Genomic DNA, 576,716 nt, shown 5'->3' with positions numbered 1-576,716 from the left:
TTGAAGGCAGGACCTGAAGCAGAGACCATGAAGTGAGCTGCTTACTGGCTCACTTCCCATGGCTTGCTTGGCTTGCTTTCTCATGTAATCCCAGACCACTGGCCTAGGGGTGACATTGCCCATCCATATCTCAATCACTAGTCAAGAAAATGCTCTTTTGACATACTCACAGGCCAATTTGATGGAGGCAATTCCTCAATGGAGGTTCCTTCTTCCCAGATGACTCAGTTCATGTCAAATTGGCCAGGACATCTGCTTAGAGCTAAGCTTAGCAGTTACTCGTTTTCAGGACTTTGAACATTTATGGTATTCTACATTAATTGTCATCCACTTCCCAAAGAGGCTCCTCTGAGTATTGAGTACTGCACTAGCCTATCCATATAAACATAAGTATTTAGAAGGCAGTTAAGCTGCATGTTTACTTAGCAGAATAGTAGTAATACATTTTCTCCTAGGGCTTTCTAACCTTTCTAACCATAAGCTTTGTGTTCATTTTTGTTGGTTTAATTTTTTATTAGTAATTAGTGGAGAACTTTGTAGAATGTATCTTGATCATATTCAACTCCCTCCCCAAACTCCTCCCATACCTATAGATGAGTACATCTCTCAATCATCATCAGAGAAGCTTCTTTTTCCAGTAGTGATTAACACAGAAACCCACACTGATCAAGAAACAGAGAACCAGAGACTACAGAATGTCCAGCCCTAAATGGGAAAACTATAGTTATGGACTTCTGACAAGTTTTACAGTGCCAGGCATGAATTCTTTCCTGTGGAGCAGGCCTCAGATCCAATCAGGAAGCAGTTGGTTGCCATCCTGACATTCAAGCCATTATTACGTCAGTGGGCACGTTTCACCTGACAATTTGATAATGTAGCATCCATGGCCCACCGATAGATGAGTTCCCACTTGATTCCTCTGCATTCTGTATTCAAAGTATGTCATGCCTTTGGCAATAAGGTCTTTCCTTGTAGTTCCGGTAGGCATCCAAGTGCAGTGGCAATAGTTTACACTACTTTGGAAGCCTCTGAGACTCCTTGGCCAACAACTCATTGCTAGGTATCCTGATCTGACACTGAGATTTTGGTTTAAAAACCTATAGCTTCTGGGAGCAGCATTATCTACCCATGTGGAGTTCAGTTTTAATCAGCTATTAACCCCTGGTCTGAGTTGTGCCTGTTCAGTTGTCACAAAGCAGAAACAGGGTGTCTAGGTCATTTCTGTGAACAGAGTATCCTCAGTCATTAGCTATGGTTCATCCTTGGCCACAGGGTGAGGTGCTTAATGTTTCTTTTGTATCCTTTCCACTACATAAGTGTATAGCTGCTTCAAACCACTATTCACCCTCATTGGGAAATAATTCCCTATACTTATTATAACATACCCTTTTGGCTGATAAAATTTAATATGTTATTTTGCCTTTGATAAAGCATAATGCATTGTGACCACCAGATATTGATGGGACCTACATACATGTGAGAAGCCCTCAATGAAGAATTGTCCCTTTTATTGAAAAGGGTTCGGTGATGGATGTAGCTTAATTCTCACCTTTCATAAATATGTGACTGGCAGGTCTCAGTCAAACAATCAAGGCTGCTGCTCTAAGAAGGGAGCTTTGGGAGAAACGGCCTTGAAGGTAGGGCTTCTCGAATGACCGATGGTCTTCCTTCTCAGGTTATCTGGAGTATAAATCAAAATGCTCATATTCACACACACACACACACACACACACACACACACACACACACACAATTCAAGGACAAAGTCATGGGCAGAATGGGAGTGCATACAAGAGGGAAGACAAGGACATCTTATCAGGCACTAGAGAGCACAGCAGTATCATCTCACAAATGAGATTCTCTAGTCAGTACCCTTGGGAAAACAGTCCCTCTGGAGCCATGTCACGGAACATTCCATGGTAAAGGCATGTCTCCCCTAGGGTGCTTGCCAAGAACTGTCTCCATCACTCACATCTCCCCAGGAGGTGTAGAAGAGTTCAAGAGTGGTTCTTCACTCTGATCAGATCTCAGTGTCATCTGCAGCGGAGGCTGGAGCCGGTGGAGGCTGGAGCCGGTGTTCGGGCACTGGTGGTCTTGTTTTGCACTACCTGGTGATCCTGGGAAGACTCTGAAGCTTCTCCCTGTGCTGCATGCGTGCTGGCTGCTGTCCTCTCCCCGTGTCTTCTGCTGATGCTGGGAGCTTCTTCCTCTCTGGATTTGTCCTTCTGAGGACCGTGATGCGAACAATAATTTTTTTCTTCATGATTTTCATTTCTAAAAATACAATGTGGTGTGGAAGCCACCTTTCTTGAGTAAGTGTAGCTGCCACCCCTCGTCAAAGAAGCCTTCTGTTAGAGAAAAGAGAGACCTTCACAGGAAACCTGGACAGAGGCAGAGATGAACAGATCATGTGGAGCCCATCCCAATGGCTACATCTGCACCACAGAACCTTCATCTACAGCTCATGGTAGAAAGATTGTAAGAGACAGAATACCAGGAGATCTTCTATGAACCAATCAGTCTCTCCTAGAAATGCTTGCATAAACAAGAATGGAACAATAGTAATGGACATGTTAGCTAACATGAGAGAGGGAAGTTTTCATAGGGTCCCACCCCTAGACAAAGAACTATAAGCATCGAATGACTGCTGGGAGAAGGAGAATTAGCCTCTCCCAGGGATGAACCCCCTTATTGGTTGTCCAATGCAAGAGTTATCAGCTCTGCAACCATATACAGTCATACAGCAAAACCAGATTTATCAGGTTGTATTTATATATTTTTGGGTACATATACATACACATCTGTGTAGCAATACTAAAGGAAATGAGGTAATCAACTTGAGAGTGTGGGGCACGGGAGGGGCTCAAAGGAAAAGTTCGGAGGGGCTGGAGGGAGAAAAAGGAGCAGAGTGAAATAATTCAATTTCAATTAAAACATTTTTACAAAGTCAAAACTTTTAAAGATGCAGTGGTACATTAGCAGCCTGCCTAAGTGTTCTGCTGGAATGGTTTACTCTAAAGGACTCTAAATGACTGACAGTCTCTTTTGGAGTTTAAAGATTTATTTTTATTATTTTAAACTATGTGTCTATGTGTCAGTGTCTGCCCATGAGCACAGGCACCCTCAGAAACCAGGGGCATCAGATCTCCTGGTGTTGGAGTTATAGGAAGTTGTGAACCACGTGACATGGATGCTAGGGATCAATCTGAGGTCCTCTTGAATAGTCCACACACTCCTAACCACTGGTCCCTCCCTCCTGTCCAATATTTTCAGAATTTAAATGCTTTATAATGGTGTTCCTCAATCAAGTGCCTACTGTGCCTTTAACGATGGTCACTTTGACAGGCATGGATGAAGGGAAGTGGAGGCAGGGACTTTTCATTGGCTTTTTGACAACACAGCATATAAAGAACTGGATTGTAATTTTTAAGAATTCTGTTACCATCGTTGATGGAAATGTCTATTTGCATAAAAGACTGACAGCAACTTTGACTATTCTCTATAAGGGCCTGAGGCCTATGAGTGAAGAAAAGATCAAATCAGTGGTTCTCAACCTGTGGGCAAAGACCCCTTTGGGGGTCAAATGACCCTTTCACAGGGTCACTTAAGACCATCAGAAAACATAGGTATTTACACTACAGTTCATAACAGTAGCAAAATTACAGTTATGAAGTAGTAGCGGAAATAATTGTATGGTTGGAGGTCACCACAACATGAGGAGCTGTATTGAAGGGTCGCAGCATTAGGAAGGTTGAGAGCCACTGCTCTAAGTAGATTTTGACATTCCTAATCTTCAAGCTGAGGTCTCAAAAAGTGTTCTTCCACCCAATACTACTGTGTCTACTTAGGTTGTTTATTATTATTATTATTATTATTATTATTATTATTATTATTGTTGTTGTTGTTGTTATTATTATAGGCATAATACACAGGGTGCTCTTTCTAGGACTGAGGTTGGATACCAGGAAAACTCCTCTTTCTCACTTTCCAGATGGAAGACAAAACAAAAACAAATTAACAACAGCATCTGAGATGCAGTGAAGCCTAACTTGCCTGCCCAGTTCTCACTAAAGTGTCATTGAAAACTAGGTCCCCTGCAATCTGGGTTCGTGATGGAGGGGAAACTAGCTCAGACACAGGTCTGGAAGCCAGAGGGCAAGGAAACCAAAACCACACTAGTCATTCTCTGTGAAAACCCTCATCCCAGACTGCCTGATGTCACTCAGTTTTACTTTAAGCATTTTTCTCAGATCATTAATTTGTAAGGAACAGACATCATTCCTAGGAAGCTTCAAGTTTTAGTAAATCTTGCCATTTTGAAGCAAAACTTGCTTTCCCGGGACTTTTGAGTACTTGAACTTTCCCACTGTTTGAGGCATAGATGAGTCGAACCCCAGGCTGCTCCCTCTTGCAGCTCCCACTGGTGACAAGTTCCCTTGTCTGTCAATGTTCCTAGCAGAATGTGGCCTGCAGAGTGAGGCCATGAGTACAGTCCAGCTGTGGTCTGACCAGTGCAGGGTGCACTGGGGTCATGGATCCTTTGATCTGTGCTTTATGCTACTATTAATAGAGTCCCAACCTGCTTGGTTTTCTTGGCAGCTGCATTCCTGAGCTGGAGGCTGATGAGAGCGCCACTCTTTTTTTAATTGGCAATCATTAAACCAGGCCTCCTTCTGCAGCTGCTTATGCAATTGGTTGCATAAATGCATTTGCTCAGCATCATCTTTTAGCCTTGGTTGAACATTCTTGTCTTTGTTGAGCATCTGAATCCCTAACATACAATACACAAGTTTGATAAACAGGCTTCTCTGGTTTTATAGAAATCACTTAAGAATCATTAGACTGCAGCAGTACATGGGAAGAGGGGAAGCGAATGTTTTTGTTTAAATTGGTCTTAACAATGAATTTTCGCATTGTATTCAAACACAACCTTTATTTCTCTGGATGTGTTTGTCGTTTAAATATTTCTGTTGGGAAATAAATGCCCTCGTGAAATGAGGGTGCTCGACAGTTTGGCATCCTTCCAATTTACTGCCTGGTTACCATTCTGCGATGGGGAAATAGGGTTAGTTCCACGTGGCTGGTTCTCAGTGAACCCATGCTGACTTGTAGTGAGTCTCTCTATAAATATTAACTTACAGATCCGCTGAGGGAAAATAGCTAAGGCACCCAATGCCAAAAAAATAATGCCAACGGCAGGAAAAAAATATTATTTTGGAAGCAGAAGAACCAATGTCTTCCAGCAACTTGCTGTTCAAATCTCTGTTGATAGAGGTTGATGCCCAGAGTTGCGTTTAGGGAGAGGATATACAGATTGTGAAAGTCAAAGGCTTCTGAAGGTCTTGGGAGGAGAGTGGTGGAGCCCTTGTGAATGACACAAGCAAACTCCAGGAGAGCCTGAGAGGAGACTTGCTGGGGACTTGCACTAACTCTGTGCTTCCCAAAGTTCCCCTCCCTCCCATTTGTCTCCATTCTGCCTGCAGGCCTTGGAGGCAACTCTAGCCTTTTTAATAAGACAGTTTGGATGAGAGACAAGCCTTTTCGGTCGGAGAGATAAAAATAAAAATGTCACTGATCAGAACTTCCACATATGGTCTCAAATGATAGATGAAATGTAAAGCTGGCGACCGTCCTGTGCTGGAAGGACATAAGCAAAGGCGTCTGGAAGGCGCTTTAGAGTTTTGATTTTTTTCACCCTCTAAGTGATAACGGACTGTCCCCAAACACATCAAGATCTTTCCTTTTTAAGAGCAGTGAAGGTTGCCAAGCCCTGCTCATTTGCAGCCGAACTGTTCAGAGACATTGTACAGCCCTCCCTGGACCCCCACTACTGTGAATAGGTTTCCCAGAATTCCAATGGGGAGTCCTCTACAGACTGCCCATCTGTTGCTAGGCATGCAGGGAATCTGGGGAACAATTACACTTGGGAATCACCTGTCAGTACTCCGGAAGAGACCATGCAGACCATGGCTTCTGAACCAAGCCCTTGAAGATTGCCTTGTCTTCAAGACAGTTATGCTCTGGGCTGTGTGGTATGGTTAGAGATGAGGAAAAAGGCTTAGAAGAGGGGAGAGAAGGATTTGCATCTCATCTGAGAAGGCCAAGGCCCAAGAAACTGTTTTCCCTGACCCAAGTAGGTGAGCTCATTTTCAAGGCCATAGTTCATAAGAACATTCTAGAACAAGTCACCCTAGAGCTCTGAATTGTGAACCAGTAAGATCTAGTGGAGATTAGGGAGATTGGGATTTACTCATAGGCATGTTGTTCCTTACTCAGTGTACTCACCTGAAAAAAAAAGGCTAAACCATATTTAAAATGACTTTCCTCCCCAGGCATGGCAGCTTATGCCTATAATCCCAGAATTTGGAGAATTGAGACAGAAGTATTGGCATGTTCAAGGTCAGCCTGGACGACATAGAAAGTTCCCAGCCATATTGGGTTATGGAGCTATGGAATGAGATCATGCCTCAAAGAGAAAGAAAGAAAGAAAGAAAGAAAGAAAGAAAGAAAGAAAGAAAGAAAGAAAGAAAGAAAGAAAGAGAGAGAGAAAGAAAGAAAGGAAGGAAAGAGAGAAAGAAAGAAAGAAAGAGAGGAAAGAAAGAGAAGAAAAGAAAAAGAAAAGCAAGCAAACAAGCAAAAACATACATTTTTAAAAAACAGAACTTCTCATAGTTCTTTTAATTCGAGTTCAGCCTCTGACTTCAATAAATCTGAGTCTATAACATAGCCTTATCCAGTGGTTCTCAAGCTTAAGCATGAATCAGAGATGTGGGGATTGTGTGACAACATGGCCGTGGAGTCTCCAGCCCGAGTGCTTCCTTGGCATGTGGTAAGGCCTGGGGATTCACGTGTCCAGTGATTTGGGGTGATACTGTACCACACTTCAGGAATCCTTGGCCTAGTCCACAGAACACACAGAAGAATTAGCAGCCAAGTGGTCACTGTGTGGGAGTGGTTTTCTACAATCATGGCTTCAGGCTGTTTAGCGAAGCTGACAGCAGGGCTTGAACTCAGACTTGACTGCGCTTGATGACGTGAGAAAGGTGGCACTGGAAAGGGGACATTCAGAAGTCATTGTCTGTACCTCGAAAGATAGCACTAGACCTTAAGAAAATCCCACAGATACCAGGAGCAGATGACAGTGTCCTTAGCCCTGGGCTGGTTTGACGCATCCACTGTGAAAGGCATACCTACCAGGCAGAGACCATGAGCTGAGAGAAGCACAGACCGTGGTCGGTTGATAGCAAGGTAGTGTCATCTTCCCTCTCCATTAAGGATGACAGACACATCATTTGTCACCAAGGAGCTCTCAAGCCCTCATCTCAGCTTAAGGCAAGCCTGCAACACAGAGCACAGAACAGTCTGCTTAGGAACTGACGCAGGACTGTTTGCCTTTGCAGACTCGGAAAGGCACCATGTAGACAGACAAGTGTAGAGAGCCACACACACACTGCCTTTTCTCGGCCCTTATAAATGCATGCCTTTTTTTTTCTCAATGCTAGATGTGGAACTCAGGACCTTGCATGTGATAGGCAAGTACCCTATCACTGGCCTGCGTCCTCAGCCCCAATTCAGAGAGTTAATGTATACCTTATTCAAACTTCTTAGCTTCCCCTTTTGGGTGCCTTAACATTGTAATCTACAATGCCAAGCTAACTTAGTCCTAAAAAGTGTTAGTAAGTTGGCAAAGGTAGTGTACATCTTAGGTTCTTGAGTGGAGATTACCAACCGAATTCCCTAGTGGTATTACAATATTAAAACCAGGGGTGTAGACCTTAGAAGACTCTTTACCTTCAGCACATTCTGTCCTGGTTCCAATAATATTATAAATTCAAACTAATTGTGTTCAAGATGAACAATGAGTTCAAAATATGAACAAAGAGCTAAAATCTAGTTTGTTGAGAAAGATCTTAAGACCATTTAACAAGTAACTGGACAGCCATTGCTTTCCAGGCACTGGGAACAGACTGGTACATAACATAGGTATGAGATTGCCTGGTGGAGGGCAGAGTTCGGGGCTGGCTACAGAGTAGTCCATAAATCACTAATTATAACTGTGATGAGTGCTGTGGTTGAGAAATAGGAATCAGCGGTCAAGGACAGGACACTTCCGTTTTCAAAGCTAAACAAGTTCTGGAGTGTAGAAATAGAAACTAAGGCTTCAAACTTTCCATTCCACATCTATCAAATGAAGCCTGCACCAATGGAGATTTCTATGTGGAGACAAGAGGGGCACCAGATCTTGTGGCAAGACTCATGGACCTTCAGTGGCATGCAGAAACGTTGTGGTAATCCTCCTCTCACATCTGGTCTAGACAGATCGTGTCAAGTCTAGGCTTCCAGACTATTCAATGAGAACTTAACATAAGGTGAGGAAGGACTGTGGAGAAGTGAAGAGGTGGGGAAATGGGTAAGAAAATATAACTAGTTCAAGAATTTGAGCAGAGTGACTGGTTCTTTCCAAGTATGGATCTCATATTGGTGGATAGTGACCTCTCTAGCTAGACACACAAACATGACTGGAATGCCCAGGTCTGTGATGCTGAAGGATTCCAGGACTCTGACAAGGATACAGCTCCTCCTCTTCCAAAATATGGTTCTATTTCTTGGGGACCATGATGGCTAACATTAATTGTCAACTTGATAGATTCTAGAACCACTTAAGAGATGGGCCTCTAAGCATATCTGTGGAGGGTTATCTTGACTACTTCTGGAAAGACCTGTCTACTGTCATCGTTTCATGGGCTAAAGGCAAAGCCGAGCACCACATTCATTGTTTCTGTGTCTTGACTATGGATGAAATGTGACCAGTTGCCTCCAGCTGCCTGTGACTTTCCTACAGTGATGGACTGTAAACTGGAATTGGAAGCTAATGTAAACCCGTTCTCCCTTCAGTTGCTTTTGTTGGAATATTTTCATCATAGCAACAGGAAAAGAAACTAAGGCAGGGACTTGAATTCACTAGAATGAAACCCTGACTCTCGAAAGAACGGACTAGGATTTCACAACACTGTGAGTATGGAGGGACCCACACATATTGAAAGTTGTAACCGAAGAGCATGTCAGGTGGGAAGGACATGAACTGGCTAACTGACTACCTATAGGTAAGGTAGGGTGGTGGCATCATTCTGCTACCCAATAACATACTGGAGGGATGTCCATGGGAGAGGTGGCTTCACAGAAGTCTCCACCCCACATCAGCTACTCAGAATGCCACGAAGAGGAAGGAACATGGGGTTAGCCTCCATGCTTAGGTTTTGCCTCCAGTTAAAGCTGCTGTTTCACCAGCATTGCCAGCTATTCATCCACAGACATGGCAACAGGGAACGCTTTCTACGATTCTCTTCAGCCAGAGCTGATGAGGAACAACAGACAAAAGCCACTAGTCTGGGAAGATGTAGTGTGAAAGGGACAGGGAAGTTTCTGTAGGCGGCAGAGGAAGTGGGATCCCTGTATGCCAGGGCATGGTGTGGTAGGTCAAGATGCCTGATGCTTCCTGTGGTGTAAACACCGTCGCTGCAGGAGAGTCAAGCACCATGGCAACTGACTCACACCAAGGCTCATGTTTGCTACCAGGTGAATTATGTCCCTAGAATGGAGTCCCGGCCACCACCAGCAGACTAGGTGGACTGAATGAAGGCTGCAAATGCAGACCTGGCCTGTGTTGCTGCTCAGAAGCTCTCACCCTCTGTGGAGGTTCTCATGAGTGTAGAGCAGGAGGTGAGTGGGGCCTGGGTGGCCTGGGTAAACCTGGGTGGGGCTGAAATTACAGCAAGCGAAAAGTTCAGTAGGCCCCCTAATTAGGCTGAACCTCCAATATGCCTTTTGTAACCATCATGTAGCGAGGCAATCCCAGCAACAATAGGGTAAAAGAAATTCTAAATGAGCACCACTTGCTGGCATCCCCAAAGCAAGCTTCTCAGTATGGAGCCACCCACTTGAAGACAATGCCCTGGTGTCACACAGGAGAGAAAGTGACAATGAGAAGCAGGGAGGGTGAGGCCAGCTGTTCCCCCAGTGGGGGAGGCAGGGACAGGCAGGGTTATTAAAAGCTCCATGACATACTTCGGCTTTGGCGGTGAGGTTATGTCTCAACCCGTGGGATCACTCCCTCCAGGGCAGATTGGGAAGACAATAGTGACAGCCCGGTCAAGTTATTCGTGTCCATTGGGCCTAATCCTGCCCCATGTGTCGTCCCTTTGATAAGGCCCTGCCTTGAGTCTCTGAGCTTGACTTTTTAGTTCTAGACATGGTAGAAAGAATGAATCTTATCTCTAGAAGAATTGAGAACAGAGTGAATGTCGTATCCCATCCCTATTACTGGGTGTGGTGACGATTGTAATCCCAGTGCTGGGTAAGAAGAGACAGGCAGCCTAACCTAACTGATAAGCTCTGGGTCGAACCCTGCCTCAAAAATCCTGGGGAAATGCATATGAAAAGCAACACCCAAATTTGACCTCTAACCTCTATATGCATATACGCACATAAGAACTTGCACCTAAACACACACACACACACGCACACACACACACACACACACACACACACACAATGAGCACACATATAAATAGACACAAAGAAGTTAATGACTGATTCTGACCTAAGCAGTCAGTCCCTTCTCATGACATTTCCAGCTTTACAGGATTTTGACACTAAGAAAGACTCTAGGACGACAGAATTTCTGCCCTCCTGGTCCATAAATGATGAGGTGGGTTGGGGGAGGGGTATGTAGCTGTCTTAAATCATGCGTAGGTGAATACGTGATTGTCCATGTCAGTCCAGCCATGAAGTGGCTGAATTTCTTCTGAAATGGCAGGAAACTTTTCAACAACATGGAACGTCGTGGAACAAGGTACCAGCCAGTCCAACCAGATTGAAAGCAGAGACAATGATTGGTTCCTTCTTTGGGATGGAAGTCAGTCAGGCCTAGGAGAGGAAAGAAGGAGTGAGGGGGGCAGTTTAAGTGGGTTATTGTTAAATCCCTTCCTGTGAAAATAGCCTTCTGGTCACAATGGGGATCTGGGCTTGCCCAGAATATGAGCATCACATACCACTCAGATTCGTGACTCACCTTGTCAGCAGTTTTCAGACCTGATTTGTGGAGGAGGCACACCCATGATACTGCAGTTTTCTCAGGATGTGCTACTCATTTAGACTGAGCACCTCCCCTGTGCTCTCCCCAAGCCTTATTCAAGGCAAAGCTGCTTGGGCAGGGCTGAGCGGGAAATGATGCTCCAGAATGTACTGAGTGATGGTAATTATCTGACGGCTGCCATTTATCATGACTCTCACCCACTTAGTTTTGTATTATTATCATTTTCATTTTACAGACGAGGAGACAGAGAATCAAGCAAAATAACATCCCTGAGACCTCCTAACTTGTATGTAGCATCGTTGGGTGGAATCCAGTTTACTGTGAGACCAAAGATGTCTGATCCTCCCCCGCATTTTAGACTTTGGATTTAGTTCTACCTCTCCATCTCAGCTGAAGTGGGCTATCACCATGGCTTCCAGGGGGCTGGGTCTAACTTCCTATTCTGTTATGAAAACAGATTCACACTAGGCTGGGTCTCAAATCCAAGAAAGAGATGGCAGTTACTTCTAAACTTAACTAAAGTATCCAGATCTTTCTATATCTAGAGGCCAATGTAGCTGAAGCTCCTTTCCTACCTAAAATGGTTTATTTATAAAAAAAATAAAATATCATACACTTAAATGTAATGGAGCTGGCTACGCCCTACCCAAGGGACCACAGAGGGCTCTGGAATGCTCTGATGGGTTTATATATTACCTGTCTTGTTGCTGTGACCAAAATACCCAAGAGAACAAGCTGAGAGATAAAGAGTTTGCTTTAGCTCATGGTTTCCAAGGAAGCAGAGTCCATGGTTACTTGGATTCATGTGCTTGGACATGGTGTTGCACTTGTGTGGTGATGGAGCTTTCATTGGAGAAGGAGCAGGTGAGAACAGGAAAGAAATGGACTATGGGAAGAGGCCACTACAGGATGTGACCCCAAAGACATGTCCCAGTGACCTACTTCCTCCAACTAGGTCCTGATTCCTACTTTTCGCCATCTCCAGATAATGCTATTATGATGAATCTACCAGGAAATTAATTCATTAATTAGGACAGAACCTCCACCATTTAATCGATCAGTTCCTGAAAGTCCTTCAGTTGGGTATATTACCTACTTTTCTGTTGCTGTGATCAAACACCATGATCAAGGTAGCTTATAGAAGGAAGGATTTCCTTTGGCTTATGGTTCCAGAGGGATAAGAGTCTGTCATGGCGGGGAAGCATGCCAGCAAGGAGCAGGCCTGGTGGCTGAAGCAGGAGCTTCAGCTCTCATCTTGAACCACAAACATGAAGAAGAGAAAGCAAACTAGAAATGGAGAGTCTTTAAACTCTTAAAGCCCACCCATAGTGACTTACTTCCTCCATCAGGGCCACACGTACAAAACCTACCCAACAGCATCACGAACTGGGAAGCAAGGGTTCAAACGCCCAAGACCGTTGGGTGACAGACATTCTCATTCAAACCACCACAGGTGGCAACCAAGCTCCCAATACCTGAGACTATGGCAGGCATTTCATATTCAAACCCTCACAGACAGCAAGCTCTGTGGACACCAGCTTCCATATGTAGCACACACTGGACATTGTCATGAAGATGTCTTACGGGTGCCTTTCCTTGTGATTTCCCATGAATCCCTACTTGCTTCTAGACTTCTTTCTATTCTTCTACCCAAACTTGGATGCTTAGCTTCTAATTTGCTACATAGCAGGACAGCTAAGATGATTGCTCCAAAAACAAGAGAGACAATCTCTGCATGGATTGGGGCCTTTCTCTGTGTCCTCTTCCCTATAGCTATCACCACCTTCAATACTCTACTCACTACAGCCTTGAGATGAAGACCAAGAACTAGAGATGCAGTGGTAACCAGAAGGCTAGAGCCACAAACGATACCCAGAGTCCACCTGGACCACCAAAAATGCTTATGTGGAAAATTGCACTATGAATGAATGAATGGTAGAATGAGTTAGACACAATCCAAATCCTTCTGACTGAGATGAAACTTTTAAGTAAAATGACATTCATCTTGATCATCCCAAATAACAGCAACTGAAACTATATAGGACACATGCAAGAGAGAGGTAAATACATCAGAATTTCAGAGTTCCTCCATTAAAAGGCATTCCATGGACAAGCAGGGCCAGAGTAAGTTGGTGGGGGGGGGGCACGGTTGTTAGCGAAAAAGAATAGGGCCCAAGAGACTATAGGCAAATGCGTCTTCAGCGTGTTTATTTCTTCATGCCAACCATGTTAGATCTACTACTTTAGGCCTTACACTGAAGCCCCTCCTAAAATATCACCTCCCTCTCCCACCCTTCCTCACCCCATCTTTCTCCTCTTATCTTCCTATCACTTGAGATTATGGAAATTTTTTGCCATACTTTCATGTTTCAAACTTGTTCTTGAAGCCTGTCCCAACAATGCCAGACTGGGTTGAATTTTCCACTCACTGCCTCCCTACAATAGGTAGAGTCACACCACACCTTGGGAAAATTAATTACACGCTGCCTTGTATTGTGTACTAATGATTTTGTTCTGTGTCCCTAATGATGCTTTAAGCTTCTTAAGGGCAGGGTTGTACAGGTGGCATTTCGTGTGTATACAGCACATTGCTCATGCATAACAGCTGTCCAGAGGATGCTGGTGGGATGAGTGGTCCTAGGTCATTGGTCGTCTGCTGTCATTTAGAGTTCTCCTGGGGCAGCAGCTAACAGAGAAGTTTAGAATGTTCATGCAATTAGTGATCTGGGGAGTCTTTGCATCCTTTTAGGAGCCCCTTTGTTTTCATTAAAATAAATAACTCCACTTTTTAAAAGTCATTTTATTAGATTTTATTAGTCAACTTATTAGATACACATTATTTTATGTGTGTGAATGTTCTGACTCTGTGTGTGTGTGTGCATGTGTATGAGCACCACATGCATGCCTGGTGACCTCAAAGGCAAGAAGAGGGCATCAAATCCCTTGTTACTAGAGTAAGGAATGGTTGGGAACCATCATGTGGGTGCTGGGAACCAAATCTGTGTCCTCTGCAAGGACAACAAGTGCTCTTAACCACTGAACCATGTCTTCAGCCCTTCCCTCTAGTGTTTAGGAAACACTTGATAACCTTCCGGACACTAAATTCTCTTTTTCACATCCAGCGTTCTAGGATTCATTTGCCTTTTGTTTAAAACCTGGGGCACCTCAAATTTTCAGTATTTCTTCAAACAGTGACTAAATAGGTCCTGTGTGTTTCCACATTTGTTAAGATCCTTAATGTACCTATGGCTCTGTCTTTGGATTTCTTGGGATAAAAGAACTGTTCTGAGCAAGAGAAACAATATTTGACCACCATAAGTAAAATCAGAAAATAAATAAGAAAGAGTGAATTATAATGCAAGAAAGGCGGTGGCCTAACACTCAAAGGCAAGGAGGTAACCAAATTAAGGTGACTTTTTTGTTTTTTGTTTTTTGTTTTTTTATTTTTCAAGACAAGGTTTCTCTGTGCAACAGCCTTGGCTGTCCTGGAACTTGCTCTGTAGACCAGGCTGTCCTCGAACTCACAGAGCTCTGCCTGCCTCTGCCTCCCAAGTGCTAGCATTAAAGACATGCACCACCACCACCCAGCAAGGTGACATTTTTGACAAGCTGTCCAGTGAAGTTCTCAATTTGTGCCCCCACACTATCCTTCCTTGTCTCCTTCCTTCTTTTCCACTCTTTCTCCTTCTATGCCCCTCACTGTACCATCCCTGCTTAGTCAAATGAGTATTGATGTGACTTCCAGCTAAACTTCTGAGGTTGACAAGACCAGGAATAATTTTAATAGAGTGGGCCAAGCCTAGGCTTGAGAAATAGTGTCTTTCTGGGCACTCACATCTGATGGTTTGGGGATTAAAATACATGCTGATTTGCATACGGATTTGTCAATGAAGCAGGACCAGGACTGTATCTCTAGTATGCCCTCATATGAGTTTGTCAATGAAACAGGACCAGGACTGTATCTCTAGTATGTCCTCATACGGATTTGTTAATGAAGCAGGACCAGGACTGTATCTCTAGTATGTCCTCATACAGATTTGTTAATGAAGCAGGACCAGGACTGTATCTCTAGTATGTCCTCATACGGATTTGTTAATGAAGCAGGACCAGGACTGTATCTCTAGTATGCCCTCATACGGATTTGTCAATGAAACAGGACCAGGACTGTATCTCTAGTATGTCCTCATAGCAGTATCAGCAGTCCTTCCTAAACAAGTATTTGTCAACAGAGCAGAAGTGTCAGATACTGTGGGTCCCGATGAGAAAAATGTCAACCCTGACCATTTCATTCAAAAACTAGGAGGCACATGGAAAGGGCAGGAGAAAATTGCCTTACAAATGAATGATGTAATGTGAGTCACCTGTGGATAGGGTGGCCAAGAAAGTTAAGCTGCTTAATTACACTACTTAAGTATACACTCTTCAGAATGAGGAAGGTGAAGCTCCACTGTTATGCTCACTTTCCAGCACTGTTTTTAAGATGTAGATACAGGAATGGGGACTGGATTCAAAGTAACCATGGTGGTGGAGAACTTGGCATCGTTCTGTATGAGAAGTTCCTGCAAGGGCACAGCCTGGAGGTAGAAACTGTCAGTGGAATTGGTCTTGGTCCTCAGACCTCTGTCCCATGGAAGGTATAGCCAGAGTATCCGAGGGCTCTGTTAAAACTTGCAAGCAGACACATATCAGCTTAATATACCGTAGACATTTAGAACTGACCAACTTAAGAGAGATGAAGAGCAGATAATCGTTTGTCAAACTCTTGGAGGTGGGTGGGAATGAAAGATGACAGCTAAGAGAAAGCATATATGACATAGAGTGTGACAGATTCCCAACAACATGTGTGATTGTGAAATTCAAGCAGGAAGGGAATCCTCCCTTTTTTCATGTCAGGAGGTAGAACCCAGGACCTCAGGCATGCTAGGCAAGCACTCTGCCACTGAGCCACACCCAAGCCCAGGAATCTTTATTTTATACATGAGAAAACCAAGACCCATGTGTCTGAGTATTCTGAGGAGAAGGTGTACACTACCACCCTAGCAATTGCACCCTCCCTGGGACAGTATCTCCTCATGAATTCCAGAATGGTCTCTTAAACTCCAGAGCACGCAAAGGAATACCACTGTTGTGGCTTGTACTAGAAAGGCAGAGTCATAGGTCCCTATATCTGAAAGTCTTCTACTCCCCTCCATCCATCCTTAGAGGAGACAAGGAGAGGAGAGAGCAAATAGGAATGAGAGAGAGAGAGAGAGAGAGAGAGAGAGAGAGAGAGAGAGAGAGAGAGAGACTTTACCTGCAACCTGCAGGTGGAAAATAGGGACCACAAACTCATGTGACTAGCTCACTCACCACACTGGACTAGTCATGGGATACAGCATGAGCTTCTTGAGTGGTTTGCAGTTAGGTGGAGAAAGAGCCAGATAAGGTTTTAATGGGCTTTAACAAACTGTCCCAAAGCTCTGTAGAAGGCCATGGTAGCAATGGTTATGGAGGTGACCCCTAAGCTCAGAGACCCACAGTGCAGTATCTCCCAAATGTAGCATGAAGGAGTGGGGAAATTTGGTCAGGGAAGATATTCATTTACATTTTTTTGTTTGAAAAATCAAAGAATCTATTTTAGGACAAATTCTGGTTCTTTTAAACTGTCTACTTTTCTCATTTTGTTTTTAATGCCCATGATAGCTTTTTTTTCCCTATTGAGATATATTATACCTATAATTCACCTTCAAGTGAATACTCAAGAATACATTGCAGTGAATTTTGTTGTATTCAATCTTGGAGCCACCACTAAGTCCAGGACATTCTTATCACTTCACAAAGAAACCCTACATCTGTTAGCAGACACTTCTTCTCCCACCACTTCCCAGCCCAGCAACCACCAATCTACTTTCCCAGGATTTGCCAATTCTGAACATTTCATGTATATGGAATCATACAAAGCATGGTCATGTAAATGGAATCATACAAAGCATGGTCATGTAAATGGAATCATACAAAGCATGGTCATGTAAATGGAATCATACAAAGCATGGTCATGTAAATGGAATCATACAAAGCATGGTCATGTAAATGGAATCATACAAAGCATGGTCTTTGGGGGAAGGCTTCTTTAAGACTCAACTATGTTGCTCTGTGTCATTCCTTTTTTTGACCAAGTAATATCCTATTCTTTGCTAGTTTTTGTTTGTTTGTTTGTTTGTTTGTTCATTGTTGTTCTGGTCATAAGTTGATGGGCATTTGAGTCATTATACTCTTTGCATAATAGTCCTGTAGACATTTGTACATATATTTTGGGTATATCTTTTCATATACCAGGGTTATGAAATTACGTGGTGCCTTTGTGTTTAAACATTTGAAGAACTGCCAAACTGATTTCTTAACCAGTTATATGTGGTGATATTGTGTTCCCCAAAATATTGTGCACCCTAATAAACTTATCTGGGGTCAGAGAACAGAACAGCCACTAGATACAGAGGCTAGAAAATGGTGGCACTCACGCCTTTAATCCTAGCGTTCCAGAGGCAGAAATCCATCTGGATCTTTGTGACTTCAAGGCCACATTGGAAACAGGTAGGCATGGTGACACATGCCTTTAATCCCTGGAAGAGAGCCTTTAATCCCAGGAAGTGAGGGCAGAAAGCAGAAAGGTATATAATGCGTGAAAACCAGGAACTAGTTTGGTTAAGCATTCAGACTTTAAAGAAGCAGTTCAGCTGAGATCCATTCGGATGAGGACACAGAAGCTTCCAGTCTGAGAAAACAGGATCAGCTGAGGAATTGGCGAGGTAAAGTGGCTGTGGCTTGTTCTGCTTCTCTGATCTTCCAGCATTCACCCCAATACCTGGCTCTGGGTTTGATTTTTATTAACAAAACCTTCTAATAATTTGTGCTACAGTTATACCAGTGACATGTTATAGCACTTCTACCAATGCTCAGGGGTTCCAGTTTCTTCAGATCCTTGTCAACATTAGGAAGACCAAGAACATGTCCATGTTCAATATGTCACCAGGGCTTCTGATGAGGTCTCGGCATTTGAAACTAGTACTTCATGTTTCAGTCCTTCACATTGTAGCCACCCCAGAGGGTATGAAATGGAACCTCTTAGTTCTTTGGATTGACAGTCCCTAAAAGCTAATGATGCTGAAATATTTCAGTGTGCTGCCTACAAATACGTCCTCTCTGAAGGAATGACAAGTCAGACTATAGGTCAATATTTTGAGTGTGTTTTTCATCTCTTTATTCCCACCATGCCTTTGAAATCAAAATAAGGAGACACGCTATTTTTCAGGAATGGGTTCCTTATAATGATGCAGTCATAGATCACGAAGAAGATGGTCCTAGAGCAAACAGTGGTTTGACCATGAGATGGAAGCAGCAGATGTCATTAGATAAGATTGATTTCCTTGAAGAGTCGTGGATGTATTCCTGGAGAGAACACTCCAAGAAGTGGAAAGGGGGGGCCAAGAAAAGGCGGCCCTTGAGCAACATAGCTCAGTATTTCCACTGGGGCCTCTTATGTGAACTCATCATTTTAGACCAGTACTTCATGTTCCAAATCCTGGCCTGCAAACTGGACTTGAGAGGAAGCAGTTTTCCCTTCTAGATCCAGTGCTACAAGACCTTGAGGAACCCGATCACTAGTATCTCATAGCCTTCAGCATCTTGATCAATGGTATCTTTCTGGTGCCTTCCTTCCCTAAGGGAAAGCAAGACCATTTTGTCTCTTCAAACTCCAAACGCAGAAGAGCAGAGTGGCCCAAAGATGCCTTCTCTAGATGTCATGAGGAGTCATTGTGAATTCTTTGGCCTTCCCAGTGTGTCTAACCCTCAGCTAATCTAGAGGACAACCTCTGCAGGTCAAGTTCTAGGCTAAGCCTGGTGGAATGTGCTTGTGCTACAGGAGGTCATTGGGAAAGCCTGGTCTCTGCCCTCAGGCAAGTTTCCACATGAAATGGGTTACATATTTCAAAGTTTCCGATGTGCAAGCACGTTCTGCTTCTCATTAGCTACTGACCAACATGGAGCCGTGGGTGCCAGGAAGGAGAGAAGGGGAAGTCGGGTGAGTTAAAAAATAGTAATTATTATAACTAGTATTGACTTGGCATTGGAGAATATGTCTTGATATAAAACAGGATTCTCCCCAGCCAGTGTCTTAGGTACAAAAGGAGAGAGATCCACAGTGTATACATAAGTTCTGGTCAATCTACAGATTCCTTTCCACTCCAATCTCTGCTGGGCATTAGCTCAGTATGCGTGTTTGAAGCAAGTTTGTGATGGGAAATCTTTCCTTGTGGTTTCCCCCCTACAATTACGGTATTAGAGAAGGGGTTAGAATCCAAAGCTACACCATATGCAGTCCAGGCAGCTAAGCTGAAGGGGGCCAGCCGTGGAGCTAAGGAAAAGGAAGGATTGCAGGATGCCACACAGTCTAGATATTCATTGATGCCATACAATGCTGTGCCCACAGCTGCTCAGGTGGGGGCTCAGAGGGAATATGACAGAGCCTGAAGGAGGATGAAGTCAGATCATTAGGAGAACAATGCATTTGGGAACTAAAAGAAGAGTGTAGGGCTAGGCATGATGGCGCACCTTCCATCTGAACACTCAGTAGGCAGAGGCAGGCAGATCTCTTATGAGTTCAAAGCCAGCTTGGTCTACACAGTGAGTTTCAGGCCATACAGGGCTACACAATGAGACCCTCTCTCAAAGATGAAAAAGGAGGAGGAGGAGGAGGGAGGAGGAGGAGGAAACGGAAGAAAAGAAAAAGAAAAAGGAAATTTAAACTGTTAATAGTACACAGCTTTTTCTGAAGTTTAAAATTCTTCCTGAGAGAAACAAGAAAGGAGACACAGGGATAGGGAAGCACTAAGGAGAGAAGTAATAAAACACAGGAGACACTAAAGTCAAGGGGACAGACATGAGCATGAAAAGGCTTACATCAGGTTGGGGCAAGAAGATGGGTAAATGGGGTTACAAAAACTAAGAACTCATGAAAAGGTCATAAAGAAGACCAGTACTTTATAAACTAAAAAGAAAATATAATATAAAACATTAAAATAAAAAAATAAGAGTAGAAAGGTGCTAGAAATGGAGGTAACTTCCTTGTGTAGATGATATTATTTCCAGATGTAATGGTTTTTCCAACAAGAACCCCAGCACTGGGTACACAAAGCCTCCCTATGAGTTACTGGCTAGAGAGATCTCAGAGGTTCCCAAAGTATACAGACAATCGCCATTGCTCTTTGTTACCCACTAGAGCTAGTTGGCAATAATCTATTGCTGAAGACACCATATGGGTTGGTTTCAGGACAGAGAGAAATCAATAGAGAAGCAAGTTGAGAACTCCCTTTATACTAGCTAGTGTTCATAGTGCCAGAGGGTGCTACCCAGGCTGTTGAGAGAGAAAACTTACCAACAGCATCCCAGGCCCAAGACCACACGTACCACAATACCAATTTGCCAGGCAAGATGTGCCCACTGATGCAATAGCGGCATGACTATTTGGAGATAGGCAACTGCTTTGTGATTAGATGTGAGGCCCACCTCACAGTAAGGAATACACACTTGATGCTGTAAGTCCGATCAAAAGCCAACAGCTGGAAGAAAGGACGGGCCCAACAATGTAACTCACCACTGTAGTTTACCTAAATGAACATGTTGTCAAACTGCCTTCTACATATTAATGTGTATGCCCACAGACTCCTGGGGCTCTCAGCCTAGGGCTGAGGATGTTGGGCAATGTGGAGACACATATCTGGTCAAAGTGATGAGAGTAAGTGAGTAAAGAGTGTTCAATCTTAAATGGGATGTCTATATTACCTCTTCTACCTCGAGGTCCAAGGACATCACAGAGGAAATGGTGGAAAGAGTTTAAGAGTCAGAGGATGGGGTGAAATGTCACAAAATGCTGCTGTCTTAATGTAATAAGGCCACTGCAACCATAAACATATAGTGACTCTGGGAATCTACAGGAAGTTAGGCTCCAACTTTCCATAATGGATAGATGAGGTGCTTATGAGGAACATGACTAGGGTTAAGGCAAATGAAGCAAGTTCCATTCTTGGGGATCAGGAGGAACAATGGTAAAATTGAAGAGCTGTGGATTCCTCTGCTGTTGTGAATAAATATCTCCCTACATGGGGTGGCAGAGGGCAACAAGAGTACAGAGGCTGAGTCCTGGGTACACGAGCTTACCTTTCAGATATAGTCAAGCCTTTTGCTCCCTGCCTTTGGTCATCTCTTCCTTATCCTTTAAACTAACCCATATCAACTTCTCAACAACCCCATCATGTCATCTTCATCTTTCCATAGCTACCTGTCCTTATACTTTAAGTGTGAATCCCTCTTTTTCATTGTTCATTCTCCCAAACTGCACCACAGTATCCTGCTCCTGGTGACATTCTTCAAAGGAACTCTAGAGGTCTAAGAGTTGATCCTGGAAGCTAAGTCCTAGACCATTCCCACTACTGTGTTTGGTTTGGTTTGCACACATTCTGAATGTGTATCTTCTATGTGACTTCTATCCACCCTCTCAGCATAGGACACAACCCCCTCCTTACAATCATCTCTGACCCATCCAACCCCTCTGGACTCTCTGACTTGCTTGCCCAAATACAACTCATCACAGTTGAGCATTAATGGTCTGTGAACTTGGCATAGCTTCTTACCTGATCTTTGTACCTGAATTGTAATATAGTATTAGGTATGCAATAGCCCTAAAAAGAAAAGAAAGACAGTGGATTTGAAAATATTTTAGCCTTCTCCCTTCTATGATGAAATTTTAGAACTTATTGAGTCTGGGACATGTTGTCAAAGCAGGCATGTGGCTGCCTGTGTCCATAAAACTACTGTGTTGCTACTGATATTGTTGAAAATCTACACCTAGAAAGGATCATTTCATAGTATTCTGATAGTTTCTAGGTGGATTAAGGTAGAATAGAGTTTTCTTTTATATGGGTCAATATTTATTATAAGTAAGTCAATGTCAGAAAATAAAGTAGATAGGGTACTCAATGGTCAGTGTTGATTGAAAGCCAATTTGAGACTAAACATTAATGCCAGTTACCTGACTTCACTCTGCACTACATAGAGACCATTATAGAAAACAACAACTGGGCAAAAGGGATAAATTTACAAAACAGCTCCTGCACCTAAGGCTGAAGGACCATCATGGAAGATGGGGCAGAAGTGTTTTAAGAGCCAGAGGACCACGGAATCTGCCATGAGATTGCATTCCCTAAACAGGGAAGCATCATTCATGATACCTCAACAATATGGCTGCCTAACAAGACAAACAAGAACATCAGTAAACATGCTAAAATGGAAAGGGAAATCTCCTGGGGAACCCACCCCTAGACTGAGAACTACAGGCAACTAAGGAATGCTGACAGTGGAGAAATTAGTCTTCCCAGGGAAGAGCCCCCTAATTTGTTATCCGATGTCAAGTGGTCACTCCTGAGATCATATACATACAAGCAACACTAAGTGAACTCAGCAACCTGTAGTTATATATTTACGTATGTATTTATGCATTTCACTCCTGTGTGTGTGTGTGTGTGTGTGTGTGTGTGTGTGTGTTCAAAGAAGGAGGCTATGAATCTGAGAGGGAATGATGGGTAGGGTAAGGGACATAAGAGGGCTTAGAGAAAAGAAAGGGTAAGGGGGAAATGATGTAACTGTAGTTTAATTTTTAGAAACATTGAAAAGAAAAACAAAGAAAGTCTTCTTCCAAAGGATAGGTCTACTTTGTACCTTAGAGAGTCTCAGTTCTCCACACTGAGAGGGAGGGTTTGACAATAAAGAGTGGAAACACTGGGTTCAGCATCAAAGGGTCTGGGTCTTAGTTAATACTAATACCGGGTTTCGGATATATATTAGGTGATCTAGCAAAAGCCACAGCTCCATTGAAAGGCTTGGCTTCTACACTTGTTAAATAACTTGTTTTTATAAGATGGTCACTAATGTCTTTTAAGTTCAGACATGATACTGATGGATGCACTCAAGAAGTTTCTATATCCTGATTTCCGTTTTCGGACAAGCAATGTGGAGAAAAGGCAGTATTATCAACTGGGAGTGAAGATGAAGGTTAGAAATCATTCTCTGGTCTTGTCTATCTATCCATCTATACAACTCATGCTTACTGAATATCTATTTTGTATTAAGCTCTATTATAAACATCAAGGCTATAATAAACAGCCACAGTAACAGCAAGATATCTCAACAACTTGTAGCTTCTAATGGTACAATGTAGATAATGTACAAACCAAGAAATACATATTTAATATGTCAGGACTGGGGATGTAGTTAGGTTTGGTAGGGTGCTTTCCTAGCACACACTAAATCCTAGATTTCATTCCCAGAATTCCATAAGCAAGGAATGATGATGCTTACCTCTGATCTCAGTACTCAGGAGACAGAGGCTGAGGGATGAGAAGCCCAAAGTCATCCTTGCTGTGTAGAGAGTACAAGGCCAGCCTAGAATATGTAAGTTGATAGGTAGGTAGGTAGGTAGGTAGATGATAGATAGATAGATAGATACATACATACATACATACATACATACATACATACATAGGTAGAATCTACACATTATTATGTAGTAAGTTAAAAGGGACACTGTATAAAGCTATGTATTAGGAGGCTTGATATATACCCCCATGTTATGCTTTCATGTAGATGATGACTAATATAGTGAGGATGAGTTCCGGAAAGAAAAATAAGCAATCTGGGACATAGATAGTGGTAGAAGGAGCTGTTTTAGAATTCAGTTTCAAGCAGTCTTGAGTAAAGTAAGAGGACAAACCCCACAAGCAATCTGAAAAAAAGAAGAAGGAGGAGGAGGAGGAAGAGGAAGAGGAGGAGAAGCAGCAGCAGCAGCATCTGTGGAGTGGAAATAGTGAGCTGAGTTCCTGATGCAGGAGTAGGCTTAATGATATTAAGGAAGACCTTGAGGACTGTGTAATCTTACAATGGTCTTTTAGACAAAAATGGTGTCATCAGCCAGTCAACAATATATTTAATATACCCCATAGCTCCAGGACTAAGTATCTCAGGCTACTTGTCTCTGCCACTTGCTTGACTTCCTCCTTCACATGGCCAATGTGCTTTTGTTAGTCCATCCATCCATCCATCCATCCATCCATCCATCCATCCATCCATCCGTAAGTCAGTCAATATTCATTAAGCATCAGTTACAGTGTCAACCACTATGGAGCTTTCCCTGTTGTGTGCTCTACTATGATTAGACACTATATCTGTTCTTTTCTTAAGATCAGAGAACAGAGAATGTGTTTTTAAAAATACAAGGGAAATCAAAGTGCAGTGGGGCCCTCAGACACACTTTAGGAAATTCATGTGTTGCTTGGTCTCAACCCTCAACTTGGAGATCATTTGTGGATGAGGTATCTGAAGTCTTAGCAGGGGCTCCACCACAGAGAATTTTGCTTGAAATTTTATAAATTGTTACATTAATTTACAAAAAGTAGTGTTCAAAGGTGATGGGACAGCTTTAATTGGGCAAATCAGTCTGTGGACACATGGTTGCTGGGTCCTGGGGAGAAGATGAATGAGATAGGGCTCTTTCTTTGGGAGGAAGAAGGCATGCACAGATCTGCATTCACTGAAACAGGAACATCATATGTCCTCAAAGACAGGGGCTGCAAGAACACCTTGAAGGAACTGAGCGAATAATCACTGTGGTCTCGAGTGATTAGAAAAATATTCAGAAAAGCTGGGGCTTAAGGATAAATAGGATTTTGCCAGGAAGATGCAAGGAAGGAAATAAGACACACAGATGGCAAGTTCAAGGGGCTGGATGAGGAACCAGGATTCATACAGCCTGAGAGAGCCTGAATTCTGGGGCCAAATTCTCAATTCATGAAGCTCCGTCATTTTATTGGCCCTGGAGAAATTCCAGCTGTCATATTTAAAGGTTCATTTTCAATAAACATGGGATGCCACCTTCTACTCCCCACTGTCAGTCCCATGAAGGCCCATTTGGAGGGTTTGGCATCAGCATCACCTTCTATAACAACAACAGCAAGGTGCATTGCAATCCTAAGTGATGTGCAAACTAGATCCAGGGAACCTTCCCCCAAGCAGGGCCATGTGAGTCTCCCTTCAACTGCTTGAACCTGGTACAGAACTCTGCACCCAGAGACACCAAGGAAATGCTCACTCGGTTAGTTAATGCATCTTTTCATTTTAGCTTTAACTTCTGAGGATGGCCAATGCCTCTCCCTAGAAGAGAAGTAAGACTGGGGTAGGGAAATCATTTGTCCAAGCTTTCTTTGTCTGTTCTTGTTGCTGCAGTTGTGTTTGTTTTGAAGTGTAGGGACTGAACCTCATGTCTTACGCACGTTGTGCCGATGCTATGCTACTGAATCATGCCTCATATCCAAGCTTTTTAAAGTACTATATTACAGACTTTACATGAAAATTGTCAACAAACTAGGAACTAGAAGAACTGGGAACTTGTGAACACAGAACTTAACTTTGCTATCTGATTACTCCATTCTATCTGACCACTCCAAGTCTTTACTTCTTGAATTGTTAAAAGAGTTAAACAAGGCATATATACATGCATACATACATACACTCACAGACATATACACACAGACATACACACATACTTTACAATTGTATTTTAATATCTTTGAAGGTGTTTTTAAAATATATTTTTATTTTATTTAGTGTGTGTGTGAGTGTGTGTGTGTGTATGTGTGTGTGTGTATGTGTGTGTGTGTTAATGTATGCCACACATATGCAAGTGCCTATGGAGGTCAGAAGAGCACATTAGATTCCTTGGAACTGGAGTTACAGGCAGTTGTATGCTGTGGGATAATGGTTTTGTACACTGGTTTAATAAAATGCTGATTGGCCAGTAGCCAGGCAGGAAGTATAGGTAGGATAAGCAGACAAGGAGAATTCTGGGAAGAGGAAGGCTGAGTGAGGAGACGCCAGCCTGCTGTCCAGGGAGCAGCATGTAATGGCACACAGGTAAAGCCACAGAAAACGTGGCAATGTATACATTAACAGAAATGGGTCATGGTAGGCCTGAGCTAATGGCTGAGCAGTTTTAATTAATATAAGCCTCTGTGTGTTTACTTGGGTCTGGGCGGCTGCTGACCAGGCGGGATACAGGAAAACTTTCAGCTACAGTTGTAAGCCACCAATGTGGTTCCTGGGAACCAATGTCCTGTTCTCTAGAAGAACAGCAAGCACTCTTAAGCACCAAGCCTTCTCTCTAACCCCTATCTCTGAACTTCTCATTTGCAGTATTTCTCTTGGTTTGGATGACAGATTCTAGGCAGTATGGTAAACTCTGTCCTACCTGCCTGCCTGATGAAATGTGAATGTGAATGTTCCTTGTAAAATGGAAAGTGAACAAAAAACTAATGAAATAAGGGTCACTACTGGCCTCATTCAATACCTGGTCTCAATTCCTAACCTGTGCTAACGTCTTCTCAAAAATCCTGAGCAGGCTCTGTGACAAAGAGGATTAAAGGGCATTAACTGAGCCAAGAAGATCTTGCTGTCCCAGGGACACCTGGAACAGACCTTTGCTATTGATTAAAGGAATTAGTGATTTTGGAATGTACAGGTAGACAAAAACCAGAGAAATGCAATCCTTTCCCACAAGCCCAGGCACAGACCAGACATTCACCGGTTTCTTTTTGCCTGCCGGTACACACCTGTAGTTCAACAGACTAAATTTCTAGAAGGAACCCCTTTGACACTGAGCCCCCTGTCAAGAGGCCATGCCCTCCCCAGCAGAGCACCCTACTCCATGCCACTCCACAATCTGCTAGGACTCCAGTAGGCAGACAATTTACAAAGACTTGAGAGCTGCCAGTCTCTGCTCTGAGTCTGCTGTGGGCTGCAGTCAAAGCCAGCAAACTACTCAGATGGTCTCTGTTTGGTCTCCACCACCCACAGTTTCAAAAAGCAAACAAATATAGTTGGCATTAGGAGAGAAGGCAGGAGGTAACGGAATGAACATGGGAGCTGCGTCCAGGGTGAGGCAAGTTAAGTGTCCTGTGAGCAATGGAAGTGAAATGAAAAGAGGAACACATTCATTACAGAACTGCATTTAGCCTCAATATCCAGATTCACCAGTGGACCCTTAAAAATCTTGGACAAAACTTTGAATGCCTCTGGGCTCCAATACCTCCAAACACATACAGTAGAGTTGCCTGTTAGACGAGAAAGCTTCTTGCAACACTTAACTATGAATATCTCTCACACACATGTTGTTACATGTTCTTATTGCCACTTATACATTTGTTATGATAATATAAAGCCATCTACAGCTAGACATGTAACTGATACAGAGCATAGACACCGGAAGCCAACAGGGGCCTAGCACCCAGAAATAACTTGCTGTAGAAGTTTAGGCTTTGCTCAATGCATATTGTCCACTTCAGTACACAACATGACAGAGCTGTCTCACCCCCTGCAATGACCACACAGATGTTAACTAGTAGTCGCATGTCTCCATCTATGCACTATTGATTTAACAAGGCCTGGTTTAAGGAAGTTGACATGGACTTTCAGCTTTCAGGAGATTTTCCATGGAAGAGTGGAATGCACCACAATGAGAAAGAGGAGAAACAGGTGTTTTGTTACTGTATCAGAATCTAAGTGGAAATGGAGGGGGAAAGGACGGCATTCCATAAGAGAATCCATGCACAGCATCTGCAGATCTCTAAGTTAAGGAACAAGACCTACCATAGTCCCTCTCCACAAAGACAAGATAAGTTTCCAAAACACATCTGAAACAGTGTGATAAGGACTTGCTTTCAGAATTGTGAAAATAATGTATTACTCTGGAATTCATCAAAGGCTTGTCCTTACCAAGGACCACTATTGAGAGGCCATCAAAGCCTTATTATTGCCAAGGACCATTATTGAGAGGCAATGACCTTCTCTTCATCTGCCTTTCTCTAGCTCTATGGCAGTCTTGAAAAAATCAACAGCTTTCCACTCATTTTGGCCATGAAAAAAAATAGCATCCTAATGCCTACTGTTAAAAAGAAATGATAGGTTTGGAGCTGTCCCCCAAAAATGATCTCTATTGGATGTGGCAGACAGCTTTCTGGAAAAGCCTCATTCACCAGACTAGCTATCTAGCATATCTTCCCAAGGCATTTATTTTTAAATAAAGGAGAAATTAAGCTAATCTTGGTTAAATGAAAGAGTGGGTTCATTGTTGACAGGTGTGCACTAGAAGAAATGTGAAAGGAGTCCTTCGAGCTGAAATGAAAGGGGTGAGGGAGCAGTTGAACTCTACATAAAGACACAAAGAGCACCTGGAAAGAAAACTTCATAAGCAAATAGCAAAGGATTCTTAAGTGTGTGCTTGTAATTCCTTAGATCTATGCAATGAAAAGCAACTGAGAAAGAGCAACCATTGTAATAACAGCACAGGAGGGATGTAATTCTAAGGAAGAATAGATTTTTGTACAGTTAAAATTAAGTTGACATTGGTATGTTCTAAACTGTTGTAAGTTAAGATGTTGAGTACAATTCCCAAGGTAACCACTAAGGAAATATATATACATATATGTATGTATGTAGTCCTTTCCCCTCCATTTCTACCTTGAGTCTGATACAGTAATAAAACATCTCTGTTTCTCCTCTTTCTCATTGTGGTGCATTCTACTCTCCCATGGAAAATCTCCTGAAAGCTGAAAGTCTATGCCAACTTCCCTAAACCGTGCCTTGATACACACACACACACACACACACACACACACACACACACACACACACACACATATATATATATATATATATATATATATATATATATATATATATATATATATGGAGAGAGAGAGAGAGAGAGAGAGAGAGAGAGAGAGAGAGAGAGAGAGAGAGAGAGAAGAGAAACCAGGAGGAAACAGTACACTCAAAAATATCATTCAATACAAAAGCAGGCAGTAATAGAAAAACTAAGAAACAAGATGACCTAAGCCATACTTAATACTAATAGCTAAATGACCCATATAAATCCTACCTTGACTATAATTACATAGACTGTAAATAGTTGAACTACTTCATTCAAAGAATGAAGCTGGTGAAATGAATTATTTTAATGAACAAAGTATATGTTACTTACAGAGACACACTTTAGATACAAAGACACAAATACTTTAAAAGCCAAAGGGATAAACAGAAGCATACCATAGAATCAGTGTACAAAAGGGAACTTGGATGGCCATATTGCTATTATTTAAGTAGACTTCTTGACAAAATTGCTAATAAAGACAATGAGTGATATTTCATAGCAATAAAAGCTTCAATTAATCAGGAAGAAATAACCATTACAAACATATACACATCTAACAACAAAGGTCCAAAACACATAAAATAAAATCTGTAAGAACCAAATGGAGAAAATGTCAATTCAATGACAATCAAGAATTTAATGCCACATATTCTTTAATATAGAGCTGTTAAACAGAAGTCAACCAAGAAAATATAACACTCCAACAACAGTGTAAATCAACTGGATCTGTGAAACAAACACCCCACCAAACAACATCCAAATCTGCTTGCTTCTCAAGTGCATAGGGAATATTCTTCAAGATAAACTATGTGTTAAGCCATAAAATAAGCCTCAATGGATTTACAAGTATAGAAATTATTCTAACAAGATTAGAAATTAAGGGGGAAAAGAAAATTTTAGAAACTCATAAATATGTACAAATTAAATAATACATTCCTAAATAACCAGTGGGTCTGTTAATGGGCTGAACAGTGTCCTCAGAGTCTCCTATTTTGATGTTGTATTTGGAGAACACATCCTTAAGAGATAATCAAAGTTAACTGACAATGTAACAGCAGGACCCTTAATTTTACAGGACCAATGTCTGCAAAAGAAAAGAGCTGGAATGGTGGCACACACCTTTAATCTAGCATTCAAGAGATAGAGGCCGACAGATCTCTGAGTTCAAAGCCAGGCTGGTCTATATAGTGAGTGCTAGAACAGACACGGTTACACAGAGAGACCCTGTATAAAATGGGGGACATCTACAAGGACAGATATATTTAAAATCCCATTTCCCGGAGATATCAACCAAACTCAGAATAGCAAGATGCAATAAGACTAGGCATATACCCTCATATCAAGACTGAATGAGGCAACCCAGTAGGAAGAAAAGGTTCCCACAAGCAGGCAGGAGAGTCAGAGACAGCTGCACTCCCACTGTTAGGAGTCCAACAAAAACCCCAAGCTAATGAACCACAGCATGTATGCAGTGGGCCTGGAACAGACCCATGTAGGCTCCATGGTTGCTGCTTCAGACTCTGTGAGCCTCTATGAGCCCTGCTTAGTTGATTCTGTAGACAGTGTTCTGGTGTCCTCAACCCCTCTGGCTCCTACAATCCTTCCTCCTCTTCTTCTGCAAGGCTCCCCTGAGCTTCTAATGTTTGGCCATGTGTCTCTGTATCTGTTCCCATCAGCTGCTGGAGGAAGCCTCTCTGATGATGTGGGACTAGGCACCTATTCTATGTGTATAGCAGACCATCAGTAGGAATCATCTCATTGACTTTTTTGTCACTTGCGTTTAGTTCTTCCCCAGGTCTCTGAGCCATCCAGCTTCCTGATCCTGGCCATCTCTTTTCTGAAGGGAAACACAGGAGCAATAGATCTGGGGGAGAGGGAAGCGGGGAGATTTGGGAGGAAGGGAGGGAAGAGAGGCTGTGGTTTGGATGTATTGTATGAGAGAAGAATAAATAAAATAAAATCCCATTTCCTTATTTTTTCACAATCTTCATAGCTTCAAAATAAAACAAAGAAAATGTCAGATAAAGGATTAAAAACAAGAGGTCCCAAACCTCAATTAATATAAAATAAAGGAGCAAAGAACATCATATTGAGGGAAAAATATCACTTACAGATAAGGGGTACTAAGGGTCAAAAGACAGTTTCTTTTTCACTGTGGGATGACAGAGAATCAAGCATGTTTCAGAGCTGGGAGAGGAATGAGCAATTAGGGGTGCAGTTACAGAACTGGGAGCTTTGGTGAAAGAAGGTGTGTAAGGAGACTGTTGGGGAGCAGGCTCCTGGGAATTAGGAGCCACACAGACACTAACTGAAAAGATGGCGATCATGTCCTTGAAACCAGAGAAAAGGTAGCCAGGGTGGCTACGGGTGTGGAGAGAGTTTGACAAAGGTTAAAAGGATGAGGACAGTGACATCTGAGGTGATATCGAATAAATATCTCCATGAAATGGACATTAGCATTTCTCATGAGGTTGGAGGGTCAGGAGGGTGTAGGATTCTTGGAGGAAATGATGGTACACTAGCTTCCACCACTGAGGATTTGACAGTGGGAGCTCATCAGGCAAATTTGAAAACTGTGTCAGTGAGTACCCAGGCCCTGACTTCCTGGTGATTCCAATTTTTAGCTCTAAGATTGTTCTAGAAAGGTGGGTGATGATTAGAGGAAGAATCCAGAGCCCTGGAATAGGATTGGATTGGCACTCATCCTTGCCGGCTACAACTTGTCATCTTTGAGCTCCTACCGTCTGGCACAAAGCAGATACTGTTCAACAGGGGTATGAAGTTTCTCCACACTTGGATGATACGAAGTTCCACTCCACTGAAATACTGTACAATGTGTACTTCGTTTCTGGGCATAACCAATAAAACAGCAGACTGAGTAAAGAACATCTATAACCCAAGAAACAGACTCATGTTTACGCTTCTCTGTAGCTAAAATGATGATAAATTTTATTTAAAATATCATAAATTGAAAAAACTAAGCTAAACTAAAACTAGTATTCTTGCTCTCCATCTCTCATTAAGGAACTGGGGCATTTAATGGGAGCTTGGGGAGGAAGGGCAATTTTGGTCAGTGGTGCAGCCAAGAGTAAGTTGCCCATGTTCTAGTAAATAGCAACAACTCACACTTGTGCAAGCAGCTATGAGTAAACTGAGTCAATGCACACACACACACACACACACACACACACACACAGATGCGCACATGCACGTGCAAGCGCGCATACGTGCACACCCATGCACAGACACACAAAGTCAGAGGGGATTTGCTAGGAAGAAGTTTCAGCAAGAGAAAAGTGATGGTCTGGGTTGATGGGCCTGAAAACTATCTAATCCAATACATATGTGTATGAAACTGTCAAAAAATAAGAAAGAACAGTTTGAACAGAAAAACACAGGCATGTGGAGAAGTGGTTCAGAATTGAGAGCACTGGCTGCTCTTGTAGAGGACTTTGGTCTGCTTCCCAGCATCCCCAGGGCAGCTCATAATCATCAGTAACTCCAGTTCCAGGAAATCTTACTCCCTCTTCTGACCTCAGTGGGCACTAGGCACATATGTGGTGCATGTACATACATGCAGATAAAACATACATATAAAATCAAATAAACATGTTTTAATTTTTTTGTTTTTGAGATTTTCTTTTTTTGGTTTTTTTTTGAGACAGAGTTTCTCCATGTAGTTTTGGTGCCTGTCCTGGATCTAACTCTGTAGACCAGGCTGGCCTCGAACTCAAAGAGATCCTCCTGGCTCTGCCTCCTGAGTGCTGGGATTAAAGGTGTGTATCACCACCAGTGCCTAGCTACTTTTGAGATTTTAATATAATTACATGATTTCTCCTCTCCCTTCCCTCTCTCCAGGCCCTAGTATATGACCTTCCTGGCTCTCTTTCAAACTCAGGGCCTGTGTTTCTTTTCAATGTTGCTACATGTCTATATGTATATAAACATATATTCCCAAGCTTAAGGAGCTCAGCCTGCACAATGCCATTCACGTACACTTCCTTGGGGCTGACAATTTGGTATTGGATAACCAACTGGAGTGCTCTTCCCTAGAGAAGACAATATTTCCCATCACAGCATTCCATAGTTGCCTATAGTTCTTTGTGTAGTGTTGAAGTTTGCGGGCTTTACTCCACCCACTTGGGCACATCTACTGCTGTTGACCTTGATTAGTTCATGTTTAGGCAGTCAAATTGGTAAAACTAGAAAAAAAACACATTCAGAATATTAAGAACTAAAAATATAAAGTAGATATGACATTTAAGGACATCATGGGGCGGAAATGACTTCTGGAAGCCCATGGAAGATGGGAGTGAGCAAACCTATCCTGACCAGTCATAAAGTAATCTTAGGAGTAAAGATGGTAATAATATTAATGGTCTTTTAAATTAGAACAGCTGAATCTGACTAAATTCCCCCCTGACTAGTTTTCTTCCTAACCATCATATACAATATGAAAATACCATAAAAAGTAAAGAGTACTAGCATTGGGAATATTTGAAGGTTTCAAAGTAAGTTTCTTTTCTTTAAAAAGCAAACCACAAAAATACTGTGTACTGGCAATGTGTTATGACGTGGTTGGTTTCAAGTAGTGACAAGACCTAAACGAGGTCCCGGAGGCAAGACAGAAGCAGCCTCAGAACACGGTTCCAGAGTGGAAGAAGACTGAGAAGGGTGTGGCCCTGTGAGATGGAGGACATAGTTTTCTTTATGTTTTTTTCACAGCATCGATTAGGGCCACAAACTTCAAGCCAGCCCTCCAGGGTGCAAACCCTATCTGTCTTGGCATATGGATGCTCTTGGGAATATTAAACCTTCAGGCCTCATTTTCCTCTTCCATCAAGTGGACATGATAACAGCAGCAATGTTGTTGGGTTTTCTCCACCTCGAGTTAACATCTGTAAAATCTCAACATCATGCTGAACATTTCATAAAACCCACATGATGTTTTTGTAACAATAAGTATGGTTGACTTTGTATCTCTTAAGTCCTGATCAGCTTTTTGTTGTTGTTGTTTTGTTTTGTCAACTTGACACAACCTGGAGTTATCCAGCAACAAGGACCTCAGTTAAAAATGTCTTCACCAGATAGACCTGTGGGAAAGTCCGTGGGACATTTTCTTGATTGATATGTGGGAGGATGGCCCAATGCACTGTGGGCAGTGCCACCACTGAAAAAGTGTAAAATAGCAGTCTGAGCAAGCCATGAGGAACAAGTTCATCAACAGTGTTTCTCCATGGTCTCTGCTTCAGTTCCTGACTTCAGATTCTTGCCCCGACTTTCCCTTCATGATGGACTGTAAGTTGTAAGCTGAAATGACCCATTTCTTCCCCAAAACTGAATTTGAGTCATAGCCTCTATCACAGCAATAGAAATAAGTGGGAAAGTTTGAGAATAGCTTGAATACATGTCTTAATTCACTCATGGATTTTTATTGGTGTTTGTTTTGTTTAATTAAATTTATTTATTTTACATCCTGACTACAGTTTTCCCTCCCCCTCTCCTCCCTTTCCCTCTTCCCACCTCTCCTCTACCACCACCATCCCAATCCACTCCCCCTCTCCCCACCTCCCCTCTACCACCACCCGGTTATTCACTCTTCCTCTTTCTGCTCCGAAAAGGGCTGACCTCCCATGGGTATCAACGAAGCATGGCTTATCAAGTTGCTGTAGGACCAAGCACCTCCCTTTGTCATAAGGCTGGGCAAGGCTATCCAGTAGGAAGAATAGGTTCTCAAAAGCCAGCCAAAGCATTAGTTTTGTTTTATCATGATAAAACCTCAGCCAACATTCTTCCCAGTTAACAAAAAACTTTTCAATCATGTCTAAGTCTGTAAGAACTTACCCACTAAAATACAGCAATTTCACATTAGGATGGACAGAGAAGCTAGGGACCCTGAATGCAGCCCAGTATTGTAGCAGTATTGTAGTTGGACCATACCTACCACCTTTCCCTCCCCACCCCAGCAGCCCAGGCACTGCCATCTCCAGATGCTCAGCCCATCTCAGCATGCCTGGTATTTTCAGAAATTGCAACTAGAAGAAGAAGAAGAAGAAGAAGAAGAAGAAGAAGAAGAAGAAGAAGAAGAAGAAGAAGAAGAAGAAGAAGAGAAGGAGGAGGAGGGGGAGGAGGAGGAGGAGGGGGAGGGGGAGGGGGAGGGGGAGGGGGATGAGGAGGAGGAGGAGGAGGAGGGGGAGGGGAGGGGAGGGGGAGGGGAAGGAGGAGGAGAAGGAACAGGAAGAGAAACAGGAACAGGAACAGGAAGAGCTCCATGATTCCAGTATTCTGGGATCAGAAGCTCTGGGGTTCTGCAAGGAGACCAGTTTCTATCTGTTCCTTCCACCCCTGCCATTCCCCACACAACAACACCTTCAAAGGATCCCCTGGAAGGCCAGGCTTCCACCCACAGGGGCTTGGGCAGAATTACTGCAATTCCCTGCAAACCTCTTCTCTGAAGCATGGTAATTTTCATAAGCTAGAATAAATCCTTCCCCTGACAATGAGTAATTTTTATGGTCTTTCTGCAGCCATCTAACTAATTGCATATCTCACATTTTATAATTCCCCTCCCCCACCAGTGTAAGAGTGGTGGTTAAGCAATGGCCTTGACCTCTTCTCCCTTAGAACCTGTTCAAAATCATGACTGCGGGGACGGGGGTGGAGGAGAGTGGGGAAGGGAGGCATGTGTAGCTGGGGTCTATGCAGAAAGCATCACTATCCTCTTATCTGCTTCTTCTATAGCTCTCCCATCTACGTGTTTAAACTAGTCAGTGGTTGTGGAAAGCTTCTGTGTGATGGAAAATGAATCCATACTTTCGATACATGGCTACCCCTTCCCACACCAACTCCAGCTGTTCTTTTTAAATGCTGCTTCTGCAAACTCTTGAGTGAGGTCCGTTTGAAGGTGCAGAAATGCACAGCCAGCCACAGGTGCAAGAAGGGAGACAGGCAATATGTGAATAAATACCCAGCAGTGAGATAAATGCACAGCTCCACTAGATTTTTAGGTTCAGCGGGAACCCTAACAAGGAAGCCTCGTTCTTCAAGGGGTCAGGGGGCATGATATGGGAGTTAGGTCTTGAAACCTGAATAGGAATTCTCCTCGAAGAACTCCAGAGAAGTGAAATGACCTGTATAAAGTCTTACAGTAGCATTGTGTGTTTGGGAAATTGCAAACGTTGCAAACCGCTTCGCTAACCAGAGGGGAGCTAGGGGAGGGGACTGGGAAACAGCTCGGGGGTCCTAGTGGTAGGCACGGCCAGGCTCCTGAAGGCCTTGTGGCTATTCATGGAAGGGTGTGCTTTGACCTGCAGCAATGGGCAAAGCATTGTTGTTGTTGTTGTTGTTATCATTATTGTTGTTGTTGTTGTTGAAGCCCTGTAGAATTTTTGGTGACTGATGCCAACAGCATTGAAGGAGAGCAAAACAGATTGAAGAAAGCTGAAGAAGGAGGCTGTGCCAAAGACAGAGGCAGCAAGAACAGAGGTCGACATTCTTTCTGCCCCCTCTTCCTCAATGTTCCTGGGCTTTGTGGGGAGTGACTTGAGTTCTTCATTTAGGATGGTGTATGAATCTATTTCATTTTCCTACAAGCCTAGTAAACACTCAATAGAGTCTAAAAATTTTAAAACACACATGAAAGACTATTTCTCACTTTTCCAGGCACTTTTCCAATCCTCGTCTAAGTAAATGGAAGTTTAGGCTAGGGCTTTGGCTTCTGATGAGCTGTCAGCAAGTAAAGGGCTTCTCCTCAGAACTATAAAATGTGACCTCTGACCCTGCAGAGTTACATCAGAGAGGAAGAGGGAAGAGTCCCAAACCATCACTGAATGTGGCCATTGAAGGGACCTCATATCAATGTCTCCACTCTAAAAACAGATAAGCTGAGTCCTAGATAAAACGTGATTCATAATCATCTGTTTATTAGCATCTGAGAACAGATCAATGAGGAGCAGTAATAGCATGTCCAGAGAGCAAGACGTTACTAACAGAAATGACACAATGTAATGCTAGCACAGAGGTGTGTGTGGCTACGAAGACTAAAATAGGAGGGCTAAGGCTGATCTCCATCATTACATTGTGGGTGGACTCAAAAGCAATTGCTTTTCTGACAGTAGGGAAGGGCAGAAGCCCAGACTTGTTAGTTTTTCTTTCTCTCCTCTGAGTATCTAGGCAAAGCTCTAGGAACAGATGGACCATTTGAGAGGTCTGAGGTTCAGTGGGATGAAGGACATAGGGCTGGTTTCGTGGGTTGGTGAAACTTAGGCAGGGTTTTCTAGGTGTCAATTAGCTCCGTGCTCGCATTTCCGGCCCTGCGTCTAGTGATGGGAGTCCTGGTATATGGAGCCCATGGGTGTAGACTGGCTCCTTCAAATACTGCACCACTCATTCAGCTTCCCCTCCCTCATGCACTATGGGAACGGCTCCCCTTAACCAGTGTCTCTTCTGTCAACACAATCAGAGCCCCTCTGACCTCAACCCGCCTCGTCTTCTCTGGCCTCAGTGACTTGAGCCTCGCACATACTTCCACCCATCTTGGGAGAGAAGGCGGCTTTATACACTTTCTACTTGGCTTAAAAGAGTCTTGAAAATCAGATATTTTATATCAAATGACAGGGCAACAACTAGAAACTTGAAACCCAGTGGGGGAAAAATCCTTTTGATGAAAAATCTCTTCCGTATGTTTGGAAACCAATCTGCTCTCATGTTAATTGAACATAACGAACATACATAAAGTAAAACAATTTCTTAAGATCTTCCTTTTATGGCCCTGGGTTCAAAAGCGTTGGATTCCAAAGTGTTTCTGCCGAGGCTCAGAGTGTTTTGCAGACGGTTGTGTACTCCTAGCTCAATCTGGCTCAACATTTTGGGCCAAGCTACTCCATTCTGTGAGTCATGTGATGTCCTTTGACATTTGAAATGTGTTCCACATCGCTGTGCCACGGAGAGCAGTAGAATTGCAGAAGGGAACATGTTGTGTGACCATGATCTGGAAATTCAGGGGGAACCAGAGTTAGAGAGCATATGCTTGGTTTCAGAGTCACAATTACGGACCATAGGTCTAGTCCCCACTCCTGGTCAATTTTGTATCTTTGCAACATACAAAATACACAATTATCAGGATGATTTTATGCATCCATCCCTCTGGGCCTTCTTTGTCACTCTTTCTGAATATTCAGGAGCAAAGACATGTGCCCCGGTTTCTGGATAAAACAGATCAAAGATAGCCAGGGTTTTGAAACTGTCCATGAAGGTCCCATGTGCTTTCTTGGATACCAAGGTCATCAAGTAATTCTCAAAGCCTCAGGATGTTGTGCTGCTCTTCTTTCTATGGCTGCTCCACAGACAGTAGCTCTGACAAATGACTCAGTATCAAAGGAGTTACCATCAACACATATGAGAGAGAGAGAGAGAGAGAGAGAGAGAGAGAGAGAGAGAGAGAGAGAGAGAGAGAGAGAGAGAGAATATTTAATATTGAAGTAACTGGCAATGATTCTAGATATTCACTATCTTCTTCCAGGTTCCCAGATCTTTTCAGTTCTCACCATCTCCATCATTGGATCTATCTCCAACCACATCAAAGCTTCTGAGGTTCCAAGAATATGTGTCCTTGGACATGTGTCTTGTCCCCATGGTTGATTGGCCTGTCCATCCCTGTCCACCATCAAACACACACACGTAACACACACACACACACACACACACACACACACACACACACACACACCCAACACACACACACACTCCTCTTTTTCTCTCTGAATTCAGTTTTAAATCCTCTCCATGTGGCCTTCCTGGTTACCTTGAAGTAACGGGCTCCTTCCCAATCCTTAGTACTCTCCTCTTTCATTATAGCTCATATTAGTTGTCATTAGCTAGTAGCATCCCTGTAGCCCAGACTATGACGTCCTTGAGGACAAGGATGGATTATCCATCTCTTGGTTTACAGAATCCTCCAGGACACCTGGCCCTTGACCATTTGCTGGCCATAAAGTCAGATGGAAGTACTACAGTGACAGCTTGTAAGAATGGTTGATGTCTCAGAACTTTTGTTAGGTAACATTAGAAAGTAAATGTAATCTTAAAAATCAAATAATATATTTAAAACAAAGTTAAAATTCTCATAACTTATTACAAAAATGCTACTTTTCTTTGTTGGCTGTACATTTGGGGTCACAGGTGAGCATTTTCCCAATTGTCGGCAGTATAACCGTGCAGTTACACATCCCTGCCCAACCCCACCATCAGTGATGTTGCGTCAGTGGCTTGAAGTTAGTAGCCATGATAAGACTGTTTACACACATCCTGGCAAATGATGTAAACCAGAGCTTGCTTTATTGTTTTGTTGATTGTATACACTTAAAACAACCGAAAACATGTTCATGCACATTAGATTTACAGTATTTATAATAATTGTATTCTGAATCACACATACAACTGAGGATTTGGAAACTGCCATTGAACTCAACAGTCTCTCGTGTATCACTGAAAATGGGCAGAAATGTGATTTGCATCTTCGTAGTTTCACTTTATTTTGTTTGTTAAAAATATCAACCAACACTTACGTCTGAGAAGGCGACATGGTGAGGGGAAGTGGGTACCAAAGCTCTGTTGGGCAGAACGGCACCAGCAAAGAAGCAGAGATGGGAGAAGCTGAGCCTGTGTGGGAAGAAGTAAGGCATCTGGACTGCAGGCTTTGGGGGACGTGGCACAGAACAGGCCAGAAAGGGCTGGATTCCAGAAATCGATGCCAACGAAAAGGAGGAGAATTTGATTTAGCAGGTAACAAGGAGCCATCCTTGGGTCTTGAAAGAAATGGGGATGAAAGAGGAACAGTGACTTTGGAGGATTAACAGGGCCACTGAGATGCTCGGGATAGATTGAAAGGAGAGACTCACCCCAGTCCCTCCAAAAGCAGGGAGCTGAAGCAGTTCAGGTGAGACAATGGGTAACACAGCACCCACCCACCCCTGCACCTTCCCTTCACTATTTCCCCCCCTCCATCAGCTCAGCCACATGCTCCTCCCTCGATCATCGCTATAGCAGCCCTTTTCTCTGGCATCTATGATTAATTTTGCCTTAAAAGTATGTGCTGATAGATCAAGGAGCATTTCATAGATTCTGTCTCTTTATGGTTTTAAAACTTCCTTTTGTCTCAATCAATTATGAAGTAATAAAATCTGACCTGAGCCAGATCACACATCTATTCTTCATCTGAGATTCAGCCATGACCAGAAAAATCTAAAAATAAATGGGATTCTGTATTCAGGGAGCCCAGACATAAGATGCTAAATCAGCATTATCAGATGGTCTTCAAAGTCAACTGCATAAAATCTTCTCTTTTCATTTCATTATTTGTGAATTCTACACACACACACACACACACACACACACACACACACACACACACACACACGAGATGATAGGTAGGTAGATAGATAGATAGATAGATAGATAGATAGATAGATAGATAGATAGATAGATAGATACTACACATATACACAGTATCCTAGTATGCGGCAGTATGTCAGTTGGATATCTCCAGCCTAGCATTTCTACTTACATGGACTGCTAAGAAAGAGGACTACTCCCAAAGGACTCATTTTTAAAAAATAAAACCTAACATTGATAATCTTTCAAGGATTCTAGTTGCTTTAAGGTCCACTGCTGGCACCTAAATAATAGTCTGACTCAAGAAATACATCTCCCTCTTCACATTTAAGTCATCTAATTCAGCCATCATGTCACTCCAGGTGCAAAGACCATGCCTAATTCCATGGTCTCTGCATATACTCTAGCTGGTCAAGCACTAATTGAACAGTCTTTGGGTCACTAATAAGGCCTTATGGGCTGGTAATACAAGACATACCTGATGACTTCAACTTGACTGTCTCCTGTTTCTGTGGTGACCTGCTTTTGTTTGCCGAGGCATATGGTGGATGACTGTGTCAGTCAGCTTTCCATCACTGTAATGAAATGCCCAAGATGGTCTACTGATGGAGTAAAAAAGGTTTTCTTGGTTTATAGTTGTAGAAGGTTCACACTCAAGATGAGGAGGTCCCACTGAATTGGACCTCCAGGGATTGTAGCACATCATGAGAGGAGTGAATAGTGAGCAAGCCACTTACAACATGAGGCAAGATGGGAGAAACAGAAGAGACTGGCTCCCACAATCCCCTGGGAAGATATGTGTTGCCCCCCAATGATCTAAAGATCTCCCAGTTGGCTCTGTCTCTTAGTGGTCTACAGCAATTCTCAATACTACCCTCCTAGGAACTGAGCTCTTCTACAGAGATTTGGGGAGGAGGAGCATTCATCCAAGCTATATCTGTATCTGTATCTGTATCTGTATCTGCATCTGCATCTGTATCTGTATCCGTATCTACATCCTCTCTCTCTCTCTCTCTCTCTCTCTCTCTCTCTCTCTCTCTCTCTCTCTCTCTCTCTCTCTCTCTCTCTGTGTGTGTGTGTGTGTGTGTGTGTGTGTGTGTGTGTGATGTGAACAATGGAATGATTCTTGGTAGAGAAGAAAGGCCTTTGTGTGGTTTTTACTTCTTCAGGAATATGATCTTACCACAAAACAAAGTACAAAATATATAATTGGACTTTTTCTTCTTCCCAAATTTAGTCTTTTTTTTTCTAGAAGCTACCAGCACAGACCCTTGATCACATTCTCCCATGCACATTCAAAGGCACGCATGGGGCGTTTCTGTTCTGTCTTTGAAATGCCAAGCCTGCAAACACTTCTGCCCAAATTACTCAGACACTTCAACTGCTCCTTTCCTCCTCGCGCCCTGTTGACAACCCACATGGACTTGGCTCCCTAATTTTTCTTCCTTCCAAGTATAAAAATAAAAAGACATAAATTCCAGAAATTTCTAGGGGCCTAGTCAGCGCCTTTTGATGGGTGACGTCTATGCTGGGCTCTGTCAGCATTCTGTCAAACCTCTGGCACTCAGCTCCATGGAAAGTCAAGCTAGGTTGGTGTCACCCATCATAGGCAATGGGTACCTGTCTATCTGAGGCATCGATGCGGTCTTCTATTCTTCTCTTTGTCTTTGACATTGAGAGGGGCAATTGAGAAATTCAGAGATGAGGTGTTTTTTCTACTTTTAAAGAAAAAGAAGCTAACATGTGCACAGCTATTTGAGAATAGCTCAGCACTTAACTGGGTGGTGCTAACCAGTGGAGACAGCGAAGTTGTTAACAAGTGCTTCATTTGGAGTCAGAAGTGTGAGCACTTCTACCCATTTCCCGATCCCTCACAGCACACAGACTTGCCGGCAGGCTCTTCTGTGGCACTCAGTCATCTCTACGTCTAACCCGGTCTCACCCCTTGACCCCAACAGATTGCCTGAATTAGTTATTCCATTAGGGTCCCTGGAGATGGGGACACTGATGTGCTACTTTCTGCGTATGGGGATACATAGTGGGAGATGTCATAGACGCAGCTCTGCTAGTCAGGGCTGTGTTTCTTCTTCCCTGTGTGAAGAAGCTGAACATACACAGGGCTCTGACTTCCAGCAGGTGCCTAAAGCTGAAGCATAGGGCTTGTCACTGGAGACAAGCTAATGCTGCATTTGTTCCAATCGACTCTCAGACTCTCACTTTACTTCCATGAGAACAGCCATCAACCTGTAGTTCTCCAGGGTCGCAGACTCTTGTTGGATTCTGAAAGTTTGGCAGCATGAGGTTAGAAAGCTATTTATGGATTTACCCTGTTCGTCCTAGTCTTGTCTTCCATAAGGAAAGAAGAACTTGTTCTATGTGTCAATCACGTCTAGAGTCTGTTGTTGCTTAGTAATTTATGTTCTTCATGCTATAGGATCATCTTACTTTCTTTTAAGATAATTATAAAATATCTACTCATTCAATTACATTCATCCAGTATATACTTTGTGAATGTTAACTCTATATCGGCCTTCTGAGCATAATCCTGTCCAGGCACATGTGGTACATAGTACTAAATCTCTATCCATGCCCAGACAAGGGAGCGAAAATGAGGATGAGGAAATAATTACTAGCTTCCCCTAAATAAGCACCATGATCACTGCATGAAGGAATGATTATACAATGTCATAGTTGTGTGTGTATATATGCATATGCACCCACACAAACACAAGGACACACATAAACATCACATCACATGAGCTCTGCCTATTAACTCATAAATGAACTCAGCTATAGGGATAAATAGGTTTCACTTACCAAATCCTTACTCAGTTTCAGGCACTCAGAAAAGACCAGTTGATCCTAACAGCAAAACTGAGATGGGTGCTGTGATTCCTAGTCTCCTGACAGGCAACTAGTACTTTGAGGGACTGAAGAGAGGCCTAACGACACCATGCCCTTCATTGGGCTTTACTTCCATAGTGATTCCATATTTCTCTTCCTTCAGTGACCGTGGCAGGCCTAAACCATTGGCTACCCCAACACTTGGACAGATATGATTCTTCATATCCAATACAAATAAGGTCACACCTACTCTTCAGGTAGACCTTTGCATTTTACACCCAGAGAAGCCACTGACAGTGGTTCCTTGCTCCCGCTATCCTACAAATGTGTTGTGTGATTTGAGAACTATCTAAAGGAAAGCCTGAAGGTAAGTTAGGACAAAATGAAGAACATCCCACCCACAGCCAGGCTTGGCTTACCCATTGGGAAGAGCTTCTTACTTAGAAAGTCTTGCTATCTGCTACAACATAGGATGGGGAGGAATGTGTGTCCTTATAGCCAGTGGGCATTCCCCCAGCTCTACCAGGAATAATAAGGAACTAGCCTTTGTCCTATGTCTGCAGGTGACCCTCATGGGATTTGTAGAAAAGAAAAATAGTGAACCAAAAGAACCTCCTGAGGGAGTCCTGTAATTGTAAGAGAGACTCTTAAAAAGTATATATAAATTACTGACCTAAGCAACACATGGCATTCTGTCCCTGACTAGTCACAGCTCCCCATTAACCAAGGAATTTTATAAATATTATAAAAAGTATATATGAACATCCATCATCCTCTTTCCACACCATTCCACTCAAGTTTGTCTATCCTACATGGCCTAACACTAACAATATCTGTAAACCACAGAACAATTCTTCAAGTAGGTACAACTATACCCATGACTATAGGATAAATTACCTGAAGCTCTCTGAGTCCCATGGCTGGTCTGGCAGGTTGTAGACCCTTCCTGTAATACCTACCTGTCCCTGGGAATGTCTTCCTCATTTTAGCATAGAAAAAATGAGCACTAATATTAAGACTTGATGAAAAATTGTAATGTGATGTCATAAGGGAAAAGACAAGACACAGCCTTGAGCTAAAACCTTTGAAGGTAGAACTGAAGGAAAGAAACAGGACACTCAGCAACCTCTCAAACCTCCCACAGAACTGGTAAGCTGACAAGATAAGAAAAGTTGTGTTTCAACTCTTAAACTTAGGAGATGTGAGTGAAGTGGTGGATTTCTCTGCCTGGTGGGGCGGTAATACATGGAGCTAGTCACAGAATTTGGGGAGATTTCTATAGGACAGAGAGATACACACCCAAATGGTGAATGGGGACAGTAAACAAAATAAGCAGAGAACTAGATGATTCTCCATGACATTCACACAGAGAGCCAGACGGATGGCAGCTCTTAGCCCTCAGCCTAACTGGGGAAGACAGTTGGCTCTAGTCAAGAATGAAAAGAAGCTATGTCCACTTACTAGCAAATTAAGTGAAAGATCAACATAGGCCATTCAGATCAAGCCTCAGCAAGACACAATGAAATAAATCAGCCATGGAAAACTACAGCAACAAAGAGGGCACACAATTCAGAAGAACATCTTGGGCCAGAAGAAACAGAATCTAAATAGGATTTTCTATCTTTGTACTTCATACTGTACAACATATGTAATTAGAGTTTGAGCTTAATTTTTAAGGTTTCTTTATTTTTATTTTATGTGTATGGGTATTTTGCCTGCATGTATGTCTGTGCACCACATGTGTGCAGTGCCTGCAGACCCCTAAAGAGGTCGTCAGATCTCCTAGAATTGGAATTATAGATGGTCGTGAGCCACTACATGGGTGCTGGGAACCAAACCCAAGACCTCTTTGAGAACATCAAGTGCTCTTAACTGCTGATCCATCTCTCCAGCCCCAGAGTCTGTATGTCAAGTGTGTTGCTGATTTGTCAATAAATAAATCACTGATTGGCCAGTGGCCAGGCAGGAAGTATAGGCGGGACAAGGAGGAGAATAAAGCTGGGAAGTGGAAGGCTGAGAGAGAGACACTGCCAGCCACCACGATGAGAAACAGCATGTGAAGATGCCGGTAAGCCACAAGCCATGTCGCAAGGTATAGATTAATAGAAATGGGTTAATTTAAGCTGTAAGAACAGTTAGCAAGAAGCCTGCCGTGGCCATACAGTTTGTAACCAATATAAGTCTCTGTGTTTACTTGATTGGGTCTGAGCGGCTGTGGGACTGGCGGGTGACAAAGATTTGTCCTGACTGTGGGCCAGGCAGGAAAACTCTAGCTACGCCAGATCTTAATTTAAAAACAAAAACAAAAACAACAACAACAAAAAACTTGAAAATCTGTTGGTAAAGCCACAAAATGAGGTGTTTTCTGACCTAAAGGAAAATTCTGAGTAGAAACAGTATTACCAGAGTCCAAAAAGGAAAGGAAGAAAAGAGCAGTTCTAGCCAGAAATCACATCAGTTCTGATGTTAAGATCTGACTGGGAATGTCCCCTACAGGTTAAGTGCCTGGTGTTTGGTCCCCAACTGGTGGCACTATGTTAGAGGCAATGTGGAAACTTAGGTCGATCCTCAATAAAGGGAATGGCCAAGCTATACCTGATTCTTAGTTTTCTCTTTGTTGTCCACGAGGTGAGCACTTTCTGCCATAGGCTCCTACCACCATGATGATCTACCTCATTATAGGCCCTAAGTGAGTGGCTATAAGGATCTCTCAAACCATGGGCCCAAATCAGTCTTTCCTCCCTGAAGTTACACCAGGTATTTCATCCAACGTAAACCATTCAAGGTCTTTTAACACAGTAGGACATGGGGTAAAGTCTCAAGAAAATCTCAGCAAATACAGGAGAAAAAATACAATGCTAGGTAATCAACTGGAATATAAATGACGTGGTGGAAAGGGAAGAGCATCGAAAGTGTTACTGATTTACATAACTGGATGCCCTGAAGTAAATCGTTCAACAAAGGCAACAGAAAGTGATTGCATAAATGATGAGGGAAATCATCTCTGAAATGAAAGAGTCAAGTATCTGAGGGACTTGAAATGTCCACAGTCACCAAGGCAATGTTTTAAATGTGAAAAACAACTGCCCAAACCAGGTAAAGGTTAAATGATGTGGTAATGACCTCAGAAGATTCAGCCCAGACTCGGCTCAGCATCCCCAAACCCTGCTAGCCATTCTTATTCTCAGCCAAGTCTTTGTGCAAGGCTTCCCTTGAACTCCAACAAGCCACCAAGAGACAAAACACAACCTGAACTTGACATTGAGTGGGGATACAGAGAAAGAGGAAAACAATGATACTGATGATCAAGACCTTCTCAGGTTCAGGGAGTTTTACCAACTTCTCTTTTGCAAGAGGCTGTAATCCCAACCATATTGGCTTAAGAACAAAACCCAGAGGAGCTTTGGCTTAGATCCATTGGTGTCAAGTGCTCAATAAATCTCCATTCTTCTGTTCTTCCTTCTGTGTAGGCTCTGTTCTCAGGCAACTTTCCTCCTGAAGATAGAGTTGCCCATAGGAAGTATAGTTCTAAGTCCAAAAAAATGAATAAAGTATTTCAAGTTAGACAGTGTGGAGCTGAGTCTCTTTAGATATGATTGGTTCATGTGCCCATCACTGAACAAAGCCCTGTGGCTGGGAGACCTTACAGCTCTAATCAGCAAGGGTCGAATCAGTTCTGAAGCAAGTAGACTCAGCTCTGCTCGTGGTTGTGAGTAGAAGAGTGCTACTGCCTAAAGGCTATGTGTAGGAATGTGAACGAAGGAGACAGATGTTAGCAAAGCAAAAAGAAATAGATCCACTACATTAAAGACCAGAAGAGAGAGAGAGAGAGAGAGAGAGAGAGAGAGAGAGAGAGAGAGAGAGAGAGAGAGAGAGAGAGGGAGGGAGGGAGGGAGGGAGAGAGAGAGAGAGAGAGAGAGAGAGAGAGAGAGAGAGAGAGAGAGAGAAGAAAGAGGAGGAGGAGGAGGGGGAGGAGGAGGAGGAGGAGGAGGAGGAGGAGGAGGAGGAGAAAAGAGGGAGTCATAATTACACACTTTCACATTCACAAAGCATACTACAAAACCATGACCTTAAGAGAAAGAATGAAAAAGGAGCCACCATTCAAATGTAAGATTCTAACACCTTAAGTTTCCATGTGTTCCACCAGCACTGTCACTGTCACTGTCAATAAGACAAATGAAACATCTTTTGTCACAGGTGTGCTGCAAGCAGAACCATCCTATTAGAACAAATTAAAAATTTTCTTTCTTGCTAAAGGCTCACCTTGTAAAATAAGCTAAATGTGGGGAAGACTGGGTACAAAGAAATGGAGGGCAGGTAAAAGGTCTGGAGCTCATCTGAGAACAGACACATAGATATCACAGAACATTGATCGATGCATTCTGCACGTATGCCTGTGTCTCCTGGGTGTGAGGCAACACTATCTGCTCTACAGCTACATCTCCCACCTTAGAGAGCTAGAGGGCAACTTTGCCAAGGCTATGTCTTATAGAAGAGGATACTAAGTCCAGAAGTGGTAAGTAACATTGCTAAGGCCATGATGCCAATCAACGTCTAGAACTGGAATGGCTGTCATCCAAGCATCCACATTCTTGGACTGTGAAAATAACATGAACTTAGAAATCAGTATAACTGGGGTGCATAGTTGACTCTGTCACGAACTAGATGTGAGAGCCCATTTTCTCTACCCTCCCTTGATCACATGCTATACATAGAGAATCAGGTGAGCTGGGCTGCCTCGGTCTGCAGACATCTGCTTTGTGAGCTCAGAAGTATTTCACAGTGATGATTCCCCAGACAGGTTTATAGCTGGTCTTGGCTCAGTGCCTTGGAAACACTCACCACGTGATGAAGCAAGAATGTCATCCTGCAGACCATCAATAAACCACCCTGGCCTTCCCACCACACCATCACTCTACTCTCACAGTTTCCCTTCCCTGCAGCCAGCTCCCTCCCCACATCCCAAAGACGTACTCACCATCTCATTAGAAAGCAGCCTCCAACAGGATTCACTGCTGAGGATTAGAAGCGGCCAGCGTCTGTCTGCAGCTTTCAGACACTTTACTGTATGGTGTTGAAAGCTTGATGATGAGCATGTACAGTGCCAAAGCAAAGCGAGTTTGAGTTAGAAAACCCATGAAGCATCCATTAGAGGGCTATGCCAGATCACAGAACGAGCCCTCAGTTCTTGCCTGCAATGGCATACTACAGACTTGAAAAAGGCCTGCCCTTTGGATTCGATCCCAGGCGGTTCATCCTGGGCTTTCCCTGCCTGGGGCAGGAGTGGGTTTTCCTGAAGAAACGGCACCTTGGCTTGAGTTCCCCGAGTGCAAGGGTGAGATGGATGCCATTGTGTTGAAGTCTAGCCATCCCTAGCCCTTCAGAGAGGCTGGAGGGAAGAAAAAGGTTCAGCAAAGCCTTCAAGAAATGCAGCACAGTGCTTTCCTAGCACCTTCAAATAAAAAAATCAACCTTGTCTGCAAATTTGTTATTCACTCACCTTGTCCAAGGCACAAGTGTTATTGGTGGTCTCTGTCTAGAGAAGGCTTTTTCGGGTTCTTGGAATCTTGTTCAAGGAATTGAAGAAGCACACACAAATAGTAAATCAACCCAGAGTTTTATTCAGAAGTAAAATGCACTTACGGGTGAGATGTTCTGCAAAGGCTCACAGTGTGTCCTGAGCAGGAATGCATCTCAAGGGCACCTGTTACTGCCCAGGATTTCCTGTTGTAGGTCTAGGAGAAAGAAGATTCATTGCTAGGGGCAGTATACAGGTGGTCTTTCATTTGACTGACAGACTTGGGTTATGAAGACCTTGGTTCACTGTGTATGTCCTTTCCAAAGATGTTCCTGATTTTAATCACATGCATGCCCAATTATACATAGGCATAAGAGAGTAAATAGACAAGGTCTCCCCTGGGGAGTCAGTCCAGCCTGGTAGACTCAGCTGAGTCAGGTCCCCTCCTCCCTACCCCAAGGCTGAGCAAAGTGTCCCAGGGGGGTGGGAGGAGGGAGGACGGGGGAATCCGTGGCTGATATGTGAAATTAAGTTAATTATAAAATAAAAATATTTTTAAAAATTTTGAAAAAGAGAGAGTAAATACGAGTTTTGCCTTGAAAGCTCATTTTGAGGACACAGTCTTACTGTGCATGCACCCCAAACTAGTCTGGGCTGAATTGGCATGATGCCCCTTCTTTCAGCATGTGTGTCAGAATGGGTTTGGTCACAAAGGAGGAGTCACCAAGGGTCACTGGGAAATGATAGGTAGGAGTGACTACTTTGTTTGGGGGAGAGGGTGCAGCTCAACGCACCTAGAAGTCCCAGGTTGCTAAGGGGTGTGGCTTTGGACAGGAGCATCGCTCAAGCCAAGCAGGGTCCTGATTTGCTTAGCTCTCCCTATACCTGCTTGCTTGCTAACAGGCCCTGGTATGTGTGTCTAGGTCACTCCCTAGGCATGTAGAGAGAGCTACTGTTCCCAAAGAAGTAGGCAAAGTCATAAAGAGATTAAAGCACATTCACAGCCAGGGAGAAAACGCACAACCTTAAATTATGAAAGTTCAGAGCAACAGAGGCTCAAAGAACTATCCAGCGGGGAGACGCTGACACCACTAAACAACCAATACTGTTTGAAAGTATGACTCAATTAACCAGCATTTTCCTTCAGCCAGGCCAAAGAGAAGCACGCCCTTTGCAAACCACCCTACATCCACCGACATCATGGCCAAGTACGAACCTGGCTCTGAGTCCATAGGACCTGGTAATGCTGGACCCTTGACTTCCTTATTTCTCGGGAAGACAGGGCAACTTCTCAGCATGTCAGTTCTGGGGGTAACAGTGCCACTTCTTAGGTTTACTGTTTGAAACAAATATAATGATGATTGTCAAGAAACAAAATCAGCACTGATTTAAGGCATCTGACATGGAATTGAGTGGGCTTCTTTAGTCTGGTTTCGAACACTAACACAACCCAGCCTTTGATCTAGGCCACAGCTGGTCCACCCTCCATGTGGGCAGACCTTCACATTGAACCAAACATAGCTTCCTGATGTCTTGTCTACTATCCTGATGAGCAGGTCAGCAGACTCCTTCCACCAAACCACCCAGGGACAGTGACCACACCCGACCCCTCTGACAAGACACCATTTTACCAGCACCCATCATAATGCCTGACTAACAGGTGAGGCAACTTCCAATTTCCCTTGCTGTTCAAGACTATAAATACACCTGCCATTTTGTCAAACCTGAGAGCATATTTTCTGGACTGCATGAATCTGTGTTTCCCAGATTGCAATCCTAATTAGCCCCAGATACATGTAATTGTGCTTGTGTTCAGTTAGATTGATCTTAATTCTGACAAGATAGATTTGAGAGAATCTTGAACAATTGTGGAGAACTGCCAGTATTCCAGCCATTGATTTTCCCTGTCCATCTTCTATTATTTGTATTCTGTCGATAAAACTAAGCAGTCTTCCATTTAGAATGTATACTTTTTGATGCAAGGGCTTAGACTTCCTTTTGTGCATTTGATGTTCTAAAGGGTTTTTTAAAATGTATTTATTTGTGAGGGAGGATGTGCCATGGCATGCATGTGCAAGTCAGAGGACAGTTTTTAGGAATAGGTTCTTCCCTTTGCCATTTGGGTCCAGGTGACAGCACTCAGGTGGCCAGACTTGGCAGCAAGCACCATTACCTGCTGAGCCATCTCTCCAGCCCCCTCCACAGGGGTTTTGATGAATGAGTAAGGAAGGAATGATGGACTGCTACAGTTCACAGTCCTCTCTGTGCTGTCCCAGGAGCATGCATCTGTGCCTGCTTCAATTCACACCTGGTGGCCCTGGGCCAGGCGAAGGTACCGATTGCACAGGGCTATACTGGGCTGGACGTTCAGCAGCCGGTCTTTGCTCTGGCTGCCCATCTGTTCTGTGACCAAAGCCAGCACTAAACTTAGCTATAGTGACTCATGGACACAGGGCTGCTCTAGGCCTCACAAGCCTCTCAACAAGCCACCTGGCTGTGGTCAACACCCTCTCCCTTCTTCCCTGTTCCTACTATCCCTAGGGAAATTCTCTGACTTACCTTTCCCAAGCAACTGAGCCAGTCCAGCGCTGATATTTGGGGCTGAAAGACCAAGCCCATAGAGATGGCCCTCTCTTCCAACTCACTTTCCCCTAAACTGTTGTGCAAATGGTCAATGACTCCCTTGGGGAATCACCCCGTTAGGGTAAGGAGGTATTGAACAGCCACTGAGAGATGAGAATGGTGGGCAGCGTTTGGACTGTGCTGGGAACACTTACTGAGCATCTTCCCTGTGCTTTCTCCGTGTTTGAGTTCTACACTCAGTGTAACTGTAACTTCTCAGTGCTTCTTGGAGCCTGCAGAGCATCAGGGAGAACCGCAAAGAGAAACCGTTATCCCTTCATTTTTGTCAATCAGAAGCATCTGATCTACTTATTCTGCCTTGATTCACCACAAGGTGAACTGAAAAGGTACCACGGGCTACATCTGCTCAGACTGCAGAAAAGACAGAGGGAGAAGCCTTCCCTGCAAGCGGTAGGAGATGTGACGAAGCGGGGAATTTAAGAACTGTGATGAAACAGATTCAAAGTCAGCCTGGCTGTTGCCATGGCTATGAGCTACAAATTCTAGAAATGGAGAGCTGGAGGGATGGCTCAACAGGGAAAGCATGAGGAACTAAGTTTAATTCCCCTGAATCCATGTTAAATATTTTTTTATTTAGTGTGATAGCAAGGGCCTGTCCTCCTAGAGCTAGAGAAGCAGATACTGGGGGATCCCTGGGGCTGGCTGGCCAGCCAGTCTGGCCGAATCAGTGTGCTCAAGATTCAGAGAGAAATGTTGTCTCAAAAATTAAGGAGGCTAGCAATTTAAGAAGATACTCAACACCAAGCTCTGGACTCCAAACAGATACACAGGTTCCTCATGTGTATACACACTGAATATCATGCTTACATACGTCACACACACACATTCTAGAAATGAGCAAATTAGTCCTAAATTCTCTATTCAACTTCAACACAACCATAAGCAACATTTTTCATTTGTGAAGTCAACCAGCAAACACTTTCAAAGCATCTCTTAGGAGCAGAATGTTGTCCCAGAGGCGACAGTTGGACCTCATGGCTCTGGCAGCTGCCCCTGGTTCTCAGGCTTTGCACTGTGTAGCTAGAGTTTTCCTGACTGGCCCACAGTCAGGACAAATCTCTGACACCCGCCAGTCCCACAGCCACTCAGACCCAACCAAGTAAATACAGAGACTTATATTGGTTACAAACTGTATGACCGTGGCAGGCTTCTTGCTAATTGTTCTTACAGTTTAAGTTAATCCATTTCTATTAATCTATACCTTGCCACATGGCTCGTGGCTTACCGGCATCTTCACATGTGGCTTGTCATGGTGGTGGCTGGCAGTGTCTCCCAACCCAGCTTCCTGTTCTCTCAATTCTCCTCTCTGTTAGTCCCGCCTATACTTCCTGCCTGGCCACTGGCCAATCAGTGATTTATTTATTGACCAATCAGCAACACATTTGACATACAGACCATCCCACAGCACTTCCCCTTTTCTTTTCTTAAAAAGGAAGATTTTCAACCTTTACATATCTCCAAAGTCAGCTTGGTATATTTGGGAATTTGGGCGTAGCTTCTCTTACTACTTCCTGCTGGAGGTGGGCGCTGTATCTTATGGGGACACAAAGAATATTTTAGGATTATAGAGTAGTCCGTGAGGCTGTATCATCTGAGCCAGTCGCCTTGAAACAGTTCTGTATATTGGATCATCTGGGCCATGGTGTCATCGGAGACCTTTCAGGTGGTCTTGGCTGGTCAAACCTGATGTATCTTAATCTGGAACAAATTCATAGCCTCTGGCTTTCTGTGGAAACAAAAGCAGAGCCTCCTTTCCAAAGCAACATATCCTTACATCCAAATTTTGAAGTCAAGGTACCTTTAAAATATACATTTTGGCATAACTCAACAGCTTTTGTAATCAAATGTTTTTCTTCAGTTACGAATATCAAAGAGAACATAATCCAGATTCTCTGTGTGGTAGCCATCTTTACGTGGCTTATTTTTTTATATTAGCTTGAGCCTATTGCTTTAAACTGCAGCCTTCTAAGCCTGAAAGGGCGCTGGTGCTATGGCTACTGGCTCCACCCACTTCAGCTTCCCAACATGGCGGTGGTACATTTTCCGCCAGCTCTGGGAGCCATCAACTCTCAGAAATAGTGGGTCTATGCTTCTATCAAAGCAGCGTGTAGCCCAGAAACCTCTTTTTTTTTTTTGTTTTGTGCTAGCAAAGGCTAAATCTACCACACAGCTTAACGTGCCACTTGCAGAGGCCTCATTCCTGCCAAACTGCAGGTCGAGTGTGCATGCTAGGAACCCACCAGTAGCTCAAACCGGCAGCTGCCGCTCATTTGAGAGAGACAATTAGGAACTGTTTTTAGCTCCGTTTTAGAATCTTTTTTCTCAATTTTTAGGTGAAAATTCTTGCCACCACGTTGGATGCCATTTGTAGCTTAAGTTTTCCTGCCTGGTCCACAGTCAGGACAAATCTCTCTCACCTGCCAGTCCCACAGCTGCTCAGACCCGACCAAGTAAACACAGAGACTTATATTGGTTACAAACTGTATGACCGTGGCAGGCTTCTTGCTAACTGTTCTTACAGTTTAAGTTAATCCATTTCTATTAATCTATACCTTGCCACATGGCTCGTGACTTACCAGCATCTTCACATACGGCTTGTCATGGTGGTGGCTGGCAGTGTCTCCCAACCCAGCTTCCTGTTCTCTCAATTCTCCTCTCTGTTAGTCCCGCCTATAATTCCTGCCTGGCCACTGGCCAATCAGTGATTTATTTATTGACCAATCAGCAACACATTTGACATACAGACCATCCCACAGCAGCACTGAGTTCCCCAAGTCATAACAAATTGGACTGTTGCTACACTTCCCTGAAGATAGAAGGAACAGAAGAGGATTACAACTCAGCAAAGGGAAACTGAACATCATTGTCAACAACCACAGCTGCTTGAACACTTTCCCTGTTCTCTCTCCATGTTCTCCCTTCCCATACCCTGCAGGGCATTCCTCCTCTGTGGTACCATGGCTCCACCATGATAGACCACATGATCACTTCCAACTTTCCGGACACCTGTGCTGAGCATCTTAGTTCCACATTCATTGCTGATTTAAGGTTCTCTCTTCTGTGTTCACGTCCCCAAAGCATAAAAATGAAAGTCGTTAAGCACAATCCACTTTCAGTGGCATTTGTAGTGCAGTCATTCATGCTGTGTCCAAGAGATTAGTGAAAAGGAGACAGAGGGACTTCGTGAGAATTAGAACTGAGGGATTCCACAGCCGTCTGGTGTCTGCGTTGTGTTGCATCTACAGAGAGAAATGAACATGGGAAGAACTCCAGGGATCTTTCAGACCCTTTCTTTGAGGTCACAGTCAACTGCCACAATGTAACATGCTGGGTTATTTTATGCTAAGCAATGATCTGCATAGATCTACGTGCACAATAAGCCTTAAGTCATAGATCTTTGGAAATCTGTTGTCTTAGGGTTTCAGTTGTTGTGAAGAGACACCATGACCACAGCAGCTTTTATAGAGGAAAACTGAGATTTAGTGTAACAGGCTTTTTCTTTTGGGCCACTAACCAGCTCCCAAATCATGACACAGAGACTTATTATTAGTTTCGAACATTCTGCCTTAGCTTAGCTCTTATTTTAATCTGTTTCTCTTTATCTACATTTTTGCCTCCAGGCTTTTTACCTTTCTTTCTATATGTCCTACTCTCTGTCTATTGGCTGGTGGCTGCCTGGCTGGCCCTGGGCATCTCCCTCTCTTTCTCTCTCTTTCTCTTCATTCTTCTCTCCTCTCTCATTCTTTTTTCCAGCCTATATTCCTCACCCTATTTATTCTCTTTGCCTGCCAGTCCCATCTATCCTTTTCCTGCCTAGATATTGGCCATTCCGCTTTTTATTAGACCAATCAGGTGCCTTAGGCAGGCAAGGTAAAACAGCAACACATCTTTACATAGTTAAACAAATGCAGCATAAACAAATGTAACACATCATTGCATAATTAAAGTAATATTCCACAGCATAAACAAATGTGACACATCTTTACATAGTCAAAATAATTTCCACAACAGCTTAGTCCATTATCACCATGGTGGGAAACATGGTGGCATGAATGCAGGAATGGTGCTGGAGAAGTAGCTAAGAGTTCTACATCTTGATTCTCAGGCAACAGGAAGGGCACTGTGACTCTGGACATAGCTTGAGCACAGGAGATCTCAAATCCTACCCCTACAGTGGCACACTTCCTCCAACAAGACCACACCTACTCCAACAAAGCCACACCTCCTAATAGTGCCACTCCCTTTGGGGACCATTTTCTTTCAAGTCACCACATCTGTAGAGCCAATGATACTTATGCCCCATTTCTCAACTTCAACATTTTATAGTTAGCTACACAGGGACACACAGCACAATGTCAGTCCGTCATCATCTCACAAAGTCCATTTGGCTTTAGTGAGAAAGTGGGAAAGGTTGTATCAGTCAGGCTATGGAATGTGTGGGCTGGGCTGGGATTATATTGGAAGAATGAGTAGCAAGGATTCTGGGGACATCTCTCTCCTTCAGTACTTGGGTGGTCTTCTTTTTGTTCAGCTTCTTTTTCTTCTTTTCCTTAAGACTCTTGCCTTTGAGACTAAGCGTTGGCCCCATGCTCACACCCTCTCTCCTTTCCTTTTGCTTCCTCATGTGCCTACCACAGTCCTGTTTCTTCTAGATTCATCCACAGTGTGACATTTACTTTTAAAAAAAAAGAAAGCAACAAATGAATGTCACATTAAGGAGTTTAATCTCAACATACTTAAAGTCTTTTAAGGGCTTTCCCAAGATACCTGCTGTAAGAGCTCTAGTGTGCCTCCATGATTTGAGGTTCTTAAACCATACTACTATAGTAGGCCACTTTAGCAGCTTGGTGAAGTTTATGGATGGAACAATCTTCTCAAATGCATAAAATAAAAATACATGGGGTTAAAATGGATACTAGTTTTATTGATGCACAGGTGTCAAGACAACAATAAAATAAATTGATTCACTCACAGCTATGCTTTTTGTAACACATGAAATAACAAGTTGCAGCAAGATTGAATGACTTTAATTCTGAATCAGAGAAGGAAATAAAGAATATTTCTTATCTTCAAAAGGTATATTATGCATAAAAACATTTTATTGATGTCAATGTCACTTACTGCTAATAGATTGTTGTCTATTTAATAATTGAAGGGAATGCTGAATTTAGGTTAGAGATTAGTGATAAAAGTGTGTCACTTTCATAAAGTAATGTTAATAGTCTCCTCGATTGTCTGAGAGAACAAATTTTTCCTCACCACACTAAGTGCTGAATGCAGACAGCTTTTTGAATAACAATTGCTACAGTGTGAATGTGTCCCCAAAGCCCGCATGTAGGAACTCAATTCCCAGTGTGTTAAGGTAGGACCTTGCTGTCTGGAGTGTTGAGAATAAGTGACAGTTGAGTACTTAGCCCTGAACCATTCATTTAGGCCAGCCCTTCTAAGGCTCAGGGGACACCCAGGAAGAGGCAGAGTCGATAATGTCAGAGCCAGAAGGCAAGGAGGACTAAGAGATTTTCTGGGAATGAGACAGCCATTGCGATATTTCACAGCAGGTGGGGCTGCCTATACTGAGCCTGCACAAGACTGGGCCTGTCAGATGTCAACATGGATCAGGGAAGGTTCACTGGGCCCTACCCCCTTCCAGTTGAACCATTGGCTACTGATAAATTCTGAGGGAGTGGCAGTCATTGTTGCAACTGTGTGCATTATACATATATGAAATTGTCAAAGAACAAATTTAATTAACAAGAAAGAAGTGTGACCTTGAATAGGGGAATAGTGCATGATGAATGGATTGTTGTAGTCACCACTGGAGCCAATCACTATAAGAGTGGGTTCAGGGTTGACAAGATGGCTCAGCAGGTAAAGGTGCTTGTTGCTCAGGCCTGGCAACCTGAGGATGTTCCCTGGAACTCAGGTGAAAGTAGGAGAGAAATGACTCTAGAAAGATGCTCATACAAGTTTCTTAGCATGTGAATCCCCATGACACACATAGTATACACACACACACATACACACACACAAATAATAATAATAATAATAATAATAATAATAATAATAATAATAATAAATCTACAAGAAAAGTAGATTCTGTCCCCTCTTATTCTCTTGCCCTGTGGCATAGATGCTATCGTAGAAGAACCCTAATCACACATGAGACCCTCAATCTTGGAGTTCCCTACTTCCAGAAATTTAGGAAGAAAATCCCTGTTCTCTGTAAGTGACCCATTCTTGAGCGTTGTGCTTACAAAGGCACAAAGCAGACTGAGGTATTGTTCTTTGTTGGGGGCTCCTACTAGAAGTCCAGTAATGGAGGCAAGCACATGGTTCCAGGTGCACCAGCAGCCTCTGCTCCCTCCGGATCACTTCCTGACCTTTCAACCCCACAGCAACCAGCCTCAACTGCCATTTTCTATTGGGCCCTGGGAGTGGAGGTCCTTGAGTATTCCTTCTCTGACAGCCCAGTCTCTCCAGGGTTGGGTGAGTCTCAATAACTCTAGTAACACCATCCGCCAGAATCAACTAACAGATTGAGAGTAAGAAAGCTAGAGGAGCTGCAGCCATGAAACTCAGTCACTGGGAACTTGATTTCTGAGCTCTGCACCATCTCAAATTCCTTGTTTGTTAATGTTGGTAGCGACCTCTGCTCTACTTGTGTGCAGGGCATTGTGAGGATCCAATTAGATCACATAAATTCTGCTCAAATGCAAATGCTATTATAAGAAGTTGGTACGTCAATGGCAGCAGATAGTGCTGGCCCTGGTTCAATAACAGAGCCAGTGAGGCCCAGAGAGAAGAGAGTACAGAATCCTCAGACAGGCCTTTCTACCTTCCCTGTGGTCTCTTATGAGGCTGCATGTACAGATGATAGATTGAGTAAGATAGAAAGCTACAGTTCACCTTCCACCTGCTTCTGCACTCCACTGGTTCTCTGAGAACCAGAGTGAAAAGGACCAAGCCTAAGCCCTCTCACACTCAGCCTGAAGCTTTCAAAGGGAGGAGTGCCACTGAACTCCTATGGAGACTAGGGAAAGGCTACACCATAAGTCAGCGTCACTACGGACTCTGAGCTTTGAGAGAGGATAGCAGCAAAGGGGACAGGGAGCCAGTCCAGGGCCATGGGCATCAGGCAGGAACGAGGCAGCTTTCTGAAATAACTTTCTGGGTACTTTCCTGGTGCAATACTTGCTCAATAGCACCCACTCTACAGACTCAGACACTTCACTACCTTTCCATTGCCACTGAATTGTTCTGTGTGCCTCTCATTGATGACTTGTCCCAAGGAGCTTCATTTCATTCATTTAGAAAAGAAGAAACTGAGGTGCAGAGGGAGAACACATTATAGCCTCAGTCATGAGAATCGTTAAGACAAATAAGTGCAAACTCTTTAGTCCAAGCTCTTTTTCTTCCCTGTCCACTTAGATCCAACCCACTTAGACTCTGTATTCCAGCCAGGCCACACTCTTTCCTGTCCCTTTCTTGACAATCTCATTGTTCTAGCCATAACCTCCATTCTAAGGACTCCTAGTTTTGAAGCTTCAATCAGTCTTGATTTGAAGGAAAAGTACAGTCCGTGTTACCTCAGAGGTCAAGTTAGTTTATCTCTCATACTGGAAGCTAAGTCATCTTGCACTTCTGAAAAGTCTTATTAATAAAATCAAACCTGGAGCCAGGTATTGGGCTTAAAGCTGGAAGATCAGAGAAGCAGAACAAGACACAGCCACCTCACCTCACCAATTCCTCAGCTGATCCTGTTTCCTCAGACTGGAAGCCTCTGAGTCCTCATCCAGCATGAATTTCAGCTGAACTGCTGCTAAAAGCCTAAAAGCTTAACCATCTCTAGTTCCTTGTCCTCATGCCTTAAATACCTTTCTGCTTCCTGCTATCACTTCCTGGGATTAAAGGCATGAGTCACCATGCCTGCCTGTTTCCAGTGTGGCTTTGAACTCACAGAGATCCAGATGGATCTCTGCCTCCCAAGTGACAGGATTAAAGGCATGTGTGCCACCATTTTCTGGCCTCTATATCTAGTGGCTGTTCTGTTCTCTGATCCCAGATAAGTTTATTAGGGTACACAATATATTTTGGGGAACACAATACCACCACATTTCCCCTTTTTGTCTAAAATTTAAAAAGCTTATAACTAACACAAAAAAACTATATCCAATAAGTATATACAATATATACAGTCAAGAATTACATTAACAATGTCTAGTCCATTATCATTTGACAAATTCAGACAAAAAACTCCATTTTATATATATATATATTAACAATGTCCAATACAGTAACATTTGAGAAGGTGAGGTAGCTGTGTCTTGTTCTGCTTCTCTGATCTTCCAGCTTTAACCTCAATACCTTGCTCCAGGTTTGATTTTATTAATAAGACCTTTTAAGATTCATGCTACATCTGGTGCCCAACGTTCGTGGTATGAATTCATGAAAAAGCCACTTGCCCATGGCCTTGTGGGCCCCAGCTCAGACCTGAGCTACACGTTACCACTTGTGGTGGCACACTGGTTGGATTTACTGAAGGAGGCAGAGGCAAGAGGATCTCGAGTTTGAGGCCTGCATAGGAGGCTTGCTGAAGAGAAGCTTCATCCAGGGACAAGCCACAAATGGTGGCAGGGGGACTATGGAAGCAGAGACTGCTGCTCCAAGTTGCCGGCTGCTTCTCATCCTGTTGGTGACTGTGGTGATGCTGCTACCTGGGACAAAGGGTTTACTGCTGCTTGTTCAGAGAAGAATTGCCAGGACCATTGTGTTACAAGAAAGCATTGGCAAAGGTCAGTTTGGAAAAGTTTTGCAAGACAAATGGTGGGGAGAAATTGCTGTGAAGATTTTCTCTTCGTGGTTCCGAGAGACAGACATTTATCAGACTGTGATTACTCCAAACCACGGAGAAGGCACACACACACAAATCCTCATGGAACCATGGTCACACCTAACAGCAACTTTGAAATCTTCAAAAGGACGATGGGATCCCACAAAGATGATTCCACATGGACTATGATAAAACCATTAAGCTTATTAACACCACCAAAAGATCGACTTTGGACTACAAACTGTTCAGGACAATTTCAAGATGGCTAGCTGAGATGATCCAGATTCATAGACTACTCGAGCAAGGACTCGAGAGAAGCCCTACATTTTCCCATTATGCAGAGACTGGACAAATGATACAGCTAACTCTCTTAGGACTTGGCCATTAACCCAAAGTTTTTTTCAGAATCCCTAAAGATGTCTTCACCCCCAAAAAGCATGAAGTAATTTTAAGAAAACAATGCCCACATTCCCAAGAGGTGGGATAGGAGGTTTTTGGTTATTTAATGAGTTATGGATATTGTCATTGTTTATGATGGTTGCTTACAAGTTGTTAATTTTTAATGGTCAGGAAAAAAGCTGATCAAGGAGATTAGATTCAGAGTTTTTGTTTGAAAAAAAGAAGAAAAAGAAAAAAGAGAATATAGATATGAGGTAGATCACTGAATCTACTCTGAGAAAAAAGATAAAGAAATAATAGGATAAATGGGTAGATCATTGAATCTACTCTAAAAAGAGAAAGGGAAAGATATAAAAATGACAAAAGGTAGATTATTGAATCTATTATGAAGAAAAAAAGAGAGAATATGGATATGATAAGATAAAAAGGTCAATTATTGAATCTACTTTTAAAAAGGAATGACTTGTTTTAAATTGGATAAGTAATGAAATTTTTGTCTGAGTTTATCAAATGTTACTGTACTGGACATTGTTAATATATATAATGAAGTTTTTTGTCTGAATTTGTCAAATGATAATGGACTAGACATTGTTAATGTAATTCTTGACTGTATATATTGTATATACTTATTGGATATAGTTTTACTTGTGTTAGTTATAAGCTTTTTAAATTTTAGACAAAAAGGGGAAATGTGGTGGTATTGTGTTCCCCAAAATATATTGTGTACCCTAATAAACTTATCTGGGATCAGAGAACAGAACAGCCACTAGATATAGAGGCCAGAAAATGGTGGCACACATGCCTTTAATCCTGTCACTTGGGAGGCAGAGATCCATCCGGATCTCTGTGAGTTCAAAGCCACACTGGAAACAGGAAGTGATAGCAGGAAGCAGAAAGATATTTAAGGCATGAGGACAAGGAACTAGAGATGGTTAAGCTTTTAGGCTTTTAGCAGCAGTTCAGCTGAAATTCATGCTGGATGAGGACTCAGAGGCTTCCAGTCTGAGGAAACAGGATCAGCTGAGGAATTGGTGAGGTGAGGTGGCTGTGTCTTGTTCTGCTTCTCTGATCTTCCAGCTTTAAGCCCAATACCTGGCTCCAGGTTTGATTTTATTAATAAGACCTTTAAAGATTCATGCTACACACTTCAGTTTTCTATGGTGATTTAAGGATTGTTATACATCCCACCAATTCAGTATCTGCAACTGATCATCCAGGCAGATTATTCACCTGTCCAACACAGCTATTATTTCTGCAGTTCAGGTCATCTCCAGTGTTCTAGGCTGCACTAGTTTGGGGACTTCTCTTCCCATATTGCATCCTTCACCTTGTGCATGTGTGTGAGCAGGGGAGGTATTGTTCCATCCCTCTACAAGCTCAGTAACCCACCAAATACAGTGCCCCATCTGATGCCAGCACATCCTCCAAAGCATAAAGGCCACGACTCCCCATCACCTGTTTTGCCTAAACTTCATCCAACTTGTATCTTTGCCACATCAACCATTCAGCAGCCAACAATCCCTGCTGCTTCCCATGGCTGTATTCTTGAGATCTAAAGAGAAGGCTATGTCAAGAGTTTCCAAGTTCTTCTAAGGGATGCTGGTCTGAAAGTCTGCATCCTTTGAAGTCATTTCTCTTTGCATCTGCATTTCATCTTGTGACTCAGATCCATCTTCATCATGTTGTGTGTCCCTAAGAGTATTAACATGGGAGGTAGTCAATAAACACAACTGAGTGGACAGACCACATGTTTAGCTGTTGATTCAAACACAAAGCAAATCTAAACAGATACAAAACAATTAGAATAACCTCCTGTGTTCTATCAGACCACCATGGTCTAAAGTTGGATTTCAACAACAACAAAAACTACAGAAAACCTACAATCTCATGGAAACTGAACAATACCCACCTGAATCACCAATGGGTTAAGGAAGAAATAAAGAAAGAAATTAAAGACTTCCTAGAGATCAACGAAAATGAAGACACCACATATCCAAACCTATGGGACACTATGAAAGCAGTACTAAGAGGGAAATTCATAGCACTAAACGCCCACATAAATAAGCTGGAGAAATCTCACACTAGTGACTTAACAGCACACCTGAAAGTTCTAGAACAGGAAGAAGCAAAGTCTCCCAGGAAAAATAGATGCCAGGAAATTATCAAAGTGAGAGCTGAAATCAATAAAATAGAAACAAAGAGAACAATACAAAAAATTAATGAAACAAAGAGTTGGTTCTTTGAGAAAATCAACAAGATAGACAAGCCCTTATCCAAACTAACCAAAAGACAGAGAGAGAGCACCCAAATCAACAAAATCAGAAATGAAAAGGGGGACATAACAACAGACATTGAGGAAATCCAGAGAATCATCAGGTCATACTTCAAAAACCTCTATTCCACAAAACTGGAAAACCTAAAAGAAATGGATAATTTTCTGGATAGGTACCACATACCTAAATTAAATCAAGACCAGATAAACTATTTAAATAGTCCAATAACCCCTAACGAAATAGAAACAGTCATTAAAAGTCTCCCAACCAAAAAAAGCCCAGGACCAGATGGTTTCAGTGCAGAATTCTACCAGATCTTCAAAGAAGAGTTAATACCAATACTCTCTAAATTGTTCCATACAATAGAAACAGAAGGAACATTACCAAACTCCTTCTATGAGGCTACAATTACCCTGATTCCCAAACCAAACAAGGATACAACAAAGAAAGAGAACTACAGACCGATCTCCCTCATGAACATTGATGCAAAAATACTCAATAAAATACTGGCAAACAGACTCCAAGACCACATCAAAACAATTATCCACCATGATCAAGTAGGATTCATTCCAGGGATGCAAGGATGGTTCAACGTACGAAAGTCGGTCAATGTGATACACCATATAAACAAACTCAAAGAAAAAAACCACATGATCATCTCACTAGATGCTGAAAAGGCATTTGACAAAATCCAACACCCCTTCATGATAAAGGTCTTGGAGCGATCAGGAATACAGGGAACATACCTAAACATAATAAAGGCAATTTACAGCAAGCCAACAGCCAACATCAAATTAAATGGAGAGAAACTCAAAGCAATCCCACTAAAATCAGGAACGAGGCAAGGCTGTCCGCTCTCCCCATACTTATTCAATATAGTACTTGAAGTTCTAGCCAGAGCAATAAGACAACATAAGGAGATTAAGGGGATACAAATTGGAAAGGAAGAAGTCAAGCTTTCCCTATTTGCAGATGACATGATAGTATACTTGAGCAACCCCAAAGATTCCACCAAGGAACTGATACAACTTATAAACACCTTCAGCAACATAGCAGGATACAAGATCAACTCCAAAAAATCAGTAGCCCTCCTATATACAATGGACAAAAAAGCGGAGAAGGAAATCAGAGATACATCACCCTTTACTATAGCCACAAATGACATAAAATACCTTGGGGTAATACTAACCAAGCAAGTGAAGGACCTATATGACAAGAACTTTAAGTCCCTGAAAAAAGAAATTGAAGAAGATCTCAGAAAATGGAAAGATCTCCCATGCTCATGGATAGGCAGAACTAACATAGTAAAAATGGCAATCTTACCAAAAGCAATCTACAGATTCAATGCAATCCCCATCAAAATACCAACACAATTCTTCACAGACCTGGAAAGAATAATACTCAACTTCATATGGAAAAACAAAAAACCCAGGATAGCCAAAAGAATCCTGTACAATAAAACAACCTCTGGAGGCATCACGATCCCTGACTTCAAGCTGTACTATAGAGCTACAGTAATAAAAACAGCTTGGTACTGGCATAAAAACCGACATGTGGACCAATGGAATCGAATTGAAGACCCTGACATTAATCCGCACACCTATGAACAAATAATTTTTGACAAAGAAGCCAAAAGTGCACAATGGAAAAAAGAAAGCATCTTCAACAAATGGTGCTGGCAAAACTGGATATCAACATGTAGAAGGCTGCAAATAGATCCATATCTATCACCGTGCACAAAACTTAAGTCCAAGTGGATCAAGGACCTCAACATAAATCCAGCTACTCTGAACCTGCTAGAAGAGAAAGTAGGAAGTAGTCTTGAACACATTGGCATAGGAGACCACTTTCTAAATAGAACACCAGTAGCACAGACACTGAGAGAAACAATCAATCAATGGGACCTCTTGAAACTGAGAAGCTTTTGTAGGGCAAAGGATACGGTCAACAAAGCAAAGCGACAGCCTACAGAATGGGAAAAGATCTTCACCAATCCCACATCTGACAGAGGACTGATATCCAGAATATATAAGGAACTCAAGAAATTAGACATCAAAATGCCCAACAGTCCAATTAAGAAATGGGCTATAGAACTAAACAGAGAATTCTCAACAGAGGAAACTCAAATGGCTGAAAGACATTTAAGGAATTGCTCAACATCCCTAATCATCAGGGAAATGCAAATCAAAACAACTCTGAGATACCACCTTACGCCTGTCAGAATGGCTAAGATCAAAAACACTGAAGACACCTTATGCTGGAGAGGATGTGGAGCTAGTGGAACTCTCCTCCACTGCTGGTGGGAATGCAAGCTTGTACAACCACTTTGGAAATCAATATGGCGATTTCTTAGAAAATTGGGAATCCATCTCCCCCAAGATCCAGCTATACCACTCTTGGGCATATACCCAAGGAATGCTCAACCACACCACAAGAGCACTTGTTCAGCTATGTTCATATCAGCGTTGTTTGTAATAGCCAGAACATGGAAACAACCTAGATGCCCTTCAACTGAAGAATGGATAAACAAAATGTGGTACATATACACAATGGAATACTACTCAGCAGAGAAAAACAATGACATCATGAGGTTTGCAGACAAATGGATGGATCTAGAAAAAATCATCCTGAGTGAGGTATCCCAGACTCAGAAAGACAAACATGGTATGTACTCACTCATAACAGGATACTAGATGTGGAACAAGGATGACTGGACTGCTACTCACATCACCAGGCAGGCTACCTGGAAAACAGGACCCCAAGAAAGACACAGGGATCGCCCAACGACAGAGAAATGGAATGAGATCTACATGAACAGCCTGGACATGAGTGGGGGTAGTGAAGGGCGAGGGTCGAGGGAAAGAGAGCTTGGGTGAGTGAGAGATCCCAGCTGGATCAACAACAGAGAGGGAGAACAAGGAATAGGAGACCATGGTAAATGAAGACCACATGAGAATAGGAAGAAACAAAGTGCTAGAGAGGCCCACAGAAATCCACAAAGATACCCCCACAACAGACTGCTGGCAATGGTCGAGAGACAGTCCGAACTGACCTACTCTGGTGATGGGATGGCCAAACACCCTAATTGTCGTGCTAGAAACCTCATCCAACTACTGAGGGATCTGGATACAGAGATCCATGACTAGGCCCCAGGTGGATCTCTGGGAGTCCAATTAGCGAGAATGAGGAGGGTTTATATGAGCGAGAATTGTTGAGACCAAGGTTGGGTAAAGCACAGAGACAAATAGCCAAACAAACGGAAACACATGAAATCTGAACCAATGGCTGAGGGGTCACCAACTGGATCAGGCCCTCTGAGTGGGTGAGACAGTTGATTGGCCTGATCTGTTTGGGAGGCATCCAGGCAGTGGGACCGGGTCCTGTGCTCATTGCATGAGTTGGCTGTTTGAAACCTGGGGCCTATGCAGGGTCCCTTGGCTCGGCATGGGAGGAGGGGACTGGACCTACCTGGACTGAGTCCACCAGGTTGATCTCAGTCTGTGGGGAAGGCTTTGCCCTGGAGGAGATTGGAATGGGGGGCGGGCTGGGGGGAAGGTAAGGGGGGCGGGAGGGGGGAGAACAAGGGAATCTGTGGCTGATATGTAGAACTGAATTATATTGCAAAATAAAAATTAAAAAAATAAATAAATAAATAAATAAATAAATAAATAAATAAATAAATAAATAAATATCCACATGTTAACTTTTTGACAATGTTACTTGCATTCATTACTGTATTTGTCATGTAACAAAATACCCAAAGGAAGCAATTAAGAGAAGAGAGGTTCATTTTGAGTCATGGTTTAAGGGAACACAGTCTAACCTTTTGGGGAAAACGAGACAGTTGGAGTGTGTTGCACAGCCTGTTCACATCACAGCCATTGAACAAAAATCAGGTCTCAAGCTGGAACCTGTCCCATCCAGAACACTCTGGCCTTGCCCCTATGATTTTGTGCCTCCTTTCCAGGCCCCATGTCCAAAAGGATCCACAACCTCCCCAAACAGCCCATCCACGGAGGACCCAGTGCTCACACACCTGAGTCTGTGGAGGACAGTTCACATTCAAGCCACAGAACTGCTCTATTCTGTCCCCACCCCTCCAAACCTTCAACTGCTTTAGATAAATGTCTCAAAAACAGAAAAGGAAACAAATAGTGTGTTTTAAAAAGCAGAAAAATAAAACCAGGAAAGCAAACAGGGAAAGATTACTTATAAACAGAGCAATGGTAAGCATGAAAGAATGGATTACATACATTGTCTTTTACTACAGGGAAACTGTACCTCTTCTTTAAAAGTAATTAAGTCTCTACCTGAAAGGGTTAAGAGCACCTTGACCCACATGTCTCAGACAACAGGAACCTGCCATACACAGTACATGCCACACCTGTTCTGTGCTAGCCTCATCCACTTCTGTGAAGCAGTGTGTCCTGCTGAACTGATCAATGTTTTCAGAAACCCCCTAAGACCTTCCTGAAAGCAAGGTACTTCCAGTTTCAATGAACCACTAACGGGAGATTGTAAGTGACATGAATCACACTTTAGGATGCATTGACACTGTGGATGTCTCAGTGTGGTGCATTGTACCGCAGTCCCATGGAACCATGGACCCATATCTCTGTCCCTTGTCTCCATCTCTCAAAGACTACAATGTCCAATATTGATGCTCACGTCACTTCCTGAGAATGGTTTCACGTTTGTGGACAGCCTTGGAGCAGGATGCTCCTTTGCACTGACTCTTTATTCCCCCATGCTCAGAGCAATGCAATAAGTCAGATGGTGAGGGTGAAGAAACTATTTTTTTCTTTAAAAAATACCTTTTTTGTTGGTGTTTTTGTTCTGCTTTAGTTTTTGTTTGCTTGTTTGTTTGTTTTTGAGACAAGATCACTCTATGTAGCATTGACCAGCTTCAAGTTTGCTATGTAGCCCAGAATGGCCTCAAACTCTTGGCAACTCTCCTGCCTTAGCCCCACAAGTGTTAGGAATACATGCATGAGCCTCCATCCACCACATATTTGTGCATATTAAAAATGAAAACCTAAGACTATAGACAAGAGTTAGATCAGTTACCCAAGTGATTGCCTAGCATATATGAGAAGGTTCCAGCCCCAGTATGTAAAGAAAGGTAGGGAAAGACAGAGGGGCACTTTTTGCAGATATACTAATGTTAAAGATACAAGGGTAAGAATATCCAAATTTCATGGACAAGAGTTCTTATGAGAGGCCAGGAACCAGGCATGTGGCCAGACGAAGACAAAAGCCAGAGAATCAAGCTGCCACAGACAAAGGGAACCTCAGGTTCCTTGAAGCCACAAAGGGCAATGACCAGGCAAGAGTATTTGCCCTCTGAAGTCTTGGGTAGAAATTGTGATTTCAGACTTCTGGTCCCCAGGACAGTAAGCTAACTTATCTATCTTCTTCAAAAATGCCGAGTTTGAAGTCATGCATTATGATAGCCATACAGACCCATATACAGAGAAGATACACATGGGACTGGGACATTTATGTATTACTAAACACCCCAGGGTGTCAGGGAGACTCAGACTTGGATCTCAATTGTACCATTTCTCAAGGAATGGTCTCGGATGAGCTGCAAAGCTCCCTCTGAAGGAGGATGAGACAAGGTTTGTCTTGCTACAGATGCTAAGGAAATGTTGCTTTTCCTCTTCACTTCCTCTTCTCTTCCTCTTCTCTTCCTTCTGCTCAGAAAGCTGTGCTGGCTGTCCTGGTGATTTATAATATCAAGTCCAAATGTTGTTCAGGACCCATGCAGTTTGGGGTTCTCATTTCCATCAATGTCTCTCCAGACACCTCTTCTTCAAGCACTTACTTATGCCTGGCTATGGTCCCAAATGTCTCCCTTCCAAGTTGTCAGACGTGTTTACCTGTCCATGCTGTTATGCTTGCTGTACTCTCTTAATCACATCCCTCCCTCTAGATCCCCTGCATCACTTCCTCAGTGTTCCAGTGTTAGAATGAATGACCTAAATCCTGCCATGGGGACTAGGATTGGCATGATAAGGAAGAGATGTGTTTACTTTTGTGTCTTCATCCCACTGGCTCCTCTGCTGGTCTCCTTTTCCTTTTCCTAGCATTAACTTGTTCCTAATGACTTTTGCTCCTCCCGTTGCTTTTTCACACTATGCTGTTAAATAATGACAAAGATGTAAAACACAACTCAATGGAGAGGCTAAAAATTCTAAACATAAATAAGAAACTTGATGTATCATCAAACACGGAGATGGAGATGATGGAGATGGGGATGACGGCGATGGATGGTGGTACAGAGATAGGAAGGTGGTCCTTAACCACACTCAGCTGGCTCTGCCCTCCAGGTACTCCTGTTAGGACTATGAGACAGCCTCTCCTACTCCATGCCCTACCTCTGTGGCTGGGATTATAAACCGACACTGAGATTTAAACATCACTGTCTTAATGCCAGACTCAGTTTCTCTTTCTCAGCCCAGCCTTTTCCCTCCTATTTTTTCCTGCTATTTCATGTTCTAATTGCTCTTTGGGGGAACCATTCATCTTGCTCACTGGGTATTCAATTAGAGCAAACCTTAGCAGCCCATCTTCCTCCCCCCCCCCAGCATGCTACCCTTCAGGAAGCAATATATATAACACCTTCCACCCACAGCAGCCTGCTGGTCTCCCGCCATCTCCACCCCAAGTCCCCATTAGCTCCACAGAGGCAACTGAACAAATAAATCTCTCAGAAGGAAAAAAAGTGGAGGAAGTACTGGTTCAGAACTAATGAAGGTCACCTCCCAGCTAGACTTCCCACTCCCACTCCTATGAAATGGAGCCCAGGACTGAGGAGGCAACTTCCTCCTCAGACAAGAATCCGGCATGCATCCATCAGTGCATGTGTGCCCTGGGTCCCTTCCAGGATTGCAGTGTATTATCATAGCCCTGCTCCTGAGAACATGGCTGGATTTGGCCTTCGCTCACAGTGAGAGCTTAGGGCTTGAAAGGCACACTGACTCTTCCTGAGGGAGAGAACACCTGCTCAGAGGCTCAGACAGGCGATGCACTTACTGGTGTGGCCTGGAAGCTGGAATGGTACTACCATCATGACAGGGGAGGGAAAATTGTCCCACCCAAGACTAGAGGTGATGAGAAGCCAAATCTATTTTTTTGGCTTGGATTTTTATTCATTGACATTTCTCAGAAAGGGAGCACACAACTCTAGGCATGCTTGGTTTTCTTCCAGGAACAGATGAGAGACCAGAGTGTCAAGAGGACATTGCTTGGCTGGTCAGTTTCCTTTGCTATAAATAATTTGAGATAATTTATTACTAATGATGTCAATATTCCTATATTATAGCTACACATTTTGCAATATGTCCTATATACACAGAAAATAGAGAAACATATGGCTGGGGAGATGGCTCAGCAGGTAAGAGTACTAGCTACTCTTTCGGAGGGCCTGAGGTCAGTTCCTGGCATCTATGTGGCAGCTCATAACTGTTTGTAACTCCAGTTCCTCTTTTGGCTTCTGCAGGTACCAAGCAGACCTACATACATGCAAGTAAACACTCATACACATAAAATAAAAATAAATACAATTTTAAAAGTAGAAAAATATTTGTATCTCATTTTATGATTTTTTTTTTTAAAAAGCGTGCAAGCAAGCAATTGCTGGCTGTTTTTTCTCTACAGCAGGAGTATAGCACAGGTTTCCCAGTAAGTCCCCTGACTTACTGACAGCAGTCAGCCCTGGGCTACTCCAGCGAAGTGAGTGAAACCCATAGTCTTTCCATTTACTAATGAGCAATGGTGCGGCTGTGGGAGCGCACCAAGAGCAGGCCTAGCCTGACTCCTTTCCTTTTCCTTTCCTCCTATCCTTCGAATAGTAAGTCTTCACTAAGCCCACTTGAGCATCACCTTCACTTGTCCTGTTCAACGGGCCCCTCGTCACAGTCCAGACCGCACTGCTTCTTGTCTGATTGACAACTAATTCATAACCTTTCCTCCTGAATCATGTTTGCTTCTCCCATCCATTCTTTTTTTTTAAAGCTTTAATTGTTTTATTTCAAGTGTATGAGTGTTTGCCTGCATCCATTTGTGCACCATGTGCAAGCCTAGTTCCCATGGTGGTCAGAAGAGGGCATCATACCTCCTGGAACTGGAGTTCTGGTAGTTGTGAGCCACCACGTGAGTGCTGGGAACTGAACCTCAGGTTTTCTGCAAGTGCAAAGCTTACTCTTAACCTCTGAGCCATCTCCAGCCCCATCTCCCCGTCCATTCTTCCTACCATCAAAAGAGACCTCCTAAAATATAAACCATTGACCTCCTTCCCAAAGATGCACTCTGCTGAGAAAAAAAGCAAATGTAACAGCTTCAAGGCACTACACAGCCTGACCTGTGCCTTCCAGATCACCTTCAATGCCTTAGAGCTTTCCTGAACTCACTAAGCTCCAGGCTGGTCACCTTCGTATGCCTTCAGCATGCCAAGCTCCCCCTGCTGCAAGACCCTTACATAAGCCACTCTCTCAGCCCGGAGACCCCTTCCTACCCTCTGCTTCTGTCTTTCTACATAACCTAATGCAGCTAGGAGGCTCAGTCTTCCTCCATGGAATCTTCCCAGGTCTCCCAGTTGAAGCCAATGATGTCTGCCATTGTACTCCCTCATGCCATTGCCCTAGCAGTACTTAGCCTGTTCTGCACATGTGAAGTTACTCTTATTGATGTTTTTATTGGTCCTGTTGTCAATGTGTATAACTCTTTTTACTTGAGAAGGTCCTGAAGGACACAGACCACATCTGTTTAGCTCAGCTTTGAGTATAATACTACTAACAGCCTAGGACTTGCCACGTAAAAGGTATTCAATGTTATTTTGATGAATGAGTGAATGAATAAATGAATTGCCTATGAGTGCCATCTTGACTGAATGGGTTTCATCAAGGGAAACCACAGTCCTAACGCCTTTTAAACATGAAGTATAAGTAGAAACTGAGGATCAGCAGGGAGGGGATGGTGGCCTGAGCCATCTTACTCAATAAGAATGATCGGTCTTTATTGCAAATTTTAAAGAAATTTATATGTCATAGGTCTTTGGATCAGCTAGATTTGAGTACCAGTCCTGGATTTGTCATTTACTGATTCAAAGCCTCAGTTTCCCTAAAATAAAATAACCAAGTACCTAAGTTGTAAAGTAATTACAAGCATTAAATATTAAAATACTCAGCCAAGCCTTTGGCTTTCAACACACAGTCAGGAAAGATAGCTGCTTTTGCTTTTCTTATAAGTAAGGCTCAAAATAATACATATGTTTTCAGCCACTGGGCTAGCATAGGCCAAATGCCCAGCCACTTATTTTTTTATTTGTTTTAATAATAGAAGCAATAGCACAACTTTTCCCCAAAACACACACACACACACACACACACACACACACACACACACACACACACACACACACTGGCTGAATACATAGCCACTCAGTAGATAAGAATAGCCAGCGACTCAAGCGTATGCCAATGAAATGTAAGAAAATGGCACATATGATTTCCATGCCACTGGGTTAAAGGCATTTCCTGACTTCACTTCTCTTCTGGAAGAGAGACGCTGTCAGGACCGGTTCCTAGTTCCTAGCGTGCAGAGGAGGACCATACCCTGGGGAAGTGGCCTAGCCACAATAGGAGAAGGATCTGGATTTTACATGCCCTGGAAGTCACAGTTGCCCTGCCAGCGTCACCTGCTGGGCACTGGACTGTTGAGAGTAGAGAAGACACTTCTAGCTTATTCAAGAGATACATCTTCAGATTACCTCCTGATGGCAAATAGCCTGAGTCATTGGACTTCTTACTTTGAAAATGGTTGGTAACTAAGAACAACAGTACTGGGACCCACAATTCTTTCAGCTGAACTCTGTTTTTCACACTGTGCTATTAAGGAATGTTGTATGGAAGGTACTAGTCATTTTCTTGTTACCTGCCCCGAACATTAAAAATGTCCATTCATTTTAATCTGCATCTTAAGTCCATCAACAAGACTGAACCTCACTCTCCCATAGAACCATAGAACCTTGGCCAGGTCACTCTAATTACTGAGCCTCAGTTGACCCATCCTTAAGAAGGAGTTGTATTATTCTTCGCAGCCTCACACATTCATGAGTAGCCTGTGAGGGGGCAGTGAGCTGGAACGTGCCATGCACTGAGGGATGTCCACGACACTCTCCATCCCATCCCTGCTCTAATCCTCTGAAACCTCGAGGGAGCTGGCTCTCACTCACGGGCCCCAGCAGTGAGAGGGAAAACAGGCATTTCTTTCAATACCGATGGTTACCTGAGCTGTGCCCACTTGCCTTGCCTTTCTTCCAGCTGCTTAAGCTCTTTCTAATGAGGATGCCACCCTGGAGTAGATCACAGTGTGAGCTTGCAAAGCGGCTTCTGGAACATATTTTCCAAGTTGGGAGCCAAGGTGAAAGATGTTCCCTGGGGAACACACCAGAACAGGGGGATGATAGAAAAACACTTAGCCTCTGGAATCCAGCTCTAGCCCTGACGCTGGGGCATTCTCTGACCATTTACCCCACTTATGCTACCTCTAAACTCCATTCTGGAAAGTCACATGGGTTGAATTGGGTAATTTGGAAGTTTCTTTTCTGGTTCTACAATTCTGTATGGTTCTGGGGCACTATAGAGAAAAGAATTTAGTGGGATGCCAGACGATGAGGACTCATTCACTCATATGCTCATTTACTTTCTTTAGTAGGACCCCATTGGTCCCTACTAAAGCACTATGTGCGTGAGAAAGAAGGGACCATCAATTTCCTAGGGACTGAAGGAGAAGGACCACTCTCAGCCTGACACTAAAAGAAACCAGAAAAAATACATGAAAACTAGAGGTTTGTCACTGTGCAGTTAATTATATCCCTGGAGGTAGTCATACAGCCCACTTGGGTGCCTGATTCAATGACTCTATTCTTTCATCTGTTTTTCAACATGACCCTGAAGCAATAATGGCTGAAATAAGAGAAATCACCAATGTTTAAAAATAAATGATGGCTACAAATCTCAGCTTGTTGAATTGCAAAGACCAGAGAATTTCCATGTAAGAACCAAAACGATAAGACAAGAACATGTGCACGGTAGAGTTTGAACCAGACATCTGGGTTGGTGCCCACGATCTGTCACTAGTTGTGAGATCTATGTAACTCTGACCAAAGCGTATTCCCTCTTTGAGCCTTGGTTACCTGACCTTTAAAGTTTGGGTTGAACTCGGTGGTCTCCAAGGACACTTCAGGGTCTGATGTTAGACGATGCTGCCCCTGATGTTATCCCAGGAGTCACTGCTCCCTTCTAATAACAGCAAAATAGGAGCACCTCCAAGCCAAGTGCAACACACGGGCTTCCTATGCATGCCTGATTGAATTACTAAAAGCCAAGCAGGTCCTTACTGGGGAGTCGAGGGAATTGTTGGCGATCCTGGAGAGATTTCTGAGGTTAGTGTGCAGTTGTCCTTGGCTCACATGCACAACCCTCCAGAGTTCCCTTGGCATTGTGATAAAGTGTGATGAAGTTCGGCTCTGCAGAAAACAAGCCTGAGTTCCCCTCAGGCGAAACGCTCCTCAGCAAAGGAGCCCTTTACTGTGTCAAGTGAGGGAAGTGAATTCATTCTTTGATTCTGTGGTGTTTTTTTTTTCCTCTGTAGTCATTTTTTTAAGAATTGTATAGAGCTATAGAAGCAAACCTGAAAAAAAAGTCTTGAGTTTCATCTGACAGTTACAGGTTATTTGTATTATACTGGGGACTGCCTGGGAGCATCTGGCAATGGTGTGTGTGTGTGTGTGTGTGTGTGTGTGTGTGTGTGTGTGTGTGTGTGTGTACAGACATGCTCATGTATTGATATTGAGAGAACTCAACTGGGTTGAGAATCTCCTTCTCTGAGGTCTTCTGAGATGATGGGACCTATCAAGTAGGTCACACAAGGACTCCCAGCATTTTGCTTTAACTGGTCTTCAAGTCTACATAAAAGCCAATTAGAGCCAGGATGTCAATCATGATACAAAAAAGATAATGTGCATTTGGTTCATTCAAACTCAGGACTGAAGTTGGGAGGACACAGAAGTTAGTCATCATCAGAAACCTATTTACACTATACCTACGGAGATAAGAACTTCTTAGGTATTTTCTTGTCCTTCAGATTCATTTTTCTGTTTCTTAACTAAGTATACGTATTTGTGTCCGAATGTGGGCATGTGCACATGACTACAGTTTTCCTCAGAGACTAGAGGTGTTTTGTGATGACTGACCCAATCACTAACAATAATAGATTAAGGAAGGGTAGGCTGATTTTGGCTAATGGTTCAGAGGTTTCATTTGGTCCAGGTTTGCTTGGTCTCGTGTGTTTGTGAAGAACATCTTGGTTGTGGTAGTCTGTGATATGGAAGGTCTTTATTCATGACAAACAGGAAACAGAGATAAAAATCAAAGGACCATTGAGAAGGTACCCTTGAAGACCCACCCCTAGTTACCTACTACCTCCATTTAGATGCCACCCTCCAAAGTTTCCAGCACCTCCCAAACCGAGTCATCAAATAAAGACCAAATCTTTCGTACACTAGTTTCTTTTAAGAGTATGATTGCTATCTACATCATAACATCACATTTACACATGCACTTGTTTATAACTCAAGTTATACCTATTTGTGTCTATTTTATAGATAAGGAAAACAGAGCTTAGAGATGTGATCTAACATCTATAAAAGAAAACAATTGAAACTCATCCCTTACTGACTTGTAAGCCTGAATTTTTCTACAAAATCAATCCATTGTACAATGAATGTGTGGGACACAAATTGGAAGGAACCACAGACATCACTGCATCAATGATAAAAGACTATCTGAGCTGTCCAAGCCCGTGAGAAAAGCTGACGAGAAAAGAAGGCAGAATGTCATCTACTTTACTGCATGTGGCATGCCCTCACCTAGAAGCGTTAAAATTAAGAGGCCAATTCTTAGCCTTATCTCTCCAGCTTCTTATTTCGGAGCCCAGCAGATTTTGAATTCTCTGTATTTCAAGGCCATGTCAGTGTCTCCTTGAGAAAACAAAAACAAAGGTGCTCGGTAAGTAAGTAGATGGTAAATGAATGAATTACCATAAGCCATTCATTCTAGGTTCATTAATTACTGTCGCCTCATTCATCAGCTGTGTTACCTAATTTACTTTAGAGGGTCAGCTGTCATCAACTCCCGAGAGTTTACACAGGATTGAGATAATTAGTCCCCAAGCCTGGAGGGATATGGAGACTGTCTTGCTTCTCTTGAAGAACTGTGCCCGACAAACCTGGAATCCAGCATCAAAATGAGCTTTTGCTTGAATATGGGTAGAGGGGTAGACCCTTATGCAATTCTGGACCTGCACAGATCTAGAAGAGGGTATGTTTTGAAAAGATGAGATGATATGGTCCCTTCACCGTGTTGAAGACATGAATCTAATTAGTCTTCTCTCCAAATTCTCACTAAGGTAGAAGGAATTTTGTGACAAGCTATCCACAGCCCAATGTAGTAAACCCAGCCAGCCTACCATATAAGAAATGCCCCTGGTGAAGTCTAAGGAAGCCCCCTTCCCATTTGCCCCTGACAGTAGTTGGCTGGAAAGTCACTTCTTTGGGCTGAATTTTTATTGTTGTTCTTCAACAGAGGCAATTGATGGATTAAGAACTAGTGAAAGGCGAGTTCTAATGGCACTGAAAAGGATTTATAGCCCAGAACATGAAGGCCTGGGCATGTTCGGAGACTGCACCAGCACTAATGGGCAGTTGCCTGGTAAACATCTCAAATTTTTGAAATGGTGTTGTCTCTGTCTCTGTCTCTGTCTCTGTCTCTCTCTGTGTGTCTCTCTCTGTCTCTCTCTCTGTGTCTTTCTCTCTCTGTGTCTCTCTCTGTCTCTCTCTCTCTGTGTCTTTCTCTCTCTGTCTCTCTTTCTCCTCTCTCTCTCCCTCCTTCTCTCTCTCTCTCTCTCTCTCTCTCTCTCTCTCTCTCTCTCTCTCTCTCTCTCTTTCTCTCCTCCATCCTCCACACAGAAGCATGCACACAAATACTTACGCATTCTTCACTCCTCATTTGCTAGCATGCCACACTCTCGCTTGCCCGGTAGAGTCTCTGCAACATGTCCCCCAACTGTATGTAGAATCACTTGAAAGCATAGTACATAGACCTCAGAAATTCAGCAAGCTAGCATAGTTTTGTTTCCAAAAACCCAGGTGGGAATTATGGGCTGGCAGACCAAGCCCAGAACAGAATTGGAAGTTAAGAGGTTTCTGTCTGGCTCTTTCAGTGGTGGTGAATAACCTTTGCTCCTCAGCAGTGTTTGATGGCTGTTGTGGTTATTTTTTAGCATCTTGACACAAGCTGGGGTCATCTGAGAAGAGGGAATCGCAACAGAGGAAATGCCTCAATCTGATTGGGCTGTGGGCAGTTCCTTGGTTAGTGATTGGTGTGGGAGGGCCTAGCCCATATGGGCAGCTCCATCCCTGGGTAAGTGGTCCTAGGTTGTATATAGAATCAGGTTGAGTGATCCATGGTCTCTGCTTCAGTTCCTATGTTAAGGTTCCTGCCTTGAGCTCCCATCCAGACTTCCCTCAGTGATGGATAACTGTGATCAGAAAGTCCAAACAAATAAGCCCTTTCCTTCCCAAGTTGCTTTGCATCAGAGTGCTTTAATCACAGCACTAGAAAGCAAAGTAAGGCAATAGCCCCCTTGGGAGCATCTCTGTTCAATCCTTTCCATGGTGTCTTGAGGATATACATTGAACCAAGTCAGAATGCTTTTAGCTGTAGGCAAAACACAGAACTAGGTAACCATGTGTGTGTCGCGCTGTTCACCTGTGGCCATCAGATGCTACACTAAAGCGTCACTTTAAAACAAAGTTATCTGCGAGGCTGTTTTGAACACATTAACCTGTATATAAACTAGAGGAACTTACAAGCCTGCACAAGCGCACTCAGGGTAAGGACATATGTAAAAGAACATTATAATAGGCAGGGTGAAATAGGAACAGCAATCCCAGAACACATTCTGGAAATGTTATAGTTTGAGGAGGAAGAGAGGGAAAGGTCACTCTGGGCATAATTTGGCTTCAACATCAATTTTCCTTCTAGTAGAAGTTGGCCAAGTCAAAAACAGAGCCCTTGCTCTTCCCCTATAAATGGGCTGGGATCTTTCCCCAAAGCACCATTATGCCTTCAAACATTCTTTTACTATATTTATGTGGGAAAGAAAGAAAATAATTCACAGCCTCCCCAGTTCTTTTTCTCGCTGCTCTCCATTTGTCTGTGTTGCTGGCATGTTATTTCACTGGAGAGGAATGTCCTATTTTAAGGGGTGGAAGGCAGTATGTGGGGTGGAGGTTATGCTAATAAATTTTGACATGGAAAGAAAAGAGTCCTTTGCTTGTTTCCTGATGATAAAGGGAAATGAAGCCAAGAATCTTCAAACCCAATGTCATCACAAAGTGATGTGAGGACCTTCAGGAAGGAGGACATGTCTCAGAGGATGCCAAGCCTGTGCTAGGATGGCAGGAGGGGACAGAAGAGCCTGGAGTCGTGTCCCCCCCCCCCCGCCATTTCATTAATGCCCTAGACCACTGTGGATCTTCTAGAACTCCTCTGCTATTTCCTTCTCCCCAGGATGTGGTGCCTCTCTGTAACTCACCTGGGATGATGCCCATCACAGGTTCTCTGTGCCATTTGCTATAGATGCCTTGATTGTTTCCAGGGTTCTGTGAAACTTGAAGTATTCAAAGATTAATTAAGAGAACTTTTCCAGTAGTTTAAATGTATTGATTTGCTAAGGCTACTACAGAAAACATCACAGACCCGGTAACTTAGCTAACAACAGTTTCTATCCAACTATTCTGGAGGCTGGGAATTAAAGACGGAAGTGTTGGCAGGTTTGGTTTCTATGAGACTCCCCTCCTTGGTCTGCAGAGGACTGCCTTCTTGCTACACACTTGTGTGGCCTTTCTTTGTGTGCATGCGCCCCTGGTTTCCTTCTCTATATACAAATTTCCTCATCTTCTTAAATGTTTGTGTGTGTGTGTGTGTGTGTGTGTGTGTGTGTGTGTGTGTTTACTGGAGGCCTAGGCCCTTGTGTGTTAGGCAAGCAGGCAAACATTGTACCACTGAGCCTCGTCTCCCCCCTTTTTAAAAAAGTATTACTATTTTTGAATTTGAGAGAGTGTCGTGTTACGTTTCCCAGGCTGGCTTCGAATGGGCTGTGTAGCACTGGCAATCCCTGAACTCACAGCTAGTCGCTCAGGAGGCTGATTACAGGGTTGTTCTATTTGCCTGGCCCATATTTCCTCTGCTTGTGAAGATACAAGGCAGATTGGATAAGGCCCATTCTAAGGGTCTCATTTTAACTCAGCCATCCCTTTAAAATCATCTTCAGCCAAACATGTCACATTCTGAACTCCAACATTAGGACTCCAACGCACAGGTTGAGAAAGGGCACAGTTCAACACAGTGACATCAAAGAAACTCCCCACACTCAGAAAAATGGACATCTTCAGCCAACTCACATGAAAAAAGAAAACAAAAGGCCTCAGTCTATGTGAAGAGCCAACAGGTGGAATGAATCTTCTGAGGAGAAGTGGGTGTTTCACACAAATTTGGTGATGATATCCCCACAATTCCCGACAGTTTCTGATTATATTAGATGTTTAGTGTGCAACAACAGTTCCACACAGAGAGAATAGTAGATACAAAACTCAGAGAGAACCCCATGAGAAAGCTGGGGGTTAAACAGTGTCTTGTAGGGGAGAGTGGGAGCTGGGACACTAGGCTGGATACAGATGGTGAACCCAGCCTCGTGTCTGGACATGTGCTAATGATCCACATTTTACCCTCTTTATATAGTGGAGCTGGGGCTTTGAGCCCGAGTGCCTCCAACTCTCTAGGCTGACTTATGTGTATAGCTGTATGAGAAGTGGACCAAAGAATGGGAAGACTTAGGGCCCTCGTTTAGCAAGTGACCCACAGGGTGCAGAATAAGGGCAAGGATCCCCCTCACTGCAAAGGTGTCCAGCTGGCACTCTTATTCTCTCAGGACAAAGGCCAGTGAAGTCAGAGTTTGGGAAGGTCATCAGACGGAGATGATACACCCTTTTCTGTAGAAGCCAACAGACACAATGCCATCAGTTTCCCTTATAGTTGAACTAAAACCATATAGAGTAGAAAGGAATGAAATCAAAGGCCCCTAACATCTATGTGGAGAATCTCCATGGTCATGTGAGTGTTTGGGAATAGCTTCTTGGGAAAGTGTCATATAATTTCTCTTTCTTGTATAGCATTCTTGGGAGAGAAATGTGGGCCTTCTACTACATATTAGCTCAATCTAATACTAAGCATCAAGGCCAAGTGCTAAAACCAGAGTTTGAGACTCATTTGTCTAGGATGTGGGTCTCACTTGCCAGATGAGACTAGACTCCTCTACTTCTAAAAACATACCCTGTCTTCTGGGAATTTCTGTGCTTCATCTTGTATGTGTTGACGCCAATGGAACAATGATGCCTATGAGTCTCAGGGCTCTGGCTTTGTGGTAGGCATCAGGCAGATATAAATGGATGACATAATGAATCCTGGAATGAAGGTCCTGTTGAACCTGCCTACCAAAGGACCCGAGGAAGAGCCACACCTGAGCAGTGGCTGTTGTTAGACAAAGGATGCCACAGTTTCTGTGGAGCAGTGATTCTTCTAGATGCAAAGGCCAAAGAAGTATTGACTGACCTGTGCAGGCACCTGGAACTTCAGTTCACCCACTTAAAATAACCATGTACCTAGAGTATATTGTGATGGCTAATCTTGGCTGTCAACTTAACCACATCTGGAATTAACAAAATCCCAAGTTGTTGGGTGCATCAGTGAGAGATCCTCTTGACCAGATTGCTTGATGTGGGCCCTATCTTCTAGTGGCAGCTCATATAAAACATGTGGAAGAGGAAAGCTTTTGCTTTTTGCCTGCTTTCCCCTCAATCTTACTGGCAAGTTTGTCTATCCTATTGCTGCAGAAGGCAATAAATGCACCTTCTTCAGAATTCTAACATAGCCTGAAAACAGCAGTTCTTCAGGAAACCTCCCGGACTCTAGCACCATATCAGGACTTCAGAGACATCCAGCTTAGAAGACTGAACAGGATTCTTGGCCTTTCTGTTGTGAAACAGCCATTGTTAGACTAGCTGGACCATAGCCTGTTAATCAGTCTAACAAATCCCCTATTTATATTTGTTATATTATATTATATCATATCATATTATATTATATTCATTCTGTCAGTTGTTTCTTTAAAGAACCCTAATTACTAAAGGTATGAAAAGACAGAATTGACAGGCAATCCATTTACCACCCAAACACGTTGACTATTGTGTAAAATGAACTGGAATTCAGCATTATGGGGGATAAGGGACACAGTCAAAAAGAGAAGAGAAAGGAGAAAAGTCATGGAGTTGGCCTCGTTAGCTCTTAGACACTACATGGAGTGTTTGACACACACTATTTATTTCTGAAAGAAAGGAATGGCTTTCCCTACCACATACGAACTGAGGAACTGACACTATGTGAATTGTGCAGGTTCATGTAGGCATTAAAAGGCAAGGCCTTGGAATTTCAAACCCACTTTTAGTATATGACTTCTGGTGTTCCAGTGAAAGTATCAGGGTTATGTTTGATAACAAAAGGGAGAAGAGCAGGAAAAGCCTTGCCCTCGAGGGGAAGCAATAGCCTGGATCTGCAGTGAGAACTGTAGAGCTAATCACACAGAAGTGTGCCCTCCAAGCACTGTGTCTGTATTCTTACTGGAGTCTAAGAGTTGTAGTCTTACTTTTTTTTGTTGCTGTGACCAAATTGCTGACAAGAAGCAATATAGGGTTAAGTTATTTATTTGGGCTTATCCTTTAGGAAAGAATAAAGACCATCAGGAAACAGAAGGCATAGAGAGGTGCCTGAGGCAGACAGTTCCATTTTTGTCCCCAGCCAAGGAAGAGAGAACAGACAAGATGGGCCCAGGCTATCCAATCTCAAGGCCTGCCAGAGCGGCCTGCTTCTACCAGCAAGGCTCCACCCACCTCCTAAAATTACACAATCTTCAACACAGCATCCTCTAGCTGGGGACCAGGTGTTCAAACACATGAGCCCAGTGGGGCACATTTAACACGCAAACCCCAGCGCTGGGTCTGTGGACTGCTATAGACATGTCTATATTGTACTCATCCACATGTGTTACTACTTTGTAGCAGTTGTGCTTGTTGGGATTGCCAAAATAAACATCTATGGGAAAGAACTGTTGAAGAGCTTGTTCTCATCCTGAGCATTCTCAGTCAATGGCTATTAGCAGGTCAGTTGCTTTCTGAACAAGATAACAATGCTTTTTATGAATTTTGACATCAGAACAGTGGTCTCATTTTGCAAGAGGTTATTTGTCAAAGGCCTAGGTCAATGGTATGGTTTCCTTCCATTAGTGTTTATCAGGCTTACACAGCATGCCAGATATGATGGCCACAGCCTTGTGTTGGAATCTTATACTAGCGGCACCGCAATTCTGTAAGTACAGCACACCACCTTTAGTTTGCATATAAAAGAACCAACTCAGGACAGGTGTGTGACTAGCTCAAGGCTGCAGAGCTATTTCTAAGCACTTTAGCTTATTGTCTCATTGAGACAGAGCTCAGAGAAAGGATGGACTATTATCACCCCCCTTCTCTCAATGATTTGCCCCACACCACACGGCTGAGCTGGAATTTGGCCCAATGCCTGCCAACCTCATCACTTCACCTTAAGTCTCTTGTCAATCTAGATGATGGCTTCCGGTCAGAGCCTGCCTGCCTTCCCGAGAGTATGAAAAGGACCCACCTCCACATCCCCTGAGTCAGAAAGCACCTTACTTCTGAGAGCTCATCTGTGTTGCTTCTAAGATGCTTTCAGGAAGAGTCATTCAGTAAACAGGGCCACTTTCAGTGTGGTTCATTTACCATTCTAATGAGCTTATGCACTGAACATATTCATACATGAGATAACCTAATCAGGAGACAGAAGAGGAAATTCCTTGCCTTCAAAGCCAAAAGGCATCAAGACGGAACTCTGGACTTTTAAGGACCCTTTACTAACCTGATTGTGGGGGATCTGGGCCCCAGAGACCGCTGCAGGGAGATTAGCCCTAGCTCCAACATTTCTGACCACCTCAGGGTTCCAGGAATCAGCTTCCATTCAGTGGACTTGAAGTTCTTTCAATGCAGCCAAAGGCCACTTTTTGCTTCACTCTTGGTCTTCTCCAATCTGCTCATTTCCAGGGGGGCTGCTCACCATCCAGGCAGCCTACTACACACCCTGCCAACAGAAGTGCCTTTTCAATCTAAGCCTAGATTTGGAAGTTTTACCTTTTTGTCTCATTTTAATTTGATGCTGCTAGTTTTTATGCCCCACATTACAAATCTCAAAAATATTTTTAATACTATACCTGTAATTCACTATATTCCTATTTCTAAGAACTGAGCAATCTACAAGCATAGAAATCAGGAACTCTGTTCTTCTTCCAAGACCTCAATGAAAAGTAAGAAACGCAGACACACATTCAGGCTTCTATAGATGTTGCTCGGCACCTGACACGGGCTGGCCCCAGCCTTTGAGACAGCCCAGCTTCAAGCCAGTCTGTCTTCTGCGGCACATTTTCTAGGGGACACTATCTAGATCTGGAGACCTATGCCTTCTAGGCTAAGGACTGAGAACCACCTGATTAATCATCTAGTCCAGAAGAGACCTACAACACCTGCTTTTTTCTCTCATCAGGAAACAGACTCAGAATAGTCAATAACATTCTAGTATATTCACCAACATGTAATATAATATTTAGCTATTTAATTCAGCCTGTGATTATCTTTCTCCCCATTTGTCCATTTCCAGTACCCATTCAGTTTTGTGGGACACCTTCAAAGCTTACAAGATTCTAACCCTGATTCACTCAGTATGTTGATAGGTACTTTATCAGATCAGGTCTGAATTTAAATAGGGCCTGGTTGTTCTTGTGGCTGTTTGTCTATTCTTCCATGGAGGGCTCAAGTAGACACATTTGGAGTCTATTAATTGGACTCTGTCTCACACGCAACACACATGGAAACTTCCCCTCCTGCTTCATCTGTTTCTGGGGAACACAAAGTTGTACTCCTCTCGGGACCACCCAGCAGGCAGCATCCTCCTGTCAAGTCATGTCCCTCACACCTTCATTAGCTTAGACCCTGAAACCAATTAGCAAATTTTAAAAGACTGTACAATTTCAGAAGTTGGGGGGGGGGTTCTGAGAGTCTTGGTGCAGGTCCCACTCACAGAGGGACCAAGACTAATGAGTTTTACATCGCACACCTATGATAGAGATGAGTACCAGCCTCTTTTGCCTGACCCCTGGCAGGTGGTCCTCAATACACACGAGCAATTTGCTAACCCTTAGTAGTTGGCCTGTTGGACATAGTTCAGTGAGGGAAGCCTTTGCAGCACAAGTCTGTTTGATTCCCAGGTCCCAGGGGAAGGAGAGACTCAGCTCCCAAAGGCTGTCCTCTGACCTCTGTGTGCTCAACCATGGCACATGTACTGTGGCGGGGCCATGTCTGCATCCACAGACACACACATCAGACACAAACACAGAGACCTACTAAATAGAATAGAAATCAAAACTCAGTTGTATATTAGAAGCCATTATCAATGAGGCAACTGATTTTGGTTGAGCAGTAGTGACATTTTAGGTAACTCTGCCTCAAGGGCACTCTAAGTAAGGGGCCTGAATCAGAAGCAAGCATGGCTCTTAAAGATTCTGTTGTGCTAAGCTTGGCCCTGGCTCCTCCCCCTTGTCATTCCTCCAATCACCTTAGTTCCTCCTCACTGGAGTAACAACTGGGAATGGCGAGTGCTGTTCTTGGGTTCTTGAATGAAATAATCTATGTACTGTTCATAATATCCTTATAAAATAAGCACCGTTATAATCATTTCTGTTTTATAGATATGGAAACTGGGGCACAGACAAAGGTCAGGAAGCATTCTAAACCTGCATAGTGCTAAAGGGATGCCTCCCCAAAAAGGCAAGGCTCCTCCTAATGGTGTGATTTTAACTGTTAGGGAAAATGCTCCCTCTTGCTCACAAGTGACTTGGAAGGATGTCGTTATCAAGGTGTCTGCCTCTTCCAACAGAATATACCTCCTTCAGCTGAGGTAGCTGAGTTGATAAGTTTCTGGGCACTAAGGAAGGTAAAATGAGCTACCCCTCTGAGAGGGTGTCCTTTGGCAAGGCCTGCTGGAACAGAAGTCTCTGCATGAACTTCTCAGTCAGCCTTGTTCACGTACAGGTGCCGTGCTGGACATAGTAAAGATTTTTCTCAAGAGAGCTAACCTTGTCCTCTTCCTCGCATAGTGATGCCATGTGCCCAGTGTTCCAGGAATAATAAGACCCTGTGCCTAGATGACCTGGTGATCATTTCTTTCTTCTTGAATCCCTCCATGTAAGCAGTTTCATACTGAGGTAATGCAGAACCTTCAACTCAGTGGTGCCCAGGTGTAGACCAAAGCCTCATGTATGTTGTCCTATTTTAGTGACCACAGATGGCTTTTACAACCTCATTTCACACCTGAGGAAGCATCTCAGAAAGCCGACTACACATTATCAAACATCTCTACCAAGAGCCAGTTTGTTTGGTTGTAAAGCCTTGCTTTCTCTCCCCCTTCTTTCCTCTCATTCCCCACCACCTCCTCCCTCCCTCTCTTTCCCCACTGCCCCATCCCCGGCTGCTCCTCTGCCTTGATTTTGGAATTATCTTATATTCTCTCACATCTATTAGCCTATTTTAGGGTATGGGTCCTCCAGGAGGGAATGGTGTAGGCATTTCACAGGAGCCAGATGAAGGGTGATGGAATATACTATATTCATCAGGCTTCACTGGAAGTTGACTAGAATGAGGACTAGACTTAGATCCTGGAGATGTGCAGCATCCTTAGAAAGGTACCCCGTTGCTGAGTGCCCATATCCATATCTGCAAGTTAGACGAACTCAGGGGAGCTAGGGCTTTTTCTGGAAGTTTATACATTTCACATAAGTTTTCATATGCATTGATAACATCCTGTCCACCATGTCTTCTTAATTGTATTCAAACTACTTAAAATTAAAGACTTTCCTTTTTTACTTCAGATAGTATGTCTTACAAGCTTTATTAATGAGCTTTGCCAAGATCAATTATATCTAATATCAACTATATTGATCATTTATTAAGGTGTTTAAGGAAATCATTTAAAAATTTAACTTCTCTGTAGTAAGTTTGTTTTCTTCACCATCAATTTCAGCTTAGGTTATGATTTTATTGCTTCTCTTTTTATTCAATTGGTCCTTTGTTTTTTGACTTCTTGAGATAGTATTAGATTAAATTAATTTTAGCTTTGATTCTTTCCTAATATATATTCAAGGCTATATATTTGCCTTTATTTGTTGACTTGGTTGAGTCTCACATATTTTCTTATTGTTTAATAGTTTAGAATGTTTAATTCATCTTGTGAGTTATATGAAAGTATATGAATTAATACTCAAAGTTCCTTCACTATTTTATATAGATTTGTCTCACATGAAAATGTAATGGATAATTTTAAACTGTAGAAATTTCTGAATCTTGCTTTGTGCTCCAACATGTGATCAATTTTAATTACTTGCTACAGGTATGCTTGAAAGTAACTATTGGATGCCGTTCTAGTCAGTTCCAGTGGTGTAACTAAAATTCCTCCCCAGCAACATCTACCCCTTCTCCTTAGGTCCCAAGAACAAATCAGGGCGCTATTTCACTAGAGTTCACTCCAGGGAACAAGTGAGTTTGTTGGGCTTTCTTACAGGTGAAGGGTTACTTAGAGGATGCAAGTGCTCTTCCCTACCCCAAAACAGGTTGCACCCAAAACGCCTTACACAGCAGGGATGAGGGCTTTCCCATAGTTACACAAATGCATCTCTGACTTTGGTCTTCTACAGTCAGCCTGTCTACTCCAGCCTCTCCAGCTATGTGCACTTAAGGCAGAGTTGACAGCAACTGGATGCTCAAGTGAAGATCTCCTTACCCTCTCTGGCCCTCTACAGTGGGGTGCAAACTATCAACAAGCTTATCTGGAATCATCTTTTTCATAGATGAATGCCCCAATATGGCAGTCATGTAGCTCATAGGACAGTCACTCATGACAAGTAGTCATGGTAAAGCACCATAAACTATGTTATTTAAGATAACAGGAATATATTTTTCCACAGTTCTAGAGGATAGAATTCCATGGTTAGGTTCTTCTGGCAAAGGCTCTCCTGGTTCCAAGTGGCTGCCTTCTCCTCATATGCTCCTATGACGTTGGAGAGAAAGGGCTTCTTTCTGAGAACATCATCTAAATCTGCTAGCCCTTCAAAAATCTCATCTCCAAATCCCGCACTGATGGGTGGGACTTCATCACAGGACACCGAGTTAGAGCTGGTTCACTTCAGTTCCACACACAGCAGTCACAGTATTTTTAAAATGTATTGCCGGTAAGTCAATATGAGTTGCTGAATTATGCAAATCCTTCATAACTTTACTGTTTTTTTTTCTACTTGCTCTATGGATTTTGGAGAAAGGCATATTAAAGTCTTACATACTGTCATTTGGTTTTTCTGTTTTGTTTGTTGTCTTTCTTCTTCCTGTGTGAGTTTTGTTCTTTCTGTTATATTCCCTGTCAATACACACGTAGTACCAAGTGTTTGGGTTTTAGTTAGATCAGACTTTTCCTGCATTCTCCCTCCTCCTTTCCAGTCTTGCTGAACTATCACATCTGGTGTCTTTATCGGGTACCATCTTTCTTTGGATTAATGTTTTGATATTATATAGGGTTTTTATATACATTTGCTAGCACTTTTTGGGTCAGTCTTGAGTCCTTTAGACTCCTTTATCTCATTGTATTCATTTATATATTAGTAAATATATAGATAACTAATGAGTGCCTTTGGATTTGTCCCATCTGTACTAGGTTCTCCTTTGGCTCTTTCCTGGCATTCTTCAGAATTGATTGATATTTTCTTGTCCTCTGGGTTGACATCTTAAACACTCCTCTATTAGTGAATCTGTGACTGTCATAGAGACAGCACACAAACTCAAATTTTTAAAACATTATCCTTTATTTGTGTAAGCGTTTCTCCTTCAGTATTTATGTGTGCCATGTATGTTCCTGGTACACACAGAGCCACAAGAGTGCTCAGACACTCTCTAAAACTGTCCTTACAGTGAGTCTCCAAGTGGGTTTTGTGAAATGACCCCAGGTTCTCTGCAAAATCAGTAAATGTTCCTAACCACCGAGCATTCTCTCCAGTCCCCTAAACTCCAATGTTTAAAGTCTAATATGTACAAGTATTTTTATTATTTTCCAAAGAATGCAAGAATGTCTGGATCCTTCATCCATTCACAGCTCACGTGTCTTTTAGACTGTGATGGTGATTTAATTCTACAAGACACGGCACAGCTCCACTGTTAATACACAGTCATATTCCTCTCATACTAAAGTTTTATGTTGCCTTCTGTCACTTTTTTTCTCATCTCTATCTTTCATATGAAATAATTTTCCCCATACTGGAACAACTGCCATTAACATTCCATTACTGCACATCTTTCGGTAATGAACTACTCAAATTTCAATAGTCTGAAAGTAACTTTATTTCAGCTATTTTGAAGAATATGTCTTCCTAGATAAAAGAGTTGAGATAGCCAGCCATTTTCTGATGTACGCTAATGCTCCGTTTTTGCCTCACCACCATATCTTCTGGCAGTAATTGAATATAAGGTGTGATTTACCTTTGATGGCTTTTTTTCTTTCTATTTTTGTTTTCAATGAATTTGCTACAATTTACCATAAAGAATGTGCTTTTTTTTATTTATACAAATCCAGTTTTGCTTAATTCCTTGGGTATGTGAATTGGTGTCTTTCATCAATTTTGGAACACTTTGATACTGTTTCATTGCCTTTCCTGGTGGGACTCCGATTATACATGTGTTAGCTCTTCACTCAGTGTATCATGTTTTATGTTCTCATTTGTATTTACCAGCATTTTTGTGTCATATACTTGCCAGGATATTTTCTACTGATCTTCCTCCTGCTGACTAATACTTATTTTGCGTTACAATATAATAATAATGCTTAATTTCTGTTGGAGTTTTTCAGCTATAATATTTATATTTTGTTATTGTTTAGATAAATGTTTCCCCAAAGAGCCACATATTAAAGAATGGGTCCTGAGAGTGGGGATAGTGGAAGGTGGTGAAGTCTTTAAGGAGTGAGGACCAACTGGAGACCCTAGGTCACTGGGGAGCCTAACTCCCTCTTTATTCATTTTCATGGTTTCTTGAAGTAAGCAGTTTTGTTCAACCACACACTCCTGCTGTGATCTGATGTCTCACCATAACCCAAGAGCTATGGAGATAGAAAGTTGAACAACACACAGTTGATTCTTATTCTCATTAAACTCATTATCTTGCTCTACACAGATTTTCAACATGATAAATTATTTTAAAGTCTGTGTGTAGTGGGTTCAATACGGGACTATCCTGAGTATACTTTTTGTTTTGTGTTTTTTTTCTTTACACCTTCGATTATTTGAACATATTTCATGATGATTCATAGCTAAGGATAGAGATTGCATAGAAAGAATTGTACAAATCATTTGAAGCATGATGTCCTTTTTTTTAACAATAAAGATTTTCTTTTTGTCTTTAGCATTCAATCAGACTGAGAAAAGTTTATCTTTGGATTAATACCTGAATTTCTTCCATTGTAAAAGTGTTTCTGCTTTGTTTCCCTGCTGGCACTAAGGGAGGCCTCTTGATATTCAGTACCGAGAGCCATTCCTCCTCAGTGAAGCTTAACTCCAATTTCCATGTCTAGAACCTGAAGAGACTGTTCAAGGCTCATGTCCTTTGTGTGTTCTCAGCCACCACTTACAAATCAGCTGTGTGGTGAGGCTGACCTTCTGTCTTCCTGCTCCTCCCCTTTCTAGAGCTCCTGGCCCCTCACATTAACATGTCTTTGGCTGCTACCTGGTTATTTCAAAATGCTCTCATCTTCATTCAACTCTTAATTGTGGGAATTTCAGACACAAAGAAAGGTTATATTATAGTGAACAGTCATATCCACAGACTAGACTCCACCATTTGAATTTTCTAATTCTTGATTTCTTATATGCCTCTCCATCTACTTATCCCTCTGTTCACCAACTCATCTCATTTTTTGGTGAATTTCAGGATAAATAAAGGACATTTCTCTTTAAATACTTTTGCATGCATTTAATTAAGTTGAGTTCAATATTGCTTAATGGATATTTCTCATTAGATGCAACAAATACATAAAATAAATTGCATAAACCTTAGATGAACATTGACTGTTTTGACAAATGTGTACATTATAATCTAAGGCTCTATCATTCCAGGAAGTTCTTTAGTACCTCTTTCCAGTCAATACTCACTCTTCACACCACAGACGTAAAAATATAATATTTTTGTCAATAGATTCCTCCTGTTGGCTACTATAGGACTTCCTAAGAATGATCAGGAGGGCTAGAGATGGTTCAGAAGTTAAGACCATGTGCTGTTTTCACAGAAGAATCAAGTTTAATTCCTAGTACCCATACCAGGCAGCTCACATCCACCTGTAAATTCCAGCTTCAGAAAATCTAGCGCCCTCTTCTGGTCTCCATGGACACCTTCACTCCCACATGCACATACCTACACACAGGCAAACATATATACACATAATTTTTTAAAACTAGTTTAAAAAAGAATAGGGTCAGATATTTTTCTATAAAATATCTTTAACTGGGCATAACATCTTTGAAATTTACTCTCATTATTCTACGTATTAATAGTTTTTCTCATTATTGCTGAGAAAGTTTTCTATTCCTCAACATCTAAGAGCTTATTTTTCCTTTCCTCCTCTTATGGGTTTCTAACTTAATTCTATATTCATTCTTTGAATTGACTGGGATATGATCTCTGTCTAGCACTCAGCTTGTTGTGCTGAACAGACCACATATCCTTGAATGTGTATCTTGCACTAATCAGTGTAGCATTCTGCAAATGGCCATTAGATCAGAATTGCACATGGGACCACCTTTTTCTTTACTGACATTTTTTATTTTCTGTTCTCATTTCCTAAAGAGGACTACTGAAATCTCAAGTAGGATTGGGAATTTTATTTTTCTTCCTCATCTTAAGTTTTTGCTACTTCATGTGGTCCCAACCATGGCCTGCTCTTAGACTAGAAACCTAAAACCCTTAACCACAAAACAAAGACAAAGACAAAAGGAACTTTCACCCTGTACTGGTTTCTTTGAAATGTCAGCCCCTTTGCAGAGATCATTTACCTTCACCCTCAAGTCCTGGGACATAGTTTTTAACTGTTAGAGAATTGGTCTTCTAGAGCTTCTGCAGCCAGGCCATAAGTGGAACCTTCAAATCATTTTTAAAGTATTTTCCCAGCTTTTAAAGATATTCTTGATGGAAAGAGTTCATGTATTACAAAATGGCCTGCATAGCCAGAAGTCAAGTTTCACAATAAATTTAGTCAAGGAAAGTTTTATATCTCCACAAATAGATATAATGCATTAACACAACATAAGTATCACTATTAAATTTAAAAATGTTTATCCATGCACAACCCAAAATAGTTTTACATAACATCAGAGGCACAGACTTTGAGAAAGTACTCACGTACTGAAGGGATTGGGTCACTAGCATGTGAATCTCATATTAAGAAGGTATCTTGAAGGCCAAGCTCCAGGGGTCTAGTCAATGAGAGAGAGGAGGGATTTTATGAGCAAGGGACATTGAGATCATAATAGGGAACTGTACAGAGATGGCCAAGCCAAACTAGCGGGAACTCACGAACTGTGGACCAATAGCTAAGGAGCCCCCATGGGACTGGACTAGGCCCTCTACATAGATGAGACAGTTGTTTAGTTTGAACTGTTTAGGGGACCCCTGGCAGTGGGATTGAGACTCATCCCTGGTGCATGAGTGAGCTTTTTGGAGCCCAGTGCCTATGGTGTGACACCTTGTGCAGCCTTGGTGCAGAGGGAGGGGTTTGGGCCTGCCTCAACTGAATGTACCAGGCTCTGCTGACTCCCCATGGGAGGCCTTGCCTTGGAGGAGGTGGGAATAGGGGGTGGGTTGGGGGGAAAGGCTGAGGGGTGGGAGGAGGGAAGAGAGGGGGATCTGTGGTTGGTATGTAAAATGAATAGAAAATTTCTTAATAATAAAAAAAAAGAAAAGAAAAGAAGGTATCTTGACTGATGAGCTAACCAAACAACCCTGAACCCCCTACACAGCATCACTTCAAGGCAGTTTTTGTTTGTTGGTTTAATAATTTGTTTTTATTCTATGTGCATTGGTGTTTTGCCTGAATGTATGTCTGTGTGAGGGTGTCAGATCTTGGACAGTTGTTAGCTGACACATGGGTTCTGGGAATTGAACCCCAGTCCTCTAGAAGAGCAGTCAGTGCTCTTAACCACTGAGCCATTTCTCCAGCCCCTCGAGGCATTTTGATGCCTAAGATCGCTCAGTGGCAGAGAACAACTCAAGAGCTGCAGAGGAAGCAAGTGGTTCTATTTTGGGAAACTCTGCATATCAGAAACACCACCTTTGACTTCACTTGGCATCAGCACCCCGGAGCTCCCACCCACCTACCTGAGCTCCACCCTGGAGATCTTGTAGATCAGCCAGCTTTTGTTGGAAAATGAAACTAAAAGTTCTACCAAATATTCCTTTAGTAACATGGATCTTTTGGTCATTTTTTAAATATAGAGAAGAGAAGAGGAAGAAGCATAAGACAACAATGTTTGAAGGTGTTGCTGTTGTTGTTGTTGTTTGGGGGTTTTTGGGGGGATGGGAACCTTCTAAGGTCATCTGTTTTAACTATCAACAAATTGGACAGAGGTCATCTGAGGGGAGAGAGCCCCACTTATCTAAGGTTCTGCTTTGCTCACTTGTAGTCATAGCCAACAACAATCTGAACATCTTAGATGGAAAATTCCAGAAATACAAAACTCGTAAATTTGAAATAGCTTTTATGATAGTCCATTGCTCTGATTGTTCTGGTTTGTTACTGGTTATTAATCTTACTGGATTTTATTTCCATGTTAAATTTTATTGTAGGCATATGTGCATAGGAAACAACACATGCACACATGCTTTGAGGTTTTAGGCATCCTCTAGGGGGCTTGAAATCCCTGAGAAGGAGGAAGGACCACTGTAAAGCCCTCTTTTCAGAAAGAGCTAACCCTATGTCACCAGCCCTAAGACAGCAGCCATTTCCCATTTAAAGCTATCTTTTCACCTCCTTTGATTAAAGCCCTTCCTGTTCCCACTTCAACCTTGCCTTCTACATTCTAAGTTACTCTTTTCATTTTTGGCCAGTAGTTCACAGTGAGAACAACATAAAGGAAATGAAATATTAAAATAACTTGCAATAAGTAAAAGAAGGGAGTAAAAAGAAATGGCTGGAGATCAAGAGTGGTGCACAGAATGTACCCTGGAGGAAACAGCCGTGTGTCTCTAGGGGCTGTACGGGAAGAACAGAGAGCATTCTGGGAGTCAGGAGCATGGGTACCACACACTCACTGATGAGTCTGATTCTCTGTGTGTTCTCAGGCAAGTCCCTTCATTTTCCTGTATGATACTGACTTCCAATGTGAAATGGAGGACTGGACCAGGGAACTCTCAGGCTCCTTCCAACTCTAAAAGAATGCAAGCCATTCATGCACAGGTTCCACATGGCAGCCAGTTTCTGTTTTCCAACTTGAGATAAGGGGTGTGGACCAGTGTGTCATCTTGTGATCCCCTGCCAGGTCTGATTCCATTGTCGTTAACCACAGACTCCGTGCTAACTCTGGGAAAAAGTCGTTGCTTTGATTTATGAATGTCTGTGTAGAAAACTGAGTATTTCTAATTCTGCTGTTTGACTCTCCTGGCTGCTTTATCTGAAAGGTGTCCCTGGGGTTGGATGAGGAGGTGAACGGGTGAAGAGACAACTGCTGTTGTCGTTTGCTAAGTGACTCTCTCCACTTCAAAGGATCCAATGTCTAATTTTTGGACTTGTTGTTGCAAATTGCTTGTGGGAGAGCTCACAGAGTGAGAAAAGAACCAGTAGAGGTTTCTCATCCTTGTTTGGAGGCAGAGAAGAGGATGTGACGGAGCAGTGACGTGCAAATCGTGTGCTCTGTGGTTGTTATCTGGAAGCAGCTCCAGATTTTGAAGCTTGGCCACAGGAAGACTTCAAATGCTGACATTTAAGTCTGTGTCTATACTGGAAGGACAGACACTGGTATGAGTGACCAGTTGCTACTGGATGGGATTTGTATGAGTGACCAGTTGCTACTGGATGGGATTCAAATGGTAACACATGTAACAAAACGTCCGTTGTCCACAGGTTCAGGTTCAAATTGTGTAGCTCTGGGTAGGCATTCACTTTTTACAGTCTGGGGACTCAGCCACTTTCTTCCTCCATGTCTTGATTCTGCAAATGTAAGTAGTTTTGATTTAAATGTCTTTTCAGCCATTGGAGCAAAGCCAATGGTCTAACCCCTTAGACAAATTTATTAGAACTCTGCCACTAAAGGCTTTGTCTAGCATGCCTGTGAGAGCTCTACTGCCCAAGCTGTCATGAACAGTTACGTAGGTGTGTCTTTCACAGTGAAACCAACAGGGAGGATGGCTCCATGGTGAAATCACTCTTTCTCCTGTATGTCAAGTCAGTGCCCTGGAGTAAGACACGTTCACCTATCTGGTCCATAGATAGACTGGACCAAATCCCACTCACAGCCTCTATTTCTCTTCTCTCGTACTCCCAGACAACCTTGAGCCCTGACAAACTGCTTCTAACATGTCTATAACACTCTCCTCTGGCCACCACGGGTACTTGTTCATGTGCGTACACACATACACACAAATAAAAATAAATCTAAAAAGAAGTTTGTAAAAGAAACTCTACGTGGCATAGTATATATAATAAGTACTTTTCTGGTTGCTGTGACAAAATATTTCAGGATTACTACTCTGTTGTTATAAGAAGGAACTGAGCCTTAAGCTCTCTCAACCTACATCCTTTCTGGTTCCTTCTAAGTGTTCAAGGTATTCCTCAGTTGACAGACATCTCTCATAGAAAAGACTATTAAGTTAGGGATTTGAAAATTAGCTGTCTCTATCGATTCAACCCTCAGGCCTCAACTGTCTATGAGGTTGCACCAAAGTTCTCGGAGCCTGAGTCCAAAGTGATCAAAAGCATTGCACATGTTTCAAAACATCTAAATTGATACAACTTTTCCCTTCATCCTGACATTTGGTGGCCTCTAAATACAACTAGTGGAAGGCTCAGGTTAGAGTGCTCAGAGTGGAGACAGTTCAGCAGTTGAACAGAAGGCTCGGGGTTTCTCCGTCTGCATAATCGAATCTGCAAAAAGAAACACTGGCATCCGTGATAGGAGGACAGTCTATGGGGCATTTTATTGACCAAAGATGGAATTAATGGCAATGCCACATCTATGTCAAACACACACAGTAAAACTTTATGGTTCCTCTCCATGAAATATTCTGTTTATGTCTAATCTAATGCTTTTTTTTTTTTGGTTTTTACATTTTTTTCCTCCCCCTCCCCCACTCTCTTCCCTGTCCTCTTTGTCTCCTGAGACCTATTCCCTTTGGAAATGCATTAGTTACCTAGGAAACCTTAATGCCATTTTTTTTTTGAGTGGAGTTTGGTACAACATAAAGCTAATTTATAGGGTGGTTAGGAATTCGTGTCGTAACTAGTGAAACAGAGACTTCATTATGACTTCTAGATCCACCTGTGTGGCAGGGATACATACCTCCACTCTATCATTACGGGTAATTTTTTGAGGCCTAATTATAAATATGCATTCTATTTCACAAAGTGAGTTGATTCATTGTTGTTCCATGTAATGCATTAGATTGTTCAGCATAAGCCCCAGAACATAATTAGTGATCACAACAGGACAGTAACACACAAGGAAATCTGTTAACGGTGGAAGGATGTGCTGGAATTTCCTCTTAAATGATGAGGTGATTCTGCCCCAGAGGCGAGGAAGGAATGAGGATTTTAAACCCTTCATCTACGTCTCTCATGAGATCCACATTCGGAAATTAAATAAATTCTAAGTATGTCCACGACTTCTTTCTGTTCATTTCTTACTGCCTGAGAACACACACACACACACACACACACACACACACACACACACACACACGAAGTTATATTAATGAAATATGGATGGAACACAAATAATAGGCGTTTTTCTTTCTAATGACCGGCACATTCAGCAGTGGGGGTGTCAAAGACGTCAGTGTGAGGATGGCAGAACTTGGATCTGGGGTTTGCACTACACCAAGCACTGTGTGGTGAGTTTTAAATCACTGGGTTCATTTGGTCTTCATAGCGCACCTGTGGGATGGACCATTTCACCAACTCTGGGTGGGCTTTGATCACCGAGGAGCCCTGCCTAAAAACACACCTAGTAAGTTGAGGGAACAGCAACAGCATGAAACTCAGATTTGTCAGACCACAAAACTGACCCTTTCAATGAATTCGACTTCCTGGTTTCTTTGTGTGATTTTTTGTTTGCTTGAGTATTTTCTGTCCCTCTAAAGAAAGTCGCTGAAAAACTAGGGGACTGAGTTTCTTCGGTGACTGCGTGTAGGGAGGAGTCTGAGAAGATGTTAGTATATCCTAATATGTTCACTATGTTGAAATTGGTCCTTGAAGCAAAGGTGGGCTTGGAAGACCTCTTAGAGCTAAGCTTACTGAATAAGTATAGACACATCATCCAGTTTCCAGGGACAACTGATCTCCTTTGGGGAGGGGAGAGAAAAGAATCCCGGCAAATAATGTCTCATAAATGCTCCAGGACATTTGGGAAGAGCTGCTAACCGGCAGGTTAACCTATGTGCTTACTGCTTAACAAAGGTGTAGCTGTGTATTGCGTGGGGAGCCAAGATAACATGATGCATCACATTCCCCTGACCCTAAGTTCCCATTTCTAATGCAAATGCCTTTTGCATTCACTTTGTTTTAGAACTGTAGACTTTCTGACTCCATCATCTGGAACAGCTGTCTGTATGAGTGGGGGTGGGGACTGAGACCAAAAGCAAGCACAGGGACTCTAGCTAGTCAGCCCTAGTACCCTCCAGCAACAGGCAAGTTGCAGATATTTTAGGATCAGCTAAGGTATGCTATTTATACAAAGGCAAGTAAAAGAACTGCAGTGAAGGCTAGCCATGTGAGCCAAGGCTAGCTGCATAAAGAAGCTTATCTTTGTAGTGTATAGTCAAACAGGACCATTAGGTCCCATACATTCATTTCCTGGGTCAATATTTCACTGTGAATTAACCATATGCTATTGCTGCATGAGGGACCCTTTCCACCCCAGATAAGCATAAGGCATTCATTGAGCTGAAACAAGAGAAAATGCCATTTTCCAAAAGGCTCAGATTCATTTCCACCTTTTCATTTTGTTTCTGTTTTGCGTTTCAACCACACTGTGGCGCTATTACAAAAGATAAAGGTAGGCCAAAGGCAAGCTCTAGGAATTCGCCTTAGGAGAGAGTTGAAAGGGGGCTTTCAAATAACTGAACGGGGCTCCTGCTCTCACGGACTGCTCACGGGATGGTGCCTCAGATACAACAGGGAGAAAAGGCAAATCCTTTGATGCAAAGGTGCTGTCAACAGGTTGGTGGCCAAAACCAGGGAGTCTGCTTAGAAAGGCCACTACCTAGCTAGCTAAGACAGGACTGTCTGTGGTGTCTTCTCTTAACTCTAGCTATCTATAGGGCTCTTAGCTCTGGTTGTTCTGCAAAAACTTAAACTCTCTATTTAGAAACCTGGGTTTGCCTAGAAGTCACTAGGACTCTGACGGGCTTTTATCTACCTGTAAGCAATGTGTGTCTTTCTGCCTCTTTTTCTGCCCAGCATCCTCTTTAGACATCTGAGCTCCTACAAGTCCAGGATGCCTTTGCATCTGCCGAGAGAAGGGAGGACCTTTAGCTTTTCAGTGGAAAGAAACAAGGAAGGAGAAGATTGACTGCCTGCTGGGGGAAGATAGGTCTTGCATAAAGAAAAGGACAACCGTTCTCCACACGGGTGGGGCTTGATGGGGGCGGATCAGTTCTCCTAAGAAAGTGCGGTTTTTGACCCCTGCTCTTGCCTGGGTCTCTCCCTGCTCCCCTCCCCCGCAATACACACACACACACACACACACACACACATACACACACACACGACACCGCACATATTTGGCAAGATTAAGGTGTCACCTCTCATATTACAAGGCCTGTTGACTGCAGGCGGAGACAGACCCTCCTGCACCCTTGAGTTGGAAACAATGCACTCTCCCAGCCGTCGCCCAGGTCTGGCAAAGGGAGGCAGCCAGCCAGTGCACCGCATCTGCAGAACAAATCGGAGTCTTGAACTCTGCAGCCTTTTCTTCTGACTGTTCATATTTAAGCTTGCCCCTCTTAGACCCCTCCTCCCTCCAGACCGCCAGTGACCGGGGAGCAGCCGGCTGAGCAGCCCACACGTGTATTTAACCCGTTCCTCCCTGCCTGGCAGTCAAGCACCACTTTGGTTGCAGTCTGTGGAGCCCCGGGACCAGGAGCTTGAGAAATGAGCCCCTAGAACTCGGCCGGCAGAGAGACTGAAGGGAAAGGAGGGGGAAGCAGGGGGAGAGAGGCAAGTGCGGGAAGTGGGGGAGGGCAGGGGCGGGCCAGAGGACCTCGAGAAAACCAGAACCCCACAGAGCACGCCCAAGCCAAACCTCCAAAGTGCTGTGTGGCAGAGCGAGAGGGAAACTCTGCCGCCCGATCGGATCCGGAGGAAGAAGGAGATATTTTGGCAGGAGGGGAGCCTTTGAAGGAGGACTCAGGCCTTCTGAGGGGACCGTTGGAGGTGACGTCCTTGGGCCTCCGTGGGTGCTGCAGGCCATTTTCGATGTGGCAGCCCCCGTCAGCCAGGATAATGATGAGGCAGGTACAATCTATCTAGTATGCAGCCCCCCAGACTCTCCATCCTTTCTGGCCTCCCTTCGCCCTGCAGCTTCTCTTGGCCTCAACCGGTGGGTGCAATTCTGGCGCTCCTGGGTGTAGACCAAACGCACACAACTCCAAGGAATTTTCAGGTTTTGAACCTGGAACCTTGCTGAACTACACTGCGGGTTGCTTATCAGACACTTTAATGGGAAGACAAGGAAGAGGTGGAGTATTAAATCGCGCATGTGAGTCAAATGTCCTGACAAGAGGCGACTTGGAGAGTGGTTACGGTGGTGGGGATAGGGTGGGGAGGGCGCATGGACTTTGAATTCCACCTTGCAAGAATCAGGGAAGGAGTGGAGAAGCAATACTCTACACTCGGGGTCTCCATTTCTCCTTACCACTAGGATCTTCCCCCCCCCCCGCCCCCTGCATTTCTCTTGGACAGCGGTAGAGCAAAATCTAGGTGTACTGACCATTGTAACTTCTGAGAGAACCGGCTCTGAACAAATGGGGTCTAACGGGTAGCTAAAATTATCCCCAAATAAGACCTCTGCCTGAGATCCCTTCTCAAATGAATCTAGCAGTTGTGGAAGAGAGCGTCGATACTTTCGGGAAGTCGGGAAGAGGTGTGTGGCTTGCCTTTTTTCTTCTGGGCGAGCTGTTTTTGTGCAGAGCGGAGAGTCCTGGGCGAGTGCTCAGCTCCAGGGCCCGGGTCCTACTTTGGAAGGAAGGGGTAGAGAAGTTGGAGACTGCGTAAAATGCGGGGCTTGGCCTCATGCCTCTAGTTTTCTTCCACGCACGCGCCGCGCACGCAAACCAACCCCTCCCTTGGTTGCTCAGGACCCCCACCCCCACCTTACCTCTGTGACTTAACCTCCCTAGACAGCATGCACTGCGCCTTGGTCCCCAGGACTGGCGAGTTCAGTCCTGAGAGAGCAATTGTTCTTGGGCGGGTTCCTGTGGTGGGGGTGGGGGTAGTGGTGATAGGGGGTGGGGAGAGATTCAAAGCTAGAAGGGTCTGAGGTTTGGAGGTAGAGTTTAAGGTTGAGACTCAAGCTTTCCTGAAGCAAGAAGCAAGAAAGGCCCTCTGCCTCGTTAAGAGGGAAAAAAAAAAAAAAGAAAGATAATAGAATCTTAAAAGAAAAAATTCAAAAAGAAAAATTTCAAGAATAAGACAAATCGAAGATTCCAACGTGTAAAACATAATGATAAATTAAATGTTTTCTATGACTCCTCCCCATCTCTAAAAGGGAAATCAAATATAGGAGGTACTGGGGGATAGGCTATTTTGGAAGGGTTGGTTTGTTTGTTCGTTCGTTCGTTCGTTCGTTTGTTTTCCTTTAAAGGGCTAGGAGAATTGACCCGGTCTCCCAGTTGGTCTCAAGAGCAGACTCCAAAGTGCTGGGGCACCGGCCTGCGAATCACTGCGGGCGGGGCTCGGGGGCGAGGGCTTGGCGCGGAAGGGGTTAAGGCGCTGAGCGCAGAGCCATCTGGCCGGGTTGGCTGGTTATAACCACGCAGATTATGTTCACGGGACTCAGAGTTGAAGGCTCCTCTCCTTACCCAGCAGCTCCGCGCACCGCCCCGCGAGAGAGCCCGGCGCAACTTTCTTCTCTCTTTCTTCCTCTCGTTTTTTTTTCCCACCGCTGGGTAGTGGCTGCGGCAGGGGTGGGCGAGACTGAATGACCGAACTCGAGTCCACCTTTCTCTTCATGTCGACGTCCCTGGAAATAGTCACACGGATGCCATGGTTACTTCTGCCACGGTAAGGGGAGGTGGCGGGCACGCTGGGTGGGCAGATCCGGGAGGGGGTGGGGGATCGCGTGGGGGAAGATTTTTCTTGAGGATCCGCGTGGGGGGTCCCCAACTCTGCACCGAGCCCCACCCCCACCGTGCAACAAGCTTTTAACTTTACGGTTCTTGTGTCTTCTTCAAAGTTTGCGGTGGGATCTGCCCAGGCCTAGGCGCAATCACCACCAGCTTCCTTCCCCATGCACGCACACGCTCGCGCGCGGATATGGCTCCCCACCTCCTCCTCCCTCTAGTCCCCTGGCTGCCCAAGAAACCGCCCTCAGTCTGGGAAAGTGATCAGGTTTAAGAAACCTGCAATTGAAACGGGAGGAAGGTGGAGGGGAGGGAAAATGGGGACCACGAAAAGGCAAGAAAAGGGTTTCTGCATCTCCTGCCCCTCCACCTCATGCATACACACCTCCAGCCCTCCTACCTAGTTCTCCCAAAAGACTCCCGCGCGCATCCTATAACAAAAGGAGGTAGCAGACGAAACCGGGGCTAGGAAGAGGCCAAGATCCCAGCATTCGCCCTGCACCCCGCTGGCCACCGGGCACAGTTCTGCAGCTCCACGCCACAGCCAAGCAGGGCGTGGGCTGGGGGAGGGGATGCAAAGCTCTGGACCCGCGTGGTCACTTCTCAGGTTGGGGGAGTTGGGATTCCCAGCCCAGTAGTGCGTACCTGAGTTGGTGTCCCACATAAGCCTTTTCTCTGAGACGTTCCCCGGCCCCGGGCTACTCTGGCCAGCACCTACTCAACGGCTACCCACCCCGGGTCTTCGCGCAGATGTTGAAACAAGCGCTCAGCCCGCCAGTCTGGGACCCCGCCAGGGAACGGTGGGTACTGGGGCGGGGTCATCGGTAGGGATTTGGTAGCAGTTCCTCTGAGCCCATTTTAGTTGTCCCCCCCACCCCCGCCAGAGGTGGTGCAGGAAGGCCGAGGGCATAGGAGACCCTCAGAGCTAGGTCGGAGTTAAAAGAACCCACAGCGGACTGTTTCCATTGCCACGGGGCTCTGCACAGTGGTGGATACTTCTAATGAAATTTGGCACGCTTAGGAAGTGAAGGTGCAGAATGGGAAGCTGGTGTGGGGAGCGGGGAGGACCGCTCTGCTTGTCGCTTTCGGGCGTGAGTGGGTGTGCATCCAAGAGGCGCTACTGCTTTGCGCAATTTTGGCGTTCTTCCGCAGCTCTCAGATGCGCCTCACTGGGACCCCAGCATCAAATGGTGTGGACGCAGTTAATTAGAGAAGTCGCAGGCGGGAACTGGAATCGAGGCTCGCGTTTTCCAGGTGGGGGAAGCACCCACCAGGTTGACCCCGACCTCTGGCGGCCGGCGGGTAGCAGGTTGAGAGTCAGAGTGGAGGCTGCTCTAGGACGCGGTCCTAGCCAGCGCAGGCTGCTAGCACGGAGAGCTGGAGCCCCTGAGCCGGGACTTGTTTATGAGTGTGAAGAGGTTGGGGGCGGGGACCTGCTGGGGGAGGAGAAGGAAGGCTGTAAGGGTGTGTGTTGCTCGCTGAGTCTGATGTTGGGAATTCTGCGGGTTACGGAGTGTGCTGGCAAACCTGCTTTTCAGTAAAGGGATGCCTTTCCTCTGCAAGCCAGCGAGCTAGGAAATACCTAAGCACAGTTCCCTGAACGTCAGGATGAAAAAAGAGTGTGCCAGAGGGGTGGCTTGTACAGGGGAGCTTTACAATCGGTTCTGTTTTCTAAATAGTCTGAACTTTACCCGCTTACTCAACCTCCCCTGATGCTGACGTGTTGCTCAAAGAAATTTGAGAGGTGGAATCCAGAAGATAAAGTCCAACTACCTCCGCCTTAGGCTCAAACAGACCCGAGTGTAGCGTTGGGAGAGTGGAGAAAGGGAGAAAAAAAGCAGTCTGCAGGCTGTTGTATCTAGCAGTATGTAGGGACAGAACAAAGTTTACCCGCGGCGTTCGCCTCAGAGAGAGCAAGCAGACTCGGGCTTTGGTGAGGACTGTGTAGAAGATAGCCTTGAAAAAACTATATCTATATGAATCGGGTCTGATTTCCCAAGGAGGGAGACTGATCCTTGGGTGGCCAGAGAACGACTGGGAGGGCCCTCTCAAGTCTCAGTGAGAGAGGGTTTGGGGGTGGGAGAGTAGGGAAAGAGGTGGAGCTCGCTCCAGCTTCCTCCAGCCCGGCTGGCCCTGGAGGGGTGGGGAGCCTGTGTGATGGGCATCTGTGTGCATAGCAGGAGATGAGAGCTTGTGGGAACATAGGTGTAGCTAATGAGAAATCTGTGCCTGTGAAGGGTGTCAGAGCTGGAGAAGTACAGTGTGCTGAAGACAGATGGCTTGTGCGTGCCTGCACAGACACATGGGGTGGATGGGGTGGGTGTGGTGTGGGAGGGCGGCTGGGCTGTGTGTGTGTGTGTGTGTGTGTGTGTGTGTGTGTGTGTGTGTGTTAAAGGTGGACATATGTGGGAGCTGGACGCCTGAAGATTACCAAAGGGATGTGGAGGGGAGAGGATCTGAAGAGAGTGGAGTGTTAACTTTATGAGCATGTGCAGCCCTGGGATTTGACTGGAAGGGCATTGGGGCACGTGGGAGATAAAGAAGTGTAGGCTCTGGCATTCTTGCAAGGAAGGATGGCTTTTACCTCTCCCCCTTCCCCGCCTTCTGGTGAAGGGGCTGGAAAAGGCTTAGAATGAGGGTTGCACATTTAAGGGGAAAGTTCTTGTGTGCTGGCACAGGGTCCAGTGACAGAAAGTGCTGTGTGCACAAGACTCCTGAGTAAATGAATACATTTGCATGCCTAGTGGTAAGGATGCACATCGTATAATATCGTGTAACAGGCTCCTTTTAGTCGAAGGACACACTACTGCCAGTTGATTATTATTAAAAAAATTAATGGGATACCTACTAGATGCTCAGCTCGTTGTCGGGTGCTGGGACATGGCACACAGCCTTGGAAAAATTCCTTCTCCGTGCTCAGCTGACTGTTGCTGACTGTTGTGGTGGTGCCAGGAATAGGGAGTGGGGTGCCTGTTGAGATTTCTTCTAGAGTTGTTCATGGATCAGGGAGCCAAGGGGAAGCTGACTTGAAATATATCTGTGGCTTTGTCAGAAGGATTCGATAAAGGTAAAGATGATGGATACTTCTGGTGGGTGGGAAGGGAGCTGGAGGGTGTTACTGCTGCTTAACCTGAGCACAGGCTAGGGTGGGAATTGAAGGTGATGCATTCCAGGATGGAGTGTGCCATAATGAATCTTGATACATGGACCTGGGGAAAGATGCAGGGACGCAAAGGATAGGCTGGGCCGGTAGTGCTTGCTCTTTGAGGCTTCTGCACTATGTCTGAGTCTAAAGCTACGCTGAGTATGTGCTAATACTTTTGTCTGGGGTCTTGCTGGGGGCTAAAGCAATGATGAGAAAACTAGTCAGTGGGGTGGAGAAATGCACATGGCTATATGGCCCCAGTGAAGGAATGGGCAGTGTGTTTTTGAAGGAATTCTGTGAGTCTGGGGAAGGGAGAAGCTGGTCTTGGATGCTTAGACATGTGTCATAAGTGAACAAAGGTGTGGTTAGAGGAAGAGCTGTGGGTCCCAGGGAGTGAGTTCACTGAGGTGTGAGCTAACTGGGACAAAGCAAGAAGAAGGTTATATACTTTATGGGTACACACATCTGCCCACCTGGGCCAGGTGACAAGGAAACCCTTTTGATCGTGGGAAGGCATCTGGGTAGGACAGTATGCGGTCAATGGCAGTCTTGCTTCATGAAATTGAAGCTGTACTATTTTGAGGTTCTCCCTCAACGTTTCAGAGAAGTCCATCTCTCTGAGAAATAGCTGATGTTAGGCAGAGCTGGTGCCCACTGTTCTCTGAGCACAATGACGAGGTAGGAGACTCCCAGCTGGAAATGTCTGCATTTAGTCTGCCACTTTGGAACAGTGGAACTCTAAAATTTTCTGATGTCTAGGACTCTCCACATCCCTCTCTGTAGAGTGACTGTATTGATGAGGACTGAGTAAGAAGGGAAATGCATTCCTTTTTACCCAACACAGCTCAAAGGGAGTAGTTGTAAAAGCTATACAGAGATGCAATCTACTTGGACACAGGTGCGGGCATATGTCAGTCACTGGGAAAATGGTATCTTTGTCTGTCTGTCTGCAAGACAAGTCATAAGTCTGGATAGCAATCACATCTCCACTCCTTACCCACAGTAGAAAAAATCAACAACAACAACAACAACTTCCCATGGCTGCCTCAGTTTACTACTTATCCATCCACAAACTGGAGGCTGCTAAACTTAGATTTTCATTTATGGAAGTCTGATAGGTCTCTGAATTATTCAGGAAGAGAGGCAATACAGGAATCAGTTATTCATTTTCAGAAAAACTTTATTTTAACATCAGCTATGCAAACCACATGGACAAAACAAATGTGACTTTGAAAGCACAAAGCCTAGTAATTGTCCTTGGCATAGCCACCGTTTGTGTAAGAGGGAAGCAAAGTCCAGCCGCCCTGCGTTACTGTCAAGGTCTGTGTTTTTCTAGCCGATAAGTCCTTGGCAGGCCCCAGCCTGCCTGGAGAGAAGAACCCTGGGGCTCAGAGTTGTGAAATGCAGCATGCCCAGTGCAGCAAGTTGGGCACAGCCACTTTCCTCGGAGACGAGGATGGAGGCCCAGAGGCTCTGAAACACCCCAGTCCTCCCAGAAGTTAGCACACGCTGTCAGCTCCTGGCTGAGAGTCAAGGCTCCCATCCTTGAGTTCGGTGGCCATAAATAGGCAGGAGCTAAGCTATTTCCATGAGGCACTAAACCAATTCTTTTGCTTTTTTTGGCGAGATTGGGCCAATTAAGTTGATTGGAAGAGGTCACTGCGGATGGGTCTCACATTCCCCAAGCAGGACAGGCCAGCAGAGTTTAATTACATAACATTTCCCAATCCCTGCCATGGCACTCCCAGATGGATCAGATGTTCAGGCCTTTCCTCTTCCCTTCCATTCAGGATGTCTAATTGAGCAGGCTGCTTCTGCTGCAGGCTCCTCCAGACCTCTTCCTGAGCAATTCCAAGGATCCAACCCTAAGCAGAGGGGCTGCAGACCCAGGTGCTGGCTGCAAGTGAGAGAAGGGGTTTGGACTGCCGCGGAAGGTCTTTTAAAGCCACCGCTGTTTCAAGACCTCCGCAGCTGCTGTTGTACTCATTAGTGAGGCAGGCAGTTTCTGACACGGGGAATACTGAACTAATGACTGTTGGACTGAGTTTTCTATAAGACTGATTTTGTTGGAAAAGGACCAAATCTTTTACTGGAGAAAAGCCTATGGCCCATGTGGGGTTGCTGATAAGGCCAGTGGATACACTTTGTGCATGGGCAAGCATATGGAGATGAGATCACTCGTGTGTGTGTGTGTGTGTGTGTGTGTGTGTGTGTGTTGGAAGACACATGAACACAGGAGCTGTCCTGGAAGGGCAAGAAGCATCGTAGAGTTTATGTATATTGGTAGGCAGGTATGTGGGAACTGGCTCAGTTTCCATTGTCATCTAATTGCTTCTCATGGGTGGACCAACCATTTATTTATTGTGGAAAAAATAAGGACAGTTTCTTTCAGATCAGTTGAATATGGGGTTTGTGAGTTTTTCAAGTGTGAGGCCAATGTCAATACTACTTCACCCTTCCTCATCCTTGCCTAGAAAGATTTCTAAGATCAAAAGGCTGAGGAAGAGAGAGAGAGAGAGAGAAAGAGAGAGAGAGAGAGAGAAGAGAGAGAGAAGAGAGAGAGAGAGAGAGAAGGAAGGGAAGGAAGGGAAGGGAAGGGAAGGGAAGGGAAGGGAAGGGAAGGGGAAGGGAAGGGAAGGGAAGGGAAGGGAAGGGAAGGGAAGGGAATTGAGGAAGGAGAAAGAGGTATATGCATTCAGAATTCTCACTTTCAAACTATGAACGTACACGTAGATAGTTCAAGAGTTTTTTGACAGTTTTCTTTGAAGCCAACTTTGATTTTACCTACAAATACTTGGAGCTAAATAGAGATAGTAATTTCATGTGGTCAGAATACACTTGCTGTTTATTCATGTCCTTATCTGTCACACTGCTCCTCTAACAATATTGATTAGGAACGGAGGTCTCTAGGACTCTAAGCATCCTCACAGGACAGACGTTTGGCTCAGAGTGGTTAACAGATTTTGACTCAAAATTGGTGTGGCCTGTTATCTAACAACATCACCAAAGAAGATATTTGAGTAAGTGATGTTCAAATGAAGCAAAGAACTGAATAGCTTACTGATCTCAAAAGACTTCATTCAGTCCAAGGTGATCTGAAGCAGCATGAGGTAGCAGATGGCCTGCTGACATGGAGGTAGGGATCAGGCTTTCAACTGAGCTCTGTCACTAATTAGCTGTTGCTATGTCACCCTGGACATTCTCTTCAGGCTGTGCTTTCCCTGACCTATAAATGAAGGGCTTGAATTAGTAGACCTCAAAGCCCCGTTCCAGCTCCACCACCCTAAGATTCTACATTAATCCTGTCCTATCTAATCTTTGCTAATCTGCCTTACTTGGAGCGTGCCTTGGCATAGTCTAAGGGGCTCCTGTTTTTATCTTTGGGGAAAGGCAGAAAGGCATGCAAAGAATTTACCAGAATTTTTTTTTTTTTTTTTTTTTTGGCCAAGAATGCTCAAGATGTTGGCTTGGTCTGTACAGTATGCAGTACACAGAGCTGATAATAGTTGCGTTTGGCTTTCTGGTAGACCTGGTGCTAATCATTCACAGCTTCTTCTCAAATACCTTTCATTGTCAACATTTCTAATAAAGATAAGTACCCACCTTTAAGACAATGATAGTATTGGGGTAGCTAGTGGGTGCCAGGCATTATGGCAAATATTATATGAAATTATCTCAATATCCCCAGATAACCCCATGTAAACTGGGGATACTGAATTGATGTGAAGCTAAGGGATAGGTCCGTAGTTGCACAACATAATGCTGATGTGCTTTCCTTCCTGGGCCCAATATCCACCAGCTTGTGTTTTCTGTGTTCTGTGATGTCATCCAGGAGCTGGTTCTACAGCCCTTTGTGGAAGTTTGTCACCCCACAGGATAGCCTGCTCCACCAGAAGCTTCCTTTTCATGTGCAAGACAAATGTTTAGGTTTTCTAGCCACCTGCTGGCAAGCATGTGTCAAATCTGTCAGAGCTTCCATCAGCCCTCTCCATTTACTCCTCTTACTGTTGACAAGGGAGTTTGCCCTTCCAGCACACAGGTATTGATTTAAGCCACAACTGCCTCCTTGTAAACTCTCGAAGAGTGGAGCTGGACATCTGGTTTTGATCCACACATCCAAGAGGTGGTGGGTCCTGGCATTCCTGAGTCCTGGGATGAGGACTGCACAAATTCTAAACTTGGATGGAGAGCAGGATATCTCTTGAGAGTTTGGAAGACGCCTTTCTTTGATAGGCTAGAGAACTCAACCATTTAGACTCAGGCTTCGACTGGGCAGATTTCTTGCTGGAGGGTCTGGGAACATGAGTTGCTATAAAGGACTGAGTCCCCATGCTATATCTGATACAGAGTAAAGCAGTCCTTCGCATCCTCCAGCCCTGGTATCTGTCTCTACATTTCACTCTCTGGGCAGAAGTACTTGCAAGAATAGGGAAACAAAAGGACTTCTTGGAGGTAACTCTTATCCTCTTCAAAGGGTATGACTAAATGAATGCTCTTGATTCCTCCTCCCCCTTATCTCCCCACTACAACTAACACACACACACACACACACACACACACACACACACACACACACACACACACACCAAAGCCAATAGAGAGGTGACTTTGTTGTGTTGCTTGAAGGCATTTTCACTGTGCAGCAGAAAACACTGACCAAACGCCCATTAGATTGTTTTACAGTATTTATGCTCCAAATACATTTATTTATTTTGTTTTAAACTTTTCACATTTAGGGTGATGCATTTCTTCTCTATAGAGGAGATATTCTCTCTCTCTCTCTCTCTCTCTCTCTCTCTCTCTCTCTCTCTCTCTCTCTCTCTCTCTCTTTAAGTGATTGCCAAGAACTTGGAACTTACTACAATTTACTGTTCCCTTCTGTTTCTAGACCTAAGCCTTCATCATTTAAAAATATCCTCCCCCCCCCCCCCCGGCTCCCCAGGGTCCCTTGAGGAATGTATTTCAAGTTCTCAGTCTGGGATTAGTTCCATCCTGTGTCTAGCAGACCTGTTCCTGCTGGTTTATAAGGTACTTCCACTGGGTTCAAGAGGGAGATGCAGCTGTAAAACTCACCTGATTCCCCAACAGGTGTGTCCCACCACTGAGAAGCAGCTTGGCCAGCCTGACACCCGATAGGTTATCTAGAACAGCTTGTAGCTTTTCTCCCTGCACAGGACTCAGACTAATGAGGAATTTTAAACAGAACCTTTTCCTTCCATGAGCCTCTGTTTCCTGGTCTGGAAAAGAAGGGAACTGGAGTCACTGGCTGATCAAAAGGAGCCTGAAGGCTGTGACTATTCAGATGTTCCATGGCTCTGCTGTTCCCTCTGCCTTACCATGGTCCATGCCTGGGATTTCCAGGTACTCCTTCTGGCCTGGAGTACTTATGTACAGAAATGTGGAGGGGGTGGAGGAGGAAATTAAGTTATGTGATGCCAGATAAGTTATTGAACATATGGATGAGTGAATGTTTATAGAGTGCTGAAGAAGCAAGCTTGCCAGATTTGTGGCGGATCTTGGATTGCTAGCTGGGAGCATGGGGGAGAGGTTTATGTGGGATAAAATTGTCTGTGGGTAGCTGAACTCAGTAAGCCAAATCTGAATGATCCCCAACTACGCTCGGTGAGACCAGTCCTGCCTCTGACACTACCAGAGACCGGTTGCAAGATCCCCAACTACGCTCGGTGAGACCAGTCCTGCCTCTGACACTACCAGAGACCGGTTGCAAGTTAGACATCCTGGGTCTTGCTTTTCTTGCCTATTAAATGGCAGAGTTAAGAACTTGGATGACTGCTAAAGTCTCTCCTGTCTTCTCACTAGATTGTGGGAATTCAGGGCTAGAAGAAAAACCTATATAAATGGATGGATGGATGGATGGATGGATGGATGGATGGATAGGTGGATGGAGAAAAGGACACCCTCAAATAGGCGTGATGAGAAATAGCCTGATGGAAAATGGATAGGAGTGGTCAAAATATGCATCTGTTCTTGAGTTGGAGATGATGACAGAACATGTGGTGTGTGTATTTGTGTTGTATTTGAATGCTCACCTCTCCATCTCCACCAACAATATTAAAATCATCCAATACGTGTTTGTTTCTCCGTTACCTTCCTTGGGAAGCCTCCCTGTGTGCCCGCCTCCCCCAGAGCCTGGGGCTCCCTGCCCAGCCTTCTTTATGTTAGAGCACTTAGCAGCCTATGCTGCATTTGCATCCCTGTCTTCTGACTAGAGGATGAAACCCTTGAAGAGGGGTCTGTCATCTTTGTGTTCACCAACACCTGGACTAGTGTCTGCCACGGAAATGCGTCTAGTGCATGTATGATCTTACGAGGGAATCATTGGTGAGTTCAGTAGTAGATGACACAGGAACTAGCCTCAGAGACGCGATGCACCTCGCCAAGGGCTCAAAGCTATCTCCTCTGTGTTTCTCTTTTGCTCTGCCCCAAAAGTTAGGTCATAAATGCTGCCTGCTTACTTGCCAGGAAAGGTTTCTGGCTCTCCTTTGGACCCTTTTCCTCGTGTCCTAACCTACATAGTTCTGCATATCTGGGCTCTTGGTCTTGGGAATTGGGTGCCACTGGGCATGAATTGGAGTAATCCCTCTTAAGACACTCTTAAGATCGGAATAGATGTATAAAGATGATTCAGTACATGTCCTGTTGGTGGCTCTATGCTAGATGTTAGAGAAGATGTACAGATGGATGAGGCTCTGGACTGCTGGGCTAGAAGTGGGTAGGGACAAGTCACACGATAACTGGGCTCCAAGAGAGAGAAAGGTGAATATTGAAGATGGAAGGCAGGCTCTCTGACTGTGGATTGTGAACAAGACAGGGAGTCCTCTCAGTTCAGGAGCTGGCTGGCCTTCAGTTCTGTGTGGCAGGAGTTTTATTGCTTCTGAATTTCTGGTACCAGGCTGGGGTTAAGAGGAGGATGCTAAGAGCCTTTGGTTCTTCATGGCAATTGTGGTTGGTTGAAGAGGCAGTGCTTATGGGGATGTATGAGCTCCCAAGATTAGGTTTAGAAGTGTCTCCATTCGTTGATATCAGCATAATGAGAAGGAAGTGGGAAGGAAGTGGATCCTCCTCTAAGAATTGTTTTCCCCTGCCCCCTCCCTATGCATTATCTCTGCGGCCACTTCTCTCACAGGAACAGGCTGCCATCTACTGTCCACTTCTGTCCTCTGAGTCCCTCCTGCTCAGCCAGCTCCTTGTCATCCCCTGCCACACACATCCCATTTTAATGGGTGCAGATGCCAAGAAGAAATAGACAGTAGGTGCTTGTTCAGCAGTTTCTGCAGAACTTAGAAGGAAGCCTTTCTAAAAACTAACATGTTAGGTGGTTCGCCTCTCTGCTTCATGACATGACATTTGAAGGGGACTGCCTAGCATCTCCCGAGTCTTCCTAGGGCTAGGCGGCAGGGGTACCAGGTGAAAGGCAAGGTCTCACCATCAGTGACCTTGCTGTATCCTTGGGAGTACAGAGAGCTAGCTGGTAGGATGAAGCACCATGGGTCTGAAAAAAAATGCAGAGAACAGCAAGGACTGTAGTGGCTGTGGGGTTTAAAGGAAGGTCCTTGAAGGGAAAAGATGTGTGGACAGCTTGTCCTGTATCTCCTCTCAGTAACCCAAATGTTAGGAAAGAAGGTCCTGGAAGCTTGTGGTGTCCTGCTATAGTCCCTGAGGCAGCCACTGTTTGACTTCCCTGGCCTGCAGGGGAGTTTGAGCATTAAATACAAGGAGTGAACTTCTCAATGCTGCTCCTTCGTACCCCTTCTCCTGTCTCTCCGTGGCTTCTTTTCAAAATCACACCTGCCCAGTGCTGGAATCGGAGTTTCTCTTAAAGAAACTACATCCATGTCCTGACTCAAGTCTAAGATTCCTCCATGCTAGAATTCATTTTCCCCCAGTAAGTATCCAAGATATTGCTGGTGTTTCCTTTAGGCTTGTTGTTTGTTTATTTGATTTTTTTTCTTTGAGACAGGACTTCTTTCTAACCCAGAGTGACAGGGACTCACTTTGTAGCTGAGAATGACCTTGAATTTATGGCAATCCTTCTGTCTCAGCTCTCAGGCACTGGGGTTATAGGCATGTATCACCTGCCTGGCCTGTGTCATTTTGTCAGGGGTGACTTTTCAGTAATTCTTTGTCTTATTCTCCAGGTGCTTCTTTCTTAGTGTTTATCACCTCCGTGGAAATTTCCAGTGTTTATCTCATATTCTTGTCCTTAGATATGAATGTGTGCACGTGACAGAGGGCGGGGCTGGGCAGGACAGGAAGAGAGGGTATATTCTATTGAGGTATAGGAATTCCACTTCATTTTGAGGATTGGGTTACCAATTAAGAGATCTCAGAGCCTCACTACAGTCCTCTCACATTGTCTTTTTCTTTTTTGGCTCCACCAGTACCTGTCAGTGTTGATATCTCCTTTTGGTTCTGCTAGAGAGTCCTTCTCCATACAAATGTCCCGAAATTTGAGTGGACCATTTGACAGAGATAAAGTCGGCCACAGGACCATTGGAGAAGGCCAAGTTTTTAAATTTACCTATTTTCATATGTATGTATGGGTGTTTTGCCTGCATGTATGTCTGTGCACCATGTGCATGTGGTGCCCACAGAAGACAGAAGAAGGTGTTGGGTCCTTCTGGGATTGGAGTTACGGAGTGTTGTAAATCACCATGTGGGAGCTGGGACTTGAACTTGGGTCCTCTGAAAGAGCAGCAAGTACTCTTAAGTGCTGAGCCATCTCTCCTGCCCCAAAGATTAAGGTTTTGACCAGGGGGGTGGGGGGCTGTGAGAGGCTTAGAGCAGGATTCCAGGTGTTTATCGTGTGGCATAATGGTTATCTGTGATTATTGTTGAAAAGAGACAGTGAGCCAGGGTTGGGGTAGAGATAAAGGGGAAATTCTCTCAGACCAACTAATGTAGTGTGAGATAATCAATTCCCAACAAAAACTTTGCCATTTCTTCCTCTGGGGAGATGATGCCAGCCCTGGAGAACAGGGCATGATACAAATGATTATGATGTTGCTAGCTGCATGGATCAGAGCTACGAGAATAACTCTAGTGCTGAGTCTCGGGAGTTGACAGAGAGGGCAGACCAGTCATTTACCTTATGTGTTTTCTCATTCTAATTTGATTTCATTCAAGATCAGAGAAAAAAAAAATGGCTTTGGGGGTTACAACTAGAAATTTTGAAACTGTAGCTGTGACTTGCTCCAGAGAAGGCCACTTGTACTGTGGGTCTTTTCTAGGCTCATGGTGAAATATGGCTTTGAGGACACCTGAAAGGCTTTCAGATTCCTAGTTTTCAGATTCATCCATGGGTGATTCCTATGGATTGAAGTGTGTGTGTGTGTGTGTGTGTGTGTGTGTGTGTGTGTGTGTGTGTGTGTAAGGGGGGAGGCAGAGAGACAGAGAGATGGGGTAGACAGAGACAGACAGAAACAAGGACACAGAGATAGAAACAGAGACACATGGAGAGAGAGAGAGAGAGAGAGAGAGAGAGAGAGAGAGAGAGAAGAGAAGAGAAGAGAAGAGAAGAGAAGAGAAGAGAAGAGAAGAGAAGAGAAGAGAAGAGAAGTTTTAAATCCCAAAAAATCTCTTTTTCAATACTAGCTCACATGGAAACTTCTTTGCAAGGTCACATTACTTACTGTGTGTAAGATGAGTATGTATAGCAGTCATGCAGGCACTCAACATGTCACCCAGCAACTTTGGAGGTAGGAATACTAGAACTCTCCTTGGTGAAGCCAGCGAGAGCCAAAGATGAATCTTGGACACCTAGTGTCATCTTCAAGGATTTTGGCCAACAAGAACTCCAATATTCTGCCTAGTCCGTTCTCACCTTACACTCCAGGACCTGTGAACTCTAGCTGATAGTGCTCACTCAGCTTATTATTCAGTCCAGTTAAGTCTGCATGCTAAGACTGTGTAAAGATCATCAGGTGACCCTCCTGTGCAGCCCAGATTAGGAGCCACTATCTTACAGAACTAAGCAACTGTGCCTGCACCCTACCTCCCTGCAGCCTTGCTGGGCATCTGACCTTTTCTGGCCCTTGGTGCACTTCAGAACTCATTTTGTTAAGAATGCCAAGCTTTTTTTGAGTTTGGAATTTGGGCTGAGCCCTCTGCCTACTTACTCATCCAGTGTTTGCCTTAGAAATCAGAAGATGGACAGGTTCTCAGCATATTCTAAAGTGCTACCCTTACCTTTCCTGGAAGGTATACTGAGCATGAATGGTGGGGTAAAGAGGAGGGGAAAAAAGAAAGCAGACCAACATGCATATGTCATTATTGGTGGTGTAGCTATTTCAGTCTCTAGTTCTCCCAGCAGCCCTCGGGGCAATCAGCTTGCATAATGTGCTTGTATGGCAAATAGTTTCTGATCCCCTTTCCTACAGTGGCTCTTCCTGGGAAAAGCTGTCAGCTACCCTTAACCATGGATGAAATCAGCCCGTTACTGAGACTGGTGTCTCAACCCAAGCATCAGTCTTGGGATGGTCTCCAAGAGACACACCTGAGCCTGTATCTAAACCAAAGTCTTTCCTGTGAAGAAAATACATATTACTTGTTTGTACATTTCCTGGGGTTTGCAGGACTCATGGGGAGTAGAGGTCTGGGGAAAGAGGCTCAAACACACTTGTTACTTGTTTTTACACTTTCTGGGATATGCAGAAGGCATAGGGAGCAGAGGTTTGGGAAAAGGGGCTCAACACAAAGCTGGGAAAAGTTCATTTCCAGCCACATAGTCCCAATTTGTAAAGTGAACCGTGTGGAGCTATTTGCACTCCCCAGGTTTCTTGCTCACAACTGTGAAAGATCCTGTTGCCGGTGCCATCCAGTGTGCTGGGCAGGATGTGGGGCACCCACTGCTGAGTGTGTGCTTCTGAAGAGCCTCAGACTTGGAATTCTCAGGACTGCTGAGTGGCCTAAGCGCAGCATAGGAAAGTCGTACTGTGTAACAAGTCATGCTAACCCAATGAATGGTTGTTCAGGAGACTAGAAATGGTGATACCACCATGACCTATAGGGTGGGCAGAGAGGCTGGGACACTTGCCCTGAAGGAGGGACTGCTGTGGAAACTACACATCACAGAGACAAGTTCTACAAAGGGCCGTGGAGTCAGGAGAAGCCAGGACTGTCTCTTCTGTATGTAGTGCAGACTGTACCAAAGCCTTCTTGGTTAGGAGTGCTAACTTTCTCCTGGTTCCAAATCTGTAACAATCACCTGCAAGAATGACCTTTGTCCTTCTTTTCTTTCAATCCCTGAATTTTGCTTTGTTTTGTTTTGTTTAGAGGATTGTGATGTTTCCAGGAGCAGTAAAGGGAGATGGGTAGAAGCGACCACTCTCAACACTAGGTGATTTACTTTCTTTTATAGGGCCTAATATAGGACATGTTGACAAGGACCACGAACTAACAGAAAGTTAGCTGTAGTGTCGAGGAATAGCAAGTGCATGCCTGTGACGGTTTATATGAATGATTCTCTTATAACTCACCTATTGGCTCATTCCCAGACAGGGAAGCACAAGGGTTCTTTGGACTGTTTGTGCCTTAAGCTAATAGTGAAGGAGTCTAAGCCTCACAGAGAAAGATCTGGAAATCTAAGAGTCAAACCAAGGAGCTCAGACTCTTCCTCTTGCACTGCTCATTAATAGTCCCAACTTCTTAGAGCTTCAGTTTTATCTTGTGAAAAAAAACCGATATAATAAAATAAACCCGATCTATACAACATTAAGTGGAGTTTCAGATGAGATCATATACAGAAAAGGGCTTTACAAGCTTCAAATTGCAGATACATGTGATGGTTTAACCTGATACATTGTTGTGTGTTTGTTGCTAGTTAGCTTCCTACTGCTATGATAAAGACCATGACCAAAACTAATCTGGAGAGGAACGGGTTTATCTGATCTTATCCTTTACAGTCCATCATTGAGGAAAGCTAAAGCAGGAACTCAGGAGTCTGGAGGCAGGAACTGAAGCTGGGATTGAGGAGGAGGATGCTCACTGGCTTGCTCTTCATAGCTTGCTCAGTTTGCTTTCTTAAAGCACCCAGGACCACCTGCCCAGGAGTAGCACCACCCACACCTACTTCTCACATCAATTCTTAACCAAGAAAATGACCCACAGACTTGCCTATAGGCCACTCTGATGGGGGGCATTTCCTCAACTGACATCCCCTCTCAGATGACCCTAGCTTATGTCAAGTTGACAAAACAAAAAACAAATAAAAAAGTAAACAGCATGGAACCCAGGACTTGGTGCATGTTAGATAAGAACTATACCATTGAGCTACAATCTCACTGAGCTTAACCTGGTACTTTCTTATACAAATAGAACATGAATGTTTTCCCCCTAAAGCAAGCTGGGGAAACATTGCCTGAGGAGACCCTGCAGGCAATTTCAGGAGGAATCTTAGAAGTGGGAAGAACTTTTGCTACTGTCCTGAAAGACAACACATTACTCTGCTTCTTTCTGACAGCATCCCTGGGAGCTAGGGCTTAGAATATTGCCCTCAGAGGGGCACACATGGCCAAGATGCTCCAAGGGGCCTGTGCTGGATGCGAAATGGGCCACTCAGCAAACCTGGATATACTTCAGTATGGACCAACCATCATTTCTGCAAAGCCGGTCCAGGGCTTTGCCTCCAGCTGCATTTGTATTCCCAGAAGTCACTTAGTGCCTGCAGAACAGAATTTCCTTCCAGCACCAAAGCACATCCAATAGTATATCTAATAGACACCCCCTCCCCTGTTCTGATGGCTACCTTCTTTAGTTTCTTATCTCCTTGAAAGTCCATGTTCTCATTTGTATAGATGCAGTGCTCCTGTGTCTTTGAGATGATTAAACATTGAAATTCCTTCTTGATGCTCTTCTAGTGTTGGTGTTGGGGTCGAGCTTTTGGAGTACAGTTTCCTATGTATTCACAAGACTGGCTTTCTTGGATGGACAGCTGCTTACTCTGATTTCAGCTGGCCTTCTGGGACACATGTTCTGTGATGCACCTGAGTGTGGCTTCAGTGTTTGGTGTCAGCTTATTGAATTGTCAGTGGCTTCTTGAATGTTACTGTCTTAGTTAAGGTTTCTACTGCTGTGATGAAACACCATAACCAAAAAGCAAGTTGGGGAGGAAAGGGTGTGTTCAGCTTACACTTCCACAGCACTGTTCCTCATTGAAGGAAGTCAGGACAGGAACTCAAACAGGGTGGGAACCTGGAAACAGGAGCTGATGCAGAGGCCATGAGGGGGTGCTGCTTTCTGCCTTGCTCAGCCTGCTTTCTTATAGAACCCAGGACCACCAGCCCAGGGATGGAACCACCCATAATAGGCTGGGCCCTCCCACATCGATCACTAATTAAGAAAATGCCTTACAGCATTTTCCTCTCTTGTGGAGGCATTCTCTCAGTTGAGGTTCCTGCCTTTCAGATGACTCTAGTTTGTGTGTCAAGTTGACATAAGATTAGCCAATCCAGTAAACGTCTTGTAGGGATCCCCTCAGGCAGTGAAAATCCTTCTTGTTTCTAAGCTTAGGTAGTTAGGAATTTATTTTTAGTGTATTTTCGTGTGTGTGTGTGTGTGTGTGTGTGTGTGTGTGTGTGTGTGTGTGTGTGTGTTTGTGCAGAAACGGATGAATTGTAGTGAGCATTCAGCATGCTTGGTTGACATTTGACATGTGAATCTCTTCAAAGTTCTTAAGAATGTTTTATCACATAAGAAACGAAAGCTGTCTGTCACAGTAGGAGGAAGCATGATATGAAAAGCTGAGCCCTTTACACAGTGCCTGTCCCATTGCAGAGCCTGGATTAAGAGAGATGAAACTACATAGTTAGATTTACATTGTTGCAATTTTTAAAATACCTAATTTTTATTTATGCGTATGTGTGCCTGCACAAATTTTTCTGTATCATGTCCTTGCAGGTTCATAAAGAGGGTATTGAATCCCTGGAAATAGGGGGTTGTGAGCCTTCTGATGTGGATGCTGGGAATGGAACCCAGGTCCTCTGCAAAAGCAGTTAGCACTCCTAACTGGCCAGCCACACATTGTTATATTTTAAGACAGAAGTTCTGTTGAGCATCAGCCTGGGTTTAAATCTCACTCTGCCCTCTTCTTAGAGGTGGGACATGGACAGCAGTTTCAAGATTCAGTCAGTGTTTGTAAGTATAAAGTGACATGAGGCCAGATAATAGTTGTGCTTGTCCCAGCATATAGATATGTGCGAGTCCCCAACAAGATAGAGTCACAATAGCTTCTAAGTCTGGAATGTGGTTGGGATTCAAAGGATATTAGCCAACACTGTCCTGGGATGACTGTCTACAATATTATGAATAAACCTAAAGAGAAAATAAAGGATCTGGTGCCAACTTAAGAAATACAAGGACAAGAACTTCAGAGACTTCATAAGAGGCTAAATCAGAAACCAGGACACCGTCCACCTGCATAACAATGTGTGCTCCAAGCTCTGGATCCATCTGCCTATCTGGTTCTAAGCATTTTGACTGATTCTCCCAGAATCCTGAATTCCAAATCCCTTGCGAAGAGATTCTGATTGGCCCAGCCTGAGTCAGAGACTCACACTAGTTCATCAAGCTGTGGACCAGAGAAACAACCCATCTATACTGCCATCAAAATAGATGTTCACTTCAGAGACCCACCTTTCAACTAATGGGTAGTTGTTCTTCGTGTGTAGCTGGTAGGATCAGAATGCCCCACAACTTTTCATGTTAAAATGATATCATAACCGGAAGCAGATGTGGGTGATAGGAAGATTCTCAGGTGAGGTTAAATAGGGGTAGCCTGAAGGAAGCCAGGCTTTCCTGGGCTGCACGCAAGTGCCCATGTGGAACTGTAAGCCTTTGCTTCTTAGCAGATTCTACCCAAAGGATAGTAGTGGCCCTGACCAAGACACAGACCAATATGGGTTACAAATAAGCAGGTGACGTAGAGCTTCTAGCCAGGAAGGGGAAAGATTAGCCTGCAGGGCTTTAGCTGTTACTGAGCCTTACTTAAGGCATAACAAGACTGTCCCTGTCCTTGACCTCTTGATAATGATTTGGTCAGGGCCATTGCCTGTCAGGACTTTTATGGGGTAAATCATCACAGAATGAGTTCTGCATAGTAGTTTAGAAAGGCTAGGCTGCCCCATGAGACTCCCTAAGGATAGCAGATCCAAAACTCAGGACTCCCTGGCTCAAGGCAGCTCCTCTATTATGTGCTTTCATTTTTCATATGCACATTTTATGTTCTTCTGTAGAAAATTCTCTGAGCCCTACCACTTAAGATCAAAAAGTACTACAATCCTTATTGTAGACATGCCATTGCCAACCTGTATGAACCTTCTGCTGTTAACTTCCTGTAGTTTTCAAGCTAAACAGTAGCTTAAAAATGAAAGCCCTGGGGAGAGCCCAAACAAAGATTTAGGTCCTTAAATCCTAGGCAATTAGATCATCAGTCTGATCCAATATGATGGTTTTTAATGCAATAATTTTTTTAAAAATCTGTTTAGGATTTACCGGCTTATTTATTTGCATATGAGGCCCTGAGTCCTGGTTATTGCACTGTGGTAAGTGTCTTGTGTGCATAAGTTCAGCCCCACAGCTCCTCTGTAAGGTAGGCTTTATTTCTTCAAGCTAGGGAGCAGAATGCCGGAAATACTAACAAGTTCTGCTGTGAGTTAGGCACTGTTCTGAATGAATGCAATGGACAGAGTAGCAAACTCCAGTCACCCTCAGCCCTTGTGAAACTCACCTTCCAGTAGGCAGCATTCATAAATACAAGCATATAAATAGATACACACATTTTTCCTTGTGGGGATTGGTACCATGCTGAAAAATCAAACAGTGGGAAAAAAGCCTGGGACACAGCAGAAGGCTGTGTGGCTGAGACAGAAAGGCAGAGAAGTAGGCTGGGTGGTAGAAAAAGTGTTCTTTGCTGCGTCTTGTTGGCCGTGATGAACTGAGGCCTAGGATAGGAAGCTGGCAACCTCCACCCAGCTCTCTCCCTTCAATGGAACAGGAAGCCAGTGGTTTATCCTCCTCTCAAATATGACAAGAAGCAATTATTGGGGCAAATAAAAGTGAGAATAATGCCATTTGGTTAACATCTTTTAAAGGTCCCTTGGCTTCCTTTGCCAGAGATGGGCTGTAGAAAGAGTTAGACTAGTTTATGCCAATATAATGGTTAAGATAGAACAATGGTCTTGACCTGCCTGGTCAGCAGGGAGGACTCAAGAAGCCGGGACACCAAGGGCCTGTTTGGAGGTAGAGCTGGAAGGACTTGCTAATGGATGACTAGCACAACGTGAGAGAAAAAAAAATACATTGGAAGAAACAGCAACCAATACTTCAGAGGAGAGCTAGGACATTGTTCTCCTAAGGCCCCCAAAGACCTTACTTTCCGTGCCTGAGAACTGTGTGCTGCTACTAGGAGCCCAGCAAAAGAAAAATAGAATGTTCAGTATGCTTCATTTATCTAATCTGAAAAATGAACTCTGCCCACTGACCTAATGGACATAAACTCCCGCTGTTAAAATGCAACTCATTCAGTGACTAGCCTCTGAGGGCCTGATATGGTAAGGTATTGTGTTCTGGGCAGTGAGGAATTTATTAAAAATGTGTGTTTCCTTACCTCCTGGGACGGACAGTACATGTAGGGGAACCAGGCATCTCCAACTGAGTAATACTCAAGATAGAAGTGATGGAGTCATGGGAATGGAGTCCAAGGATGGCAGTGGGTATTCCAGAAACTTCTGGTAGGTAATGGATGAGTCTTGGATTAGGTGAGAACATTGTGGGGGCTGAGGATAACACAGATAGAAACCCGGAGATACAGAGAGGCATGAGGTGGATAGAGCTCTACTGTGTGCCCCAAAGAAAATTCATGCGGAGAACTGACTGGAGCTGTGTTCGGGATTGCTTCATCCACTCAGCAGAGCTATGGTTTGGGGAAAAGTAGAGCCCATTGCATCCCTATGCATTTCTCCTTAGTCTGGGTTTCTACCACTTCCTCCCTAAGAGACAGACAGGGAGAGAGGCAGGCAGACAGACAGGGAGAGAGGCAGACAGACAGACAGGGAGAGAGGCAGACTGACAGACAGGGAGAGAGGCTGACTGACTGACAGACAGGGAGAGAGGCTGACTGATAGACAGGGAGAGAGGCAAACAGACAGGGAGAGAGGCAGACAGACAGGGAGAGAGGCAGACAGACTGACAGGGAAAGAGGCAGACAGACAGACAGGGAGAGAGGCAGACAGACAGGGAGAGAGGCTGACTGACTGACAGACAGGGAGAGAGGCTGACTGACAGACAGGGAGAGAGGCAAACAGACAGGGAGAGAGGCAGACAGACAGGGAGAGAGGCAGACAGACTGACAGGGAAAGAGGCAGACAGACAGGGAGAGAGGCAGACTGACAGACAGGGAGAGAGGCAGACAGACAGGGAGAGAGGCAGACAGACAGGGAGAGAGGCAGACAGACAGACAGGGAGAGAGGCAGACAGACAGGGAGAGAGGCAGGCAGATAGACAGGGAAAGAGGTAGGCAGACAGACAGACAGGGAGAGAGGCAGACAGACAGGGAGAGAGGCAGACTGACAGACAGGGAGAGAGGCAGACAGACAGGGAGAGAGGCAGACAGATTGACAGGGAGAGAGGCAGACAGACAGACAGGGAGAGAGGCAGACAGACAGGGAGAGAGGCAGACTGACAGACAGGGAGAGAGGCAGACAGACAGACAGGGAGAGAGGCAGACAGACAGGGAGAGAGGCAGACAGATTGACAGGGAGAGAGGCAGACAGACAGACAGGGAGAGAGGCAGACAGACAGGGAGAGAGGCAGACTGACAGACAGGGAGAGAGGCAGACAGACTGACAGGGAGAGAGGTAGGCATATGGGGAGAGGCAGACAGACAGACAGGGAGAGAGGCAGACAGACAGGCAGAGAGGCAGACTGACAGACAGGGAGAGAGGCAGACAGACAGGGAGAGAGGCAGACAGACTGACAGAGAGAGAGGCAGACTGACAGGGAGAGAGGCAGACAGACAGACAGGGAGAGAGGCCGACTAGCCTCTTTGAACTCTGGGGACACCGCCTTTGAAACTTCTTCTTCCATTTAATGTGGTTCCATCTGGTAGGGTTCTGCTGTGGAGGTTGCGATGTTTGAGATCCTGAGGTTTTCTTTTGACTTGAGTATTCTGTACATATTTTCTGTTTTTCTACCATCCCAGGCCCAGGAGAGCAAAAGCTTACCTGGATTGCAGGCAGGGCTTCAGAGAAAACTGATGCCCACCCAATTTTCCTGCACTTAGCCAAACGAGGCCGTGCAGGGAATGGTGGGGACCCGCACAAACCTTCCTCTGTGGTGTCAAGTGCAAACAAATCATTTACTCCCTATGGTTCACCACCCATCAGCTACTGTCTGATTTACACTCTGTACTTACTCAGATGAAAATTTCTAGAACATGGGTTTGCTAACATGTGCACATACAAATACAAAATGTATCTATCTCTTATTGTCCTCTCCAAGACTTCCTCTCATGGCAGGCTGGGATCCAACACATATTATATATGACACCTAAAGAGCTTGTCCTTCTGGGTGTCAGTCCTTCCCTTCCCTGGAGAACTGCCTTCTCTTGTTCCACTGGTGGAACAAAGGTCAGCATTGCCTTTATAATCCAGAGGGCTGCCCCTGGATCCTGGATGGGCATCGACCAGGTGACTTGTAGTCCACTGAAGGCTTTGGAAGAACTTGTGTCAATCTCCCAATTCCCACACATGGCCTGAAATGTTTGGTCTCAGAGGACCAACAGAGTGCTTCCCTCTAGGCTACGCAGAGAGCTCAGCTGGGTACGGAGCCACCTTTAGGAACCTGGCAGACGAGGTCTTTCCAGATGATACCTGGACCCATCCCTTGGAATGGGAGACACTGATGGAGCAGACAGAGCTTTCATTCAGTGGCAGAGCTTATCAGAGATTCCTCTGGCTTCTTGTGCAGTTAGGTACATTCCACAGTGAAGGAAACACTGCTCTTAACTTTGCCTCTGCCATTTCCGAATGGCTGCTCCCATTTCTTAGACTTTCACTGTATTATCGTGCAGGCAAGAACTCTAAGATTGGCTTTGTCAACGTCTCAGGAATGGAGGTGGTTCCTCACTATCAAGCAAGAGACTGTGTGGACTCTGCCTCTGCCTAAGAATCCATGAAATACCTATTTTATCATCTCATTCCAGTTTGCCGATGAGACAGCCAAGGCTCCCAATGATTTTTCAAAGTTGCACCTAGGATCTCTGACAACTGACACATTATTCTTTTTTCTGATGCACACACTGTTCTGTTCTCTCTAAGAGAATGTACATTCCAAGAAGGCAGAGCACGCCCATCCGTGTTCCGCTGCTGTCTCCAGTAGCTGGAATGCTCTGTAATTTGTGGAACGACAAAGCAACTCCTGGAGTCCAGCGGGTAGGAAGAGGTGGCATGAAGCTTGGGGCCACTCTTCTGATCCAGGGGTCCAAGTTGCCTTAGCCAGTCATTCACATCCCCTGTTCGTTCACTTGTGAGCAGTTCTCCTTTTCCTCCCACACCTCTTTCTCTCACCCTTTGTCTTTCTTCCTGCCATTTGCTAGACACAGCTGCTTTTTTTGTGGGTCATCACTTCTATTCCACTCCTTCAACAAGGTCACTAAGACAGAGTTAACTTTTCAGTTGTTCTTTTCCCTTATCAGAAATAGAAAATATTGGCTTCCCTAATTTACCAGTTTTGACTTTTCCTAGGTTAATAATAAGAGTGAAACAATCTCCATAGAGTAGGTTGTCACTGCTAGGATATTGCTCTTTCTTGAACTCGGGGGCAAGTGAAAAATACACCCAGGGTTCTAGCATTGGAGTATGTGTTGGTCACTTTTTGTCAACTTGATACTAACTAGACACTTGGGAGGAAGGGAACTTCAATTGAGAACTTGCCTCCATCAGATTGGTCTGTTGGTATTGGGGGGGGGCATTTTCTTGATGGCTAATTGATGAAGAAAGACCTAATCCAATATGGGTGGAGCTACTCCTGGCCAGGTGATCCTAAGTTGTATAAGAAAGACAGCTGGATATAACTCCCAAGGAAGCCAGTAAACAGCAACTCCATCATCTCTGCTTCAGTTCCCGACTCCAGGTTCTTGCCTTGGCTTCCCTCAATGATGGGCTGTGACCTGTAAGCATAATAAACCCTTTCCTCTCATAAGTAACTTGGTCAGGGTTTTACAAGAGAGGTGAACTAGGGCACGGGTCTGGAAAAAACTGTAACTAACAACATTGATTTTTGATCATGCACTGTCTTTTCTAATATGTTTTCAATACACAGAATTAGTAAAATGTTAAAAATAGATAAATAAAAATCCTAACGGGAAGCACCAGCATGACAGTATATATTCTTCAGTTCTTTTTCTTCTTCTCTGTGTATATATGTCTAATTTTTTGAGACAGGGTTACACTTAACCCAGGCTAGCCTTGAACTCTCTATGGATCCAATGATGACCTTGAACTTCTATTTCTCTGTCTCACCTCCTGAGAGCTGGACTTACAGGTGTGTGTTCCCATGCCCTACTTTTTTTTTAATGTAGCACTGAATATCAAACAAAGGGCCTTGTGCATGCTAGGCATTCTAGGAACTGAGTCACACCCCAAAGTCCTCGTTTTTTTAAGTGAGGAGCCCACCGTACGACATACAGAATTTTTGCCTGGTCTCTTCTACTTACTGTTGCACTGATTATTATAAACCACATTCTGCTGTGTACCGTATTTAACCATCTCATGACTGGTGCACACATTCACTCTTGTCACAGTCCCTGTACTGCAGTTGCCATCTTTTTCCATTATGTTTATAGGCATCCTGGTTCATTCCCTTAGAGTAAGTTTCTAGAAGTTTTATCTCTCTGGGCTTAGGGATGTCAGTGCTTTTAAGAAAGAAGCAATTCTTGAAATCTATGGCACTGCTGTGTGGGGAACTTAGGATGATGGTCTTCACAAGACAGCAGAGAGGCCCCTGGTTAACTCACACAAGGGCCCCCCAGTGCAGGGCACTGTAGATTATGAGGAAAGGACAGCCCCTCCCTTTGCTCCAACAGCTCGATCGTCTAGATGTAAATGCTTTCTTGATCTCATCTTAGAATGCTTCTCCTCCAGTCTCTTGGGCCCCACGCGCCCCCAGGATGTCAGCTAAGTGCACAACTTACATTACGCTTTTGGAAAAAAAAAGAAACTCAGGGGGCAGGAGTCAGACTGGCTTGGCTTTGAATCCAGCTTCATCAATTACATGCAGCAGTATTTAGAGTAAGATACGTGATGTCTGTGTTATCCTCATTTTCCTGATATGTAAGGTGAGGCACTAATAGAAATAACTCTAGCTTGTATCAGGGTTAAATGATTAATACACACAGAGGGCTTTGACTTGCGCTTGTTTAAGAGATGGGTATAAAACAGTAACTACAGATAAACATTATCATCTATATTCATATTGTGTGGCATCAAAGTCTGTTGCAAGTACGTGAGTGACTTACTAATGAGACACCACCCTGACACTGGCCCCTTCCTCCCTCATCACAGTTGTCTACTCTTCTCTTTGCCCTCCGCTGTAGGGCTTGCTGCTATGCAAAGTGTGGCTTTTTCTGGCGTCCAGATCTGCCCACATGCCATGCGCCTGTTTCTCTTCCCCATCCCTTTTGGACCTTCTCTCCTTATCAGCTTATTTGTTCCACTTAGGAAGAACTGGAGCCTGGCCGGCAGCTCTTACAGTTGGCTTTACCTCTGTGCCACATTGTAAAACGGTTCCCTCTGTTGCTTAGAAATCTCTTTGATCCATGTTTAGCTGTATCTTTTCTCCCAGCAGATGTTTCTGAGTCGTTAGAGGATTTTCCTTCTCCCAGTTGCCTAGCCTCATGCCCCTTCAAGCTTATGTTCACTCGGGATCATGTCTCTAGCTGACCACAGAGAAGAGCCATGTGTTGTTAAGGTTTCCCAGGCCCAACAGCACCAGAAAGAGCTTGGCAACCAGGACTTTCTGAAGTGTTGACTTCAAGGGAGGAGGGGGGAAGATGTTAGAGATCCCTGCAGGGTGCAGATGGAGTTTCCTAGACACATTCCAGGAGCGCTTTTGATCCAGGGTAGACATGATATAGCTTGTATTCTATGGCGTGTTAGCAGAAACATAACCTTACCTGGCCTGTTAATAGACCGTCACAGAAGCAGTAAGCTTGAGCAGACAACTGAGAGTTGGGACATGCACATGTTTACTGGGGTTGCCATGACAAAGCACCACACATTGTGCATCTAAAGGCAACAGGAACTTATTTTTAACAGTCCTAGAGGCCAGATATATAAAGTCAAGGTGTGAGCAGCAGGGCCGTGCTGCATCTAAAGACACCAAAGAAAAGACTGACTCTGTCTCTTTCTTGTATCTGCCATGGACATTTCCTAGTTTATCCACCAGCCCTGACATCCTTTCTTGCTATTGTCTTCACACCCCTTCCCTCTTCTGCACTTGCCCCTGGGTTCATAAAGACACCAGTCTAACTGGATTTGGATCTATGTCCCTGACTTGACTCTAACTGGATTCTTCTACACAGACTGTACTTGTGCATGAGACAGCATTCTGAGATTCTGAGTTGGGTGTAGGACTCCTATATACCTGCTTTGAAGAACCCAACTCAACTTACAACAGAAGGGAAGAGGCTAAGGACCTGTCACTCCTGTGAAGTGCATGGTGGACTGTGTGGAGTCACACAGCCAGTTATTTTTAGAATGGCACTTACCAGGAACGAAGCCCCCAGAGAGCCGGGTCTTTTCTCAGTCCAAGAACCGCAATGCCAAAGAAGAAGGGGCCTTCCTTCCTGGACTCAGCTCAGCTCTTTATACTCCCAACACCACTTTTGCTCTTCACTATCAGCACCTGGGGAGTTTGACACTTGTGAAGGAAAAGCAAGTGGACCGCTGTGGGAGAATAGAGGGCAGTGTGAAGCAGAAGGAAGGAGCAGGGGTGGGGGTGGGGTAGAGAGCAGAGAACATGCAACGAGTTGAATAGAAGTTTGGAGAGGGTGCAGAGATTGAAGGTGACTGTGAATTCTCATCCTGGTCCTGCCTCTGGGCTGCATGAGCTTGGCCTTGAACTACCTAGGCCAACAGCTTCTGTGAGGAAGACTAAGGCAGATGGTGTCTTTGGGAATCCCTTCTTGGCCAAAACAGAATTCTCGGCTGGAGAGCGTGAAGAGCAAATGGGCGCTCTGGGTCGGCCCCCTGCAGAGAGCACAGCCTGTCTTCCTGTGGAAACATCTTCAAGTGGGAAATAGGGAGCAAGGCTGCCCTGCCCACCGGGTCATATAGCACGCATCTGGCGCCTGCCTGCGTGTCTTTAAACTGCCCCCCCCACTCCCCTCCCAGCTCCTGGCTCTCTCCACATGGAAGCCTGCTACTCCTTTTCATGATTCCCATTACTCTCTGACTGTACACATCTGTCTTCGATCGCTGTCAGCTCTGGGAGACTACGCCAAGCTTCTTGAGTGCAGACCGAGACTGCCTGGGTTATATACTGTGAGGCAACCGTGAGGTGAGAGGAAGACGCTTGTGACTTGGGGCTGTGAGTAGCAGTGCCAAGGCCTGGCCTCCCCTCAGACTCCAGGGGAGGCGGGAAACCACTGTGGAGAAATGGACCTTTGGACCATATTTACCTGCCTACCCCATCTCAGGGTTATACCCATACACATAGACATGCATGTAACCCGCCCCCGCCACCACACACACACAGACACGCAGCTCGTCTGCAGGACCCTAAGCCTATCCATGCCATTCTAACTTACATGTACTCTTCTTTATGGATACCTAAGACTTGAACCCTGTCCATATGGAAGACAGAGAAAGGGAGCAGGGTGTAACTCACAGAAGTTCCAGTCTTACTCAGAGCACTCAATAGCTAAACTGAGATGTGTTGCTGACTCAAAGATGTGATGTCTACGACAGTGACCTCTGTCCATCCGTCCTCCAAAGCCCCTTGAATGTTTGACAGGGATGGTGAAGGACAAGCAGACAGAAGCATCAGAAATGAGGGTGGTTTAGAGAGGGGCAGTGCAGAGGGCTTAGAAAAGCAGTGTTAACTCTGGCAGGCTGAGGGTGGTAAAGCCAACCCCAGCCTGGTAGACATCATCACCGTCTAAGTGGAAGGGCAAAGGAAGAGTGTGGTCCCACAGCAAGGGAGGCATGCTGTTCTATACTGGTGACTTCATCCTGTCCATGCGCTGGGAATTCGTACAGCTGGTGAAATGCCAGCTGTGGTCAAATGGAACTGAGTTGTACAGAGACATTTGGGTCCCTTAAGATGAGCTGGTTATAGCCAATGTCAAGCAAGTAGCATCAGCTTCCTCAGTCACTATGACAACCAGAAACACCTGTATATATTTCCAAATGCCTTTTAATGGGGCAATACCAGCCTTTTAGGGATCTAGTAGGTTAACATGAATTACTGAGTGAAAAGGGAATAATAACCCACTTGTGTGATTTTTTTTTGCAATTTTTTTACCCTCAACATTTATCAGATGCCAGGATCTGTCAACTCTTGTCCCCAAGGTAGAACTTCAACAGTGTTCTTTAATTCATCTCCTGCTCAGGACCAATAACTCCTGAGGCAGAGCAGAGGCTGACTCCTTGAGACAGTCAGGTGTACAGCATCCATGTTCCACGCCTTCTGTTTTTATCTCTGGCTGTGAGCTCTGGGGCCACCCCCACCTCCTCCAGCCTCACTGGCTTAGTTCCTGAGGTCAGAGCTGTGACATGAATCTGTCAAGTGTCTGGCTGCTGGAGGGAGGTTTATGTAAGATTCCCTTCCTGGAGCTCAGCTCTCGTGGGATGACAAGGACCAGATTCAGTGTCTGAGTGCTGATATTTGCCAAGAGTTTTCCCAGGCTTCCCGGAATAGACAGAGAAACAGAGCAAGCTTCCTTAGGACAAGTGACTTGGACCCGAGTTGAGCGGGTGTTCCTAAATGACTGTTCTGTGACCAGTGTGAGTATGTCGCTAATTCATCCAAGAGAAGTGCCTGCAGGAAGAGAATGGCAGGAAGAGTGGCCTGCTGTTGCCACACCCCACCCCTCAATGGCTTCAGGGCTGAGATAATCTGTGCCTGCCTGGGTCCATATATTTGCAAGGGACACAGACTTCTCTAGTGTCTTCTGGAATTTAGAATGGACAGTCAGAGTATGGCCCCAGGCGTATTAGCAGAAGAGATGTGCATGGCCAGAAGCTAGACATTAGCCAAGTGTCCTCATTGCCAGGAAATTCTGGGAACCTGTGGTTTGGTGGCTACTGGTGTCCCCTCCCCTGGCTGGGCTCTCTCTGTTCAGGTCCTACCATAATTCTTCCCGTCTTCATGGAGAATTTCACTTATCTCCATTTCCACATTCCTGTTTGGTGTTGAGACCCACAGTATCCTGGAGATAGTGCCCTGCCTGGCCTTTGAGGATGTCATCTTTCTCAAAATCTCCCCTCTCCCTGGTGACATTCCACTGCCCTGACTTTCATCCTTCCTCTGCACTTTTTCTCTGGCTCTTCCCTGAAGACTCTTCTCCTCTGTCTTCCCTGAAGACTCTTCTCCTCTGTCCAACCTGGGCTCAATTCTCTTTCCATAGAACACCCCCCCCCATCCCCACGCGCACACACGCACAGGCTCACTTCTCTTTCTATAGACACCCCCACCCCAGGCTCACTCCTCCTTCCATAGAGCCCCCACCCCCATCCCCGGCTGATATCAAAGATTCCAACAAACTTAGCCTTCATGAGCAGGACTCTCAAATACTCAAGGATTTTCTGCAAAGCTACACATCCACATATCCAACTGATCCACAAGTGCTCCCCCAAGTGACTGATAGGTCCTTTAAATTCAGTGTTCCCCAAATCCAGCTAAGGATCCCCAAGCCTCTCCACCTCCAGTGAATCTTCTCCATCGTTTTCCATTCTAATAAAGGAACCACCTGCTCATAAGCATGGTCAAGTCGGGACCATGGGAGACATCTTCAGGTGATCTCCCTCTCTGTCATCAGATAACCGTGTAAGCCTCATTACCCTAACCTCCAAGATTATCTCTTTAATTTCTCCTGTCTCTTCCCAAGTGTCATGACCCCAATAAAAGCTACCTTTTAACATCTCTTACCATTCTCCACATTTGCCAAAGCCCGCTGACTCATTTTCCTACTTGAAACACAACATTGCCTCGGTACCACCGCCATCATTTCCTCCTCCTTCTCCTCCCTCTCCACATCTTTACCTCTGAGCCTCGGCACCTAGGTGTTGGTTCCTACTCCTTGGATACCCACCCCTCTCTACTTCTGTGCATCCTGACTCTCATCATCCTTGAGATGGTACTTTGAGCATCACTCCCAGAGGCTCCCCCAATCCTGTCTTAGCTCCAGCTCCCTGCTATATGTTCCCATCATACCTTAAATTTTCCCCAACTCCCAACATTTCTTATTGTAAACACCCCTGTCACTGAATGCTAGGCTTCTTGAAGGTAGGAAATGTTTCTGCTGTTCATAGCAGTGTATGCCACTATGGACATATTGCCAGCCATACCTAGTGCCTGGTGTATCCCAGTCAACAAATAAACGTTGAATCAATGGATGAGTGGATGGAAGGTACTTTCCTAGCAAAGACCTGGAAGACAATGAAAGGCCAGGGCTAGATTAAGGAAACAGTTCCTCCGGGTAACATTATGAATTCCCAGAGTAGGTGACTAACCTTCATTCACTCTGACAAACATGTATTCCATGCTCCATAGCCAGGCAAAAAGCTGAATGAGGATTAATCCCTTCTCACAAGGAGCTTAGACTCCCTTTGAAAAATCCTTTAAAGCTCGGAAATGATTTTGGCAGGTAGATGAATTGGTCTTTGTTTCCCTGTGGCCAGTAGTGTGAAGAAAAGGAGCATGCAGGCACACACATGCACACCACACACACACACACACACACACACACACACACACACATACACGCACACCACACACACACACATACACGCAAACACACCACACACACACATACACGCGCACACACACACCACACACACACACACACATACACGCAAACACACACCACACAGACACACACACACATACACGCACACACACACCACACACACACACACACACATACACGCACACACACACCACACACACACACACACACACACACACATACATACATACATACATGCACACGCACACCACACAGGCACACACACACACACACATACACACATACACACACACACACACACACACACACACACACACACACACACACATTGATGGACATCCATGCTCATCAATGGGCATGACTTAACCTCTCTTCTGTTTCACAAGATGGGAACCTGTCCTGCAGCCTGGGCTCTTTGGCATGCCATGGAGATTCTCATTAGCTAGAGCTCTCAAGGAGGGGGCAAGTCTGGTTCCCACAATGAAGTTTGTATAGAGCTCTTCTTTTTACATCTCACTTGGGAGCATCACCCTGCCCTCTCCTTCATTTCGTGCTACCTTTGGCTCTTCAGAACCCACTTCTTCTGTGCTTAGGACTCCTCTTCTTTTGTGTCTGACTTATCAGGTGGGATGAGGTTAGAAATGTGAAAGGTGACCACTCCCTTCTCCTTGACCCCAAGAAAGCCTCTTTGGAACCTTGTACCCAGAGGCAGCCATTTCTGTTGGTAAAACGGAGTGCCTGGAAAAAGGCCTTGGGGAATCTCAAGTCTCCCAGTGAAGACACATCTGTCCCTCACACTCAGGGATTTGGCTGTGACTCCTTTTCTTTTTTCTTTTTCTTTTTTCTTTTTTTTTTTGGTTTTTCGAGACAGGGTTTCTCTGTGTAGCTTTGCACCTTTCCTGGAACTCACTTGGTAGCCCAGGCTGGCCTCGAACTCACAGAGATCCGCCTGCCTCTGCCTCCCGAGTGCTGGGATTAAAGGCGTGCGCCACCACTGCCCAGCGGTGACTCCTTTTCTAAGGGGACACACTGCTCTAACCCAAGCTCCCCCACACAAACGCACACACTCCCACCTCACAGCAGGCGGCTGTTTCCTGGAGGTCCTTGAAGCCATTCCAGCATGGCCTGGGCTGTTTCTGTTTCAGTAGTCTTCAGGGAAGAAGGCGCCATTTGGATTGCTGCCTGGCCGTGAAATTTCATTTCCATTCCTTACACCTGCAGTTGCAATAAGAGAGAAAAGAGACCAGAGCTCTCGGACACTGGGTTATCAAGGCACTAAGGCTGTGGGGTCCCAGGAGGGATGTGGTCCTAAGCAGGCTGCCTCAGTAGGGATTGAAGGGGCTGTGTCTCTTGAGCTGCCTTCTCTGTAGGTTCTCTGCTTTCAATCTTCATCATTCTCCCACAGGAAGTCTGTGCATTTGGCCCATAGCTTGAAATCCGACATTGAACATACATTTGATGAGTGCCTCCAGACACTGACTGGGATTTGCAATGTGTCCAAAGTACCAGCTTATCCTCTTGACAATTCCTTTGTCCTGACCCCACCTAATCAGCTCCCCCCACTACACACACACACACAGAGTACCTCATAGGGGCAGAACTCACCTGCTTCGTGCCTTTACCACACAAGGTTGGTGGTACAAGAGACCTTTTCTCTTTCCTAGCTCCCTGTGTGCCGTCACTTGCCATATATTAGATGTACATTTAATGATCTCTCTCTTGTACCTGGGACACTTTCCTAAGGACAACACTACTTAGGAAAGGCTCTCTTACTGGAAGAGCCTCCCATTCCACCTTCAACCTCATGTTCCCTTCTTTCCACAGCACACTGGATTGGAACCAGCAGCTCTGTCAGAGTGTGTTTCTTTGCTTCGATACCAGGCCCCAGAGAGCATTTGATTCCTTGGCACTGCAGTGTAGCCTTAATTAATTTTTCTCTTTTCTTCTTTGAACTTCTTGGACTATACACATACTTGTGTCCTTGCACAATTGGGTGTAAAGAATTTTAGTGGCAGGTGGTGTTAGTTTTTAGCTTCTTCATACAGGCCAGGGACTTTTCCATCTGGACTTTCTAGCAGGACTTAGGAATACTGACTTCCTAACCATTTGGATTTGGGTGTAGTGTGCAGAATGAGACTGAGGAAGAAGGGTCAAGGGGGAAATATACTCATGTATAAATCACGCGTGAAGGGGATTTTGAAGTCATTATTGTTTCAGGGTGTGCAAACTGTAATTATTTTTTAGGATCTTGATTTGCCCAGTGAGCATTTCTCAAGGTTGCTGCTCCGAGCATGGAGCATGACGTCTTTGCTGTTGGGGAGGGGGTGTCCAGTCTGGGTTGACACACGTTAAATCATTTAAGAAGGGTCTAGGGTGGGATCTGGTTTCTCCACGTGCTCAGCTGCAGTCAGATCTGCATGCAGCATGTTCAAATGACTCAGATGATTAGGACAAAGGAGTTCAAATGAAGGAGAGGCATGATTCCTCTTTGTGTTCCTAGTTTTTTTCAAATGGTTGTGTTCATAAATCAATAGGTCACTTTAAGACTGAACAGGCAATTGGTAGTTAAACATGGTCTTTTCTCTCCTGAGCTCTCTGCTCAAAGCAGGCAGCATTGTCTGGCTCAAGCACTCAAAGTGTCTTCTTAGCTTACCTTGGGATACCTAAACCTAATCTCATCTCCACCACCATCCTTCCACCCACTTACATACTGCAGTCTCCTGGAGTCAGTTCCTCAGGCCCCATCCACTGCAGCCTTCAGTCAATAATGACCATTCCAGGGAATAGTTTCCAAGGGTCACATGAAGCATGCCCTTCTGTGTCCTGAGAATATTTTCCATCCCCAAAGGGCCTTTCTCGATAATGAGGAAGGTCAAACTGGGGCAGTCTACAGGAAGAAGTCCTTAGAAAGGAAATCTGTGGCAGTAAGCCATCCTGATCCGGGATATTTTTTTTTTCAGGCTAGTTATTTAAAGAGAACTGTGAAGAACTGGAAAGACAATGAAAATACTTGATTTTTCAAGAGCATGTTGAAACTATTCTGCAGAGTATATGTATGGGGAGATTTAAAATGACATACATGGTGGAGAATCAGATTTGCAGTAAAACTTTACAATGTAGAGACCTGTCCTTCCACAAAATTGACAAATGAATGCAATACATGTGCTGCCATATCAGACATCACTAGTCAATCATAACATTATTTCCCCTCCTGCACCTTTGCCAATAGCAGACATCACTAATCAATCACAATATTCTTTCTCACTGAGATGCAAAAGGTCTTTTAATCTTTATAGCTATCAAAATTTACTGAAAATTGGATCAAAACCCATTTTCCACACTTACTTCAATGGAAAGACCATTCAGTTTAGCAGCAGCATACCTGAATTTGAATTGCCAGTTTAAAAAAAAATAACTCTCCAGCCTCAGTTTCCCTTTCCATAATTAAAAGAACAATGCTTATCACAGAGGCCCCAGGTAATGATTAAGTAAGATAATACTTAAGACATAAGAAAACAGATGTGGTGGTGCCTACACGGTGCCGGGAACATTGTCTGCACTCAGCAAATGATAGGCACATAGGAACTTGAGGTGGCGCGGGCACATTGGGCATCCACCATACCTCGTCACCATCACAGAACAATAGGATGTGTAGCCTCTTCCAGTCTCATTCTTGCTTCTCTTAACATCCTCACTGGAGGCAGGCGGAGAACAGTTGGTCCTCCCATTCTCTCTTACTTTAACCTCACATTCTTAGGGCCCATGAAATCTCTTAATGCCACCTCATTGCTTGGGAGAGAGGGGTGCAAAATTAATGCATCATTTGGTGATGTGAGCAGAGTTCTGAAAGACACACTGCATAGGTTCTCAGAGCTGTGTGCTAACATTGGGTTTGCCTTAACACTCCACCTGTCCAGAGCCCTTCCATTGTGACCAAGAAGAGCACCCACTAGCTGATGCTATGACTCACTTTAGTGATGCTTCGATTGGGAGAGGAAACCAAGATCTTGTGGGATACTGGGGCAGGAGGACAGGCTTCTCCAGAAGAGGTTTCACTGCCATTCACCATAGTCCAAAGTCAGAAAAGGTGGAAGTGGTCTGTTGGGCCCCAAACAACTTCCCTGGTACTGCCTTGGGCCTGCCTCCCCAAGCAAGACAATCAGTTTCATAGCAACAAACTCAGAGAGCATTCATTAAACAATTCAAACTCTCACTTTCATAAACCCACACATCCTGAGGTTAAGTGACTTCCCAACACTTGTCTCAGGGGATGGCTTTCTGCATTTTACCCTCTCAATAAGCCATCTTCATCTTCATTCCATCTGTCTCAGTTAGAGTTTCTATTGCTGTGAAGAGACACCATGGCCACAGCATCTCTTACAAAGGAAAACATTTAATTGAGGATGGCTTACACTTTCAGATGTTTAGTCCATTATCATCACGGCAGCGTGCAGGCAGACATGGTGCTGGAGAAGGAGCCGAGAATTCTACATCTTGATCCACAGGCAACAGGAAGTGAACTGTCTACCACAGTGAACTTGAGCAAAGGAGACCTCAAAGCCCATCCCCACAGTGACTCATTTCCTCCTACAAGGCCACACCTACTCTAATAAAGCCACACCTCCTAATAGTGCCACTTCCTTTGGGGGCCATTTTTTTTCAAACAACCACACATCCTAATGACTCACTGGAAGGGGTGAGCTGAGGGGGATCTCTTCCACATGGTCTCAGGTTTCCTCAACTTTTACTCTGTTCATCCTTCTTCTCCAGTATGGACACACTTTTCAAAGGTCATCCAAAGGCTTTGTCTCCTTCCTTCTGGCATGAAAGAGGCAGGACTCAGACAACTGCATGAGATCAAAATTCAATTTAATGAAACAGATATATATTAATTGCCCAAGTGTCTGATAACTGATGTTGAGGATATTGGTAGGTGTAAACACAATCCCTGCCATTATGTAGTTTAGAAATACTCCAAAGGGATAAACAAATACATGAAGGACAAGACAAAAATAGAAAAATTAACAAAAGGGCCCCAAAATGAACAGGGCTTGGGGATGTAGCTTAGTTGGTAGAATATTTGTCTAGCATGCAGGAAGCCCAGGATTCAATCAACAGCATTTACTGCATAAAAAAAAAAAAAACAGCCATGATGGTTACATGTCTATAATCCCAGCACTTGAGAGACAGAGACAGAAGGATCCAAAGTTCAAGGTCATCCTAGTTTGAGGCCACCCTGGACTACATGCAACTTTAAAAAAAAAAAAGTCTTGGGAGGCAGGAGAGAGATAACTAAGAGCAGAGAGTGGCGGGTAGAAGATCCTCAGCCCTGAATGGTGATGGCTGCTATGAGGGTCAAGCCAAGGTGACCAAATGCAAGGGTGTGAGGATTGAGGCTTGTGGAGAGGCTGAGTTTTGGAGGAGGGGATTCTGGTACCAGCAGATACTAAGAAGAATCTAGTGTGGGTGGGGTCTTGACCAGTCTGTAGAACATTTTGACTAGTTCCATTATACTAAACGTAAGGCAATGTCACCTTGCTTTGTGACTTTATGTGGCCTCCAGTTTCATGTCTATAAGATTAAGAAGTTGAATGAGCCTGTTCTAGGTCTATGGTTTTATGATAATAATGAAAAGCTTACAGAAGTATCATTTCATATATATATTTGAATATTACTCCAAAAATGGAATATGAAAAACTGTATCTGCTGCCAACGAAAGTAGAGGTGTAGAAGTCTGGGGGCTGATTCTGGGCTTTGCTGAGGCTGGGCTTGACCTGTTTTTCTGTGCTGGGTCAGTACTTGTACTTTACCAGAGTGAAAGTCTCTGCAGAGAGATACGAGCCTGCTGCTTCCCACATGGAGGACTTGGAAGATTCTGTGTCACACCAACTTAGAGTCCTACCTCAGAGGGTATTTTTGCTGGTTCCTGGGCTGTGCTGCCTTAGATTAGTGGAGGGAGAGACTCAAGGCTTGGGAAGAGAGGCCCATGGCTCAGACTTGATGTTTATTGAGACCCACATAGGACAGGGTTGCTTTGGCAAACAGGTTCCTAAGCCACATCCTTGTTGATGGTAGACCAGTGAGTGATTGAAGGGGACCTCAAGAATGTATTCTATTAACTGTTCCAGAAGACTGGGGTTCAAGGCCAAGTTTAGAAGTGCCTGATCTAAAGGAAATTTTTATGTTCCAACTTGCTTGCATTTTCATGAATTTATATGCATTCATATAATATAATAATACGAAGTAATTATTGTTACATAAGTTTGCTAAGTACCCTTTGGTCCTGATACTGGTGTATATACATCCGGGGGATGATGTAGATATGGAAAACACAAGCCAGACCATGTTAGGATACTCACTTCTGAGCACCTGGACCACCCACTGCCTGGCTAGGAAGGAAAGCTATTCACATATAAACTGAAGGCATCATTTCAGCATTTACTTAAAATTCACAGTTCATCAGTAGAGACAGAAAAGCATCCCTAAAATGGGACTTAGGCTGAGAGAGATGCATCCTGATGTTCCAGCTTACGTCTCCTTCCCTTAGTTCAGGACTGCTCCCTACTCCACAGCAAGGGAAAAGAAACCTTCGTGAGAGTGGTGGAGCCTGACTCTGGAAGGGGGCAGTGTAGGCTGGAGTCTTTGTGGACAGCTTCTGGGAGAGCAAGGTTCAGCAAGGTAGAGTGGTCTGGCTGTAGCCATAGCTAGGAACAGGACAAGTGACACTATTTTGCTCTGCACCGACTCTTGCTGCTGAGGACAGCTTCCACATCTGTGTTCCAAGGTAGCCCCACCAGGAAGCAAGTGTTTGCTACTTCATCTGTTGCAGGATGCAAAGAGAAGGCAAACTTATTCCTCAGAAGGATACTCACGGGAAATTGAGGCCTGAGGTAGGATGCCTACTAAGAGAAAAGGACAGACTGCTACTTCTCAAAAGCACACTGTCCCAGGCAGTAGGCACAGTGGGCATATACTGTACAATGCATGCCTTATTCTTCATAACTGCTGCTGACTTTATGACTCCAGACTCCACGGTTTACAGAGATCATGATCCAATTGTTGTCTGACTACTGATGATGGCATAGCAAGCCCTTGGATTCACCCCCCCCCCCGCCACACACCCCACAATGTGCACCTCACCTGCTGGATCTGGGTTCCAAGCCAGTGATCTCACTTAAGCAGCTTTAGCAAGGGAGCCACAGCAGCAGCAGCAGCTGCTGCAGCAAAGACTTGGCATGGATCACACACCAGCATCTGTGTCCATCTGATAGGACCCATGCTGCAGGGGGCATATGTTTAAGAAACATTCCCACCAGGAACTTCTCCTTTCAGCTCCACACCGAGACTCACAGAGCTTGGAAACCATGGAGCCCGAGTTCAAAGACAGGTCCCAGCCACTCAGCCATCCTTACACCTGGGCCCCTTGAAGGGACAAGCCAAGGTGACCAAATGCAGGATAGGGACCAAATAGGGGCCCTTGGGTATCATGTGGCCCACACCCATAGCCTCTCTTAACACCACCATTAGGAAGTTCCTCCCGAATGGCTGGTACACGTCTTTTCTGCTCTGCTGGTGAGGTAGAAGCAGCCTGAGGGGAAAACAGCTAGGTAAGCCCCTTCAACCAGTGCAGTGCACAGAATGGGAACAGAATGAAGACCCGTCCTGTGTCTGTAGTGTTGACTTTTAAAGCTAGCCTGCAAGCATGATGATAGAATGTCCTTTAAGCCCCAGGAGTGTCTTTATGAGTGTTTTGTCCTCTCACAACTCTACTGACAAATTCTCCTCAGACCCAAACTTCTCAGAGCATCCACTCATTCCAGAAGTGCCTGTGCGCTCGCACACGTACACACACACACACACACACACACACACACACACACACATACTTCATGGGGGACGGAAGCAGCAGAGGGGAGAGAATCAGAGAACGGAACTCAGTCTACTCAAATGTTGAGAAGAAATGTCTTCCAGAAAGTACTGCTCATTGACCCAAATACTGTTTGCATTTTTTTGGTAGTCTTCTTTTGTGAATAAATGTTTCCTGTTCAAACTTGAAAATGGAAATGTCTCCACTTCAAAATGAACAAGCAAGAAATGCCACAGGTTGGATTTTCCCAGGGAAACCACTGACAAGGAGGACTGGCTGCAGAGCCTGAATTCTGAGTGCTTGTGGGAGGGATTAGGGGGCAGGTGGAGCATCAGCAATCTGCTACTCCTAGAAACTCTCTACCCTGGGGACCTGCCACCCTCAGGTCTTCTCCGGAAAAGAAGCAGTTCTGGGATTGGAGTTTCTGTCACTCTCTGAGTCCTTTGCCTGACCTCTCCCCAGCTCAGGATGGAAAACACAGAACTGTATTAAAAACAACAAAACAGTCCGTGGTTCCCCAAACTTAGGCATCTCGGTGGCTGAGAGAAAAACACTTTTAGAAGGCTGTTGGCTCCTTCTGCTTTTGATTCCCATGTTCTCATGAGACGCTCCCTGGGGCATCTTCTGTCATTTAGTTGATCCATTGATTATGACATAGTTATAAAAAGAACACAAACTTTGAAAGAAAAAAAAGACAGGTAGACATTTTTATTTAACTGGGAACACAAAACCCAGTTCTGCTGCCCCTGTTCCCTGTGTGATCTCAGGCATCTCAATTATTTCACTTTAGTTTGTCAGTCCTTAATTTCTCCAGTTTTCAATTGAAGACTGAAGGGACTCGATGGTATCCAAATATCTATCCTATGACTGCTAGGTGCCACCATATTTCAGAGCATGTATTTGTAAAGATCCCTCAGATGAGTGTGAGCTTGTACTGTGCTGTACTGGAGTTTTGCCCTTTGGTAGGGCTCCGGTCACCACAGTAGAAGCACGTGGCTTTGAGTGGCTTAAAGAGGTGGAATTCCAAATTTGCTGTTTTCCTTTCCCAGGAGTTGGCCAAACGCCAGGTTCTGCTATCTTCCTTCTCATGTGATCTCGTCTGAAGAGATTCTTTTGATGCTCCCTGCTAGACTTGTCCATTAATCTTCCTTCTTTCAAGCCTCCATGTGATGAGCATCCATCCTTGAATTCTGACTGTTAGCTTAAGGTGACTCCACAGCTGGGTAGGGCTTACCAGAATGAGTAATACAACAGGAAATGGACCTATTCCTCTCGGCAGCCTTTCCTGCCACTCCTCGCTCTTTCTCTAAATGTCATTTTGCCCCATCATTGTCCCCCAGGTTCATCCTTTTCTGTACCTCAAACACCCTTGAATATGGACGATCACTTTCACTCCTAGACATTATCATAAGGGACATGCTCCCAGTATAGGGGACCCCAGATGGTTCTTCTGCTGAGATTCATCTCCAAAGGAACAGTCTGGTCATTTTTTCTGCGCCCAAATGAATGTACCTGGTCCCTTTAAATCTGGCTTCAGTTAACATCATCACAATCTTTTCCGTAATATCAACTCTACCTTGACTTGGTCATGTGACTCCTGGGGTCTGTATATGTGTAAGTATGTGCACAATACAGTGAAAGAGAGACACTTTGGTCATATTTTAATTGCCATTTATATCTCCCTAGATCAATATTTGCATATTTGCAAAATCAATTAATTCATCTCACCTAAACTGGCTTCCCTTTGGGGACACCAGGGGACTTTTTTTTTTTTACATAACCTATTTAATTCCAAGTCAAACAATGGTGATATTCTGAGGATAGACTTCTATGCCCATCGCAGTTCCTACCCAGGGAATGGACCTATGATGGGGGAGGATCTGGGTATCCATTTGTGGCATCCTTTGCCAATACAGCATAGTGCTCACCTCTCTCCTGTGGTAAATGCCTCATATTTGTGGGACCAAGAGGTAAAGTGGCCAGGTAAAGTCTTGTGGGTAGAGGCCGTTAGCAGCTCCAGGGTTCTAAACTCAAAAGTGGTGACTTAGTGACATCTCTGTGTGAGGAACCATCTACTACTGAGTTCTGCTGGCCATCTTGGGACACAGGGATTCAGGTGGCAGAGAAATCCTCCAACTCCAACACTCACCTCCTAGATGAGAATGGACACCTACACCTACAGAGGTCTGTGGAATTAGCCACCCCTTTTGCAAGTCTCTAATGGAAATTCTGCCAAGCCATGATTTTTAACTACTGGAGCAAGGCACTTAAGAGAAAAAGAAAAGTATTTTGTAGAGTCTAAAACTTTGACTTTTCGCATTGAAAGCCAAGTTCCAGGGAAGTCACAGCATCATGTCCTGAGAGACATTTTTCCAACCAGCAGGCTGGAGAAGAAGGTGGGACCGCATGGCAGCAGAGTGTGGCCACATTCTAGGTGAGAAACAGAAGTCGGGATGACTCTGAGAACTGAGCTTAAGGTTTCTCTAGCGGCCTCCATCACTGCGGACAGGCGTATGGACATTCTGTAGGACACCGTGAAAGTCCTACAGTGTCCCACAGTGAAGAACTTGATTGGCACCTTCACTTAACCATAAGCAAACACAGGCTTTTGTATTTAATCTACAATTAATCCCAACCAACAAAGTAAAATTTAGAAGGTTTTTCTCAAGGTCACGAATCTGGCCGAATGTATCTCTCTTGCATTTTTTGAGACAATATAAAAATAACCATTGAATCATGTGCTTTGTTATTACTTAAGCATGTATAAAATGCTTCAAATTTCCGTCACCTCCCACTCTGTCACCTTTCCCCTTCCCCCTCCTCCCCTCCCCCACATATATACCCTTTGGCTTTGTTTTGTGACCTGAGCTTAAGTGAGGCCATCTGTGTGACCCTGGGTTTAGAAATACCATGTGCCTTTTAACACTGAAGCGTTTTATTTTGAGATCATCTTGGGCTCACAGCATCCATGTGTTTCTGGTGACCCCTGCCTTTGATTTAGTGAGACTTCATCTTATTAAAACAAAAAAAAAAAACAACAAACAGACCCCACTTCCTTCTTGCTTCAATCGTGTTTTAAGAAACTTTTACTGTGGTTTTACATAGGGAAAAATGACAGGCTCTGGATTCTTCTTCTGCAAAATAAAGATGGGAATTTGCTCTCTCTTCCTCACTGAGAGCAAAAGGTTGGACTAATGGTCACAAACTCCAAGGAGAATGTCTAGAATAACCAAGTGACACAACAAGAAAACAACCCCTCAAGCTGATGCCTAATTCCCAAATCCTTTGTCCTGACTTCAAGGCAGAAGCAGGGGTATCTGGATTCTGGAGCATTCTGTGGCTAAGTCCCCCAAGCCACTTCATCCTCCATGGTGTCTGGGTGCAGCCATGCCCTCCTCTTCATTTGCAGCCCCCAAGGAAACGTGTCCCTGCCTTCTCCCAGGTCTGAGGGACCAGCCTGACCTTAAATGGAGTTCAGTGTTGTGTGTCCCCTCTGCCCCTTCTCTGGCTTATACTTCTCAGAACTGTGAGCCCACAAGACAGAGCATCTCTCTTACCTGTGAGGAGCACGTACATTATGAGCACATGCCACCCAGCCACGTGCTTCCTTTCCAATGAAATGATCGTGGGATGAGTCTGCAGCCCAGATGAGTTCTGATGAGGTGTATGATTTTAAATACAGAATGCATGTCTTTCCAGCGGTGACATTCACGAAAGTTGGACCACTGTCAGCACCTGCTCTACCCTCTTCCTTCCTCCCTTCCCTCTGGCAGCACAAGTTTCAATTTGAGTCCCTCCGCACCCTAGCCATCTTTCCTCTCCCCATTACCAGATCTGGGGATAAACATTTTAAATAGTTTAATTGTCTACAGTATAATTCGTGTTAAGAAATCTGAACTCCCTGGCTGTTAGGGTCCTCTAGCGCTAGACATTCCTCTGGCTTTTATAGACTGTTTCATGGTCTATTAATGGGGAACAGACAGCCTTTGGAAACAGCCGTGCACAGGGGCTGGGGAGACATGGGTTCAGATTTCCCTTCATGTCACCAACCAGTGAGCCTCAGACACGTCACTTTCTTCGTAGGGCCTCAGTTTCCTTGTCTGTCGCATAGAAGACCTGTGTGAGTTTGAGAAATTCTAAGGGAATAAAATAGTCACATGTATAAAATATCAGTAAAATATGGAAGGATGATTATAGTGAAGCGCTGTCCTCTGAGAGCATGCAGAAACAGAAGGGGCGGACTTTTCATCAGGAAGCTTCTGTGCAAACAGTGGGAGAAAGACTGTTCTACAGTAGGGCCTCTCGGAAGGGTCCACCTCTAAGTCCACTGTGTATCATTCCATCTCTTCCCGTGGTCTTCAGGAGCTCTTCTTCGGGGACAAGGCAGAAGCTGTGTGTAGAGGTCTTGAAGAACAGTAGATTTCCATGGAGAGGTGTGGACAGAGGCCTGACTTAGCTCACAGCTTTCAGGATCTGGAGAATTCAAGCATAGATTTTTTTTTTCTGGTATGAAGCAGAAAGTGGCCCTCAAGCATCTGGAGGTCTTCCCTCTGGGCCAGGGTTGGGAGAGGAGAATCAGACCCCTGACACAGTATATAGCTTCTGCAAGGGTGATGCTGAGGTTCTATGTGCCAGACAGAGAACGGGCCTGGAAGCCTTGGAATGTTTGTATGTTGTCCATGTTTACCTGGTTTCATTTTGATGAATGTGACACCTGGGATCCTGGCCAAGAAAGTGTCATCTGGCAAGAAGTATATTTGGCTAGTGGGAAGGTTATCATACGAACATAAACAGGCCCTGGAAAAGGTTTGGTCTTGTAAAATGTATTAATGGCAACAACGTGAAGTTCCTACATGCACATTTGCTGTCCTGGAATAGCTGAGGGTCCCAGGGCCCTGTTGGGTGATGAGGTCTGTGTGGTGGGTAGGGAAAGTGTGAACAGGCCTTTTGTGAGTAGTTAGAAACAACTTGGGTCAGAGGATGGCAAATTTAGTTCATTTAACCTTCCTGGGATTCAGTTCTTTTAAATATAAAGTGAAGAAAATAGTTTTCTTTATATTTCTTGGGCTACTGTAATGATTGACTTGAAAATACACAGCAGAAATGATTAAAGTTGTAGTTATTCTTATGTTGCTGTGATAAAATACCATGACTAAGGCAACTTAAAAAAAAAAAGTTCATTTTTGCTTAGGGTTCCAGAGGGGTAAGATGCCACCGTGGTGAGGCAGCATGGTGGCAAGTGGGAGGGGCAGAAAACAGTGGCAGGGGCAGGAAACAGAGTGCTTACATCTTCAACCACAAGCACAAAGCAGTGGGAGCGATCTGGATGGGGGATGAGACTATAATCATTCAAATAGCACTCCCATGACAGACTTCCTCCAGAAAAGCCACACCTCCTAAACATTTCCAAACAGTGCAGGCAACTGGAGAGCAAGTGTGCAAACATCTGAGCCTCGGCTGGACATTCTTGTTCAAAGCACTGCAGTGACTATGATGTTTGGGCCACCAATTGCTACCAGCTGCCCTTTCCCCTCCAGTGACAATCTGCCACTCTCGTTCTCTCTGAATCTCATCTTTCATGGTTCCAGGTGAGACCTGCCTGGGGTGAGGAAGGCACCGATCTCCTAGGAGACTGGATGATGGACAGGAGGGTCTTCAAAGTGGGACTGACCAGTGTTGCAGCTCCCTCCTCACTGGCACCCATCTTCTCCTCCCGAAGTTCAGTGTTCCTGCAGGGTTGACACTATGGCAGTGATAAGTGGCAGAGTCAGACACCACGACTGTCAGAGAGTGGCCTCTGAACTGGATTTCCCATTCATCTTGAGAACCAGTGACCTCATATTTCTCTTACTGGGTGAATCCATTTCTCCTAAGAGCAGTTAGTTTCTTAAAAATAAAAAAATAATTTCTCCATCTCCAGTTTGCTTATGACCCTTAAGAGACCCAGCAGCCAAGTTCTAAGGTATATCAGCTCTCTTCCTCTGTCTAGATGATCTTGCTAAAAACATCTTCTCTACCCCAGACCCAACTGAGTGCCTCAGCCTGGAGTCCTCTCATGTTGCCACCAGGAGAAAGTTGGGTCTGTTTCTCCTTTGACCTTTGCCTACTCAACTATTCCCAGATCCTCTATAGCTTCCAGAGGTTGAATTATTTTCAGTTCTCATACATAAGTGTGTGATGTGTTGGGGGTGATGCTCTGTTTTAGGTACTGGTGCTATAGAGATGGATGAGACATGAGCCTTTAAGAAATAAACCCAGAAGAAAGATCAGGTCATTGGCAGTGTGGCCTGAAAGGGGACTGTGGGATACCTAACTCTCATTGACTTTTCTTCTCAAATGACACGACGTGAGTGGCCATTCTCCACCATGTTCTCAGACCTCGATGCACTGCTTGACATGGTCTAAAGATAGTAGGTCAGCTGACTGTGGGTTGAATCTCTGAAACTATGACCCAAATTAGCTTTTCCTCTTTTTAAGAAGACTATCTCTGATAATTTGCTATAGTAATAAAAAGTTGACTGATGCATCTTGGATATCATTTCCACTTGCTCTTGTTTGCTAGTCTTTTATCTAGTCATGTGCCTTCTCTCTTAAACCTAGGAATTTCAAGTCTAATCCTGATTCTATGGCCAGAAGCTTCTTGGAGGAATGGTAGTCTATCAAGTGGAGTAGGAAACAAGTAAAACTCGGGACTGAAACAGGCCAAAGAGGGGCTTCTGCACAGGCGCTTCCCACTTCAGTACAGCTGTGGTTTTCTGTACATTAGAAAGCTACCATCCTTTCTTTCCAGAGAGAGGAGGCATGCTGATCTGGACCCCAGGTTAAGGTTGCTGGTAGTAAAATTTTATTTCTGTCCTAGGCATCTGAGACCATCCTTGACAGTTGTTGACACCACATTTTCTTGGAGATGTTATCTCCCACGACATCCCAGAAACTTCTTCTCCATCATCCTTACATAGACCCACCTCAACTCTGTGTTTTCTGCCTCGTTCATCCACTTGATCGTCCCTGATTGAGAATCCACAGAGTGAAAGGAGTCCATACATGAGCTTTGGCACAGGGTGGGCATGAAATTATTATTCAAAGTGGGACACCCTAAAGGCTTCAAATGAGTGCTGACAGGAGTGAGGCCGAACAGAATCGCCAGTGGGCGTGTGCCTTAGCAGCTTTCTCCTTCTGAGTCCTTGAGTTTGCTCCTGGTACACCCCTAGGGATCTGGGCATCATTGCAAGTGTGCGAAAGGACAAAGGCAGCTTGCAGTTAAGTGGGGGAGATGTGCAAGGAAAAACACGGTTATAAGAGTGCAAGAAGTGCTGGGAAGTTCTTCTTGGGGAGGCCAGGGCAGGGTCAGAAGGACAAGAGAAGTTGACCAGGGAAGGTGGGGCAGAAAGGATGTTACAGAAGTCAGGAGTAGTCAGAGATGAGCAGGCACATGCTGTGGATGGAGAACTCGATGTCCCTCAAAGTAGCTGCTGTGTGCAAGATCAAAGAATCGGACAAAGGCAGACAAGGCTAGGGAGAGAGGCTTAGGGAAGGGCCTTGTGCCATACTGAGAACTTTGGGCTTATTCTTAAAGGTTACAAAGAAGAAACAAAATTCCCCTAGCAGAAAAGTGATCTGATTTAGTTTATCTTTACAAGGATCATTCCATTCCAGTGTGCAGAAGAAAATAACAGGGAAGCTGGCAGAATAAGGTCCTGGAAGGCGCTGAAGAGTGTTGATGGAATCCAGGCAAGAGAACGCATGGATTGTGGAGGGAAAGGGGATAGATTTTGTAGGAAGAGGCAGGACGAACTAGAATTAAAATCAATTTTATATGGGGTGGCTGGAAAGAAAAAGAACCCAAATATCATCTGTGGTGCTGCCCTTTCTGTAGATCAAACAGGAATTGTGAGGAAAGGCTGGTTGGGAGAATATGGTGACTGCAGCTTTGAAAGCACTGCTCCCGAGCTGCTTCCAAAGCTTCCTCGGGCGCCTTGCAGATTAGGATGGACTCCTCTGCTGAGATGTAGATGTGAAAGTTATCTACATGTAAGCAGGGAAAGTGAGACTGACCGTGCATTCATAACCGAGAGCCGGGGAGGGAATGTTGGGAGCCAGCATGGTGCTAGAGCCAAGGTGAGTACTGATGTTAGCAAGTGGCAAACCATGAGGCAGGAAGAATGCTTCACTAGGGACTCTGAAGCTGTTACCTATAAGGGAAGGCCTGGGTATTGCCTGTTTACAAGTGGAGATGGCAGGCACAGTGCTCTCCTGATGTCCTAGGATCGGGTTCTCATCACTAGAGGACAATTGTTTCATTTTTCTTTTCTAAGATTGACAACACTGGAACAGTGTACCCTAAGAAAGGAGATCCTGCAGACCAGATGGGTTCTGCTCTAACTGGCATGGTGGTTCTGATGCTGGTGGTGATGGGGATGGCAGTGAAACATCTGAGGGGATTGGTAGTTGAGCCCATACATGTCTGTGTAGAGCCTGGAGGGAGAACAAGATCCCCGAAAAGAGTCTGAGGTTATATGCAGTGTGACATACATCCTGAGTGATCTGGAACAAGATGACTAATGCCCTCTTTTAATATGTGGAAGAGCTGGCTTGCTGCAGGATGCACAGTCCCAAGGCCCTGGTTTTTTCCAAAAGACACAGCTTTATTGAAGAGGGGCCAAACAGGAGAATGATCAGGTAGTAACCAGGGAACAAACGCAACCTGGAGCAGGAAGAATTAGGGAGATGCTTAATTGTAACAGGAAGTAGAGGGCCCTGTGCATGGTCTGTCTGGAACCTGGGGATACTTTTTTACTGGAGCTTCTGGGCCCTTTGTTATTCTGGTCCAGCAGGGTTCTCTCTACTGTATCTCCTCAACATACTGCTCTTTTTCCTTGCATTCCAGAGGGCAGAGGTTTTGGATTCTGCTGCCTTTCAGGGTCATCTGTGGCCAGGTTCCCTAGTGTTTGGAACCTGTGACCTGACAAACAAGCTTGCATGAATGTTTTTAGGAGCAAGACCCTGGTCACTTAATGGCTCTGCTTCACTAGCTTTTAAAAATATACTGTTTTAGAAGCCACGGTGCCCAGCCACCCCAACTACAATCTATTCAAGTAGATTTGTAGATGGGATTTAAAACAGAAAGAGTTCCTACCTTCAGAGATCTTGTGTTGCTATTATTATGGAGTGTGTGTGTGTGTGTGTGTGTGTGTGTGCAGTAGGAAGCAAGATCTTTCTGCATTCTGTTGTGAGAATGTTGAAGAAGAAAGACTCAATTTGGGAAGAATGGTAGCACACTGTTGACCCACTTAAAGCAATGGCCCACTGACCCTGCAGTTTGCTTGGGGCCAACCATTCCATGTGTTATGGCTTCCTATCTCAGCAAGGCAAGTGTCAGCATGGAGAACACATTTGAACTGATCAGGAGAGGCAAGTGCTCAGGCAGATGTGACCATAGTGTAAGGGAATGGTAGAGTGATGGGCCATGAGAATTACTCAGACCCTCAGTGAGCTGTGTTCAGGAAGATATTTATTGCTTCATTGTGTATGAGTGGAGAATTAAAAATAATAAATGTCCCACAAGGGAATGTCAGCCAGTAAATTATGGTATCCTTTTATAAAATTAATTTTTTTAAGTTAGCATACAAAGTAATGGATTTCGCTATGACATTTCCTTACATATAAGTCATTACACTTGGTTCTTATCCATCTTCCTTTCCTGCTGCTCTCCCATCCCTCATTCCCTGACTAGCTCTCCCTTCTGCTTCATGTCATATGTATTCCACTGCTGTTTTAAAAATGTGTATGTGTGTGTGTGTGTGTGTGTGTGTGTGTGTACAGTGTGTCACATGTACACATGTATGTGTGTCTCCGTGTACCTTTGTGTGTGAGTATAGACATGTGGAAGCCAAAGGTTAATGTTGGATGCATCCTTCCTCTATCTCTGCCCACCTTATTTTTTCAGTACAGGATCTCTCACTAAAGTTAGAGCTCATCGATATGGTAAGCAAGGCTGACTGACTGAATGAGAGATAAATAACCGAGATAGGCAGCAGGGGGCTGAGAAAGCCAAGCACCAAGATCATGTACTTAAGATACAGAAGTCCCAGCACCTGGAAGACTGAGACGGGAGAATTGTGAGCTCAAGGACAGGCCTGGGCTGCAGAGCAAAGCCTTGTCTCTGTGAAAACAAAGCACAAATCCAGATATTGAAATCATAAGAATTGGCCCCAGGTAGCCTGAGAGAGAAGATCAGTGAAACAGGAGCAAGAACACTCAGGAAGGGAAGGGCAGGAGAGCCAGAGTTGGAGTATGAGTGCACTAAGGAATAATAGTCTCATGATTCAAAAACCACAGGTGTGGCAGAGGGAGGATTTGCAGGTGTAACCAACCACGGGGAAGCAGGTGGGCCTCCAGTCTACTCAGGCGTTTGAAGGAAATGAGGGAAAGTCATTACCTGGGAGGGTGGCAGAAGAAGAGATGTCGTAGAGGCGTGCCAAGTCTCAGTTACTTTGGAGTGGACCTTGATGGGAATTTTCCGACAGCCACCAATGCCAGTCAACAGTAAGTGTGCTGACCACTGAGTCCTGCCCTTATCTCCACTTCCGTATTCAGAGCAGCTAAAATTCACTTTGTTATTTGTGGGAGACTTCTACATCTAAATATGCTAACTCTAAAACTCTATCTCTCATGGTGACATACACCTATTTAATCCCAGCTTTCCAGAAGGCTGAGGCAGGAGGACGGCAAATTTAGGGCTAGCTTGGAAAACAAGCCGTATCTCAAAGCTAATGAATTAATGAATTCATATCACATTCTATCACTCTTTAAAAAGCCAAATGAGGGAGCTGGAGAGATGGCTGGGAGGTTGAGAGCACTGGCTGCTCTTCCAGAGGTCCTGGGTTCAATTCCCAGCAACCACATGTGGCTCACAACCACCTGTAGTGAGATCTGGTGCCCTCTCTGGCCTACAGGCATATGTGCAAGCAGAACACTGTATACATAGTAAATAAATAAATCTTAAAAAAAATTAAAAAGAAATAAAAAGCGAAATGAAAGAGTATCCCTGAGTTTCAGGTGTGTGGCCATGATGGATGATGTTTCCTCATAGTTGCCAAAAATGTTGGGAAGGCCCAAGAAAGGACATTTCATCCGTTATTCATATTCATGACTACCTTAACTGTAACAAATACGTGTGTGTGTGTGTGTGTGTGTGTGTGTGTGTGTGTGTGTGTGTTGTGTTTACAAAGACCTTAAGTTGAAAGATTCTGTGTCCTTAATCAAATGGTGATTGCTTGCAAAAACAAGCAGTTCCACATAGAATCTACGGAACAGAGATACCTTACTAAAATAAAAATACGTGCAGGGAACAAAGAAGACTGAGTGGCCAGCAAGCTTCAGGGATCTTTTTGTCTCTGCCTTCCCTGCGCTAGGATTCTAGGCATGTGCCACCATGTCTGGCTCTTTCTGTGGGTGCAGGGGATCCACACTCAAGTCTTCACACTTGGGCAGCAAGCGCTCCACCGTCCTCATCCCCAACATCACCCTCCCTTATTTCTCTCTCCTTTGAATCCCTTTTGTTGTAGGAGTTTGTTGAGTCATACATTTTCGAGTTCATGAAATTTTTAAATGTGCTTGTATTACTTTTATAATAAGTCAAAATAAAATGTAAGAAAAATTATTTAAGGAAAAATTATTGAAATATAAAAGAGATTGCATGCAATTACAGTTTAACTTTCCTCTTGAGAGAACTAGTCCTACTGCCTTCGCCTCCAGAATGGAGACTGTCGGGATGGCACTGGGAGGTTGGGAGTACGTGTCAGGCATGCCAGGATTTGCAGCCCAGCTCTGCTGTCACGGCTATGGTAGGGGCATGGGGACACCTCAGGCTTGCTTTCTTCCTTTGTGATGTACAGGGGGTACATCCCAGTTTACAGTTCTGAAACCCAGAAAGCTCTGAGAACTGATCTCGTCTCAAAGGTGAATATTACTTGGCCACAAAATCTAACCTGAATTGACATAGCCACTGTTTCACTTACAGGAAGATTTATTATTTTGCAGTGGGAATATTAATGTTTTATGGTGGGACACTGCTCAGAGTCAACTTGCAGGGTTTGAAAGATGAGACTGGACTGTAGGACCTGCAACCTAGGGGTGTTGGGCTAAATCGGACTGTGACTATAGAATTCCTAGCAGGCAGGCAGCAAGTGTTCCATGACGCTGGCTGGTCATCACAAGCATGGATGTCATCATCAAGTACAGATTGGGAGTCTTCTGCTTGCCTGCCCCCTTCTTGCTGTCAGGATATGAGAGAACACTGAGGTGGCCTGTGTGATGGACAGTAAGGACTGCTCAGGAGACAGGAGTGGAGGCACGTGTCCAGAAGGGAATGATCTTGCCCCTTTTCCTCTTTCAGGTATCTGGAATTCTTTGGAATTAGCCACATGAAGTAAAGCACATTACCAGTTGCCTTAGGTTTCTGTCGCTATGATAAAACTCCATGACCAAAAGCAACTTGGAGAGGAAAGGGTTTATTTGATCTTACAACTCTCAGGTCACAGTCCCTCACTGAGGGAAGCCAGGGCAGGAACTCTAAGTGTAAGGGCTTGGAGGCAGGACCTGGAGCAGAAGCCATGGAGGGCCACTGCTTACTGCTTTGCTTGCCAAGGCTTGCTCAGCCTGCCTTCTTATACAACTCAGAACCACCTGCCCAAGTGCGGCAGCACCCACAGTAGCCTGGGCCCTCCCACATCAACCACTAATAAAGAAAATGCCCTACAGAATTGCCTTACAGACATCTGGATGGAGGCATTTTCTCAGTTGAGGTTCCTCTTTCTAGATAACTCTAGCTTGTGTCAAGTTGACAGAAAAAAAAAAACAAAAGGAAGGAAGGAAGGAAGGAAGGAAGGAAGAAAGAAAGAAAGAAAGAAAGAAAGAAAGAAAGAAAGAAAGAAAGAAAGAAAGAAAGAAAGAAAACAGGAAAGCAGGGCCCCTAAGCAGTTGAAGAGCTTAAGAAAAAGTTTCATTCTTGACAAAGATTTTAATCTCAGAGCCTTTTTATTCACAATGAAATTATAATGTATTTATCGCATATTTGTTCTACATTTTCAATAGTACTTTGCTTTGAACTAAAACTAGCTCAGGATGTAATTTGTGTATGTGTATGATGTGCGTTTGCATGTGTGATGTGTGTTTGTGTGAACACATACTTGTATGTTTGGAGGCCTGAGGCTGGCATCGAGTGTCGTCCTCAGTTGCTCTCACCTGAAATACTGAGGTAAGCACTTGCTGAACCTGGAACTAGACTGCCATTTCCTCTCCCTGGTCTTCCCTGTCTCTGCCTCCCATGTGCTTTGAGGGCAAGTGGACTGCCACACTTAGCTTGTGTGTATTCTGGGGACCTGAACTGTGATCCTCACACTAGAACACCAAATACTTTACCCACTGAGCCATAGCCTCAGCCCTGTATGTAATTTCGTTTTAAACAAAAAGGTAGTTATGTACTTTCAGTAGAAACTCACAACTGATTTTTTTTTACCAAGTCTCTAATACCATTACACTACAACTGAACTAACAAAAGCGGATGCGCATTCAAGCTTTGCAGAAGCCTACATAAGGCACAAGTGGAGGTCCACCTGCACAGCCCTTACGACTGCTGTTTCTTTTTCTTGGAAGAGCCCACAAGTCATAAATTCTGTTAGTGTGGGCATCGGCCAACTCCATTATTAACACCACCAAGGGGAATTTAAATGTATCATGTTCTAGGATCAAAAGTTCCACTCTCTGAAACGGTGCCAGCAATACAGAGAATTTCCAGACCCTTCGGTCTGACCACAGGCAGCAGGGATCTCTTCCCACCAATCCGATGACTCACTCCATTGTGGGGTGAGGGTCACTCAATGCTCTCCCAAGGCCATGGCCCATCTGCCTCCCGCGGTGAAGGGTTGTGCATTCCCAGCGTGAACATAGAACCGCAGACTCTCCCCAAGGTCTACAGGGAACTTCTTTGCCATTTCTTCTAGTTAATTCAGTCATGTAGACTGCATCCTAGAAACCCACTGTAGTGTTCTTGAAAGTAAGCCAAACTGGATCTTCCTGAAGTAGATGGCTCCAACCTTTTGCTCATTGGTCCAGTGGCCTAAGAGCTAGCCTACTGGCCGGAAATGACTGCCTGCTAGGAGGGCTCCAGCCTCTTTGAACTTCAGTATATCAGGCCCGTTTTGGCACCACATGGGGAATGCTCATCAGTCTCAGGGCACATTCCTACACATCCTTGAGTTCCAACTTATCCTCCTTGTTAATCCATTCATTAGCAAGGAATCACAAGGCTTCTTGCCAAGCCCATCGGCATAATCGGAGCTTGTGAAGTCAGAATCCCCCCGCCACATGAGTTCAGTTGTCTCATTAGTTCCCCTGCACTACCCAAACCCATCATCAAATGTGTTTTGTTTCGAGTTGTTGCCATTTGCTCAATGCAGGTATTGTTGAAGAGGATTGTTTTTAATACCCACTTGGGCTTAACTCTCGTTTGATCTTCATAATACAATAAATCTGCAGACTAAATGGAACTGAGTTTGGGGGAAGGGGAGGGAAGCCGGGAGACATCCCTCTCCTTAGAATTAGAGATGAATGGATGCAGAACCTGAGCAGACAGCTCTAGTCTGCCTCTCTGGACAGGAGACATATTCTTGCAGCCAGCAGTGGTCCAGCTTTGGGATAGAATCCGCTTGGTGTAAACTGGTCCGTCAAATGATGGCGTGAGAACAGAGAAAAAGAGCAGTCCATGTTGTGGACAGTGCACGCGCCCTCCCCTGTGCTCACCGCTGGATGAAGGGTCACTGCTTCTTTCCCAGGCTTGGGTTTGGTTCTGGATAGTAGGGCTTTGGTCATAGGAAGGGATCTTTGGGGAGAGTACCGTCTCAGGAGTCTGGAAGCAGGACTTCTGGATTGTACTTTACTTCAGCTGCGACACCGTCTAGCTCACCACTCACCTACTCTATGCCCTGCTTTTCCCAGCTTTAAAAAGAGCAATGTCTTCTCTGTAGGTTTTTTCCCATCCCATATCTCTCCCAAAACTAGAGATAGCGGGAAGTAAGTGTTAAAATACAGACCTCGGCTCATAGTAGGTCTTCAGTCTCATCTTCTCTAAGAGTTGATGTCTCTGTCCAACAACTGTCTCTCAGTGGAGACCACAGGTCCCTTTGGAAGTCCTGGGTGCCCTCAATCTGGTCCCTGGTACAACAGGCTTGCCCCACTGCTCGGTCCTACTTCTCAAGCTGAATAGAATCCCCCTGCTTATTTCAAGGTGGCAGTTGCTTGGTCCCTAGAACATCCCTGGGAACCTGATACCTTTAAGGACCACAATGCTTCCAAGGAAGAGGAACTTCAGGCTCCTCTCAGGCTTTTGTGACTAATAGGAAGTTATCTTCAGCCCTGGCAGCCCAACGTCACTGAAGCCCACCTTCTCTTTGCAGGGAAGCCATAAACACAATCCTAAAACTGTGCTCAGCACTGATCTAAAATCATCAAGGTGTATCAACAAGGTGGGGGAGGGGTGGGCTGGAGTGCCGAGTGTGTGGGTTGGAGGTTGAAGCAAGAAGGGGAAGGATGTCTGTTCACATCCACAAAGGGAGCGGTGGAAGCTATGGAAAAAAAAAAAAATCTCCTTAGCCTCTGTTTACCATGGTGGGTAGCCACGGGAAGAGAGGGGGCGGGGTGGGAAAGGGAGACAATAGAATTCTGTGTTGCCTGCTATAAAAGCATGCTCTCCCAAATGATGTGGCAAGCTGCTCAGAGCACTGCTCAATTAGCCCCAGGGCTTAAAGGAGGGTCTCCCCACAGCTGTTGGTGGCAGGCAGGAGCGGAGGCGGGCAGCTCTCCATAGCTCTGGGACAGTGGGGAGGCAAACCTGCAGGATTCCGGACTGGGAGAGATGGGAGAGGGAAGCAAAGAGATGGCTGTCCATGCTTCTTGGATGGAAGGCCCCAGAGGAGGTTGAGGAGCTGTTCTGGGGAGAGGCATTGCCTGGCAGACCTCAGAGGAGGTGACCAGAAAAGTGAGTGCATGCGTCTCATGCAGAGAGTGACCGACATATGGAACGTGTTATCTGGAAGGGTTACAGTCTGAAGGAGTTCCTAGGGGTTTTCAGGGGGTGGGGTGGGGGAAGGGAGCCCCTGGAAACTCAAGGAGCTTTCTAAACAAAAGGAATTTGAGAAGGCTTGGAGAAATAATGAGAAATGCAAGCTTGACCCAGAGTTTTCTTCTATCTCTCTGGCTTTTCCTCTGCCTGTTTTCACATTTCCAGTTCCTGGGACCCAAGAAGGCCCACACACTCAGTGTGGACAGCATGCCTGGCCTGGGGTTAAGAAGAACCCTGGAACACTCTCACTCCTTTGTGCTCAAGGAAAAATAGCTAAACTGTAGAGCCTTGGGGACAGGCAGACTGCCTGAAACGGATTGACCCTAGGGATGACTGTCTTCTATACAAGAGCAAACTGGTGTCCCCTGGGATGTGGGAAAGCCTTGCCCAAGGACTCACTGGGATTGTAAGGGATTCCAGGTGAGGATCTCGAGTGCTTAATCCTTTCTGCCCTTTCAATGTCCTTTCCAAACGTATCACACACACACACACACACACACACACACACACACACACACGTGTGCACACGTGCACACACACACATATACATACATATATACACACACATACACATGTTTATTCAGACACACCACACAGACATGCATCACACACACACACATACACACACATTCATTCTCATGCATACATCACACACATGCATACAATTTTTAGACACATACACATAGATTTATATACTATATACATGGACATTCAGACACCACATACACAAATATATGCCCAATATACTCACAGACTCACTCATACACACAGCGATCTATGTACAGCACTGTTACACACACACCATGCGCACAGAGACAAGCACTCACATAGAAGCGTGCATACATGCGTTTTCCCACACACACACATACCACTCACACAGAAAAACACTGCCTGTCTGTGTCCCAGTGTGTGTCTTTTCTGAGAGCCTCTTCCTCCCAGCCTTTGATTAGTGTCCCCTTGTCTCCTCTTGTGACTCTGCTGGGAAGTTCTTTTTGCCCACATGGCTAAGCCTTCACTCTTTCCTGTGGTTCCTGATCTGGGAGCCCTGCTGTGTCTTCGGTGCCTGTTTGCTGTGTCTCTGGAGGTAGGAAAACAATGTCAGATAGTGTAGGGTTGGCTGATGGTTTGGGTCAATGGTGGCAGTGTAGAACAGTCACGAATGTGAGTATCGCTCTGCAACTAGAGTGGTTGAGTTCTGTCGGTGCTGTCCATCATCTCCCCCTCTTTCTCCAGTCAAGTAGCGAAACACTCGTCCAGGGGCCTTTGGGACGACTGAACAACTGAATGTCCTGTCCATAAAAAAGTCACTCTTTCTTTTTCACTAGCTTTACCCTCCCCCCCCCACACACACACACAGACACAGACACAGACACAAGTTCTCTCTACCCAGGTGACTCTAGTTTGTGTCAAGCTGTTCAAATAGTCACCACTTCACCCAGATACCGAAGGAGGGGATATATTTACCATCGTGGGAAGGGACAAGTGTCAAAAATCCAACGTTGGGTTTTAAAATTAGCAACATACATGTGCAAGTATCTGGACAGAATGTATTTTTCTGTATAGAATTTCTCTCTTTTCCTCTCTTATTTTGTCCTGTGTATGTCTGGTCATCATGTGCTGGGTGCCTGCTGGGTCCTCTGCAAGAATACAAGTGTTCTTAACTGCGGAACTTCTTGTAAAGACTTTGCCACTTAATGCTGTCTGCTATAGCAAAGAACCCCTTGTCTATGCTAAAGCCTCCTCTCTCGGGTTTTCCAGGGGTGTCTCCTGAGGTCAGCAGCCTGTAGCCACCCTGCCCCATTTGTTTTTTTCTCAAGAGGCCATGCACACTATTCTCCATGTCAACGGCAGAGGACTAGATTGAAAAGCGGACCTTCAGAAACAGTGGCAACTTCAAATATCAGGAAGGGTGACTGCCCAGAGTACACTGAGCAGCAGAGAGATCAAAGAGATAGAAAAGTCATCAAGTTGGAGAGGACGCCTTCCAGAGTGAAGAAAACAAATAAAAAATGCAGACTTCTAATGCATGGAGGGCAAAAATGTCATAGATGTAGCTACAGAGTCTGTCCCCATGGCTACCTCTGGGGCTAGGCCAGTGCATCTTCTCACAGTAGTGCTAAGCATTATAGGCTGTTCGCATTCACCTGTGGCCCCGTGTTCTCTGCTCAAAAGAGAAAAGCCTACTGGCCAGCATGAGCAGATTTCTTTCCACGTGTCCTGCTTATGCTCCCATACACGTAGCATAGGGCTGGTTCTGTGGGCTTTTCACTGACCACTTTGCTTTATGTTGGCCAAGCACTTTCCCTCCGTACCCATCCTGTTATACAAGACCAGATTATGATGCCACTTCCCACCTCCATGTCTTCAAGGAGACAGGGAACTAAAGCCAGAAAATGAGGCTAGCAATAGGGATCACTTGATCTGGTGAGGAAATGCCTAGGGATTAGCATGAACAATAGAAACACAAGATGTTCCAGTTAGAAAACCTTAGACATTCTTTAGCTCAAGAATTCTAGGGCTGGACAGACGGCTCAGTAGGTAAAGTACTTGTTTTGCAAACATGAAGACAGGTATTCAGATCCTCAGGAGCCGTATAAATGTCTGGTGGGTGCAGTGGTGCTCGGAAGGCAGCGTCAGGATCCCTGAGCAAGCTGGCTATCTAGACTAGCCAAGTCAATGCGCCCCAGGCTCAAGGCGAAGGCTCCACTTCAATATATAAGGTGGGGCATGATCAAGGAAGACATTCTTTATCATTCTCTAGTCTCCATACATATAAACACACACATGCAGTGTACCCGCGCTCTTATGAACATGTGTACATGTGCACACACACCACACGCATATACTTGCAAAATTAGTAATTTAAAACCTAAGATCTGTGAGCCACTAAGTTGGGCTTAAGGGAGTCTATAAACCACAGTGAGATTATTTTGCAAAATTTTCCCTTTATGTTTACATGTGTACATTTTGAGCCCCTAAGCCTTTAATTTTAATCACAATTCTGAATCACATCCACCTGCATTCTTAACCAAGGACGGGTAGGCCTCCCCAGATAATGTTTAGAAAAGTGCTCATTGATGGGAGTTGTCACCAGTGTTGGGGGATGTGATAGGTGTTGAGCAAGTGGGAACTCAAGTTTCATGTGTGTGAAATACAACTGACCTGCCTAAAATACAAAGAGCATCCCTATTGGAGAAACTGCCAGGAACTGAGACCCCCGCCTCAAGTCATCAATGGTTCTCTCTCAGCCCCAAAGCTAGTGGCATGGTTGGTTTTATTAATCAATCAAACCAAGAGATGTGCTAGAGTCCACATTATTTCAATTCTCATTTCCTAAATGATACTGCAATCTATGAAAACCAGGAGTCCAGAACATGTCATCTCAGAAAACCTAGCCCATTTAGGGGCTGAGGATTGAGCCTGTGACTTCATGTGTGGTGGACAAGCACTCTATTGCTAGCGTAGATCTCTAGTCTGGGCCAGTTTCTTGTTGTTGTTGTTTGTTTGTTTGTTTGTTTGTTTGTTTTTAAGGAATTCCAAGGCACTTGGTCTTCGTTGTCATCAAATAAGGAAAGGAATACTTTAACTTTGAAAAATGAAAGCACAGACACATGAAACTAGAGCTGCAAGGTGAATGAATACTCTTTCCCAGCCACTCTGAATCAAGGATGCCAGCCTTAGCCTGTGGAATGTCCTCCTGACACTTCAGGGTACTTGGCTAGAATGCCTCTTTTCTCTAAACATGGAAAGAACCATTGAAAACATCATGGTGTTGCTGCCAGTTTGCTGTGAAGAAGTAACAGGTGCCTTGGATTCAGAGTTAAGTGGGAGGAATTATGCAATATTAGCTGAATGGTAGGGCTGTGAGGTCACAGAGATGGGTGTTTAAATCCTGGCTCTGCATCTCAATTGATGTGTGAGCTTGGGCAAAATTATTTAATCCTTCTGAGCCTCAGTTTCCTCCTCTGTAAAGTGGGCATAACAATCGTATCTAGGAGGATTAATTGAAATAATCCATGCAAAGTGTCTCACAAAGTCTAGCATATGGGAAGGCTCACTGGAGGTTAGCAGTTAGTACAAGTGATTATCGTGACTTGTGTCTGTGATTAAACACAGCTTTGAGTTCAGTGTGTTTGTGCCAAAATTGCTTTCAGAGGAGCGCGCTGGGTTGATTTTTTTTTTTTTTTTTTTTTGAGTCTTGCCCTGATGCCCAGAAAGTCCCTTAGACGGTCTGGGGTTGGAGTCATAATATTTAGTAAGTGCCTGCCTCTCATTCCAGTTTGTATGAAAGGTTGGTTATCTTCCTGCACACATATCCTGGTGTTGCTGGGCGAGTGGGTGAGAACAGACCCATAAAATCACCAAATAGATACCTCCTCTGCTTCTGCCTCCTGAATTGTAAAAGTGTTCCGGTGAATGCTGGTGGCCACAGTGAGTACAAAGAGAGACGGCCACCAAATGAAAGGAGGGCTACTAGGCGGAGTGAAAGGTGGTCATGACTCCCATGGTCTTCAGACAGCAAAGTTTCTTAGCAGAGAGCATCAGACCTAAGATAACCACAGACCAGCACCTCAATGCGGCATGTCCCATCCTCATGGAAGGAGGCTGGCCTTGTGGTGAGGAAGGTCTGTGAGGGACTATGCCTGGTACCAGCCAGGTCACCAAGCATAGAGGAGGAAGCCTACCATCTGACCCCATTTTCTACAGCCACATCCTCTCAGGGCCAAACCAGGATGGTTTCCCTGATCCTAGACTTTCTTCTGCCACCATGGTTGATGCAGAAAGCGGGATGGGCATTGCCAAGCCATCTGTGGTCTTGGTTTAGAAGAGAGGACAGGAGTATACATGGAAGAGCAGCCATACCCTGGGAATTCCCTCAGCCAGTGTCTTTATTCTCTGGAGTTGAGACCCATTGTTTGCTGGGCAGATAAGATGGGTACCTTAGCATCGTCTTCATTATTATCATCTCATTATTAGACATTGTAATTATTACAGGGCAGTTTCTCAGCAGCCACTGCCTTGTGGTGGCATTCCTTTGAGTTACCTAACACTTACCCACAATCAGAGGATTAACATAAGCCTAATGCAAACACTGAGCATAAATTTAAATAAAAAATGTTGATGCGGGGAAAATTACTTTCTGAAGCTAAAGTTAGTCTCTAGTGTCCACTTTCTCTCAGCAGTTTGTGTACAGCTCTTTCCTCCTGTGTATTTGTCCTTGGAAAATGGGGTTAACCCAGACACAGAAAATCATCTTCCAAATTAACATGTGTCAAAACATTAAATGATTTGGAAAAGCTTAACTAGTGATAGGGATGTAGTTCAGTTGGTAGAGTGCTTGACCAGCATGTTCAAAGCCCTGAGAATGATCCACAACAACACATAAACCAAGTGTGGTGCCACACAATTGTAATCCCTACACTTGGGAGGTAGAGGTAAGGAGATCAGAAGGTCATCCTCAATGATGTGGTGATTTTGAGGCCACTGTCTCAGAGAGAGGGACTGGGAGGAAGGAAGTATGGAAAGAAGGAAGGAAGGGAGGGAGGGAGGGAGGGAGGGAGGAAGAAAGAAAGAAGGAGAAAATAGTCTAATTATAAGTCATGCATCTTTGTCAAGAGGGAGATACCATATGTATGTGTGTATACAGTCCTGTGAATGCAGCAAGTCTGTGAACAGTGGCAGCCAGAATGACCATCTAGATCAGAGCAAGATTTGCTAGACAGGCCCAGTATGACCAGTAGCTGGGTGGACTCATTTCCTCTGCAATTTTTTCCTAGTCCACCTTCTGACCATGAGCCCTGCAAGGAATAATGTAAACGAGAGCTTCCTGGGGCTCCGATAGGCCTACCAGGCACCATTTAGATCTTCTGCCAAGAGGAGGCTGAGCCAGAGGGCTCCTGGCCTGGGAGTCCGCACACTACCTTCCTGCTCAGTGCTGTGGTGCACATTGTTTTGACATGTGCTATACCTTCCATCTCACACTGCCCGAGGGCCTGAGGAAGGTGTGCTTTCAACACTGTGGAATTCCCAAGCATCTGCACACAGTGAACTCCTGGCTTCCCACCTCCTCCTCAGCGTAGTTAGCTTTCCTGAGAGCAGGGATGAAGGTATAGGTTTCTGGTCCACAAAGGGCTTCTGTTTCTCTCGGCCTGATCTTGGGACAGACTGGTTTTGTACTTTCAGAGATGGGTCAGCTTTCTGAGGGTCTCTGGTTTGTTTTGGTTCATCCAAACAAGTGCTATCTCACTCCACTTGGCTGTGATCTCTGTTGCCACTGGGAAATTAGCATCTCATGAACCTAGAGGCTCTTGTTTTGTCTCATCCCTTATACTCCAGGACAAGCATCCACACTATCAACCAGTTTCCAAATTCTTATTTTGAAATGTTGAGGCTTCTTGTTACTGTTTGTTTGTTTGTTTGTTTGTTTGTTTGTTTGTTTGCACCAGGGTTAACACCTATGCATCTCAGGCTGATCTCAACTCATCCTCCCCCTGCCTTGGTCTTCAGGGTCCTGGATTTTCAGGCATGAGCCACTACGCCCAACTACTGTAAGATTTAACAAGAAGCAGCCATGCAGAACCTGATCTTAAAGAACAGGCTAAGAATCCTGGCCCAGGCCAGCCTGCCTGCACCTGCTGATGCTGACCTGCCTAATTCTCAGGGATACCCAGAAGAGTTCCCACCAAATACAGGCAGAGAGCATGCAGCTAGTTCTTGTCTTGACTGCTGTAGTTTCTTGGTTTTCTGTGAACATCTGAAGTATTCCTCTGCAGCTTCCTGGACTAGTCCCTGGGCTGTTCTTTGATCACAGCTCTGTTCCTTACCCTCTTGGTTTCCTGTTTCTAAGTTTTTATTTTTGCATCCCTCTATAGTGCTGCGCCAATGAAACAATATGAGGAACCAGAGCATGCCTACGTCGACAGTGATGGATGGCTGTCATTTCATTAGACCATCGCTAGGATACTGAGGTTTTGGAAGACATATAAGCACTTAAGATGGTCACATTAAATAATTTCCTATTTCCCCCCCATTGGGTAACCTTGTATATCTTTAAATTAGTAATGATTACACAATCTCACTGTTAACAGACCTGTAAATGATCTGAGTGATGGGTAGGAATCATTCAACTGCTCTGCTGGAGGAGTTGCTTTTTCCTTATTGTCCATTGTAAGACAGGGAGTGCCCCGCTCCTCTCCTGAGCTATGCTGAGAGTGAACAAGGACAGCACCAGTGTAGAGCTGGATGGGAAGGCAGACGGTGCTGTGGGAACTCACACAGCCCCGTGGATGGGAGTTCATTTCTCATTCACTCTTACATTAATTCCAAGTTCCTTCCTTCACCCTCTCCAGGCATTTCCCTCCCTTGTTGGATCTGGTTTCCTCTTCCCTCCAGAGAGCTGGCCTGTGTGTTTTCACTTTGAATTGAACTGTACTATTTCCAGGTTGCCCACCCCCATGGATGCTAGAGCCTAATTGGTCTGATCTCCCCAGCATCTTCAGAGTCTTCCCTCTGGGTGTCATCTGTGCATTTGAATTAATCTGCCTCTCCTTCCCCACCCGTTTCCAGTTCTTTAGGAATTTAACAGACAATTTCCTCTAGAGGCTCCATCAGAATCTCTCTCTGGCCAACCTCCTAGCTTTGTCATAGGTCAAAACATCATTGTGTGACTGTTGACTCATTCTGAAGCCTCAGGACCTGTGACCAGAGCAAAGCTAGGGTGAATTCATCTGCAGTTAAAAAGCAGGGAACAAGCTGAGCCGTTTATATGGTCCTGAAATTAATATTCCCACCACACCCCTTTTCTTTTTGTCATTTATCTTTGAGTAAATCACTTTCCCACCTCCCCTGTTTCCACTGCCTGAACAAGATATGAAGGTTATCTGGCTGGACATGGTCTCAGAGGCCCTTAGCCTTAGTCAGAGGCTACGTCAGAGAAGCAGAAATCCTCCAGAGAATTAGACCCATCTGGGTACGGCTGGACAGCTTCTTCTTTAACCCAGCCACAACAATGCATTCGCTTCCAGAGGACCATGGATGTGTAAGAAATAACAAAATCTCTTGGGTTTTCATATTACAATGTTGTCAGATTAAAAGCTCATGTCAGGAGCCAGTCAGTGGTGGCGCACGCCTTTAATCCCAGCACTCGGGAGGCAGAGCCAGGTGGATCTCTGTGAGTTTGAGGCCAGCCTGGGCTACCAAGTGAGTTCCAGGAGAGGCACAAAGCTACACAGAGAAACCCTGTCTCGAAAAAAAAACCAAAAAAAAAAAAAAAAAAAAAAGCCCATGTCAGACTGATCCTCTCCCCTCCGAGGAACACCAACATCACCTCTCTACCTTCTCTGAAGTCACCCGGGGTTTCCAGAGATGGCTGCAAACCCAGGACATGAGATGACGTGCTCAGTGCTCTGTCCCTTACAACATTCGGCCTCTGCAGGAATTGGTGGTCTCCAGAGGGATTGCATTGCAGAATCCCAGGTCGAGGAGGGACAGGGGCCAACTGACTTATTTATTGTCATGAGTAATGGTTTCATAAGAAATAGAGAGAGGAGGAAACAGAAGTGGTGGCCTCAAATCCCTAGAAACTCATTTTTATGACTCAGGCATCTTTGGGAGGTGCTTAACCTGCTGGACAGCAGCTGCCGTGACTGCGCTTAACTCTTAGAACACGGAAGAGCAGGGAAGGCAAAGAGGTCACGGACGTAATCTTGAGGAACACGAGCTCTAGTGTACTCAGACCCTAGCTCTCCTGCTTATTATTTATTTAAGCCCACTTCCCAGTTTCCCCAGAATGGGATATATGAAACTACTTACCTCAATGGGGTGGTTCTCAGGAATAACAATATCATAGATATCAATATGTGGCTCCTGGCATTTTTATTGTTGAGGAGCTCGCCATCACTGGGCTAAAAAAATGTACTCCATACACTGAAATCCTCATGTTAAGCAAATGAGTCAGACTTGGAAAGACTTATCACATGGTTGTTCTCATATCAAAGACATGTGCAAGCAGAAGGGTTGACTACTTGGGAGTGGACAAATCAGGGTACAGAGAGGTGACTATGCTCAGAGTACATGGTATTGGTGGATAAGAGTGTCATAACGAAACCCATTGCTTTGTGCAATGATTGACTGTATGCTGGTTTAAAAAAAAAATCCATGCATGTTCAACAAGAGCGATTTGCAGGTGTATAGTCAGGAGTCAGCTCCTGGGTAGGGAAGCTGGTCCCAGAGAGGCAAAGCCCCTTCTGCAAGTGCCAGCACGGATACAGGCTGTTGTGGTCTCCGGGGCACTACCACCTTGTGCCCCGGCTCCCTTTCCCATTTCAGCCCCTTGCCGAATACCCAGAAAGCCTCGGTATGTGTTGGAAACTGAGCCAAAAAGGAGGAATCAGAAATTGCTCTCTTTTGAGTATTTTGAAGGATGGTGAAACCTTGTTAGGAATGTTGCTCCAGGGACTGAGAAAACACCATATGTGGGAAAGCATTGCTAAGTGAGGAAAATAGCATGTGCCTGCTGGTCGGGATCTTGGAAAAGTCTAAGCAGGGAAATGGGCACTAGAGAGAGGGTAGGAAGGGGGTTTTACTGAGGTCTTTAACAGGTCTTTTTCTAATTATAGCCAAGAAGAGCCTGGGGACTGTGGCCTGCTTCAGAGCCAAGGCCTATATTTTCTTTGGGAAAATAAGGCAGAGTTGATTGGCTTCCAATCCAGGCTTGGCAGAAGCCCATGCAGGATTTCAAGCCAGTAAGCAATGCCTTGGGTAGGTCTTGATTGGTGTCCGTGCCCATTCAGTCGGCAGACACTGAAGCTCTGCCGTGATGTCGAGCCAGGGGCTGGGCTTGTAGGATGTGTGGATTAAATAGACAGGGTTCCCCATCATGGAGGCGGGCACCTACCGCTAATAACAACCATAGGACACTTGCTGAAGCTGAACCTTCTTCAGATGACTGTGAGCACTCCATAAGTGAAAGTAAATTCACTGTTGTGCCTGGCCCAGCTGACACTGCCTTCCTGTTTCCACTCCCCACTCTGGGGAAATAGTCCCTAGGGAAAAGTCCTACCCCAAGAGACATGGTAGGAAGTGAAGGGACTGCTGACCAAAAAAGGACCAGAAGTCACTCTTCGCCTCTCCTCATGGCCAGCGTAGTCACGAACCTCACTTTCCACTTCCCACACTTGCTTCCTTCATCTCCCATCCCTGTGTATCCAATGCATGGTGTTCCCTCTCTCCCACAACCAGCATGGCTGGTCTGAGCTCCAAGCATGTGTGAGCAATGACAACTGGGAGCCACCATGCTGGTACAGACTGCTGGGAGCCAGATGTAGAAAGAGGAATTTTCCAGATGTTTGGTCTTCTGTGCATACATGCAGGAGGGGAAGAAGTACACAGCCTGCCTGTTACCACGGACAACTCAAGTTCATGTTCAACTGCCATTTCTAGTACACTCAGTGTGTGCCCGACTTTGTCCTTCCAGTTACCTGGTGATGAAAAAGCCTTGTAGAGCTTAAGAACCAAGTCCTCTAATCCCTGCAGTTAACTAACAGTCCACTAAACCTCAGTTTCCTATCTGCAGAAATGAAGTGTCTAGGATCCTATGCGTCCTGCAATGTGATATTTAAAAAAAAAAAAAAATTGTTCCAATATTCCTGGGATTGCTTTTTTTCCAAAAACAAAGAAAGGAACGAAGAAATGGAGGGAGGGAAGAGAGAGGAAGGAAGGAAAGGAAAGGAAATAGATTTTCAAAATGGAGTCCAGAGGATGCCTGCTGGGGTTTGAGAAAGCCTTGCAGACAGTTTAGAAACACTTAGCAACCTGCACCTGGCGTACCGTCGTGACTCACGCCACAGTGGATAGAGGGTAAGCGACAATGTGGACGAGGGAGTGGGTGAGACCCAGCCTAACTTCCCTAGGTCTGTGAAGGATGCCAGACCTACTAAAGTAGCCACTTGGAGGACAGGCTGGCCGAGTGTGAAGGGAGCATGGTTGCTGTTGTTGGAGGTAATTGGAGAGCACCAGAGAAAGGCCAGCTTATGAAGCCAGCAGTGAGGAATGGGACCATTTCAACAGAAGTGTCCGTGACAATGACAAGGACAGAAGACTTACTCATGAGTCACAAAGCTTGCTCAAGCAGCAGAGAAATAGTGAATCAGGTTGGAGTGTGGGGCATGAGAGCCCGATACAACTATGATGGGATATCGGAGCAAGAGGGCAAAGATACCCCACCTCGTTTCCCTGATAGGCCCTCTCGGTAAAATAGCTAGAGGTTATACCTGGAATTTCTCTCACAGGCCCATGTGTTTAAGGCTTGGTCCTGACTCGGTGGTAGGTACCAAAAGCTTGTGAGAGATTTTCACATCGCTGGAGGTGTGCCCTGGGGTATTGCTCTCTCTCCTCTTTCCTCTTTTTTCTATTCTTTTCTTTTATTTTTTTTTAGCTCCAGATCATGATTAATTTTTTTCACTCAAGCACTCTTTTGCCATTCACCAAAAACCCAAGCAACAAGACCAATTCATTGTGAGTTGAAGCCTTAGAAGCAATGAGCCAAGAAAACCTTTTCTTTTTCTTTATATATTGATCCTCTTTGGTATTTGTTACAGTAGCTGAATGCTGACTAGCAAACCAGTGAAGGCATGAAGTTAGATGTGCTTTTGTTTTGAAAAGGTTTGCTTTTATTTTTTATTTGTATGTGTGTGTGTGCATGTGCACGCTACATCTGTGCTGGTGCCATGGAGGTCAGCAGAGACCGTTAGCTCCCCTAGCATTATAGTTACATGCAATTGTAAACCACCCAGCATGGGTGCAGGCACCGAAACTTGGGTCCTCTAGAAGAGCAGCAAGCATCTTTACCCCCAGAGCCAGCTCTCTGGCCCTCAATAAGTCTTTTCTAGCAGTAATTTTTGCTTCAAACATCAAGCTACCATCCCAAAGACTTTCTTCTTATCCTAAGTCCATCGCACTATCCAATATCCACCTTGCCAAATCATCCTCACAATTACCTTGGCAACCTCTCTGTACAGCCTTTTACTTTATCTGTGGCCCCACACATACAAATATCATCCTTGATTTTCTGCCCTGTGAGCAAGTAGCCTCCTGTGTCCAGGCTTTGGGATAATTTGATAAGTTGTGTTTTGGTAGACTTCCAGGTTCAGATGATTTTACTGCAGCTCTGCTAGGGTGAGGGTGGATACTCAAGCTGGGTGCATGCTGCTTATTTCGTGTTCTTGAAGTTGCATTTTGTTAGGTTTGCAAGACTGACAGAAATGTCACTGCTCTGCAGAGTGGGAGGGAGATGAATTACCCTGTGGGAACCATTTTCCTGGGATAACACAATTCCTGGAGTAGTCTCTAGGGCAGGCAGCCATGGTAGAACCCTTCCCTTAGCTTTGACCTCGAAGGAGTCAGTTATCCTAGGAGCAGTTCCCAGGGAAGGAAGATGGGCCCTTTATCACAGAGGCAGGCCAGGAGCCAGTGGGTAGACGGTCCAGTTAATGCCTGGACCTTTGTCAGACTTTGGGGATGAGAGAGAAAGCCCCACGTGAGAGGAGCTGGGGGAAGAGGCTGAGGTGGATTCTGAGGACAGGCTCCTCGGTGAAGATTCCAAATCAGGACCTTTTCTACAGCTTGTGTCAGGGTTGTTTGTTCCTTTGTTTTCCCCCTGGATCTTAGAAGATCTTTCTGAAAATACCAACACTGAACCAAGGGAAAGGGTTTTATTTTCCATGTGAAGGCAGAACTCGGAAGAGAAAATACCCATGGGGCCATTGGGGTGGCAGCAGTGGTGATTAAAAAGCGAACGCTCTGGGGGTGGGGTGAGGGAACTGTAAGGTCAGGGTCACCAGCTCAGCTGTCTTTCCACCTGAGAATCTGCCTCCTGGGCTAACCTGCCAGAAATGTGGGCTTGGCCCCAGTGCAGGAGAGGAGAGTGGGGAGGATCTCAGGATCCCTCTGCAATTCCACAAGGACTCACCAGGAGCCCTGTGCTGAGGTTCTGTTATGGCAACAGAAAAAGAGTGTGGTGGGTTAAAGAACCCTTTAAAAAGGGGGGGACTACAGAAGGAGTAGTTTAGGACTACAAAAAGAAATAGTATAATGGAAACTCAAAATCCCTAGGAGGAAAAAAGGAATCAGTATCAACCCTTGCTACTCAGAGCAGGTGGAGCCTTTCATTTGAGTGGAGTTTTGCTGAGTCTCTCTGTCTCCTGCAGGAAGTGCTTCAGAGCTGTGGCTTTTAGGGTTGGTAGATCTGAGGGGTGTCCCGGTGACACATGTCCTTCTGAGAGCCTGGCAGAGCACCTTGACACTTAGGCCCTCTCGGCAGGTGGCCAGTGGTCTTGTGTTTGTTTCCAAGGACAGAAGGGGCCAGGAATGAGCCTCTCTTTGAAGCCACACTATAAAAACAACAGACCCAATTCCCAGCCTCAGTGTGTTCCTCTGAAGACCCTACAGGCTAGAACTGGGGACAAGAATTCCATGTCTTGAGAATGTTACAAGGCTCTAAGCTGATCAAGCCGTCCACTGAGGCAGTCCTCACTGCTGCCGCAGTACAGTGGACCATATGTGTCTTCCCAAGCTCAAGGGACTTGTCAGGATGTCATGGGTGCACAGCAGGAGGCTGGGGAACCATGCAGACATCTAATGTCAAAGCAACTGGTGCTGTCAGTCTAGGAAACAAGCCATCGGAAGACCTGTGTGGTGCCTTTCCCAGCATTTCTCAGGGGCTGGGGGGGGGGGGGAAACTGCCCCTTCTAAAGAGCAGGGAGGAGTTCCTCTGCTTCCTTAAAGGATGGTGCCCTCTCTTTACTCTCAGAGATTGCCAGCCTCAGGCAGCTGATACCAGAATGACCCAGACTCCCCCAGCCAGCTGTTAACACCTGTGTTTCCTTTTTCAGATCTTACAGGTGAACAAGGTGATGTCCATCTTGTTTTATGTGATATTTCTCGCTTATCTCCGTGGCATCCAAGGTAACAACATGGATCAAAGGAGTTTGCCAGAAGACTCGCTCAATTCCCTCATTATAAAGCTGATCCAGGCAGATATTTTGAAAAACAAGCTCTCCAAGCAAATGGTAGATGTCAAGGAAAATTACCAGAGCACCCTGCCCAAAGCAGAAGCCCCCAGAGAACCGGAGCAGGGAGAGTCCACCAGGTCAGAATTCCAGCCAATGATTGCAACGGACACAGAACTACTGCGCCAACAGAGACGCTACAATTCACCCCGGGTCCTGCTGAGTGACAGCACCCCTTTGGAGCCCCCTCCCTTGTATCTCATGGAGGATTATGTGGGCAACCCGGTGGTAGCCAATAGAACATCATCACGGCGGAAACGGTACGCAGAGCATAAGAGTCACCGAGGAGAGTACTCAGTGTGTGACAGTGAGAGTCTGTGGGTGACCGACAAGTCCTCAGCCATTGACATTCGGGGACACCAGGTCACGGTGCTAGGGGAGATCAAAACCGGCAACTCCCCTGTCAAACAATACTTTTATGAAACAAGATGTAAAGAAGCCAGGCCAGTTAAAAACGGTTGCAGGGGAATTGATGACAAACACTGGAACTCTCAGTGCAAAACATCCCAAACCTACGTCCGAGCACTGACCTCAGAAAACAACAAACTCGTAGGCTGGCGCTGGATACGAATAGACACTTCCTGTGTGTGTGCCTTGTCGAGAAAAATCGGAAGAACATGAATTGGCATCTGTCCCTACATATAAATTATTACTTTAAATTATATGATATGCATGTAGCATATAAATGTTTATATTGTTTTTATATATTATAAGTTGACCTTTATTTATTAAACTTCAGCAACCCTTACAGTATATAAGCTTTTTTCTCAATAAAATTCTCGTGTGCTTGCCCTTCCCTCAGGCCTCTCCCATCTGTTAACCTTGTTTTGTGACCGGGCTCTCGGGACCCCTTCTGTAAAAACCTGTGTACACCAGTATTTTGCATTCAGTATTGTCAAGGCCGTGACTGTGGTTTTAGTAAAACTTCTTAAAATCAGACGATGTCAGAGTTGTGTATAAACAGAGTTCTATCCTCCTTCTGGTATATTCCACATTGGATTAATGAATTAAAAAGAACCACTATGGCCTCCATTGAAGAAGGTACCTTGTAGCCTGTGGCTTGGCATTCTCCTCTGGATAGCAAGCTCACAACCGGGTCCTCACTTGCTCCTCTCAGCTCTGGGGCCTGCCAATTAGAATCATGGTTTGCGCCAATAATAACGAACCTGGCAATTTTACTTTTCAGCACATTTGTTGTTTGGGGATTGTGTAAGGGTTGGATTTGTTTTTTTTCTTTCCGTTTGGCTTTGGTTTTGTTTTTACTTTTGGTAAGTGGTTTTCATCCTTTCAGACAGAGAGGAAAAATTTTTTTCTCACTATTCCTAACAGATTTTATGTGTATGTGTGTGTGTGGTGCTGGGGTTCAAACTGTAACAGGAAAATTACATATCTACCCAGGAGCAAAGTGAAATGGCTCATGAATAATCCATACACAGAAGATAAATGTACTCACTGCAGAATCTCCCGGCTCAGGGCCTTCCCCGCCGATCCTGCGGTCTGCCTCCAGCTCATGAGCAGTTGTACACTGGTAGGCTTGGGAGGAAGACCTAGTTCAAACTCCAGCCCCTCCCCTATGACCTTGTGAAGGGTTTGAAGACTATCAGAGCTTGGGTTTCCTGGGGATGCAGTCACATGGAGCCTCCCAGGACAGGTGATGCGTCAGTGGCGTGCCCATTATAAACTTAGTAGCCGGAGGTAGGCCTCTGAGAGTGTCATCGCCTGCCCATTGCCGTCTTCTTTCCAGGGCATTGTGGTCAACCTTGTATCATTGTTAATCGATGCAACCATAAGAAGCAAACAGTGCAAATAAAAAGGACTTTCTTGATGCCTGCTGAGTGCTGGCAAGGGATCACTGTGGTGATAACCTCTGGTCCTTGTGAGAGTAGGGACATTAGTCATGCCCCGCCCCAAAGAGTTTCTTGATGTCCTGTTCCCACTGTGACACAGTTCATCCTGTTGGAGCTGCAGCATAAGTACTCTGGAGGTACAGAGGTCTACCATCCCAATATGGAAGCTTCTGTGACAGTCCTAACCCCTGCTGTGTGCCTGCTCTGACCTGGATTGCTCGGCCTCAGTTTAAGGACTGTGTGTACTCTCTCGACAAGGCTTCTGACATGTACAGAGAGAACACGGGTCCTCTGTATGACATGAGCATTTGAAACAGATGCAGCAAATAGCAACAACTGTGGTTAAAAAACATTTTATACTCAATTCTGCGTCCTAAACTATGAAGGCAGAAAACAAGACATGTACTATGTCCCCACAATGCACTGGACAATTTCAAAAATGGCTGACATTATTTGTCAAAGGAAGGAAGGAAGGAAGGAAGGAAGGAAGGAAGGAAGGGAGAGAGGAAGAAAACTTGAGGGAGGCATTGTCATCTCAGGGTGAGGAAACAGGTAGGTTGAACCTGACTGTAGTCTTTTGCAGGGAATTGGCAGAGTAGAGAATTAGGTTCATATGTCAGCGATGACACTGGATGCCCATTGTCTGCCTTCCCTCCTGTCTTTCTTCTAGCCTGAGAGCTCTGCATTTCCCATGAGTGCTGCAGTGCTAAGGGACCAGAGGCACCATTCTCTCATGGAAACCTGCTGTTGCCTGGGCTTCGCTGCCCGTGTTCAGGGCAGGGAAACCAGCAGGCAGTCAAAGTGGGTCTGATGAACAGCAGAGCTCAGCTCTCAAGATCTCCTCACTGTGGGGACTCCATGAGCGTTTCTAATGAAGATGTAGCACCCCAGATGCTGGAAGCCACCACTCTGGAGACACCTAAAGGACTGAGGTCCAGATGTGAGTGATGAGGAGGAGAAGGAGGAGAGGGTGGGCACAGAAACTCTCATTCTAGAATTCTGGTACAAGTTTCATGGTAGAAGAGTACCTACTAAGGCTTATCCATCACCTACCGAATGGGAAGGGGACCTTAGGATAGCACCTGCTAAGTTCCCTTTTTTTCAGGTCTCTCACCAAGCCTCCTTCTCCGTGGACACAATGGGGGAGGTATTGCGAACCCTCCACACAGAGCAACAATATTCGGTTAGCACTTGTGCCTACTGCTCTTCTGAAGGGATGTGTTCTGTTCTTCCAGGATGTTGTTGTGACCCCGGGGTGTGGGATTTGTTACATTACTCTGCTTGCTGTTCCTCTCTCTGGGTGGGTGCATGTGTGTCTACGTGCCCTTCCTCGTTCATTTAGTCAGTGTGGATGCTCTCTACTGAGGCTGGAGAGACCGTTTGCATCGCTGTTGACCATCTCTGACATCTCTGAACATGTGTTCAAGAATGAAGCCTATGTAAGCAGTTCACAGCTATCTGAAGACTCTCATGACTTCACCGGGAAGACGCATCTCCAGGCCTCAAGCTCTGACAGCCTTGGGTATGCAAAGCCAACGCTGAGGGTCTCCAATTAGGTCCGACTTCACTTCACAAGCTCCAGCTTTGTCCAGGGACACTATGGGTTCTTCCTCAACCAGAGTGCCCTGAAACCCAGGAAGAGCCTGTCCACAGCAACAGCTGCTTACTCTGTGACCCTGGCTCCTAGGCCAAGATCTGAATTCTCTGAAGTCTCATACATCTGAAAGCTCCTGCAGTTGGAAGTTTCTTCCTCCAGATCCCTATTCTCACTTCTTCTCAAGTTACAGTCTCATAACTTTCTCAAGTTACAGTGGGCTGGTGGCCTACTTGATGTACACGCATGTTCCACAACACTTTGAAATGCAAATGCTTCTTTCCTGACTCAAGTCCCTAGGTTTTGATTTGGTTCTGGATGGAGGTTGGTCCAGCCTTGAAGAGCAGAACTCTGACAGGTCAGAACACTCTGAAGGACTATGGGTTTCTTTGCATCAATGTTCAGCCTCATGGAACCAAGGGGTTCCTGTTCAGGGACCCCAAATCTGGAGGGGCAAAGAGGCAGGGAAGAAGTATGCCAAGAGTACCAAATGCCCTTTCTTTCTTCTTTTAAAAAATGTTGTATGTATGGGTGTTTTGCCTGCATGTATATCTGTACAGCACATTCATGCCTGGTGCCTGGTACTGGGTCAGAAGAAGGCATTAGATCCTTGGGAACTGGAGTTACAGAAAGATGTGGGTCACCAAGTGGGTGAACCCAGGACCTCTGGAAGAGCAGCCAGCACCCTTATCTGCTGAGTCATCTCTTCAGTCTCACCAAATGCCCTTTCTTGAAGGAACTGATTACCACTGCTGAGTCTCTCTGGGTTGAACTGTTGTGCAGGTCACTGACATTTCGGGTTAAATTACAGAATGCTCTGTGGCAAAAACACATTAAAGTTTATTGGGAAGTTGTGAAACACAGCCTAATGAATTAGACAACTATTCACATGGAGATGGATGAGTAAGTAGGTATGCATGTCTTATGGGTGCCTGCACGCATTCCCTCTCTCTCTCTTTCTCTCTCTCTCTCTCCCCCAGCCCCTGTGTGTGTGTGTGTGTGTGTGTGTGTGTGTGTGTGTAAAACTATTTTGATATCCTAACTACTGATGTATTGCATTTTTAAAAAGAAATTAGTGCTTGAAACAGAATGTTATTAAGCACAGATTTAACCTTAAGGAAACTGAACTGCCAGCCAGCTGGGGAGCATAAGAAAGAGACAAGAAAGGGTAGATGGGTGATAATTTTATAAACAGGAAAAATAAGCAGGCCAGGACTAGGTGTTCTCCTAGGAGCCATGACAGAAGGATCTAGAACTGTGGATCTTCCAATCTAGAAAGAAAGTGGCAGATGCTGGTACTGGGGGCTGCTGATGGAAACGGAGATGGAACCGGAGTCAAGGGGGAAATACTAAGAATGATGTCACTTCCTGGGTGCTTTCTTCATGCTAAGTATTGAGCGTGAATGTTGATGGATCCTCAAGCCACCCCTGGTGTTCTGTCCTCAGTTGTACAGCTGAGCTGAGGAATTCGTTGACAAAAGCAGCTTTCCTGAGGTCACACAGCTAATCAGTGGGAAAGGGCAGACAGGAACCCAAGGTATCTCCATGGCTCAGAAGCATGGGCTTCTAAGTATATAAGACATCAGTGAAGCCGACGCTAAAGGCCTTAGAGACCCTGGCCTCTGAATTTCCGTGGGGTAGCATGAGGGGTGTGCGCTTGGCACAGGCAGGGAGATAATAGGGTCAATACTGCCTGCTGGATTCCAAAGACTTCTAACAATGAAGAATGGCAGCCTCAGTGGCAGGCTGCTGGCTGCAGGGCTTCTTGGTACAGTGGAAAGCAAGTGGGGCTCTCTTACTGGACCCCCCCCCATCCTCCATCCAGGGACTCTGAAGAGATAGAAGGCAGGAATTTCTATTTAGACACAAACTTTGAGATCCAGTAATCCATGCTCCCTTATAAGGCAGAAATCTATTTTTATTCATTTGATACTTTAAAAAAAAGTGGCATGCCTACTAGGTAGTGGGCACTCTGCCCAGATGTATGCTCTGTGCTCACAAGAGGTATCTTCTCCCCTGGAAGAGTAGTGAGTGGAAGGGATGGGCCTCAGGGAAGGCAGCGTGGAGTCGCCTTGACAATTCCCACGCCTCATGATGAGCGCGCCTCAGCCAGCAGCTTGCTCTATTTTAAAACAGCCATGACTATCTGATAGAAAGTCTCTCCCTCGGCCAAAGCCCAATCGAGAGACAAAAATAGTTGTAGCTAGGTTGTCAACAAATGGTCTGCAGGCGGCCAGAAAGTGGGCAACTGCGTGCTGCTCAGGACATTTCAAGGAAGGATTCATTGAGGCATGTGACCTCTGCGATGACTTCTAAGAGACGGGTTGGAGTTCCGTGGGGGAGGGAGGAGGAGAAGGGTGAGTATGCCAGACAGAAGCAGCACACAAAGGTGTAGAGGGGGCAAGAATGTACCATATGTAGGGAGAACTGAGAGGTTTGCTGTAACAGTTTTAGGACTCTGGGAAGTGGGAAAGGGTGGTGGAGATAGGCTAATTCAAGGCCAGGAGGGAAGGGTCTAAAGCTTCTACAGTTTGCTTACTTAGGTGCTGGAGCCCATGTCAGAATCACCTGAAGGACTTGTTAAGACTGATCCTGGTGACTTGGGCCCCATCCCTGAGTGTCTGATTCATTAGGTCTGGGGTGGGGTTGGTGGATTTGCATTTCTAGAATGTTCCGAGGGGATATCACTGCACAGAGAAAGATCACCGATTCATCAGGCAACGAGGAGTGGATGAGAGGTTCTTCAGCCTGCCTTTGAGAAGACAACTTTGGTGACAGCATCCTAGAGTGAGAGCTGGGTGATTTGCAGCAAATGACACAGAGAAGGTCTGTGGTGAGGAGAAGGGAGAGAAGGCAGTTGGAAGGGAGACTAAACCAGATTAGAGAAACAGTTCACAGATGCAGTCAACATGATTTGAAACTAACTAGATGTGGAAGGTGAAACAACAGAGGCATTAAAAAGAACATGCCACTTCCAGATCTGGTCCTGAATCTATTTTGAGAGGATGGCAACATGAAGGGACCATGAGCAGTGAGTCTAAGGTACCCACAGGACATCAAGGTAAGGATAGCCAATGGAAAATTGATTGCTGACCTGTTTGAAACGAAAAACGACAACAACGAAAAATAAGAAAAAGACAGAAAAACAGCTTGGAAAGAGCCCAGCATCATCTGAACATCCCCCTGGACCAATGAGTGCAGTCTAAGTTCAGTGAAAGCCAAGGCCATCAGCTCATCAGCAAACAGACAGTGGGAGTCACCTCCCTCAAGGAATTCGTGGCTCAGGCCTCCATTTCCGAATGGCCAGATGCTCATTCACTGTGTAGCTTTGGAAGTTGCAGAGAGTGATGGTAGATTACTGAGAAGAGGGAATGGGTAAGGGGAGGCCCAGGGTAACTGTACTCTCAGGTAAATGTCATGACATGGGAATAAGACATCAGTTTTGTATACTACTGTGAGAGACATTTCTCTCTCTCTCTCTTTCTCTCTCTCTCTCTCTCTCTCTCTCTCTCTCTCTCTCTCTCTCTCTCTCTCTCTGTGTGTGTGTGTGTGTGTGTGTGTGTATGCATGTGTGTGTGTCCAAGTACATGCAGCAGCATGCAGGCAGACATGGTGCTGGAGAGATAGCTGAGAAGTCTACATCCTTCAGGCAGCAGGAAGAGAGAACCACTGGACCTGGCTTGAGCTTCTGAAACCACAAAGCCCACTCCAACTTCCTCCAACAAGGCCACACCAATCTAACAAGGCCACTCCTCCTAATCCTTTCAAATAATGCCATTCCCTATGAGCCCATGGAGGCTATTTTTGTTCAAACCACCACATCCACCTTGTTTTCCGAGACAAGGTTTCTCCCTAGGACCTGAGGCTCACCTATTATGTTAGGCTGGAGGGCTAAGGAGCCCCAGGGATCCATCTGTCTCCACCTCTCCAGCAGTGGGATTATTAGTGTGCAACACACGTGTTTTACATGGATGCTAAGAATCAAACCCGAGTCCTCGTGTGCGCATGGCAAGTACTTTCCTGACTGAACTATTTCCCCAGCCCCCAGGTCTTAGTTTAAAAACCTCCTCTTCCTTAGGGCGCATCTCCTGTCATATCCTGAAGTTATTTATGGTCAAGCCTTTTCTCTCCGCATTTTATAGTCTCACAGGACCAAGAATTGTGTTTCAACTCACATAGCACAACTGAAAGTGTAGATGTACGGCTATTTGTGTAACTCCTTCTTCGCCATGTTGTCCCGTGTGGCTCTGTGCCACTGTGTGTCATCCTGTTTGAGTCAGAACTTTATCCCCAGAGCTGGGGTGTTCTAAAGAGGGTTTTGTTATCCTCTCATTACTTAGACCTCATAATGAGTTAGGACAGATGATATAGAATAACAATGACCCTTTCTAGCCATAAATATTTTTAGGTTTTTGTTGTTATTTTTTAAAAATATCATACAAAATAGTGGTTTTCTTCATGAAATTTTACATACATATATTATTACCCAACCCTGTCCCCTCTCTGTCTAAAGATTTGAGACTCCTTTATTTCCATCTGAGTGAAATGTTGGAAATGGGCCTCAAATTGGAAGAAAATGAATTTTAAACGTAGCTAAAGAAAACAGTAACCAAGGTTCGCATATCTAAGACAAAGAGCATCTGATGCTGAGCTGGGGGGCACTAATCCATCCTCCAAACTCCTAAAGAAGCTCCGGGGTACCAGCCACCTTCAGGGATACAATTAGAGAAGTGGCACAGATGGGCAGGTCAGACCCACACCTTCGTGAAGTTTACTTTGTAGAGTCTATGGCAGGGGTAATGGTTTCTCTTGGAAGGGCTAGAACGCAGGAAAAGGGTAGAGGGAGAAGGGAGAATTTGTAGGGGACAGCAGTGTTGATCTTCAAGGCACACAATGTCAGGATGCCTACCTATGGGAAATGGGTCATGCCAATGAGTAATTAATGGTCCCAATGAAGGCACAGAATCCTTAACCAATCAAAAGCCAAACTTCGACAATAAAAGTGCAAATAGGGCCAGATTTCTGAATCATCTCCCCTTTCTTCAGCTGTGTGAAACATTTTAGGTTTTGTCAGGGACTTTAGACACTGATTTTTGTGAACAGAGAGTATTCTGTTCCTCCCTTTCCTTGGACTTCTACCTGTCAAACCTGTTCCTCTGCAGAAGAGCACTCTGCAAATGAACCATTTTCCTGCCATAGGGCAGGTCTCCTGGTCCCCTTCCAATGTTGAAAGGCCCCAGGAGCAGGCAATAGGCAGGGTCACACCCTCAGAATTCCTATGCCTAGGGGCTCCTGCTGGCAGGGCTTCGGGCAGAGTAGGTGGGGACCTTGGCCGCACCCAGAGCTGGGTTTCTGCCTCTGTCACCGAAGGTTTCCTCTAAGGCAAACATCAAGAAGTCTCCTCTTGGGGATTTTCTTTGGGCTGTCATTGAGTCATTTGTACTCAACAACCTTCAGTTTTCTTTCCTGAAAAAAGGAGTATAAAAATATTCCCAATTCACTTACAAAGTGTCCTGGGAGCTAATGCAGACAGCTAGGAGAGCTTTGAGATTGCACTAAAGGTAATTTGAGCCAGGTGGGCTCTGGGACACACCAGAAAGGCCCGACTATCTAGCCAGTCCAAAACTACTAAGCCACCTAGAGTTCAGAGAAGTTAGGCGACACAACCAAAAATCATACCGCCCATATGAAACGAAAGCCAGGCTTTGTATCAAATGGTCTAGAACAATCTATTCTTCCATATTGCCTGTGATAAAGTGTTCTGATCAAAACAACTTAAGTGAGAAAGGCTTTAGTTTAGCTTACAATTCAAGGTACAGTCCGCTGTGGTGGGGAAGTCAAGGTGGTAAGAGTTTGAAACAGAGGTCACCTCACATCCATAATCAGGAGAAGACAGTGAATGCGTACATACGTGCTTGTCTCACCTGCTTTCTCAATTTTGTATAGTCTAGGATCTCCTGCTGAGAGAATGGCCCTGCCCACAGTCAAGGGAGGTCTTCCCATGTCAATTAAGGCAGTCGAGATAATCTCACAGACAGGCCCAGAAGCCCATCTCCCTCTGAGGTGATTCTAGATTCTGTGGCTAACACTAACCATCAGACTGCCATAGGGCTGGCAGAAGAGCATTCGCTGGAGCCCAACAGATCTCACTGAGCTGCTGCTCTACCAACAATTGTCTTTTCACTCTCGGTTCCCTTTCAGGGACCTAGATTTTTCTACCTGCAGTCTTCAGTCCATGGCTAGCAGACCCTACAGACTCAGATCCTGTGGTGGGTATTGTGGGGCAGGGACCAGAGTCAGGCAGGTGCAGAGGCTACTCCTAGCGCTTGCACTCATGTGACCTACCTAAAGCAAGTTCTCTACACAGCATATCCTGTAGAATACTGATGGTGATGTTGCTATCCGCTGATGGACAACAAAAACTGTATCTGGAACAGGGGCCTAGGGTCTTGTTATGCTATTGAATCCTAGGGACTTCCTAAGGACCCCAGGGGGAAGGCCCCAAGGTCACCAAACTAGTGGGAGACCACAGAGAAGCTGGGGCAACAGTTGCTACTAACTGATAGAGTGATTTGGTTTGGTGTTTTCACAATTGGTCCAGCTGAAGCAACACTTCCCAGGATGTTGTCAGCATGACACACAAACACGCAAGGAAGCTCTCTTCCCATGGAAGATCGATGAGCACAGGGGGTTTGCTGTCCAGAGACGGTAGCCCCAGGCCTCAGCAGCAGGGCAGAATGTCCTGTGGGACCATTCTCTGCCAGAGCATGAGGAAGACAGCCTGTGTGCAAGCCCCAGAGAGGAACCCACAGCTGGACCTGCACAGTATCCCACTGATTGCCACCTCCCCACTGATGAAAGTGTTTCTTTTTCTTGCCCAACCCCCTCCCAGTATAGCCCAAATGAGTTGAGTGCTTTGGATTTCCAAGTCCTTACCAAATGCAATAGAAGTTTTCTTAAAATTGCAGCACCAGGGATGCAAGGAGCAGAGGACTCCTGATTCCAGCAGCTTACTGTGTATATGCCTTCCATCTTCTGCATGCCACGGCACATGGCGCTCTTAAATAACACCTGCCTTGCTGCTTGGAGCTGAGGGTGGGGGAGGAGGCCGTAGTACAACCTCTGTATTGGTTGCAGTTTTATGGGATAAGACTCACAGCAACCTGTCTGTGCCCAGCCCTGCTGAAAATTGGCTGAGTTGTCTGTCACTGGATTCTTTTCAGACCTCATGTTCCACCCCAAATAACTGAGATAGGAGAGACACACTATGGAGGAGAAAGCATGAACTCAGGTGAATCAAATCTCTCTGCACATCCGTGCCCCCCACTCCTGCTCCAGCACCTGCCCTCTAGCTAAACCTTCCGCCTTTCTCTTTGACATACATATTGAATATAGCACAACCTCCTTGGGGAACAAACATAGGTGATAGCCATTTCAGCAGCTTTGTGACTTGCTGTTAGGAATAAGAACCTCTTCATTATGCCTAAGTAGGGGAAGGGAGGTTTTCCTCCATAAGCAAGGAAACTGGAGAGAGCGTTCAGATACTGCAAAGAATACAAGCAGCCAGCACAGAGCTCTGTGCATGCAAAGGCCAACTGTACCTTTCTAGAGAGTATGGGCATAGTCCTATTGAAGAAGAAGATCCCATGCCCCATGGAAATGAACCAGGAGATTGGCCTTTAATAGATGGGACACCATAGGCCAAAGAGTCTCATCTATCAAGAAGGGTTCTCTTTGGATTGACAGAAAATGATCCAAGTCTGTCTGGAGACAGTGAATCAGTTACAAGGTGGCTCCAGTATAGATCCCAAGATGCTCCCACTTCATCTATAGAAAACACACAGGTTCAAAGTCACATAGGAGACCAAGACCTGAACAAACATTCAGTAAGCATCAAATCCCAGCTTCAGAGGCTGATACAAGACTCAGGAAGTAGTGGTTGTTTCTTTATTCACCCTCTCTTGGGTCAATACCATTCTGACTATTTGCCAGTCCCCTCATCCTGATTAGAGCCATCTCTGGCCCCTGCTCTCTTGGTCTCTTGCAGCTGGAAATCCAGATGTTGGGTCTCAGTCCCATGGTAACCATGCCATCCACGTGGTTTCCTCTTGTCCTGCTGTGTCTATCACTCTGTATGCTGTGAATGTGTTGCTCTGATTGGTTAATAAATAAAGTGCTGATTGGCCAGTAGCCAGGCAGGAAGTATAGGCTGGACAAAGAGAGAGGAGAATTCTGGAAACAGGAAAGCTGAGTCAGGAGTCACCAGCCAGACACAGAGGAAGCAAGATGTAAAAGTACTGGTAAGCCACAAGCCATGTGTCAAGGTATAGATTCATAGAAATGGGTTATTTTAAGATGTAAGATCTAGCTAGCAAGAAGTCTGAGCCATTAGGACATACACTTTTAATTAATATAAGACTCTGTGTGTTTATTTGGGTCTGAGCAGCTGCAGGCCCTGGAGGGACTGCAGAAAACTCCAGCTACATTGTCCTGTCATGTTTCTGCATGAAATTTTAACATGAACCCTGCTTCATGTCAGTATGATTATCAGTGAAGTCAGTATCCCCAGGGAGGGTCTTGTAGCCTCTCTCAGTTCTGGGACCCACAGGCCTTGGTCCAAGGCAGTAGTTCATCCTTCCTTCCTCATCCCATGAGCAGAGCAAGGAGCTTACAATTCCCAAAGATGTAGGGAGACAGAAAGCTCAGGTTTGGGGCATTAGGAACACGATGTTTTGGTTGCCAGGTGCATTGGGAGATGCTGAAGAGTGAGGCAAGGGCTTACTCTAACCAGTGCAGGCAGAACAGCTTTTTACAGGAATTAGATGAGAATATTCTAGGGAGGAATGTTCATCAAGCCATGCCCAAAGGTTTGCAGGAATTCCCCACCACTGTCTACAGTTAAAAATTCCTAGCTGGGCACCTGTGACCACAGCCTCTCTTCTAGCAATTTTCCTGTCTTATACTGAGCTCGGCACCACTGATTTTTTTCTCACCTCACTCGCATATCCCCACCACCAAGCCTCAGTACCTTCATGGCTTTTTTTTCCCTAATCATAGACTTCATTACACTGCAACCTTTCTTCCCTTCAGGCTCAAAAGTGATGCCAAAGAGGCTGAGGAAATGGCTCAGTGCATAAAGCACTTGCTGCACAAATGTGGAGACCTGAGTTCAGATTCTCAGAACCCAGGTAAAGCTAGATGTGGCTGCTCACATCTGTAAACACAGAAGCCTAAGGCACGATGGATGGAAATAAGAGAATCTCCAAAAGCTCACAGGGCAGCTAGCCTGGCACATGCAGAGGTGAGCAACAACAAACTCATCCTCAGAGAATGTGGGGAGTGATAACTGATGCTGAAGTTGACCTTGCCCCCGACCCTGTGCTCACATGCATACTACATAATAATATTTTAAGGTGATGCCAGGATAAAAAAAAAATAACAAATACATGGAGTCCTGACTCTCTTATGTTTCTATTTGTTTTTCTGTCATACAAATACATCCTGACCACAGTATCCCCTCCTTCCATTCTTTCCAGCCACCCCCAGTCTCCCCTCCCTCCACTTTTCCCACCCCACTTCACCTTCCCTCTCCACCAGATCTACTGCTCCTTCACTTCCCTTCAGAAAAGAACAGGCCTTCCAGGGATATCAACTGAATACAGCATAACAAGTTACAGTAAGATTAATCATAAACCCTCATATCAAGGCTGCATGAGGCAACCCAGTAGGAGGAAAAGGGTCCCAGCAGCAGGCAAAAGAGTTAGAGACAGTCCCACTCCCACTGTTAGGAGTCCCACAAAAATCTCAAGCTAAACAACCACAGCACATATCCAGAGAACCAAGTGCAGACCCATGTGGGCTTGGTTGCTACTTCAGTCTCTGTGAGCCCCTATAAGCCCTGCTTAGTTGATTCTGTGGACCATGTTCTCTTGGTCCTCATCTCCTTTAGCTCCTACAATCCTTCCTCCCCTTCTTCTGAGGGGTTCCCCGAGCTCCACCTAACACTTGGGTGTGGGTCTCTGCATCTGATCCCATCAGCTGCCAGAGGAAGCCTCTCTGATGACAATTGGAGCTCTGCTTAACTCTTGAACTTGGAACTTTTCCCTTTGACCCATGAGAGTCCAAACCTCAGAGGAAGCTCTGACTTCCCCATAGTCACAGATGGTCAACAAGAGAGCTAACCCCATCAGCGCTCAAGCCTCAGGGATCACCAGGAAGCATTCCCCTGTAGACTGGTGAGGGGAAATTCTAGTTCCCACAGAATCAGGGCTCTGTGGCTCCTGTCAAAGGTCTTCATACACAATACTCTCTTTTCTGGAGATCTAGTCCTCTCCTTTTCTTTCTTTTTGTTCCTTTACTTCTTGCTTATGTTTCCATGATATGCATGCATGTATATGTGTGTACAAATTCATTCATGTGTAAATGCACCTGTGTGTATACATGCATGTGGAAGTCAGAGGTTTATGTCAGGTGTCTTCCCTGATCACTCTCTGTCTTATGTATGGAGCAGGGTTTCTCACATGAACCCAAAGTTCATCACCAACGAGTCTAGTCTTCCTAGCTAGCCTGTTCCAGGAAACCCTTGTCTCAATATCCCAGGTGATGTAATGATGGGTAACCACTATGTCTGGTTGGCATTTATGTGGGTTCTGGAGATCCTGTCCTCACAGTGTTCAGTGAGCTCTTTACCTGCTAAGCCATCTCCCCAGCCATACCCACTACTTTTTTTTTCTGAAGCTTACTAGCTGCTGGGCAATTCTCCTATACACCACCTATGGAATTGTGGAGACTTGGAACAAGCTGCAGAGGTGGTGGCCATTGTTCACCAAGAATTGAAAGTTTCAAAATGATGAGAACGAAACATTAAAACCCATGTCCAGAGTCTTTCTACATGCAGTGTTTGTGTGACTGCCCAGGTCCATGCCTATGACATCACCCACACCCATGCCCACCCTGGCCCTCAGCACATCTGACCTGAAGGCCAGTGTCAGCAGTACCTATCACACAGGAGACCCTCACACGGGAGCAGCCTAAGGAAGGGTAGAAAGTAGAGATGAGAGAATCTCCAGAAACTCACAGGGCAGCTAGTTTGGCCAACTCAACGGTAAGTAACAACAAACCCTACCTCAGAGAAGACGGGAAGTGATCACTGATACCTGGCATTGTCTTCTGACTGTCTTCGGCTCTGGAACAGTGTCTTCTGTGTCCACATGTCTACCCAGTTCAATTTTCTCTGCTTTTGGAAGTCAGGTTTGCTCATATGTCTTTTAGAAGCTTCATTTTCAACTGGTTTGTTTTGCGTTCTATCCCACACTGAAGCTCAGTGCAGAGCGTTCACTTCAGACAGTCACATTCAACAAAGTGAGAGTTATTTGGGGCAGGCAGTAAGGGAGTTGCACTGTCCCAACATAACCTGTGGCCATGTGACTCTAGCCAAGATAACAGTTGGTCAACAAGATGTGACTGTGGGTGTGAATGTGGGCCCTGGAGCCAGACAGGAACCGGGGCACTGATTCCATCTGGCAAGAGCCATGTTAACTGGCCCACATTAACCCCTCCATTCCTTCCCTTCCCTTTCTCCTCTGCTCTAGTAGAGAGAAAATATCTAAAGATGATGACACAGGACAGGTACCCAAAGTGAGGGGTGGCAGGTGATGTGTTGAGCAGAGAGTCTAGCACTTCATCATGCCCCTCTGCAGGCTCCCTAATGCATTTGTTAAGGGTTTCATCCAGGGAATCAGAGAGGATTAGTGGTAGGTGGGAAGGACCCTGTCCCTGTGTCAGTCTCCTGCCATCCCCTTCCTTCGGGACCCAGTTAGGAGCATCCCCCCGCCCCTGCAGTGTATGTCTTGTCTCCAGTTTCCCATCTATATAGGGACTTCCCTTCCAGGGAGACTTGGGGCTGCAGCTCTTTCCTGACTGAGCACAAAAAGCAGCTCTACTGACCTCAAAGGCCAGCTGGCAAATACCTAATGAGGACTCGGCAGAAAGACTCCACAAAGAAAGATCTGGGGCAAAACTAGGCCCCCAGTAGCCTATGTCAACAACCAGGAGAGCAGGTCACACTGCCACGTCCAAGAAACCTGCCCTGATTTCAGTGTCCTGCCTTGGACCCTATCATTCCCAGCGTCTTCCCTAAGTAGAGGCTCAGTTTATTGAAGCTGCCTCCCACCGTCATTTCCAGTGTGATTCTGGAACTGTGTACCAAAGCCAGCTTTTCAAAAGACCTACATGATGCAGAGATGAATCTTCCCAGGAATCTAAAAGAAATTGTGAAATCATAATTACCTCTACGTTTATGCACAATGTTTGCAGTATCTCCCCCACATTTTGAGCATATTTATTTACTCATTTTTGCTACAATTCGACACTTATTCATTCACTCAACAGATTTTTTCAAGCACCTCCTTAGACACAAGACACCATCTAGGTGTTGAGCATCCCTTTTGCACACACCATCCAGTGTAGCAATGGAGAAGGAGATGTTCAGAGTGCTAAGTGGGGTAAGTGCTATGGCGAGGGGATTGTGAGAGAGAGAGAGAAAGCAGAACCAGAAACAGCACAGAGGCCCCAGTGTGTGGTTGCAGATAAAATGCAGGCTATCATTTCAAAAGGAGAGGAGGGTCGGGAATAGCTTTGGTGATAAACTGAGATGCGAACAGTGACTTGCAAAGGAGTTGGAAAGTGAACTATGTGAAAAATCCCAGCAAAGAACATTCTGGATTGATTGTCCCAAGGCAGAAACAGTCGAGCATGCATTGGAAAGTCAATCCGATTAATCCTAATGAGCCTCTGACTGTGACTTTGGGCTTCCGTGTGTATACCTAATAATGCCTCTCTTGTTCCCATTTGTATTATATTTCTGAGATCTGTGCTTTTTGCCTCAGCTTTCCATTCATTTATGGGAAGCAATAAAGACAAAATAAAAGGAAACAAACAAAATAATTACATAGACTGTTGCAGGCATGGGATGACCACTGAGGTTCCAAGCGTGGGCTGTAGAGGCTTTGCAAAGTTTGGCATGGAACTTCAGACCCTTGGCTCTTAGAAAGAAGTCCCTCTGGGCATCTTCACTCAGAGTCCAAACACAGGGGCCGTATGCCTGGAATGCTTATAAAGTCAAGGACTTCATGTTTAGAGAAGGGGGTGGGGTGGGTACAATGCTGTTGGGAATGGGAAGTACTTGCTTTCTTCCCCAGCCAGGGAGGGATTCCCTATCTTTGAACCACAGAACTTAGAACTTGCCCTAGGCAGCTGTGGTCACAGGGCAGGGCCGTAGGGATTCCAGGATGGCAGGCTGTTCTGGGGGGTGTTGGCTTATGACACCCATAAGCCCTGACAGCTCATTGACCAAGGTCCTCCAGGGCCCTGTGTGTGGCCCGCCACACACACACACACACACACACACACACACACACACACACACACAGAGTCACCGTATTGTAGATGAGGACTTTCTGAGGCATCCAGGCTGCAGTTTCTAGAGGTGTAGACTAGCTGTGGACATGTGGGTGTCTGGGCTGGCAAGCCTGGGAATTGGGGAGGGGGTTGCTGGGCAAGCCAGCCAGCCCACCCTAGTCATAAATGCCATACTCCTAGGGACATGTAGGAGTATTTTATTGTTTCATTGAAAGCTGAGCCCCCTTGCAGCTGTTCTGCCCATGAGTTCCAGGGGTAGGGCCAGGGCCGGTGGGAAGGAGGGGAAGCCACAGGGAAGTGGGGAGAGGGCCTGCTTGCCAAGTCCATGAGATCTTGTTACTAGGGTTTGGGGGAAATTGGATGCGGTTCCAGGGTTCAAATCTCTCTTGCCCCACACACCAGGGCGCTGGCTCCACCGAGGGCCATTGAGACTCAAGGGTCTTCACATTTATTCCCCACAACAGCCGTGCAAACAGTTTCTCAGACGACTCAGACAAAGTCTGTCTTCCACAGGAGAAAAAAAAAAACGTTTGAAAAACTGTTTGTGATGTGTGAGAGGTGACAGGTTGTAGCCTGCTGTAGCCAGGCCCTTCCTCTCCTAGGTTCTGCGGGAGGCTTGTCCACCAAAAGTTCTGGAATGAGCTGTCTTTCAGGCTGCAACTCTTAAAAGAGGTCGCCTTGGGGCTAGAGAGATGGCTCAGTGGCTAAGAGCACTTGCTGTCTTTGCAGAGGACCTGGGCTTAGTTCCCAGCTCCATGTGCCTGCTCTCAACCAGATGCAGAGCATGTGAACCCCTCTTCTGGCCTCTGCAGGCACTAGGCACGTACACACATAAAACAAAATAAAAATGAATGAATACACGAGTAGATTCCTTTCTCGGGGTGCCTTCCCTGCACTTGTGTAGAGTTGCTGTCCCAGTCTTCCATCACCTGTCCTGCCTGCCCGCCTCCTGGGGGACATACTTTGTGCTCATCATTGGATTGCCTCTGATCATGAGATCTGAGGGCCCTGGGAGGAGGGCGGGTAGCCCTAAGCACCTAGGAGAGTACCAGGCACTTAGCAAGTATATCTTAGTTTGTGTGAATGAATACAAGGTGTAGATTGATTGACCTGGACTGTGCAATTTGTCACTGAAGAGATGGGCGAAGCAGCGGAGGGTGGAGGGCTGCGGAAAGACAGCCTCGTCAGTGAAGAAAACAGTGTCTACTGTTTCCTCTAAGGCTGGCTTGCTAAGTAAGAACCCTTGACACCAAATCCTATTAGGATTTCCGTCTAGCAGCTTGGAGACACTGGGGTCCTCCCAACCTCTTCCACCTTGGTTTTGAATTCCTTTGTGAACTGTATCTCCATTCTGTCCAGTCCTGGAATCTTTTTTTTGCTGTCCTAGACTGTTTTCCCGTAACGGAGCACATTAGTTTTTCTTCCTTGTCTTCTTTGGAAAGGTGTTTTCATTTTGCATTATGAATGTCTGGAAGACAATTCTCTTATCTCTCAGACATCTCTGGATTCCCCTAGAGCCACTCGGAATTGTGTTACTTCCCCTCTCTGGTCTTCAGCCCTCTGCAAAGGACAAAGGTAGTCTTTCATGACGGCCAGATCCAGGCCAGCTCTAGACAGCTGCAAGCTGCCCGGAGAAGACAAGCTGGAAAGATGGCCTTGGTTTCTACCTCGCACGAAATCGAAGTCCTTCGCACTGTGTGTGCACAGCACTCTCATCACAGGGTGGAGCTCCAACCCCACTCCTTCCATTAGGACTAGCTTCATATCTGCTTTGGCCCAAAGAAAATGCTACAAGTACCAATCTGTAAGCTTTCAGCCAGTAGCAAGGCCTTGCACATCCCTTCTCTTCTCTTGTATCTCTCTACAAGAAAGGTAGACTTTGCCAATGGAAGGGTGAGAGATATGGAACTACATTGGCCCAGACATGGCCCAGCCAAGGCCATCCTAGATCACGCAAGGCAAAAGAACATCAGACATGTGAGCAAGCCCAGCCTAGTACAAAAGGCCATCCAGTCAAGGCCAGACTAGAACAACCCAGTCAAAACCAGGCTAGACTGAGAGGTCCAGTGCTAACCACTAGAACCATATAGCTTACCTACAGACTTATATGTGATGATGAAGTGGCTGTTTTAGGGTGTTTGTTACACGGCAATAATGGCTAACAGATACTCCCTGGGTTTGCCACCATTGTTTTCTAACTCCCCCTGCTGTTTTTTCTCTCTTCAGTATGCTTGCCCTTACAGCACATGAAGGTCTACCCTTCCGGCCCCAGTTAATTTTTTAAAAGTCATCTAACTTTCTTCCTTTTGAGTTGAGAGGTCATATATTTGATTACATCTGATTCTCTCCCTACGTATAAAGGCATACAAGCAACTTCCTACATGACATGATTGTGTTCTTCCAGGATGTCCTAAAAACTGGGTGGCACAAAACAGCAGCTACTGGGGCCAGGCGTGGTGTATGAATTTGTGCCTCAAGTTACAATATACATTCTACACATCATGTAGATGAACTCATATCCCACCTCTTGTCCGCATGGCATGAGCCACACATGATGATACTCATGCTTGGAAGGTTTCACTGGACCTGCATAGGCAGCAGAAGCAGGAAACCTGAGGTGTAGCCAACACTCCTTCTGTCTTCCTGGGGATGGATCCTGCTTTCTTGAGCAAGCATTCCATTTCCTTCCAATAAGTTAGTATTTTTAAGAGCTTGTTACAAGTTAGGTAGATACTGGCTAAACACAAGGATAGCAAAGACAATTTAGTGGTTCCTCCTTTCAAAGGACTTTCTAGCTCATAATTCCAAAGAGGCAGAAAACCACTAGGAACATAAACCAATAAACCCTTGGTTTCAGACTTAGTTATTGACTAAAAGTCTGAAACTAAAGATTACTTAAGAATTTAATCACTCCTTTTTTAAATGTTTTTCTTTTAGATTTATTTTTTATGGATGTGAGTGTTTGCCCTTATCTATGCATGTGTACCATGTGTGTCTAATGTCCATGAAGTTTAGGTCCCATGAAACTAGAGTTATAAGTGGTGTGAGCCTATATGAGAGTGCTAGAAACCAAACCCAGGTCCTCTGCAAGAGTAATAAGTGCTCTTAATTGCTGAACCATCTCTCCAGCCCCAAGGTTATCATTCTTCAACTTGCCCTCAAATTGCTTTGCACATGCCATTCATACTCAATGCCAAGTTCCTTTGCAGTTCTTACTGCTACCTAAGAAGATAGTATTGGTGCATGTCTTTCCCAGGGAGATGTGAACAAGTGTCTATTCACCCTAGATTGCACACTGACACACCAAAGAAGCCATTCTAGCAATGTTTGGTTTGGTTAATGAACAAGTAAGCTTCTTGATGTTACTTGCTATGGAAGCATGAATGGTTCAAAAGTTGTATCATAGGAAAGTCCAACTTCCACACAGGTAAAAGTTTCATGAAAGTTTCATTGATGACACCCACTTCAACTGACCTTCCTCCTATGAACTAGTCTAGCATTCCTCAAGACATGCAGAGTTAAGGGGTTGGCAATGGGTACTGGCTAGCATACCAGGTGAGAGTCTAGTGACTCTCTTACCCCTCCTTCTTCCAGGGCATGCTAACAGCTACTATAGACATAACTATCACTGGATTGGATGCTTACCTCTTTCCCAAGGATACAGGCCATGGGGAATTTGTAGGTTATCAAGGCAGCCTTTGCTCCTTGATGGCAATTGTTGTATTTTACCTGGACAAAGTCTCATACAAGCATATGCTTGTTTATTTACTTATTTATTGCTGTTGATGAGCTGAGAGCAAAGGTCTTGGCTATCTTATATGTTGCTATATCCCAGACACAACAATGCCTCACTGGGAACATCTGCATGATTAATGTTTGTTGGGCATCTCAGGGTTTGGATTAATTCTTCTCTTATTTTTAATGGTCTTATTTTGTAAAATAACCATAAAGTAGAATATCTAGCATCACTTTGAGAATTCAGAAAGCATCAATTAAATTCCACTGCATCCCTATTGGCAGCAAGAAAATTTGACATTGGACAATTCCCTCTGAGTAGTTGCCTCTTTCTGATGGGGGAATGTCTTTCTGTATGCTGTGAAAATATGTTACTCTGATTGGTTGATAAATAAAGCTGTTTGGACAATGGTGAGGCAGAATAGAGTTAGGCGGGACATTCTAACTAGAGAGGAGGAAGGAGAAAGGCAGAGCAGAGGAGATGCTGCCAGCTGCTGCCATGAGAAGCAAGATGTAAAGATAACAGTAAGCCACAAGCCATGTGGCAAAGTATAGATTAATAGAAATGGGTTAACTTACAATGTCAGATCTAGCTAGGAAGAAGACTGAGCCATTAGGCCATATAGTTCATAATTAATATAAGCCTCTGTGTGTTTATTTGGGTCTGAGTGGCTGCAGGACCACGGGAGCAGGGTAGGACCAGGAAAACTTCAGCTACATCCTTCTGTGAGGATTAATATTGATTGTCCAACAGATAAAATTTGAAATCATGAAGACAAACCTCTTGTTCTGTCTGTGAAGAAATATCTACATGGAGTTATTTATTTATTTATTTGTTCATTTATTTATTTATGTGTCTGTGTGAGGAGAAGGTATGAGATTGCCTGGAACTGGAGTTACAAATAGTTGTGAGCTTGGGTGCTGGGAATTGAACTTGGGTCCCTTAAGAGCCAGTGCTCTTAACCACTGAGCCATCTCTCCAGCTCCAGATTGGGTTGATGCAGGATGGTCTACTCTAAATGTTGGCAGTATCATGCCTTGGGCTCAGGTCCCAGACTGAATAAAGAGGAGAAAGTGAGCTGAAGAAAGATATCCATCAGGCTCTGCTTCCTGACTTCAGGAGCAGCACAGCCAGCCACTTCAAGCTCCTGCTGTTCTGCCTTCCATGCTGTGATGGACAGTGCCCTCAAATGGTAAACCAGAATAAACCCTTCCTCCCTTAATTGCTTTACTCAGATATTTTTATCACAGCACTTGAGAGGTGGGCCTTATCATTCCTTCCATTTTGGATAGCAAAGAAACTGAGGCCCTTGTAACATGTTGAATATTTCACCAAGAGGACTGACTTCTAGTTGGTAAATTCTCCCTACGAATTGTGGCTAAAGAAAGACATTCTGCTGTTGGTCATATGGTACACTCCCTGCACCCCAATGCTGAAGAGTCTTAGGCAGGAGGATCACAAGTTTAAGGCCAATCTAGACTTCATAGTGAGATTCTGTCTCAGAACAAAACAACAACAAACAAAATCACTTTGCTGACAGCTTTTCTATTATTTTCCCATGTCTGTGGCATTCATATGTATATGCCTGTTTTACATATACTTAGGGAGGGAGGGAAAACATGCCCTTCGTTACCTGTCCATGTATATGTAGTGTGTTGGCTGAGACTGATGTCCTATCATGCTCTGTTACTGTTCTACATTATTCTTTGAGACAGGGTAGGTGTTAGCATTCAGGCATCTGTACTGGCCTGCCCTTAGGGTCCTGACAGGACATGTTCTCAGCTGCAGTCACTAAGAGCACCCCTGTGCACATTTGCTACTTCCCCTTATAAAAAGCAGGCCTTGCCCATCTCTGTCTCTTCCGTTGCTCTCATCCCCAGGGACGGGTCTCTGCCCCCTTCTCTGCCCTTCCCCAAATAAACCTCCCACGTGAGCCCTGTTGTATGGTGTGACTCCTTCTTGCTACTTTTAAATTACAACAGTAGGTACCTCAGTCAAACCTGGAGCTTCCAGAGAAGGCTGGTCTTGCTGGCCAGCTTTCTCTGGTGCTCCTGTCTCTGCCTTCTGTGGCTGCAATTCAAGCTGGAAGCCACACCTACCCAGCACTGATGTGGGTTCTGTGGATCCCAACTCTAGTCCTCATGCTTGTGAGGACAGCACTTTAATTAACCACTGAGCCCTCTCTCCAGCCTTACTTAGTGTCTTGGCTGGCTGCTGGGACATGGGAGGAAGGCATCTCCCTTTTTCTCCTCTAGGCTCCCAGCAGGGCATGGTAGCACTTGTTTCTGCCTCTGAACCCACTCATTTGGGTTTCTGACTTCCTAGGAGCATTTCCAGCATGTGGGAGCCCCAAGGCTGAATCTCTAGCACCTTATTGTCAAGAGCAAAGAAACAGTTGTTAATGTTTTCCTGGGCTTGTGTGCTTGAGGCCATCAAAATGAGGTTCTGTGCAACTGGCACAGACCAGGGTGTAGACGCTGGAAGCCTCCAGGATGACACCTGCATGGAGTCATTTTCAGTTAGAGGATGATTGGGGAAAGGAAAGGAAAGGAAAGGAGAGGAGAGGAGAGGACAGGAGAGGGGAGGGGAGGGGAGAGGAGGGGAGGGGAGGGGAGAGGAGGGGAGGGGAGAGGAGGGGAGGGGAGGGGAGGGAAAGAAGGGAAGGGAAGGGAAGGGAAGGAAAGGAAAGGAAAGGAAAGGAAAGGAAAGGAAAGGAAAGAAGGAAAGGAAAAAAAGGAGAGAGAAAGAAAGAGGAAGAGATAGGTAGATAGAGAGAGAGAGACGGAAAGATTGATTCAACATCAAAGCTCTACTACAACCCACATGCCCAGGGCCTGGGGACTCCGGAAGGCCTGTTATTCTGCTTGGAAGGAAAGAACTAGTACCATGCCCCACCAAGAGTCAGCTTGTAGGATCCTGCAGGGGGCTTGGCTCCATTTCCATACAGAGTAGAAAGCACAGGTATCTCGGACTGGCCGACCCCCACACAGATTCATTTCCTGAAGCATAGGCTTCTCACTGGGGAGGCCACACAGAAGCTAGACCTTGACACCCCACAGAAGAGGGTGTGAGCACAGGCATCCTTACCTGCTACCTGCATCTCCTTGGGCAGGCTCCTTCACCTTTCTGTATGGGGACTCAGCAGGAAGCAGGGGCGCGATTGAACCAGATTTCTAGTACCAGGTATTATTTGCCTCCTGCTGAGTGGACCTTAAACCAATTAGACAACTGTTGATTACTGGTAACATGTAAGTGCCACCTGTGGATGTCTTGCAGTGCTGGTCACTGACATGCTTCACATGTGTTGCAGCTGGGTAGGACTGTGCAATTGCTTCCTTCCCTTGGCAGCTTGCGTAGTATTTTCTGGTACAACAGGAAATCTTTCAGGTCAGATCCAGCTTGGCTCATCCAAGTCTTGTGTCCTCAGTGTGTGGTATCTTCAGCAATAGGCACCCACCCTCAAGCCCTGAGAAACATCCAAGGGCTACCTTGATAGTTAAATCAGCGGTTCTCAACTTGTGGGTTGTGACCCCTTGGGGGGGTCACCTAAGACCATCAGAAAACACAGATAGTTACATTACAATTCATAACAAAAGCAAAATTACAATTTTGAAGTAGCAATGGAAATAATTTTATGCTTGTGATCACCCCAACACTAGGAATTATTAAAGGGTCATAGCATTAGGAAGGTTGAGAATCATTGGTTTATATTGTTTTGGGAGTCACTTGCAACCATTCAGAAAGAGATTTCTTGTGCCTGGTACTGGGTTTTTTTGTTAATCTATGGTTCATATATATATATATATATATATATATATATATATATATATATATATATATAACTTATATATTACAGGATATATCATGTATTATATTGCATTATGTTTATTATATTAATTATATAGAATCTCATATAATTATATAACTATATATGTATTTTAGATAAATACAAAATAGTATGATTCCTTAAAATTTAATCAAACAACCTGGATGTTGTTTGTCCCCCATCCTTCCTTATATCAATAAACATATTAATGTAGAAGGGGGAAATTTCACATTGTCCAACCCTTAGACAAAGAACTGCAGGCAGCAATGACTGCTGGGAGAAGGAAAAGTAGGATGAGCCCCAGGGATGAGCCCCTTATTAGTTGTTCAATGCGGAGTGGTCATCCTTGAAGTCATATACACACAAGCAACAAACAACATGTGTGTGATAGAACAATAATAATAAAATAAAGGAGACTGCAGATGAGAATGGGAAGATACGGGAGTGGGGGGTGGGAGAGTACCTGGGAGGGGCTGGAGGGAGGAAAAGGAAGAAGGGATGATGTAATTCTATTTCAATCAAAAGTGTATTAAAACCAGAATTCAATGAATAAAGAGAACATTGATTCTAAAAAGTATATTTACATCTTTCACTGAAGTTTAACCTTTATCAAACGTTTTCAAGTTATTTTCTCCCATGTACTATAATTCAAAAATTTCACTTGAAAGAAACTAGGAAAAAATAGATTTTGAAAGCACTCTTGATAAATTTGCTTCCTTGAAATGAGGAAAGTAAAATTACAATACATTCAGTTTAGGTTAAAATGGAGTCTTTCCACTTAAAATAGTTCTGTGAGTTTTGTTAGGCCTCCTTTCCACATTTATGACACTTTTTCAAGTAAGTTTTCTGGAAAGAAAAGCAGTTCCACAAAGACGCGTGCTTTTCTTCTTGTCTAGTTCTCCAGTATCTCTAGATGGAACAGTGTTATTGCCCACCTTGGCTTGCAGAGGTGGATGGGAGTACTTATAGGAGCGTTCAGACTTAGAGGAGGTGTAGAAATGCTGATTGACAGCTCTGCAAACAGCAGCTGACAGTTACAGACACCTCTCTCCGTCACTTCCTGGCATCGCCTCCTGCTGCTCTTCATGCACCTCAGGGCAGGTAGAGAGGATGGAGAACAGACCTGGCCGATCATGTGATCTCTATAGGGCACTTTCACCTTCCATACATTTACACAAAAGTAGACAGCAGTAGCCACCATGCAAAGTCATCACGTGGGGAAATGGGTTGATGCCTGGCACAAACATGTGCCTTGTGTGAACTGGTTTGACATCTCCCAGACATCTGAAGTGGGAGGAACTAACCCCAGTTGAGGCAGCGGGAGAGCAAAGAACTTCTGACCAGAGCTGAGGGTGGGACAGGGTCCCGAGGCCACATGGGATCACCTGGACAGGACTGACCCCAAAAAGAACTTCTAGTCTTGGGAGGAAATTAAATCCTTGGCCTTCCATTCTACAGAGAGCCTGATCGTGGTAGAACAATGCCCATCTTGCTTGCAGGGTTTCGGGGGCTAAGAGCGATAATGCATGTGAAAATATTTTGTAAACTATGAAACATGTTAATTTTGTATTGGGGTGGGAGGGCTGTCGCTTGTTTCATCCTCAAAACAGAAAACCACATGAAAGCCATGGGACATATTGTCTTCTTTACTATGAAATCAGATGCAGAAAATATTTTCCTTACGTTAGGATGCCATGTGGACTGTCCTTGTTTGACAGAATATTAACCACACAGAAGTAGAGAATTAAAAGAATCTAATACTAGCTCTGCTCCTGTCCCACTGAGATGCTTCCCTTTGTCTCCCATTTCTCTGGGCTCAAAATATGGCCTGTGGTACTCAGTAGGGTGCTTTGAGCCTCGGGGAAAATGAAAGGCACCATAGCAGGCAATTCAAGACTTTGTCAGTGTGAGCGACCTGCCCCAAGAGGAACCCATTCAATGGCAGAGTTCAGAAACACAAAAGAATGCAGATGGAATGGCACATGGAATTATTTTCCAGGGCCTGTCCTCCTGGAGGCAAAATGAGTTGGAAAGATCCCATACTTGGAACCTATTGGCAGAGCCTGGCACCAGACCCCCTGGGTTGAAACAGAGGAAGTTGCATGGCCACCCACAGTTTGCCAATGAAAGATGGGATTCATAGCTGCTATGTGACCTCAGAGTCCTAGCACTGGGGTCTACAGGCACACCTGGACACAGGAGTGGGCTGGCACTGTACAGGATGGCAGAGATGTGATCACAGGCAACAGGGGAGGAAAGGGTGATCTCTCTGGGTGACCCCATGACCTCTGAGCTTAGCTCAGTCTTCTCTCCATAGCCTCTATAAGTCATCTGGAAGGGGACTGGACATGAAAGTCTAACCTGGATGAAATGTTCAAGGGCGTGGTCTGAGAGTGCCTGAGAAGTGCACCTTTCTGGTCTTGTTACCCCAGGGATTCAGAGGACCAGAATACAGTGCAGAAATCTGCATTTTCCCAACCTCTTTGATGCAGTTGAGGAGCAGCCATTCCTGGACCCAAAGCCAATGTGGTTTCTAAGGATACCTTAGAGTAAGGAGCAATTTCACAAACTGATTATATATCATTGTAACTTTTCTGTGGTTAGAGTCTCAGAAAAATTTAACTGAAGAAAAAATACTACAACACTTAGTTTCCTTAAGAGATGATGGATTATGATTTGGTATCTAGAGAGGATGTATTTTCTTTTCCTTTTTTTTTTTTTTGTCAAGACAGGGTTTTTCTGTGTAGCCCTGGCTATCCTGGAACTCACTCTGTAGACCAGGCTGGCCTCAAACTCAGAAATTCACCAGCCTCCTCCTCCCAAGTGTTGTGATTAAAGGCATGCATCACAACGCCCAGCTGAAGATGTATTTTCTAAATGAAGATTCCATGGGGATATTTTCTTTTAGGGCATATACTCAGGATGTGTGCTATGTGGATAATAGTGTGTGTGTGTGTGTGTGTGTGTGTGTGTGTGTGTGTGTGTGTGCACATATACAAAGAATTCAGAAAAGGATATCAGATGCCCTGGAGCTAGAGTTACAGAAAGTTGTGAGTGGCCTGACACGGGTATTGGGAACTAAACTTGGGTCCTTTGCAAGAGTAGTACATGCTTTTAACCACAGAGCCATCTCTCTAGCCCTGAAAATTAATTTTTACATTTTGTCCTTATAGCCTCTTCTTGAGTCTTGGATAATTTTATTGCTCATGTCCTATATGATTAATATGCTGTCTTGACACCTCCCACGCTTCAGATCCCATCATTTCTCACTTAACCTGAGTCCAACCTAACCTACTGAGGTTGCAGACAGTACTGACACTCAAAACACGGTGTCCATTTTCTGGGTCACCCAAGAATTCCACTTGCAAATATTTAATGTGGGGTGTTTGTGCCCAGATCCAGGTCTCTCATCCCACTGGGTGTTCCATAGACAAACAGCTGTCCTCCTGGGGCTCTGTCTTCACCTAAGTCCACTGGTCAAAGGGAGACTGTATGCCGTGGATGGTAGAAAGGGGTGACAGAACAGCAGATGAGGCCAATGACAGCAGCGTGCAGACCCGGGAGTGGATGCTAGCAGTTGGCAAGGCCCATGGGACATAGAGGATGGGTTGATTCTGCAGAAGCTGGCCATGAGGAGACTCTGGATGTCTCAAGCATGAGATACACATTAGTTAGGCACTATGTTGGAGACAGGATGGGGGACAAGAACTCCAGGAAGCAGGTAGTGCTCCATTGCCCCAGGCTATAGCTTAACATCAAGATCCAACCTGAGTGTAAGGACTAGCTTACCCCCATGTGAAGAGTGGGGTAAACTGAGGAAGAAGTCACTCTGAGGAGCTAGCTGGTCTCAATAGTCCTATCTTCTGACAACTACTGGCCCATGTTATTTTATTCTTTATAGAAACACCTTCAAGTGATATGCTGCTCATTATATATGGAAAGGAAACAGACTAGAGAGATCCAAGGGTGTGGTAGAATGATAGAGCTATTTGTTTGTTTTTTAAAAAATCAAGTCTACATGACTACAAAGCCTGTACTCTTTGATAGGAAGAAATCAGAAACCAAGAGAGAGAGAGAGAGGTGGTCGGAAGCCAATCCCTTCTGTGCATCCCAAGACTGCAGTTGGTGGTGAGAAGAGAGGACCACATGGGCACTCAAGAACTTCCATGCATTCTGTGTATCCAGACCCAGTGGTACTGGATTCATGGGAAACTAATGCATTGGGATTAAGGGTAGGAGCTGATGCTAGCTCACTCCTTTCTTTCTAGCAGGACGTTCTAAGCAAACCAGGCTTGGTGGCTCCACCTACATGGGGCTTCAGAGGTCAGACAATGGTGGGAAGATCTGTTCACAAACGTCTACTGATAAGACAGCTAAGACCTCAGACCTCCCTCAGGCTCCACTCAGCACCAGTCAACATGAACAGCCTTTCCTGCAGGAAAATTTCACAGTGCAGACAAGTGTGATCTGGCACAAAGCAAGGCCTAGGGGGCCGCTGGGAAACAGTATCCATGCCATGACAAGAGTGATGCTGATGAGAGCAACGGGGAGTGGGGGGGAGGACGTGCCTGGCAAAGAGAAGGCTGGAGGGATGGAGACCAATAGTTCACGTTGAGGCAAGAAAGGTGTGTGGAGCGGATGGAGGCAAGCAAGAAATTTGTGCTGGAGTTAGGCCAGCTCCAATCAGACCCCAGGCTGTCATTTGACTGGCTTGGTGACTGTGGCCCCATCCATGATTTATGTACGTCTCCATGTCTTTATCTGTAAAAGTAAAAGGACTCATGCCGACTCCTTCTGCCACCGTTTTGAGGAGTGAGCTAGACCATATGCATGAAGCTTCTAGAATAGTGTTTGCCGTGCACTGTGACTCCAGAAGCAGCTACTGTGGGATGGTTGCTGATGGTACCAAGATTCCTGGAAAGCCAAGGTGAAAGGAGAGAAGAAGGAATCCTGAGGAGGTCACCTTCTGCCCCAAGGGACCATGAACAATATCACAAATGAGAAGACTGTCCCACACAGAGCAAGAGGGAAGCAGAGCGCAAGGGTCTGGCCAACTTGCAGAGGTGAGTCTAAAAACACTGGAGGATGGGCCTGACCTTGCCCTGGGTCCTCCATGCTGAGTGGCTGTGCTCTACCTGCCTAGGCTCCTTGGACAGGCTCCAGAATGCCAGGCAGCCAGACATGAGGTCATGTGTTTACCACAGGAAGCTGTGCGGCCAGGGTGGGAGGGAGGTGATCGATGGCGCGGGATCTCGGCCCCCACTAAAGTCTTCCACAGAGACTTAATCAGAGTCCCTCGAGCACAGGGTCCCTGCCTCTCTGCATTCTCCTCCACTGGCATTATTTCCTCCTCACTGCCCTCGGTTGGTGGCCTCTCCTGAATGAAACCCCTGAACTGGGTAGATGTTGGTACAGATGTGGCCAATGGGTCTGACAGGCACCACATGAGAACACAAGACTGCTCCAGCCAACCTTTCAGTGACTGGCTCCTGGCACCTCAGGCAGTTGGGGCTCCCCAGGAAATAGCAGTAGGTGGGATAGAGAATCTGTTCACACCCAGACTTGGCCTCCCAGGCTGAAAGCAGAGGCAGAGCCAGGGCACTGGCTGATAAAACAAAGTAAACAGAGTCACAGTACTGGAAGGGGTTCCCCTGTATCCAACCCAGCCTTCCCATGTTCCCCGTGGGGAAACTGAAGGCCAGAGAAGAACAGCATGGGTCGGTGCAGAGTGCTCCTCCAAATGATATACACTTTCTAGTCACAGAGCCTGCTAATGGGGCAGGGTCTTCACAGATGTGAACAAATGGAGGCTCTTGAGACAGGTCTACTATTGAGTAGGGCCCTACGCGCAGCCCTACCTGTCCTTACAAGGAGGCAGTCGGGTGGGAGATGGAGTAGGGGTGGATCCGGAGCTCAAGGAAGCCTCAGCTACTTAATGTGTTATGGGTCAGCCCAGGGCACATGAGACTTTGTCTGGGGCAGGGGGGAGATTTGAAGACACAATAGAGAGAGACAGGAAGATTCTGGTCTTCAAAACTGGGGTTGATAAACCAGAAATGACTGAACCCTGAAAAAGCACCAAGAGGCACCCCCTCTTCCAGAGCCACCAGAAGAAGGTACCTCTGCCAGAATCTTGACTCTGGTTGGCATCAGGGCTGACTTCTGGACCCAGGAACTATGGGAGAATCAATGTACGTTGTTTCAAACTAGCGAGGCTGTAATCTGTGACAGCAGCCACAAGTGAGCTCAAAGGAGTGTACAAGGACCAGACATGGCCCTAGCCAGGAGCTGTTTTAACCCAGGCTGGTAAGGGAGGGGATCCTGGGAGCCAGGAAGTCAGGGACCCTGTTTTCTTTCAACACTGTCTCCAGTGGCCTTCCTCATGGGAGGTAGTTTGGGCTGATATGGGGGAAGCCCAGGAAATGAATGGAGGGCTCTGTCCCTGTGACCAACAGGGCCTCCCTCAGTCATAGTTTCCTGCTGTTAGCCAGGCCCTTAATGCAACCTAAACACAGTTTTAGTTACTCACATTAGTGATCTCTGTTGGGTACATATAGCTTGGGACACGTCCTACTCAGTGTCTCCTCAAGGCCAAATAAAGTGTTCAGGGGCTGATTTAAGGGGGAAGAGGAGGAGGAGAAAAAACAAAGAGTGGGAAAATAAAATCATTTAAGGTTAACTTTTCTTTCTAGCTGAGGTCGTCTTGGTTGTCAGCTTCAGGAAGGGACCCCCAAGTAGATCCAGAAGATGGGGAATCTGCCTGCCTCTGCAAGCACTCACTGTGAGGCCTCATGAGGCGCTCAGCCTCGGAGGTTGTAACAGTTAATGAGAATGAGCTTGTGAGAAGGCTCCATAACCCCACGTCGCATCCACTGTGTGGGTTTTCCTAGCCAGGTCTTAGCCCCAAAGCCCCAAAGAGAAGTCACACTTGCCTCTGGACCAGTCTAAATAGCAGGGCAAACATTAACCTGGGCCCCACTTACACACACACACACACACACACACACACACACACACACACACACACATACACACACACATTTTCAAGGCATTGTGAATTGGGCAGCCCGTTCCCTTGAGACCTATCAATCTAGTCGGGGACATTAAATGTATAAACAGGGAATGACCTTACTAGAAAGCAACACATTGGAAAGTGCCAAGTGACACAGCCCAGGCTGAACATGAAATGCATAAGGCCCTCACAGCTGGAACACAGAGCAGGTAACAGCCAAGCCATAGCATGCTCAGAGCTGCTCTCCTGACTTTAAGGCCTTGGAGGGTGGGAGTACGAGTGGTGTCTGGAGCAGCTACCTCTCGGTTCCTCGGATGAGGAAAGAGGAAGAAAGAAATCCCTGGGTAGCAAGAGAAAAATGGGACACACAGGTCAGTGACACTGTGGTCCCTGTGTCCCCGGGACAGGCTAGCAGCAACAGGGGCAGTCAGACTGGTTAAAATAACGATCTCGGCACTAGATAGGCTGGATGAAGGAAGGAAGGGACCTGTCAAGAGAACCTGGGGTCCTGTGGAGTACCACCCGAAGAGCAGGCATGCTGCAGAGGCACCAGCCACTGTGGGGTCAGTGACCCAGTCTCAGGCACCCAGTCATAGCCACAGGGGAGATTCCACATTTTAGAGGCTGTAAACTACAGTCTCACAGGACACACTGGGTTCTGGCCACAGCAGCCAGGCAGGTGCCACAGGCCAGGCCCTTTATTAGCAGGTATTCTCTGGAGACTTGCCTGTTGCTCTTCGGGGATAGAAATCAGAGTGTCACATATAGAAGCCGTAACTCCTGGTCCTCAGGTTATGGCCCAGTGTGCCCATGCTAAAGCCCTCAGTGGTTTCATTCACTTTTCATCTATCTGTTCGATCCCCAGTCTTTTTTACATGCCTTTCACATGTTTGGTTTAAAGCTTTAAACAGGGTTGTGTAGCATGAATCTTAAAAGCTCTTAATAATAAAATCAAACCTGAGCCAGGTATTGGGGTTAAAGCTGGAAGATCAGAGAGACAGAACAAGCCACAGCCACCTCACCTCGCCAGTTCCTCAGCTGGTCCTGTTTCCTCAGACTGGAAGCCTCTGAGTCCTCATCCAAATGGATCTCAGCTGAACTGCTGCTAGAAGCCTGAAAGCTTAACCAGTCACATGCTTCTAGTTTCTGGTCCTCACGCCTTATATACCTTTCTGCTTTCTGCCATCACTCCCTGGGATTAAAGGCTCGCTTTCTGGGATTAAAGGTGTGAGTCACTATGCTTGGCTGTATCCTTGAACACATGGATTTCTGCCTCTGGAATGCTAGGATTAAAGGTGTGAGTACCACCATTTTCTAGACTTTGTATCTAGTGGCTGTTCTGTCTCTGACCCCAGATAAGTTTATTAGGGTACACAATATTTTGGGGAACACAATACCACCACAGGGTTGCACTTTCTAACATACTTTAATGCATTGAGCATGTGTATGTGGTAAATGTGTATGCATTCAATAAGTAATGTTGGGCCGTGAACTATCTCTTTCTCCTTTTTTGATGGTATCCTGATGTTTTTGAAACCTGCCCACAATACTGTGTGTCCATAGGGTTGGTTTAGCTGTCGCTGCCTGGTGCTGTGTGACCGCTCACTCTTGGGATGCATGCCTAGCCTGCTGTCAATCTCTTCTTCACCTTTCTTGGTGACCAGGGAATAAGTCACAGCTGCAGCACACGCTTCACTGTGCTCAACATTCCCAGATTGAGCTCCAGAATGTCTGCTCATGTCTATTCCCACATGAAGCTTTCTGTCTCCTCATGCTCTGACGTCATCAACAATGTGTTAGACGTGAGGTCTGGGTTGTTTTTGTAGTGGCTAACAGTACAGGTTCAAATCTCCCTCACTCACTAGCTGTGACGGTCAGTCGTGTCAACTTGACAAGATTTAGAATCTCTATGTGTCTTAATTTCCTTGACTGTTCCTGTGATAAAATATTCCGGCAAAAGCAAGTCAAAGGGAGAATTTATTTCCCTCAAGATTCCAGGTCCATCACTGCAGGCAAGGGGAGGCGGGCACTGGAATCAGCTCGTCACATTCAGTCAAGAGCAGAGGGAGAGTGAGTACATGTGTGCCCGCTGCACAGCTTGCTTTCTATACCTTTATACGGCTCAGGACCCAACCCCAAGGGACGGGGTAACCCAGCCTTAATTGGGTCTTCTCACATCGATTAACATAATCGAGGCACCTGTCCTCCCAGATGTGCCCACAGATCAACCTGATCTAGACCATCCCTCACTGAAGCTTCTCAAGTGATTCTACATTGTGTCGTGTTGACAATTAAAGCTAACCGTCATGCTAGATGTGGTGGTATACCTTTAATCTCAGCACTCCTGCGGGTTCTGGACCAGCCTGGTCTGCATAGACGACCCAGAGCTACACTGTGAGACCCTGTCTCAAAACAAAACCTAACTGTCATATCATGGAAACAAATTTCTGGGCATGTCTGTGTGGGATTTTCTAGATTAGGTTAAATCAGGTAGAAAGACCACTCCCACCCATGTGTGAGCAGAATCATTCCACAGCTCCCACCCATGTGTGAGCAACACCATTCTACAGCTCCCACCCATGCATGAGCAGGACCATTCCACAGCTCCCACCCATGTGTGAGCAGGACCATTCCACAGCTCCCACCCATGTGTGAGCAGGACCATTCCACAGCTCCCACCCATATGTGAGCAGGACCATTCTACAGCTCCCACCCTTGTGTGAGCAGGACCATTCCACAGCTCCCACCCATATGTGAGCAGGACCATTCTACAGCTCCCACCCTTGTGTGAGCAGGACCATTCCACAGCTCCCACCCATATGTGAGCAGGACCATTCTACAGCTCCCACCCTTGTGTGAGCAGCAGCATTCTAAGATCCTGCATCCCAGAAAGAATGAAAAGGAAGAAAAGAGAGCCCCAGTGTTCTGTTTCCCAAACATGGATGCAGTGTGACCAGCTGCCTCAAGCTCCTTCCGTCATGACTTCCCCACCAACACGATGAACTGTATCCCTAGGGAACCTGTGAGCCAAGGGGAACCTTTTCTTCCTTTAGTTGCTTTTCCCACAGATGAGAAAAGTAGCTACCACCAGTGGAAGCAGATAACTACATCCTCTGGCTCAGCTTTTGCCTCCCTAAAATGGGGGTGCTGAATACCTGATGGGCTTGTTGTGAGGATGAAGTGAGTCAATGAGAAGCGTGTGTGGTGTACAGTCAAGTGTTTAGTCATCACTGGCACGAGCAGTACCCGTGGCTGCAGTCACTCCTGCTGTTGCTGTCCTAGAGTGTTTACCAGCTCTTCCCAGGCTTCAGGACCATCTGGCTTTTCTCTACCATGGAGTCTATTTTCTTTCCATCATTCTGTTGGGTTCTCATGTGTTGTGGCTGATTTGCAAGTGTTAGCTGAACATTCTAGATGCTAATCCCTAGCACGTCTTTATTGTTGTAAATATTTTTTCTTAACCACTTCATGACTTGTTAATGTTGACACTGGGGTCCTCGATTGAGCAAAAATTCTGATATTCAGATGGATTATTTTATCATCCTGTGGTCAGTGCTTTTTGAAATGTTAATTAGTCGGCATCTTTCACACCAAAATTAGAAATACATTATCTATTTCTTTTGTTAGTATTATTTTAAATTTCCCAGCATAGTTTTTTCTTTATAATTTAGCAGTTATCTGCACATATGTATTTAGGGAATTAATATATAAATAATCATAATTAGAATTTTAGCACTTAATTATTGAATTAGTCTCTTTGCTATCATCTTGCCTTTATTACTACTAGGTCATGTTTTGTACATGGTTGAAATGTGTCTTTCGCGAAGGTCTGTGTCTTGGTGGCTTTGTTCCAGAGTGACGGTATGGAAGATGTTGCAGATTCTTTTAAGTGGGAAGCTAGAGGCCTAAGAGATGGCTCGGCCCCATTTGCCACTCTTGGAGTGGACCCTAGCTCAATTCTCAACACTCACATGGTGGCTCCCAACCATTGGTAGCTTCAGTTTCAGGATACTGAGTACCCTCTTCTGGCCTCCAGGGACACCAGGCCTACATGCAATGCACTTGTCACCATGCAGACAAAACACTCATGCACACAAAGAAAAAAATGATAAAGAAGTGGGGTCACAAGAAGTGCCCAGAGCATTCCTTTTGGATGGGAGTGCTGATCTCTGGAGAGAGTGGCACCTTCGCCACCTTCTCCAATCCCTCTGCCATGATGTCTTTTTAGGAGCCGAGCTGGTGCTGGCAATAAGCCCTTGAATCACCAGAACTTAGCTGAACAAACCCTTTTTCTTCATAAACAGTCTGCCCAGGTATTCTGTTATAATGACACAGACCTAACTAATACACTCCTTCAGTATGGATTTGTAAAATTTTCATATCTTCCTATTGAGTAACATAACCTGTCCTAACTTTACTCTTCAAGAATGTAAGCATGTGTGGATATATTCTTTGATGAGCATTTTGGGATAAATTAATTTTGTCCCCATGAAAAAATTCTTATTGAAGTCTAACTTGTATGTACAAAGAATTTATAGATGGCTTTGGGAACAATAGACACCTTTATAAGAATTTCCCTTAGTGAGAAAGACACATTTCTTCGTTTTTAATCTTTCTTTTAAATTTGATGTTTTAAAAAAACAATCCTAGTTTTATTGTCATTTTATTAGTGTCATATATATACATATATTTGGATTTTGCAGAAATAATATAGTGCTGTTTATACAAAATGGTATTTCATGTTGCCTGGCTAGCTTTTTATCAATTTGACAGAAGCTAGACTTACCTGAGAAGAGGAAACTTGATTGAGAAGATGTCTCCATCAGATTTGACTGTAGGCAAGTCTTGATTAATGATTGATGTGGCAGGGTCCAGGCTATAAGAAGGCAGTACCACCCCTGGGCTGGTGGTTCTGCGTGGGATAAGAAAACAGTCTGAGCCAACCATGGGGAACAAGCCAGTAAGCTGCTCTCTTCCATGGCTTCTGTTTCAATTCCTGCCTCCAAGTTCCTGCCTTGACTTGTCTTCGTACTGGACTGTAAGCTGTAAGATCAGTGGTCCTCAACCTTCCTAATGTGGTGACCCTTTAATACAGTTCCTCGTGTTGTGGTGACCCCAACCATGGAAGTATTTTGTTCCTAACTGTAATTTTGCTGTGGTTAAGAATAGTAATGTAAATACCTGATTTGCAGGATGTCTGATATGTGACCCCAGAACCACTGTGTAAGATGAAGTCCTTTCCCCTGCTGGTTGCTTTTGGTCATGGTGGTTATCACAACAGCAACCAAACTAAGACATATATGTAAATGTTCAGCTTTCTTCTTAGTTCCATATATTTTCCTGGTGACTCTTGGCTTCTCTCTGTGGATGAGTCTTCCATCTGCCAATAATACTGCTTTTATCTATCCCTGCTTCGTATATTTATTCTTCTTGCCTTACTGCAATCATTGATAATTTTTACATAAATGGAGTGCCCTAATCCCAAAATATAAAATCTGAAATGATCCAAAACCCAAGGTTAATTAAGTGTTAATATGACCCCATAGGTTTGATGAGCCAGTGTATACCAGCTATTATTTAAACTACCTTCAAGATGTGCATACAGTCTATATAAAACATTAATTATTATTGTGTTTAGACACAAAATCTGAAAAAGTTCTGAAATCTTAACACTTTTAGTTCCAAGCAGTTCCGATAATGGACACTCAACTTATATCATGTTAAAAGTAGCAATGGCAATGAATGTATTTTGTACTGAGACTTAATTAAACAAAATGTAACTAAAGTCTCTCTCCCTCTTGAACATAGTGTTTCTTGTGGTAGCTCCGCATATATTTTAATCAAATAAAGAGATTTGTACCTCTAGTTGTCATAGTGAGCTGCTCCTGGAGCCCTGACACAACCTGGACTCTAGGTCCTAGAGTCTCCTGGAAAGAGGGGAAACTCAGTTGAGGAATTGCCCCAATCAGATTGACCAGTGGCTATGCCTGTGGGACCTTTTCTTGATTGCTAATTGATTTAGGAGGACCCAGCCCACTGCGGGCAGTGCCATCCCTAGGCCAGTGAGCCTGGGCTGTATAAAAAGCAAGCCGAGCATGCTAGGGGAAAGAAGCCAGGTAAGCAGCATTCCCCATGGCTTCTGCTTCAGTTCCTTCTTCCAACTTTGAGCTTCTGCCCTGACTTCCCGTCATGATGAACTGCAACTGTCCACTGAAATAAACCTTTTCCTCCTGGGTTCTTTTTGGTCGTGGGGTTTATTGCAGCAACAGAAAGCAAACTACAGTACTAGCTTCCTGGGAAGTGTTACTATTTTCCTTCCTATCCACAAACTCTACTGAGAGTTCTTTGATGCTTTTTCCATATTATTCAATGCTTCTTTGCATCTATCAAAAAAATCTATTCACTTTATGATTTATATATCGATTTATTAACTTACCCTAGTGATTATTGAGAACTGATTCCATTCCTGATACATCTGCCAGTAACAGCATACTCTAAAAATAGATGATCCTATTTTTATAACAAATGCTTTGGAGAGGTAATCATACATATGTACTCAGAAATGAGTCTCTGAACTGTCATTGACAACTATGACCACAGAGGCCTCATTAAAAAGATGAACAGATTTTTCTTTATTTTTGACCTAGAAAAATTTAAGTATGGGAGAGATTTTGTGTATTGCTTAAAGTTTAATAGAATTCTCCTTTAATTTCTTTTAAAACTTTAGGCTTTGGGGAGTATATATGAATCTGGAGAAGCATTTACTATTCTAATTTTAAAATAATCACAAGTTATTCAGCTTTTCTTCTATCCATTTTGCTTGATCAGAATTTTATTAATTATATGTGTTTTCAAATATTTATCTATAATAGACTATCCTATAATCATGTATCTATTGTATAACTTTAATTTTTACCATTCTTTTTTTTTGTCCTTTCATTGTTATTCTCTGTCCTTAAGGTTTGAGCATCTTGTTGAAGACTTATCCAAAGTACAAAACAAGCCCTTTCACAAACTGCAGTGTTTTGAATGTGGAATGTCCTCCACAGCAGCATGTATTTGAACACTTGGTTCCAGACAGTGGCGCTGTTTAGGAAGCTGTGGAGCCTTTAGCTGCGGGAAGAGGGTAGCTGAAAGAAGTGGGTTTCTAGGGAGTGTGTCTTTAGGTTTATAGCCAGCCCTGGGTCCTGTCTTTTCTCTGCTTCCTGGTTCACTGAGATGTGAGCAAGTAGCAGCTGCCTCACACTCCCCCTGCCGTGGAACCACACACCATTATGCCTGCTCGCCACGATGGACTGTATCCCTCAAAGCAAATGAGCCCACGTACATCCCTCCCCACTTGAGCCACACTGTGTCAGGAACTGTTCACAGCAAATGACAGACACAACCAGTATGCCAGCTTTCATGTCACCAGTGTTTGGACTTTGTAGTTCTCTTTTTTGTTGGTATTTTTTTAAACCTCCATTTTAGCTTTCTTTTTCCTTCTTAGTTCTTTAGGTTCGCTTCAGGGCAATTGCTCTTTTTCTCACTTTTTAGGTTGAAAGCTTAGCTCATTTGTTTTTGTTCTTTCTTGCTTTTTGATAGATATGTTTAAAGCAATAAATCTCTCTAAAAGAAGTGCTTTAGTTATGTTTCACAAATGCTGACCCACAATGCCTTTATTTGGTTCATTTGTAAGTATTTCATACGTGGCCTATAATTTCTCTTTTTACAGAGGAGTAATTCCTTGGTTTTCTTTTTAATCTCTGGCATATGGCATTTAAAAAAAATTTAAATTCTCTCTTTGTTATTGGCTCCTACTTGTGGAGCACTGTGGTTGGAGAACATGTACTGTGTGGTGACGTTGTTTCTTTGGAATTTAGTGAAGTTTTCCCTGTCACCCAAGTTCAGTGTTGAGTTTTGTGACTTTCCCATATGCACCTTAAAAGAATATGTAACCTGTATTTATTGAGTGTGAAATATGTATGTTCAGCCTTATTAATTATGTAATGCATATCTACTATTTCACCCCTTTTCTTTCTTTCCAGCTTATTGATTGGTTTCAAAGAAGAGTGAATTAAAATCACCAGCTACAAAAATTGATTTATCTACTTCTTTCCATAATTGAATCTCAGCTCTTTTTTGGTTTACACATTTGCAAGTGTTACTATTGAATGTGTGGAATGTGTGTGTGAGTGATCTAACGTGTAGTGTCTCTCTTCCTTTTGATGAAATTTATTCTAAAGTACGGTTTATCTGATAAAATTAGCACCCTTGATATACTCTTGGTACATACTTGTTCAATATTTATTTTCCAAACTTTCATTTTATATACTCAGCCTATGCCAGGATATTCCTAACACAATGAGAAAGATATAAAATCATTAAAATATTCTCCCCAAAGCACTAGACAGCTCAGGGGCAAGAATGTTAGCCCCTTGTATGCTCATGCCCTCCTCCCATCTCAACACTTCCCTCAGCCCTCGAGGGACCAAATTTTCCTATATCATTTACTCACATTCTCTTATGCTGTTTACCTATTTAAACATTAACTTTTCACCCTTCTTATAGTGTGTGTATCTTTATGTGAGCTGATGGCTGATGGCTATCCCTAATATTGTATTCTCTTCTACTGTTTTCTTTTCATGGTTAATGTGTCACCTTTCCTTCCAGAAATGGGTAAGAGACATCACTTTATTTATCACTGCATCCCCAGGGCCAAGGAGAGTATGTGCTCGTGATAAATCTGTATTTTTATTGTTTGGTCCCTGCCTCTTCGGTTAAGCCACCCAATATAACTCTCCATAGCAGAGTTACTCTTTGATTTTGAATGCTGTCGGCCACCATCTTTGTCTCTTATCTCACTGACCTGATCTATATGTTTAATATGAAGGAAAAGCAGAAGTAGCTTCATGAGTGTTTTCAGCCCAAGGGATCAGCCAGTGTAGCCAGAGAAGTAACACAGAAGAGCATTAGTCAGGGCAGGCATCACCCAGAGCAGGCATCGCCCAGGGCAGGCATCAGCCAGGTTTCCTGGGATCTTCTGTATAACAGGTTTTCTTTTGGGCCACCAACCAGGTCCCAAATCATGACATGGAGACTTACTATTTGTTATGGAAGCTTGGCCTTATGCTTGTCCCATTAGCTCTTATAACTTAATTTAACCCATTTCTCTTCATCTAACTTTTGCCTTGGGGTTTTTTACCTTTCATTCTGTATGTCCTACTCCATGTCTGGCTGGCTGGAGGCTGCCTGGCTGGGCCCAGGCTTCTCCCTCTTTTTCTCCCTCGTTCTCTTCTCCCTTCTCCTTCTCCCAAGCCTAGACTCCTCCTACTATTTATTCTCTCTGCCCACCAGCCCTGCCTATCTCTCTCTGTCTACCCATTGGCCATTCAGCTTTTTATTAGACCAATCAGGTGCCTTAGGCAGGCAAGGTGAAACAGCAACACACCTTTACATAATTAAACAAATGCAGCATAAACAAATGCAACACACTTTTACATAGTTAAAGTAACATTCCACAACACTTCTGAAAGGCCCATCTCTCTACACAGAGACCTATTGAATTACTGAATTTGAGCTATGGGTGCCATGTTTTGTTTTATCAAATATAGTGACACTTTTGAAAATAAAATGGTCATTTTTTATTGATAGGAGATGGGGAAAGATAAGGATACACAAGAAACATGCTGTACTCTAGTTAGAAGTCAATGAAGAGGCGCCTTTTGTCCTGACTGTGTTCTTGGATATAATGGTTAATCTTGATTCTCAATGTGATGGGGTCTGGGATCACTAGGAGACACACTACTGGGCATGTCTGTGAAAGTATTTCCAGGAAAGTTTAACTGGGAGGGCAGAGCTTTGTGCAGAGTGGGCCACAGCTCCCAGTGGTGGCCTAGATAGAAAGATGCCCAAGGAAAACGTGCAGGAAGGAACGATCCAAGAGAGTAGAATCTAGTGGTACAGGAGAAGTTGTAATTACCAACCAGAAATGTGGAGGTAGGATCTGGTGTGGGAGTGGTTCAAGGGGCATTACCCAGGCTCAGAGACGTACTGACGGAGAATGCGTCCTCTGTGGCTCTTATCTCTCAGTGGAAGAGCTGACAAGTTAGGAAGAAGCTCTGCAGAGGGAAGGATGGTGGGACAGAGGAGTGAATGAAATGGTTCCTGTCTTAGTTTCTGTTGCGTGATGAAACACTGTGACCAAAAGCAATTTAAGGAGGAAAGGGTTTCATTTACTCCCACTTCTGTGTAGCAGTTCATCATAGAAGGCAATCAGAGCAGCTCAGGCAGGGCATGGATGGACCAGGAGGCAGGAGCCCATGCAGAGGGATGCAGATGCTATGGAGGGGTGCTGCTTATCGGCTCGTTCCTCATGGCTTGCTCAGCCTGCTTCTAATAGAACCCAAGCACGACACTGCCCCCTCCTGCATCAATTACCAATTTTAAAAAAATGTCCTACAGGTTTGCCTGGAGCTGGATCTTCTGGAGGTATTTTCTCAATTAAGGTTCCCTCCTCTCCTTTGACTCTAGCTTGTGTGAAGTTGACATCAAAACTAGCCAGCACAGTTACCTAGGGCAGCAGAGTGTGAATGAGCTGGAGAACACACTGGGGGAGCGCTCTGCAAACAGCACAGCTACTGCATGGGACTGAATGGGCCAAGGAGAAGTTCCAGTTATCTCTTTTGGAGTCTGTGTCCTTGGAGAAGGGATGATGGGAGAGGCGAGCTCCCTGTGTGAACGTGAGCCAAAACGCCGTCCCCTTTCTCTTGTCTTTAGACACAGGTTGGCTCTTGGAACTCCTGGAGCATACAGCATTGGCTCCTCTTGGCCCCTCATGTTCGTCGACTCTTTGGGTCTTCAGCTTTCAGAGAGAAGGCTGTGGCACTTCTCAGCTTCCATAATTGTGTGAGGCAATTGCTTATATAAACCTCATTCTGCATGTCGGAAGTCCTCCAGTTCCCGGGAGAATCATAACTCTTAGAGAACTCACACGACCCTTTGGCTCAGACTTCACTCAGGGGAGGAAACTGGGTCTTCCTGCCCCTCCTCAGCAGCTCCCTCGGGGGTCCCCAGTGCTGCTCCTGGGGGCCTCTGGGATTTGACTGGGTGAAAGTGAAGAGTGTTCCATCCCACACTTCTTAGCTCTGGGACTGCTCTAACAGAGAGAGCAGAGGGCCTGCTGAGGAGAGGAAAGGGAAGGACAGGTAGAAAAGGAGCCAGTCTTGACATCATTGAGGAGACCAGAGGCTGCTTCCTCGTGGGTGATAGTGCGATCTATAGCCATGGACAAAACACTAGAGACAGCCTTGATTTCTCTATCAACCAAATGGGAGCAGAAAACTTACCTTGAAGCATTGTTTTCATATCACATGGAATCATGCATGCAAAAGCCCTTAACATAGGAGCTTATGGTGGAAAAAAAAAAACATCTAGGGTCTCGGGACACCAGGCTGGGGCATCTCGGTCACTCTCGGTGAGGCATGGAAGACTGACTGGGTGTGGTCTGGGCTGATCTGAACACATATCTCCTACTAGCCTCCTCTCACCTTCAACTTCTCAAGATTGCCCCGTCCTTCTGTTTAAAGGCCCTAGATAAATACTTAATGTGTATGGTAAGGTGTGAATAGAACCATGGCTTGGGGGAGGGTGGCGGCAATGATCCCAGCAAAGAAAGCTGCTTTTCCAGGCTCGTTTTCAGATAGAGACATCCGTTAGGAATTTCCCAGACAGCGGTGTGTACAATGGCTTGGATCAGAAATGTTCCCCCAGACTCAAATGTTATAGATTTGGTCCCCAATGCAGCAATGTTCATAGGTGGGACTTTGAGGCCGTGGTCAGATCATGAACTCCAATACATTGTCAATGGATTAATCTTTCCTTCATAGTTTTATGGGTTATTAGAAGGTGATAGGAACTAAGTCAGGGGCTAGTTGCAGGGAATGTGTCTTTGGAGTTGTCTTCTTGGGGGGATATCTTGGCCTTACAGCACCCCCACTTCCTGATGCCATGAGCTAAGTGGCTTTGCTCCAACACATTGTCCCCATCATGATGTTCTGCTTCGTCACAACTCTAAAAAGAATCAGGACGTGGACTGGAGCCCTGAATTAGGATTGATACTTTCTCCCTTTAAGTTGTTTATCTCCACAAAGGAAAGCTAACTCACAGAACATATGAGCCAACTTAGCTTCAGCTGGTAGAGCCCTGTGTCTTAGTTTTGTTGTTGTTTTTTTCCAGTGTGTGCGTGCATACACACACACACACACACACACACACACACACACACACACACGCACACACACACACATATACAATACACACATGTACATGCAAGTAGATGTGGCCATGTATTCATATGAATATAAGGGCAATGTCTGTCTTCCTCAGTCCTTCTCTGCCATAATTTTAATTTTCACTTTCATTTTTATTATTATTGGGGGGGAGCACAGAGATATTTGAGTAGGTTGAAGTCAAGAAGACAACTTCCAGGAGGTGGATTCTCTTACCTCTACTTGGGTTCTTAAGGGCTAACTTGGGCTGTCAGGCTTGAGTGGCAAGCACTTTTAACTACTAATCTATCTATGGTGCCCTGGGACCTCATTGATTCAGTGAGGGGCTCACATGTCTCTGCCTCCCCAGCACTAGGTTTACAGCTTTTTACTTGCATGATGGAGAGCTGAAATGCTCAGAAGCACTTTACTGAGAGATATTGTCTTCCCAGACCCTGTCTCCATTTTTTTTTAACCTCCACCTTACCCTTTCTTCCCCATGGAGGAGAATGTCTATCTAGCACGAAGACCTTCTTGAACCTATGGAATGGTTTTGCTGAGAGAACCAGCTCTGTGTTTACCCTTGCTCCTGTAAGACAGGCCATGAGTTTGACCCAAGTGTCTTCCAGCCACGCCCTTTTACTCTTCCAGACTACTTGGCATGCTCTCAGGACCCACCATTTTTACTCTAAATTCCCAAGCCCTTTCCAGGGCTCTGTAACTCTATAACTCTGTAACTCCCCTCCTGTGTCCTTCCTTCCAGGATGTACCATGTCTTCATTGTCTGGACCTCTGAGTCTCAGCGGGTGCCTGACGTCAGAGAGATTGGTGTGTTCGGGGAAACTGCAATGTTCTGCAGTCTTGGGCCCAGAACCTACCCACCTTGTTCCTACTCAACAATGCCATACCACCAGACCTACTTCATAATTTCCAAAGACTTCTTCTTCCAAAAATTAATTTTGAATTAGATATGTTCTGAATTTAAATAACCTGCCTTACTTCCCCCAAATAGTCTCAATACCGTTTTCACCATTTCTAAGGTCACCTGGCCTCTTTGGCCTGGGCAGGACACAGTCAGGCTGTGTTAATGATAGTGGCATTTCTCTAACCTGGAACATGATTTTTTTTTTCCATCTCAGAATAGCTTATCCCAAACCTTGGGTTCATTCATCATTATCTGGCTGCCAGTCTGGGATGATGTTGACAAAGGTCCTGGTCTGGAGGTAGGGGTATTGGTAAGGTGATCTCCAGAAGAATCTAGGAGCCACTAAAGGTATTAGCATGTGTCTGAGTCGTGTCTCTACTAGACAAAAGAGAATCTGGCACCTGTTGGCATCTTGAGATCTTCTCTCAGTGAGAGGAGTAAGGGGTTGGAATGTGTTTGTTCCCAGTGGCTGAGGTGTAGGATAGATATTTCCAGGTTCTTAGCCTCTATTCAAGAATGAAATAAAAGCCCACAAGATTATACAGCAGTGAGCAAACTTTATTCAAAAGTAAAGCCATGCTGTGGATCATAAAGAAGTACACTGCAAGGGAGCCTGAGCCACACAGTGAGAATAAAAAGCCCTCAAGGGTCCCAATCATTGCTTGGAGCCAGTTATGGAGTTCAAGAGAAGGAGGGGTTTGGTTGCTTACAGGAATAGTTTGGGAGGTGCTCTGTTTTGATTGACAGGTAACCATTCCTTTACTACACATGTCCCTTCCCATAATGCTTCTAATTTTAATCATATTCATGCCCAATTGTGCTTAGTCATGAGATGCTAAATAGGGGTTTCTCCCTAAAAGATCACTTTGAGGACACAGTTTATCTTATTGTACACATACTCAGAACCAGTTCAAACTGGTTGGGCCCATTACCTTTCATACCTGAATGTACTGAAAATACATTTGAATAGAAACTGTAAGGGTTAGGATTTTTTTTTTATTTTAAAATCATTACTTATTTTTGTTTTATTTGTATGAATGTTTTTACTGCATGTACAAATGTGTGCCATGGGCATGCAATACTCATGGAGGCAAGGGGCGGGTATCAGATCCTATAAAACTGGAGTTACAGATGGTTGTGAGCCACCGTGTGAGTGGTGGGAACTGAACCTGGGTCTCTGGAAGAACAACCAGTGCTCTTACCAGCTGAGACAGCACTGCTGCCCAGAAACCAGAAACCACAAGTTCGACGACATCTCAAGGAGAGATGCAGCTTACCTACTGTTCAGAGTGGGAGTTCATTCAGCTTATGCTCTTGGCAGAAGAAATCTCAAAACAGCCTAGTTTAGACTCTCTCATGTGATTTTTAGTGGTAACTCTAATGAAGATTTATAATGAAAACAAACATGCTCAGGGGGGTAAATTACAAAATGTAAAATTTAAGGAGAAAAGGAACACCAAAAAAAAAAAAAAAAAAAAAAGAATGGAACTAAGTCCCGTGTTCAAGGAGATAAACAGATTAAGAAATGGAATAAAGGGAGTGGTGACCTCAGGGCAAGATCCCACCCAGCTAAGTTTCCAACTTGTGGAAAGGAACTGAAGAAAAGCTTAGAGCCTGGTGTGGTGGGGCACACCTTTAATCCTAGCATGGGGAAGGCAGAGGCTGAGGGATCTCTGAGTTTGAGGCCAGCCTGGTCTACAGAGTAAGTTATAGGACAGCCAAGCTTAGGCAGTGAAGAACAGAAAGCTGGTAAAGATGTAATTAAGTGAGCAGGCCATGTTCCAGCCCCAGTAAGCAGCAGAACTTGGCGGCTTTGGCCTTTTGGGACTGGCTTTAGAGTTAAGAATAGAAAAAAAGGAGTTATGGAATTTGCCTCCATGACTAAGGAAAGCACTGAGGCCAGGCATGTGTCAGGGGTGTCCCCGAATGGAGGACTAGTAGACAGCCCATTACATGAAGCTGTGAGTTGAAGCCTGGATTGCCTTGGAGAGCCCAAGATACTAGAGATACCTGAGTCATGGGATACCTGCCAAGGAGAGCTGCTAACAGGGAGTGGAATCAGATGAAGAGAAAGAATTGTGTTGCAGTTAACAAAGCTGAATGGAGTTGGAGATCTGAAGAGTGTTTTCATATCAGACATTGAGACGCCGAGTTTAGAGTTTGCCCAGCTGGCTTTTGGTCTTGCTTTGGTCCAATATTTCCCCAATTTGCTCTCTCCCCTACATTTTGGAATAGTAATGTATATCCTCTGCCATTATATATTGGAAATATGTGATATGCTTTTTGATTTTGATTTTATAGGGGAATTAAAGTTAAGAGATTGCCATGCATCTCAGAAGAGACTTTGGACTTTGAAACAACTTTGAGACTGTTATAGACTTCGGGGACTTTTGAGGTTAGACTAAATGCATTTTTGAACTATGATATGGCTATAAGCCTTTGGGGGCCAGGGAGTAGAATGTGGTGGTTTGAAAGAAAATGGCCCCCAATAGGAGTGGCACTATTAGGAGGTATGGCTTTGTTCAAGTAGGAATGGCCTTGTTGGAAGAAGTGTGTCACTGTGGGAGCAGGCTTTGAGGTTTCCTATGCTCAGGATACTGCTCAGTGTCTCAGTCAACTTCCTGTTACCTGCATATCAAAATGTAGCCAGCAGCATGTCTGCCTGCATGCCACCATGCTTCCCACTATGATGATAATGGACTGAACCTCTGAAACTATAAGTGAGCCACCACAATTAAATGTTTTCCTTATAAGAGTCGCTGTGGTCATTGGGTCTCTTCACAGTAATCATCAGTTGCCTTGAGTGCAGAAGTAACATAGCCTTAGTTACTCATGAAAACATTCTGATCGGCTCAGTCCAAATTCACCAGAACCTAATTAAAAGCAGAGAATCTATTGCTGGAGCTTCCAAGAAGAGATGAAGGGCCAGCTGTGATCAGTGCATTCCATGGGATCCTATCAGAAGCAATAATCAGTCCTTCCTTTAGGAAGAGATAAAACTGGGGGAGGCATAGGAGGGAAGAAAGGGATGCCTTACAAGCCTTTTGTCTTTTATCTTATAAGGAAACCTGTAGGGCCAGAAATCCTTCCATAAGATTTCCACAGAGAGGCTGACTTGATATTCACCTAAGATGGCTACACCTTGGCTGCTCCCGAGATTTTACAGCCAGGGCGAAGGTAGATTGCAACTCTGTTTGTTTCCTTTGGGCCGCGCTCTGGCAGGTTCCTCAGGGTCTGTTTATGTTGGCTGCCTAGGGTGCCTTAGGAGCCTGGAGGAGAGGGCCAACTGTCCAATTATTCTAAGCTACTGAAGGCGAAGAACAGCTGAGTCTCTGGGCAGGGCAGGGAGGTGGGAATTGATGGCACAGCCAGGATTCAGATTCAGCGGCCAGGAATTGGTGAATTTTCTTTATGCCAGAGTATTTTAAAATTCTGCTCCTGGTTCCACCTGATACCTACCATTAATCGCAGTGTTCTGAGGCCACCTGTGGCCTATCCACATGCCTTCCAATCTAACCCCTTGCCCTCTTCCTCTCTTTCTTTAGAAAACAAACACTAAAAAAAAAAAACACACACACACACAGAAATAAAAACATAAAATCAGAAACCATAATATACAAGCAAAAGACCAGTCAGAAAAAAAAGTGCCCCAATCAAGCAACACTGAGACAAAAAAAATTCACAAAAATACCATTGAGTTCGTTTTGTGTTGGCCATCTACTGCTGGCATGGGGCCTGTCCTTAAATGTGGTTAATATTCCCAGTGAAACTCCATTGGAGAAAACTAGTTTTTGTTTGCAAGAGTTTGTCAATTGGCGATGGTGTCTTGGTGAGGGATGGGGGCTTGTTTCCAGTTCCCCTATCATTGCTAGACTCCATCTAGGTTAAACCTGTGCAGGCCCTGCGCACGCTGCCACAGCCTCTGTGAGATCATATTGGCATCAATCCTGCTGTACCTGGTGTTTTCTTAGTGTCATCATCCTTTTTGGCTCTTCCAATCTGTCTGCCCCCTCTTCCACATAAATCCCTCAGCCCTGAGGGGAGGGCTTTGATGAAGACATCCTTTTTGTACTGCGTCTCTCACTCTCAGCACATTGTCCAGTCGTGGGTCTGTATTATTTCCCATAGACTGCAAGAGGAAGCTTCTCTGATGATGGTTGAGTGAAACACTGTTTTCTGGGTGTGGCAGAGTGTCATTAGGGGTCCTCTTATTACTCTGTTCCTTTAGCAGAGCATTACTATTTGGTCTTTCCCTGGACTCTTGGCCTACCGAGTTTCAGGTTCTTGCCCACCTGAGCAGTGCCAGGCAAGGGTTCCATCTTAGAGAGTGGGCCTTAAATTCTCCAGTCAGACTGGATTGGTCACCCTCACATTTGTTCCACTCTTGCATCAGCATATCATGCAAGCAGGCCATCACTGCAGGCCACAGGGTTTGCAGCTAGGTAGATATTTACCTTTCTCCTCTAGCAGTGTGCAGAGTACCCTCCCATACCATGAACACTAGTCAGTGGGGAGAAGGCTCGGGTTAGGCACCAGTTTGACTTCTCTGTGTCTAATGAATTATGTAAGGGCCTTACTATCATTTTGTGGAGAGCAACCAATAGTCTTGGCAATAGCCTGAGTTGTTTGGGTGTTTCCATAGGGCCCCTTTGGCCAACAATTTAATTAGATATACCCCATTCCTGGCACTGGCACTGGAAGTTTCACTTGGTGGCAAAAGATGCTTAGTTGAAACATTGTTTCTCTAATTATTTGGTGGCTCCATAGACCCTTCAAATGGTTCTTGGTGTCAGTTCCCCCCATATCCTCCCTTATATTCTTTTCCCTCTCCCTCCCCTTAGTACTTCCAATCCAGTCCCCTTCATCTAGTTTCTCTCTAACTATATATTCTATTTCACCTTCCTTGAGAGATTCCCCATGATACTTTATTCTATACCAAACCTCTGTGGTTATAGAGATTATAGCATGCCTATCAAAGGCTTAAAAGCTAACATCCACAAACTTCTGCTTTTAAATTGCATACTTTTATTTGACGTTGCTTTCCAAACTACTCCCCTGACAAACCTTCCACCAGGCAAAGAAATGCCTACATTATTTATTTCCAAATATAAGTTGTCTTTGGAGTGGGTACTCTTCATTATGATCTGATCCTTTGATTCTGACCTTCTTGGTAATAGAATTGAGCCTACAGATCTTCACTCATAGATAGAAGACACTTTGTGAGAAAGCCAAGACACTTTATCTGTGTTGACAACCCTCTAAACTTTCATTGGCGTCTTCTGACTTGGTAACTTGGATGGTAATTGCTTCCATGTGACATCTCTAGCAACCAGTATGCCAGAGCCATCACTGTGGAGTCTAGATATGTCACACTGCTACGCAGAAATCATTCAGAGATCAAGAGAAAAGCCAGCTCTCCTCGGCAGGGATTTTCATCTTGATGATGAATCATTTCAGATCATGAGTCTATCCTATTTATAAGGAGCCACTCAAGGAAACCACAAAAACCATGAAAAATTAGTTTAATGTTCTTTCTGAAACTCATGGTCTAGTGTCTGCAACGTATACATGGTCATCACTTGATACGTATTTAATGGAGTCGGGGCAATGTATTCAAGAAACCACGGCATACTTCCTGGACATCAAGGCAAGACATTTGTTTCAAAAGCCAAAGATTGTTAACAGACATGTGGGGCCAGGGAAGATGGTAGCTCTTCTATAAGCCCTGGACACAGCAATGCATTTGAGCTATTCCTTTATCACTTAGTCATCTGGAAACCCAGTTCCAAACTGGAAATGAGCAAATGCAGTGATGTCAAGAATATGAACCAGACAAAGCCTGCCCTCTGCTGTGGATATTGCTTTGTATAAATAAAATGCTGACTGGCCATTAGCCAGGCAGGAAGTATAGGCAGGACAAGCAGAGAAGAGAATTCTGGGAAATGCAAGGCTGAGGCAGAGAGACGCTGCCAGCCGCCACCATGAGTACCAACATGTAAGATACTGGTAAGCCACAAGTCATGTGGCAAGGTATAGATTTATAGAAATGGGTTAATTTAAAATATAAGAACAGTTAGCAAGAAGCCTGCCAAGGCCATACAGTTTGTAAGTAATATAAGTCTCTGTGTGTTTACTTGGTTGGGTCTGAGCGGCTGTGGGACTGGCGGGTGAGAGAGATTTGTCCTGACCGTGGGCCAGGCAGGAAAACTCTAGCTACAGCCCTCTGCAGAGGTCATTCCAGCATGCCAAGGCTCTGTTTCCTAGCAGACTCACCATGCTCTTGGGAGAGGGCCAATTACACTTGAGGATTATCAATAACCATAATCATCTCTATTCGGGGTGCTTATAGGAGACATATTTCTAATAGATGATAACATTCCTGTTCCTTCTCTGAGCTCTGTGTGTGTGCTGGTTACAGTACCAGTCCAGTGCTCTGTGGCTTATCAAGAAGAGACCTGTGGAAGAGGCAAGGGAGGTAGCCATCCTCCAGATAGCAAAAGCAGCTCACAGAAGAGATGGACCGTGCTTCAGTGAGACAAGAGGGACTGGTGTCCAGCTCAGCCTGGCTCCAGCATGGAAAATGTTTTCATTGTTAGGTCATGGCCCAGCTAGCTGCTTTCTCCCGCAAATCAGGCCACACCCCCTGCAGTCTTCTTCTCTCAAAGCTGCCTACAGAGTGCTCCTGCAGACTCAAAACCCTCACAAAAAGCTGAATTCTCTCCCTCCACCTTGCAGCTGTGAGACGACCCTAAATTATAACTTAATTTTACCAATGGTTTCTGACTTCCAGCATAGGCTAAGTCAAACAGAACTTTCCTCCAATGCCTCTGAAACCTGTATGAACCAGAAACCCCTTTTGTCTGATGGTACTGTGGGGTCTGTCACCCTTCAGGATCTCTTTGCTCTATCTACAGTACAAAGGCCTAATGCCTTTAATAGCCCAGAACTGAAGATTCTCTCCCTTCAGGATCCCCATCCTGCTAGATACAGTACCAGTCCCTCTGTTAATGCCCTCCCACTTCAGAGCCTTGTGATGACTGCTTGTAGTCTTGAGCTTTAGCACTCCTAATAAAGCTCACCAGAAGGGTAATTGTGTCTCAGGGTTCTTGCTGTGAACCTGTAACAGCTTTTATTGTCTATAACATTCATCATCAAATTCACAACTGTCCCCATGAAGACTCTGGAGATGTACATGTGCTCGCTCTCTCTCTCTCTCTCTCTCTCTCTCTCTCTCTCTCTCTCTCTCTCTCTCCCTCTTCTTCTCTCCAGTGAGTAGTGAGGTGCACAGACTTCAGGCTAGGGTCAACTGAAGTCTGATACCTAGTTCTGTTGTTTACTCACATTGAACACTGGAGCACAGACAGCTGCTGTAGAATATTATTTTAAGGTGTGTTACTTTTGTTTATGTTGTATTTGTTTAACTCTGTGAAGCTGTGTTACTGTGCCTGTCAAAAACACCTGAACAGCCAATGGCAAGGCAGGAGAAAGGATAGGCAGGGCTGGCAGGCAGAGAGAATAAGTAGAAGGAGAAATCTGGGAAGAAGAATGAGCAAGAAAAGGAGGAGAACATCAGGGATCAGCCACATAGCCACACAGCCAGACATAGAGTAAGAAACAAAGTAAGGCTACAGAAGTAAGAAAAAGGTAAAAGCCCAGAGGCAAAAGGTATCCCCAATAATTTAAAGTTAGGAAAAGCTGGTGCAGCTGGAAGTTTTTCTGAGTCCTGCCCAGTCCTGCAGCTTCTCGGACCCAAATAAACACACAGAAGCATATATTATTTTCAAAATATATGGCCTAATGGCTCAGACTTCTCACTAGCTAACTCTTACATCTTAAATTAACCCATTTCTATTAATCTATCCTTTGCCATGTGGCTTGTGGCTTACTGGTACTTTACATCTTACTTCTTTTGGTGGCGGCTAGCAGCGTCTCTCAGCTCTGTCTTTTTCCTTCCTCTCTCTCTAGTTAGAATGTCCCACTTAACTTTATTCTGCCTCACCATTTGCAGGCTTTATTTATCAACCAATCATAACAACATATATTCACAGCATACAGAATGACATTCCACAGCAAGCTGGCAAGAAACAAGCCAAGCTAAGGCCAGGAATTTATAATTAAGAATAAGCTTTTTGTGTGATTTATTTGGGAGCTGTGTGGTGGGCCCCTCAAAAAAACAAAAAACAAACAACAACAGACAGCCTTGGTTTCTTTACCTGCCCATGCATGGAATTCTCTGCTACCACAATTTCTGCCAACCAGTGAATCTGTTTTCATGAGGAATGACACAGGAGATTTCCCTTTCTGTACACTTGGGACTGAGGAGGTACCACCTCTCAGGATCTTCTTGATCTGAAGCCTGCTTACTGGGAGGAAAGGAATATGCCCCAACTCCAAACTAATGTTTCTCATAGAAGAAGACATCCTCCCTTGGAAGAGGAGTCCTGGCTGGAAACAATGACTTAATAGAAAGTTCTAGGAGTTTCTAGATAAACAGCTAGGTTGGTCCAAGAACCCTCTGAGGTTCTACTCATCTGGCAAAAAAGGTCATGTTTCTAAAATTTGAAAGAATTTTCCTTCATCTTTGCAAGTCTTTTGGCTCCTATTCTTCATATTATGATTACAGTACTGGGAACCCTTGGGAAAATCCCTGAGACTAACCTGCACTAGTATGACCATAGAGCCTGAGTGTGGCTCATGGCTTTGTGATCAACAATCTGTTGATCATTTCTATAGAATGGGCAACTGCCTTCCATGGTGCATTCACCCAGAGGGACAGAGGACTCTTCTGTAACGCTTTGTGTGTGTCAACGGCTTAGAGAATGTCTTCAGAAAACTCCCTTATGTAGAGTAAGACAGATGTAACAGGTGAGGCCTGGGAAGGGAGCTATGAATGGTCTCTTGATTGATCTCCCTTGAACTATGTGAGTGAGAAAGAGATTAATAGGAAAAAGGGCTTGACATCCAAGTTAATGACGTGAACCATCCTGGAAAAAATGAGACAGGGCAAAACCCTTCATAGGAATCTGTGAAGATCAAACAAGGTGACAGATGTTTAGTTCTTATCCCAGAAGGTGACACCTGTGGAGTGCTCTATGGGTGGTGATTATTCCATGTGTTTTTCCCTGTCACTGGAGTTCCCCACTGGTCTCCAGCAGAGCACATAAGGCCTAAGCATCAAGTCCAAGGCAGGTAGCTTCTGCCCAATAAAGGAGGCCACCATCTGAGTCCAACAGGAAGTCCTTATAGCTGTGAGTGAAGTCATTTGCTGAGCCTCTCAGGTTCTATCTAGTGATTACTGATGCAGGTTAGCCTCGGGGAGTCCCCCAAGGGCTCCCAGTACTGTGAGTATAATCGGAAGAGTAGAGGAGCACTTTGCAAAGAGGAAGGAAAATTCTTTCAAATCTTAGCAACGCTGTAGAATGGCAACAGTTTCCGCAAATTTGATGACACTCTCAAGACTCCTATGAAAGGACTGAGCTGAAAGAAACTTTTTGACGAGTATTTTAGTCAGAAATAAGAAAAAATTGTTGTTGAGACTTGCGTTACCTCTGTCCTCCTTACGACAGCATTGCTCTGAGAAGGCAAAGGGCAGACAGCCAAAGATGTGAAGGAGAATATTTTCAAGTATTATAAAGATGTATGAGTCAGCTGATGCAAAGTGAAGGGACTGGTTACAGTCTGTGAGGTTTATAACACTAGTCTAAATTTTGTATTTTGTCGTGATTTCTTTTGTCATGCTACACAGAAATTGACTTTTGTACCTAGTTGTATTTTATTTGGCTACTTTTCTTAGGTGCCTAGGACTGTAAAATCTCCAGGTCCCACGGTACCAAGGGGGACTTCAGTGACTTCCTTCTGATACAATGTGTGAGGAAAGGAGCTTTATGTACACAACCTACGTTAAGTTCCCTTTGTGTTACAATTCAAGTGTGAGAGATTTTATCTCAGTTCATGGCTTCAGAGGGCTCAGTCTATTGGCAGTTGTGCTCATGTGCTTGGGCAGTGGGGGTATGTGGTGGAAGACAGCTATTTACATCAAGGTAGACAGGAAGCAGTGAGGACAATGGGAAGGAGTCATGGATAATAGACTCAAGTGACCTACTTCTCAAAGTAGGCAGATTCCACCTCTTGAAGTGTCAAGAGCCTTCCAAAATAGTGCCACCAGCTTAGGAGCAACCACTCCATTCACAAGTGTCTTCAGAAGATGCTTCATACCAGAAGCCCAGCACTGCCTATGGATACCAAAAGACGTTCAGGAGGAGAGTCAAGGAGAAACCAGGGGCCTCTGGGGAGACAGATGAAAGGAAGCCCTGCCTTGTTCAAGACAACAGGCAATAAATTGAGGCAAGTACAAGAGAATCTGAGGAGACAGGTGGGTAGAGTGAAGCCAGGTGTTGGCAGTTAAGGAAACCAAGCATGGAGATGATGTGACAGGAAGTGAAGAGAGTAAGAATGTAGCAAGAGTGAGACCCTGGGAAAGGAACGGAGAGGCCTGTTTGAGGGGCCTCATCTGTTTCTCAACCAGCAGCCTCCCTCAAACCAAGCAAATGTGGTTCCTGATAGAAGTTGACATATGCTCTCTGCAGAGTTGATTCAGGCCAAACAGAGTCCATCATGCTGGGAGCAAACTAGGAGCAGGTTCTGGTGTGGGATCCATGTCAAAAGAATGTCTTTCTCCCTTAGGACCCAGGGCTTCATTGCCCTAATTGAGCAAGACAACCTGGCTCAGAAGCCTCTGTCCTCTGTGCCTCTCCATCAGACTAACAGGAAGTGAGAGGAAGCCAGGGCCATCAAGCGGAAGGTTTCTGAACTGACAAGACCTGTCTCTTTGAATTTCCACCTGGATGTTGCCTTGTTCTTCCTTTCTGGAGGGAGCAGCCGTACAAATCATGACTAAGTCAGTTTCACGGTGTCTTCTAGCCCACTTCTGCAAGGATTCCTCCCTGGTGGCACTGCCATTCACTGCCCTGATGAACAAGAAAAGGAAAGAAGAGGAGGCGGGCAGGAGACCAGCCAGATGTGCAAATGGGGCTGCCTGCTGAGGCTACATCTGCTGTCTTCAGAAAGTGGGCTCTGCATGAAGGGCGGGGTCTGCTCTCTGGCGCCCTCTGCTGTAGCTGAGAGATTGAGACATTAGAGTGGGTAGGTGCAAGAGTGGAACTTGCAGGCAAGGGCCATATGGGTCGCAGATGGCCAGGTACATGTTGAAGAGATGAGTCAAATGGGAAGGTGGGAGGTAAGACTGAGTCATCAGCAATGAGCCGCACCTTTCACATGCCCTGTGCTACAGAGAACCTAGAATTGTGCGTGTCAGAACAGAAGTGGGCATCAGGGCTTACCCAGTCCCACCCCTTGCCTTGTTAGATGAGCAACATGTCTTGGAAACACACACTGTTGGTAACGTTGAGGAGCCACAGACACGGGCAATGCAGGACACCAGGACCACGAATGACTAGGGAAGTCACTTTCTCTTCCTTTATATAAGCAAGTGTTTAGATGGGACTTCAAGAAAGTATCAAAGGGTAAGAACTGACTGAGTCAGGGGAAGGGGACGAAGAAAAGGGCATCATGGTCTTCTAGGAAGGACCTAATACTGGAGTGTAGGGGCTAGGATAGAGCCCTATAATATTGAAAAAACAGGTGGTGGGCATGAAGATTACACCCTAGAGAACCAATCTAGAACTTCAGTGGTTCCTGGAAGTTTTCAAAGCAGTTGAAATGCATGTTATTGGAACTTGTTGTCAACCTGGATGAACACTCTCCAGAGATGAAAAATTGAATAAGCAGGTCTTCGTATTCCAAGCACATTAAATGAAAGAAACTCACATAGAGACACATCCTAGTGAGATTTTTGAATTGTGAGAGTCAATTTTAAAGTCTCTCATGCACCAAAGCAGTAGAAATAAAGGACTTGAAAAGGAATCTCCATCAAGCCAGCTCCAGAGGCCGTTCCTCCGAACCCCTGGAAGAACGTGGATTAATTGCCATAGACACGATGTTTTGAAAGAGAAGATGGTGACCTGAAAATGGCAAATTCAGCCAAGCCATCATTCCTGCACAAAAACAGTCCAGAAATGCATCTGCTGAGGAAATACACCACTCGCATACCCTGTTTCTTAGGTCAGGTTCTTTGGAAAGCAGCCCCCAGATGAAGGGCTGGAAGCTTAACAGAGAACAGGCTCCAGAATGATGGGGGGAGGAGAATGGGATGGGACGTAGGACAACGGAATTGAGTAGAAGGGAAACCTGGGCTACAGTAAGTGCCAAGGGGGACCTCAACCACCTACCAGTACAGGGAGCTCAGGAGCTGGGGGAACCCTCAAGGGTGAGCCTGGACAGAGACAGGATGAACCCTAGCCCTGCTGTGCCTATCCCTGGGTGTAGGCTAGCCCAAGGCAAGGGCATGATCTTGGCCCAATAAGCTTTCTTATACTTCCCACAATTCTGAGAAGGTCTGAATTGTGACCATCACCAGATGGAGCCATAAGCACCAGAACTAAAGGGATATGATGGCATCTTTAACTTTACCTTATGTAAATTTAACCTACAGGTGTACCCTGGCCTACTAGTGAATGAAGAATGAATGTGCCAATATAAAAATGCTATGGTTTTCTTATTCTTTAAAAAAAAATGATTCATTATTTTATGGACAGAAGTGTTTTGCCTACATGTATGTATGTATACTACATACATGCAGTGCCCAAGGAGGCCAGAAGAAGACATCATATGTCCCAGCACTGGTTACAAATGGTTGTGCTGGGAACCAAACCAGGATCCCTTGCAAGAGCAACAAGTGCTCTTAACTGCTGAACCATCTCTCCAGCCCCTCCTAATTCTTTCTTAACCCTAAACTTTGCTTGTTTATAAATTTCAAAGACACTGTAGGACAAATTTGACCCTTTGGTTTCTCCATCTAATTCTCACTCCCAGAAATGCCTCCCACAGGCCAGTGGCATCTCCAACTGCTATTTAAGACCAGACATCATTCTCTCTCTCTCTCTCTCTCTCTCTCTCTCTCTCTCTCTCTCTCTCTCTCTCTCTCTCTCTCTCATATTTTGTAACCAATGGCTAATGCATTTATAAGATTAGAAGGTTGTGTTGGCAGGATTTACAACAGAAAGTCTTCTATTTATCTCACAGACATGCAAACTTAAATATAACAAAATCACGGTCACTGGCCACTATTTTGAGACAGGAACTTAGCAAAGAGTTTCTGGATCCTTGAGAGCCTTGTTGAGAACATAATTCCATTCCCACAAATGGAATAATCAGTCTTCAAGGGCTGTGAAGAGGGACAGCATGAAGGCTTTGCTTCTATTTATTACACTTCTTATTTATTTATTTATTTATTTATTTATTTATTTATTTATTTATTTATTTACATAGAGAAATGCCACCAGGTGTGATGATGCACACCTTTAATCCCAGCACTCTCAGGAGTAGAGATTGGTGGATCTCGGGAGTTCAAGCTCAGCTGTGTAAACACACACACACACACACACACACACACACACACACACACGAAAAAGAAAAACAAAAATGCCCATTGAAATGATTCATACCAATCAGCCACCAGGTTGCATTTATTTCTGTTCTCCATGAGGAAAGCTTGGTGATAGCTAAGTAGCAGGTACCATTTACCACCAAACCCTTCCTCATTACGGTCCCTACCTAGGTGTGTAACTTCTTTAGTCAGTGTGTGCTGAGTCATAGCTGAGTAAGGAAAGAAAGAAAACACAAGCCGGTTGCAAATGATCTTGGAGATAAATGCTGAGGTGGATTAAACTGTTTTTGTTTTTGTTTTTCCTTTCGCATTTTCTAAATCTTCTTCCAGAACTGGAGAGATGGCTCAGGGGTTAAGAACATATACTTCTCTTGCAAAGAACATAAGTTTGGTTCTCAGCACCCACATGGGATGTCTCACAACTGCCTGTCACTTCAGCTACAGGGGCTCCCAACTCCCTCTTCTGGACTCCACTGGCACTGCACTCACACACATACACACACACACACACACACACACACACACACACAAATAAATAAATCTTGATCATTGAACACACAATTTTAAAAATTAAACATTATTTCAAATCAATTCAATGGTCTGTTTATATTGTAGGAACACAAACTTACATAAAGATATTCTGAATCTGGAAAGAGGGGAATAAGATAATGAGTAGCATTATTTTCTTTTTCTTCCTTCATTATTTCAGAGTTTTGTCCACAATGTTTTCCTCATGCAACCATGGAGGTGGGGAATGTTTCTCAAAAGCTCAGAGAAGAAATTTTAATGTTTGTTTTGTTTTTATGTTTTGTTCTGTTTGCTCTGCCACCCTCTCCCCACCCAAGAGAGTTCTAGAAAGTATTCTAGAAAGTTCCCCTTCTTAGGTACCCTAACAACATTCCCAATTGCTACTGGGATAAAGCACGGGCACCAGGTGGTCCGTCTGGTGACAAGCATGCTCCATTTGAGCCCAGGATGTGGGTAAATCATTAAATCCCTCATGCCCTGGTGGTATAACAGAAGGTAACTTTCAGTCTTTCCACAGTGGAATCTGCATAGCTTCAGATTAGCTTGCCCTTTTATGTGCTCTGTAGACCTCCCCCACATCTCTTTCAGATCTGATACTGAGGATGCTCACCTAGGTCACTGCAGAATTCTGTACCCCATTGGGTAGCAGGATTCTGTAAGGTTGAAGAGTAAAGCAAATGCCCACCTGTAGGATGGGGAAAGTGCCCCCCTCCACTCTGCTGCTGCCTCTAACCCTTTACCTTACTTGACTCTCCTGTTTTGTCATAACAAAGGCAAGGTTACCTGTCTGTCTTCTTGTTGTCTCTTTGCTCTACTGTGACCATAGGCTCAATGGGGGGTGGGGAGGAATTCTTTTACTGGATGATATTTCCCAAGTGCCTTTACATACTAAGCAGGTACTCAGAAATAGAATGGGTGAATCAGTAGTTACTTGGATAAAAGAACTGATGAGCTTTCCTGCAGGAATGAAGATCTCCTTACTAGAATATGCCTCTCACAAGAGATATCCTTCATCCCTCTCTAGAAGAGAAGCGGTAACAACAAAAAGTTGCCTGTAACAGAGCCCCAATTCTTATTTCATGGCTGTCTAATGCCCAGGATGCTATTTTTTAAAAAAAATTCTCATGGTCTTCAGCTATGTGCAAACGGTCGTCTTGTGTATTGTCTCCAGGCTGCAGGAGGGACTAAGAAATATGATTGGCAGTGATGAATGACCCTTGACCTTTCCATCCAACTCTTCACGAAAATCTCCCCAGAGAGCCCTGGAAAGCTGCTACCAACTGTCTGTGTTAGCATTTTAATATGTGCCTCTTGGCACTCTATAATGAATATGAAATTGAGCCCCTGCTCCTCTCCTTAACACCCCTCACCTGGCTCGACTGCTCCTCAACAAAGGAAGAGCAGAGTTATCACCACCTGTTTATTTCCATTGTTTATAGTCTTTCTGACCAACCCCGTTGGATAAGCTGAGTGCACCCACACTTCCTGTGCCCCCGCACTTCCTGTTTACTTTGTTCTACCTAGTATTTCTCCGCTGCATTTATCATTATCTAAAATACTACACAACTGTCGGTTCGCCATCTATCCCCAGACTGCAAACTCTGTCAGAGAGGAATGTTCTCTCCTTTATTGCCTGCTTTATAAGAACAAAGCTTGGCACAGAGGAGGAAGGAAAAAGAAGAGGGGGAAGCCGAAGAGAAAAGAAAGGGGAGGGGAGAGAAAAGGGAGGAAGAAGAGAAAAAGGAAACAAGGCGTCAAAGACAAGGGATGTGTTTTAAAAAAGAATCTTTCCACTTATTTTATTTTAAATCTGAACTTGCACAAAAGGTTGCATTGTATCCAAGTATCCTTGTCAAGTGGACTTCAGATGAGCCCAGAGTGGACCTTTGCTCCTTACCGTCAGGTCCAGTGGCCACAGAAATCAGTCCTGTACCTTAATTTGCAATTGCTCTGCCTTGTAGTGGCCCCAGTCACAAGTGTCTCCAAGAAGTTCTTTTAGGGTGACAGTCGGGAGTGGGTAGTGATCAGTTACAGTGGGTTCTAGGATGGATGGGTCCTGACTATACTTCTTTCACCTAAAATGACGGTGAAGTACAAGAAGGGACCCCAGGGAACTCTAGGGTTGAAAGACCCCAGTGGGGTGCCAACTCTCTGAAAGGACACATCTCAAAAGAGGACCTAAAAGAGACTTAAACTTCCAGTTTCTGAGAAGCAATATCGTTCCCTTCCCTCCTGCATGCTTTTTTATTTTCCTTTCCGTGACTCTCTCTTGGAGACACTCGCAAGCCAGATCCCAGCAGAAGAGGTTAGCTACAGGAACACGTGGTGTGCGCATGCGATTCGCCATTGCCTGCCTCCTCTGCTGCCAACTGTGGGCTCACACGTTGGTGTGCTGGGACCCTGAGGATGCTATGCTGCCTGGCTGGCTCCGGCCTGAGGGTGCAGAGCTGGCTGCACGGCTCCTCCTGCTCCGATCTCCGCCACCCTGGCTCCTCTGGGTAGGCTCATCGGCCAGCTTGACCTTCTCATGCTCCTCCTTCAGGAAGAAGTCCACCAACAAGCTCTTCTCTTTCTTGATCTGGTCACTGATGTCTGTGGGGATATCTGGAATCATCCAGTCCACAAGGACACTCAGGAACATCACTAGGTTCTGCCGAAACCAAGAAGAGGTATGAATGGCGAGGCTTGGCTTGGTAGGATGATACCTGAGGTCAGAGGTGGATTCTAGCTCACCACAGTCCACCCTGGCCCCTTCAGAGTGACCACCCTAGTGCTTCTCATTTGGTGAGAAAAGAAGAAACTGAACAGAATGCTAGGTAACTCACTGGCTGAGTGATCTTTAACAGTGAGCCTATGTGTCCTTTGGCGTCCTTATTGATAATGGTGTCCTATTAGTAAAATTACTACAACTTCAACCTACCCCTGGAGCAGCTGTGAGTTCTGATAAATTATTACATGTCAAATACTGGCAATGGCAAGACATGGTAAGTGGCAACGAGCTATGGGCCTTCCTCTCAGGAGGACCTGTAGTGCACTGTCGCACCATCCACAGAGTGTCCTCACATGTCCTTTGTCCTAACACTCCCAGGCTTGCTCTGTACTGGGGCCTCCAGGGAAGTGACCACAAAGCCCAGTGGCCTCTGTAGAGCTGCTACCATGACAGCTGCCCCATTCATCTCCCCAGCTGTCTCTCTGTCCTCAGTACCAGGGACCTTAGGTGTTTTCACTGATATGGCTTTAGCCCAACCCACCTCCGGCTCATAGTCTCCTCATGCTGCCATTACCAGGGACTCTCTGCTTCCAGCTCTCTTTGGTTGATGCCAGCCTTCTGTATACATACACTTGCATGAGGTCCCTGCTGAGCCACATCCCTGGGATATCTCAGTAGGCTAGGAAAGCCTTTCCTAGGAGCATTTTTTCTCTGAGTGAGTGAATGAATATCAGGCTATGGTGCCTGGCATGGACCAATACAAGCCAGTATGTTCTGATTCTTGCTCATTTCTCAAGTCTATCCTTCCCACACATTCACCCAACACATTCCTCAACTTGTGATCATTTTCTATCTGGGAACTACACACTTGTAGTATCTTCTCTTCCTGCTCTGGGAAACCAAGGCAGTAACAGCCCTTGAACTATATATACATGATAGTCCTGGGAGCTGAAGGGAAGACTTAGGGACAACTGCTTCCAGTTGTCTAGACTGGGAGTCTAGAGGCTCCCAGTTATCTAGACTTTTCCTCTACCCACTGCCAATGACGTGAGGGACCTGTGACATGTGACAGATGGACAAGTGAGGAGATGGAGCAGGTGGGGGGCAGTAGGGGGATGTCTAGGCAAGTTTTCAAACATATCACCCCATCTCTACAGAGGAAGAATAGCGTCTTCTTTAGGTGAAAGACTAGCTGGTGGGCTTCTCTACATCCTGGGCTGGAGTCTGAGGGGCAGGACACCCTAGAGCCCCCCAGAGACTTGCCTTCAGGGAATATAAAAGCCAAGGGAACTGAAGAGAAAGGGATATTTGGCTTTGTGCTCTGGCCCCTGCTCAAAGATCAACAGGAGCCCGAGTGGGGACTGGGGGCCCTGGAGCTCAGAGAATCTCAGTGACGACGCAATTGGAGCTGTGGCTATTGTCAAAGATAGGAATCATGAGCTCGGGTTTGCTATTCATTCCAGGGGTGGTTAGATGACTCTGCCAGCCCCTCTAACCAGATGTCTCCACGGTAAACAATGCTAACAAAGGAGAGACCCAAGAGCTCAGGAAGAAAGTTTCTGAACTTGAGCCCTTTCTCAGGCTGACAGAGAGGATGTGCTATTTGTCTGTCCCAGGGCTGAGACTCTGGTTTCAATAGTTCCCCATTTTCTTTTCTTCTCCTCCAGTTTAAATGGGCAAGTATGTCCACTCTGCAACTTACTCTACATCTGTCTGATAACTTTGCTCTGGGTTTTATTATCTTTTGGCCAAATCTACCCATTCAAAGGAGCTCTCTCTGGGGAATCCTGCTTTACATTCATTGCTGCCAGCCACATGTGAAGTTCCCTAGGTCACAGAGCACAAGTGGGTCTCTGTATCCATTTCCCTCTATGCTCAGATTGAACCAACCGTGGATCAAAAATAACAGAAAACAAAATCGCACCGACAGGGACATGTGCAGGCTGTGCTCATCAGTATTTCTTAAACAACACAGTTCAACCCCATTCGCATTGAGTTTGCATTACATTAATTATCATGTCATCTAGCCGTGATCTAAAGTGTATGAGAGGGTTTGGGTGGGTTGCGTGCAAATGTGATGTCATTTGTTACAAAGGACTTCAGCACCCTTAGATTTGGTGTCCCCAAAAAGTATTAAAGCCCCCATCCTCTCTCCCTGGATACCAAGAGATGATTGTACCATAAGCATCTGGCTATGAAGGGCAGGCAGGGCACTATGACAGTCTTCACCTGGGCATCCTGCATCCTTAACATCTAGTCATCACATAATAACTCACCTGGAAGATGATCACAAAGGCCAGACGGGCCGACAGAACAGACCAGTACTGCTTGGAAAACTCATACGGGTTTGGGGCCCATGGTGGCTCGCGATAATCCTTGAACCTGCCCAAAGAAAGAAGGAGCGTTCAGAATGGGTGGAGACTGAGAGGTCAGGGAGATGGCTCAGCTAATAACGTGTTTGCTACACAAGCACGGGGGCCTAGGTTTGGTCCAATAAAGATGGAGGGAGGTGGCATGTAATTGTCATCCCAGCCCTGAAGAGGCAGAGACAGGCAGATTGCTGGGACTTGTTTGTCAACCAGCCTAGCCTAATTGGTGAGCCCCAGGTCCCAATGAAAGACTCTATCTCTAAAAACTAAGATGGACGGCTCCTGAGGAACAACCTGAGGTTGACCTCTACATCCATAGCGTGTGCACAATGTGCACCCACATACACACATGTGCCTGCACACACACACACACACACACACACACACACACACACACACACAGCTGCACACCACATGAACATAAATGCACTAAATAAACAGTTCAAGTGAAAATATAAAAGAGTAGATTGAACAAAGACTGAAGGCAAGGAGATACCTCTATGGGTGAAATATCAAGATCTGAACAACAGATGAGCTCTTGGTTGTTAAAGTTGGGAAATGGGAGACAGAGGAAATCCATAGCCCAACCAACAATTGTCTGTGGAATAAAAAAAATCCACACCCACAAAAGTCAGCCTAGGGATGTGTTTTTCCTGTTCTCTCTCCCAAGCATCTCCTAAAGCTTCCTGTGGTGTCAGGATGTAGTTCCCAGAGAAGCCCACAGATAGTGAGAATAACTTAGGTTTGTGTGACCATCATGTTCCCCCAATTATTCTGATAGGAGCCCCCAGATGCCTCATCAGTCCTTGGATCCCATGTAGATATGGGCACCAGCAAGTCACCCCAGGGTCTTCCTCAGTTAGCAGCTTTGAAGGTAGCCTTGCTTCCCAGCTGTACCACTGAGGTCGAAAGAAAGGTGACCCAGCCCAAGAAGAAGGTTGGGTGAATTGAGGGGGGTGGTTATAAATACCAACAGCCTTTCTTATCAATTATCTTTGTGATCTCTCCATGTGTGTTATTAAACATCAATGTCTAACGTGAGCTCCTGCCTCCTCAGGCCCACAGAGACACCTCATGTTTTGTTTTCTGTCTCTGCCCTTTTACCCCTATTTTGCAATGAAGCATGCTACGGATATCTCATTTTCTAACCCTGGAAAAATGATGAGGGTTGGTGTTAGCAGTATGACCATTCATAGAGCCATTTTCTCCATGGGAATTCAGCAAGCCTTGTCAGTGAAAGTAAGACAACCCCTAGAGTAGAGGAAGAGTTGGGATGGCATCAGGCCACCCAGTAGTGTGTGTGGCTGCTGGGGAAGGCAGAGTACTCTGCCCAGGGAGAGACATTATACATAGGACACAGTGCGTGTATCCAGCCCTAAGCAAATGAAGACACCTTTCTGCTTGTTTTGTCTTGCAATCCTCCCAGCATACTCATGCAGGTATCCCACACAGCATGGCAGGAACCTGGTGGGCTCAGAATCCAAGTATGTGGTCAGGGATTCAAGGCAAGGAAGAGACAGAGGCAAGGTGAGGATATAAGTCTGGCTGGATCCAGACTCTTCCCTGTTATCACAGAGCACCTCATCAGCAGGTGAAGTTGGAGGTGAGTTCACAAATGGGAGTTCTCTGGTTGGCAGGAAGGAACCAGTGCTGTAAGAGGTCTACGGTTAAGTATGACGGCTTCCAGTTTCCAAGGAGAGGCTAGAACATTTGAAGTATAGGAAAACTGATGTATACACAAAGAAAAGGCCAGGGCAATGGAGTCAGCAATAGAAAGAGACAAGCTGCATGGCAGACGCTGCTCTTTCCACTGGGGCTTGGCCAGGGACCAGGAACTTCCACCTCACTGCCCAGCTCCCCCACTTCCAACAGCTGATCGCAGCTGTCTCAAGCTTGAGTTGACATCTGGCTGGAAAGCAAAGCTAGCTGCAGCCCAGCAGAGCACCAAGGTATTCAGACCATCCCTGGCTGAGGACAGGGACATGGAAAGCTACACAGGAAGCTTGCTAGTAGGGAGAGAGGGGGGAGGGGGAGGAGAGGAAGGGAGGGAGAGGGAAAGAGACAGAGAGAAGGGGAATGAAAGCATGTGAACCAAGTGAGTTAAGATGTCTTAGGAACGGAGAAAAACCTTTCTAGATTTGTCTGTTCTTCTGCTGTATACAGAACAGGGTCTGCTCCTTTCCAATCTTCTAGACGAGGGGTACCACCCCTGCCAGGGCTTGCCATGGGGACACTCCTCCCCGGGCACAACCCAGTCCCTCCAGCTGCAATGAAAGTGCCTTTCTGCCCTTTCCTAGCTCCGGCTGTGAGGGAACAGCTGTTCACTGAGCTTGGTATGAGAGCCACTGCACACTCCTCCCCTTCCAGGCTGAAAAGAATCCATACATAATCGAATTCGGCTTCCAACTCGGCTACTAACTTACCACAGCTCTTAGGACTGCCGCTTTGCCCTCCCCTGGTGTCCAAACCGTGTTTTGGATCTAACAGGCACATGCATCTGAGGGAGGATGTGGGATGGTGGGCATGGCGGGGCTTGCACAGAGATGTCCAGAACGATTACTCTGAAAACAGCTCTGTGCAGATGAGCAAAGGGCGGCCCTGTTGTTTGCTACTGAAGCCACACCACAGAAAAGAGTAGTGAGGGACTTAACATACGTTGCATCTGTCCACGTTCCTCTTTCTAAAGTAGCTTTCTGACCCACAGTTAAAAATAAACTTATTTTATGTTAATGAGTGGACATATATTCTTGAAATGAATATGACACAAAAATGTAAACTTTACCCCATGCAATGAATTGATCGCTTGCTCTAGCTTATCCTAGCTTATCCCCATCTGTTCCTCTACTCCATTCTACCCTGTCCCATTCTTCCAAAAGCTGTTTGTGACCCAATGAAGTGATTTCACAATCTGCTAATGAACCGTGATTCATCATTTGAAGAGCACAGATTCCAGTAAGCTTGTGCCACTGGATACATAATTGGTTGTTTACATGCCAATGTAAGTTCAGGTTACATAACTTTTTTTTTGAAATGTGATCCTTAAGTCAGGCTTATCAAATGTTTTCTCTGAGTAACTAGAAGACGCTAAACAAAGAGACAATTAGCTTTAAGAATAGGAGTTATCTTCAAAAGGCAGGTGGCTAATGGGGCTCATTGTTCCGACTGCTGTGCTCCTTTTGTTTCTGAAATCCAGTGCTCAGCACTGAGGGGAGTGTGTGTTTTCCAGACAAGTGAGGGTTTGAATGCCACTTCTAGTACCAAAGTCCTTCTCGACTGTTCTCCAAGGGCCCAGGTGTTAAAGGCTTGGCCCCTGTGTGGCTCTGTTGGAAGGTGCTGGAACCTTAAATCGGTGGGGACCCGTTGGAAATCTTTGGGTCAATTGGGGTGTGAAAGAGGTTGTGAGACCCTTGTTCCTTCTCTTCTTCTCTCTCGATGCTTCTACCACAGGCTCCTTCCATGGTGTTTCCTTGCTGCAGGCCCAAAGCAAACTTCTGAAGAATGTCAAGTGCCCAAACCAACCTTTCCTCCTTTTATAAATTGCTCATCGCAGGTATTTTTTATAGTAACAGAAAGATGACTAATGCAGACTTTATGCAAGTTCCTCCGTGTCCTGACACCCAGTGTTCTCATCCACATTAGCCTAAGCCTTCTTTCCCCATGTTGCTATCTACCAACTTAAAGAATTCAGTAACTGTCTGCTCCATCAGAGGAACCCACCAGTGCAGGCTGAGTGGCCCTTACCTGAAACACCGGGTACTAGAGGATTACAGATTTCAGAATTCCCTCCTATTTGGGAATGCTCACTTACATTTAAGGCATCTTGGGGAATGGGACTGAAGCAAAAACATGAAATTCATTGATAATTCAAACACTCCTTTCACACTTAGACTGAAGATCATTTTACATAGTTTATGTGGTTATATATACTACATTTGAATCATGGCACTCATGTAGCAAAGTTTTGTAGTATTCAGTTTTCCACTTGTGATGTAATATGAATACAAATCATTCCTATGAATTTCATATTTTGGATTTGTGGATTAGGGATGCTGACATATAGTAATTATTCTTCCTCATTTTGCTGAAGGTGACTTATGAGTTAAGACAGAGCACACAGACAACTTTTTCCAATCTTCTTGGCTTCTGGAAAAGGTTTCTGCACACTCAAGCTCCAGACCCATGATGCTAATGACCATCGCAGGAGCCAGACACTGACAGACACAGCGGCCTTCTCTAGGATTACATTCAGGTAAATGACACAAGATAGGAGAGATTCTGGCTAATGGAGGAGGCCCTGAGACCCGGCAAGTACAGCTTTTTCTATCATCTCACATGACCTCCAACACGTGACAATCTCCCCTGGGCAGCCACGGTTTCTTAACATTCCCATGAGTGGCCAAAACACCCTGTGAACTCGAATATCTGCTTAGCTTCCTGTATTTGTTGGCGGCCGTGATACCACTCCCCCCGCCCCGTGCGCCTCCACCCAGGGAAGCAAAACTTTAACTTCAGGCATATCAGCTGGAGACACTCACCTCTCCTCCATTTCTCCTTTATTGTCCTTAAGACTTAACGTTATTTTTGAGAGTTGCTTTTGAGTCTTCCAAGAAAGACAGACTTTCACTCATGGGACAAGTGGGTCATCTAAACAGGGCACGTGGAATTGGAGTGCCTCTGCCATCACGAGTCAGGTGCATTGTGCCTCTGAACCTCAATATTCTAATTCAGAAAAAGGAACCAAGACAATGTTTTCCACAGGGCTGAGGACACAGAAGGGGCACGCACACCTGCTCTCCCAGCCCAAGCATGAAAAGTATGTGTTCAGGTGTGCAAGTATACTCAATGTTAAAGGAAGCCACAGTGAGAATTGAATAGGACAATGTAGGTAAATGTGATTTCTAGAAGCTTCCACATACACAAAAAAATGGACGCAGAGGTGTCTCCTAGGAGATAAAGAGGGGCTTTCTTCTTTCATATACAGATATGTGCACACAGAATTATTTTCCGAAGAAAGAAGTTCATAAAATTTTCTGCAGGGCTAGGAATGGTATCCAAGGCCTCAGTGTGTTCCAGGCAAGTGCTCTACCACTGAATTCTGTCCCTAGCATAGAGGTGCATAATTTTAAAAAGAAGTAATTACTAGCAATGCTCAGTTGACTCCAATGTATTTTATACTGAGATGTCAAGAGCAAAATTACAATGTTAACTGGGACAGACTTCCATATAACAAGTGAAACAGATTTTTTTAAAAAGTCAATTTTTTATTTTAGTTTTAAAATTACCTTAATACTATTCTGTGAAAATTACCTGGATGGAGTTAAATTTGGACATTACCTGAAGAAATAAGATTTCCATTAACTCAAATTAGGTTTCATTGTTATAAGACAAACCCATGAAACCATAACTTCCAGGTTCTGCAATCCCAACTATGCCAGAGAAATAGAAAAAGAGGATAAGGTTGAAAGATGCCTGGGTTTGCACTGAGGTTCAGGTAGAGATGGGCCAGAGCTGCAGCAGTGACCTGCAGAGTTTCCAATTTTTATAGAACTGTATTCATATGTTCCATGAACCGTTAGATTTTTTTTTGAAAAGCCCCCATTTTCACAGATGTAGAAACTGAGACTCTATTGCTTTGTTTTCTCACCACTGGGATGGACTACCTGACAGAAGTCACTTAAGAGAGGAAGGTCTCAGCCAGGCAGTGGCGGCGCATGCCTTTAATCCCAGCACCCGAGAGACAGAGGCAGGCGGATCTCTGTGAGTTCGAGGCCAGCCTGGGCTACAGAGTGAGTTCCAGGAAAGGCGCAAAACTACACAGAGAAACCCTGTCTCAGAAAAAAAGAAAAAGGAAAAAAAGAAAAAGAAAAGAAAAGAAGGTCTCACTGTGTCTCACAGCTTGAGGGAAGGATGGCTGTAGGAACTTGTTCGCATCTAATTCCATCAGTAAGTAGGGAATGGACAGGAAGTAGGGCAGGGCTATCAACCTCAAAGCTCAGTGACCCACTTCCCCCAGAGGATGTTCCACCTCTCAGGAGTTTCAGAACCTTCCAGAACAGCACCAGTGGCCAGGTACCAAACATTGAAGCACATCTGTAGGGGCACATCTCACATCTGAACCAAATCAAATGTGTAAGATAGAGAGGGAAGAGAGACCCCCAGCTCGGCAGTCACCATCCGCTTTCCACCCTCACCTATAGGGTAGTCAGTGACTGTGAGATCTGCCCCAACTGTGAAAACACAGACTAGCTGAAGGGGAGGAGGGAGCCGACACAACACTGAGGGGGCTGGTCACCCGCCATGGAGAAAAACCTTTTCTTAGATGAAGTGTTAGCTCCATAATGAATCAGTTAGTGAATGCCTTTCTTGACTCCAAACAGTGGTGTGAAAAAAAAAATTTAAATAGCCCCACTAGAATTAAATTTCATATTAATGCTGAAACAATTATGCACGATTCTTTTCAGACCATCTGAGCTGCTTTAGAAATGCCTTCTGAAACCGGCTTTTAGCAGAGGAAAACAGTAGAGACAATTAGGAGCTAATGAGAACCGTGTCAATCCAACAGTTGGTAAAGATCAGGAAGCCGACACCTGGGAAATCGGACTACCTCTGGTGTCACCATGAGACAGATGCAAGGCAGCAGCCACAGGCTGGCAGGGAATGCACCTCTTCAAAGGCTTTGCACAGGACCTCGGGAATGTGGAAGTGCTTATGCCCAGCAGAGAAGTCGAGCAGGAGCCAAATGAGGGTGCCTGCTTCTGCACGTTCAGCACCTCCAAACAGCCCAGCTGGGGTGATGGTGCCCATGTGTGTTCTCACTCCGATGAACTCCCTACTTCCTTCCTGCTGAGCCAGGAACTGAGACAGCGTTCAGGCTCCAGGGCGTGGTGGCTGCTTGACCTTGTCAAATAGTCGCTAACCATGCCTGGTGCCTGACATCTTGAGACTGGTTAAGAAGCAGCCCTGCTGGAGCAGATCAATGGCTGAAGCGAGAATGTCTCCAGAAACGTTGGGTTTGCCTCTCTAGATTGCAAATGGGCCGCCAAAGACACGTCTTAATGTTTGCCACAATTTTTAAGACCTCCATCCCTGGCAAGCTTGGGTCGGAGACCAAGGCCTCAGTTTGATGTGACCATATTTCAGAGATTGCTGATGGCTGAGAATAAAAAGGAGCCATCAAGTTCCCAAGGCTATTTGCCAGAAAATCAATGTAAACTTCATTTCCTGATGCAGAAGCAATCAGGAAGCCGGGCGCTACGGCTAGAGACTTGCATCTGACTCTCACAGTATTTATCTCACTCCCTCTACCATATTCATATTCTCTCTCTCCCCCTTCCCTCCCCCTCTCTCTTCCTCTCCCCCCACATAAGACCCACATTAAGTAGATATTTCCATCAATAATTCTTAATCCTGTTTGACGTACTATACTTAGATCACATGCAGGCCTTGATTCCTAGACATCACCTACATTTGAATAAGGCATCTCGTCTTCACCGTAACCCAGTCACCTTAACCGTACACAGACAACACCCTGAGGAGTCCACGCACATCACTGTGACCAACAGGTTCTGGATCTGATGCCTATTTCTCCATCTCACTCTAGCCTCTCTCTTGGGGACAGTGTTCTTCATGTGCCTCCTTCACCACCAACATCCCTTTTGGCATTCCATCCTCCACTGCTGTCTCCTGTTCCCCAGCCAGACTGACTTTGCCACATGAATATGGCATTCCGACAAAACCATTTGTAAGCCGGACATGATAGCCCACACCTACAATCTGAGCTTTTAACATTTTTTTTTCTGAAAATCTATTAACACTTTATTATAAAGGACTTTCAAATAAACAGCATCATGCAGCAAAATTAACCAGACACAAAATCAATACACCTCAGTGAACTTCTACACATAACAGCTGTTCTGAGCTGTGCCTCACATTAGATTTCACACTTTCACTATTAAATATACTTATATGTGCTTATCCACTACCCGAAAATGAAAGATTCATGACTAAGTTAAAACTAAGAAAATAATTAGCTTTATATCCTATTGTGTGACTCAAATGCCCATGTTCTTTTGAGGGAGGAGGAGGCAAAGGGGTGATGAGTTCAAAGCCAGCCTAAGCTACATAGTTATTTGGCCAGCTGGAGCTATACAAGAAGACCCAATCTTAAGCAATCAAACAAACAAAGAAAGCAAAAACCTAAAATAGATGATTTCTGTGGCCACTGAATTTCTCATTCTTCATGTTTCACTTCCTTTGAACATTTCCCCAAATATCTAACTCTGAGATGCAGGGCTGCCCCTGCAGTGACCCCACTGGAAGTTACTAGAGAGGCGTTTTAATCGCCTGGTCACCAGCTCACCGGCTTCATCTGGACTCCGTGACAGAAGCATTGTGTGGTGTTCTGTACTGCAGAACGTGCATCACGGTTTCAAACACACTTGCACAATGATCCCACCACCCTCACTGGTGCTGACACTCGCAGCTCCAAAGGTCATTGCAGTGATCTTAGGATGACTGTCTCTGCAGTTGCATTTTCTTGCCAATAGCATAGAACTAAAATATGCCTCCTATACATGTCCCTACTGGTAATTCTGTCACTCATTGTCAGCAGGCTTTTATTAAATCTTTCTCTCTATCTTCCTCTCCCTGCTTCCACCACACACACGTGTGTGTGTGTGTGTGTGTGTGTGTGTGTGTGTGTGTGTGTGTGTGTCTGTGTGTGTGTGTGTGTGTGTGTGTGTGTGTGTGTGTTCATGTTCACAGGAGTACAGAGGACAGCCTACGCTGTCAGTGCTTGCCTTCCATCTTTTTGGAGATAGGGTCTTTTGCTCAGCACCTTGTACACCCAGCTGGCCGGCCGGCTGGTCTGTAGGCTTCAGGAGATTATTCTGGATGTGCCTAGCATCTTCCATAGGAGCACTGGGATTACAGATGTGCACTACGATGTCGGGCCTTGTGTGGGCTTTGGGGATCTGAACCCAGAGCCTCATGCCTGCGTAGCAACAGCTTTGCCCTCTGAGCTACCTCCCCATCTTCAGAATAATTTTGAACAGGTCATATAACACCATGCTTTTATCTACTGGCATAGAAACTACAAAGAGACTATCAAAGCTTCATGCATAACTGGCTGGGAAATCCAGAGACCTTAAGGCAGATGCAAGGAGCTCAGACCTGTGTGTGCTAACACGTGTCCTAACAATACTTTAGGGTCCTGAGCCTTTGCAGTATGGAATGAATAGAAGAAAGTCTGCTTGATTTGTCCTGACAGCTGATATCAATCATGTGGAGTTTGAAAACACACTCAAATTGACTAGAGTTGGGAGTCAGAGAAGATTGGATTTAGACTTGTTCGGTTGAATTAAACCTTGTTCAACCTTAGACCTACCCTCAGCTTCCAGTATGGAGCCATTAAAGTCACTGGTGTTTAGAAAACGTAACTGCTACCGGATGATCTCGAGTCAGGGGGAAGAAAGAACCATGGCGCTCTATGACAGACAAGTGCTTTTAGATCTGAAGAGACAGATGCTGTTAGCCTTGGCTCTCACCACATAACAGTGGGAGTCTGCACTCTTGGAGAAATGTGAGCTGCACTTTAGCTCTATAATCTTAGAGGACTCCTGGGCTTCCCAAGTCTTACCAATTTCTTTTGATTCTTTTCTTTCCTCTCTGTCTGTCTCTGTCTCTCTGTCTCTGTCTCTCTGTCTCTCTCTCTCTCTCTCTCTCTCTCTCTCTCTCTCTCTCTCTCTCTCGTAGACTGAACATTGTAACAGATTATTTCCACGGCCACTTCCAGTTATTAAAATGATTTTGTGATTCTCACTGTTCAGGGCCTGTTCTTTCGGTGCAAATCTATTGACTAACTGACTTCGTGGGCAACGCTAGAGCAGACCCAGGTCCTACCAGGGAAGTCTTGCAGCTCTGGCACAGACCCTCAGCACTAGAGAACTTGGTTGTTGGAGCAATACACCAAAATCCAGCACCATGGACAGACAGTCTAGCAAACCAGCCAGATTTAGTGGCCTGGGCAGTGTCTGGTGTAGGAGAAATGCACATGCAAGAGGACTTCTGAGGGCTGGGCACTTTGTAGCCCCGGCTACAGAAACCCTTGAAACATCAATGTTCACATGAATTAATGGGTAAATCCACCTGTCTGTTGGGGGCCTGGTCCCTGCTGTTTCATCTTTTCTTGGTTGGCTATAGTTAGTGTCCTGAGTTGAGGATGGCCATCTGTTTAAGCTGTCTGGGTTGGGATGACCAAATGATCTCATCTCACAGTCTCAGACTATGGATCTGAGCTTAAGCATCTCTCTTAGGAGAATCTGACTTTTCGTCCCAAGGGGAAAGTATGAGTACATGCCCACTGTTTGACTACACTAAGATTCCAGTCTCACCATAGTCAGAATATTAACCCTCAAAACAACCAAACAATGCTGGTAGGAGGAATGTAATTTAGTGTAGTCTCTATAGAAATCAGTACGGAGAACCTAAAACAATAAAAATAAAGTCAAACTACCAAGCAGTTCAGTTTTGTTACCATGTGTACATATCTAAAGCATATCCGTGGGTTTGTGAGACAGGATCTCACCATGTAGACCAAGCTGGCTTTGAGCTCATAGCAATCCACTTGCCTCTGTTGGAATTAAAGGCATGTGCCACCATGTCTGGCCCTGAATATCCATGTTTATCACTGCTCTATTCACAGTAACTAAGAAATGGGATCAGCTTTTATGCCCATCAACAGATGGATGGATAAAGGAAATGTGAACTCTCTCTCTCTCTCATACACACACACACACACACACACACACACACACACACACACAAAATCACATGGGGGCATTTGCATTTGCGATAAAGAAGTTTTACCATTTGTAGAAAAATGGTTAGAAATGGAGATCATCAGGCCAAAGGAAACAAGTCAGTCTCAATCTAAGTGCCACATGTTTCTTCTCACACGCAGATTCTGGAATTTTTTTAAAGGACATGAAACTAGAAAAGGGACTATTTAGAAGAGGAGGGGACCAGAGGGGATGGGGAAAAGAGGCAACCAGGGAAATAAGAGGATAGGATGGTCAAAGCACATTTTTATGTGTATGAAAGTGATATAATGAAACATTGTCTTATCTAATTCATATATGCTCTTAAGAAAAAGAAAAGGAAGCCAATGCTTTGATGGGGACACTGGTAGCTTTTCATAAGACACAACAACCCCCTACCAGCCCCACAGCATCTCCCCTTGGCTTCTTATTCTGGGAGTTATTCCTCATTTTAATATATGAGGTATGATCTTTCACCAAGGCTTGACTGGGATTTTCATGTGACCAGGGTAAAGAAGTGTCAAAGGAGTCATTCCCCTCTGCTCCTCTGTCTGTCATTAGCTTTCCTTGAGAAGTCACAAAGAGCTTTCTGTGTCTTGGCTTCAGGGATTCCTGGGGCAGTGTCTTTCGGCCACCTCTTCTGAGTGCCAGCTTAGGATACACCCAGGAGGTAGGTGAAAACCACTGCTTGGGTTTCCAGACATCGTTGGTAATGCAATGTGACTGACATCAAACTCAGCACATATGGGTGTTGGGTGGCAGAAAGGGGGAGTACTCCAGTGTGGAGCTAGACAACAGGGTCTTAATTATGGAGGACATTTGAGAAGATAGTAATGGGAACTAATATAAGGTATTTCAGAACTCCTGGGGTTGTATAGGCCATAATGCTGGATTCGGAGAGCATGACGAATATATGAGAAGCTGTGAAATCTGGCAGCATCTTTAATATGATCTTAAGATTATATCACATTGATCTTTTTACTGTTTTTGACTGCACTGAGATTTTAATCTCTCCATAGTCAGAATCCCACCATAACTTATAAGATCAAGTTCTAGAACCTTCCTTGACATGTCAAGAGAACCAGTTCCTCAGCCATGTCCAGACTCAGCCCCCCTCCTATGTCTCTCACCACTAACTGCAGCACATAGTATGAAAAAAACTTCATCTTTTTCTCTTAATTCATTTGTGACTCTAGCCCATGCCCACCACAGTTCACGTCTCAGTGATGCAGCAGCCCAGCTGCCTCCCTGTGCTCTCCAAACACTAGTCCATCTCCCTCTCTGAAACCACATCAGTTACCTAAACGTATACTTGGTGTGTGTGATTCTCTGACGACTAAAAGGCCATATCTTCCTATCATATCATATTGAAGATTCTAGAAGATTTCACAGCTTCATGCTATCCAAATTCAGCCTCTTGGCTTCTATGATCCTGGGAGTTCTGACATATCTCAAATTACTTTCTAGTACTATCTTCTCAAATGCCCTCCTTAACTGAAACTCCACTGTCTGGCTCCATGCTCAAGCACTTTCCCTTTCTGACATCCAACTCCTTGCAGCCCATCCAGGAAGCTTATCTTTCCACTCTAGACCCTTATCATCTCCACGTCACCTTCTGAATACCCACTGTGCACATGGGCCTACATGGAATTCCATATGATGACTGACTTTGTTATTTCCTATCCTTGACAATGAGCTCGAAGTTAGATAGCATTTGATCTGCTCTGTAGCATCTAGCAAAAGGCACTTAATAACACTTATTGATTCGATTAAGTGCATTCATAACAACTGGGGATGAATAGGTGATGGAAGGAAAAAAGAATGACCCCCCCTCCCCCCCGCCCAGGTCCTCTAAGTAACTCTTTGGATCTACTGCCCCTGGCCGCCGCCCCCTCCACACTCCTTTACCTGCAAAACTGAACCTCCTGGTCGAACTGCGAGTTTTCTGGCTGTGTTCCCTCCTTCAGCTGGCTGACGTTGAAGAAGGAGAGGGTGTGGTTCACAAAGCCATGGAGAGTCCCGTTGTGACTATAGGAGTACTGGTACACAAGGCGGGGGATAAAGTCGGAGGTGACAGCGATGACGAAAGCCTAGGGGACAGAATCACAAGCACTGAGGACTGGCCTGAGTGGGCGGCGTCTGGAAGACACAGGGGCTGTGTGAATGAGGGACTGCCCACTTTGGGGCACGCCATCCAGAGGAGCTACAAGGGCTGACATGGAAACACCTAGAGTATGCTCAAGCGCCTGTCCCTAAGTTCATACGGCTCACAGTTCTGGACAGAGGAAATGAGAACATTGAGTGCTGGAAGCTTCAGTCCACCTCGACAACACTTGGACTGACACTGCTGTTGGCTGAGCCAAAACAGAGTTCAAGGGATTCTGAGAAAGTCACTGTAGTGATGAAAGTACATTGGGCAAGGGTGTTGGAGACTGCGTACATCTGCCCTGAGGGACACAGTTCCATAGTTCCATAGTTTCTTTAATCGGATCGCTATCTCTGGACACTTTGCAATGCTTTGTGGATCAGAAGCTCTTCCTTTATGGAAGGGGAGAGACAGAAGGGAAAGGCACAGGGCGTGCTGGACGGGCCATGCACAGCCCACACAGCATATGGGATGTCTAAGTGCTCTACAGATGGCCAAGAGTAAGCTGGACACAGGTGAGTGATCGCATGTTTGGTTTGGGAGTCACTTTCTGCAAGAGAACCTTAAATCTTTTTGGCAGCTGTTTATACTACAGCCTGCGCCAACAATTAAAGCCCCTTAAAATACGATTTCGGTATTTTTCTCTAAACGTGTACATGTAAGTGGGCCATACCCATATTTGAAAATTAATAACACACTTGTAATTGTCGTGACTGTGATTTACTGAGCACTTGTTTGTCCTTCCATTATCCCACTTCATTTCTAGAGTGATCCTATATGGTAGATGCGATTCCTATGTCCTGTTGTTTTGATGGGTAAGCAAGACTTACAGAGGCCAGGAAAACAAGATGCCCTGCCACTCTGTGGCACAGATAGAAAGTAACCAATGCTAAGGGTCCCTTTTCTAGTAGACAGGGCTCAAAGTAATAGCTGACCCCCTTTCCAATTGTGCATTATTTCTATGCATGAAAATGGGTGCTTCCTCCCTACATCAGAATATTCAGCCTGCAGCAGACTGCCCCTCCCCACACCTCTTGATCATTTATGGGCAGGTGTCAAGGAACCAGGGGAGAACCGAAATCAATGTCCCCTCCTGAGGGAACATGAGCTATGGCTCCATAGATGTACACCTAGCTGGCTGTGCCTTCTTAGGGGGAAGAGCAAGAAGGAGGCCCTGTCTGGTTACCATCCAGCCAGCGTACAAAAGCAAAGGAATTTCTCTGCGTGTGTGTGTGTGTGTGTGTGTGTGTGTGTGTGTGTGTGTGTGTGTATCTGTCAAGGCAGCTCAGAGGGTCACAATGGCTAGGACCCTCTTTCTCCCTCACCCTAGATTAACCTACAGGGTGCCCGAGTCCACGAGGGTGATCAAGACTTTGCGCTGAGCAGATGGAGGAAGCATAATTAGGAACTGCAACCCAAGCAACGTTCCAGGCTCTGTTTAACTAAATGGTGGGAACAGAATGGGAAGAAATGAGCAGATAGGTCAGTTTCTTTCTTCATTATTCTTGGCTCCAAGAAAAGATCTGCTTCTGACTCTTAAGGCCAAGGCATACAGTCGGGTGGATAATTGCCTTTCTCTTAATGAAATGAAAAGTGAAATCACTGCTGGGCAGCAGCATGAGCTACAAGGCCCAAGTGTGCCAGGAAGCAGGAGGATGTCTGAAACAAAGCTCCAGATGGGAAAAGCTGGGGGGCGGGGGGTGTCACAGGATTGGTTCCTGCTTCAAAGCCGGGCGCTCCAGAAGTGCCTCCCATATAGCTAAGGCATTCTGAACGCTAGCACTTACATTGATGATGACAGAGAACTTGCCAATTCCAGAGAGAATGTCAAACCAAATTCCTGTAAGACAGAAGTGCGGGCATCTCTGGTTAGTACCGCCCTGGGCTCAGAGACAGTAAGGTCACAGAATGGGATGACATTCTGTAGGCAGGCTACCTCAGGAGGCTTTCTACCATCCTCCCAGAACTAGGCTTACACAGAGAAGCTTAGGGTGCCCCTGCCTGGAAGCTTAGGGGACGACTGGGGGTATTTAATATGACATCCACAGGCCTCCCCACATCCAAGGATGGGAACAGCAGAAACTCCAAGGGGTAAAGAAAGGAGGCCCTGTCAGCCTCCTGAGCTCTGAGGTGCAGGTGGTAGGAGGAGCCACACAGGTGAGGGGCATGCCAGGCTTCTAAGGGGGCGCATACCAATGTCTTTGGTCCTCACAGCATCCGGGCGTCTCAACTCGGTAACAAACTTTTTTGCGTCCAGCCGCACTTCGATGACATTGTTGAGGAGGGCAAACACTGGTGCCAGTGGGAAGGAGGCCACAAAAAGGGTGACAAAACCAAACTGGATGACTAGGAGAGAGCATGCAGGAGAGGCTCAGCAGGGAGCTGCAGGAGTGGAGGCCATCTCTAGTCTGTGGTCCCCAGTCCTCAAAGCTGCCATCGGGTTCCCCTTCCTGCCTGCCTGCCTGCACTTCCAGGCTTCCTTCTCACTTCTGCAGCCAGAGCCAGGGCCAGGGCCACTCTGAGTCAAAGCTCTAGGTTAGGCCCAGCAGGCAGAATGAAGAGACGTGTGACACAGATACCTCCCTTCCACCACCCTTCACCACTACAAACTCGTCGTAGGTGGCTAACTTGGGGGTTGGTAAACTCTGTAAATGGCTAAAGAGGAAATATATTGTGATCTGTGGTCTGTCTTGTCTTGTCACAGCAACTCCCTTCTGCCACTGCTCCCAGGCATGGTTGTGCTCCCAATAAAGCTTTATTTACAAAAGCAGTCCACAAAGTAAGCTGATACTGGCCCTCGGGCCATAAGTTGCCAGCCCTTAACATAGCTTTAAAAACTATCCCTCCCCAAAAGTTGGATCTTTTTCTTTTTTTTTAAGTCAAGAGTCTTGTTATATAGACTAGGCTGACCTTGAACTCTTGAACCTTCTGCCTCAGAACACCTACCCTATCCCAAGTACTGGGATTATTGATGTGTACCAAGTCAAGGTCTAGAGTCTCCTTTTCCATAGACAGAGCCATTGCTTTTATTTGGAAAGAATTCATTCATCACACATTTATTGAGAGTTGGAAAAATGTCAGGCATTGTGCCAAGTATTTAGGGAGGCAAAGGCCTGGTCCTGTTGTAGAGGAGCTGGGTTTAGAGGGGGAGAGATAAGTGTATGGAAAGATGTTCAACAGGATTTTTGCAAATATGTTCCAAGACAGAAAGAGGAATGTGCTAGAGTCAGAGAACCGAAGGAGACAAGAGCTAAAGTCCATCCACTCAGGGTGGGGACTAAAAGAAAGTCTCCATGTGGTTGACCTTAGCACCATCTAGGAAAAGGCCATGTGGCAACTAAGAGCCAGAGAGCACGCTGAGCTGTAGGTGCAGCAAGCAAAGGCACTCGCAGCCATCCCGCAGCTGCAAGGTGTCTTGCTCCGCCAGACCCTTGCCACAACCTCCCAACTGCCTTCCTTATCACTAGCCTTCCCAGGCTGGCAGCACACAGACCTTGGAATCTAACCCTGTCACCTTCCTACGCATATAAATTCCCATGTAATCCCCTTTATTTACAGAATAGAATAAAGATTCCTTATTTTGGCACACAGGTGATTCTGTCTATTCTAAGCCGCCTTTCTAACCTCAGTTCCGAAATGCCGTCATGTAACAACCCTGCTTCTGCCTCCAGAACAAACTTGCCACCCCCAGGCTTTCCACATAACATACCCCCTTTCCTTTGCCTATGCACAGCAACTATTCTCCAGCTGGTGAATTTCTGTGGGTCCCCACAATCAGACCACTCCAGTGCCTCCTGCTCTGAACACCCCTTCCTGTGCTCAGGCCTCTGCTGGGTACTGCTGGGACTATCTACTCAGGTGTCTTTCTCTGCTGTAAGGCAAAGGCTCTGTCTACTCTGGGAGCTCTTTGCAAATTGGCTCACAGAAGTGGCCTAGTTGGATTCCCCACATACTAACAGTAGGTACCAACCGGTCCCTCAGTTATAGCAAGTGAAATTAAGGATCATAAAACAATACTCACCTGACTGGCATCTCAGAAGGTTCATGGAAGTGCTCAGAACACATATCCTGTCTCATACCTAACAACTGTTCAATGAATGTTACATGTGGGAGCTGGGGAGGTGGCTCAGTGGATAACGTGCTTGCTCCCCCAGTTCCCCACCCAGCACCTACGGGAAATTCAGGTATAGTAGCACACATCTATAATCCCAGTGCTGGTCAAGGCACACAGGCAGGCAGACCCCTGGGACTTGCTGGTTACCCAGTCTAGCCTAAATGTCAACCTCTAGGTTCAAGGATAGACCCTATCTAAATAAATAAATAAATAAATAAATAAATAAATAAATAAATAAATAAATAAGGTGAAGAGTAATAGAGGGAGATACCTAAAGCCAACTTCTGCCTTTCCCACACGTACATAAGTATATACCAAGACACGAATAGTAAGTTATTTATGTAAGTAATAAGTTAGTTATGTATTGTATATACTGTTATTCTTAGCGAAAGACATATCAGCATACAGAACTGATTGCAATGTATACTGTATAGCCACATGCCAAACAGACACAAACTTAAAGTTTAGAGACTCAGTGAGTCTGAAGAGATCCAGATCTGAGGCTCAGATGTGTTCCTAACCTGACTCAGTCCTTGGTCTACACTTCTGTTTACACGGACAGCTCAAGGGAGTCACTTTGAATTCCCTAAGGTTGAGATGCTATAATGCTGTGATTGTGCCCTTAGACAAGCTCCACCACTCCAGGATAGTCATACAAAGAATGAGAAGACAGGACCCGAACTCCGGGATATCTGTCTGTCCCTACACAAAGGACACAAGCCAACTTCCGGAAAAGCTTCCAGAGAAAACACACACGGAACACTTCCCAGACGAAATGCTTCTGATTTGGCGGGTTTGTAGGCTCACAGGCGTGGCCCCTCCTCTTGCCCATACGCCCCCGACTTCTGCCTTATCCTGGATGTCCAGTGGGTCCTAGGAGACCAGCAGGTGTCATTAATGGCAAGATGTCGCAGATGCATGAAGGCCAGACTCCTGGAAAGGCTGGTTGGAATGGGGGTGGGGAGGGTACACAAGTCTTCATGAACTCACTCAATAATCAATTACAGAAGCAGCATCTGGGGCTTCAAAGATGTCTGTGCAGGTAAGAGTTCTTACCACTCAAGCGTGACCTTCAGGACCCAGTTAAAAAAATGGATGCAGAGGAATGGGTCCATAATCCCAGCATTATAACAGCAAGTTGGGGAGTTGAGGCAAAAGAATCGCTAAGAAGCTCATGGACCAGGTGCTCTGGGTGCTCAGTGCAGAAACAAAAGGGACTCTGTCTCAGAAACAAGGTGGAAGGAGAGAACTGACTCCCCTAGTCTGTTTTCTGATCCCCCATATGCACACACACACACACACACACACACACATATACACACACACACATACACACACACACACACGCATACACACACACACACATACACACACACACACCACTACCACCACCACCACCACCACCACCCAAATAATAAAGGTTTTGAAGCATCAGTACCTGGCATATCTTTTAAAAGACGCTTTACAGAAAATGTCATTTGGGAGTCAGGGAGTAGGGCCAGGATAGATGGAAGAAAGGGGAGTGGAAGTGACCAAGGGAGGCTAAACAGATTGGTCTAGTTTTCTAAAACCTGTAACACGTACGTCTACACTTAAATACACACATGGACTCATCTTTCTTTAGAGTCTCAAGTTAGCTGTCTCAGTTCAGTGACTTCAGGCAAACCTTCTAATCATAAGAAACTTCCTCCAGGGAACCATGTGACCACCTCAGAGCCTCAAAGGGCTCTCTGCAAGGACACCCTGGGGTGGGAAGGGGTAGTTGCTTTTGAATACAGCATGTCCTCATCACAAGCCTGCCAATGGCCCTGGGAAATCCAGCATCTTCTGAAGGATTATGAAGGAAGTGGGACTTTCCACTTTGCATGCTCATCTTTTTCTTATGAACTCCAGGGGCATTTAGAGAACTGCTGTCCCCAAGGGTAACCTGAAGTGCTTGCTTTCTCACCTTCACAGACTGCCCAGACAAGACACAAACACTTTTCTTAACATCACTGTTTTTTAGTGCACGTGTGGTGTGTTTAGTAGTTGCTGTTTGTTATCCCAGTCTCATAATAAAAGCTCTGGTCTCCCACCTCCACGTGTAAATCAGTCTTCTCAGCACGGGACAACCTCAGAAGAGAGGCACAGGGTACCTTGGCCCCTTCTCTGAAGTTACTCCAGGGTATCCCGAGCCATAGAAAGCCCTTCTCTACACATGGTCTAATGTCATAGGTGTTTCCAGCTTGGACTGGGAACCCTTTAGCGTTTCCAAGAGACAATCCAAAGAGGCGGAAATAAACAGCAAGTCTTTATTTAATCCTGGGGAGAAAAAGGTATGTACAAAACCATAACCCTCTAGCATGCAGATGCCAAATCCAAGACTTGCTCTTTTCAAGGGAAAGTCTGGAGGGCTGAGTCAGATGGAAGCCCTGCTGGGTTCACTTCAGAGGATGCAAGGATGCTGGCCTTCACCAGCACCGAGAATTGTTTCTAAAAACAGCCAGCCTCCCTTAGGACAAAAGCAACACCGGAAATCCTCGATGTGGCTGCATAATAGAAGCCAGCTTGACTGGGCCAGTGACAGATTAACCCTGGCCAAGCCAATTAGGGAAGAATCCATAAGTTGATTTTCAACTAAATCTTTACAAAGCCCGCTGTAAAGTGCTCCAGAAATCCTGGTTGGAAGCATGAAGTCTGGAAACACGTCTGGGCACAAACTCCATGGGTTTCCTCTGCTTGCACTCCAGCAGCCAAGAACCTTCCTAAATAACCACCAGCCCTACATTGCCTGATGCTGGAGACAATTAAAATCATTACCTGGGCTTGGGCTAAAATAACAAGGAGGAGTGGAAGACGCTAAATGAGACAGCAGCCAGCAAAGACATTTCAGGACAATCTACTTAGAGAAAAAATAATGGTGTAGTAGAGAAAACAGAACACACTGGCCACGGTGGGTGGACAGATAACGACGGAACACAACTCTGATTTTCACTCATTTATTTAAGAGTCATCAGTGGAAATATCCAGCCTTCCATTGTGTGTGCACACACACAAACATAAATCCATTCCCTTCCATTGTGTGTGCACATACACAAACACACACATAGATCCAGACCCTTCCATTGTGTGCACATACACAAACACACACATAAATCCAGACCCTTCCATTGTGTGCACACATAAACACACACATAAATCCTGACCATCCATTGTGTGTGCACACACACAAACACACACATAAATCCAGACCCTTCCATTGTGTGTGCACACACACAGGCATACACATAAAGTCCAGACCCTTGGCCTGGCATTCAAAGCCTATTGCCATCTGACCCAGACTTACTCATTTCTTCCCGTCTAGCCGACATTTTGTCCTTAGGGCTAGTTTTAGTCGGAATGCTTGAGGTCAGTTCTACCTGCTTTCCAACTATTTCCAACCATCTGTGCATTTCGGAGCCTCTCTGTACACCACTACTCTAATTTCCTCTGTGTTCTGCTGAGTGAATTGTTATTCATTGTTTAGACTGGACTCATACTCCTCCATCTCATCCCACCCCACTCCCATGAGCCTCTTCTTCCTCACTTCCCAACTTCCCAGCTAGACTGAAGTCCCTCCCACAAAGTCATGTACATACTACTCCATTTACTTGACCTACTCCCTGGGGGTGGGCAAGCCTTGAGAACAGGTATTCTATTTCCATATTTGACCCTTTACTGCATCTATACCGCACTCTGTGTTTCATAAACAGATATTTAAATGTTATCTGTTTTACAAATGGAACTCCTCTCTCTCTCTCTCTCTCTCTCTCTCTCTCTCTCTCTCTCTCTCTCTCTCACACACACACACACACACACACACACACACACACAGAGGCAGAAAGCAAAAAGATTTGAACTGAAATCATTATCCTGCATCAAAGTGAGGAGATCTGCTGAGGTGAAAAGTCTGGAACACCACACAGCGATTCTCATAACTTGCTACAACAGGCACAGGACACTTTGGGGATGATCAGAAGAATGTCCCAATTCTAATGAAAATTGTGACTGCCCTTTTTTAAGCTCTCCCCCTTCAGTTTAGTAAAAGTACAGCCTCCCATTTAGGAGGATTGAGAACCGGAGCCTTCACTGGAACTGGATAAGACCTATTACTAAAGACACCACAAGACTGCAGCTGCAAGAGACAGAGGACTCAAGCTGGAACAGAGCTAGGAACCTCCCTGCTGGAAGTTTTAGTGTTCCAGAGGATGCTTTGGGTTGACAAAAGGCATCAGTAATCTTACCCAGCTCTGAACCTTAGAATACCAGTCTGCCAGGCATGATGAGCCCACCTGAACAATGGTGACCAACGCCTCTCTGATGGAATTTGAGCTTGACTCACCAAGCAAAAACCCATGCCTGTAAACCTAGCCAAACACCCATGCCTGGGGAAGCCACAGGCCCCAGCGGATAACTTACTCCTCATGTTTTGTAAATGATAGTAAACTGGCTTCTAAATATCAATGCTTGTGCCCACAGACAAACGCTCCTCCAGACCCCAGTCTGTGAAGCTTCTCTGTGTATAAACAGCGGTAAATACAGAGACACATAGCTGCCCAAGAGACTAAGTGATCCATGAGGGTTCAGTCCTGGACAAGATGTTTATACCACGCCTTTGAGGCTCAGGGAACATAGCAGGAGGCTGGATAAAAGGAGAAAGAGCCAGGAGATAGGGAGAAAGACTGTGAAACGCCACCCACTAGGCACGACCCAGCCATTGTAATCACGAGGTCATAGCAGCTATGGGCACTGGGCCTGAACAGAACTGGTCTGGCCAACAGTCAGTCAGGTATGGGGGAGGGGCTAACGGGACCTTTCCCCTTACTTCTGAATGACTGCTTGCTGGTAGATTCTGAAAGAAAGGAAACACTGTCTTCAATTATGTACTCACCGATGAGCCCACTGTGTCCCAGTGCATAGTTCAGCAGCCCTGGTCACACATGCAGCCCTCGTTAAACTCAGTGGGTCCCAAAAGAAAACAAAATGAAAGGATGCAAGTGGGGGGAAACGTGTGTGTGAAGGGGAGGGAAATAAAAGAAGGTGGGAGTGAGAACATCGGAATGCATTAGATACGTACATGAAATTATCAATGAACCAATTTAATTAATAAAAATGAAAAACTTATTAACATTGATACTAAAAACAAGATTATAAAAGAAAATAGGCAAATGACCTATCATGGTTGATAAGTTTATCAAGAAATGTCTAATTTTATTGTTAATTAATACAATTAAAATCTGCTAAAAAGAAAGGAAATGGTCAATAGTGAGAACTATTGGTTGACAGTTGGGTAACACCAAGTAAAGGCTCTCTCTGTACAGGCCCAACACAGAAACAGCTGGGAACTGTTTTCTGGAGTGAATGAGATTCTGGGACTTCTGTGCTACCAATGTCCCCCTGGGGTACAGAAGTGTGTGTCTAGGTGGCTTAACTGGAAAATGAGTGGTTCAGTTAGATCACTGGTTCTCATCCTTCCTAATGCAGCAACCTTTTAATACACTTCTTCATGTGGTGATAACCCCCAATCATAAAATTATTTTTGTTGCTACTTCATAATTTTGCTACTGTTCTGAATCATAATGTAAATATCTGACGTGCATGACTGACAGGTTGAGAACTGCTGAGTTAGATTACAATAAACTCTGAAAATCATACATGTTGTGTCTCATGCTGTTGTTTGTCACAGGAGAACACTAAAATGCAATTTCAAGCCCCATGCATAAAGAATTTGATTTCATTGTTTCTTGCTACATTTGTCTAGCATTACTCTCTCTGTAGGATTTTTCTATTTTTATCTTAAGAAAATAGAAATAAAACTGATACTTTAAGGCTCTTCCTTTTTGTGACCCAGCGGTGAGTAAGGCAGGGGAGGAGCAGAACACACGGTGTGTTTGTCTTCTTGGGCAGGAGGCAGTTTCTTTGGCTGAACAGTTTTGGAAAAGCCCACAGCATTAATTCAGTGCTGTCTCCTAAGCCTACATTTTAAAGTTATGCTTCACCACCCCTGTGGTAGTTTGAAAGAAAATGGCCTCCAAAGGGAGTGGCACTATTAGGAACTGTGGCTTTGTTGGAGTAGGTATGGCCTTGTTAGAGGAAGTGTGTCACTGTGGAGGTGGGCTTTGAGGTCTCACATATGCTCAAGCCACGCCCAATGTCTCAGATCACTTCCTGTTGCCTGCAAAATGTAGAGCTCTCAGCTTTTCCAGCACCATGTCTGCCTACACACAGCCATATCCCACCATGACAATAATGGACTAAACCTCTGAAACTGTAAGACACCCCAATTAAATGTCTTCCTTTCTAAGAGTTGCTGTGTCATGGTGTCTCTTCACAGCAATAGAAACCCTAACTAAGACAATCTTCCTCTCCTGAGAGTGTCTGACAAAAAAAAAAAAAAAGAAGAAGAAGAGGAAGAATTGTGAGTGTGGTTGGACTCAGAACAGAAGGAGGCAGTGGAAAGAAGGGGGTGCATGCTACATCCTCAGACTGGCCTCTGATGCTGGGGAATGTGCTAGCGTGTGTGATTAAAAGAATGACCTCTCAATATCTACCATTCCCCATTCACTCCCTCACTTCATCTGTCATTCATTCAACAAGCACTTGCTGAGCAGTCCACCCCCTGGACTTCATGCTCATTGCTAGAATACAAAGATTAGCTGTGCTATGGTTTGAATGAGCTCCCTTCCCCGCCTAACTCATGTGTTCGAATAGGAACTTTGAGAGGCCATTTGGTCTCTGCTGTCGTGGATGTGTTGATGTGATTATCGGATGAGGTCCATTCTTAGGAACATGATTTTATTATAAAAGTCAGCTTGTCCCTCTTGTTCTATATCCTCCTGTGCTTTCTTGACCCTCTGCCTTCCACAGTACCATGACACAGCAAGGAGGGTCTCATCATTAGCTGCTTGGACTTCTGAGTGCCCGGAACCATGAACCAAATAAATTTGTATTGTTTATAAATTACCCAGCCTGTGGCAGTCTCTTATAGCAACATGAAGCAGACTAAGATAAATAGTTATTATCCTTTTAAGAGCTCAGGGAATGTATCAAGGGCACCACAGAGTTCTGACCCTGGTGACTACATTCACAGGCTGCTGTGAGCCTTAGACAGTTTCTTAGTTAGGCTTCTATTGCTGCTATAAAACTCCACGACCAAAAAGCAAGTTAGGGAGGACAGGGTTTATTTGGCTTACAATTCCAGATTATAGTCCATCTTTGGAGAAAGTCAGAAGAGGAATTCAAGCAGCTGAAACCTGGAGGCAGGAGCTGATGCGGAGGCCATGGAGGGGAGCTGCTTAGTGGCTTGCTTCCCCTGCCTTGCTCAGCCTGCTTTCTTAGAGAATCCAGGACCAGCAGCCCAGGGATGGCACCACCTACCATGGACTGCACCCTCCCACAATGATCAGTAATTGAGAAAATGCCTTACAGCTAGATCTCATGGAGGCATTTCCTCAACTGAGGCTCCTTCCTCACTGATGACTCTAGCTTGTGTCAAGTTGACACACAAAACCAGACAATACAGGCCGAAATAAATTGCTCCCCCAGTAGGTCCATGGAAAGTGCCACTCAATTAGTAATCCCTATGTTTAGCTTGAAGACCAAGCAGAAGAGATGTGGAAGATCTGCCCAATGCTGAGAGTTAAGCTCTTTCCTGCCTGGATGACTGAAATTCACAAGCTACCTCAAAAACAAAAGCAGCAAATAAAACTCAACTCCATTCTGTATGGGGTTTCCACGACAGAGCAGGCTCCCCACTCAGCAACTTCAGGAAGCCGAGGCCGGAAGGGACAGGCTTGTGTATCAAATTAAACACTAAGAGTTTGCCGCATGAAAAATCAGTGCAGCTCCCAGACAAACCTCTAAGGTACACTTGGCTCTGAATGTCTTCATTTCTTTGTCTCTAAAGAGGACTCAGTTACCACGCTCCTCCTCACTCCCCAGTACTGCAACAAAACCAGAGAGAAATAAGCTGCTAAGATCTACTGATTCACTTCTGAGAGCCACCTGGTGATTTCCTGTGGTTTCTGGTGAACACACACACACACACACACACACACACACACACATACACACACACACGGAGTGATCTGCTCACTCATGTTCACACACACACACACACACATACACACACACACACACACACATACACACACACACACACACACACACACGGAGTGATCTGCTCACTCATGTTCACACACACACACACACACACACACACGGAGTGATCTGTTCACTCATGTTCACATACACATACACATGGAGTGATCTGCTCACTCATGTTCACACACACACACACACACACACACACACACACGCATGCACGCACAGGTAAACAGGAAGTGTGGAGAGCAGCCATGAGCTCACCCTTCCTTCCATCTACCCACATCACATCCCTATGGCAAAGCAACTGAGAGCCATAAGGCTAGGAAGCCCGGAGGCCTGAATGGCGCTTCCGAGAGGCATCACTGCCTCGAGGACCCTCGTGTGTTTTATTCCTCTCTCTCCAGAAGGCTGCGGAAAAGTCAACAAACTGAAAACAAAATTAGATTTGAAAATACAATAAAATTGACGGAAATTTTATTGAAAAGGAACTAACTCAGAAAACAGGGAAACACAAATATGTACGCTCCGGGGACTCATAATGTGGCTACGGTGGGATGACAAAGTTTCCTTCTGAGTTCCCTAGTTGTACGAAGAGAAATGGAGACGCAGAACAGTTCCCAATATGTTTGAAAACAAGAGTATCTCCTACCTGCTCATTCCCTCATCATTCATTCCTCTATTTCCTCACTCACTCCTCTTCCCAGCAATGGCCAGGCCCCAACTTCATGGCAGAGGCAGAGGCAGTAACAGAGGTGGTATAGGAATATGGCATCCAGGTATGGCGCCACGGTTCTAAGTATGCATGGGAGGAGGGATACACGGGGCAGACAATATCAAGCAATTTCTGCCTCGGAAGTAAGAGGAGACAAATGGCCTGGGACTCACCCTATTTCCCAGAAACCCTGGAACAGGGCCTCTGTGCTGCCTATACTGTGGTTAAGTGCCATTTAGAGAAGAGGGCAGGTACCGAATTATCCAGCGGGATGACTCAGTTCCTATAAACAGGATGGCTTAGGGAAAGGAATTTCCCGGTGCTTTTAGCCACTGGCTTGGAGCACACACTCAGAATTTTGTTCTGCCAACTTTGTGCCTTGCTTGGGGGCAGGAACGGAGACAGGGAAGGCCCACCCTGAATGGGGCTGCACCTTCCCACAAACGTAAGTCTGTGTGGCTTTGTCCCCTCTCCCAGCGTCAATTTTCTGCATTTGTTGCATTTGCTTTGCTCGAGGGATCGGGAGCATATGGCAAAGGTTACTCACACCACGTCCCAGCCGACCCATAAGCAGAGAGTGAGGTTGGAACTAGAGGCCAGGATGTAACCTCCAACAACACCCTCCGGTCCCTTCCCTCTAAGAGCTAAGCCCATGCTCCAAAAGGTAGCACAGCCTCCCCAGATAGCACCACTAGATAGGGACCTGACATTCAAAATATGAGGGTGTGGAGGTACAGTCCATATTCAAACCACAACTGCTGGGGCATCTGCTCTCAGGAGGCCAGCAGCCTGATCACAGCACATCACTGGATAAGGAGATTTGGCACCTCTGGGTGGGACGGGCCATCCCAAGGGAGTCTGTACAGCAAGAGGGACTCAGTGGAAGGTGATGTCTGTGGGGTCTGAGTTCCATTTGTCTTTCATTCATTATCTTTTTCCTTCAGCAGCAAAGATGCATGGAGTGTCTACTATGTCTATTCTAACCCCAAGAAGCTTCCCCCACAGATGAGTGGACATTACGAATACAGGCCTCATCTTCAGGCGGGAAAAACTCACAGTGCTATTGCTTATTTATCAAGATAAAATGACAGCAAAATTCTATCAAGAATTTCATCTGGACCTTGTCACTAAACATCATCTGCAGGATTAAATTTGGGACTACATTTTTTGTTGCTGTTGTTTTGTTTTGTTTTGTTTTGTTTTTTTCTGCCAAGTTGTGCTCTGTAGGCTAAGTCTAACAGCGACAAGTGTTTGGAGAACTTAGCCTGCAGCTCTTACAGCAGGAGAGGAATTTCTCCTCATCAGGTCCTTAGGGGAAAGGCCATAAATGGGCTGTGAGAGGCCTGTGGCAAAAGAGCTTTGAAGCCCCCTTCTGGGGTGGGGGACCGTGATGATTAATGCTGTGGCCTGCTCCTGGGTCAGCTTTCTTTCTCCCCTCAGAGGTGGGGGAGGGGAAGTCACCCTTGAAGTCTTTCTTAGTAAGCTCTTCAGGAAGAGAGTTTGATATTGGAGACTCCCTTGAAAGCGTGCTGCTCCCCTCACGTTTTTCCAGTAATCCCTCACTCTCAGGTTCCCCTTTGTCTGGAGCCAGCCCATCCCACATCCACCCTGCCCAAAGGAAGCTCCCTCCTCCTCCTCCTCAGAAAGACTTCCAGTCTTCCCATTCCAGCTTCCCCCTTCACCTCAGGCCCCTCCCCCAGACCTGCTGCCCCCCCCACCCCCACCCCAGGCTTCCAGCTCAATTTAGAAAAATGTAAATATAATACATCTCTCCCTGCTGCCGCCCCCCACTGATGACCTGCCCTGCCATTACACCAGACAGGCTGTAGTGGGCTCAGCACACTTCCTGTCTGCATGGGTGGTCCTGGGGATCTTGGGAAGGAAGCTGACAGCTGAGAGCAAGGCCCAGGATCACCATGTCAGGCACACCAGTGGGAGTGGGCAGGTTTGGTTTCATAGCTCTCATTTTTTGTTCAAAGTCCAAGACAAGTGGCCTTCTGGCATTGGGGAGGTCTAGCCAGTTGAGAAGGAAGGAAGGAAGGAGGCACACTCCCCTCGGTCCCCCTCTTCTTTACCAGGCCTTATCCAAACCTCTAGTAGAATGGTCCAGAGGGAGGACTCCACCAGTGAGCCACTAGGGTGACCCTGAGCAGCTCACATAGCCTTCAGCTTCTTGGGTTTGAAATGCACTATTTAGCAGTTATACATAAAGGAAGACACCAGAATCAGAAAGGAGCCTGGAATTCCAGCCCAGCTGTGGGAAACTCTTTGCAGTACTTAGGACGCTCCCTCACAGAATGAGAAGCAGCATTCACTTCCGCTGGTGAATCGGGAACCTTCTCCGCTGTGACTCAGCATCATGCGGCACTCTGAAAAAGCAAGAGCACACTGACCCAATTTTATCTTGCTCCCCAAATGCTATTTATGTACTACTTCTGACACATTGCACCATCAGCTTTGACCATAGATGACAGGTGGGTCGTGTCACATCTAGGGAAATGCATCCTCTGGTTTAACTCCCCTTGTGATGGAAGAAGAAAGGCCCAGAGAGATGGCAGGCCCAAGGCTACTCTCCCAGCTAGAGGCAGAGCTAGACCCTCACCCTGACACAGGCAACACTCTGGGCACGCACAAAGGAGGGAGGGTGCTCACTGGGCCTTACTTTGTTCAGAGAAAGACGCAAGAGGTGACAGACTTTGCTCCAAGGACGAGGGAGAGGAGAAACTAGAGGTAAAGAAATGGTGACTCTGTCACCAGGTTTACTAGCCATCCAGAGGAATGGCAGAAACTATTACTCCCCAGGAGGTTAAGATGTCTGTCAGCTTTGGCCTTCTAGTTTCCCAGAGTTGCCATGTAGGAGTGCATGGATGGGCTCATGTTACACCTTCTCTTATTTCCCTGGCTTACTCAGGGAAGGAGGGAATAATAGCCCGGGGTGGGGGAGGGGAGCAGGCAGCCATGAAGGGGAGAAGGGGGGCATGAAAGGAGGAGGAGCAGCGTAAGGGGGCAGAACAGGAGAAACAAGGATAACACATTCTTGATAATCCACGCACTGGATTATCAGCTCATAAATCCTCGAGGATTGACCTGCAGTGAGGTGCCTGCAGCCTAGAGGAGGAGACAGGACATAAATGGATACCCTCATTTACACAGAGACTCCATTACAAGGGTTGTCTAGAATGTTCTCAGTGCTCATGCTGTAAGAGGCTCTGGGCAACACTTTGTAAATCGGGGAAGCCTTGTTCTTGTGGAGTCTTGTGAATGTCTTACCATTGGGAACCTCTAGTTTAGAAAGCAGTGTCTCTGAAATCCTGCAGGGTAAGGGCCTAAAATATGAAGAGAAAGGATGCTTCATGGAGCCAGAAACATAAAATGGCTTTGCATGTATGACTGAAAAGACTGGGAGAACTCCAGAACAAAATGAACATGCCAAGTTGGCCAGGGAAGGAGTGAGAGGCTAGATGTGCTCTTGAACACCAGAGTGACCAAATCAAAGAACAAAACCACAAACAGCAGCAGCAAGCCAAGCCAGTGTGTCCAGGCTGTAGGATACAAAGCTCCAGCCATAGGGGGCCAAGAAGATGCACAGTAGTAATGGCTTCCAAAGATACTCCAGAGAGGACCATGTAGACATTGTAAACAAACCAGGTCAGAGCGAGCAGGTATGAACAAAAGGTAAGCTTTCTCAGGTAGGGACCTGGAGCTTACAAACACTAGAGGACGGTGAGGTAGAGCACTCAAGATCTCAAGGGAACTAGCTTAGAAATGCTTCCTCTGGCATTCCTTTGGGGCTCTTCCCTGCCTCACAGGAAATCTGAAAACACATGTGGGGTGGTAAAGGGAGATGAGTCACTTGAGATGGGTCAAGTAGGTGGTTTCTATAACCCAAGGATGTTTAATGATTGGCCAGTGGATTATAAGAGGAAGGTGAGAGGAGAGAGTATAACCAGCCTGGCAAGAGAGGATGTTCTAAGGGGGGCCCTTGGGTCCTTCTCTTTAGCTACCAGACTATTGAGACAATAGACCCCAAAGAAATACAGATTCCCCAGGAATCACATTCTGGGGGAAAAGATATGTGTGAATATGGCCAAGGGAAAGAAGGAGGCCCATGTATCCTGAGATAAAGAGGAGCAGGGCTCTGTTTCTCTACCATGGCAGGAAGGAGGGGTACAGAGCTCTTCATTCAAGATTGTGTTGAGCTTTTTGGTCTACCTTCCAGGACCTGTGCGGAGGGGTATGAGTTAGAAGGCTAAGACAGTCTTTGCTGACAAAGTAAGCACATTTTCCAAAGGGCATGGGTGAAGATAAGCAGGAAAGGAACTGGGGTCTGCAGAACCAGAAAATGCTTCCAAGGGCAAACATGTCTGAGGCTGAACAACTCTGCAAGAGCCTGTGGACAGGTAGGCTAGGCTAGTACAAGCAGATGCAGATGTGGTGTGAGCGACCCCACCATGCAGCCATGCCCTAAGGAAAGGTCAGTCAGAGGAGAGCGAGTTCATGCATGCCCTTGCATGCCACACTGAGGCAAGTCAGCAGCACTGAAGGATCTTAAGAAGGGCACACATGGCTGCCCATGTTAGAAGAGCTGGTCTAAAAAGTGAAAAGGGAACTAAGAGAAAAGAGCGGGAAAGGAACCGGGCAGACAAGGTTGGCTGTGCGTGCAGTAACACAAAAGCGAAAGGATGAAGACTTAAGGCTTCCCCAGGAACTCAAAATTCCTAGCAGAGGCAAAGCGAGTGAGGGACAGGCGGCCTAACATGAACGGTGCCGGGATCATGTTGAATAGTCTCTCTCTTGATAACACCAGGGCAAAGTCAAAGTTGGGGGTGGGCTTGCCTTTGCTCATAAGCATTGACTGCTCACTTGGGCCCAGGAGGGGACTAAGAGCAGGCCGAAAGCCTTGCATCTCTGCCTTCATTTTGAGTCTGTACTTCAGCTGAAGTTACAGAGTTGAGATATTGTCCTTAACCTTTCTTTTTGAGTCACCCTGAACTCCAGGAAGAGCAAAGCCTAGTAGGATAGACCATCCTTCTAGACAAGACAATTACCCATGAGGACAAGGCTGTACCTTCACATAGTAACAGATTAACAATTGAACAATTTATCCCACCATCTTGAAGGACAGGAGCTGAGACAACAATGGAGAGGCCACACCTTGACGAGGATTGCTTGATCATGTGTATCTCTTTGCTTTTTTTAAAACCTAAACCTCATGTCAGTCCTCCTAAAGATGGACTTGGGGTCACCGTACAACCTTCCAGACAAGAACAAAGATATTCTAAAGAGACACTAGTGTCCCTCCTTTTGGTTATAAGATTATGGAGAAATATGGGCACACACACATACACATACACACACACACACACACACACACACACACACACACACACACACACAGAGTAAATTTTACCCAAGTCTCATGCTAGGAGAAACAAAAAGCTTGGAGCCTGGTACCAGACAAATAGAGAACGTGTCTCCTAGAAAGAAATTCCACCCAGTTCGGATGGCATGTGTCATTGATGAGATGGGCTAGGGATGGGCAATGTGTCATTGGAGAGATAGGCCAGGGATGGTTGTATGTTCTTAGAGAGATGGGCTAGGGATGATGGTCATGTGTTCTTGGAGAGATGGGCTAGAGATGGGCATGTGTCCTTGAAGAGATGGACTAGGAATGGGCATGTGTCATTGGAAAGATCGTCTAGGGATGGGTATGTGTCCTTGTGCTGTGGGATGGTCTGTGTAGGGCCCTGGTCTCCTCCCATATTGAGTAAAGCTGTTGCCTGCTTGCCGACCTTGACCAGATGTCCTCCCTATGCTAATTCCCTGCCGGTATCCACCCTCCTGAATGCTTTAGGGAAGTTCCTTGTTTGTGTATCCTGCATATTGGGCGTTAACAGCTTAGATGCAAGAATGTAGAACATTCAGTAGCAAACTTCTGCCCTCTGGGGATCCGCCATTGTGCTGTAAGCCTGTATTTAAGGTTTCCTCCCTCTTTCAATAAACGGCATTTGGCATTCGGCATTCAGCTGAGGCAAATGACCCGCTGTCTCTTGTCCCTTATTTTTTAATCCACAGCCCCTCGCTCGGACATGGTGAACGGGTGACAGTAATGCGGGCGTTACCGTTACAAATGGAGGTCCCTACCGAGATTCTACCAAGACGTTACCGAGATCCGAGAAAGAAGGGACAAGCTGATGGACACCCGAAAGGTAAGGCTGGCCAGCAATTTAAAGAAAAAAGGAAAAGATAAGGGTGAATTGAAATGGGTGCAGCTAGCTCACAGTCAGTTGATTGGACTGTTGAAGCAGGAAGGCACCGAAGTTAAGAAAGGGCAAGACAGCTAAAGATTTTAAATAAAAAAGGAAATCTTCCCAAAAGAGAAGAGGGAAGGAAAGGAAATTTCCCCTTAGAAAAGGGGGAAAAAATTTTAATCAAGAAAAAAGGATTTTCCCGGTAAAAAAGGGGAAAAATTTTGAAACTAGGCCTAAAGATTGGGGCCCTGTAGAGGAAGGATGAAGGAAAGAGAGAAGCCCCTTCCCAGTGGTAATGGAGGAAGAAAAGACTTCTTCCAATTGTAGAATTTTCAGGATAGCTGAAACTCTGAGCTCTTTCTGCAGTGCAGCATCTGAATTACTAAGAATCGGCAGGTAGGCCTCATTGCTGCTGGCTGAACAGCAAGAGAGCCCAGAGTTTAGAAGTTCTGCTGTTTGTTTGCTTATTTTGATTCAAATGTTTTTTATTTTCCCCTCAGAGTGGGAATAATTCAATATTTAGGATCCCTTCATGGGAAATGTTTTTCTGTTTTTCCCTTATGGTGGGAATAACTCATTAGGTAGTCCCTTCATGGGAGTAGGAAGTTTAAACATGAGTTTGTGTGTGCTGGGTGCGCGCCCAGCGGCGGCAGTGGTGGACATGCACAAGATAGCTCGGAGCGGCGGGCGGACAGGTACAGGCCGGTGGGAGGTGGAGCTGCAATGGAGCGCGGCCTGGGCGGGCACCAGCACTAGAGCCTGGGCACTGGACGGAGCCAAAGCTAAGCCACAGCTTCAGCTCGCTCCAAGTGAGCAGAGGCCCAGGAAGGGACTAACGCTAAAAGTTTAAACAGAAATGTGTGTATGTGTGTGTTGCATGTCCAGTATGGCTGTGGTCAAAGGCACATGCTGCAGCAGCAGTGTGTGAGATAGCCCGGAGCAGTGGGTGGGCAGGTATGCCAAAGCAGGAGGTGGAGCCACAAGGCCAACAGAATAGACCAAGCCAGCAGAGTCCGGGAGAGGGACTAGCGCCTAAAAGTTTAAACGGGCCTAACTTCTGGTAAAAAATGGTTTCGGTCAGACATGGAATGCTAAGTCAATGCTGTTGAATTTCCAGGGATATTAATTATTCATTGTATAAAGGATGTTCTGTCCTTTTGATTGTCTTAATAAATGTTTGGATTCTCATGGTAGATAAACTAAGGAACAGAATTCATAATTGTGAACTATGTATTAGGTGTGCTCTTGTCTGTTGATCATTACTAAAAATTTGGCCCTGCAATTTAAGTTGCTTTCTAGAAATTCTTGGTTTAATTCTATAGAAATATAACACCTGATATGGATTGGGTTGTCAGCTTATTAAATAATGTTGCTAAGATAAACCCATAAATAATAATCTTTTACTGATAAAGAGGTTACAAAATTATTTTTCCAGTAAATAAAATACAGGTAAATTGTTTGGTCCACATTGTTAATATTTGGCAATTTACATTAATGTTACTTGGAATCTATAAAAAAGGATCCTCTTTTTAAGATTTTATAAAAATACTCAGAAGTATTACCTAAAGTTACCTCCTAATCCTATAGAGATTGTATTTAATGCTTTTATAATTGGTATATGTAAAAAGGACCATGAAAATAGAAGCTGGTGATAAAATTGCTCGATTAATATTGCTTTCATATTTTAATTGCAAAATGGCACCTATATGTAGAACTGGAGGCTTTGAAAGTATAGGAAAAAGGTGTTTTGACAAACAGTTATCAATGATAAACAGCCTAAATTAAAAATAAAATTATATGGGATTGAGATTAAAAGATTACTGGATTCTGGTGCTGGGCATATCTATAATTTCATAAGAATCCTGAGATCCCAACTGGCCACTACAAGAAGTCAGGAAAATGGCGGCTATTACAGGATCTTAGAGCTGTAAATAAAACCATGCTTCTCATGGGAGCAACACAACCTGGCTTGCCTGTTCCTGTGGCAATTCCTAAACATTGGCATTTAATTGTGATTGACTCATATGGATGATATTTTATTGGCTGCTAAAGATAAAAAACTTGTTTTTGATGCCTTTTCTAAATTACAAGAGGTTCTTAGCCTGGGTAATTTACAGATTGCCCCAGAAAAGGTACAGGTATCTTTTCCCTATCATTATTTAGGTCATGAATATTTTGTTTTTCTCATTCACCTACTGGAGCGTTTTGGCAAACAGGTTCTATTCTATGGGTACATTCCCCAGCTTCTCCAGCAAAAAACATCACTCCTTATCCACAGGCTATTGCTCAGATTATATTTAAGGGAATCAAGATCAGTGTTCAAACTTTTGGTAAGGAGCCAGATATTGTGGTGACCCCATACACCCAGTCTCAAACAGCATGGTTGCAAGCTAATGATAATGATTGGGCCATATTCACATGCTCCATGCAGGGTCGGTTTGATACTCACTACCCCTCCAATGATGTGTGTCATTTTTTTTAAATTGCATCCTGTTATATTTCCCAAGATAGTACAGATGACTCCTATTCCTCAGGCCCGTGTGGTATTTACTGATGGCACTTCACATGGTTTTGCTGTGGTAGTTTCTGGTAACATAGTGAAGAGAATGAAAGTTCAGGGCACTTCTGCCCAAATGGCAGAGGTACAGGCGCTGTTGCTTGCTTTACAGATGTTTTCTGATGAGAGTGTAAATATTTATACTGATAGTCAATATGTGGCACATGCCATTATGCCTTTGGAGACAACAGCCTACATACCATCCATTTCTCCCATTCATGAATATTTATTGCAAGTGCAAGGACTTATATGGTCCCGCTCACATAACCTTTATGTGGGCCATATTAGAGCTCACACTCAATTGCCTGGACCTCTAAGTGAAGGTAATCAGAGGGCTGACACCATTACTCGTGTGGCTGTCACATTAGTTTGTTCTGCCTTTGATAAGGCTACTCAGTTGCATCTACGTTATCATCTTAATGCTGGATCTCTTCCTCATCATACAGGCATAACCTGGGAACAAGCCATCCAGATAGTTAAATCATGTCCTATTTGTGTGGAATTTTTACCTGTTCCTCATTTGGGAGTTAATCCCCGAGGACTTTTACCTAATCATGTGTGGCAGATGAACGTCACACACGTACCTTCCTTTGGAAAATTACAATATGTCCATATGTCTATTGATACATATTCTTCTCTAATTTTTGCTTCTGCCCATTCAGGGGAAATGGTTAAGGATGTAAAGAATCATTGCCTTCATGCCTTTGCTTACATGGGCGTGCCAAAATGCATAAAAACTGATAATGGTCCCGCCTACAGCAGTACGGGATTTTCAAAATTCTGCCAAGACTTTTCTATTGTTAATAAGACTGGTATTCCTTATAATCCTCAAGGACAGGCTATAGTAGAACGCTGCCATCGTACCTTAAAAACATATATTTCTAAAGTAAAAAGGGGGGAGCTAGGGGCTCATCTCTCCTCTCCACATTCTATTCTTTCCCTTGTTTTATATATTTTAAATTTTTTATCGGTGGATTCTGCTGGAGTATCCGCTGCAGATAAGCACTGGAGGGATCCTGTTGCAAATCATCCTCTGGTGCGATGGAAGGACCTTTCTACTGGCACTTGGAGGGGACCCGATCCGGTGTTGGTGTGGGCCCGGGGATCTGTTTGTGTCTTTCCACAGGACAATGAAGTTCCTCTTCGGGTTCCTGAGCACTGTGTGCGCCCTGTGGCTGCTGCTAAATCCCGACATGGCAGAGACCTATTGGGCCTTCGTAAAAAACTCTCCCCTTCTGATGCCAATGGGGATTGAGAGCCCAATATGGCCAGCCTTGGCAAACATTATTGTAAGCCTAGGAACTGTAGCCATGTGGTTGGATTCTTCAGAAGGTAATGTATGGTAACTTTTTTCAAAAATGTTAAGAATGTGTCACACCTTGGAGATTAAGGATAACCCCGAAGGTCAATGACCTTCATTTGTTAACAGTAACATGCCAGCTAAGCCTTTTCACATTTTGCAACCCTCTTCAAGCTGGTGTAGTACCTACTTTTCAGGAATGGCTCTGTGCAACATTTATTGGCCTCCTGAAATTCATCTAGCCTCTTTTGTAGACACCTTAAAATTTGTGAGCCTGAATGTAGCCATTAATGAGACCATTAGTTCTGCTCCTTGTTTGCTGTTTTTGTTTTTGTTTTCTTTATGGTTCTTAGTTCTTTTGCAGACCTGCCAGCCTAAGTAGTGCTGGGATCAAGAAAAATGGGCCTTGGTGGTTCGTGTTCCTGGAGCTGCGTCCATGCCAGTGGACCATGGCAGTTAGACACAGATGATGCTAACACGCTCCAGAAGAGACTGACATCACTGTTGCCGTTGTTGCTGTTATAGCGGTGGTGGCCACTGCTGCTACTATTTCTGGGATGGCTATTTCATAATTGGGTTCTACAGCTAGCACAATGGAGATCCTGGCAGCAAAAGTAGCTACCACAGTTAGTTAATCTTTTATTGGGCATGATAAATTTAATTCAACAGTTATATACATTTAAATTGGCTTTGAAAGTTGCAAAAATTATTTAAACTCAAGTTCCATTTGTTTATGGGATACCACTTTACAAGGACTCCAATTTGCAGTAAGGCTCGTTTAAGAAGGGAATGGCTCAATCGCCTTTAGCCTCCTGGCTATGGGTGGGTTAGGACTACTGTTGGTCTTTTCTGGGTCGCACAGATTGCAAGCCCAGTGCCACTTTGAGATCTATGGCAACAGTTTACTCTATAGCTCACGTGGTTGAGCCTGTATGATAATGAGTATTCAGAGACGGGTAATGCTTGGGGGGCGCTCACCAACCTAAGACAGAGCACTTGCGGGGCCTGGGCAGGTGTCTCCATGACGGGTAAGGTGACCTGCTGACGTCCCACGCAACCTAAGTCAGAAGCTCATTTTTTAGTAAAAAGGGGGGACCTGTAGGGCCCTGGTCTCCTCCCATATTGAGTAAAGCTGTTGCCTGCTTGCCGACCTTGACCAGATGTCCTCCCTATGCTAATTCCCTGCCGGTATCCACCCTCCTGAATGCTTTAGGGAAGTTCCTTGTTTGTGTATCCTGCATATTGGGCGTTAACAGCTTAGATGCAAGAATGTAGAACATTCAGTAGCAAACTTCTGCCCTCTGGGGATCCACCATTGTGCTGTAAGCCTGTATTTAAGGTTTCCTCCCTCTTTCAATAAACGGCATTTGGCATTCGGCATTCAGCTGAGGCAAATGACCCGCTGTCTCTTGTCCCTTATTTTTTAATCCACAGCCCCTCGCTCGGACATGGTGAACGGGTGACAGTAATGCGGGCGTTACCGTTACAGTCTGTATGTCAAGTGTGTTGCTGATTGGTCAATAAATAAATCACTGACTGGCCAGTGGCCAGGCAGGAAGTATAGGCGGGACAAGGAGGAGAATAAACCTGGGAAGTGGAAGGCTGAGTCAGAGAGACACTGCCAGCCGCCACGATGACAAACAGCATGTGAAGATGCCGGTAAGCCACGAGCCATGTGGCAAGGTATAGATTAATGGAAATGGATGAATTTAAGCTGTAAGAACAGTTAGCAAGAAGCCTGCTGTGGCCATACAGTTTGTAACCAATATAAGTCTCTGTGTTTACTTGGTCGGGTCTGAGGGGCTGTGGGACTGGCAGATGAGAGAGATTTGTCTTGACTGTGGGCCAGGCAAGAAAACTCTAGCTACATCCTTGGATCTCTTTGTCCTTTTCTCAGTGTGGCCACGCTGAGTAAGCCTCCTTTCTGCTTTCACTGATACTGTGTTTTTAATTGCCTTTTAGGGATGGGAGGCAAAGCCTAGCCTATTGGGACAGCCTGAGCCTGAACTTTGCCTTTGAGTACCACTAATGGTTATGGAGTAAGGTGCTCTACCAGTTCATGACTACTCCCCCTAAGCCCAGGAACCCAAACTTAGCAGTGTCCTAAGACAACTCAGATGTGGCTGCAGGGCTCTGAAGCCCTAGTGTGTGAGCTCAGAGAACCCTGCATTTCCCCTGAGTGGGGGGACTCCTGCAAGCTTTGGTGGACATTTCCAGAGAGCAAGAGAGACTAGTGGCTGGTAGCCCTTCAAAATACCTTCTGAATTTCACTGCAAGTAAAAAAATAAGTAACCTTACAATTCCCAACACCTCTGTTCTTTTTAGGGTTTAACAAGATTTAAGTTTGGGACTAAGAAAAGTGAAATTTCCTCAAAGGGCCTTGTGAATGATGAAGAAATTCACTTAGCCCCACAGTGATGGCCTCCGACTTCAAATTTGCATTGCACTTGGAGAGGATGGGGTGATGTCAGAGGACAGGTAATTGAATCCCTGGTTGGAAGAGAGTACTGATCATGTGACTAGACAGGAGCTGTGGGGTTTAGAGAAACATGACAAGAAGAGCCACAGGAGTTTCCAGACTTACCAAGCAGAGGCCTAGCCCAGAAACAGAACATGGAAAGCTTGGAAAGTCTCCTCCACTCCACTCCCACACCCTCAACTGAGACTTGACAGAACTGTCAGCCACTGGCTCAGAGGCAAAGGCTCTCCAGAGTACCTGAAAGTGACCTGCGATCATTTTAACACTAAAACAAATACAGCCTGGATGAAGATTTAAGATGCTAATGAGACATGTCATCCATGAAACTGTATCATGTAGAAGTGCCTGTCATAGAACACAGCACCGAAGGAAATGCCCACACTGTGCAAAAGAGTCCCAAAGCTTTTACTATGCAAATGACCCCACCCTGTCCTGTGTACTGCAACTACCAATTGAGTGACTAAACTCTTTCTCTGCTCTGGCCTCCTGCCTCCTTTGGAAGTTTATCTTTTTAAAAATAAATTTTCTCTCTTTCTCCTCGGTCTGTGCTCATCTCTTTGTTCCAGGACACAAGGACTCTAACACCCATATCAGGAGGTAGGAGATATCACCAAACCCACCTCTTGGACTGGAAAATTAGGCCTGACTTGTTTTGAGCATTAAGCCCAGAGACACATATGTAGCTAGCAGGCTGCTCAGTTAAGATTGGAAGCCCTACAGCTTGACTCCAGGATGTTCTCTATGTTGCTTGGTAAGGTTTGGTGGAGTTCATTCTACAGTCCTGTTTTTGATTGTGTATAGAATAGGCCTCCTTTGAAGAGTGAAGAGGACATGTCAGAATAAAAAGGGACACAACCCAGACACCATTGTTCTTCTGTTTATATATAATGATATATTATAATGCTTCTAACATGAATCGACATACTCAGCAAAATGGAGTAAAGAGGCTTGGCATACTCTTCCAAGCAAGACTATTTTAGTATCAATAGAGTTGTTGACTCAATCAATATCAATGACAATCTGAACTGGTGAAGAGGTTGTCCTGGTTTCTGGGCTTATTCCTCCTGCTAGATGTTTAATACAAGTTGGGTGCTCCACAAAATGAGTGAATAATTAAATGTGTCCACTTTCATTTCCCCACTACCTCCCTAGCCTTATGACTCTTGTGGCCCATTTCTTCAAGGGAAGTAAAGAGTTCAGTTACTTTAATGACCAAGATTTTACAATTATTCCTCTCCACCCTGTGTGAGGTGGGAACTTAGATGTCTATCTTCAGGATTCTCCACTAATCCCAGGTCTGTAATAGAAATCTCTCTATCCCCAAACTATTAATACCATTTGCTTTCCTTTGTCAGCAACATTGGCTTGTGACCATGAGGCCGCTTGTATTTCCAACCCTCTTCCTTAGAGTGTGCTCTTTGTTGTTATTGATGATGAAACCGGAGGAGACCTTGCAGGTCTATAGTTCAACCTTATATCTAAAAAAGGAAACTGTAGCAGAGAATCCTCATCCACCTTCCACCAAGCCCACCTTTAAAAATGAACTTTCATTTGCCTCCTAAAGTTATTATGACAAACTTATTTATGTTAACAAAAATTCCTCAGTAATTAGCAAACATGCTCATTAAGTCATTCATCCATGCATTCATCTGGTTATGATATACATTGAGTCCCTGTTATGCCAGGAAATATGCTGGGCTCTGGGGGATGTAGAGGTAAATGAGCCATAGCCCCTCTTCACTGCTCTTTAGAACCCAACAGGCTGGATCTGCTGAAGAGCAGATCTGTGAGCAATAACTCAGTAAGATCCCATTAGTGTGGGTACCAAACAGAATGCTAAGGGGGAGAAGCACATAGGTAATGATGATACCCAGGAGGAAGGGGAATTGGCCTGGACGACTTTGCAGAAGGAGCATCGCCTAAATCAAAGCTAAGACCAAACCCGCAACATTCAGCTCCAGAGCTTGGAATGGAAAACGCACAAGAAGGCTTGCACTCTCAAGCGTAAAGTACTTTGATAATTCTTCTATATCACATGACTTCAGGGTACTGCGGGATTTGTTCATACCTCCTGTAGCTTGGTAGATTGGTCTACTCCTTTCAGAAAGTGCTGTGTTAAAATGAACCAAAGGGGGTGGAGAGTTGGCTCAGTGGTTAACAGCGCAGGCTGCTCTTGTAGAGGAACCAGATTCAACACCCACACGGCAGCTCACAACCATCTATAACTCTAGTCCCAGGGGAGCTAGCACTTTCGCACATATATACATGCAGGCAAGGCGCTCATACACATAAAATAAATAAATCTAAAAATATTTTTAAAAAATGAACCAATGATCAGATAATGAACATATTTTTAATCATCTATTCATACTTGAGCAAATGGATCTTGATGAAACAAGACTTCAAGAGGGCACAGGAAATTGTAGACTGCATTAGAGCATTCATGCCAGTAGAAAATCTACCAAACATTCATGACAGTAGAAAATCGGGGTTATTCTGGCATGGCCAGTTGAGGGCAGCTAATCTAAGTTAGAAAGAATTTAATGAGAAACTCCTAGCTTCTAAGCCACATGTGAAATGATCAGCTATTATCAGTTATAGACCGCCAGCCTATACGTCACAGGATGGCTGTAATCTTCCTGTATGGAAACTGTGTTCTTAAATTGCAGATTTCACTCTTTCCCTTCTAGCTTGGAAGGACAAGCATTTTATTTACAGAAGAGCACAGGAGACCCAAGGAGAAAAGGCCACCATCCCGGGGCTGTGAAACCCTAAAGGGGCAGTGAGTCTGAGGCTGCGCAGCCATTCCCTAACTCCCTCCCACAGCCCCTCATCTGAACCTGCCACCCAGAGAAGTAAGATGGGCTCTTACTCATTTCCATGTATTCAGGAGTCAGCCCAGTGTATGGCTCGAGGCTGTAGTCCAGGTCCCATTGCTCTGGGCGTTTTGAGTGGTCAGGGTCACTTTCTCCAGGTTCTGTCTCATCTTTCAGCTTCCGAAAGAGTTTCTTTAGCTTCCTACAAAACAAATGCAGTAGTCACTAGAAGCCTTGGGGGACAGAATTAGTTCAGCTGAAGAAAAGGAGGAAGAGATGAAGAAAGGCACTAACGTCATCCCTGAACCAACCAAGGAGGCCTTTCATTAAGATAATAAAGAAACCGCCCTCAGCACGATACCAGAGGAGAAGGTTATCATCAACGCCACCCAGCTATGAATGCTGCAGCCTACCACAGCTACCTGCCTGTGAGACGTACTGCCGCACCAGCAGGGGCTGATGGTCTAACCCTTGTGCAGGTAATCAAAGCTGCCATGAGGTCAGGAATGCAGCAGCAATGTCATGTCTGGAAGTCAGAATCTTGGGTGTTCGTGGGAACAGGAGTTCCACAGGCTGGGGACAATGATGGGTCACAGCTGGGTTCAAGAAACAGTGAACGCTAATGATTGCACCCAGATGGTCCAGGTAGTTCATTGACCACCTCCTAATACCAGCACAAGGATGGCTTTCTTCTGACAAGAAAATGAACTGCAGAGACTCCAGGTCTAAAAGAACTCCAGTAGGGTTGGGTGGAGGGACCTGTGAGACCTTTGTGTAGACAGCTATATTGTGCCTGGAGTCAAAAGCTTGTCCGTGCTCTAGGCAGAGAGAGACCTGAAGATGTCATGGAAAGAGCAAAAGATAGCCTGGTAATAACAGCTGTTACTAGAGGCATAGTGTTAGCAAAAAGGCCCAGGAGCTTCAGGACTTAAGGGCTGAGGATGGGGTGGGGACAGAGACCTTCACAGCACAAGGAAAGAGCAGACCCAGGGGCAGAAGGCCAATGATGAGACCAGCAGAGGAGGCAGAGCAGGAAGAGGGAGGGCCTTCAAAATCTTGTAAATGTGGATTGGTTCAGGAAAGGGGTGGGGTGGGGTGGGGGGGTGCTATGTAAATCTACACACAGCTCCCAAGAGCTGGTCACTCCCAGAAGTTTCCTCTGGGTATCAGTGACCAGTAGCAAAATGACCCAGGTTTAAAAGGAATCCGACAAGTTGTATAACATACACATGGGGCTTTGGGAAACATCAGACTATGATTCTGACCCTACAATGCATTCTCTTGTTAAAATAATCCCTTTGATGTTACCCTCACCCTATCCTTTGCATCTGCTATGGTTTTTTTTTTTTTTCATGTCTTCCTTTAACGACAAGTCTCAGGAAGCTTCTGGAAGCCTCTGAGTTTTCCCACAGCTAATACTCCACAGACTGGATAATGCACCCAAAGCATGTGATCTATGGGGCCTTCTGCTTCAGGGACCTGTGCTGAAGGCAGGTCCACAGATGGCTCTTGGATGCTGGCCTCACTGAGGGAAAAGGCAGAGCCTAGCCCTACATGGGCCAAAGATGACCACATAGCCACTGCGTGTGGCTATTTCTGTCCTGACTCCCGACAAAGTTCAAGTTTGTTCCTCAGACTTAGTTCCTCGTAAGACTTCACTGTATTTGAGGAAGCAGCCCTCCTGTGATGTCTCTAAAGAGAAAGTGTTATATTTATCCATCTATACAGAAAAGTGAGAATTTATAGATTCTTATAAGAGTGTATGACAGTTGCTTGGGGATGTGACCTGGCACATTAGTAAGAACAATGATGGAGAGAGCTGTTGCTGTGGAAGGATCCATTTGTCTGTTCTTTCCATCTCAAAGTATGTCCAGGAGAGGTTCTAATATGTGGGAGAGTCGGCACTTTCTAGGGGCACATCTGTGACCCCAATACCTGGAGACTAAGGCAATAGTATGATAAGTTCCAGGCCAGCCTGGGATGTACAGTGAGACTCTGTCTCCAAGAAAGAAAGGGAAGGAGAGGGGAGGGAGGGAGGGAGGAAGAAAGGGAGTTAGGGATAAAGGGGAGGAGGGAAAGGGAGAGGAGGGTAAAGAAACAAGAAAAAAGAAAAAGGGTAGAGTGCATATGTGACACATGCAAGGCCTGGGGTTCAATTCTAAAGCGGCAAAGTCAAGGCATGGAGAGAAACTGGCATTTCTCTCTTCACACAAAAATGAAGGAACACACACACACACACACACACACACACACACACACACACTCCATCTACCTATATTATAAAGGCCTATTTACAGTTTTGCTTTAGTGTATACCAAAGCTAAATTCAAAATGAAATTGTGTCAGGGTTGTGATGGGTGTGCTATTTCAGGGGCACAACACAGTTAGATCCCAAATCTGTTTTGCATAAGCACCTATTGGAAAGCTGAGACAGTCACAGGTGAGGGAAACCCCCAACTAACGGACACAGCAAGTAAACAGCTATGTCATGTCATGTCGTGACACTCATCACGTATGAAGCTTTCTTGGAAAGCACCGTTTGTGAGCATCACTCTGAGCAGTCAGGTATGAAACCACCAGGCTTCCCCCTCAAAAGCATCTGTCCCAAGCACATTTTGCTGAAGTTAAATCTGGCCTGTCAGATTCTGATTTAATTCCTGTGGGGAAAAGGTGGATACAGGCTCTGGAGGTAAGGAACCGAAAGCTGCGAACCAAAGCCAGCAAGCTGAGAACAGAGGAGGAAGGCAGCATTTCGGAGCTGGGACCCGTCGGTCACATTTGTGAACTTGCTCCAAAGAAGCCCATGACACACAGTAATCACTTGGCTATCCAGAAACCCTGAAAATGGTTCTTCCTTCTTCTGGTGTCCGTATTTTCTAGACAGCTAAGCATTCATTTCAATCTATTTTTGTTGCACAACATATTGGAGGCAAATCTTTGTACAATAACTTTCTGCAGGTCACACACTGAGTATAAGACACAGCCTTGATATAAACCCAGATCTGTTGGCCACTATATTTCTGCTTCATGAAAGGGACGGAATACCATTGGGTATAATTTTTAACTCACATGATTTGTCCCTCACTGTCGGACTCCACGGTCATTTTTCTTTTGATTAGGAAAGATTCTTTTTAAAAAGTACTTATTTCATATTTCCCACCTATGCCTTGTATGAGGACATTGCCAGGAATTTGCATTCTGATTTTGGTCTTACCAAGCATGATCTTGAGTGGTAAGTGAAAGATTTATTAATCATAAACACAGAGATTTCATCTGACCAAGTTCAAAACACAACCTCTCAGATGATCAAGAACGTTGGGCATGCTGGCAGAATCTCTGATCCACATTCTTGAAGTTGCCTACATAATCATGCCGGGTGGCCATGTGTATCCTTTAGTAGACTGGAAACTCAAATGAAACGGTGGGGATGTAGCTCAGTGGGGCATTTGCCTGGCATGCATGAAACCCCGAGTTCAGTCCCCAGTGCCTCTAGCTGAAATGAAGGAGCATACTTTGAATCAGAGTGGCTTACATGTGGAATATGCAGAGATTAGCTTCAATCAGCAGGAGAGAGGTTCACGAGGTCCCAGGCTTGCGATGTACCTACCTCACAGATGACTATAATGACACCACATTTATCAAGAGACATAGACAGTGAGACTTAGAGAATGGACTTGCATGCAACTTCGTAAATTATTATGTAGTTGCCATTGATTAAAGTGTGGCATACTTTTAAACAGATATGCAATAAGCATAAATGAGAAAATTGAATTTTCAAAGCAAGCCAGCACATGGTTTTTTTCATCTGCCAGGAAGCTGATGGACAGAGAACATGCCAACACACTGTCACACATATGCCTGGGCTGTTTTCTCTCTGAAATTATTAAAGTCTTCTGAATCCAGAAATAATGCACTAAGTGGTAGATAAGATGTCCAGGAATGGAAACATGGGCATCTTATGCCTATAAGCTGTCTACGGTTTCACCCACAAGAGAACAGCAATGCCCGAGAAAGACAGGTGTCTTCTCCAGATGTTTGGTTGACATGAAGACTTTGCTTGGCAGCTGTGCTGGAGAACTTAGTTGCATAGCTTCAAAGGGACCAGATGTGGCTTTAGCATCATCTGTGTGTACTCTGGATGTTGGTCTACAACAAATGCTGTCTCTAAGATGCTGTGTGCCTACAGAATAAAATACATCTGTTTCTCTAGCTTTAATTGACTATCACTGAATGACTGTTAGTCAGAAAATAAGAACAGAATAAAACTTTAAGATTTGAATTTCTATCACTGAGTGACTGTTAGTCAGAAAATAAGGATAGAATAAAACTTCAAGATTCAAATTTATTGAGGTTGCTAGTCTTACTGATAATTGGAAGCTTGTTTAAGAGGAGAGGTTGAATGGGACACCCAGATATTGATGTTCTCACCAATCCTCCTCTAAGAAAAAGCACTTAAAAGTGCCATGTAAGATTGCCCCAATATGTCAGCAGAAAAATGTTTTTGAGTGTTCTGCCTAATAAAGTGTTGTCTTAGGGTTTCTGTTGCTACAACAAAACACCATGATCAAAACGCAAGTCAGGGAGGAAAGGATTTATTCAGCTTGCACTTCCATAGCACTGTTCATCATCAAAGGAAGTCAGGACAGGAACTCAAAAAACAGGGCAGGAACCTGGAGGCAGGAGCTGATGCAGAGGCCATGGAGGAGAGCTGCCTACTGACTTGTTCCTCACGGCTTGCTCAACCTGCTTTCTTGTAGAAACCAGGACCAACTACCAGTCCAGAGATAGCACCACCCACAAGGGGTTGGGCCCTTCCCCATCAATCACTAATTAAGAAAATGCCCTACAGGCTGGCCCACAGCCTGATCTTATAGAGGCATTTTCTCAATCGATGTTTCCTTCTCTCAGATGACTATAGTTTGTGTCAAGTTGACATAAATCTAGCCAGCTCAATGATGAAAGCTGTGTAGAAGACTGGCATGTCAACATTGTGAAGAATGCTGATGGTTCAAATCCCTGGGTGTACGGTTCTTATTGAAAAAGATGTTCTTCCCAAAAAACTAAAGGTTCTCCACTAGAATTTCACCTCTATAAATGTGTTTCTAAGGACAAGCAGTAACCTGGGGACCTCTTAAAGAGTGACAGATTCCCCTAACTCCACGGAAGTAGATGGTTTTGATATGATACTTATATAAAGAAAGAGGTTGGCCTATTTTTTTCCCACTAAGCCTATTCAATCCAATGAACCCAGGACTGGGTGCCATTTACACTTTTGAAAAATGGTCTAGCTCCTGTCATTGGCATCTCCCTTCATGTCCCAAAGGCCTTGACTGGAGAAATGCCATCTTGGAGATCTAGCTCCTTCATCTGTAGCACCTCTGGGTCATGACGTGCTTGAGATAAGAGCAGAGTGAATGTGTTGTTTGTTCAGAAAGGATATTCATACTGAAGGAAAGAGGTTCTTCAATGAAAATAATGACAGACCATCCTCTGAGAAGCAATAGTGATACAGGCACACACTAGAATAAACCCTGCTGATTTTGAAGTTGCTTTGATACTCAGACTACTGACTTTCAAAGTCCTGATGGCATTTGGATTATATAGCGAGCACTCAGTCATGTGGAGAATATACTCCTACCCAAATCTAAGCTGTAAGAAGATGAGAGCCATTTCACATGCTCTTTCCCTCCACATCTAAGGCATAGGAACCAAGAAGTGGCACCAGGGGCATTCCCTCCAGTCTTGGGAAGTATGGACAGCGTCATTCCTGGTCATGTTGCACAGCCTGAGTCTCTTGGCTCTTAAAGAATATTCTAGTGGCCACTTTATATTTAAATGGATTTCTTTGCTGCTTAAACCAGCCAGAGGGAGTTCCAAGGCCTGCAATTAAGAATCTTGGGCAGAGCCCTAGTGTGATGGTACACACTTTTAATCCTAGCACTTGGGAGGAAAAGGTGGGTGGATGTCTGAGTTCAAGGCCAGCCTAGTCTACAGAGGGAGTTCCAGGAGAGCCAGGACTACACAGAGAAACACTGTCTGGAAAAACCCAGAAGAAGAAGAAGAAGAAGGAGAAGAAGAAGAAGAAGAAGAAGAAGAAGAAGAAGAAGAAGAAGAAGAGGAGGAGGAGGAGGAGGAGGAGGAGGAGGAGGAGGAGGGGGACAAGGAGGAGGAGGAGGGGGAGGGGGAGGGGGAGAAGGAAGGAGAAGGAAGAAAAGGAGAAAGAAGAAGAGGAGGAGGAGGAGAAAGAAAAAGAAGAGGAGGAGGAAGAGGAGGAGGAGGAGGAGGAATCTCATTATCTTGGGCAGTAAACACACAAATTTAGTTGGAAAGAAAGAGATGAACAGCTCTTCTTTCCTGGAAGATTCCTCGGAAGCAGAATGAACATGATAAACTATAGCAGGGAGACAAGACTCACCACTGCAGGAGCATGGTATCCTGCAAGAGAAAGGTCAGTTTTATCGGTGTTCCAGACACCTGGCCCAGCCCATTAGAGTTATCCCTGCTCACCTCTGGCACTCCCTAGCTTTGTGACAGTGGGCTAGCTAAAAAATAGCTCTGAAAATAATTCCTCTTTAAAATCACCAAGAACTAGAAAGGAGGGCTGGGCTCTTCTGCTAAAGTGTGAGGACCAGAGTTCAATCCCCAGATCTGATATTGAAAGGCAAGTGTGGTAGCTTCTAATAACAGCACTGGGAGAGAAGACACGGTCAGATTCCTACCACTCACCGGCAAGCCACCCTCTCCTCCTCAGGAGCCCAGTCCAGTGAGAGACCCTGACTCAAAAAACAAGGCGGAGAGCCTCTGAGAAACAGGTTTCCCCTGACCTCCACATACACTCACACACACGTACACCTGCACATACAAACACACACACAAATCAAGGAAAGAAAAACCAAGAGACCAGAAGGGAAAGACAGAGGATATACATTTTTGGACGACTAGATCAATTTTTGCTTGTTTGCTTGTTTTGTTTCATTTCTGTTTTAGTAGCTGTCAATAACTTTTCATGACCATTTCAATCTATAAAATGTATATAAAACCCCTGGGGCTTTACCAGCTGTTCATGCCTCCCCTCTTAAGGTCCTGTATCCCACATTCTGTCATCAGAGTTTCTTAAATGACTTCATCAGACTTTCCTATTCATCGAACCTACTCAACAGGAGGACAAATACAACAAAACTTTTGTGCACTTTGGGGTCTGGTTTATCTCTCAGCTCTGCCCTTTATTTCCATGTGTATTTGAGCAAGTGGTAAATCACTCTGAGCTCAAACATCTCAGCTTAATTGGGAAACAAAGAGAGTAGAAGACAGTTGCTGCCTCACAGAAAGGGATGAATGACCAAGTTATATGCAAAGGGGAGAGGCTATGAAAGTGTGCTGAAAGTCTGGCCCTTCTCCAAAAGAGACCGCGAATCGGTCACTACGTACGGGACTCCAATCTCAAAGATATTGTTCTGGATCAGCTGCTTCCCCAACATGATGATGCTGAGCTGGATGCAAAGCTCCATGAGGCAGCCTCCCGGAGCACACTGCAGGGGAGAGGGCAGAGACAGGAGCAGTCAGACCAGGCAGGCTCCAGAGAAATACATATCACTGTGATGGGGTAAGAATAGGCCAAGCTGGGGGTGACCTATGAACTGCTGGCCAGGCATGAATGCCAGAGACTGTACTTACCTCTTCCATGCGGTAACCATCGAACACATAGACGTAGCTTCCAGGTCTGCCCACAAACCTGAAAGAAAAAGGTGTGCGCAGAGTCAGAGGAAGCAAGGCCACTGGAGCATTTGCCCTCTTGGTGAAATAGCTGTCACTCAATGTCCTCTTTTAATAAACTGGCTGCCGGGGGTGGTGTGTGTGTGTGTGTGTGTGTGTGTGTGTGTGTGTGTGTGCGTGCGCAGGGGAGAGCATCCCAAATCACACAAGGACAGGAGTTCACACTGGTTATCTGCTAGCATGTATTTGTAATACTTATGGTCCAGTTCCCAATGCAGCCAGGTTTCTGGGCATAGCAGGAGAGCTGGGCAGGGGATGAGGCTGAATGTGGTGAGGGGCTGGGATGGTGTGTGTGTGTGTGTGTGTGTGTGTGTGTGTGTGTGTGTGTGTGTGTGAGAGAGAGAGAGAGAGAGAGAGAGAGAGAGAGAGAGAGAGAGAGAGAGAGAGAGAGAGGTGTTCTGAGTGCCTCTCGCCTCTACTGGTGTCAAGGACTGAATTTGAATTGCGATTCTTTGGTAAGCTCTTATGATTTGCCAGGAAACCAAGGGTGAGTCTGACCAAAGGTGCAGGGATCTTTCCTTCAATAAAGAAGGCATCTTGCCTTTTTACTGAAAATATTCTAAGGAAGGGAAGCAGCCTGCCCCATTCCTCTTCTGAAGAGAATGTATTTTATTGAGGGAGGTGGACCCTGGGCAGGTAGTGGAAGTAGTGAGGCGGAAGCCAATCACAGAGCGAGGCAGACAATCACAAGCCAATCACAGAGCCAGGCAGAAGCCAATCACAGAGCCAGGCAGACAATCACAAGCCAATCACAGAGCGAGGCAGACAATCACAAGGCAATCACAGAGCGAGGCAGAAGCCAATCACAGCAAGGCAGACAATCACAGGAGTCGGTGTCCTTCAAACGTGAACCACTTGAAACTCTACTCATCCAAGCAATACCGCTGAGATCATTTTCTATGAAGTCTTCTTGTTTCTGATGATAACGAAGCCTTTTCTTTTCCTTTCTCTCCCTTTCCCTTCACTTCCCTTCTTTCTTTTCCATGCTGGGGATTGAACCTACGACTTCGCATGTGCTAGACAGGTACTATACTGCTGGAGTCCATGCCCAGCTCCTCCTCCTCATTTTTTCCTGTATCTCTTACTGTGTCATTTATCACAGATTACAGTAGTGCTGTGGCCAAGATTAGCCCTTCAGTGTACTACAAATCTAAGAGTCAGGACCGTTCTGTCTGCAATGCCATGTGTATGCAATTTGCCTTGCCTATGAAATCTAGATAGAAATATCAGTAAAGTATAGATTCATCAATTTGGGCAGTATCTTGGCTACTATAATTTCATGAGAGCTAAAAGCAGAGGTCTTAGAAAGGAGTTTGTGTCTAGGGGATACAAACACATCTAACAAAAAAAAAATTAACACATGGATAATGAACATTTGTGGCACTGCATAAGCTCCAAGGAAATCGACCTGATGTAATAACTTCAAGTCTGGTAGGAAATTTCCTTGCAGGTAGCCAACCAGCCTGACCTGCCACACACACATGTGCACAAATGTTTATTAGGAGCGATTTTACACCCAAATCTATTATATAATAAAGAATTTTAACCGGTGTATGTGGAAGAACTTGTGATCCTAGCTCTAGGGAGGCTGAGGCCAGCTGATCGCCAAGTGAAGTCAAGCCTGAGATATATAATGCGTTTGGGGATAGTCCAGGCTACATAATGAGAGTTTGTCTCAAGAAAAAGAAATCAACATCAGAGAAAATCCTTATCCCTTGTCATTGGTTCTTAGGAGGAGCCTCTAAATTCTTAGAACTTCCACGAAGCATCTCTGTTATTCATTATGGGCTCTTGGGACTATTGCTTGAATTTAAGCTATTGGGGTAATCCCAGCACTCAGGCAGAGGCAGGCAGATCTCTGTGAGTTCAGGGCCAGCCTGGTCTACAAAGCGAGTTCCAGGACAGCCAGAGCTGTTACGCAGAGATACACTGTCTCAAAAACGTGTGTGTGTGTGTGTGTGTGTGTGTGTGTGTGTGTGTGTGTGTATGCTAGTGAGTTTACTCAGGATGAAGACAGGTGATGCCAGGGACCAACCATGTAGCTGGGACTTTGAGCCATTGGACAGTAATCTGCTCTCGGTGGGGAAAGGAGACAAGAGTCTGAGTTCAATCTCATGGTATAATCACATGATTGAAGTGTGCCTAAGTAAAGAGCTCTTGGGTGAGCTTGGTTGAAGCACATGGATGTTCCAGGAGGGTAGTGAATCCCCAGGATATGGCTGTTTCAGGATCAGGACCCTCTGAGACGTCAGTCTGTGAGCTGCTGTGAGCTCCTGTTTGCTGTTTTGGATTACTCCCCCTTTACTACAATAACTCTGTGACTGTGAGTATTGCACATTCTTGAATTCTGTAAGTTATTCAGTGAATTATAGAATTAGAGGGGGCAGTAAGAACCCTGGAATTCTTAGCAAATGTCCTGAGTGCCAAGAGCTTGTGGCTGGTATGTGAAGTGAGGCAGTCAGTGAAGTAGAGTGCCCTTCATCTGTGAAGTCAACTCCAGGCAGGCAGCACCAAACTTCACTGTGCAGCCCTGCAGCCTCTGGCTACACAAACACACACACACACACACACACACACACACACGCATGCACGCACGCACGCACGCACGCGCGCACACACATGCACACGCGCACGCACACACACACACACACACGCACACGCACACAATCCTCTTTGGCCTTGTTCTCAAAGGCAATGCCTTCTAAGAGCCTCCCTTCAGGGTCTTGGCTCAAATTCTTGTGTCGTTGTCATGGATATTTGATGCTTAGGATGCAAATTCACTTCTTCCTGAACAGCCAGTTGGGTAATAGTTCACCCCAGCCAGCAGGAAGAACAGGCTGAGGATGACTACAGGAACTTGTCCTGAGAGTGAAGACCCAGTCAGGAGCGCACTGGGCAAATTGCCTCTCTCCAGGTGCCACTGTCTTACTCACCTCCCCTTGAAAAAGGCCACATAGAAGATGGGGGAGTAGGCGTTGACAAACTTTAGCAAGAAAGCTTTGAGGATCAAGCGTTCTTCAAAGGTCTGCTCTGTTTTCGGGACCTCTGCAAGGGAAGAATAAAGTCCATGAGACTGAGATGAGAGGGTTTTTTCTTTTCCTTTAAGAGTGTGTGTGTGTGTGTGTGTGTGTGTGTGTGTGTGTATACACGCGCACACGCATGCGCATGCAAGTGCAGGTACCCTCAGGGGGCAGAAGAGGCCATCACATCCCTTGAAGCTGGAGTTACAGGAGGTTGTAAACTACATGATGTGGATGCTGGAAAGCAAACTCCAGTTCTTTGCAAGAGCAATATGTGCTCTTAACTGATGAGTCACCTCTGCAGCCCAGAGGTAAGAGTTTTGACCTTGACATGAGTCACTGTCTCCCAAGTTACAACTTTGGGGCAGAATCCACGTGACCCACCTCTCTGGCACATGAGAGCTGGATGGATTCATCTGGGAGACACCAAACAGTTCACTGGATAATCTGAGGTTACACAGGGTAAAAGGTACATAAGATCTTCACCTCACTCTTTCTACTGCCCCCCTCCTGGCCTCCTAAGACATGGACTCATTCAGAACTCCACAGACAAGAGCTTGAGCAGGGAGAGCTTGGGGACCCCACCCTTACTTAGTCCAGGGGAAGTCAGCCAGGCTTTATATATAATTCCCATAAAATGTCACCCAAAAAAAAAGTTTCAGGCCAAAAGGGCTTAGAGTTGATAGGGCATCTGAATTGGTTTATCTCCTCCTCCATCTTTACCAGGAAGGTGTTTATCTGTAAGATCTAGGGAAGGCTGAGAGGCATCCTGATCGTCCACTCAAATGAAGAAAGGCCACCAAAGAAGGCAAAGAGAAAAACATGGCTGAGCCTATGTCTCAAACCCATATGTCACAGCCCCATGACATGTATTCTATCATGTCCCAGCAGAAAAGTTGGTCAACATCTTTAGCAGAGCCCTGAGGAGACTAGGCAGAAACCTCTCTGATGCCTTCAGAAGACTGAAGATGCCGAGAGACTCTTGAGAAAAGTGTGGCATGCTTTGGTGGAGACTCTACAGACTGGGACAAATGAGTGAGCTGGTGAAAGTGGGCATGGGATGTTGTTAATCCATTTGTGAGCTGAATAAGAAATTATGAACTAGTTAAATTACCAAAAAAAAAAAAAACCCAGAAAACCATTTCTTACCATTCTGGGTACTTGAAGGGCAAGATCAAGGTAGACTTGGTGCCCTTCCATGACCCTTGCCTCATCCACAAGTCCTTGCACTCTTCAACACTCAGGCTCAATCTCCTCCCAGAAGGGCCTGCTTTCAGCTCTATAGGAAGCACCTCACTGCTGTGTCCCAGGATGCTGGGAGAGCTAGTCATCTCCTGGGACCTTTTTTGTAAGTTCACTTACAAAGGCACAGCTTCATGACCTAAATCATCCCTTCTCAAATGCCCCACATCCTAACACTGTCATCTTGGTGATTAGGATTTGTGCTGAATGGTTTTATGTCACCTTGATACAAGTTAAAGTCATCTGAGAGGAAGGAATCTCAATTAAGAAATTTCTCCATAAGATCAGGTAGTAAGGCAGGCCTTTCTTAATTAGTGATCAATGGGGGAGGGCCCAGCCCATTGTGGGTGGTGCCATCCCTGGGCTGGTGGTCCTGGGGTCTATAAGAAAGCAGGCTGAGCAAGCCATGATGAACAAGCCAGTAAACAGCACTCCTCCATGGCCTCTGTATCAGCTCCCGCCTCCAGGTTCCTGCACTGCTCAAATTCCTGTCCTGACTTCCTTTGGTGATGAACTGTGATGTGGAATTCTAATAAACTGTTTCCTCCCCAACTTGCTTCTTGGTCATGGTTGTTTCATTGAAGCAATAGAAACCCTAACCAAGACAGAATTTCAATAGGTGAATTTGGAGTTGGGGGGGGGGTCCCAAATAGTAGAATCATAACATGGCCATATTCTTCAGGGTCGTGACCAACCTGGCATCACGTAGGATGGTAAGTATAAAAGTGTGCTGAGCCCAGGGCACAGTGCCAAAACCACACACAGGATGCATCTAACTTGTAGATATACAATCTGCATAGGAATAGTTGAACTGAGACCCTGTCCTCTTCCTCTGGTATGACCTTCCCTGACCTTCTCCTCAGGTACAAGTCCTTGCATTCTTCAACACTCAGGCTAAATCTCCTCCCAGCAGTTTTTCTAGATGTCTTGAATTGGTGTCTATTTTTTCTATTTTCTTATATGGACTTGATATCTTCCTATATTAATTACCAATATCTATGCCCTTTAAAAATTAATAATACTATTAAAAATAGTATTATTGTCCACACCTATTTAATAGATCTCTGAACATCTAAAGATGGAAGCAGGTAGTTTGTGAGGACACATGGTAAGACGGGATGGTGGGAAAGAAAAGGGAGGGAAGATATATGAATAGATTTTTTTCCCTAACAGGTTGATGTCTGCAGGGATTGCATGGTCCCCAGGCAGTGAAACTGTGGAAGATGAGGAGGTGTGGCCTTGTTGAGGGCGGTGCAGCACTGGGAGTGGGCTTTGGGGTTTCAGAAGCCCACTTGAGGCCCAGTCTCTCTCTCCTGACTGCTAGCTATGGATCAGAATGTAAGACTCGCAGTTACCACCGGGTGGTGGTGATACATGCCTTTAATCCCAGCTCTTGGGAGGCAGAGGCAGGCAGATCTTTGGGAGTTCGAATCCAGTCTGATTTGCAGAGTGAGTTCCAGGACAGCCAAGGCTACACAGAGAAACCTTGTCTTGAAAACAAACTAACAAACCAACAAACAACTCCTAGTTACTGCTCCATGATGATCATGGACTAACCCTCTAAAACTGCAAGCAAGCTCCTAATTAAATGCTTTGTTTTATAAGTTCCTTTGGTCATAATATCTCCTCCAGCAATAGGACAGTGACTAAGACAATATTGTAGGACATGGAGGCACTGACACCTTCTATAGAACTGTATGCAACCAGAGGATATCCAGGGACAGAGCTATCCCAAGCCATCAGTATGAATAGGAACTATACGATGATCTGCTGGAGGGTAGCTCAAATGGACATACATGGCATACAAGAATGTTTGTTCCATTTCACCAAGACATGGTCTCTGCGGGAGAAATTAGGCTGCTAGAAAACTCAGTGGGACATACTTACAATAGCACTACTTTCTTGTTGTTGTTGTTGTGTTTGTTTTTTTCATATCTTTCATTGCTCAAGGCTTTGTTTAGGACATAATTGCATTTGATATTTTGTTGTTTGCCTTTTGGGATAGGATCTCACTTTTTAGCTCAAGATGGTCTGGAACTCAAGATATAGTCTAGGATGGCATCAAAATAATGATCTCCCACCTCAGCTGCCTATATACTGAACTTTTAGGCCTGTACCACCATGCCCATCTCTTTCCCTCTCTTTCAAATATGGTGGTGGCAATAGTTGTCTCACCTAAGAGACAGGTATTCTGTGAGTCATATGAGTAAACGCACAGCATACACATTATATATGTACATGATAGCACACACTTTTAACTCTAGCACTCAGGAGGCATAGGTAAAAGAATCTCTGTGTGTTCCAGATCAGCCTGGTCTACATAGTGAGTTCCAGGGTTACACAGTGAGACTGATTCAAAAATAAAACACAAGGGTGACAGTAGGGAGTCGAACCATGGATCACAAGAGTGCACCTCCAGGTATTGTATTTGCATGAGGAGACCATGCTCTTGAGTGAGATGAGACAGACATGGGCTGGGTCCATAGAAAATTATTTTCCTCTTCCTGGATAGACTTTAGCTGTAAATAAATTGTGGCCTGTCTTAGTTCCTCTTCCTGTTGCTACGATAAAATATTCTGACAAAAGCAACTGAAGGGAGAAATGGTTTATTTTCGATCACAGTTCAAGGGTACAGTCCATCAAGGCAGGGAAGTAAAGATAGAGAATTACACTTCCTTCAGCCATCGGGGTAATAAAGCATGCTGCGGCTCTACTTCACAGTCCAATGTCCTATCCAGGGAATGGTGCCACCCACAGTGGGTGGCTCTTCATGTTTCAATGACCACAATGAAGATAATCCCTCACAGGCTTATTCAGAAGCCTGTCTCCTGGGTGATACTAGATTCTGTCAAGTTGACATTTTAACACTGTCACATGACCTGTGAGATGGAAGCCTTTGCCTTTGACATCATTTGCTCCTAAAGTCTACAGAGTACAGCAACTGACCTAGAGGAGAGATTCCGGAACTCTGAATGCCCAGCCAGAAGGCTGAAACATCTGGTAGAACAGCTATGGGAGCATGCTAAGTCATGGAGGTTTATAACGTCTTAATGGAATGTGTTCCAGACATGCTCAGCCTGACAAATGCAGGCCTGGTGCAACTACGAAAGCCAGAAGTCCTGAGATACAGGTTTGCTGTTGTTTGTAGATGGCGGGTCCCCCAAAGGCTCTCGTGTTGAAGGTGCATCCTCTGGCTGGTGGGTCTAACCATGAAGAGGTGACTGGATCTCAAGGACACAAACTTCATCCATTGGTAATACATGGACCAGTTCATACTGGATAGGCTATTATGGGGTGGGCCTAGTTGTAGATGTCACTGGAGGCATGTCTTGGAAGGATGCCTCCCACTCGGGCCCTTTCTTGTCTATCTGTCTCTGCCCATGCTGAGTTTGGATCCTTAGCACCCATGTCAAAAAGCCGAGTTAGGTGTCATGATTCAATAACCCTAGGACAGGCAGGCGAATCCTAGGCGCTGGCTGGCCAGTCAGTCTAGCAAATCAGTGAGCTGCAAGTTCAGTGAGAAACCTTATCTCAAAATACAAGATTTAATTTAATAACCTCAAAATATAAGAATAATGGAGGAATACATCTCTCACCACCCTCTCAATGCTCACACTATGTATACCTATTTTCACATGCTCACAGAGTGGGGAGTGGGGAAGGGGAAATCATGGATCTGTCCTCAGGGCTGGTGTGCTACATAACTGAATCCGGGCATAGTGATTTATATAGAGACCATCCATAGTGTCTGTTTGTAGCCAGTGTTCAAATAAATAAAAAAAAAAGACTGAGGTGAGACACAGATAGTGGACAGGAAGAGGAGGAGAAACAAGAAGGAGAGGGAAGGGAGGGGAAGAGGAGAAAGAAAGGGAGGTGAAGGAGGGGAAAGGCAAGGAGGGGAGAAACAGAAGAAAAAAAAACTTTTTGACACAATGGATTTTCCTCTAAAAAAAAAAAAGAGCTTGAGCCTCTGCCCAGTGTGTCTGCAGCATTCAGTTCAGAGGTAAGCAACCCTCAACTCCTCTCTCTGAAATAGTTTCGGGTAAGAAAATTAAAACAAATGTCACCTAAAAATAAGTAATGAGACCCGGGGGTCTAAAAATTTGGAATGCTTATCTTGTGACTATGTGTAGAAGAGGATTAGGCTGAGGTAAAGAGCGACACGTGTCTTTAATTTCCTTTTATAATCCCCTTTGAACTGACTATGCTCAGATCTCTCGGTCCCTACAGGAATTTCCTCTATGTTCTCTGGTTTAAAAAAAATAAAAAAGGAATCTGGTGTTTTCAGAGCTCTTGGCTCCAGCCAGCAACGAATGGTTCTTTCTCCACACTGACAAATCACGGGCTTGGCAATTATTTATTAGTTTTATTTTTAAAAGCAGCCTGCACTAGGCTTTTAGGGCTGTGCACCACCATAAATAATGGGCATTTCCAATAAACAGTTCAAATCTACTTGATTGGCCACTAAATCACTTGGGTTCCCCACCTTGGGAAGCCCTGTGGCCACAGGGAGCATTTGAGTGAGCCTTGTAGGGAGGGAGAGCCTCAGGGAAGCTTGGAGTAATGGGGCGGGGCTGGGGGACAATGCTGGGTACTATGGTCAGGCTTTTGAATCTTTCAGAAGCCAACACAGGGAGCTACACCTGCCTGTCACAGAGACCACTGTGTGCCAGGAAATATGAAATGCAGATTCTCAGAGTTCATACATGGGTGGGAAAATGTGTATGGGTCGCCCACAGCCATCCGTGTGTCAGGTCACTGGGCAGGATCCACTCATAAGACTCTGGTGTCTGAATCTGGGACTCATGAGAAAACAGTCCAAATGAAATGTCCTTAGATCCCGTCGCTATGGGGACTTAAGGGATCGTCCAATGTTGACAGGGTGAGAAGGAAAGCTAGTCATAATTTCACCCCCTTGAGAGGGCCTATGAAGGTGGATTAGAGACCATCTGAAGGGGTCACCTGTTCTCAACTCATGGAGCAGAGTTCCTACAGGACTTCATCTAGAACCAGGAGGAGACATCTGACAGGATTCAAACACAAGATCTTTACCCACCACACACCCACACATACACTCCCACCCCACACCCCCCAAACCCTATCCCCCCCCCACACCCCTACCTCCCCATCCCCACTCCCAGCCTGCTACCCCTGGCTTAGTAAGTGTCAACCTCTGCTGCCTTGTGTCACTAAAACACTTGAGTGCTAATGACCCAGCTGTAAACTGCCTTGGATGATAATTAGTGTGAAAGCCCAGGTTAGTCCCAGGGGGCCAACTTAGGACTCAAAGTCCCCAGAGCTCCCTCCTAATCATCTGGGAGTATCACAGCCAGCAAGAAGATGCCTGGCACACAATCTTGGGAAAGCTACATCCTGTACCTGGTCTCTCCAGCAGCCCAGTCAAGACAGCAATAAAACAAAAACAGGAAGATGCCTCCGTATGTTTCGGCTGGGGCAGCCCTGGCGCTGTGGCTTCAGAAGCATGGAAGGTCTAAACACGTGTGGCTGGACCTGGAAGCTCCTCTCTCTGCGTCTCTCCCAGGGTGGTTGAGCTTTCCTGATAGTGTAACCGGCGGGTCTGCCCTCTGTCCCTGTAGGTAGTGGGTAGGTGCAGGGACTGGCTGGGTCTCAGTGTGCAATAGTGTTGCCTTGCCATCAGAAGAGAACCACCTCTGGGGAAGCCACCAGCTGGGCAATTAGGCAGCCAGCTGATTGGCTGAGGGAGCTGAGATTGCCTCAACTCGTGTTCCCTGCTGTATGTAGTTCAGGGAGCACTGACTGGCAACCTCTCAGCTGAAGTCCAGTGAAGGTGAAGGGCATCCTCAAAAAGCGCAGCACCTCACCAGTCCCACAGCATGGAGGGGCTTCTCTGTTATGCTACTAACTTGCACTTTGGAGAGGCCAGGCCACTGTCTAACCATACTATGTGGTATAGCAGTGAGTCTCGGAGCAAGGGTTATCACATCCTAGGAGCCCCTTGCTTTAGTGGATGCTGTGTTGACACTCTCTCTTACCCAGCCGGAACCAGGACGAAGGGCATGATTCTACTAAAGATGTTACTGGCAATGAGGAAGCATGGAGGGGACATGGTGTCACAGGCCCTTATCCTAGATGGGCTGTAATTATGAAGGGGTGCACTTCTCCAGACATGTGGGAAAACTAGGGGGAGGCAGGGAGTCAGTACCCCAGTTCAAAACTCCCTGCTGCTCCGGTACTAGGAAGCAAACATCGGGCTACTTGTATACCAGCTCTACCATTGAGCTCTGCCATTGAGCTCCAGCCTCAACACTGTTTCTACATTTTTCTTTTCTTTTCTTTTCTTTTCTTTTCTCTTCTTCCTTCCTTTCTTTCTTCCTTCCTTTCTTCCTTCCTTTCTTCCTTCCTTTCTTCTTTCCTTTCTTCCTTTCTTCCTTCCTTTCTTCCTTCCTTCCTTCCTTTCTTCCTTCCTTCCTTCCTTCCTTCCTTCCTTCCTTCCTTCCTTCATTTTCTTTTTTTGTTTGTTTTTTGTTTTTGTTTTTGTTTTTTTGAGACAGGGTTTCTCTGTGGAGCCCTGACTGTCCTAGAACTCGCTGCATAAACCAGTGTGTTCTCGAACTCAGAGATCCACCTGCCTCTGCCTCCTGAGTGCTGAGATTAAAGTGTGCACCACCACTACCACCCTGCTTCTTTTTACTTTTCATTTTGAGGTAAGGTGTCATTAAGTTGCCCAGTTTGTCCTTGAACTCATGATCCTCCTGCCTCAGCCTCCCAAGTTGCTATGATTACAGGCTTGTGCTGCCTGGCCCGGTGTGTGTGTGTGTGTGTGTGTGTGTGTGTGTGTGTGTGTGTGTGTGTCTGTGTGTGTCTCTGTGTGTGTGTGTGTGTGTGTGTGTGTGTGATCACTAACTAATAGGAGAGACTTGGGCTTCTGTGCTTAAGTGAGAAAATGAAGATGTGTTGGTTGACTAGTTCCACTTATAGAGAGTAATTGGGGAGTTGTATGTCAGGGGGGTCACAGAAGAAAACAAAACAAAAAATGAATGTAGGAAAGGGTTTTGTAGGAAGGGGTTGACAGGGGAGGGGGATGGAAAAAAATCATAAAGCATTTCATACATATACACATGTATGAAGTCATCAAATAGCAAATTTAATTAATAAGTCTTAAAAAAAGAAAGAAAGAAAGAAAGAAAGAAAGAAAGAAAGAAAGAAAGAAAGAAAGAAAGAAAGAAAGAAAGAAAGAAAACCAAAGGCACAAATGAGACTGTCATTCTGGCTGCCATCTGTGTCTCTGCATGCACACCTGATCTCAGCTGAGACCCCCAAGCACACAGCCCAGTGTCTGCTCTGACAGGATGAAGGAGTGACAGGACCCAGGAAGGCTCCCCAGACTGCATGTCAAGTGCCTTCTGGAGAAGGAGCAGGTCATACAAAGAAGGTGGATCATAGACCAACTGCTGTGGAGGAAAGATGGGTCCAAAGAATCGAGCGGTGATGATATCTGAAGTAGCATAAGAGTGGGTACACCCCAGCAAGGAGCTGTGACCCTAGAGCTCACACGCGTCCAGCTGCAAATGCTGTCAGCAAGGCTGGGCACCGAGACAGCGAGGCTGTAGAGAGCTGTGCTATGGCAGACTCAAGCCATCTCAGTGCACGCATGTGACAGGCCCAGCAGCAGCTCAGCCCACACTTGACCACTCACTTCTAAGAAGGATGCAAAATGAACTGAATCAGCTTCTTAAGAAAAAGAATTTAGTTATTCAGTGTGTGTGTGTGTATGTGTGTGTGTGTGTGTTTGTGTGTGTGTGTGTGTGTGTGTGTGTGTGTGTGTGTGTGTGTGTGTGTGTGTATACAGATGCCCACAGATACCAGAAGAGGGCATGGGATCCCCTGGAGCTAGAGTTACAGAAGGTTGTGAGCCACCTAACGTGAGTGCCCAGAACCAAATGTAGGTCCTCTGGAAGAGAAACAAGCAGTTTTAACTGTTGAGCCAACTCTCCAGACCCCTCTTTCAAATTTTAAAAATTTTGTGTGTGTATCCATGCACACACATGTGTGTGCATATATGTGTGTGCTACATGTGGGTGTGTGGGTACATGCACCCATATGCACACATGCAGAAGACAGAGGAGGATGTCAGATGTCCTCCTCTCTCACTCTCTCCCTATTCCCCTAAGACAGGATCGCTCACTGAACTAGAAGCTTATAGTTTCAAATAACATGGTGTCATGGTTTGGAAAGTAGTGGCCCCTATAGGTTCATGTATTTGAATTCTTAGTCACCAGAGAATGGAACAGCTTGGGAAGGATTAAGAGGTATGGCCTTGTTGGAGGAGGTGTGTTACTGTGAGTGGGCTTTGAGGTTTCAAAAGCCCACACAGCCCCTCTCCCCTTCTCTTCCCTTGCTGCCTGCAGATCAGGATGTAAAACTCTCAGCCTGTCTTCTTCCCACCATGACGATCATGAATGAACCCTCTGAAACTATACGTGTGTTTTTTTTTTCACAAGTTGCTTTGGTCATGGTGTCTCTTCACAGCAACAGATCGGTGACTAAGACACATGGCTTGCCAGTGACTTTCAGGATCCACTTGTTTCAGTCTCCCAGTTCTGGAATTACAAGCACATGCTGCCATGCCTGGTTTTTTACATGGGTGCTAGGGATTTGAACTTGGCTTCCCCTGGTTACATAGCAAGTGCTTTTATTGGCTAAGCCCTCTCCCAGACCCATTAGTCAACTCCTATAGAACTTGAAGAAGCTACTGAGAGCATCTGCTTTATAACCATATTCTTCTGTTTGTAGATTGTTGTGGTTTGAGTTTGAAATGTCCCTCACAGGCTCCTGTGGTTGAACACTCAGCCCTCAGCTGCTAGAGGTCTTTTGAAAGACTGCAGAACCTTTGGGATGGGAAACATGGCTGGTGGAGGCAAGTAGCTGGGGACTGGCCTTTGAGGATTACAGCCCTGCTACCGCTTCTGGCTCAGGCTGTATCCTGATTAGGATATGAGAAACCTCACCACACACACCTATCCATGCCATCCACCATGCCTTCCCCACCAGGATGGACAGAAACCGGAAGCCAGAGTAAGCCTTTTCTCCCCTAAATTAACCATCAGATATTTTTGCTACTTCAAGATGTCACTGAATCTAATACAATTTGGATCTTTAATATGACTAAGCCTCAACTCCTTAGACACTCAAGTTTTTCCATTTTTGCTAATATATAATTTATTCTTTGAAGCTGAGAATTAAGCTGAAGAATAAAGTTCGAAACAAAGGTCAACAAGGTTCTTTGTCTAGTAAAAGTAATATAAATAAATAAAATGGGAGAATTAAGGTTCCCTACACTGTTAGGGCTGTTTTGAGGTTAAATGTACATATGTTCTCCATTTGTGATGGTCCATCTGGTGATATTTAATCTTCACAATTGGTAAAAGCCATACTCAGAAGCAATTGTACTTTAGATTTCGACCTTTTCCTGGGCTAAGGATTTACAGTCAGCAAGGCCATGCGCCCCTGAGAAGGGAGAGAGAAGGGTCACCCGCCTTTTCATTGCAGTAAGTTTCTATTTTCCCCAAAGTAGGCCGTTTGCCTTGACCTGCAGGAGGCTTCTCTTTCCCTGTTTCCCCACTAAGAAAATGGGGCTTGGGATCAACCTACCTCAACCAGCATTTGTTTCTGAATCTGTGCCCTGAGACTGAGGACCCTATTGCAGCTGTTTCTCTACCCCTGATCCAAGACAGTGGATCCTATTGGAAGCTGTTTCCATACTTGTAGACCCAATCCCAGCACCAGAAAGTGCACATTGATGCCTTGGGACTAACAGAGGAGAGGAAGGACATCACCAGTAGGAACCTAGAAAAATCCAGACCTTGTTAGAATCAGCAGCTGCTGGCTCCCGGGCTCCATCTCTACCCAAGGAATCTTGGGTAGCCAACAAACTTCTCTTTCACTTTTTCTTAGTTATTTTCCTGTCTTTTAATTCTTTAATTGGAGGGGCCAAAAAACCATCAGGCAGCTATTATCAGAAGATGCTGGGCAGTGGCCTTGAGCCACAGCTTCCAGTCAGCCACATAATCATGAGGGACGCCAACCAACACTGCATGGCATGCTATGTTTGATGTCCCTTAGGTTGAGTACATTAAATTCCTTTTAAACTCATGGTATTTTCAACATGTAATGAGTTTATTGAGCTATGGGCCCATCATAAATTGAGAACATCTGTTCTGCTATAAGGAAAATGCTTACAACTGCAGTACAGGGTAGGCTCTGCGGTGGGTGGCTGTGCACACATGCACATAGACATGCATACACATTAACTCCTTTGCCCACTCAAATTTCTAAACTTCTTCAGCAGCTCCATAAGGAAAGTCAAGGAAATGACCAATTGGAAAGTGTGAAAACAGTGTGGGGAGCTGTTGGGTAACAACATCTGTCCTTGAATTCAATCACTCCTTCTCAGGAAGCTCCTGAAACTTACAAGATTCACAAAGCCTTCCTCAAGGTTATACACACATACACTAACAATTGCTGGGAAGAGAACAGAAGAGACGGCCTGTGTGCTATGCAGGGAGCTCTAGGGATATAGCTTTCATGAGTCATTATCCATGCTAGGATGGCCTTTATGGTCATGGAACTGCCATTGGGCGACTCGTGATCTTGTACATAATCCCTCACAAATATCTTGTAAATAGATTAAATAAGCTTACTGGTTCATGAAACTAAACTTGGGTGGAGTAAATCCTTTGGTTTGTGCCTGTGCTGTATATGGTATAAATGAAAGTTTGTTTGTGTCTCAAGAAGTATAGAAGACAGGCATGGTGATACATGCCTATATACTTCAGAGGCTAAAGAGGAGAACTGTGAGCTGGAAGCCAACATGTGCTATACAGTGAGTTCATGTCCAGCCCAGGCTACACAGTGAGACCCTGACTTAAAGAACCCAAACCAAAAGTACAGCCACCAGCACCACCAACAAAAGGCTATATGGGGCAGAGTGTGCACAGTACTTACTAGTGCCTGGAATGGGGTGTGGAAGGCAGCACTCAGTGAGACTTGGGTCTTTTCTCCTCTCCTTTTGTCCTATCTGAGCCCTGCCTCATCTAAGATCATTGGAGCAGTGACACTCAGGTGTGAGCCACAGTGACATTTGTTCAAACAACTTGTAAACATAGTCCCTTTCTTAAGTATTGGAGACACTGATTCAACTAGGTTAAGCTGTGTTTCTTGTGCCAATAATGAGGCCAGCCTTGAAACCTGGAGAGGTGCAATGGAGATGGGTGGAGGACTTACAAAGCTCTGCACACTAGCATTCTGCACATGGTTGTGAACAGAAGAGAAAGAAAGAGAGGAGGAACAGAGCTGAAGTCAGAGACATCTCATAAAGCCAGTGGAGTCCATCATGATCAGTCTAGGACCATCAGACAGCTATTATCAGAAGATGCTGGGCAGTGGCCTTGAGCCACAGCTTCCAGTCAGCCACATAATCATGAGGGAAGCTGACCAACACTGCCTGCCTCTCCGTCTTGCCTCTGATCAGCAGATTTCCCAAAACTGGCCTACAGGCAGGCCCCCTTCTAGGCCAAGCCAGACTGTGCTTATGCTGATGTCAAGATTTACAGCGATCAAGAACACTAGACATCTTTACCATGAAATGTATGGGTGCAGAAGTGTCCTTACCTAAAAGACCGTTCCGTCCTTACTGCAGAAAGAAGCAAGCCTGGAGCTGACCAACTGGACTTCCCTTTGTCTCCAAGCCTCTTACCATGCTCAGGACATGTGTTTACGTGTGTGACAAGAGTCCTGATGTCCTGGACAGTTCTTATTTGCTTCTTCCCCTAGGATCCAGACCCTTTCCCATAGCTATCACCCATTGTCCCTCTAGGAAAGAATACATCACTGAAGATTAAGACAGACTTTCCTCCCTTCTCACTGGAACCCCATTGCTGGTATCTGGAGAACCTGGATATACATGTGGTCCAATGAGTCTTGAATAGCCAAATGCACTCTCAGACAAGGCTTCCAAGCTCCAGCCACTTCTCTACATACTCCTAGATTCAGCTCAGCCATCGCTTCACCAGGGATGTGATATCTCCAGAGTATGCCTTTTTTTTTTTCTCACACAAGCCATTATCATTACTAGCATGGCAGCTGGAGAGGCAACTACAGCTTTTATCTACCACTTCTGAGTTGATCGCTTTCAAGGCATTTAACAAAATTTGTCTTTTGTTATAAATATTATGGTAAGCGTGGTCTTCAAATACGCCCGATTGGTCTTCCATCACACAGCCTATAGGAAATTCTCAGGAACTTGTTAGGGTTGTTTGCACCAGCTGTTTGCACCTGGCAAGCAAGGCACACAGTCACAACTTCCCCAACTATCAGGAGATCTGGGGCAGGAAGCCAGATGGGGCAGTAAACCCAGCGTAATAATGGCTGGGCAAGCCCCTAAGCTTGGCACACTTGTCATTCCGTTAAAGTGGCACTATCGACAGCTCTGTGTCCCCACAGGGTCTGGGAGAAGCCTCGAAGCCACACCTCTGCCTGTGCGTATACTACATACCTACACTGTGTGAGCAGCTCTGTTAGTGTGCGTTCTTTGCCATTAAGGAAACCTGAAGTCTTGACTTTCTTGTTGCATCTGTCCATCTTTATCCTTTCGGGACAACTTTAAGTTTTCCGTATCTACCTCCGTACTTACTGGAAGTCGTTTTAGGTAAACAGAGTTGAGACCGTGGATACATACAAGCACCCAGCAGTCTCTGCTGTGGCTGGCAGAATGCTTAGCCTGGAGGTGAGCTGCGAACATTTTATTTGTGAATGATGGCTGCAGGAGGGAATGCATTTCACTGACCGTGGCATCTGTAGAGGTGTGCTAAGGTCACCGTGAGCAGGCACACCGTAAAAGAGCCAAGAGCCACTGCCCTCAAGGGCCTTGCAGCCTGCGTGGAGCAAGTAGAACAGAGCTGTCCTAATAGAAGGGTTTTTTATGCTAATCAATAGTACTGTTGGGGGTGGGGTGGGGGGAGGCTGTCACTATGACGTAATACCCGGCAGATGCAATTTAAAATGACAGAAGAATTTATTTTGGCTTCTAGTTTTGGAGCTTTCAGTTGGATCTTAGAACGGCGTCTCACATCACGGCAGCCATGTAGCAAAAAGAAGGCCGATGTTAGCTGCCTTTCTGTTTTCCACTTCTTCATTCTACCCATGCCCCTGTCTATGGAATAGTGCTGCTCATACCAAGGATGGATCTTCCTCCTTATTTAGTTCTCTCTGGAAACATTCCCACAGACATACCTTGCAGTATGCTTTATTATTTGGACAGGCACTTCTTAACCCAGTCAAGTGACAATCAAGATCGACAGTTACTCAATTGTACATGTATTTTAATTTTTTCATCTTTGAACTTATTTGAGCTAGTGAGCTGTGTGCTGATGATGCTGAGTGATGATGACACTTTTACTATCAGTCTGGGTCCTTGAGTAACTGCATGGAGCAAAGAGCCATCTCTAACTACATTAAATATGCAACGTGAGCAAGAATACATAAAAGATGTTAAACAACTGGAATGTAAAAATGAATGTGTTGCCTCAGCATAGCTCAGCCTAATTCAACCTCATTCAGATAGAGGCAATGAGGTATATGATCAGCATATAAGGAACTTTCTCTTTACTCTTATTGCCAGTTGTAGTTATGTTTTTTTCTGTTGCATCTTTCCATCACTCCCCCCTAGGCCCTTGTTGGAAATTGCTCCATTCTCATTCACGTCCCAGTTACAGCATGATCAGCTGGATAGGAGAGTTCCTGACCACCTAGGTCCAAAGTGTATGGCCTCAAATCGCTCTGTACCACAATATGTATTTCTTACATTCCAGGCAGTGTTGACCTAGAAATCGAAGTGGAATGACACATTGATACAACTTCATCTAGCAAATTTCCCTGCTACTCAGTAGTCTAGGATAGGAGGGAGAGGAAGCTAAGTCCAGGACTCAAATGCTTTGTCTGCTGGAACCCTGAATTCAGTGTTCTCCACTGCACAGCCATACCTCTCTGAGCCTCCTGGAAACATCCAGTCTAAGATAGTCCAGAACAACAACCGGGCCAAGATCTAAGTGAACTCATTCCTGAGTGGAGACTCAGCACACCATTGCATGTGGATAGTGCCAAACTTAGACCAAAACAAGTCTGTGTCTTCATGGTAGAATCTGAGTCTGAACCTTAATAAAGTGAAAACACACTTCCCTGTTGGTCATACAGTGCGTAGGAACATTATATGGGCTAAAAGGAATTTGTGTGTGTGTGTGTGTGTGTGTGTGTGTGTGTGTGTGTTTAAGAATAAATTAAGGGTATTGCTATCTTTTATGGGACACTGGGCAGTGGCTTAGCAAACTGGAGGAAGCTGAGATTTCTGGGTAAGGAAGAGTTAGAAACAACAGGTACAGGTTCACAATATGGAAATGTGGGTATGTACAATCTTTGTGTGTGTGAGGTGCTAATGATTGAATCTAGGATCTCGTGCATGCTGGGCAAGTGATCTTCCACTGAGCCACAGCCCCAGCTCTGTGGTTCATTTTGTTCATGACCTTAAACAACAGTTTGTGTCCAGCCTTGCACATGAGAAGTGTCCACTAAATATTTATTAATAAGTCTTTATAAACTATAATTATTGCCACTTTCTCTTCTGTCTTGTATAAAAAAAAATATCCATAGAACCAGGAAGAAATTTCTACACCATCATTGGCTTCCTGTTTCCCTTATCTTTACTTCTGTCACACACACACACTCACTAATCTTTACAGGAGCAACTGCCTCCTGCCTGTGTTCCTTGGCATCCTAGCACCCCACGATCCTTCCTGAGGAAGTTTGCAAATGTAAACTTCCATCATGGCACCCTTCAAAAACTCCACTATGGTACTGGGTTGGGATCAGCAGGGGATAGGGCCATTCCTTTCCACTTCTGCTGTTTCTTCCATGTGGAGGATCGTGGTCAACTGTAAGACCTTACCTTGGCCCCACAGTTCTCTTCTCAGTTAAGAGAAGGGGAGTCACTTGTTTTGTGGAGCAGTCTGGAAGATGCTCCTGACATTCCTCACCTGCCTGCTGCCCTGCCCTTCTGGTGGGAGCAAAGTGCCTGTGGTGAGGGTGTTCTGTGCCCCTCCTGGTCCCAACCCTTACAGAGCTCTTCAGTGCACTATGACCTGCCATCAAAAGTGCCAATCTGTGAGCAGCTCACTAGTAGGGAACTTTCATGGCTCCCTTACTGAGTTACCTTTGGCAGGGGGCAATTTTCAGTTTTAAAGCTCACACGCTGACTGTTGTCCACCTCTGCCTTGATCTTACTTCTCATCTGGCTCAGTAATCAGGACTGAAGGGCCATACTGTTTACCGAAGCCCATATGAAAGCAACACATTCCATTGACTATGAAAGAAAGCAGAGTCCTCAGCCTGAATAAGGTCCTCTACCAAAAGAAAAAGGAAGGTGTCAATCAGCTCCCTAGACTCAGTTCCCCATTCCACTGTGCCCTGGTCTGAGCCTTAGTACAGTCAGCAAACTACGGTTCTCTGGTCTCCCATAAATGTGTCATGCCTTCTGTGCCCTGTATACCCAGCTTGGGTCTTTCTACTCTGCTGGCATTTACACTCACTGAAATTCTGGCAAGCCGTCCAAGTGGTCCGCAAGCCGCTTCTCACTGCCCTTCTGATCTGCCTTCCTTGGCATTTCCTCATTTTGTTTCTTTGCCAAGAACTTGCCCTCTGCTTGTCATTCCCCTTCACACCTGCCTGCTGGGCACCAGTTACTCTCCCACGACATGCCTACCTCCAAGGCTCCCTGAGTACCCTGGAGAGTGGGGTGCTTCCCCTAACTGTTCCACAGAGCATGGTACAGCACATTACCAAAGACACCGAGTTAGAAGTACCCTCTGCTTTTTCTCAAGAAACCCATGAAGGAAGGCAATACCACATAGTTAGATGCTCCCAGGGAACAGAGTTATCACTCTCATTCCAAGGGTAAGATCCTAGACCAGCAGGGACAAAAAAGGTGGGTGCCACTGTGTGAACCTCTGTGCTACTGGGAGGCACCTACAGAGAAGCCTCCAGAATCTCAAGGTCTCACAGGAATGCTGTCTGATTTGACTGTCACCATAACCAGGCAGTAGATGGGGCATCATGCCATTGACTCAACTTCCCTAGGAGGTTAGTAAGAGCCTGGACTGCCCAGTTCCTAGAATAAAGAAGGAAACCCCCAATTCAAAGAAGGGATGCATCCAGGCCACCCAGATTAAGCAAAACATGGAAGGGTCTCTGTGATGGCCCTCCCCCATCTAATGAGCAGGAATGTCAGAATGTGTCTCAGGCAACAGCAGGTCCCAGCTCAAATGACACGTCTGAGTGTGGAGGCCATGACATTTTCCTCACTGGCTTGAAGCTTGGGAAGTCTGATAGGCCTCTTTGAAGTCTGCTTAGAGCCTGGGGAATGTGAGGGTTTGAGAGGCCAGATAAGACCCTCTCGGGTTCAAGTATCAAGATGCTTTTTTCACTTTATACATGCTGCTGGGAAAATGAGCGGGGCTCGAGTTCTGTAATTTCTCACAGAAAATGTTGAATCTGTCTTGCTTCTATATTGGGTTAAAAAAAATAGATCTCATAGATTAAACAAAAAGGGGAGTGATTCTCTGTCAAACAAGGCAGTCGATACAGGCCCTTGGTCTTCTGACATGCACAGCACAGGAAGGATTCTTGCTAAATGGAAGCCTTTTGGCAGGCCCTGTAAAAACACAGCCATCACACTTCATTCTTTCAACTCAAATGGACAAATTCCTGTTCCATCCCATCTGTCATTTTGGGTCACTCCTATCAAATGCCTTGCACACACTGAACCGACCACATTCCAGATGACCCAAGACAAAGAGGATCTGTGACACAGTACCAATTTTGGTGAGCCACTTGGCCACAGCACCGTAGATCTCATCCAAGATGAGGATGACCACAAGGTTGATGATGACTGCTGTCGCAGTCACTGTCGCCCGGACATTGGAGCGTGTGGCCTTGCTGAGGGACAAAGCAGCTGCAGTTGTGATCCGATACACAATGACCCCAAAGACAATGGAGAATGTCAGGGCAATCTGTGCAGAGAAGACAGGAGAAGGAGGCAGTTACTAAGCAGGAAAACACATCAGCAGTCAACTATTGAGCCCCTAGCGTTTGTTCAAATCAGCTGCTAGCAGCCTCTAGTTGCCGAGTGAGCAGCAAAGGACCAGAAAAGACACTGAACTCTGATGTAGCATTCCAATTGTTGATGCATTTTCAAGGCAGAGTATCCTCACTTTTTATCAGATCCCAATAGTCTAAAACACACACAACACAAATAAAGATGAGAATTCTGAACACTGTGGAGTGTAAAACACATCCTGATTTCCTTCATTCTAGAACTTTCTACCTACTACAGAGAGAAGATGAACTCCTTTTATACCATTGTAACAGGTGTGGGATTATTACGTGCTAAATGAAGACAGCTGCTGTGGGAACACAGCATGGGGATCTGCTTGGACAGGGAATAGCTGTGGAGGAAGTAAACTTCTAGTTGGACCATCCACTAAGGGAAATGGGGAGCCACTGAAGATGTTTGAGCTGAGAAGGGATGGGTTACAGCTTGACAGAGGAGGAAAGGCACAGAAAAGAAAAAAGATTAATACGAGTGGTGTTGGCACAGGATGAGGTGAATAAAAACACTGAGTTCTCTTCTAGGCACCTTGGAATGGAAGTCACAGATTCTAATTTGGTGTACAAATAAATCTCTTGTTCCTTTGTCTTCCTGCCCTCAATCTCCAAGGTCCACATTACCTCCTCTAGAACATAAGAACAAGGGATTCATCTAGACCTACAGTACCAACCTTCCCGTGTCTCCACCCTGTCCCTCACCATCCCAGCCAAGGAAGGACAGTTCCCGGAAGCATTAGGATACCATGAGCAAGAGTTCCCAATCAAGGTTCAGCAAGGGGTGGAGGGAGGGAGGCCTCTGTCAGGAACAGGTCCCATTCTGCTCTGCTTCAGTCAAGGGACATCATATTTTACCCTTGCTGCCAATGATACCATTCATTCAGGTACTGGTTGGTCTCAGGGGCAGAAGAAATGGGGCACTGGCTGTTTAGAATGTGGGGTGAGAAGAGAGCAGGTGGACGGTTCCCCAGGAATACAGAAGAATGCTGGAGGAGACATTCTGGAGGGGAGGGGAATAGATGAGAGGGGCATGGGGGGAGAGTGGAGGGCTGGGAAGAGGTCTGAACTGCATGTTACAGGCAGTGTGAATGATACTCTGGTGAGCTTGGAATGAGTTACAGATGTGTCAACATACAGACCCATGCAGACCTCTGGGGTGCCAGCATGCTGAAGCCTGGGGTGCTAGTGAGAGACTGGGCTGCCTAGCCTGGTATACTTTATAAATGTTAGCATTTGTCCTGTGGGCCATGGTGTAAGAAAGGCAGTGGGGGAGGTCTTTTATGGTCAAGTGAGAGAGAGTGTTTCAATGTGTGCAAGTGTGTGTGTGTGTGTGTGTGTGTGTGTGTGTGTGTGTGTTTGCAAGGATAACAGGAAGGAAAACACTCCACAGGAAGCCTCTCTTTGGATGGGGATGCAGCAGCAACACCACCCTGCAGGACAAGGGGGGAGGGACAACTCTGTTAAGTGGGAAACCTGTACATGACATCACACTGCTCCAACAATGTAGATGATTCACTTCCTGGTCCTCAGGGGCTGTCACTGACTGACCTTGAGAGCCTAGAAAATGTGGTGTGAGATTCTCTTCCTCCCCCCACTTCAGATCACTTCTACAGTGATGACTGGTGGTGGGAGTGCTGATGAGGTGGCAAAGGCTGGGCACGGAGGAGTAACCCAGAGTGTGTGTGTGCACACTTGCGCGCATGCATGCATTTGGTTTGGTGTTGGGAGAAGACTAGGAGAAAATGCCAAGAATATCCATTGCTTTAGGGTCATTGGGGAGGGAGATGGAGAAGGGATCCTCTCCTGTACTTCTCTGAGTCTGAAAAGAATGAGTGTGGTGTAATCTAGGACACTAGAGGCTCCATCAACTGGGAGCTTGATTGAGATGTAGTCTCTCGGCACAACTCTTGACCCTGGCTTACAATCCATATAGTGAAAGGAGTCCTAGCCAAAGCCAGAGACACCATTCTTCTCACTTGCTCTCCCCTCCCCTCCAGCATCACCTCCAACACCATTCCTAGCCTCCACTTACTCTTGGTAAACTTCTATTTCTCTGGTCTTGATTTTTTTACCCCACGGTAGAAACCAAGTTCTGAACCTCCCCATTGGGATTTCCCAGAACATCTCTAGGTCCACAGAGCTCCCAGGTTGCTCAGGCTTAGAGAACGCCAACCTGCCCCCATGACCGACTGTTGTGTAGACAAAGAAACAGGTGTGGAAACAAGAAGTCATTTGCTCTTGGCCACCGGGTCTATATTATCCCCCATGACTCCTGGATCACAGTGGGGATGAAAGAATTATAGCATTTAGGGTTCACCTATCTACCTACAACCTTCAGTTTTATGCATAAAGAAACTTAGGCCAAAGTAGCAGCAATCTGATTGTCCCAAGGTTTGAAGGGTACAAGGCAGAGCTAAGGTGTTCATGGATAATGGTGACATCATCAGCGTCATCTCCCCAGTGTATCGTCTCCATGCCACTGTTCAAAATACCTCTTCACTTGAGCTAATCCTCATAACTACCATGCCTTCTGTCAATGAGATTTCATGATGAGCCATGACTGGACCCTGCCGTGTGGAACTGAGCCAACATTCCCATCTTGACACCAGATCTCAGGTCTCTTGTCATGGACTCCAATATCATTTCTACCATTTGGGGTTGAATTGTTGCTTTTAAAGGTATTCAATAATATTTCTGATGACCTCTAAGCCACTGCACTGGGACACATCATGTTTTGGGTCTGTCTCCCACAAATAGGGTAAAGGAGGTTGGTCATGTGCCACATTCTATGGATAATATGATTCCATAACAGTGTTCCATAAGTGAAACCAGCTTGCTAAAGACTGCAGATTTTCACCACAAATGACTCATCTACACTACACGAGGACACATTATCCAAGCCCTTATGGGTTTTGTATTTTGGTCCTTATAATTTTACCTTTGTGGTATAGAAAAATATTGCAAAATGTTATGCTGTGAATATGAAATGCACCCCACAGGCTCACGTGTTTGAACACTTGGAAGGTTGTGAAACATTAGGAAGGTAGAGCCTTGCAGGGGGAAGAAAATCCCTGGAGGTGGACTTTGAAGAATGCTAGCCCGGCCCTACTTCCTGTGCTCTGTCTGTTTCCTGGCTGCAAATACAATGTGACCAGCCACCATACAGTCCTGCCGTCATGGACTGTATCCCTTCTTAAACTGTAAGGGGGAAGAACAGGCAAAAACAAACAAAAAGCATTACCTTTGTCCTAGTTAAATTTCATTGTCTACTTAGTACAGCCTGCAGTCATCCGAGAAGAAAGCCTTGACTGAGGATTCCCTAGATCAGACTGACCTATGGATATATCTTCGAGGGATTGTTTGGGTTATTAATTAATGTAGGATGACCAAGCCCACTGTGGGAGGTACCATCCCTAGGCAAGTGGTTCTGGAATGGTATAAGAAAGCTAGCTTAGCATGCGTTGAAGTGGGCAAAACAGCATCCTTTCTCCATAGTTTTTCCTCCAAGTTCCTGCTTGAGTTTTTTCCCTGACTGTCATCAACAATGGGATGTGACCTGGAAATGTGAGCTAAAGAAATGGTTTCCTGCCTGAGTTGCTTCTGACCAGTGATTGATCCCAGTGACAGAGAGGAAACTGGAGCACTCTTCCCCCCTTGAAGTTGCTTGCTTGTCAGACGCTTGGCCAGAGACATGAGGAAAATATTTAATATACAGGGTAAGCCTGGACACAGAGTGTGAGATTATGAAAGAGCTAGGAAGGAGAGATTGCCTGGTCCCCATATTCCGGGACTTGCATTCTGAACTGATGTTGCGAAAACCATTGTACACATGTAACAAGGATGAACTGGGGAGCAGCTGGTCTGAGCCCCAGGTCCTGAGCTTCTGGGATGCTCTTATGGAGAGCAGGGGAGAGGACAAGAAAACTCTGCAGATGTCTGGAGAGTTTGCTAGGGGGAAAGCTTAGGAAAAGAATATGGAGGAGGAAGAACTTTCTAGAAAGCAAGGAGGATTGCTCAAGGCAGAAGCAGCCTCGGCTGATCCAGTGGGACAAGGCTCAGCCTGGGGCACAGAATGAGACAGTAGCTCCAGTAAACAAACAGCTTTGTCACTGTGTCACAGCTGCCTCTGCCATCCATCTGTAATTTGTTTACTGCTCAGTCCTAGCAGCTGTCTAAAGGCTAGGTGTCAGGGAGACAGCCTGAGAAAAATACAAACAAGGTAACTAACTATAAACGACTTCCCCTGCGAAGCTGATCTTGTAATAAAGCAATAAATAGGTAAAATACATAGTATCTCAAACTGCCAATCCTCCAGCCTCAGCTCCTGGAGTAGTAGGACGTACAAGCATGCATTGCCATGCTTGGCAACTTTTCTCAGTTCTACATGGCATGACCAAATTCTTTCTGGCCCACTCTGGGGACACTTTTTGAATGACCGCAGCAGCTTCTTGCTTGACTCTCCCTCTCCCTGACACTTGCCTTCTTTACCAGCATTTCTCTACTCTACACCCAGATTCTCCTCTGAACTGCACAGGGGATCATGTGACTCCTCTGCAAACCCTTCTCTAGGGAGTTTCCAAGCAGGGTGACCCATTCCTTGCTCTACCCCTGGCTCCCTATGGCCTCACTGTCTGTATCTCAGCCACAGCCACGCCCCTCTGTTCTTGTTTGCTGCCCTTCTCACTGGGCATCTTACCCGGAGCCATATCCTGGGATCCTTTTCCTCACTCTTCCCCCTGACTCCAAAATATCAGCATGGATAGTCTTTCTCCTACTACAGATCCTTACTAAAATCTTGATGAGACTTCCTTACTTGTATTCTTTAATAGATGCATTTGTGATTTTAAATTTTGTTATATTTGGAACATACAGAACATTCTCTCTCTCTCTCTCTCTCTCTCTCTCTCTCTCTCTCTCTCTCTTTCTGTGTGTGTGTGTGTGTGTGTGTGTGTGTGTGTGTGTGAGAGAGAGAGAGAGAGAGAGAGAGAGAGAGAGAGAGAGAGAGAGAGAGAGAGAGAGAGAGAGAATGAATTGTAAAAGCAAACTCCAGTGTATCCTGCCTGCCTCACATTAAACACAAGATCTCTTGTCTCCTATCCAGGCTTTTCTTTCAGTCCTAACAGGTTGCTGAGCTGGGTGACAGTTATTTCTTTACCTTTACTATTCTGTTACTTAAGAATGCATCATTAGGCATACCATCTAGGCTTGTCTCTTTTCAAACATTGCCTGATAACAATCAAACCGTATATATTTTTTGTCCTTTTTTTTTCTACCCATGCTGCTCTGTATCATGATTAGCTTGTTCATTTTCATGGCTATGTGGTCTCACTGTGTAAACAGATCCGGTTTATGTATCCATTCTCATGGGGATAGGCCTATGGACGGCTAGCCATTTGGGGCTATTATGAACAGTGCTTCACAGATTTTCCCCTGTGTGTACTTTGCTGTGTGTGCACATAAGGTTTTCTATGGCATGCACCTAGGCATGGAATTTCGGGGCTCTAGGCTATAAGTCTTGCTTTTACTAAGTAATGCCAGAATGTTTCTAAAGGCATCTTTAAATAATTTCTCAAATGAACTCCCACCAGCATTGTACAAGTTTCTTTTGATCTAGATCTTTCCCAACACTTGTTATTGACAGACTTCTTAATGACAAGATGTCTGTTGAGTGCATATGGTGTTTCACCATGGTTTAAATTAGAATTTCCATGAACACTAATATAGAGTTACTGGCCACTGGAGTTCCTCTTGTGTGAAGTGCCTATGGAGGTGGCTGCTTTTTGAGTTTTTATTGAGTTATCTAGTTTCTTGAGTTTGTACTTTTTTATGTATTTTGAGACCAGCTTTTGGTGAACTACAGTTTGAATGAATTTAACCGACTCTGAGTTTGTCATAGTCCTTATTTTGACCCCTCCTGCTTCCCGTAAGACCACTCCAGCCAAGGCCTTGCAGAGGCGGGAAAATGTCCTTAAAGTGAGAGCAGCCTCAGTGCACAAATGTCTGCTCCACTCTTCCTCCGCCTCCTCTAGATTTTAGCCCAGCGCTGGTACCATCCGGGCAGCCTTTGAAGGCTTTGGCAAGACTAGAAAAACATACTGATCCAGAAATTTCCACTAAATTCAGCAAAATCCATGTTACAAGATCCTAACCCACCACTACTAAAGGTAGAAATTGACTGTATTATTTATTTACTTCCCATATGTACAATGTTTTAAGATATCTTTATTTTCAGTCCAGGCTGGTCTTGAACTCAAAACCCTCCTGTCTCACCCTCCCAAGTACCAGGGTTACAGGTGTGCACTGCCGCTCTCACCTTGTCCATAAACTCTCTTTTCTTCTTCTTATTTTCTTTCATTATCTGCTTTGTCTAGTCCCTAAGAATAATATCAAGTACACAATTACATTCATTAAGCACCTCTTGAGTGATGAGTGAACTTTCCAACAGTGACGTGCACCTGATGGGAGTCTCTGAAGCACTAAATTGACTCAACTTTCTGTCGTCACACTTTAACAGACTGCAGCTCACTGGACCCTTAAACAGCCTCTCCATGCCTTGGGCTTGTCTGGAAGTGAGAGGAAAACAAATCTAGACTGCTAAGCTTTGACAACTCTGCACTTCGCCTGCAGAACAAGGTCTTGGGTCTGATGATGTCTAAGCTAAGAACATTTATGTTTTGGACAAGGTCTCACTACATAGCCCAGGCTGGCTTCAAATTTGAAATCCCTCTGCCTCTACCTCGGGAATGCTGCCATTGTAGGAATGTGACACCAGGCCTGGCACATTTTAAGTTTCTGAGACTACATGTTTCCTGTCCCCCATTAGCTATGATGGCAACATTAATAAAAACCATGAGCTCAAGCAGGTCAGAATGAATTTTTGACAGTGGGCTCAGCAATGATGATGCTTCTTGCAGTTTTGAAAACTCAAAATAATTCCCATCTTTTCTGCACTGATATGTGGTTTGGTCCAGACACACTGAACTGCTGTGCCCACAGTCTTCCTCATGATGCCAAGCATCTTCCCTTGAAACTTGGTGCAAGGGAAACTCCCAGGAATCTACAAGGATGATGTTAGCTAAGGCTTCTAGCAATTTCGGATGTGTAGCCTGAACTGGCCATCTTCTGTGACTGGGCAAGACTTCCAGTGGAGGGAGTGGGACACTAGTACAGCCACATAAACTGTGACCCACAGTCTGTCCTGCCTATGGGATGCGCTGGGGTAAGGGTGGCACAGGGATTGTGGGAGTGGTCAGTCAATGACTGGTCCAGCCTGAGATTCCTGCCACAAGAGTGAGCCCACCCTGGATACCACCTGCAGTACCGGGACCTAGAGGATGGATGGCCAGAGACCTAGGATAGAACCAAACATGACTGGAGGGGGAAAAAGTCAATGTAATGATGCCTAATGATACTCTGCTATACTCATGATTGGTACCTAGCCCAATAGTCATCAGAGATGCTTCATCTAGCAATTTGTGGGAAAAGATGCAGAGACCCACAGTCAAACTTAGACCAAGCTCCAGGAATCCTGCTGAAGAGAGGGAGGAAGGATTGTAGGAGTCAGAGGGGTCAAAGATATCACAAGAAAACCCACCAAAACAACTAACCTGGACTCATAGGAGCTCATGGAGACTGAACCAACAACCAGGTAGCCTGCACGGGACTGACCTAGGCTCTCTGCATAGATGTGGCAATTGTGTAGTTTGATCCTCTTGTGGGACTCCTAACAGTGAGAACAGGGGCTGTCTCTGACTCTTTTACTGGCTTTTAGGACCCTATTCCTCATACTGGGTCACCTTGCCCTGACTTAATGCATGGGGAGGTGTTCAGTCTTACTGCAACTTAATGTACCATGTTAGGTTGATATCCATGGAAGGCCTACCGTTTTCTGAATAAAAACTGAGGAGAAGTGGATAGGGGAACAGAGGGGAGGTGAAGGAAGAGACTGTGAAGAGAGAAGGGAAGGGAAACTATGGTCCAGATGCAAAATTAATTAATTATATTAATTAATTAAACAAAAAAGAAAGCTACACAGGGCCTCCCATTGAAGACAGTCAGATGTTAGTGACCCAAGGAGGTCCTTTGATGACCTTTTCTGGGGTCTTCTAGCATAAATTGCTAATCTGACTCCACAATGAATCAATCTCACGCTCTTCCCTTGGCTTTTCTCAACACTGCCAACATCATTAAGTCTCAAAATAAATAAACAAATTAATAACAAAAAAAGCTCTCACAATCACAGGAAAATAAAAGAAAAATAAATGAAGCATCCACAGAGATGGGAGACCAGCCGGCTCTTGCTGTGGGATGTATGGCAAATGTGTTGCTGATTAATCAATAAAACACTGATTGGCCCTTGGCTAGGCAGGAAGTATAGGCGGGGCAAGGAGGAGAATAAAGCTGGGAAGTGGAAGGCTGAGTCAGAGAGACACTGCCAGCCGCCACCATGACAAGCTGCATGTGAAGATCCTGGTAAGCCACGAGCCATGTGGCAAGGGATAGGTTTATGGAAATGAATTAATTTGAACTGTAAGAACAGTTAGCAAGAAGCCTGCCACGGCCATACAGTTTGTAACCAATATAAGTCTCTGTGTTTACTTGGTCGGGTCTGAGTGGCTGTGGGACTGGCAGGTGAGAGAGATTTGCCCTGACTGTGGGCCAGGCAGGAAAACTCTAGCTACAGGCTCTCTTCTGTGGCTTCCAGACACTGTTAGCATTAGAGAGAGCCACTCTTGACCCAAAAGGGCCAGCACCATTATGCAGCCAGCTCCTCTGTATTAGTCCTTCAAGTTCTCGGTCTGGCCAAGAACACATCCCACTCTGAGGACATTGCAAATTTAGCCATATAGAGTCAGTGACATCAGTATTGGAAAGTTCTTGCTCCACCATCCAATACTGTGGCCTCACCTTTATCAGCCCCTTCGTACTCCACAGCATAAAAAAAAATTACCCACATCACACACACTCACAACAGGATCAACGTGCATACAGTCCCAGGCAGGTGGTCCCTCAAAGAAATTACCATGAACAAGATGGAGGCGAAGTTCATCAAGTATCCTGGGAAACGGTCTTTCCAGGTGAGTTTATCTTCATCATCCTGAGATGAAACAGGAGAGTAGAGACAATCAGAAGACACAAAGAACAGCTATTGACTTGCTCCTTTTCTTACATAAATTTGCCTGTCAACCATTTGCTGCTTTATGGATATTTCTGTAGTAGCTGATGTCTTCTTGCTCTCAATATTAACAATAGCCCTCTTAATTTTGATTGACAACACACATCTGAAGTCCCAGGTCTCAGGATGCTGAGGCAAGAGAATCATGACTTAGATGCCAGCTTGGGATACATGGAGAGGCCCTGTCTCATAGCCCCTGAACATGTTTAGAATCGAGACAGCAGTTCTGACAATCACAAAAGGCTGTGAAGACTGTCTGAAGCCATGTTTGTGAAGTGCAGAGAAAATGGCAAAGGACACTGTGTTAGCTGGCAGGGAGACACTCATCACTGTAAGCAAGGATCAAACTCAGCAAGGCAGGACCCCAGGCTCCTGCTCCCTCTCTTCTCCATGCTATTCTCTCAGAACCGACCTGACTTGGCTCTAGCAACAGTGCCATCTAGCCTCTGAAAGCTTGTACTGTAAGCTGAGCACCTTCTGGGCCAAAGCTTCTTTTCAGAATCCTTTGTGTACCCACGTCAGAGCCAGGCACAATGAAGAGACCAAAGAAAGTCCCTGTGTTACTGTCTTGGGGGGCGGGGGGTTCACACACTGGAGAAACAGACAACAGCCCTCCCACTCCCAAAGGGTGAAGAATCATCCATCAGCTTGGGAATGAGGGCTAACTAGGGAGTGAGCTGTGGGGACTGTAGGCAAAGGAAGGATCTACCTTGTGTGTCTGGAACAAGTGTAGGGTTGAGCTGACTCGATGGATGACACCGGAAATCACACTGTGATTGAGTTCTTAGCACTTTCACTTATGAATGATGTAAACATGTCTTATACTCAGGTTTTCATAACGACCAGAGAATCCGGTCTCAGACTCCGAGTCTACCCGGCTTTTCATCACACCAGAAGAACACACTAAATGCTAGATGGTGAGCATTCTAAAGGGACAGAAGCACAGAAACCTGTTTCCAATCAGACTGAATCAAACTTCATTCACATTCACCCAAGTGAAGTCAAAGAGTGGGATTTCTTGTTTCCCTCCACACTCTGGGTCCACTAGCACACTACTGCTTTCTGATCCTGAAAATATTCTCCTCTAAGACATTCATAAGGAAACCCGAAGATGGGCTAAGAACACAGCTCCAACGAGAAAAATGGATTCATGGAGGGGCTCTGCCTAAGGTCTTCCAAGCTACAGCTAAGATCTTGATGAACATGTCTGGGTCCAGGCCATTCATCAGACCCAGCCCAAGCACCGTTGATGAAGCAGGCTCTGGGTGGATGCTGAGGACACAGAGAGGAGAAAGCCCAGGGGGCCCAGAACTAGTGTAGAGACCTCCAGGACAAACAAGGAAGTAGACATAAGTCAGACCAGGAAGACGGTTTCCACCGTTTTGCATGAAAGGAGCATTGAGTAGACACTGTCAAGAGAAAAGCATTTGTTTATGACACAGATACTCTTGTGTTTGTTGGAAGATCACTCCTTTTATATTCATGGTGATGAGGTTTTGTTTGGAAGGCACACATCCCAGCATACACACAGTTCTCATGCCTTCAGACACTATCCAAACACAAGAAGCCTACAGAAAAACCAAGATTACACACTGTTCTCTGAAGTAGCTTACTAGTAAAGATAACAGTGAAAAAAAGTAGTTTATTTGTTTTGTGTTTTAGTTTTAGAGATGGGATATTCTTATGCAGCCCAGGTTGGCCTTGAATTCATAATCCTCCTGCCTCAGCCTCCTGACTGCCAGGATCTCAGACATGTACCACTTGCCTGGCATGAAGCAGTTTTTAATGACAGGAGTTTGGTCAACAAAGGAAGCCAACTAAAGCCTTCTATTCACTGGTCCATGTAAGATGTGAAGAGTCATTGTAAAAGGCTATTAACTTGAGTACCCTCTTCCCATAAGACACATCACCAGTGTGTGGAACAGCAGAAAGTAGAGTAGAATTCAGACCAGAACACGTCAATTCTGAATTTGGGGCTCTAAAATACTTATGTTAATGACTTTAGTGAATTCCCTGTAATTGTGTGTGAGTGTGTTTGTGTGTGTGTGTGTGCGTGCATGCACACACAGGCCAAGGAAGAACTTCTGGTGCTAGCCACCTTTCCATTGAGATAGAGTCTCTCACTGGCCTACAACTTGCCAGTCAAGGTTAAGCTGGCTATCCAGCAAGCCCCACAAATCTGCTTATCTCCCCTCTAGCATTGGTTGTTACTGTTGTTTTAATATGGGTTCAGGTCCCCATACTTGGAGAGCAAGCACTTTACAGACTGAGCCATCTCAGACATCCCCACAGCAGTTTCTCTACTGTGAAACAATCACACTCCTTACTTGTAAAACAATTATAGACACCACACTGAATTAGCATGCCTTTTAAATAAAGCCCATCTAAGGAGATGGCCAAGAGGACTGCGGGCACACAGGGAGAACTCTTAGACTCTCTGGCCTTTAATGATGATGCCAAAGCCAGTTTCCCTGAAGTAGCAGAGGTATTGTGTGGATCAAATGTGTGAACGCACGTGACAAAGCTTTAGAAACTGTAGGGCGCATACAACGGTGAGCTCTAATCAGCTCTGGTGACATCAAAAGCAGGTGATTATGGGGCACTTAGCTAATGTCACCATTGTTCAGACACCAGCCTAGCTGTCGTCTGCTCTTATTTCTTTGTCTCTACTGTCTATGTTTGTGTCCCTGGACTACTGCTCCCGTTTACAGATATCTGCTCAACGAATAGGACAATCACATCTACATCGGCCCTTACAGGTCCCCTTCTGGCAAACTGGGTATTTAGAAATGAAACCACTAAGAAAGCAGTAGGTGAGAATATTACTTTAATGATCCCCTGGGAGGAAAGGGACTTTGACAAAGTGGCAATTGTCCCTGAGAGGTTTCTGAATTAAGATAGTAAAATTCATAGTTAGTAGAATGCAGTTCTGCACATCTTCATGACTCTTTGCGTCATGTATCTACAATCACAATGCAGATCAAAATAGAAATGATTTTTATCACTGTCCAACATTCCCTTCCCCTGTCTTTGGTCTCTGTCCCCAGTCCCCAGAACTAGCAAAGCCTGTTTAATGTTTAATGTCCCTCTGGTTTTGAGTCTTCCCAAACGTCATTAGGTAGAACTGCACTGTGCAGCTCCTTTTGAGTTTGGAGTTTGACTCAGCGCAGCTCATCTGAGATTTATCCACACTGTTGCATAGCTCAGTAGTTTCCCCCTTCACTGAGGCATGGTCTATATTTCATCATATGGATGGATTTCAGTCCATTCACCCATTCACCACCCTGGGGGATGTTTGGGTTGTTTCTAGCCCATAATAATTAGGAATGAAGCCCTTCCAAAATTTGTATACCCATTTGGATACAAGTATAAATTTCCATGTCACTTGGGCAAGTATCAAAGTAATGGTCACATGGTAGGTCTATGTTTGACATTATAAGAAGCCACCAAACTGCTTTCTAAAGTGTACCTCTAGCATGTGATAGTTCCTTTCTTTAAATAAATTTCCTTTAGAATCGTTTTTTTATATAAAAAAAATCAAAGACAACATAGAGAATTCTAATATCCCTTACATTCAGTTTCTCATGTAAGTTCAGTACATTTCTCACAACTCATAAACCAGTAGCACACAACATTATGAACTAAAAGTTCACACTCCATTTATATTGTCATAGTTCAATGCATGCCTCTTGATCCAGAGTTACAGCCAAGGTACCCATTCTATTTGGTCACTCCCTCCCCTTAGGTCCTTTAGACTATTACAGCCTCTCAGACCTTGCTTGCTGTTGATGGCTTTGTCGGCTTTGAAATGTGCTGGTCAAATGCTTTGTAGAAGGACCCACAACTTGATCTTGATTTAAAGTTTGTCTGAGGTTATAAGTTTGAGGAAGAAAGACCAGAGGTCAAGGACCATTTTTTTTTTTTTTTTTTTTGGTTTTTGGTTTTTCGAGACAGGGTTTCTCTGTGTAGCTTTGCGCCTTTCCTGGAACTCACTTGGTAGCCCAGGCCGGCCTCGAACTCACAGAGATCTGCCTGGCTCTGCCTCCCGAGTGAAGGACCATTTTTATCACATCCTCTCAAGGGTAGAGACCATGATATGCCCTGTCACTAATGATGATAAGCCTGATTTCCTGGGGTGTGTTGAATTTCTCTATGAGAAGGTTTTCTTCCTCCCTATTCTATACTTTGCTCTTTAGAAGGAGGTGCCAACTTCCATCTTTGAAGGTATAGAGTTGTGTTTCCATCTTCAAGGGAGCACTATCTACAGGCACATATATGTTTTTAATATACACTTTTAAAGTACTGAATGTCCACAAAGGATGGCTATAGGAAGATATACTCAATCTTTCTCCAAACTCTAAAATAAATTAATAAAACAAAAAGAATGAAGATGATAAATGCCAAGCCATCAGTAGGCATCATGCTCAACTTAGACTTGGCTTTGGGCTTCAAAGGAATCAGGATATTGGCCTGTTCCCTTCTCTTCCTTCCAGGATGCCTACAAAGGACAGAGGCCCGACAGCAGCAACATCTGGACTCATCTGCTTCCTCACATGCAGGCTATGAACAATAGCATCTGGAATGGGGATAAAATGGTCTTGTTAGAATAACCATATACTGAGCCTGTGTTCCTACCAGTGTTGGGGACAGTATCCAAAAGAGGGGAAAGAATCCAATAAATTTAGAAATCCAACACCTGGCTTTCATCCCTGTGTCCACCTCTGGCTTAGCCAAGCAACTTTGGGTGTTGTTATTGTTCAGTTTCTCTAAACAATATTACAGCTTCCTCTAGAATGAGGCAAGTGAAAATTTGTCCAACCGAGCACTCAGGGAGATGATGGTGGGTGGGGCAGTCCTTGGAGAATGACAAGTTCTGTGCAGAGACTTGTGAGTTGTGTCTCTTCTCCTATTCAGGATGATGACTGCACTCCAGATGGTCCCAAGCACCACACTAGTGCAAGGCACTGGGGATACAAAGAAGAACTCACAGACTTTGTCCCCAAGAAACCTTGACTGCGGAGGGAAAAATGAGGAAAAGGGACACAAATTATGGCATGGCATAATACATGCAGAATGCCATGGAAACAGAGTACTGGGTGATTTCTTATTTGTTATTAAAGGGTGATGCTTTCTCAGACAGAAATGATGGGGATATTCCAGAGAAAGCGTTAAACCACGTGATCTAGTTTGCCCTCTGTTGCTGTGATAAAACGCCACGACCAAAAGCAACTTGGGGAGTAAAGGGCCTATTCCAGTTTACAGCCTACTGTCCATCATAAAGGGAAGTCAGGGCAGGAACTGACACAGAAACCAAGGAGGAACACTGCTTATTGGCTTGCTCTCTATGGCTTGCTCAGCTGGCTTTCTTATACACCCGAGATACTGCCCAAGAGTATCACTACTCACAGTGGGCTGAGCCCTCTCACATCAATCATTAGTCAAGAAAATATCCACACAAAAGTTGTGTGTGTGTGTGTGTGTGTGTGTGTGTGTGTGTGTGTGTATGCAGGTCCATGTATGAGTATGTGTGGTGCTCACCTGTGCATGCATAACATTGACCTAGGAGGTCGATGTCAGGTATTAATTTTTTCTCTATTGCTTTCCATCTTATTTTTTTTTTTTTTTTTGAGACAGGCTCTCTCATAGAATCTTGAGCTCACTGTTTCCTAGCTGGCCAACAAGCCCCTGAGATATACCTGTCTCTTCTCCCCCATCACTGGGGTTATAGACATCAGTGTACACAGCTTTTATGTGGATTCTGGGGACATGAGTTCAGGTCCTCCTGTCTGTACAGCAATCGCTTTACTTCCACCTCCCTAGGCCTGAAGCTCACACTCCCCGTCTCCAATGGCTTTGCCCCCTCTATGCTGAACTTCAGTTCTCAGACTTCAGCACACACTTTCTGCTTTCTGAATCATTGGCAGGACTTGTTGAAACAGGTCTATGCTATTCCTCCACACAGTCTAACTCAGTGGGTCTAGAATAGGGTCTGAGAATCACCATTTCCAATAAGTTCTCATGTAAGCCTAGGTGCTGATGCTGTGGCCAGGGGACCACATTTTGATGATCACTCTCTTAAACCAGATCCTTTCTGCTAGGTATTATTGTTCAACCTATGAACATATCAGACATAAGAGTCCCCACTTAAATAACTTATGATATGGCTGACCACCATCCACATGCCTTGGACACACCCTACTTAATCCTGCCACATACCTTAAAGTTATCATTATGATTCCCATGTTCTAGAGGGAACTGAAGATTCTAGAAAATTAGGGAACTAGTTTACAAGTAAAGCTACAGTTATGGAACGCAATGTGTCCAAGTCCAGGGTCTTCCCACCCAATGCTGCCCTGTTACCTCCAAAATACATCACCCTGGGAAATGAGAAGAGATCAATGCTCTCAAACCCCAGTGAAGGAGGTTCAAGAGGGGATCCAGATGTGTTGACAGAGGTTAAATAAGTTAATGGTTGAAAATCATCCATGAGAGATTGCCAACAATACCGACAAGATATGGAATAAAAAGGAAAGTGCATACATACAAAATGAAAATCTCCAGCCACAGAAAGAGGGAAATTGTGTTGCTTATGACAAGAGTAAACAGGGGTAAACTGGGTTAAATCAAATATTCCCAGCAGAGAAATATAAATGCCACATGATCTCTTATATGAAACCTTAAAAAAAAGGAAGAAAGAAAGAAAGAAAATTCTTACAGCATACAGAAGCAGGAGAGATGTCTCCATGGTTAAAAGCACTTGCTGCTCTTCCAGAGGAGCTGAGTTCAGTTCTCAGAGGAGCTGGATTCAATTCTCAGCTCTCATGTCAGATGACTCACAACTACCTGTAATTGCAGCTCTAGAGGACCCAAAGCCTTTCTCCAGCCTCTACACACACACACACACACACACACACACACACACACACACACATACACACACACAGATAAATAAATAAATAGATGATAGATAGATAGATAGATAGATAAATAAATAAATAAATAAATAAATAAATAAATAAATAAATAAATAAATAAGTCTTTTAAAAAGGTACCATGGTGGTTACCAGAGGCTGAGAACAGTGGAGAAGTAAAACAAGAAAGAGCTGGTCATTGGGTACCATGTTACAAATAAGTAAGAGAAATAAATTTGGTTTTCTACTGCACAGAGAGGTGACAATAGATGGCAATGATGGAGCAAACATGTTACAAACCTAGAATACAGGTTTTTGATGTTCCTACAACAAATATATAATAGGTGTTTAAATTATAGATATGCTGATCACCCTGATTTGATATTACACAATGGATGCAATGTTAAGTGTGTACAATTATGTGTCAAGCAAAAATAGTTTTAAATGGCAATTAAAGTTTTCTGTAACCTGTGTAGAAAAGCTTCCAGTACATCACGAGATTGAGAACAAGTCCATGGAAGTAGGAGGGAGATGTGGGGAGAAAGCCCCTACAGTTCATTTTCTTATGATGCTCCAAGGAACACGGAATTGAAACTAAGTCCAACACTAGCACTTCCCTTTTACTAAGTCCCTCTTAGATAAAAGCATGACCTTCTGAATACTGACCAATTAAGAACGCTCAGATCCTTACATCTAGCCCATCTCTCTGCTAAACCCCCAAATAATTTGTCCAACTGTCTAATGGACATCCTCAGTAGAATGTCCTGACTTTCAATGTCTCTGAGTTAATGAATCATCCTTTCCCATGAATCTTCTTTCCTATCATAACTCAGTGAACTGAACCAAGGTTCTCTGAGGATAGTTTGAACCACAAAGTATAAGCACAATAAATGTCCAGCTAATACGTCTGCAATCACATTAACAGACCTTGACTCTGAAGGCAAACCTGGAACCCTTTTTGTGTAATAGGCAAACAGGATATGGCCTAGGCACTATTTTCTGAGATCTTTACTAGATGGTGATAAAATCAATAGTTCCTTGTCCTTGCTTCACGGGCATCTTGTTTGCTCCTGGTTCCCCATCATTGAGCTTCTTGTCATTTTAGTAGGTGGAGACTTCTGTAAGTCTGGAAGCAACTCACTAAATTTCTCTAGTCAGACAACACCATGTGGAAGCAGGGATGGCAGGGATGCATTGGTACTTAGCTGGATTTTCTGAGCAAAATGACTTGGCAATGATGTTGGTAAACCATGTTAGTTAAATTGTGGGATCAGTGGGAGCTGGTCCCAGACAAGAAGCCCCATAGAAGAGTAGGACTGGGAAACTCACTAAAGAGGTGTAAAATGTGTAAATTTGAAAGACATCAAAAGATAGTTTTTGGTTGGTAATACAAGTTAGGATAGAAAGTGAGTTAGGTACAATATTTTGGACTCACCAAAACAGGATAAATAATGGAATGTTTTCTCTGAATTTGTCAAATATTAATGGACTAGACATTGTTAATGCAATTCTTGATTGTATGTATTATATATACTTATTGTATATAGTTTTTTATATTAGTTATAACCTTCTTTTATTATTTTAGAGAAAAAAGGAGGAAATGTAGTGATATACTGTATACCCTAATAAAATTTACTTGAAGATCAGAGAACAGAACAAGCCACTAGATTAAACATAGAAGCCAGGCAGTGGTGTACTCACCTTTAATCCTAGCATTTGGGAGACAGAGGTCCATCTGGATCTCTGTGAGTTCAAAGCCACCCTGGATTACATGAGAGAGAAAAAGAGCCAGGCAGTGGTGGCACACACCTTTAATCCAAGTACTTGGGAGTCACATGCCTTTAATCCCAGCACTATGAAAGGTGAGACAGGAAATGATATGGTTGGGTGGAGAAAGGTATATAAGGCATGAGGAGACAAGAACAAAAGGCTTTTTCGGCTGGAGCCTTTTGGGTGAGGACTCAGAGGATTTCAGTCAGAGTTTGTGGAGTTAGTGAGGTGACGCGTGGCAGTGGCTGGTTCCTTTGCCTCTCTGATCTTTCAGCATTTACCCCAACATCTGGTTCCGGGTTTTTTATTGTAAGACCATTTTAGAATTCATGTTACAAATCCTGAAAAAGGCATCAGATCCTAGGCTTTGGGATTAGACAGGGGGTGACAGCCTAATATTAGGCAGTCAACAGTTCAGAGTTAAGGAGTTTCATATTGCATACATTAATGACCTTGCATGTGTAGGACACCTCGGTGTAATCTCAGGGAGAAATGAATAATTGAGACTGCCACCACTGTGACTTCTCCCACTCACAGATGTCCGTTTCAGAGGGCAGAGAAGGGATTCAGGTTGCTCTCACTAGGACAAGCAAAGTCAGAGACTGATGAGGGTTATTCTGTGAACTCCTGGCCGACAGGTTCATTCCACCTCAGTTCTCCACACAGTTAGAGAAAAGTAAAGAAGAAAGTGGTAGTGAATCTCAGGGCTGGGGCCAGTCATGTCAAAAGGGGCCATCAGGTTCATTTCAGAAAAAAAAAAATACGTTTTCTTTGCTTGGTTTTTGGTTTTTTGAGACAGGGTTCTCTGAATAGCCCTGACTTGTCCTGGAACTCAGTCTGTAGACCAGGCTGGCCTAGAACTCGGAGGTCCACCTCTGGAGTGCTGGGATTAAAGGCATGCACCACCACTGCTCAGCTAATATTTGTTGTCTTTATGCCCTCTTTGCATTCTCCATTGCTTTTCCTTTGATCAAGCTGGGAATCTCATCAGCCTGGTTGGAGATACCATGGCATCCCAGGTGTACTGCCAAGCAGTCTAGTCTACAGTCTTCTATCTGGGTTCAATTCCTTGCTCATATGATTATCGGCTACAAGACTTTAGGTACATGGAAAATTTCTCTATAATCCCATTTTCTCATCTATAAAAAGAAATTGAAAATAGTTGTCAACAATACAAGATGCTATGAAGCTAAAGTGAGCTAATGCACAGGATGGGCATCTATTTGTGTCTGGCACATAGAATTCAAACCTTATCATCTCATAACCTCCTTTTCCATCCACCCTTCCTCCCCACCCCCCATCTTCTTCTCTTCCCATTTTCCCTATCCTCTTTTCCTACCTCTTTGCCCCCTCTTGCCCTCTCTCCCTTCTCCCTCTTCCCCCTCTTAACCTCACCCACTAGGGACACATACTTTTTTTTAAATTTAATTTTATTTTATTTTACAATATAATTTAATTCTACATATCAGCCACGGATTCCCTTGTTCTCCCCCCTCCCCTTCCCCTTTCCCCCAACCCGCCCCCATTCCTATCTCCTCCAGGGCAAAGACTCCCCCGAGGATTGAGATCAACCTGGTAGACTCAGTCCAGGCAGGTCCAGTCCCCTCCTCCCAGGGACGCTTGGGACACATATCTTAATAGGTGATGATTCCTTGCCATTGTAACAAGGAAACCCAAGTTCACTGTGGTCCTTGTTTCTTATAGCACAGATTCAGGAGTTGTCCCTCTAGTTCCAAAGCCACATAATTGACCTATGTAACATCATTTCACCACCTGGACTTGGACCCCACAGTCTAAGCTCAGAATACCTCTTAGGGACCAATACAGGTCTTATTCCTCAGCTTTATAGATTACCCCAAAATTGAACCCAAGGGCCTTCTAGAGGCAGAAGCTTTTTATAGACAGGATCTCAGTTTCTTTGAGGGCTCTTTGACAAAGGGACCAGAGGCAGTCACATGGCACAGCACCTAAGTCCACAGGCATGCCTAAAGCCCAGGACAAAACACAGTGTAATTTGTGGCTAAAGTGGAAAACATTATCTGTTGCTCCCACTGCTCAGCTTTCCCAGAAGACACAAAAAAAACCACTCCCTGAGGTCCCGCTCATTTCCTCTGGCTCCCCAGAGAGCTTGCTGTTTCAGCATCTGTCTCTCAAACTAGCTGCTTGTCCCCTGGGGTCCAGCGCTAGGATGAGCTCCTCTCTCTCCATTCCCCTAATGCTTACTGCTCTGTCAAGTACCCTGCCTAGATTCCGATCGGAGACAACTTCTCCCCATTCACCCTCTCAATGGAAGATATTTTTCAACAATGGTCACATGAGTCCTAATAATGTGAGGGCAAGGGACAGGAAAGTTTTTGTTCTTCTCCAGGCCTTGTCCATAAAAGGAAGAATTGGCTGAAACCATTAATAACTGATGCCTTCCTCAATATAGTACACGAGACTTCACTATACAACCACATCTAGAAGCACACAAACACCGTGGACTTAGGATCATCTGAAGTCTGTGCTGGGAACAACAAGGTTAAATATGCTCTCAGCTCAGGGTGCTCTCCAATCTAGTCTCTCCCTGTGCAGTCCTTTCCTATGCTGTTCCAGTCACACTGGCCTCTTTCCTGATCTTTGAACCTACCAGACTGATTTCCACACTGAGACCTTTATGGAGCCCCTTTGCCCGTCTTTCACCCTCTGCACATTCCTCCTCCTCTGAGTTTCTCAAGCCTCTAGATCACCCCTTGCCTCTATTATTCTGCATCACTATCTACATCACATCATTATCTATAACAGAGGTTCTCAGCCTATGGGTCATGACCCCTTTGGGGGTTGAATGGCCCTTTCACAGGGTGTCTCCTAAGACCATCAGAAAGCACAGATCTTTACATCATGATTCATAACCATAGCAAAATTACAGTTATGAAATACCAACGAAAATAACTTTTTGTTGAGAGTCACCACAACATGAGGAACTGCATTAAAGGGCTGCAGCGTTAGGGAGGCTAAGAACTAATGGTCTACAGCTATCTTGTTTATCTTGTATCTGTTTTTCTCTAAACCCCTGGGAAGTAAGAAGCCTGCAAATACAGTGCACTGTTGGACACAAGGACTTAGATTATGCTGATCCATGGAATTCGGTTACATAGGCAGATAAATGAGTAGCCGTCACTCTGGAAACAATCGTCTCGCTCACTTCTGTACTGCTCAGTGCTCATAAGCTTACAACTGAGCATTAAGCCACTGGGTGGAATCTAATTTCATATCAGAACAGAAATAGCCCACAAAACCTCTTTGCCACTTTTAAAAATACACATCAGTGACAGTCTTGTGTAGATGTCAGAGAAGGAAAAGAAGAACATATAAGATACTCATAGTAACTTGTCAATATTTTTTAAATGGCCAACTATATATCCCACAGGCAGGTGTGGAAAGGACAGCCATTCTTTTTTTTTTTTTTTTTAATTTTTATTTTGCAATACAATTCAGTTCTACATATCAGCCACAGATTCCCTTGTTCTCCCCCCTCCCGCCCCCCATTCCAATCTCCTCCAGGGCAAAGCCTTCCCCACAGACTGAGATCAACCTGGTGGACTCAGTCCAGGTAGGTCCAGTCCCCTCCTCCCAGGCCGAGCCAAGGGACCCTGCATAGGCCCCAGGTAGGACAGCCATTCTTAAGCAGTACAGTGAAGAGGGTTATCTTTCAGCATTGCCTGGTAGTGTTCTGATGCACCCTTGCTTTTATGCAGGTAGGAAGGACATAGCCATCCTGCACTGTGAAGACTTCTGCAACATTGACTCTGAAGTATCTCGTGTCCCCTGGGGTCACATAATTCTGTTTCTCAGTCTACACTCCAGCTTCATGTGTCCCCTTTTCCCCTTACCTTCTGGTCATACAGTGGAGAACTGATTTGCTGAACATTTGTTTGTAGATTTGAAGTTCTCATGAAATCTCCCTATGATGGCTTGAATATGAAACATCCCCTCATTGGCCCATGGGACTGAATATTTGGTCCCTAGCTGGTAGCATTGTGTTGGGACCTAACTAGAAGAAGTGGGACATTGGAGAGAGGAAAGGGTGGGATCAAAGTTCATAGGCCAGCCTTCCCTCCCTTTCTCTGTTTCCTGATCTTCCTTGATGTGAATGAGCTGCTATCACAGCCATAACCTGTTAATTCTGCCATGCCCTTTCTGCCATGATGGACTATATACATTCAAATCACAAGTCAAAATTGATGTTTCCCCCATCAAATTGCAATCTCAGCAATATAAAAACATCTAATACAGAAAATTACTACCAAGAAATGTGCCCATTTCTGTGATAAATCTGAATGCTCAGCTTATGGGATGTTGGAACTGGTTTGCAAAAGGAATGTGGAAGAACTTGTAGTTGTGGGCTAGAGAACCCCCAGAGTGATATAAGAAGAACTTAGAAAGTAATTCAGGTGAGAACAGGAGATCAGAATTCAAAACATCAGGACAGCATGCAGACTCTGGCATGGTTACTGCTCACTGTGTTTAGTGGGGTTTATAGTGAGAATTCAAAGCTGGAAAAAAAGAACAGAAAGATGTGGAAATGTAGACTTTGGAAAGCAAAAGAGTACAAATGTAGTTCAAGTTTCAGACAGGACAGACAAGGTGGGTTCGGGTAAAGTGAGTATAGTTCCTAAGAGGTCAGTGCTGCTAAAAAGACTTTCCACGCTCGTCACTGGAACAAAAGGAACGGCTCCTCAAGGGTAAGACTGCTTCTACCTCAAAGACTCCAAGTTGTGAAAATGAAAATTCACCCAAAAAGGGAGTGCCTGGAGAGTGTCTGAGGAGACAGAGCCTCTGGGGTACCTGCTATGATGAGTCTTCTTAGTAAAGCTTCTTTCCCAGGTTTAGCTGTGAAGGATGGAGAGGCTCCTTCTCCCACTGTCTGGAAGGGCCAGGCTGTATCTTGATGTGAAAACAAACTTTGTAACATTTAAGCGATCCTGGTTTTGCAGGCATGCAGGATAGAAGAGTAAGGGGGTGGGGTCCAGAAAGGCTCCAGAAAAGTCGCTATGGTGGGCGATGTGCAGCAGGCTCAATTTCCCATATGTAGCTCCTGACCAGGCTGTGCATGAAGCTGTGAAAGTGAAGCCTAAGGTACAAGAGACTCCAGGATATTGAGGATGCCAGAGATGTGGGACCTTTCCTGAGGTAAGCTGCTGGTATTGAGTGGAAAGGAGCCACAGTTGACACAGGCAACAGATCTGGAAGGGCAGAACTACCTAAGCCTGTTAGAGTCTGGAAGACTCATCATGAGCCCTGGATACTGGACATGGAGCTATAGGATTTGGCTTTTGTCCTGTTGAGTCTTAGTCTTGCTTTGGTCCAATCTTTCCTTGTTGTCTTCCTGTTCCTTCCTTTGAGATGGGAACATTTTTACTCTGTGATATATATTAGAAGTGTTTAACTTTTATTGTTTTACTTAGCAGGGGCTCACATCTAAGAATTTACTTGAGTCTCCTAAAAGACTTCAAACTTCTCAAGATTGTTGGAAGCATAAGACTATGAGGATTTTTCAAGTTAGACTGGATGTGTTCTGTCTTATAAGATGGCTATGAACGTACGGGGTCAGAAGCACCATGTGATGTCATGAATGTGGAACATCCTTCACAGGCCTATGTGTCTGGCTCTTCAGTAGGTGGGGCCTGGGGGAATTGGGACATTGTGGGGAAGCCTTAAGGCTCTTTTTCCTGCACCCTCTATTTCTTGCAGCTCAAATGTGAGCAAGCTCCTATTCCCACAGTTGTGATCCACTCCTGCTGTATGCCCTTCTTGCTTTGATGGACTGTAACCCCTCAAACTGTGAGCCAAAAATAAGTCCTTTCTCCATCAAGTAGCTTTTTTCAGGTTTGCTATGACAGCGGTGAGAGAGATAGTCAATACATTTCTCACTCTTGTCTTCTTCATGTTCATAAACCACTGGGTCTGGGTTTCTGTCTGAATCTGTTCTTTCTAGTCCTTTCCTGTTTCATGATGAGTCCCTTAAAGGGTTCCCTACACCTAACTGTGCTCAGGAGCTTGGGGAAAGAGGTTATGAGACATAGTAAACCAAAAGGTGAGAACGACAGACTTAACATCCTTCAGATTCTCAGACCTCAGAGAAGCTAGGTGATCTTTGCACAAGGCTGAGGCCAGAATGGAATTCACTGGATCCCACACAAATTAACCATCAGAATCACTTGATGGGGGTAAAAGTACAAAAATTATGGTTGCTGCCCAGATCTACTAATTTAAATTTTGGGAGATGAACACATCTATTTTTTGAAAATGCTTTGCAAGCAACAGTGATGTTCAGCCCACTTTGGAAAATGTTCAAGACTCATCCTCCCCCATACTTGATACTTTGGCTCCATGGCCTATATTCCTGTGGCCTGTCCCCATGTGAGCAAATCCTCCAAGAGAAGCTCCCAGCACAAAAGCACTTGGAGAAAATCTCCTCATGCACAAGACGTCAACACAGATTCTATCATGTCAGCAGCAATGTTGACCTAGTCAACTTGCCAGCTGGCTTCCATCCCTGCCCCTTTGTTTCCTCTCCCTCTGCCCTCCAACTGATTTCAGGACTAGAGCAAATACCGGCTAGTCTGGAGGCCAGCAGTACATACTCATTGTACTGCCATGGTGGTTTGTAGAGTAAGAATGGCAGCTGAAGGGAAGTGTGCCACATGGCCATCAGCAACATTGGGAGGTCCCGGATGAAGCATAGTCCCCTTTAAAACACTTGGAGAAGACTTAGCACCTAATTGCAATATTTAACATATTTAATTGCCTTGCATCCATGAATATGGAGAGTTTTTAAATCCCCCACTATACACAAAGCACCTTAATAGGTACCTTTAGACTTTTACCAAAAGCAACTCTTAGTGCCTTTTATTCAATAACAAAGGTGCCAGGTTTTGCAGAATGGAAAAAAAAGGCATTTCAACTATTGTGAATTTTTATGTAAAGGTTGTGCTCTTTGAAATCAATTTCATGTGTAAATGAATAAATCATGAGTCTTGCTATCACCCATGTGTTCTTGTCAGAAGCCTAAATGAGCATTGTTCACTGTTGTGTTCACAGTGTCAGTCAGTTTCAGCCTCAACCCACAAATAGAGCCATCACTGTTATTCCAGGATGCAGTCCACATTCATCTCAAATAGTGCTTGTTTTTAACTAGGACAGCAGAAGGAACTATTTTCAGCAACACACAGCAATAGTTAACCAGCACAAGAGGCCCTGCAATTAGACTCCACCATGGTATCTGATAGCATGAACTACCCTGCAATGCTTCTTTAAGATTCTGCTAAGAGTGGTTACTTGTTCTCCTACATTAAAAGCTAGATGTCTGAGCAAATGGGACAGGACTCCAACATGGAAATTAGGTACAACAGGAGTTGTACCTAGGAGCTTCACCAAACCTAGGAGCACCAACCAAGGGAGAAACCTCCCCCACAGTACACAGAGAGCAAAATAATCCCCCAAGCTAGCTCTGGTACTGCATAGAAACACATAGAGAGCTACTGTAACATAAGCCGATCAGTAGCCAGTTTTGACGTTAACATGGGTAGTAATCGATAAATGTCTCCTTCCCTTCAACACGGACTGCAGGCAAAATGTGGTCAGCCCAGACCCTCATGCCTTTTCTCTGGGTCCAAGTTCTCCATGACCAGATGTCTTCTCAATATTGCTAAACTGAAGGCATCCTGGAAGATGCCCATGGGGCTATGGTGGAAGTCTGTTGACAGTTTTGGCCAAAGAACAAATGCTCAGATGGGGAAGAAATGGAGGAGGAAGAGGTGTCCACTCTGTGGAGTGTCCATGTAGTCTCTGTCCAACTTCCTCTTTCTCACCATTACGCACACGGGACCGAAGAAGCACAGAACATCACATGTGCGTGTCTCATCAAGGGAAGGTGGTTGTATGGACTCTCAGCAGTTTTCTACTCACTGTCCCCTGTGGGAAGGAAGAGGTCCAGAGCTCTACCCTGCACTGCTGACTATCGAGTCCCCTCCACTGCTGAAGCTCATTCATTCCACACATCCCTGGCCACCAGGCCCCATACAGAGCCACAGCTAATGCCAGTGCAACAGAGTTAGTTTTGACCCCCAGAATGCTCAAGAGAAGCTAGCCACCTCGGGTCTTGTGCTGGCTCCAGCACAGTGGTACCACTTGCCTAGGCAGTGGTGAGTGGCTTGACAATGGTTTTTATAAGCACTTGCTGTGTGGACTGTGGACTTGTAGGACTGTGTGGTGGCCTTTGTGCCCAAGATTCTGTGTCATGAAAGAGACAGATGTCTCATTAGACAGTTCCAGTGCAGTGGGGCAGTTGCTGTGGTATTCTAGAACTAAGAAGAATTCCGAATTTTTATGTCTTCAGAAAAGATTTAGGATCATGCATGAGTGCTCTCAAGTATCTGTGGTACACAAACCCACGGTGGGAGAGCCAAGTGTACTCAGGACAATGACTTTGCCCAGACAAGCTAGTGGATCATGGCTTGTTGCACAACCATCCATCCACCCATCCATCCATCCATCCATCCACCCATCCACCCATCCATCTATCTACCCATCCACCCATCCATCAATCCATCCATCCACCCATCCATCCATCCATGCCTCTACTGTATTCACTGTGTACTACCTAACTTAGAGCAATTGTTCAGGATTCTTAACCCCGATTCCCAATGGTAGCTTTCTGAGGAATTATTAGTTTTATTTTATACAGAAGGAAATTAAAACCCACAAAGATTATTTACTTGGCCAGTAATACACTGGAAATAGCTGACCTCAGAATTAATCTCAATCTGAATAATCTCAATTAAAAAAGTATTCACATTCTCCACACTGCATTCTCCAATAAATTGGATTCTCTAAATACCGACAGACATTTCACACACAGTCTCTCTCGTCGAAGATTTAGAATGCTAACTCGCATTAAAGCCCTTCAGAGGTTCAGCTCTGTTCTCACTGCAACCCAGCACTCACGGACTTTTCAAATTGTGATATTTCTTTGCTAGAAAATGATCCATTTTCATGGCAGCTTGAGAAAAGTTGCTCTTTCGCCTCTCCTGGCCTAGGAGAACCCAAGGTTTCTGTCTCTCAGAGAGGAATTTTTCAAATGTGTTTTTCACTTCATAAACCAACCAGTGACCCACCTCTCATACTTCAGCAATGCCCTCTGCCTCTCTCTTCCTTCTCTGAATCACAATGTGTCTCTACCAGGCATGGTGGTCACCAAACCCCCAAGAAGTGATGATTTGGTGCACAAGTATTCTTTAAGACTGAGTGTCACTTCCCTCCACAGGGCCCACATGGTGGCTTCTTCTCATGCTGTTTCTTGCCTCAGGGCCTATTAGTTGAGGAGCAGGGTACATTTCCACAGTTACTTTGGGAATGCCATCCATTCATACTATGCTTGGGAACCATCAGATCAGTGGTCTTGCTTTCTGAACCATTTTTCAAGGCTTTAGAGATCATTCTGTCCCTATTCCTCTGTTCTCTTTCTCTATCACAGGGTTCTTCCTAAAGAAGCATGCTTACAGAACACACACATAGATGGGTACCCTGTACCCAGAAGGATTTTGCTGGTTGCACCTAGAAAATAAATCTTGTTCCTGTCTACCCACACCTAGAACTAAGGACCAGGGGCCAATATTCACCTGGGAGACTTTCTGCCCACAGTTTGCTCTACATCCCAATCCTGCTGCCCAGGGAGCCAGCACACACCATCTCCTCACTCTGCAGCCCTGACTCACCACATTGTTGGAGAGTGACAACCAGGGAATCTGCCACCTCAGCTGCTCCAGCCAAGCCCCTGATCTACACCACAGGCTACAGAACCATCTCTCTGTGTTGCCAGCTGGAGGATTTTTTCCCAGTGATCTCAAATCATCTCAAATGTTTAATATCCAAAAGTAGCTATTGTTGGGCCCTAAAACATACACAGAACAGTTCTTTACTTAAGGAAAAGTTATGCAGTCTAACTGAGTTTTATTTTTTCCTTGGCTTCCTCATCTCCATCTTCAGGTCCTAGGCAGAGGACCGCCAGGGGTGTAGGGTAAAGCAAGGGCTCTCTGGGATGGCACATGAGTTCAGTCAGAATTTATGGGTGACAATGGTTGCATTTTGATTGTCTTCTGATACCGAATCAGAGCAGTGAAGCCTGAGGCTGGGAAGGGGAAGAGAAAACCACACCACCAAAATGAGTAGACAATCTGGAAGAATGCTACCCAAACAACAAATACTGCAGGAAAGGACAGTCTTTCGTCCCATCTTTCCATCCTTACTCACGACAGGGCCAACAAATAGGGATGGCTGGGAAGGAAGGAGGCAGAAAGGATGGAAAGTAAGGTTCACGTTCTGCTGTCTCCAAATGGAACCCACCTTACTGTTCTCCCATTTTACCCTTTCTTGAGTCTAGGAATGAAAACAATGAGGTTGTTTTCTCAGAACTGCCTTAGAGGCAAGTCTCGCCTCCCGTGATGGTCTGTGTCAAGGATGCATCTTGGATAAAGGGGGTTAGCTTTAGCCCTGAACTAACTTGCTTTTATGATATGGTTTGAGGATGCCCCCAGGGGTCCCTGTGTTGGAATTTAATACTCACCAGAAAATATTTAGAACAGCCAGGGGAAGGGGGCAGTGTCAGAATCATCATAAGGAAATCAAAGAAGCAACTGTCCTGCTCATGGGAGCTCAGACTATGGACCAATGGCTAGGGAGCCTGCACGGCATCAGCTTAGGTCCTCTGCATATGTGTGACAGTTATGTGGCTTAGTCTGCTTATGGGACTTCTGGCAGTGGGAGCAGGACCTGTCCCTAATGCTTTGTCTATCTTTTAGGAACCTGTTCCTAATGCTGGGTTGCCTTGCTCAGCCTTAATACAAGGGGAAGAACTTAGTCCTACCCCAACTTGATATGCCATGCTTTGTTGGCACCCATGGGAGGCCTGACCCTTTCTGGACAGAAGTGGAGGGGGGTGGATTTGGGAGGGGGGCAGAGGGGAGGGTAAAGAGGGTAAGAGGAGAGGAAGCTGTGGTTGTAAAATAAATGAAAAAATTAATTAATAAAACCTAAAAAAATAGTATTTAGAAGATGGAAACTCAACCCAACTATGGTGTTTAGAAGCAGGGCCTTCGGAAGGTGAGATAGCATTAGTTAGGTTTCTGTTGCTATGATGAAACACTAACCAAAAACTACTTGGGGAAGAAAGAGTTCATTGTCTCTTACAGCTTACAGTCCATCCATAAGGGAAGTCCATCAGTGCAGGAACTCGAGGCAGGAACCTGGAGGCAGGAACTGAAGCAAAGGGCATGGAAGAATGCTGCTTCCTGACTTGCTTCTCATGGCTCATTCAGCCTGCTTTCTCTAGAACCCAGGACCACCTTTCCAGAGGTAGCACTGCCCACAGTTTGGTGGACCCTCCCACATCAATGATTAACCAAGAAAACATCCCCAAGACTTCTCTACAGGCCAGTCTGATGCAGATACCTTCTCAGTTAAAGTTACCTCTTTGATGATGACCCCAGGAGCCTTCTAACAAAATACTCAGACTCTAGAACGTCTCATTGGCCTCAGAAATGAAAGATGCTCTGGGTGGGCTTGGCCCCCTAACTTTGAAGTTTTCTAACTCTTCGTTGTTCACGGTTGGCCTAAATTTCAACAGTGTTTAATTCTGAGTAATGGATTCATAGATAGCATCTACTTCACTGTTATGGCCATTCTACCTTTTTTTTTTTTTTAAAGATTTGCTTATTTTATATGTATGAATATTTTGCCTGCATATATGTATATGTACCATATGCATGTCTGGTGCCCACAGAGATGAGAAGAGAGTGTCTAAGCCCTTGGAATTGGGGTTATGAATGGTTTGGGACCACTAGGTGCTGGGAAGTAAACCTGGACCCTCTGCAACAGTAACATGTGTTCTTAACCCCTGAGCCGTCTCTCCAGCCTTGATATGGTCATTCTTAACTTAATTGTTTGTTAAACTGACCTAACAAGTACTCTCAGTGTTTTAAAAAGTTACATAGATATCCTTAAATCTAGCAGCCAGCTTCTAAAATTGTGTAAATAAAAGTACAAATTGCTGTGTCAGGGTGGCAATTTGGGAGAATGTTAATAATTCTTATTGGAGGCAGAAGCTGGGAGGTACACAGACCTCCTGCATATACCCTCAGCCTTTGGTTCAGGCTGTCCACACGCACCTGTCTTATCCATTCTGATACTCCTGTGTCTCAATGCAGAGGAGACTCTGAGCTCCCTAAGAACAGCAAGTATGCCTTTTTCACCTCCCACATTCTGGCAATCAGTGTGTTAAAGAGGTACACAAGGTGTTTGATGAACTGAGAGAATTTGCTGCTCCTTCATAGAAATCGTGTCCCCTGAATATATGGTTATTATGGCCCTATAAAGAGCCAGTGAGCCCACATAAAACTTTACAAGACTCCTGTGCCTCCCTCCAAAGATACTCAAAAGTAGGCTTTCATATAGGAACAACAGATAATAGACCTAAGAACAAGTATGTGGGAATTGAGAGACAGGGTTTGAGGGACTGCCCCATTGCTTAGTGGCTGCGTGACCTTAGATACATTGCAGGAGTTAGGTCTTCCCATCTCTAAGAAACGGAGAAATACTGTTCTCTTTGTCGCCTCCACATGTGCGCCAGAAGGTAATCATCATAGCATTCATGCTATCGTAAGTGTAGGCTGTACCAACAATGACTAAGCAGCTCCGTGTGGCAGAGGCTCTGGGGATCACTTCTTGACATTATTTCATTCCATGAAGTCTTCCTATTTTGCTGTGAAGATCAATGATGAGTAAGGAAAGATGGGAGATACAGACGAGCAAAGACTGGCCATGAGTTGATAGTTATTGAAGTTACACTCCAGCTAGACTCTTTCCTGCGTTTTCACGTTTGTTTGACCAGCTCCCAAGGAAACACACATTTAAAACAATCCTCTCAGCAGTGATGAGAGGTGGGACTTCTCAGTCTCATTTTACCCACAGGATATTGAGGCTCAAGGCTACAGGAACCTACAGGTTCCACTGGAGGTTAGAGGCAGAGTTGGTCTAGAAGGCAGCTTCCTACTACCGTACAGCTTCTTCCTACATGTCCCTGGGAAGACAACTACCACGTGTGGCTTGTACCTGCCCACTCAGAATCGCAATTGATCTCCAAAAAGGGCCCTTCCAATGTCTAGGTTTGTTCCCAGAGGTAGTGGATCAATGAAAGAAAGTGAAGGAGTCCGGAAAAACAGATCTGCACCTCTTTTCTGTGCCATGGACACCATTCTCCCCATCATTCTTTAACCTTTAAGGGCTAGGGTAGCTCCTCACTTCACCTCTGTCATCTATAAACTTCTGCTAAAGTCCTAAAGGAGGAGCGTTGCTAGAGGTATAAAAGCATTTTCAAAACACAGAGCTATCAAATGGTACAAAGAGAGAAAGATCATCACAATAAAGTCTTTGCCCTCAAGAAATTGCTGGACAGTGGGGAAAGGGGAGAAACGGGGAGGATGAGAGTTGGAGAGAGATTTGTCTTTCTCCTTTGCAAGAGAAAGAACTGTGTGTGCGCGCACACTTACACACATGTGTATACTGTGCACCCCATGGCTGAGCCAGCAGATGGAACTGGTAAAGGGTAAATCTACATTTCTCTGAGGCACCTTAAAGATGTGCCCACCCACAGATCGCATGCTTTTGCAAGTTCAACTCCAGGATGTCAATTTCACTCACATAACCCCTCCCTTAAAGGGAAAAAGTAATAGTTCAAGCCATACTACAACACATAAAAGCCTGGAGACATCTTCAGCCATTTTCTTTTATGATTATTTTGCCAAGACAGATGTCTTGGAATCCCTACCCATCCATTGATAGGAAGTCACAAATGGTCTGATTTCTCTTTCTGTGTGTTGACTTTTTCTTAAGGACTTGAGGAGGCATGTCAACTGGTCAGAATATCCCAGGCCATCTGAAAAACACTGACCAGGCCCGCTACCAATCCAAGAAATTGTCACTGGTGCCAGTACTGTGACATGTCACATCCTCATACATCTCCATGTTAGGTGCTCCAAGAATCTCACTCTGGCTACATCTGGAAGGGACAGCTCCTAAGTCTCGCCAAGTTGCCCCCTTAAATTATCTCTTGATCTCTAAGTCATTTAACTTTTCCAGCTATGCCCCATAGCATCTCCAGGTCTACCACTGAGCCAAAAGAACAGCCAGCAGAGCAAGAGCTACACCCCCAGAATATGTCCCCTGCCATGAATCTAAGGGTGTGTGAAAATATACCCTACATTTCCAGCCGAAGGCACCAGAAAGAGTTAAGCCTGACTGGGTGCTATAATTGTCATCCATGCCCCAGGAATGTTGAGATGTCAGTACGTTCTCAGTGAGCGTGTTGGATTCTCCTGCAGGCAGGAAATGTGCTGATGACAATACCACCCTTGTAATGGCCAGCGGTCTGTGACCTTCTAAATACTCTTGATGGACAAAACAGAGGCCTTGAGTTGAAGAACTAAGTCCATAATACTTTCTTAGAATGGTTTTCTTTCTGGGCAACTGTGTGTACATGAGAGGACCCATGAGAACTGTTATCTGCTTCAAGAGAGTTGGTTTACATTAGTGTACATGTATGCACATGTGTGTGCACATGCCCGTATGTACATACAAATATCTTTAGGAATAAGAAAGTAGAGAAAAAAGGGACCAAATGCATTCAAAAATCTCTTCTCACATACACCACCCAAGGCAAGAACCTAGACATGGGCAGTCTAAGAAAGCTCAACGACACCATGAAAACAGAAGCACAATCACAAAGAGCGGACACCGGTGTGTTAGAACAGGTCAATGCCACAGTAACTTCCCTTTTCCTTGGAAGGTTCACGTGGTACAATCATGTCTGGATTTCAGAAAGTCCTTCCTATAAACCTAATTTCTAAATAGGTAATGTATTACTATCATTCAAAAATATAATACACTCATTGTGTAAAGAATTTCCTGCCATCTGTGCTCCACTTTCTCAATTCTCTCTCACGCCTCTTCCTTCCCCTAGGTAGACTATTACTAATTGTTTGGATAGGCTTACAGACTATCTTATGAATAGGTAAATGGAATACATGTATCTATTTTTCCCTCTCCCCTTTACACAGAGAGGAACACACTACACACTTCGTTGAGCAAGGTAGCTCTTTTCTTCTCCTCCTCTTCCTTCTCCTCCTTCTCTTTTTCCTCCTCCTCTTCCTTCTCCTCTTGTTTTTGGTGCTGGGCATTAAACTCATAACCTCACACTCCTTAGTCAGGCATTCTATGAGAGAGCAATATCCCTAACCCTTTTCTATACTTCTTATTTTGATACAGGGTCTTGTTAGGTCCTTGAACTCACTCTAGGCAGACCTTAGACTTGCAACCATCCTGCCTCTGCCCCTCGTAGCTGGGATGAATGGCTGAACCACCAGACTCAGCTTCAGTGAGGTTTATGCTGTCTTTATCCACAAGATAAAGAGATGGGGCTTGGCCACCACTGCAATGACAGGGACACAGTAAGGTCATATCAAAGCAGACGGGGAGCATAGTAATACCAGCAAGTAATACCAGCCTTTTGTTTGGAGCTGTTCCTGCCGCATGGCCTTCTCTCCTGGCCACATACAGACGCTGTGGGAAGTACAGGCAGGCTTCTGGGGGAACAGCCTGTCATCTTAAGTACTTTCCAATCTCCCCTGGCAATCTTGCACGCTACACATATTTGCTTAGCAAACCTGTTCCCTCGTAGATCATGCAAAGATAAACTTGAGCCCTTCGCTCTTCATATGACTAATGCACCATCCTCTGCAGAAGCCTTTGCCCAGGGCTCTGCTCAGAGTAGCCACTTCAGAAGATAAACATCAGTTGAGCCTGATTGATCTCTAAATTTCAGTTTAATAGTACCTGGATTAAAGGAATTCCTTACAAAGTGACAGAAAACTGGCACATTTCAGAGACAGCCCAGTGGCAGCTTCTTTGGGCAGCACAAGCATTGCCTAAGCCAGTGACCACCTCCTACTCTCCTGCCAGAGAACGAGCAACCACAGCCTTCTGGTGTTGGAGCATCTTCCTGGAGATCTGTGGGTTCTATTGATGGAGCCTGGCAGTCCATTGAGAGGGCTAGACAGGAAGACAGGGGGTCACGTGGGGCTCAAGTGACAGCCAAGTTTAGGAAAGGAATGAGAAAGCCACCTTGCATAGTTCACTTCTGGTCCTCCTGGAACAATCCCCCTCCCCTTGTCACCCCTGAGGAGTCCTCACTGATCAGAGGCCCTCTAGTTTGCAAGGAGACCAAGTCTCACGTGGCACACTTCTTCAAAATTGGCCTGGGTCACGGGCAAATAGGAGATTCCGGAGAAAACACAACAGACAGACAAAGGAAACAAAACCATGATCCCCAAATGAAAGAACTTGTGGGAATTTGTTTGATTTTATTTATTAACCTATTTTTGAGGCATGGTTTTACTATGCAGCCTAGGATAGCCTGGAACTCACTATGCTTCCCAGGCTGACTTGCAACTCAGAGCGATCAGCCTGCCTCGGCCTCCAGTGCTGATGTTACAGGTAGGAATCACCACTGCTGCTCTTGTCATTTGAGACGGGGACTATTTCTACCGCGTACTCTACTGTCATAACTCGTATCAGTTTACGGTAAGCAAGGGAAAGAAGTCAGCAAATCTGTAGAGAATAGTAACTTTCCAAACAGACTGGCAAGGTAGACATCCTTCCTAGGCGTCCCTGAGGATCGCAGGTCAAGTCCCCCAAACAGTGAACTGGGCTTCTGTCCTAATCTTTCTGTAGGAAGCCAACACAATCATTACCTCCACATAAACATGTCAGCCCTACCCACATGGATCCTGGGGAATCTCTCCCAGCCGGCTAGCCTTGGAGCAACTTGACTGCTTCTGGCAAGCAGCTCCGTCTCAAACACAGAATGGCTGGCATGAGACTCCCTCCCGGGTCACACAGCCTTCTGTTGGCAGTGGAGGCCAGCCATCTCTTCTGAGAAGACACAGTCCCTGAGAACAGTGCAGGAGTCTGGCTAGTCACGGAGTCTCACTTTCGTTATCGGTTAACCCTTGCCCCCCTGGGGAAGTTCTAAGGAATCAGGGAAATCAGCCTTACAGAAAGTTTAGCGGGCTGCTGGGTTCTTAGTGTTGGATAAATATTTCATAGCTTGGCATCGTTATTTCGGCTCTCGGGAACTCACAGCCTGTGATGTGGGGACAGCACTTGAAAGTGGAGGGATGGATGCTTGAGTTGCCAGAGTTTAATTTGCAGCCTTACTGGAAGGTAGTTTCAGGTTGCCTGATGGTTTCTGTTGTATTTCAAGCCTAGGGTGGTTCCTGGCCCTCAATAAATACCGATTCCCTCCTCTCTGTAGCCATTAATTCCTTGTAGCTCTTCATCTAAGGCAGGGTCTTGTGAGTTTTCCCACATCCATATCGACATGCCAACTGCTGTTGTCCTTTTGAGGTCTAGTTTAGGCCACCATGTTGTAGTTCCATGGGTGCAGCTTCCTTGTCATATATAGAAGGCACTATCTCAGCCGACTTTCTGGTCCTCTGGATGTTATAATCTTTACTTACGCTCTTCTGCAATGCTCTCTGAGTGTTGGCTGGAGGAGCTGTGTTGTAGCTGTAGACACTGAGGACTGGACATCCTACAGTCAAGCATGTTCTCTGCATTCTGACCAGTTGTGGATTTCTGTGATGGAATCTGCTGCAAAAAGAAACTTCTCTAATAAGGGATGAGAGCTGCACTTAGCTGTATGTATAAGGGTAAATATAATGCAGTAAAAATTACACTGGTCAGGCTCTTCTCTAGGGTCCATGGCCTCACCAGCCATAGGAAGTAGGCTAGGTTCACAGTACCAGACGTAGATTCTGTCCTGTTAAGCCGGCTTTAAGTCCAACTAGACGGTTATTGGTTACCCCCAGGATGTAAGTGCCACAGTTGCGCCTTTTAGGATGTCTCGACGTTCTGGCCATTGCTGTGGCTCACAAGTGTTACAGCTGGGTAGGACTACTGATTGCCTTTCTTCTTTGACAGCCTGCATAGCTCCTTCTGGTACTGTGAGAGCTAATTCTCAGGGAGAAGTCTTCCAGGTCAGACCTGGTTCACTCTCTCCAAGTTCAATGCCGAAAGTGTGTGCTGTCTCCAGCAATCTTACTTCAGTTTCTGGGAGTGCGGCTTTTGTTAACTCCAATAGGTTATCCAACCCCAAGTGGTCAGCCCTAAATGTGTGTGGTGAACGTGTGTGTGAATATATGTGAGAGTGTGTAAGTGTGTGTGTATGTGTGCATTTGACAACAATAATTAAAGAGTAAGAGTTCATAAATTCGAAAGGGTGTGTAGGGGACATGGGAGAATTTGGAGGGGTGGAGAGGGTAAGGAAAATGATAATGTAAATACAGGACTCATATGTGAAATTCTCAATAAACTTACATTTCAAAAACTTACCAGTCTAGCTGTCTACTTAGCAATCTACATACGTATATGAGAGAACTGGAAAATGTATACTAAAATTAGTTAAAAAAAATATTAAATGAGTGTAATATAAGGTAGGATTTGAGCCTACATAAGGGCAACTCCAAGTCAGATGTCATACTTCCACATACAGAGTTGGCCCTCCTTGTCTGTGGGTTCTCCATTCACAGACTCAACTAACCTGAGATTGTGTGTATGTATGTGTACATGTATGTATGTGGACATGTGTATCACAATGCACATCTGGAAGTCTGAGAACAGCTTGCAGGAGTGAGTTCTCTCCTTTGACCTTATGGCTCTCAGGGATAGAACTCAGGGCATCAGGCTTGGTGGCAAGCATCTAAACCTGCTGAATTGTCCAATTTGCCAAAACATACATTTAAAATGCATCTGTATTAAATATGTTCAAATACTTTTCCTGTCCTCATCCCCTGGATAATTTGGAATAGCAGCTATTTGCTCAACACTCACATTTTTATAGGTATTATATGAAATTTAAAGTATACAAGGAGACGTGGGTGGGTTTTATGAAAATACCATGCCAATTTACACAAAGGATGTCTGTGGATTTTGATATCTTTAGGAATCCTGGTTCCAGCCAGAGCTCATCAGACCCATCTCTTTCTATTGTGATTCCATGGCTTGCAAAGCCTTTGGCACTCAATATAGCAACTCACTAGATCTTAAACCACTGGAATTCTTAGATTTGCTCTCAAGTCAGGCACTTTAGAGAGGCTTGCTAGCTGACTGGCTTTCCTGGGGTTGCAGGAATACTGGTCCTCATTTTTCCAAGCCCCATATTTCCAAACCTTCAAGTTTGTGATATGAAAGAGGATGAGAACGAAATGTCACTTTTTATTTGTGTGTGTGTGTGTGTGTGTGTGTGTGTGTGCATGTGTGTGTGTGTGTGTGTGTGTGTGTGTGTGCGTGTGTGTGTGTTATGCACATGCTCTTATGGAGGCCAGAGGTCAAGGTTCAGGTATCATTCCTCAGATGCTATCCACCTTGTTTTATGTTGTTTGATTTTTGTTGTTTGTTTGTTTGTTTGTTTGTTTGTTTTGAGACAGAGCCTCTCACTGACCTGGAGTTCACTGAGTAAGCAAGTCAGTCAGCCCACAGGATCTGCCTCCCCAACACTGGAACTACAAGTATACTTCCATGCCTCATATTTTAACAGGTCTCGGAGATCCCCCTTGTACAGCCAGCACTTTACCAGCTGAGCTAGCTCCCAAAGTCCCTTGATGTTTTTATTGCCACTTCTTATACTTACCCTAAGTTTGTGCTACAGCAATAATTCTGTTCTAGCAATCAAGAGATGAGGCCCTAAGACTACATTTGTCATTACATTACTTGCTTTAAGAAAAACCCAGTTCTGAGATTCAGTTTTCCCATCATGATAACCTCTGTATCCACTTGGACTACTTATGCAACTCATTTGTAGACCCTACTGTAAGGGCATAGAGAAAAGGATTTTGTTTCATTTATTGAAAATAATTTTTTTTACGTATAATATATTCTTTTTTAAAAGATTTATTTATTTTTATGTGCATCGGGGCTTTGCCTGCATGTGTGTTTGTGCAAGGGTGCCAGATCCTCTGGAACCGGAGTTACACACAGTTGTGAGCTGCCATGTGGATGCTGGGAATTGAACCTGGGTCCTCTGGAAGAGCAGCAATTGCTCTTAACCACTGAGCCATCTCTCCAGCCCCGTACAGTATATTCTGATTACAGTTTCCTCTGCCCCTATTCCTCCCCATTCCTCCCTACCTCCCCTCCCATTCAGATCCATGCCTATCCTATCTCTTGGTTAGAAAATACTTTTACTTGCATTTAAATGACTGTGAAGTTTGGGAGATTTGTAGACATATCATCTTAGCTTTCCTTTTCCTTAGCTATCACACTCATTTCTCTACATCCTCTCCTGGACACAAGGCGCTTGAGCCAAGAACCACATATTTTTAGGATGGCACCTCTATGCAATGCTTTGCCCCCTTCACATCTGGGTCTCTTTCTCATCAAGGAAGAAAGAGGTTGGTCCTCTCAGTTGCAGGGTCCAGGTAGGACAGAAGGAAAGTGGGGCTGTTGGCACAAGTCACCAATGACCTCTGGGAGGGAAGGTGACCTCTGAGCATCTAGACACCATTGTAGGCAGCATGCTTTAGAAAAGCAAGAAAGATGATCCCATGGACATATGGAGAGACAAGCAAAGCCCCTCAGGCATGGCTCTGCTAAGAGGTAAACATGCTGGGCAGTTCCTGTGTGCTGCTGGAATAAACACATAAGGGCAACACTTTGTTTTAGAAGCCAAACAGTGAGGCTAAGTATGGCTCACTGTTCACAGTAATTATTGGGTGAAAAACTCAGGCCACAAAATGTACAGCACATCCCACTTCATCTGCACACATAGACACACAGACGCACATAGAGAGAAGAAGGAATTCCACCAGATTGTTAACAGTGATCAAATTAGGAATAGTTGTTGGTTTTGCTTTTTTTTTCCTAAAACACTTATCTTTAGCTTCATTTTTCCCCCTCCAGTGAAGGACTGTTTTTTAGGGAGAAAAACACTATTGTTGTTAAATGTCCCTCACAAGATTTTGCAAACAAAAACTCTAAAAGTAAAAAGGGATTCCCCTTTAAAATGTTCTGTGAAGGCAACACTATGTCAGTTACTTTTCTTAATCACTGTGACAAAATATGTCACAGAAACTGCTGAAGATGGGGGGCATCTTGGAGCACAGTTTCAGAGGTACTGTGTGCCATGGCAGTGGTAGGGTGGGGGCATGGGGAAGTGGCTCAGGGTCAAAGGAGTCTTTCATGGAGAGTTTCTCACATGGCAGCCAGCCCTGGACGCAGGGATCTCAGATGGAATAGAAACAATTATAATCTTTAAGGCCTGACCTCAGTGATTCACTTCTGCTACTTAGGGCACATGTCCCAAAAATTCCACAACCTTCCAAAACAGTGTGACCAACTGGGACCAAGTGTTCAAGCTCATGGGCTTGTGGGGTCATTTTACATGCAAACCACAAGAGACATCAGCTCGAAGGGGAAACATGAGCTTCAGGCACAAGAGAAGAGGTAGAAGCGATGTTCTCAGGACTGGGGGACAGTGTACAAAGGGGCTCCCTGGGACTTTCGGAAGACCTTGGGGTGTGCTGGGGAGGCCTTTGGCACCTGCTGGTAAAGAGAAAGCAGTGAACTAATCTGAGGACTAATTTGAGGCAAACAGAAAAGGAAACCAGGATGCCATTAAAGAGTGCAAAATCAAGCCTTCCCTGCTTCAGAACACAGTGGAAACAGGGCCTTTTCCTACAGTCTGGAGGTGTGGAAAGGTGGATAGCCATCACAATCCATGAGATGCTCAGAGGAAGAAGGTTCACAGCATCCATTCTCCTCTTCCAGCCCCCCTCCCCCCACTTAAATGAGAAAACAGCAATAGACATCTCGGTTCCACCAAGTCCCTTGACTAAAGTGTCTGTGAGAGACTTAGGACACTTTCCCATGTCATTTCTTCCTCTGGTGGGCAAGGTTATGAGAACCCCACCCACCTTCATCTCTCACCAAACTACTGGTCCTACTGATGTCCCCTTGTGGCATAGGAGCAGGGGAGGGGTCGGATACCCAACCCCAAAGCAATGGCTACAGACAGGTTTTATACCTTTGGAAGGTGCCCCACTCAGGATTAAAATAGCTCCCTCCCAGCTTCTCCTTGATAGAAATAGGGTTCTAGTCTCTGGTGCTTCATAGGTACCAAAAGAGCCATCTCCTAGGTGACCCCCATCTCCCTCATAGTTGATGAGAGCACCTTGGGAAGGGGTGTAGAAAGGGGGTTCTTGATAGAGTGTACCCTTAGCTTGTGAGAGGCCCTGGGTTTTATCTCTAGCAGAAAAAGAGAGAGGAGGGTTGAGAGACGGAAGAAAGAGCAGCATTTCAGAATGAATGAAAGGCTTTGAAAACAAGTTGGGCCAGATAAGCAAGAGAGAAAATGGGGGTAAAGAGAAAAAACCCACCTGAGAAGGAATAAGAATGTAGACAGCCTTCTTCTCTCCCAGGCCATCACCCTCCACCTGGCAGGGCCAGTTCCCTTCTGAACAGATCCACCTCTCAGTACTAGTTCGGAGGCAATGGTCCCTAGATGATTGATTTGACACGTCATTTCCTGTGGTGGCCTTAAGATGTCCTGATGATAATTGATAAAGACTCCGTTTGGAATACTACCTGCATAGCTTAATCACTACAAACCCACCCTCTACCAGATGTGACAGGATCATTTACGTTAGGAATTCTGAAGGGCTGTCCAACTAGACTGCTGGAATAATTCCCAGAAGCTGGCTCCAAGCCTGACCATGCTAGAGCTGGTCAGGGTACTAACTGGGTGGCACCAATCGGGCTGTGTGTTAGGAATCACCCCCAAAAGACTGGCACCCGAGAGACCACAGCTTCTGTGTAAAATGACATGTGAAAGCAGATGCTGGAGACTGGGGTTAAGTTTTTCCAAGAAATTTTCTGGAACATGATGCCTAGGAAGACTGAACACCTTCTCCTATGTAGGGATCTTCACACTGTGTGGAATGAGACGGATTTGTATTGGTTGAGTCAATACCCCCTAAATGAGAAAAGAATGTCCTCGGGAGCTCACCACTTCCCTTGTCTTTTTCTCATCCATATTTTCTTATCAATGACTTGGATCAAGAAAAGACAAGCTGAAAACTTGCAAATCATCCCAACTTAGAATGAGTAGATGCAGCAATGCTTGGCAATAAGAGCATCCTGAAGATTTCAGTGGTGGCAAGACTGGCTGAGGTTAGCATGGGGGTTTGAAATAGACACTGGTGAGGACCTATGATCACCTTCAGAAACCATGTAATCATGTGAGGACAGCCCATGTCAATGGCAGCTCACAGGAACAAGACTTAGGGGACTATAGCACTGGAGTTCAGCCGAATCCAAACACAGGATGGAACATCTCAAGTCGATATAGCTGTAGCAATGTGCCATACCACAAACCCAGGGGTGAATAAGGACTCCTCTTCTTCCACACCCTCTCTAACATTTGCTGTTAGATTTCTTGGTGATAGCCATTCAGATTAGAGTGAAGGATATCTCAAAGTAGCTCTAATTTTCACTTCCCTGAAGACTAAGGATGTTGAAAAACAGTCATTGGCCATTTGTGTTTCTTTTTCTGAATGCTTGAGTTTGGGACAAGGCAAGTGTGAGTGGCTACTTTAATCTAGCTGTGTGATGTGCTGATTGGTGAGTTTGTTGCAATAAAGTGATTATTACTTCTAAAAAAGTAATTAAGCTAAACAGTACTGGCAAGTGTGAAACACTTGGAACAAATGAAGTAAGAGTCCAGTGATAGCACTTCAGGTCACTTTTATCTGGGACTCCCTTAAAAGGAGGAATATTGACAGTGACCAAGAGAAGGGTGGATAGGATAGATGTGAAGAAAAGATCTGCTGAAGAAGGAAATGCTTTGATAGAAATGAAAAACATGCAAACATCTGAAGAGCTGCCTCATGGAGATAAGTCTTCCATATGTGTGGGTTCAGAGAGCAGCATTAGTGCCAATTGATGGAAATGATGAGTTGTTGATCAAAAGAAAGAACACATTGCCATACAGAGCAGGGAGGTTGCTGGTCCAGGAATCATTCAAGAAACTACAGAGATACAGCAAAAATGTGACTGGAAGCCCCGAGATGCTGTCTAAACTCAGAATCATGTAAGGGATGTCAGTAAAGATGCCAGGGGATAGAACGTAGATAGGGACCGTGTGGTAGCTAGCTACCTGCAACCATCAAAACAGATAGAGTGGAACAGATCTTTCGTAAACTGAAAAATATAGATAAAATGCCGTGGACATCCCTTTCCCCCAAGAGGCATTAATTCAGCCAAAGAGACAGATGTAGACAAAAGAAGAATTTAAAAGTAAAATGATGACAGACATAGGCAGATCTGACATGGGAGGGGGCTGTGGAGTCACCCTTGGGCTCACAGCACACACTGGAGTTTTTTTTTTTACAACTTCAGTTCCAACATTATTACATCACATGTCCTAACTTCTGAAATTACCACAGTCGTATGTAAGAGGCAAGGAGGGAATTTGTGTATAAGTACTTGAGAGGATGCGGATGGGGTTTTGGAAGGGCAGGGAAGGATGGAGAGAGTGGGGCTATGATGGATATGGAGGATGAAGGTGGCAAAGACACTAGCCTGGATATTCCAAAGCTGGGCCTCCAATGAACTTTTCCCCATGCTACAGTTATCTCTCTCTAGTCCACGTCAAGTGGGTGCCCTTTGCTAACACACGGAAGTGTCCCAGCATCCATAATTCACTAGGGCAGATGTGTGTAACAACAGGAAAGAGAAGGCTGGGAAACATAAACAACCCCCTCCCCACCAGCACCCCAGTTATACTCAAAACTCAAAAAACGCCCCAGGCACTCTATGCCAGCTGTCCCTCCCACACCTTTACCAAGCCCTGGGGCTCTTTGGCTTACAATGTGGCACCAGGCTCTGGCAGCAAGCAGCTCTGCCCGATACGCCAGCTGCACTTCGGTCCTCAGTAGCTTGGGTTACTGCCAAAGGCAAGACCTCTTTTCTTCAGAGGGATCAGGCACCCACTTAACAAACACTAGTTGAGTTGGTGTCATGGAGTAGATAGGGTCAAGCTAGTGGCAGACCAGGAAAGTCTTTGCCACTGATAATGTAGTTCAGCAGGGAACAGCGGACGCGTAACCTGAAGTCGGTGTGCTGAGCCTGAATGCTGTAAGACAACTAACTGTCTCTTGGGCCCATAAGATGCCTGTGGTCCTGGCTGGATCTGGGAATAGCACTCCACCACAGAGCAGAACAACTCTGTCTTGAAACAGTCTTACAACACTTGCTCAAAAACATTACTTCTAAGAAAGCTACTCTGGCCAGGTGTGTTCCACTCTGAGCCTCTGTGTCCCTCTGAGCCTGTGAATCATAGCACGGCACTTCCATCGGCAGGCACTCTTTGGTACCTCCTCTGTACATGCCACACTTGCTCCCATTCTGACCATGGCTTGCTAGAGAATAAGTGTGTACCATTTACTAGTGGGCACCTTCCCCTGCGGATTCCAGGGAACCTGGTGCTGAAACAACAGTTGCAAATACAGATTCAGAGCCAGGGCTCCTGGGAACAAGTGCTAGCTTACTACTTGCCAGTAAAGAGACTTGGGCACATTAATCAGTGGTCATGTAGGGAGTCAAATGATATCATAAATTAAAAAGATCTAGTTCTACACCAGGTATGTAGTATTAATATATTTTCAAGAAGGGTTCTTTTATGCCAGGATTTCATGCACAGATTTGTGCAACTGGCTACCTCATGCGCCCAACTTCCTTAACTGTGGGGAACTCCTGTCTGTGCCTGAATGAGCCAGCAGGAGGAGAAGCGAAGGAAGTTCTCAGTATCTGCTAAGTTGCCCTAGGAAAGAGCCTAGACCTCAATGTAGTCAGATTCGGGCAGGTGAGCTTGACCTCTGAACTGGAGCACTGAGTGGAGGTCTGGGAAAAAGTGTTAGGACAGCCAGGGATTTGAAGGGTAGCACCACGACTCTTGACCTAACGCCGAGAGTCCCCACAGACACTGAAAATGATGGGAGAGGCAAGATGAGGTGACCAAACACCCCACCCTCAGATCAAGCCTCACCCCCTATCCCTCCCCTCACTAGTCCCTGACTGAACAGTAGCCATAAGGAGAAACCAAGGACAAGACAATTGCCCGCTTTGTCCTACATAATGACCGTGACAGCCTTCTTCAATGGCCTGGCTTCTGGAAACAACTTCTTTGCCACAGAGGATGTGGCCATGTCCCTTGTCTTTGGCTGGAGCAGCACACCCCTCAAGTGGCAGAAGAAACAATTGTATTGAGCCTGGCATTCTCCCATCCTTAAAAGTGATGGCTACCGTATCATGTAGAGGAGATGCGCCAGCCCTCCAGACAAGTATGACAATCTCTTCACAGCAAGTAAGTGGGTCAGTTCTCCTATGGGTGAATCCTGGGGCATGGTAGACCCCTATCAACTCTCTCTTCCAGAGCCCTCTACAGTCATCCCCAGGGAATCCTCAAGAAGCACAAGGCATGCTTCTGGTCTCATTGGCCATCAGTCAGATCCTTTGTCCCTTACAGCCCTACTACTGACACCATCTTGCTTAAACACTCTCCCTTTAAGATGCTACCCAGGTGCTCTGAACAGGAAATCCAGAGCTTATGGATTTTATATGGGACACTATATACAAAATGACTGCTTCCTCTTTGTCAAATATTTGTATATACATACCATGTGGTGGATAAACATAGACCAACTGGCCATGGTACCTTCTCTTGAGAAGGAAAATCAAACTCATTCCCTTAAGCAGCATCATAAACAATAGTCTACTGTTCGCAGTAATAAAATAGAAGTACATTCAAGTATCATGAAAGCACAGAGGAGGAGATACTGATCACACTGAAGACCCGGAGTCACCTGCAAGAGAGCAGATAACCAGCACCCATCTCTCTTTCTGTTTCCTGTTCTGTGAACATCTGGGCAAGCAACCTCACTCCTGCTGCCACAGCTTTGAGATATTCTCACTGTCATGATGGGGGAGACATGACAGACTGTGTTCCCTAAAATCATGGTCCAAAAAGACCCTTCCTCCCTTCAGCTGCCGCTCGTCAGTCATTTGGTCATGGCACTGAGAAAGGTCAGGGCCCTTCCAGGAAAGCTCATCTTTCCCTCCCTTGAGCCCTCTAGGAAGCTGGCACCAAAACTGGGTAGTAAGCAGAACTCCAACTGCATGAAGCTGGTTGCCTGACTTTCTGGCAGACTGGAGGGCCATCAGCGATGGGAACTCAGTTTCCCTGGGGATTTAGAATACCAATACTATAAATAAAACTGTTGGCCCCTTCCTTGGGCATACAGTGGAAATATGGTTATCGTTGTTGCTTTGGCTGTATTTGTGGCCACCTCGTATGTCTGAAATCCAGGATACTCTTGGTAAAAAAGGGGAAAGACGCAAACTGCAATAGAGGAGGGTTGAGGAATATGGTGTGCACACACCCGGCATGGATGCAGGAGAGGGTGATTGATGAGAAAGTGAAGCAAAAGGAGGAACCCGAGAACTGCGCTAACCAACTGCCTTGGCTTGAGCTCCTCGGCTCTCAGAAACATGCTTTTAAGCAACTGAGTGTAGCTAATAAACGACTGGACTGTCTTCTCCAATTACACTTACAATTTCTGTTGTACACTCTGCTAGCTCCCCCTTCCCATGAATCCTCAGCTCCATGAGGCTCTTCCTTGCTCACTATTGCATCCTGTGACTGGCTTGGAACAGCTGCCAATAAACATAAAGGAATGTCCTCCAGTCCTTTCACCCCATCAAGTAGGGAACACCAGGAAGTGAGAGCCTAGCTTCACACTGGGAAGACCACCCTAAAAGCAAGGATTTTTGCGACCTGGAGATAAACTTCGAATAAAGCACATGTCATTTCCCTTCTTAAGACACTCTGGGTTGACATCCATCAGTCTGGACTGGACAGGTGAGGCCTTGCATGGTGGCCAGGGACATCCAGTCCCACTTGCAAGCTACGAATGGATGTTGTGGCTCTGTGCCAAAGGCAAGCAGTGTGCAAGGTGTTCTCTGCACAGGGTCCTGTTTTACAGGAACTTGGAGTACTTTACAAATACCCAACATCTGTGACTTTCCACAGTAACTTTCTCTAAGGAATTGAACACACTTACAGACATGATCTCATTCATCCTCTCATCCCCTCAGAGGCAGGGAGGGGACCAGTATGATTACCTCCATTAAACATATGGGGGAATGAGGTACAGAGATGGAGGGAATTTCTTAGGGGTTACACAGCAAATATCAGACTCCTGAAAAGGAAAGCAGGAGGTCACACCCACTGTCCCCCACATAGGTTCCCTCTCCTGACTTGGCTTAACCATGCATAGAGGGTTAAAAGCACCAAGGACGGCCTAAGTCACAAGAACCACTACATTGTCATCGAGAGTATCTGGTAAAGTCCAAGACCACTAAAAACAGCATTAGTAGTCGCTCTAAACTCTCTTCTTCTTTTATAAAAAACACTTTATTCTATTTTCTGTGTGTGTGTGTGTGTGTGCCCGGATGTATGTATGTGCACTACATGAGTGTAGGAGCCCTCAGAGATCAGTGGGGGGATTAGATCCCCTGTGACTAGAGTTACAGATGGCTGTGAGTTCTGAGAGCCGAATTCAGGTCTTCTGGAAGAACAACCAGTTCACTTCACTGCTCAGCCATCTTTCCAGCCCCAAAATTCTCTTCTTCTTCCAAGTCCCTTTTCCAAAAATAAAGAACTGGTTGGGGGAGCAGAAATGAAAAACTAGTAAACAGCTATGGCGGGGAAAGTGTCAAAGCTGTAACCCAATCAGGGAGGCTGGCCCGATAGTTTTCTGGGGAGTAGGAGTGACTTTGGAGTGCATAGTGCTTTGAAGAGGACACCTGGCCTGAATGGGAGCCCAAAGGTCAAAGGCGAGCTAAGTGCTACAAGAGGCTTAGAGCAAGCACAACCTCACAAGGAGAGAGACATTCTCCTCTGCTTTAACCAAATAGAAACTAATTAAAAACATAGGACATGAACTTGAAAAAAAGCAAGGAGTATTGAGCACAAAGCTATGAGTATAACTGTCAAAGATGAAGTTCTCCCACTCTACTTACAGGCCAGCTATCTGTAGTCAAAGTCTGCACACTTGGATTCTCTTTTGAGAGAGGCTTAAAATACTGATGGATCACTAGGCACTTGAGAAGCAGAGGCAGGAGGATCTCTGTGAGTTCAAGGCTACCTTGACCTACATAGCAAGTTCTAGGCCTACCAGGGTTACAGTGAAACCTTGTCTGAAAAAAATAAAAACTGGCATGGTGGTTTGAAAGAAAATGGCCCCCAAAGGGAGTGGCATTGTTAGGAAGTGTGGCTTTGTTTGAGCAGGTGTGGCCTTGTTGGAGGAAGTGTGTCATGTGGAGGCGGGCTTTGAGGTTTCATATATATATGCTCAAGATACGGCCCAGTGTCTTAGACCACTTCCTGTTGCCTGCAAGCCCATATATAGGACACTTAGCTACTTCTTCAGCACCATGTCTGCCTGCCACCATGTCCCACTAGAATGATAATGGACTGAACCTCTGAACTGTAAGCCACCCAATTAAATGCTTTCCTTTGTAAGAGTTGCTATGGTCATGGTGTCTCTTCACTGCAATAGAAACCCTTATTAGACAACTGGCCAATCTTATCTCTTCTACTCAAATTATTGGGACCAGGATAAAAAAGGCTTGGACCTAAAATGTGGAAACCTCTTCAGGCATGCTGTTTTATCAAGCAAAGGGCAATGGTGTGGTTCATTCAAATTTGCCTGTGAGTGCAAAGTTTGAGTTTGGGTGGCCCTCTGCTGTCTGAAGTTTCCTCAAACCCAGGAGCAGCATGTCTCCCTCTGACAAATCTTAGGATGGATGCTCAACTCACAAGTCACCTGGCTCTTTCCCCTCTGCCCTATATGACAAGTGCAAGTTATCTCTAGCCGAAGCCTCAAGCAAGTGCTCTGGCCACTTTAGGTGCAAAAAGAGATGAAAAGAGAAAGGAAGGGAGAGTGAAAGCCACAGAGAATTAATTGGGACGGTGACTAATGGTGTCTACAGAACTCACTTTGAAAAGACATGGAGAGGAAAACCAATTGCAAGGTTATTAAAGGGACAAATGGGCTGGAAGACACTCCAGTGTGACTTTGAAGAATGGTAGAGGAGGAAAGGGAGCTAATGGAGTCAAAGGCAAGGGGACTTGAAGTGGGTGCACATACACTAAGAAAGCAGAATCTCTGACCTGACTTGGGGGACAAATAAGAGATATTGAAGAGTCAGAGATCAAAAACACAAAAGAGCCCAGAATCTGACAAGGACAGGCAAGATGAGCAGGAACAGGCTCTTCCTGGGAAGCATGAACCGGCTTCATTTCAGTGTCTTCTTAATGGAACCTAACTCTAGCTGTTCTGAAAAGTGATCCTGACCTCTTGGCTCCTACTTAACTGTGTTCTCATTCACATGAAATGTTCTGCTTCTGAGCTCTTACTGCTGCTGGCTCATGCCCATAACTTACTTCTCCTCCAAAAGCCACTGGGTCACTTTGAAAACCTTTTGATGACCACATAACAGGTAAACTGAGATTCTCGCAGGGGTGCCCATGGCAGTAAATAAGTTGAAGGGATGGTACGCACCCTACTACATTCTTCTGTCTTCCTTGTGGCTCAGCTTTATGTGACCTGACAGGTCCAACCAGTGTACAAAGTAAGCACCCTCCCGCCTAGTAACCACTGTTGAAACTAACCCTATTTTATATTCTCCTCCTTTCAGCGTCTTTTTAGTGATGTTTTCACAAGACAGAGCAGCTGTGATCTTCCTTGTACAAGGTATTAGTGTAAGACAAACTTGCACAGTAGCTACCCAGCATGGGTGGAGTGAGTTTAGCTGTGACTGTGTAAGTCTCAGACCATGTGCAGGAACAGGCTCTCTGCAGACCACCTGCAGCCAGACACATCACGGAAAGGACAATTCTAAAGTAACCCAACATTCCTATTCTAAGGATCAATAAATTTGCAAGATTTAATGTCTGACAAAGCCGCTCCCTAACACAGGCTTTCTCAGAATAACTTAAGAGGTTGATGCTGACAGACTGCAGGGAAGGTGACATGTGTCTCAAAAACTCTGAATCTAGACCCAAAGTCAGCGGGCAAACCAAGGACTTTGGAATTGCCCATCTATCAGCATCAATATTGTCTCATACAAGGTACCCTGGAGCAACATGATTAATAGAGCACCTGAATAGGGAATAATAATAATAATAATTACTATAATAATAGGTGCCCCAATCCTCAGTCACTAATGACCTTGGCTATCTAGGAAGAAGACAAGACAGCAGAAGCTCCTGGCCAGTTTGTGTTAGGACAAGTTGCCAGCTCTGTGTCTTCCTCGCAGTCCACTTCTTGAGAGGGCTCAAACTCTCCTTGTTCTGTGTCTTATCTAGTTCTGATGGGACGTTAGCCAGTTTACCCAGGAGCAAGAGCTGTATAGTGAGGTTGTCCAAGGTCTCCTTGCATAGAAACTTCAAACATCACTCTTTGTGGCATTCTGTGGTAAGAACACATAGGCTGGGGTGTGTGTGGAGTGTACCTCAAGGCTCCTACCTTGGGTCGATAGTTGCTCACAGGCTGGGGTGGGGGGCAGGGAACACTTGCTTTTATTACATTTACACCCCATCTTAGACATAAGGATGGAAACATAGTGGAAATCAGGAACTTAAAGAAAACCAGAAAGTAGATGTGAGGTAATTTTTCACACTCCAATTGTCAGACAGTAAGCATTTATTAGACACCTACTAGATGCTACACACCGACCTAGCCAAGGAGTCTATGGCAGTGGTGAATTTGACTGAGCATCCATCTCATAGGAGTTGACAAAGAGGGTAGACAGTCAACAAAGAAGTGAGCAAAAAAAAAAAAAAAAAACCAACAAAATAAAGCAATTAAAAGAAAACCATGCCATTTCAGGTGCTAACAGGTACAATGAGGCAGAGTGGGAAGGCCAAAACAGGAGAAGCATCATCATGGCTGAGAAAGGCTTGTCTGAGAATGTGATTCACCCAAGAGGAGAACGAGGAACGGACAACCCAGTGCAGCACTGTCTCAGTCGGGTTTTCTATTCCTGTGATAAAACAGCATCACCAAAAAGCAACTTGGGGAGGAAGGGGTTTATTTTCACCTCACAGATTATAGTCCATCACTGAGGGAAGTCAGGTCAGGCACTCAAGCAGGATGGGAACCTAGAGGCAAAAATTGAAGCAGAAGGAATGGAGGAATGTTGCTTACTGGCTTGCCCCCAAACACCTGCCCAGCCTCCTTTCTTACAATACACAGGATCACTAGCCCAGGGGCAACACTGCCATAGTGAACTGGGCCTTCTTACATTAATCAACCAAGAAAACACCCTACAGGCTTGCCCACCCGCCAACCTGGCGGGGCAGTTTCTCAACTGAGCCCCCTCTTTCTGACTGACTCCAGCTTCTGTCAAGTTGACAGAAAAGCTGCTGACACAGCACTAAGGAAGCAGGGAAGTGCATCCCAGATGAAGAACAGCAAAGGGCAGGACCCGTGGGTTGATGTCAATGGGTGTGTGCCAAAAACAGAAAAAAAAAAAAGTGACTGTGTCTCCATAGTGACAAGGAAATATGCCAGGGAGAAGAGGAGGTTGCTTCTTAGGGACTCCTCTAGGACATGATGGGAAAGCCAATGTGGTGGCTTTGAAGGAGGGTGGGGGAAGTGGCATGATATGATATATACTTCAGAAAACTCACTCAGTCTAATGTGCAGGAACTACACTGTAAAGAATGAGGCCACCAGACAGCAGGTTCTTACAATCACCCGGCTAAGTGACGGGTGTTTGGACTAGGTCCCAGTACTGGACTGAGTGGAGGGCATTCAGATTAGGTATGTATTTTAATAGAGCCAGATGCTTCTAGTGGTGGATTAATCATGGAGTTTGGGGAAACAAAAAGATTGAGACCCGTCCCTAGGTTTTTGTCCTTATTTTTTTTTTCACACAAGGTATTCCAAGGATGGTGTATGTTTAAAACAGAGATGTAGCAAGAGATTCCGCAGAGCGCTGTATCTGCCTTGAATTCCGGAGTGTGAGCACAAGCGCTTTGAACCGCCTTTGGTGATGCCACCTTTTCTTACTGATGCCCTTTGTTTGAAGGGTTTGAATCTTATCTGCGTTCTTCCTGAAGGGTTCACCGCCTTTGCATGAGAGGACTTGGAAAACCAAGAGGTCTCATGGTTCCTTCAAACAACTCCAGACAAGAAGTTTTTGTGTCCGGAAATTGACCTGCTAAAAGGTGTAAATTGTGTAAGAATAAAAAAGGTTTTTTTGCGAAGCAACTGGCAGTCAGTTGCCCAGAAGCTGATTCATCCTGCTGTTTTGGCTAAACCTAAAATTCATCTTGGAGTGACCCTTTTCTTCCACGAACCCTTGCAAAACAGAACACTGCCACAGAGATTTATAATCTAAGGGATTTATAGTCCCTGAGACATTAATTGCTCAGTTGGTCAAGGTCAAGTTGGTGGTGAATGTCAACTTCAAACACATCTAATACTCCTGACTGCAGGCTGCCACGCATTTCTGGATTCCCTAGGCCCCTCCTCTACTATGATATGAGCTTCGAGATGCCATGGCTTGGGGATGGGTATGTTCAGGTGCAGTTAAGTGCAATGCAGTGCAGCTCAGTCTTCCTGGAAAGTGTGAAGAAAAGTCATGGTTGTAAAAACTCTGAAGAGAGTCTGCTTCCAGAAGCCAGTGTTGGATGAAGGACAGTGCTTCTTGTTATCGTGTGTGTTTGTTTTTATTTTAGGTAGGAGTGGTGTACTTTTGAGACAGAATCTTGCCCTGCCCTGGATAGCCTGGAACTTGCCATATCAACCCACCTGGCCTTGAACTTGTAGCAATCTTCATGCTCTGCCTCTCCAGGGCTGGGGTTCCTGGTGTATATCACCATGGCCAGCTGATCCCATCATTTTAATGAGAAATGAGTATTACATATGGGAGAACATCATGGACCATTGACAGCATATTTTCTGTCCAGCCAGAGATGCTGGAACCCCACCCTGACTCTGCCACTCAGTTCGTGAGCCTTTCATATTTCACATCTCCGTGGTGCCATTTCCTCATTGGAGAAGCAGGGATAATCAGACTAACTTTATCCAGGATTGATCTGACAGGGATGTCTATGAAAATACTCAGAACAGTATCCGCTGTACACACCAAGGGCTGCATAAGAATCTCTCTAAACACAGTTCTGGCAGATACGCTGCTGCTGGCTGTGGATGATGAGGAACAGACTTTTCTGATAAACCATGTTTCCCTACTGTTCCTCAGCAGAACAAGGAACAGTCCTCACTAAATGGCACTTGAGAGTGGCCAGCACTCCAAACACCACTTGTGGCTGACAGTGGACTCGGGCTCAGTACACATTAGGCCCTTTTAACTACAGCTCTGACAGCATGCCAGCTCAGGCAGGGCTATTTGACTTTGACAATGGAAGCCTTAAATCACCAGGCTGAAGCTGTCAAGATCATAGGCTGGTATTCTTTTCATGAACACGTGGACCTTTTACAAAATGTAATTTCTAAATGTGATTGTAGTGGGTGTGTAGACGCACAAGTGGAAGTAGAAAGGGAGGACAGGAGTTCAAAGCCACCTGCCACTACATATTGAGTTCAAGGCCAGTACAATCTACATGAGACTCTGTCTCGAAATGAAGTATGACTACACATTTCAACCATTTTGCTCACCGAGGAGTGCACAGAACCTGGAAGAATGATTGGCCTTTAAACAGTGAACTAAGTGGGGCAAAGAGGGAATGAAGAAACTCAGTGTTGGGACATGTGTGTGACTTTATTAGGAAAGAAATGAGACTGAAGAAACAAAGAACAGAAAGGGGGTATAAAAATATGAAGAAGAGAAGAAATGAACAAAATAAAATAAAAGCAAAATCTGTTGTTTTAAGGGCCTGAAAAAATGGATAAATATCTGACCATCCTCGGGTTTTACACAAGAAAAGCCCAAGTCACAAAGGCAAAAAGCAGCAGTGCGCTAAGGCAAAGATTCATAACTTGAAAGGACAATTCCACGAGGAATTTCATATCACTAAGCTAAAAATATACACAATGGGAGAATTTCCTAAGAAAACATAAGTTAACAATATGGAAACAAGTTGAAAATTAAAACCCAAAGAACACAAAACCACGAAAAAAAAAAAACTGAAGTTAAAAAGCCACCCACAAACCCCAGCAGTTGGCTTAGACATTTTTAAATTGAGTTTTATCAAACTCCAAAGAAATAATAATCCCATCCCCGCTGTAATGTGTTCCAGAAAACAGCAGAAGAAGAAGTACTCCAAATTCATGCTGGGCAGCTTGTACACCTTGGCACCAAAACCAGACACACAGCACAAGAAGGGAAAACTGTAGGCCAACTCTGCTAATCGGTGTAGACACAAAAGTCCCGAATACATTCTAAGTGGAGCAAATGGAGCAATATACCAAATGAAGGATGTGATAGCCAAGGCTGAGTTTGTCAGGAACGCTTATGTAACTTAACTAAGGTTTATTAATAAATTTTCTCAGTACATTCAGAGGCTAAAGGTGAACGCTGCACAATTGATTGATTTCTGCTGAAAAAAAAATCCATTTGATTATTTCACTTAAATTATCCTAATAAAATAAGAACCGATGGGAACTGCCTCTAATCTGACAAACAGTATCAACAAAGAAAATGTGGCAAACATCCAATTACAGATAGAATATTCGAGGAATTTCCTTAAAAGGCATGCACACCCTGCACACATGCACACAGGCACACACAAAAGGGGTAAAGATAAGCACAACTGCGACTTGTATGTGTATACACACATGCACAAAAAAAAGACCCACTGTGGACTGATTTTAAACAAAGGGCTCTGATAAAATACCATTTCAAATTCTTCAGTTAGCAAAATTCTGCGAGCTGGTATGGATGTGGAAACACAGGGATTTTCAAACACTGCAGGTCGGAGTACAAGTTAGCCTAATTATTTCCACAATGATCTGATGATCTCCTGTAAGGTTAAGTGTACACTATAAGTTCCTGGAGAATATCTTACTAAATGCTTCCCATGCATGTCTAAGAGTCACAGCTGCACTTGGGAGTAGAAGACAAGAATCAACTCTAGTGTTCCTAAAGAGGAAAAAGGAGAGGCACATAGACCCAGGGAATCTGGGAATTCAGCTGAAATGAAGGCACTTGAGACACATACATAAAAGCAACATACTAAACACTGTGTACCATCTGACGGCATTTAGAGAAAATTTGAAAACCTCATAATATTTAGGTATGACGGGATGTATGTAGATGTCAGAGGAGAACCTCGTGCCAATCTTTACCTTCTACCTTGGTGGCAACAGGGACACTCTTTTTGATCCCAGCTGTATATGCCTGCTTATCCAGCCTGCAAGCTTCCAGAAATTCTCCCCATAGGAGTGCTAGCATCACAGATACCTGCACTACTGATCTTGATTTTGTGTGGGTTCTGGGAATCCAGACTCAGGTGGTCAGGCTTGTGCTGCAAACGCCTTATCCATCGAGCCCTCTCCTTAGCCCGTGAAACGCTCTTTGTGTCAAAGGTTACACGGATGTGCATTGGCTTATTCTTCTGCTTTTTCTGTGTGCACGAAATATGTCACAACACCCAACTGCCTTATCATTTTGCCCATCCACCTCATGGAGACATCATTCATTCAATGTCTCCAGTAATATCCATTCATCTATGTGACAACCACTGAGCCATTTGATCTCCTTCCAGCTTGTTGGGGTTCATTGCAATAAAGGATTACTTATTCTGAATGTCCAGGGTCTGGCCTGAAATGGATGAGTACTATTTTAGGATTTTTTTTTCAGTCTTTGACCACTACTCAAAAGCAAAGTGATTGGATAGATGGCAGGGAAGGGAAGAGGACCTTTCTAGCATGGAGTGCGTTGTGGGCTTACAATTAACTGTCTCAAACAGAAGCTGCCTGCCTGACTCCAGGATGGCTCCAGGCCCTCACAACACCTGCATTGCAAGGCTGCCTCAGTCACCAATCACAATCCGCACCCTCTCCCAACTGTGCAGCTTGTGTGACATCGCCAGCTAGTCATTCACAGCTCAGCAGGTCACAGAGTCCCCATGTGCCAGGGGAGCAACTTGTTCTTTCCATTATAATAGTACAGCGTTTAAATGGGCACACATGAAAGGATGCTGTTTTTAGAGCAATTCTGTCACTGGAAGCTTCTGGTATTTACAGAGAAAGACCTGGAAAAAACCAACCTTTTGCTGAACTTTATGATGCAGCCAATTCTGTCGGTGGGCAGATTTGACAGCAAAAAAAAGAATCTGAAATCTGTTGTCCCTGGAATTTCTGTCACTTGGATGTGATTCTGCCCCCTTGGAAACCCCAAGATGAGCTTCTCTAGCAAGAGAAAATGTGTGTGTGTGTGTGTGTGTGTGTGTGTGTGTGTGTGTGTGTTAGGGGTGTGGTGTGTTTGTGTGTGTTAGGGGTATGGTGTGTGTGTGTGTGTGTGTGTGTGTTAGGGGTGTGGTGTATGTGTGTGTTTTTGTGTGTGTATGTGTGTGTTAGGGGTGTGGTGTATGTTGTGTGTGTGTTAGGGGTGTGGTGTGTGTGTGTGTGTGTTAGGAGTGTGTGTATGTGTGTATGGGGGGTGTGGTGTGTGTGTGTGTTAGGGGTGTGGTGTGTGTGTTTGTGTGTGTGTGTTAGGGGTGTGGTGTGTGTGTTTTGTGTGTGTGTGTGTTTGTGTTAGGGGGGTGTGTATGTGTGTGGGGGGGGTGTACACACAAAGCACATCTCCTAACCATCTTTCCACTATGTTCAATCTTCTGTATTTACTTAGAAAACTTGTTTTAATTGCCAAGTCAGCCAAGGTTCTAATACAGAGAAAGTGAAGATAACCCTTTTAACACAAATTATTTTATTTTACATAGGCTTAAAGATGTTCTTAAAATCAATCTATTTGGGTAACTGAGGTTGGAATATCAATCATCTGTCATTTCTGAGAAACGTTGTACCTTACAATAATAGAAAATTTTACAAACAGATTGCACATCATTATGTTTTTTCTGCAGTTGGAGTCTCAAAAAAGTTTAATTGAAAAAAAAATGACATAGTTTCCTTAAGAGACTATGGTTTATGATTTGGTAGCCACAGAGGACACATTTTCTAAATAGAGATTCCATGAGTATATTTTCTTTCTAGGGCTATAATGTGGATAGTAATCTTAGTTATAATTATAAATCTAACTGGAAATAAAGGAAGTCAATGTCTTCTGCTTGCTGCAAGAAGAAAAGGAGAGAGAAAAAGAAACAGAAAGAGAGGAGAACAGAGAGAAAATGGAAGAAGAGAATAAACAGCCATAGAGCAAGGTTCAGACTCCATGCCTGGGCTCCCCACCAAGAACCACAGCCTGGCTCCACCTCCTCACTTACCCATATTTCATGAGGAGGTCCAGGGCCAGATACGCTCATCTATAGGAGCTCATCCACTTCCACCAGGGGTACTCAATACAAGGTCACCTTGATGCCCCAATTCATGCCTGGTCTTATGTTCTCCGTCCATATCTAACCCTATATAAACAACTCTGGATTCTTATAAATTGTACTCTATTGCTCTTGGCCACACTCTAGCTTCCCAACTAGATATTAATGAACTCCTCCAAAAACCCATTGCAACTGTTGACTTTTGCCTCTTAATTCCTGGTGGGTTAGCTTTTCCAGTCCAGCTCTGAGCAAACAGTCTGTGTTTAATTTATGACTATCTCTACTACCCAGGATCAGATGGCCTCAGAATATTCCAGCCTCCTCTAGCCATCCATTTACAGTTACAAGCTCCTAGAGATCCATTCAGAAGACCAAGGCTGCCAGGCCAGTGAAGTTCACAAAGCCCCATAGCTGGGGAGGGGAGGTGGCTTTGATGCTGAATTTATCCACAAGTCTAAAGCAAAATGTATTCACTTAGACAGGACACTTGAAGGGCAACAGTTTCCCATCACTCAGCAATGCTTTCAACAGGATGTTCAATCAGTCCATTTTCTACAGCATCACTTGTCCACATGCCACACATCTTCAGGGCTTATCTCTTGAAATACTTCCAGTCTTTTCAGGCTTCCCAGAGTCTTTCAAGTCTTTCCACCCCCTGAACACCCAGTCTTCATGGACTTAGCTTTATCCTACTTGGCACCAGTTCCCTGCCATGGAGTCATTGTATTCTTAAATATATTTGATGATATAACATCCTAATTTTGTCTGCTTCCATGTTTCAGTAACATTCTGAATACCAAGTTTATATCTCTGGTCCCGACTTCTGGGCTTTGGACCCAACTGCCTAAACAACATTTTCACACAGATGTTTTCTAACATTACAGTTAACATGTCCAAAGTGGAATTCATGCTCTTCTCCAAAACTGTTGCCTTTCCAGTGTCCTATCTAAGCAAATAAAGTGACCATCTACCAGCTGTTCAAAACAGAAGACACTGGGAGATACTACCATGGTCAGCTGAAGGACTCCCCATCATGTCCATAAACAAGCTCTTGTGCCCTCCCCAGAGCATTTTCAAATAGAAACATGACCAAGCAGTGCCCTCATTTTTCAAACCCTCCTATAAGTTTCTAGAGATCTTAAGAAAAAAAGATCAAGGAAAAGCCAGGTTACAAGCTCTGTGTGACATGGCTTTCCTCGACCCTTTGGATCCCCCTGGAGTCACTCTCCCAGCTCTGTATCCAACATGGTAGCGCCCTGTCATTTCCTTGATATAAGCAAGTTCCTCATGCAGAATGACATAGCAGAGTGGCTCAGAGCGCCAACAGTTGAATGGCCTGGAGGTCAAGCTAGCCTTGATCATCAGTGTCTGGTGACCTGTTAAGTAGGTACACATTAACAGATTTCCTCACCTCTAAGAAGGAGACTATATAGAAGCATGCCATTTAAGCCTGATGCTGTAAAGATTAAAAACACTTCCACCAGGGCCTGACACTGAGGTGCATGTTCGCAGGTCTCAGGTCTTTTCTTTATCTACCTCTACAATTTCTCCTAAGCCTTCAAGTTTTATTTGAGCATCTATTCATTAACAATGCCTCCCTCACTTCCTTAGGCTCATTTCTCCTGTTACTAAATGGGGCACCAAATAAAATGATAATAAAATAATCATTTCCTCATTTAATCTGTTTTTTCCCTATGGAGTATAAACTTCACAAAGGCAGAAAATAATTCTGTCTTATTAATTTTGCACGCACAGTTTCTCATATGGAATTTGGCACATTTTAATTATGTAACAAAGTATCACTTAAAAATATTTTCATAACTTCGACTCCACTTTTCTAGAAGTCTCCACCTAGGTATGACACTTAGAACATGACCAACTGAGTCAATGAAATTAATTGCCCAACCATCAAAAGTTGCTGACATTTTCCCAGCATCTTTTTTTCCCTTCTGACAGTATTGGAACTCCTGGTTTCAGCAGGGTCCTTGGTTTTCCAGAATAAAAGCTGTACTCTTCAACTTCCCTGTCTGGGTACATCCCTGTCCCTGGCATTGCCTACGTTCTGGCTTCTGAGATATGAGTAGGGGTTAAATGTACAAATTGCAGACAATGCTTCTGAAAGGAGGGAAGGTGGTCTTTTTTGCATCTCTCCTCTTAGAGCAGTGGTTCTTAACCTGTGGGCTGTGACCTCTTTGGGGGTTAAACAACCTTAACTGAGAAGGTATCTGCATCATACTGACCTGTGGAAAAGTCTTGGGGATGTTTTCTTGGTTAATCATTGATGTGGGAGTGTCCACCAAACTGTGGGCAGTGCTACCCCTGGAAAGGTGGTTCTGGGTTCTAGAGAAAGCAGGCTGAATGAACCATGAGAAGCAAGTCAGTAAGCATCATTCTTCCATGCCCTTTGCTTCAGTTCCTGCCTCCAGGTTCCTGCCTTGAGTTCCTGCACAGATGGACTTCCCTTATGGATGGACTGTAAGCTGAAAGAGACAATGAACTCTTTCTTCCCCAAGCATTTTTTGGTTAGTGTTTCATCACAGCAACAGGAACCTAACACTATCTCACCTTCCAAAGGCCCTGCTTCTAAACACCACAGTTGGATTGAGTGTCATCTTCTAAATCAGCAGTTCTCAACCTGTGGGTCTCGATCCCTTTGGTGGGTCAAACGATGCTTTCACAAGGGTCAAAATCAGATATTTACATTATGATTCATAACAGTAGCAAAACTAGTTTTAAAGTGGCAATGAAAATAATTTTATGATCAGGGGTCATCACAGCAGGAGGAACAGTATTAAAGGGTTGCAGCATTAGGAAGGTTGAGAACCACTGCCTTAGAGGATTTTTCTCCTGAATACGGTTAATTTCAACTTCTTTGGCATACTTAAACATCACTATTACAAGCAAAAGGGGGAAAAACTTGGGCAAGACTGAAATTCCATTTGTTTCAGGATTTGGCAAGCAACTAGAGGCCTTCCAGACAAGCCATGAGCACGTGTGAGGTTCGCCAGTACCTTCCCTCACTGGGCAGACCTCAGATTGTTCACTTGCCATAGTGTCACATTAGAAGCCATTCGTAATTTGACTCGCCCCTTTAAAAATCTGTGTCTTCTGCCAGCATCGCTTTGAGGGCAAATAACCTTTGACACATCAGACTGTCCTTTGGGAAGAAGGAAGTAGGCACAAACTGGTTTTTAATGCTAGGTAAGCTATCTGCCAAAGGCGTGAGTATCAAATGGTGTCTTCCATACCTCACCAACATGGAGAGCCCTGGATACCTCTTTCCCTTTTGACAGCTGACTACATACATCTTTGGGGTCTCTAATTCAACACCTAGGACATGTCCTCTTTCTCTGTGGCAGTCACCATTGTCACTGGCCTTGGATATTTGAAGCCAACTTTCTGTGTCCTTTGGTTTTATGGACATCTGCCCATTTGCACAGAAAACTCCTCTCACTAACTCCACTCACGTTCTCAGCCTTTCTCAATGGCCAGATTCACTCCCAAGTCTCTGCCCTTTATTTCACCTTTCTCATGGGATGTTCAACTCTAGCAACCCAGTCAGCTTACCCAACATGAAGGATGCTCAGACCAGGAAGGATGGTCTCAGTCTCCCCGCTCCATTCTCACTCTCATTTTGTGATGTTTACGCTTCCCACTACTGTCTTGAGTCCTCAACTCTCATCCCATCCCTGCCATTTTCTTTAGCAGTTCCATTCACGATCTCAGGCTTCAAGTCCAGGGTACTGCCTATTCTTATAGATCAGTGGTTCTCAACCTTCCTGATGCTGTGACCCTTACTACAGTTTTTCCTGTTGTAGTGACTTCCCCACCCACACCATAAAATTTTTTTTTTTGCTACTTTATAGCTAATTTTGCTGCTGTTATGAGTCACAATGTAAACACCTGATATGCAGACACTTGGCACAGCAAGATGACCTCAGAGCTGCAGGAAGCTTGGAAAGGTTTGGTAGAAAAGGCTCATTCTGAGGCTGGGGAGGTAGTCAGGTAAGGTGGGCAAAGACAAAAAATCTGAAGCTAACTCCCAAGACTCTGGAGAGCAAGGGGGCGGTAATTACATTTGCCTTCCAGATGGGGCTCTCTGAAACAGTACAGAGACTGGCTATTGAATGCATGGCAAGGGGTGAAATGGCCAGATAAGGACCACCGAGCAGTGCAGGCTGAAGGTGAGGACGGTCTGGTCCCTGTGGAACAAGAGGAAGGAAGGAATACAGCAAGCTGCAGCAGAGACCCTGCAAGGCCTGTGTCCTGGAGGGTGTGACATACACGCGTAACACCTTGGGTTTCTGTTTATTTATTTGTTTTACATATTTTTAACCTGAGGACACAGAAATTCGGTGAGCTTCAGTGTTTTAAGATCTGTCTGAGTCATAGAGTGCTTTTACCACTGCTTTCCAGAAAACAAGAGGTTAAAGAGCATTCTCGTGTGGGGAGACTTGGTAGGCAGCTGAAGAGAATGTCATTAAAAACGGGTTCAAGTAGTTTTTGTCGGAGATGAAACAATAGGTAGTTTACTTCTCTTCTTTATACTTTACTTCCTTTGACAGACATCTCTGTGCTTACTGTGTACTGCTTCTAAACCGTCGGCATTGTGACAACTTTGAATAAACTGGCCAGGAGGGCATGGCTGGCATGGAGAAGCTTATGGAGAGAGAAGATGACCCAGGGTGGGCTGTGGGGAACCGGGAACTCTTAACATATCCGTGGAACTGGGTTTCCAAGTCCCGCATCAAGTGACTCAAACTGAAGCTCAGATACCTTATAGATTTCCAGTCACCAGCTCCCCTGTTAGATCCCAAACTAACTATAAAAGCTCAGACTGACTCCTTCCTCCACCAAAGATGGGGGCGGGGGCGGTGGTAATGGGCGTTCCCATCTCCACCCTTCCCCTCTAGGCTCAGCTGGCCCACAGATATGAATCTCATTTTGTTGACCCGATTTTGGCCCTCCCTCTGGCTGCCAGCTCTCCGGTTCTTCCAGAGAGAGACAAGGAGGAGAGATGTTAAAATCAGAAGAAACCGGATCCCATATCAGGCTCTGGCCTGGAGCCTGAGATTTGGAGTAACCTCCCAGCTTCTCCAAGGCCTGCCTCATTTTCCTAACACTGCCAGTTGGTTAAATTTCTGGTCCACCCTTTCATGGTCCTATGAGTAGACTACCTGCCACTCTTTCACATCACTCCAGGTGACTTTCACTTGGCAAAGACTTGAAGGACAAAGAGTTATTTTAGACAAATTCACATTGGTCCCTAGTCTCTGCTTATGTATCTAAGTCAAAATTGAAGCAAAAATGGAAAGGAGATCTCATCCCCTTCCTGTGTTCCAAACTTGTACTAAACAAGAAGGAGTGGGGGGAGACACTGGCTCCATGGCTTCAATGGGAGCTGAGAACATGGAGACTACGTACCAAGACCAAGAAACAGAAAGATCCAGGCCTAACGAGCATGATGCTTGCCAGCCTTGCTTCCTGCTTCCGTCTCCAGAGAGCCAGATGGAGCCAGAACACCCCCCTTCTGAGACAAGGGCTAAAAGGCCTTAAGAATCAGGCTTTAACAGGGGTACTGGTTGTAACCCAAGAGCAGCAATAATTACTGTCGTGGCTTCTGTCCCTCTTCCTCCGTCCCCATGTTCTGCCGTCCTTTGTAATGAGCTCTATTTATCTTCAACTCCAGTTAAGAATTCACATGTTTAGAATTGCAAAAGTATCCAGTTAAGAATTATAGTTTGAAGTCAGTAAGAACTACTATCCTAAACACTACGTATGGCTGGGTGGGGGGAAGATCCCCAGTTCACAAAGCCAATCCAATAAGTTTTAGGTTAATACTAAATTTTCAGAACTCATCAAATACTTCCCTAGGGACCGTGGGAAGTCAGAATGAGCATGGATGAAGTGTTGACTATCAGATAAAAAATGGCACCGAAGCAAAGAATGTGGCAGCAAAGCATTTATAGACTCTTCTTCTGTGGACTGATACTTCCCATAGGTCAACACTGTTTGTATGCACAGGTTTGAAGGCTCAATAAAGAAATCAGCAACTCCCAAACCAGAAAAGATTCCCCTTTCTGGGAAGTCAGACCAACTGACCCAACTTGGCCTCTAAATTGTTTCCAGAAATTGAAGTTATCAAAAAGTATTTCATACTTTTTTGGATGACCATTCAACAACCGGGACCCATTTCCTTGAAGCTAAAAACCACAGTTTACAATGTGTCCCATGGATTCCCCTGCTAAAACCTGGCCTTCGTCCAACTGATTAAACAGCATCAGTGGGGAAGAAGCATCCATGATACATCCATTGCCCCAGAATCATTTTTCCACATTAATGGTGGGGTCAGATGTGGAAAGTCTTAGGATTTGATACAAGTGATCCACCCATTCCCAGAGCGAGACAAATGGTTCCTTGGCCAGGACTGGACCCCAGTGCCTATGCGAATGATTCACCTTTGGCCAGAAGATATGCTCTCTCCAGAACACAGGCAAGGACAGCAAAGACCTCTCGCTTTCTAAGTGGGGCACCTGAGTCCACAGGACAATTCTAGGACATGGATGAAGTGGCCCAGCATACCTCGATCACTGTTCGTAATTGAACAGTAAGGAAAGAAGTAATTACATCAAAGCTGCCTCTACACACCAGCCATATGCCTGTGTAGTTCCTTCACCCCAACCACAGAAACATGTGCAATCAAAAACACAGAACTGAAAAAGGACCTTGACATTTCAGGAATCTATCAGACCAATACAGCCCTCCTGAAATAGACTAGAATTCAGAAAAATGCTAGTGTGCTCATCAGGTGTTCAGTCACTGGATAAGTGCCAAGGGCTAGGATGTATCCATATAAATAGAATGTTACGTAATTATTAAAATTATGAGAATCATAGTGGTATTTAGTAAGATTAAAATGTCCTTGTGTTCTGAGACAAAAAAAGTAATATTATAGAAAATTAAGTATATCGTATGATTTCTTTCAACAATGTGTCAACATGAATTAAAATGTGATTTATAGTAGTTTTTCTATGGCATGAAATAGAATATTTACTGTTTTTTTATATTTTACTTCTCTTTTAGATTGTTCTACTGTTAACACATATTCTTTTTATACTGCAAAAATAACCAGTTATTCAATCTCATGGAATTAAAGGTGGTCATGGTCAAGGTGACTAGTTCCCCAGAGTTACTGTGTTCACTGCTGACCCCATCCTCATCTTCAAGCACTGGAAATGGGTGGGCCCAGAGTGGCTTCAATCCATCCAGGCTGGAGTTCAGGATCTCTAGTTATAAGCACACTCTTTGATGACTCACTGTAGGCCTCTGGGCTGGTCACTTCCCTTAGGATGATCCAGCTGGCAAAAAGCAGACAGTGGTATTGGGAGGATTAATTCATTCATGTTTATATACAAGCTCACTAAGATTCTTGGATGGGAGTCATTTCATGCTAAGGAGTGCAAACATTCATCTGAGTACATTTCCAGGGCAAACTTCCTGCCACAGACTCTCTAAACTCAATACAGATGCCCAAATGCTGGATAAAATTTATGTAAGTTGGCTGGTAGACCATACAACACTATAATAAAAATGAATTGGATGTCAAATCACTACAGCAAACTTAGCATCACCATGTCTGGATATCCTATGGATCATGGAACTGGATCCAACAGACCAGAAGTGGCCAAACTCCAGGCCACTGATGAACAAGATTTCTTGGCCCTAGATGAACAGTAACATTATGTTCTGTCACAGTCACATAAATGCTCCAAAAATGCTATGGAAATCCATACAGGGCCACAGATGACTCCTCCCCCACAAGAGCATCATAAAGTCATGTTTCAGAAAATGACACACACAGCAGCAGCTCCAACACTCTAGATGAAGAATTGACCTTAGATGATAAAGCAAAGGCCCTGTGTAGAGGCCAGCACATTCTTTAGACTGTGCTTCAGAGTTTCTGTCAAACGGAAGCAACAGACATGGAGAATGCAGGGGAATTTCCCAGAGTCCTCCACTACTCACAGGCTAGGATACCATTGTTCCTTCCCCCATCTCCCACAAACCAATATTCACTTGTCACAGAAAATGAAATACACAGATTCGCCCAAAGGATATGGAATTGCATTTCAGGGGCTGTATTCTAACCTAATTCCAGCAATTTCAGCTTAAAGCCAAGATAAGAGATATAAGGAAGACCCCAAAGAAGTTGGTTTGGGACATCATTTGTCCAGAGGGTTTCATTTAAAGTTGTTATAGGTGTAGAAGCAAAGCTAAACATCAGATGGCCTCCTTCCCCGAATCACCCTGCTCTAGTCCTCAAACTTGAAGATCATAGAACACATGTAACTAGCTTCAAATCCTCTAACTTCCCCCAAGAGTAAACCTGCTTCAGCTTCTAGAGTTGGTACCTCTATTGACGCCCTTTCTAGTATATATTTCACCTTGAACTATAGATATAACTTGCTTTGAATTGCAATATCTCATAGCAGGTAGCAGCCCAGAACTATGAAACATACCTACTCATCTGACACTGAATGTTCAAAGAAAGTATAGGTCCTGTGTTCTTGGGCATGGATGGACTAAGTCCATTACTTGGCTCTAACTCTCATAAAGTAATCCAGGGAACTAGAGCCTGCCATTGGATTTCTTGTGGGCCTTATGTCAATTTTCTCTCTTGTCTGTTTCAACTATGGAACCAAGGAAGATTGGGAGAATAAATGTGGAACCCACTGAATGCATGGAAATCCCAGGGATGGGATAGGGGTAACCCATGGTTGGCATTCAGATGGTTATTTTTAATACCATTGGTATTTTGGCTCCTGGGAAATACAATAATTATATGTCTAAACAGCAATAACTTCAGAGAAAGAAAAAACACATGTGTGTTTCAGCTACCAAAACATTTTATTCTTCAAAATAGATGGACTCTCATCTCACTGAAACTGCAAAACCCAAACCTCTGATCCTGGAAGGTTGGATAAGGGGATACAGGCAAGAGACATAAATCAAATCACAAAGTATGGAATCCAAGGTCCTTCTGCTCAAGCAAATGGCAGAGGTAACAGGGAGAGCCTGGGATACACAGGAGACAGTGAGATAAAGAGGACATTCTCTATTCTATCACTCATCACTTCTCAAAATATATTTTGCCCAAATTACACAGAAACTCCCAGCATCTGCTTTGGAGAATATGAGCCCAACTCATGATGCATATAAAGAGCAAAAGACTTGAGGGTAGACACCCAGCTTTACATCACGTGAAGGTTATGACCAGTACCAATCCTAACTGACTTCTAGTTGGATTCAGCCAATGGTAGGTACTGGTGAAAGGCTGGTAGGTACATGGGAAGGGTACACAAAAGCATCACTAGTCTCTCCATCTGTTTCCTACAACAGCTACAGCTCTTCCATGCCCCCTGGACTCACTCAGTGCATCACCCTTCCCTGTAGTCCCATCCTCCAATGGGTATTTCTGCCATGGCTCCAGGTAACCCAGGTGGCCCTGGTCTTCCCTCAATAATATCATCTTCTTTCTCAGTTCCCATTTTCCTGTAACTTGTCTCAGATTGTTTTGCCATCTTTCCTCATTAGCTTTAGCTATTAACTTCACACAACCTAAAGTCATCTGTTAATCCGACACAACTCAATTGAGGGATATCCCGGACCAGATTGGCCTGTGGCCATGTTTATGGGGAATTGTCTTAAGTGAAGATTAGTGGTGGACAGCCCAGCCCACTGTGGGTGGCACCATCCTTAGGCAGGTGGGTCTGAGCTGTATACAAAAGCAAGCTCAGCATGACTCTGTGAGCAAGTAAGCAGCATCCCTCCATAGTTTGTGCTTCTTTTCCTGCTTGAGTTTCTGCCTTGACTTTCCTTCCTCCCTTCCAATGACTGTGACCTAGAAGTATAAGCTAAATAAACCTTTTCCTCATGTAAATGACTTTGGTCAGAATTATCACAGCAACAGAAAAGAAAACTAGAACAGAAATTGTAATGTGGGGTGTTGTTGTAATGGACTTGATCATGTTGTTTTGTTGAAAGATTCTGTAAGCATTAGGAACTTTGGGCTAGAAAACCCTTTGAGTGCCCAGGGATTAATGAGCTATTGTTGTGGAAGCTCGGAAGATAGAAATGCTGAGAGAGAGAGACACAGACAATGGAGGCCTGGCTTGTCAAGTTTCAGAGGAAAGCAAAGACTCTATCCAGGCCATTCATGTGATATTTTGGACTGAGAATCTGGTTTCCGGTCAGCTGGGGCTGAATAATCAGCTATGATTAACAAGAGACCAGCACTGCTGAAGTGAACCCTTCTTTGCTTGGCTGGAACAGTGGGTGCTGATCAACTCAGACTGGAGAATCAACTGTGATTAACAAGATGTTGACATCACTGAGGCACATTTTTGTGGGAAGTGTGTCTCAGAGTTAGCACACAGAAGCTATGGTCCAGGAAAACTAGGCTGCATCTCAAATTGGAAGCCAAACTTAGCAATGTGTGAGAATCGCCCATGTGGTACAAGTTTTGAAGGTAATAGAGGTAGAAGATTAAGGGGATCATGGAGAGTGGATGAGGCTTGGCACCATGTCCCAGGGTCAAGCTGTTGAATTGAGAACCAGAGAGGCCATTGGTGAAGGTGTAGCCTCAGCTACAATGGAAACCCCGGAATACTGGGAATGCCAGGACAATGGAATGTATGCTAAGGACAGGAGCCCGCATGAGCCTAAGACATGTTGTGTGTGCTACAGGTGATAGAGCTAGAAAGGTGGGGCTAGCTGTCTAAATCTTTTGGATTCTAGAAGATGATGAGTGAGTCCCAGGTGCCAGACATTGAACTATATACAGAACACGGATTTACAGTACTGAATTTTGATTTTGCTTTGACCTGATTATAACTATGCCCAGGTTCTTACCTCTTAGAATAAGAAAGCACATGACTTGATTTTTTTATTTTACAGGAGCCCACAGTTAAGAGACTTTGAATTTTAAAATAGACATTGAGCTTTTAAAGTTTTGAGATATTTTAAAGACTGTAGGACTTTAAACCTGAATTATGTTTTATTTGTATTATGATATCAACATGTCATCTTGGGGACAAGAAATAAAAGGTTGTGGTTTAAAGGGATGTGTTTGTGTGTCAAGCTGATAAGGAGTGGGATTTCCTAGAAGGCTTCAGCTGTCAACCTGACACAGACTGGAGTAACCTGACAAATGACCAAATCAGACTGAACTGTGGCCATGTCTGTGAGGAATTGTCTTAATTGAATATTGATGTGAGATGGCCAAGCCTACTGTGGGAAGCACCATCCTTAGGCAGATGGGCCTGGGCTGTATAAGGAAGCATGAGCCTGGGAGTGAGGCAGTAAGCATCATTCCTTATGGCTTCTGTTTCAGTTCCTGCTTGAGTTCCCGTCTTGACTTCAATCAGTGATGGATTGTGGCCTAAAAATATAAGCCAAATAAACCCTCTCCTCCTCCAAGTTGTTTTGGCCAAGTTGAATATCACAGCAACAGAAAGCAGACAAGGACACCATCCTTGTTCAACTTGGCAGCTCTTCTGACAACTTCTTAAATAATGGAATGGGAAGGGTTAAATAAAACAGAGGATTGGAAAGGGAGGGGATGGAAGGGAATATAAAAAAGAATAACTATCACCAAAGACATCTTGAAAAAGTCATATGGAAATCTACTAGTGTAGGAGCGAGGTGGGGGGAGAAGGAGAGAGAGAGGGAGAGGGAGAGAGAGGGTAAAGGAGAGAGAGGGCAGAGGGAAAGGGAGAGAGGGAGGGAGAGGGAGAAAGAGAATTTAAATGGAGTTACCCTATAATGAGGTTTCAATGCCCCCACTAAACACCATACAATAACAAATAAAAAGCCCGGTGCCAGAATTTGGTTACTTCACTTGAAGTTGTTGGCTAGTGAGGTCCCATAGACCTCCAAACATAACAAGCTGAGTACTGGACTGAAACTCTAGTCAATACATCAGTCTGATTATGGAACCTGTTAGTCACAGACACAGTGGATCATGGATTGAGTGGAGAGTTGAAAGACTGTTGAGAAGCAGAGATTTAAAAATTGAGGCCAGGGAGGCTTCATAGATCCCCAAACATTACAGTCTATTGTCATTGATCTTGGTTACCCTCCAGAACTTGACAGTAAGACCCTGTTGCTGAAGATACTAGAGTCATAGAACATAAAGAAACTACGCTGGTACTGACATAGAAGTTTCATCCCTACTGGCTAGAGTTCATAGGAGGTGCTACACATACTACCAGAGGAGGAAAGTGATTATCAGTGCTACCCAGATGTGAGCTACAATAATAACTGTCCTGGTAAGACAGGCCCACTGGTGGAATAGTTACATGAATGTCATATGAGTAATCAACCACTGTCTCATTGGGTTTAAAACCTGCTCCACAAGATATAACCCACATCTGGCATCATTATCAAGACTAGATAGGCCATAGGCTATAAGGGAGAACTCACTACTATTGTGAGGAACATCACATATCAATTTACAACTGATGAGAGAAGGGGAGTCAGTTTTATTGAAAAGTGTGGCTCCTGGGAAGTTGACCATGCTCCAGCTCTATAGGACAACACTACACCCAAGGGTATAAGAACAACACAAATTGGACTTTATGTTTTGTTTTATTTTTTAAAGAGTATACAAAGTTGACTGGGCAAGAAGGGGGTAGATCTGGGAGCGGTTAGAAGAGGGGATGAATATGATCAGATATGCTGTTTAGAATTCTCAAATAATTAATAGAAATATTTTTTAATTAATTTTCAAGTTTCTGATCTTCTCACTAATTTGGCTCATGTACCTTCGGATTTGGGGGCACTAATACTGTCATCATCAGTCCAAATTCCTGGACGTTTACCCTTACAATTTGGAACCCAGTTGTCAATAGTAAGATACGCATTTCTCTGTCTGGGGGTCTTTGGCGCCTTGAGACTTCTCTATTTACATGCATGCTCAAGGGACTGTAATGCAGAATATTCTCCCTACCTTCCCCCACTCTCTCTCCCTGTCTCTCACTGTCTCTGTCTATCTCTCTGTCTCTGCCTGTGCCTCTCTCTTTCCCTTTCTCTCTCTCTCTCACTCTCTCTTTCTCCTTCCCTGTCCCCTTTCCTCCCTTCTTCCTTTCCTCCCTCCTTCCCTCTCTCCTTTCCTCCAAAATACACACTGAAACCTTAGCCTGAATGTGGCGGTAGAAAGAGGTAAGTCCTTCTGGAAGTGATTGACTTATGAGGACACAACCTTTAGGAATATATTCGTACTCCACAAATGAGAGTGAAGGTAGCATTTGGTGCCCCTTTGCCCTCTGCCTTCCACCATGTGAGGAAAAGGTAACAGGGCACTATGTTGTAAGTAGGTCTTCAGGCACCATATCTGCTGGTCGTTTGACCTTGGACTTTGCAGCCTCCATGACTAGTGAGCAACAGACTCCCGTTGCTTATAGATTGCCCTAAGTCTAAGTTATTTCATTACCACAATGGAAACAGACATGGGCACTCATCCTTGGGCAGTATAGCTCCAAAGGGCATGAATTGCCAGTGAAGTCAAGTTCCAGTTGCCCACAGTGGCAGCCTAGCTTATGAGGTTCCTTTTGCCGGCTACCTAACCTTCATTCTCTCATTGCCTTACCCACCTATTGAGGGATTTTTATCTTAAAGTAAATCGTGCACCTAAATCACTGACTCAGTGTCTACATCAGGAAGACTCAAAACCGAAGTGGAGACCTTTTGTATTTTTTTCCTAGTTCTTTATTCTTCACGAAAGTGAAGGAATGCCCAGAAAGAACAGGAAGTCGATTCAGTGATGGCACTGTGGAGGTTTTGAGTTGCCACGCCTTTCCACCAGCTACAGCAAGCCTTTGTGCTGGATGAGGAGAAGGCTCCTATGGCCTTCTCTGGTGTGGGCAATGGTGGTCAGAGGCTTGGTTCTAAAGTCGCTGCCTTTCTGACTGTGAAAGGACCATCCCACATGTCTTCTCTGAAAGCATCTTCTCACCACCAGGTCCAAGGAACCAGACTTAAAACACCTTTTGACTCCAGAAGAAACCTTTCACCCAGCACTTTTGAGCATTTGGCACATTGAGGAAGAAAGAACAAGAGAGTTTGAAGGACTTGTGCTTCCAGAGAATTCTGAGGGAATGAAATAATGATCTTGGCCCTAACAGCAAAAGACAAATTTAATTTACATGTTCCAGGCCGTATATGGAAAAATCATTTAAACTGAAATGAGAAAGGTCCAAACTGCAAGTCAATAGTGGCTAACATCACACACCCTACTGGTATGCGCTGGCCTCCCTTACCAGCTACGCTGCTCCAGCATTCCCTGTAATTGAGCATATTTGGCTTTGTGTTTTCTGAGGAACTGTGAGGGTCTAGTCCCAAGTACCATGCTGAGTGTGCCTTGTCTCAGCTGAGAGGGTATATTTATCCTCAGCTTCTCTCCAACTGTTCTCTCATTTCATGAACTTCCCATCTCTCTCTAACTTCTCATAGCCCAGGCCTTGGAGCTGTCCTTATTTGTAACTTCTTAATTTAGACACAACCCAGTAGAAATGTATACAATGAGCAGAGGAGAAGGTTTTATTTTAGCCAGAACTTCTGAGGCTGAGAATGGGCTGTCAGCTGAAGAGGGCCAGAGTCTCAATCCTGATGGCCTGGGCCACCCGAGGAGTCTTTGCTTGGAATGAATAATTTACATGCTCCATGCAGGGTGATGTTTATGGACACACTCTACACTTCTCTGGCATCCTTCTCCATGAAACCCAAGCCACCCTGGAGATTGTAAGTAAAGCAATGTCCTAAAGATTTAAAAGGATGTTCATGACCAAAAACCCTCAGTGCCTTTTCCTATACATGCGCGTGCGCACACACACACACACACACACACAAATACACACAAATGGGGGGCGCCTTAAAGACAGCAAGAGAAAGTACTAGAGCAGATCTACTTGAAGACCTAAGAGACAAGTCAGTGAGAGACCCCAGGAGCAGGTGGTAAGGAAGCCAGCATCCAGTTCTTTCCCTCCTCACAGTTTGCTACAGACTATTGCCACCTCCAAATAAACCCCGTGGCTTTGAAATTCAGTGTTCATATTTGTACGCCTTTCTGCTCTTGGCTATGTGCTTTACTCTTCAATCTCTGTTAAACATAAAAAGGTTTTTGTACAGCTATTCCTAAACATTCTCAGTTCACCATGCCCATAATGTCTCAGGGACTTTTATGCATTACCTCTAGGTTAAAATAAGTGCTTAGCAGTTGGATTTATTAAGTAGTTAAGTAGCAAACAACTTCATAAGTATTTACGTCCTGACAACTTAATAGTCATTGGGGAAAATATACATAAATAGAAATAAATACTATTTTATTTCATCCTTAATTATTGACTTATAGCATGTGTGCACCTGTTGGATATTCTCTAAGTTCTCCAACCTGGTTCTCCAACACCCTGGCTGTCATGATAGAACTCTCATCCAGTGTCTGATGGAAGCGGATGCAGAAATCAAGTGAATAAAGCCTGTGCTTCTTGGTCTCTATGGATCTTGTGTAGGTCTTACACTGTGACTACTGGACACATGGTGTTACTAAAATACAATCATATTGAGACATATGGTACTATCTAACATTGACGCACTGAGTACAGTTGTGTAGAATCTGTTGAGTATTGGGCCTCCCTCAAAGATGTTTAAAGATCAGTATCATTTCTGGAAAGTCATTGTACACCACAGGGTACACTGGAATGTAGTTTAGGAACTATGGTTTGATGGAATCTTTTATCCAAGACTTTCTCACATGTGTGTATGTGTATGCACACACACATGTGTGCTTTATTGCCAAAGCAAATATAAATTCAATAATGAAAATGCATAAGAAAAAGTCTGGAAAGGTTAAAACTAAAAGGATAATTATGGTTGCCTCTAGGTGACAGATATTAAGAGGACATAAGATCTAGGGATAATTTTGCTTTATTGTAGTTGTTAAAATGTTTCTAGAGAAAAATAGTCTTCTGTATTATTTATGCTACTACAAGAGATAGTTACAAAAAAAAAACAATTTCAATTAGCTTACACAAAAACTACCTATGACATGTGGCCCAGTCTGGCATGGACCAGGATAGGCAGGCCTCCTTTACCCCATCCCAACCACTTGTGACCCCTCCCCTGTTCCTGGAGCCTCCTTCAACCTAACCACCACATGTGTCCCTCCCCAGAGCAACACAGAAAGACAGCACCACCTACTCTGAACACCTACAGCCATCTCCCACCATGAGAGCTAGCCTCTCCAGTCTATCCGTCACATGCAACCTTACCCAGAAGCACAGACCTTGATAGATTGTAAGCACATGCATGCACACATACACACCAGCCTGCCACCCCTCCTTTGCCCTGGGTGCCCTCTCCAACCAACCTCTCCAGAGGCCCTGCCTGATAGCCCCTAACCTTGACCCACTTCAGCCAGCTCAAGTCTCCCTCCATCTTCCCAGCCTGCTGTCTACCTTAAGCTTCTACCCAGGTAGACTGAAAACACATATTAAAAGATATAACCAATAAGCTCACTCAATAATTTCAAATCTTATTGACCAAAACAACCAAACCCCCAAGCTATATGAAAAAATCAAGACAATTTGTCTCCCTCCCCACAAAAATAAACCATCAATCCTATAGTAATTATTCCCAAGCAGAACAACTTAAATGAAATTCAAGACACAGGATTTAAAAGAATAATTACGTTCTAAGAGTAAAACAAATATAAAGAGGACACAAACACTCAAATGAACCAAGAGTACACAGAAATAAACAAACACTTCCAAACCACAAACAACTGAATGGGATAAGAAAGACAATTCAAGATACAAAAATAGAATTTAATAAACAAATAGAAATATTGAAAAAACCCTAAAGTGAAATGAAGACAGAAATTAAAATTTCAACTAGTTAAATAAAAAGTTCCATGGACAACCTCATCTATAAAATGGGTCATAGAATAGACAGAATATCATATTGGAGCTTAAAGATAAGATAGAGAAACTGGATCATTCACACAAAGGAAATGATACATTGGGTGGGGGGAGACACATGAACAGAATATGCAGGATCATTGGGACATCGTGAGAAAATCAATCACACAAATTATAGGCATAGGAAAAGGATTCCTGGTCAAAGAAATAGGAAATGTTTTCAATAAAATCATTAAAATAATTCCCTAAATCTTGAGAAAGAGATACACATACATATATGGACAAGACCCCCTAAAAAAATCCACATGCCATATTACAATTAGAACACTAAAAACACAGAATAAAATAAAGAAAGGATAGTGAAGGCTTCATGAGAGAAGAGCCAAGTCTCACGTAAAGACAGGTCCATAGAACAACAGCTGGCTATGTGACAGAAGTTGGTAAAGCCAGAAGGGCCTGGTCAAATGTAGTCCAATCTCATGGAGATCACAAAATTAGAAACAAAAAAGGAGACTCAACTATAGATACCAATGAAACTAAAAAGCACATAAGTCTGTACCTTAAATACTTATATTCCACTAACCTACTGAAATTAAATCAAGATGCAATGAATAATTTAAATATACCTATAACTAACAATGAGACTGAAGCAACAATAAAAATGCCTCCTAACCAAAAAAAAAAAAAAAAAATCCCAGGACAAGATGGATAGATGCATTACAGAATTCTACAAAGTCTTCAAACAGTACTACCCAAATTAGTCCTCAGAATAGAAAGGAAGGAAAGCTACTGTTGAGTCAGAGAGATGGCCCACAGATGGCTCAGTGATTTAGAGTACTGGCTGTTCTTCTAGAGCAATAGTTCTAACCTTCCTAAAACTGTGACCCCCCCCACAACCGTAACAATATGTCGTTGCTACTTCATAACTGTAATTTTGCTACTATTACGAATTGTAATGTAAATACCCGTGTTTTCCAATGGTCTTAGACAACCCCTGTGAAAGAGCCATTCAACCCCCAAGGGGTTGCGACCCACAGGTTGAGAATCACTGTTCTAGAGGACCTAGATTAGATTCCCAGCACCCACATGATGGCTTATAAGCATCTGGAACTCCAATTCCAGAGTATCTGACACCCTCTTCTGGCCTCCATATATACCAGGTATGCATGTGGCACACAGCAAAACTCACACACACACATTAAATAAATAAATGTATTACCCTGATACAAAACTAAACAAAGATAAACAACAACAACAACAAGAAAATTACAGAGTGATCTCCCTGATGAGTATAAATGCAAAATTTCTCAATGAAATAATTGTAAACAGAATTCAAGATCACAATAAAAAGATCATTTACCATGATCAAGTTAGTTCCATTTTAGGGGTACAAAGATAGTTTGACATTCATCATGGTATCTCCGTCCTCATTCTCCCACTCTTCTCCTGATTCAGCTAGGACCTCCCGCTCCCCTAAGCTCTCTTCCCCCGAACCTTGCCCTCCATTACCTCCCGTCACCCTCAGTTTGCTCATGTAGATCTCATCCATTTCTCTGTTGCTGGGCGATCCCTGGTTCTTTCTTAGGGTCCTCTTTACTAGGTAGCCTCCCTGGAATTGTGAGTTGCAGTCTGGTTATCTTTTGCTTTACATCTAGTATCCACTTATGAGTGAGTACATACCATGTTTGTCTTTCTGAGTATGGGTTACCTCAGATGATTTTTTCTAGTTCCATCCATTTGCCTGCAAACCTCATGATGTTATTGTTTTTCTCTGCTGAGTAGTACTCCATTGTGTATATGTACCACATTTTATTTATCCATTCTTCAGTTGAAGGACATCTAGGTTGTTTCCAGGTTCTGACTATTACAAATAATGCTGCTATGAACATAGTTGAGCATTTGTCCTTGTGATTGAGCATTCCTTGGAGACCCCACAGGAATAGGAAGAAGCAGAGTGCTAGAGAGGTCCCTAGAAATCCACAAAGATACCTCCACTGTAGACTACTGGCAATGGTCGAGAAAGTGCCTGAGCTGATCTGCTCTGGTGATCGGATGGCAGAACACCCTGGCTGTCATGATAGAACTCTCATCCAGTGTCTGATGGAAGCGGATGCAGAGATCCATGGCCAAGCCCTAGGTGGAGCTCTGGGAGTCCAATCAGCAAGAGAGAGGAGGAACTGTATGAGTGAGAGATATTGAGACCGTGCTAGGAAAAAGCACAGGGACAAATAGCCAAACTAGTGGAAATGCATGAACTGTGAACCAATGGCTGAGGAGCCCCCATGGAACTGGAGCAGGCCCTCTGGATAAGTGAGACAGTTAATCAGCTTGAACTGTTTGGGAGGCCCCCAGGCAGTGGAGCAGGGACCTGTCTTTGGTGCACTGGCTTTTTGGAGCCTGGGGCCTATGCTGGGATACTTTGCTCAGCCTTGGTGCAGGGAGGAGGAGACTGGACCTGCCTCAGCTGAGTCTACCAGGCTGGGCTGACTCCCCAGGGGAGACCTTGCCTTGGAGGAGGGGGGAACGGGGGTGGATTGGGGGAGAGAAGGGACGACAGGGGAATCTGTGGCTGATATGTGAAATTAAGTTAATTATAAAATAAAAATATTAAATAAAAAAGGATAGTTTGACATGCATAAATCAATAAATGTAATTCATCATATAAATGGACTCAAAGATAGAAATCACACAATCATCTCAATAACTACAGAAAAGGCTTTTGACAAAAATCTAGCATTTTTTCATAATAGAAGTCATGAAGAAGGAATGGAGGGAACACATTTCAACATAACAAAAACTATATATTATAAACCTATAGTCAACATCACACTAAATGGAGAAAGGTTCAAAGTATTACCACTATGGTGAGACAAGAGTATCCACTCAACTTCTAGTCAATACAGTACTTGAAGTTTTAGCTAGAGGAGTAAACAAAAGAAGGAAATAAAAACTACACAACTAGGAAAAGACTTTCAAGTATCCCTTGTTTGCAGATGCTATGACCCTAGACATCACTGATCCTAAAAACTCTACCATAAAAAAAAAATACCTCTTAGAGCTGATAAACATTTTGAGCAAAATACAAAATTAACACATAAAAGCAGCAGTCTTTCTATATACCAATGACAAACGTGCTAAAAATAATCTCATTCATAACAGTCATAAAAAGTTTAAAACCTGGTAATAAACCTAACCAAGAAAATGAAAGACATCTACAACAAAGGTCGAGACACTGAAAAAAGAAACGAGGAAGGAAGGAGAAGAGAGCATCACAGATCAGAAAAATCAATACTGTGAAAACAGTCCCTGCGTCAAGTCACCTACAAATCCAGTGCCTTCACGAGCAAGACTTCAGAGACATTCTTCATAGACATATGTTTTATAGGCTTAAAATTTATATGGAAACACAAAGAAACAAAGGTAGACAGAGCAATCTTGGAAACTAAGAAATCCTAGATATAAATATAAAGAAATCCACACAACTCCAGCTTCACTTGCAAAAAAAAAAAAAAAAAACCACCTCATTTTCAACAAACGGAGCTGAGAAACCTGGATATCAACATGTAGAAGAATGAAAGTTGATCTCCACCTCTTATCCTTCATGAAACTCAGCTCCAGATGGAGCAAAGAATAAAATATAGGACCAAGAACCTTGAGAGTGCTAGAGAAGAGAGTCAGGATTGTGCTCATGCATGCAGGCAAAGGTACGGATTCTGCATAAGACTCTCACTGCACAAGAAACAGGACCAGCAATCAACATATGGGACCTCATGAAACTGAAATGCTTCTCCATAGCAGAGAAAACTGTTAATTGAGTGAAGAGGCTGCCAACAGGATGGGAGAAAATATTTGCCAGCTATACATCTGATAGACAGTAACTAGAATATACAAGGGACTCAAAAAAAAACTAAACTCCAAGAAAACAAACAACCCAATTAAAAAATGGGCTGTGGAACTGAACAGAGAGTTCTCCAAAGAAGAAATACAAATGGTTAGGAAACACTTTAAAAAGCATTCAACATCTGAAGCCATCAGGAAAATGTAAATTAAAACTACTTTTAAAATTCTATCTCACCCAAATCAGAACGGCCCTCATCCAGAATACACATGTGGACATGGCTGTGGGTAAAGAGGAACCCCTATCCACTGCTGATAGGAGCGTACATTGATGTATCAACTTTGGAAATCAGTATGGAAGTTCCTAAAAAGAAAAAAAAAGTAGAACTAGAACTACCATACACCTCAGCCTTGCTCTTACCATTCCACCATTGGCACTGGTTGATAAGACCCTACCGCGAAAACACCCCATACCATGTATGCCAGATACAGAGAAATCAAGCTGAAACTAAGCTGGAAATGACCCTCTGCTGCCCAGCTTGTAGAGTGCCCTAGGGTACTGCTCAGACTGCTGGGGGAGTAAGGCATCTGATTCCTTGTCCAGCCGTGAACTCTCTGAACTACAATACCAGACAAGCTGTGCCCACTGACTGGTTCAACTGTAGTGGAAGTAACCAATGACTCCATACTTATCTGAGCCCTACTCCACGAGAGGGAACCCAGGCCTACCACTATAAACCTGGTACAATTCTCCTGACTAGAAGGGTTTTGGGCCACCAGAGAGGGAACCTACCATGGCAATTTATTAATTGACATAGGATTAAATCACCTTCTAAATAGCTACATTTATACCCACAGAGAAAGGCTGCTCTTAAATTTAGTGAAGTCTCCCTTTGCGGTGAATGGAGGTGAATGCAGAGACCCATGCTGCACAAGATTCTGAGGAAAAAAAAAGGGATGAATGCTCAGCCCCAGTCAAGATATATACTACCCACGCAAGGCTCACGAGCATTGCGTTAGTGAGGCAGGGAGAATACAAGAGCAGGAGACAGGGAGAAGGATTGTAAACAGCGTCTTCTAAGCCTGACACTGTCATGGCAATCATGAACACAGAAGCTGTGCTCACTGGCGCTGGGCCTGAACCAATTGAGCCTGCCCAATAATCAGCTACGGATGGCAAAGGCTCTCATGGGACTCTACCACTTACGGCTGAACTATGGCAGCTAACAGAAGACTCCAGGAGTTGTGTAGCCACTGGTGAGCCCTTCAGGCTCTAACAGGTAGTTCCAAGCCCAGGGTCACACAGATGGCCTTAGTAAACTCTGTAGGACACAAAGCAAAGACATGAATACAGTCGAGAGAAGCATAGAGAAAAAGTGGGGCTGAGAAGGGTGGGGGGGGATACTAGGGGTAACTAAGATACATTAGAAACACGTACAAAATTGTCTAAGAACAAATTTCTTTAGAACAAATAAAGCTTTACCTATAGCAAGGTGTAAAATTGTGTTGAACTCTGTGCAGAAAGGGTCAGTCTTAAACTTCAGTGAGAGGGACATACTTCCTGAAGGAGTTAGCCAGGAACCTTGGGGACATCACAGGTGAGTGACTCTCCTCACTCACTGATTTATAACAGCATGTTCCTTTTCCAGATCCTTCTTTCCTTTTGTCATTTCCTACCACAGAAATTCTCAAGAGGTAATGTCAGAATCACCTGTTGCCTTTTCAAAACTAAACCTTCCCACCACTTACGTGGCCCATATCCCATTCCCCTCACTACCTCACACTGAAGCAGAGAATGTCTCTTTGGTGGCTGGTCTCTGTGGCTTGCAGGCTCCCAGCCAGAGACTACATTTCCCAGCTCTCTTTTCACTAGGTGGAATCTTGTAGCTGGGACCCACCAATGAGTGAAAGAGGTGAAAAATTCCATTCCAACTTCAGGTCCTTTATTACTTCTCGGAAGACACACACATCCTATAATCAAACATGACTGACCGTCATTTCTTTCCTCTGTCCCATCTATTTCTCTGCTTTTTTGTGCAGCCATTTCTTTTGGCTAGAAATTCTCTGTGGAGATGGGCCCAGAAGTGAGAAATGGAAGCCACACTCCATGAGAGATGACAAAGGAGAGTCACGGAATGATAAAATAGGAGAAAGAAAAGCCAGAACCCAAATCAGTTAGTTAAAAATGAATAGGAACAAGAAACAGTACTATATAAAATTGCCAGGAGGCAGCCTTTTGTAACAGTTATATTTTACAAGCTCCATGTCAGCCTGGTAGTGACTCTGTGGTCTTGTCCTCCTCAACAACTATGATGAATCTCACAAGAAGGGGATAATTGCCCTAGGGTCACAAGACTTCAGGGCTTATCCTCTGAGCTCCAGGATAGGCTGAGAAACAAAGGCACCGATTCTATCTCAAACATCCTTCAAGTTAGGCGCCCATCATCCTTCAGTGTATAAGCCCATGTAGATGAAAACCACAGTTCAGACATCCCTCAATACCGAAAAGTATCCATAAGATACTCAGATCTGAAAGATGAAGAAAGCCATTAGGCTTGGGTGCAAACAAAGAGATCTCAAGGAAGATCCAGCCTCAAACTTCATCTTCTCTATGGAAATCTTTGGCGAACTGAGTCTCTTTCTGTGTCTAATATATCTCTGCCCATGAGAAATCTTCTTAGTCCCCAAGAAGAGACTAAAAAACTTACTCTATTTTTGACCCTCACATAGTTATTAAGTATTTTCAGAGGAAGGTTCAAGGGAACTTTAAGTTGTAGAAAATTCTAACAATCTACCAAAATCCTACAAGGAAATATGGATGCACACCCACCTTGGCCCACAGAGAGAGGTGCAGAAAGGGCCCTCCACCCTGCTTCCCCCGCCCCACACTGACAATCACTCAGCTTCCGGGTACTGTTGTCCCACAGCCTTGTTGAAGGCTGTACACTTCTGCATAATTTATTCCACATGTTTTTTTGTTGGACCTGCCAGAGGCATCTGTCGTAAATGTTTCAATGCCTTAAGTTTTGATGAGCTTTCTTTAGAAATAACTGTCCCCAGGGTGGTTCATAGAATAGTAAATTAACACCCGTCTATCCATACACCTCCTCCTGGCTCAGGTCTCCTTAGTTTCAGTGTTCCCCATAAAACATTCATGGCCTAGAACATCACAGATAGTGCCAGGCAGGACTGGGGGATGGGCCCTGCATCCACACTGAGTAAATATTTGGGTGACAATACGTTCTATGAGGTGACTTCTAGGAACTAGTTAAATAGGATTTTGTTTTAAAGTCCTCCCTCCCTACACCCACTCTCTCTTCTCCTTTCTCTCTCTCTCTGCATCACTTACATAAATATTCTTAACAGCTCAATGACTTAAGGGTGGTCTGAGTAAGTGACTCTTCGTGTATCCATTCATAATGTCAGTGGTGAGAATTCTTGTGTTTTCCCCAAATGTTTACCTCTCTAGTCTCCAATGAGCTTTCACCTCTTCAGCCAAGCCGAGTGTGCATGGTCTGAGGCTAACAGAGTTTAGAAACAGACCAAAGTACTGACTGGACTTTCATGCCAGGATTCTACGAGATGCTTTCAGATCTACTATCTCTGAGACCCACCCCCTGCTTCCATTCACTGACACAGGGAACTGATCTAATAACCATCCATCCCAGAATGATTTATTGACTGTCCTTGGGTATAGTGAGCCAGTGGGAAGTACTGGTGGGAAACTGGAGGGTGGATCCTTGAGAGATTCGAGGTATCTCTCCCCAATGCTCTATCTGCTTTAGACTGTGCCTCTAGAGGGGCTGTTCTCCCTGCAGGGTTCCAGTTCCCATCGGGTGATCATGACTCCAGGTTCTGATGCCATCACTGTCCTTTCTCTTTCCAGTGCAGAGTGGTAGCTCCTCCCTACTATTGCTAATCTCTCCTTGCCTCAGTGTCCCCAATTTGCCTCAGCATCACTTCCTCTAGCACCTTTATAATTAGTTCCTTGTGTTATGGTCCTTCCTACTGCTCTATGAAAAATGAGCTTTGCTTTGGGAGATATATATATATTATAAGATAATTAGTTTATGGAAGAAAAGGATGCATAGGCTAGAATTAGGACTTGAATGGACTCTCAGAGGGTTGATAAGTAAAACCCAGCTCTGCTTCTCATTCTTGCCATCTATAATTAGCATCTTGCTTCGATTTATAACTCTGCCATCTTATATGAACAGGGGAAAAGATTAGACTGGCAATGGGGGACTTTAGGAAATTGCCTAACTGTCTAGGATAGGGTATTCTAGATAAAGATTTGATCTGTTTAGGAAATAAATCCAACCAATTCTCTTATTAACAGTTCCAGACTCCATCATATTCCTAACACAGCATATATCTGTGCTTATCTTCCTGAGTTCCCTTTACTGTCTGCTGACCCTCTTGCGGACTTTGGGTAAATAGTGTCACTCTGCTAGGATTTACAGAGCCACTCACTACCAGGCAACACACTGTCTCTTACCATGTTTCCATGAAGTACTATAGGACTCCCTGCCTTTCATTCAGGGGAGCAGCAAGCAAGACATTTAGAGTGTGTGAAGATCTGATAAGGGAAGACCCAGGAACTCCAAGTTAAGAGAACACTGTGGTTTTACCACATGTAGACTCAATTGAGCAAGTGACTGCCCTTACTAAATCTCAGTTTTCTCATCTCAGAATTGGGGACCAATAGGGTTTGAAACTGAAATGAAATATAAATGGAATATAAATATAAATGGAATATAAACTCTATAAATGTTACTTTCACCATCACTATTACCATTTCTTTGATGTCAAGATCCTTAGAAGTCACTAAGAGCATCTATAAGAGTAGCAAATTAGTGCTACAGAAGTTACATAAGGGACAGTCCAATTCCTAAAGATGGGCTGATGACCACCATCATCATGACACTATCAACCAAAAAAATGACCAACTGTTAGAAGGGCAGAGGCTCTAATGCCTATTTTCTCCATGAGACAAAGGGGCAGAAGAGACCCCCATAAAGGGCTGTACTGCATGGTAAAAGTGCAGTGGTAATTCCAGGTTCTGACTCGGAGTGTGCTAACCTCTGGGCCTCACCATGTTGGCCCTCCTCAACAAGGATACATAGTTACCACCTTATTACAATGAAGAACCTGTCATTTCAAATGAGTGTCATCATGATATGGTGTTCATTGTTGGGTAAATTTTATATTTTTTTTAATCAATGGATATAGCCAACAGCATACTCAATGATGAAAGATGTTTTTTGTTCTAAGATCAAGCACAAGACAATTCCATTCTCACTACTTTTATCCAACATCATGTAGATCAATGGAAAAACTGTCTGGATGTAAATTCATTTACAGTATATTAATTTTTATGAGAATGTCAAAATAATTCAATAGGCAAAATACTCCTTTAGTAGACAACAGAGTATCCACATGCAAGAACTTCATTTGGATTTTCTATATCATCTACAAAAATTAGCTCAAGTGTTCATAAATCTAAGTATATGGGTTAGAGTTATAAAATTCCTCATGACAATGAGCTGGGCAATAAATTCTATTTTTAGTATGGAGGGCTTCATGAACTTGTGTGTCACCCTTTTACAGGGTCACGGAATCTTCTCTGTACTGTTCCAATGTTAGTACATATGTTTAGAAGCGAGCACTGTACAATAATTTCTTACACATGACACAAGAGTACAATTGACAATGGAAAAATAGGTAACTTGTCATTTAAATGGTATCATCAATAAAATAAAAATAAATGTTTATAAATTATGTTATCTGATATAGGGCTAATGTCCCAGATATATAAAAAAAAAACCCTCTATTTTGAATGAAAAACCAATTAACATAATTCTTAAATAGGTGAAGGATTTCTTAAAAAGACATAGAAATGACCAATAGCATAGGAGCAGATGTTTGGCATCATTATTCATTAAGGAAATGCAAATTAAAATATCAATGAGATACCACTTCTGTTAGTAGGATGAATAAAGTTAAAACACACCTGATAAGTGTTTGATGTGGAAACGGCATAACCACTTATCAGAAGTTAACATATGACCCAGTAATCCTACTGTTAGATTCACATGTATATATATGAAACCATAAACACATAGTTAAATAAAAATCAGACACAAACATCCATAGCATTACTAGTTATAACTGGGAAAAGGGATATCCCTTGAACATCCATCAACCAATGGACAGATAAATAAAATAAACCAAATTCCAAACATGGTATACTACTTGGCAATACAAATCAGTGAGATACTGATAGAAGCTATGACATTGGTCCATTTTCCCAAGTGAGAAGCTAACCACCACATATTAAGTGAACCCATTTGCACAAAACTCCAGAACAGCACATCTCAAGACACTGAAGAAATATTAGTTGTTTTCCACAGCTTGGCAACTGGGTAAGAGCAACATTTTTAAAAGTTTTATTCAAAGTTTGTTTTGTGTCATGCTGGTTCACTTTGCAGTGCTGGGGCATGAACTCAGGAACCTGTGCATTTTAGAAAAACATTTCACCACTGAGCCACATCCCCAGCTGGGGACAGGATTTCTTGTTGGAACAATAAAACTGCTTTGAACATATATTGTGCAGAACAGCTGCATAAATCCATGAAGGTACTGGAAACAACTGAACTATATGGGTGAGTTTTATACTGTGTAATATATATATATATATATATATATATATATATATATATATATATATATATATATGTCTCATGTAGCTCAGGCTGACCTCAATGTATTAAGTACTGAAGGAAAGTGACCTCCAACTCCTAACCCTCCTGCCTCTGCCTCCCAAGCATGGCATGTGTCACTATGCCCACATCAAACCTGGGTGATTTCTAGAGTATGAGAATTAAATTCAATTTTAAATGTACGTGATATGTTCAAAATTTTAAAAGGGAAAAAAAGTGGTGGGTCTCTGGGGTTAAAAAGAACCAGTGACTGGCTTCCCCACAAACAGCTGTGTGGTCTTAGGGGGTGTCCCATGTCAATCTGAGCCTCAGTGAAGGATAGTGCCTTTATCACTCAATCGGAAGGTATGTGTGGAGAGAAGATGGAGTTTTGAGGTGACAGTGAAGGGGTGTCCAGGTGAACCACTGGGGTGAAAACAGTGCATGCACCCAACAAGCCTAGCTAGACTTTGATTATTAGTTCCAGTCTGCTCCCTAGAACAGGTGCCTTTCATAGCCATCTCATACTCCCTGATGCCCCAAAGCATGTTCTGCAGTGGGTACTGAACACAACTCTTCCTCCAAGAAAGAGAAGAATCCTTTCCATCAGATATCATTGCAGCAACATGTCCACCATCACTATCACCCATCAACACTTAGATTTATAGCACAGGAAGAAGCATTTACAATATTCCCAGAATTGAAAGAACAAGAAAAGGATTCTGACAAACACAGGTCATGTTTATCTCACATTGTTCATTGGGAAACTCATTTCCTCCCACTGCCCATTAGATGTTTTGAGCTTTGCATTCTCAACAGGGCAGTGAATAGAGATGCTGAACTGAATGCTACAATATAAACATATGCATCATTCATAATGCATTCAGATGTTTTTTAATTATTCATAGTTCCCGAAAGTTATTTGACCTATCATGCATATATATTCAAGCAATATTTATATTAGAACCACAGTCCCACTGTACAGAATTCCAGCTCATTGGCATTCCCGTCTATGGAATTAAAAATTAAATGAGTCAGGAGTGGAGAGATGGCTCCACGGTTAAGAGCACTTCCTATTCTTCCAGAAGAACCAAATTTGATTTCCAACACCCACACCAGGCAGTTCACAACCACCTGGACCACCAGCTCTGGGAGGATCAGCCATCTCTGGCTTCTACAGGCACCTGCACTCACATGCATATACACACACATTTGTCTTTGAAAATAATAAAAGATTATTTTAAAAAATTGAATGAGTCCCTGGTCAATAAAAGCTATGTGTGAGTTCTGTAAGGTCACCCATGGTATGTTGTTCTAGGGTAGAGGAAGAAAGTTCCGTGGAGTTGCTGAAGCTGACGGAACACAGAATATAGGCTTTGTGACAAAGGTGGCAGTGACCGCCAGCCTTTTCTAAGACCAAATTCACCATTTCTCTGACTAATTGGTGTTCTTGGACTTAGTCTAGAGGAGAAAAAACAAAAAAACCACAGGTCCCCGCCCCCTTCTATTTAAGTCTTATTTTCTCTTTAAAAAAAAATGCTAGTATTCTGGGCTCAAAAACACCACATTCTTCTGTTTTGGTATTTGCATAAATTTGCATGTTAACATGAATGGTTGCAACTTAAAGAATGCAAAATATAATAAAATTTGAATTCATATCCAGGATGAAGAAAAGACACATTGAAAAACAACAGATTTTCACTCTTGTTGATTTTTTTTTTTCAGAAATGGGATTTAGGGAAGACATAAACACACAATCTTGATTTAAAAGCAGGGTTGCACTCATAGACAGGTATTGCCAAGGGGACACACACACACACACACACACACACACACACACACACACCATAAGTATTTACAAATGGCAGCAATTCCTTAAACCCAAAGAACATGGCATTCCTCCTGTGGCCCACCCAGAAGAATGAAATGTATGGGACATCATGTGAGTAACTCAAGCAAATACAGGCATGCTTTTGCCTCTGTGGGGCCTAAGAACTGTTCCTGCTTTATCCTTCGATTTCTCAAGTGCATTTATTCTGAGGACAGTGTGTCAGGATGGTTAAATGCAGAGACAAAGGTTAGAACTCCTGACATAGCTAAATGTATCAGCTGTGTGACTTCTAGCCACTGACACAATCTTTAGATATAACTTTCCTTCATGAGCTCTCCTTTACATAGCATTTTTACCAGCTTTGCGGGTTTATCATGAGAATAAATATGAATAGAGTGAACCTAGGCCAGCGGCTGGTGGGGAACAAGGATCCAGGGGACGTTAGCAGCTGTGTAGGGCTTGATATGGTAACAGGTACTTAGGTAATGCTGATCACAGGAGACAGTCTCGAGATGGGTTCTCTCTTCTCCAATGTGCCCTCCCATTTTGTCCACACAGTTCCACAAGGACCTCCATGGATCTAGTCACCATGACAGCTTGTTCCCCAGGGACTCCAACTACTGGATGATGGCAACATCAAGTTCTCATTCCATCCTGTCCACAGTTACTCCTTTTCACAGCCAGTGTCCCACCACTAAGGTCCCCAAATAGCACAGCAACCAGCACCAACAAAGACCAGAAAGAGCCATGAGCATAGCCTCTCACCTCGTCATCCACAGGCGAATTCGCATCCAGTTTCTGAACAGCCGACTTGCCACTCTCCTTTAACAGTTTCTCTCGTACTTTGGTTTCATACTCAGGCCGGGAGTGTTCCTACACCAAAGAGTCAGTAAACAGAGTTAGTAAACAGGAGTGACCTGGGCCTGTGGATCAGAACCAGACACCATAAGTACATCAAACTGGGTTTAGGCATGGACACTATCAGACATGATTTGCCACATGACACAGTTACAAGGACTCTATGCCAAGAACACAATGCTGCAGGGAGAAATGAGACACACAACACTTATTGTCACACTGAGAACCAAACCTTGGAACGTTCCTGGGGTTGGTGCCGGTGTTGAGAAAGGAGAGAGAAGATGTTAACCTGGCAGCCGATACAACAAGAAACTCTATGTCTATGTTTTGTAGAACAAACTGACAAAGGAAGAGGAATAGCACTGCCCCACCCCCCACTCTCCTCATGTCTCAAGTTCACTTACAAGGAGCCCAGACCCTCCTGGAAAGAGTTGTACCCCATAGCTGGGAGTTTGGGGAAGCAACAATACTTCTCTGTTCCATGATTCTGCAGGCTAAAATGGTATCCAATAAACATCAAAGTCAAGGTGGTCATGGGAGAATCTTAAGACTCATTGCCTGGACCCGTCTACATAACGTAGGCGAGCAACTCACTGGTTAGTACAGCAGTAAATACTCAGGAGACATCATTCGGCTACTCTGCCAGTCCAACCTGGGTTATCACTCACCAGGCATGAGAAAGAGCTCCCAACGAGTCAAGTCATATCACTACAGACACTGGGCCAGTAAGATTCACAGCTCACTTCAAAGGGGACTTAGCAGTGGGCAACAGTCCTCTCTTGACAGGCCTTCCCACAGTGGCTAGCTCCAAGAGGAATTCCTAAGGTGTGAGGATTTCATGTTCCCATTTGTTTTCTAAGCATGGCTCCTAAGGAGACTTCCAAACAGAACCAGCTTCTAGAGAGATTCTTCTGATTCATCGAATTTGGTGTCAGACCTCCAAGCACAGATTCAGGTGACAGCGGGTTCTGCACACACTTCTTTGTTATCACCCATATGTCAAAGACACTAGAGGCCAACTTGTGAGACACCTGGCTACTCTGGTGTACTCTGGCTACTCTGACAAACTGTGGCACTGGAGAAACTACCAATGATTAAGGAGCATAGTATGTCACGGTGGGTAATAACATTCAGTGCCTTTGCAGGCTCTCTGCCATCACACAGTCTTCTAAGGCACACCAGACCCACCCCTTCCGGGAGTCTGTCTCTGCGATGTACCCACCAGCCAAATTCTTCTCCAATTTCCTAGAGTTTTATAACTTACACCACACACTCCAGGCACACTGTAGCCATTCACACATTTCATTCTTTCTCTCTGGCTGTGCCCATGTCAGAGTCTTGTTCTCTTCTGAAGGACTGGCTGTCTGTTCTGTATTCTTTTGTGTTTCTCACAGTGACAGGGTTTCTCACCATGCAGAATGCACAGAAATCTCTAAATGTAGCTGAAGCTTACTTCAGTTCAGCTTCCACCATTCTCCATTCTCCAGTATAGCATTCCCTAAGGTATACTCCAAGAGAGTTTCAGCTGAAAAAAGTCTTCCAGAATAATATCTCCCAAGAAATCATCCTTCTGAGTCTCTGGTGAGCATACCAAAAGGTCTAGAAAGTGCTCTGCTAAAGACACTTCTCCAATATTCTTCATCTCATCATTTCCCACTGAACAGCTTCTGGCTGCAACAGTCAAGATGTTGCTGAAATAGTTTGGGAAATGTGGACTGAAGTTTTCCACCCTGGCCACCAACATCTCTTTGCTTTGCTTCTTCATTATTCCAATAGAAGGTCATGATTAAAAGTTGCCGCAACACCATCTATCAATTGCCAGAAAGTGTGTTCTAAACCTTGTCAAGACCCAGGAGCTTTTCTCCTCATGTTTCCTATAAAGAGACTAAAGGAGACTCCTGGGCTCTCCCTTGATGACCAGCAGGGTGATGCCAACCCATCTCTAGACTCACAACGGTTGGAGCTGTGGCCCACCTCACCCAAGCTCAAACCTCATTTGTCCATTTAGAAGAAGTCCAGCCTTTTGACACACAGAGCCCAGTTGTCCTTTATTCAGCTGAGGCAGATCAAACAAGGCTATCCCTGTTTGCAGCCAAGCTGACCTGATGAGGTCACAGACTCCCTCAAAAGCTGGGCAGATAAGCTCATGGGCAGAGCAGAATCTAGTCCACATTCAGCCGCAAGCAGATCAATGTAATAGTCCCTAAGCATAAACTCCATAGATGGCTGCTGTGATGCCAAATTCCATGAATCCACAGTCTCCCAGAAGCTGTTTCCATCTGGAAGCCTCCTCAGGATCTGGCCTGGATGAAGGCTTCAAGCCAGATTCAGATGATCTAAGGTCAGTCAGGACAGAAGGACGGGACACTGGATGCAAAGGCATCCTTCAGTCAGTCCACAAGGACACCCACCCTGTACTGGCCCTGTAGGTTGGCCCTAGGGGTTGGTTGTTCACCCACCTCCTGACCCTCATAAGAAAGTAAACTCCACCCTTTGTCTATCAGTATCCCAGTTTATAAGCTAGACTTGCTCCACCCTCCTTATTCCACTTCTACATGTTGAGAACACCCCATGTAGGAGGGACAGAAGGCAAATGGGCTGTGGCCTGTGTGTGTATCAGCCCCATCCTTCCTCCTGAGAAGGTGTTTCCTGGAGAATACCACAGGGAAAAGAACATGTTGAAAGGATCCCTGAGCCTGGGGGAAAAAAAAAACATTACTGGCCTCTATATGCAGTAATTTATATAAACCCCAGGACTCCTATGCCAGTCACATACACCTTGTCTAACTGTCCTCCACTCCTTCCCAGGAGACACAGATAACAATCAATGCCAACCCTGCTCTGGCCACCAGATGGTACTGGTTCCTTTGTCCCTCACTAGCTCCTGATCCCTGTCTTCTCTACTCCTCAGACCTTTCAAGGCATCTTGCTATTACTGATATACACCCCTAGCTTGCCAGATCAGGATCATGATTGCTGATTCCTTCTTGGGGGGGGGGGCCCTTATTCTCTCTTTTGTCCACTAAAATTCAGCAAATTTTCAAACTCCTGATTTTTCTTTATAAGGTTTTATGTTTTGGTGCAAGTAACTAGATCCCACACTGGGGCAGACCAAACAAGTGACCTGCTACTGAGTTACATCCTCAGCCCTTAAAACCAAATTTCCCCTTCATGGGCCCTGGGATAGCTGGCCCTGCCCCTCTCTGGATACTGCAGCAGGAGAGTTGATCCTGGCCCGCCCCTCAGGGGAGAGCTACCCCCCCCCCTTACACTCAGGAAAGACGGCCCTACCCTGTACCAAAGGTGTACACCTCACCTGAGCAGCACACTAGAGCTGACCCTGTGGTCAGGGACTCAGGTGAATCTATGCTGAAGGCATCGAGACCAGGAGAGCTGAGCCTGCCCGCCCCCAATCTGCCATGTGTTGGCATGGGTGAGAGAAAGATGTCCTCCCTCCCAACCAATGCCACCTGTGGCAGGTGAGAGAGCTGACCCCTGAGGTCACAAGAGTGGGAAAGCAAGCCCTGCCTTTGACTAGGTGCAGCACACGGGAGAATTGGCCCTGCACCCTGCCTGAACAGCACATTAGAGCTGACCCTGTTGTCAGGTGCACAGGTGAGCCAGCCCTGAGGGCATGAGAGCAGGAGAGCTGACCCCATTCCCCCCATATACCCCCTACGGCAATGGGAAAAGAGGCCCCTGCACCTCGCCTGGGCAAAACAATGGAGCTAGCCCTGGTGGTGTGAGTGTGGGTGACCCAGATCTGAGGACCTGGGAACAGGAGAACTGGCCCTGCTCCTTGCCGCAAGCTGCATTGGGTGAGCTAGCTGAGGCAGTGCTGGAGAGCTCGCCTGGATAGCAACAATGAGGAAACGCTGGCCATCTGATAGTAGTAAGTACTTACTACAGACTGGTCGCCATAGGACTCTGAGGAGAATTACTCTTCAGCAGCCACCGTAACATCTGTAGCTTGCCCTGCGTATTAATACTCAGATAGTGGAATGGTCCTGGACTTTGCAGATATATTCCCTCACTGTCATCTAAACCACCTACAGTACCAAAGTTCCTATCTGCTACCCACTTTTGTTCTTTAGACCATGAGCAACATCCAGTATTAGTAACTCTTGTAAATTAAAATGCTCAGCTTATCAGATTCATGGCTAATGTGCTAATTCTCAAAAGAGCTGAAAAGGAAGGATTACTTTTTTTTTTACATACCTTAAATATCATCTACCCCTGCTCCCCACCCCGAATTAGACTCTAAAGGAATCTACCCTTTGCCCTTGACTTATTTTCTCAATTCACAGTCTACTGAATCCTGCCAAAATGACTTGGTGGATCCTTCTTTGTTAGTTACCCCAGCAACCTTCATCTGTACCTCCCATACCTCCCCACCTTGATGTTCTATAGGCTCACAGACATTCTGACAAGTCCCAGCTCTAAACCAATGATTCATTTTTTCTCTGGCTTCTTGGTATCAAGGTTATTTATCGCCACTTGTTTGTGAATCTTGTACCATTTCTTCTTCCAAATTAGGCTACTGGGCCCTCTTCCCATCTCCAAACCCTGAACCTTAACAACTCAAAGGAAGAGTCTGAACCCCTGAAGGAAGCATCTGAACTCCCTTTGGTGCTTATAAACCATGACACAGCCAACAAACCATGAGAGACCCAGCCAGTAACAGCTGACGAGACAGCAAACTTTAAGTGATTATCTAGTTCTAGGATCAGAGAAAAGCAAGGGCCCAGAGAAATGTACAAGGGGACTCACTTCTTCCTCTTCTATCCCAGTCAGGTCCCAGAAGTAGCCCAGCCGCATCTGTAGTCTCTTCCAGTTTTCCAGAAACATGGTAGCTTAAAAAGAAGGAAAGCATTCAATTATTTATGAAGAATAGAGTCTGGGTAGCCTTGGGTTTACCAGTGCAGGTGGAACACACACTTACAGAATTCCAATTCAGGAGCTCTCATTGAAGTATTGAGCCCCATGGCTTTCTGCCTAGAGCTACTCAAAACACTCCATATCCCCGAGTGCCGATAGATACACAGTCACTTATGAAGGGGGAACCATTCTGAGAAATGCATCAACAGGTAATCTTGTCATCATATGAATGTAATAGGGTGTACCTGTGTAGACAGTTCTAAGATCATTGAGCAATGTAGTCCTAAGGGGCCATTTTGGATGTGTGGTCCTTTATCGATGCTCACATTATCACATTAATATAATCACATACGATTATATTAAAAGGACACATGAACTTTTCCTCACTTCCAGATTCTGGAGAAAAGAAATACTGATGCCAAGAAATGAGAGAAATTTTGTAGGATAAGAAAAATAAAACTGGAAGGGAATTATAGTTTGGATCTAAATTATCACCTCAAAGCTACATGTTAAAGACTTGGTTGCTCATTGGTGGGCTTTTGGGAGATGACTGAATCATAGGGGCTCAGATCTCATCAATTGATGAGTTCATAATGTTAAGATTTGTTGAAAGGTGATAAAAACTTAGGAAATGGGATCTAGTTGGAGGAAATGGGTCTCTTGGGTGTACTCATAAGGACAATATTTTATCCCCAGATCCCCTCCTCCTCTTTCTCCTTGCTTGATGGTCACTGTGAGGTGAGACACTTGCATCACACACTCCTATTACAATGACATTTTCCTTTCAGGTCCAAAGCAATGGAGCCAGCCAACTGTGGGCTCAAACCTCAGAAACCACAAGCTCAAACAAATGCCCCGTTCTTGAGGTTGAATGGGAAGCTGGCTTACACTGGGGTCTGTAGACTCTTTAATAAGCCTCATCTTGCCTGTGCAGATCGTCTCTGCCTGAAGCTTAGTCATCCCTCTCACTTCTCCCCTACCCAACTTACATAAGACTTGCTCTCGCTTTCTTAATACCTCTCTTGTGTTTGGAGCAAGCACCGGGTGACTTCTAATTTTTTTTTTTTTTTGGTTTTTCGAGAGACTTATAATTTTTAATGAAATAACCAGTCCACACTAAAGCATCTGCAGTGAACAGAACCCTTTAGACATTGTGGTCTAGGTTAGATGGATTTGCTGTTTGCCAAACATGGCACAAAGCAACCACGGCCTTTAGAACAACCCTGACAGAAAGCTGTGGGCATCCAGCAAGGAACGCTAGCGGCTGGAGAGGGCATCAGAGTTGGACTCTAACAATGGATTCTGGCAATGAAAATGGGATAGGCAGAGGGAAAATGAATTCCCCTGACTAAATTCCTGGATCTTCAAGCTCTCAGCTTTCTCTGGATACTAAGATGTGTGTCTGGCCCAGATCTTCTATCTGGACCTCTTCCATCATTTGCCAACGTACCTCACACATGCTTTGCTTACTCATCTTCCAGTCCCCTCCATCTTCAACTTGTGTGAATTATCCTCATCTCCCACCTCACCCTCCAGGTTCCTCTTTCATCCCATCCTGACCCAGTCCATGTCACTCTTCCTCCATAATCCTACCTTCGTTATGGTCATGGCATCTGGAAAAGGAAGGGAAGGGACATTCCCCAGAGTCATCCCTCTAGCTCTGCACTGTCCATGATGCCATCCAGGTGGCCCTCATTGCACACCATGCTGGATTTCTGGCTGCCATTTCAGGTCTATGGTGCTCTAACGGGGTTGAAAACTCTCCTTGAGATCCCGACTACCTGTGTTTAACTCAGGCACATTACAGAACTAAGCATAATCCTATGCTGACTGAATGTGAAGTTACTCAAGCTACCTTTATTTACTTGCAGCTACATCATGCTGCCATTATGTATAGTTTTCTCCCTTGAACTTGAAGTGTTTTTTTTTTCCTGTGAATGCATCTTACTCCTGAGACTAACATTGGCCTGGGAACACTGTCCTGTCACCCTTCACAGTGCCTGAAGAGGATATACGCAGGGCAGGAATCAGTGTGCTGATTGGGTAGCCTCTCCATGGACAAAGTGAGGGCAGGCTGTGAGCATGCAGAAGAGAAGCCAGGGAATAATGAGCAGAGATGCCATGCAGGTGATGGAAAAGAGAGGGTGCCATCACACTCAGCTCACTTTCCAAGTACCACGTCAATGCTTTGCACACAGTCTTACCCATCGTCACAGGAATGCTACAGGGAGTATTATTTCACCCGGTTTATAGGTGAGGACACAGCTTCAACACCAAGGCCAAAGTAACCAGGCACCACCTTGGCTAAGAGCATTGCCTTTAGGAAACATTAGTAACTGCGGACAGAGCCAGGTCTGCTTTCACTGGATTTGGGACCCACGGCTGACAAGGAACAGAACCAAGATGCTTTGAAGACTGCCTAAGCCTTCTTTAGCAGAGCCTTCTCTGTCTCTCTTCAGAGCTGTGAGCTCTTTGTCACTGCTGATAAAACATCATCTCCCACTGCAGTCTAAGGCTAGATCTGCAGGAGTCTGGGCACGTACTCTGACAGGCTGGGATCTGCAGACTAGTGTCTTCATGATGCAGGCGTCTTCAAACGCTATTCTCACTGTCACCTGACCTGACCTAACTCCTCTCTCTCTCTCTCTCTCTCTCTCTCTCTCTCTCTCTCTCTCTCTCTGATCAGAACTGCTTCTTTTCAGCCCATTCCTGGCAAGCCTGGGCCACCCGACACTGCACCACTAATCATTATAATCACGGTAATGAGAGGCATTACTATAATTTTTAATTGTAATTTGTAGGCAATTATGCCTAAGGCTTTTGGCTGCTGCACCTAAGTACATAATCACATAAAACACAGTAAGGCTGCTAAAAAAGGAAAAAAAACTGCCCTAAACTGGGAAGCCCCAATACAATCCCACCTCTATGTACTTTCCAGGGATAGGGGTAATAAATTGTTGAGACTCTGTTTACCGAAGCTATTGAGTACAGACCATCGGCAGTGGTTGGGGCTTGCGACTGTGAAATGTAGCTGAGACCCTCACCTTGCTTCAGGGAGTGGTGTGTCTCAAGAAAGTTCGTGGGAGACCCTGGGCCCAGGCCTCAAAGTGATGGCTATTCTGTGGTGGCAGTATCAACAAGGCAAATGAATAGGAACTTGGTCTGCACTAAATCCAAAACTGAGTATGTAGTCTGGGTTCCAAATTGGTTCGAGGGGATCTCAGGGTGGTTACCCATGCTGTACTTGGTGGGAGGCACTGGTGCCCGTGGCTTCCCAGGCAGCAAGCTAGTCTTTACTTTGTTCTGCTGACTGACAAGGCACAAGTTCCATCTCCTCCTGTAGGCTACTATCTTGAAGGGCTGCCCAGGTACTTCTGGGAGTCCCCTGAGACTAAAAACTAGAGTGCCCTCTGGAGGCGTTTGGTGGAAACCTAGCAATACAGAATCTTTCCAGACAAGCTTTGTCTGGACCAAGAAGAGATTCCCACAGGGAATGGGAGAAATCTGTGATCTGCTTCCCTGGATGCTACTGCGAACAGGTTCCTCCTCCTCCTCTTTCTCCTCACCTCTCTCTCCTCCTCTCTTTGCCTTCCTCCTCCTTTCCTTATCTTTTAGGAACCTATGATCAGGGCCTCCAGCCCCTGCAGAGGTGGGGATAAATCAAGTGGGCTCTGCAGCAGGACTATGGTCCTACTGAACTTTGATCCAGTGGATGGGGGAGGTCCTGCGCTTTCGTCAGTGAGTACAAGCCAGGTAGCAATAGCATGGACTGGAACATGTTGACTTGGGCTCTTTTTAAATGCACAGGCCTGTGTCATTCCAAACCGACCAGTTGCCATGGGGAGGGTGTCCGCAGTTTGTAAGAACACTGTGTGTGTGTGTGTGTGTGTGTGTGTGTGTGTGTGTGTGTGTTCAGATGAGTATGGTGTAGAGAGAGTTAGCTATGCTGATGCTCCAGGGAGAAGGTAGGGAGGGGGAAATGAAGGAATTGTTTGTTAATTTCTTTCACAAATACCTTTGGTGAGAATATTGAAAACATCATTTTACATTAAATAAAATCTCCACAGTCCACACTCATGGGATGCAGAAAATAGCACAGGACCTGAAAGCCGGGAGCCCATCTTAACACCAACTGTCCCCCACCATGGCAGCACACCAGCATTCTAACTCTCTACTGCAGTCTCTATGGTTTCATACGGCTGAGGAAAAGTGCCAGGTGCCTTATGGGTTGCCAGCAGGTTTTAGAACACGCACATGTTCAAGATCCTTGTAAGTCATAAGTGAGGCCAGTGTGAAGTCAACATTACTCCTCTGAGAGAAAAATGGAGAGCCATAAAGGATATTCCTATTTCTCTTCACACATATCACCAAAGAAGGAAAAGGTATTGTACTTAAAGTACTTCTTCGAGTATGAAGAAAATATACTGAAGTAAGTAAATTGAAGGCTACGGCCTTCATCCTGGCCACCGTACCTGTTAAAGACAATCCCTATTGAGCAGATACTGTGATGACAACTTACCCCACAAAGCCATGAAGATGGAAAAGAAGACAGTGGCCGGATTGTCAAAGAGATGGCTGGCTCGCGCAGTCCCACAGGCTGAGCTGAGGTTCCAATAGTCACAGGACTTGTCACACAGGGGACACATGGTAAAGGCATTCTGGTGGTCACACATCTCTTTGCTGCAGTGACAGGGGTTGATGGGTTAGGGCTGTGTTTACTCTTATCAAATGGTAACGAAGAATGAATGAGCCATCTTCTGAGGTAGGTATCTCTCTATCGCTATACACTGCCCAGAATGTTAATGATCATCTCTGAGGTGTGTGTACTGAATGATGCCTGAGAAAGCTCTTCAGGATGTGCTACATCTGTATGGTTGGTGGGAGCCACACACAACTATGAAGAAAGCACCACACTGAGGTTGGATTCCATTCCTTCCTCAAGTACAGGATGTTTCTTATGTCCTACTGGGCTGCCTCACAAATGTGTGACCTGGTCCCAACCAGAAACAAACGTCACCATGTGATGGGAACCAGCACAAGGTGGTTCTCACCCTTCCTAACACTGCAGCCCTTTAATACAGTTCCTCATGTTGTCATGACCCCCAATCGTGAGATTATTTCATTGCTACTTCACAACTGTTATTTTACTACTGTTCTGAATCATCATAATGTAAGTATCTGATAGGCGAGCCCCCAAAGGGGTCGCCACGCTCAGGTTGAGAACCAGTGCTCTGGAAGAAGCGGGTGAGGAGGAATGCTCAGAACTGTGTACTGTGTACCCTTCCACCACCAGTGCCTGTGAGGCATCTGTGTAACGGAAACTAATAATCTCAACCTACTAAGAATTATGACAGCCATGAAACAGGATTAGGAAGAATAAAAAGCAAGGTAAATCCTTCCAAGGACTAGATTGAGAAGGAAGCATGAGCCAAGTAACTCCAATGGCCTGTGTCCTAACCCATTATAAATGTATTTCTATTTAATAGACTGATGAATATATTCACAACTCATTAAACAGTGCTGGATCTGATAAGTTAAGACTCATATGTACATTTACAAATAATAATCAAGGAATTACATCCCTGGATGACTTCCTTAATATTCTTCTATCACCAAATACTGGTAGGAAAAATGAACTCATTGCCCTTGTGTATAGTATTCCCTTCGGGGACATAGGTGTATAGGTAGTTAGACGTGTGGTTCAGGAAGAAAGAGTGGAGGGCTCAGGACTTGGTGAAAATAAGGCATTGGCCTTTCTCACCCCTCAGCTGGAGCCACGATGCTAAAGAGGCAGCCCACAGCTGTGTCCACTGCAGAAAGAGGCAGCAGGGGGTGTTGGATAGCACAGCTTACTGGGGGAGGCCACTGTCCCCGGAGAGTTCTCTTAGCCTGTGAGTAAAGCAAGAGCTTCCAAGGAACCCAGGAAGCCAAGGATGCCCCTGTCGACTTCCCCTTCACAAGGCAGTTGGAGAGTGGGAGATTTACTGGAGACTGTCATTTTCTATAATGTCCCAGCTTCTGTCCTTTAAAAAAAATAATAATTTATTTATTTTATGTGCGTTGGTGTTTTGCCTACATGTATATTTGTGTGAGGGTGCCAGATCCCCTGGAACTAAAGTTACAGACAGTTATGAGCTGTCATGTGAGTGCCTGAAATTGAACCTAGGTCCTCTGGAAGAGCAGTCAGTGCTCTTAACCACTGAGCCATTCCTCCAGCCCCCCCCCCCCAGCTTGTCTTTAATGGGTTAAGCCCCCAGGAGGGAAAAGCCTTCTGTGTCAGAGAATGGAAAGCCTAGGTCTCTGAGGAGGAATATCCTTCCTCCGTTCACTCGCTGCTGAGCTTTCCATTGGCAAGTGTCAATCAGCATGACTTGCTCACAGCAAAATTGTTAAGTGGTGATATCTTAGCAATATAGCCAGTGCTGGTCCCAGTTCTTTAAATCTTATGAAACTGAAAAATTAAACTGGAAAAAAATAAAATTAAATTAATTTCAACCTTCTGAGTCACATGGACCATCACTACATAGTTAGAAAGTGTTGCAACTTTCAGGGAAGAAAACAGATTCACACAGAAAATAATTTGTCTGTGTCAATTCAAGCAACGAGCTCTGATCTGCAGCCCCATCTAAGAGCACAGGTCCCTCACACTGCCCTTCATGTGTGTGCATCTGAGACTTCTGCTTGTCTTGTTTTATATACTTACATGCCAGGGAGATACAATCTCACTCAATCTAATTTTGTCTAAATCTCTTCGATGCCAGAAGGCCAGGAGTGAAAGATCATTAAGATTATCAAGCAATGTGGTGCAAAGCACTTTAAATAATGTACTCTGCCAATTACTGCTTTTAAAAACTCAAATGCAGGCATCTGTCAATTATTTGTACAAAACAGTAGCATGGATTCTTCTCGAATTGTTTGAATTTGAAGTCAGAATGCTTGATATGTGCTGGGGGTTTTGATACAAGCAATTTAAGAGAATTTTAGGGAATTTAATACTGGAACGGCATTAAAGGGACTGTATGTCTTGAAACAGGCTGTTTGTGGACAAGTTGAAAGATGACGAAGCCCACTCAAGATGGAAATCATTTCTGATTTATGCACCAGCTTCATAAAAAATATCCAGATTTCTAGTGAGAAGTAATTGTGCCTATAAATCGAGTGGTTATTTCTCCAATCTATCATTTCTTTCTAGAAAAGCTAGAAAGGTTGATAAGTGGCCTGCCAATCAGCCAAATCAAGACCCTAAAGCAAATGAGGGTCTTAAAAGTGAATGAATGAGCACACTTAGAGAAACAAGACCAGCTAGCACAAAGCCAGGAGGTACAAAGAGGCTGTTTCCCGGGAAATCCAGACAAAACATCTGATCCTAAGGCCTCAGAGCTGAAGTAACTGGCTTCCTTTTCCAATATGGTTTAAATTAATCAGCTGGTTTTTGAATGTTCCAGGCTTCCCCACCATGTAAATACTTAGCAAAAGAAACTGATCTCTCCAAAGCAGCATTCTCTAGGTATACTATGAACATGTAGACGTATTACTGCTCAAATATCTTATATCAAACAATGAGGAATAAAAGTAATTGCAGTTTCCCATGATTGGTATGACTTCTCTGGCTTTGAACTACAATAGAGTTGTAGAAAACATGAGGGCTGGGGAAACCGAATAAAGAGCCATTAAGTTCCCCTGACCTTTGCAAGTTCCTAGGACTGTACAACTTTAAAAAAAAAAAAAAAGTTTCAGAATCGGAACATAGTGAATTCCAGCTTGATACCAAAATTAGCAATGTCTGAAACAATCCCCGAATAGTGTGTTTTCTTAGCAGATGATAGTAGAGTGAAACTATAATCAACAGCAAGAGAAACTTCAGATATTGTAGCAACACATGGGGATTGAAAAATATACTTTTGAGCAATCATAAGTCATCAAAGCAATTATCAGAGAAAACTTAAAAAATTCCTATCAGCAAATGAAAACGGAAAAACAGACCAGAAAACCCAAGAATCTAAGAGATTGCAAAAGCAAAATTTAGAAGGAAGTTTATAGCTATGCATGCCTATGGTATAAAAACAGATAAACCTTAAGTAAATAACATAATAATGAGTCTCAAGGCCTTAAAAAAAAAAGAGGAACAAATCAAACTCCGAGTTATCGGCAGAAAAGACATGCTGAAGACGGAAGCAGAAATGAGTGGGATCCAGACTAAAACAACACAGAGAGCTGACTAAAACAAAGAGCTGATTCTATGAAAGACGGAAGTCAACAAGCCCTAAGCCAAAGTAAACAAAAGGAAACGAAGACAGTCTGGACTATCAAAATGGTGGCAGAAAGGAGGATATTATGCCACTGCGTATCCTGCAAAAGATTATGGAACTTAGTGTGTTTTTTGTCCAGTGTCCCCCAATGCTTATGTTATCTCCAATTCAAGTGCAGTTTCAATGCCATGGAGTTCAAATTCACCCTCTGTGACACGGATAGTTTAAGACTGCCTAGACTGAGTCTGTTTCAAAAAACCAAAAATTCAACAGTGAATTTTAAAAAGCAACAACTAAAGGAAAACATAGGGGAAACAAAGATATCAACTCAGGGGGCTGGAGAGATGGCTCAGTGGTCTGAGCTCTTGCTGCTCTTCCAGAAGACCCCAGCTCAGTTCCCAGCACTCAGGTTAGGTTGGTTAAAAACCAGTAAATCCAGCTCCAGGAGATCTGGCGCCCCCTTCTGGACTCTTCAGGCACAAGACCACACACACACACACACACACACACACACACACACACACGCACGCACATGCACTGTATGCACATGTGCACACACGCAAAGTAACAAGTATTCATAACACACAAATAAAATAGAGCTAAAACTATCATATAGTCCATCTACATCACGTGTGTGTGTGTGTGTGTGTGTGTGTGTGTGTGTGTGTGAGAGCATTTGATCAAGAGACCAAATCTAAGAAGTCTTAGTGCAGAATAAGGAGCTGAAACAAAAACTAAAAACAGAATTCAATGAAAATATATCAAATTTCCCATATCTAGGGAAAGCTGTGGACACAAAATCACAAGATATATTTAGAATCCCAGATAGACAGGATCAGACAAAACCTCCCCAGGACATTACACTCAGAATGCTGACTAGGAAGCAAATAAAAACCATGAATAACTGCAATACAAAACCATCAATGCAAACACAAATGTCAGTCCCTCAGAAAGAAGTCAGGCATCTATAAGCCAGTATGGCACAGGTTACTCTTATTTGGAAACAAACAAGAAGAGAGGTGTCCTGAAAACAGGATAGTTGGGAAGGAAGGGTTCCGGGTGGAGATGGGATGGGAATAAGATGAGTAGACGGTCAAAGCATGATGTGTGTGTGTGTGCATGTGAAACTGCCATAATAAAATGCATTAGTTTGTACAATGAGTTCGTGAGTCCGTAACACAAGAACAGTGAAAGTGTTTAATCATGCTCAAGCATTGTGAAAAAAGCTTAAGGAGTATGATTTTGTCTAAATTCACTATTAGGATTTAGAGAAAATCCCTCTGTTGGTCAGGAGAGGTTATGTGTGGCTTCATCCAGCCCCTAGAACCTGGACTTCTGATGGATACACAGTTATATTTTAAGAACAGGTCTTTGGAACTAGGATGCAGCTCAGTGGCAGGTACATCTACCTTGTATGTTGCCTGAGTCTGATGGCCACCACTAAAAATAAATAACAAAACAAGAGCAGTCCTTGTTCAAAAACCACAGAAAATAGTTTTCTATTATTAACCTCTTTCTGGATTTCAAACACTTTCTCTTGACTCTGAAAATCAACCACCAGGATTTCAATCAGACGTCCATTGATTTCAAGCTTTTTCACTGTGACTTACAATGTAAAATTATATGTGATTGCAGGATGAAAATCCAAATACATAACTACATGCAAATATAGCACAGTGGGCATTTGTCCTTCCTGCCTGTAAATGAACACTAATATGTCATTTCATTTTATCCTATCTTATTGTGATGGTTAATGTTTATTGTCAACCTGGCTGGGTTTAGGATTGTGTAGAAGACAGATCTGTGTGCATGTCTGTGAGGACCTCTTCAGAGAGATTTAACTGAAGAGGGAAGAACCACCCTGAATGTAGGCGACATTCAGAGGGTTTGGGTCTTGGACTGAACAGAAAGAACACAAGAAGACAATGTGAGCACCAGCATCCATTGCTCTCTGCTTCCAGACTGTGGACATGATGTGATCAGCTACCTCGTGTTCCTGCCACCATGATGGACAGTTCCCCCTCGAACCATGAGCTACAACAATGAGAAAAGTGACTAATAAAGTGTCTAACTCTTCTTCATTCGAGAGTAACCACTGGGTTGCTCTTCATAGGGGACAGAACAGAATATGCTGGCAGGTGCCATGGTATAGAGCAATGATCACAATGCACCCACCTTACATATGTGTATATCCCCACACGTATGTGAGTATGTGTGTACATACGGGGTGCACATGCTTCTGTGTAGACACAGCTTCACAGCATACGCAGGTCATGGTCTTTTCCAGCCAGAAATCCCAACTCTTGTCTCTTACACTGATTTGCTTAGCTTTGCTCTGCACACTGGCAGAGCTAGCTATGGCTTGCTTTCTTAGACCGTCTCTACAGAGTGAGTGTGGCAAGACCAGCCTCCTGGTTCTTCTCACTAGGGAACGCCATTTCCTCAACAAGTCCAGTTCTCCCCCTTTCTTCAGGATGGCCATCCCATCCCCCACTACCACATCCAACTAGAGTGCACATTCACATTCTCTCCCTGGTGTCCTCAGTTCATCTTGTTACTGACAATACATCATGTTGCTACAGAACTGACTTAGTACCAACTGCCACGAGGGGTCCCATCTCCAACTAAGACAAACTGAGCCAAGGGAACTTTTAACTCTAATACATAATACTAGAAGATGTAGGTTCTTGGTGCTGTTTTAGGTTTCATACTTTTTGTGGTTGTTGTTGGTGGTGAGTTGTTTTTCTAAACTTTGCTGTGGTTGTTCCTGGTAGGTTCTCACTGTGTACCTCCAGATGACTTCAAATTCACTATATAGCTCCAGCCTGGCTTCAATATCTTAGCAATCCTCCTGAATCAGCCTCCCAAGTGATACTGAGATCGGATGTAGTCACACAGTTCACGTATAATGTCACCAGCAATGGATAAGTACTTTTGTTCTTCATAGACCTTCTCTTTCCCACAAGGATTAGCCTTTGCTCAGTCTTGGCTCTGCAGAAGCCCTACTGTGTGGTCTGTCGTGTCCTGCAGTTCTGACCTTCTGAACCATAGCTTAGCCCTTCCTTGCAGCCGCTTCTTACAGCATTGTGTTGCTACAGTACATGACTTTTATCCAATGATACTGTACATACTCTGACCTGAGTTTTATGGGAAGTCAGAAAGCAAATGCTGTGAAGTTGAGAGAAAAAAAACCATGTATCTGGCATGATTCCTTTCATCAGGTTTTATTTGCTGGTCATATCAGGCAGCAGCCCCAGGGAACAGACTGACGAGGAATGGAAGAGCACTGTGATAACCAGTGGCTCTGCAACCATTCCCCAAACCTGCAGCTCCCAGATCCAACTCTGGAGGGAAGCTGGATGTGTGGGAAGGGATGTGGGACAGAGAGGGAGGACTTTGGAAAGAGGTGTGTGAAATGTACTCACAACTGGGGCAAAAGTCCAAACTATGACCATATGGGAATGGAGCCTTGTCTCTAAAAGGGACTTACCTGGGAATATCCTCTTCAATTGTTGCACATCCATAAAGAAACACGATCACCCCAATGACAGAAGATGGGATAAGGAATGATGTATACAGCCCCAGCCAAGCAAAATACAGCCCAATTTTCTCTCCAAAATACTTCCTGGAAAACCAAGAAAGAAAAGAAAATGAAACACATATTAGAAACATCATATACTCCCCATATTTCTTTTTGTTCTATGACTCAAAATAGATTGGCAAAAATACTCTCTTTGTAATGAATTCAAAGGGATGGAGGCTACAGGGGAAGGGACCTCTGCACACAAAAACATCAACTGATCTTTATTGAGATGGAGTGCATTCCACTTGACTCACATATACACATCAGCCTTGGCCGTTTGTGGGAAGCAGATAGCTACAAGAAAGAACCCAGCCCTAACAGCAAACTAAAAGTATATTGCCAGTTTCAGAATCCTCGCCAACATGAATAGTACATTGCAGCATGAATCTTAAAAGATCTTATTAATGAAATCAAACCTGAATCCAGGTATTGGGGTGAATGCTGGAAGATCAGAGAAGCAGAACAAGCCACAGCTACCTCACCTTGCCAATTCCTCAGCTGATCCTGTTTCCTCAGACTGGAAGCCTCTGAGTTCTCATCCAAATGGATCTCAGCTGAACTGTGCTGCTCAAAGCCTAAAAGCTTAACCAGCTCTAGTTTCTTGTCCTCACGCCTTAAATACCTTTCTCCTTTCTGCCATCACTTCCTGGGATTAAAGGCTCTGGTTACCACTCCTGGCTGTTTCCAGTGTGGCTTTGAACTCACAGAGATCCAGACTGATCTCTGCCTCTGGAATGCTAGGATTAAAGGTGTGAGTGCCACCATTTTCTGGCCTCTATCTAGTGGCTGTTCTGTTCTTTGACTCCAGATAAGTTTATTAGGGTTCACAATATTTTGGGGAACACAATATCACCACAGTACATTATCGTTTTAGACTAACACTGCTCAACCCATAGAAAAGCATGCTTTTTTAAAATAAACTCATTTTTAATCAATTACATAAGTCACATATGCAGGAATGTGTACTAATGTACACAAACCAACATATACTTCTTTAAAGAATTACTAGAAGAAATTCAATAAAATATTTGTTAAGGTTTATTTGAATGGGTGATTTTTATTTCTTCAATTTCTGAGCCACTTTATTGAGGCAGATTGATTTACAAAAAGCTATAAATATCTAATATATCTGACAAGTCAGGCCATGATGTATTCCTCCCCTCCAAATACCCTTCCTTTGCTCCCTTTTCTAAATATTTTTACTCTTGTGTTGAGAGTACTCAGCACAAAAGAGCTCCCCTCTTAGAAAAACTCTATTTATACTCCACAGTATTGTTAACTACAGGCTGTTATATCATGGGACTCTAAAGCTTATACATTCTATATAACTAAAACTTTATACCCTTTGCTTTACATCTTCTGTTTTCCCCTTGATGTAGGCCTTGGACCTTCAATCCCACATCCATATTCTACAGTCCTATAATAGTAAATTCCTCAAAGAGGTGATATCACACAGCATTTGTACTACTGTCTGGCTTATTTCACTTAGCATAGTGTCCTCCAAGTCCAGCCGTATTTCTACAAATAACAGAGCTTCCTCTTTTTGTGAGGTCACAGAACACCTCCCTGTATCATGTACCATGTTTTGTTTATCTGTGCATCTGTGGATTGTTTCTACTTTTGGCAGCAGTGGGTCATCAAGCTGTAAACATGGAGTGAGCATCTCTCCTTAAGATCCTGACCCCAATTTCTTAGAATATATGTCCAGAAGTGGGATTGCTACATCAAATGATAACTCAAATTTTAGGGAACATCCATACTGTTTTCCACAATGTGCTTTTCCACCACCGAGTAGCTCTACCTACACATCTTGTCCTTTGATACTAGCCATTCTAACAAATATGAAGTAATATCTCATTCTAGTATGTTTCATTTGTTTCTGATAACTAATGATGGAAATTTTAATTTTTATTGGCTATTTGCATGTTTTCTTTGGTGAAATGGCTATTTAGTTCTCTTCCATGTTTAAGTGGGTTTTTAATATTTTAAGCTCTCTCTCCTCCACCCTCCATATCTCTCTCTCTCTCTCTCTCTCTCTCTCTCTCTCTCTCTCTCTCTCTCTCTCTCTTATTCTTTCTCCTTCCTTGTTTAAGTGGGTTTTTCATTTTCTAAGTTATTTCTCTCTCCTTTCCTCCTTCCCTCTCCCTCCTCTCTTAATGAGTAATAAGATTTTCTTGAATATGAGTCCTTTATCAGATCTTTGGTTTGCAAATACTTGCTCTCATTTTCTCTCTTTTTTTAATAATAGAAAGCAGGAATTAGAAATTTACCCAATGTGGCCACATTGGAAAGAGAGACAAAGAGATCTAGTCACCTCTATGCCCATCTTTGGGGTCCTGAAATGAGTCAGATTGAGAACTTTTAGACTGCTTGCTTTTGTTTATCCTAACTTCAGTATCTGTGAGATTTCCCCCATGTTTTCTTCTAATGGTTCTAGTGGGTCAGTTACATGTAGACCTAACACATTTGAATTGATTTTTATATAATGTAAGAATTAAAAGCCAGGCATGGTGGTGCATGCCTTTAGTCCCAGCACTTGACCTCTGTGAGATCAAGGTCAGCCTGTTCTACAAAGTGAGTTCCAGGACAGCCAGTCCTGTTAAACCAAAAAAAAAATTAAATATCTAGAAATAAAATTAGCCAAGGAGTAAAAGGCACACAAAAACTGTAAAACTTTTGACTACAGAAACCAAAGAAGACACAAATAAATGGAAGTAGATATCTTGTGGTCATGGATGGTAGGAATTAATACAGCTAGTTATTGAGAAAACTTTATAAACACATGAAAAATTATAATTAATTAAAAAACAAAAGAGTTTTCTGCAATTGGACAATTTTAAAGGGTTCATATTTGAGTTTTCTGCAATTGGACAATTTTAAAGGGTTCATATTTAAATTCACTGATTCTTTCTCTTAATAGTGTTGGCTAGTGAATTTCTCAGTTCTGTCATTATATTTCTCAGTTCCAGCATTTCCATTGTATTCTTTAAAATTTTTATTTATTTGCTTAGTTTTTCATTTTCCCACATATTTTGATCCTTTGTTCACTTCTGATTCAAGTTTTCTCCACCTGTATTCCTACCTGGCTTGTTAAGATTCTTTAAGGTTATTATTGTTAATTATCTGCCAAGCAGGTTGTGGATCTCAGTTTCTTTAAACTCAGTTACTGGAACCTTATCTGGTCCTTTTAGTGCGTGTCATGGATGCATGATCCATGACTTGACTTGGCTGTCTGATCATTTGGAAAGTGGTCACTTCTGGTTCTTACTTGTTAGTTTCATCTGGTGAAGCTCTTCATCAGTCATGCTGGTAGGTTATGGATGGATCAACTGGTAGAGTCTGTAGGTAAGACAGCTAGGAATGTGTTGATACAGCTAAGCCAACTCGTGAAAAGTGGATCTGCTACTATGGATGTATCAGCTGCAAATGTGTATGGCCAGAGTCTGTAGGCAAGAGATTTGGGAATGTGTTGTTATACTTAAGCCAAGGTTTAAAAGTGGATCTGCTACCATGCTCTATGAATGCATCCACTGCCAGAGTCTATGGTCAGAATGGCCTGCTTTCAGGGTTCAGGAGTAGATGTGATTGTTAGTTCATGGATGCATGGATTGCTATGGAATCTGCGTGAAGATGGGACTGTCTTTGGGTCCCATGGACAAATAGTGCTGCTTGTAGTTCTGTTAGAGAGTGAGGAGATTTTCTATGAGGTTTCCAAGTGTTTGTAAAAGATCACGACAGTAGAGGCATAAATAGGGCTCCTTTGGGCTGTGAACACAAGTTGAGCTACTTTTGCACCTGTGAGTATAAAGGTTAGGCTCTCACTGGGTCCATAAATGGACAAGGCTGGTTCTAGGTCCACAACTCAAGGCTGCTTCTAAGTCCACAGTTGGACAGATTTCTAGCAGGGACCTGACGGGTCCTTCCATTACCAGAGGGCATAGATCTACCTTCCCAATGCAAGCAAGTGTTGTAAACTCTTGTGTAAATCTCAGAGCTCCGATAAAGGCATATTTTACCTGTAGATGGCTATTAAATCTATGCTTCTGTGGGAGAACTTCCATTCTGCCAGTCATGATGATGTCACTTCATTTGTGTCTGTATTTTAACTTTTTGGTTTTGTTAATTATTTTATAATAAAAAGTGATTTTTTTTCTTAAAAAGAAAAGAAAATTGCTATCTGTATCTTTTTATCAGAAGGGCACAAGAGTTGCCCCTGACTACCACCAGCTACAACACTTAGGAGAGCAGGCCCTATATTCCCATGGGGAGCACAATAGAGCCAACTCAATTGACAGAGGTGTGGGTGAGCCAGCCCTGAAGTTGTAAGCATGGGAGAGCTGTCCCCATTACTTATCTGTCACATAGTGGCATAGGTGCAGAAGAGCTGGCCCTGAGATCACAAGGGTGGGAGAGCTGCCCCTGTCCCCTACTAGCTGCAACACTTGGAGAACAGGCCCTGCACCTCTTGTCAATAGAGCCAATCCTAATGACAGAGGTGTGGGTGAGCCAGCCCTGAAGCTGTGAGCATGAGAGAGCTGTCCCTATTACCCATCTGTCATTTGGTGGCATGAGTGGGGGAGAGATGCCCCCCTCACCCATAAACACCTGAGGCAGGTGGGAGAGCTGGCCCTGTGGTCATAAGAGAGGGAGAGCTGGTCCTGCCATTCATCAGCTACAGCACTCAGGAGAGTGGCCCCTATGCCATACATGGACAACACACAGTAGAGCTGACCCTGAAGGTGTAGGTTTGGGAGATCTGACCCTGACAATGTGAAAGCAGAAGAACTGGCCCTGCCCCTTGCTCATTGCTGCAAGGGGTGAACTCACCAGGACAATGCAGGTGAACTCACTCTTCTGGTGAGGGCAAGGGAGAGCTGGTGGACTAACCAACCCTGCAACTACCCAGGCCCAGAACCAGGGTTATGTGTTGGGCAACCCCAACATCCACCCCATAGGTGATCTGCTGGAGCACATGAAGGGACTGGTCTGCAGAGCCAAAGCCTCAAGATTTCCACAAAACATGGCAACAGCAGGATAACCAAGAGGTATTGCAGTGAGGGCCCAGCATTGATAGTGTAGCAGAAACCAGGGGCCTCAAACCAGACCAATGACTCTTTGAAATGAACACTTGCAGGTAAAGATATACGGATAAAAGAGTTTACTTTGTGACTCAATGTGTCACACTATAGCTTCCATGACAAGATTGATTTTTTCCTTCTCTCTCTCTCTCTCTCTCTCTCTCTCTCTCTCTCTCTCTCTCCTCTTAAATTTTATTTTATTTTATTTGGGTGAGGTTGCAAGGGCAGAGGGTGGATATGAAGGGATTGGAAATGAATGGGATGGAGATGCATGATGTGAAAGACACAAAGAATAAATAAAAAGAAGGAGAGAACAAACAAAAGAACAAATATTGATTGTGAAACTCTAAGAGAAAAATATCTACAAAGAATCAAGAAATTCCATTTCTCACAAGCATACAGCATACAGCACACAGCACAGGCAAGAAACCTCCTGTCTCCACTTTGACAACAAGCTTCACAGGTGAGGAGGGTGGTGACTAGATTTACAAACCCACTTCCAAAGGCTGGTCTGCAGTTACTGTTTAGACAGTTGCCAGTGAACATAATTTCCACTGTCATGGGAGAAATGGAGATAATCTGTGAAATAACAACTTGTGTTGCACCCATCAAAAGTCTGAAGTTTAAGTAAGATGGGGGCCTGCCCCTTTACAAAAAGAAACAGAGGAGTGGACGGAGGAGTGGACAGGGTGGTCTAGGGGAGGAGAGGAGAGAGGGGAAACTGCAGTCGGGGTGTAATACATGAGAGAGAGAGAAAAATTACAATTTGAAACTGAAGTTTCAAAGGAACCAAAAAAACTTAGTTTTAAAATATGACAACACATCCGAGGAAAGATGGGATGTGTGCATAACATAGACTTGACCCAGCATAGGCAGACTGAACAGTCATCAGAGTAGGAAGAAGGAATAGTTTGTTGTTGTTGTTGTTGTTGTTGTTGTTGCTGTTGTTGTTTAATTCTAGAAGACTGAGAACATGTGTAACATGTGAGGACATGTGTAACACAGAATATTCTGGCAATTCCAGACACAGAACAGCTTGTACTCACCTGTGAGATCTTTTTATAGACTCCATGCTGGTCACTAGCAAGATAACAGGCAAGGTAGAAGACTAGATGGAATATCTTTAGATGCACATGGGTGTGGAATTCTATCTATTCCCAAGACTATCTCTCCTCCAAATAAAAAAATAAAAACTAGGGTATGAACTTGACCCTAGGACTCAGGCAAAGATCTGAAGCCATGGGAAAGACCACACATAAAACCTGTTGTCTTCAGGGGCATTATTGGGAATTGTCTTCATTCCAGAAAACACAAAAGTATGAATTAGGAATCTGTTCCTACCGAAGAAGACCAAACTTCCCTTTCACTCAATAATCCCAAGCAAAGGTGTAGTTTGACCACAACAAGGCTGAGGATGAGTGACACTGGTACCCAGAGACTGCCCAGGATTGAGGATGGGTCAAAGTGAGAAGCACTCTTCCTCCTCTCCTCCCTCCTCAGCCCCCTTTGAAGTTAGCGTGGAGTAACATGAACCAAAGTTTCATTGCTGCTGGGCAGAAGCCAAAGCATGGAGAGACACTGTGGTGATATTTTATCTGTGTACCCCAATAAAGCTCATCTGAGGATCAGAGGGAAAAGCCAGCCACTGTATTAAACATAGAAGTCAGGCAATGGTAGCACACGCCTTTAATCCTAGCATTCAGGAGGCAGAGATCCATCTGGATCTCTGTGAGTTCAAGGCCACACTAGGAACAGAACCAAGCATGGTGGCACACACCTTCTCAGCACTAACCATGGAGGTCTGGAGGTCTGTACAGACAGACAGGAAGTGATGTAGCTGGGCGGAGAGAGGAGGGGAAGTAGGTCTCTCTTTTTGGCTGAGGATTTTCAAGTGGTAAGAACATGGCTGGCTTCTTTCTGCTTCTCCAATCTCTCAGTTTCTCCCCAGTATCTGGCTCTAGGTTTTTTATTAATAAGGTCATTTAGCAATTTGTCTTACAAGATATATCACTGATACTGGTGAAAGGATCCCCACAAACTGAGGGTGGCAAAAGAACAATGGGGACAAACCTTCAGAACTCAGGTTCTACACTGAGTGTCGTAGTTATGTTTAGGTGTCCGCTTGGCTCAGTCTAGATTCATCTGAGAGGAAAGCCTTGATTGAGGAATTGCCTGCATCTGATTGGCCTGTGGGCATATCAGTGGGGAATTGTCTTAATTATTCATTGATATAGGAGGGCCTGGACCACTTTGGGTGGTACCATCCCTAGGCAGGTGGCTCTCAGGTTTATAGCTGAGCATGAGCCCACAAACAATCCAACAAACAGTGTCCTTCCCTTGTTTCTGCTTCAAGTCCTTGTGTGATTTGTGTGCTCTAAATCCCCTCCATGCTATACTGTGACCCAGAAGGTAAGCCAGAGCCTTCCCTTCCCTACGTTGCTTTTAGTCTGTGTTTTACCACAGCAACAGAGATGGAGAACACAAAGCATGCCATCATAGCAGGGTATTGCTGATGGTACCTGAAGCTTCTGGAGTCTTAAAGAGACAAAAGCAACCTTTTGTCAGTCTCTCACTAGCCCCCTCACTAATGGCCTGGCTAAAGAGCATCTTTGTTTCTGGGCAAAAACACTGCTCATCTCGGGTTACATTCCTTTCTAACAGGATGCCTGGTATTCTGAAAAAATTAAGAGATACACAAAAATTAAAGTCTTATTGCTGAGAAATAAGCCAATTAATGATACCAAAGTTGACCCGGATACTACAATGAAAAGATCATTACTCATAACAATTATAAATAATATACTAAAGAATAGTTTACCAGAAAATATGGACCAAATATAAAGAAAAATAAAAGTAAAGAAAGCTACCCAACAATCAAAAGCTAAGCACAAAGCCAGTTAGATGGCTCAGTGGTAAGCATGCTTGCCACCAATTCCAACAACTTGAGTTGGATACCTAGAAAGCACATAGTAAGAGCAAACAAATTCCTGAAAGTTGTCCTTTGATCCCCATATGGGCATGTCCATGAACCCACCCACCTACCCCAAACAAACAAATACAAATTGACAAGTAAATGAACAAATACAATTTAAATCGTAAGGCAGTATGAAGGGGCCTATCGTACATGTAAGTAAGGTTGCACTATAAATGAGAATAGATTAAATATTTGAATGGATAAGTTTTCAAAAGTCATGAAGGACAATAAAACACAAGTTTCCAAGAATTCCAAGCTGAGTGAGCATGAGAGCAATGAGCAGCCACCTCCCTAGGGCCAGCACAGTGAACTGATGAAAACCAAAGATAGAAAGATCTTTAAACATGCTGGATGAACAGGCACACTAAATACAGAGGGGAGTCTTAGATGGGACTGCAGCCAATTTCTTAGCAGAAACTGTGAAAGCCAAAGAGAGTGACAACTTCAAAGTATGTAAAGAAAAAAAACCTGTTAACCTAGAATACTACACATAAAGAAAATGTCTTTCAAAAATGAAGGCAAAACCCAAATATGGCAGCAATCAAAAGCTTAATTCACTGCCAACAAAGCTGCCCTACAAAAAAAATGTTGAAGGATCTCTTTGGGCAAAATGAATATGATCCAAGCAGAAATATGGATCTACACAAGATAGAAAGTACTAGAAATGGTAAAAAGAATGATAAATAAAAAGCATTCTTATTTTTAATCTCCATGAACTATAATTCACTATCTGAAGCATGCTTTCTCAATGTGGATAACATTGTCCCCAAGGGGAGCTAACAGTGGATTTCTGGAATCCAGTTTAGAATATTAATTGTTGCTCTGATCATTTAACCCTCCCAAAGGCAAGAATAGTACATGAACAGATATATAGTTTATCGATAGCATCAAGAGTTCATGGGACAAGTAAAAACTGGAGACTGAAAATGGTACTAGAGGGGGAAAAATGATAGAGAAAGAAGGTTTAGAGCACGTGTTAAAGCAATAATAGTGACAATGGATTGTGGGATTTGTAGTGTGTGCATAAACCATATGACAGCAAAAATGGACAGTTAAAAGAAGGAAACAGAAATATTCTTGGAAGGTGCTGCATGTGAAGGGTGTGAAGGTGTGTATTTAAAAATGGAATGTAATGCATTAAAAGTGTTTTTGTAAACCCTAGAGAATAAGTAAAATATGTTAATGTTAGATCTAACTAATGGACCATTCTTGGAGATAAAACGGAATAATAAAGTATACTAAATTAAAAATTGAAAAAAATCAGGAACAAAGAAGAAACAAATAATAAAATGATAGGTTTAAAATATAAACATATTAAGGAGTATATTAAGTGTGACTGGCCTAAATATCTCAAAAGGCTGGAGATTGTGAAATTAGGAAAGGAAGTAAAACTCAGCTATATATTTTTATCAGAAAGACAATTTAAATAGAAAGACATATTGGGATATAAAAAAGGGTCATAAGTATGAGTGTATCATGCAAATACTAATTTTAAAGAGCTAAGACAAAGCATACTTCAAAACCAAGACTATTACTATATAGGAGACGCCTATGTGGTGATCATTTCAACAAAACCAAATAAGCCTAAATGTCTGGGTGCATTTTCAAAATGTGTACAGTAAAAACTGATAAAATTTAAAGGATAATAGACAAGTTTTCAAATAGAAACTACAGCTGCTCCTCAACTTACAATGGAGTCACACCCAAATATACACATTGCAAAACACTGTAAGCTGAAAATACATTCAATACACAACCAACCATTTAACAGTACGTTTCACCATGGGATGTCATTGTTTGCCTGCATGACTGCCTGGTTGCTGGAAGTTACATTTGCTGCCTCCACCCACACCCCCACACTCCAAAGATACTATAGTTCTGCATATCGTTAGTTAGGAAAGGACCGCAGTATAGTTTACATTGAATTTATGTCACTTTCACAGCAACATGAACTCAAAAAAACCATTAAGTCAAACTATTACAAATCAGAGGCCATAGAGAGTGACACCCATATCCCTGTTTTAGTAATTGAGAAGACAAGTACCCATAAAGTCAGGAAGGTATTAAAGACAGCCTAAACCAAGCCAGCCTGATTTACATCTATAGAATTTTCTACCAAATAACAACCGATTCTTATTCTTTTCAATACTCAGTCATGAAGATAGGCCATATCCTGAGCCATGAAAATGAATTTAACAATTGTGAATGATTGAAATAATAAATACTTTGTTCTCTGACCACAACTAAATTAAACTAAAAACTGACAGCAGAGTGATATCTGGGGAAAATCCCCAAATATTTGGAAATTAAACAATAGCCTTCTAAACAACTCATGGATCAAAGAAGAAATCACAAAGAAAATTGGAAAACATTTCAACTGAGTGAAAAGAAAACACAACACATCAAACTTTGCGTGGTGCTATTAAAGCCATGCTTAGAGGGTAATCTAAAACATTAGATACTTGAATTAAAAACACAACATTGAGTTAGTAATCTGAGCCTCTCCTTCAACTAGAAAATCAAGGGCAAATTCAACCCAAAGCAAGCAGAGGAAGGAAGTGGAGATGAATCCATAAATCAATAACTGTACATTACCAACCAATCCAATTTATTTTTTCAAATCGTGGAAGTCAAACAGATGCGCAAGAACTGCATCTTGTCTCTGACATGTCTGCTAGTACCTTGGGGGACACAGCAGAGACGTAAAACACAGGCTCTGGAACAGCTACATAGGAATCTTGCTTCTGCTGTTCTCTGAGATGCAAAAATCTCCACTTCTCTTAGCTGTGCTTTCTCCCATTTCAATTTTATTAGTATGAAAATTAGATGAGCCAAATTTATGAGAACATAGTAAATAAATAAGTGTTAACTGTTACTGATTATATCACTCTGGATTAATAGTAAGAACTGCTCATCACACATCATGACTATGAGTGATATTGCAGGCTACATAATGGGAAAGATATTTGTATGAAGATATTCAATACAGAGTATCTAGAATATGCAAAGGACTTCTACCCATCAGTAAGAAATAAACACATAACCCAACCAAAAAAAATGGGCAAAAGACTTGAGTATAACATTGAATAGAATAACCAGTTCACCAAAAAATATGACAGGTACTCGGTTTACTCAATTCCCTGAAAAATGCCAGCAGGGTGAAGTCCAGAGGACAACCTCTGTTCCCTGCCCATCAGCCTGAAGGATGATAGACATAATCTCTGCCTTTCAGTTCTGTCCTAAGAAAATGCTCTTTAGGATGCTGAGATGATAGTTTGAGTTGTACAGTGTTTGCCATGCAAGCATGGAGTCCTGAGTTTAAGCCTCAGAACTCACATTAAAAAATTCAAAACTCATGGTGCACACTTATAATGCCAATGCTAGGGTTGTGGAGATAGGCTGGTCCCAGAAACTAGCTGTCTTGATGACTCAAGGCCAAGTGAAAGACCCTGTCTCAAAATGCAGGATGAGGGCACCAAAGGGATGACAGCTGAGGTTGACCTCTGGCCTCCACATGCATGGGTTTACATGTGCACAAGGACCCACACACATGAACACACTAAAAGAAAGTTGTCAGGTTTTCCCAGGCCCTCAAAGGACAGATCTTAAAGGCAGATACTTGGTGTACTTAGTCACATTGTGGGCAGGTGCCAGAAGGGAAAATTCTGTTTAATGGATGGCAAACTCACCAAAGAGAGAGAGAGAGAGAGAGAGAGAGAGAGAGAGAGAGAGAGAGAGAGAGAGAGAGAGAGTCGGAGGAGAGAAGGGAGGGTCCTAAGGAGTTACCAAGCTGAACTCTGCTCTGTATAAGTGAGAGCAGCTCAGAGAAAGTGAAGAGCATGTATAAGGCAACTCAGCTAACAAAAGAAGAACCCAGGGCCCAACTCAAGGCCGCCTGACTTCAACCTGTCCTCTACTTATGACAGGAGTCTTCAAAGTGACAGGAGACATGATAAGGTAGCCTTGCACCTCCAAGATTAAACACCATTATCATCTATTTTCCATTTTAATGAAAGACTGGAATGAACACCGAGGATTGTCTAAAATGAAATTCTCCATCCAATAGTTTATAAAACCCTTTGATTTTCAAGAGAGTTTATATCATAAAGGCAGTGGTGGTATCAGTTCCAGTTTCTATTTGTAAAATGTCAATAAATACGGCAGGTCTCTTAGCATTTTCTGTTTATGAGTGAACAGCATGAGCTTCCAAGTGCACGTCAAATGATGATTAGAGACACATGCTTGTGCCCAATCCGTGATCACTTATCGCCTGGTGGTTTTGGCCACTTTACACCGTTTTTATTCTCATTCTTAAATATTGCTTACTTTGTGCCCAGGAAAATCTTTACATAAGGATGGAATCATAAGGAACACTGATGGTGAGATATAGCAAAAGTGCAGGGTGCGGAAATGGTAAGAACACAGTCTACAAATCGGCCTGTACGAGGTACTCACGCAGATCCACATGTGCTGCTACAGTTTAGATCTGAAGTGTTCCCTCGCAGTTCAGTCACCGAAATCGTCATCTCATGGTACTGTTGGGGGCTTTAAGAAGTGAGGCCTAGATGGCATTCTCTGCGACATTGGGGCATGTTGTAACCTCAAATGAGACTGTGGGCTCTCTGTCTCTTTCTTTTCTCTTTATGAGCTGGTTGTCTTAGGGTTTGGTTATTGTAATAGAAAGCTAACTAATACTTGAATGTAACTCAACAAAATAATTACACTCTATAGATAGGCATCCCCACTCCTAAAACACAATATTTAAAATGAAGGGAGCTATTATGACAATTGGACCCAGTTGGCTGATCAGTTATAGGGAACTGAACATTGACTCCAATTGCCAGAGAACATATCAAGAAATCCTTGCAATAGTAGCCTAAACCTTTCTTATTTGCCCATCATCTGAAGAATGAAAGGTAACGACTTAGATAAATCAGCTAAGTATTTAACTCAAAAGGCAAGTAAGTGAGACAGTTGGGGCTCCAGAGGTGGCTCAGTGGTTAAAAGCACTGGCTGTTAAAAGCACTTTGTCTAGAGGACCTGTGTTCAATTCCCAGCACCCACATGGCAGCTCACAACTGTCTGTAATTCCAAGATCTGACACACTCACATAGATATATATGTATGCAAAATATCAATGCATATAAAATAAAAATAAATTATTTAAAAAAGAAAATTGACCCAATTTACAGTAGTAGGCATGAATTCTCTCCTATGGAGCAGACCACAAGACCAATCAGTGAGCAGCTGATTCCCCTCATAATAATCATGCCACTGTTGAATCAGTGCTTAGCAGGTCAGTATTACAGCATTCAGGCTCTATCACTGAGGAAGATCACTGATGGCTTTTCTTTTCCATCAGCCTACATAGCATTTTCTGCTAATATGAAAGCCAACCAGTAGGGAGGAAGTTTCCCTGTAGGCCTGAGATGGATTTCTCTATGTTCTGAAGCTAATATGTATGGCGTCTTCAGCAATAGTTCTTTCCATGTAACTTACAGTACATAACCTTCTGTTGTTATTTTGCTAAATGATCTTCTCAAACAGCCTACTAAATATTTATGTTTATACTCATAGATCTAGGCTATTCTCAACCTTGGTTGGAGAAGCTTCTTTTTGCAGTGGGCAGCATTCAATGTCAAGATTCATAAGTGATAAAAGTACTAAGAATAAATGACTCTTGAGTGGACAGCCCTAATAGGACATTGTTATCAATCCCTTATGTGGTGGTTTGGAAGAAAATGGTCCCTAAAGCAAATGGCACTATTAGGAGGCATGGCTTGTTGGAGTTGGTGTGGCCTGGTTGGAGGAAGTGAGTCGCTATGGAGTTGAATGAGGTTTTGAGGTCTCATATATGCTCAAGCAACGTCCACTGAGACAGACTACTTCCTGTTACCTTTGAGTCAAGATGTAGGACTCTCAGCTACTTCTCCAGCACCATGTCTGCCTACATGCCACCATGTAGCACCATGATAATAATGGACTAAACCTCTGAACTGTAAGCCAACTCAATTAAATGTATTTCATTGTAAGAGTAGCTGTGGTCATGCTGTCTCTTCACAGCAAGAAAAATCCGAAGACAGAAGTTGGTATCAGGGACTGGGATGTTGCTATGATAAGCCTGACCATGCTTCTGTTTGAAGGCATATGGTCCTTACTTAGGACTATGGACTAGAAAAGCAGCTGAACACTTTAAGTGTTGCTTAATAGGACATATTAGTAGGAGCATGGAAGACAATGGTGCTAAGAGTTATTTGAACTGTGGGGACCAGCCTCAAGAGATTTCAGAGGAGAAGAATATTATGTGGCCTACAGATCGTTCTTGTGATATTTTGGTAAAGAATGTGGCTACTTTATGTCTGCCTAAAGCTAAAGTGAAGAGTTTTGGCTTAATCCCATTTGGCAGAGGAAATCTCAAAACAGCCTAGTATAGACTCTGTCATGTAGTTATTAGTGTTAACTCTGATGAAGATTTATAGTGAAAAGGAGCAATTTGAGCAAATAAAATTACAAAATGTACAGATTGAGAAAAGGAGCACCAGGAAGTGGAATAGAGCTAAATCCTGTGTTCAAGGAGATAAATAGATTAAGAAATGGAATAAAGGCAGTGGTGACCTCAGGGCAAGATCCCACCCAGCTAAGTTTCCAATTTGTGAAAAGGGATTAAAGAAAAGCTTAGAGCCAGGTGCATGCCTTTAAATCTCAGCACTCTGAGGCAGAAGCTGGCAGATCTCTGAGTTTGAGGCCAGTCTGATCTACAGAGCAAGTTCCAGGACAGCCAAGTTTAAGCAGTGAAGGAAACCATCGAAAATAGAAAGTTGGTGAAGACAGAACTGAATGAGGAGGCCATGGTCCAGTCCAGTAGAACTTGGCAGCTTCAGCCATGTGATTCTGGAGTTAAGGATAGAAGAAAAGGGTTATGGAATTTGCCTCTACAACTAAGGAAAGCCACTGAGGCCAGGCATGTGCCAGGGATGTCCCTGAATGGAGACCTAGAGAGGCCATTTCATGAAGCTGTGAAGTTGAGGCTTGGATTGCCTTGGAGACCCCAAGATGTTGGAGATGCCAGAACTGTGGGCTACCTGCTGTGGAGAGTTGCTAACAGGGAGTGGAAACAGCCCAAGAGAGAAGTGTATTGCAGTCAACAAAGCTGAAAGGAGTTGGAGGTCTGAAGACCTTCTTGACATCAGACATGGAGATGCAGGGTTTGGAGTTTGTCAAACTGGTTTTTAGTCTTGCTTTGGTCCAATATTTCTTCACTATGCTCCTTTCTTTATGTTTCAGAATGGTAATGTATATCCTCTTCCATTATATGTTGGAAGCATTTTATCTGATTTTTTATTTTGACTTTATAGGGGATTACAGTTAAGATATTACATGACTCTCAGAAGAGACTTTGAACTTTTAAACATTTTTGAAACTATTATAGACTATGGGGACTTTTGAAGTTGGACTGAATGCATGTTTATGCTACAATATGGCAATAAGTCTTTAGGGACCAAGGAGCAGAATGTGGTAGTTTGAAAGAAAATGGCCTCCAAAGGGAGTGGCACTATTAGGAGGTGTGGCCTTGTTGGAGTAGGTGTGGCCTTGTTGGAGGAAGTGTGTCACTGTGGAGGTGGACTCTGAGGTATTAGATATGCTCAAGCCACACCCAGTGAGACAGTTCACTTCCTGCTGCCTTTGGATCAAGGTGTAGAATTCTCTAGCACCATATCTATCTATACACAGCCATACTCCCAGCCGCCATTTTCCCTATCATGATGATAATGGACTAAACCTCTGCAACTGTAAGCTGCCACCTCAATTAAACATTTTCCTTTATAAGAGTTGCTGTGGTCATGGTGTCTCTTCACAGCAATAGAAACCCTAACTAAGACACCTTGCCTCCACCCAGGTTCATGGACTATCATTAGAGAAGAGGTAAAAAGAATATAAGAGCCAGAGAATTGGGAAGAATTCTATAAGATGCTGTCTTTTGGGCATACCATGTCCATTGCACTCATGAACTCATGGTAGCTGAGATTACCCACACAAGACCTATACAAGATGAAGCCATCCAAAATTCCAGCATGAATGAGAGAGGAGCCACAAGGCCCTTCTCATAACTGAGGAGTTATTTGAAGTTAATGGCTTCTGGGAGAAGGTGAATCATTCTTCATTGTGGTGTGGCTACTAACAGGTTAGCCATTCTCCAATGTATGGCATCACACCCACCTACATATGGTCAATACCGTTGGGCTTTGTGGTTTGTTTGTTTGGTTGGTTTTTTTTTAAGAAGAGGAAGCTATTTCATTGGAATGAGAATGTGTCATTGGTATTTGGGGGAGTTAGAATGGGGAAATGGGGGCAGATATGATCATATTTCACTAGACAAAAACATGAAACCCTCGAAAACTAAATTAGAAACAAAACAAAATAAAATGAATAAACTATTTTATTGTTTAAAAAGTGGGGCTTCCTCTGGATTCTGTGTGCCTCCATCCTCCTGCTACCATCAGGAGTGCCAACCATCCCTCCTATTGCCAACCTCGGCAGCACACTCCCATCCTTTGTTAGTTTCCACTGCCTCAATTACACTTAGGGCTATGTCACCGCCACCCTGTCAGGACCACAGTAACATATCAAATATCAAATATAGATAGATGATAGATAGATAGATAGATAGATAGATAGATAGATAGATAGATAGATAAAAGCTGTGAATTAAGTTGGAAGTTAGATCTACTATAATTCTTTTCTTTTACAGAGTAGAGGACTGGGACTAAGGGATATTACAAGAGTTGTCAAAAATCACCACCAATAACAAGGCAGAGCCTCAAACAGAATATATTATATATATATATATATATATATATATATATATGTGTGTGTGTGTGTGTGTGTGTGTGTGTGTGTGTGTGTTGAAATAGCACTTGGTACATGGTAAACAGTCAGAAATGTTGCCCACTAACACCACAACACCACTGTTATATCAGCAACAGCATTTAAGTAAACCTGGGAAATAGGTTTTAAAATTTAAAGTCCTTTAAAATCAGGATCCGAAAACTTAACCCCCTGTTTGGCAGATGGAGATATCAAAGCTGAATACAACTCTACCCAAGACAGGGTTACCGCCCCTTATAGAAGGAACAAAAAGAAGACACCAAGGTTTATGCCTTCATGAACATAGAATGAATTGCAGCCTCTTCACACCCCGGGCTGGGAGCTTTGCTCAATAACAACCTTCACAGCAGTTTCACACTGGTCTGGTTCAAATTTCCCAACTAATCAGTGCTTCTGTTCCACAAAATGACCCAATCTTTGTTTTTTGGTTTTTTGAGACAGGGTTTCTCTGTGTAGTTTTGGTGCCTGTCCTGGATCTCACTCTGTAGACCAGGCTGGCCTCGAACTCACAGAGATCCACCTGGCTCTGCCTCCTGAGTGCTGGGATTAAAGGCATGCACCAACACCGCCCGGCTGACCCTATCTTCTTGAACAAAACAGCATATGAAAAAAAGATGCTTTTAAAACTCTCAGGCAGAGGACTCCAGCGTAACTTCATGAGATACCTCACTCTCCATATTTCTAAAGGGAAAGTCAGTCAACCAGGTGCTATAGTCAAAAGAGAATGGAGTTTGAGGTCAGCCTGGTCTACAAAGTGAGTTCCAGGCCAACAAATGCTATGTAGTGAGACCCTGCCAATAAATAAATAAACAAACAAACAAATAAATAAATTTTAAAGAGGAACCAAATCTTAAAAAAGCTAAATCTTTTGTTAAGGCTGTACGTACTTGCAGCTCTCTGCACGTCTTGGTTTCTGGCCCCAGACTATCTATTTTAAGATCCTTTGATCCCTGATCCTGTCCTATTGTTCTGCCAATTCCAAACTTGTTCCTTCACTGCTCACTTGCCCCTCCCCCCAACCACCTACTCTACCACTAGAACACCACTAATGAAGAAGAGAATGGGGGTGATCGGAAGGGCGGGGAAATGGATCCCATATGACAAGAACGACTTCCAAATCTCATCTTCACCCAAAAGGTCATGTATGCTCACATGAGTCATGTTAAAAATCATGGAAGAACAAAAGTCAGGCACTTCCAAGTCGTCCAAGTTGTTTGTCCAAGTAGTAAGATGCATTTTCCTGTGCGTCACAATTTTTTTTTCTTTGGGAGTTTTTCAGAATAGTTTTCTCCCTGTAATCTGCCTGGTGACTCCTATATGCTGCCAAGACCATGTACTGCCTTTCTTGGGAGTTCCACACCTGCCACAGGCTTCGATGAGACAAACAGTAAACAACAGCAATGGACGGAGGAGCTGGGCTGAACACTTGAAAAGCAACTTTAAACACTGTCAAAACTGAAACTTGTCTTAAACACCCTGACTACAATTAAAGATGCTTTTTGGTAGGAGTCCATCAAAAACTTCTCTACATCTCAACTACACCTCCAACTCAATCATTCCTTCCTCTGACCACATGTTGGTCAGTATATCTGTGTCTCTAAACCTCACCTGCCATGTTCTTGAATTTACTTTCTTCAGATTATTTTATCATGACTATTAATAATGCTGAAAATTTTCACAGTACTGTGTAGTTGTCAAAATCCCTTCATATACCAAACATATGCAATCTTTGAAGCCTCTCTTTGGGAAAGACAAGTGAAGGCCATGAGTATTCAACAAGCGACCCACCTCAAGCAGCTGTGCTGGAAAGCAACTGGGATTTCTCCCATATTTTCAACTCCGTCACTGTGGGCTCTTGAAACTCAACTGTCCTTTTGCTATTTCGAGCTTCCCTCTTGTCTCCCCAGCCTGACTCCAAGTATGTACCTACGCATCTTTTGCTCCCTGCACAGACATTGCACTGGGACTCTGTCCATTCCCAGGTGCTATTGAGAGCACACAGGAGTGAGCATGAGTGGAGTTGTGATAAGTAGAGAAGATGCCTCGGCAGAGTCACTGCAAGGACTGTTAGGAACACAGCCATTTGAAAGCAGCAGATTCTTCACCAGGTTTGTGGTTTTGTAGAATCTGCATGTGAGTAACCTTGACTCCCAGGAGATAATGCCCAGCATGTTTTACTTCAAAGGCCAGAGAGTGAAAGCATCTTTGATCTTATGTATAATCTGAGTCTCAGTACTCCATTTTGGCAATAGAACTTGAATATACCTGAGGCTTTAAGTCAAACTCTACCTGCTTTCAGACCCACGGCACAGCTCCTAAAGCACAGAGCAAGGCCATACCTGGCGGACCACTTCACAAGGTGAGGGAGGAGGCCCTGAATTTGTCAGCCTCAAAGAGCCCAATTCCACAACTGTAGGAGAAAGTCATAAATCCTCTATTAAACCCTCCCCCATTGTTCTTTCAGAACCCCAGGGCACATGATAGCTTGTGTGCACACCCATGGAATATAAACATTTTTTTGTAGGAATTGAGGGGGAAGAAAAGCAATGGGCTCAACAGTGGACAAATGCAGACGCTGGCAGGAGACTGAAGGAGAGTAAAAGAATGTTGTCCTGAAAGGCAAGATGCACTCACTGGTGCATAGTGCCATGATTATGATGGAGGTAACTAACCACTTTCTGGCTGGATTTGAGGCCAGCTGCATAGAAACCCATGCTTGGTACTGTAAACCTTGTCAAGAATTCATGACAGGTCATAAGCCATAGAGGAGAACCTACTGTGCTATTGATTTGTTGAGTGGACACATTAGTGAATTGCCTTCTAAATCTTCAGGTTTATACCCATAGACTAGTGATGCTCTTAGCCTTCCTCTTGTAGTTGCAGACAGAAATTAATACAGACACTCATAACTGGTCGAAGTGCAAGGAAAAGAGATGGCGGAGTGCATTTGGCCCTAAATGGGACATCTGTATCACCCCCTCCAAGACACCGGGAACATCACCAAAGACAAAGCAGAAAGAATGTAAAAGCCAGAGGATAAGAAGATATGCTGCAAAAAGACATCTTCTGGACACGACACAGTCATTGTTCTCATAAACTCACTGCCTCCGGGTCACCTGCACCAGACCTACACAGGATTGGGCCCACTTCATCACGGATAAGGGAGCGGCTCATGAGGCCCCATGCCTCCCTGGGAGATAATGATGGTAAATGGTGGCTAGGGTGAGAGATATCATCTTCTTCAATGGTGTAGTTACTGAAAACTAGCCCGTACTTTAGCAAAGAACCTCCCTTTCCATGCATGCCATGATAAATTCAGTGGGTTAGAACCCTCTGCCCAAAAACGATGTGAAAGTAGGGAGGAGGCTTCCTGAGGAGGAGCGTGTAGTGGACTTTAGTATGTGTGAAACTGTTGAAGAATCTTTAAAGTTCTTTAAAAGATGTTTCTTTCACTTTTTGTAGTCAAAGAACCCATGGGGCTCATTAATTGTACTCAGAGACAGTAATTTCACCAAAAGTCTTTAGCACTGTGCTCCATAAAGAACAGCGGAGCTACAGGAAAACAGCAATCAACTATAGCTTCATGGATAATCCAGTGAGAAGTGCAGATCAAACCACTTATCCTTTGCCTCATATGAGGATGCAGATAAGGTCTGAGGGTCAACAGTGGCAAGAATCTGGTAAAAGAGTTACCAGATGCGCTCCATGGCAAGCAGCATAGGCTGAAGGAATGAAGGACCACAGTTAGGTTTGTAAGCGTGGCTCCCAAGATGCCTTCATTCTCTTTCCACAAACAGCAATCTTAGTATTTTGGGACAAATGCATTACTAACATATGGATTAGATTCCACCTCCCCATCCCCATCTCTCCCTCCTTATGTCAGAAAAAACATACAGATTTCAAAATGAAAAGGGAAAAAGAAAAAAAAGAGCAGCCAAGGACCAGACTGCATAGTATGGTTTTAAGCAATCTTGGAAGGTGATAGGAAAATCACTGTAGTTGGCCCACCAGTCCAAATGGCAGCGACACCCAGCCCTGTCACTGATGTTCACAGCCAGGAAAGTTAACTACGAATTAGGTGGGAACAGACGTTAGTTTGCCAGAGGGGACTGAGAAGGAATGGCCCCCAAATGTCAAGTACTCTGATGAGTGAGGTGACTCATCATTCCCTAGAGTTTCAACACGATTGCACAAGGGTGACTCCATCTCTGTCCTCAAGTTATCAAAGGGATGGTGTCCAGCTGTTCTCCATCTCCATTCAAAACGGAACAGAACAGTTTCCATCAGACTGAGGGGAAGTCAATTCAAACATCAAAAGGAATGCCCAGTTGTAATGCACTCTTTTAACAAAGCAAACTAATCCTGGGCCCATAAACCAATCTGGTCACCAATATTTGTTTGGTGCCCATGCAAATGTGACTGGCATTAGATGTTAGAGGCTAAGCGAGGTCATCTTCAGATATTACCGCCAATCTTAACAACAGCATGACAAGATGGGTACTGTTAACTCTGTTGTATAGACTACAATTGAGACATAGAGACATTAAATGAGTTTTATAAACTTAGGAAATGGTGGAAGTCACGTTTAAACTCAAGTGTGTCCAATTTTATTTTTTTTAATTCTCCTCGATTTCAGCCAAGTGCTAGAGGGAATACTTGGTTCCTGCCCACAGCAACTAGCACATCATTTTACATTTAATCACGGTTGAATGAACACATAAATGAAGAACAAATGACCTGTTCTGCCTCCTATGTTCTTATCCCATATTTCATTAATTTAAATATGTACTTTAGACCACATCTTAACATCTCCAGAATCAGAAGGCAATTACAGTAGATGCCCTGGCATGATGTAAATGGCAGCATTCTCTTTATAAAATGTTACACAATACCAAATACAGTACATGTGATGGTGCATGTCATAGTAGATCAAGTGGAAGGAAAAAACATTCAGAGCCCAGAGAACTCTGAAAACAGTGAGATCAGTTTTATATTTAAAGGAGGGTAGGGGTGGAAAATGGTTATTTTAAGCATCTTTCTCAGAGAAGTATAAATTTCTTAAAGGTGGGGACCTAATCATTTTTGTTTAGTTTGGTTTTAGTTCCCAAATTCCCAGTTCTAAATTATTTCAGAAAGAATGCTATCTCCATCCAATGTGAAAATATTAAACAGGAAAGGAAAGTCCATCCTCACCCCTCATCCACCAGCATTTCTGCTCAGAGGCAAAGTTTAATCCCACAACCTTTAGAGAATCCTCTAGATTCAGAATTTTGTCTCAATGTAACATGTGAGATTACAAATCTGGTCAGTCATAAAAAGTCAAGGGCTCCCCCAGTAATAGTTTATTCTTGCTTCTTTCTCTCTAGAAGAGCGCCCTGCCCACACTTGTACATTTTAATCATGTCTGGTCCTTTCACAACACGAGCAAACATAGACATAGCTCAGTGGCTAAGAGTACTGGCTAATCTTGCAAAGGATCTGGATTTGGTCCCCAGCACCCACATAGTGGCTCACAACCTGTAACTCCAGATCCAGGGGACCCAGTGCCCTCTTTTGGCCTCCACAGGCACCAGACATACATGTGGTTCACATATATATATATATATATATATATATATATATACACATACAAATACTCATACGTCTAAAAGAAAAATAAATCTTTTTCTTTAAGTAAGCTAACATCTCCCATCCATCTTCAATTTAAATTATCTAAAACACTTACTTCCTTTGGAAATATTCCATGGTTTGAGAAATCAAGACAAAGCCTTTACTAAAGTTTCCCTCCTGCCTTTTTTCTTCAAAACGCTACCCCAAAGTAGAACAATCTGAAAACAATCAGGCTAGGCTCAAAGCAATGGGTGAAAAATCTGACCTGGAACAGGATGTTCACACAGACTCAGGGACTCTCCATGGAAATGATTTGGTAAACTTGAAGGGGAATCAGTGTCTTCACTGTGGAAGACACTTGCAGATGCACCACAAACCAGGGACCAGAACTGATGTCACCATAGAGGAGACAGGCCACTACTGGTCCCCTGCTGTGGTCCCTACTGAAACTAGAGAATCTGAATCCATTCACATGGGAACATCAGACAAACCCAAACCAAGAGACCATCTATGAAGAGACCTTTATTCTTCACAAATGTCATTGTCACGCAAGGCAAAGAAAGGATTCCAGATTAAAGGAGAAAGCTGCACGACATGCCAGCTCAATGCTGTGTGTCATCATAAACTGAATCTTGGATTAAAAAAGGAAACTTTAATTCAAGACATTATTTGAGCAATTGAAATTTCAATGTGAACTATAGAATAGTTAATATTATACCATGGTTAAGGTCCTTGTTTTGAAAGTCACACTATAATGAAATTTCCTAAGCTTTAGAAACTACTCACTGAGGTATTCAGGAGTGCCCTGTTCTCTTAAGCAGTTCAGCAATAATATGCCATATAATTCATATAGTATTAATATGCATGTGTTCTTATGGATTGACATACACCATATCAATAATATTCATACGTATCCAGAAGAGAAAATCTGATAAATTTGAGCAATTCATGAATCTGAATACTGATGTTGGGGAATTATTTGTAATATTCTTGAGATATTTCTGTAAGCTTGAAATGGCTTCAAAACAAAGTAAAATAAAATAAGATAAACGGAAATGATTTCTCTCATGTTACAGAAGTCATGTCGACATGTGCTAACATTAAGCAGTAGTGATGTTTTATTTTCTAGGCTGGAAAAGCCCCATGGAACGAAACAGCTTCCGTTAAGCACATCCAAGCTCTTAGCACACCCAGGCCTTCCTATGATCTCAGCAGAGACTCTAAGTGAACAAAGTGATAGTCGGAAATAATTATCTGCGCACAAAACAATTAGCACAATAACCACAGGGAGAAAGTTAATATCCAGAGCCATGGTTGCAGGACAATCCTGCACTCGTAAATATACCAGCCACGAAACTCAGCCAAACCCACTCTCTGCCCTCAGGAACTGCAAGTCTAAAATCAAAATTACAAAGCAGGGCACGCAGTAGGCTGAGCACGTTGGGAAGGAGACTGAAAACGAGGCTAGAGTTGTCCTGGAAACAATTCTGGATGGAGGAAAAGGAGCCCTCGCGACTCTGGTGTTGGAACGGGTTGCACAGGGAGACCAGCAGGCACCCCTCCCCGGATGTCTTTAAAAGAGGACACCGTCTAGGATCATGTTACAACACGCACAATCGCCTTTCAAGGATTTTATCACACAGACTGTGAGAGTACTCTCTTACTTCACTCAAGCTGTGGGCTGGAGGAGTGATCAAGAAGGCCCAGGGAAAAGGTGAGGCTGGGCAGTCTGCAGAAGAGGCAGCCACTGAGAGCCTTCCTGCCCTCAGCTGTCAACAGTCAGACAGGGCGGGGTATGCAGTCAGCAGCAGAGTGCTTGCCTAGCATGCTCGAGGCCTTCTGTTGTAACCCTGCATCCAAACAATACGGAATCAAGAAATAAAGAAGAAGTTAAAACGTAATTAAGTGACATGCTGAATGTCAGAAATGGGTTTTTATTCACAAAACAGTGGCCCATTGATGAGTTATCAAAATTCAAATGGAGTCTCGGGACACGCTCCCTCCCTTGCTTACAAGTATCCATATAGGCTCTACCCTTTGTCCTCAGGGATGGTGGTTCAGGCTTAAGCGCCAGATAGCCCTGTGCCTCTCTGAATCTCTGGATTCTGCTTTCCTGACAACTAGTTTTAAGTGTGACCAAGTGCTATGCTTAGAATTGAGATGTTGGCCTGGAGCAGAAATTTTAAGCATGGAGGTGGTCGAGAATATAAAGCAACAGTACACTGGAATGTCCTGAGCAGGCTATACTACTTCTCATACTTGCTGATAAGTGTTTAGTTAGCAGCTGTCACTTATTCCAGGGACCAAGAACATCCATTGTCTGCCAAAAAAGAATTATGGGCCCCTTTCTAGCTTCATAGCTTATCTCCACACTCACATTCACATACATACATACAACATACATACATACATACACACATGCATGCATATTAAAAGTTATGATATGTATATGAGAGAAAGCATGTAATATTTTCTGAGTCTGAGTAAGCTCTCTTAATAAACTAACTTTCTACCCATTTTCCTGCAAATGTCATAATTTCATTTTTCTTTACAGCTAAATAAAATTCAGTTGAATATCATGATCCACATATCTGTTGATGGATATATAGACTGGTTCTGTTTTCTTGTTATTATCAATAGAGCAATAAACATGGGTGTGAAGTGTCTCTGTCGTAGGATATGAGTCCTTTGTGTATGTGCCCGGGAGAGGTATAGTTAGGTCATATAGTGGATATAGGTTAAGAAACTAGAAAAGCAGCCATGGGAAGAGTAAAAAAAAAAATGTTGAAGAAGAGAGATAGATGATCTCTCTATGATATGATAGACAATGATAGACAGTGACACAAAGGTGGAAAGGGGGTAGCCAAGGGTAGGAAAGGAGACAGAAGAAGAGAATCAACAAAACAAGTTTGTTTGAAGATGCCATAATTAGTTAATTAATTAATTGAATTATACATGACAGAATTGGATCTTAAGTCAGATTTGAACAGATGAATCAGGTGTAATTCTGCACCAATACAGGGACAATGGTTGAGATGACCTGAGAGAAGGTCATCTGTGAATAAGTTCTAATTTGACTGTGGTCTAAAGATGTAAGAAGTATGGTCTTGATTCTTTAAAGCCCTTTGGACCTGCTTTATGGGCTATAATACAGATGAGCTTGACAAAAGTTCTGTGTACACACAAGAATGAGGTATTTACTAGAGTTTGGATATGCTGTTGTATTCGTGGCAATAAATTCATTAATATTTTTATTCAAATCTACCATATCCCTGGTAATTTTGTGTTACAAGAAAGCTGAAATCATCAAATACAAATGAGCTGTCTGTTTCTCTGTCCTGTTTAGTCCAGTTTTGCCCCATCCGTTTTGAAGACCTGTTATTCAATACCCATACATCAATCAGAGATGGGGAGCTGGCTAGGTGTATGAAGTACTTGTGGTGCAAGCAAGATGACCTCAGTTGGGATCACTAGCAACCACATAAGAGCCAAGTGTTGTGGCCCATGTCTGTAACCCTAGAGCCAAGTGGATGGAAGCAGGTAGATCCTAGGGGCTTGGTGTCCTGCCAGCCTAGCCAATGAGCATCATCTTCAGTGAGAGACCCTGTCTCAAAACAGTATGGTGGTAAGTGATAAAGAAAGAGGCTAAAGTCAATGTCTAGCCTACTCATACTCATAAAACATCCATCTACCCACATATGCACACATACAAATACACACACACACACACACACACACACACACACACACACACACATTTAGGACTGCTGTGTCTTCATGTTGAAATGACTTTTATCACTGTAAATATTGCTATCACTGATCCTATTCTTATAGTAAAACTGATCTAGTGAGATGTTAAAATAACAACTTTATTTTGATTAGTGTTCACATAGTATGTATGCATTTATTCTTACATTTTTAATATATTTGCACCTTTACACTTAAGGAGTTTCTTTAACAGGCAATATATAACTAGGTGACATTTCTATTAAATTTGACAATTTCTACCTCTTATTTTTTATGTTTAAGCCATTTATACTTATTGTAATCATCATTATGGTGGAGTTTAAGACTGCTTTCTTGTATTTTGTATTTGTTTATAGCCAGTGGAGAGCTAAACTTTTTCTTGTTTGGATGGATGGATATGAAAGTTAGTATAGCCGGGTGGTGGTGGCACACACCTTTAATCCCAGCACTGGGGGGGGGGGCAGAGGCAGGTGGATCTCTGTGAGTTCGAGCCCAGCCTGGGCTACTGAGTGAGTTCCAGGAGAGGCACAAAGCTACACAGAGAAACCCTGTCTCAAAAAAAAAAAAAGGAAGTTAGTACATTAAGAGAGGTGAACCAGACTCAGAAATACACATATTGCATGCTTTTTCTCATATACAGATTATAACTTTTAATATGCTTGTATGTATGTATGTATGTATGTATGTATGTATGTATGTATGTACATGGGTGTGAATGTAGAGATAAGCTATCAAACTAAATAGGGGTCCAAAGTTTTTCTGCCTTTTGTTTAATGTCAGCACACAAATACACACATACACACAGAGAGAGAGAGAGAGAGAGAGAGAGAGAGAGAGAGAGAGAGAGAGATCTATATACTTAAGCAGAATGCTAGTTTTCTACTAGTAATTCCATCTTGGTCTGATGTGGAAGTAGGAAACACATATTTTAAAAGGTTTCTTGGGTGATTCTGCTAGAGTTTGAACCCACTGCTTTAACCCAAAGATAATAACTTTAGATGATATGGATATGTAAGATATTAGATCAGATATAGAGAGCCTGCTCCAACCAAAAATATTCATATTTAATGATTGTTTTAAATGTGTTTTGAACACTTGAAAATGTATCTACCAGATATACTCTTCCCTGAGATCACTTAGTCAGCCTGCTACTTTTAAAGGGATGCATAGAATTGGGCTCTATGGAGGACTGACAGCTCAGGATAGCAATCCATAATTACCTACAATGGGTAGCCATGAATTCCTTATGTGCATGTAAGACAAGTGCGTGCTTTAGCAACAGAGAGCTTATGTTTAGCTATGCTGTATTCACTGTTGGCCCACCTTCATCCCTCTCACACAAACACTTAACTCTCTTTGGGTAGTATTAACGGAATCTGTGTCTTCCACCACTGAATTTCACTTTGTTGGCTTTGGCTCATGGTTCTGACCTATCGGGAATGTATTGACTACTGATTCTGTCATATTTTGAAGATGGCTCCTTTACTTACACTTGTATCAGTTGAAAATCTAGTAAATGTGAGTTCCTATTCTCAGGTACCCAGAGGTGTTATGTAGACCCCATAACACAGCCTCATGAAGGGTTCTGGCCAATCAGTGCTGCCTTTGCTCTTTGTAATCTCTTCCAGAGAATAAATGAAGCACAAACTAACAAGCTTAGCACTTAGAAAGCATTCCTACAAAATGCCAGGGTGACAATGTACTTGCAGTCTTCATGTGGAATTTGTGTAAACATCCTTCTTTCTTACTTCTATATGTGGCTGATGATGTTGGAAATGGAGAAGACTCCAGTCCACTCTTGAACAAGGCTATGAGGCCACCATTCTGTTTGGCTTTTACTCAGAAGACCCATCTCTGGCATTAATTAGCTAGGTGGCTTTAGGCAATCGAGTTTTCTTTCTGGAGCCTTAATGTTCTCATTTAGACTTTCCCTCAAATAGCCACCATCCTTCCCTGCTCTATTCTTCTGCCTCCCCTAATAGGGCCAACCTATACCTCCTGTGGGGGTCCAACCTATGCCTCCCTCAGCAAGGTCTCTCTGTGCACTGGCAATGACCTCTTTAAAAAAAATAGCTAGAGGAAACTTTTTCTCTCTCTCAACTAACTCTTCTAAATTCTGTCTTACTAAGGTTCTCATTCAAACTCTTTTACATCACTGTAGCTAAGGAGCCAAACCTCATTATATGACCTGATTCCTACATCACATCCACCCCACTCATGCATCGTCTTCATTCCAGCCTCACTCACCTACTTACAATCCCTTGAGGGGTTGTTTCCCCTCCTGCCTGGACTCATGCTGGTCTTCCTATCTGGACTACCCATGCCCTTCTTCTATGCTCAACTCAAACCAACTCCTTATTCAAGCTCATCTCAACCATCATGCATTCCAGGAAGTCCGGCTGGGGGATCTGGATGCGCTTGTCTGGTACCTTCTGGGATTCACCATGCATGTTCTTGCTCAGCATTCTTAATCTTTTCCTTCACCTTAACTGTAAACTTCTGGAGGAGCAAGGGGTTTTGTTTTATTTTGTTTGGTTTTGTTTTGTTACCACTGTCTGGGCTACCTCCTAGGGACTAATAGACACTTGTTGAATCACCAACTAAATCAAGCGCCAAGTGAGTCAATGAGCCAGTCACACCACAGGCAGCTACCCACCTCCTCACCAAAGGGGCTAACAGGAGCCCTCAGCATGACATCCTGAATGGACTCAGACTCTTGGACACTGCCTCAATGCAAGGATCCAAATGTTAGAAACTCTCCTTGTGGGACTCCCCAGGCCACCAACTAGACCCTCCACCCTCCTAAAATCCTTCCCAAAGATGCTCAAATCAAATGGGAGAAAGACTAGGACATCATCTCTGCTTTCTCCCCCCCACGGCCCCCCCACCAACTCACAACCAAGGAGGAGCCACACCCCCAGATGTGCTGTCCTTGGTCCCCGGAACCCACAAAGTTAGGGAAGCCTCCTGGAAAGACATCAACTGGAAAAATCCATCCCTGCCCAGCCCTTCGCCAGGCCTCTCCCCTGCTGAGATTGCTCATTGCTTGAAGTCTACAACTCACCACTTGTTTACGTTCCTAACCCCAAGTTCAAGGGCATCTGCAACTTAATTTGAGCCATCAGTAGAGGAGGCTGTTTTCTGCTGGAGTTGGAAGAGCATAAACAAACTTCTAGGCTGAATTCTGCTTGGCATTTCCTGCCCACTCTCATGCTGGTCCTGTAAATACCTCCAAGACTACCTCTAGCAGGTCCAGATGGTGGCAACTTGTCCCTAAGGCAGGGAACTATCGCTCGGAGTGGATGAGAGAAGTGCCTGGGATGCCTTGGTAGGGGCACAGTGGGAGCCGAGAGTTATTAGAAGAGGGGAGAGTGAGAAAGTTCAAGGAGGCTCAGAAGAGGCATGGAGGGAGATAAGTTCTTCAGGCTCTGGAAGATGTGGGAAGAGCTAAGACTGCTCTGGCTGGTGGAGGAGGAATTTATTAGACCTCTGTCAGGAGCTGTGTTCCAACTGAATGGTCAGCTGTGTCTCAACTGTCACTCACTAAAAGCTGAAAGAAACTGAACAGTAGGTAAATGTGACCTAAGAGTCACTGGCATAGAGTCTCTTCTGTCACTACCGTCCTTCTTGCCCGGAGCATCTTTGCCTACATGGAATTACCCAGACTATCCTGCTCACGATGGGAACTCTGACGATACACAGCCAATACTGAGTGAAAAGAACAATGAGGAAGAACAGAGAGAGCTCCAGACAGGGGACATCAGACTGGATGTCTTCCTTACTTCATGCCCCATGAGAAGCCCACCTTGCATGCCATCCGTCCTCATGGCTCACTGGCGCTTCTAAACTACACTGGGGATCGCTTTCACATTTCACAGATGGCTGACCTCAAGTCACATTCATCGCTGTCTACCTACAGATGCACACCACTGGTTATTGTCACTGGATATAGAGATAAGAAGAGCCCTGATTACTGTAAAGAGTCATCTCCCAAAGGAACAAGGCAGAGGGACCCTTCCAGTCAGTCCTCTTACTCTAATACACACACACACACACACACACACACACACACACACACACACCACTCCTACCTGGATACTCAAAGCCATTTGGAGCAGAAGTCCCCCGGCTGGGCCTCTGGGCCTTCCCAGAGAGTCAGCTGGTCTTCATACCAGGTCCCTGCCATACAGCTGCCACCCACCCTCGAGGCCAGCAGCCCTAAGATGCCATGCAGACTTTTCCATTTGTCCAGAGCTTCTTAAGTGCCTCTGATATACACCATGTGTCCGCACAGAAAAACACACACTCACCAACTCTACATAACACTCCAGATGTGAATAGAACTACAAAGACTGAAGAAAACAGAAATGGGGTGTCTAGGAATGGCAGTAGGTTGAGGAATAGAGACCCAGGGACCTGTGTTGGGGAGATCTTGTAGATAAGGGTAAGCCTAATGGATAAATTCCAGAACTGAGGTCCAGTCTCCTGGGTCCCAATCCCTAGATTTAACTTGGCTCCATGTGAGACCAGGGGCCTTGTCACCTCCTTGGCTCCAGGATTAAGACTCTATCTTTGCAGGACCATCAGAAATTAGCTCTGGAAAATTTGCTATAAATCACCTCTTCTGCCCTCGTTTTTTAGATGATGAAGGTAGGATCTAATTTAGCTTGTCTGAAAAATTGCTCCCCATCGACTCCACTCTATATTAAATCTAAAGAGATTCTAGTGGCATTGGTGAAACAGTCCTTATTTGGAGGTAGCCTCAGACATAACGTGACACCCTCATCCCTTTGCTGTCTCAGGAGGGCTGAAGCTGTTTTGAAACAGAGTCTCACTATGTAGCCCAGGATAGCCTCAAAAAATCATAATCCTTGGGCCTCTATCTCCAAAATGCAATAGGATTACAGGCATATACCACCATACGTGGTAACACCTTAGCTGTCAGATTTTTCATTCTTTGACAAGGAGGAGTTGGGTCTGGATGGCTTATAGCAATGCTCCCAGACTCAGTATTTTGAGTTCCCATATCTATGGCAGCATCACCTTAAGCAGTCTGAATTGTTTCATTTTACTCCAGAGCCCCTGCATAGTCACAGCTGAATGTCACCACATGCTCTCGCATCCAGCCTCCCATCAGCTGCGTAGAGCATCTTTGTGGTGTTATTTATGCATTTCATCAGCACATAAGTCCTCCTTGAAGACAGAACAAAGCAGATAGATAGAGCAGCCTGGTGTCATAATGCCTGTGATTTAGGGTAAGTGTCTTGTCTACCATGAGCTACTATTATCTTCATCTTCAAAATGGGACAAGGTCCTAAGGTCACAGAGCTGTCATGAAGATTCAGCTGGAGTGTGCATACAAGGGTCTAGTGAGTCTGACTCCAAGGGCTTAGGGTACAGGATATGTTGGTGATGGTTGACAGACACTACCACTTACACAAGCACCAGTGACGAACAGTGTTGGAACACAACCCAGGGGACAGGGGCTTCCTAGGAATGTGGAGAAAAGAGTGGCTGGCCTCAGCTGTGGCGTCAGGCTGCTCACAAATTCTCTCTGAAGGAGAGAGGACACTTAGGAGAAGGTTTCCCTCCCCTCAGACCTCCCACCCCACCACTCTATCCTGTTAGCTATGAAAACCATCACCCCAGTTCCTTTCTAGGGTCCCCCTCCAAAAATATCCCAGATCTCTTAAAGTAAGAACCAAGTTGGCAGTGTCTGTATGACCCACAGATGTGAATTTACATAATCCAAACCCATCAAAGATGGACCTGTTTCCTTCAAGCCCCAAATCCTCAGCAAGCCCACAAGATCCTCAACTACCCGGCCCTTGTTTTCCTATCCAGTCTGCCCTCTCATGGCCGCTCTGTAGGGCTCATCAGCTTCCAGGTTTCCTCTACCTTGTACATGGTGGTGACATCAGACTTAGGAGTTCAGATCCAGTCTCTACTACTTCCAGGCTATATTGGAAGAAGAGATTGTAGAGCTAGCTAATCTCATGTACTTCAACAGCCTCTTCTGCAAAGGAAAGCTAATGGCGTCCTTCCCAGAGAAGAGCAAAGGTTTAGGACAGTGCCTGCTGCACCATAAGTCTCATCTAAGATAGTTCTCCCCATTTTCCTCATTTTTACCCAGCTCATCTCTGTCTCTATCACATCTTAGTTTAAATATCACCTCCTCAGGAAGGCCACTTCCCACTCGATTGAACTGCATTTTATCTGTGTGGCCACTAAAAGTCCCTTTTCTCCTGTAAAGTAGTCCACACCACACTCACCTTTAACAGTGTGCTATCTGTTCTCAGTGAGGTCAGAGGCCCCCTGAGCTCAACCAGGACAGCCTTTCCTAGACAGTCTGGGTTTGCACTCATTTTCACAGAGTGGTGAACTGGATCAGTGTTCAGTTACTATCAACTCCACTGAGAGTCATGCTTAGCCATGTGATCTGTCTTAGCCAATGAGAAATTAGTGATATGGTGATCACTGCATTTCTCCCTGGCTTTCCCCATACCTTTGTGGTTCTCTATAAGAACATGCCCAAGTAGTTGCTGGTCTCAGCAGAACATGAAGATCTATCAAGAACTACACAGTCTGAAGCCTGGAGTGAAGGCTCACTGACTCTCACTCTGAACACAGACTCATGAGCAAATAATAAATCAATGCCTATTGTGATTTTGCTCACTCCGGGAGGTTTCATTAGGCAGCTTTTAATGTGACAATTGCTGCCTAGACCACTCAGTGTCTTTGTGCAAAGAATTTACTTTCACACACACGTACCCCTGATTAGAAGACAATTGCTCTAATCACTCGAGGCAGGTACATACTCGTCTTGTCTGTCACTTAAGCCTCAGCCCATAACACACTGCCTGACCCAGACAGCACTCAATAAAGACACCGGATTGAACTGAACTGAACTGTTTGGTCTCTCAGATCTCTTGCCCACAACACTGAGTCTTCATACCAGCTGGGCAGTGAGCAGTCTGAGTGTGGGGTCTGGCCTTCTCTTCTTTCACCTTGGTCCCATAGAGGTGCTCCTGGTGTTTCTATCTGGCTGCTAGATCACCAGAGGACTCAACTTAATCACTTAAGAAGCCAAACCCTCAGAGACAGGCTACTTCATCCAAATAGGACACAGTCCTCGGGACTGGACAAAAGTGGGAAGTAAGAGTAGTGGGTGGTGTGTCTCACTGAGGGTGGAGCAGGCATGGAAAGGTCAGATCCACAGCATGAGAATGCTGCCTGAGGTAGGAGGTAGGGTGTTCAATGTCTCAAGCAAGGCAAAGAAATGTCCTTTGTCTACGGCTGACTTGTGTCTCTCTGCGGGCAGCTTGCCTTCCTGGCCCAGAGTTGAAGGCTGCACAGACTATCAACCCAAGAGATTGCCACCATTCTGTTAGAAGGGCTAAGGGCTAGAAGTCGTGCTGTTTGGACTACCATGCTCAATTTAAATGCTAAGTGAATAGTGCAAAAACTCAGCCCTCTCTCTCTCCCCTTCCACTCTCTGTGACGACTTCCGCTGAATACAGATCCAGTGAATGAACCAGTAAAGGCAACAGCTCAGAGTCCAAGGGTTTCCTGAAGCCCTTCTCCAGGCTGAGTGACTAAGGCATGAGTCCCACATCCCTTTCTGATCTGCACCAACGATGTGCCTGCGGCAGACAGCAATCCCTGGCAGCCATTCAACTGTCAACGTGTTTGAATACCTTTAGATAATCTCAAGAACTTACTAGGGGACAACTGTCTCCTAGGCAAGAAACATGAAGTTTTTTTCTTATATTCTATTTGCTTTTGGGGGTCTGTGACTTCCAAACTCACAGAATGCTATGGTTTTCCGTCTCTAAAATGGAGGCAAGTGTCCGTACAGAAAGCCTGGGTGTGCCGGGCTAATTAAATTTAGCTATCTTGTGGTGGTTGTAACGTGTGTTCTGCCTGTGTTATTCAGTGTGTTAAGATGGTTTCTGTTGATGTTGGTTACGTACCCATGTGGTGTGGGTGGAGAACTTCACTCCGGGGAATATCATTAGCAGAAGTGGGGAGCTCAGGGGTTCCAGAGACACGTGGCACAACAGCGGCTCCCGGGATCAAACAGTTGGGCCGTGTCCATGGTAACGCATCTTGATGCCAGTCCCTCATTTCTCCCAGGGCAAAATCAGTCCCTCAGATCTACCTGAAATCCCTCCCTGACTCCCACAGACAGAATTGCAGTTGCCTTCACATGGCCCAGGGGTCTTAGAGGTCAGTGATGCAACTCTTAGGAAGAGAAATGCCTGTGTGCCTAGGAACGCCGGTCCAAGATTCCCCAGGGGAGAATGGAAGTGAAGGAAGGAACCTCCACAGACCTTCTCATCCTTACCTGGAGGCTAGGAGGAGAGCGAACCCTGAAACCTGCCAGCAACCCTGTGCTCTGCCACCTCCCCAGATTTCGGAGATGCTACTTGAAAGCATCTCTCTGCCATCTGTTGTCATGGTCCCTGGTCCCTCTGGGATCTAGCCCTCTTTTTCCATCCTGTCTTCAGTCTCCCCTCCAGTCACTTCTCTCAGCCCGCATGACTTCACCTGGCCTTTCTGCCTGGGCCAACTGCTGAGTCTTGTTTTCAATAGCCAAGCCTATGTTAGCCCCCAAATTGCAAACCTTCCCAATGATGGTTTTTCTCCTGTCAGACTTACACATAATATCTAAGACTCACCTATAAGACTTCTCCGATCAGCTTTCTGAAGGCCAGTGTCTAAGCCCTTCAAAACCTCCCACCACCTTGCCCCAGCCCTGCTGTGTACCTGATACATATTTGGTGAGATTTATAGTTCTGTGACCTGTATCAGAAGCTCTCTTAAGACCTTGTATCTCATTATCATATTTCAAGATCTCCATCTGCCCTCCTCTTGGAGGCTTCAACACTCAGTCTGAAGTTCTACATCCAACAGACCTTGATGCAGACACTGACTCTTGCCTTGTTAACAGGCTGTGGACTGTTTTAAGATGCATCTTTAATGGATTATGCTTCTTGTAACCCTCCCATCCCAAAAGCAAGCGCAAAGGGTAAGGCACAGTACTTCAGAGTCAAGGTACCCTATTACATCACACTCGGAGGCCCCTGGAGCTACAGTAGCATCAAGTTACTGTGACTGAATAGCAAAGTCATTTCCACCAAGTAGGGACCCTCCCGCATTCCCACACATTGCAGGAGCCCAGCTCCATATGGGACCATGGAAGCATCTTAAGATTGCACACAGTGCTAACTGGCTGGGGGCTCTGACTGCTGCAGCTACAACCAAGACAACAGGGCAGATGAGAGACTGGAGGAGAAGCCACTCTCTTGGCCAAGGAGGGAACTGACAGCTGACAACCTAACCCTCATGGAGGCCGTCAGAATAAAAGACGGTAAAACATAGAAATGAACAATGAACAACCAGCAGCGTGAGCCCTGAGGGGGCGCATTATCCTTGCTGAGCTCAAAGGGGAATGTGTGCAAAGACAACCCCTCTTGAAGCAGAGCTGGACAGTAGTCAACACACTGTGTTTGTAAGTGGAACACACCATGGTTTTCCTGAGGAGACTGACAATTGAAGGGATTGACACAAGGTCACTGGGGACCCAGCTAGCTTAACGTCAGCTGGATGAAGCTCTGCAGCACTTCCCACCGCACAGCACAAGGAAAGAACAAGTCACACAGATTTGGATCGGATTCCAAACGAGCTTTCTCTGTGGCTTTGGGAAGCCCTTACCTCACTGAGGTCATTACACTCATTACAAAATGGAGGCAGTAATGCCCACTGGGCAAGGCCGCTGTGGGGCACAGAGGTCACACATGTTAAGTGCATGTAAAGAGCCATGTGAAAGTCTGCTACTTCAGGGAGTATTGTAATCCCTCCTCGGGGACAAATAAGTAATAGGTCCATTCAAACAGATCTGGAGCTATCACTACTGTGTTTGGACACTGTCTCATCTAAATTCCTCATGGTCATATCGTGGGAGGCAAGACAGGTGCTGTGAGGAAATCGCAGCTGGAGAGAGGATGGGTTGCCCAAATACTACACAAGTTGGAGAAAAGCTTGAGTCAAAATGGTGTTTTCATTCTTTACCCTCTGCTTCCAGACTGAAGGAAATCCAGGGGTGGGACCTTGAGGGTCTGCTGAGAAGTACAGGTCACTCTATCCATCTCCTGACTTTACAAACAGCAGCCTCACTCTTTCCCCTTTCTCCTCCTAGAGCAGGGAGTTGTTAAGTCTGTATCCTAGAGATGCGTCTCCAAGTCTCTGGTCTCAGCACTTTGTCATCGGTTTAACGCTTGCAGCCTGGCAGTTCTCCTTGGGTGTGCTGGCCTAAGTTGGACGTGTAGTGGGTAGCCATTCCAGCTTTGACCTGGAAGTTCCAACCCCCACTGAGGCTTCGGTAACTGTCACGCCTACAAGGCGGGGCCGAGAGAGGACCCTGAAGACCCGAGATCCAGATGTGCCAGCTTTCTTAGTTCCTGAAGGTAGACCGAGCAGAGTTCTCCAGAGAACACCGCCGGACTGCACTACACCTTTCCCAGACCCTACAACCAATCCCTTCACTTGTGAGTTACCCCACAAAATAAACCTCCCTTTTAACTACGTGGAGTGGCCTTAATAATTTCACCAATATGGATGTGTGACATAGTAAGTCACCCAGTCAAGTGACCATAACTTAGTCTCTAAATTGTTTTCTGAGAATGTCAGGAATCACTGGTGCTTCAAAACAAAGAATTCCAGTTGCCTCCAGCAGTCTTTGCTCACAACCCTGAGCCCATCACCATGGAGGACTATTTGACTGTTCCAGGAGTCAGGTCTCCTGCCAGATAGTTTCCATATGCTGTCTTCATACAGCCTCGCAGCTACTTTTTCTAAGTTTTCCCCAACCCTCTGCCCCTTATATCTCCCAGAAAAGCCCAGAAGCTATCTATAAGCCTGGGAATTTCCCTTTGAACTTGGGTCCCTTGGGAGTAGGGGTCATACTTAGTCTCCATAGCCACTCACAATGTCTGACTTCACAGCATGTATGTTGGCTTTGCCACTCCAGGGGACAGTGGGTAAGGCTCTATCTCTGAGGCTCCCAGGTCCCTGAGTCCTGAAAGTAAGCATCATGCCGGGACTTTTAGAAGAGTCATGGTCATAGATGGAAATGTGGCAAGGCCTTGGGGTGTTTGTTACTGTTCTTTATGGAGGAAAGAAAGCTTAGGTTCATGGAAACTGATAAAGAGACAGTGGCTATTTTCAGATACATAAAGGTTTGACCTACATGATAAGAGTGTGTTAGTTTTCTATCACTGCAAAATACCTGAGAGAGTCAAAAAGAAGAAAGGTCGGTTTTGGTTCAAGGTTTCCAAGGTTTCAGTCTGTGGTTGGTTGGTTCTGCCATTCTGGGTTCTGGTAGTTTTGTACATCATTAAAGGAATGCATGGCAAAAGAAACTTCACTTCAAGAATCAAAGAGACATGAAGGCACCAGGATCCCAATATCCCCTTTGAGGTCATGTCTTTTGGGAGCCACCCACTCTCTCTTGGGGTAATGACATGACTGCCCCAAGCTAGGCTCTAAGCTAACTCTTAAATGTTCCACTTCCTTCTGACAGCACCATGGCATGGGATAAACTAACTCCATTTTGCATTCTGAAATGGGCAATGAGCCTTTGGGAGACAGGAATAGGATACTACGGTATGGAACTACACTGCAAAGGCCTATGTTGTTATTGAGAATTGGGGAGATGTGTTCTTTCCTACTGGGAGGAAGTTAGGTCATAGAGGGAATGACATTTGAAGGGAATATTGGGACTCTAGCCCCTTCCTGGCTGTTTCTTAGCCACCACAGGTGAACAGGCCTCCTCTGCCACATCTTCTCTCCATGACACGTGTACATAAGCTCACATTAAGTCCAAGGGTACCAAGCAACCGTGGAGAGAAAGCTCTGAAACTGTGAGCTAAATAAACTTTTCTTACTTTTAAGTTGCCTATCTCAGGTAATTTGTCACAGTGATGGAAAGCTGCCTAACAGGAGGGTATTCTTAGTCTATACAGGAAGCAGAACCAGAACCAAAAGAGGGGGTATTGCAGAGTTCTGGTTATCTTTCCACAGACTTTCTAGTGCCTAGAAACCTCCAGCAGAGACCCACACTGCCTGGGGCTAAGTACCCCCTAATATAAAGAGAAGAGAAAGCGGAAGTCATCCTCACAGCCTTCACCATGCATTTGCTAGATGCTGCTGCAAACAGAACTCTTTGTTCCTTCCTTCTGTGGCCAAGCACTAAAGTGTCTGGCCTGTCAGCTGTGTGTCATCTCTACGATGTCATGATTTGTCCAGGGATTCTGATGCACACCAAGGCCAAGGAGGCACAAAACTAGTCTGCCATATTTGTTCCAGATAATATCAGCTAGATCCCCGGAGAAATAAGACAAGACATGAGTTCCAAGGGCAAGGAGCTGGTGATCCAGAAGGCTCCTTCTCCATCTCTGCTCAGAGAATTCTGGGTCAACATGGGAAATGTAAGTAGCCTATTGGTACCTTAGAACTCAACATCTGTACCACGTGACTGATGTTAATAGAAGGGTCAAAGTCTGATCCAAAACAGGAGCTGCCATCTATGCACAGCTACTTGAAGCGAGGGACTCTGTCCTCGGAAGTCTTGGGCTGTGGCTTTACACAGAAGCTGAAAATGTCAGACCCTAACGCCTGTGCCCATGGGTCAGCCACCAGATCAGCAGCAGCCTTCCCTCTGAAAGGGTTCAAACTGGAACCAGCCAGTGCTCCATGGAGGAAGGGAGAGAAAGCAGACTGCAATCGAGCCTTTTCCTGGTTGAATTTAGCCAGCACCCTGACCTACCAGACAGACCAGAATGTATGGCCAGGACCCTTCTTGTCCTTCTTAGCTGTGTTACTCCACCCACCAGCTGCTCGCTTTCTTCTGCCTCCTCCTCTCTCATACCCTCCGTGGTGAGTCTCTGTATAATTTTCTCCAGAATTATCCAGCACAATGTCCTCCTAGGTGCAAGGTGTTTCCTAGTTAAATATGGCCTCCTCGTGCTCAGACCCTTGCAAGGGCTATGGTGCTTGCTGCCATCTTTCCTTAGTCTCCTCTTCTAGAATCAGCTTTCCCTTTCTCCCAACCCTGTGCTTCCTGCTGACTCACAGGGCTGAGAAAGAGACAAGAGACAGGTAGACACAGAATCCTAAGATATGAAGTCTGTAAGTCAATTGTGTGAACTACCCATCCTCAATTGAGAGCGATAATGGACCCAGCTTCCTATCAGTGCTGTGGGATGTCATTCTGTATGTTGTGAATAGGTGTTGCTCTGGTTGGTTGATAAATAAAACACTGATCAGCCAGTAGCCAGGCAGGACGTATAGGTGGGGCAAGCAGACAAGGAGAATTCTGGGAAGAGAAAGGGCTGAGTCAGGAGTCACCAGCCACAGAGAAAACAAGATGAAAAGGCAGAACTGAGAAAAGGTACCAAGCCACATGGCTAAACATAAATAAGAATTATGGGTTAATTTAAGTGTAAGAGCTAGTCAGTAATAAGCCTGAGCTAAAGGCTGAGCAGTTATAATTAATATAAGCTTCTGAGTGATTATTTTATAAGCAGGCCATGGGACTATGGGGGCCTGGTGGGACTGGAGAAATAATCCAACTACATTTTTCCTAGAACCCCACAGCTCAATTGGCTTGGATCCATGGGCCCATTTCTATGCCTTTATCTAGTCCTAGGCCTGCTGTTTGGGTTTGGATATTTAAATGTTTTGGTAACTTAGAATACTGTTGACATGAGACACAATTGCTCCTGGCAGCACTGATCTGATCCTGAGAGAATGTTGGACTTCAGACACATTTCTGTTTGGAAGTTTGTCTTCTTTTGGCACAAAATGGACTACTGGGCAAAGAACTGCCCTTTTCTCAACGCTGACAGTACAAATACTGTCCCTTCTGAGTAAGCGGGACACAAGGAAAAGCAACTACTGAACTCTGCCAAGACAGGGTAAGATAGTCTTTCAAAATACCTGCTTCTGAAAATGACCTGTCAGATACTCTAGGCCTGTAGCTAATTTGAATGCACCAATGATGCTGAGAAACTTCAGGTGACTGTCCAGGCTACCAGCTGTCTCTGTCTACTCTCACAAGACTCCCGAAAGTTGCTTGTGTCCTTCTCCCATTTCTCAGGTGTTATATTCTTTCTCAAGTCTTTGATGGAATTAAAGACTAACAGTTATAATCACAATCTGCTTGTATCTTAGCTAGAACATATTAAGTATTAGATTCAGGTTCTTCAGGATAGGACACCTTTTGGAATGATCTCTGTGTGCCATTTACCTATGTTCCAGACTTCTCTGGATTTTAGTATGTGTTTCTTGTTTGATGTTATTCTTGTTGGTTGTAGTTCCATTTTTGTTTATGTTATTACCCTTTGTTTTCCCTGGACAATACTTGATAATCATTCTTATTGTATATAGTTTGCGTTAAGATTATAACCTTCTTATTTAGACAAAAAGGGGAAATGTAGTGGTATTTGCTCCACCCGTGACCTTGGGCTACATGGCCCAAAGGAGGCGGTGCTTCCTGCCATTGTATGTGACCTCTGATAAGGAGCTGGAGAAGGGTCCTGCCTGTGAGGTGGATTCACTCCTGGTCAGATCAGAGGACAACTTCTGCTGTCTACTCCATCCTGTAATTGTGAGTGTATTTCCTCAATTTATATCTTAATAAATTCTGTTACCCATTTAATAGATTCACATGGATGATCTTAATATGTCAGTGTGATTTCAGCCATAATTTCAAGCTAAACATTGTATTCTCATATGGGACAGTGTAGGCTTGCAGTAAAGATACACCCTTCAACACCAATCCTTCAGAAACCAACAACTCTGATCCAGTGCCCACCTCTTCCAGGAAGTCTTCCCCTACTCTGCTAGGAGCACTTACCCTCCCCATGCTGCCCATACTATTAAGTATGTTTGCTATTATGGTCTTGATATGCCTCACTTCATTGCGTCTTGCACATCCGTCTCCCTATATAATGGCCAGATCCTGAAAGCCATGGGCTGTACTTTAATCGTTACACCTTCCCGTAAGGCTGAGCAAAGATACCTGCTCATTCCAAGCATCAGTAAATGTGTATTGCATTAAGATGCATGACCTTTCTAAAACCCAGGTAAGAGTCAAAGAGAAGGCAGCAGGGCTCAGGAAATAATTAATCGTGAGCTGATCAACATTTTGCTCTATATTTTCTCCTTCAAATCAGCTGTGGCCTTCCCCAATGTGGCCTGCCCTGCCAGGAAAAAGGATGTGGCCAGTCCTTCCTCCCTCTTAGAGGGGAATTTATTATTATTATTACTATTATTATTATTATTATTTGTGTGTGTGCATGGTGGAGATTGGGAGGTGCCACAGTATACATGTGGAGGTCAGAGGACAACTTTTGTGAAGTTGGTTATCTCTTTCTACCTGTATATGAGTTCCAGGAACTGAACTTGGGTTGCCAGACTTGCACAGCAGACCCCTTTATCTGTTGATCCGTCCTGCCAGCCCCTCTGGGAGGAAGTTGAATGGGTTACATTTCAGAGGGGAAAACTGAGGCACAGATATGGAGGAGGACAGATCAGATCGCACCGTCTGCAGTGGAAAGTCCCTTAGAAAACAAGACAAGGACAATGGCTGAGCCTGGAAGTAGAAGGTGGGAAAGTCGATTCCTATGAGCCAGGCTTCTGCCAGGTCACAGTGCAGGGCGAGATCGAGGGATGGCAAATTGTGAGCTACGTAGTAAAATGGGGAACATGGCCACCCAAAGTCTCTGGATATTGTTCCCCCATAGACAGTATGTTGAGATCACTGTGGAAACCATTCCATATCTCGATGCTTCATTCCTGACTCTGACATAGTTCCTGGAAGTAGAAAGAGAAAGGGTTGTCTCCTCTCTCCAGACTTCAGTAGGGGACATGGCTGTTGAGCATAGTGAACGCTCTCTTTTCATCAGCCCCTCCATGAGCACCTCCCCCAGAGTCAGCAGGTTACAATCTCTGAGCTTAGTACTTCTAGAACCTTCTCTTCCTCATGTTGTCAAAGCTAGGCAATGGCAGACACACACACACACACACACACACACACACACACACACACACACACACTGCATGCATACATATGCATATATAACTATGAGACATCAATTTCTGCCAAGTACAGTTAAGAGCATAATCTAATTCAGACGATATTTAAAGGCTAATGCTTTGCCCAAGACATATCAAAATCTCAAGATGAAGAAAATCAGCCCATGAGCACACAGTTCTTGTAAAAACCTAAATCTTGTCTTTGGTTGGATATTGGCTTAAACCTGTTCAAATACGAAAGGCCTCAGGTCTCCCAATCACCCTAGAAAATGAAGGCTGCCTCCCTGCTACATCAGCGCAGCTTGACCCAGAGCAGTAAAGGCAGAAGCCTACTCCTCTGTGAAGATCCTCTTATCCCCTAAGGGGGCACAGGAGCCATTTGTTCCATCTCAGACCTCACCCCTCTATAATATTCTTGGTCATGAACTGTTTCTGCTAAGGCACACTGGCTGCTATTTAAAAACTCCCAGAGAGATCTTCTGGGTTGGTTTGCACCCATACACCTGAGTCCCTGCCAGACCCCTGCCTAGGAAATATTCCAGAAAATTCTTGCAGGTGTGCACATTCATGCAAGGCCTTCAGGCCCCAAGGATTCCAGGACAAATGTAGGCTCCAGCAGGGAGATCCCTACTGGGCTGGAGAGACCATCCATGGTCTCACAGTGCAGCCTGCTGGGCACCAGTGATGTACAGTGATGGAGAGTGAAGGGTATCTGTGTAAGAATGGACATGCATGCTGCCTCCCCTCTATGATATTCAGTTTCCTTTAAGGGACCCCCAAGCCTCGAGATTAGATTTCAAGGCCTTTAATGGTAAAAGACAACAAGTTCCCAGTCTTTCAACAGGCAGCACAAGTGTACATACAAGCGTTCTAGAACGTGCCAAGCCAGTGTATAAATTTTCATCCATCTTTCAAGCCAAGCTCCATGAGTGTACCTTCTTCATGAGACAAGAAAAGGCAACACCACACATTAGTAAACAGCAGCCACACAAAAGTACCCCATCATGGAGCCCACGATGGCTCAGAGTGGGGAGCCACCAGCTTAGTCTCTATGTGCCGAGTGGGTCTTTATGGGTAGTAGCCGAAGAGATGAAAGATAAGAAGCAGGAGAGAGAAATCATGCTAAACAGGTACCTTTAAGATTAGCAAAAGGGAAGCCGGGTGTGGTGGCTCACACCTTTAATCCCAGCACTCAGGAGGCAGAGGCAGGTGGATCTCTGAGTTCCAGACCAGCATGGTCTACAGAGTGAGTTCCAGGACAGCCAGGGCTACATAGAGAAACCCTGTCTTAACAAAACAAAAAAGAAGAAGGAGAGGAGGAAAACAGCAGGGTGGCAGGGATAAGGGAAGTCCTGGGGCTTTGGGTAGTAAAGAAGAAGCAGAGGCCTTTGAGAATTGGATAAATGAAGACTCCTTTGAGAAGAGCGAGTGGTGGGGAGGGGTCATTGTGGAGTTCACAGAGGGAAAGGGCTGCTTCCCACATGTTTCACCTTAGTTTTCTCTGTACGAGCTCTCTGAGTATCTGCTTGTGGCTCCTAGAGAGCCTGCCCCTTCCCTCTCCCAACACCTTCCTTCCCTGAGGCCAATCAAGCCTTCACTTTCCAGCATTTCCCTGAGATGCGAAGTCCTCAGGCCACAGGCTAGGCAGCTGCCTGCTCACTCCCCCCATACACTACAGAGTGTTTATCTGAACTTCTCAGCACCTCCAGGCTCAGCCTTCCTCCCGTTCCCACCAAGGCTGTCCGTCCTGAGGACAGTCTCCAACTCTGCTCCAGTTCCCAGTGCCCAGTCTAGACAGAGCTGAGCTCTCTAAATCTGGCAGCCCGGGAGCAGGACTCTGCCCCAAGGGTGATTCTTGCCCTGCAGATGAGGCTGTTGTGGTTAGCCAAACCTCAGTACGTATTGGAGTCATTTCCCATTTAACTGGCAGGCAAATCACCTGAAGCCTCTGGGGGAAAGACAGGGCTTTCTGGAAGGGAGGATTTTTGTTTTTCACTCATACTTTTAAAAACAAATGGGTAGTCAGACAAAACAGGCGACAGAGGTGGGTGGCCGCTTGAGATGCCAAGAGAAAGAGATCAAAGCCTGCTCCGAATGGAAGAAGCAGACTTGGTGTGGCCCCAGGAACAGTCTAGGTGGCCCATGCTATGAAAAGGCAGCCAGGAAACAGAGCTGCTGGGTGAGGAGTCTCGGTCATAGTCACCCCCACCCCTGCTCCCAGGCCCAGGCATTTCAGTTAATGATTCATCTGGAAGGAACACCTGCTTCTCCCAGTTCCTTGGGAGGGCTCACACAAGGTAGTGCCAGGAGATGAACCTGCCCAAACTCTGGCCCCATGCTGCTTTCCTTCTCCTCAGGCTGGAATTCCTCCCATGGGCTCAATCCTTTTGGCAGCTGCCCCTTCCCCAAACCAGGGCAGTGGACCAGGAACACTCTCTGTGTCTGCAAGCTTGATAAGTAGATCATTAAAACCACCACAAGGGCCCATGCGATAGGAAGGCCATTATTTCGGTCTGTAAGCTAAAGCCTTCCATTTTTTCTAAATGATAGCCTCCTACCAAGTTAGCTAACAGATCCCTCAGTTCAACCTCTCAGAATCTTGAAAGCCAAGGAGGGGGAAAAAAATGTCTCAAAGAAATAGTAGCTTTGGTCCTCCAATGCTGCCTCCTGACATTCTATCCTGGAAGAAGGCTGACGGTGAACAACAAGTTTCTAGACTCTAGAAATCTAGAATCTGGAGTCTTTAACTATTTTAAGCTAGCCAGACTCACTGCATTCTAGTAAGTTCTTTAAAGGGTCCTTCATTGATGTTTTATAGGAGCTTGGGAAATTTCCAAGGTGTCAAATGAAGAGACGGATTCCCGGACCCAGGCTTCCTATAGTTAGAAAAACTGTGGATAGTCCTCAGTCTCTTCCAAGCCCATCAATTGATCCCTTGTGTGATTTGTCAGCTCTTTCCTCCCCCTGCACAGCATTGCAGCCACTTGGGTACCACCCGAGGTTCTATTCCATCCCAGGCCTTCCCTTGGAAAAGAACAAGAGAGACCATTCTCTGTTATTCCCAAAGAGCTGGTGGAGCAATTGAGAGCGTGATGGTCACCTAACGACGGAAGTCTTAGAACATCAACCTGTACTATCTTCTTCCCCTTCCATCCTCCAGCATATCCCAGCACTACTTCCCCAACCATAAGCACCAGAGCAAAGGCACATAACCTGGAAGAGCAGGTCCCCCTACTTGAACAGCAGACTGCCAGGGGCCAAGATGGTGGATGGTGTATTGGTTAGGATTTGCATCTTAAGCAATCCCAAAAAGTTCCCTCCCACACTCACCTGATGAGGTCAATGGGTTGAAATTTATAAAACACTCCATAGCGTGCCCATTCCTGATACAGCAGCTAAGCAAGAAAAAGAAAAGGAAGACAGATTAGCAGTGGAGTGGGCAACTGTTCACCTCATTTTGTTCAATGTAAAGTCAAAATGTTATCCCCAAGGCCCAACTTCTAGAAATCTCATGAGTTGTCCACATAGGTATATCCAAAGGCAGAAAGCTACAGAAACTGTCTTCTCCTTCCCCGAATAATAGAAATCACCTACACACATCTAGAAACACTCAGGTACATAATAAGCATCAATCACCCTTATCCCAGCTTGCCTGGCCCAGCATGAGTCCTGACACTCATTGTTCACCCACTTAACAAGTATTCACTGAATGTTGCCTATATTCCAGGCACTGTCCAGACTCTAGATGCTGCAATAAACCCATTAAAATCACTGTTGCCATGGTGCTTGTACCTGATGTGGGCAGACAACTATAAATATATAAGATTCATAAATGCCATTAAAATAAATCAAGGTGTGGATGACATAATGTGGGATAGGGGCAGGATGCTGTTTTAGGTGGGATGGATAGAGAGAGGGTGCCTCTTTGAAGAGGCAACATCAAATGTGGAGAATACCCACTTTCCCTGTGCAGAGTCTCTGAGGTATCTGTGGACTAGCCTGGGATAGGGACAGAGGAAACACCGGGAGACTGATATTAGGTGACTTGCAGAAGGTACCAGATTTGGTGCTAAAGGCTATGATGAAAGCTCTGGATTTTGAAGGAAAACCCTGGGCAACTTGCTGCTGAGGGGAGAAACAGACTAACTTAGATTGCAGAAGGTTCATTCTAGTTATTATATGGAGAAAAGACTGAAGAGCAGGGAAACATGGAGGCTCTTGGTGGGATGGTCCAGGGGAGAGATGATGGCTATACTCATATGTGTGATGAGAGATATGTGACTTTGCATATTGATTTGTGACTGAATTAGATGCAGGGTGGGGGATGAGAACTTGGCCTGAGCACTTGAGTAACCATGATGCATTTACTGAAATGGGAGGACTGTAGAAAGAACAGAGTTATAGAGGCAGACACCAGAGTTTACTTTAGGATGTGTTAATTTGAGATGCTTTTTGGGTATCCTCAGGGATGTTAAATAAGCAGCCAGGTATAGATATCTGAGTGTAAAGGACAGTCCAGGCTGGGGAAGCAAATGTGTTAGTTATTAGAAAGAAGAGATATGCCACCAAGTCATCACATCGCCAAAGAATAAAAACTGAGTATAGACCCAGACACCATCAGGGTTAAAGGACCAGGGGTTGGTGAAGAAACTGTGAAGAGTCTAAAGGATCAGGCAGTGGTGAGGAAGAGGAGCACAGGGTGTAGCTAAGAGAAGAAAGGTTCTAATGGGTCAGATGAGAATGGAAAAGTGGCCATTGAAGTCTGTAACTTGGCGGTCACTAATTACCTTCACATGAGAGGTTTCAAGGTAGGAGGAACCAAATCTGAGTGGACTGCCCACAAAAGACGTAGGGAGGAAATAACTACACCAAATACCTCAGGCACCTGGGTGGTGGGCAGCAACTCCAGCAAAAGCAAGCCACATCTCCAAGCAGTTCAGTTTCAAATCCCTGGCTAATAAGCTTCACCAGTCCCCTATCAATAAATCCGGTAATTTAGTAATGAACTAACATTAGCCCTCACACAGACAGCCATGCTGCCAGATACTGGTGCTTAATCAAATGTAAGTCTAGAACTGCCCGACAAAACCATCTCTGTATTGTAGTTTTTATACTCTTCACACATCACACAGAACTCCCAAGGAACTCTTCCAAGGAGGGACCTGTACTCTAAAGAGCCTTTGCCTGCGGGACACCAGCTTGGCAACAAGCCTTTTACCTGTGGTCCTTTAAAGACACTATCCTCAAGCTGAAATCAGAACTAACAATCCTACTTAAAGGCTATAGACTTTTATTGTCATAGCATCTCCCAGAAAATGTAAAACACAACCAGAAACCATGCAGTCTGATGAAACAAGGTACACCAGCAGTTATAGTTTAAAAGTGGGGGAGGGGACACTCAGACACAAAGGGGCCTTCAAAAGAGGTCTGAACTCCCAAGCCCTGACACTGCTCATTCAAGGGTAATGGCCTCTGAGTTTACTTCTGCTATTGTTAATGCATTTCCTCTTCTCCTTCTAAGGGTGATTCTACTGCCCTGAGCTCCCAAGAGCAAAGCTTGGGCTCTCAGCACCTTGTTGTTACAGAGACATCACTTATGTCCCCGAAGGAGTCTAGCTTGCGTCAGAAGGTAGGATGAATTGAGTTCCCTTGACAATAACTAGGATGTCACTGTCCATCACGTAGGCTCTGATCTTCAGAGAAAATTCCTACCTAAGTTGTGAGTCCAGCTCATACTGGAGCCCGAGAACATATTTTTGCTACTTGTTCCAAAGGGAAAAACTAAAAATGCTCCAAGAAGCCAGTAGAACCCCAGTCAGAGACCACAGAGACAGGCCAGGGCAGAAGCTTCACTTCTGCCTGGAATCTGGTCCTGTGATCAGATGCTTCCAAAGTCCCCTACTCAAGGAAGCATCCTCCACACACAGGAGATCATTCCCATAGCAGGTGCTAAGAATGCTGCCTGATCTTAATCTAAGGGGTCGGAGGGACACTGAGGCAAGCATCACTACAGCACCATCTTGGCTGCAGGTACCCTGGCTACTCACATACACTTCAATCACCTGCATGGGAGACAGGAAAGGAGAAGACTGCTCCAGATCTCCTCCCTCAAGAACATTCATTCATATACACAAAAGTGAGCCATGATAAACTGCAGGTTCCGTGGTCCCCAAGGGAGACATGCCTTGTAGTCTCAGCCCCATGAGGGTAAGCATGCTATTAGTAAAGGGCAGGCAGACAACCATGGTAACTTGTATCAGTTTCTTTAAACATACAGAGCCTAGAACCTTCTAATGCAGCTCTTAATCTATTTCCTCACGTAATGCTATACCGTGTTCTCTCTCCACCAACTGGTCAAATCTGCACATTAAACCAGAGGCTGCAGCTCTTTATTAAAGGAAGGGACCTTCTGCTATGTTCTCGGATGTGATTCAGGCACAAGTGTTTGACCCCAAGCCTTTGTAACAGGGAACAACCACCCCTGGAGACTGCCCTTTCTGACATATTAAGGCACATAAACAGTATATTCAGCTCCCCCAACCCAAGGGGCTTCACATCTGACAGTGGGCCTCTACTGAAAAAAAAAAATCAGGGGTGACAATCCTTTGCAATGCTCCAGAATGTCATTGTGTTGGGACTCATGGTCCACCCTGAAGTTGCATGTTCCTTGGTGATCAGCTAGATGTTCCCAAGATGGGCAGAAAGTGACCAGTAGCAGATAGCCCAGAAGCAATCATGGGACAGGATCCAGCCTGAATAGAGGAGACTAGACTCCACCAACAGATTCTCGGTGACCCACTGGAACATCTGCCAAACTCTCTGGGCCTCACCCTCTCCTCCGCTAACACACAGTCTGGACACCCCGGCAGTTAATCCTCAAGTGGACACCCCCAAGCCAAAGGGCCGTCCTGTATAGACACTTTGAAAGCGCAGGCTTGGTTCTAATCACACCCTTTGGAGTGGTCCGTTTACTACCTGTCCGCTAGAGAAGAGGGCCACCTGAAAAGGCAGAAAACCCAGAACCAAGGGCTTCCAAAACACTGGGGAAAACTCACGTTCCCGAATTGCACCTAGGGTCCTTTCCTCCTCAAAGGTGGGTTCCCACAAGCCAGGCAGCCCTCAGAAGAGGGGGACAGTCACTTTTCTGGGACCCTCTGGGAAAGGGGGTCGCTCTAACGAATGTGAAAAGAAGCAGTAGCTGGAAGCCAGAGGGATCTGTGCAGGCCCAGACTGCTCCCTGGTCCTGCTGCCCTGGCTTCTAGGAAGGCAGGAAACCCCTCCTGTACTCCAGAGGCAAGAAATCTCCACTTAATTGCCCTCCAGGAAGGGAGGGAGAGACTGCCAGCCCCTACCTGGGGCTGAGTCATCTCTTCTGCAGCAGTACAGGAGGCAAGCTGGAGAAGGGGGAGTTCCTTACTCTCCAGGGCCTCTAGGGTCCCCTGAAGTCAGCCTGGCAGGAGCCGAGCCTTGGGGAGATCGTGGGAACGGGCACAAATTACAAGGAAAGCCTGAGTGAAGGGAAGCATCCAGGGCAGGGTGGCCATTTTGGGTTACAGTTTCAAATCATCTTCAAAGGCCCCCAGAGAAGAAGCCATCCCACTCCACAACACCCAAGGCTGTTCTACATCCTCCAGCGCAAAGGCAGCAAAGCCTTTTCCTTAACCTGGCCAAGATGCTCCTCACAGCCATATCAGAGGACAATTATTTGAATTTCACAAAACCAAGGGAATCCTTGGGTGTATGAGGAGAACTTCCTATGTTTGTTCTTCCCAAGGACACAGCTTCCCAAACAATGGGTCATGACCCCATATGAAGCATCTTAACTAAGTGTGGTGATCACATTAGGTAAAAGACTCCAAACACACACAGAACAGAACGTGTAACGAATCTGCTGTGTTTCTGGAGGTGCGCACTAGAACCGCGTCACTGTAGCCTCAATTCTGAACAATATGCCCTGCACCATGCACACCATTGTACCATACACCACCAACAAACACTGCCTAAAACCCCTCAGCTCGAATTTGAGACTATGCATGTTATGAACCGCAGTGTTTTGCTGTACACACGTCTTCTGCTCCTTCAGAAGCATAATAGTTTCATTATGGAAAATAAAGACTGTATTTATTTTCCCATCATCCCTCACTCACTCAATATCAAATTATTGTATCTTTGGAATAAATGTGTCTTGTTAGAAAGTTTGGTTTTAAAATTTGCTGTTGGAGTTGCTGACTTTGATTTTTTTAAAAAAAAAAATCACTAAATTGGAAATTTGGTTTGGGATTAGGACAGAATTTCCAACAATTTTGGAGACAGTCCTAAACAGACTTCTCCCATTTTGCACTACATATTTATGCATAATGGCATTCTCAGCACTGGCAATTTTAAAAATCAATGTGTCAATCAACTCTGAAAAATGTTGAGGATGGTCTATGTCCTCTGTATCAATATTCATCCAACACTTAACTTTTTGTGCAAAAATAAATAGAAGCATCCATTTTGCTAGCAAACAAATGTGCTTTTGTTTTTAATAAATTATAAATAAAAAAGTGATTGTTTTTCCTCCTATGAGCCAAGCTCCATGTGCCTCAGTCTCCAGCCATCTTTGCCTGAGAAATATCTCAGGTCCTGACAGTTGACTTGAGGTAATAGACAAATAGTTTTCTACATTTCAAACACCGAGTATTGGGGTACTTAAAAGAAACTGTTCTCTCACGTTATTTCTGAAGATGACAAATGCAATCTCATTAGAAATGTTTTCAAAAGCGTTAGTGAGGGAATCTAAGGACAAGCTTCTGGGTTTTCTCAGAACTGGGACAATGTAAAAACTGTATGTATACCAAAAAACTGATTCAAATTAAACTGATGATTTATTAGCAATGAATGTTGACTCATACACCTATTTTATATACCTACATATCCTGGTTCGTGGAAAAAAATTTCCAAAGCAAAAGGGGTCTGAGGGTAAAGTTTAAGCCTTGCTCTAGGATTTTGTAGGCTCCCCTGCACATCAGTCATGCCTGTGGAGTAAGAATCCCTTGTGGTCTGGTGGCCACAGTTTTAGTCATGACTCCAAAATCATCGTAGACATTGCAGCCAGTGTCCTGTCCTCACTGGGGGTCAGTTTCCTTCTAGGTGGTCAGGAAAAAAAAAAAAAGCTTTTATTTTCCACTAGGGTTTCGTCTATCTCACAGCATGGCAAAGTTCTCTTCTCTACCCATGCCCAGGAAGAGAAAAGTAAAAGTGACAGAACTGGCCAGCAAACTGAAGCGAAAACCATACAGAGGGGACCTCTTGTCGTTAGAGACACTTGTTTACCTGTGAGCAGCATCATGCCATCAGCACTGGAATTACCTGGCGAGATACCACTCTACCTAGCAGGTCTCTCACTGACTCTCACAGCCTTCTGCCAGCAGGAGGATGTGCTATCACCCTTACACTAGCCTGAGCATGGGCTAATGTATTTATAATAATAGTATCGTGTTAACAATACAATCTTACTCCAGAAACAAATACACATTTATTTGGACAGACTGCACTTTGCTTCTCTGTACAAGTGCCCATAGCAGAGGGCCGTCTGGATTTCCCTGAGTTAACTGTGTATCCCTGGACTCTGTGATACTCCTTGATAGGCTAAAGTCCTCACCATCCAGCAGGCAGTTTCTCGGGCAGGCAATGACTAGTAATGACCATTTAAAGGGGAGAGGCATGGAAATCAGAGTGTAGGAGGGCAGAAAACGGTCGGCTGAGAGAGGTGAGATGGGGAGGGGGATCGCTTCCGCCTTTTCCTTTAAATGTGATGCGGGACTTTTCAGGAAATTAAACACTGAGGCTATTAGCATCAGATAGGAAACAGATGAGGTTGAGACATCACAATACTACAGCAGATTCCCCAGGCAGGCAGAGTGGGGACATGTGTAAGCAATCACAGCAGTATTTCTGGAAAAGACCTTTTATGTTTTTAATACTTAACACTTCATAACAGGGACTAATAGGCAGGATAAAAAGAAGGCGACGTGGGGCATGAGTGGTTTTCCAGACAACAGGGTTGGGGGGAAGGAATCTCTTGAGCTTCGATTCCTCATCCCTCCCTCCCCCTCCCCCCAACTTTGGACATTAGAGCCGCCCACCGGAGGCTGGGCAACAGGATGCCATGAGCAACTGATAGACCTATCCTTACCAAAGAGGCTGGAACCATCCTTTATTGCATATACCTGGATGACCCCGTGGGGCCAGAGTACCAGCCAACAAAACAAGCATCATCGCAGGGAGCTTGGCAACGTATCATATGGTCAGGAGCTGTGGCCACCACTGGAGTGGTCCCTCTGAAGGAAACATCATCCTTCTCCTAACCGTCCTCTGGTTCCTAGCTCCCTCTCATGTGCAGCCTGCTGGAGCTTCCTTCTCCCTCAGCATTCCCCTTTGTAATTTAGGAGCGGCTTTACTCTGCTTGCCTGCCTATAGGACAGGAAAATGTCATAAAGATGACCCAAAAGAACCCATAATGGATACCCACGGATAATCACACATGTTTGTCAGGGACACCAGAGGCAAGGGGATTCTAAGCGCTTCTCCCTAGGGCAGTGTGACCTTGGGTAATGTGTTCAGTCTCTGCCAAGGTGTTCACATCTGTACTTTAAGGAAGTTTGACAGTCAGTGCCGCTCAGTTGGTGCTCTTGTCTTTGAAGGGTAGGATAAAGATTTTGTGATGAGAAAACCGTTAAAATTAGATGTGTAAATGGAACACTTATGACACCTGCAGCCAGTTCCACACCCAGCCATGGTTTTACACACCCAAGGTCCTCAGTGCAGCACAAAAGAGGCTTACCTTCCTGTCATTCATGTCATCCCCTGGACTATCATATTCACCCTGCAGGGAAAAAGAAATACTCGATAAAGCCAACGAAATCACCCAAACCAATGCCAAATGAGAGAGGATTTTCTTTTTTTTCTTTTCTTTTTTTTTTTTTTTTTTTAATTTTCTAATGCCATCCCTTTCTTTCATTTCTATTTAAGGAAAGTCAGAAACATTGCATGGTCAGGAGCCAATATTAGATTTCTTAGTCGTCACCTTGCAGTGTTTAATTAGGATAGCTTCTCACAGAAAATGCCCCCCTCCTGTACCTTAGATATGAGCCCAGGTTACTACTCTTAACCCATGCAATGGTAGGGTCTGCACCTGTCAATGGGTTAGGATATGAAGTAAAATGTCATCCCATGTCCACCACTGGCAGGACTTAGCTTTATATGCTCCACAGCAAAGATGTCAGAACTTGGAAGGCCTGTTAATTGGACTCCTGTGGCTGCATTGCGTGACAGATGTTGGATGATGGTGAAGCCAAGAGGTATTCAGTTCTAATTCTTCACAAGTTGTCTTGAAAAATGATTGCATTGTATATTGGGAAGAAGGTTACTCCCAGGCAAGGAGTGCTTCCTGCCTGTGTATTACCCAAGCCTCTGAGGTTTCTTCCATGGCTATCCACCTGCCTTCATTAACAACCCAGCCACGCATACTTTTAATCAACCATATACAACATCTGTATTTTCACACTGTTGCCAAAAACAAAGATAAGGTGTCAAGGAAAGCTTGGACAAAAGCCAACACCTCTTGCCATCTGTGAAAATGACTGGGAGGACAGTTTGAGACCCTTGGCAAAAACTGAACCACGTGTTACCTTCAGCAATGAGAAGGTTTCAGGGTTGGCAAAGGCGTTTCAGTCTCAGAGTTCACTCCTGCCTCATTTTGCCATATATTCACCTACGCCAAGACCTGTGGCTTCAACTTTTGGAAGATTAGAAAGAACATGGTGATAAAAATAGTATTTACAGGCAGCCATGGCACACACCTGTAATCCCAGCTCTCAGAAGCTGAGTTAAGAGGCTCGTGAGTTTGAGGTCACAGAGTGAGACCCTGTATCAAAAAGGGAAAGAAAGAAAGAAAGAAAGAAAGAAAGAAAGAAAGAAAGAAAGAAAGAAAGAAAGAAAAGAAGGAAGGAAGGAAGGAAGGAAGGAAGGAAGGAAGGAGAGGGGGAGGGAGAGAGAAGAGAAAGCAAGGAATGGGAAAGGGACATGAAGAGAGAGTACTTACATCATGAAGTGGGTAGGCAGCCTCATAGATATTGTTTGCTATCAGAGAATTAATACCTACAGAGAAAGAAGATGAGAATAAGAATGCTAATGTAGGGCCTTCTCAAACCATATTTCCATAAATATTAAACTCTCATGTGCTCCTAGCTGTGAATCATTGCATTCTCCTCTATATCCCTCCACTCTGCAGGCCCTTCCTCAAGCTTAGTTTTTAGTATAAGGGAAATGTTGTCCATTCCCAAATCCCAGTGACATTTTCACATTAATATACTGTCTGAACCTTCACATCCCTTCTGTCCTCTCATACTGCTTACTCTAGCCCAATGTCCTCCACACCATACGGCCACAAGCATCATTTGGGACCCTCTGTGTTCCATATCAGCATAGATGTGTTCTGATGGACGACTTTGACCATGATAAATTAAAGTTGATGTCAATGTTTCCCATCCTACCTTCCAGTCTCTTCACAGGAGTTTGTTGTTACGGTGACTGGCCTGCCTACCCAGACTGTAATAGCCCTGAGATGGGAGATACTCTGCACAGCAGGTCTCAAAATAAGGTTTAGGGATCACTGGGAGACCTCTGACTCTTCCATGGCCCTCATACTGTGGAATGTTAATGGTGACAAGGTTGTGAGCATACTGTAATGTCACTGCCATTATTTGTCCTTTACACTAACTCTTTCATGGATACATAAAGGGGGTTTGTGGCACATCATGATGTCATCCCTTTGGCTGATAGAATATATGCTTATGCCTTCTTGTACTCTATATATTTCTCAGTTTTAACTCTAGTACAATAAAATCTGGTTAATAAAAACCATCTAAATAAAATCTCTTGAATGCCCCCAATAATTTATTATTTATTTTATTTTTGAGATTATAATATAATTACATCATTCCCCCTTTCTTCCCTCTAAACCTCTCCATTTGCTTCACTTTACACTTTCAAATTTATGGTCTCTTTGTTAATTTTGTTACATACATATATCCACATGTATATACATATATATTCCTAAGTACAGCCTTCTCAGTCTGTATAATGTTACTCGAATGCATGTTTTCAGGGCGGACTATCTGGTATTGGATAACCAACTGGTGTGCTCTTCCCTGGGGAGGACTATACCTCACACCCTCCTTCCTCAGTTGTCTGTAGTTCTTTGTGCAGAGTTGAGGCCTTGTGGGCTTCCCCCCATTCACTTTGCCATGTCTATTGGTGTTGTCCTTGTCCTGCTCATGATTAGGCAGTTGGTGAGACTTTATGGGTGCCTGTTCTGACATTACTAGCAGACTCAGTCTCACAGCAAGTGCCAACATTTTAAAAGGCAAAGATGCCCTGAGATTTAAAAAGAAAGAAAGAAAGAAAGAAAGAAAGAAAGAAAGAAAGAAAGAAAGAAAGGAAGGAAGGAGGAAGGAAGGAAGGAAGATGAAAGAAAGAAAGAAAGAAAGAAAGAAAGAAAGAAAGAAAGAAAGAAAGAAAGAAAGAAAGAAAGAAAGAAAGAAAGGAAAGCCAGCCAGCAAACTACACAGGGACTTGTTGTTTACTCCTAACCGTACTTCATGCCTCTTGGCCAGAGCAAATGCTGACTGGATGGATGCTGCTCTCTCTCTAACTCTGATACACCGACAGAAGAGAGCTTCTGCTCACGTAAGGACACAGTTATTTGCTTGTTTCATTCTTGCTTTTATTGAGGCTATAAAGTAGTCTGTATGTTCTGGTTAGGATGAGCTGACCTGGGTCACCAGCTTCCAGGTAGGAGAAATTGTATCTTGCCAACTCAGAGTACTAAGATCCTGCATGCTAGAGTCCACATTCAATCTCAGAGAGAAAGAAACGGAAGTTTCTGGTACCCAGTAATTTCTCTTTGACCTTGCATACACTTTCATTCCTGAACCATTCTTTGCAGAGAGGTAGTGGACAGCAGTGAGTCAAAATTATGGAGTTCAGAGGAAAACAGCATGATGCCCAGATGCTGAGTGGTCTGTGTTGTTATTGGCTCTGCATGCACCATGAGGCTGGGACACACACAGATCTAGGCATCACCGCATTAAAATTCATCATTTTCTACCTCATGTGTCCAGCCACACCCACACATTCAGACACCAAAGAGGATTTCAAACAGTCCTCTCTTTCCCATCAGTCCTTAATTCTCGAGCCTTGCCAAGATTCATCACAATTCTAGTGTGCCACATATACCATGCCCCTCAGGCCCCGCAGATGCTCAGTAGACATGGCTACCTCCAGGGATTTGAAAGCTGAGTGTGCGGATGCCTTCAAGAGCTAGCGATCCTCTTGCAATTTCAAGTTTCCTCTGTGGGATTAATGTAAAACATGAGAAATAACTTTGGGGGTCAAGAGGTGCTGAGAGGAGGGGTGCAGATGGGGGAGGGGTGCCGAGGAGGAGGGGTGCAGATGGGGGAGGGGTGCCGAGGTGGACAAGCTACAGATTTGTTTTGCTCAGAAGACTACAGTTTCAGTCAGAGCATCATTAATCAGTTCAAGAGCCCTAACCACAGCAATATGAAGCCATCCCACAGTAATCAAAGGGAGGAGAACGGAGGTGGGGCAGTGGGGGTGAGCTGGTATTTCAAAGCTACAAACATGCTGTCGGCATGGATAGAGGCTGAAGCGTCACGGGTAGGTAGGATCCCCAGCATGACCACACCCCAAGAATGACCTCATTCACACCCCACAGTTGCCATAGCAGCTATATATACCCCAAAGACAGTATTAACACTTCATGGCGGGAGGGGGAAGCAGGTGTTTCACTTTCCTTGGCTCTCCTGCTCAATCTCAGCTTCTCAGCACAGTGTGTCTGACTGACAGACACTGACAGACTGACAATCTGAGCTCAAATGGCCTGTCCTCAAAAGATCTCAGTGCCCTGGGGGCTGCGCTGTCCACCCATTTCCATCTCATCTAAAGCTCTATACACAACTCCACCTACGGCTCATCCCCTCCCAGGACACAGGCTTCCTGTTGTCCCGGGTCTTCCGCAGCCTGTAACATGCACGGCTCAGAGGGGGCTGACTGCACCTAGTTCACTGTCCCGACACTGAAGGGTGACCGTTGAAAAGCCGTCAGCCCTTGGCTGCACTTACTCAGTATCTCTTGTAGTTAGCAAGCGCCCCACCCCCCACCAGCACACACATACCCTCCTCAGTGCCTTGTTTGGCAAGCTCTCCTGATGAGGAAACTCTAGACCCCAGTTGATTAGTCTGCCTCCTAAGACAGGAAGTCCAGGCGAATGGTCTTTTGCCTTGGAGCGAAGACGACGTCAGGGTTATGAATTCTGAGTTATTCTGACTTAGATACAGGGCTCCCAAATGATGTAATTGAATGTTTCTCTGTTACCCGTAGCTGGGCACCTCCCATAGGACACCTAGGTGGTAGCACATGGGTGATCCCAATCAGTGCTGTTGGGGGCAAGGAAGGAGGGAGGACTCATAGAAGAAGGGAGGAGGGAGGACTCATAGAAGAAGGGAGGAGGGAGGACTCATAGAAGAAGGGAGGAGGGAGGCCTCATAGAAGAAGGGAGGAGGGAGGACTCATGGAAGAAGGGAGGAGGGAGGCCTCATAGAAGAAGGGAGGAGGGAGGACTCATGGAAGAAGGGAGGAGGGGAGGGGAGGCAAGCCAAAAAGTAACTGCACAACTACAGCTACCCTACTGAAGTAGGGCCGCACAAGCCTCTTCTTTCACTCCCAGACTTCAGAAACCAAGACTCTACCCCAAACAAGCATGGAAATCAGTTTGAAAGGAAAAGAAAATAATCAAACGTTTCTCAAAAAGAGAAAGAATCCCTGCTTTGAAAATTTTTGATTTTTTTTTTCCTTCCTTTACAACAAAAACGGGCTAATTGGTTCCATCATCCACCATTCATGTGGCCACAGTGGCAACGCTTTCTTCTTCAGGATCACATGTATACTCTTCCTTCACCGTATTAGGCACAGTGGGGGCAGGGAAGAGAGAGAGAGAGAGAGAGAGAGAGAGAGAGAGAGAGAGAGAGAGAGAGAAGGCAAGCTTTTGTCTTCTTCTTCCTCCCAGAATGAAGGCCATGGAGAAGCAGAAATCTCCAAGGATATTTTCTTTCATTTCTCTCTAGTCCCTAAAGAAAAGCAAAGCCTCAATTCAAGCAAGGCATAGAGTCTGGGGTCCCACATAAGCTGATCCCCAAAGTCACCAGCCCCATCTCTCCTTCACACCTCCAGCAGCTGCATACCTGTTGCTTAGAACTCTAACCCCCAAAGGGAAAGGCACTGATTCCTCATCACACAGCATGGGTCACACTTTAAACAGCCTGGGAGACCAGCCCAGCATCATGGCCCCTTTACACCCAGAAGCCTCAAAGTTAAAGACCAGGACCAGAATAGACTCAGGCTCCTGCCACGGCTAACTGAACACGCGCATCCAAAGCCCGAGCCTTGCCTTTGGCTCCGCAGACACGAAGTGAGAACAAAGTGCAGGACTTTATGGTCCGCCTCCCAGAGAGAGTCTCATTAAACCTACAAGTGCTGCTGGGTGGCAGGGAGCACAGCTCTGCTCCCTGCGGGCCAAACTCAAAGGAAACTTTCATCCTCTGGGACAGGTACTTAGAGGAATGGTGCTGTCCTCCTGAAAACCCATTTGGTTTTAATTCCCTCCACAACAGGGCCCGCTCAGCCCAGCATTCTGCTTTCATCCCTATACTCCAGCCGGACATAAATCTAAACCAGAGCCCCCAGACGGCACATTTAACAGAGACTATATTTACCCATCACCAAATTGTCTTGACGTGTGCTTAATTACTTAAATGTCTTTAATCCCAAACCTTTTCTTCTAACAAAATAGAAACCAGTTCAGCTGGATGAATGATAAACCAGATGTTTACAACACACACCGTGGTCTGGCTCCGGTCAAAATAATTAAGACATCGTCTCCTGAGCAGGAGGGGAGATGCCCAGAGCATACATTCATTTCAATGCTCTGACACCAAATGTCCATGAAAACGTACCTCCATCAATCTGTAATTTTCTATCCACAGAAAGGCAATAATAACTTCCATATGAAGGAGCAAGAAAGGTGTTTGTCCTGTGATATGGTCAAGAAGGCTAGGGTTTCTCTCCACGGATAAGCATGCTTTAAAAGCATTGCATGACGGAGCACACGTCCAGGGCCCTGGCAGCTGACCTTGGGAAATGTGACAATGATTAGAAAGGCATGGTGGGGCTCGGCCAAGAGTGTGACCGCTCACATGCTTCTCCCACTAGGCAGAGCCTAGCTTGTAAATAGTGTTCATCTCTGAAGAGTGTGTACATTAGCCCGTAATCTCTCGCTTGCGGGGTGGAAACTAAGGAGAAGCTGAGATGCTCCCTTTCCAGGGGGCTGATGGGAGGAACCTAGGATGTCAATGTGCAGGGGCTGGAGAGATCGCTCAGTGGCCAAGAGTTGTCGTTGCTGCTGCAGAGGACCCCAGTTCAGTTTCAGGACCCACACCAAGTGACTGATAACTGTCTATAACTCTAACTTGAGAAGACTCAATGCCCTCTTCTGGCCTCCGTGGACACCACGCCCTCAGTTTCTCAAGGTCAGATACTCCTGTTTTGCCTTTTGGATACTAATTTCAACCCTCTCCAAAGAGGGGAGAATCAAAGGCAAGGAGAGGGAACTAGCATTGTACATTCATTTCCGCATGCTCCTATGATGCAGTTTAGAAAATGACAAGAAGTGGGCTCTTTATAGGCAGGCGTGGTTACCCTCGGGTATTTCTGAGGACCACGAGGCAGAGCCTTCTGTAATGCTCCCCACGTTCCTAAATGTCATTAAGACGCCTGTAACAGTCCGCCCTGCTGTACCTGTGTCCTTCTCGTTTTCTCTAGCTGACCTTGGGGCTCCTGGGAATCACCCGAGTAGATAGTGACAGCGCACATCCTAACGCTTTGTCCCTGCAGATTTCAGAGCATCACCTACGGAATCTGGTGACTGGAATTGTAACCGGGACAGCAGGCGGCTCTGATGCCATGGAAGTGCACGGCCACCATATCCTGAGGTCATGTTTCAAAGAGCTAATCCAGGAGGACAGACTTCTTCTAATTACCCTCACAGACTAATTTGAATCCTGCAAGTTGGCATCCCTTTTCCTATAACTGTCCACTCCCACCCGTTCTGAGGTCTGTAGGTGTCCTGGAGCCCAGGTCCTGACTGGCGCCCTGACTCCTTTGCACATTTGTAGAATGGTGAGTTTCTCCTCTGGCCTCATCGTCTTGTATGTAAAGGAGACCACATGGCCCTTTAGAATCACAGGTTCTAGTACACGTCAGAGCTAGGGGTTTCAGCAATGCTACAGAATTCCCGTTGCCTGGTGGGCCAGAAACAGGCCAGGGAGGGGTTGTGACTTGCTCCAGTTTCCCAGTTTGTTCATCCCAGAACCAGAGGGACCCACTATTCCATCCATGCCAGGTACATACCTACCATCCAGTTCCCCTTCTCGACACATCTCCACCCTGCCCCAGCTGATAGGAGTAGACCGACATAGTCCGTGGTCTCCTCCTGCTTCCCACCCCTCAGAGGGAGGGGAAAGGCTTGAGACTCCTGGCCTTCTGTCCAGTCACCTGCATAAGGACATTCCTCTACGACCCAAGGGCTTCTGCCCCTTTATAGGTCTAGAGAGGTAGACAGCTCTGGCACTGTGAGTTTCAGATTGCTGCGTCACTCCTGGTACCTTACAATTTCCACCCTGGGCTTCTGTGAATGGTGGTTCGATGCCTTCCCTGGATGGTCCTGTATGTGGCACGCCTGCCGCCAGGACACTGGCTGACTCCGCAATTGCTGCATCTGTTCCCTGTCTTACCTGCTCTCCTTTCACGAATCACTTCTCCTAGGCAGCCCCATGCTTACTCATTACCCCTCCTCCGGAAGTCCCTCTCTGCATCTCATTTGAAACACCCCATCTCCAGACCCTTTCTTTATTTACTCTTCCATTTAAATGCATGTCCTGCATGACGAGTCCATTTTGTTTATTGGCTTATTTTCCATCTCCCTTCACTAGAATGTCAACTCCCTGCAAAGAAAAATTTGTTTCTGTTTCACTTGCTACTATATTATCCAGCTCTAGAATTTGAATGACACCCAGTAAGTCTCGAATGGTTTTTGAATGAATGAAAGGTTCATCTTCCGAGTCCTCTGGGAAACCTTTCCTGATAACTTCCACTGTCAATTGACTGACTTACAGAACACTAGAGAAGAGCCAAGGAAGCTGTCACTCACCCTGGCCCTAAATCTGCCACAGTGTGCTCGTCAGCAATTATGTTATGGAATTAGGTAACACTGGTTGGACCTGCTTCTCATGGGGGTCTAATGGGCCAAAAGAGCTAAAGATAGGAATGTTCTTGGGAAAACATTCTACTATACACATGAATTTTGGCTATAATAAATGCCTTATTGGTTCAGAGATCTCCTACCTGCTTAGCTCCCACCACAGAACACCCAGAAGCAAAGATAACTATCTATAAACAGCTAACACAGAGCTCATAAAACCTACTCCCCTGATGATGCCTGCTCTATCCACAGCAGGATCCTGGCAGCAACCCCTCCTTCAATTTCTCTTTACCAGAATTTTAAGGTGCTTGTTTGCCTGTCTCCCAAACGGCACAGGAAAACTGTAACAGCACAGCGTGAGGAGGGAGGTCACCAGGTCAAGAACTCAAGAAATGAGCCCAAAGAGCCTTTGATAATCCAGGAGGAAACACACACATACACACACACACACACACACACACACACACACACACACACACACTCAAACACACTCTTACATACTCACATTCACATACTCACACACACATACTCACATACACTCTCTCTCACACACACACTCACATATACTCACTCACACAACATACACTTACACTCACACACTCATACATACTCTCTCACATACTCACATATACTCTTTCTCTCTTTCTCTCTTTCTCTCTCTCTCTCTCTCTCTCTCTCTCTCTCTCTCTCTCTCACACACACACACACACACACACACACACACACACACGGATGCATTCTTCCTTCATCAGTGGCCATCCAGTTGCATGCTTGCACATGCATTCACCTGCAGCATACCTGCTGGAGTCTACGGCCACATCACCTGAGCACCCCCATTCATCTGATGCCGGAAATCCAGCAGAACCAGCCATGCTTAGTACTTAGATGGAGGAACAAATGGCGCAGTAAGAAAGGAAGGACTTCTGTGATTGGTTTGGGAAAGATTTCTACCCCAAAGGATGTGGCTGCCGGCAGGGACAGCCATGAGACTGAGCATAGGCCCCTTTCCCTTTGCTCAGGCTTAAGTTTAGAACACAACTGCAGAAGCTCAAGAGCCTTATGGTTTGGATATTTATATTGTTTTTTTTTTCTCCCAGTTTAGACATTCAATTTTAATTTGTGTTTTTTTCCTGATTCTTATTTTTTTAATTTATTATTTATATTAGGCTTGTTTTATTGTTTTCCTTGTAAGCCACTTCAGAAATGTCATGGAACAAGGCAGAAATATAAATAAATCAGTACATGCAGCTTATATAGAGGCTGGTGCTTTCCAAAAGCCGGCATCAATAAAAATGTGTTGTCTACAAAGAGAGGAAGTGATGAGACTGAGTGGGGGGACGGCAGCCCTGCTGTTATCTGCACCGCCACTTCCGTTGTCTCATTTTGCTGTTATCCGCACCGCCACTTCCGTTGTCTCATTTTGCAGTTAAGTGCAATGAGAACGATACTAAAGCATTGTACGTGGATCACAAGTCTAAGGACCATACAGAAGGCCAGACCCAAGGCCAGATCCAGGTCGGGGAAGGGTGTGCCTGCAATACCAAATCCAACCCTGCCCTCTCTTTTTCTCCTCCACTTATAAGACAGCAGTTCTCTGGAGAACTTCTGTCCCTTCTACCTATTTGTGTTTTTTCCTTCAGCTCTTATGAAACCAGAGAGATAGGCAAGAAAATCTAAACACATCTCCTGGCTCAAAGGTCCATGTTATCGCCAAGCTTCACAGTGTTGTATCCTTTGCTGTTTCTGACCCCGTCACGTTCTTCCTTGTTTCTGATCCACCAGGGAGATTCATAAGTTGGTCAAAGATCTCCAAAGGCAGAAGTCAAGTCACTTGAGGACAGCCTTCCGAGTCCTCCTCTGCTGAGAAGCCCAGTTCAACTGTCCCTCTGTACAAAGCAAGGGTGTCAGCAGCATCTACAGGGCCATTAACTGGCCCTCAGACTCACCCAGACCCCACCACTGGCTCACAGCATTTCAAAGGTAGTAGGACTAGATCAGAGCAAGGACGGCCAAGTTCTGGGTCCACTTGAAACAACTCTAACTCAACATGCAGCCCTGGACAAGTCTCCTGTGTTCCCAGTGCCATTTGTAACTGGTGATCTTTCCTGGCACACCACTGTCTCCAGGAGCCACGAAATTGATGCTGGATAATTTCTGTTGACACTGAAAGGTAATTGCTTCCTGCTTGGTGCTCCTGTTTCCTTGTGTATGTGACTATTACAGCACCTGAAGCATTATCTCAGAATTACCTATTTACACAACTGGCTGAGTGTCTTCACCAGGAGCCCCTGAAGGGTACACAATAGGTCAAATTCATCTTGGCATTCCTCGGCTTCTGTAGCATCTTTTGACACACAACAGGTCCTCAAAGGAGATGTTTTTTTGAATGTCTCAGAGGGAAGTAAAATTTTGAACGCTACCAGGCAACCATAAAATCCTAACGATGTTTGACTTTGAGACCACACACACACACACACACACACACACACACACTAAATCCTAAAAGGCAAAAGAAAACAGAATCAGTTGAAGCAGGCAGCTTCCTGTGACCTTCCAATAATCCTGGGGATTATCCCTTCCCAAAGCCCCAGCTTTTAAAGACTTTCCAGTTTATAAAGCAAACTCACAGTTGCCTGTTTAATCTTTACAAAAACTCTGAAAGATACGTTTATGATCTCCATCCCACACAAAAGAAGCTGGGCTGTAGAAAGGTTAAGTCACCGTCTGTGAACACAGTCAGAAACTCACTAGCGATCGCTATGGGACTAATAAGCTTGGCATTTTTAAAATTAATTCATTAGATAAAGTCAACTGAGTGGAATGCACAGAGTAGAAAGCTGGATGCATAGGAGCAGAGGGTCATAAACAATGGTTTCTACACACCTCCAGGGCTCACTGTCTACGAATCAAAGCCATGAGTGTAAAGAATGAGCAAGAAAGAGAACAAGGTTGGTTGGTAAGAACCCCAAAGAGAGAGCATATAGGAGAATCAGTGGGCCGGTCACTTGATCTGGGAACGAGTATAAAGTTGGAGAGGTTTTTACCTCTGCCACAATATGCATCTCTGAACGATCCATTATCACCAGACTGCCTGCTTTAGTGTGTGTACTCTGAAATGCTGAGGCTCCTTATCCAAGGGTACAGAAACACTCATATTTGAAAAACATATCTCAAGGTGATTGGATTCCACTAGTTCCAGTGGAGAGAATGCTGGGCTGACGAGAAGCACATTTGGACCTCACAGCCCCTTACTGAATAGTCTTGTATTAGTCATTCACTCTGTCCTGGGGAGGAAGTAGTTTCTTCATGCAGAAAATGAATGGATTAAACCCACCTAAGACCTCTAAGATATTTTTCTTCCTAAAAACAGTAAATGAAAATGGGCTGTAGTTGAAACTATTGTATGCTGGTTAGTTTGGTCAACTTAACACAAGCTAGAGTCACCTGGGAAGAGAGGACCTCAACTAAGGAACTGCCTCCAGCAGTGTCGCCTGTGTCGTCTGTAAGAGGCATTTTCTTAATTGTTAATTGATGTGGGAGGGCTAAGCCCACTGTGGGCGGTGTCATCCCTGGGCAGGTAAACCTAGGCTGTATATGAAAAGCAGCTGAATACGTCACATGGAGTGAAACAGTGAGCAGTTTCCCGGACTCTGCTTCCGTTCCTGCCTCCGGGTTCCTGTGTTGAGCTCCTGGCCCACCTTCCCTGGCCTAGCTTCCCTCTTCCTGCCCAAGTTGCTTTTGGTCATGGTGTTTATCTCCGCAATCAAAAGCAAAGCAGGACAAGAAACTGCACCTGAACGATCCAGCTCCAGTGAGAGATGTACACAGTACTAGAAAGAGGAAGGAACCTTCAACCATCATGAACTAGACGTCCGGGAGAGGTTTCAACAGCCCGGGAGCACCCCAGACATGCCGTGTATTATAGGCGCCTCTGCTCCCCAGCCCAGACTGGCTGCTCAGTCTAAGCTGAAGCAGCCCTGCTTGGGGGGCGTGGGTCCGCTGCCCTCCCTGTTGCCCACGAAGGAAGGTGTTGACAGGGCCGCCCCCAGCCCCTCGCCGCCTCATGGACCACCGCGCTGGAGGGTTCCTTACCCATCGTGTTGTTGGCTCGAGAACAGGCTGTGCGCTTCAGAATCTCATGTACCTAAAAGGGAAGGACAGCAGGGCTGTGAACGCCTGGACCATGTGCGTCACCACCCTGTGAGGCAGGCTGGCTGGGACAGAGGCACAGGCCTCATTTGGAGGGAGGGGGCGCCAAGCATGTGCGGAGCTCATGGCCTACTTGTCAAACCCATTCAAGCTTGAGTATTTTGAGGAAGCAAAGAATTTAACCCCTCACACGCACCCCTCATTCCTTCCCACCCCGAAACAAAAATGAATCAATAAAGAGCTATAAATTGGCTGCAGTGAGAGAAGGGAGGGAAACCAGAGGCAGCCTACAACACACAGCCCTCCTGAGGGCCAGGGAGGAAGTGGTGGGGTTTGTCTCCCAGACAAACTTCTCTTCTTTTGTCTGGGAGCCTCAGGGAAGGTGGGGCTCCCTTGCCAGACCTGCTTATTCCACTAGTCAGAGGCACATGCTAACTAGGAGAGCCGGAGGGAATGCTGGGACAGCACCGGGCATGCGGTCAGATGTAGAGGGGCCTGAGCCCACATCGGAGGTTCTGCTCCTCTGTGAAGAGCACCCTGACAGAGAACTAGGAAGTCTCCGGAAGACCACGAACGTGGCAGTGCTTAGTGCGGAAGCGCACCGCCTATCCCCGCATTCTCATTTGCCCAAACTGTTCCTGAGTTCGCACCCTGCCGGATCACAGCAGCTTCCTCCTACAGCAGAAGTGGGAGTCTGTGGGCCTCCTGCTCGGTGGCAGTTCGAGTCCCACAAGCCTAAAAGCTCCAGAGAACTCTTGCACCATCGGACTGTGGAGGCTGCCTCTCACATGGAGGGGTGTTCCTGGCAGAGAACCCTAAGATACAGGTGGCTCACTGAGGGCCATCTAATGACTTCCTGATGGGTCCCAAGCCTCAGCCTGGCCAAGCAAGGGTATCCTATCTGAGAGAAGGGAGTAAATGGCTGGGCCGACGAAGAAGGGGAGGGGACAGAAAACAGTCACAGATGCATGCAAATGAGACATCAGTCAAAAGGCCAGGGTGGTCAGGATGAAACTCGAGGCTCTTTTTTTGTCCTTCTCATAGTTTGGGGTAGACTGAGAAAAAGGCAGAGCATAGAAAAGGAAGCTTCTAGAAGAAGGGATGAGTGAGAGATGTGTTTCATTTTCATTATTCACACTCTTCTATTCCAGCCGCAGACCTAGAGGGAGTGGTAAATAAATAACTTCCAGCAGATCGGGGCTCAAGAGTGTTTAATTCTGCTTCTAATACAGCAGTAATTCAATAGTAATAATAATTAGGAACAGCATTTATAAGGCATTGTATTATTTTACAAGCCCTTTGCCATGATCAGTTAATCTCCATACTCTCTAACTCCCCCCACAGTGTGGGAGCCAAGTCATGTTGAGAATTAATTGACTTATAATAGCATCAAAGAAAACAGGAAGTTTACACCCCTTTCCATAGGAAGGGAAAAGAAATCATATGCTCATTTTTAATTCTTCCTAAAACATGACATGTAGGGGCCAGAGATGGTTTCCTGTACATTTTGAAAGCAAGAGTAAAGGCCATTTGTCTATGTGTCTTGGAAATAATTTTGCCTGCTCCCTGACCCTTCTTACCATCCATATGACCCAGGTGGCCGGGAAGTCCTTCTAAGTCACTCTCCCTTATCTATTCAGCACTGGAAATATAAGTTCTTTCCTAAGAACTATTGCTTCTGCACTTCCCACAAGGTGGTAAGTTCTGCTCCCTCTTGCCTTCCTCGGCCAACAGGCTGTGTGTTCTCAGGAATGGTAGAGAAATGACTGATGGGTAAATGAAGATACTATGTGGCTGGAGATGGGGCCACAGGAACAGAGGCCAGACATAGATTTTTATTAGAATCAAACATCCACCACAAATAAAATCTTTGGTATGAAAGGAAAGAAAGGGTAGAGGAAGGAAAAGGGAAGGAGAGAGGGAGGGAAGGAAGGAGGGAGGAAGGGAGGGATAGAAGGAGGGCAGGCTATAGTCAGGAATGTTGGCTCTGTTTTATTATAGGGCAAACTGGATAATTAGCATTTTTGTGAAATAAAATCACATGAGTCCTTGCCATGGAAGTTGAAAGAGAAAATTTTCATAAAAGGCACACTATCCCAGCAATCAGGACAACTTCTAGTCCTGTTCTAATATATAGAGAGAGATAGAACTACGTATAGTATCTATGTAAATATAGATGCTAACAATCTATATGATTATGTCTGATGTATTGCTTCTCGGAGCCTTGGTTTCTTTAGCTGTAAGTTAAGGGGGTCACCTTAACTGGTTTCAAGTTCTACCATCTCTGACAGTCCCTCATTCCATGATTCTAAGAAAGCTCTGCATGGAGAGTTCATAAGCAGCAACACCCCTCTCAAACCTTAGCAAGTAAACTTATTTGCTCTTTCTTGTACCACTGGGATGGGGAAGTTCTTCGATACCTTACAGCTGGAGTTGCTAGGCAACTGCAGGCAAGTAATGATGAGAGATAGCAGGGAGGGAAAGGAAATGCCCTGCTAACCACAAATCCAGCCTTTCCCAAAAGCCCTTACTAACCCAGTATACCCTTTACTTACAATGCGGCTCCGTGTGGCGTTGTCAAAGAAGGTGTCCTTTTCCTGGATGTTGTACCTAGAGAATCCAAGAAAGTGAACAGTGAACTCATTTCACTACCCTACCCTGACACCACTGGCCCCACAGCCCAGGACAAACCCTGAGGAAGCAACACGGCAAGACGTGGAAGTTCTCACACACTCAGACACACAACATGGATGCTTCTTTTGACCCAGGAATTCTGAAAACTCCTTGTAGAAATTGTTGACAATGAAAATACATGAGCAGAAGAAAAATGTTATAAAAATATCCAGTACATTTATTCAGCTTCAAAATTGATATGCAAGATTGTCATGAAGGCATTGAAAATTGTAAATATGAAAAGTTTATAAATAGAAAGTTTGTGGTAGAAAATATGCCATGATAAGTTTTCAAAATTAAAGCAGCTGAGAAGTATACCCACATCTGGACAAACACAGTGAAAATAATTTTTTTAAAAGAGCCTGGTTTAGGGGTATGGGGATTATAACTATTTGTCTTTCAAAATTCCATTTTGTATTCTCACTATCCTTCCATCGGTAGATACCAAACTCATTCATGAAAGGCCTGTGAGTGTTCATACATTGAACAAAAAAAAAAAGCACCCATGAATCCAGGCACTTGAAAGGCAGAGGGATCTAGAGTTCCAGGGTAGCCTGGGCTGCATAGCAAAAATCTGTCTCAAAACATCAAATACAAAGTTCCACAGCAACTTTGGAGTGTTCTCTGTGTCAATGTCCTTGCTGAGGACACAGATTACTGGACCTTCTCCTTATGCTCCTGGGAGTCACCAGTCACATGTGTCCCAGTGACCAATGTCAAGTGAAGCATATGCTGTGTAGACTATGGTTATTCAAGGTCAAAGACAGAGCTCAGACTTCTGATTGAGAAGCATAGAAATTTCTAGAAAAGAAACTGGTTATTAACTGGCCTTAAAGGATAGCAGAAGTGAAACAAAGGGCAGTGTGTGGGCGACAGCTGATCAGAGGCCAGCATCCTCATGAATGAAGGCCTAGGAGGAGGAAGCATGGAAAAAGCCAGAGACAAGAAGAGTAGCAGGTTCACCAGCTGGGGACCCTGTGTGATACACTGATCTGTCAAGCAAGATGTGAAACAGTGGCATGATTGTCACAGAGACAACCAATCACTTTCTCACTGGGTTTGAGAGGAACTCTATGCCTGGTATTGTAACCTAGCCAAAAGCTCATGGCAAAAAAAGGGCATAGGCCCTAGGGAGAATCTACTACTGTCCCTTTGCTAAGTGGACATGTTGACAAACTACCTTCTAAATATTTGTTCATACACAAGACTAAAGGCACTCAAAGTTTTGGTCAGAAAAGCTTCTTTTTGCAGCAAGTGGATGTAAATGTGGAGACTCATAACTGGTTAAAAAAAAAAAGTGTTGAGAGTTAGGTGGTTGTTGAATGCTGACCCCTATACAGAACATCTACATCACCCCCTCCGAGGCTCAGAGACTATGGCTGAAGAGGAAGAAATAGTGTAAGAACTACAGGAGAGGTAGGAGGAGTAATCCTACAGACACGACACTGCACTCGTGAAATCACAGACCCTGTAGTTACCTGCACAAGACTGGACCCCTCAACACTTTGTCATAGATAGGGGAGGGGCTTTGGAAGTCTCCCCCTTCTTGAGGAGCCATCAACAGTCAATAGCTACTGGAAGAAGGGGAGTCATTTTCTTCAGTGGTACAGCTACTGGATAGTTTCCATGCTCTATTTATAACCTTCAATCCATAGTCATGTAAACTCAGTGGGTCACAAAAGCAAGAAAGACATGGAAGTACTAAAGAAGAAGAAAGGGTTCAGTAGGAATGGGAGGAAGATACGATATGAAAAAGAGCAGTATATATGATCAAACTATATTATACACATGTATGAGAAAGGGGTGCCATGCTAGTCCTTACTGTGCCACTTACATCTGCATGACCCTGGGCTGAGGAACTTTGGTTTCCTCTTTGCAGGAAAAGGTCACAAAGGGGGATGGGAATTTGCTATGAACCAGCATATTCACATTCATAGAATTGTTATCAATTGTGGAGAGATGGTGGGAGGCATTCTCTAATGAACACAGAAATACTGCTTCTAAAAACGAAGGCTCTTCCTGTCTTCTTGGGCCTTGACGTTCCTTCTTTGCCTGATTCACTCAGTTCTTATCACACACACAACCCCCAGAGCGACAGGTTCTCACGTGAGCTCCTAGTTCATGGCTTATGCCTCACAGCTGCATCTTTCATTTCCCATGTCCCTACCAGAGTCATCCCTTCTAGAAGTTTCCCAAATGGCCATTCCCATAGAGAGATTTCTATTTACACTTCCTGGGTGGGGTTAACATTTCCACCGAATCAAGGAAAGTGCGAGTAGGCAATGGGTATCCACAAATCCAGAACCTTCTTCCACATTCTCTTGGTTTCATCAGATAAATTTGGCAGAGGGGCTTCCCTACAAGGTGAGCACTTTGCTTCTCACAGAGTTCCACAGTTCACACCGGGCTGTCCTCTGGCTCCCCATCCATCCTCTACAGTGGCCAAGAAGCAGATAGATTTCCCTGGATGAATGTCCAGGGCTGTTTCCAATGACTTCACAGATAAAGGCCAGTCACAGGTGTGGGAACTATTTTCCCAGGACAGCTACTTCCTCCACCTGGCTCCTAGGTCCCAGGGTCATCATTTCCCAAGCCTCAAGGAACGGGCATGGAATGGCATGGGAGATCCTCCCCCACCCTCCCCTATGTGCCTACCCAAGTGGCTCCCATACTCACAGGTACATTTTTTCCCTGGAGAACGGGTAGGAGAGGTTTTTCATCCTGTTGTTGTTGTGTTCAGGAACCCTTGGCTGCAGGGGTGAGCTAAGCGTCTGCAGAATGGCACTGAACTTCTTCGCGATGCTGCCTCCTGATTTGATCTCATACATCTACAAAACAACAAAGCACAGGTCTAAAATGGATGCCACCTGCAACATAATGAAGAAGAGCAAGGGGCATAGGTCCCTGGGGAAAATACGCTGGGCAAGGGAGAGGGTGGGAGGAATAAGCAGAGACTTGTCTTTACCTTCAATGCTTTTCAAAAGTCCTCTCAGTCACATGTGCTGTGGAAGTGGCCAGTACAAAGAAACATGTAGCTTCCAAACTTTCTGACTGTCACAACACCTTAGAGAAACCACAGGCCCACCACGAGAAAACTGCCACACCTCCACTAGGTAAACGCATATAGAATTGATATAGAGGCCCTCAAGAGGACTCCAGCAATACCCTGCAAAAACCAGGCTCTACTGGAGGGCACCAGCGGTTGGGCACTATTATGATCTCTTTGTGATGAGGAAGCATGGTCCTGCCCGGCTCCATGACAGACTGAGTGGGATAAAGAGACCCACATGCAGGCACGGGGTAGTCCACCTTGGACTCTGAGGAGAAAACACAGGCCCACCTGGCACCTGTGGTACCGGGCAGATGGGCACTATTATGGTGAGCAAATGTATGGTGTGGTAAGGAGAGAGGGAGACAGAATGGTTCATGTCCTGTGGACAGAGGAATATCTAAAGAGGTGAAAGAGACGAGGAGTGGGCTGAGGTGGATGACTTCATTGCCACCCAGGGCCCTGGTGATGTCTGGGCCTGGGCTGCTGGGGCTCTTGTCTGGGTTCGTGGCTCTGATGCAACCCCAGTCTCTGTTGATATCCATGACACCTGATACCACCAAAGGCCCAGAGGATAGGGCTGTGCAGAGTTAGTCCTGTCCCTCACTGGCTGCAACACTAGGAAGAACTGGTCCTGCCCCTCACCCGTTGAAGCACTCAGGAGAGAGGGTTCTACACCTCACCTGAGCAGCACAATAGAGCTGACCCTGTTCGCAGGGGCCATGGGCGAGCTGGCCCTGAGGGCATGAGAACGGAAAAGGAAGATACACCCCTCTCATGAGCTGAGGGAAAGATGCTCTCCTCCCCTCACCCCTCAGCACTTACAGCAGATGGGGACCTGACCCAACCCCTCACCAGCTGCAGCGCTCAGGAGAACAGGCCCTGCGTCTCACCTGGGCAGCACAGTAGAGTTAGTTGGCTCTGTAGACAGAGGCCTGGGTGAGCCGGCCCTAAGGGCATGAAACAGCGTAGCTGGTACTGCCTCCCTCGTCTGTGGTGTTGTGGTGGGACTGAGGGAAAGATGCCCTCCCTCCTCACCCCTCCACCTCCACCTGGTGAGGTAGCTGACCCTCCCGCTTACCAGCTGCAGCTCTCGGGAAAATGGGCACTGCATCTCGCCGGGACAGCACAGCAGAGCTGACCCTAATGACAGGAATAAGAGTGAACCGGCCCAAGAACATGAGTGTGGGGGATCTGGCCCTGCCCCTCATCTGCCACATAGTGACATGGGCATGGGTGAGATGCCCCTCGCCACCTGTGACAGATGGGGGAGCTGGCCCTGTCCCTCATCAGCTGCAGCATTCCAGAGAGTGGACCCTCGGACACGCCTGAACAACACAGTGGAGCTGGTCCTGATGGTTCAGGTGTGGTAGTGCTGCCCCAAGGGTGCGGACGCAGGAGAACTACCCTGCCTCACTGCTGCAGGGGCAATGCTGGAGTTCACCTTGGTTATGAGGTCGGGGGAGTGCTAGCAGGCTGACCAACCCCGCAACAACCCAGGCCCAGAAACAGGCTTATGTGTTGACCCACCCAAACATCCATCCCATCTATCACTCACAGGAACATGTAAAGGGGCCAGTCCTGCAGACCCAAAGCTGCAGGATCTCCAAGACCCAGGGCAACAACAGGATATCCAAGAGGAGTCCCGGTGAGGGCCTAGCACTCATAGGGTAGCAGAGACCAGAGGCCTCGAACCAGACCAATGACTCTGCAGTGAACACTTGCCAGTAAAGATATACGGACAAAGGGATTTACTGTGTGACTCACTGGGTCACACTACAGCTTCTATGATGAGATTTTTCCTTTTTGTTTTTTTTTTCCTTTTCTTTTTTCTTTTCCTCTTAAATATTGTTTTATTTGAGGTGGAGGAGTTGCAAGGGCAGAGGACGGATATGAAGGGATGAGAAATGAATGGGATGGAGATGCATGATGTGAAAGACACAAGAATAAATACAAAGAAAGCTTAAAAAAATAATTTCAAGTAAAATAATAAAAACATAAAAATAACCTGAAAAAAAATTGAAGCAGAAATTTTGTTTAAAAGGACTTCAGTTTTGTTGTTATCTTTGCCTACTTGCATAGCTTCAATTTAATTAATAAATTTTTATAGGGACTGATATACGAAATTTAAATGGAAGCATACCTTACTTTTAATGAAGAAAACACATTAAAAATTGTGTATATTAAACAGCAGGTGCTTGACAACAGTTGGCTGTGATTCCCGCACAGCCCAGCTAGATATTAATTGTGAAGGATCTAGAAGATGATGCTGGCAATGCCATGGTGGTTGGCCAGAGAGCTCAGGGAGCCTCCTGGCGCTGCCTCCTCTGCACTGAGATTACAAATGCAAGTCACCACGTCAACCTTTCTGCACAGATGCCGGGGATTGAACTCAGGTCCTTGTGCTTTCATGGCAAGCACTTTACCAACTGAGCCACCTTCCCAGCCCCCCGAATAGTAAACGTTCAATGAACTCTGTCCTGAGTAAAACATAGACACACTATCATGATGATGATCATTAACAGTTATAGTTCATATAGTGGATTTTTTTTATGTTGCAGAAACTGCTTATGCCTACATTACAACTTTTATTTTTATTTTAATGTTTATTTATTTTTATTTTACGGGTGTTTTGCCTGCATGCATGTCTGTGAACCATGTGGGTATCTGGTGCCCACTGAGGCCAGAAGAAGGCATCAGAGCTCCTGCGGCTGAAGATTGTAAATATGGTACTAGGGATTGAACCTGGGTCCTTTGGAAGAGCAGACAGTGCTCTTAACCTCTAAGCCATCTCCCCAGCATCCATGAGTCTTTTGACTTTCAGGTTTGTAAATGCAGTGATTGAAGCACAGATGTCATAATTCCAGAAAAGTTGTAATGTATTAATTATGGACACAGGTTCTCACAGGTAATTCTCCTTTCAAGATACAACATTGGTTCCTGCTCCTTCCCCAAATCTGGCTGGGTTTTGTAACCACTTGACCAGCAAAATATGACAGAGGGGACACCAGTCAGCTCCATACTAGAAGATCAGCAGCTTCCAACCCTAATCCTTTCGTGTCTTAAAACATCCCGAGGAGTCCCCGCAGAAGGACAAGGAAGAGCACTTAACTAGACTCCCTTCTAATTTCCCTGCAAGCAACAGATACGGAAACAAAGCCCCTTGAACCTCAAGCCACCAAGAGACGCCAGCTGCCACCAAGTGAAACCATGTGGTCCTGTTCCCACCTCTGCTCATTTACTGACCACAAAGTCACTCTTGCCTACTAAGTTTTGACTAGTATTGAGCTACGAAAACTGGGTTGATTTTTCACTGCCATGGATGAACAGAACTAGAGCCAGCATCCAGACATTCTGACTTAAAAGTCTGTTTTCTTCTCTGCCGAGCTATTCTCAAGCTGCTGAGCAAAAAGATACTCAGGAGGCGGACTAAGATAAAGGCAACCAGAGGTGTGCAGAGGGATTTGAAACTTCAAGAAAGGGGCCAGCACCTTCAGCTGAGGAGTCTGAGAAGTGTGTCCCTGGGGTGGAGGTGCACTTCAGCTGGCTTCAGCAGGAGAGTGACCTGCTTGTTCTTTTTGTCATAAATAATAAGAAGAGGGTAAGACCGAATCAAAAGTGAAAAGAAACATTTACCTTTAGTTAATATTTTCCTGTGATTTTTTTAAATAGTAGAACTGTGTTAATGTTGTTTAACTGAAAATAAATTTAAAAAAAACTGCTTGGAAGAAATAGAGTGGTTCTAGATTAGTTACTGGCTTGAAAAACTCTCTTTCCCCTCCTCTATCATTATTTACGACATTTCTTTTCTTTTCTATATGGGCTTTATCTTGTCTTGATCACACATCTACGAACATAGAGCATCCAGTGAGTCCAACCTGAACTGATAAGACAGACATTCCAGGCAAACAGAGAAGTAGAAAACTTCAAGTTGTGCTGAAGGGGAGTTACATGAACTTGCTAAAGCTTGGATTTTAAGTGTTTTCTAAAGGCCTGAATATAAACTCTTGGTCCCTGGTGTGGAGCTATTGGGAGATGATGAGCATCTTTAAGATGAAGGTCTGTGCCAAGTCTTACTGTAATTTGTTATGCCGTGTTCAGTTGATATCCCTGGGAGGCCTGCTCTTTTCTGAAGGGAAACGGGAGGAGTGGATCTGTGGAAGAGAAGAGGCAGAGGGAACTGGGAGGAGTGGAGGAGTGGGTTGAGGGGAAACTGTGGTCGAGATATAATGTATGAGAGAAGGGCAAATTTTTTTAAAAGAGGAGGACCTAGTGGCGTCCTTCGGTAATTGGGGGCATGACTTTGAAACAGGGACCCCCACCTATTCTTGTATGTGTGATCACTCCCCTTCCCTTTCCCCTCCTCTCCTCCAGACTTGAGGTATAAGAACATTCGTTCTGATGGCACTCCTATCACGATGTGTAACCCTCATTAGAGGCTTGGCTTTATGAGACAGTGGGATCTCGAATTTAAACCTGTATAACCACATGAAGTTCTCTTTATGGCTTTATTAAGTCGTGGGCATTTTGTCTTATGGAAAATGAGAAAACGATTGATATGCTAGCATCTGGGACTTCATCTGACAATGCTGACCTCATCTGTTTCCATTCCAGAGTCACAGTAATGCTTCTGAAGCAACATGGGCTAATGTGGCTTCCCTGTTAAAAGCATTTCAGTGTTCTCCTGTTACTCGTAAGCTAAAGACAAAAATTCTTAACAGCTCCTGGGATGAACCCTGTAGAAGACCTCACAGTCACCTGATCTCACAAGCTCTTGTTCCCAGTGCCCACTGATGGCCTCCATGCAGTTCTTCCTGCATACCGAGTCTCCCACAAACCTCAGCTCCCCGCCCCCCACTCCACCAACTCTATTCATTCATGAGGTCTTACCCAACTGTCGTTTCCTGAGCAAAACTTTCCCTGGCTCTCTAGAGAAGATCAAATCTTACCTTCATGGTGTTTCCTGGAGTCCAGATCCTCCCTTCTACAACACTTAGTACAGTCATAATTTTACATCTATCTAAGTGATCATTTGATTAGTAACCAAACCATAATTTCCAAGAGGGCACCAAGGTTCAAGGATCATCTTTCCTGGAAAACCTTCCTGCCCACTCCCTTCCAGACTACTTTTCTCAGCCACTTGTCTGTCTCCAGTTTTTGGTTTATTTGTGTTCTCTGAAACAGATCATAGAGTTCTACAGAGAAGAAACATCTCACTGTGAGCCTAGTAGTACACAGTAGGAGCATAACTTTGATTGACAGGATGATCTGGGTCCTGTCCCTTGCTGACACTAACTTCCTGTGTAACTTTAAGCAAGACACACCACAGGCACACACATGCGCGCGCACACACACATACACTCAATGAGACTCGGCCATTTCCCACCATGAAAGAGTAACAGAGATCAGTTCCGGGAAAACCTAAATACCCAGACAAATGAGAGATAAAATGATTTTCCAGACAGCGGATGTCAGGCAACAGAGAAACAGACAGGTAGGTCATGGGGTTGCCCCAGGTCCCTGCCTTGAGAAGTCAGGGGGAGCTAGTCAATCCTGAGATCCCCTGAGTTACAGGAGCAGGAGTGCAAACCTAGCAAGATCAAGGCAAGAAACCATCCACTGTCTGATAAGGGCCCCAGCTCAGAGAACCACAGAGGTCTACTGAAGGTAGCCCTTGAGCATTGAGCTGCGTAGGTGTGAAAAACCGACTCCCTGTTAGAAAAAGAGCCATCTGGAAGGATTGAGAATGGCACCTATTTCCACCAGCAAGATGTTTCCCACACTGTAATTCTTGGGGCACTGGGCAAACATTGGTTTACTCAGTAGCTGTGGATAATTAGGCTTGGACTGAGAGTTCCTGAAGACCCATTTAACAAGTCGTAAGAGGGGGCAGGAACTAGGTTAAACAGTTTGGAAAGTATTCTCTAAGTCTCGCATCACCCCGACTTGAAACACTTAAGGAAAGAAGCATACTCATGGCACAAGCACCTTCCGCTTCTCCGGGAGATCCTGAGATTGCTAGCTGATGGCATCGAGTGCTGGGAATACGCAGGGATGCCAACAGCTCTGACATGAACCCCGCCTGCCCCTTACAGAAAGCTCAGCAGCGCACCCAGCACGTGCACCACCCGGCAGCTTCTCATCAGAGCCCACAAAGACACTGCATGCCCTACCAGCAAGGAGCAGGACCTCCCCCTCATAGATGAGAAAGCTAAGGCTCAGAGGGGCAAGGAATTGCCAGTCAGATGTAAAACTGGGCCTAAAACCCAAGTCTCCCGGATGCCCCCCTATCTAGGACTCTTCCCTTGACCCGGACGGCCTTTGATCCTTGGCAAAGCTCCATGGCCTGCCCCAGAGGAGGAAGCGAGCTAGGACACCCCTTTTAGCCCAGCAGCCTAGGTTCTCCTTTCACCTTCCCAGAAAGACACCCAGTGCTCCCTATTATTAATAATAATCAGTGGTGGCATCGTTATTACTGTTATTCTTGGACATCAGAGAATTATGAACATCCTAAGAAATGGCAAGACACATGCTAGCCAGCTGTTCCCCATTATGCCTCCCTGGGTACACGATGCGCCTCCCTGGGTACACGTTGTGCCTTTCATGTGTTTAAAATCATAAATAATCGTTAAAGTATGTTGTTCTTATTTTTTTATTCCTGGGATCCAATGTGGTTCTCATAAAAGCTTGCTTTGGCCCCACTGTCACAGTCTAAGGGGTTCACTGAGATTCCTTTTGTCTTCTTCCTTTCCTCCTTGTCTCTCTCCATCTCCCCACCCCCCAGACAGGCAGAGCAGTGTGGTCCCAGGGCTGATTTGTTTCCTCTCTGCATTAAAATCACGTGCTTTCCTGAGACACAGGGAGCCAAGGTTCTAGTGATGTCTGTCTTAGACAACATGCAAGTCATTGTCCCCACTTTACAGATGAGAAAACTGATGTAGCATCACAAACTTAATGAACATACACCAAGGACCCACAAAAAATAAACTAGGAAAATTTATAACATAAAATATAAATGTTACAGCCCAGTGAGCCCCTAGGTCAGGTTTCTCTGTAGTGACCTGTGAGGAGCTCTCCCTGCAAATGGCAGGACAGGTCAGCCAGCAAGAATACAGGCCAAGCATAAAGTTGGGCAGTGTGCCCCACCTGGCACACCATGTCAAAAGAAGTCAAGTCAATTTATCTGTCTCTCTGCTTGTTAGTTTGTTTTTCCTCTGCTGTCCCATCAGTTGTCGGATCACTGAGGTTCAACTGTCACTTTTTCTGGGGTCCTTCTTCTCTCAGCAGTCAGAGCATGTCTGAAAACTACCTCACACCCTCTGCTCCAATTCCCAAAAGCTGAGCCAGTCCGAGAAGTGAGATAAACAAGATGGCGTGCGGATGCAGGCATGAGGTGGACCAGGATGGAAGGCTACGCATCCGCAGCGAAGAGGAAGAGGCTGAACAAAGATGCCCAGAACCTGCCCTGTCTGTTTTCACCCCCAAGTGGTGCTGGAAAGGCACTGAGGCATGTGAGGAACAACCAGGGCTGAGGAGTTCTAGGCTGCTGAACATCTGTCCTCACTCACTGCCCGTAAGCACATTTGTCCACGCACGCGAGTGTTAAGCCATTCCCTCACCAAAATGGAAGCAACACCCGGAGCTGCAGCTCAGCTGTAAACCTAGAGCTGGAGGGGAGGTCTTGGTGGCCACAACCGGAGGCTGAGCTGGCCCTCACCACTCTACCTGTGCCTACAGGTTGAGTTTCCTGTCAGCAGCAATGCTGCCTGGAGACCGTAATACACTGACAAAAAAAAAAAAAAAAAAAAAAAAAAAAAAAAAAAAAAAAAAAAAAAAAATGTTCTTTTTCTGTTGTCCAATTCTGTATTCGTTTATGGTTTTTATTTCTGTTGTCAGCATGTCCTCTACACATGAATGAATGTTTGCTGACTTTTAAATTTTGGGATAAAATCCAAGCTTTTTAAATTACATGGCTGACAAGGCCCCTTAAGAGTTGTGCCTCTCCCAGCTCCCTCTTCCGTTGCATCCTCCCCACTCACAGTCTGTGTAGAACCCTCACCGGCTCCTCTCAGCTCCTCTCGCAAGGGGACTTTTTGACCTTGGGACCCCTGGATCTTTCCCTCTCTGGAAATGTTCTCATTTGCCCTCCCAACTTACCAGCTCCTGCCCAGCCTTCAGATCTGAGCTCAAATACTCACCCACCATTATCTAAATGAGTTCCTTCCCGTTGGCGCTCATTATACACCCCTCTTGTTTTTCTGTGAGTGTCTCTCAATTTACAACTAGCCATAAAATGCTGAATTCTCACCACATAAAAGTCGCCAGGGCCAGAGGACAGCTGTAGCCACTACTGCATTAGCAGCACATCTGGGACATAGTGATTTTCAGACATTTTCATCACATGGGTAGATGATGAAGGATGGGGGATGAATAGATGGATGGAGGATGGATCAGAGCAGAGTGAACAAGAATGTTGTAGTGGGAAATTAATTTCTACACCAAGCAGGGCAGAATCTGTTCAGAATCCCTGGTATGGACATGGATGTCCTTGTCCCTTCTCTAACCAGAAGCCACTTCATGCCTGGGGCAAGAAGCATGTCTTTCAGGTTTCTCCTTGCCTCCCAGTCAGGAGATGAATGGAGCAGAAGGTCACACTGTGATCCGGGTTCATAGCCGTGGAGGACTGATAAATGGATAAGGGTCTCCAGGGAACAGGATGCAGGGGTGAGGGTGCTGTTGTTGATTTCCACTGTGCAAGTATGCCCATCACAGCCTGTTCTAAGCCTCCAATTGTGCACCAATAGCCTTCAAACTCTCAAAAACAACAGTCAGTTTTAGGAGCCACTAGGAGACAGTTTGTCGCTGAAAAAGCTCGTATTGGACAGGAGTTACGTGTATGAGCCCCAAGTGCAGGAAGTTGGTGGTCTCTCCTTTCTCTGCATCTCCTCCATGCCTGCTCCTTTCCATATGTTCACGGACATACTGTGATGATTGGTCTTCCTTGTCAACCTGACTGGACTCAGAATCACCAAGGAGACATGGCGCTGGGTGTCTGAGATGGTGTTTCCAGGGAAACCTAACCAAAGAGGGCAGATCCACCCTGAATGTGGACAGAGGCTTGCCAAGGCCGAGGATTCTGGGATAAATAAAAAAGGAGAAATCCGGCCGAGCACCAGCTCTCCCTGCTCTCTCTCCATTTCCTGATCTGCCTGAGTGTGAGGAGTCCTAACCACACCCTCCTGCCCACATGAACTCTGCTAGACCTTCGCCACCACAATGGCCAATTCCCTCTCAAACCACAAGCCCCAATACCCCTTCCCTCCCATCAGCCATTTCTTGTCAGGTGTTTGGTCACAGTGACAAGAAAGGTGACTTCACAAGGCAGCATGGCGTCCCTGAGCCTCCTGTTCTTACATCCTGTACGGGACCGTGTGTCCTGATCTACTCCCTTTGTGCTGACATTATTGCCAACAGTCCATCTCTCTCAAAGCTCCCCTCCCATGGATCTGGTGGCCAGCCTGCCCACACTTTCCACTCTTAGCCCTGCTAGCCTCTTGCCCAGGTCCCGGCCAGCCCCCATCTACCCAACTCATACAAATATGACTTGAAGGCTTTAATAAATAAAACCATGACATTTAATTTAATTATTTTTCATTGTGAGTGTTAAACATAGCAAAGTCTAAACTTGTATGTAGCAGGAATCTTAAAGAATCTTATTAATAAAATCAAACCTGAGGCCAAGTATTGGAGTGAACACTGAATGATCAGAGAGACAGAACCAGCCACAGCTACCTCACCTCGCCAGATCCTCAGCTGGTCTTGTTTCCTCAGACTGGAGGCTTCTGAGTCCTCATCCAGAATGGGTCTCAGCTGAACTGCTGCTCAAAAGCCTGAATGCTTAACCAGGCCAAATGCTTAACCAGGCCAAATGCTTCTTGTTTCTGGTCTTCATGCCTTATATGTCTTTCCTTTCTACCATCACTCCCTGGGATTAAAGGCTTGCTTTCTGGGCTTAAAGGCATGTGTCACCATGCCTGGCTGTTTCCAATGTGGCCTTGAACTCACAGAGATCCAGAGGGATTTCTACCTCTGAAATGCTAGGATTGAAGGTGTGTGTGCCACCATTTTCTAGCCTCTGTATCTAGTGGCTGTCTGTTCTCTGACCCCAGATAAATTTATTAGGGTGCACAATATTTTGGGGAATACAATACCACCACACTTGTATCTTAAAAAATCTTCATGTCTGATTTAAAGCAGTCTCACTCTATGCCCCAGCTTGGCATGGAACTCACTATTGGCTTGAACTGGCTTGGAACTCAAAACAGTGCAGCCTCAGCATCCTGTGTGTGAGAGTTACAGGCACAAGCCACCGCCCCTGGCTTATCTCTGTGTTTTTAACTTCACTGTCTTCAGGCCTTGGGTCAGGCTCCTCTGCTCACAGACCTGTGTCTTCTGCATTGCCGTTACATGGCCATGTCCCATCTCAGCTTCTCCCCCAGAGCCACAGCAGCAGGGAGGTGCCACCGTGATCCACCCACCCCCTTCTGATGTTGAATCAGAGAAGCATGGCAGTCAACAAAATGGAAGTCAAAGCATTCTGCCCTCTTTCTGGCCATTTAAATAGTAATCGAAGAGCATGCACCAAAACATAGAGGTACGAAATCTAAACCCTCCCTCGGCAGCGTGCCTATATTAAAAACAAATGTTCCAGAATGGGCTATGACAACAAGAGAACAGGCCCACCTCCAGCCATCCCTATATAAACAGCCACAGTTCTAGTTCACTTAGAAATCATTGATGATGAGAACAGAGTCTGTCCAGAGATGCATTCCAAAGACTAGGCAGTGACTCCTCTCCCCACAACCAAGGATTTACATGTTGCTAACTGCAGTAAAAAGCATGGAGTTTCTCCTGACATTTTATACATATTTTAGGTTTTGATTTTTTGAGATCTCACTATGTAGCCCAGACTGACATGAAACCCATGATTCCCTTGCCTGCCCTTCTTTCTGTACTGACTAGTTTTATGTCAACTTGACACAAGCTAGAGTCGTCAGAAATGGGGGAAGCAAACTGAGAAAATGCCTCTTTGAGATCAGACAACAAGCAAGCCTTTAGGGCACTTTCTTAATTAGTGATTGATGGTGGAGGGCCCAGTCTGTAATGGGTGGTGCCATCCCTGGGCTGGTGGTCCTGGGTTCCATAAGAAAGCAGGCTGAGCAAACCATGAGGAAAGAGCCAGTAAGTAGCACCCCTCTATGGCCTCTGCATCAGCTCCTGCCTTCAGGTTCCTGCCCTGTTTGAGTTCCTGTCCTGACTGCCTTCAGTGATGGACTACAATGTGGAAGTGTAAACCAAATAAGCCCTTTCCTCCCCAACTTGCTTTTGTTATGGTGTTTCATCACAGTAGTAGATACCCTAAGACATCTTCTCAAGCGATGTGATTACAGATGTGGACCACTCTACCCAGATCCCCCAACTTTTACTTTCTGGATTTACTCGAGTGTCAAAATAATCCCAATGAGTGAACAGATCACCATTTGATGAAGGAACTAATTGTCATGGAAAGGGGTGGTTTCTACAGTTGAATTTTGCTTGACAGCTCTGAACTGAGATGCCTATATATAAGAGAGACTCTCCTAAGGATCATGACTGAAAGGAGGTTGTGGGGCTGAGGGAGTAAGAGCCATGTGGCAACTGTAGTTCAATCAATCTAGAGCATTATTGAGCAACTATTACTTCAATGGCACACAATTATTTTTAGGAAAAAAATGCGTAAGAAATGTGAGTTCCTCATCCCAGAGATTTAGGGTACAGGTGAAACCCAAGCTTAGCTCCTCAAATCATCTGGAGAAAAAAAAAATGGGTAAGGTAAACAATGAGTGTATAGTGACTAAGAATCCAAGAAAGGAGAGATGGGTTCAGGCTGAATAAATAAAGGAGGAGGCAAGTGGGACCGAGATTGGGGTCCATAGGATGAGTTGAGTTGTTGTTTTCAAGGAGGAGTAGGAAGCCATGTAGTGGGTAGCTGTTCCAGCTTTGACCTTGAAGCACCACCCCAGTGGGGTAGCAGGTAACTGCCACATCTACCTAGGACCTGCCCCTGGGGCATGGCCGGGACAGGAGCCCTTAAGATCAGAGATCCAGATGTGCCAGCCTCGGGGATTCCTCGTGATCCTGGATGCTGGTTGGCAGACTGAGTCAGAGTTTTCAAGAGAACCCCGCTGGACTGCACCTCACCTCTCCCAGATCCTGTAATCAACCCCTTTACTGGCTGTAAGTTACCCCAAAATAAACCTCCTTTGAACTATGTGGAGTTGTCTTTTTAACTCCGCACATTAAAGCCATTCTAAGACATGAGACAGTGCTTTTCAGAAGGTCTGCCCCATAGAAGAAGAGGGAAGTCACTCTGTGTTCTAGAAAAATCAGCATTGAGGAGCTCATGTAGGCCCTACAGAGAGGCCTGGTTGGGAAAGAGCAGTCCAGCTGGGCAGGGGAACTCGAAGGAGGACCAGAGATGCCACCAGAGCTAGGGATCAAGCAGCTCTGAGTGTGGGACAGGCCGCTAGACTGAGTGGGACAACTCACTACAACTCACCTCAGAGAGAGAGCATAGAGACACGTGTAGGATAACTGGACCCAGTAGAATGTGAGCAACCCAAAGAGAATCTCTCTTCAGGCCCCTCCACTAAGCAACAAGAGCAAAAATCTGCATAAATAGATAGGTAGGTAGGAATGTAGATGGATAGATAGATAGATAGATAGATAGATAGATAGATAGATAGATAGATAGATAGATAGATAGATAGATAGTAAGTAGGTAGGTGTAGGTAGACGGATGGATGGATGGATGGATGGATGGATGGATGGATGGATGGATGGACAGACAGACTCACAAATCATCATCTGCTTTACACACAAGACACAGTTTTTTTTTTAAAGCAAAACAGAATTCAGGAAATGTCCTCTTTCCTTTACAGGTGAAAGGGGAATTCACTCACAAAACTGATCCTCAGCTGTGGAAGGATTGTAACCTGTGTCTTTCGCACCCAGGACCACGGCATCTTGGATGAATCTCTCCTCAAGGACTCTATACAACAGTGCTTTGGGGTGTTAGCAGGTCTTCCACAGCGAAGAATGTGGAACATAGTGGAACCATTTTCCTCCCTGTAAGGTTCTACAAGCCTTTTAAAAGAAGTTTCCTCTTCTCTCATACATTACTTCCCAACCACAGTTTCCCCTCCCTCCATTCCTCCCAGTTCCTTCCCACCTCCCACCTCCCACCTCCCCACCTCCCCTCCCCCCTAGATCCACTCTTCCTCTGTTCTCTCCTACCAAAAAAGCAGGCCACCCAGGGATGTCAACCAACACAGCTTAACAAGCTGCAATAAGACTAGGGACAAACCCTCATATCAAAGCTGGGTAGAAGCAACCCAGTAGGAGGGAAAAGGTCCCAAGTGCAGGCAAAAGAGTGAGAGACACCCCCACTCCCACTGCTGGGAGCCCACAAGAACACCAAAAATAAGCCAGATAAGATACAACAATGAATGCTTCTTGAGTATGTTAGATCATAGACCTGTTCCAGTGTAAAACCCAAGAATATTGTTCTACACAATAAACCTTGAAAAGTGCACTTCCAGACTACACAACACAGTCTGATCCAATGGCAGGTTTTGGGTTGTTTTTTTGTTTTGTTTTGTTTGTTGGTTGGTTGGTTGGTTCATTTGGTTTTTTTTTTTTTTGGGGGGGGGGGGTCCAGTAAAGTAAGAGAATAGGAGAAAGGCTTTGGAGTCACACAGACATGGTTTTAAGTCCCTGGGTCTCTCCTCCAAGCTACGAGAGCTTGAATAAGTTTATTAACCTCGCTGAGACCCAGTTTCCTCATCTATAAAATGGGGCTAAAGTGAGTATTTACTTAACTCATATTGCGAAGTAATGCAAAGTGATACACATAGGCTTTTATCAGGTGGCCCAAGGTGGCATGAGAAATTTTTATATTTAAAATTCAGTTGATTCAATCATTTATCCATGAGTCTGTACCTGTGACTATAAGTCATGATTTTACAATAATTCACCATGATCAGTGTTGTTCAGAGTGGACTCAGGAACATTTCTACTCAAAGCCAAGTGCAGCCATTAGAAGAGTTGACTAAGCTTTAAAACATACAAATGTCTTTATGTGGAAATGCCTCTTGCCAAGGCAAAGGCTTTTACTTTATCGACCTGGTGGTTGTCTTTGGGAATATAATTAAGAATGGAAAACAAATGTTAAGTTAAATGAGCATCTCTTCCTGATGGTACCCATACCGGGTCCTTTCTGCTATCCCTGTCAGAACCTCCTGACCCATCTAACAGCAACAGAATATGGAGAAGTGGTCACAGACATGCCAAATTCAAACAGAAGATCCATAGACAAAGAGCTGTCCACTCCAGACTCAAAGGCAGGCGGTGGAGAAGGCTCAGAGGATGCCAAGTAGATTCTTGGTAAGCAGAGGCCCCTGTACCGAGCCATTTGCTTCCTGCCAGAAGGGTGTGTTCACTTCAAAGGACTGCCATCACAGATTGCCACAAGCCAAGGGACTTGAAATAATTGATAGTGTTCTCCTATAGTTCCAAAGGCCACAAGTCTGAAATGAAGGTGTCGGGGAACAGATCAGAAAGGAAGCCCCTCCCACAAAGAAGGAGGAGTTCCTCCTGCCTGAGTGCTTTAAGCTAGGGTATCAATCATTTTCTTCTGCCTTTAGAATTGGACTGAACATCAATCTTTGTGGTCTTTACAATACCAGCATTCAGGTTGGTATGTATTCCATGTGTTCTCCTGATTTTCAGGCTTGAGCTACACAACTGCCTCCAGGGGACCCAACTCACTGACTGCCGATCTTGGAACTCCACAGCCTTCATAACTTCATAATTGCCTTAGAGTGTCCTGTAAAGGAACTCAGAGAAAGATTTTTCAGACCCCTTCCAGCTTCTTGTGTCCCCAAGTGTTCCCTGGCTGGGATGGCATCACTTGGTCTCTGCCTCCTCCACGTATCCCTCTCCCCTAAGGACCTCTATGCCACATGCCCTTGTGCCCTTCTCTCCTAAGCACACTGGATTTGGAGCTCACACTAGATCCAGAATGACCTTATCCTGAGATCTTTGGTTAACAACACTCACAAAGACCCATTTTCCAAATACACCACATTCACATAGTCCAAAGCCAGGACTCGGGCGCACCTTTTCTATCCCAGTATTTGTTCCATTGAAGAGATCTAAAACCCCAAGGGATTTAAAATACAGGTCTAGGGATGGTTTATTCCATGTGCCAACTGGACTGGTGTATGGGTGTTCTGATATTTAGTCAAACAGTATTGTGGATGTATACTTGAGGAACCTTCGGGAATGAGATGGGAATTTGACTCAGTAGAGTGAGTATATATAGCAAGTTGTCCTACCTAATGTGGTCTGAACAGATCAGAAAGGAAGCCCCTCCCACAAAGAAGGAGGAGTTCCTCCTGCCTGAGTGCTTTAAGCTAGGGTATCAATCATTTTCTTCTGCCTTTAGAATTGGACTGAACATCAATCTTTGTGGTCTTTACAATACCAGCATTCAGGTTGGTATGTATTCCATGTGTTCTCCTGATTTTCAGGCTTGAGCTACACAACTGCCTCCAGGGGACCCAACTCACTGACTGCCGATCTTGGAACTCCACAGCCTTCATAACTTCATAATTGCCTTAGAGTGTGCCCCCTTCTCTCTCTCTCTCTCTCTCTCTCTCTCTCTCTCTCTCTCTCTCTCTCTCTCTCTCTCTCTCTCCCCTGTTTACCTGAGAGCCCCAGCTAACACTCATATCTGAACAACTGAGAAGCAAGAGGTTCTGTGTTGCGAGATGAGCAGTCTCTGAGGCTGGACACAGACCATGAGTTGGGAGTGGGGGTGGATATATCCCCGAACACTTTGAGAAGCCAGCTAACCAAACTAGAGTCCTAGAAATGCAGCGGCAAGTACCTAAGAACAATTTCCAAAACTCTACAAAGCTTAATGGAATCAATACTTTCCTCCTAAGGGGCTTCTCAAGATAATTAAAATGTCAGGTTTCTTTGTTTTTAATTGGAATTATGTCAGCTTAGTTTGGTTTTCTCACACTTATCATGAAGTGTTGGTGGTATTTATGTGATCTTTGTTAGGGAAAGGGGGGAGGAATCATACTTTAATAAATGCTATTTGTAAAGATGAATACTTCAAAACATGGGCTTTATTGGGGTCCATTGAATCTCTGACTGTCTAACCTTTATCTTTGAGTCATTAGCATGTCAGAAAATCTGCATAAATTAGTTTGCAGTACAGCCCTCCCTGAGCTACAATTTAACATTAAATCCTCCAATTTTTTAATCAAAAATCAGTATAATAAGTGACCCCATAAATATCATCCTAGGGATATCTACATCACCCATGTACACCCCCATATGCACAAGGCTCAGGGAGCATGGCAGAGAGGGGGAAATGATTATAAGAGCCAAAGGTCAGGAAGGGCTGTAGTGGAACAGTGTCTTCTGCACATGACAGAAACACTGTTCCCATGAACTCACAGCAGCTGTGGTTGCCTGCACATGGTCAAGCCAGTCAACATTCCAGTATGGGGGGAGGGGGACGAGCATTGACAAGGCTTCACCCCTGACTGAGGAGCTATGGATGGCTGATGGCTTTGAGGGGAGGAAAAGTCAGTTTTCTTTAAGGATGTGGCTCCCAGGAAGCTAATCATGCTCCAATGTATAAGTATATGAAAGGCACAAATTGAGCTGGATAGGATATTTAAAAAGAGGAGGGGGACGCAAAGTTGAGGAAGCAGAGAAATAGGAGTGAATCTGGGAGAAGTCGAGGTAGGAGTGAGGAGGGTGCATATGATCAAAATACATTGAGGTGGTTTGAATGAGAATGGCCCCCAGAGGCCCATCTGTTTGAAAGCTTGGTCACCAGAGAGTGGAACTGTTTGAAAGGATTAGAAGGATTAGGAGGTGTTGCCTTGTTGGAATAGGTGTGGCCTTATTGAAGGAAGTGTGTCATTGGGGGTGGGATTTGAGGTTTTCCAAGTCCATTCCAAGCTGTGTATGTTGTGTGTCTGTCTGTCTGTCTGTCTGACTGTCTGCATGCCTGCTTGCTGTCTGTGGATTGTTTGTAAAGCTCAAAGCTACTGCTCCAGTGCATTCTGCAATGATGATGATAGACAAAGCCTCTGAAACTTTAAGCAAGCCCTCAATTAAGTGCTTTCCTTTATAAGAGTTGTCTTGGCCACAGTATCGCTTCACAGCTATAGAACAATGACATAGACATACATTGTATAAAGTTCTCAAAGAAGTAATAAAAGTATTGTATTTTTTTTAAAGAAAAGATTATTCCAATAGCTATAGAGAGATGGTTCAGCAGTTAAGAGTGCTTGATGCTCTTCTGGAGGACCCAAGTTCAGTTCCCAGCATCCATGTTGGACAACTCACAATCACCTGCAACTCCAGCACCAAGGGGTCTGACACCCTCTTCTGGCCTCCACAGACACTGCACTCACATGTGCACACACACACACACACACACACACACACACACACACACACAATTTTAAATTTTTTAATGTATAAAAGTCCTTAAAAAAAGGTTATTCCAGCCTCATATGTGAACTTGTGACTGAAAATCTAATCTTTTATATATTGTTCAGGGCTTTTAAAGAAAATTATACTTTGGTACTAGAAAAAAGTTTTTCCTTCCCACCCCAACACATCAGTTTACTCCTGCAGCTGCCATGAACCACAGACCCTGTTGCTCTGCCTACCAGGAAGTGCAGCATGAAATTCTGTCTCACTCGTATCTGTCCCCTTTATTTTCAATTTCTATCATCTTTATTTCTCCTGCATTTTCCTACTTGCCCCTGACTGCATCGTTTTGTAAAATGATCCATTTGCATTCTTTTCTTTGTTAGTCTCTAACTCAGATTCATTTTAAGAAGAAGATGAATAGACCTAAGGCAGAGCCCAAAGGAGAACTCAGGCCTTCCCTTGTCACACCTGTCACATGACTGCTTCCCCACGGAATGAGTTCCCCCAGCTCACCCTGCTGAGGCCTGGTCTACCCATCTTCCCACAAGCTTCCCCAATCAAGGCACAGCAGACCCCACACATGGAACCGTAGTGTTGCTGACACCCTGCTCCCTAAGAAACAGAATCCCCCTCCCCAGTCCACAGTCTAAGGGCCATCTGTTCTTGCCTCTCTGCAGACTCTGCATCTAGGCCGCTGGCTGCCTTGGTGAGTGAACGGACTGAGCCCATGCCCCCAGTGCTGCAGATGCTGGCTGTGAAGGGGGAGGAAAGGAAAGGAGCAGAGAGGAACAACCCGACCCAGTGCCAGCTGTGTAGCCTGGCACGTGTGACTGTGAAACATGCCGCAGCCACAACCACAGTGACGGCAGTTACAGTGAGAGACAGGTTGCATTGTGCCAGGCACATCCACACACTTGCTGCTCCCTATACCAGTCCTCCACTACCATGTGACTCGTGTTTGGGAGGTGTGTAGATCTCTAACCCTGCTGTGCTAAAAAAAAAAAAAAAGGTCTGACCTGCTCAAACAGTATCTACTTATATGCAAAGGACACTTAATCTGATGTCTCTATGGGCTCCTGGGGGTAGCAAATGAGACCCCTATAATAGCAGTCAGTCTACTAGCCATGGCCACTAAAGGCTGATGGATCAGACAAAAGGGATAGCCACCCATCCCAGCTCTGTCTCCTCTTGGACTGTATTAATATGATTTTGTGCACAAGAACATTCCTTCTAAAAGCCTCACTTATCACACACACACACACACACACACACACACACACACACATACACACACACACACACACACACACACACACACACGTGTGAGGGGTAGCTTTGTCTCTGCCAGAGGCTTAGGGAATGTGAATGTCAGGGCTGAGTAAGGGGGTATTCATTCACGTACACAAGCAAGTGGAGGTGATGAGCATAGATGCTGACCCTGACCTAGAAGGACCATCTTCATAATAAACAGAAGAGCTATAGCACCTGCCTCCAAAGTGACCCATGTCAAATCTCCCTAGACTGTTCAGAACCAAAGGCCAGCCTTCCTACCCCCTCCTGTGTATGCCTGTTGAGTGTCCCTCACAAAATGCAGGCCCTTCTGTTGTTGTTTTTGGAAAACAAATGTTTCCTTCCAAGATTCTGCCTCCCAGTTAATATCTGTGCTCAGGACTCTGAGTCCCTGGACACATTACAATGGATCTGTGCAAGTTTGAGATCTCGACTTCATGATTTCCTCCACATCTTTCTGGTCTCTCTGGACCCTACTGGGTTATGATCCAAGCCATCACCGACCCGGAAGATGCTCAACTGGTCCTATACCATGCGTTACTCTTCCTCCTCATTCCCACCACCTATAGGATGTGGTTCTCTGCAAATGTGGCTTATTCTCATTTTAGTCACTTTCCAAATCCATTTTTCAAAGGAGTGATGCTGGTCCTCCCCAGACCGCCATGTCTCATCTTCTCTAATCCACAGCCCTCCCTCACTGCAGGAACTAGGCTTAATCTACCCCCAGCCTTGGGATCAGAGTCTCTGATTAATATTTGCAAACACATGTATCCTACCCAGCACACGTTATAGCCTCCTTGTCTGCTTATACGACCCCCTGTGAGGCCAACTACAAGGCCCCCCCAGATGCTATGAATATGGAGAACAGCAGGGGCCATGTGGCTGAGCACACAGAAGGATGCCAGAACCTTCCACCTGTGTGGAGTCTGAGACCCAGAACTGCTGGGAGAAAGTGTTTTCTAGTCTCTACATAGCCTAAAGGAGCAGTCATAGCCTCATTCAGACCCCCAACCCCCTACTTTCCAGGCGGAGCCGAGCTCTGCAGATGGCCTACAACAGACTCAGGCTCCAATGGCTGCCTTCTGTCTGGATCTGTGCATATTTCCTGTTGCCCTGGGCCCTGTTCTGGGCTCCCCAGGGCCTGGGCTGCTCTGTGGCCGCAAAGCTTTCCGAAGGCTCCATACAGCAGGAGCTGCATCAAGCACTGGCTGCCTGTCAGGTCAGGAAGGAAGCTAACTAAGGAACGAGGAATTGAGAACACTCGGAAAAATAGTTCAAGAAACAGACTCAACAACAAACTCTTATATTTCCACACCAACCATTAAGAGCCCTGTTCTTAAAATCACCTACTAAGAAATTAAAATGGGTGATATTATGCCTGGATCACAGACAGGGAAACTGAGGCTCTGAAAAAGAAGCCCCATGCTCACATCACACAGTAAATGAGTAGAGAGCCCAGGCTCCATGCTTGTTCTTGGGACTTGTCTAGCACAATGTCTAATCCCTGGAGCTGTCAAAATGAACAGGGAAGGGACCCCCAAAGACGGAAGCTTTGTAACATGGCTCGACCAGGTCAATTCATTGACAAACTCAAGCCCTATCTGTGTGACACATGTTGAGTTCCAAATGGCTGGTGTTCGGGAGCTGCAGCTCAGGAGACAGGCATGTCACTGACACAGAGCTATGCTGCAAAACTGGGAAAGGACAAAGCAGAGACAAGGGTTAGGAAGCAAGGTGAGCTGGAGGCAGCCTGGGCACGAGGAATCAGAGGTGGCAGAAAAACAAGCGGTGTGGAGGAGTGGTTGACTGTGCAAAGAACAGAGAAAGAGAGGGCAAGGTGGATGGTAGACTGAGAGAATGAGGGAGAAGGAAGGCTGGAAGGAGAGCCAAGAAGAAAGCCAGGCAGTGTGCTGGGGATGTATGGAATGGCATACAGGTCTCCAACACCCCTAAGTTCTCTGCTATGAGGATTACCACAACAGACTCTGCTACCAGTCTGTCATGGAGAGCAGAGACCTGCTCACCTTCTTCTCAAAGACCAGACAGCAGTGATGAAAATAGAGGGCATGACCCCAGTAGAATGGGGTGAAGACAGCATCAGCTATTCAAACGAAGCAAAGAAAAGGGACAAGAACATATTGAGAAAGGGAAAGAGAGGAGAAGGGGGTTGGGCAAGTCAGGATCCTACCAGAAAGGACTAAAAGCTTCTCCCCAAGACTGAGACATGGGTGGTATTGCTAAGAGACCAGGCATACATCAGCTGGGAAGAGCGGCATCCCTGAACAGAGATGGCACATGGATTTACAGAAGTGGTATTAGAAACAAGCAGAGTAAACCAGGGGATCAAGAACACAGCAGCAGGATGGAGTCAATATCAATGTAAGAAGCTGGGCTTGGTGGTACACAACTACAGTCTTAGCCCTTGGGTAGCTGAGACAGGAGGTGTGCGAGTTTGAGACCAGCCTGGACTACAGAGAGAGACTCTCGGTGTCCCAAATAAGTGTATAAACAAAAAGTAAATAAATAATAAAATAGTGTGGCTATTGTGAACATGTGACTCCTCCAAATTTGTGTTTTATCAAAAAAATTTGTAGGTGGTCCTCATGCCTGTGTTTATTTATTATTTGATGGACATTTGTTACTCCAGCTTAGTAAATCGTAACAAAATCTATAGTGTTGGTGGAATTCCTGCTGGCTCAGACACATGATGTCACTTGATATGTGGTTTTTGACAGGCAGTAGACCTGTTGTCAGCAAAGGTTGTGCACAGCTATTGTGTCGTTAGCACAGCTAACAATGTAAGTCGGTGTTCCTAGCTCTAAGGATGCTGTCAACAGTGAGGGTGAGACGGAGAGGCAGGGACAGCAGTTCCAAGAGGCAGCAGATGCAGGAGGAGTTCTGCTCCTGACAGAGAGGTAGAAATGGTTGTTAGAATGAGAATCAGGACCTCTGCAAAGATAAGTCACCATCTGTGAAACAACACCGTATGGGGCAGAAGCAGAGACAAAGAGAGAGCTCTTATCCATAGATCACCACCCATGGGTAACACAACCACCACCTACCCCAGCATGTCAAAGATGCTCAAAGCCCACTCCCACTCCTTTCCCTAAAAGGCCTATGAAAAAAGAATGGGAAGTTTGGGAACAAATAATTCTCTTCTCTTGAGAGTTGTTTTGCTGAATTTTGTCGTACAAGGAGACACAAGGAGAAGTTGAGAATTCACTGGGGAGATTTTTAAATTGTACATACACTGTTGTAATTGAAAACTACCTCCCACGCCATCTAAACTGTGAGGCACCCAGCCCGCACAGCACAACCTCCTGGGGATGATTTTTCCACGGCCCTGGTTCCAGAGCCTCATTCCATACCAACCGAGCAAATGGAAATCTCCAGGTGAGACACTGGCGCAGAGCTCGTGAAAACATTTCCCACATGATTTCAGTCTGCTCACATGTTGCAGAACCTCCTAACTTATGAAAGAGCAAAAGCCACCATTGTGACCACAGTAGTGTGCCCACAGCATCTTCGGTGCCGTTTTCCGTCCACACCCGTGGCTTTGCACGGCTTGCTGCCTGAGCCCATTGCCAGGTTCACCACAGAGAAATGTCTGACGGTTCTGGACCTTCAGGAGCAACAGAAAAGGAGGTACAACAGGGAAAAATGAGGATGGGATGCTTGGCTTCCCAGACAGCACAGCCCAGGTGGAAATCTGACAGACAGACAGAGGGACAGCAGTTCTTCTCTGTCCCACCCACCTCATGGCCACATACTTAGAATCCCTGGGGAGACAAGTTTGACTTCAACCCCAGGAAAGCCACATCCACCTGGCCCAGCTCCCAAATCGTCCACATTCACCAGCCCTCAGGAGGCCCAGAATCCAGGAGAAACAAGTGCATACTTTCTTGGTGGGGACTTTGATCTTCAAGAATTCTGCTTCCCTGGCCAGCACCTGCCATGGGGCGTGGATCCGGACAAAGACAGATCCCTGGCTTTTGCTCTGCAAGATACAAAGGGAAAAGAAATAGAAACACTTGTAAGAACACAGCTAAAATTCTTAGTTCCCAGCTCTAGAAGCCCAGGCTTCAGTTCCTCCAGTTTGGGACTTTTGTCCCCTTTAAATATCCTTAGGAGCCAATTTCACACACCCATACCCAACTTATCCATTCTGTTCCAGACATGCTCTGATTTCAAAGTGTCTGTGTTCCCAAAGTGTGGTCCACGGAGACTGGTGGCTTCATGGGGGAAATAAAATAATTTCACATACAGATTTGAAAATTATACAATGATGATGTCCACGGAAATTGCACTGATGCAGTAACAGTTGGTCAGTGAACCACTGCTGGCATTCAAGGAACCAACTTTAGTCTATCTCCAGCCACAGGTTTTATTGTTCACAGATCAGATCTGTGCTTCTGTTCTACTACAGTGCTGGGTGGCTGGCCCTAATCACAAAAGTGACCACACAAGCCTACGAGCAAGTGACATAGACAGCAATGCAATGTTCCACTCAAAATTATATCAAAACATCAACCCTGAGCATGGTCTGGTGTGAACACAACGTGAACTGGCATCTCAGGACAAGCAATCACACTGCACGTGGATGTCACTCAACAGAACGGAGATGCAGGGATGAACACTGAAAACCCAGGCTAAGTCAGCAGTGAACCAGCATCCCAGGACAAGCAATCACACTGCACACGGGTGTCACTTAATGCGACGGAGATGCAGGGATGAACACTGAAGAACCAGGCTAAGTCAGCAGTCTTCTTGACCTCCCTCACCACGTCTGAAACAAATACTTGTCCATTTGCAGCAGAGATTCACCCTCATCTTTGAATAAAACACAAATCATGCATTCTTTGGGAAACTAATTATTTTTGTCACCAAAGAATGAAAGAGGACCAAAGCTGAGCAGTAAAATCTGGCAAAGATCCTACTATTCCTGATACCTCTAAAAGACCTTGAAAATACAATTAAAAGAAAATACAGTGACATATACTGTATGCAGAGAGAAAGTAAACATGTTGGTTGTGAATTTCTTCTTCAAATGACTATTGGAATTACATAGAAACTTTGTACCATGGTAAGAAGCAGCACATGAGGTGGCAAGTGTATCATTTGTGTTGGGATAAAGCCATTGAGGTAGATTAGGACTCAGGTTCTAGCACTTCTCTCCAGAAATGCTGGGTGGGGACAGCTTCCATTCATTCCTGGACGCCCATGCACTAGTAGAGAAGAGGGTTTTATTGACCAAATACCATATACTTGTGGTCAATATACCATTGACCATATACTTTGTGAAGCAAGGTACATGGGGTCATGTTGAGAAGACAGGGATTCTGTGTGCAGTCACCATATTCAGGTGTTCCTTTTGGAATTCAGTCCCCAGGTTCATTTACAGAGAATCGTGCTCTGTGATCTTGGTTTAGGATTAAAGATAACAGTGGAAGCCATGAACTCATAGCTCTGACTGTGTCTTTGCAGTGTGCCAGGGAGACAAACAGCCATGTGGAAGGAACTGCTTTCCTCTGACTATAAAAGTGTTCGCACGTCTCTGAAATGAAGACAAATATTCTAGAGCTCTCATGATGCAAAGAAGAACACTTATTATTCTTAATGGTGACTCTAACACCACACACACACACACACACACACACACACACACACACACACACACACACACACCTTCAGTAATTTAGACTTCCAGAACATAACTTCAGGGATGGAAGCTCATCATTTGTAAGGTAGAACACTGAGAAACAAGCCAAAAGGGCAGGGGTGATGATTGTCTTTATTTTATAGTTGTGGAAACCAAGTGAGGAAGATTCAAATGATTTGCTCAACATTGTGAAGAACAATGAAATAGGATAAAAACAATTTTTCAAAACCAAGAAGTGTTTGCTCTCACTGATGGTTTTTCTCTGTTCAGTGGAGAGAAACATGCATTGCTATTGGCTGAAACCATCTGCCAGTCACTACACAATCAAATCAGAAGGCACCTTCGGAATCTAGCGGCAGCCCTCTGATGGACACTCCACCTCCCGGCTCCCACGTGCAGCACAGTTCAGACACAGCTATAGGAGTGTCCTTTGGTAAGCAATCTCCCAGCTCTCCACTTCCGCCTTTGCTTGGGATATCCAGGATGACTAGACAGGGTCATCGATCACTTGCGGCTATTCCTAAGGGTAACTTGAGCTTTCGCTTGGTGAAATTCAAATGTAAGAAAAGGAACCATCTGTGAGGTGGCCCTCTGTAGCCTCAGCTCTCTATTGTGGCCCCAGAAAAGATGTTGTCGATGAAAGGTGACAAGCAGCATCATCCCTCACACTTAGATGAAGTCAAGACATCATTAATTCTAATATCCTATGCTTTGTCTTTATTTCTGAATTGAGACAAATGTCTTTTTAACTTTATTGAGACATTGTGTCTTGGGCTCGTGCCAAATGTCCACTAAGTGGGTACAGATGTTCAAAGTTTAAGAAAGGGTTGGGGGAGCAAAGGCCAAATTCCACGGCAGTGGTGGCAGACTGTTAGCTGTCCCCAGACAGTCATTCTCATTTTCTTCATTTTTCACCGAGCAGATGGTCCTCTAGGATCAAAACTATATGTCCTTTGCAGTAAGGCGTTCCCAGAATTTGGGTAATTGCTGGCCAACATGATGAATGTGTTACATTGCAGCTTCCAGCAGCCCTCTTCAAAGACAACAATAGGTACCTTCGACTCTTCATCTTCTTCCCTCCCTGTATCTGTTGCCTGGATACAGGCTTAACTCAGACCTTGAGGTCAAAGTCCAGGCCAGTAACATCAAAAAAAAATAAATAAATAAGAGAGACTCTGGGTCTAAGGCTGCCCCCTGCATCTTTACGGGAAAGACAAAATTCTACCTTGTGTGGGCATTATGATTTTAGAGGCTCTGCCCGCTGCAGCCCCAGCTTTACGCCGACTGAGGCAAGAGTGTTTCTCAATGGGGATGCTAATTTTCTGCAGCAAAGTATTCTGCTTTTTTGTTTTCTGCAAATAGAACTTGCTTGAAATGCAAGTCAAAGCTGGGATGGGGTTTTATGGTGTGAAGTGTGAACAGCCAGGTCCTCATGTTCCTTTCATGTCCCAAAATGTTGTTACCTTCCTGGAAAAAGAAGAGCGCCCTGGCTGATGCGAGCTGATGCAAAGCGTTAACTGGTGTGCCTCGGTGCATCTTCTGAAGAAAAACAAATACATGAAAAACATAAGCCAAGCTCTGTCTCACTAACATGGGGATCTAAAATTGGAGGTTAACATGCATCAAGCTAAAAAACAAAACAAACAAAAAAGAAGGTTTCTTGTTCTTTGTGTTCTAGTCTCAGGTGCTGTCTGTTCTGCTCTGTTTGGGGACTTGGGTTCTTTGGAGGCAGAGTGGAAGAACAGGAGGATCTTGGAGCTTCTGATTCCAACAGACAAAGACTTGAATCTGGATTTTACAGCTGCTGGAACTTGAGCCGATAATTCACTTAACCAAGCGAGCCTCAGTTTCTCCAAAAAAAGAAGAGTTAAAAACAGTCCAGAACTTGGGGGATTTGAAATAAAGTCCGTTCTAGTGTGTCTTGTTGGAGAATGTTCCATGAATATCAGCCTTTACCAGGCTCCACTTAGATAGCAAGCCGGCTTCCTAGCTGCCGGGACAGTAGCCAGCTCTTTTTTTATATTCCTCCAGCCTTCGCGCAGCATTACACAAAACAGCACATCCCCACTGGGAAAAACTGGTTTCTGTTAGATTAAAATCGTGAATCAGTAATCCTGTTTCTGTGAGGCCTTGAAATTTAAAAATTACCTACAGGATTTTGAAAATATCCCTTGTGTCATAAAGGAATTCACAAACTCAAGACAGAAACTATCAGTCGAATTTGAGAACAGGGTCAGAACACACTGCTTTCAGATACATGAAATTTGACCTAAAGTATAAGACATTCGCCATCTTACCCATCCCTAAAAGAGATTTTATAACTAAACGTTTTATCTGGAGGGGCTCCCAAACCTAACCAGACAATTAGCATTAAAGTTTATGTCAAATGCACTATAATATAGAATGTGGTTGTCAACAGAGGGAAGAGATTGTGTAAGAAAACCCGAGGCTATGGAGCTTCTCAACGAAAGGTTATCAGTCTCTTTGTTAATTAGTTCCCCAAAGATACCCACAACTAACTACACAGCAAAGAGCTGGCTTCACAAAGCAGGCAAGGACAACCCAACTTTTCACACTGGGTTGTGGACCCCACATGGTGTGGCATGACTGAATGTGGGGGTGGTTGGACTGAATGTGGGAATTGTAAAAATTGCATGTGATAGTAAAAGGTTTATGAACGCACAACAGACAAAAATTAATTCAAAATCAAGCAGGTAATAAGTCTGAGATGTTTCTGACAATATTCACCTAAGATGCACCACAAAAATTCACCAGGGGCCTTGGTTCCAAGCACACAACATGTGCACTCTGCACCGTGTGTCACCATAGCACACCGTGCCAACGGGTGCCAGGTCACCTCACTGGAAATGGAGACTCGTGTCTGTTTGTTTGAGTGGTTGGTTAATTTGTTGGTTGGTCTGGTTTCATTGGTTTGGTTTCAGAGACATAGTGATATATATATATATATATATATACAATTTTCTGTTCTTATATAAACAGAATGCTTTCATCATGGGAAATCAAAGAATTTTAATATTTCCCTCAGCCTATAAAGAATTAAATTAGTACATCTTTGGACTGTACTGTGTTAGTATGTATAATTTTAAAAACTGCTGAGTTGAGTTTCATTTACAAACGATTAAATGAATTTTGATTTGGGATCAAAACAATTTTCAGTAATTTCTAAAATGGTCTTAAATATACTTCTGCTATTTTATACCACATATTTATATGAAGTAATGTTCTCGGCATCAATGATTATAAACCAAAATATTAACCAACTCTGAAAATATCGAAGATGTTCTACACTCTTTGGTATCAAATACTCAGCTGAGATTTAATTCTTTATGTAAAAATGAACGCATCTATCTCATTAGTATGCAAACTCACTTTTGTCTTTAATGAATGATAAAGCTAGATAGATGGATGGATGGAGAGACAGACAGATAGATAGATAGATAGATAGATAGATAGATAGATAGATAGATAGATAGATAGATAGAGATAGGTAGGTAGGTAGGTAGATAGGTAGATAGGTAGATAGATAGATAGGCAGGCAGACAGACAGATATGCCAACAATGTGTTTTAAAATAAATTGATGGTCTGTATCAGCAAATATTTGATTTATACATTTATTTCATATACCCATGTATCTGAGGTCACATCAAATTTCTTAGGTAAAAATGAATCACTGGTGAAGAAAGTCTAAGGAGCCCTGGTCTAAGGTACCATGCTTCCTCCTCCTCCCCATACTCTAGCCACAGCCCTGTTCATTGGTGTCCAATTGCACCACCCACCTTCCTGCCTCAGAGCTTCATCATCCAGCCACCGTCCCACCTCAGAAGTTTCTTGTGCTTCTCATTTCTAAGTTGTCCTTACTCTCAGGCCCAGCCAACTCCATGTGAGGCTTGGCTTGAGCACCTCTTCCTCAGGAGCTGTTCCTGTGGCCCTAGATTACATTTGCTTTCTTCCTTTGACCTGTATAACTCTGCACATACCCCAGTACTCACAAAACCCAACCTGAACTGAACTCCAGTTGTATATATCTGGGAGCACAGTGGCCTGTGGGATAATAAGCATATTGTAGCATTAAGTAGAAGAATCGGGGATACTCTAAAAAATAAAAGAGCCTTAAAATGTACAAGTTTGGGGTATGTTTACATGTCAAACATCAGAGGGCCGTGGTGCTATTCAACATCCATGCCGATAGCTCCTAGACCCAGGAGCCAGCTATTAAAACACAAACACAGAGACATTTCAGCAGAGAGAACCCACGTGGCCATAGAACTCTGGAGTCAGAGAGGCCTCCAAAGATCCATGACAAACATTTCCCCAGGAGCAACTAAAGATATTAAGCCTTATAGGCCGAATTGGTTGAGCTTAGACAGAGCTAGGTAGGAGCAGAATTGGGATAGAAATTCATGTTTCCTGGCACGGGGGTCTTTGCCCATTACCTGTGAGCTCAGGCCATCCTGAACCCTTCCCCTCACCAGGTATCAGTCACTGAAGGTAGAAGAACAGAAATTAGAACTAAGGTAGATGTGCCCCCACCCTGGCCACCTCTCTTCAGCTTCCTGGATGCTTTTGCAGGCTCCTGGTGAGAGTACAATGATTGTTTATGTCTTCTTGTTGTTATCCAAAGATTGCATGTGGCTTCACAAGACCACGTCCTCCCTCTAGAGAGACAAGAGTGAATGGGATGCAGCTCCAGCCAAACACTGGAAACTGATACTCCATGAGACTCCTTCCCCACAGTCCTGCCAAACCACCTCAGTGCTGACCCCAGGGGCCTCAGTGTACTCTGGTCCCAGGCCCTTCTATGAGCCGAGAACATCAGCTGCAGTACATCTTGACCCAAGAAGGGGGCTGTCAGAAGATGGGTGGGGAGAGGAAAATGGAGGCAATGAAGGGGGACAGAGGAGGGGCAGGCTCTCTTAGATTCCTCTAAGAGATCACCAACCCAGGTGATCTGGGAGCAGCAGGGACCAAAGGTCCATGGCTCGATAGTGAGAATGAGAGCATCCCCAGGGACCCCACATTCTCAGATCACCATAGTTAACACTCAAACAGATGGAGGAACTCCACCATGCAGTACTGAAACTGTTCTCACACAGCCACCACAGTGGACTTAGAAGTGGGATATAGCCCTGGGACAGACCACTTCCAACACTAGAGCAGGATCCACTTAAGGCACGCCCCACAAGAGATCCCCTTGAGGAACATCACCATCTATCCATGTCCTTGCTGTAACCAACTTCACTACATCTCTCACGAACTTCCAGTCTTGGAGTGGGGACCTCCCAGAGACACTATGACTTGACATTAAGCAAGGGAAGAATTGCACGACTAGATGAGGAAAGATGGGACTTTGCTCTCCTGTGACCTTCTGGGTGACAGCCAGGGACATCTCTCCAACTCTGACTTTTTGCAGGCCTGAGTAAGGAAGGTCAATGATCATCAAAACAGAAGGCAGATTCAAATACCCACCAGACCCTTCCCCAGACCCGTAAAAGACCAGCAAGCTTGGCCTTTCTTATATAAAAGTCTTTACCTAGTCCCTAACCAAAGTTTGAAGGCAACTGAGTAAAGTCCTAAGGAAATGAAATCTGAGTCACTCTCATTATAATTCTGGGCACCCACATGATCAGGAACTCAGAAGTGACTTCTCAACTTGTCACCAGAGACTCCGCTCTGTAGGACATATCAGTGCACACCAGAGAGGAACCACCAGGAAGCATTTCTCAAAGCCTAGCTGAAGACAAAACGTTGAGGGAACCCTGGAGAGCAGACGGCAGAGCCTCTACCATCCCAAGGACTTCAAGCCTAGAGAGCAGATGGCAGAGCATCAAGGGCTTCAACCTGGAGAGCAGACGGCAGAGCCTCTACCATACAAGGGCTGCATTCTGCTTCAGAAACCACACATCTGGAAGAAGTGAGGGATAATTATCACCATGTAGGAACAGCTCATGAGGAGGCTGAGAAGAAAGGCTCATGGGAGCTACGAGGACCTGAGGATTGGGCCCTATCTCTGCCATTCATCAGCTACACCATTTTTCACAAGCTTCCATGGTTGAAATTAAGATGCAATGTTTGAATAATTATAATGTAAGAATGCCACTAGACTGTAAGAAAGGAAGCCATTAAAGGGGGAAATGTAGAACTGTTAGTGATAGATATGTTCATTATTTTGTGATTGTTTCCCAGGTGTGTGAATTTATCAAAACACAACCTATTACATTTGAGCAGTTAGCTAAATACCAGTTATAACTCAATAGAGCTAAGAGGAAGCAATTTACAAAAATAAAAAATAAAAATAATGCCATAAGCTCCTTTTTGCTTCAAAGATATTTTTATTAAAATGTTATGTTTTTTTCACTTAAAAAATTTTAAACCCACAAAGGTATGGCCACCCAGTTTTTGACAAGGGTAGCAAAAGCATGTGGTGGGAAAAAGGGTAGGCTATTGAACACACAGTGCTGGAAAACTGGATATCCCCCTGCAGAAGAACGAAATTAGATCTCTATCTTTCACCTTGTACAAAGAAATAAATTCAAAGTAGATCAGAGGACCTAGTCTAAAAGCTGAAACTGAAACTGATAGAGGAAAAGAGAGGATATGGTCTTCAAGACATTGGGGTGGGCAAGAACTTCCTAAACTTCAGCAGCACAGGAATTATTCCCGAGAATCAACAGGCATGGTGGGGTGGGGGCTACATGAAATGAACAGTTATTTCCATGATTCTTAGGTTGTGATGCTCTTCCTGCCTCCTCAAATGCTTCCATAAAACCTTCTTATTATCACCAACTCTCCCAAAGATGTGTCCCGGCCCTCTCTTAGCCATGACTTAGGAATATCTTCACTATTTTCCTATGAGTCAACCATTCCCCAATACTTCAACAAGTACGTATCAGGTAGCAACTGAATGCTCAGAAATGCTTTAGGATTTCAGGGCATACAAAAGAAATAAAAGGCATCCTATCATCACACCATCTTCATCTCCTTGGAAACCAGATAAATGATAATGAATACATGAAGCAGGTGGGTGACACCAAGGCTGGAGTGACTGTTGAAGAGGGGACAGGGGGACTAATGACTACTCAATTATTTGTTGTCGTCCCTTTCATCCATAAAGAGTTGTAGGATGTTTCTCTAGATATCTTCTTGTATTTCAGTTGTGTTATATTTTGTTTTGTGACTTTGGGTTTTAATTTTTCAGGATGCCATTTTCTTCACCAGTAGTCAGTTGGCTGGCTGGCTAGCTGAATGGCTGGTTGTCTTTGACCAGTCCTACATTTTCAGTACAACTGAATAGCTCCAGATAGAGGTTCAGTTAGTGAAAGTGAACATATTCAACCCCAGGCCACAATTATTGGTGTATGAATATACTTTGCGACATAATCAAAATCAATAAGATTTGAGAACACACTGGGCAAGGTTTCTGAGGAAAGTTGTTTTCTCTTTTTGTCAGATGTTAGGGAAAGCAGTCGCAAGCCACCCACTTTATATAAAGATGGCCTGGGTCAGCCAAGGGGTCATTACGTGGAAGATGAAGTGGACATCATCAGACAGATGTGTAGCAGAGAAATTATCAGAAAGGTAGAGAATGTTGTGGGAGGACAGATACCATTTGAGCTGTCACTTCAAGCCCTGTGAGACCTCCAGGCTTGCAGGCTCTCTGAGTGCGTGAGCTTGTAGATTCCCTTTGCTGCTCAAGCCACAGAGAGTTGTTTTGACTGAAGTATAGCTGAGGTTTTGGAATAGAGGGTCCAGAGACAGTGTTATGAGCAGTTTAGTTATACTTTGACTATTTTAGGATTGGATTTGCATATGCAACAGGGGTGTGGATAGAATAGAAGACATAGAGCAGAGAGAGCAAAGAGGCCACAAGGAATTGGACAGCATGTGGAGACCGGCCTATCTGAAGCCGAAGAGTGTCTGGGGAGCCAGAGTGGTGAGACATGGGCTGTGACAATCATCCCATCCACTGTGCTTGCTGTGCATGAAACTAACAATAGTGATCTTGACGGGTCAGTTTTACACTTTCACCCAGACACGTATATCATCAACAAGATAGAGTAATGAGGGAGTCCCCTGTCAAAGGATCCTCGGGAGAATGCCTGCCTGCCACTGTCACAATGACTGAGGAGAATTACTAACACTTACAGGATAATGGCAGGGACACCTGCTGCACATTATTTGGTGTCCTGGGGCATAATACACAAGGAGAAAGTACCATTCCTGGGATACATGATGCTCACTGAGATGCGGTGCGCCAAGGCTTGGGGAGCTCCCAGTGAAAACCACTGAGACACCCTGCAGAACTACCAGGCCTGCTGTAACTGTAGGAGCTCAGAACTGTCTCATCATGCCTGCCCGAGCCCACCAGACTCAGATATGAGTTATTAATGTGAAACTTAAATTGATTTAGGAATGAAAGCCATTGAAACAGCTAACATGTAGATCTTGACTCTGATATTCCAAAACTGCTCAGGGGTACTCAGGAAAGGATATGTCACTACAATGAAAAAGGAAAAAAAAAACACGAAATCATTTTGAGGGCCTAGTGACCTGGAGTGCTGTGGAAATAAACCCTTAGCATAGAAAGTTCTAGATGTCAAGGGAGAGCTAGGAATAGTAAAGGGAGAGTCGGAGAATGAAAGCACCATTCTCCTCCTACTTCCCCTGTGGCCATGAGCAGGTAATGTAATTCTTCTGCATCTCAGCCTCCCTTTCGGTAAAACAGAAAAATACTAATCCAGGCACCATGGTGGCCTCACAGAGAGCTTGTGGAGATCCTCAGTGATACAAGGAGGGTGCTTAGCAAGCTGCCTGGCACCTAACATTGCTCAACACTAATGACAACTAAGTGATGTCCTCGGTCAGAGGAATCTGAATTCAGGGGTTTGTGCAATCCAGTTTCCAACATCCTCCCCCTTTTCCCAGAAAAATCTGGCTCCTGGGGCATTTTTCCCTTCTATGAGGTGAGAGCCTAGTTTGGAACATGTCCCCTCCACACAGCCAAAACAGGCTCTTCCACAGCCATGACCCTGTGCACATACTGCTGTAGGGCCTGCCCTGTCTGGACCCACCCAGCCCTCCCCTTAGCCTCTGGTCTGGAAGAGAAGGGTCATCAACCACACTAATTAAATCTGCAGATGATAACAAACTGGGCAGCGCTGCAAACAGCACCAGAGAGGATGGGGAAATAAATGAGAAGGGACCTGGGGAGTTTAGAAAATATGGGACAGGAAATAACAAAATGAGATTCAAGGCAGAAGAACGCAAGTGACTCCGACTGCGGGGAATAGGCAGAAGCAGAGACAGGGGAAGGGGAAGGGGAGGGGGAGGGGAGGGGAGGGGAGGGGAGCTGGGGAAGGCTGGGGTGATGAGGGTCTGGAGTCTGGTGGAACACAGGCAAAGGAGAGACCAGGAGCCAGGGCTGAGCAAGAAGGAGGCTGAGGAACATGGAGGTAAGAATATAGGCAGGATGTGCTGTCCACAGCTGAGTTCTTCCTGGAGTCATCTCAGAGGTCATTCAGCGCTCTACAAAGCTTATTCCTAAGGGCTCCTTCTAGTCTCTCCTCTTCAAGAAGCCTTTTTGAACTCTTGGAGTGGGCACTGCCAGCCTGCTCACTCACCACTCAGCCATGGTAACAGCTGGAGTGGGCACTGCCAGCCTGCTCACTCACCACTCACCCATGGTAACAGCTGCTGGAGTGGGCACTGCCAGCCTGCTCACTCATCACTCAGTTGTGATAAGAACTGCTGGAGTGGGCACTGCCAGCCTGCTCACTCACCACTCACCTGTGATAACAGCTGCTGGAGTGGGCACTGCCAGCCTGCTCACTCACCACTCACCTGTGATAACAGCTGCTGGAGTGGGCACTGCCAGCCTGCTCACTCACCACTCACCTGTGATAACAGCTGCTGGAGTGGGCACTGCCAGCCTGCTCACTCACCACTCAGCCATGGTAACAGCTGCTGGAGTGGGCACCGCCAGCCTGCTCACTCACCGCTCAGCCATGGTAACAGCTGCTGGAGTGGGCACTGCCAGCCTGCTCACTCACCGCTCAGCCATGGTAACAGCTGCTGGAGTGGGCACTGCCAGCCTGCTCACTCACCGCTCAGCCATGGTAACAGCTGCTGGAGTGGGCACTGCCAGCCTGCTCACTCATCACTCAGTTGTGATAAGAACTGCTGGAGTGGGCACTGCCAGCCTGCTCACTCACCGCTCAGCCATGGTAACAGCTGCTGGAGTGGGCACTGCCAGCCTGCTCACTCACCGCTCAGCCATGGTAACAGCTGCTGGAGTGGGCACTGCCAGCCTGCTCACTCACCGCTCAGCCATGGTAACAGCTGCTGGAGTGGGCACTGCCAGCCTGCTCACTCACCGCTCAGCCATGGTAACAGCTGCTGGAGTGGGCACTGCCAGCCTGCTCACTCATCACTCAGTTGTGATAAGAACTGCTGGAGTGGGCACTGCCAGCCTGCTCACTCACCACTCAGCCATGGTAACAGCTGCTGGAGTGGGCACCGCCAGCCTGCTCACTCACCACTCAGCCCTGGTAACAGCTGCTGGAGTGGGCACTGCCAGCCTGCTCACTCACCACTCAGCCATGGTAACAGCTGGAGTGGGCACTGCCAGCCTGCTCACTCACCACTCAGCCATGGTAACAGCTGCTGGAGTGGGCACTGCCAGCCTGCTCACTCACCACTCAGCCATGGTAACAGCTGGAGTGGGCACTGCCAGCCTGCTCACTCACCGCTCAGCCATGGTAACAGCTGCTGGAGTGGGCACTGCCAGCCTGCTCACTCACCGCTCAGCCATGGTAACAGCTGCTGGAGTGGGCACTGCCAGCCTGCTCACTCATCACTCAGTTGTGATAAGAACTGCTGGAGTGGGCACTGCCAGCCTGCTCACTCACCACTCAGCCATGGTAACAGCTGCTGGAGTGGGCACCGCCAGCCTGCTCACTCACCACTCAGCCCTGGTAACAGCTGCTGGAGTGGGCACTGCCAGCCTGCTCACTCACCACTCAGCCATGGTAACAGCTGGAGTGGGCACTGCCAGCCTGCTCACTCACCACTCAGCCATGGTAACAGCTGCTGGAGTGGGCACTGCCAGCCTGCTCACTCACCACTCAGCCATGGTAACAGCTGGAGTGGGCACTGCCAGCCTGCTCACTCACCGCTCAGCCATGGTAACAGCTGGAGTGGGCACTGCCAGCCTGCTCACTCACCATTCAGCCATGGTAACAGCTGCTGGAGTGGGCACTGCCAGCCTGCTCACTCACCGCTCAGCCATGGTAACAGCTGCTGGAGTGGGCACTGCCAGCCTGCTCACTCACCGCTCAGCCATGGTAACAGCTGGAGTGGGCACTGCCAGCCTGCTCACTCACCGCTCAGCCATGGTAACAGCTGGAGTGGGCACTGCCAGCCTGCTCACTCACCATTCAGCCATGGTAACAGCTGCTGGAGTGGGCACTGCCAGCCTGCTCACTCACCACTCACCTGTGATAACAGCTGCTGGAGTGGGCACTGCCAGCCTGCTCACTCACCGCTCAGCCATGGTAACAGCTGGGGATGGGAGCACCTGCCCATGTCTGACTTTCTTTTCTCCAACTCCAAGAACAAAGACTAAAGCTCTGTCACTCACTGTGTTCTTCCTCGACTCCAACCTGGCACTAAGCCCAAGGTAAGCTTTAAATAAAAATCAACGTTGGGAGCTGGAGAGATGGCCTAGCAGTTAGAGCTCGTGCAGAGGACCCAGGTTCAGTTCCCAAAACCCACCTCAGCTGGCTCACAAGTGCCTGTAACTCCAGTTCCCAGGGATCTGATGCCCTCCTCTGTCCTCCACAGGCACCTGCTCATAACGGTGCAAATAAATTCATACACAATACATAAACAAGTCGAAAAATAAAGAAATTCTTTTCTTAATCAAAAAATGGAGGTTGACATAATCTGAACAATATCATAACATAACAGAGAATTCTTCTCTCCACCCCCTCATAGATCAAAAGAATATCTGAGTCCATTCTTTGTCTCCAGGCCCATAATTCTGGAACAATGCTTCACACACATGTGGTATTCCTGAATTAGTACATCCCTAATCAGTACTTGTTGTCTATTTACTCCTTATTTAGACCATAAAACCACCCAGAGGCCACTTATGGCCCAAGATCAGATAGCAGGGGAACCATTGGGAACTGGTGGGGGACATGTACATGTTGTATGACAGTGAGCCTCCGAGCACACAGTGGCTTCTCAGGGACTACACTTGTTTCCCTGAGGCACCTGACCCCATTCATCAGAAAACATTATCACCAATTATCATAATAAAAAGTAGTCAGGAATATAAGGCTGCCTGATGCTCAGAGGACTTAAATAAGGCTCACTGGCCTCAGGGGTAGGGAATCTAACAGCTGTCTTGGGCTACTGTCGATGAATCCTGTGTAAAAGTAGGACTCCCTTTGTAGATTCTAGAATACCATAGTTCCCAGCAATGAGTTTTAAGAGTTAAGTTAGGCAAAATACTAAAAACGTTCTTTAAAACTCAAGCTACTTTGGTACTGCAGACAGGAAACGTAAGTGAGGAGCCAGTGGAGCTGATTGATCCCCTGATAGAACCCAGAGATAAAGATGTTCCTATAAAAGGCATTCCCTGCAGATCAGGGTCACAGTGTCCCATTTCAAGAGGACCAAGAAAAACCCAGCCTGCACCATCTCCACACCTCTACGCACACACAGTTCCAGGGTGTTCACCTCTCCAGGCCAGAAGAGACTAGAGACAGTTCGTGACACACACCATGTCTGGTGCTAACCCTGTTCTCATCGGTGCTGATGAGCAACGTCAGCCTCCCCTGGGCACTGCTGACAGCTTACCCACAACACAGCAGGGCTGAGCTCCTAAGGTCCCCCCTCCTCAAGACCCTAATGCCTCTCAGTCACACAGCCTGAAGAACAAGCCTTACAGCCATTCTGCTAAACACATAGAATGTGATGAGCCACAGAGCTCCTGCCTCCAGACGGGACCCAGGCTGAGTCAGTGCACGGGTCACAGAGACTTGCAGAAATGACTCGGATTTCCGTTTCTCCTTGTCTTCTTTACCCCAGAGTCCTTTTGCTAGTCTCATCTTCTGAAACTTAAGATCAAAGATCCCACTTGAGGTGAGGCATCTCCCAGCTGAAGGAAAAGTGTAATAGTTTTCAATTGCCCCGTAACAGTATGCATTTGTTACTCAAATGAAGATGGCAACATGTATTTACATAGATCAGAGAGAGGACAAAGAAACCCCAACTACAGGAATGGGTTTTATTTAATAGTTTACTGGCGCCAGGCGGTGGTGGCACACGCCTTTAATCCCAGCACTCGGAAGGCAGAGCCAGGCGGATCCCTGTGAGTTCGAGGCCAGCCTGGTCTACAGAGTGAGATCCAGGACAGGAACCAAAACTACACAGAGAAACCCTGTCTCAAAAAACCAAAAACAAAACAAAACAAAAAAAAAAGTTTACTGACTATGACAATATTCTGGTAGGTGACAGTGAACCTATTGATCTAACAAAATAAATATACTAAGTTTATTCTAGTTTCGTTCCTGTGGCTTTTCTAAAGGATCAAACTAAATAACGACTCCTTAAAGAGTGAGTCCTTGACCTGCTCATCACTAAGCCCTCAGCACCCAAGGACTTGGTGTCTAGAACAATACAGACATGCTGAGCAGTTCACTGAGACGAATGGAACCATGAAGAGTTTCAGAAACATCCCAGGGTGGTGGAAGAATCCAGGCCTCTGATAAGCATGGCCAAGAGAGGCCCACAATGGCCCTGAGGAAGCCCAGCTTGTCCTACCCAGAATCCTTCAAATGTCTCCCACATGCAGGCTCAGGAAGGCTGCATGAATGTGGCAGAGACCAGAGGGAAGTGGAAATGGGTCATATTGTAAGCTCTTTGTATTTGACTTGCAGACCAGCCAAACACTAGCTCCAAAATGCCAGCCAGCTTTACCAGAAGTGAGACAGGCAATCCATCTCTGTAGATTTACCCAGCTGTTCCCACAGCTCTACCCAGGAGCCTCCAGCAGCCCTGGCCTCACCCTGAAGGTTCTGTGTCCTGTGCATTTCCTTATCCAAGGTCCAGGATCTCACAATCAACCCAGGTCCCTTCAGTAGGAAGCTACTTAAGTGACTATGGATGGTTTTTTCACTCTGGAACACGGATAATTTTTTGAGGCCTAGATCTGTAGACTATCTGAGTTTACCTAACTAGTCTGTGGCAGAGGCTTCAACAACTGCACTCCTAGTACAGTGCAGTGACTAGTCCTGACCCTGAGGTTCATGAGGGAGAGGCAGAAAATAGTGTATGTCCAGGGTTTACCAAAAAAAAAAAAAAAAAAAAAAAAAAAAACCCACTGGGTTATACACATTAGAAGAATGACTTGTGATATTCAGATGTCAAGTTCACTATCACATAATGTATAGACATGCCAAAATACCACATTATACTTCATAAAGATGTGCAATTGTTATCTGCCAATTAAACTTCACAAGAAAATAAATTTCAACAGCTTTCTTTTAAAAAAACCTCCTCCATTTCGGAACACAAAGAGCCTCGTCAAGTACAAGTTTCCCAAATGGTCCTTCACCCAGGGAAAGAGCAGGCCCACGTGCATGAGGGGCGGCCCGGCACGACACAGAACCAAGACAAAACAAGCAGCTCCAGAACCTGGCACCTTAGTTTCCTGCTTTTGTAACCTTGACAGTGACTAAGACCCTCTGAGTCCTGGTTCACGGATGGGGTCCAGTGGCAGGCAGGCAGGTTAGCTTCCTGCAGGGACGGGGTAAAATTTACATTGAGGCCTTTTATTGATGGTTTCTTTTTTTCAACATTTGGTAACATGGGCTGGGCAGTACTTCGTCCACCACAAAGCTCCTATCAATTGCTGACTGCTACTCTACTTCTGACAACGAGGCCAGCCAGAAAAAGGGCGTGAAAGAGAAGGGAAAGGCTGAAGTGTTCACAGGCCCCACCAGGAGCAGACAGGATTACTTTGGCTTGAATGTGCCTAAGGAGCTCTCTCCCCCTCTTCTCCCTTCCCCCTCCACCTTGTGCTCCCAGACTCCCAAAGTTTGGCCTCACGCTGTAGTCTACGTGCAGCCAGCGGAGCCACTGGCTCCGGGCAACAGTGAGGCTCCTGTGCAGATGACAGATGAATCGGGGCCTCTCTGAGAAAACACCATCCTCTCTGCATCATCTGCCCCGCTCCAATCTGTGTCTTTTCCTGGCTGAGGGATTTGGGCTGAAGCCCATCCAGCCTACTGGGCATGCCCAGGGGAGAAGCTGTTCAAAGCTTTAGGAACTCAGGAGGCGTGTGTCCTGCTGGTCAGGGATGGGCTTCATGGGAGAGTCCTCTCTGGCTGCTCTTCAGCCTCTCCATCAACACATCAGGACAAATGAGGTGTTTCTGTCAATCACTGAAGATGCACGGCATTCCAGCTGTATCCTCTTGAGCTAATGAGACTTCTTGGGAGACATTCAACACAGAAAGAAACTCTTTGTTCAGGGGCAGTGAGAGGTTTTGAAAGAAGGGGTCTGCAGGTGGTCATAAGCCTGTGTGAGGAACTGTAGAGATGGTCCAGGGTTCAGTGACAGCCTCACAGCACTCTAGAGAGCCTCCTAGACCTAATGGCACCAGCCAGAATTATAGACTAATAACATCACTGAACCCCACCCAATCAAGAAGGCCTGTGGAAGCCCGTTTCTCTCATCAGTATGCTTGGGAAGAGGTGGATAGAGGCTCCAGGGCTCAGGGCTCAATGCTTTCACACATTCGTGGAGTCCCTAGGATAAACAAAGAGAAAGCCACAGCAGGGACCCACACACTGAGAAGTCCTTCAAGAAGCTTACAGATAGAATAACCAGGCGTGGTGATGCACACCTTTAATCCCAGAACTGAGAGGCAGAGGCAGGCAGATCTCTGAGTTCGAGGCCAGCCTGGTCTACAGAGAGAGTTCCAGGACAACCAGGACTACAGAGAAACCCAGTCTTCAAAAAAAAAAAAAAAAGGAAGATGAAGAGAAGAAGGAGGAGAAGAAGGCAGAAGAGGGAGAGGAAGAGGGGAGGAAGGAGGAGGAGAAGGAGAAGAAGGAGAAGCAGCTTACAGATTGGAGAACCATCCAAGAACCTGGGGTGGGGGGATCAGAAGCCAAAAGGCTGCAGAAAACTTTAAGAGAAGTGATGTTGACATCAAGGCTGTTCCTGCACAGGCCACAGGTCAGTGTGCAGGGTCTCACACTAGGTTACTTTTGCCTCTAAGTGCCTAATGACCGTGTTGTCGTCTTTCTTTCTCTGGCAAGACAACAACAGTACTTGGACTTGATTGTGCTGTTCGCTAGCTGGCTGATCGGTTCCTCTGCCTCCCCTTCACTCCTCTTCACTCACATGTGAGGGGCTCGGTTAGCAGAGCTCCGAGGACCTTTCCATCTCTGAAGTTCTGCATGCTTTCATACATCATACTCAGCCATCTTTCTTCCGTTTGCCTTTGCATCCATACAACCTCTCTTGTCACATCCCCCCATCCTCTGCTTGGCCCGTGGCCTTGATCTTATCCTTCCCACATTTGGGGCATCTGTAAAGCTGTGGATTTACATATCTCATTCCCACGTGTAAGTGTTAATCCTAACTATCAATTTGACTGGATTTGGAATCATCACAGAAACACACCCCTGGGTGTATCGGTACAGACGTTTCCAGAAAGATTTAACAGAGCAGGGAAACTCCATCCTGACCGTGAGTGGCACTATCCAATGGGCACAGGTCCTACACTCCATGAAAAGCACAAGGGAGCTGAGCACCACCCCTCACCACCATTCATTCATCTGACTACAGATGCCATGTGACCAGCCTCATTGTCCTCCTTCTACCACACCTTCCCTACCATGATGGATCCTCAATGGATCCTCAAACTGTACCCTCCCTGATATTGTTTTTGTTGGGTATTTTGTCACCATAGCACTGCTGTGAGGAAGAAAAAAAACAAACTAACTAACAGACCATGCTTTCTGAAACCCATCCCCCAGTCAGAAATGTCATATTTATCCCCAGAGTTCCATCTCCCCAGACAGCTCCCCCAGAGCATCCTCCTCTGAGTTCTATTTTCATTTGGAACTTTCACCCACTGCACCATTACCAAGGATGGCAGTCTTTAGCCAACTTTTCTATAAAGCGCAGACAGTAACCATTTCACTCTTTACAGCCACTGGTTTCTTTAAGGACTACTCAAAAGTATTTCTTGAACAGGATACATGTAAGTGGGTGTGGCTGAATTCAATACCATTTTTATTTAAGAAGATAGGTCGTGCAGAGCTGGGAGATGGCCCGATGGATAACAGCACTTACTGAGCAAGCTTGAGTTCAGACACTCAGCACCCACAGAAAAATACGGGCATGGCCATGAGCACCTTTAACTGCAGTGCTAGGACAAGGGACATATAGAAACAGGCAGATCCCAGGGGGCTTGCTGGCCAAGCAGCCTGGCCAAAAGTGACAAGCTCCAGGTTAAATGAGAGACCTTGTCTTAAAGGAATGAGGCAAACAGTAATAAAGACACATGACGTCTCCTCTGACCTCTGTACACATGGGTGTATGTACCCACTCACAAGTGCACATGTAATACATGCATAACAATTCTCTCTCTCTCTCTCTCTCTCTCTCTCTCTCTCTCTCTCTCTCTCTCACACACACACACACACACACACACACACACACACACACACACCACAAACACACACACACACAGCTGTTTGACTGGGTTCACTCTGCAGGGCATAATTGTCCATGCCTTACCCTAAAGCCAGACTTACTGATAGACATCGCCCACTGGCCCTTCCCTCACTGCTGTGACTATGTGCATGTCTGTCTGCTATACTGGAATGTGAGGTTCTTGACAGATGGCTCTGCTGGCTCTGTGTCTTCTAACACTTGAATCTCCCTGTTTATTGCTGTCCCACATACACTATCCCACAAATGCTTGCCCTGTTAATGTCTGGTATGATAGTACATGTTTCCCATCCCATAATATAAGGAGATCATCAAGAGGCCAAGCAGCACAGATGATGAAGGATGGACCAGGGATGAAACTCAACCCATACCCATGTGGTCATACCTGCCAGAGTATGCAGAGAAGGCAACTGCCCTGCTGACCTCAGTATGGCTGTTGGAGGGAACTCCATCTGCTACATCAAAGGGTACATGGCCTGATCAAAAGTTTGGACCAGACATTCCACCTCCTGGATCCATGCCTCCATTCCCTCCCACTCAAACAATCCAGACTGATAGCACTCCTGGGACTGGGATCAACCTGAGAGGCAGACATCTGTGGGAGCTTTAATCTGAACCCACAGCTGATGCCTAATACCTACCACTAAAGCATGCATTCTGCTGTACAGTCCAAAAAAGCAAGCAAACCTCAATCCACTCCATTCTCCTGATGCTCTTGAGATTAAGTGCAATGGGAAACTGGGGTTAGCACAAAATCTTTGCAGTGAGTAGCATCACAGAACCACCATCTAAAGCTGATGTGACTGAGGCTGAATCCAGAGCAAGAGAGAACCCCGCTTCTTTCCTCACTACACACACTCACATACACACGCCACAAGTATCAGACCTACTGGCTCACTCCAAGAGAATAAATAAATCAGAGCCCATTCAAAGAAGGGAGATGAGGAAGAAATAAAGCTCAAGTCCATAGGCAGTAGAAACGTGGGAGAAGAGCCAGGTGTGGTGGTGCACACCTTTAATCCCGAGTACTTCGGAAGGCAGAGTTCTGAGTTCAAAGCCAGCCTGATCTACAGAGTGAGTTCCAGGACAGCCAGGGCTACACAAGAAAAGAAAAATGGGAGAGGGAACTTTAGGTGTTTGACTAGAGAGAAGCCAGGCAGAAGGCGAATGAGGAAGGCCAATATGACAATATCTGGCTTCAAATAGCATCCAGGGACAGGACTTAGGCTTGGTTCACATGGTACCTCAGGGCAGGTACAGGGACAGCTGAGAAAGAAGTAAGTGTCCTCATGGCCCAAACACCAATCATAGTAATGTTCTAAAACATGGCTAGAGTCTTAAGATATTTTTAAAATTTGTGTTAATTCTTTGAGAGTTTCATACAAAGCATTTTGACCATATTCATTCCCCTCCCCCAATCCTTCCCCTTTCCCTACCCATCCAACTTTGTGCCTTAAAAAAAAAATTCTTAAGCCCATCAAACACGCTTCAAAGATATTAAAGTATTAGTTTAATTATTCCATCTGCCTTCATCAATTCCCATTTTAAAATAAATCTAAATGATTATTGTAGGGTATTGACTATGTCCCTCCAAATATCCATGCCAATCAGAACCTCAGGATATACATTCACTTGGAGGCATCTTTGCAGGTACAACTAGTAGTAGTTGATATGTGATTCTACAGTCTTAGAGTAGCCCTAGCCCTTAGCACCCACAGAAACAAACACACAGAGACACATGCAGAGAGGATGGCAATGTAAAAACATGGCGGAGATTGTAAAAACATGGCAGCAAAGGCTGGTGTGAAGGAGCCACAAGCCAAGAAATGACAACGACTGCCCACAAAAGTCATGGATGATTCTTCCCTGGAGCTGCCAGAGCTAGAGTCCCAGACTGAACAAATAAAAAAGAGAAGGTGGGTTGAGCACAGACGTTCATCACCCTCGGTATCAACTGTGCTGACTCCTTGCTCTGGATTCCTAGTCACCAGAGCTATGAGAAAACAAATTTCAGTTATTTTAAGCCAACACATTTGAGGTGATTTTTATGGAAGACTCCAGGAGTTAACATAGTTGGTAACTTAGAAATATTAGGCCAAGCATTTCATGGCAAATAGGCTGATATACTAGTAAAAGAAAATGAAAAAGATGACTTCCTGGATTCAAATACCCAGCTAAATATTTACCCTGTGTGATGCTGGGTGAGTTATTTAGCTTTTCTGTGCCCTAGATGCCCTTTCTACAAAATAGTGAAAGTATTGACCTTGCAAGGTCATTGTTCAAATCACGTGCCACTGACTGAGCACTAAGTGTCCCTCTCAAGAAACATACCATTAAAACATCTCTATGAATTTCGGCCATTACTGTCAGCTGTGGTGGTTGATATTGATTGCTGGCTTGACGGAAAACTAAAGTCACAGTAGAATCAAATCACTGGGCAAGTCTGTGAAAGGTTATACAGGTTAGGTTAGTTGAGGCGGGAAGACACACACCCTTAATAGTCCCATTCCATGGGCTAGCGTCCCAGACTGAATAAATAAAAAAGAGAAAGTGGGTTGAGCACTGACGTTCATCATCCTCTGTATGCTGACTGGATGCAATGAGGCCAGCTGCCCTCAGCTCTTGCCACCGTGACTGCTTGCATAATAGACTACACTCTCAAGCAACAAGCAAAAGTAAGCCCTTTCTCCCTTCTGTTGCTTCCCTCCGGTGTTTTATCACAGAACAGGAAAAGCAACTGACATGCAGTTTAAACAGACTGACCTTGCACTTTAGCGCAATTACTACCACAGTGGGGAACAATGACTGGTCTCTCTAATAAGTCAAGAGCCATGTACTAACCGTGTTGTGACCAGTGTACTCACTAACACTTACTGAAATGCTGGAAGGGAAATAAAATAACACTCATTTGTAAAGGGTGAAATTTAGCCCAAAGAGGTTGAATAATAATCATCATCATCACACAGTACAAAGTGATACTATCAATATTTATACCCAGGTCTTAACACCTCCTATAACACCCATGCTTCCCATTGTAGAAACAAATTCTGTTCCCTGGTGCATTTCCAATCCTAACACCATGCCTAGGTCATAGTCAGCGTGGCCCACAGTCTTCATGAATGAATTGAACCACTAGTCACAATGTGATTCACCCTTAAGAAGCTCACTGCCCAGCAAGTAGACAAGTAGACAGGAAAACAATGATTGCATTTGAAGAGCACAATGAAGTAAAGGAAGAAACCTAAGGAGTCAGTAGACTTCAGAGGAGAAGAGGACTAAGAGCACAGAGCATTTCAAACAGAAGGACACAGACAGGATATGTGTCCAGAAGCCTCCGAGCAGAGGGGTTTGGCATGACTGGAGCCAAGGGTGCAAGTCTGGTGGTAGGTCAAAGGATGAGGACAATGTTGGAAAAAGCAAAAATGTGGATCAGAGAGAGACTCATTATGAAAGTGTGAGCAACAGGCTTCAGGAGCGTGAGCTTGCTCTTTGGTGCTCAGAGCCATCGAGATAGTTCATGTAAGAGAAGGCTATTGTTCAGATTTGCATCTAGAATGTCCACTCTGGTTGAACACTAAGGTGCCCTGTAGTATATTGCAGTCATAAAAAAGGAGATGATGAGTGTTGGAATTCGAAGGCAGCAATGGGGAATGTGGGGTGTGGACAGATGTGGGGAATGGGACTGACATGGTTTGAGAGGTGAAAGGAGAGAGAAAGCCAGGGGAGCATCCAGATGCTAATTCAGACAAGGAGAATGGCTGGGACAATGAAGACAGAGAGCAGGCATGACATAAAAAGAGATAAATAACTTAAAGACAGAACCGAATTCTTGCTATTTTAGAGACAGATGATTGAGAAGGAACACATGAAGGATGTCCACAGAAAGAGAGGAAATTTGGGGAGAAATCAGGTCAGGCCCTAAAATCAGAGGAGGAGAAAATAACAAGAAAGACTAAACAAGTGGTCACCATGTCAATAAACCAATGACTAAAACAGTTGTGTATTTCAGGAATAGAAATATGAGAAGAAAGTAAATAATGAGGGGAAGATTACCATAGTTCCTAGAACTTAGTTGGTACCTGATAATGATGGATGGATGGACAGACAAAGAGATAGATGGACAAATGGATGGAAATATTTCTACAGTGACCACCCACTGTCTACACCCTGGACTGAATTTGTGATGGCTCTATCCAGAGCCAGAGAGACAGACCAAGGTAACACAGAGCATCCTTTCCAGGCTCAGCTGTATAGTATTCCACACAGATCTGCAGAAACAAATGAATGTACAGTTCACAAAAAAGGAAAGGAAAAAGAAAAGTTAGTAACTTTCCTCCCCAGAAGGGTCTTCCAAAGGTCAGCCCATCTACCCCAGCTTCTGGCAGAATGTCAGGAGCAATTTTCAACACACACACACACACACACACACACACACACACACACACACACACGCCATCTAATCTAAGAAACCGGCATATGCACACACCTCAATCAGACTTCTTAAGGGAAGGAAGAGTACATGTGTCTACCCTACCACTTCTTGCTTTCTGGCAAGGGATATGGAAAAACCCATCATCGACATTGCTGCTGACCCTGGAGCCAACAGCACAGCCCCAGGCCAAGTCTCTGGGAAACGCATCAGATCAAACTCAATGATCAATAATAAAATCAGCAACGTTCTCCAAGCCAAAGGGGTGGAAACTCAGAAGGGGCAGTCCAGTCACTCCTCCTGGGGCTACACAACACACTTATTCCCTGAGGTTAATGGACTTCACCACTTCCCTGGATACATGCATAGTGTCACAGGAGTCAAACTTTTTTTTTTTAATCAGAAACAAGGTCAGGAAAGCAATGATAACAATTAAAGCGGCTCCCTGGGCCCATAAGCGCCCACCTCCTGCCTCTAATGGGAAAAAAAATTCCAACCCCCTTGTCAGGGTTTACCAATCAAACCAGAAAATCTATCAGCCATACAATTCAGCTGGAAGAACGTTCTTTCGTTAAACAATGTGCCTGGAACTCTCTTGGTCTCATTGTTCCAAACTGGAGAACGAAGCTATAGAAATAAATTAACCAGTTCAATAATGCTCATCTCGGGCTGACCTACTGGCAGATAGAAACTTCCTGCCTGGACCAGAGCTGAATTAACCCTTTCAGGCAATGTTTGGAGGGTAAAAGAAGGCAGAGGGAGAGTATGCAATATGTAAACAACTACTGAAGGAGAAATGGGAGGCTGGTGGTGCTGAGAACAAAGGAAGAGCCCTTTCTTCAAGGATCTTTAGGAATGGGGTGGAAAGAAACAACTGAAACAGCTAGGTCTGTGTTTGTAGTCTTTCTGACCTCTATTAAAGTTAGTCACTGCAGTCCACGACCTGCTTCTAGGACCTGAAAAAAAACAAAAAAGCCTCTTTCCACAATGGCAGTAGCGTCTGGGCACCAGGAACACCAGGGGGCAGAGCCCAGACTTGAGCTTCTGTTACAAATGGGAAGCCTGAGAAAGGGGTGATTGTCCCAGGACTTCCTCCACCCAGAGATGCATCTGCTCTCCTCTGTCCTCTCCATTTCTTAAAAGCCTTGGACCTTAACGGTACCTGTAAACTGAGAGGCTTATCTGCACTTCTCAGAGGCATAGCCGAGGGACAGTGCCAGCTACAGGTCCTGACCCCCTGGCTGGACAGAGGACATTCACAGCTTGGTCAGACATCAGACAGACTGGTGGCTGCAGAACTAGAATCATGTGACAAATCTTCTTTCTCAAAGCTTGGAAAAGATCAAAGGCGGGCGAGGCCTTAGCTGGGTGGTCTGAGACAGCGAGGAGGGGTGGGATGGGGGGGACAACAAAGGATGCAGAGAAAGACACAGTGGGTCACCCAACATCCCGTAACAGGGCTGGCTTTGTTTTCCTGACTCAAAGTACACAGCAGAGAAAGCTGAGAAACGTTGGTCAAAATGCAGCCATGGCATAGGCTAGACCTCTAGAGTCTGTGGAGCTGCAGGATCAGGAGAGAGACGCTGGGCAGGAGGAGAGAGACTGAGAGGGTATGAGGAGAGACAGGAGAGCAAAGGAAGTCACCCTGGGGACAGAGATGGCTGTGTGCTGGGCTCCACACAAGCCCCTTTGTCACCGTGGAGTATTAACTACCTACCACATGCATGTTGGAAATCTCTAACACCCTAAACACACATTTTGTGACATCTAGAATTTCATCGGTGGCTTCAGTTTCTCTTTGCCAGTTAGTCTCTCCCAGGATGCTGACAACAGATCAATTAAACATCTGGGCCTCAGAGGCAGGACTTATACCCCAATCCATTGAAACCAAGGTCATCCGGTAGAAGACCCCCGCCACCTCAGGAGCAGGAACACCTGCTCTACTCCAGAACCATACGACCAAGGACCACACCTGGAGATGCTTGGCCTCCGCATTTACTGGTACATTTACAACCATTCTGTATAAACCATGGGGATCCTCTTGTCTTTTCAATCTGAATCCCTAGTGTTCTCTCATCTGTCACTTGTTCTCAAGCACTTCCATAGACCTTTGCATGGGGATGTGTGTGATGTCCGCGCAGCTGTCCAGGCTTCTAGATATTCTTCAAGCTTAGAGAGTAGGTCCTGTGGTGAGTGTGTGGAAGGAACCTGAGGCAGAGAACCCAGGTAGGCATTCAGGTCCCTTTTTCTCCACTATCTGGGACCAGGGCTTAGCTATAATATGGTTTGGACTAGCATGCCCTCAACGGCTTCTGTTTTAAAGGGTTGGTCCCCCAGAGTGGCACTATTGGAAGGTATTATGGACCCTTAGAACTTGGGGATTAGTGAGGGGTTCCCAGGTCACTAAGGAGATACCTTCACAGACAACTGTGGGGCTTAGTCTGTCTTTCTTTTTCTCTTTGTTCTCTGGCTGCTGAAGTAACTGTTTTGCTCTGCCAGAAACTACTGTCAAAAGCAGTAGTTTTTTGCCACAAGCCCAAAGCTAAGAGGGGTCACTTGATAATGGGCTGGATCTACCAAACCCTGAGTCAAAAACAAACCTCTTTTCTTTATAAGTTAAGTACCTTGGGTACTCGATTATAGTATTGAAACCTGACATCAAACACATTGCCTTCCTATGTCTTGGATTCTTTGCTATTAAATGAGAATCTTGGACCAGGTATGGTGATTGGTGCCCATAATCTCAGCCCTTGGAAGGCTGAGGCAGAAGGATTACTGCAAGCTGAAGTCCAGCCTGGGCTACATAGTAAGTTCCAGACAAGCCAGAGATAAATAACAAAACACCATCTCAAAAAATAATAATAATCAAAAAACAAAGATAAGTTTAGATGAGATAACCAATTGCATCCATCATTTCACCTCTGATATATGTAAGCAGTACTTTTACTAATAATTAATTCTTATGATGCCTAACAAAGACTGACTGAGCACCAAGCACCATGTGGCAAATACTTTCCTAGGTATTTTTCCATATCACTTAATTCTAGCACCTGCTCTATTGCAATATATTAAAAATCCTCATTTTGCAAATAAACCAAGGCACAGGATGGAGCTATAACTCTGTGGAATGCATAAGCTGGGGCTCCTTCTCTGATACAAGAAAACAAGAAATAAACGAAGGAGGAATAGAGGGAAACACAGGGGATGGAGCAGGGAAAAGAAAGAAAAAAACCAAGACACAGGAACATTTAACATGTGTCCTAAGGTGATGTGGACAGTGAAGAGCAGTTATGGGAACCACAGGTCATCATCTGTAAACCCAACTTCATACTGTGTCACACGGGCAGCTAACGGTAAGTAAAGGGAAGGGCATCTTGAATCTTGGCTCTCAGCAGTCAATGTACAACACAATACTCTTGTGGAATATTACTTGAAGGTGTGTTACATTTGCTTATGCTATGGAACACCTGTCTAATGATACAAAGATGTGTTACATTCTTTTATGTTGCATTTGTTTAACTCTGTTGAAGCTGTGTTAATTTGCCTGTCTAAACTACCTGATTGGTCTAACAAATAGCTGAATGGCCAATAGCAAGGCAAAAGAAAGAACAGGTGGGTCTGGCAGGCAGAAAGCATAAATAGGAGGAGAAACCTAGGAAGAAAAGTTCGAGGAGTGATAGGAGGAGAGAGGACAACAGGGGTCAGCCACTCAGCTACAAGCAAGCCACAGAGTAAGAAGGAAAAAGGTATATAGAGTGGAGAAAGATAAAAGCCCAGAGGCAAACAGTAGTCAGGATAATTTAAGAAAAGTTGGCAAGAAATAAGCCAAGCTAAGGCTGGGCATCCATAAGAAAGAATAAGTCTCCATGTATTTATTTGGGAGCTAAATGGTGAGCCTCTCTAAGAGCAAAGAGTTAAAAAAAAAAAAGCCAACACCATACTACTGACAATCCATGTACAGGGTGGTTCTAGCACAGCCATAAGAACCCTGCAAAATTCATGAAAGCAGAGGGTGAAATTACAAGCTTCTACACAGAGCACAGGGGCAGCTCGGTTTCAAAGGTGCTATCCTCACCCCGTTACTTGACTGGTCTCAAATGGGGGGCTGCTGTGAAGGCCAAGCACAGGCTTGAGCCACTCTTCACCGCCCCTTCCTGCTGCTACCACTGCGGACAGTCCCGGCTGAAGAGTGATGGCCTGGCCACAGGGAAGTCTGAAGGCAACGTCAGACCGCTAGGGTCCAGAGGAGCCACACTTCCTTCCTTCCTTCCTTCTTTCCTTCCTTCCTTCCTTCCTTCTTTCCTTCCTTCCTCCCTCCCTCCCTCCCTTCCTTCCTTCCTTTCTTTTATAATATATTTCTTTATATAATATAATATAAATAATATAACTCTTTCTTTATATAATATAATATAAATCTTTATAATATATTCTGGTCATGGTCTCCCTCCCTCACCTCCTCCCAGATCTTCCCCATCTCCCTACCCATCCAGCTCCAAGCCCTCTTTCTTCTTTTTCCTAGAAAACAAACAGACCAATAAAAAATAAAATAAAACAAAGCAAACAGACAAAGAAACACACACAAAGAAAAGCAAAAGAAACAGATAGATGATAGATAGATAGATAGATAGATAGATAGATAGATAGATATAGATATATATAGATATATATATAGAGAGAGAGAGAGAGATACACCTGCATGCACATACACAAAAGCCATAACACAAAATCAAAAACCATAATAGATAAACAAAGGCAAGTGAGGTAATAAATGCCCAAACAAAGCATTATGAGACAAAACATCTCCAAAAATACCATTGAGTTTGTTTAGTTTTGGTCATCTGCTACTGGGTGGGGAAGCTCCCTTAAGTATAGTATGAATATCTAGTGAGGCTCCCTAGGAGAAAACTAATTTTTCCTTTGTGAGCAGTTATCAATGGGAGATAACTTCTGGGTTAGTGACAGAGTTCTTGCAAAGCCACACTCTCTGCACTTTTCAGAGGTGGTAAACCCATATTGGTAACTCAGACACCCAGAAACAAAGGAATATAGTACCCAGGCAAATGTGCCCAGCCTGCTGTGATCTGTACAGTATGCAGTAGAAGAAAACCATGGCCATAAGGTCCTTCTCTCCAACAATACCCCAGGGCAGCATGCTGGACCTTCAGATGGTTCCAGATCATGTGAACAGAAAACAAACCACTCAAAAGTAAAAGAATACAGACAGATCCACAAACCCATTCTTCCCAGAGCATGGTGAGGAGGGATGAACCCAGCCTCGAGGCAAGCTTGCTACTAAGAGCACCCAGGAGATCCTAAGGCACACATATTGCTTCCCATTTGCTATCCATCGCATTTGGTTTGAGCAATCTGCTTCCGATTTGCTGTCCACAGCCTGATCCTACCAAGAAGCACCACATTCTTGCACTCCTATTTCATCTCCCTCTGGTCCAGCCTGATCTGGCCTTGTGTCAGATTAATATTCCTATTCCGTAGAAGCCAGACAAAATGTCCTTTAGTGGTTCTGACCTCTCCAGTTGCCCCCAGCTGCCTGGAAGCTTACAAAGCCAGTGGCAGCCACCACCCCTTCCCCACCCTGGGGCCCGGAAGTGTAAACACTCAGGGTGGCCTGACTCATACGGAAACTTATGAGGAAGAAGTGAGACTTTACAAGGTGTCAGAGATTTCACTAGCAGACAGGAGCAGGGTGTCTAGGATCTGCAGGAGGAGAGCAACTGCTTTTCCACTGTAGCGAAGACATGGCCCAAGTTAGGGCTGATGTTCCAGCTTCCTGACTGAGGATCAAGGCTGAGCAAAGGGAAGTGTCTGTAAGCATACTGAGGATGACAGTAGCTGATATTTAAAGAGCAACTTGCTGTATGTTAGACATTCTACTAGGACCTTTTAATGCTTTATCTCTAAAGAATTTAATTCCTCAGTGAATGCAATAAGGGGACACTATTCTTTTTTCCTCCCCTTTACTGATGAAAACAGAAAGTGAACCAAGGTAATGACTTTCCCAGAGTGTCCCTCTAGCCCAGGTCTAAGCCTCTAAAGACTGAACAGCACACGCCACCATGCCCTGAGATCTACAGAAGACCCCTTAGTACCATGCCATCTTTCTGGCCCATGATGAGGATGATTTTGAGGACTGAACATGGCTAGAGTTAGGACCATGTAGATAGCATATCCACACCTCTAACTGGACTGTGTCACCTGACCACATCCCTGCCTACTCCAGAAGTGGAACATTAGTCCATTTGGGCTAAGCTCGATCAAAGGCAAAGCATGTTTCACCTTATATGTCTTTTTGGAGCTCTGTGACACCTTTGCTCTAGGAGAGGGGTAATGAGAAAACTGCCCAAGGGGAATCAGAAGTGGGTCAAGAAGAGTCTAACAGAGTCTTCAGTGCCTTCATGGTTAGAAGAGAGGCCCTGAACTGTCTCTCTCGGGCCCTGTGCAGCAGGCAAATCTAACCCGCCTGACCCTCCCAACCACAGAAGAAAAGCAGACCTTCAAATAAATACATTGCACACTCATGTGCAGAGCAGCATTATCACAACAGCCAAAACGTGCCGGCAAGGTAGATAAACAAAATGTAGTACAGACACACTGTGGGGTTATTCAGTCTCAGAAATAAAGGCAACCCAGCCATGGGCAACAACAGCGGTCCAACTGGATGGCATTACACTAAGTGAAACAACCAGTCAAGGAAGGATAAATACTGGGTGATTTGCTCACATGATCATTAAATTCATAGAAGCAAAGGATATAGTTGTGGTTACCAGGGGTTCAGGGGTAGGGACAGACACAGGAAGTGGGTCTACATGTAAGCCTTCAGTTCTTTTGGATGAGTAAGGTTTAGTGGTCCACTGTACAACGCATGCCCATAGTTAATGTAGCATCAGCATGTGAAGATGGTGAATCTCATGATTTCCTGTACGGCCCCAGTCACCCAGTCACACACATTCAAGTTTTCCTTTTCTTTGTAGACTAGTTGTACTCCATATAAAGTTGTTTCTCAAAAAGGGAATTCCAGCAGAAGACAGAGCTGTCTGAGGAGAGAAATGGGGCCAGCTGGCGGGGTGGGTGGGTAGAAGGGCAAGGAGATGAAGAAAAGCACAATGACATCTCTGTATAGCAGTGCCCAATGAAACCCATCACTTCAGATGCAAATTGAAAATAAGATGCAATTTGGACACATGCTACAATATAAATGAGCTTTGAAGACATTATGCTAAGTTGGGGGAAAAGGGTATGAGAGAACAAATTCTAAAGAGCACCACTTCTGTGAGTTCCCTAGAGAAGCGAAATTCGTAGTGAAAAAGACAATGGTTCCCAGGGCAGGCAGGGATTAGTCATGGATGGAGACAAGTTTTAGAAGGAGAAGAGGTGTCCTGTGGCAGTGGGGATGTATTCATTGCCACTCAACTGCACATTTCAAATGACTAAGATAGTAACTTAATCCCATGCATATAACCACAATTTTAGTCTTTATTTTATATATTTATATTTTCTGAGACGGGGTCTTGCTATGTTGCCCATGAGTGTTGAGGATGCAGGCCTGTGCCACCATGCCTGCCTTAGCCATGGTTGTAAAAGATGTTTATAACAAACACTGTGTGTCTTGGATACAACAACAGCTAAAACTTAGGGCATGTGTCTTTAAAAAAATAAATAAGCAGTAAGGTATTAGAAATCAATAAAATCCACAGTTAGACTGGCCTGAAACCCCAGTGAAATGGGATGACAGATTTGCTGTAATACAGATGAGTGAGAATTAAATCTTCCAGCGTTAAATTATTTAAAGAAGTAACCCTGCCTGTCTGGTAGCACCTTCAGTAAAAATGTATGATTAGAGATCACTCACAAAGAAGTCTGAGACTGATCTGAGGAGCCATAGCTTCTTCCATAGAGAGCCAGTCCCCAGAGTTGCCCCCTTCCCTGACCCCAAGCCGAGCCAAGCCAACAACAGAAATCATGATTTCAGTTTTATAAGAAACCTAGAGAAGTCAAATTTGTAGAAATCAAAAGCGGACACCTGAACCTATGATGAGCCCAATGAATAACTTTTGATGTCACCTAAAAAGTGTTTGGAGAGCCAGAACTCCAGCCCAAAATCCTGTTACTGTCACCATCCTCCGAGCATGTATCACATGCAAAGCCATGATGTCGGACTCAGGGAGTTGTGTGGTGCATGCTCAGGCTGTTTTTTAGTTCACTCTTCCTTAGGTAACACTCCCGCTCTGTACCTCATCCCAGCTGCTTCTTTATTCCACTAAAAAAAAAAAAAAAAAAAAAAAAAAAAAAAAAAAAAAAGTTGATCTTGTTCGGTGACATTAGCAACCACGTTCTAGAAAGAGGCTTGCTCAAACATGGTCACGGGCTGGAGTACCCAGGAGAGGAGTCGGGATGGTGCTGATCCTGAGCTTCATCGGAGAAAAACCAATTCCACCATTTTACCATTTGGAGCCAAATTTGAAGCAAGCTTTATTAAATACTAAATATTGACCAAGATGGACTTTGGTCAGGGCTACTTCCTGGAATTTTCCAGCTGAGTGGCCCCGAGACATGTTGTCGGGACTTCTATGGACAAAATTCATAGGCCACCTTACTTTCCCATGAGGCTTTATTGTTATTTTCAATAACTACAGCTCTCAGCCTTCCAGGAAGTTACCTGGCCCTTGGGCAAGTGGGGTAAACCTTAAAAATCACCGTGTTTGAGAAGTAAACACTTTCTCAGGGCAAATTATTAACTTTTTAATTCTTTGTACAGCCTATTTTGGTGAAACAGCCATCAGAGGCTCTTTACCTCCTCCTGGTGGTTGGGAGGACTCATAACAGCTGTACAAACGATGTGGGCCCTTAGCGTTGAGGACTCAGAAAGTAAAGGCAATCAGACAACGTGTCTACGCACCAGCAAGGGCAGATGCACAAGTGGAAAAATTGACCCCCCAGGTCTTCTCTCGTTTGTGACCCCTGGGGTTTAAAATTCCACATTCTTTTTTTTTCTACCCAGACTTGTATCATGGGAATAGCAGCCATGCCCAGAAGTGATAATTCCCACCAGCTTTACATCCTTGGCAGCATGGAAATTTTCCCCTAGGGGTCTAGGGAAAGCACTGGCAAGGCCTCCTGTGGCCGCAGAGCTCATTCCTCTACTGTGACTACCACTGTGAGATGCCAACAGTCTAGGGTGTTCATCCAGTCAAGTTCTGCCTTCCACGCTTTCATCATTGTCAAGGTGAATAGAGCAGCAGGGTTCCTCTTTGCCCAACAGCTTTGGCTTATTATCCAAAATTCATCCTAAGGAGACTTCCAATGTATGCATGTATGCGGCTAAAACTCCCTCCATGTGATATGGTAAGTAAGAAGACTCAGGAAGAAGGACTGTTCTACAGAGCGAAAGGGTAGAGGTGCATCAGAAACCACAAGGAGGGTGATGGATGGTTGAAAAGTATAGAGAAATACAACGGCAACCGAGAAAAGAGCAAGCCATCATGGCTCCCTGGTCGGGGAGGTGAATCAAATGCATCCAAAAGGCAAATCCGCAGGCCTTGGTGAGGAGAGACTGGACTCTTAGCCAGAGCAAAAGCCCACAGTTGCCACAGCCTCAAATCCAGCTGGAGGTTTTGGTGAAACAGTGCCTCCCATTGGGTGGCGTGAGCAATAGAGAAGGGGTCAGCATTGCTGCCTTCCAAGTCTCAGAGGACCGTGACCAGACAGTGTCTTCAGTGAGAATTTATTGTTCAAGGCTAAGCCCAATAACCTAGAAGCCAGATGACACAGAACAACCACAAGTCATGGCATCCGGGTCAATTTCCACGGTGCAGTAGAAGGAAACAGCAACAGGAGGCAGTTGTGGAGATAGAGGTTTGGCTGGGCTAGTGAAGGATGCAGCCCAACCATGTCTGAGGGTAACGTTGGAGTCCAGTAGACCAGAGTCTGGGGTCAGAGAGTGACCAAACCTCAGGAGCCACTTATCTGCCATGAGGTTCACTGCCAGAGAGACTGGGAACTCGGAGTTCCCACAGGGTCTCTGGCTTCTGCAGCTGCATCCTTCCTCCACAAAGTGTTTAATGCTTCATGGATTTGAAAACAGACACTGGTCTGCCTGTGCAGACCAAAGTGCAGTGCTTCCTTTTCCCATCCACAAAACACTTGGGAAAGACCCCTTGGCTAGAATGTTAGGTTCTCCAGTATATACAAAGTAGTAAGTCCCCAAGACGTGGAAGAACTTGTCCAGGCCACAGAATACAAAGTCAGATACAACCAACAGACTCTTCTGGTACATGAAAAGAAGCTCCTATGAGAACGACATCTCTGGTGGACTCTTCGCTCTTGACCAGCCCAGGTTAAGCTCCAACCTAACTAGTAAGAAGGATGAGAAACCCTACTATCAGCTGACCCAGCCTGAACCTACAGACCACATTTCAAAGAATCAGCTAGAACACAGTCTCATACCTCATCTGTTCTGTGCTCCTTGGTTTCTTCTTTTCAAGAGTCTTTCAGTGGTAGTTTGATTTTTTTTTTATCTTTTTACCAAAACTTTAGTATTTTTAGTCCTCTCTTAAAACTTATTTCATTTTATTTATGCACTTTGAGCCATCATAGTTCTGCATTTCTCCCTTTTTTCTCTTGTTTTATAACATTATTCCCCTTTCTGCTTTCTCTTATTTAACATTGCTCTACATTTCCTTTTTCTGTCTTTGCCCTCTTCTTTAGTTTACTTCATTCAATATTTTAAATTTTACTCTAGATGCTTTTTATCTTTATAACACATTCTATGTGATTTCTCTGATTTCTGTTCTATGATCTTGGTTGGTGCATTAGTTAGCTCAAATTGATTGTTCTTATTTTTCTACATCTTCTTGTAGGTTGGAGTTGTAGCTCTTACAGCAGTATATTTTTCTCTTCTCTTGGAAGTACTAAAAATTGATTCCTCAAGAATATCCTGCTCAGTAAAATCAGCAGGTACTCAGATCACAACACAGAAGTGGAGATGTGAAAATCAAGGCGGTACAGGGCCTCTAGAGATCACAACTCCTCAATTACCAACTCCAGATACTGAGGTGGTTGAAATGCTGGACAGAGAATTTAAAATCCATAAAAATGATGATAAATGACTTCAAGAAGAGACAAATAGGAAGATGAAGGAAGTAAAGAAATCAGTTCAGAGTGTGGATGAGAAATATAGCCATGTAGAAAAAAGATGGTAGGGCAGACAAGAAACATGGCAAGGAAATCGATATTTTGAAAAAAATCAAAACAGAACTTTTGTAAGTGAAAACAATCAAATTTTAAAACAGTGTAAATCATCACTAATAAGTTAAATCAGGAAAAAGAAAGACTAGGCGATGAAAGACCTAAAGGAAATTGCATACTCAAACATCAGTAAATAAAAACCAATCGGTTAGTGGAGTGCTTGTCTAGCAAACCTGAGTTCCTGGGTTCAAGCCTCTGCAGAAAACTGGGTACTGGGACCCCGTCTGCAACCCCAGCACTTAGAAAGACAAGGCAGGCAGCTCAGAGCTGTTGGCCATCCTCAGCTCTGAGTTGAGGGCCGGTCGGCTGAGCTATACAAGACCTTGTCTCAAAAACATTTTTTAATTGAAAGTCATGACCACAGGTTCTAAGAACTCTAGAACATGGTCAAGAGACCAAAGCTAAGAACTATAGGACTAAAAGAATAATGAAATAAAAACTAAAACCACAGAAAATTGGTTCGCTAAAATGATAGCCAAAAAAAAGCCCAAATCTTAGAGGCTGGAATGGATATCCAAACACAAGAGGCATTTAAGGACCCCAAATAGACATGACCAGAGAAGAGTCTCTAAGTGAAACATCATGATCAAATGCCAAAAGTAACAATCCAGAGGTCAGGAAGGACCAGAGAAAAGCAAAGTCTATTGGCTATGACAGGACCATGGTGCTCCTAAGAGTCCCAGAAGCTACAATTGCCAGCACAAGATCAAGCCAATCAGTGTTCTAATGCTGCCAGGACAGAGCCTCACAAGCCTACACCATCTGAGGAGCTGTAGACAGTTGATGGCTTCTGAGGTAGGAACAGTCAGTTTTCTTTAAGGGTATGACTCCTGGTAGATTGACCATGGTCCAGGGGGAGGCCAAATCCAAAACCAGTTCACGGAAAGAAATAATAAAGATTAAAGCAAAAAATAACAAACAAACATTAAAAGAACAAAGACTCTGTGAATCAAAGATTTGGTTCTTTTAAAAAGTAAACAAGGTTGACAGGGAAGATTCAAATTCATAATGTGAGGTATGAAAAGAAGGACATTATAAGAGATATTTATAAAAGCCACTGAATTACTAAGGAATACTTTGAAAACTCATATTCCCAAAAGATTCAAAGTTGAGAGAAAAATAAGTAATTATCTAGATGCATATGACTCAACAAAACTGAGCCTAAAGAATGCAAAAAGCTTTGTATGTTAATAAATAAAGAGACTGTAAAGTAATAAAGTTTTGCCAACCAACAAAGTCTAGGACTAGACAGCTTCACTGCTTAGGATGACCAGATGTTTAAAGAACTAATACCCACGTTCCTGAAACTATTCCATAATGTGGAAGTGAAGGAATGGTTACAATCCCTCTATGAAGCCATTATTACTTTGCTACCAAAAACAAATAAAAATACAACCAAAAATAGACTACTGACAGATATCTCTAACAGACAAAAAAAAAAAATCCACAACAGATTTCTCATAAACTTAATTCAACCAGTTGTTTAAAAGATCATACATCATGATGTATGGACAGTTTAATTACTGCTTTCATTCCAAGGATGCAAAGCCAAAGGAGCTCCAGTAGCTCAGAAAATAGTAGCTGACAATAGCTGGAAGTGACAAACAAGATTGTATGAAATGTCAAGCAGGCTCAACACACTCAAATCAATATTTGAAAAACAAGATTCAGTTCAAGAGTCACACGATCACCCTAATAGATAGAGAAAAGGCCTTTGGCAAGGCTCACTATTCCTTCCTCATAAAAACCCCAAAGAAACTAGGAATAGAAGGAACATAACCTGAATATAATAAATGTTATATATGACAAACCTATATCCAACATTATACTAACTGAGGGGAAACGAAAAGCATTTCCTCTAAAATGAGTAACTAGGTAAAATATCCATTTGACCCATTTTTATTCACCCAGTGCTTGAAGACTTAGCCACAGCAATAAGGGAAGAAAAAGAAATGAAAGATACAACTAGCAAAGGAGAAGTCTCATGATCCCTGTTTCATCTATGACCATACCACTCTGAAGGCACGCAATCTTGTCACATTATCCTCTTTGCAGATGAGATAATCTTATACTTAAGAAATTCTAAAGACTACACAGGAAAATTCTTAGGTCTGATTAGCACTTTCAACAATGTAGCAGAATACAATATAAATACTGAAAAAAAATCCACAGTGTTTCTCTACATCAAAGAAAGAAATCAGAGGGGAGTCCATTCACAACTCCTTAAAAAAACACAATGCCTAGAAATAAGCCTAACAAGGAAATGAGGGGGAGGGGGCTTTTCCTGTGAAACATCAAAACCCTGAGGAAAAATACTAAAGAAGTTATCAGAGATGCCAGAAGACAGAAGCACCTTCATATCCATGGATTGGAAGAATCAACACTGTGAAAATGGCACATCACTGAATACAATGTTCAGATTCAATGCAATCCCTATCAAAAATTGTGAAATTCTTCACAGAAATAGAAAAATATCATTTAAAAATCCATGTGTCAGCACAGAAGATCCTGAATAACCAAAGCAGTCATAAGTCGAAAAAGCAATGCTGGCTGAATCACATTATCTGATTTCAAATTCTATCACAGGATCATGACAACAAAAACAGCACGGGACTGGCACCCTGCCGAACAAGCAGGCCAGCAGAGTGGAGTGGAAGACCCAGAAATAAAACCATGTAACTACAGCCACCAGGGATTCACAAAGATGAGGAGATGCAGCTTAGAGAAAGGAGCCTCTTCACCACATGGTGCCGGGGAACCTGCCGGGGGAGCATAATCCATCTCTCTCACTCTCTATAAGAATCAGTTTGTTTATCAAACACTTCAAGCCTAAAAAATTGAGCCTGCCAGAGGAAACACTCCAACACAAAAGGGAGAATTTTTCAGAAAGGACTCTGGTAGCTCAGAAAGTAATAGCTAGAACTGACAAACAGGACTGTATGAAATTTGAAAGCTTTTGCACGTCAAAGGCAACATTTGGTAGAGTGAATAGGCAGCCTACGGAACGGGAGAAAATCTTTGCTAACTTTGTATCTGACAAGGGGTTAATAGCTAGACTCTGAGAACTCGGAAAGTTAAACACCAAAGGGAAATCACCCAGCCAATAAATAAGCAAACAAGTTGAACAGACAGTTCTCAAAAGAACAAAGGTACAAGTAATGAATACACACACACACACACACACACACACACACACACACACACACACACACAATGTTCAACATCCTTATCCATCAGGGAAATGCAAAGAAACTATATGAGATTCCATCTCACCCTGTCAGAACGGCTACCATCAAATGACAAGAAATGCCAGTGAGGAGGTGGGGGAAAGGAGTCCTTATCAACTGCTGGTGGGGATGCAGATGTGCACAGCCAGTACGGAATTCCTGTGTGAGTTCCTCAAAAAGCCAACAGTCAGACTACCACATGACCTACACCACCTCTGACTAGGTAGCCGAGTCAATCTAAACCAGCACATCATGGAGATACTTCTACTCATTGCTGTATTCACAAATAGCCAAGACAGGGAACTCACCCAGAGGCCCATAACAGATGAATGGATGAAAAAAAATAGGACATATGCACACACCAAAATTTTTTTCTTTAATTTAGCCATAAAGATTATGTCATCTACAGAGAAATGGGTAGAATTAGAGAGAACTGGGTTAAAGGAAGCCAGACTCAGAAGGACATATGCCACGTGTTTTCTCTCATATGCAGTATCTAGATAGAAAAACATATAAATATGGGACAAGAAAGCAGAAAGGGAACTACGGTGGGGAAGGAAGGCTTCTACAGAGAAAGGGAAGAGGGAACAAGAGAGAGGAATGCTGGGAGAAAAGGACAAACATTGCATGTTTTCTCTCATCGCCATATTCTGGACGTAAAGGTCTCTGTGTCCTAAAAACACAAAGGGGTGTTAAGTGCAGTGAAGAAAATCATCGGTAGGAGGTGAGGGTTTAGGGGAGTATATAATGGGGGTGAATGTGAGGAGAACGCAATGATTGATGTCAGGTCCCAAAGAAACCTGGAACAAGTCTCACTCAGTACCTGTGGCTCCTCCCAGCTCTCCTCACCCCACCCCTGCCCTAAATCTCTCCCTTCCCCCCCCCACCTGTGATCTCTCTATAACTTCAGCCATTTTGGACACACTCTCTCTTGGTCTCTTGGTCTCCTGGTTCCTCCCTCCTCTCTCTCTCTCTCTCTCTCTCTCTCTCTCTCTCTCTCTCTCTCTCTCTCTCTCACATTCTCCCCCACTTCTCTCCTCTCATGGCCCCATTTAGTCTGCTGGCCAGTTCACTCTGGACCCTTCCAGATGCCATTGACCATTCTCTCCCTCATATCTACAATAAACCTTCTCTTCAACCATATCTTGGAGCAGTCATGTCCTCATATTTCATTCAGTCAACATGTATGTAAATGTCATAATGAAATCCATTATTTTGCATGCTAAATTAAAAATTAAGATTAAAATGTAGTTCTTATTATTATGGTTTTAACTTGGGGTTAAACACTCAAGAGTTACCAGATATCCCATTATGTTCTTCTTTAAAGTATTATTCTTAAAGTAGATTTCTCTATGAGTAAAGCTTCAGTCATAGCTCTTATTGGCCATGTCATCTAGGGTGCACTCCACAGTTGTGATTCATTTCATCTCTTCAACTGCTGAGCCTGTCTCTGTCCAGGGTCTTTCATGCTCAGCTTATTAAAGAATGGGCCAATGAGCACTTCGTGTTTTTGAAAGGAAGGAATTTGACTTATATTCCATCTTGGATGAAAACGTTTCCCCTTTCTCAATAACAGTAAATCAGTGGTGCTCAAATGTGTTTCTAGGACAACACAACAAGCATCAGCTCTCAGGGAACTTGAAGGTTCTGGAAAGATCATTGCCAAGAAAGATTTCAAAGTGAGCCTATAAGGTCTTTAGTATGCCCCACTCTGCAGCTCTGACACCTGACACCCTCCCCCCCAAAAAAAGCACACTAATGTTCCTTAAGGGTTGACCATGTCATATTCCACTGCCCAGGTCCCAATCTAGCCGCTTCATAGCAGCTGTAGGCAGGTGCATATGGCAGAGGGCTTTCCAAATGAAGCTAATATTCAAACATATCCCATAGACTCTAGTCAAAGCCTGTGGATGGAAGTCATGTGCGGTGGTGTGTGCCTGTAATCCCAACACTTAGGAGGCAGAGGCAGGAAAACCAGGAGTTCAAGGTCATCCGCATCTATATATGGAGTTCAAGACCATAGAGAGCTACGTAAGACCTTACTTCAGAGAGGGAAATAAACTTACAGATCAAACAAAAACCAGATCATTTTCCTGCTAACATACATAGGGGATTTAAATAGGACCTCTAATATGTTCAGGATATAATTTAAAATTGCCAAGCATGCAGAGAATCGTTAGACACCAGTGCTAAAATGACAAAGACGATGCCATTAACTGACGCTTTAGAGGACAAATGCTCTTGCAATACACAGTCCGAACTGCTGGCAGAGAAACAGAAGACATAAAAATGAACCAAATGAAAATTTCATAACTTAAAACTAAAATGACTCAAAGAATAAAATAACTCAAAGCTGGCTGTGTGTGAGATGGCTCATTGGGAAAAGATGTTTGAAAATTAAATAACTACAATTTTCCAAATTTTATGAACTGCATAATCCTGCATGCTCTAGAGTTTCAATAAACTTCAAGCAGCTGAAGCCTGGAAAAGTCCATACCCAGACACATTATAATGAAATGATTGAACACTAAAGATAAAGATAAGGAATGATAAGAGATAAGGATAAGACTAGAGATAAGGGATGATTTCTTACAAGGAAAAGGTTATTTGAATGGCTCCATGCTTCTTGTTGGAGGCCGCGGAGGCCGGGGGTGTGGAGCATGTGTAATTGCTAAAAGAAACTTGACAGAGTGCCAAGAAGTAGCTGATGAGTGCTCAGCCCTAAAAAAACGACTTCTCTATCACCCCCTCCAAGGCTCAAAAACATCACATAAGATGGGGACAGAAAAAATGCAAGAGCTGGAAGAAGTGGGGGGGGACTGCCATGAAATGTCGTTTGTGCCCTGGGCATGACAGGACTGTGCACTCCTGAACTCACCAAAGTCGGGCTTTCCTGCACAAGATCGAGCCCTTCAGGATTCCATCAAAGAGGGATACATGAGGCCTCATGCCTGTCTGAGGCAATAGTGACAGTTAATAGTATAGCTCAGAGAGAGAGTATCACTTCCTCCAGTGGTAGAACCACTGGTTATTTCCCATGCTCCAGAAGATAATCCCCCACCCACCCACGTTCATGCAGGCCACCCTAATTAAACTCGGGGGCTACAAGGGAGACAAGAAAAATGTAAAAATAGGAAGGGGAGCTGCTGGGAAGACACTGGGCAGTGGGAATGGAAAGAAGATGAGAAAGGGAAATGGGGGTGAACTTGATCACAAAACATTTGGCACATGTACGACACTGTCAAAAAAATAAAAAGAGGAATATTCAAGATAACAGGACTGCCAGCTCCAAATTCTATATCCTGTAAAAAAGATCATGCAGGAGTGAAGAGAAATAAAGTCTCCTGGGGTTGAGAAGAAGGACGTTTACAGCTGGTAGGACTGCTGATCTGAAGGACTGCTGAGAAACATCCTTCACCGAAGGGAGCGCCAACAGGACAGAGAGTGGGGATAAAGGATGAGCACAGAAATGGGGAAAATCAATGTGGAAGCCACATCACTCCTCTATCGACTTCTTTATGTATGTGTGATGGTTGACAGTGAACACCGTACATGTGTTTGGTTTTGGGCTTGTATAACTACAGCGCATGAGACATCTACAGGAAGTGTCACGGTGAAGGAGCTGGTGAGATGGTCAAGTGTCTATTCTGTTCAAAATTGTTATAAATTTACTGTAAGGGGATTATGGAAAGTGTGTCTTTTGGGATCCCTAGAGTACCCACCCACTCACTCCATACTCTGGGATTGTGGGAGGTGTTTCCAAATGAGTTCCCATTGTGATTCTGCTAGTGATCAGTGCTAAGGGCCAATGGACTACAGAATATAGAAATAGAATCCTGACTCCTATTCACCTGCGACACTGTTTCCCATCTTTAAGAGACACAGTGGGGAATTAGGGCCTAGAAAGGGTGGACTGTGATTCTGAACACAGCATGGGAGATTACAGGGCCCAAGCAATGGTTGAGGAAGTGGGCCAGCTCCTCAAGTTCAAATTCACAGGCAGCTCCTTGGTACCCCTCCCCTTCCCCTGGACTGGTAATCAAGACCTCAGAGTAGACATTTGCATTTCTTGATTCCTGAGGATTGCTAATGTTCCTCATGAGGGGATCTTCAAGGGGACAAATGACGAACTTATTGTTGTGATTTGAATGATGCCCCTAACACTAAAAAGCTGTGCATGGGCTTTAACCAAGCCCAATGACACATCTAGGGAATTCATATGCAATTCTATTATATGTTGTATGTTTCTTTTGAGGAAACTAGTGATAGACACATTTGGGTCATACATATAAGAATTAAGATTTGGCCGGGCGGTGGTGGCGCATGCCTTTAATCCCAGCACTTGGGAGGCAGAGCCAGGCGGATCTCTGTGAGTTTGAGGCCAGCCTGGTCTACAAAGCGAGTTCCAGGAAAGGCGCAAAGCTACACAGAGAAACCCTGTCTCAAAAAAAAAAACCAAAAAAAAAAAAAAAAAAGAATTAAGATTTGGGCCAGGCATGGTGGCACACACTGTTAATCCAAGCACTTGAGAGGCAGAAGCAGGCATTTCTCTGGGTTGCAGGCCAGCCAAGGATACAGTGAGACTCTATCTCCAAAGATCAATTGTTTTAATAATAATAATAACAATAATAATAATACACAAATATAAAATAGTATTCAATTTTGATCATTCTTTTAAAAAAAGAAAGAAAAGCAGAGGTGGTAGTAGATAAGAGTGTGAGCTACCTCCAGATTCAGAGTCCCTGAAGCTATGGGTCTGAGCCCCCACACTAGAGTCTAAGAAAGCAGGGTAGAGGTCGAGATGGAGCCTTGGTTGCTATAAAATGGGTCCATAATTCAACAGACATTGCTACTTCACAGCAGCTCTGATCAAATAAGTCTGGCATGGACTCAGGTGACCCACAGATGTTTGTCCCTCTTTTTGCCTTTTCCCTGGGGATAAGGAAGGTCCTTAGAGAGAAGTAGCTTTATTTCTGGGAGGAGCTTTGCAGGCCAGGGTGCAGAGACCTTCCTGGAATCCCAGATAAGTGTGCTTGAAGCCATGCAGCCTCTTGGCTTGGCGTGGAACTTGCCATCCATGGGACAGCTAATCCCTCTTTCTTTGCACTGCGCTCAGTCGGCGCATTCACGAGTTCCGTGTGGCTCCACAGATGGGGTGTGTGCACTTTCCCAGATCATGGAGACAGGATGGAAGGGGAACAACAGAGAAACGCAGTGTGTGTGTCTGTTTCGGGCTGCAGCTGTGTATTTCCCCAGGTGAATTTTAAAACCAGTCCAAATTCATCAACCTCTTCTGAAGAACCCTTCACACCAGCAATGTGTGTCGTGCTGAGAAGCCTCTGTGGGTAAGAAGACGGAACTGGGAAGGGACAGGATGCAGGGCTTCTTCCACTGAACCAGCCCCACCGCCACCTGGCCCTCCCTGCATCACAGATCTGGATCTCCATTTCACCCTTGTTAGTTACGAGCTAGCGCGGCAGCAGGCTGGACCGCTGCACCCAACCTTGCTTCCTAACTTTGGTTCAGAGTAAAAGTGAAGAAATATAGAAGCAAAGGAAACCAGAACACCTTGCAGACCGGGCTGTTTGATCAGGCATCTGTTACTAAGCTCCCTATCCCCCGTCCTCCCTTGAGACGTAACTTGCCAAGTCTTGCTTAGCACCCATCTAGCGGTCAGGAGACAGGAGGAAGCACTTTCATGAACCTGAGTACATTGCTGAACCTCCACCGCCTCCATCTGCAAAATAAGATGAGGTTTAAAGACTCTCAAAGGTCCCTTCTAACTCTGATTTTCTGAGTCATTGGGATTTACAGTGAAATAAAATGGGGGCCGGGAGTCTAAAATAAACTCACTTTTAACAAAAATTGGGGAGCCTATCATTCAGCCTTTGCATTTGACTTGTGGCCCCTGCCATCCGAGAAGAGGCATACGTGGTGCCTTCCCAGCCATGAATCCAGAAAGGAAATGGCCAACACAGCCCCGCCCCGCCCCTCTTTGGCACTGGTTCACTTCATCTGCTGAGCATTTCATTAGAACTGGCGATGGTGCTCAGAAGGAGCCAAGGCCAAGGGGGCAGGAAGGAGTCTCCTTGTTCTCACTTGCTGGCGAGAGCCAGCAAACAGCAAACAGCTGGGACAGGTCTCTGTCTAGGTCACTCCCCTGCTGGGAGCATTGGATGGCTTTCTCTGTTCATCAGTTCAGACATGTTCCTGGGAGGACTCTGACTTTGGAGGGGCTGGACCTCTCAGCAGGGTCACTGGCTGTCCCCATCCTGGCCCCACGTGGTGTCCTGGGAAGCCACATTTCCACGGCTGCATCTGTGGTTGCAGAAGGGACCTGGAGATGTCAGCAAACAAACCCAGGCAGGAAGTAATGTTGAGTGGATTCAACCTGGAAAAATGTGGCCATTGCATCTGGGGATAAATAATCAGAAACACAAATAACTCAGGTGGGAGGGGGATGCCTGGAACGGGATGCAACCAGCCAGCATTTGGACAGGAGCTTGCAATGTGATCCAGTGACAGAGAAATTGCCAGGGGATTTGTGAACTGGATGCAAGGAGGTGATACCCCAATGAGAACCAGGGAAGGAACAGGGGTGGGTCCAGGCAGCTGCTCTGGGGCTCCTGGGAGGCTAGGATGGAGCCCAAGCTGGATGGCAGAAGAGACCAAGTCAGACTATAGAGAGCAGAGGCCATGGCAGCTGTCTGGAAGCCTGGCACAAGGTCAGGAGACGAGGTGTGGCCGAAATGACCCTGAGACTTGTCATGAACGTCAGCTGTGACTGCAGAACTCCAGCAACTGACCTGTTGGTTGACACCACAGGACATGGTGGATGGAGGAACCCAAAGCAACAGAAACCACTCAAGTTCAAGTATTAGGGTCAGTCATGTGACCTGACCCAAGTCAGAAGCAGAGCTAAGGAAAGGGCTCCGATCTAAAGGCAATGAGACTCCTTCCCCAGACCTGTAATCCTCTCATTGCTTCATTGCCTGGGACATGGGAGCCTCAAACTAAAGCTCCCGAGACAAATCTTCACGTACATTAAACCCAGTGGGGCCAATCAACTACATGCCATCTGACTGGCGCCTTTGCCACCATATAGTTGCTCTAGAGGGATTTAGGTCAGACCTTAAGAAGAACTTACCTCTTGAGTTTTGAGCTATTACATGAGTAAGCAAAAAGAGATAATTTAGAAGCTCTCTTCTTTAAAAGGTTCATTAGCTAAATTGTACTTAGTGTATAGAGGGGAGGCATCCTCTCAACAGCAGAAGTTAGAAGGGTGCCCTGCTTCAAATGAAAATGAAATTTCAAATTCAAGCTTTAAATGGCAAATAGATTAGCATGAGTGTTCACTAAAACAATAGAAGACAGTCACTGTAACAGTAATTCAGTTAAACATTTTGAAACAGGTGTTCCATGTGGCAATCTAGATTTCTAGATCAAACTATAGCACAAAGATGGAGAACTTCTCAGGGGCCCAAGGATCCACAGCACTCTACAGCAAAAGGGACGTCTTCCTGGGGACCATCTTGTGGGACCCTTCATGATGAATCACCAGACCTGGGGTCCTAATCTGGACAGCTTTAGGATGGAAGGGAGGGGCAGCTGTCGTGGGTGGCCTCTAAATAGTCCAGCAGGTGTCAGAGCCCCTCCCTGGCCCACAAGAGGCACAGCCAGGGCTCTGGTTGAGACATGACTTACACAAGGTCATCTCAGCTGTTAAGAACAATAAAAGCACTTGAAGAAACTTCAGATCTAAGATTAAGGAGCTGGAAGAGCAGCAAATGCCAGGGTTTCCCGGGATCCTCCTGAGATATGTTGATGAATATCATCTCCTATCACCATTCATCTCCTCGCCCAAGAGCAAGCTCCCCACCATACAATGTACCAGCTTCTTCAAAGTCACTCAATTAGGTTTCTGTAGAAAGCCAAAGGCGTGTGGAACACCATACAATGTATCCGAAGGAGTGTGAGACACCATACAATGTATCCAAGGGAGTGTGGGACACCATACAATGTATCCAAACACATATCACTCACAGACTGAGCTGGGGTAGAGTGGATCTGGCGTTGAACAGAGCCTTTCATCAGAACTTCCTTCTAGGAATCTCCACCCTCCCCTACCATTCTCAGTTCCTGTTGTTATAGTGAGACCGGATGTGTGTGGAGAGGAAGGGAGAATGGAGAGAGACAGAGAGAAGACAAGGTCAGTGCAGAAACCTTGCAGTTACCGGTAGGGGTAAAAGTGTCATGTGGATAAGCCATAGCTGGAGAGAATTATGCTGTGCATTTGGGGCCAGGAGATCTTAGCCTATCCATGTAATTCTGCCTGGCTTAGGTTTGGATTAATGACTGAATTAGCTTCCCTTCCCTGAGCATCCTCACAGCAGGCTGGAATGACCCAGAATGCAAGAGGTGGTGAGCAGATTAGGCATCTGCCCTGTGTAATTAGCCTCCATGTGGAGGGAACAGCAGGTTTACATGGTCACCCTTTGTGGTGCAGACCAATCGCCAGCCTTTTTCTTTCACTGAACCCTGACCTCCCAGAAGGTGCTCCCTGCATAACTATGCTCCTCCTCACAGGGCCTGGGAGGCCTCTGCACTCAAGGTGCTCCATCCCACACAGCCACTGGCTGACACACATCATCGGGCTCTGAAGTAAGCAGCTTAAGAAGGCCAGGGTGAGGGAAGGAGGGGGCAGTCCCATCTGGGGCGAGGGCTATTGCAGAAGAGCCAGTATAGTGTGGTTTCCGGGGCTCTGCCCTACCTGCTGGTGCTGCTTTGATCATGGTTTTTCGGCAGGGTGGCTACAGTGAACCATCATGGGCAGTCAGAACAAAGGGATTAACTATGCTTGAAGGGAAAGGAGGACCCCTCAAGAGGAAAGCAGAGAGTGCCTAGGAGAAGCACCTCCTGGCTCCACCCCATCCCTCCTGGTACCCAGGGGCAAAAAGAAGCAGGATGGCTAAGGACAAGCTCAGCTCAGTCCTGCTCCCATGTGCTAGCATGCGACACTGGCCCCTCTGTGTGGCTGTGCCCTCACAAGAGCTCCAGATGCCACTGGCCCCAACCCTCCACAGCCCAGGCACTGATCCCACCTTAGGATCATCCTAACCTAGCTTTCCAGGAACCCTGATTGCCTGTCATCCCCGCCTTCTGGCTCCAGTCCCATCCATCCATCCATCTCAGGAATAACCTGATGCAGATTGAGTCTGGCTATAAGCATAGCCCCTAGATACTTAAAGTCAATATAGGAACCCTCACTGCTCCCCAGCCCACCACCTCACATCCAGAATTGATAGGAAAGGAGACAGTCTGTAGAGAGAGGAAGCCAGGAATGGAGCCTCTGTTCTGCACTCCTGGGCCCTTCTAAACAACCAGTACTTCTGATTCTGGGAGGCAGGACCACCCTTCACCATCCTACACACAGAGGACAGGAGCAGAAGGATCCTGCAGCCACCAAGCTCAGGCTCAGGTCCAGATCCTGGATGGCACAACTTATGCAAGTCACCAACTCCCTGCCACTTTGGACTAGGGAGCAAGCTGTTCAGGGATGCACCAGGCCCCCAGAGGTCCTCTGTCCACTGCCTCTCCTGAGACAGTTGCATTCCTTCAGAAGATGGGGAGAGGGGCTGGAGATAAGGCTCAGTGGTTAGGGGCAGTGGTCGTTCTTCCAGAAGACCCAGATTTGATTGGCAGCACAAACATGGCTGCTCACAAATGTCTGTAACTCCAACCCCAGGGGGCTCAATGTCCTTCTGGTCTCTGAGGGCACTGCATGAGCATGCTGCACAGACATATGTGCAGGCAAAACACCCCCACACGCAAAAATAAAAATAAAAGTTAAAAATTATTTTTTAAAAATGAAGATGGGAAAGAGGCTCAACTCAGCTCATATGGTGGGAAACACACAAGGAATTAAAAGTGCAAAAGTGAGCAAGGTGGGTGTGCTGGCTAGTTTTATGTCAACTTGACACCAGCTTGAGCCGTTTTGGAAGACGGAGCCTAATTGAGAAAATACCTCCACCAGAATGGCCTGTGCACAAGTCTGGGGTGATTTGATTTTCTTGATTGACGATTGATGATTGATGGGGAGGGCCCAGCCCATTGTAGGTGATGTCACACCTGGGCTGGTGGTCCTGGGTGCTAAAAGAAAGCAGACTGAGCAAGCCATAAAGAGCAAGCCAGTAAGCAGTACCCCTCCATTGCCTCTGCATCAGCTCCTGCCTCCAGGTTCCCTTGCTTGTGTTCCTGTCCTGATTTCCTTCCATCATGGAGTGCAATGTGAAAGTGTAAGCAAAATAAACCCTTTCCTCCCCAAGTGATGACCACAGTGTTTCATCACACCAGTAGAAACCCTAACTAAGACACTGGGAGAGCCAACTTGTGTCTGTCTTATTATACTTTACAATTTATGAAGTATTTCCCCAGGGGCAGCTGTCGGTTACAGATCACAAATAAGAGACAGAGCCAGTGTGGTCAAGAACTTGGACAAAGATGCACATCAGGGAAGCTGCATGTCATGGAAGCGGGCCCTTCACTTTCTACGTCCAGATTTCATCCCAGGGTGATACCCTGCTAGGGAAGAGGACAGAAGTCACCTCCTGATTATCTAATCATTTAACAAGCAGCCCATGCTCACAAGCTATGGCCCAGGCCACTCTAGACTTGTCTTCCCACCTACAAAGTGCATCCTGGAAGCAGTAGATGGTAACATACTCAACACTGTAATCCCACATGGGTAGTGTACACAGAGAACCAGCAGCAGGCCCACACAAGCTCTCAGGGGCCCATGGCTTCCACCCTGAAACCTTTGGGAGCTCCTGTGCTTGCATCTGACAGAGGAGAGAATACAGCAGCATATTGGTCATGTTCCTCCCCTCCTGACTGAACATTCCCAAAATGATACAAAAAGCCACGGGCCCTCCCTGAGGCTTGACAAAGATCAGGCCTCCCATAGCGTGTGGGTGAACCAAGCAGAAGATCCCAGACTGGAAGAGCTCTGAGACTCAGAAGCATGACCTCAGCCCTCAACTCCTGCAAATCATTGGTTCCTAAATGGAAACTCAATGCAGCAGAGAGAACACCATCAACACCTGGTCCAGGCCCAGACTCCAGTCCCTACAGAGTCCAACATAATACAGTAGAATGCAGCAGATGAGGCCCCACCCAAGCCAATGATTCCCCAAACTGGTTTCACATTCAGTGACATCAGAATGACCCCCAGGGTTCCCTGTGAGCCCCAAGGCCACATGGTAAGTCTCCTGAATCTTGTTAAGAAATTCACAAGCCCTCTGACTTCAGCTGAGCTTCCGGGCAGGTGAAGACAGAGAACTGAAGGTGGAGTTCTGCCCACCTAGTTTGATTTCTATTCTGGGATTAAACCCCAGGGCCAAAGGCAACTTGGGCAGGAAAGGGTTTATTTGGCTTGTACTTCCACATCACTGTCTGTCGCCGAGGGAAGCCAGGACAGGAACTCAAGGCAGAGACCATAAGGGAGTGCTGCTCACTGGCTTGCTCCCCTTGGCTTGCTCAGCTACCCTTCTTATACAACCCAGGACCACCTGTCTAGGGGTGGCACTGCCCACAGTGAGCTGCCTCATCCCACATTAAGCATTAATCAAGAAAATGCCCCCCCAGACTTGCCTACACATCAATCTTGTAAAAGCAACCACTCAATTGAGGTTCCATCTTACTAGATGACTGTAGCTTGTTAACAGTAACCATCCCAGGTCCCCAGCATGCATCTGTCCTTTTTAGTAGACACTAACTCAGCATACAGCCCTGCCAGCTGCCCCTGCCTTTATTCCCACCATAACTGCCATCTTGTGTCCCCTTCTACTCATCATCCACAGACCAAGGAAGACTGGGAGTGCATAAGATGAGCTATGACTTTTGTTGGTGACCTGCCCACAAACAAATACATTGTCACCTTTGAAGAAAGGCCACCATTATACTCAAACCTACTAATCCACACACCTAAAACAAGAGTCAGCCTTCCAAACACAATGCACAGTTGGATGTTGTAGGTTTGGGGATGGTAGGACAGGAAGGGGCCTTGAAGACCCACAGGACCCAGTTCTCTTTGCAAAACACTTTGCAAAGATCTGTAAACTCACTGAATATTTAATTCCAACATTCAGACTCGGACTAGCCTTGTGGATAGATCCATGGAGCACAGAACCACAAAAAGCACAACCTAGATTAAGCAGTGAAATGAAATATGGCTAGCCAACTCTGTGACTTTCTGTGCATACGCTTGCAATTTTCTGCCCTCCTCTATTGTGAGGAGAGTAATGGCTTCCAAGGGTTTAACAGAAGATACATAAGCAAAAATAAACACTGACAAAGTTACTGTACTCATGCAATTGCTCAGTGGGCCAGGAAAGCATTCTCGAGTTTTACTTCAGTTTGGAACCCTTTCTGTGGTACTAGTTCAAGGTTTGGGGCATGCTAGGCAAACGCTCTCCACTGACCTACATCCCAGCACATGAATTTTTTATTTCAGTACAGACTACCTCAACCCAAGCTGTATAAAATCAGTATTGTCAGACTCATAATTTGGGAAGCCATGATTGATGAGTCATCAACCTTTTCCTGTCCCACATGAAGTATCAGCTCCAGGAAGCAGTAAGTAGGAGAGAGCAGGACCCAGGAATAGATGTCCCAGCCACCTGCTCACTCCTTACTGGGCTCAAACAGACTGTGGCACTAACCACCTGCCTCCAAAGCACAGCGGCTGCACTAGTGACCAATTCACAAGTCCCAAAAGCCATGCCCCAAAACAAGATTTCCTGGGACCTTTTAAAGCCTGTCAGTCCCCAGGCAGAAGGTGCAAGTGTCCCCAGCTGGCCTCCCTTCACACAAGGCAGGCAAGGCTCTTAATAGGTGTATAGGTTTGGGGGAAGGTATTCAAAGGTTTGTCAACTTTTTTGAGGCATGGAAACCCAAGGCATACCAGTGAAATACATTTCATCCTTGGAGTGTTCATAAATGGATAATAACGACAAGAAGACTAAGTTTCTAGGAAGGGGCTTTTCAAGTACAAACAGGCTGGGAATATGGTCAGTTAAGTGCTCGCCCAATGAGAATGATTATCTGCATTAAGATTCTCAACACTCATGAGAAAGCAGGATGTGGCAGTACCTACCTGAAATCCTGACACGGGGCAGGGGGTGGGAGAGGCAGAAAGATCCTTGGAGCTCACTGGCCAGCCAGCCTAACCTGCTTGGTGAGCCCCAGGTCCTAGTGAGAGATGCTGTCTCAAAAGATGAAGTGGGTGGCTCCCAAGGACTAGTGCCCAAAGCTGGCCTCATAGGCACACATATGCACACATACACACATGCTTGCACACCTGCAATCACAGGACGTGTACATCCATGCACATACATTTTTAAAGTGTAAATAAATTTGTGAAATTAGTAACATACTTACTTCTATATCCACACATTAAATAAAACTTACCATGCCAAAAATACATCACAACTCAAAAAAATTACATACAGATGAATGCAAAAAAATTTTAAAGATTCCCACCAGGACCAAGATGTGACACAAACTATGGTCATAGCCAGGCAGTGGTGGTGCACGCCTTTAATCCCAGCACTCGGGAGGCAGATCCAGGCGGATCTCTGTGAGTTCGAGGCCAGCCTGGTCTACAGAGCAATATCCAGGAACCAAAACTACACAGAGAAACCCTGTCTTGAAAAAAAAAAAAAAAAAACTATGGTCATTCCTATTAGTGACAAAGTCGTGGAAACATATAAATAGCATAGGGATTTGTCTGTAACTTTAATTGCAGTGAATGCTAACTTTCAGTTAAGTGGTGTGGTTGGTTTCCTGCCGTCTGGGTTTCTGGATTCTAACCCTGAATTCCACTCACAAAATCTACAAGAATGGAGAACTCCTACTGCATCCTGATGGCCCCAGGGGTCACCAGGTATAGCAGACCAGTGGTGGCAGGAAGGCTCTCTCTGCACAGAAAGAACACTAACACTGAGGTGTCCCCCCCCAAAAAAAAAACCACTCACCATCTGTCAAGGGAGGTTGATTGGTTCTGCTGTGCACAAAACACAGTTAAACTCTCTTTGGTGGTTACTCTTCGCTGTCAACTACGTTAAGAATCACCTCAGGGATTGGTGAGGCACATCTGTGGGTGTCTATGATGGGACTCCCAGAAAGGATTAACTGAATAGGGAGATATACTCTGACTGTGGGCAGCTCCATCTCATAGGCTTGGGGTCCAGACATAACAAAGGGAAGGAGGGAGAAAGCCAGCCCAGTGTCAGCTTGCCTTTCTCTCTGCTTCCTATCTGCCATGGGAAGACATTCTCTGATACATGCTCCCACCACCATGATGCTCTTCCCAAGTATATGAAGACAAGTAACCATGGAGGGAACCCTCGGAGACCAGGAACCAAATTAATCTTTCCTCCTTAAGCGTGTTTCTATTAGGCTTTCGGTCAGAGTGGCAGTAAAAGTAACTAGTCCCAATGTGCACAGCCCACACCAACATCTTGGCGTACTACAGGTGAACCCTTCCTGAAGATTTGGTAAGCATGGGGACACAGCCCACTCATATCTGCCTCATTACCTGGGATGGAGGCAGAGAAGGTGGCTTAACCAGGAGCCTTAAGTCAGGGTTAGGAGTTCCCACGTCATGCTCTGAGACTCCACATTTTACTGAGCTTCTGTATGGTTCTCTCTTTAAGTCTGGCCCACCTTGAAAGTAGGAGCTGAGTCTCATTAGCCCCTGTGTCACCAAGCCCAGGACCCAGTGCTTATGAGGGGCTTCAGAAACGTCACTGTTGAGAAACAAGAGAGAGGGGTTCGAAGACTGAGCCCACCAAGTTCCTCCCCCAGCTGTCTTTTTTTCTCTGCAGTTGGAGGAACAGCACAAGCATGGAGAATGAGCCTCGACCCTCAAGTGGCAAACGGAAAGGGGACTTCTTTCACAGCACGTGTCTCCCAGAGCCCAAAACACCCAGTAATGCCGCAGAAGGAATGATCTGCAGGGAAGAGACCGATCGTTGCCCAACTCCCTCTTCACCACAGAGATGGGGAAATGGCCACAGGAAACTGGAATGATGTGTGGATGCCTGGCAGCCAGAATAGCCCATTATTGGGGCCCCATCTGTGAACCCCTAGTGCCATCATACCTGGAGCACCAGCAGGATTCCAGGCTCCCAGGAAGATAACTTAGCTTCTATGGAAACAGACTGACCAGGGTGGAAGTTAGCTATTCCTGCCATGTGTGCATGCACACGTTCTCTGTGGTCAGTTCACACTGACTAGTGTTGTGAGCTGCAAGCCACATTCTCTCCCGAACTACACACTTGCTACTCTCTAATGTGACTGAAAGAAATCACCCCAAATCTTCACAGTTGTAATGCTCTATGATCCCATTTCTTCCCGAATAGCATGTGGTAACAGAAAACAAGCCAGACATACAGCCAGAAGACTGGGTGCCCCAGGCCAGAGCCCTTCACAAGGATAAGTGTAATTTGTGCCCTCTGGGATTATAGAATGGATATGACAAGTTAGATCCTGGGAGTCTCTTTCCAATGCTTTTGAGAGATCCAACAGACCACTAGAGGTGCCTGTTGGTGCAGATTAGGAGACTGGAGAAAGAACTCACCCAGACCCCTCTGTCTGCTCTCCCTAGACCCATTGCTCATTCAAATCCTTGACAATGTATTGTCTCCACAGCTGGGAAGGTAAAGATCCAAAGACTACCCCAGGGACTGGGAGTGAGGTTGCTAGGGTGAGCACTAGATGAGAAGACCAAATGCCCATTTTTACTCATTTTTTTATCATAAGGAAATAGACACCTGGCTTGGGGTGGGGGTGGGGCTTCACCTCCATCTTTGCTTTCCTCTGGGTCCCCACCCCAGCCTGCCCACTGAGATCCGGTCCCACCTACCCTTCTGTGGCTCTGCTCTCAGCTGTATGGTCCCAGGGGATGGATGCCGGGCTGTCTTGTTGTGTCCCTAAACATCCCTCAGGGTAGAAAAGAGGAGAGAGAGAAGCCCAAGGCTCCAGCGTGCTGCTCTGGGGTGGGAGTGAGGAACATATCCAAGACCGGGGAGAGATCCTCACACTCCTCAGAGCACAGCAGCCACACAAAGACAGGACAGGGGATGAAGCATCCCCAAACCCTGCGTCAGCACTTCCTCGCACTGGCCAGGCCCTTCCTGGGAACACACACCCCACCTTCTCCTGAGGAGGCCAAAGACTCAGTTCCCAATGGATTTAGTCAAGCTCTGAAGACCCTATTCCCATAGAAGCATACCACCACCCTTACTCTAGTAGGAGCTGACTGCTCTGTGGACGCGTGCCGCATACCCGCTACAGGAAGATTCCACCGGACACGGTCACCTTAGGAAACCAAACAGCAAGACTTTCAGGATTTGAAGTCCTTCCTTCCCAGGAGGAAAAGCAAAGCAAGGTCTGGAATCCTAAGTGGAGAAGCTGGCTTGGCGTGAGCTTTGGAAGTGCAAAATCAGCTGTGGCAGGCCTTACCATCTCGCCTCAAGGCTAGGACTGCAGCAGGAAGGGAGAGATGCTCACCCAGGTAGCCTAGCGCTCTGGAGACCCAAAGGCCCAGGCTCCGGGGCTCACCACTCTGCAACTATTAATACATACTCCTGATATAAAAAAAGAGACACAGCACCCCTACTTCACTTCTCAAGATCTCAACTCCTGGCCCCTATGAATCCTTAATGGGAGTGGCCCCCACCTACAGGACATTGGTGAAGACACAAGCAAAAGCATGCTTCATGGGACCACAGATCCAATCGGGAATGTCCCAAAGTCACCCAATTCCAATTCCTTCAAAGGAATAGTGTTTTAATCAGTTATTAATCATAATAATAATCAATAATTCAGTCGTTTAAGAAAAGAGTCTTTCTCAAAAGGAGATGGGAGAAGTCAAGAACTGTGTCACTGGTGTTGAGAAAGTAAAAAGACTCCAATTCCCTTGCCTTCACTCCTGTCTCCAAATGGACCCTATTGAGAGGTCATGACCTCACACACCACATATGTCCCTTTCCTGTCCCTTTGGTGGAGTGCAGTCACTCAGGATCCACCGTCAGATGCCCAGGTCCACAGTCAGGAGATGATTATGTGTCCTGTGGCTCAAACAGGAGTCTCCTCCCTGCAGAAAAGGGTTTTAGTCCCTTCATGGTTCTCACCTGATGCTAAGTGTGGGAGAGAAGAGCTTGTCACCTGGAAGGAAACTAGGGTTCCTGGCCCCCCTAGTCAGCACACTGCCCACCCAGTGTCTGACTCTGCCAGAAACCATTCAAAGAGCTGCTGATGATGATAGAACTTGCTCAGTAGTGTCAGCATCAGCAATCAGTCCTCTGGTACCCAAACCCCAGGAAAGCTAACCTCCTCAATCCAGAGACATCTGGCGCCCTACAGATACCTTCTCCTCCACTCCTATTTCAAAGATATACCTGCACAGACTTTGAGATGTCAAGGCCTGAAGGATGCAGTGAGGTCTTGCCTGAAAGTGTCCAAACAGTCTCCCAGCATCTGCCCATACTGCGTACCACACATGGCTCTGGGACTCCCCTCCCCAAATGCCCCTAGTGACACCATGCATCTTAGTCTCCATTCTGTCCTGCTGGCTCTTTAGTCCAATGTGGAAGGCTTGGAAGGTATGGGTGGGCAGGTGGGACCTCCTAGCACTTCCACAGAGACCTTATCCAACTTACTCCACAGGCCCACCGGAACTAGAGGAGTTGGTTCTGGCAGAGCGCACTCCTAAACTGCTGCACTTGGCTTCCCATTTAGAAGAGTCGTGTATATCTGGAGTGGTCCTCAGTTATATCAGTGAGTGGCAAGGATGCAAGTACCTCTGGGAGCCACAAGCATCTTCGAGGGTGGTCCTAACATATCATCAGCTGGCCGAGCAGGCGGAAGCACACAGGCTAGCTCCTATCCCTCTGATAACACTCAGAATTGCCTTCGAAGGATGAGCATGGATGAGTCAATCCAATAAAATTCACACTCAAAGCAAAACAAAACAAAAAACTGAAGCAACACCTGTGGGGTGTGCAGCAGCCCCATCCTGGCCAAAGAAAGGGACAGAAAGGGATGCTGCCATATTCAGAGCCTGGTGGACACAAAGTTCTTTTCCAAATGAATAACTTTAATGGGCATCTGATTAAAAACCCTTTTTTCCATTTCACTGCTCTTAAAGTCAAAGTGAAATCAGAGCCTAAAAGACAACCCAGCCCAGAAGAGGAAGAACAATCAAGCAGGTGGGACCCGTGCACCTGCTCTTTAAACCGCCGCTGGCCAATTTCCGACAAGGCCCCTCTCCTAAGAAGTACCCACCCTCCAGGCTCATGCTCAAAGGCAGAGGCTGAGAACCTTGACATGGAGTTGTTCAGAAGCCCACAGGCTCCATGGTGACTCTCTTACCAAAGTTTAGCAGCAAAACGTGGGGGGCAAGAACATGATGAAATGCTGGCCCTGCAGGGGCTGACAATTTACCCTTGGTCCTGTTGGGGTAGTCTGCAGTGAGTGAGAGGCATCCTAATGTCCCTTTCTATGAGGGGGATGATATGGTCAACTGTGGTGACTGCCAAGGACCCTTTGGAATGCGTGCAGAGCATGGAGGATCTGGACTCCAGCGCTGAAACAGAAAAGCAACCAAAGGGAGCTGTAAAAAGTGTATTTTAAGTGAATTTAAAATGCGCAGAGTCCCCAAAAAATGTTAGCACCAAAAGGAACCTGAAGAAATAAGATGATGAAATACAATGTTATAGCCCAGAAGGGGAGTCTAGAGTAAAGGACAGGCAGTCAGAAACAAATCCGAATAGAACATGGAGTTTAGTTAATAACAATGTGTCGACCTTGACTCATTAATTTAACAAGAGTGCCACATTAATAAGAAAGTAATAACAGGGGAAGCCGGGCACAGGGTAGGACCACAGAGCTCTGTATACCACTTCCAATTTTCCTATAACGATAAAACAGTTCTAAATAATAGTCTATTTTTAAAACGGAAAAAAATACAAAATTGCATACATTTTGCAGAACCATGATGTACTAGAACGATTGCCTATGGAGAGAGTAGGCAGTGACAGCTGAGGGGAGTGTTTGCAGATGATGAGAATGATAACGGGGTGCCATGGGTGCGGAGGGCAGTTAACTTTTTCCCCGTGTAAGCCCAACACCAATTGGGAGTACTTATCAGAGAGAGGGATCTTACAAGAGAGTGGGCCATGATGGCGCCGTGAGTGGGATGGCAGGAAGGTTCAGGGAGGCTGAGTCCAGGGAGGAGAAGAGTTCACAGGACCTTACAGCCAGGATGGGGCTGGGAGGGAGAGGGTTTGAGAGTCGTACATAGAGACAACTATCTAGGACAAGACCCATCTCCCTATCTAACAACAGTCACTCAGCTGTCTCTGTGCCCTCTAGATTCTCAGCCTAGGTCAGGAGCACTGGGTAGAGGGCACCAAGGATTGTGCAGATACACTGATGGCCGTGATAAATGACCAGGCCAGCCACAGTGGAACTCAGATCAATGTCAAATACATTATTTCCAATACCACACGAAGCACATTTGAGCTATATTTTAAAAAATTCTGCAAAGTTACTAACGGTTGATCTGAAATTCAATTTTAATGAAGCATCTGCACTTGTTACATGTGGAAGTTCTGAATAATAACAGCAGTGTGCTGCTTGGGCTACTTCATCTGTTTGATTTGTTCCATCTTTTTACCAACCCTGGGAAGGATGCACCGTTCCTGTTTACAGGCAAGGAAACTCTGACTTTGAGGTCAAGCAACCTGCCCAAGGTCCTGAGTTAGTAAAAGATGCATGAGAGGCCAGCACACCTAATCAGCCTTCTGAGGGCCCCTCCTGAGGGTGACCTAAACTGTTTCCCAATCAAGTCCTCTACTCCCTGACATCGGAGACAGCTGTATGGACTGCAAGTCGCTCCTTGTATGGCCATGACCTTGGAGACACCTGCTCAGGTGACTCCTAGCAGAAGGACCAAATGAGCTTTGGGTTTCAAACAGCAAAAATCAGTAGTCCACAGTAAAGGGGCCCAAAGTAATCCAACAGGTTACAATCTCTCCTACTGATGAGAAGGTGACCTAGAAGAACACCTCCTGCCACATGGGGTCTGGATGAGCCATGTAAGTCAGAACCACAGGGCCTGGGCCATGCATCCCACCTCAGGACACAGAAGGAATGATGTCCTCCGAGGTCCCCTTCCAGTATGAAGACAGCCTTAATGTAAATCTTACAAATTAGATTTCGGATGAGAATACCTTCCCAACTTTAAGCACGTCACTTTTTAAAACAGCTTAGTCCTAAACGTGATGCCTTCATCGAACCCCTCCCTTCAAGGTTCAGGGACCTATTTGGAAGAGGCAAAGCACAGATTGTAAAAGGTGATGGATGAGTCCAAGGAAACGGTCTTCCAGACGCAACAGGACTGATGCACATATGAACTTCTGGGGACGGGGGCAGCATGCACAGGACCTGCACAGGCTCAAGCCAGATGGGTTCCCAGCACTGAGAAGGGAAAGTGGTCCAGGGCTTCCACCCCTAACCAAGAAGCTATCTGCAGCTGATACCTGCTGCCAGAGGGAAAATCAGTCTCCTCCAATGCAGTGTCACTGGAACTATATCCACCACACTCTAGGCAGGCCAGGTGCTCAAGAGTAGGTGGCCAACACAAAACAAACTCCTCAGCCTTTGCAGACTTTTTGTTTCGTTTTGTTTTGTTATGGCATTTTGTATCTTACTGGTATTTTGTTTGTTTTGATTTCTGTTTGATTGTTGTAGGCGGTTGTTTTTGGGGGGAGCACATAAAGTTGGGTGGGTAAGGAGGTGAGGAGAACCTGGGAGGAGTTAGGGGAGTGGAAAAACATGATCAAAACATTGCATGAAAAAAAATTAGTATAAAAATCATAATAAGCCAGGTGGTGGTGGCGCATGCCTTTAATCCCAGCACTCAGGAGGCATAGCCAGGCAGATCTCTGTGAGTTTGAGGCCAGCCTGGTCTACAGAGCGAGATCCAGGACAGGCACCAAAACTACACAGAGAAACCTTGTCTCGGAAAGAAAAAAAAAAAGTCATATAAGTACTCAGGCTCCTTATTTGAAAAGTAACAACCTCCTTGCTGGGTTGTGGTAATACACTGTGGTTTCAGTGTTAGATGGGAAAATGAAAACACCTAGCATAATATCTTGTATACATGAGGTGCTCAATAAGTTTCCTCTAAAGGGCCAACCATTTACACAACCAGTACTTATTAGACACTTACTGTGAGAGAGATTCTATCCGAGGTTCTGGGGATGTAGCAGGAACTGAAACAAAGTCCCTATGTCATGGAGTTGGTGGGGCACAGATAAAAGATAAACCTACCACATTGCTGTAGGTAGCGGTGCTGGACTAAACAGGATTGAGAAACGTAGAGCAGGGGCCAGGGATGGAGAGTGAAAGGCATGATGAGATTTTATTGGGGGTGGCCAGGGAAGGAGCAAAGATCAGAGACCTGAAGTGAGAGCATGAGCATGCCTGGGTCTGAGCAAGGGTCCCTGGAAGAGAGGGCTCCATCAAAGTCAACATGCCGAAGCCAGGGTGACACCAACCCACAACTAAGGGTAGGCTGGTGGCTGGCCTGGAATGGAGGAGAGGAGGAGGCCAGGGGAGATTAGAGACAGACAGATTTGGAAGAAATAGTAAGGGCAGAATATTTTGAAAAGATCAGAGTGTTACAGATAGGCAGATATATGGATAGTTGGGTGGGTGGGTGGATGGATAGTTGAGTGGGTGGGTAGATGGGTGGGTGGATGGGTAGGTGGATGGATAGTTGGGTGGGCGGATGGGTGGGTGGGTTTCCATGGATTGCCTTAGTCTGCTTACCAGAGGTGATATACAGATGTGCATACACATACACACACACATACACAAACTTACAGATTTATAAAAATATATTCAATGGTGTCCCATTCAGTTCCCTAAAGTATCTCATGACAGATTCCTCAGGGAGCTCTGAGAAAGCCCATCCCTTTCTGAAGAAGAACCCTATATCCCCACAGAGGAACTTAGATCCAAGTTCAACAGGAAAATCAGGTCTTCACGCAAGGAAACCACTCTGGAGAAAGCCACAGACCTTCAGGCAGCCTTGTCCTTCCTTCGGTCTCTAACCAGACTGTCAGGTGCTTTGTGTGTGCATGATCAGGAGTGGGCATGGCACACCACCGCCACCCCACAGCAGCATAGAACCTCTTGGCCAAAGTCACCACAATGCCAAGACTCTCCTGCAAGGCCTTGGGCAAAAGTATCTGCTTCACACAAAAGAAAAAATAAGCTGTCTGCTAGAGCAAAGCCAAAGCTTTCTTGAGGTAGCACTGACCACCAGGGGCCCATCCCACCCTGAGACCTGTAGCCTGGTCAGCCTCACCTCCAAGTCCTTCTCCAGCTCCAGCCCAGCCGCCATCAGGTTGTGTTCAAATTCATCTCGCTGCTCCCTCCTTTCCTCTTCCAGAGCATCCAGCGGCCCAAGTTCGACATCACCGGGGCCTCCTGCACGGCGCTCCTTGCCTGTCTCCCCATTGGAGATAACAGCCAGTGAATGTCCAGGGGAGCCATGCCCCTGGTGTGCTCCTCGTTTCCGGTAGTGGTACGCAAGCACATAGTCAACTTTCCTCTGGTTGTCATGGAAGTGCATTCGGCTCAGACGGGCTTCCGACGGGGCTTCATTGGCGTCCAGGTAGTTATTGATGACCTGGCCAGAGAAAGGAACACAGGTTAGATCAGATGAGTAAGGTGGCTAAGAGGATGTCCTGGTTCTCTGGGACAAACTAAGAGGCAAGTCTCTTGGATCCAGAGGCCCTGCCTGTCCAATGAAAGGATCTGCCGCCTAGGCCCGCCTGTCACATGTAGCCCTCCACACACATGTGTAGCCAGGTTATCAATACCTTCCCACATACTCTGGTATCCAGTGCATGCAATACCACACACACACACACACACACACACACACACACACACACACACACACACACAGAGAGAGAGAGACAGACAGACAGACAGACACAGAGATACAAAGGCAGAGAGAGACAGAAAGACAGAGACAGAGGAACAGAGACAGAGAGGCAGAGAGAGACAGGGAGGCTGCACACACAGCAGCACACCCTTGCCACACAGCCTGCCCCCAGCCCTGAAGCCCATGCGCACTCCTGCTCATGAGCACATACCTAACACCTGCAGGCAGTCCCCTCCACTCACACCTCCCTGATTCAGCACTTCTGCACACATGTCAAGGCGTCCATGCGCACAGGCACACAAAGGCAACCTAATGCACAACCCTCCAGGTGCACCATGGCACACCCACACATGTGCCATTCCTTGCAGAACTGCACGTGAGCCTGCGAACACTCTGGTAAGCACACACAGAATACTTACTGGCAGGTGCTCTGGATCCATCACAATAAGGACCAACTTCCAGTCTCCTCTCCCACCCACAGGAATTCACTGGACACGCTGCCCCTCACAAAGCCACATCCTCCTCTTCTCCCCCCTCCGCAGCCACTAGAAAGGACCCTGCTGGTGACAGAAAGGGAGCAATGACGGCTCCCCTATCCTCCACTCTAGACTGGAGAGGTAGAGAGAAGAGGAGGGAAGAGAGCGAGGCGGAGCAGGCCAGGGACCTGCCTCCCTCCCTCTGGGTGTTTCCTTGTTTATTACTGGTTTGATACCCAGCTGCCTCAGCAGCCACCTGAGAGGTCACCGGGGCAACCAGATGAAATGCCAGGCACAGGAGAGAGGCTCGGAGCCACCACAGCTGAGGAGACGGGGTTTCTCAGGCCTGTGGGAACTGAGCCTGGGAGCCTACAGCCCAACAGGTAGGAATCATCTGCCTCTCCCCTTCTCATTTCCAGACCCTTCCCTGAAGAGGAAAGCCAGGGTTGCTGGAAAGTGTGCCTGGCTCGGAGAAAGAGGAGATTAAAGGGCTCGACCAAAAACCCAGGGCTTTTCACGTAAGCACACGCAAGCCTCAAACGGCAGGATGGCCAGGTGGGAAGCTCCCTCAGGATGTACTCACAGTGCTGTCACGGGAACACGCTCTCCTGGAGACCTGGCTAGAGTGCTGGCTAGAACTATCCCTCTGACCTGGGACCCGTGGACTTGGCACTTTGAGGTACTGTTTGGGACCCTGGCCTCCTCTGGCCACTGTCCTCGAACTCAGCCGTCGTGGAGATCCAGGGAGTAGAGGGATGTCTGTGAGAAAGACAAGAGAGGCACCACAAGTTCAGGTGACAGGACTCTCAAGACACAGAATCTAAGGCAGTGAGAAAAAGACCCCGTGGCTCGTGGAAATGGCCTGTGCTTTGTTTACAGCCTTATCTGCAGCCTTATCTCACCACATTTATTTTGGCTGATGGGAGTAAAAGTAAGTGGTAACTCCCCTACCCCCCCCACACACACACACAGGTCACAGCTGTCATAATCTCATGAGCACATGTGTGTACTCAACATGCAATGGTAGGGCTCAAACCCAGGGCATGGTGCCCGCTGGGCAAAGCTCTCCACCACTGACCTACTGTTGTTCTGTCCCTACTTTGTCCTGGAGGCCATGAGAGCTGGCCAGCAAGTCTGCAGTCTGGGACAAGAAGAAAGCATCCCGTGAGCCAGGGTGAGTGGAGCACCTCCCAGGGACACAGGACTGTAGGGTCTTTCCCAGGGTGTCAAGGCCAGTAGGTGCCCTGGATAGCCCTACACCTGCAAGGAAGGAGCCAGGGCAGAGCAACAATGGACCCACTGAGGCAGCAGTGGACCCATGGAGCAGGAAACATCTTTCAGTGCCCTTGAGGAGTTCTCATACACCTATTATTCGGGCCAACTTCTAAGAGACCTGCAGCCCTTTTCTGGCCCTCTCCAGCCAGGGGCCCCGAGTCACTAAAGTCTTATAGCTGGTCGGACACACTCTACGCTCTATTCTCATCTCTAGGAAACTCCAGCCAGCCTGTGTGCCTGTGCCTGAACCTCAGCTCCAGCCAGTGTGCCTGAACCTCAGCTCCAGCCCGTGTGCCTGAACCTCCTCAGCTCCAGCCAGTGTACCTGAACCTCAGCTCCAGCCAGTGTACCTGAACCTCCTCAGCTCCAGCCTGTGCCTGAACCTCCTCAGCTCCAGCCCGTGTGCCTGAACCTCAGCTCCAGCCCGTGTACCTGAACCTCAGCTCCAGCCCGTGTGCCTGAACCTCAGCTCCAGCCCGTGTGCCTGAACCTCAGCTCCAGCCAGTGTACCTGAACCTCAGCTCCAGCCAGTGTACCTGAACCTCAGCTCCAGCCAGTGTACCTGAACCTCAGCTCCATCATTTCTTTTTCTTTCTTTCTTTCTTTCCTTTTTTTTGTTTGTTTTGTTTTGTTTTTTCAAGACAGGGTTTCTCTGTGTAGTCTTGGCTGTCCTGGAACTCACTCTATAGACCAGGTTGGCCTCGAACTCACAGAGATCCACCTGCCTCTGCCTCCCAAGTGCCGGGATTAAAGGCGTGTGCACCACTGCCCGGTAGCTCCATCATTTCTTAACGCTGCGGCCATGTTAGGCTTGTTTCTTCAGCTACTTGAAGGGCAGGTGTGGAGATGAGAACAGAATTCATTCCAAAAACACCAAGTAGTGATTAGCTTCTGAGTTCACAATAAAAGGTGATGATAATGATTATGATTCTTATTTTCATTGTAAGCACCACATGAGCAGTAACACCTGTATATTCAAATTGGTCCTAAGTACCTGGAATGAATGTATGGCAGTTCTTGAAACATAGTCAAGGCTGAGGGGATAGGTGATTGGTAGAGCATATTCCCCCACTGTAAAAAAGAACATCTCAATCACCACAAGATCAGTTACCAACATTTATGCACCCAGCTATCTGCCAGATTGTTTGTTCCTAGGAGTCTAGAACATGTGGTTACTGAACTCGAGAAGCATGGCCTCCTTAAGATGTATCTGTGTCATTATTCATAATAGCCAGAACCTGGAAACAACCTAGATGCCCGTCAACAGAAGAATAGATTAAGAAAATGTGGTACATATACACAATGGAGTACTACCCAGCAGTAAAAAACAATGACATCCTAAAATTTGCAGGCAAATGGATGGAACTAGAAAACAGCATCCTGAGTGAGTTAATCCAGGCTCAGAAAAACAAACATGGTATGTACCCACTCATAAGTGGATACTAGATGTAAAGCAAAGGATAACCAGACTGCAACCCACAGCTCCAGAGAAGCTAGGTAACAAGGAGGACCCAAAGAGGAACATATGGATCATCCTGGGAAGGAGAAATAGATGAGGATCTCCTGAGTAAACTGGGGGTGGGGGGAATGGAAGGTAGGGGATGGGATGTGAGAATATAAGGGAACAGGATGGTCATGATGGAACAGGGACAGAGTGGGAGAGCAATGAATGAAAATCTTGATAGAAGGAGACATCATGGGGATAGGAAGAAATGTGGTGCTAGGGAAGTTCCCAGGAATCCACAAGGATGACCCCAGCTTAGACTACTAGCATAATGGAGAGGGTGCCTGAGCTGGCCTATCCCGGTAGTCAGATTGATGAATACCCTGTCATCATAGAGACTTCATCCAGTAACTGATGGAAGCAGATGCAGAGATCCACGGCCAAGCACCAGGCCAAGCTCCAGGAGTCCAGTGGAAGAGAGATCTTAGGAGCAAGGGGGGTCAAGATCATGATGGGGAAACCTACAAAGACAACCAGATCAAACTAGTGGGAACTCATGAACAGCTGTGGAGCCTGCATGGGACTGGACTAGACCTAGGCCCTCCGAATAAGCAAGACAGTTGTGTAGCTTGGTCTGTTTAAGGGGCCCCCTGGCAATAGGATCAGGATTCATCCCTGGTGCATAAGCTGTTTTTCTGGAGCCCATTACCTATGGTGGGACACCTTGCACACCCTTGATGCAGGAGGAGGGGTTTGGACCTGAATGTACCAAGCTTTGCTGACTCTCCACAGGAGGCCTTACCTTTTCAGAGGAGGGGATGGTGGTGGGTTGGGGGGGGGGAGGCTGAGGGGGCAGCAGGAGGAGGGATGACATGGGGATCTATGGTTGGTATGTAAAATGAATTTAAAAAATTTCTTAATAAAGGGGGAAAAAAGATGTTGCTGTGTGTGGGGAAACTTGATTGTGACCAGCAGGATTGTTGTGGCTTGAATGTAAAATGTCCCCCGCAGGCTTGGATGTTTAAATGCTTGATCTGAAGCTGGGGTTCCTATTTAGGGAGGCCATGGAACCTTTCAGAGGTGGAATCTTACTGGAGGAAGTGGGTCATTAGAAGCGAGTCCTGAGGCTTTATAGCCCAGCTTCACTTCCGGTTCATCCCCTGCTTCCTGACTGCTTGTATTCCCTACTTCCTGCGATGTGACCAGCCAGCCTGCCATTCCTGCTGCCTGCCGTGTCTTCCCCAACACATCCCTTCAAACTCTAAGCCAAAGTAGACCTTTCCTTCCTTAAAATGATTCTCTGGCACTTCCTCACCAAAACCAGAAAAGTAACTAATGCAAAGCAAATGTCCATGACACATCCTTCTGAGTGGAGGCTCTTAACTGTGGGAGACCAAAAAGTGTAAGACATCAAATTAGGACTCAAACCTGGGTCTCAAAGACTGAATAACTTCTGAAAATCAGGGGAAATCAGGAAGATCCTCACCAGAGACAGAACACACATCCTGGCAGTCCAACAATGGTCGCCCAGCTCAGGACACTAAGGGGAGGGCTCCATCCTTTGGCGCCATCTTGCCCCATTTTTCTTCCTTTGTGTATTTCTGCATGCCTATGCCTCAACTGGCCCAGGGCAGAACTTAAACCAGAAAGATCGTATCTCAGAGAAAGTCTTAAATCTTCTGCTCTTAAAGCCCCACGATAGTCCAAATGCACAACTCTGAGATGATAAGGATGATTCTCATCCACAACCTCCTGACCCTGGCAGTTATCTTCCAATAATCACAAATCACAGCTCAGAAGCAATCCAAAGCTTTGGTCAAACCACTGTATACCGTCTCCTAGGAAGCTCTGGGGCCTCCAGAGCACCCACTAGCCATCTTGGCTACACCCTCTGCTTCTCTGGGCCGAATGCCTCACAACCGCCTGGAGTCTCTGCTTTTGTGACAATCCGCCAGCCCCCCCCTCCCCCCCCCCCCTGTTTATTAGGATGGAACATATGGTTCAATTTTCCCCACTCCAGATAGGGATACCAAGCAGAGATCTGGAGACACAGATCTGGTTTGCACCATCAGGTGAAGGCTGTGGAGGCATGAGTAAGACCTGGCCATCAGGAAGGAAGGTCCACACACTCCTAGAGACTCCTAAGAAACTCAGAGGTGAAAGTGGATCCATGAGAAGTCAAGATGATCACGCATTAGCCCATCCATCTGGAAATACCCTTTCTCTTCACTCTTTATTCTCTTGGCTCTTACCACATTATCTTAAACATCAAACAGATCCCTGGGAATTGGTGTATACAGGTGTCATGAGGATAGCAGATACAGCTCTTACACAGCTTACTCATCTCTGCATCAGCTGGATAGATACTGCCGAGGGTAGGACCTGGAGCCTCACCAGGTCTTCCTGGATGCTATCATCCACTCCTACGAATGTTATCACTGACTTCTAAATTTTGCTGTCTACCCTTAGTCTCCCCAGGCACAGTTGCACACATTGCCCTACCTGTGTGGCACCTGCACTTGAATGGCTGAGAGCCCGTCAAAGTCAACATGCCCCAAACCAGACTGTTGATCTTCTCCCAGCAAGATTCTTTTTCAGGGTTCCGCACCCCATCCATGCTCAGGATGCCCTGTACACTCAGAACACAGCCAGAAATCTAGAAACATCTGGAAATCCATCTGCCCTCATTCCCCATATCCCATTTGACACCAACCCTATACATTTGACTCCTGAAACATCTGCTGATCCAGTTGTGTTTTTCACCTTTACACAACCTAGTGCCGACCCTCACGCTCATGCTCCCAGACTTCAGTGACAGCCTGCTAGCAACCGTCCCTGCTGTCACTCTCCCCCCCCCACTGCTGTTGTGAGTGCATGAGGACGGTGATCCTATCATATCCAGAAGACACTGTTTCACCTCAGTCCTCCCGACCTCTGGCTTGTACAATGTTTCCACCCCCTCATCCATGATGGTCACTGAGCCTTGGCAGGGGAGGATGACACAGATGTCCTATTTATGAATGACCACTCTGCAGATGCTTATTCCCAAGGATATTTCTGAAAGCCTCAAAAGATCTGTAACAAACAATGACACCAATGCAGCTCCAATAACAAGCATCCCAGGAATGCTTGCTAGACTTCATCAGGTCTGCCAAGAACTACCGCATACATACTTCAAACTATTCCATAAAACAAAAGGGAAGAAGTACTTCCAAGATCCTTCTTGAAGCCTGGATTGCCGTCCTACCTAAAGCAGGCAAGAATCCAACTAAAACACAAAACTGTATCCCCATTTCTTTGATTAATATAGATGCCAAAATCTTCAGTGAAATCCCCACAAACAGAATTTGACAACATACTATAAAAATCATATTCCATGGCCAAGACAGTTCAACATGCACAAATCAATAAATGAAATACAGTATTTAAGTAGAAGCAGGACAAAAAAGTCACGTGATTATCTCAATAGTCACAGAAAAAAAAAAAACCCTGACAAATCACTCCATCATCACAAAAGTCCTGAAGAAACTAACTATAGTTTACATCGTAAGTTTATATAGTTACAGTTCAATAGTTAGTTTACATTGTTAGTTTATATAGTTATAGTTTAGTAGTTTACATAGAGTTTATATAGTTTAATAGTTTATGTAGCTATGGTTTATATATAACTGAAGAAACTAACATACCTCAACACAAGGGCTGTCTCCAATAGGCTGACAGCCAACGTCATTCTGAGCGAGGAAAGATGAAATCACTTCCTCTAAACTCAGGAACAGGATAGAGGTGTCCTATCTCTACAGTCTTGGTCAATATAGCCCTTGAATTCTTAGCCAGAACAATAAAGTGAGAGAAGAAAAGAAATAGGAAAGAACAGAATTGATCTCTGTTTGCAGACAGTATGACCCTACACTTAGAAGACCCTACAGTCTCCATTAACACTTTTAAGACCCAATTTCTTTTAATTTCAGGAAAACAACAAGATATAAAACCAATATACAAAGATCAATACCTTTTATATACTAATAAAGAACCTAGAGAGAGAGAGAGAGGAATCAGAAAAACAAACCCATTCATCATAGCCTCAAAAAGGTCATGTTACTTAGGGATAAATCTAACCATAGAGGCAAGAAAAGGGGCAGGGGAGCTCTAAAACAAACACTATAAGATACTGAAGAAAGAAATTGAAGAAGACACTAGAAGTTGCAAATTTATTCCGAGTTCCTGACTCAGTATTTTTATAAACAGCATGCTACTGAAAGCAATCCACAAAGTCAAAGAAGCCCCCATCTAAATTCCAGTGACATCACAAACTTCCCCCGCCTATCCAGCTCCGAAGGCCAAAAGCTATGGGCTTCCCAGGCTCTTGACCACTCCCCACAAACTTGCCTCACCTTCCCAGCTTCTGGTGCTGACAGGTAAGGGCTTCCTAGACCTCAATTGCTCAGCTCAAGCTTTCCACACGCAGCCGGCATCCAGTGCCAACAAGGAAGGGCGACACTCTGATCACGAGCCCCAACCTTTCCCCATTCGCTTGTCTCCAAGTGTTACATCTTCTCACCCTTCCCAACCCATCCCACTACTCTGGTCAAAGTCTCTGGCATTGTCTGTAGCTCCCATACGCCTGCTTGCCGTAGCTTCCTACAGAGCTTCCCAGACTCAGTTAGGAGAAGCAATGGCCATTGTCTATCCCACTGAAGTCCGGGCAGACGGACTTCTTCCTCATCTGAGACTACCACATTTTATCCTTTGGGTTCAGTCTTGGCTATTTCAGTTCAGTGGCACCAAAGAAGAGCTCTGTTCCTTCTTGCTGAGGACAGCTCCAACCTCCACACTTTGTAAGGCTGCAGGTGCCTTAGGTCGAATGGAAGATTTGAAGAGAAAAATAAAATAAAGCATATGGAATTCAGGTCAGGAGAGGTCCCTGTCTAAATGAGCAAACAAGTAGAGCCAGCTTTCAGAGCCTATCTACACATGCCCTGAGCTCCTTCCCTCAGCCCACTCCTGTTTCGATATACTTCATTCTATTCCACTACTCCCCATTCCCCACCAGAGATCTCCCATACCCATCCCTTCATTTAATCCTTGGTTGCCTTCATGACTAAGTTTATTTACACTAAACAAATAGCACAAGGTGACATTCCCATATAACATAAGTAAAAAAGCATTTTGAAAACATTAGTAGGTTCGTTGGATGGAGGTCTTAGTCTGAAGGCACAATCTCTAATAAGGACATTGATGGAGGGTGGCACTTGATAGGAGAAATGCCATGAGGCGGAGGTTCTATCTGAATCCTTCAAATCATACCAAATACACACACAGAGAGAGCAAGAGACAAACAGAGACAAAAACAGACAGACAGACAGACAGACAGACAACATGGCAGGAATCTTCCAGTTTACTGCATAGGATTAGAGGTAGAACATGCATTCAAACAGTGGCAAAGGACAGGAGCTCAAGAAAAGTTCAGGCAGGACCAGAGGCATTGCCAGGAACAAGGTAAGGGGCTCACTGGTCAGAGACAGAACAGGAAGTGGGGTCAGCAGGTGCAGGACAGAGGGCAAAGTGAGCCATCAAGGCCCTGGAGCCTCCCCAGAGGTGGCAGGAGCAGGCTTCCCTCCCAAGGGTGCTGGGCTTCCAGGCAGCAGGGCTTTTCCTCCAGGCTTCCCCCTTGGCATCATCACTGTCACATCACTAACTACAGATGAGTGAAGTTTGAAACACCCTGACTTTTTAAAAGGCAGCCTCAGCCAGATGTTCAACACCAGCACTAAGGAGGCTGAGGCAAAAAAGCTTCCACAACTCTACGGCCAGTGAGTTCCAGGCAAGCTGGACAATGAGACTTTCTCTCAAAAGTAGAAAGGACAGTCTCCATCACTGCATCTCAAGGTCACTGCTTCTGGCAAGAATAGTCAGATCCAGGACAATCGGAGTGAGACAGAGCATCCTCATCCTCCAAGGTTAAGAACAGGGATCCGGGTAGCAAGGGCCCTAAGCATGGGTGGCTCTTCTTGGGAGCTTCAGAGAGACTTGGGCACTTCCACATTTGAAGGTCCTCATCAACGTGATCCATCTTAGGATGGTTTTTCAACTTTGTGGTGGTGTGAAAGTGTACCCATCCAATTATTCTCACTATCACTGTGGTATTTAACAAATTACCTGAGATATCAACACTTTGTTATAAAGACAGCTCGTGATAGGTCGGTTTGCCCATCTGTGTACAATGTCAGTATTCTGAACATGTTTAAAGGCAAATAGAATATAGTTCTGGATGGATGGGGAGGGCTGAAACAGGGGGATCAAATGGGAAGGGAGAGGAAATAAGGGGTAAGGGAGGGAATAGAGAGAGATAGCTAAAATTAAGGGCTATTTGAGGGGTAGTATGGAACCCTAATACAGAAGAAGCTGTATTAGGTATACACATATATACATATATGAAGAGGATATAAACGAAATCACAAAATAATGGGAGTAGACAGAGCCCCAACTGGCCATCGCTTGTCACCAAATGAAGCTTCCAGTAACAGAGATGGGTTACATCTAATTGAGTTGTTGGTCAAAGAGGTCCCATGGGAATCCCCAAACAACCCAGGCTGTTGCCAAGACTATGTTGTTCTCCACAAACTGACAGCAAGGTCCCATTGCTGAAGGCAGCACCTACACAACTCATTGAACATGGAGAAGTCGAGCTGGTGCCTACATAGAGCCTTCACCCCTATGTTCTAGCATCTTTGGTACAGGAAGGTACGTCACAGGGTATCAAAAGAGAAATGTGAACCCCAAGCCAGCCACAAACCCTTTTATCTACAATGCTGTCCCACCTGCAAAATATGCTAGGGCAACAGTGTCACAAAGCTTTTGGGAGTAACCAGCCAATATCTGATTTGACGTAAGGTCCACTCCACGAGATGGAATCCATACCCAACACAGTTTGGACGACTGAGAACCAGAGACCCAAGGCCAAATCAAATACTACTGTTCTAAAAAATAATTTTTTTTAAAAAAATGAAGCAATAAAATGACTCCTACTGACATTCTGCTACACTCATAGATCAGTGCCTTATTCAGTCATCATCAGAGAAGCTTCCTCCTGCAGCAGATGGGAACAGATACAGAGACTCACAGCTAGTCGTTATGCAGAGAATGAGAGACCTTTGAACCCTCAGCCCTAAATGGGATGCCTCTCTCTAATCTCTCCCCTCAAGGCTCAAGGAACCTCAAAGAAGAGGAGGCAGAAAGAGTGTAAGAGCCAGAGGGGACAGAGGACACCAGGGAAACAAGGCCCTCTACATCACCACGAGCAAAGCTCATGTGAATCACAGAGACTGAAGCAGCATGCACAGGGCCTGCGTGGGTCTGCACTAGGTCCTCTGCATTTATATTGTGGCTTCCAGTTTAGTGTTTCTCTGGGGTTCCTGAGTGTGCAAACCAGTGGTCTCTGATTCTTATGCCTTCTTTTGAGCTTTGTTTTTGTTGTTGTTGTTGTTGTTGTTGTTGGTTGGTTGGTTGGTTGGTTGGTTTTTTGTTTGTTTCAAGACAGGGTTTCTCTGTGTAGCCTTGGCTGTGCTGGAACTCACTCTGTAGACCAGGCTGGCCTCGAACTCATAGAGATCCACCTGCCTCTGCCTCCCGAGTGCTGGGATTAAAGGCGTGCGCCACCACCGCCCGGCTCTCTTGGGCTCTTTTCCTTCTGTTTGTTTGTCTTGTCCAACTCCTGTGTGATAGTTTTTGTTTTATCTTATTATATTTTATTTTGTTATATTTTATCATTATTCCTTAGAAGCCTATTTGTTTTCTAAGAGATGAGAAAAGGAGTGGATCTGGATGGGAGGGGAAAGGAGGAGGAGCTAGGAGAAGTAGAGGGAGGGGGAACCATAATCGGGATTTATTATGTAAGAAAAAAACCTATTTTCAATAAAAGGAAAAATAAAGTAGTCTGGGGAGGTGTATTAAATACATTTCCACATACAGTATTTTCCAGACTGGTTGCTGGGATGTGGTCCTGTCATAAATCAGGGAACATCTCTGTCCTGGAATGGATGGATTCCATGTCGTCTTCATCGTTGTCTTTGGTGTAGTCAGAACCAGCACTTCTGCTGAGCTCTCCTCAATGAACTTGAGGCATCAGTTTCCAGCTGGAGCCCAATTGTCTTGCTGATCACCCCACACCTTGCCCTGCAGGTCCTAAGGAGCAGAACCTCCCACAGCCTCCAATGCAACCACAGGAAGCCGGTCCTGCCACACAAGAAAAGCCTTTTGCATATCTTCTCCTTAGCCCTGCTTGCCTTACAGCTCAGATACAGATGAACAACTCCATTCCTGATGACAGTATTGTCACAATTAGCATCTTCACCTGGTACCAGCATAGGCCCTAACCTTCTGCACAGACCTCCCTGCCGCTGATCTTCTGTTCCTCCCTGTTGTGATTTGAATCGAAAATGTCTCCCACAGGCATCTGAACAATTAGTTTTCAGGTGGCAGCATTATTTGGAAAGACTGGAAACTTTAAGACTTGGGGCTTTGGCTTCATTGAAAAAACATGGGTCACTTGGAGGGTGGACATTGAGAGTTACAACCTAACCTCACTTCTAGACTAAGTATTCTCTCTCCTCTCCTCTCCCTCCCTCTTTCCTTCCTCTTCTCTTCCTCCCTCTCCTCCTCCTTCCTCCTCTTTCTCCTCCTCTCTCCATTCCTCCCTCCCTCCCTTCCTTTTTTTCCTCCCTCCATTTCTCCTTCCTGATGATGCCATGTAGCCAGCAAGAACTCTACACCTCAACCACCACAGAGTCTCCAATGAATGGGCTCACCACCCACAATGCCTTTCCACCATAACGGACTGTATCCCCTCAAACCATGTGCCCAAATAAGTCTTTCCTCCACTGAGTTGCTTCTTGCTGGGTACATAGTCACAGCAACGGGAAAAGGAACTAACAAACGATCTCTCCTCCTTGGCTCACATGGCTCAGGCTGCCATTGTGAAGCAAGTGGACCAAGCCATTCCCATCTGCTGGCTTTCTACTCTTGTGGGGAGGAAAAACAAGCTTTCTAATGCGTTCACATAGGGTTTTTCACGATCCACTCCACATCTACCTGTCTGAACTGCTTTGTTTTTCTATATATCAGTAAGGCTTTTCTGCCTCATTCTCCCCCAGCCCACTCTGTCTTATACCATACACACCCTCCACCATGGTGTAAGCATACCTGGCCATCCCCTGGAAGGGTGGGGCTGCTATGTACAATCTTCTATATCTCTGTTCATTCATTTCCCAGAGACATTTAGCTTGCTGTGCACTGCAGGGATGTTGAGATTATAAGGCTGAACAGAATGCAGTCCTTTGCAACAAGCCCTCGGTTCTCACAGGGAAGAAAGATGACTAACAAAGGAAGACCAAAGTCCTCTACTCTGTCTAGCGGTGTCAGGAAACGCCCCAGAGAACAGGACTTGTGTTTTTTGTTTTTTTTTTTCTAAGAACTATCTCACTATAGAGCACAGGCTGTCCTAACTCACAAATCTCCTGCCTCTACCTCCTAAATGCTGGGGTGATAAGTATGAAACTCATCTGGAGGGGAGGAATAGGCACCTGCAGTGAGCAAGGGAGGAAAAGAGATTCCAAGAGGAAGGCAGGCAGCCCTTTGGTCCTGAGAGGCGATTCCTGGGCTCCTGGGATCAAGGACTCATCTCTGTCTCTTCTTTCCCACCCACAGTCCTGCTCGTTGCCAACTGTGCAAAGTCTGAAGCACAGAAAAGACCCTTTGAGATATTAAAATAAATATTTTATCATGTCCTGGAAGGCCTTTATCATATTTTATATTCTTTTCAGCTTTCCCAATACTTTCTCCTGCTTGGTCATGCTCATGTGTATGCTTGCGTTCTCTCTCTCTCTCTCTCTCTCTCTCTCTCTCTCTCTCTCTCTCTCTCTCTGCGTTTGTGTGTGTGTGTGTGTGTGTGTGTGTGTGTGTGTGTGTGTGTGTGTTCTGAATGAAATTCCTGCAGCTCCCATGGGATGACCTACTTTTCCTCTTCTTTGGTCTTTGGTATTGTCTTTCTTTGATTCTGAACATCTCTCTCCAGCTCCATAACCATTGCCAGACCCCACTGATAAAATTCAAGGTCATAATTTATAGTAATGCAATTTGATTTTAAGCAGAGGAGCAACATAACATAATAAGAATTATATTCTAAAGACCACACTGGCTATAGTGAGGATAAATGGGGTGTCTGTGGAAGAATGGATAGGAGATGGGGATGGATAGACAGAGGGCTCCTCAGGGCCTTACTGCTACAAATGACCTTCATGAATGGAGGGACCTTTTTTGCATGGGTCACAGTGTTACTATAAAATCTTCATTGTCTTGGGACTTAGCAAGTGACTGAGTGTTCTCTTTCCTAATGCCTCCATCAGACATAATCACTGCTGGGCTATTAGATTTCCAGGTATCTGCTGGAACAGATACCTGAGCTACATCAACTGAGGAAGAGGAAGAGTTTCTTTGGGATCATGGAGGTTTCAGCCCATGGGAGATTGTCTCTGCTGCTTTGGGACCTATAGGAAGACAGCCCAGGATGGTACAAGTATTTGGTGATGGAAGCTATGTCTGCCTCATAGGAGCCTGGAAGCCATAAAAGTGGAGACACTGGGGTTCTGATACTCCTTTCAAACACATGGCCCCAAATACCTCACCACATCCCATTAGTCACTGCCTTCCAGAACCTCCTGCCACTTCTGAAGTTGCCCCATATCCACGTAGGATGACAAGCAGAGGGCCAAACCTTCAACACATGGGTCTTTGAGGGACACAGAAGATCCAAACTGTAGCAATTCCTCATTAGCCAAACCCATTCCAAACCTGATCTCATGGCAGGCTCAGGCATCTTCTTTGTATCAATTCATTTAACCTTTTGATAATTCTATGAAGAACATGCTATTTGTGTCATATACTCAATGACAAAATCACAATTTAGAACCCAGACAGGAGGCCCAAATGAACTTACTCATTGGTAGCCCATCCTACACTGTGGTTTGGAGCATGACTGATCAAATTAAAGTGTACATGCCCTCCTTTGTCTACCATGAGGAAATAGCCTGTCTACAAAA

At 44.9% G+C, this 576,716-nt stretch overlaps 2 protein-coding genes and 1 non-coding gene across 5 annotated transcripts; 1 reads left to right on the top strand and 2 right to left on the bottom strand.

Moving 5' to 3' along the window:
- The first annotated feature begins 168,670 nt into the window (after positions 1-168,670).
- On the top strand, positions 168,671-169,709 carry Ntf3 (neurotrophin 3). Its single transcript, XM_059256909.1, has one exon. It carries the CDS (start codon positions 168,689-168,691, stop codon positions 169,463-169,465), a length of 777 nt encoding a protein of 258 aa, XP_059112892.1. The 5' UTR covers positions 168,671-168,688; the 3' UTR covers positions 169,466-169,709.
- A 60,151-nt stretch (positions 169,710-229,860) lies between these two features.
- On the bottom strand, positions 229,861-563,658 carry Ano2 (anoctamin 2). 3 transcript variants are annotated; one of them, XM_059258640.1, is made up of 25 exons: positions 563,488-563,658; positions 561,844-562,167; positions 500,948-501,046; positions 477,819-477,970; positions 475,025-475,079; positions 472,413-472,464; positions 461,028-461,083; positions 459,768-459,809; positions 452,273-452,337; positions 406,454-406,588; positions 399,234-399,394; positions 394,607-394,689; positions 390,069-390,080; positions 389,744-389,851; positions 312,129-312,203; positions 302,817-303,012; positions 284,585-284,696; positions 281,553-281,610; positions 281,307-281,407; positions 273,935-274,080; positions 247,719-247,871; positions 247,313-247,365; positions 245,288-245,469; positions 232,470-232,575; positions 229,861-230,133 (listed from the first exon to the last, which is right to left on the bottom strand). In XM_059258640.1, exons 2-25 carry the CDS (start codon positions 562,108-562,110, stop codon positions 229,861-229,863), a joined length of 2,742 nt encoding a protein of 913 aa, XP_059114623.1. In that variant the 5' UTR covers positions 562,111-562,167; positions 563,488-563,658. The 3 variants fall into 3 exon arrangements, with proteins under 3 accessions (XP_059114623.1, XP_059114621.1, XP_059114622.1); XM_059258638.1 differs by lacking the exon at positions 563,488-563,658 and adding an exon at positions 562,848-562,868; XM_059258639.1 differs by lacking the exons at positions 390,069-390,080; positions 563,488-563,658 and adding an exon at positions 562,848-562,868.
- On the bottom strand, positions 386,012-386,115 carry LOC131907534 (U6 spliceosomal RNA). The gene has a single exon (XR_009378439.1). It is a non-coding gene; the product is annotated as a U6 spliceosomal RNA (small nuclear RNA).
- Positions 563,659-576,716: the final 13,058 nt, after the last annotated feature.

Source organism: Peromyscus eremicus, chromosome 3 (genome assembly GCF_949786415.1).
Source record: "Peromyscus eremicus chromosome 3, PerEre_H2_v1, whole genome shotgun sequence".
In the NCBI taxonomy this organism is placed as follows: Eukaryota; Metazoa; Chordata; class Mammalia; order Rodentia; family Cricetidae; genus Peromyscus; species Peromyscus eremicus.
This window is presented reverse-complemented; position numbering and strand designations above follow the sequence as displayed.

Coding starts and splice junctions, on each gene's coding strand:
- Ntf3 (XM_059256909.1), top strand. CDS start 168,689: ATGTCCATCTTGTTTTATGTGATATTTCTCGCTTATCTCCGTGGCATC.
- Ano2 (XM_059258638.1), bottom strand. CDS start 562,868: ATGGATCCAGAGCACCTGCCA. Junction 312,204..389,743: donor ATTCGCCTGTGGATGACGAG/GTGAGAGGCTAT, acceptor GTTTCATCTCAG/GATGATGAAGATAAACTCAC. Junction 274,081..281,306: donor ATCTTTGAGATTGGAGTCCC/GTACGTAGTGAC, acceptor TTTGTTTTGTAG/GAAGCTAAAGAAACTCTTTC.